General features: G+C 45.1%; 4 protein-coding genes across 12 annotated transcripts; 3 read left to right on the forward strand and 1 right to left on the reverse strand.

Moving 5' to 3' along the window:
* The first annotated feature begins 15269 nt into the window (after nucleotides 1-15269).
* Nucleotides 15270-147153, forward strand: dmxl2 (Dmx-like 2). Of its 3 annotated transcripts, XM_085968627.1 has the most exons (45): nucleotides 15270-15867; nucleotides 34796-34921; nucleotides 36788-36859; nucleotides 38812-38890; nucleotides 39715-39856; nucleotides 42076-42142; nucleotides 42701-42879; nucleotides 45214-45397; nucleotides 52566-52740; nucleotides 54372-54578; nucleotides 56537-56799; nucleotides 61507-62164; nucleotides 64958-65079; nucleotides 68466-68555; nucleotides 75396-75513; nucleotides 76120-76236; nucleotides 78050-78262; nucleotides 80569-82257; nucleotides 83935-84045; nucleotides 89093-89262; nucleotides 91729-91826; nucleotides 95904-96069; nucleotides 96496-96760; nucleotides 98243-99339; nucleotides 102090-102281; nucleotides 102847-102923; nucleotides 103228-103355; nucleotides 103529-103777; nucleotides 104556-104678; nucleotides 105819-105991; nucleotides 106428-106567; nucleotides 107378-107463; nucleotides 109703-109904; nucleotides 113216-113333; nucleotides 116386-116451; nucleotides 116830-116916; nucleotides 119055-119176; nucleotides 119308-119443; nucleotides 122486-122546; nucleotides 123729-123856; nucleotides 135527-135604; nucleotides 135943-136034; nucleotides 141321-141373; nucleotides 143817-144034; nucleotides 145579-147153. In XM_085968627.1, exons 1-45 carry the CDS (start codon nucleotides 15781-15783, stop codon nucleotides 145786-145788), a joined length of 9234 nt encoding a protein of 3077 aa, XP_085824753.1. In that variant the 5' UTR covers nucleotides 15270-15780; the 3' UTR covers nucleotides 145789-147153. The 3 variants fall into 3 exon arrangements, with proteins under 3 accessions (XP_085824753.1, XP_085824750.1, XP_085824752.1); XM_085968624.1 differs by lacking the exon at nucleotides 104556-104678 and having other exon boundaries at nucleotides 15271-15867; XM_085968626.1 differs by lacking the exons at nucleotides 104556-104678; nucleotides 116386-116451 and having other exon boundaries at nucleotides 15271-15867.
* Nucleotides 147154-147843: 690 nt separating this feature from the next.
* gldn (gliomedin) lies at nucleotides 147844-400660 on the reverse strand. Of its 4 annotated transcripts, XM_085968629.1 has the most exons (14): nucleotides 400456-400659; nucleotides 276474-276559; nucleotides 273685-273807; nucleotides 269422-269511; nucleotides 179677-179881; nucleotides 163742-163793; nucleotides 161637-161663; nucleotides 161414-161512; nucleotides 160447-160602; nucleotides 157263-157379; nucleotides 157083-157160; nucleotides 156872-156997; nucleotides 155915-156068; nucleotides 147844-149561 (listed from the first exon to the last, which is right to left on the reverse strand). In XM_085968629.1, exons 2-14 carry the CDS (start codon nucleotides 276506-276508, stop codon nucleotides 149090-149092), a joined length of 1734 nt encoding a protein of 577 aa, XP_085824755.1. In that variant the 5' UTR covers nucleotides 276509-276559; nucleotides 400456-400659; the 3' UTR covers nucleotides 147844-149089. The 4 variants fall into 4 exon arrangements, with proteins under 4 accessions (XP_085824755.1, XP_085824754.1, XP_085824756.1 ...); XM_085968628.1 differs by lacking the exon at nucleotides 276474-276559 and having other exon boundaries at nucleotides 400456-400660; XM_085968630.1 differs by lacking the exons at nucleotides 276474-276559; nucleotides 400456-400659 and having other exon boundaries at nucleotides 273685-273812.
* cyp19a1a (cytochrome P450, family 19, subfamily A, polypeptide 1a) lies at nucleotides 252643-280930 on the forward strand. Of its 4 annotated transcripts, XM_085968632.1 has the most exons (11): nucleotides 252649-252932; nucleotides 253025-253175; nucleotides 253591-253745; nucleotides 256721-256900; nucleotides 257584-257698; nucleotides 259115-259229; nucleotides 262642-262804; nucleotides 266650-266891; nucleotides 268524-268632; nucleotides 269468-269574; nucleotides 280518-280930. In XM_085968632.1, the coding sequence occupies exons 1-11, from the start codon at nucleotides 252710-252712 to the stop codon at nucleotides 280566-280568; spliced, it is 1611 nt and encodes a 536-aa protein (XP_085824758.1). In that variant the 5' UTR covers nucleotides 252649-252709; the 3' UTR covers nucleotides 280569-280930. The 4 variants fall into 4 exon arrangements, with proteins under 4 accessions (XP_085824759.1, XP_085824758.1, XP_085824760.1 ...); XM_085968634.1 differs by lacking the exon at nucleotides 268524-268632; XM_085968633.1 differs by lacking the exons at nucleotides 268524-268632; nucleotides 280518-280930 and having other exon boundaries at nucleotides 252643-252932; nucleotides 269468-270900.
* A 25029-nt stretch (nucleotides 400661-425689) lies between the features above and the next one.
* Nucleotides 425690-518976, forward strand: tnfaip8l3 (tumor necrosis factor, alpha-induced protein 8-like 3). The gene is made up of 2 exons (XM_085968637.1): nucleotides 425690-425974; nucleotides 518124-518976. The coding sequence occupies exons 1-2, from the start codon at nucleotides 425929-425931 to the stop codon at nucleotides 518687-518689; spliced, it is 612 nt and encodes a 203-aa protein (XP_085824763.1). The 5' UTR covers nucleotides 425690-425928; the 3' UTR covers nucleotides 518690-518976.
* Nucleotides 518977-526485: the final 7509 nt, after the last annotated feature.

The following is a 526485-nucleotide window of genomic DNA, read 5'->3' on the forward strand; positions in this document are numbered from 1 at the left end:
TATATAAATGATCTAGATGAGGGAACTAGATGTAATATCTCCAAGTTTGCAGATGACACAAAGCTGGGTGGGCGTGTGTGCTGTGAGGAGGATGCCGAGAAACTCCAGTTTGATTTGGACAGGTTGGGTGATTGGGCAGATGCATGGCAAATACAGTATAATGTGGATAAATGCGAGGTTCTCCACTTCGGTGGCAAAAACAGGAAGACAGATTATTATCTGAATGGCAATAGATTGGGAAAAGGGGAAGTGCAAAGAGACCTGGGTGTCCTTGTGCACCAGTCGCTGAAGGTAAGCATGCAGGTGCAGCAGGCGGTTAAGAAGGCAAATGGTATGTTGGCCTTCATAGCGAGAGGATTCGAGTACAGGAGAAAGGATGTCTTGTTGTAGTTGTACAGGGCCTTGGTGAGACCACACCTTGAGTATTGTGCGCAGTTTTGGTAGCCTTATCTGAGGAAGGATGTTCTTGCCATGGAGAGAGTGCAGCGAAGATTCACCAGACTGATACCTGGGATGGCAGGAATGACGAATGAGGAGAGATTGGGTCGATTAGGCTTATATTCGCTAGAGTTTAGAAGAATGAGAGGGGATCTCATTGAAACTTATAAAATTCTAACAGGACTAGACAGACTAGATGCAGGAAGGATGTTCCCGATGGCGAGGAAGCCCAGAACCGGGGGTCACAGTCTAAGGATAAGGGGTAAGCCATTTAGGACTGAGATGAGGAGGAATTTCTTCACCCAGAGAGTGGTGAACCTGTGGAATTCTCTACCACAGAAGGCAGTTGAGGCCAATTCATTAAATATATTCAAGAAGGAGTTAGATATATTTCTTAAGGCTAAGGGGATCAAGGGGTATGGGGAGAAAGCAGGGACAGGGTACTGAATTTGGATGATCAGCCATGATCTCATTAAATGGTGGAACAGGCTCAAGGGGCCGAATGGCCTACTCCTGCTCCTATCTTCTATTTGTATAGCACTTCACGTGTACTGAATTACTTTTTGAAATGCATATCATGAATGAATAATTAACGACAAAATATGTTCGAAAAGAAGAAAGATTTGCATTTATACAGCACCTCATCACTTCTCTCATCTGAAAACAGTTCATGTGTTATTAATTACCCTGAAATGCAGTAACTGTTAGCTAGATATTTGAGTGAGTAGGTAATTGAGAGGTATGCGTTATTGGGCTCGGCCAGTTGGGCTGGACAGTTTTTTCCAGACCTATACGTCCTTACCTTTGTATATGTTGTTATGTAAGCAAATGCAGCTGCCATTTTTGACATAGCAAGATCCCACAAACAACAAGAAGATGAATGACTAGTTAATTGTTTGTAGTGGTATTGATGAAGGGAGGAATGTCTTGCCCAATGAACTGGTATTCTTACTACAGGCAGAATCTTGTGGGTCCGTCAGGGTACACACCACTTCCGTGGTGTCATTACACACGAGTAGTGCACATTCCACAGCTGGCTGAGTAAACGGTTAGTCATTTCTATAGCTTCTAGGAATAAAATTCTCCTTGGCAGACAGATAGTACATTTTCTCCCTTTTTAACACATGATCATGTATGTACCGCTTTTCTCTTTGCAATTTTTAGAATCTCAGTGTGTTAAAAGCAACTCACAAATGAGTGGTCCATCAGAAACCACTTGCACTAATGCTGCTGGGCTGGCTAAAGAGCCACTTAAACAGCATAAATGATACACAGTGAACCAAACCAGTTATTGAGTGTGCAATTTGGGGACAAAATGGAGGGACAGCCCAGAAGACTCACAGCTCACTTTCACAAGATCACAAGATATTTCCGAATGGGGAAGGCCATTTGGTCCACTCCGAATGACCTTATACTCTCCCATTGCTGTATCTAAATGACTCCAGGGGTAAAACTTTGGCAGGGTGTAAAATGGGCAGTAGTGGATCCACCTCCTGTTTTATACTCCACCTTATTTTTCTTTTCATGAATGAAAAATCATGTGAGGTTTATAACAGGCAGCCAATTCGCTATCGCTCGTTTTGCGTCTTCTTCTTCTTCTTAGGCAGTCCCTCGGAACCGAGGATGACTTGCTTCCACATTAAAAATGAGTTCGCAGGTGACTGATGAGACTAATGCGGGACCTACAGTCTCTGTCACAGGTGGGGCAGATGGTGGTTGAAGGGGCAGGTGGGTGGGGTGCTTGGGTTGACGTGCGCTCCTTGTCCTGCCTGCGCTTGGCTTCCGCTTGCTCCCGGCGAAGAGACTCGAGGTGTTCGGCGCCTTCCTGGATGCTTCTCGGATGCGTCTATACTGAAGCTGAATTTTACCTCCTCCTAGTTTTTATCAACATAGAAACAGGAACATAAGCTAAATTCAGCCCCTCGAACCTGTTACCCCATTTAATTAGATCACGGCTGATCTGAACCTCAACTCCATTTATCCGCCTTTGATCCATCTCCCTTACCTAATAAAAATCTGTCGATCTCAGTCTTGAAATTTTCAATTGATCAACATCCGCAGCATTTTGAGGGAGAGAATTCCACATTTCCACTACCCTTTGGGTGAAAAACTGCTCCCTGATTTCACCCCTGAATGGTCTAACTCTAACTTTAAGATTGTGCTCCCTTATACTGGATTCCCCCACGAGAGAAAATAACTTCTCTGTACCTACTCTATCGAATCCTTTTATAATTTTAAATACCTCAATTATATCACCCATCAACCTTCTAAACTCAAGGGAATACAACCCAAGTCTATGCAATCTGTCCTTAGAATTTAACCCTTCTAGCCCTGGTATCATTTTGGTAAATCTGCACTGTACACCCCCTCTAGGGCCATATTAATTTATAGTGGACAGTGAAGTGCTTTAGGGGTGCCCTGAAGCAGAGGGTCTTTTGCCCTGCGTTGACCCCCTCTCCAATTGGAGGACCCGAGAGGGGCGGGCAGCAAAAATCTGTCCTGTTCTTAGTTAGAAGAACTTCTAGGTTATTTATTTTTATATAAATTTATAGCTAAGCCCAGGTGTTGTGATTTTTTTTTAATGGAAGCCATGGATGATGTTTTGCTTTTTTTTTTAAATGATGTGTGTTTGTGTGGGAATTTTCATTTCCTCAAGTCTTCCAAACTGCTTCACAACCAATTAATTAGTTTTTGAATTGTAGCTACTATTTTTTGTAGGCAAATGCAGCAGCCAGTCTGCACATAGCAAAGTCCCAGAAACAGCAACATGCTAATCCATTTTGGTGGTGCTCTTTTAGGAATGAATAGAAGCTTGGACACTGGGGAGGATTCCCTATTCTTCTAGAAAAGGTCTGATGGGATCTTTTATACCTACCTGAACAGACAGATAGGGCCTCAGTTTAACATATCATCCAAAAAATAGGGACCTCTGCCAATGCAGTGATCCCTTGGTACTGCACTGGATTGGCAGCTTAGAATTTTTGTTCAAATTCCAGAGTGGGACTTGTATCCACAACCTACTGACTCTGAGGCAAGAGTGCTATTACTGAGCCAAGTCAGCACTCCTTTGTGTTGGTCTGAGTGCCTTCATGTAATGTAATTCACACCTACCTGTCTGGAGTGGGATTTGATACTTGTAGAAATTAGGGGGGGGGTAACTGGGGTTATTGTCTCTGGCCAGTCAGAAGTATCTGAGCTGCTCCAGAGCCCCATGCAGTTTCGAATCGCTCCCCTTTTCTGGTTCTGACCGCCGGACTTATTTCAGTAGCGATGTAGACAAAACGAGACTCGTGGTTGGGTGCAAAGAAGACCAGTATTTATTGAAATAAAAAGGAAATAAATTGAAAATAATGAATACAGCACACCTATGCTTAATACAGCACACCTTTGCTTAGTACAGCACACCTTTGCTTAATACAGCACACTTTTACTCAATACAGCACTTTTACTTAATACAGCACACCTTTGCTTAATAGGGGAGGAGAAAACGAACACATCGAGGGAAAATTGACTAAAATTATAATTTAACAAAAATTCCCCTTAATTCCCACCCCTTATACCTATCTAGGTTGCCTTGTAATGGGCCAGAAAGTTTTATGCTCACCAGTGAATGCCAGCTCCGTGCCCCTGTGGTCTGTATTCTTCACCGCCCCGAAGTAGAGATACCCCAGTATTTAAAAGTAACTGCTGGTATTCCACTTCTTTGGGCGGGCTGCTGAGCTGTTCCTCTGTAGGCAGGGCACGGAGGCAAGGTGGCAGAGAGAGAGAGAGAGAGAATGGCTTCCCGAGAGGCTATCTTTATACCCCATTGGGAGCCGTTGTCTTCGCGCCCAAATCTGGATGTATCTGGGCTATACAAAAGGGATCGATCTGTCCCCATTGACTGTAATGGGTTTGAATGTATTACCCATTCATTTTAACTGGTTTGTGCTTAATATAAAATGTCTCAGGCATCCTTAAGTGTTCAGTCAACAGCACTCAAGTGGTTTGTAAACAAAGCATTGTCCTGCGGTCACCGCCCAACCGCAACTGATTGACAGCTTTAAGTACTTATGCCTTTGAGTCAACATTGTAGAGAGTTCTGTAAACAAACATCCTTTGTCCTGTGGGTGAAACTTCCTAAACTGCAGTCGATTGACAGTTTCAAGTACTTCAACATTCGCGCAGGCTGGTGTTTTCAAATCCTTTGTCAGCCCGTGATTGAAGATATACAGCCAGGCTGTCTTTTGTCTTCTGCCATGAGGTCTGACAGCCATTTTTGATGCCCTGGGTTTTTAAGGTATATTCCACCCAGGTTTTCTTTAATCAAAAAAATAATCTTCGGGGCTGTAGAAATTTCCGAAATTCTTGCGAACCTTACATACTCAAAGGGAACATCCCATAGTTATTTATGTCTTTGTCCTTCATTAGGTTTGATTAATTCTTCGGATGCATGTGGTCACTTAGGAACAAATTATAACAAGTGTTAAATGATAGAAATAATTAATATTGATTGCTCGGCAGTCAATTTTCTATACTAACAGTCTGTTGCATTTGCTATTATTCGAGGCCTCTGAAATGCTTGCAACCTTACAGTTGGTGCCCACTGTCTGTTTGGTGTTAACTTCAATGGATCGGTGCTCAGGCGCAATGAGTATCGGAAAATGGGAGGGTCGTTGCGCACACCTTAAAGGAACCAACCCAATTTTCCCTTTGATTTAAATTAATGGAGGGAAAATCTGGTGGGTTCCTTTAAGGCATGCACACTGACTCACCTGATTTTCCAATGTTCACTGCATCCAGGTGATCCAATGCACCCGGGCAGAGACCCGGGAAAATCACCCCATGCCCACCTTACACAGTGATGTCAAAGTAGCTTTGTCGCCTGCCTGATACAACAGTGAGCCCTGCTGGTCTTTCGCCAATGGTTTCTGACCTCGCTGACCCTCCACTGCTGTTCCTCTTCTTCCTCCAAAACATCCAGCAAAATAAGACTTGCTGATGAACCCACGCTATTGTGTACATGGTACGGTCACTACTTTCAACAGGCGGTACTTTCAACTTCAGTGGGAAGGTAAAATGAGCAGGAGTGGATCGGCCGCCCGTTATACACCCCCTCCAGTATTCTAGACGGGTAGGGTGTATGACTGGCAGTCGATCTAATATCGCCTGCTCTGTGCCCCCGCCGAAGTTTAATTTCACCCGCAATATCCCTTGCTCTGCTCCCTACTAAATGATGTGCACCTAAAGAGCAAGCAAGAATAAATTTGAATATTCCCTATTCAGTGCTGCAATGAACAAAACATCTTTAATGCTGGCTCTGTGCATTTACGTGTGGTAATCCGATTTACTTCTAAAAACACTTTAGGACTGTGGGCAAAAGGTTGCAATATGTCCTGTAAAAGTTATTGCACCCTAATGCATTCTTAGCACACATGCTAGCTCTAACAGACGGAGAACAGTCACCCCCTAAAAGGCGTACACTCCCAAATGAACTCTTGTTATATAAATGCAAGTCTGTCTGTCTTTCTTTCAAGTGGCAATTTAAATGCCTGAGAATTATAGAAGGAGCATTGTTACAGGGACTTTATGACTGACTGCTTTTCTGTTGTTGCCACTAATGAATCAAATCACCTTCAGGAAAGATACCATTTTTCTTGGCTGCTGTTTAAAAAGAAATTAATCAACTCTTCCTCGGGAAATGAAGACGATAAGCCCTCTGATGTATGTCAGTGCTTAATATATGTGGTGAGATGAGTTTACACATTGATCATTTAAAGAGAAGCAGACATAAACCGATAATTTTTCGGGGCCAATCTTAATTTTCATATCATCTAAGAACAATCTGGTGAACAGAACATTTAAAAAATTGATTAAAGCTGCACTTGCAATAGTTAGAAACTTACATTAGCCTGTAAAGAATTAAAAAGAACAATTAATGTTACCGAGGTCCTTGTCAAAATTGATGTTCCTGCATCATTGACGTTGACCTAAAATAATCTGTCATCTCACGCGTCTTGCTGGGCTCACTTCCCTGCTGAAGTTCAAGGTCATCCTGACTCCTGCAGTTAATGCTGAGGTACTTGATGTCTAGAAACAAGGTTAACCCGACACATTGTCAATCTCTTTATAAGTTGTAGTAACTGGTTGACAATACAATATATAACAATTTTAAAAAGTTGTGCCTTCAATTATCTCAAAAGTGGGGGGGGGGGGGTTGAAAAGGTTAACAAACTGTTTAGTTTACATTACTGGGAAAAATAAATTTCTCAACATGTTATTACTACAATATCCTGTTTCAAATTTTTGTTTTTCTTCACAATATTTGCATTTGTCAGCAACATCTCCAGGAGCCAAGAACCCTAGCCTGCCTTGGCCTGGTTTCCTGCACTGCTATCTACTTGCGCATTGAGACAGCATCTGCCTCCTCACTGGAGAATTCAACAATTCCGTGCTTAATTGAAGATGTGTAGTTACAGCTGACATTCTTCCTTGTTCAGTTCAATAGTTCAGTTAACCTATCATTCATTGTGCCTGACTCTGTTATTTTAACATGATTAAAACACTGACAAAGTAACCCGGTGCTACAGTGCGAATGTCTGCAATCAGAATAATTTATTTGTATAATGTAATCACAAGATCAGGCACTGCAGCTTGAAATAAGTGCCATGCAATCACAATTATTCATTCCATAAATGCCAAATTTTACTCTTATCTTTTAATATTAATTACTGATTTTATTGCCCAATGTAGTTCTAAGTTGCTCATTTTCAAGTCTCTTCCATCACACCAACCCCCATTCCACACCCACCCACCCCGCCCATCCTGAAGGCTGGTTATCGTTCCACAGCACTTACGGTTCAGCCAAGAAGCCATTCTTTGTACAATTCCAGACGTTGAGGGTCAGTGGCATATTTTGTTGTGGAGGGCAACACAGGTAAGTCCAGTTCCATCCTCACATGAAATCTACATGTATGCACATTTCAGGGTGGGTGTGTGGTCATGGGACAATAATCCAGAGGATGAATCCTGACTGATTTCTCCCCTTCCCCAACTTCAGGAATGCTGAAGCCAATTGTTGAACCCTATTATCAATAGGCTCAGAACAGCTAACTCTGCACAAACCTCAAATCGAACAAGGCACTACCGTGGGATTTGTGACTCAATACCACACAAGGGAGTAGACTTTCATTTTCACTGCCTGGGCGGTAATCTGGTGGAGTAGATTGTCCACCCATCATAAAACCCGCCTGGTTTTCACTCCATTGATTTCAATGGAATGATAATCGAGTGTATTCTATAAAGGGTGGGTGATTACCATCCAGGCAGTGAAGGTGATATATTTGATACATCTGATACATTTACCCACTGACCTATTGGGACAGGCCATATGCTGATAATTTTAAAAGTATGTTGTTAAAAGAAAGAAAGACTTGAATTGTTGTCGTGATTTTTATGCCCTAAGGATGTCCCAAAGTGCTTTACAACCGATGAAGTACTTTTGAAGCAAAAAGAAAATACTGCAGATGCTGGAAATCTGAAATAAAAACAGAAAATACTGGAGATACTCAGCAGGTCAGGCAGCATCTGTGAAGAGAGAAACAGAGTTAACGTTTCAGGTCGAGACCTTTCGTCAGAACTGACCTTTCGTCCATCCTTGGGACAGCATACATCTGTGATTTAAAATTATATCTAGTTTTATAATTATGTCCCTCTGTTCTACCAAATGATTTGGATGTTTCTGAACCTTTGATCTGACGAAAGGTCTGAAACATTAACTCTGTTTCTCTCTTCACAGATGCTGCCTGACTTGCTGAGTATCTCCAGCATTTTCTGTTTTTAAGTACTTTTGAAGTGTAGTCACTGTTGTAATGTGTGAGGTCCCTGTTATCCACCTTCAAGGGAACAGATAATTCTGATCAGATTTGAACCACGAAAATTATGTTGTTCAGCTTTGGTTGCCAGGAAGTAAATTAAGAAATAAAATAATGCTCACCAGCACTTAGAGTAGAACTTGACCTTGTTCTAGATCTCATTCATCCGGAACGCATTAATCAGTGTGTCAAGATTTTTCAAGAAACTGGATAATATATTCAATTGTGTGTCAGGTTATGCTGTAGAAAATTGATTGCAAACTATTTTCCTTTGGCACTTAATTTGATTATCATGGTTCATTCTAATCTGAGTCTTATTGATATTGAAAATGTAATATTTATTAATAGAGTGAAATGAAAAGATGCCATCCTTGGGACAGCATACATCTGTGATTTAAAATTATATCCAGTTTTATAATTATGTTCCTCTGTTCTACCAAATGATTTGGAAGTTTCTGAACCTGTGATCTACAATATTATTATTTAGTGCATGTAATTTGATTTATTTGAGAACATAAATTAAAACAACTAAGTCATATCACATTGGATACAATTTTCTGAATGCATTTTGAAAACTGTACACTGTGATGATCAATGATGCAAAACATGAACAACGCTAACAGGAATAGAAAGGGATACAAATTTTCACTGAACTTTTGAATGTAAAATGCAGATTTAAGACATATTGACAGCTGATGGCATTCCATGGAACATTGATTTAGACATGCAGTCAAATGATCAAAGTGTTGCAAACAGTCAGAATGATAGAGTATCTTTGAAAAGAGACAGATGGCATGATACAGCCATTGATACTAGTTGTGTTACCGACATTGGATACTTAAAAACTATAACTGCATGAACCAGCAACAATAGTGAACATACTCTGACCATCACAATTGAAGGTAAAACAAGAATGGGTCCCTTTCTAATCGTTCTCTGACTCTGCAGTGTAACTTTGTCCTCACTGGGATGAAGTAAATGCTGGCACCTCTGGGCAGGGTAACAGAAAATCTGAAGAGTCTAACCGTTACCCCGAACTGGCCAACCAGTCCTTTGTAGAGGAAAAGATTGCTAGTGTGTTTGAAACCATTGCTGCCCGTACAAACAGCTTGGCTTCAGTGTTCCTTACATGGGTACTCTGCATCCTGCATCTTTCTTATTTGGTTGGCATCTAAGTTTCATAAGTGCCGATTTTAAGTTCCAGGTAATCAAATATGGAAGTACGTGCATTAGTTCGTAGTTATCGGTAAAAGATTGTCAACTTTCACTCACTGCAGAGGCACCATTGTGAAAATACAGCGGAATCTCCATTATTTGCCCCTGGTGTTTAATGGAAATTGTTAGATAATCAAACATCCTCACTTTTGGACTTCTATATGGTACAACAATACTCTAGGCACAGGAATGAAGACAAATAACATAATTTAGTTTTATTCATCAAGAAGAGATGACATGCAACTAACAAAAGCAGCGCTACAATGAGGCAATGTCTTGCATAAAACCTTGTCTGGAGAAAATTCTGGTGTATTATCTGAATGGCTGATAAAGGAGGTTCTATTGTAAACGCTATTGTTCACACATGGCTGCTCTGGACAGGGATCACTTATTCTGCCCTTCGGTAGAGAATATTCCAAACAGTGGCTTATGTGGTGGTGCAATAATACTAGTAAGTTGGAGATGTATCTTTCTATTCACGGATTTCCTTTTGTAACAAGAAAACTATCAATATTTTAACATTATTCTGATTTAAATTTTTTCTGTCTTTGGTAAAACAGATAGTTAGTCATAACAAAATTACATAAAGTAACACCTTCTGTAGAACAGAAACACAGTCCTAAGAGAAGGCTATGCTCTCCTCACCCTCAGACAAAACCATAAGACAATCATTGGAAATAATACAATGATCCCCTCTACTCCCAAGAAACAGAAGACAGAGAAAGAAGAAAATTAAAAGAGCGGATGATGATCATTATATCAGGTGTATATTAAAGCACTGCTCTCACAAATCCTTATGTTCATAACATTCAAAAGGTGAAGCTGGAAGCAGCTTCAAATACCATTCTTCCAGGAGAAAACATCAGTACATACAATTACACTATGAAGCCACACGTACTATATGGAATTTGATAGCTTAAGATATTGCAAACGTTGTCATCAGAAGCCATTTTGTATTGATAATTGCGAAAAGATGTAGTGATGAAGGGGGTGGTTTTCCAAAAAGAGGTCTCATGATACTTGCATTTGCATATTAGAATTGTACAGGAAAGCTAATGCAGTACATGAGACTTGCTGAACAGACCTCGCCAATAATGTCTACTGATGTCACTTTCACTGAGAAATATGGTCTGCAACATAGTGGTAGATATTTCCTTAACAAAGGACTCTGACCAACATCCACATAGAACAATAGAAGGCACGCCTATTGAGGAGCTGAGAAAGAGGCCTGGATATTAACAGAGGCGGGTTACGTAGATGGCAGGGTGGTGGGTGGAGTTGCGGACAGGAAACCCGGAAGTCCATGTTTCCCCGCATGCTGTGGAGTTTTCCACAGCGTACGTCTTTTGGCCCTGACAGCTTCCCTGACACGGAAGTCAGCCTAATTGACAGGCTTGGCTTACAGTCAGGCGAGGAGGACTCTGGAGCAGGCCGCAGGACCAGATAGGTCAGATCCGTGACACTGGGGGTAGGGGTGGGGTGGGGGGGAGATCCAATCCCTGACCCTGGGGGGGAAGCACTCCTGCTCCTCCTGTCTCGCTTCAGCTGTTGGGCTTCCCAAGGCCTGGGAAACCTGGCCGCCACTGTAAAACCTGAAAAGCAGGATAAATCAAGAGGCTGCCAGCCTCATTAACATATTTAAATTGCCAACCTGCCTCCTGGGAGTGGGTTGGCTGCCCGCCCCTTGTCCTGTCTCCGTAAAACCCGAAAGTGGGCGGGTTGGGGGTGGGTTGGGGTCGGGGATCAGAAATGTAACATTTTCACAACCCCACCCACCTGTTTTTTGTGCTAAAATTCCCCCCAGAGACATTTACTAGCTAGCATGTTCCAAATTCATGTTATCTTCTGATTTGTGGAGCAGCTAGCATGAACAGCTCAATGTTGTCACCCGGATAATTAGTTTTCCACATCATTGCTTTCAAAGACAAATTGAAAGGTGAATTGGCAAAGTCTACTAACAGGCTTTAAAAGTGCCTTCCTGGTTTAAAATGAGAATGTGAGTATTGCTTTTTATGCAATGGGATTGAATACTATACTTTTAAGCTTTGGGGCCTTTGCTAAATTTCATTCAAGACGGGTGACATGAAAGTTTGATCTGCAAGAATGCAACTGTCAGCCTCTGAGTCAGAAGGCTGCAATTTTAAGCCTCACTGTGAAGACTTGCACATTTAATACAGGCTGATGCTTCAGTGCAGTGTTGCAGGAGTGGTGCACTGTTAAAGGTGCTGTCCTTAGGTTAAGGGGTTAAACTAATGCCTTATCTGCCCTCTCAGATAGATTTAAAAGATCCCATGGCAATATTCGGAGAAGAGCAGGGGAGTTCTCCTGGTGTCCTAGCTAACATTTACCCTTCAAACAACATCACTGGAAATAGCTCAACTGGTCATTATCTCATTGATGTTTGTGGGACCTTGTGAACAAACTGGTTGCTGTGTTTCTCTACATTACAACAGTGACTACTCTTCAAAAGTACTTCATTGGGTGTGAAGTGCTTTGAGGACATCACAAGATCATGAAAGACACTATATTCTTTCATCCTTTAAATGAAATTAGTTTAGCCAGTCTGACTCCAGTTCTAAGTGGGCATGCAGCCACAGGAGCACATATTTTAGTACTTCTATGGGGTAAAAATTCTACTTCTGTGATTTGGACATGTGCTGGAAGTGTATATTGCAAAAAAAGCAACAAATAGTACACTTAGTGATTAATTGTGGAGCTACGGTTAAATATTTATAATTGTGTTATGGATTGCAGCAGTTTAGAATGTTTAATATATAATTTAGAATAAAAGTAGTTCAGGACAGGTTATCGTTTATCTACTGACAAGGTTATCATTCCTGATCATTCTTCTACTGGCTGACAAATTACATTATGGAAAAAAACAAATAAGGCATTGATAATAACCAAGAGAGCCATTGTGATTAAAAACAGCCAATAAGATTAGATACATTGCAAGACTGGTGAGACATAGTTGCTATTTACCTAAAGAACTGTACGTGACTGATCTGATCTCTAAATTTACTTCAGCAAACTAAGCCAAACCTGCTACAGTAATAGGTCCAAAACATCCACCTGAATTTATCATGTCCACCTACCAGGTTTGAAATTCTGAGAAGCTATTACGTTGCGCTCAGTTGTATTTCATTTGTTGTATCTACTCATTCCTACTAAATCTAGGTTGTTTATTTTTAAATCTGGAGATAAGGATTTGCAATAATTGATTGAAGACTTTGTTTTCTTGAAATCAATGATGCGTCAGTTTAGCTAATCAAAACATGTTTGGCTCACTCTCTCTCCTTATCCTCCTGACCACTTCTATTGATATTGTTAATCACTCCATTCTCTTCAAATCCTCTTCTCTGAAGTCCATCTTCATGGTATTTACTGCCTTTTGAAGCAGGCAAAACATGGTGGGCACATTTTGATCTCCATTGTACGATCCACCATAATCAGAAGGGGGGGGGACGGGGGGGGGGTAGGATGAAATCATTCATCCTGTTGGTGCTATTCCACATATCTCATGTATAAAGATTTTGGATGACAGAAGTCTCGGGGGATGACGTCATTTGGAAAGAAAATCGGCGGGGTGCTACCGATTTGCAATCCCCTGTTTTGTGCTACCGCCCAAGACCAATACCATCCCCACAGTTTGGTAATGGAAGCCATCTTTTCACCAAGGCGGAGGTGTTGGCAGGAAACCTAAACCATACCACCACCTTCCCCACATTTGATCCATTACCATGACCACTTTCTTCCACCTCCAAAACATTTCCTGGATACAGATCTCTGTTTCTTATTTGCTTTTTCCAATAGGTAGGGGAAAGGAAGGGTTGTATGTGGGGATGAAATCAGCCAAGGTTGGAGACAAGCACAAATCCCAGTGCTGCCATACCTTCTGGAGTACTGTGTTTCGTTTTGGCCACCGAACCTCAGGATCGATATAGCGGCCTTGGAAATGCACCAGAATTATACCAGGGCTTATAAGGTTAAATTATGAGGACAGGGTGCATAAACTTGACTTCCATGCCCTTGCATTTAGAAAGTTGAGGGAATGATCAAATTGAGGTATTTAAAATGATTAAGGGATTCGATAAGGTAGATGCAGAGAAACTATTTCCTCTAGTAGGGAATCCAGAACAAGAGGGTATCATTTTAAAATTAGAGCTAGGCTGTTTTGGAGTGAAATCAGGAAGGACTTTCCCCCACAAAGGGTAGTGGAAATCTGGAACTCCCCCAAAAGCTGTGGATGCTGGATCAATTGAAATTTTCAAAACTAGATAGATAATTTTTTTTTGGTAAGGGTATCAAGGGATATAGAGCAACGGCAAAGGCTTGTGAATGGAGATGAGGTGCAGATCAGCCATGATCCAATTTAAAATGTTACTATGAGTACGAGAATATCTTTATTAATGCATTTATGCTGTTGCTACACACATTAACAAGAGGAATTCTTACCCCAATAAATACGACTAAGTCATCATGAGGCTAATAATCATAATTCGGGGACCTTGCTGCTTGTAAATAATCTAATTTGCCTCACTCATTGATCTATTTACAATATCTCATTGCTTGCCATGTCATATTATATATGGCACTAAACTGTAGTGGATACAACATACTGCTCAAGAAACCCATCCCTAATACACTCAATGAACTCATCCTCAAGGCTGCTCTGCCCAATTTGATTTGTCCAATTAATATGATAGTTGAAATCCCCCATAATCTTCTACCTCAACTCCACCTTCCCGCACTATCCCCATAACCCTTGATTCCCTTAGTATCCAAAAATCTAACAATCTCTGTTTTGAATATACTCAACGACTGAGCCTCCACAGCAGTGTTCCCTTTAAGCCTCACAGCCACGCAGCGCTTCAAGGATCCCGCCCAGCTGGTGAGCCGATTTTTAAATTGAAAAAAAAACGCGCATGCACGGACTTTTGATTGGGCCATGCAACCCGTTAATGGGGCCGCGTGGCTCCCAAAAATTATGGGGAGCATTGATCCACAGCCCTCTGGGGTAGAGAATTCCAAAAATTCACCACCCTTTGAGTGAAGAAATCTCTCCTCATCTCGGTCCTAAATGGCCGACCCCTTTTATTCTGAGACTGAGACCCCCTAAGCTCTAGACTCCCCAGCCAGAGGAAACATCTTCCAAAGTACGATGCACCAAAAAAAATGTTGTTCAGGAAATCTTACGCTTGTGGATGCTCAGTGGTCCTGCAAGAGACATTGGGGAGATGTTGCAAGGTGTGTGTCCAAAGGACTCACTACTACACTAAAGTGTCAGCTGTGGCTCAGTTGGCAGCAGCCTTGTCTCTGAGTCAGAAGGTTGTGGGTTCAAGTTCCACTCCAGAGACTTGAATGCACAAATCTAGGCTGACACTCCAGTGCAGTACTGAAGCGAGTGCTGCACTTTCGGAGATGCCGTCTTTCGGATGAGACATTAAACTGAAGCCCCTGTCTGCTCTCTCAGGTGGATGTAGAAAGATCCTATTTTCGAAGGGGGGGGGGGGGTGGTAATTATCCCTGGTGTCTTTGGCCAATATTTATCCCTCAACCACCATTAGGGCAAGCAGATGATCTGGTCATTGTCACATGGCTATTTGTGGGAGCTTGCTGCGCGCAAATTGGCTGGCCGCGTTTCCTCAGTGGCCACACTTAAAACAAAAAGTGCTTCATGGGCTATAAAGCGCTTTTGAGGAGTACCGGTGGTGGTGGTGAAAGCTGGATGCAAGTCTTTCGTTCTCTACGGCTTCAGCATAGGCGGAACGGAGAGAGAGGGGGGGGGGGCAAGCTGCCCGATGCGGCAAAGACTGCATCAGAGAGCGTGTGCGGCTGGATGACGTCACCCTCGTCCCTGCCTGCCTGTCACGTGCCTGCGCAACGTGAAGGTGAGCGCGGGCACGAGCTCGCTCGAGCGAGTGAGAGAGCGCGCGTGCGCATCACCGCCGCGGGAGCGCGCTGCAACGGCACGGAATGATCCGGGCATTTTCAAAATCAATCGAAGGATTCGAGCGGCTTTTAACTGACGGAGCCGAGTCGAGGCGGAGAATCCGAGCCAGAGAGACAGATTACACCGCTTTCGGTCATCTTCTTGAGAAGGGGGAGAGAGAGAGAGAGAGGGGGAAAAAAAAGCAAAAAAAAATTAAAATAAAAAAAAAACCACCCTTTTTTTTGATGCAGGTGTTTGTAGGTGGGTGGTGAGGAGGGGGGGGGGACTGAAGCCAAGCTCAGCCCGGGATGTGTTGACTGGGAGGCGGGTCGGGCCGAGAGGATGCATCTCCACCAGGTGCTGACCGGAGCTGTCAACCCCGGAGACAACTGCTACTCGGTCGGGGGCGTCGGTGACATCCCGTTCACGGTAAGTGGGGAGGGGGGATTTATGTTTTTAAATTATTATTTGCTCCGATTCCAGCCGGCATGAAGGCCTGACCCGGGGACTTTGAATATTGTGATCAGTGCTGATATGATGAGTGCAAAAGTGTGGCATTCCCAGTTCCATATTAAACCCGCCCGCCGCCCCTCGCCCTCTCTAATGTCAGTGCATCGTTCAATGCCAGCCTGCAATGATGCAGCAGGCCCTTTGCTGATGTGGGGATCAGTAGATGTGCACTGAAGCTTGAATTTAACTTGTATTTGAAATATTATAATTTGCATAGGGTTGGTGCATGCCTTGACTGCTGTTCATTAATTCACCCGAGGCTTCTTACCGTAAGCAGATCGAAGAAATGGAAGTGCAGTTGCTCAGCTGTTCTCTTCTACCCCTCCTCCTTACACACACTGCTCTGCAGCCCTCGCATGATTGTGGAAACAAATCATGAGCATCAGCGCAAATACACATTTCCCTGTTTTCTATTTGGATTTCGGCCTTTATTTTGTTTTTGCGAATGTGTTGCCATTAAATTATTTGCGACCGTTGAGGTTGGCTGATGTTGCACTGGCTTTTTTGCTGATTGCTGGCTTGATCGCATTAATAAATCATGGTGCTGAAACTGGTTGACGGTGACGTCCTTCAGAATTTCCAACAGGTTCCCATAAGTTGCTGGTAATGGCATTGCAACCTTGCCAAGGCACTACTGCGTGTAGAATCAAACCGCACTGGGCTGTGTTTCTGTTTCACTGGATGGGAATGATGGCGAGAACTAGATGGTACAGTGAAATCCCAAGTTCTTGACTGTTGCAATTGAGAAGTACAGAACGGAAACGAACCTTCTACACAGACTAAATAAATGCTCGTTATCACTTCGGTACCTTTTGTTCATTTACCAGGATTTTGCTGCCAAGAGTTCTACACAATTCCTTGCATACTTTAAATGCAAAGGAGTTTCTTCTCAAATTGATGCTGTTTAAATTACTGCAAATGTAACAAATTCCGAGCAAGAGTTGCAGTAGGAGATAAGTATGCCAGGATGTTGAGATAGTATGTGTGGTATATTTTTTATATTTGTTTCTGGTAGCAGATGCTACTTTTTTACTTTATAGCATATTGATGAACTAAATTTTTGTTGTGACTTTTTTTTCCTGATATAAATCATATTTTGTATATTACAAGTGTCAGCTTAACAAAGTTGGCAGCACTCTTGCCCTGAGTTCAAGGCTCAGACTTAAGTACATATCCTCGGCCAACATTTCTGTACAGTGCTGAGTGAGTGCTGCATTGGTAGAGGTGCTATCTTTTGGAAGAGCCGTTAACCCAAGGCTTTGTCTGCCAGTTCAGGTGAACTATTTGAAGAAGAGCAGGGAGTTCCCTGTATCTTCCATTCCAGTACAGCCACAACACCAGCATCTATGTCCTGTTCACAAAAAACAGAAAACAACATCCAACCCGGCCAATTACCACCCTATCCGCTTACTCTCAATCATCAGCAAAGTGGTGGACGGAGTCATCAACAGTGCTATCAAGTGGCACTTACTTACCCATAATTTGCATACCGATGCTCAGTTTGGGTTCTGCCAGGACCACTCTGCTCCAGACCTCATTACAACTTTGCTCCAAATGTAGAATTGAGCTTGTATTCCAGAGACGAGAGTCACTGCCTTTGACATCAAGACAGCATTCGACTGAGTGTGGCATCAAGGAGCCCTAGTAAAGCTGAAGTCAGGTAGAACATTCTCTAGTGGCTGGAGTCATACCTGGCACAAAGGAAGATGGTTGTGTTTTAAAAAAAAATTCATTTATGGGATCTGGCCATCGCTGGCAAGGCCAGCATTTATTGTCAGAACATCGTTGTAGACATTCATCCTGGCAGCGTCCTGGGCCCAGCTATATTCAGCTGCCTCATCAGTGAGCTTTCCTCCACCAAGTAGCCATCCGTTAAGTTGGTCTGGCGGACTGAATAGCGGAGGCACACTAGACTGGCGCAGTATGAAGGAGTCATGGCAACTGCCAGGGTACATGGCACAAACATGCAAAATGTCCTTCTTGTGGTCACACACCAGCTGAACGTTGAGTGAGTGGAAGCCCTTGCGGTTGACAAAAATACCTGGATTGCTGTTTTCTGATGATTACACCGTGTTCAGCTCCATTCGCAATTCCTCAGATAATGAGGCACTCCATGCCCATATGCTTGGATGGTAAGTGAAAAGTAATATTTGTGCCACACAAGTGCCAGGTAATGACCATCTCCAACAAGAGAGAGCCTAACCACCTTCCCATGACATTCAGTGGCATTAACATCGTAGAATCCCCCACCATCAACATCCTGCAGCCACATAAATGCCGTGGCTAGTAAAACAGATCAGAGGCTGGGTATTCTGCAGTGAGTGTCTCATCTCTTGACTCCACAAATCTTCTCCACCACCTACAAGGCACAAGTCAGGAATGTGATGGAATACTCTCCACTTGCCTGGATAGATGCATCTGCAACTCTCAAACTCAACACCATGCAGGACAAAGGAGTTCACTTGATCAGCACCCCATCCACCAGCTTAAACATCCATTCCCCCCACCATAGTGCACACTGCAGCCATGGTGCGTCGATCTACAAGATAAACTGCAGCAACTTGCCAAAGCTTTTTCAGCACCATCTCCCAAAACCACCACCACCTCCAACAACCTAGAAGGACAAGGGCAGCTGGTGCGTGGGAACATCATCACCTCCAAATTCCCGTAATAGTCACACACCATCCTGACTTGGCCATATTTCATCATTCCTTCATCATTACTGGGTCAAAATCCTGGAACCCCCCTAGCTAACAGCGTTGTTAGAGTACCTTCACCACATGGACTGCAGCGGTTCAAGAAGGCGGCCCACCGCCACCTTCTCAAGGGCAACTAGAGATGGACAACAGATGCCAGCTTTGCCAGCGAGGCCCATATCCCGAGAATGAATAATAAAAATAATCTTCTCCTGACCACATTTCCTTACTCAGCCAAATTAGCTTTCAGTATCAATTCGGTACCTGCAACAGAAGTTTTGCACAATAATCATACCCGAGTCTGGACAGACATTACCAGTACAGTCCTCACAACTTGATGTTTGCACTCAGTTTTTGTATAATTACTTTTATATGTGTTTGCTTTGCATTGTAGACACAAGAAAACATTTAAAGTGCAGATATTCACACTAGATATTCATCTTGTGAAATAATATAGAATTGAAGGGATTAGATAGATAAGTTAATAAACATGCAACAACATTGCCGGGGCTTTCCTGGCATTTCAGTTAAGTCCAGTATTGCCTACAGGGGCAAAATTGTTGAGCTAATTTAACACACAAATTTGCATCCTATCCGAACTTTCCCCCCCCCAAAGCAATAGATTCAAGTTTTACTGGGAGCACCTTTTTTATTGTGTAAATATTGGTTGCATATGCGAACAAAAGAAAGAAAGAACTTCCAGTTATAAGCGCCTTTCACGACCACCGGACGCCCCAGAGGGCTTTTCAACCAGTGAAGTACCTTTTTGAAGTGTAGTTACTGTTGTAATGTAGGAAACGTAGGAGCCAATATGTGCACAGCAAGCTCCCACAAACAGCAATGAGATACTGCAATGACAAGATAGTCTGTTTTAATGATGGGAATTGAGAGAGAAATATTGGCCAGGAGACCGGGGAGAACTCCCCTGCTGCTTTTCGAATAGAGCCATGGGATCTTCTACATCCACCTGAGAGGGCAGACGGGGCCTCGGTTTAACATCTCATCTGAAAGTTGCACTCTGCCAGTGCAGCATAATCTCAGACAGCACAATTTTTAAAGAGAGTATGGCCTTTGCTTACTTAAATTAGCCTAGGCCCATTTCCAGCCCCTAGCATGAGTAGTTGAGGATTATATCTATGGCTTGGTTTTAATTAAATTTAATATTAATCAGGATTTCTGACGAAGGGTCATCGACCTGAAACGTTAACTCTGTTTCTCTCTCCACGGATGCTGCCTGGCCTGCTGAGTTTTTCCAGCGTTTTCTGTTGTTATTTCTGTTTAACCTCCTGTATTGAAAATATTTACGATGGGATGAGTGCAATTATCGATTAACAAGTTGCCTAAAATCTAGTGTAAGGTAGAAATGCAATTGTGATCGCGTTAAGCTAGTTCATGTGAAACAGTGGAATCAACAGTTCAGTGGATAGGTCTAAACACTGGTGTTGTTTTCATTCATGTGTTTCTTTTGAGGTTGCCAAGAATGATGGCTGAGGCCAAAATACATGGGACTTATTTAAGAAACAGCTAGAGACTGTAATGAGAAAATGTTGAGGTTGGTACCTGTATTTTGTAAGGATGAAATCAAATGGGCTGAAGGGGCTTTGGTACCCAAAGCTTCTTGAGTAGTTGCAGAATGTTCATTGACTTTATTTCCCTGGTCCTACATTACAACAGTGACTACGCTCCAAAAGTACTTCATTGGCTGTAAAGTGCTTTGGGATGTCCGGTGGTTGTGAAAGGTGCTATATAAATGCAAGTACAAAAAGAAAAAGAAAATACTGCAGATGCTGGAAATCTGAAATAAAAACAGAAAATGCTGGAGATACTCAGCAGGTCAGGCAGCATCTGTGAAGAGAGAAACAGAGTTAACGTTTCAGGTCGATGACCCTTCGTCAGTTCTAACGAAAGGTCATCGACCTGAAACGTTAACTCTGTTTTTCTCTCTTCACAGATGCTGACTGACCTGCTGAGTATCTCCAGCATTTTGTGTTTTTTATTATATTATATAAATGCAAGTCTTTGATTTCTTGTAAAACAAAACTTGCTGGGGTGCAAGTTTTCCAGTTTTTTGGAAAGTAATTCGATCAGCTACAGGCAGATCACTGGTGCTCTTTCACATCGGAGTTCTAATTTCAAGCCTCAAAATCCATGTGATTATAAGATAAATTTGAGTATAACCCTTTACTTATATATATATAAACTATATAAATGAGTGTGCGCTAATTTATTTAACATCCACTACCAAAGAAAGTCAGATGAGACCAACTGAGTAAGAAAAAATTGTAAACACCAAATTCACAGACTATGAGCAACTGAAACAATTTGGGGTTTTTGGAGTAAATGCTGTACCATTGCATACAGGAGGCTGAACCAAATCTAAGTTGAGTTTAAAAAAAATAAAATAAAGAAATCCATTTATGACATTGGAGAGAAAGGCTTAAGGAAAATTGTATGGAAACTGAAATCAAGTTTCAAATCCAACACTTTCCATGTGAGAAATGGGGATCTAAAGATGCAAGAGTTGTTTGGCAGAAATGGGGGACATGCTTGGCGAATTTAAATTTGCATCAATAAACTATCTACAAAATATTTCCCAATTATCAGACTAGAACTCTTGATAATATTTCTCATTTGCAAATGACAACTGCCTGATGAATTTGCAGCTGTTCTAATGGGAGCTGGTGAAGCTGAAACTGTCTAAACTCACTCACTTTGCAGGTAGCAAAGACAAGAGACGTTCATACTTTATTCTGGGTTGGTTTCATTTTGCATCCTATGTTTTTCTTCCTTTACCAGTTGCCTTCCTTGAGATGACTTTCCAGGGTCTTGGCAGTGTTTCATGGACTCCGGGCATCTTCCAGTTGCAAGATTATAAAAAAGTAGTCCACAGTATAACACGACGGATGAATAAATTCATGTGGAACATGTCTTCTATAATTATATACTTTTTTAAAGATTTAATGCACAAACAAATTATTGAACATTTATTTGTGTGCAGGGCTGTTGATGAATAGATAATCTGAATAGGGCTGAGAGACTAGTAGACCCCGAGGAATGATGTGAAGGGAACCAAAATCCTCTCGGAGAATAGGGTGCATTATCGGCAGAGCCAATCCTTTAAAGAGTGTGGAAGAAGTGAAGAACAGGAGATCCAAAGCAAAGTTTGTTGTATTGTTCCTCATTTGGTGGGGTGGCTGACTCAGGGCATGATGTGTTGCAACAGTGGCGTTTCCCCCCCCCCCCCCCCCCCCCCCCCCAACCCATCGCTTATAACACCCACCACAAACTCTGTTCCCTAGCCATTGACTCCATCCCTCTCCCCGGCCACTGTCTGAGGCTGAACCAGACTGTTCACAGCATTGGCGTCCCATTTGACCCTGAGCTGAGCTTCCGACCCCACATCTTCTCCATCACCAAGGCTGCCTACTTCCACCTCTGTAACATTGCCTGTCTCCGCCCCTGCCTCAACCCGTCTGCTGATGAAACCCTCATCCACGCTCCTGTGAAGCGCCTTGGGACATTAACTACGTTAAAGGTGCTATATAAGTTGTTATTGAGAAATACAAAACAGGAAGCTTGCATACTTGGTCCTGGGCTGTGCGGAGGCAGCTGATTTGAGTCAGGATGGCGCACCTTTCCTGTCCTGCCTCTGCATTGAGTCCAGGACCGTGGCACCACGCTGCTGACCTCCTCAGCAACCTCCAACCATGCCTTCTTTGTCTCAGCAACAGGCTTCTTCCTCCCGTTGCTCAGGAAGAGTATCTCCCTCCAGCTCCTCACAGCCCCCAGCAGTGCATCCAGGGAGGCATCCGTGAAGCAGGGCACGCAGCCTTTGCCCGTCTCGACTCCAGTGCAACACTCCCAGTTCTCTGACAACATGTTTGGATTGTCCCTTTAAATACCGGAGTTGATAATTGCGCCCGCTGCCACTCATTGAATTGGAAACCCGAAAGGAAAATGATAATGAGGTGGCTGAGTTAAAAAGCCACTGACAAATGCAATTGACATATTTCTGGGTTTCCTACGTGCCCTTGGAACCCCAGCTCCCAGTCCAAGGTTTCCAGAGATAAAATAATCTTTCCCTCCTGGTTTTGGGGGCTAGTATAATAAAACTTGTATAAAAATCATAAACTACAACTGGAAACAGTAGGAATCTTTTAGTGTGACAAACTGTACCTGTTTGCAGGCAAAATGTTGGAGGTTGGGTCTGCCATCTGGCTTGTATAGAGTTTTTGGGGGCTGCGAAGACGTTTGAATAGAGGATACATTTTTGGATAAGTTTAAATAGAAAAGTCAGCCTTGGCTTAATGGTCGCACTCTTACCTCTGCTTCAGAAGGTTTTTGGTGTAAGCCCCACTCCAGAGGCTTGAGCACATAATCTGGGATGACACTTCAGTGCAGTACTGAGAGAGCGCGGTGCTGCCGGAGGTGTTGTCTTTCAGATGGGACATTAAGCCGAGGTCCTATCTGTCCTCTCAAGTGGATGTAAAAGATCCCAATCCAATTTGAAAAGCAGGGGAGTTCTCGTGAGTAGACTTCCAAAGTACTTCTACAAAAGCAAAATACTGCGGCTGCTGGAACACTGAAATAAAAACAGAAAATGCTGGAAATACTCAGCAGGTCAGGCAGCATCTGTGGAGAGAGAAACAGAGTTAACGTTCCAGGTCAATGACCTTTCAACAGAATTATTGGAAAGAATCCTGAAGGACAGGATAAATCTTCATTTAGAAAGACACGGATTAATCAAGGATAGTCAGCACGGATTTGTTTAGGGAAGGTCGTGTCTGACAAACTTGATTGAATTTTTTGAGGAGGTACAGGAAACTTTGGTTTATCCGGAGGTTGTATGTCCGGAAACCTCGATCTAACGGCAGAAATCAGCAGCCGTTTTGTTAGGTTTTTCTTTTTTTTTCTTCTAGCATTTTTTTAAACAGTCAGTCTCTGGAAAGCCTCTCTGAAGCTGTTGCTAAGCTACAGAGATGCTTCCAAGGTACGGGCTGACTGTTTACAAGCTGTTGCTAAGCAACAGTGTTTGTTGTCAGATACGGAGATGAAAACCTCCGTATCCTTCAACATTAGCGCTGGTCTGTCCGGAAGTTTTCATAGATCAGCATCACGCCGGTCCCGTCGGTGCCGGATATCGCGAAGTTTCCTGTAACAAGGAGGGTAGATGAGGGTAGTGCGTTTGATGTAGAGTATATGGACTTTTGCAAGGCTTTTGATAAGGTTCCACATGGCAGACTGGTCACAAAGTTAAAAGCCCATGTGATCCAGGGCAAAGTGTCAAGTTGGATTCAAAACTGGCTCGGAGACAGGAAGCAGAGGGTAATGGTTGATGGGTGTTTTTGTGACGGGAAGGCTGTTTCCAGTGGGGTTCCGCAGGGCTCAGTACTAGGTCCCTTGCTTTTTGTGGTATATATCAACAATCTTGACTTGAATATAGGGGGTATGATTAAGAAGTTTGCAGATGATACTAAAATTGGCTGTGTGGTTGATACTGAAGAAGGTAGCTGTAGACTGCAGGAAGATATCAATAAATTGGTCAGGTGGACAGAACAGTGGCAAATGGAATTCAATCCGGAGAAGTGTGAGGTAATGCATTTGGGGAGGGCTAACAAGGAAAGGGAATGCACATTAAATGGTAGGACACTGAGTAGTGTAGAGGAACAAAGGGACCTTGGAGTGCATGTCCACAGATCTCTGAAGGTAGCAGGACAGGTAGATAAGGTGGTTAAGAAGGCATACGGAATGCTTGCCTTTATTAGCCGTGGCATAGAATACAAGAGCAGTGGGGGTTATGCTTGAACTGTAGAAAACACTAGTTAGGCCTCAGCTAGAGTACTGCGTGCAGTTCTGGTCACCACATTATAGGAAAGATGTGATTGTACTAGAGAGGGTACAAAGGAGATTTACAAGGATGTTGCTGGGAGTAGAGAATCTTAGCTGTGAGGAAAGACTGGATAGGCTGGGTCTGTTTTCCTTGGAACAGTGCAGGCTGAGGGGAGACCTTATTGAGGTGTATAAAATTATGAGGGGCATAGATAAAGTGGATAGAAAGGACCTATTTCCCTTAGCAGAGGGGTCAATAAGCAAGGGGCGCAGATTTAAAGTAATTGGGGGAAGGTTTAGAGGGGATTTGAGGGGAAATTTCTTCACCCAGAGGGTTGTGGGGGTCTGGAACTCACTACCTGAAAGGGTGGTAGAGGCAGGAACCCTAACCACATTTAAAAAGTACTTGGTCCGTAGCCCTGCAGGTGCACATCCAAGAGCTGGGAAGTGGGATTAGGCTGGCTAGCTCTTTGTTGGCCGGCGCGGACACGATGGGCCAAAATGGCCTCCTTCCGTGCTGTAACTTTCTATGATTCTATGAGAACTGGAAAAAGTTTGACATCGTGGTTGGCAGAGCCCTCGACCGTGCCCGTCCCATTTGCCACACTTCTGCTCTCGCCACTTTCCCTCCCAGAATCATGATAGGGTTCCTCGTGTCCTCACCTTCTACCCCACTAGCCTCCACATTCAACGGATCATCTTCCGCCACCTACAGAGTGATGCCACCACCAAACAGATCTTCCCCTCCCCTCCCCTTTCAGCATTCCGAAGAGCCGTTCACTCCGCGACACCCTGCTCCACTCCTCAGTCATCCCCAAAACAGACAGCAGCTGTTGGTAATGATTCTGCTATTCCCATTTACACCCTCCGCTAGACCCACCTTTTTGTTTCTTTACTTGTCCCATTACCATCCCCTTTAGCCTCACACCATCTTCCCTTTTGTCATTTAATCTCTCCTGCCTTCCACCCTATCACAGACCTGCCCATTTGTTCATTCCTCCCCTTCCCACCTTTCCCTGCCCCTGTGCTGGCTTAAGATCTGTTACATAGCCAACTTTTTCCAGTTCTGATGAAAGGTCATCGACCTGAAACGTTAACTTTGTTTCTCTATCCCCAGATGCTGCCTGACCTGCTAAGTATTTCCAGCATTTTTTGTTTTTATTCCAAAGTACTTCATTGGCTGTAGACGTGAAAGGTGCCATGTAAATGCATGTTCTTTTTATTTTTTCCCCCTTTAGGGTTCTTTATATTGTGCTTTCACTCTTAACCTAATTTCTTCCCTTAGTTTCTTAGGGGTAGAATTTCTGCAGGGATTCTCCTGACAGTCCACTGTAACCATGGCGGATTGGTGGAAACGCTGGAGCAAAGACGTAAACGGGAAAACCATGAGAACCCCCGCAGAAATTCTAGGCATCAATCTTGTTTCCTCTATCATTTTACCCCAGATATACCTGTTCAATCATCTCCTTTCAGAGCCCAGAACTAACTAATACCATTTTAATAGCTGTTTTTCCTAATGTGGATTAGAAATCCATTTGAATTTTTGGCATATTATCTCTCTGTACCTGTTACTGGATCAGGATCTGAAAGTTACACTAATTAAATGTGTGACTACTGTATGTGAGAACCAATTCCCAGTCTAAATGTGGAGGTGTTTGTTGGGTAATCTAAGTACAGTAGATTGTAATGCATTGACCATGAATGTGCCAATCACAGCATTTTTGTGTAAACTCTACTGAGCTTGTAGTTATTTGGGAGGTAAAATTTAATAACACGGGTTGTAAAATCCATTTTAACCATCCAAGAGTGCTTTTAAAGGTCTGTTTGGGAGCAGCAGAAAGTTTGAGTTGTATTATGTGTTTGGACATTGAGAAATCAGAAAGGTAGCTCTGGTGACCAAGTCTACATTTGTAGTGTGTAAAAATATTTTGCATGTTTACTACAATATTTAATATTACCCATATCCCTTAAAAAATAAGGTGTTTCAGTTTTTTAGATGGGTTTCTACATTGTACATATTGCACAACAAAATTACATACATGCCCCAAATTACAGGTAACATAGGCAATTTTTTAATGAAATCTGTAGGACATATTCTTATCAAAGACCACCTATAAATGTTTTCCATGCAGTGGTAAAGTACTTATTAACAGCTAATGGGCTTTTTAAATTCTCTTTTTCACTCTTGACTTGTGATTTGGTATGTGATTACTTGACCTTTTATTGGTGTACATTGAGTTAATTGACAGATGGCTCTGAGCAGCAGGGTGGAAACAGTACTGATTAGAGTCGCAGGGTGATTTGCAGACGTATTCGAATTTTATTTTTACTCTTGTGAAGACAGGCCAATGGCTGTATTTTTCAGTTCTGTGGTACTCGTTTCATTCGTTTATCATGTTTATTGATATGGCAGGAGCTGAAGATTATTTTGAATATAGCAGTGAATATCTTAAATGTGTGGAAAGCAATTAGACATATAATTCAAATTGTAATTTGTGGGGAGAGAAAATTCTCACATTTTCCTTTTCACCTCATCAGTATCAGTTTGAGATTTACTACATTCACATTTTTTGTATTTTTGAATTCTGATATACTTGGATATTTATTTATAAAGTTCTTACAACTTTAGCCTCAACTTACCTCTGCATGCCTGCACTAGTTAAATAGAGGATTATGAATACAGCTTCGACTATTGTGATTATCTGGCCACATGGCTAATGCATACACTGTGGCTTAACCACACATTATTGCAGATTATTTGAAGATCTTTTGACTTCATTAACATTGTGGTCTTCGATGTATAATGCTGTGTGCATTCTCTATGACATTGAAACATATTGAACTTGAAATCTATTTTGGGTACAGTTATAGTCTTCAGTAGTTTGTAGCGCTACCCAACATACTATAAAATGTGTAGTGTTACGTTACATGCTATTCCAGTAATTTAGAAAGTACCAAGAGCAAATAAAATGATGAGCATTGTTTTAAATTCCCTCTTTTCAAGCTCTACCAGCCCTCATTCTCCTCTGACAAAACTGGCCACTATTCTAGGATCAACCTGAAGAGCAGAAATAACCTCAGGCTTCTTTTCTCCACTACCAACCATCTTCTTAAACCCCTCTCCCTGTCCTCTCCACTCACGCCTCTAACAACATGTGAGGAGCTCATATACAGGAAACTCTCGATTTACCGGCACCTAAATAACCGGAAATCTCGGTTAACCGGCAAAATTCAGGAGTAGGTTTAGGTAAGTTTTACTTCATATTAGTGGCCGTTCCTCGATCTGTGGCTGTGCAATCGGGGTTGCTGCACATGTTGCTAAGCAACAGGGACGCTTGGTCTGTGGCCGGGGTTCCTGCACCTGTTGCTAAGCAACAGGGAAGCCTGGATTTGTTGCTGTGTACGGAGCTCTCGTACCTTTTACTATACCTCTCTGTAATCCGGACTTTTTGATAAACCAGCACCACGCTGGTCCCGTCGGTGCCAGATAAAAGTTTTCTGTACATTTTTGTTACCAAGGTAGAGACTATTTGTTTTTACTTCCCCCTTTTGCTTGGTTCCACTCTTATCTATCCAATTGTAGCTAATGATCTCTACGCATTTCTTCTCTTCCCACCTATACATTATCACCTTGGGAGTACCCAGGGATCTATTCTTGGCCTCTCTTCGTCATCTACATGCAACCCCTCAACAACATAGTACAGACATACGGCAAGCTTTTGGGAGGGGGAAAGGAATAAAAGGATATGCTGATGGGGTTAGATGAAGAGGGTTGGGAGGAGGCTCATGTGGAGCAGAAACGCTGGCATAGTCCAGTTGGGCCGAATAGCTTGTTTCTGTGCTGTAGTCTCCATGTAACTCTCTGTCTTATTCCCTAAAGAAGGTGATAAAAATAACTTGTTCAGAAGCAGCACATCATCAATCTGCTTTCTTGACGAGCCCAGCCTGGAACACCGTTTGTATCCAGCATTCAGTTCAGGGTGGGAAACCCTGCATCTGATGGTGCTTGATAAGGAGTCTTATCCTTAATTCCTGGAAATCTAGGTGGGGTGTCTCATGAGTGTGGCTAAGTACTAGGCATTCTGTGCAAATGCTGTTACTATTATTTCTAAGAAACTGCAACATTTTGTTTTAACAAATGTATATATTAAAACAAAATGTTGCAGAGCTACTGAGAAATATGTAATTGAACTAGTAATCCAGGGGCCTGGGCTAACAATCCACAGAACATGGGTCCACATCCCATTATGATAGTTTGAAAAATTGAATTCAGGTTAAAAAAGTTTGGAAATAAAAGGCTGATATCAGTAAAAGTGACCATGAAGCTGTCGGATTGTTGTAAAACCCAACCGGTTCACTAATGTCATTTTAGGGAAGGAAACCTGCCATCCTTTTACAATCTAGCTTATACGTGACTCCAGTCCCACACCAATGTGGTTGAGTCTTAATTGCCTTCTTAAGTGGCTTAGCAAGCAACTCAGTTGTATCAGGACAACTAGGATGAATAATAAATAAGGCCATAAAGCAAATGCAAACCAAGTGCTGGGGTTCATTTCAACAACAACAACTTGTATTTATATAGCGCCTTTAATGTAGTAAAACGTCCCAAGGTGCTGCACAGGACTATTATAAGACAATAAAAATTTTGACACTGAGCCACATAAGGAGAAATTAGGGCAGGTGACCAAAAGCTTGGTCAAAGAGGTAGGTTTTAAGGAGTGTCTTAAAGGAGGAAAGAGAGGTAGCGAGGCAGAGAGGTTTAGGCAGGGAATTCCAGAGCTTAGAGCCTAGGCAAATGAAGGCACGGCCACCAATGGTTGAGCGATTATAATCAGGGATGCTCAAGGGGGCAGAATTGGAGGAACGCAGATATCTCGGGGTGGGGGGGCGGGGTGTTGTGGGGCTGAAGGAGATTAGAGATAGGGAGGGGCGAGGCCATGGAGGGATTTGAAAACAAGGATGAGAATATTGAAATTGAGGCGCTGCTTAACTGGGAGCCAATGTTGGTCAGCGAGCACAGGGGTGATGGGCGAATGGGACTTGGTGCGAGTTAGGACACGGGCAGCCAAGTTTTGGATCGTTACAAGTTTACGTAGAGTAGAATATGGGAGGCTAGCCAGGAGTACGTTGGAATAGTCAAGTCTAGAGGTAACAAAGGCATGGATGAGGGTTTCAGCAGCGGATGAGCTGAGGCAGGGGCGGAGACGCCGGATGTTACGGAGGTGGAAATAGGCGGTCTTTGTTATGCTGCGGATATGCAGTCAGAAGCTCATTTCAGGGTCAAATATGACACCAAGGTTGCGAACAGTGTGGTTCAGTCTCAGACAGTTGTTAGGGAGAGGGAACAGAGTTTGTGGTAGGGACCGAAAACCATGTCTTCGGTCTTACCAATATTTTATTGGAGAAACAGTTCTGGATGAGCAGAAATTATGTCAGACAAGCAGTCTGACAATTTAGAGACCGTGGGTGTTCGAGCAAAGAAGTAATGAGGTAGAGCTGGGTGTCATCAGCATACATGTGGAAACTGATGCTGTGTTTTTGGATGATGTCGCCAAGGGGCAACATGTAGATGAGAAATAGGAGGAGGCCAAGGATAGATTCTTGGGGGACACCAGAGGTAATGGGCTGGATTTTACCAGCCCGTTGGAGGCGGGACTGCTGGGAAAATCAAAAAGAATGGAGTGGGTCCCGAACCCGCTTCCAACCAATCTTCCCGGGTTCGGGTCCCCGATTTGCGCAGAGACCCGACTCCTAGTGGCGGGAAGAGGATTATAGCTACACAGGCAGTTAAGAGGCTTTTTCCCATTTCGCGACTTCTGCGGGCGTCTGGGTGTCGGGGAACCCCGCCAGGGTAAGTGAGGCGTGCTGTGGGTCTGTTGTAATGTTTGTGTATCGATGACAGCTGCAGGAGTGGCGTGAAGGATGCAATGGGACACTGGTGAGTATCGGAGGTAAGGAAATGTTGGGAAAGTCATTTTTAATGTGTTTAGATTTTTCTGTAGGTGACAAGCTTTGAAGTGTTTGTGTGGCCTCACCTCATTGGGAGAAGTGACAGATCGTTTCTGTACCCTCACCTGCAGCTGCCATCTGTTTTATCCCAAGGAGAGAGTCATTGGAGAGCCCGGGTGCAAGGGCTCACCTTTGTACAGTGATTGTCAGTGTTTGACAGCACCTCAATGCTGTCAAACACTGCCAAATCATTTGTCAAAAATAAATGTTTAAGGCCCCTTTAAGAAAACCGGCAGATGGAGCGTCATCAACTGACGTCAATTGACACTGGCTTTCCCTTAATTGGTCAGCAAGGCCAATCGGGAAAATAGTGTCTGTGCATCGGATGTTGCTGGGGGCGGGACTAGAACCCGGGAGGCAGCAGTCCCGCCCCCAACTCGTCTCGATAAGTAAAATCCAGCCCAATGATGCGGGAGCGGGAAGAGAAACCATTGCAAGTGATTCTCTGGCTACGATTAGATAGATCAGAATGGAGCCAGGCGAGTGCAGTTCCACCCAGCTGGATGATGGTGGAGAGGCGTTGGAGAAGGATGGAGTGGTTAACTGTGTCAAAGGCTGGAGACAAGTCAAGAAGGATGAGGAGGGATAGTTTACCTTTGTCACAGTCACAAAGGATGTCATTTGTGACTTTGAGAACCGTTTTGGTACTGTGGCAAGGGCGGAAACCTGATTGGAGGGATTCAAACATGGAATTGTGGGAAAGATGGGCATGGATTTGGGAGGTGACGACACGTTCAAGGACTTTGAAGAGGAAAGGGAGCTTGGAGATGGGTCGGTAGATTGCAAGGATGGAGGGCTTGGTTTTTAAGGAGAGGGGTGATGGCAGATTTGAGGGAGAGAGGGACAGTACCTGAGGAGAGGGAACCAAACCGTTAACAATGTCAGCTAACACGGGAGCCAGAAAAGGAAGTTGGGTGGTCAGCAGTTTGGTGGGCATAGGGTCGAGGGAGCAGGAGGTGGGTCTCGTGGACAAGATGAGCGTGGAGAGGAGAACCGAGGGAGATCGGAGAGAAACTGGAGAAAGATGTGAGTTCAGGGCTAGGGCAGATGGGAACCTTAGAGGAGGTTTGGCCCGGTGAGCTAGGGGAAGGAAGGGAAGTGACAGAGGCAGCTGAATGGATGGCTTCAGTCTTCGAGACAAAGAAGTCCATGAGCTCCTCACACTTGTTGTCGGAGGTGAGGGTGGAGGAGACTGGAGAGGGGTTTAAGAAGACGGTTAGCAGTAGAGAATAGGAGCCGGGGTTTATCTTTGCATCCCAGAATGATTCTAGAATAGTGAGCAATTTAGGCGGACGAGAGCAGGACCCGATAATGCTTTATGTGGTCCAGCCAAATCTGTATGTGAATGGCTAAACCAGTTGTCCGCCATATCCATTCAAGTCTGCGTCCCTTGGACTTGAGGGAGCGAAGATAAGGGCCGTACCAGGGGGAACGGCCAGGGTGAGAGAGGGTAATTGTTTTAGTCGGGACTAGGGCATCAAAGGTGGTGGTGAGGGTGTGGTTGAGCAGATCGGTAGCTGCGGAAATGTCATGGTGAATGGAGGGCCAAAGGCTGGACAGTTGGGATTTCATAAGTGCAGTTGTGAGAGAGTTTTTTTCCAGGGGCGGACACAGAAGGAAGTAGGGTTTGGGGGAGGTGGTGAATAGGGGATGTGGGTGGAGAGCGATACGAGGAAGTGGTCAGAGATGGCCTTCCCTGCAATTGACATGATGGGAGTAGTGAGGCCACATGAGATGGCATGGTCGAGGGGATGGCTGTGAATATGGGTTGGGGAGTTTACTTGGAGGGAGAGATTAAGGGAGGATAGGAGGCTAGTGAACTCAGAGGAGAGAGAGCATGATGAATTGAGATGGAGGTTGAAATCACTGAGGTTGAGAAGTAGTTCGGTGCAGAGGCTGAGTGACGAGAGCAGTGAAGACATTTTTATGGTACTTGGGTGGGCAATAGAGAACAAGAATTTTAAATGAGAGGTGAGGGGGTGGAATAAGGTGAGATGCTCAAAGGAGGAGAAACTGCCGGAGGAAATGGGGGACAGACCAAGGTGTGATTTGGTGATGAGAGCCACACCGCCACCACAGCGGTCTGAGCGGGGCAAGTGGTGGAAGGTATAGCAAGGTGGGGAGGCTTCATTTAAGGGGAAGGTGTCATCATCCCTCAACCAAGTTTCCGTCAGGGCCATGATGTCGACGCAATCATCAACGATAAGCTCATGGATGGCAAGGGCCTTGTTCGTAAGTGAACGGACATTTTGGAGGGAGATGCGGAGAGGGTCGGTGATGGCTGCCCCATTGCTAGTGTCCTCGGTCAGTGCTGGGGGGGGGGGAAGTTTGGATGGGGAGGAGGTTGGCAAGATTTACCCCAGTGGGCGCGCTGGGCGGGATGGTCGGCGGGAGAGTTGGATGGGACAGTTGGGGTTGCTGCTCATAAGGCGGTAGTGACGAGTGCCTCGATGGGCCCTTTGTAGGATGCCAAGAGAGGCACAGAAGGAAGCTGTAGGCTTATCTAAGAGGGAGCCAAGCCTGGGACAGTGGTAGGAAAGTCAATAGTAATGAAGGATTGGGGTCAGGAATTGGGAGGGCAGTGGATCCGGGAGAGGAGAGATGAAAGGAGGCATGACAACAGGAGAGAGTGATTGGGGAGGGATAGCGAGAAAAGGAAAATAGGGGGAATAAGTGGAATGTCTCGGGTCTGGAGCGGCAGCCAAAGTGCGCATGTGAATGGACACGGGGAAAAGCTCGGGTTACATAGGCCTGTTTAAATGTAATATTTAATGGAATACATATTTCCTGGTAGCAGGGTATAGGTTGGGGACAATAGTAGGGAGACCAGGGTCAAAGTCAGAGGTCCCAAGGAAGGACAAAGCTGACGTAAGCAGGATGGGGCCGATGCGGAGTATAGACGGACCGCTGTCCAAGCAGGCGAGTGAAGTCCAGAAGCGATTTGAAGGGTAGAGAGTTCAAGGATGGAGGTTGTTGCTGTAGGAATGGGAGTCAGTAGCAATGCAGAAAAGATGATGGCTCAATTGATGCAAGTTGTGTTGGGTTCATTTCTAGAGGGAGAGAATTGAAAAGAGGGAGAGAATTGAAAATGCTGGAAATACTCAGCAGGTGACCGGTAGAGTATTTCCAGCATTTTCTATTTTTATTTCAGATTTCCAGTATATGCAGTGTTTTGCTGAAGTTATGTCAAACTTGTATAGAACCTTGGTTAGACCACACTTGGAGTACTGTGCACAGTTCTGGTCTCCATATTATAAAAAGGATATAGAGGCATTGGTGAAGATGTGAACAAGATTCACAAAGATGATACCAGAACTGAGAGGATATACAGGGTGGGGCTTTTTTCTCTTTAAAAAAAAAGAGAATGCTGAGGGGTGACCTGATGGAGTGCTTAAGATAATGGAAGGGTTTGATAGGGTAGTCGTAGAGAAAATGTTTCCACTTGTGGGGAGTCCAGGATTAGAGGTCATAAATATAATATTTTCACTAATAAATCCAATAGGGAATTCAGAAGAAACCTTTTTACCCAAAGACTGGTACGAATGTGGAACATGCTACCACAAGGAGTACGTGAGGCAAATAACATGGATGTATTTAAGGGGAAGCTAGATAAGCACACAAGATAACTACCAAGGTGCTCCCAGTCAGCTCACTTCCAGTATTAAAGAGAATCTTTGCTGGCACTCGGTGCACTGCCAATGACACCAACCTGATTCGGAGCTGTCAATGACAGACCACAACTTCAGGGTTTCCACATGCGCCAGTTCGCCATCATCCTGACTGGAAATTCCGGGCCAATAGAGATTAGGCAGATGGAAGAGATTGAAAGAGATTGACAAAGTGTGAGTGAAATGGTTCTAACAGAGAGGTGAACAAGAGAAATTGTGTGAAAGCTAGAGAAAGGATAGAAAGAAGAAAACATGTGAGAGACAAACCGAAGGACGCAAAGAAATAGAATTAGACGAAATTGAGAGAGAAGTTGCAGGAAGAGAGAAGCTATTTATTTTTATCCGTGAGCAACATCATAATGTGTGGGTTGACTAATGTGTGTGAGTGTTGAATATACCAATAACGATGCGTTCAAAAATGTATCTAATTTTTTGAAAGTTTTGCAAATACTGTATGTGATTTGCCATTATGGAATGAAAGTTATTGTGATTAATTTCAGTTATCATTTATGGCAATCCTGTTTCCTGTTAAGTTAATTTTCTTTATTCACTTGTAGCTTCTCCCTTGATCTCATGAAGCTTTACTTTAGCTGGAAAATGTTTGTGAGGTTAGTTAATAGTTTCTTGTGATTTCTGCTTTGCTAGGCATACGCTTCAGGATGCGACCTAGTGATTCTTGGAAGTGACTTTGAATGTGTTCAGATCATCCCAGGTGCTAAACATGGAAACATCCAAGTTGGCTGTGTGGAATGCTCCCTTCAGCAAGGCAGGGTATGATATTTTTATTTGATTACTCCCAGTAATGTATTGATGGAGGCTTGTGTCATATTTTTGGGTTTTAGCACTCTGATTTACCTATTGTCAAAAACTGTTCTAGGTGTGCTAAATGTATACATTTAAACTTCTGTAGGAACTGGGGTTCCTAGCCGAAGAATTGAGATCGACTCAGAAAAATCAAAAATAATAAAATTTAATGAACAAACGAAGCTGTACAGGAAACTAGGATACAATGCAAATAGGTCTGGTCTGCTTGAAAGCCTCTCTGGAAACTGCTAGCAGGTTCCGAGCTCTGACGTCATCACGTTCTTCCCGCCGTTGAGAGATCACGTGACGGACGGCATGACGTCATCACGCGGAGTACAGGAAAGAAGCCCTAGTACAGTTAACAGATACATTAAAGGTGCAGCCCCCAGCTGTACTACATTGCTGTAAAAGGAATTATATACAATTGTCCGTAATCCTCTGGTGGTTCTGCCACACTTTGTTCATTATGGCTATTTTATGATTGTGCTTTATCCGAGAAATATTTAACACTATTCTATCTAAAGATTCCAAATGACCCTTTAGGGACACATCCTCTTGGTCCAGAGAGCTTAAATGTGGGTGTGCAGAACCAAGACTGGGGGACACCCACATATCTGCAGGGGTACTGGTGAAGTTTAACCAGATAAAACTATGCAGTTTACCTGAGCAGATAACTGGTAAGCTTTCTTCTGTTTGAACAGCTAGGACTAACCCTACCAATTAAAACTTTGGCCTGTTGGGTTATCTAGACTGAGTAAAGAATCCAAGATGGCTAGTTAATCATGAGCACTTCCCTAGAGTACAGCTCACCTGGCTGGCTCAAATATTGAATTATCAATTCTGCCCTGGTGGTTTGACTTGGGTCAGAGCTTCCATCACAAGTCCCGTCATCTTGGAGCCATCTTTACCGTAAAGAGACTTCTTCTGCTGGGGGTTACTCTCTAGTCGGGCAGTTGATGTGTGTGTTTGAGCCTTGTCTATATGGACAGCAGGTATGAGTTGCTTCTTTATAAGCAGCATGGTGAGCAGCATAATTTATCATAAAATGCTGGAGTGCATTGCTATGATCCTGCTGACCACATCATGGATACACACCATTCTGCATTGAATGGTAGTTCCGTGAATTGGAGGTGCAGAGTTTCAACAGAAGCTGCTTGCCTCATTGCAACCCAATCAAGGTAAATACAAACCCCTGGATCTACAAGCATGTGCTTTCATACTTAGCCTCCAGTTAATGCTTTCCAGCAGCTGTTGTCTGTTGTATAGCTGATCAGGAGACATCTCCCTTCAGTGTGACCGAAGAACCTACACAGAGTAGCTGGTGTTGATTTTTTTTCTCTTTTAATGAAATAGTTATTGTTCAGTACAGGAAACTCTTTTTATCTGGCACCGACGGGACCGGCGTGGTGCCGGTTTATCAAAAAGTCCGGATTACAGAGAGGTATAGTAAAAAGTACGAGAGCTCCGTACACAGCAACAGATCCAGGCGTCCCTGTTGCTTAGCAACAGGTGCAGGAACCCCGGTTCAACAGCCACAGATCCAGGAACGGCCACTAATATGAAGTAAAACTTACCTGAACCTACTCCTGAATTTTGCCGGTTAACAGATTTCCGGTTATTTAGGTGCCGGTAAATCGAGAGTTTCCTGTACAATGAATCAGATTGAAAGTAGTTTAATTTCAAACCGATACAGTATGTGTGACTATATCACAAGTTAAACCGCAGTGATATTGAATTTTATTGCAGGGGATTGGTGTGACCTCTATTATACACACATGACTATAGGACCATGTGAGGTCAGTGAATAAATAGCTTTAATTGTGTCATTTTTAGATTGCTGCTTCTTATGGAAACACCGTTTGCATTTTTGAGCCAGTACCTGTAAGCCATTACAAAAGAAAACTTGTGAGTATTCACCACTTACTCCAGTTATTCCTTTAAAAAAATTGTAATGCAATCCTTTAATTTTCATTAAGGATGATGTTATTATCAGATAACTTTATGTAAACTTAGACTAGTTGTAAATTATCTACAATATCTTAAACTATATTTTCTTCTCTTATTTATGTGGCAAGACAAGATTGGAAAATAGAGGAAATCATTTTTTTCAGCTAGAACTTTACCATACCCAACATAAGCTGTTGCACTCTTTGTTTTAAAGTTATTTTTTGATTTAGACCAGTTATGTTACTCAAAAATATTTTTTTCTAAATATTGATATCTAAATTTAAGTCACCACTGGAAGGTCTTTGCATCCTTTGAGTTCTGCTATTGTCCAAAAAAGATAGAATTCCGAGCCTTTACTGCTTAAAAAAAAGATCTGGTCTAGAATGAGGAAATCATAGTTTCATCGTGGATAACCGAGAAGCATGCCAAGACCACACAAACCTCTTCCTCAAACCAGCACCCAGAAGAGGAACCTTCCAAGAAACCTTGGAGAAAGAGACTTATTGAGTTCAGTTCAGTTCAGTTCAGACAAAATTCCCCTCTGAATCAAAATCTGCAGTTATGCAGATGTTGCTTTAGTTTTAAAGAGGGCCTGTAGTAAGCTTTAGAAAAACAATCCCACTGTGAAATATTTCACCCGTGCTCCAAATCCGGTAACTTCTACCCGACAAGCTGGTACAGTATCGGAGAAAGGAACAGCCAGCAGAGCTCCATACTTGTGCCAGTGCAACAATAATGGTCAATCCTGAATTGCTGAATTCTGGATCTTTGTTGCTTACACTTAGAAAAGCCAGGCATTCTTGCAACTCTGATGGAACCGAACGCAATAAAAAAGCATTCAGCAGCTATTTCTACATTTTAGTCTCCCTCAAGCATGGGAGTAAGATAATTGAAAGATAATCTGCTATGCCGTTGCCCCCAATTAGTAGCTGTGCCAGTTTCTTGTGCTGTGCTGCTTTTAGATGAAGTTAGTATAGGTATGTCCTCTTTTAATATGACATGGCAGTTGGCATCAGTGATATTCTGCACTCATATAATTCATGTCGTTTCCCAAGTGCCACTAGCGAAGCCAGTACGAGGATAGAATTGCAGCAGCATGCTATACTGCTGACTCATGACCGGTTACTGATCAATTTCAAATAGAAACTATTTGCCTGACTAAGCAGATGTCCTGAAATGATCTGGAAACTGCCCCAGCTAAAATGCAATCAAAGTGCAATATGAGAATTAATGTACTGAAGGGATGTGCTGAACAGAATTTCCTCATCCCTGATACTTATGTTGCAGTTTTGAAAAGCCAATTTTTAAATACCTGCCTCTAACTTTATTAAAACGGAGAACAAAGAATTTGTCAAAAAATAATTTAGCCAGTCCAAAAGTACTTCTGATCCCATCTATAAAATATATTGGTCCGGATTTTGCTGTCAGCGGTGAAGGAACGGCGTTTGCTGTTCCTTGTTGTTTAGCACGATTTACGTATTGGTTGTTGGTGAATAATGTAGTTATTACCAAATGGCAGAGCACCAGGACTATATTGGTGCTTCTGTCAAAGTTCACTTAATTTTTTTAAATAAACTGTTGTTGCTTTGTGCAACGGAATAGAGTGCATCAGAATAGATCCAACTCTCGGCTGTCGCGTTTCAATTGATATTAATTCAATTGGAATTTGTGTTTGAAGCCGATTTCTCTTTTAATGCATACAGGATTTTAGAAAGCATCATAACCTGTGAAAATCCAATTCTTATAATTTTTCAATATGTATGTGTGATAACAGTTTAATAAAAATGAAATTCAAGCCTAAATTGCTTTCTTTGATCTGTTGATTGTTTGATAGGCTTCATTTATTTCCTTGCAGAAATAAAATTGCTTTAAAATATATATATTTTTTAAAACACTATCTAAAACTACAGGTCCTAAACTATCAATGGCAAAAGACGGGGCAGTTTTTTCTTCAGTCTATGGCATACAACTTGGCTTGGGATCCGCAAGGTAACTGAATCTGTTTGGTAAAATGATGTCCCAGTAACTCTACTTACTGTATTTTTTTTGTCTTTTTTAAAGTTTAAAAATTATAGTCTTATGTAAATAGAAACTGTTGTTGAAACACTCTTCATCTGGGTTTGAGTTTGTTTTAATGATTATAAAAAATAAATTTGGATCTTAAACTACAGTGGTTTAAAAGAAAAAGTTAATTAATTTTTCTTTAGAGGTGGAAGTAGGGTGTCTTGGTGATAGTGTATATTGGGTTTGAAGCGCTGCAGTTTAACAGTCTCCAATTCAAGCTAGTTAGAATTGTATAGCTGTATAACTTTTGTTTTCCCAATACAGAGTGCACACCCCAGTTACCTAAGTCAAGAAAACTTGCGTATAGATTGGTAAAGCCAAGTCTCAGGAACCCCAACGATTGTGCAAGGGCACTGCTAGAATTTAAAAAGCTAAAACTCTACAGTTTATTAGCACAGAGCACTGTTAAGCTACCTGCTGCTTGTCAAGGTAGAGGTGTCCTACTTGTTGGGGCAGAAGCTTTCACATTCTTTGGAGCCAAGTGGGAAGAATCCCAGCCCAACGATGGGTTTACCTAGCCAGATCCCATTAGTGTCTTTGAGTATTGCATACCTGCCTGGTTCAGATTATGAGTCTGCCACAGAGTTGAGCTGAATCTGAGCTTCCATTTCCAGGTGTGTCATCTGAAGCCATCTTGACTCCAAAGAGACCCTGCTTAGCTCTACCAGGAGTACAGTCACTAATCTACAGTCATCCAGTTGTAATGCTAAATTAGGTTTGCATTTATTGTAATTTTCTTCCTTTTATAGGTAACCAGTTATTGACAGCTACAGATCACCTACAATTATGGTCACCTCCCTCTGGTGACATTCTGGAGGAAGAAAGTAGTCTTGCTGAGGAATACAAATTACAGCCAGATTTAAATGACTGGAAGTGTATCTGGCAGTGCAAGTAAGCACCCATTTTTAAACATACTAATTTTCTTAAAATGTAATTCTTCTTTTGTTGCACTCCATGCAAAGTGGGTAAGGTAAGTTTGCCAACCCAGGACAATTGGAGGGATGTCCATCATTTTAAAAGGCTTTTGTGTGAAGAGTGCCTCATCTGGCAGTTATCTTTTTTTTCTTGTACTGCTGACATTTGTTCTGTGTGTAGACCACCTTCTCTCAGTTCTACTGTGCTGTGTTTCTGAATTCTTGACTGAAGTTTTTTATTTTACAAAATTTATGAAATGCCTAAAACCTTGGGGTATGCCAGGTCAAGGTGTTTTATTAATTGCCAGAGGCACTTGTCAGTCACTGATTGTCACCCTCCAAGATCTCTGTGCTCCTCCAATTCTGGCCTCCGTATGCACTGTAACCAGGAGGGCCAAGGCCGGCCTGAAATCTGGCCTCGGGCCTCATTAACATTAACATTACTTGGGTGAGCTGCCTCCACAAGCAGCTCACCTGTTTTAAAGAGATCAATGTTGGGCTGCTTGCCTCACCGGCAGTGGCTTGAAAGTGTGTCCTGGGAGGGGAACCGATCCCGGGCCAGCAGCAGCCTTCGCGATTGCAATGGAGCGAAGTGGAGCACTCCTCCTCCTGGCTCTACATCAAACCTAAAAATAAAATTCCCCTTTTTGGTAGCGGCCATTTACTAGGCTGCATCCATGTCTAGAAAACCTATATAGCCCATGCCGAAAATCTGCTCTGCTCGGGGCAGCCCAATTTCCATGAGGGGCCCTCAAACAGTCATTAGGCCTCTCATTAGCATATGCCAGGGGCCTAACGCCTGAAAAATGGCCTGACCCAATATTGGGTCAGACATCTTTCAGGTGTCCTTGCAGCACAGGACGTTGGTCCTTGAAATTGGCCCTCACGTCCATTTTATGCCTGTAAAATGGATGCAATGAGGTCCAATTTCTACCTTTAGTCTTCCTCCAAATGAAAGTCTGATAATATCAGTATTCAGACCTATTTAACATTTACTTACCATCTCTGATTAATGTGATCAAAGAATGTATTTTGACTCTTGTGTTTGGCATTGCTAATCAAGTTTATTGGATTTTGTTGGCTTCTAAGCACATTACGCTGGCAAATGACATCATTTTGTGGTTAGTTATTTAACAATTGGTTGTTTAAAACTAGCACTGTAAATGCCACACATTTAATTTCATTTGTTTGGCTGTGTCAGCAGGTAGCCATGGCATTCCTTTCTATGAAGAGAAAAAATAAGGAAATGCTTTACTAGAGAATGTAGCCAGTGAATCTGGATTGCCAGTCTATTGTGGGAGATTGCTGAGTTCACAAACTACGCACAAATAGTGGTTTTATTTAAAGCGGATCTATGTTTTCTAGAGAAAAATAGTAGACTATACTGACTTGCCTTTTCTTAACTCAGATCAGTAGCGATTTAAGATGTTTTAAGTAAATTTCATGCAACAATTTTAATACTGAGAAGCTTTATTGCTAAAACTTGTAATCTTCACAAGATATTGGAAGAAAATTGAGAAATGTTTATCTGTATACTTAGAAAAGAAAGAATGAATTTGCATTTATATAGCACTTTTCATGACCTCATGACGTCCCAATGCACTTTACAGCCAATGAAGTACTTTTGAAGTGTAGTACCTGTTGTAATGTAGGAAATGTAGTAGCCAATTTGCGTATAGGAATGTCCCACAAACAGATATAAGATAATGACCAGATAATCTGTCTTTAGTAATGTTGGTTGAGGGATAAATATTGGCCAAGACACTGGAGAAAACTTCCCTGCTCCTCTTCGAATAGTGCCATGGGTTCTTTTACATCCACCTGAGAGGACAGACGGGGCCTCAGTTTAACATCTTATCCAAAAGGCTGCAACTCTGACAGTGCAGCACTCCCTCGGTACTGCACTGAAGTGTCAGCCTAGATTATGTGCTCAAGCCTCTAGAGTGGCACTTGAACCCACAACCTGCTGACTCAGAGCTGCGAGTGCTACCACTGAGCCAAGGCTGTCACCTTTATTACATTTTAGAATCTTTGTTTTAGTTGAATTAATAAGTTTCCAAAAAATAAAAATGTTTCCAACTCTTGATGACACACTTTTGGATAACATTACATAACCAGTAAAAAGAACATTGGAGTCAATTAAAAGCCTGATCTGATTGAACATACAACTTTAAAATATTCCATTCTGCTATTTAGGACTGCTATTCCAATATATCTCATGAAGTGGTCCCCTGATGGAGAATACTTTGCAACAGCAGGAAAGGTAAGATTTTGAAAAACACATTCTTGCCTAATTGAGCAATAGCATTTATTTTATGTTTTAGAACCAAATGCATGTTAAAAAGTTGAAGCAAAATTAATGCTTAAAAATGTAACTGCAAAAACAAGATTACTCGCTGTATCTTTGGAACTTTAACTTCAAGTTGAAAGACTTGATTTTTGTAAATGTTTACTACTTATACTTGTATCACCATATGTGGTGGCATAGTGGTTAGCACTGTTGCCTCACAGCACCAGGGACCCGGGTTCGAATCCGGCCTCGGGTGACTGTCTGTCTGTGTGGAGTTTGCACATTCTCCCCGTGTTTGCGTGGGTTTCCTCCGGGTGCTCCGGTTTCCTCCCACAGTCCAAAGATGTGCGGGTTAGGTTGATTGGCTGTGATAAATTGACCCTTAGTGTTAGGGGGATTAAATACATGGGGTTACGGGGATTGGGTGGGATATGTGTCGGTGCAGGCTCGATGGGCCGAAATGGCCTCTATCTGCACTGTGGGGTTTCTGAGATTCTGTGATAGGCAAGTAAATTTTGTTTTTCTGTGCAGGATGACTCCCTTCTGAAAGTATGGTATCTTACCACTGGCTGGAAGTCTGCAGTTGTAGGTGCAGAACTTCTTGGGGATAAAAGTGCTTCTACAGCTGTACACTTTTCCTTTGTGTACCTGGCACATCCTCGTGCAGTAACAGGATTTTCATGGCGGAAGACTAGTAAATATATGCCAAGGTTAGATGCACGTTCACTTTCATCACAGTAAATACCAGTTAGGGTTGAACATTTGGTATTTGGTTTCTGAACAAATTGAGCAGTCCAACGTGCAAATGAGCCCTTTAATGGGTCAGTTGCTATTGAGCGTTGTATTGAATTAACAGAATGCACTAAATTATCAGTCTTGCCCAGAAAGACGATAGGGCTGCAATGGAATTTGAACTGCCGTAACAATGTAAAGGGGTGTTTTTCTGAGTTTGGATTAAGACACATAGGGCTAAAAATTCAGTTGGGTGCCGTTTGGGGCGCCAAGCTCGCCTGGGCGCCGGAATTACCGCTGCGAGCGGAGCCACTTGCGCCATCCCGATATTCAGTTTCTGCGCCCCAAACGGAAGCGGGCCGCTACTCTAGGCTCCCCGCGCCCCGCTTGGGGTGCTCACCCTGAATATCGGCGCGCTAAGGGCCGCAGCGCCACACGCTGCGGCACGGCACGCTGCGGTACTGCAGGCCTTCCTCCCACTGTTAAGGGGGAGGTGCCTGCAACAGCGCGAGCCCCGCTCGTGAGTGCCGGCAAATGAGCCCAGCACCAAGGAGAAGCGCCGGGCTCTCGGGAAACAGCCGGCAATGCCGCGGGGGGGGGGGGGGGTTTAGGAGGCCGGGGACGGAGGTGCTGGCAGGCGGCTGCCCCACACCTCCACCTTAACTAGCGCCACTACCGCCACAGGTAGGCCCTGTGAACCGGTCGCGATTTGCGACCGGCGTTAAAGAGGCGGGCGCGACCAAATATGGTCATCGGAGCGGGGCGCTGCGCACACTGATGACGTCATCGGTGGCGGCGCAGCGCTACAGGCTAACGCCGCCATTAGCGCCCCGCTAAATATCGCGGGAGGTGTGGCCAGTGGCGCTAAAGCCACTGAGTGCCCTCTTTGGGCGCAAACTGGTGGCGCAGCCCACTGAATTTCTAGGCCATAGGAACCATTGCTTTGCTTCTGGTCTATTCTGTATTTGACATGGAAGTACAGGAAACTTTGTGTTATCCGGAGGTTAAATGTCCGGCAAGCTCGAGCCACCGGCAAAAATCAGGAGCCGTTTTGTTAGGTTTTTTTTCTTCTCGTGGCTTTTTTTTCAACAGTCAGGCTCTGCAAAGTCTCTGTAGCTTAGCAACAGCTTCAGAGAGACGCTTCCAAGGTATGGGCCGACTGTTTAGAAGCTGTTGCTAAGCAACAGTGTTTGTTGTCAGATACGGAGATGAAAAGCTCCGTATGCTTCAACATTAACGCTGGTGTGTCCAGCAGTTTTGAGGGAACGGCAGCAGCTCGGTCCCGTCGGTGCCGGATAGCACAAAGTTTCCTGTACTTGATACTGATAAAGGATGGAAAAACTGAAAAAAAACTTCCATTCCCCAGCACTGCTGTCCCTCACCTTGAAAATTAAGTTCAGAAGGACGTTCCAGGTTTGAAGCTCTGCCGTGCTGAGTTAGCTATCTCACCTAGTACAGTGATTAAGGACACTGCAATTGGTCTCAACTCCCTGGGTTTACTGAGGGGAAAATCAGTAACAGTTTCCATTCCTGATTGCTATACAGTGACCCTTCATAGAAATGCCTATATGTGTGGATGTTAGGTGAGGATAGGATTGTGCTTGGCCATGATGGTCCCTCTGGCTGAATAACCTACTGGCACTCACTGTGAAGACGCAAGTGAACAATAGTGATTTGGGTGAGCTATTGGAAGGTGTCTGGCAAATATGGAACTGTACCCCAAGAAGGAGTTAATTGATTTGGGAATGGGAGAAACTGAGTGGAAAGTTTGACGCACATAATTTGTGCCTCTCTTTCCTTCAATAATTAGTTAAAGGTGAAAGCACAAGTAAAAGGTACTGGAGACAAAAAAGACTATGTTCCAGTGGGAAATTGTACATCCTATCACTGGGTCTTAATTGGGAATAACACCTGCCTGCAATGTTTACATTGTCTTCCTGTATACTGTATAACTTTTTCACATTTCTGTAGACAGTTTCATGTGTTTAGAGAGGATTTAGAGAGAATACCAAAGTGCTGAAAGGTAATCTTTGAAAAAAGCATGACATTGCTTGTACACGTGAGGCCCTATGGTCCTTTTTCATTAGAAATTCAAATAATCTAAGTGCAAGATATAGCTGGTCTTCAGAGGGAGTTAAGTCAAACAATACTTACAAAATATCATTCTGCATCCACTATGATTCAGTCTTGCAAAGTCTGATTCTTGCTTTTATCTCTGTACCTGAGTATGTGTATTGCAAAATGACTGTAGTAAAGTAGAAGAGTGCCACTGAATTTGGTGTGTATGTGATTCCAATATATTCTCTCTCCAGGAGTTCTGTGTGCAATGTGCTACTGACTTCATGTCAAGATGGTGTCTGCCGGCTATGGGCTGAAACCTTATTGCCAGAAGATGGTCTTCTTGGAGGACAAATGACAGAGTCAACCTTTAGTACCTCAACCAGCAATCTTCCTCATGATGGAAGTCAGAAAGACAAAATCCAGCACGCTCTGGAGGTAATCATTTCTAAAGCCTTAAAGTAGAAAGAGAGTTTAGAATGAAACCCTAAACAATGGGTACGCTTCGTTCAATTCATATTGATTCCAATCTAGTTTGCTTGTTCCATGCTATGCCATCTTGATGTTTTGTAGTTCTGATAGTTACTACATGTGTAAAAAAAAAAGACTCTTGCATTTGAATCAATATATTATAGGAAGGAAGTATATATTTTTCCTTTGTCGATGGTAATTTTGAAATAAGTACAAGTAATTTGTAATTCCAATTTAATGTACTTTTGAAGAACTATGAGGTAAATTTTGTGAAGTCCCATGCCACCAGCGGGGCCTTGTACATGTGGCCGTGCAAAATTTACCCGTATATGCCATCTTAACAGGTGTCAGTGTTGGTTTCTACAAAATACTTATGGTTACAAATGCCATATTTGTATAGTCTGGTATGTATGTGCTACTGTTTTCTTTGTTGGTGCCAACATTGTTCAGGCTTTGAAATGTTGTATTTCAGTGTTTTCAAAAGATTACATGTCTTTTTAAAAACCGTGAGATTTAAAAAGTGGAGTTTTTTTAAGCAGCTAAAGAAATGAAATCATAGTATCTCATTTATAAATGGACATCTAACCTAAGTATTGAGCTGCAACTTGTTATCAACCTTACCTTTTCATAGTGCAACAGGCTAAATATTGTTTCTTGGAACCCCTGATTTCCCATGGCATTGCTCACAGGTAGTCTCTCACAGGTCCGGAGTGCCGTTGTGATGTTTCATGCAGCCGCGTTCTCAGTCTGTGAGCGGATCACAATGGGGATAGTGCTGGGGAGCGTGGTACAAAGTCTTCAAATTAAAAACATTGGGCTAAAAATTGAGTATTGCCCCAATTGGGGTGCTAACTTCGACGGGGCGCTACTTTTAGCGCCCCGGAACAATTAGCGTCCCCGCGCCGGAAATTGAGTGGTTGCGCCCCAAGAGGGAAGCAGGGCGCTACTGGAAGCACCCCGCATCCCTCTTGGGGCGCTGTGAGTCAATATTGTGGCATTATGTGCCGCGCTGCGGTATTGCAGGCTTTCCTCCCCTTCTTAAAGGGGAGGGGCCTTGTGCAGCGCGACCTGGGGCCCAGCTGGGCCCCCGGGGATCGGGAGTGCAGGCAAAAGAGCCCAGCACTCGAGCGAAGTGCCGGGCTCTTGGAGCGCAGCCAGCACTCCGCCGGGGGGTGTGGGGGCGTTTCAGGAGGTCTGGGACGGGAGTGCAGGCAGGTGCTGGCAGGCGGCCAGCAACAAAAATGGCCGCCCCGCACTTCGCCTTTAAATTGCGCCTCCCCGGCCGCAGGTACACCCCCCTGACCTCGTCGGACATAGCGTCCGGCGGTAAGTCAGGGGGCGCTCTCGAAGATAGTGAGCGGGGCGTTGCGCACGCCAATGACGGCATCGCCAGCGGCGCAGCACCGCAGGGCGCTACCGGTTAGCGCCACCACTAACCTCCCGCTGAATTTTGCGGGAGGCGTGGGCAGTGCCGCGCCCGGGCGCTAGTTGCGTTGCGTCCCTTTAGCGCCCTCTTGAGGCGCAAACAGCTGAATTTTTCCCCCATTGGACCTTGAGAGAACTAAGGACGTGCCTGTTTTGAAGTGCTGGGGATGTGCTGAACTGTTTTGTGAATTATTTTGTTCCTGGTTTTGATTTGCAATTTGAAGGCAGGATCCAGGAGATATTTTTCTTCAATCAGATAATAGATATGACTTCAAAGCATCAGAACTGCCCAGTCACGTAGGCTGCAGCTTCCTGTTTACCAGTCTTGCTCTTCTTGATTCTGGGAGTTGTAATCGATCGGAGTGATATGCATAGTGACACTGCTGCATTCTTGGAATTTTAATCCACCAGTATGATGTGCACAGAGTGACTCTGGTCTATTGTGGGAGTCCTTGATTGAGCCTTTTCATTAAGATAAGGCCCAAGTACACAGTGCAAACCAGGAAACTGAGGAGGTTCAGCTGTCCCAAAGAGAGGGTCAGGCCTGTGTGGGGTATTTCCTGGAGGTATTTCTGAAATAGGTTGGGCCAGTTTAGTGTATTATTCCCCTGAATTATTTAATTATTTTTATGGACTTATTTATTCCTTTTTTTTAATTCATTCATGGGATGTTGGCATCGCTGGCAAGGCCAGCATTTATTGCCCATCCCTAGTTGCCCTTGAGAAGGTGGTGGTGAGCTGCCTTCTTGAACCGCAGCAGTCCGTGTGGTGAGAGTACTCCCAGAGTGCGGTTAGGGAGGGAGTTCCAGGATTTTGACCCAGCGACGATGAGGGAACGGCGATATACTTCTAAGTCAGGATGGTGTGTGACTTGGAGTGGAACTTGGAGGTGGTGGTGTTCCCATGCGCCTGCTGCCCATGTCCTTCTAGGTGGTAGAGGTCGCGGGTTTGGAAGGTGCTGCCGAAGAAACCATGGCGAGTTTCTGCAGTGCATGTTGTAGATGGTGCACACTGCAGTCACGGTACACCGGTGGTGGAGGGAGTGAATGTTTAAGGTGGTGGATGGGGTGCCAATCAAGCGGGCTGCTTTGTCCTGGATGATGTCGATCTTCTTGAATGTTGTTGGAGCTGCACTCATCCAGGCAAGTGGAGAGTATTCTGTCACACTCCATACTTGTACCTTGTAGATGGTGGAAAGGCTTTGGGGAGTCAGGAGGTGAGAAACTCGCCACAGAATACCTAGCCTCTGACCTGTTGTTGCCACAGTATTTATGTAGCTGGTCCAGTTAAGTTCCTGGTCAATGGTGACCCCCAGGATGTGGATGGTGGTGGATTCAGCGATGGTAATGCCGTTGAATGTCATGGGGAAGTGGTTAGACTCTCGCTTGTTGGAGATAGTCATTGCCTGGCACTTGTGTGGCGCGAATGTTACCTGCCACTTATCAGCCCAAGCCTGAATGTCGTCCAGGTCTTGTTGCATGCGGGCATAGACCAATTCATTATTTAAGGAGTTGCGAATGGCACTAAACACTACGCAGTCATCAGCGAACATCCCCATTTCTGACCTTATCACAGAAGAATCACAGAATCTACAGTGCAGATAGAGGGAAGGTCATTGATGAAGCAGCTGAAGATGGTTGGGCCTAGGACACTGCCCTGAGGAACTCCTGCAGCGATGTCCTGGGGCTGAGATGATTGACCTCCAACCACCACAACCATCTTCCTTTGTGTTAGGTATGACTCCAGCCAGTGGAGAGTTCCCCCCCCGATTCCCATTGACTTCAGTTTTACTAGGGCTCCTTGATGCCACACTCGGTCAAATGCTGCCTTGATGTCAAGGGCGGTCACTCTCGCCTCACCTCTGGAATTCAGCTCCTTTGTCCATGTTACAAGGTTGTAATGTGGTCTGGAGCCAAGTGGTCCTGGCGGAACCCAAACTGGGCATCAGTGAGCAGGTTATTGGTGAGTAAGTGCCGCTTGATAGCACTGTCGACGACACCTTCCATCACTTTGCTGATGATTGAGAGTAGACTGATGGGGCGGTAACTGGCCGGATTGGATTTGTCCTGCTTTTTGTGGACAGGACATACCTGGGCAGTTTTGCACATTGTCAGATAGATGCCAGTGTTGTAGCTGTACTGGAATAGCTTGGCTAGAGGCTCGGGTAGTTCTGTAGCACAAGTCTTCAGTACAATAGCCAGGATGTTGTCGGGGCCCATGACCTTTGCTGTATCCAGTGCGCTCAGCTGTTTCTTCATATCACATGGAGTGAATCGAATTGGCTGAAGACTGGCTTCTGTGATGGTGGGGACCTCCCGAGTAGTCTGATATGGATCATCCACTCGGCACTTCTGTCTGAAGATGGTTGCAATCGCTTCAGCCTTGTCTTTTGCACTCACGCTGGGCTCCACCATCATTGAGGATGGGGATATTCATGGAGCCTCCTCCCGTTAGTTGTTTAATGGTCCACCACCATTCACGACTGGATGTGGCAGAACTACAGAGCTTTGATCTGATCCATTGATTGTGGGATCGCTTAGCCCTGTCTATAGCATGCTGCTTCTGCTTTTTAGCATGCATGTAGTCCTGTGTTGCAGCTTCCCCAGATTGGCACCTCATTTTTTGGTACGCCTGGTGCTGATCCTGGCATGCTCTTCTGCACTCCTTACTGAACCAGGGTTAGTCCCCTGGCTTGATGGTAATGATAGAGTGAGGGATATGCCGTGCACTGAGGTTACAGATTGTGGTGGAATACAATTCTGCTGCTGCTGATGGCCCACAGTGCCTCATGGATGCCCAGTTTTGAGCTGCTGGATCTGTTCTGAATCTGTCCCATTTAGCACGGTGATAGTGCCACATAACACAATGGAGGCGGGACTTCGTCTCCACAGTGTCTGTGCGGTGGTCACTGCTACCAATGCTGTCATGGACAGATGCATCTGCGACAAGTTGATTGGTGAGGACGCGGTCAGAGTTTTTTCCCTCGTGTTGGTTTTCTCACCACCTGTTGCAGTCCCAGACTGGCAGCTATGTCCTTCAGGACTCGCCAGCTCGGTCAGTAGTGGTGCTACCGAGCCACTGTTGGTGATGGACATTGAAGTCCCCCACTCAGAGTACATTCTGTGCCCTTGCTACTCTTCGTGCTTCTTCCAAGTGGTGTTCAACATGGAGGAGTATTGATTGATTCAGTAGGTGGTAATCAGCAGGAGGTTTCCTTGCCTATGCTTGACCTGAAGCCACGAGACTTCATGGGGTCCAGAGTCAATGTTGAGGACACCCAGGACCACTCCTTCCCAACTGTATACCACTGTGCCGCCTCCCCTGGTGGGTCTGTCCTGCCGGTGGGACAGGACCTACCCAGGGATGGTGATGGAGGAGTTTGGGACATTGGCTGAAAGGTATGATTCTGTGAGTATGACGATGTCAGGCTGTTGCTTGACTAGTCTGTGGGACAGCTCTCCCAATTTTGGCACAAGTCCCCAGATGTTGGTGAGGAGGACTTTGCAGGGTCGACTGGGCTGGGTGTGCCGTTGTCGTGTCCGTAGCCGGTGCCAAGGTCGCTGCCGGGTGGTCCGTCTGGTTTTATTCTTGTTTCTTGTAGCGGTTTGGTGCACCTGAGTGGCTTGCTGGGTCATTTCAGAGGGCAGCGAAGAGTCAACCACATTGCTGTGGGTCTGGAGTCACATTTAGGCCAGACCGGGTAAGGACGGCAAATTTCCTTCCCTCAAGGACGTTCATGAACCAGATGGGTTTTTACGACAATCCGATAGTTTCATGGTCACCATTACTGATACTAGCTTTTTATTCCCGATTTTATTTAATTAACTGAATTTAAGTTCCCTAGCTGCCGTGGTGGGATTTGAACTCGCGTCTCTGGATCATTAGTCCTGTTACTGGTCCAGTAACATTACCACTATGCTACCGTTCCCGAATATACCCCGATATATTCAGCTGGGTCAAATATCCAGATGACAGCTGAAACCAGTTTGTTAAAAAGAAAGCAATAGGATTGGTTTGTTGTGTGGAAAACTGCAGCTGCCAGAATGATACTTTTAAGAGAAAAAATAAGCAATTGAATGGTTTGGTTTCATAATGTTTCTTTCCTGATTGGCAGCTTTCATATATATTGGCCCAGAAATTCGGGTCCCAACGCGTGAGTGCGCACGGGGTACTCACGCGTGGACCCGATGGAAGAGCTGGTTTCTTGCATGCACTGTGCATGCGCGAGGAAACCGGCACTTCCGATCCTCTGAACGAAAAGGTTCAGAGGTCGAACGCGCGCGCAGGGGAGGCTGCGCGTGCGCTTTGAACTTAGGTTTTTTTTGCAGGTTTTCCCGGGAGGGTAAGCCTGCAGGATTTACACATTTAAAAAGCAGGCGTAAGGCCTGCTTTTTACAAGGTAAGTGGTCAATTAATGAAAATTAAAACATATTTTTTCCACAGGTTTATTATTTTTAAATACTTTAAAGCAAGGTAAGTTTATTTTTAGCCCCGTTTTTTTATAAAATTATTTTTTTCAAAAATTTAAATTATTGTTTAAAATAGTTATTTAATTGTAATTTATAGTTTATTTAAAGTGTGATTTTTAAAAAATTTATTTGAAGGTTTACTGTTATTTTGAGGCCCGTAGCATTCATAAGTTTTGACAGGTCTTCCTGTCAATCTTATGAATGGGCTTTTCCCTCCTCCAATTGGCTGCCCATGGCTCACGTGATCCCAGGGGACGCATCGCACTAACTACGCCCCTGGGACACGCAAGCACAGCGCGCCGGCAGCTGGGCCAGGCCCCGGAGCGGAATTCCACGGGGCCCTACAGCTCAACTGCCGGCGTGCAAGGTAAGTGCGGGTCGGGGGCTTGCACCCGCGGGAAGCCCCCGACCTGAATTTCTGGGCCAATATAAAATAAAAACTGAAAATGCTGGAGAAACTCAGCAGGTCAGGCAGCATCTGTGGAGAGAGAAACAGAGTTAACATTTCAGGTCGATGACCCTTCGTCAGAACAGTTCTGACGAAAGGTCATTGACCTGAAACGTTAACTCTGTTTCTCTCTCCACAGATGTTGCCTGACCTGCTGAGTTTCTCCAGCATTTTCTGTGTTTATTTCAAATTTCCAGCATCTGCAGTATTTTCTTTTTGTGTTTGTGGCAGCTTTCATAGTTGGCTATAGTTGAGTGAATCCGCATAATTCACTTAACAGCAAGATGTTATGAGTCAATCAGAAAAGTGATAGATTATATTTTGTGCTCACAAATTTAATGTCTGACACATGCTAGACACAACATTATTAATCCTGTAGATTTCTTAAGTAGTACCATGCATCAGACTAGATATCTGTAAGAGAGGCTGCTGCAATCTATAACCTAAGAAGGTTGTGTTTGTATGCATTTCCTGCCAACTTCTCCAATTATAAATTCCTTTGTGCTATAAAGACTTTCTGAAACAAAGCATTGAATAAGATTTCATGGTGAAATGGTTACATGTTGTGAGTGGCTCATTTATATTTGATGAGCAAAACCGAGTTTGCCAGCAGTTGTTAAAGAGCAAATCTGCAAAGATAAAGATTCAATCATCAGTACCTTGAGGAGGACGATGGTAATTATTTTTAAATTGCATTGGTCCCTGCTGGGAGGTTTAAAAATTATTAATACTCTTAATCTACCACAAGAATAAATATTAGTGTACTGGTTAATTGGGTTAACGTGTTTTGCAGACAATTCACCATTTGAAACATCTAAGAAATCGTCGTCGCAGATCTTCAGTTCTGGCTGCCCATATGGAAGTTTTGCCAAGCCAACTTGGATCGCATGAAGTCCACAGACAAATTTCACACTATGCTAATGCACTCTGTCACTTCCATATTGCAGCGAGCATTAATCCGAATACAGGTTGGGATTAGTAAAACTAGAACTGTAATTGCTTTTACCAAACTAAGATAATTTTTAATACAAATTAATTGACTGTTGAAAGGTGACAGTAACTTTCTTGAGGCTAGAATTTCATAGGGGCCGATTTTTAACTCCCACCTCTGCCAGGTGGGAACTGTGTGTGGAAGAATTTGAAATCATCGGAGTCAATTTTCCAGCCCAACAGTGTAAAGTTGCCACCTGGCGATATTTTATCTTCACCAACTTTGAAGTCGGCTGAGGCCTCCATTTGTAGGCAGATGGGGGCCTAATTTAAATCTAAAAGTCGCGAATGTTCCCCCTGACCCCAGAAGGAATCCTTCGCCACCCCTGCCCTGATCCTTCCTCTCCCTTCTACCATTGGCATCAGTTTGGGATATCGCCCTCCCCGGCCACCCCCCAAGAACTTACTTGTGCTGGGGATTGTTAAATTGGGTTCTTGGCGGTGGCTGGCTCTCATCTCAGTTCCCACTTCTGCCCCAATTCTTGCTCCCACCTGCCAGCCTTTGCAAGTCCCACCAGCTTTGCACAGAAGAACAATTTCAAATATTAAAATAAGGCCTGGCTGCTCAAATCGGCCAGGACTTGCTTCCTTCAGAACCTCCGGTGCGCCACCCGCTTCGGGCTTCCCACGCACCAATCCCATGCTCCCGTTAAAATCTCTCCCATATTATTTTGCCACATGCGTCCACAATAATGTGATATTCTAACAAGGCCTTATTTTGATATTTCAAGAAATAGATTAAACCTTTTGCTATTTTTGATAGTCATATTAAAGTGATAATTTAAGAAGAATTTCCACTGAATACCATTCAGCCCTAAAAACTGGTGGCTGTTTCAGTGAATTCCCTCTGTTTGATGAAAATCTGCTAGAAACTTCTGGTTTCACCAGGCATACCTGGTTGAAAGGGGTCAGAGTTGAACTCACCTAGGAGTCGAGGTTGGGGTTCAAGCCTGGGCCTGCGAAATGATGGAGCCAGAACTTTCCTGTGGCTTTGGTGAGGATGAGGTGTCACACATCTGCCACCAGACAGCCAAAGCCCTGGGTCTTGTAGGCTGCTGCCTGACCCCGCCAACTCCGATGTGGTCAGTGGAGGGCATCATCCTGATGTAGCCACTGCGGATTTTCTAGGCTCTAGTTTCTACCAGAATATTGCCAAGGGACTCGTGCAGTGTACTGTGCATACCCCACTTAGCTGTGAGAAATCAGGAAGTGTTCAAGGGCCGAGCCTTAAGGTTAATCTAGAGACACTTTATAAAGGTGCCATTTAATCAGTTCTCCTACGTTTGCTAAGCGGTTTTGGTTGGAAATGTTATGAATGCAGGTGTGTTGGACTCTAGGCATGGATGGGAGGTTTAAATAGAAAAGCTGGTTATACACCAATGAGTTTTATTAAAGTTGCCTTGAGTTTTCTGACATAGTAACTCTTTTTGAACATGATCATTGGGAAAGTCTGAAAAAGAGAACTGTGTCTTTGAACATGATCATTGGGGAAAGTCTGAAAAAGAGAACTGTGTCTTTGGTTTGATTTGATGCATAATACTGTTCCGTTGGAGATGAATATATTTCTCAGTTTAATATGTTATGAAAATTTTTCAATTGTTATGCACAGATATTCCACCAGCACTAGCTGGCACAGCTTTTAACATAGAAGAAGGAGGTGGAAATTTTGTGGTTCACTGGCTGAACAATAAAGAGCTGCATTTTACATCGTCTATGGAATTATTCATGGAGCAATTGAAAAAGCTCACAGATCAGCAGATAGAGGATGAAGTTGACAATGCCAGTCAGAATGGATTGAAAATGAAACTAGACACTGGTGAGCATGGCAAGTAAAAAGTTTGTGTTCTATGATGTAGGTGAGCACAATTTAATCTACTGCAGGATTTGATTTTTAACTACTGTAATTGATGCATTCTGTTCAGGTTATCTGCCCATCCACTTACCTAGGGGGATTAAAGAGGGAACAAACACTAGGCAGTCAGTTTTATTTAACGAGGTGAACAACTATTTCAAAGCAATTGATGCAATTTGATATTAAAAACCCAAACTATAAGTTGTTATGCTGCTTGCTTTAGAATGGTTAAAGTTATTTTTATCCGTCACAATTGTAAAAGTTGTTGTCCTAGCTTCAAATGCTGTTTAGTCAAAAATCATCTTCAGTAAAGTCCGCTCCGCTCTGCACTGCCACAGAATATGTTATTTAAATCTCAGAAGGGCATCCCCTGCTGCATCAGTGTATTCTTTCCATTTTCTGGACCACCTATTGTTAAACTCTTTGTGAGTGAGGCTAAGAGTTCTGAATAATGGGCAGTTTTATGCTTTCAGTTCATGTTTGCTTGGCAGTGGGTTGAGATTGGTCAAGCTTGTGTCATATGGGATCCCTTACAGCTATCATTAGAGTCTTTCATCATGTCAATCTCATCTGTCTCAAGCCCAAGGCCTGGAGCTGCAAGCCCAGTGTTCTTATCCTGCATTATTCAGTCCTTTGTGGTCACTGTATGAGAACCAGTCATGTGTTCATTCTCCTGGTTGGGTAATGGTATGTGGAAATGGAAGGGACAACTAAAATGTGAGTGTTGGTGGAAGAGGGAATATAATAGACGACAATGTAGGAAAACACTTTCTGAGCCTCTCACTTTAAACCTATACATAATACTGTACTGCATTTTAAATAAAATTTTTCCCCCTCCTAAACCATCACTGAAATTATTGTCTCCTTACTGAAGCACAGTTCTATAGGCACTGGTGGGACATTGGTTAAATGGCAGCCAATTATGTGTGGGCCTTGATTGTGCGTGCTGGCAAGCTACTCGACTGAGAGGGGCATTACAACCAATTCCAATCCTGTCTTCACCTAATGTCTGTACATTTGTACTAACAGCAGATGTGACTGGATAGCAATCTGGACAACAACCCTAGACATTTCACTTCCCCTGCCTTACTCTTGGCACTGAGGTTCTCTATCACTGCCTCAGTAAACTCAGTGGAGACTGGACCATCCTGCTGGATGGCATTTGTTTTTCAAAATAAAATTGCTTCATCTTAGTGATCAGAAGATTTAAAATGAGTTGAGATACTATATTGTTTTACAACATTTATAGATTGGAAAGGTAGATATGAAGTTCAAAAAACTACTGAGGCTTTGCCTTTTTTTAAAAAGACATGCAAGAAGCTTAACAATAGAATAGAGTATTATGTTCTGAAATAATGAATTTATTTCAGATTTCCTACCTCTGCAATATTTTGCTTTTGTATTGGAGTATTATGTTCAATGCCTGCGAAGAACTAGGCTTGAAATACCTATTTGAATGTAAAAATAAGAGTACCTGTTTTTTCCTGTAATTAATGACCTGCGAATGAAATTTTTGAAAAGTGCAATTTCTCTTTGTTAATGGATTGTTAGTTACAAAGAAAACCAGCTTTCTCCTATTTTAGATAAGAGGAATTTCACCCCCTGCAGTCTGTTCTCGGTGACTTGGGTGCAAGATCAAATGCTAACTGAATCATATTGGATGAGATTAAAAAGAAATGTAATGAATGAAAATATTTTTGACTGAATTGTGAGATTCTCTTGGTTAAAACAGAAAAATTCTATATTTCTATAACTTCACACTTGAGTTCCTCTGATCTGTGTTGCAGATTGTGGAATGTACTGAAGATCAAAATAACATACAAGAGATGTATGCTTATTAAAGAATGCACTGGGTACTTTTGAAGTCGCGCTAAGTTTTCTGTGTTGTATTATATGGCTGATTTATTTCAACTTTGTCACAGAACAAGATGAAACTTCAGAGAAAGGATCAGAGTATGAGAATGAAGAGGCTGAACAAGATGGGAGCACCAAAGTATCTACACCGTCTTCTGCGGGGGTGCCACTGCCCACCATGTTGTTGGATCGAAAAATTGAGACACTGCAAACTGAGTGGAACAGAAATGCCGATATGCTGTTTACAATCCATCCTGTAGATGGTTCATTTTTAGTGTGGCATGTGAAGTATTTAGATGAGTATCACCCAGGAATATTCCGACAAGTCCAGGTACAGATAAAAGACTTTTAAAATATTTGTTTTAAACTGGGAAAAAAAATCTATATTTCAAAAATCAAACTTGTTCATTTGAAATTGTAATAAAAGTTCAGTAGGGAGTTGAGCAGCTGGGTGCATTAAAACATGTATTGGGTTTATCATGATTAATCAACTACTGTGCTATTTAGCATAGTTAAAATACTCATTACTTGCTTTTGTTTTCTTTGAAACTCTTGGAATAGTTTTCACTTGAGGCTAATCAGTATCTTGCACTTAAGAAATTACAAATCAATTTGAGGTTAGATTCAAAGCAGGATTCTAATGTAATTCACAACATTACATGAAGTTTTGACTAATAACGTCTTCCTTAGGTCTGGTCTTCCATTCTTAGACACTTGAATATCACTAGATTTTTTTTTCTTTTAAATTGCCACTTCTCTTTCCAAGAGATTTTTATACAGACATTTTCGGCCTACTACAAATCCCAGGGCTAACAATAAACCAGCAGTTCCTCTTTTTGCCTTGTACTTATTAGTCATCACGTGTCTTTTTCAATTGGTTGTCAAACTGAGATTGGAAATTTTGGGTTAATGTTTACTGTAAGCTCTTTCCTTTTTCCCTGGTCTAAAATGAAGGCGAGTATTGCTTTAGCTGTCATTCTGCTCCTCGAGTTTAATTTCAGCAGTGTATGTCCTCATTGGACTGAAACATCCTCCAGCTTTTACTAGAGCCTGAAGTATAGGAACAGAGCTTTTGTCAGCTGTCTGGTATATTGAGAGCTAGATGCCAGCAAAGACTCCAATTTTGAGATCTGGAATTGCTCAGTCAGTGCTTTTGAAAAAGACAATTTCCAGATGACTTTGAAATCATGCATTGGCCCAGAATTAGTTGGGAAAGTAACGGCGAGTTTAATGTGCACATCGTTATTAGTGTGTAAATAACCCAGCAATTTGTGACGAGGAAGCGATATGTCGGGAGTTGCAAATCGCCACACGTTGCTGGATGATTTATGCTGCACTGCCGTTAGCCTCGTAAAAATGGGAGCACGCCATCAAAATCCCCATGAGTTTCAAGAAATTGCTGCATTTGCACTGTTAAAACTTAATTACTCTCTCCGCAGAAAGTTAAGGCTGGTATTTAATGACATAAGGACCCTTTTAATGACGAGGTTTATGTTTCTGCAATGCCACTTAAACTCTCTGGCCCAAAAAGGGAACAACTGAAACTGTGGAATCTCATCCCTGCAGTTAGTAAATTGTTGCTAGAGATTTTAAAAATTAAACTTTAAAAAAAAAAATTTCTTCTTACTTTTCCTTTCTGTCTCTTGTTCCTCTCTCTCAATCCAAAATGTATTTCTCTCTATTTCTTTCTGTATCTAATTTGACTGTTATTTCCTTCTCCAGCTGCTTCCTCTGCTTCTTTCTCTATCCTTAAATTTATTTGGTTAAGGAGATAGTCTGTTGGTCCCGTTGTTCACCAAGGTCCCAGTTGCCCTTGCCGCGCTATTATCAGCTCACCCTTCCAGCAATTTGCGCACACAAATTTTTTGAGCTGAGAAGTGAGGAAAAATATTAAACAAGATGTCCTGCTCCAGCAAATTCTGGACCTATAGGGCAGGATTTTCATTGGGCCGTGGAGGCGGGATTGAAGGCATGTGGGGGGGTTAAAATCCCGAAATCGGGGGGCATGAATCCATCCCGCCCCCAACCCGCCTCCATGCCAGTTTCAAAGGAGGCAGGTACCTGACCCGCCTCCCCAAGGTGGGAAGGGGATTAGTGCCAATTAACTGCCTGTTAACAGGTAGTTAACAGGCAGTTTTTAGCCTAATCCCTATTTTCATTCTTGAAGTGTGGGATTCCCGACCGCTCCAAACCACGCCAAGTTAGCGAGGTGGGCTGAAGGGCTTGGAGGGGTCGAGATGTCCGGTGTTCAGGTGAGTGATGGGTGCATGAGTGCAGAGGTAAGTGTGTTTAAAGTGTTTAATGAAGTTTTACTTACCTTTACAGCCTTCCTTCAGGTCTCGGGAGTCCCTCATCTCACCGGCACAGAAAGCAGAATGGCCGTGATCTGTCAAAAATTGTAGCTTTCTGTTCCAGAGAGATCTCTAAATCATCCTGAGAGGAAGGAATTAACCTGGAGTACAGATTGTCAGTGTTTGACAGCTTCAAACAGCTGTGAAACGCTGATATTTCATCTGTCAAAAGGTCTTGACAGATGAAATATCAATCTGTGACGTCACCTGTTGCCGGGTGGCCCTTAATTGGCCTGCTGAGCCCGCTGGGCGGGCTCAACAAGGTCAATCAAGTCAAAATCGCGTGGGTTGGCTACAACTCAATGGAGGCAGGACTACAACCACGAAAGTTGTAGTCCCGCCTCCTCAATGAAAATCCAGCCCATAATGTTGACTCTTATCACTGGCCACACTTCACTGGAGCCTTGTCACAATCACTGACCCAGTTTATTGGAGACTTGTCAGGATAGTTTTCTGACTGATCAATGTCTCTTTAACCGCCCCACCCATTCCAGCCCATCAAATCTGTTCAATTTTGCCTGCTTTCAACACTTGGATCAAAGTATAAATTTTCTCTTATAACCTAGTTACAAAAGGGTGATCATCCTTTATAGGGCCTAGCATCTTGAAATTTCTTATGCCAGACTGGCAGTGTGTTTCAGTCCTTTTTCTAAACCATACTATTCATAGCTAGCACTGCCTGCAAGAACAATATATCTTATTTCTGTCTAGAAGTTTGATCCAATACTACATACTGAGATGTTCCCAGAAATTGTAAATGTGGTATTTTGTTAGGATGCATGCTATCCCATTTGTGCAAGTTGAGGACTTCAAAAAATGTCATTGTATTAGTTTTCGGGTTATTTTTAACATGAAGTTTTGTCACGGGTGTTTTGGCAGTGGTGGAGCAAAACTTGTCAGAATCCTGTAATTGGATTTGATGCTAGCTACACTGTTTGAATATACATCTAGATTATTCCAAAAAAACTTTAAATCTATACCAGATTTGTTCAAACCTTTCAATCTTGAAAACTTTTCTTTAGAAGATAATATTTTTGGAAAAAGAGTGCATAAGGATGATCTTTTTAGCTAAAGCTAATGATAACAACTGGGAATTGGAGATTTTAAATAGCAAACGAAACAGTCAAGGTCCAATTTAAAAGACGTGTTCAAGACTTCTAAAATTTTGCCAGCAATACCCAAAAACACGAGTTTGGTGTTTAGAACAAAATAAATGTTCAAGTGAACCATTTAAGGTAAATTTCAATACCTGTAAAACTGGGTATCCAAACGTCTCTCAAATGGAGGTGTCCCACCAGGCACTTCTGGCTAATTACAGGGTTTTGACTAGAGGGCATCAAAAGCTTGTATATTATGGACCATTTATATGAAACTGGCAATGTTCTCTAATTAATTATGTGAGACCACATTGCTGTTTAATTGTGGTTTATCCATTTAATTAACTTGTTTATGTTGTCTAGTTTTCAGGCTTTTATCTCAATTCCTATCCTTAATAGAATACTTGATAGAATGCTCACAGAATTGTATCTAGAAGTTTGAACACCGTAACTAAGTAATTTATGTAAAAATATAAATTTACACTTCAATATTTGTTCCCCCCCCCCCCAAAAAAAATGACTCCTACTGTATTAGGATCTGTATTTTGTTGCTCATAATGATGCAAGATGAGATGGTAGTGCTGGATGCCAAGTCATTGTTTTCCCTACTTCATCTCGAAGGCAAGGCTTAATTATAATATTTTAATCATGCGATGTCTTCACAGTTCAGTTGCAGCTTTCGTATTATAAAAGGAAGCAGTATAAAATCTGTAATCTCCATATTGATGTAGCCTGGAAAAGTTATTCTGGCATCTGGTTCTGTTGTATAAGAAAGTGCTTAATTTTCATGTAATTGTACCATATGTACTTAATTTTAGCATTCTTGTGGCCAGTGAGCACCTACTTCTGCTTATTCCATCATAAAGAAAGATTTTGCAAACTAAGCTAGTGACTACATATAAATGTCCCCAATGTACCTCTTGCTTGGCAAAATAATCTGCTAATTCAGATCTAAAAATTTGTGGAATGAATACAGTGGCAATTAAAACTGTTTATATAAAAAAAAAAAAAAGTTGATCGAGTTATACCAGTTACAGTTAGTCACACGCTTCTGATGTTTCTTTTGTAGTGTGATCATATAGGAACTGAGAGGTTTACAAAAACTGAGCAACAATATTTTCCAGGTTACAGTGCATAATATTTTCCATAGTTTAACAATCGAAGCATTTGGCTGTTTTGTTAGTTCAGGAAACATCTGTGATTTATTTTTTTTGCTAAGTTCCATTAAGACTGATCTAATCACTAAATTACTGATTATTTTCATGTAAAGTGGCCAATATATTTTTGGCAAACTTCTGTTTTGACTCCATGCTTTAGAACTCTTTCCTGAATCCTCAACCTTGATACCTCAATTCTCTCCTTTTTTAAAAGCCTACTTCAGCCTGTCCTCTTTAACTATGCCTTTGATCACCTCCCCTAACTCTTCTGCCCCCTTTGCTTGGCACCTGTGTTCACCTCTTTGGGATACTTTACTATGTGAGAGGTTCAATACAAATGTAAGTTGTTGCTTCCTCCAGCCAGAAGATAATTTTCAAATCATGCAGAAATGTATGTTAACTAAAAATATCCAATTCTCTTTTTACATTTTAGGTAGCATTTTCATCTCGGATTCCTGTTGCTTTTCCTACTGGTGATGCTAACTCACTCAGCAAAAATATCATGATGTATGCATGTACTGTTAAAAATATTAAGCACCTTCCAGATAATAATCCAAATATCAATGGAGTGACCCATTCTGTGAGTAGCTCAAAAATAAATATCATCACTCCATCAGTTATGATGATTTCAAAACACATTGATGGGTCACTAAACCAGTGGGCAGTAACTTTTGCTGAAGAATCTGCCTTCACCACAGTTCTAATCGTGTCGCACAAGTTCAGATATTGTGGACACCGTTTTCATCTAAATGACTTGGCTTGCCATTCAGTGCTACCGTTGCTGTTGACCTCTTCACATCACAATGCGCTAATGACTCCTGAAGCTGACTTTGTTGAAAAAGAAAAGCTTATGGTAGAACCTGCAAAGTCCTTAAAAGGGCCAACTTCACAGCAGGTTAAAAATGCTGCTACACGAACGTTTCATGACCCTAATGCCATCTACAGTGAACTGATACTTTGGCGTATGGACCCAATAGGACCATTGTCATACTCTGGGGGAGTTTCAGAGCTGGCACGTATCAATTCCTTGCATACATCAGCTTTTTCGAATGTGGCCTGGCTTCCAACGTTGATCCCAAGCTATTGCCTTGGTGAGTTTGAAAATCAGTTTTGATACAGTTAAAATATTTAATCAGAAAAGTTGGTTGTAGGCATGTTAGTCAAAAATAATAGAATCTTTTATCATGTTATAATTTCAAACTGTTTTCATAGTTTTCCATCACGGAAAATTGGAGACACACTTGGCCTTTTAGGGCTGAATTTTGCCAATATTACTTCTGTCATCTCAACCTCACCTGCCATCTATTCCATCAGCATCGGTGCCCTTTAAAAATCTCACGTTGGTCTTCAGAATCCCAACACGATCAGCCCCAATACCAGCATCACCAGGCACATCAGCAACTCCAACATCCACACCAACCTTCTCCGCAATCAACTGATGCTGCACTGGATACAGGGCATCATCACCCATGCACATTGCTGCCCGGGATGTCAGCGATGGCCTGACCATGTCCAGATTTGCTTCACTTAACACTGTACATCCTGACTGCCACATAATGCGCCAGGTTGGCACCACCCCACACCAACATCATAAAGCATCCCTACGATGTCCAAGCCATTCCTTTCATACTCATCATCATTGGGGTGGGGGGGGAACGTTATGTCTCACCATTCACTGGAACTCACTAAGACACTTTCAAAGGTATACACACATCTGTCCAAGAAGGCAAAGTGGCAACAATAAAGATTTCAGTGCTTGACAGCACATTAACAGAAAGCTTATGAACATTGGCTAAAACACCCAAGTGCCTACCTTTGTGTGTTGTTAGTTGGTATGATTGGACTAGGGTGAGGGTGAGGGGTGGCTAGTGAGATGGGGATGTGATAATGTAGATAGAGAGGGATGGGTGGAGGTGCAAAGTAAGTTGGTGTGAGTAAGGATGTGCAGGAGTAGGGGAGGGAAGGCAGAGTGATGGGGATATAATGAGTGGCACAGGAGGATGAGGTTGAGTATAGTTTTGCAGTAACGTTTCGTGATCTACTGAGATCATTGAAAGGTTTGCGCCACTGCAGCCAGGTCCTCCTGACAACATCCCTGCTTATGTCCTCCTGTGCAACGTGCAACCAGGCTGCATTGGTGTCATGGGGAGGTCACTACCGGCCATAGGAAGGGAAGAGAACCTCCCTGCATGCTGTGACTCCCTCCATAAGCATATGGACGGAGTCATGGGAGAGCCTGGGTGCAGCCGTGCACCTTTGTGCAGTGTTTCAGTGTTTGCAGCACCTCAATGCTGTAGATCACTGACAGCACAACTGTCAAAATGAATGTGGACATGGTCCCTTTATGGAAACTGGCTGATGGCGCATCATCAGATGACGTCATCAGACCTTCCTTTTTAATTGGCCGGGAACCTCGCAGGGTGAACTTAACCAGCCCAATCAGGGCAAAATCACTTGGAGGAGGCGGGATGAAGACGGGTGCGGAGTTTGAGGCCACTGGCTACTTCGGCCGCACCAACTCGCCATGGCTGGCGAAATCGCGGCCTTAGAGTCTATGTTTCCTGTGAACTCCCTGATCTTCATTTTTCCTCACTGTCTGCATCCATCAGAACCACATCAGTGTGCTGCTTTACCTTTTCTTAAATAAAGGTAAGCCATATGAAAAGACTAACACAATGTTGGCTTCTAAACATTGGCTTTTATGAGAACATCTATCTTCAAGCTCCAAGGGACACATCAGGTGGCCTTTCTGGAAAGCAGTGGCAAAAGTTGCAGCCTGCAAAATTAAAGACAACGAAACAACCCAGAGACTCCTCCGCAATATATCACCTCCTTGTCCAAAAAATTACTGAATGTGAAATTTTCCAGGCAAGCCATCCTTGCAGCATTTCTGTGGCCAGTTTTGTGCTGTAGACCTATGCCGAAAGGAAACTGGGTTGAGCTATCCAAGGCTATTTTAGGTAGGACCTTTTACAATCAGTAGAGAGAAGTCCATTAGCCTGGGCTGGATTCAAATCTGGATCCTAGAGATGAAAAGACAGTGCTAACCCACTGCATCATCTGATCCCGACCTCTCTATGATATGTATATTAAAAAATTATTCAAATATATTGGTGCTAACTTATAAATTATTTTATCGTTCATTAATGTTCATTATTCAAAGCAATCTGCTCAAAACAATATATTCCTAGTATTCTATTGCTGTAAATGTTTCTTGACCATACACAGTTCTCTTATCCTGTAAATGCAATAGCTGTTATTAATAGCGTTGAATCCTGGATTTTTACCGGACTTGCTGAAGTGCTGCGCCATGACATCCATTATTTCTACAGCGACACTTCTGGTTCAAAATCATACCCCACACCCAGGGTCAGTGCTGCCTTCCAAAACATTGGAACCTCTCGAGGCTAAAGATATATATGTAACCTTTTAGTCTGATGTCTTTAACAAATTTATAGCACCAAATAAATCACCACGGTTATATCTGAGGGATTTGTTAGTATTTAGAACTGGAAATGTATTATTTGTAGCCTGAGTAGGTGTTGATTTTTTTATCTTCACTGATCTGTTGAATTTTGTATTCAAAAGAATTTGCAGTAACTTTATTGGGTTAATATTTGGCTGTGTAAAGCTTAAAAAGAATTATTTTCCTACATCTCCCTAGTTTAGTCTAAGAACTGTTATCTAAACATTATACACACAGCAAAATATACCCCATTGTTACTAACCGATGCACTGTTCATTGTTTTATTCTCTTCAAACAATTATAAACGGACACAACTATTACCAGGTTAACTATTAAATTATATTACTTTATTTACTGTGAAACCTTTAAAACATTTTTAATAGAATTATGCATAATTATATTCCACTTTGATTTTTAGGGACCTACTGCAACTCTGCTAGTGCTTGTTTTGTCGCTTCCGATGGTCAGAATCTCAGGCTTTACCAGGCTGTGGTTGATGCTAGGAAACTTCTGGATGAACTTTCTGATCCCGAAATCTCGGTAGGTTAATGGCTCCAAAAACAAAAACCTAGAACTAATATTATAACTGTCATTATAAAATGTTCTTAAATAACTTTAAGCACAATAAAAAACATAATTGATTTTCATATAGGAGGGGGTGACCAAAAGTTTGGTGAAAGAGATGGATTTTAAGGAGAGTCTTAAAGGAAGGTAGAGAGGCAGAGCGGTTTAGGGAGGGAATTTCAGAGCATGGGGCCCAAATGGCTGCCAATGGTGGGGCAAGGCATGGAGGGGAAATGTACAAGAGGTTAGAGTTGGAGGAGTGGAGAGTTTGGGGGGGTGCGGTTGTAGAGCTGGAGGAGGTTTTTAGAGATCTGGAGGGTGAAGCCATGAAGAGATTTAGGATAAAAATTTTAAATTTGAAATGTTGTTGGACTGTGTGTTAATGTAGGTCAGCAAGGACATTGGTGATGGATGAGTGGGACTTGGTGCAGAATAGAATACAGACAGTAGAGTTTTGGATGAGCTGAAGTTTATGGAGGGTAGAGGATGGGAGGCCAGAGAAGAAAGTCTTGGAATAATCAAGTATAGAGATGACCAAGGCGTGAATGAGGATTTCAGTGGCATGTGCACTGAATTAGGGGCAGAGAATAAGAATGGTTTTAATATTTTTATACCACATAATATACTTGTTGCTGAGTCATTTTAGATTGATTATGGGCTGTTATGTGTTGCTAATGGGTAAGGTTCACCACTCGCACAATATATAGTCGCTCTCTAATACGACTCATCTTCTTTAAGTATTGGTTTCCTTATTTGTATTCTTTCTGATGTATTCTTTTGTTGATCAGTCAGTTCTATTTGCTCTTGATTCTTTTTGGATCTCTTGCATCCATTTTCTCCAGGCTAGAAAGACTGCAACATTTACCTGCAGGCTGGAGCTCACTATGCTTTTAAGGAGCCATTCACAACTACGATTTTTGCAGATTCCTAATGCAGGCTGTGCCACTGTGCAACTTTGGTATATAACTGCACCCATACTGAGGTGGTCATGGAGGAGTTGATTCTCATTCCTGCAGATCATCTGATATAGCAGCACGATGAGCAATGTGCACTGTATTTCCTGTAGTAATTGTGTACAATTCTTGCGGGATTTGTGTTTGTGTCAATTTGTATATGGTGTGTGTTTTCCCTGGCCGTTCATAACTTGACCCAAATTACAACATTTTTTTTAATGGTCAAACAGAGCAAGAGAATTAGTCAAATTGCTTTTTTTTAAATATAGGGACTGAAATTCTTCGAGCCCCTTTCTACCACCAGGGAAGGGTTCAACTGACATGAAGAGTTGGGTGCCTGAACCCTTTATGGTGCTTCCTGGGTATCTGCTCCACAGAGGACCAAGAATGTTGGAGCTTCATCCTACAGCTTTATCGGGAGGGGGAGACTGCTAGTTTAGGCTGAAGAGCTAAATTGTCAAAAGATGCTGCCAATTTCTGTAGAGCCACTTTCCTAATGTTCTGTGATCGACTGCCATTGGGAAACCAGCATTAGGCCTCCACTTCCCAGTTTATGCGAATGAGGAGAGCCAATATAAATTAAAGGGTACAGTTCTAAAGAGGGGTGCTAGAACAGAGACACCTGCGGGTATATGTGCACAAATCGTTGAAGGTGGCAGGGCAGATTGAGAAAGCAGTTAAGAAAGCATACGGGATCCTGGGCTTCATAAATAGAAGCATAGAGTACAAAAGCAAGCAAATTATGATGAACCTTTTTACAAAACACTGATTCGGCCTCATATGGAGTATTGGGGGAAAAATTCGCTATCGTCCCATTTGGGGCGCCATTATCGGCCGTGCGCAATGTTTAGCACCTGGTGCTAATTATCGCCTCCGACAGCAAACTTGGCTTTTATTGCCCCTGGAGGTGATTGGAGCGCTAAATCAGGCGCTTCACACCTGTCTTAAGGCGCAAAGGCCGAGGAGCAAGGCGCTACCTCAGAGTGCTGGCGAAGCAAGGAAGGGCAAATCTAAATAAACCTGCAAAGTGCTGCTCAGTACTCAAAACTCCTTCACACAGCATTGAATCTCTCCAGAAGTCAGTCTCTCTCTCTCGCTCTCTCTCTCAGAATGCGTGGTGCAAAAATGTCACTGCCAAAAAAAGGCAGGAAGCGGTCGCCTTTAAATAGCGCTCCCCTAGTCCCTTTCTGACAGCATAACGCTCGCCTCAACCTGTCATTGCTAGCGGCAGGCAGTAAGGCAGGGGGCACCACTCAATATCCGATCCGGGGCGCTAATGGGGTGTTGCGCACTCGACTGACATCACAATCTGCCGGCGCAGGAGATCATGGCGGTTGTGCTGAGCGCCGCCGCAAAATGTCTAGTTAATTTCGCGAGTGGCACAAACATCGCCGCGCCCAGGCGCTAGTTGCTTTGCGCCCCATTAGCGCCCTCTTAAGGCGCTAACGGGAGGCGCAAACAACTGAATTTTTCCCCCACTATGTCCGATTATGGGCACCGCATTTTAGGAAGGATATGAAGGCCTTCGAGAGGGTGCAGAAAAGATTTATGAGATTGGTTCCAGGGATGAGGGACTTCAGTTACGTGGATAGACTAGAGAGGCTGGGGTTGATCTCAGAGCACATAAGGTTGAGAGAAGATTTGATAGAGGTGTTCAAAATCATGATGAGTCTAGACAGAGTAGATGGAGAGAAACTGTTCCCATTGGCGGAAGGGTCGAGAACCAGAGGACACAGATTTAAGGTGATTAGCAAAAGAACCAAAGGCGACATGAGGAAAAACTTTTTTACGCAGCAAGTGGTTAGGATCTGGAATGCACTGCATGAAAGGGTGACGGAGGCAGACTCAGTCATGGCTTTCAAAAGGGAATTGGATAAGTACCTGAAGGAAACAAATTTGCAGAGCTACGGGGAAAGGGCAGGGGAGTGGGACTAGCTGAAGTGCTCTTGCAGAGAGCCGGCACGGGGCCGAATGGCCTCCTACTGTGCTGTAACCATTCGATGATTCTATGCAGTAAGTATACTTGCATCATTCCCTTTGTGGCAATAAAGTTGAAGCCGCCAGGGTTTCTGGGGGAGGATATTGTTTCTACCTCTTTACACCTGTCCCCTCCCATCAAAATTTTTCAACATTAAAAAAAGGACAGAGATCTGATGGACTTGGGCCTTACCCAAAATTCTAGTCCCCTGCCCAGCTTGCAACTTTGTTCCACCCTCTTAAGCCCAGGAATTTCCAGGCCATATTGTTTCAAGTAGCTAAATTGATGTGAGCAATTAAGCTACTTATTTTACTAAAATTTTGAATGCTTTAAAATAAAATAAATGAGGCTGGTATGCTATAACTATTTCTGCATAGAATTTGTATTTGCAACTGTTGTATTTAATATTTTTATTATGTCTCTTTTTGTAGAAATTTGTTGGAGAGGTATTCAACATAGTAAGCCAGCAATCAACAGCTCGACCAGGTTGCATTATTGAACTGGATGTAATAACCGCTCAGGTTAGAAATTTGGACTGATGTAGAATTTTACATGAATTTTATCTTCCTTTGCCCCTACTTTAGCTTGTTCTAACTCCAGGTTTTGTTGATTTTGGAATCAACCATTGATATGTGACATCAGTATGTACAGCCTGAACCTGTAGCTAACTTTTCCGACCATTGAATATGAATAGTCATAAAATCTAGTCACTAGTTCTTAATGAACATGGGTTCACAGTACAATGACTGACATTAAGTTGGCAATCTTACTTTCAGTCCCAAGACATTGTAGGGCTTCCTCTTGGCATTGAGCATGACTAGGAGAATGAGCCGAGGCCATGCAGAGCAGGACAAGCTGCTAGAAGGGGGAGGAGGAGGAAGGGCTCTCAGCAGGAGGCCATATCCTCAGAGGGTCTTTGGGGAGTAGATATGTTAGAGAACAGATTGCTGGAGTGCTGTGATGCCCCGGAAGCCCCTTTGCACCCTGGTATCCAGAGCCATGATGGCAGCAGTCTGAGCTTCCACTCAGATGTTGGGTGGATGCTGCTTGTGCTGCAGCGGGAGCTGAGACATCGCCCATCAGACGCTACATCATGGTTGATTCCACTGGTGTGCTGTTGGAGGTAGCCACCTGTTTCATGTTAGAAAGGATGGGCTCCAAGCTCTGCGCAAAGCCCTGTGCCAAGTTGGTGCTGGACTCCTCCATGCCCCTTGACATTGAATGCAGGCTTTCTGGCAGGCTTTCCAGTGTACCAAGCATTTGTGTGTGTACACCCATCAGCCGCCTTCTGTAGCCTGGCCCATTAAAGTCATCATCTGAGTCCTCTGCAGCAGAACTTGTGTGCAATCTCGCCCTCCGGCAAGCTGTCACCTGTGCTATCCTTTCCCCCGCCCTGGCTGCAGCGCACTTGTGCCCGGTGTCTCACCACATGCACATCCCGCCTCTATCCTATCCTCTAAATTACATGCAGTGTCAGTATCTGAACTGGTAGCTGCGACTGTGATATCAAGTGACGTTGTGTCTTCATCTTCACTGTCTGCTTGCTCTTCCTCCACTGCCTGGGCAGGTTGCAGTTCTTGGGTATCTGAAAGGAGACAAGGGTAGGGTTGTGGTGAGGGGAGAGGAGAAAGTAAGAAGTGCATGCTTACACCATTAGCAGCTTCTCAGTCAGAAGCGATTTGGGATGTGGGAAGGAGGATTAGGTATGAGGATACCGTCCTCTTCAATGGCTTCAGCCCCGCCAGTGGGCACGGCCTCAGCGATGCCCCTCCCCATAGTGGCCAGTACAATCTCCACCATGGGGGTCAGAACATGCAAGCGCACCTCTCCCTCTCCGGTTGTGTGCCATCTTCTCCTGCAAGAGAGAGTGAAGTGTGTCAGTGAGTGACGTGCAATCTGTTTGGGTGCTGTGGCTATCATAGTTGAATAGCTGCCATTGTGTGCAAGCTGTGAGATGTGGGTGTGAGACTTGCAACAGTGCGCATTGTGTGAGGGTGAGGTAAAGCATATGAATGTTAGGGTTGAGTCCTAATTGAGTTATTCTTTAAAACAGAATTTAAATTTGAAGTGTAGTGGATAAAGTGTGCTATGTGCTACATTTGGAGGCTATTGAAGAAGTTATGGCAGACATCAAAAGCAAGACTGTAATTTCCACTACTTTGAGGTCCCCAAAAAATAGAGTAGCTTCTGCCTTTTCCTGGGCCTATGTGATGTACTGAACATGCTTCTCATAAGAGATGGCCAGAATGATCCCTTCACCTAAAATAATCCAAGTAGTCTGCTCAGGAGACTGGCTAGTTATAACTGACCTCCAAATTGCCTGCTTCCACTTGGTCATGCAATCAAATTCTTCAAGTTTTATCTCGTGCTAGTTGCTTCCTTGAATAGGTACTTTGATTTAGCCTTGTAGTTGCCCTCTGAGTGTTTGCAATATGCCTATCTGTTTTTCAGTTCATCCATGGCTATAGCACTTGCATGCCTGTCATTAATTAGATTGTGCTCAGGTTGCAATTCCAGCAGACCCATCTGCCTTTTGGAATGAGTTCATAAATTATTAGAAGTCTCACCTGGCCCAATGGCAGGCCTAGGTACCACTTTCAGACAGCTGGGAATTGTTTCCTCAGAGGCGAGTGTGCTGCCCACTGAGCCACAGCTGAATAGCAATGGTTCTTATTGTAAGGGGCTTTCCCTCCAATGGTGGATGTTTTGATATCTTCCAGAAACTCTCCTCGTAATAGAACATATAATACTAAATGAAGGAGGCGCAGGTTGTATTGATTTGAGTTGTTTGACAAAGGTGAAATTGTAGGACATATTAGCCTCAAACAAGAATGCCTGGAATGTCATGAGTACAATCTGCGCAAACCATATAAAAATCACTTCACTCACCAAGAGTATCTCTACTGTTACTGGAGCAACAATTCAAACAGAATTGAGAGAAATCAATGGAATGATAACAGATGAATTCCCATATTTCAGTGGATGAAGTTACATTTGCCTCAAGGCAGGTAACAGCAAAGATGCTTTTTGAGATGCTTTTAGTTTAGATCATTACTAAACCCCACCAGATGATTCTGACAGTCGAGATAAAGATGAAAGTTATGGTACTACAGTAAACCACATAAAGCAATTTAATTCACAATATATACTGTATAACGAATAATATAGAACATACTTAATTGTACTGTACTACAGTATATCTGAACAGTGTGAGCTTTTTAGTGCAAAATCTAAATTGTAATATAAAACAAAGTACTGCTCAGTAGTTATCTGCTAACATCGTCATTTTCCAGTTGTTAAATAAGTAGTTGTGCAAGTGTTAGTTAAAGCATTAAATATTTTGGTACAGGGTATGCTGAAAGTAGTTTACTTCATGGGGGTAAGTAACCAGGTATATATGTTCTGAACATTCTTTTAAAATACAGTCTCTTATTAATCTAGAAACTCTGTTTATATTCCACTTTCATGATAAGGAGATGAATGTTGATTCAGTAAGCTGATGCAAAACTAGGTAGTGATTAGTTTATTATTCATATTGATAATTGTATGATTGTTTTGATTTTTGTGGAGTGATGACACAAAAAGCCATTGGAATGCATATAATGGCCCAGAAATTCGGGTCGGGGGCTTCCCGCGGGTGCAAGCCCCCGATCTGCACTTACCTAGCACGCCGGCCGTTGAGCTGTGGGCCCCCGTGGAATTCCAATCCGGGGCCTGGTCCAGCTGCCGGCGCGCAGTGCTTGCGTATCCCAGGGGCGCAGTTAGTTCGATGCGTCCCCTGGGAGCACGTGGACCATGGGGAGCCAATCGGAGCAGGGAATGCTCCATTCATAAGTCTGACAGGAAGAGCTGTCAAGACTTATAAATACTACGGCCCTAAAACAGCACTAAATCTTCAACAAAAAAAAAAAATTTTTAAGTCACTTTTTAAATAAACTATAAATTACATGAAATAACTATTTGAAACAATAATTTAAATTTTTGGAAAAAATACTGTAATTTTATTTTCTAACGGGGCTAAAAATAAACTTACCTTGCTTTAAAGTATTTAAAAACAATAAACCTGTGGAAAAAATGTTTTAATTTTAATTAATTCACCACTTAGCTTGTAAAAAGCAGGCCTTTCGCCTGCTTTTTACATTTCTAAATTCTGGACACTTACTCTCCCGGGAAAACTTGTTAAAAAAAACGAAGTTCGATGCGCACGCGCAGCCTCTCCTGCGCACGCGTTCGATCTCTGAACCCCTTTGTTCAGAGGAACGGAAGTGCCGGTTTCCCGTGCATGCAGGAAACCGGCACTTCCATTGGGCCTACGGGTGAGTACCCCATGCGTACTCACCCGTGGAGACCCGAATTTCTGGGCCAATAGTTTTTGGAGTATCTGATCTAAATAATTCTGTATTTAAAATGGTTTCATACTTTCAATAGTTGTGTTATGAAGGACCAAAATTTTAGATAAAATGCTGGCCAGTGTTTTGATGTGGCTGTGTAACGAGATCCGTCCGATCTATAGCTTTTATATTCTACAGGAGCAATATCAAATTTGCACAATTCTTAACAGTAGGTAGCACATTTCTTGATACAACTGCTGGTTTAAAAGATAAAAGTTAGCAACCCATCAGTTTTTAAATTTTGCCTTTGAATTGAGATTTTCATCTTTATCGTCCGGGCAAAGTGATGAGTGGAAAACTCTGTGAAAAGGACTACTCACTTGTAATGGGACCTGCCTGACTTTACTGCTAACCCTCCTCTTTCCAGGTAATCATTCGTAGGAGTTTGGTGTAAAGGGAGGGTGAGGCCAAATGATGGACCCCAACAAATGATGAATTCCCATTCAATAGTGTAAAATTAAGTTTATTTTATTCATACTATAAGTGGCAGCTTTTTAGCCAGAAATGCAGATTTTAATGGATAAAATAATACTCGGCTGGATTTTACTTACCAAGTCAAATTGGGGGCAGGACTGCTGCCTTCTGGGTTCTAGTCCCGCCCCCAGCGACGTCTGATGCACAGACGCTATTTTCCCTTGATTAGCCTTGTTAAGCCCGCCCTGTGGGCTTGCCGGCCAATTAAGGAAAAGCTGGTGCCAGATGAGGTCAGTTGATCACTCTCTTCATCTACCGGTTTTCTTAAAGGGACATGAACCATCTATTTTTGACACATGATTTGACAGTGTTTATCCTTGGGATAAAACAGATGGCAGCTGCAGGTGAGGGTACAGAAACGATCTGTCACTTCTCCCAATGAGGCGAGGCCACACAAACACTTCAAAGCTTGTCACCTACAGAAAAATCTAAACACATTAAAAATGACTTTCCCAACATTTCCTTACCTCTGATACTCACCAGTGTCCCATTGGATCCTTCACACCACTTCTGCAGCTGTCATCTATACACAAACATTACAACAGACCCACAGCACACCTTACTTACCCTGGCAGGGTTCCCCGACGTTGGGAAGCCCGCAGCAGAAGTCGCAAAATGGGAAAAAGCCTCTTAACTGCCTGTTAACTACCTGTTAACAGGCAGTTAAGTGGCTATAATCCTCTTCCCGTTCCTGCGCAAATTGGGGACCCAACTCCTGGGAAGATTGATTGGAGGTGGGTTGGGAGCGGGTTCGGGACCCGTTCCCATTCTTTTTGATTTTCCCAGCAGACCCGCCTCCTCAGGGCTGGTAAAATCCAGCCCTTAATCTTTGTCATTAGGCAATTTTTAAAAATTTGCATCCATGAATTCCTTTTGTTGTAAGCAATTTTTCTACGTTGTCACAGTCGAGTATAAATTTGATCACTTGGACATTTGTAGGGTACTTTCATTCTATGAAGAATGGGCTAAACAATTCATAAATTTCAATCTGACTTGTATTTTCTATGGAACCCCAGGGGAAAGCAGTCTGGAAGCTTCTTTTTAAAGGATTGACTATTCCTTTGGCTGGTAGAATGTATTTTGCATTGTTACTCTGCCACTAATGGGGCATGGTCCCTTTTATTCATGTCATTACATTTGAAGGTGATTCTCTCCGCATGCATCTGTGCTCTGTGACTTGTAGCCCAAGTCCTAATAATGTACTTTCTTTAGGCATCATTTAACTTTTTGTGAGGACTTTTTTTAAATGAATAAAATGCTAAGGTAGCTAACTCTCAAGTATTGTTTGAATGGACAGACCTGAGGAAAAAAGTAGATTAGATTACTTAACGGGAATCATTTTCTTACCTTTCCTCAAGGGATTTTTAAAAAATCTGTCTTTTAACTCCTGGCTATGCCTATTTTAAGGGACCAGTTTGATCTTGCAGATTGGATTATTTCATTCAACGGTATATACTTGTTTAGAAAATGTATTCTGAATAGTTGGAAAACATGTCCTGCACAAATGCTGAACAGAATGGCCTACTCCTGTTCCCATGTTCCAGATTTTGTGACCTGGACTTACATGGTACAGGAAGTAGCAATTCTGGACAAAGTGCCTCCAGTGTCTAAGGAAGGCTGGTTATTCCTAAAGATTTGAACATTATTAATTAGGTACTAATTATGATGCTCCAATCTAGTTTATTTATGGTTCTCTCCTTTGTTTGTTTATACAGTATATGATGATTCAGGAATGATTTATTACAGTTGCTATACAATACCCATAAGCATATTAGAAGATGCGAGTGCCATTTTGATGGTTCGTTTGTTTTTTTTTTGACATGCTGCTTTGTGTTCTTTATTTTGTAACTTTTGTTTAATAAAAGTGCATTTTTTTACCAAAATTGCAGTTAATAGTAAATCCAAATTTAATGTGCCATTTTACATCAGTTTTGCGTTGTTACAACGTAACAGTAGTGTTCTAAATGAGTAAAGAACTTGTATTTATTTAGTGCCTTATCTTGGGACAACCCAGAGTGCTTTGTAACGAATGAATTTCTTTTGAAGTGCAGTTATTGCTATGTGGGCAAAACTCCAAAATCAGGTTGTTAATCTTGACTCTGGACCCCACTAAACGCAAGAGGTGTGAGACTTCCACCAGGCAGTAGTCTCACCATTTGGGCTTCACAATGTATGTAAAATAACTCCATCCAAATGTAAAACCAAGTTTAAAAATTGCCCAGACTTTGTGTTAGGAGAGAGCTGACTGACTAACTAGTGAGCAGGCTTCTTTATCATTGGTGGGCAAGCAATGCACAGCCGGCAGTGTAACTTGGAACAGCCCTGCATCATACTGTACAGGTACTGGCATGTGACAACTGGGACCTGCAGTATAACAGCATGCTTAATAAAGACAGATAAAATTACAAATAATCATCAGATTTTCAGTGATCATTTTATACTATTCATTATGCATGCGTGTGACTAACACCACTTCTTACTATATTCCTGTTTCAGTGTGGCTCAAACACACAGCTACTTCATGTGTTTCAAGAAGATTTTATTTTGGGATATAAACCACAGAAAGAAGAAATGAATAAGGAGCAAGAATTTCCTTTTACTCAACCTGCACAAGGTATGCAAAATCAATTATAAGGGATTTTAACATGGTGCACTTTGATTAAATCCAGATATAGATATAGATACACTCCTTATAGTTGCATGTTACTGTTAATATCAGTTTGGCTCAGTTGGTAGCACTCTTGCCTCCGAGTCCGATGGCAATGGGTTCAAGCCACATTCCAGGATTTAAGCATATAATCTAAACTGACATATCAGTGCAGTACTGAGGGAACACTGCATTGTTGAGGTGCTGATGTTTGGATGAAATGTTAAAAATGTTAAGTGGTTGTAAAAGATCCTATGACACTACTCCGAATAAGAGCAGGGAGTTTCCCAACAGTGTTCCATCAACTGGGCATTCATCTTATTTGCTGTACACAATTGGCTGCCATGTTTGCCTCTATAACAGTGACTACACTTCAAAAACACTTTGAGACACTCTGAGGACATGATATACCACTATGTAAATGAAATTTCTTTCTTTTTGTTTTCAGTCTTCTACACTTATGCTGGATTTTCATAAATGATTGCCAGGCACAGAATTTTACTGTAATACTTTCTTTGATTACAGTGGGAATTTTGGTTGCTTTTTGAGTTATTTAAACTTCTGTTATTTAAGGATATCGTGCACCGTCATTCTCTGAGAAGTTCTACCTTGTGGTGATAGAAAGAGACAAGAGGCAATCTGTTCTTCACATGTGGCATCTCCATTTGAAATCTGTGCAGCCTCGTGTGGGTAGGTATTTGCAAATACAGTACTGAAGTTAGCTTACTGAACCCTTTTATTTAAGAACAAAATATATATGAAATTTTTACTAGCAGGTTTATGCTACATAACTATATTACCAAATAGCAAGAGTTTTCATGTGATACCTAAAAAGAAAAGAGGTCATAGATTCAGAGATCAGAGTATTTCTATACACAAAAGATGATCAACAGCCAACAAGGGTGGTTGAGGCTAGGACACTTGACTCTTTAAGAAATAACTGATGTAATGGTAAGAGAGTAGGATTGGTATTCTGGATAGATGAAGTCAAATGGGCTAAGGGGCCTTTTTAATTTGAACAGATACTGTAATGTATTTTAGCTGAAACCTATTCTACCTGAATGTAATAAATTCGCTTTGACCATAGGATTATGCGATTCAAATTATAAACTACAGATTTGGAGCCCGCTGATCATCCCAGAATATTTTAATATGATACTATCTTGGTTGGAACATTGAATTATGATTCAACTTGAGAGAATATACATAAAGTTTACATCGCACTACCTGGCTTCAGTTTAATATTCAGTGCACATTTTTGTATGTTTTTAAACCTCTTCAGTAGTAGGTTGAAAAAATGGGTTTCTACACATCAAGGAATATTATATATGTATAGAATTGTAAAATAAACTTCCTTGAAGATGCTTCAAGCCAACGACACTTTCCTTTACAAGTAACTTTTTATATAAACTCTTTTTATAATTGTCTTCCAATTTGTTATTTTTTATCCCTCCCTTCTTGATGATGATGGCCTTGATTTTGCAGTCGGCGGCATAACTACGGATTACGCCACCGGCATCCAAATGTTATGCGCACTTACCTGATGGGGACCCTCCTTCGAGAACTTGCTGTTTGACGCTGTGTAGTAGAGGGTAGCGTAGTGGCCCACGGATCCCAGGGGCACACCATGTGCGGAAGTCTACCTGGGATCGCGTGAGCCGGTGTTCCAATCAGAAAACGGAATGTCTCTCATTATTTGTAACATAGATGATTATTCACATTAAATCCCGGAAGGCTCTAGTAATGAGGATTTGTCAGGAGGTCTCCCCTGTGCCTATTTCCACCAGCTGTAAAATTTTCATACGTAATTGCTGGGCAGTTGGTGGGCGGGCAATTAGTCCAACTCTGCGCCAGAAATTAGGATTTCCCCATCGGTGCGGATCATCTGTCTTGACAGATCGCAAGTTCAGGATTTAGCGCTATCACATGCGGAAATCCCGAACTTGTTGTCCATTTCAAAGGCGGTATGACGGCGTACTCTGAGAGTGCGCTGTCATACCGACCGCAAATTCTGGCCCATTGTATGGGTACAATTCCACTGGTAGCAGTTTTCAATAAATTCCTCAAGTGACTGTTCTTTCGAAACAAGCACAGATAGTAAATGTCACCAGGCTATTTTACTCTAGGTTGGATTACAGACAGCATAATCCTGTCCTCGCCTGATGTCACACAAATGTACTTTCCAGCAGGGTGATTAGATAGCAATCAGGAGTGGGATCCCTAGCTATTATTGCCCATCTCCACCCACCCCAGCAACTACAGGATGCTGAGGCCAGTTATCGTGTCCCAAGCACTGCCCTGGCTGAGATTAGATCCCTCAGCACAGACTCACAATTGAGCCTGAGACATCTTGGTCTGTGTGACTTTGTATCAGAGAGTGTGGTGCATTTACCCTCACTGATGTTGGGTTGTTGAGGGAGCATCTCTGATTGTTAGAAAAATCATTCAAAGTTGTAATTTTTAATGTTTTTTCTTTCTCCGCTCAACAAAACTAATATCACAGAAGTGAGCACATCAGATAATCAGCTATCTGTACCAGAGGAAAAGGGCTTTAGCCTATCTCCAAATACTTCTGTTTTGAGTTCTCTTCCACGCTCTGCGTCAGTTGCTAATCTTCAGACTGCTAGCAAGCTGATACTTCGCTCTGAGTTAGTCTACAGTCAGCAGTTAAACCTACCCGAGGGAGTGGAAGTAATCCGAGCAACTCCTTCTGCAGGTAACTGTTTTTTGTATTTAATGTACAGAAAGTTTCCCCCCCCCCCCCCCCAGTAATCCATAAGTCTGCACGCATGTCCAATATGACTTCAAGGCCACATCTTCCTCCCCAGTGGTGTTGTATGTCACGGTCCCAGTAATGGCCATGGACGCAGTTTTTAGCACTACAGGAGGAGGGGACTTCAAAGCTTGATGCTGGGTTGGGTGGGATTGATGCAGGTGGAGAATGGGTTGGCTATGGCAGGGGCTTGAGATTGGGTCGGGTGTTGAAAGATTCATTAAGCATGTGGGAGGTGGCAGTGAGGAGGGAGCAGACAGCAAGCCATATTGTAGTATGTCCAAGGTGGGTGGTGTGGGGAGCAGTAGCACTACCTATCTTGGAGATGCAGCTAGGAGGTCTCAGTGGGTAGGTAAGCAACAACGCCACCAACCTTGGAGACCAAGTTTGGACACTCAGTCAGGGGTGTTAAATACAATGAATAGGCAAGTTTAATTGTGACAGAAAAGCATGATGAAAATCAACATGACAGGAGGAAGTAATGGAACTGCTACTTGACAGGATGCATGTGTTGGGATAATTTCTTTACCCTTTTAATAACAGATTTAAAAAGCTAGAGACAGTAGTATGCCTGAGAATTAGCTACATTTATGATTGTTTCAAAACACTCATCTTGAAACCAGAACTCTGCACGTAGTTTTCATATTGTAAAAAGGATATAGAGGCACTGGTGAAGATGCAAAAAAGATTTACTAGAATGATACCAGAACTGAGAGGCTATACCGATCAGGAAAGATTGAGCACGCTGCGGATCTTATCTCTAGAAAAGAGAAGACTGAGGGGTGACCTGATAGAGGTCTTCAAGATTATGAAAGGGTTTGATAGGGTAGACATAGAGAAGATGTTTCCATTTGTGGTGGAGACCAGAACTAGGGGCTATAAATATAAGATTGTCACTAATAAATCCAATAGGGAATTCAGGAGAAACTTCTTTACCCAGAGAGTGGTTAGATAATAGAACTTGCTACCACAAGGAGTAGTTGAGGTGACTAGCATAAATGCATTTAAGGGGAAGCTAGATAAACATGAGAGAGAAAGGAATAGAAGGATATGTTGATGGGGTTAGATGAAGAAGGGTGGGAGGAGGCTCGTGTGGAGCATGAATACTGGCGTGGACCTGTTGGGCCGAATGGCCTGTTTGTGTTGTAAATTCTATGTAATACTATGTAGTTCACGGAGTCCTATGTCTAGAAACTTGTGTATATACTGTGTAATTCTATGTAAAGCTTTGTATCTCTTTTATACCATTTAAAAAACAAGCTTACATTGTCTAATTCTTGCTGAGGTTAACATTGTTGGGTGTTTTATTACCCTTGGGTCATTGAACATACAAAGATTGAGGCCTCATGTCCTGGTTAATAGTCTGGTCAAGATCCTGATACAGTCACCCTTGGCTTTTGTCCTGGGGTGTCATTGCAATCAAAAGGTAAGAACTGCCAGTGTACAGATCAAACCAAATCAGAAATAAAAACAGAAAATGCTGGAAATACTCAGCAGGTCAGGCAGCATCTATGGAGAGGGGAACAGAATTTGATCAGAACTGGAAAGAGTTCGAGATGTAACCGGTTTTAAGCAAGTACAGAGGCAGGGGGAGGGGAGCAAAGAACAAAAGGGAAGGTCTGATAGGGTGGGAGGCAGGAGAGATTAAATGACAAAAAGGATGATGGTGCAAGGCGAAAGAGGATGCTAATAGGACAAGTAAAGAAACAAAAGATGGGTCTAGAGGAGGAGTAAATGGCCACAGCAGAATCATTGCCAACAGCTGCTCTCGGGGGGGGGAAATGAGAGCAGTGGTTATGATCTGAAATTGTTGAACTCAATGTTGAGTCTGGACCTGCTGTGCATTTGCAGCATTTTCTGTTTATATTTTAATTTCTACATTAGCTGTTCTGTCTTTAAAAAAAATATATAAAAATGTACGTACATGTACATACACAAAACAGTTGATATATATAAAATTGTTTCATTGACATTTTGAAAACTCAACCAGTTGTTACACATAGGTAAAATTGATACATCTGAACCTTCCAGCAAGGGTTACTAGATAGTGTTCAGGAGGAGCAACTCTGGCTGTTCTCCCTCTCATGCCTCTACACCACCTTAACCAGGGGACACTGAGGCCACTAGTAACACTCCCTAACCACCCTGTCTGTGATAAATTCACTTGTCACAGAGCAGGGATAGATTTTCTTTTTACAAATTTAACCTAGAATGTCTCACTGTTATAATACAGTTTTTCTTTCTTTTAGGTCACTTGAGTTCATCTTCAATCTACCCAGTCTGCCTTGCACCTTATCTAATAGTGACCTCGTGTTCTGATGGTAAAGTGAGATTCTGGCGATGTACTGTGGATAAAAATTCAAGCTCTGAAAACTTAGAGGAAGTACGTGCTTATCAATGGGAAACCTGGCCTTTGATGAATGAGGAAGGTGACCACAGTAACAGTGCAGTGAGTGTTCCTGGACGGCCAGTGGCCGTGAGCTGTTCATACACGGGACGTTTGGCTGTAGCTTATAAAGAGCCTGTACAGCCTAATGGCATTACGTCAAAAGAGTTCTCGATGCATGTCTCCATATTTGAGTGTGAATCTACTGGAGGATCAGAGTGGGTTTTGGAGCAGACAATTCATTTAGATGATTTAGGAAAGGTTGGAGGTGTCCTGGACTCTAGGGTTAGCGTAGACAGCAATTTATTTGTATATAATAAATCAGACCTTTATCTTAAAGGCAACCACATGACGTCTAACATAAAACATTTAGTGCATTTGGACTGGGTATCAAAAGAAGATGGCTCTCATGTTCTTACAGTGGGAGTCGGTTCCAAAATTCTCATGTATGGAAGACTGTCGGGGATTGTAACTGAACAAGCAGGTACCAAAGATGGACTGGCTGTTATTACTTTGCCACTAGGGGGAAGCATTAAACAAGGAACCAAGTCAAAATGGGTATTGCTCAGATGTGTGGATTTGATGTCTTCAGTAGATGGAACACCTTCACTTCCAGTTTCTCTGTCCTGGGTGAGAGATGGCATCCTGGTAATTGGGATGGACTGTGAAATGCATGTGTATGCACAGTGGAAGCATTCTACAAAACCATTAAAAGATACTGAGAGTGGGAGCTTGTCATCTTTTGAAGATTTAGCTGATGCTTCCACATTTGAGACTAAAGTATTTTCAAAGCGGCACAGTGTTGCTGATGGAACCACTGGTGTAGATGATGTATCTGGAGTCCCAGGAATGGTGCAAGATGGTGGATTGTTCGAAGCTGCTCACATTCTTTCTCCTACACTTCCTCAATATCACCCCACTCAGCTATTGGAGCTTATGGATTTGGGCAAGGTGCGCAGAGCTAAGGCAATTCTTTCACATTTGGTTAAGTGTATTGCAGGAGAAGTTGCAGTTTTTAGGGATAGAGACCCAGGAGAGGGAGGAGGACCTAGACGTCACCTTTCTCGAACCATCAGTGTAAGTGGAAGTACAGGAAAAGATACAATTATAGCTGGAAGAGAAGGTACTCGCGATTATACTGAGATAGACTCAGTTCCACCACTGCCACTTTATGCATTGCTGTCTGCAGATCAGGATGCATCCTATAAAATTGCTGAAGAAACCGCTAAAGCAGACAAAGGTTCACGAACTCAAAGTAAAAGGAAAATGGAGGATCAGTATGCTGATTTGTTTCAGTCTCCAAGTGTAACCACAGATGACTTTGTTGGCTTTGTAATTGAAAAGAAGGAATCTAGATCTAAAGTCATAAATCTATCCCAGTATGGTCCAACATACTTTGGGCCAGAACATGCCCGTGTGCTTTCCAGTCACCTGATGCACTCAAGTTTGCCAGGACTTACACGACTAGAACAGATGTTCCTTGTAGCTTTGGCTGACACAGTGGCTACCACAAGCGCAGAAGTTAATGAAAATAGGGACAAAAACTACTCTGGTATGTATATAATAACTTTGTTAGATTATTTTCTAAATCAAGATATGCTTTTTCAATAGTGATAGCACAATCCTAAGTATTTATACAGTAGCAATGGAAGAGGGTTTTCCCAATAATTTTACTTTGTAAGCATCATATTTATTTGCTTTAAAAGAGCAACAATTAAAGATTGTAATGCATCAGATGATTGGTTCATTGTTCAGTTTCATGAATAGTTCTAGATTATTAAACTTTTTGTAATATCTGGAATGTTAAGTACATTTATAATGTAATTTTTTGATTGGGCGAGAAAAGAGAGAGAGGGAGCAATTTTTAACTAACCTGCCTAGTGGAAATCTGACTGGATCGGATCAGCAGCCCTTTTACACCCCGCCCGATTTTGCTATCTATTGAAGTCAATGGAAAGTAATATCTGCCAGAATAAATTTTTAAAGGTTCTTTGTGGGGCAGGAGGAGTAAGAGTACCTCCCCTGCTACCTGATTGTGAACTTGCCCTTCCTCCCAAATCCGTACTTACAACCCCCTTCCCTCCGAATCTGAACTTTGGTGACCTGACCCTCCCCCCCCCCCCCCCCCCCCCCAAATCACTTTTGATTTGCCACCCACTAGCAGTGACGTCATTCCTGTCAATTTCAGGCGTGTGTCAGTGTTCGGGTATGCAAATGAGGTCCAGGAATTAAAATCTCCCGGGCTTAACGATTTCAGAGGGCCGCCCAAATTCCCACCACTTGTTGAAGTTGGCTGTATACTTTCTTACACCATTTCGTGTGAATGCCTACTGGAAGTGTCTGAAATGAGATAACAAATTATCTTTTGTATCCGATCATTATGGATAACCGTTTCATTGCCTGGCTCATTAATTTCTGGATGAGCTCATTAACATATCAGTTCTCTCTGGCACCAGTCTGCCTCCCTCTGTTAAGGTGACAGAAATAATGCTGGACCTTTTTAGAATTAAGTATTAACAATTCTGAACCTGAGTTCATATCAGGAATATATTATAGCTTTAACTGAAAATCCCTGCTAGGTCAAATAGTCCATATTCCCTAATATGATTCTTCTCTTCCATCTGGGTAAAGAAATATTTGGAGTGATGCTGTACTTTTAAAATAAAACCCATCAGTATGAACCTAAGAAGTGTCTGTAAACCTTTTACATTTTTAACTTGTACTTGATGTAAATTATTTTTATGACAGCCCTCAATATCTGAATTGTTTTTCTCTCCCCATTGTGACACTTCAGTGTGATGTGTGCAATTCCTCCTTCCTCAACATTGGACATAGTCAATGTTATATACTTGTAATGTTGACTACAACATTATTTTTAACCATCTTTACCTGCATGCAAGAAATAGAATTGCCTTTAAATAGTACAAATGTTAACATGGATGAAATTGTAGTAACATTAAACACCTGTACAATCACACTTGTTTCACAAAACAAATCTATATTTGAACTTTAAAAAAGCACATTAATTGTAGGCGCCATGGCAGCAGTTTAAAACAAATAATTACTAATATTTCTGATGCAAACATAATTTGAAATGAAAGCTAATGTAATAGTAAGCAGAGTGAAACCTCAAAGTAAGCATCTCTGTTGGTTTGTCCTGTTTATTGCCAACTCAAGTAAAATCTGATTGAACGAATGTTTCTTGATTTCTTTGTCCTTCTCTTTGTAGGAGCTGAGACTTTGGATGAATGTGGTTTACGTTATTTGCTTGCCATGCGTTTGCACACATGCCTCCTGACATCTCTGCCTCTGGTCTATAGACTTCAACTCTTGCATCAAGGTACAGGAAACTTTATCCGAAGGTTGTATGTCCGGAATACTCGATCTAACGGCAAAAATCAGGAGCCGTTTTCTACAAGTTTTTTTAGATCTCGTTTTTTTTTTTCCCCAGTCAGGCACTGCAAGGCCTGTAGCTATAGCAACAGCTTCAGCTAGAGACGCTTGCAGCTGCAGCCAACTCTTTAGAAGCTCTTGCTAAGCAACAGTGTTTGTTGTCAGATACGGAGATGAAAACTTCCGTATGCTTCAACATTAACTTTGTATGTCCGGCAGCTTTGATAGATCGGCAACACGCCGATCCCGTCAGTGCCGGATATCACAAAGTTTCCTGTATGAGGTTTGGGCAAAGTATCATTGGGTCATTTAATACTGAGCTTTATTCTACTTACAGTATTTGGATAACTCCCATAATAATTATAATAAAGACTACATTCAAAGTTATTTTATTAAACTAGTAATGAGTTCTGTCATTTCTTTTTAAATTCCCTCTCAGGAAAAAAAAAGCCATTGTTTTCAACTTGAACACTGGATTCTAACCCAGAACACATGAAGTTGCAGTTCCACTGAGACTAATTCTTGTCTGCCCTAAAGCTGAAATCCCATTGCCCCTGTCCTCACCAAGCTCCACTGGCTTCCTGTGTTCCAGTGAATCAACTTTAAGATTCTCTTCATCACCAACAGTTCCCCTCTTGGTCTCCCTAACTCCATGATCTCAACCAGCCCGCCACTCCTGTGTGTACCCTCTGGTCCTCCAGCCTACTACTCCTTCAACCATCTTGCCCCTGGCCTCTAGAACTTCCTCGCCATCTCTGTCTGCATCTCCCTCCTTGCCTTCAGAAACCTCTTTAAAGACTCTTGTCTTTGTACCTTTATCCCCTCCTCACCCTCTTTTTTCCATCCTGATCAATGTCCATTCTGTATCTATTCTTTGTATGTAATTAGCATTACTGATATAAGTTGTTGTTGTCCCAACTTAGTAAGTTCTTAATCAGGCTATGTGTAGAGCACTGCACAAAGAGAAAAAACAGAGTGAACCACTTCTTTTCAGCTGGGAAGATATGGTGATAGCTACATGCCACAGATCATCCTGTTGTCCAGCGGAAGGAAGAAGCTACTGCAGTTGGGAGCTACAAAGTGAAAAATTATGAATACGGCAATTGAAAATGTTTTGTCTAAAATAAAATGCTTTAAGTTCTGGATGTTCTTTGAAACACAATTAATCTTGGAAAAACAATTGATAGCAGCAAGATTTTTTTTTAAACTATCAGAGTGCCAGGTCTATGGTAAAAATATTTTGTTAAATCCATATAGGCTGTGCTGTGCTTAACTTTAAACCATTAATTTGTTCACAAATGCGAATAATGGAGAACATCAGCAATGGTTTAATAACAAAAATGCTTCATTCTTTTTCGATACAATTTTCTCCCTTTTCTGAAGGTGCTAACTTGTGCTTAGGGCTTGCTCTGTATGGATGTAACTGGTAAAATAGATAAGGGAGAACCAGTGGATGTGCTGTATTTGGATTTTCAGAAGGCTTTTGATAAGGTCCCGCATAAGAGATTAGCGTGTAAAGTTAAAGCACATGGGATTGGGGGCAAGGTATTGACTTGGATAGAGAACTGGTTGGCAGACAGAAAGCAAATAGTTGGAATAAACGGGTCTTTTTCCGAGTGGCAGGCAGTGACTAGTGGGGTACCGCAGGGTTCGGTCCTTGGACCCCAGCTATTCACAATATATATTAATGCTCTAGACAAGGGAACTAGATGTAATATCTCCAAATTTGCAGACGACACAAAGCTGGGTGGGAGTGTGTGCTGTGAGGAGGATGCTGAGAAACTCCAGGATGATTTGGATAGGTTGGGTGATTGGGCAAAAACATGGCAGATGCAATATAATGTGGATAAATGTGAAGTTATCCACTTTGGTGGCAAAAACAGGAAGGCAGATTATTATCTGAATGGCAATAGATTGGGAGAAGGGGAAGTGCAACGAGACCTGGGTGTCCTTGTGCACCAGTCGCTGAAGGTAAGCATGCAGGTGCAGCAGGCGGTTAAGAAGGCAAATGGTATGTTGGCCTTCGTAGCGAGAGGGTTTGAGTACAGGAACAAGGATGTCTTGCTGCAGTTGTACAGGGCCTTGGTGAGACCACACCTTGAGTATTGTGTGCAGTTTTGGTCGCCTTATCTGAGGAAGGATGTTCTTGCCATGGAAGGAGTTCAGCGAAGATTCACCAGGCTGATACCTGGGATGGCAGGAATGACGTATGAGGAGAGATTGGGACAATTGGGCTTGTACTCGCTGGAGTTTAGAAGAATGAGAGGGGATCTTATTGAAACTTATAAAATTCTGACAGGACTGGACAGACTAGATGCAGGAAGGATGTTCCCGATGGTCGGGGAGTCCAGAACCAGGGGTCACAATCTAAGGATAAGGGGTAGGCCATTTAGGACAGAGATGAGGAGGAATTGAGATGAGGAATTTCTTCACCCAGAGAGTGGTGAACCTGTGGAATTCTCTACCACAGAAGGCAGTAGAGGCCAATTCATCATTAAATATATTCAAGAAGGAGTTGGATATATTTCTTAGGGCTAAAGGGATCAAGGGGTATGGGGAGAAGGCAGGGACCGGGTACTGAAATTGGATGATCAGCCATGATCGCATTGAATAACGGAGCAGGCTCAAGGGGCCGAATGGCCTACTCCTGCTCCTATCTTCTATGTTTCTATGTATGCACTAAAATCCTCCAGTATCGTACCCAACTGGCTCTTTATGTCTGTGCCTAAATAATGAGGGCATCATAGCAAAGCTTAACCATGTTCTTGTCCACTGTCAAAATGTGCACTTACAATCAGCATTGTCCCCTCTCTTAGCCCAGAGACCCATTGTAGCACCATGGTTATTCCACAGCTGAGTTCTGCTAACTCAGAATAAATAAGGATCAACCTAGGATCTTCTATTCTTGATAGCTTACCAGCATACTGAGCAGTGCATTCTTCCACTGAGCCATTTATTCCCAAATGAAACAGACTATTCTTTGTGGAACTGTTGTGACTTTATAAGATACCATTAATTATGAAAAGCTCTACAAAATAACCTGTTTTAACATAAATTGGCCAGAAGCTATTGGAACAATTAGTAAATTGTTGTCTAAATTATAGTAACTTGAATTTAAAGGGGGAGAAATTGGGTGAGTAGTGCCACCTGTTAGCGCCTAAAGAGGCAGTCAGTGGCTGTAGCGCCACTGGCTGCGCCTCCCGCGATATTCAGCAGGGGCGCTAATGGTGGCGTTAGGCATTTGCGCTGCGCCGCCACCGATGACGTCATCGGTGTGCGCAGCGCCCCGTTCGCGATATTTGGTTGTGAACGCCGCAGTTGCGCCGTTCGCTGCCCGGTTCACGGGGCCTTACTGTGCCGGCAGCGGCGCAAGTTAAGGTGGAGGTGCGGGGCGGCACCTCCGTCCCCAGCCTCCATTGCCGGCTGTTTCCCGAGAGCCCGGCACTTCTCCTTGGTGCCGGGCTCATTTGCCGGCACTCGCGATTGGGGCTCGCGCTGTTGCAGGCACCTCCCCCTTAACAGTGGGAGGAAGGCCTGCAGTACCGCAGCGTGCTGTGCCGCAGTGTGTGGCACTGCGGCACGTTGCGCTGCGATACTCAGTTTCAGCGCCCTAAGAGGGATGCAGAGCGCCTCGAGCCTCGCCCCGTGCCCCTCGAGGAGCAATGAAACTGAATATCTGACGATCGCTAAAGCCTCGAACGCTGCGCTAAGTCCTGCGCTCAGGCGACTTTTGCGCCACTTTGGCGCCCCAACCCAATTTCTAGGCCAGGAAGTGTCCCAAACTGCTTCAAAGAGGAGAAAAAAAAGTGATCAACAGCAGAAGAATTAGAGATGACCGAAAACTAGGGAGGGAAATGGAGTCCGGGTAAGAGCTGAATAAGCTGGCTTCAGTTTTCCCAGTGTGTAGTTGGAGGAGATTCTGGTTCAAGTGTGAATTGATGTTGGGTGAGCAGTGTAATGGCACAGGGGGTCATAGAGTCGAATAATGGGAGCCCTTCTAATGTATGTGGAAACCGAGCCAGTGCCTCTGGATTACATCTCTGAGGGGGCAACAGGTGAATGATAAACTGAGGGGTCAAGGCTGAAATCTTGGGGTACTCCAGTCCATGGGCCACTATGCATGCAGGGGCAGGAGGAGAAACCATTGTTGATCTGTGCTGGCTATGTCGGAACAGGTGAAAGCGGGGCCAAACAAAGACATTTATGTGGAGGAGGACCACAGAGAAAAGGTAGTAGAGAAGGATGGAGTGGTCGACTGTGTTGAACACCACAGGGAAGTTGAGGAGGACAAGGGGGGGGATCATGCACCAGGGTTGCAGTCACAGAGGATTTGGTAATCGTAATCCTATGTCTTGGTCCTATGGGCAGGATAAAAGACAGACTGATGGGTTATGAATAGGAAATTGTGCGAAAGGTGAGCACATGTTTGAGTTATAAGAAGTAATGAAGCAGGGGATTGACTTTCTTTTCTCTGTCTGAATATATATGTTAAGTAGATTTTAATTTATATCTAAATCAGAACTCTTAAATGTAATTGGGAGAAAATGTATTTAAACTTTGTTAAGATTTATCTTCCCCATCTAGATCATTGTCATATATTAGTTGTTGCTTTTAAGCTGTTCACAGTTATGCAATGATGTATCCGGTTTAGTATTTTTGCAAATTTTTAATATATGGTTATGCTTGATGTGTTAAAGTTTCTATTTGAGGCAGTACAGGTAGACTATCCTTTATCCGAAAACCTCGGGACTAGCCGTGTTTCGGTTTTCGGAAAATTTCGGATTTCAGAAGGTATTTTAAAGACTGGGAAATTTGTCGGGGGTGGGGGTCGGCGGGGGGTGGGGGTCGGCGGGGGTCAGCGTCGTGCGCACGACTTACGCTGAACGAAAAAACTTTAGGTTTTTAGAGGTTTTCGGTTTTCGGAAGTTCGGATAAAGGATAGTCTACCTGTATAACGTTTCATTTTTCACCGAAACTGTTACTGTATTTTGTAGGCTTGTCGACATGCCACTTTGCCTGGGCCTTTCATTCTGAAGCTGAGGAAGAGTTGCTCAATATGATTCCTGCCATGCAGAAAGGAGCTCCCCAGTGGTGTGAGCTGAAAGCCTTGGGAGTAGGCTGGTGGGTTCGGAACATTAATACCCTCCGCAAGAGCATTGAGAAGGTATTCGAATTATAACTTCATTTTAGCAATTCACAAACAAGAGTACATAATGCATGCGTAAATCCACCATTCTTAACATGAAATAGAACTTCCATAAATCTTGGGTGTGGGGCATGGAGGGAAACATTACAAATGTGCTCCAGTTTTCAGATGAAAGAGGATTTTGTTTTTACAATCTGTCTTAAACGTTTTACTTTATTAAGGAAGGTTTTGTGCCAGTGAAATGTAAGCTGATAAATCTCAATTCAAAATGAAAATATCACTGTATTTCATGATATTTTGTCATTACCTCTTCACACATGAACTAGTTGTGGTTATGCAGGTCCTTTCATTATTTCACTCAATTCTGGTTCTTTTGAAATTCTGCCTTGGTTTCTTAGTAAGTAGCTAATATTTTTGTTTTTGTAGCGTTCTTACTAAATTTCATTCATTTAGTTTGCAAAAGTCACGTAGCATTTGCCAGTGAAAAGGTTAACTGTCTTCATTGTTAAACTACCAACAGATTTTTTTTTTTAAGTTGCCTTGGGATGGGGGTGTATACAGCCCATAATGTGGGATAGAGCTATATAGACCAAGATGGTACCTTTTTTGATTTTAGCCTGTGTTGTCTTACCTCGTCTCAGTTAGAGCGTCAGTAGGAGCACACTAAATGGAAATTGGTTTGGGGGGGGGGTGGTGGTGGTGATGCAGCTCTTAATTACTGCAAATTACTAATGGTGAAAAGTGTGTTTGTTTCACTGTTGGGTGAACACAAGGTTGAGTTTGTCTGTGATTCCTGCTTTGATTGAATAACCTGCTGGAGCTCACTGCCTAGACTTATACATGAAAAATATCGCTTGGGCAAGGTATTGGCGGGCTGCCAGTGTCCATGGAATGATACCCCAGCATGAGTTGCTTCCTTCAGAAAAGAAAATTGAAAGAAAATCACAACTTCTGAGGGTTGTTCACACAGGAATTATATGGCATTCTTTGCTGCTCTATAGTATATCCTTTTTGTGTTTGTTAAATTATTTTTATGGAATCATCACTGGTATAATGACCAACCGTAAAGTATGACTTAAAATTACTGCAGGCATAGATGAACCAGGAACTCTTGACTTAACTCGTAAATCAGGTGGGCTCCTGGGCCGCCCAGGGGAAGGCCGCAGTAAATATGGTGGCAGAGTGGTAATGGGGCAGCAAGTGCTGTATAGTGATTTTAACTCTGTTTCCGCTGGATGGGCCGAGTTTAAAATTGGTCCTCAAGTCCCGATCACCCATCACACCCGCCCTGCATCGGCTCCCAGTCCTCCAATTTAGAATTTTCCTTGTGCTCAAATGGCCTCACCCTTCCCTGTCCATTTAACCCCCTCCAGCCTTACAACTCTGCCACCCCCCACCCCCTCCCGAACTATGTGTTCCTCTTCTCTTTGTCCTATCATTGGAAGCTGTGCTTTCAGCTGCTTAGGCCCCACTCTCTGGAACTCCCGCCCCAAATCCCTCTGTCTCTCCACCTCCCTCTCCTCTTTAAAACCCACGTCTTTGATCAAGTTTATCGGTCACCTTTATGAATTTCTCCTTTGGCTCAGGGTCTGTTTTCCTTACACCACTCTGAAGCGCCCTGCAACTTTTTTCTATGTTAAAGGCATTATATAAATGTAAGTTTTTGTTGTTTTGCTATCATTGCTGTCATTATCCATTTTTGTAGTTTTCCTGTATATTTATATTTGTCTTGGCTTTCATTTTTATTATCTGCTATAGAAGCACTAAATGCTTTTTCTAAGTTTCAAATTGATTAATTGTTCCAGTCTGCAGCACACTCATTGGCCTGTATTTTCCGATCAGAGGCTTCCTGCGTGCGGATGCTTCTGATCTGGAAAAAATCTAAGCCCTTACTTGAGGGCTCCAGAGGTCTGGACATTTCTGCTCCTGGGCCTCTGCTTTATGAAATGTGCAGGGCCCAGGTATCCCAGGGGATTCTTGACAGATTGGAAGTGCCGGTTTTCAGCGCATGCCATTATATTTTCTCCTTACTGGAACATATGTTCCCTTTCTGTCTCTTTTCTATATATTTTACATTACTAATCTATAGTTCTGTTTACCAATCTGTTTACAGATTTATCCTAAATTTCTTTTCCACTATTTGGCAGCCCATAATATGCTCCAAGTAGTGCGACTGACCCCTTGCTATTCTCAGCTCAATCCAAAGGGATTCTGTTTGGACCACTTGTCTATTTAAATCTTTATGCTTTAGTGCTATGTTATCATCTCTAATTATTACAACTACTCTTCCTCCCTTTCTTCCTTATATTTCCCATCTGAAAGTTCTATACCCAGTTATATTTCATCCTGACTCAGCTGCAATCATGTTTTAGTTGTAGCTATTATGTCACAATTTTCTATTTTAATCTAATGACTGCAGTTCCCAATTGAACAAAAATGAGAGGACAGAATTGTAAAAAATGTTCTTTTTCTCTTTTCACACAGGTTGCAAAAGCTGCTTTCCAAAGAAACAATGATGCATTGGATGCTGCGTTATTTTATCTTGCTATAAAGAAAAAGGCTGTACTCTGGGGTTTATTCAGGTAAGTCCAGTAGAAAAAATGCATACTACGGTCAGTTAGTATAAATGGAATACTGTGAAGCTTAATTCTTCTCCAAGTTGTGTTTTTCACAAATGATCAGAGCTAACCCTGAAGATTGAGAATCACATGCAAGATACCTCCTGTGCAAAAACATCTTCTGTACGTAATCCCCAATGATAAGGCTGTCTGTTTGTATTTCTTCTATAACTGATTTGACTAAGTTGGTCTGAGAATTATTTAATGTTTAACGATGTCGCGTCTTTGTTTCATCAAAGTTGTCTTCTGGTATGGAAGGGTATTTTAGTTTTTCTTATCTTCTGCTCAAACATTAGGATCTTCTCCTTGCTTTAGTTCATTTGAAAGACTGAGTGAGTCTTTGATGTTGCTTGTGCTATCCCAGGCTTCCACCGTGAGCCCATGGTGGTTGTTTGGGTCATGTGGGTGATTTTGGCACCGTTAACATTAAATCCTCAGTGATACACTTCATAGTGCTGACTGCTTTTCATGTACTCCTACCTGATAATTTTTCACAAATTTTCCAGCCTTTGCTGTCCTTCAGCTAGTTTGAATATTTATATAGGACTTGTATTCTTCCCTTTGACACCAGCTGCAATAAATTGCTTTTCAATGTAGACACTTTTCTAGTGTCCAACAGAAGTTTATTTTTATTGTTTTAGGCAAGATCCTCTGATAAGTATAAGTAAATATTGAAAAATTCATTGCTACTGTATTTTTGTCTCACGCTGTGCTCCAAGGAGAGTATTAGAAGGACACTCAAAACATTTTGCCTTGAATTAGGTGACTGTCACCTCAGACTCCTGGCTACTGGAAGCCCTGTTAAAGGAGGCTGGGCTCAATGATCTCCTATATTCACTTTACTTCTGCTCAAGGCACAAAAAGTTAGTATTATTTTAGGCTGAAGTGTTGGCATAGTTGTAGAATGGAGGAACATGCTTAGGCAATTGTAATTTTGACAAATTGGACCTTGGGTTACTGTTTTGCATATTCACCTTTTGTAAAAGGTTTGGAATTGTGCATGAAGTGCTGAGGACCAGAATGATTTATATTTGGTTACAAAATATTGGGGAATCCGGAAATGCCATATGTGTTAAATTATTTCTTTACACCAATATTCACAAATCAAGACTATCAACAAATTGAGTCAAAGTGGCATTGGGAAAATTTTTTATGAAAGCCAAGCAGGAGTTTGTTGATTGATTAGCATGTTTATCCAGTGTGCAGCTGAACCATATAGATTAGGAAGTTCCTAGGATTGAGTTTTAATACTGCAACTACTTCATAACAGCTACAAACCTTCTTCTAAGACAGTCGTGCTAAGTTAGCTGATTTTCAACCGAGACAACAGTAGGGGCGGGGGGGGGCGGTGGAGGTGGCGGGTGCACTAACTGACCTTGAGGAGGGAAACCCGGCTGGGGTCCTACCTGTTATCCAAAGGTCCTGGCTAGAAGTGTTTGCCTTTGTGGAGAGATGTCTAGTTGTGGACATACTTGGACTTAGTAGTGATGATCCCTGAAGTTCAATAGCTGGACAGAACTCGTTGTGAATGTTCACGCATAAATAAAGGACAGTTGGGCGAGGTTTTGGATAGTAACTGGCACTTTTGGAAGCGTACCCCAGCAGAGTTCAAGGAATAAACCTCATGGGACATGGTAGAGAGATGAAGAATTTTTGCTGTCAGGATGAAAGCTTTTGTCTTTCTAGAGTCTTCAGTGGTGAACCATGTTGGCTTTTGGTTGCTCTGGAAGACCCTACTAAGCACTGTACTCCAACAACATACAGCTCATCTTACTATTACTGACAGTAGCCTATATAAACATTGGCCCGGAATTTGCGGTCAGCGGCGAAGTGAAGGCATTCGCCCCTGGCCCCGAGGTGAGCTTCGCACAAAGATCTCGCGACCTCTGTGTCGAGAACTTCAGGTTTTCTGACGTTCAGTTCAAACCAGCGGAGTTTACTGGGGATCCCCTTGTGCGAACTGCTATGACGTCAGCAAGCTGTCTAAGCAGCCAATCAAAATGTAGAATTCTTAGACAGTGAACAAGGAAGTGGGTAAGCTCTTCCATTCCAACTTTGTAAAAATGTTAGAGAGAGCAAAACAAAAATTGGGGCTCTCAGATGGGGAAAAGGAAAAATTGAAATAAAGATGAACAAACTTTTTTAAATATTTTTTTTTAAGTTTCTTAAAAATGTTAATTCTTATTAAAAATGGATACATTTCACACTGCACAAAATTAAAATTAGTTTTTCAGGGCCATAACCTTTGTTTAGCAGTCCGTACGCTGTTAAAACCCGATTACACCTAATCCCTTTGGGTCTAACTTTTAGTGGGGAATTTAACAGTGTAATTACTGCGTAAGAGCCAAAGTTTTTGTCAGTTTCCCTGATTTGGGTGATTACACAGATTGCCGGCTCGGTGGGGTGGGGTGGTGATGGGGGTCACAGTGCAGCCTGTGTCGAAGCTATGAATGACAGGCCGCAACTTCAGGATTTCCACATGCGCATGCGCCAAATCCCAAAGTTGCGGTCAGTTTCAAGGGCGGAATGACAGCGAACGCTGCCAGTTTGCCGTCATCTGGACCGTAAATTCTGGGCCATTAAAATTTGGAATGTTGTATTACAAGCTCCCCAGAAACCCCTCAAAATCTGCCTCATTCAGAATGTGTAGATTTGTTCTCTTATCCCCCCTTCCCGCCCCAATTCAGAGCTGACCCTGTTTCTAAGTTAGTATGTGGTACAGTGACCGGGATGGTGGGTTCACTATAATGTTTCATTCCAGCTGACCCAGATACTGGGTGGAAGGAAATATACATAGGTGTATTAAAGGATTGATTGACTATTCATTTAATTATTTTTAAAATTCCTCATGTGGATTGCATTTTTGCAAATAAATACAACAGATACACTGACTTAGCTGATCAAGTTATACTGGAGGAGGCAGTCTGAAACCAACTACAGCCACCATCAATAATTTGTTTTGAGAGTCCATCAGTAAAGGTCTGGACCTGACCTGAACAAGAAGGTACAATTTGTCTACCTTTTTTATACCACAAAACATCTCATTATTTAGCTTGGTGTTACTGGGCAAAAAAGAACTGGCAGAATGATAGTTCGTGTTCTGTACCGCCTACCTACAACATTTGAAAAGATTTCCACGCATGTCTTAAAGGACATGGGCCTAACAATTCGGTTGCTTTGCGCCTCCCATTAGCGCCCTAAGAAGGGCGCAAAGCAACTAGCGCCAGGGCGCGGCACCACCAACGGCTCCCGCGAAATTTAGCGGCGACGGTAACTGTTAGTGCCCCGTGGTGCTGCGCCACCGGCGATGACATCATTGCCATGTGCAGTGCCCCGGCCACGATCTTCGGTCGCGCCCCCTGACTTACCGCCAGATGCTATGTCCGATGGGGTCAAGGGGGCCTACCTGCGGCCGGGGCGGCGCTAATTAAAGGCAAGGTGCCGGGCGGCCATTTTTGTTGCTGGCCGCCTGCCAGCACCTGCCCCCGTTGCCGTCCCCGGCCTCCTGACTAGCCCCCTCCCCCCCCCCCCCCCCCCTCTTGCGGAGTGCGCTTTTGCCGGCACTCCGATCCCTGGTGGCCCAGCTGGGCCCCGGGTCGCGCTGCGCAAAGCCTTTAAGAAGGGGAGGAAGGCCTGCAGTACTGCGGCGTGACATGCCGCAATATTCCCTCGCAGTGTCCCAAGAGGGAAGCGGGGCACTTCCAGTAGCGCCCTGCTTCCCCCTTGGTGTGCTACCGATGAATTTCACCCGCGGGAGCGCTAATTTTTTCGGGGTGCTAATAGTAGCGCCCTGGCGAAGTTAGTGCCCCAAAGAGGGCGCGACTCCATTTTTCCCCCATGGTTTCTGCAGAACCAATAAAACTTTTCACTTCACTCCGAAGATGTTTTGAAATGCATAACATTTGAAGAATGAAGAGGAGCATACAAAGTAGATAATCTGTCTTTTACTTATCCAATTACTGGCATTGATGCAACTGCATATTTACAAATTTAGCACCTGCAGCAGGAACACAACTCAAAGTTGTGTGTCTTTTTTCTCAGGTCTCAGCACGATAAAAAGATGACTGAGTTTTTCAAACACAATTTTAGTGAAGACAGATGGCGTAAAGCAGCTTTGAAAAATGCATTTGCTTTGCTGGGTAAACAGCGCTTTGAACAGTCTGCAGCATTTTTCCTTTTGGCTGGTTCTTTAAAGGACGCTATTGAGGTAATGTTGCTCTTCCTTGTTCAAATCATAATTGACTTTCTTCAAGGTAACATCTAGTCAAAACAGCATTTTAGCTTTTAATATTTTATCTGCTGCAACTGATACTCCTTTAGAGATAAAGTTGTGAAGTATTTTTCAATGTTGTAAGGATATGTGTTTAAAGGGCCAAGATTATTAAACTAATAGATACAGCATTTATTTTTCAACTTTCAATAACATTTAATGTTAAAATGGTTAGCTGTCATTTTTTGTTTCTGGGGTGGGGGGAATGTGGTTTTCCTTATTTTTAATATCCAGAGATTCACGTGTTGCAATACAGAGTACAATATTATTTTTCCTGTACAATAATTTACAATTGCTGGCACATGTTTTTCTGACTTTTATTGAACATACTCAAATACAGAGTTTTTGTCCATGTCCTGATAGGTATGTCTAGAAAAAATGGATGATATCCAGTTGGCCATGGTTATTGCACGTCTGTATGAATCCGACTATGAAACATCCTCTACTTGTAAATCCATCCTTTATGGCAAGGTACTTGGCTGTAAGGCAGATGGGTCTGAATTTGTACCTAGCCAACTACACCCAGATCCATTCCTGCGAAGCATTGCATATTGGACTCTGAAGGATTACTCTAAGGCATTGGATACTCTACTGGAACAACCTACAAAGGGTAGTGAAGAGCATCCAGGTATGAAGAATCAAGTGAAGAGTATTCAATATTAAGCATTTGAATGTCCAGTATTATGCTTAGTTTAAAACTATACGCTTACAGTCAAATTCATATGAATGATACCTGCATATTTTGGGTGATTTGTTTTTTGTTTCTAGGCTTTAGTCATGTAGTCCTAGAAATTGGCTCACGTTGCTCCCTTTATTCAGGCACTATGTGGCCTCCTAAGTCCCCAAAATGGCGGTCTGGAAGCACGCACATACTATCGACCGGAAGTGCACAGCCTGCCATATTTGGTGAAGACAAACAAGAGACGTCCTTTAACCATATGCAAATAAGAGGCCAAATGCCTGCTTCAGGTCCCTGCTGCAAAATTGGTTTACCCTGAGGCAGCCAGTGCCATCACGGGCTGCACTCAGGGAAACCAACCCTAAAGATCACATGCAACAAAAGAAAAAGCACCATCCCGCTCGCTGATGCGCCTGGCTCCCCCAGCCCCATGAAGCATGGCCCCCGACCTCCCTTCCCCCTCACCAATATCCCCAACCTCCAGATCCCAATCCTGTGGATCGCTGACGCTACCACCTCCTGCCACTGATTTCCCCCCCCCCCCCGCCGGCGACCCACCCACCGCACAAGACCCCGGCGACCCACCCACCGCACGAGACCTGCACTGTCCCCCGAGGCCATTACTTACCATTGCGTTGTCAGCATTCCAAACTTCCTTCACTTACCTGATTGGAGCTCCTCCTGCAGCGCAGTCTCTGTAGGAATGAAGTCCAAGCCTCAGGGCCTTGGTGAGACCACATCTTGTGTATTGTGTGCAGTTTTGGTCACCTTATCTGAGGAAGGATGTTCTTGCCATGGAGGGAGTGCAGCGAAGATTCACCAGACTGATACCTGGGATGGCAGGAATGATGTATGAGGAGAGATTGGGTCGATTAGGCTTATACTCGCTGGAGTTTAGAAGAATAAGAGGGGATCTCATTGAAACTTATAAAATTCTAACAGGACTAGACAGACTAGATACAGAAAGGCTGTTCCCGATGGTCGGGAAGTCCAGAACCAGGGGTCACAGGATAAGGGGTAAGCCATTTAGGACAGAGATGAGGAGGAATTACTTCACCCAGAGAGTGGTGAACCTGTGGAATTCTCTACCACAGAAGGCAGTGGAGGCTAATTCATTAAATATATTCAAGAAGGAGTTAAATATATTTCTTAAGGCTAAAGAGATCAAGGGATATGGGGAGAAGGCAGGGACAGGGTACTGAATTTGGATGATCAGCCATGATCTCATTGAATGGCGGAGCAGGCTCGAGGGGCCGAATGGCCTACTCCTGCTCCTATCTTCTATGTTTCAATATCTAGGGCTCCTCGGACCTCATCATTTGTGCGCAGGGTAACTGCCCTGCACGGTGGGTCGCTACTGAATTTCGAGCCGATTATGTCTAATCTTGTTAGTAGTAACCACTATAAACATGTTTTCCTATTATGTTTCAGGAGTCCTCATCAAATCTTGCAATCCAGTAGTGTTCAGTTTTTACAATTATCTCCGGGCCCACCCCTTGCTGATGCGAAGACATTTTGCTTCCCCCGAAGGCTCTTTGGCTACTTTAGGACTTACAACAGAGAAAAACAGTGAAGATGAAATCAACCTCATTGAGAGGAAATTATTTTTCACCACAGCGAATGCCCATTTTAAAGTTGGTTGCCCTGTCTTGGCCCTTGAGGTGTTGTCTAAAATCCCAAAGGTCATGAAAAAATCAAAAACATCCTTCAAAAGTGAAAACTGCAGGTTGAGTGTCAAAGGCCAAAATGGTGCTAAAACTGTACGTGCAGCAATACATGGAGGAAGCACTGAAGATGCTGACTGGTCACAGACTGTAACAGGTTCATCTGGTCTGGACTGGGAAACCAGTAATTCTGTTAGCTTTGACTGGAGTGCGCCAGTAGTGACATTTGCTGAAGAACCACTAAAACTTGAATGGGATGATAAAGAAGATGAATTTGAAGAGGAGGATGCAGGTGGGTTGACCATGAAAGTTGCAGAAATAGAGCATATAGCTAAAGATGAGACAAAAGGTGCTCCTGAAGAGTCTCAAACTCTTCCGAGACAGGATTCCACTTCTGCTGACTCTCGGGTTGATGTAATAGCGGAGCAGTTAAAATTCAGAGCGTGCTTGAAAATTCTAATGACTGAACTTAGGACATTGGCTACAGGCTATGAAGTAGATGGAGGAAAACTCCGATTTCAACTGTACAACTGGTTAGAAAAAGAGATCTATGCTATGCATCAAATCTGCAATTATAAAACTGAAGTAGACTCTGCTGTTGAAATAGATAAAAATATCAGTAGCTCATTTGACCAGGAAGAATTAACTGAGAATACAGAAGGAGCTTCATATGAGAGGCATCAGATTGATCGGCGGAGGCTGCAAGCAAAGCAAGAACATGCAGAAAGACGGAAATGGTGGCTACGGAAAAATCAAGCTCTGCTTAGAGTGTTTCTAAGCTACTGCAGCTTGCATGGAGCTCAGGGTGGTGGCTTAGCCTCAGTCAGAATGGAACTTATCTTTCTATTACAAGAATCACAGCAGGTAAAGTACTCAAGAACTGCTTAGTAAATAAAGCAGTGAAATGCAGCCATAAGGTTTTAATTGTGCGAATCTACAAGTCCTACTCACTGATGTATATGATGAAGTGACATATTATACTTCATGCCATTAGACAGTTTGTGTCTTCCTATTTTCCACTTTTTTCTCTTTGCTCTTGAATTATATTCCCCATCCCCAAAAAGAGAAAAGAACGGCGCTGCTGTTCATGGCCTCTGCCGACAGGAACAGGGCAGCAGCATAAATTGCAGTGCTGAACTTGCCCTCCTGTTCCCCCTCCTGATCTGCCTGCTGACATTTCCGAGCCATCATGAAAATGGGCGGCCAGCGCGTCTGCCTGTTTCAGGCGGGAGCCTACTTGTAATATGCAAAGTAGGATCCTACCCTTCCCCCGCCCCCACCCCAAACCCGGGCAATTACCTCCTCCTTTAAGTCTGAACTTACAATTTGGTTCTATGGAGGAACTGTTGGATTACCACCCCCCCCCCCCCCCCCCCCCCACCGGAAAGGGGGCCTGCCTGTGAGTGCTCGTTCAGCATTCGCAGCTCACCAATATTATGCAGATGAGGCCCATCCATCAAAATGCCTCGGGGGGGGGGGGGGTTCGCACACCGAAAATGAAAATCGGACCCAATACCTCTCCTGTGGTATGTGGCTATATGCTAACACTGAGAAGCCACAAAGTCTTTTCAAAGAATAAGCATCCATTGATATACTGTAGAGGGAAACACCCAGGATCACACTTGTGCGCTGGTATAATGTCAAATTGTCTTTGGGTCTGGCATTGCATCCTGCAGAGTTTTTGTGCTATTCTGCAATCTCTTGAAGGTAAATTCACCATCTTTATCCCTACATTGATCTCCCAGTAGAGCATCTTAGCACAGATAGCATTTGTTTCCCTCAACTCCAGCCAACACTCTCCCTTTCAGGTACATCTGGAGATCCTGTCCTTTAAGAATCACAAGCTGCTAAAATCAGAAATCTGTCTGGCCAATCAGCGGGAAATGTATGTGGCATTCAATTTCGATTAGAATGGCGGCGACAAATGATTTATGAATGACCTCGCTGTAAAGTTTACCAAAATTGATCAGATAGCCAGATCTTAGATGCTGCATATCGCTATTACTTCCATAAAGCAAAACTAAACCAACTTTGTCCCATGTTATAAATACATTTTTTTACATGCTATTCATTTTGTGTTGACATTTATTTCAGTTCTTAACCAGGGTTTTAAACGTCACTGCAGACAGTAAATGGGGATTTTGATATCTGGCATCTGAACAGTATGTGTTGGAGTGAGAGCACTGAGGTTTGGTCTGTATTGCTCGCTAAACTCACAAACTGAGTTTTGGAAATCGATAATCCTGTCACTGGCAAAATAGTCCTCATATTTCAAATACCCTTCCACTCATTATTCTTTGCTACCCACTCCCCTTCCCCCCACATTCTTTTGCCTCCCTTCTGTCCTGAAGGTGTTAACTCATGATGGGATACAGTCCCATGAGTGCTAGCAGTGCACTAGTGCTGCACCCAAAGTTTTCGTGTGGTTGCATCTAGGAAAGACAGTCACACGCAGTATCCCCCGATTTACAGGTAACATCCACGACTAGTGGGCATTGGACGGGTTTGGCTGCTTCCTTCTACTTGATCTAATAATAGTCATTTAAGTTACCATTAATTATTTTAGGATATTAGTTTAGACAGACCATGAAAGAAAAAAAAAAGAAAGCCGTGCATTTATATAGCTGCTTTCACGACCTCAGGACGTCCCAAAGTGCTTTACAGCCAATGAAGTACTTTTTAAAGTGTAGTCACTGTTATAATGTTGGAAACTGTTATCATGTCATTGCTTATAGATGTTCATGGTGACATTGGGCTTCCTGCATGCCATCTATCACCACTCTGTACAAAATAGAACAATCACCACCTCTGCAGCAAGTTAGTGAAGATTTTGCAGTTCATGAGGATGATGGAGCTGGGGCTATAACTTCCCCCACCCTGGACATTTCTTGGCTTTGTGTGTAATTTTTTTTTTAAAGCAAGATATTCTTCTTGAACATAACAGACATTGGAGAAAGATCCCTGTAATTACCTTAGTGTCACCTTTGTGTATCGCTCCTTTCTCACTTCACCCATCAAAAATTGTATAAATCCAACTCAGTAAAAATTACACTTATGTACTTTAAAAAAAAACTAGAATACAACTGATGAATATTGACTATAACTGCTGCTTAAGCCCTGAGAAGTTCATAGCTCACCGCACGCCCATTGTAACTACTTTTACATGCCGTATGTGAGGCCAATTGGTTTCAGTCTTCACAGAAAAAAAATTAATTTGGAATGTGATCCCAAGACACTAATAAAAATACTGAAATACAATGTAGTAAAAAGCAATCTAACTTACTGTATTCAGTTGCCTTGGAGCAGTGGCATTAGTCATAGACCTTTATCCAGGGCTGTTTTTCACTTGTACTTTTTTGGGGCTGCCACATCCAGACTTTTTTTTCCACATGCATGATATTTTATAAAAAAATTTATGTCACATTTGTACAACGTAGAATTTATTAAGCAGGTTATCAGTAAAGAATCCGTATTCCACCAACATGTTTTCTTCACCATGAACAGGTTGTCCTGTCTGTATCACTAGGAGCTTTTACAGCATTTGAGTACAGTGTTAATCCATTATACAGCTGCACATATGATTATGTCTAATATTGATTTTACTCCTCTGATAGGAAACTACTGTGAAACAGCTTCAGTCTCCTCTTCCTTTACCGACCACTTTGCCCCTCCTTTCTGCAAGCATTGCTTCAACCAAAACTGTGATAGCCAACCCTGTCATGCATTTGAGTAACCACATCCATGATGTCTTGTACACCGTGGTACAAATGAGTTTTCCACCTCTTCCAGGTCTTAAGGATGAAAAGGTAACAATTTGATTATGGCTTGCAGTCTTTGAAAACGCTAATAGTATTGGTTACAGTAGTTAGTTTACTTGTGAAGTTCATCTTTAGGAAAATAGAAACCTGCCAGTGGGGTTCATATCCTCCTTTGAGGGAAGGAGAAGATAGTTTTCTTTGGGTTGAAGATAACACATCATCTACAGTACTTCAGGGCACGGTTGATGTCTGTCAACCAGTTTGCCTCATTAGTGGGACTGAGAAAGGTAGACTTATCACTGCGGACTGGCATTCTTCCCACTTGTCTCCAGTTAGCTTTTTAAAACATACACTGCTTTAATATGTAAGTTGTTCCCGACTAAACGAGCTGCAGACTGTACGGTTTTAGCTGGTTAAATTCCAGCAGTATACTTAGGGATCATTAACCCTTGGCTTTTCCAACATGTGCCAAACATTGTTTTTAAGCATTGTATTTAGTCATTAAAGCACTATCTGCTGAAAGGATGAGGCAATACAGACCATTATTTAGATTGATGTGAGGTGTTTCCCCCAGCTATCCTTTAACTTTTGAATGTATCGCATTCTTTATTAGGTTTTCATTCTGCACACTTTGGCAGCTTCACTCTCCGCCTGCATTTACCAATCTCTATGTGACAGCCACAGCTACAGGTAAATTTATTCATTATAATGACATCCTTCAAACTGTGTAGTGGGGATAGAATGATTCTATCAGTTTTACAGTAAGACGTCTTCACAAAGAAAAATGGTGCTTGAGATCCAATTGACTGATCCAGCTATTTTATAATAAATCAAAAATGAATTTATAGCTAGACTTAAATGAATATCTCCACATTGGTTTCTATATAGTAGTGATTCTGGAGTGGTTAGTTTGTCCTTTTAATAAGAAGCAACAGAAGTTTGTGTTCAGTTTATAGAAAGGACTTTTTTTTTAATAATTTTTTTCTGTTAACAGTCAAACCGCTACAAACCTGTTTACAGGAATGGTTTATCAGGGACTTCTGTTGGGTGAAAGACGTAGACTGCGGACTGAAAGCATTGAAGAGCATGTAACTCCAAACTCTTCACCTTCACATTGGCCTGGTAAGATGGAAGAATATGTTTGTAAGATTAAAATTTAATCAAATATAAACCTTGTGTTTTTTCTTCTTGAAGACTGGTTATGTATGGACAAGATGTCAACTACTCACTTAAGCTACAAGAATGTTTTCTTCCTGCTTGACTAGTTAATAAAGTATCCCATTTGTTTCTTCCAGGTGTTTCATCACTGATTAATCTTCTTGGAACAGCTCAGGAAGATGATCAACCTAAATTGAATGTGTTGCTTTGTGAGGCAGTGATTGGTGTCTATCTAAGCCTTTTGATCCATGGTCTTGCTACTCAAGATAGTAACGAGCTCTTTCGATTAGTTGCTCATCCACTAAATAATCGAACCTGGGCTGCAGTATTTGGAGGAGGTGCAAAAACTATAATAAAACCTAAAAAACGGCCAGAACTTACACCAGGTAGGTCAATTTCCTGTAAAACAACAGCAACAACTTGCATTTATATAGCGCATTTAACATAGTACAACATCCCAAGGAGCTTCACACGAAGTTCTGTCCTGAATTGTTAGGTTTTGACTCTGGCACCACAGCCAGATATATATTGATCCTGTTCAGCCTACTTTTGTACTCCCTTCATGTGCTGTCAGTATGGAGTGATCCATGAATGTTGCTACTTTCAAAATTATTTTACGTCTTTTATTAGGTCTCATTTGTTGCATTGCTATTGACGGTGCTGGATGTTTTAAAATTGTATCTTTCATCACATTTGGGAATTATTTTTTTCCCTCTTCTGGTTTGCAAGCTCGAAACCTTATTTTGCCTGTTATGAAATTCTTTGTGAACATTTTTTAACAGCTTCCTATACCCATATGCTCTGTCTCCATCTGTGATGGTGAGCTTTTCCAACAGTAATACATCTGCATTCAAAGTAGCAATAAAATCTTGAACTCTTCCCAGTCTCCATCCCTCAATACGAGACAGTATTTATTGAGTAGATGACCATTGACAGTGTTGAGGTTCCCTTTTAAAAGAGTGCAGCGGTTTAACTTTATTCAGTGTAAAATTATTGGATAAAATTGTCATTTAAAAACAATAATCTTCATTCACCAAGTATTTGAGTTTGGTAAATATAAAGTCCATTGCAGACGTACCTTTCCAGCATCAACCATTGCAGAATTAGCTGCCATTTAAATTTGAGTAGCAGGTATTTTTAAACAAAACCTAATTTATGGTGCAGGTAAACCAAATGTTTCAACTGTACCAAATTTGGAGCAAAATGTTGCCTTGAAGACAGAACCAGTAGCTGTGTCTGTGTCTCCCAGCTGTGAGACTGGGGCACAACACACACCAGGACTGGATGGTGAGTGACAGTGTTGGCTGCTGTGGCGTTTTGTGTGCATTTCTTAGTTTTGCACTTTTCCTGCCCTGTGTGTAACTTTCTTCTTCCTTCTCCTCTTCCCAAAAATTCTGTAGATCTGTAAATAAAGCTACGTTTCAGAAAAATGCTAGCAAATTTAAACTTCCCTAAAGCTGCTGTCCAATCTCAAAGGTGCATTTTATTGTAAGAATACACTTTATTGATTAGCTTTTAATATTTCACTAAACATTTTGGAAAAGGATATCACTTTGTAACTAACATTGAGATTAAAAACAACATAATTTGGAGTGTAGTGCAAGACTGACATAATTGAGAGGTTCAGTGGTGTCTGATCATAATCGCAAAACTATAGTGAATTAACAAAATTATCTAACCCTGCTGTTTTACAAGGCATGCTATTTGGCTGTTAGCTGTAAACTAAAATTCACTGGGGGTCATTTGAACACAACTTGCCAGCGGAAAATTGACTGGATCGGGTTGACACAGATTTGACGGCCCATCCGAATTTACTCACCATTTATTTAAGGTGTAACTACTGATGTAATGCTGATTTCAACTTGGACTGTTGATCGAACTTCTGCAAAGTTTTTTTTTTAAACTGAAATAAATTTTGGGACTGCACTCCGATATCAGCTAGAAAATGAATTTCCTGTGCATTTGAATAGAATTTTGAGTTTGTACAAAATAAGGATTTTAATTGAACTTCAATTGATTATCGGCTTTCGGATCAGCTGATCAATGTATGTTCCCCTTTCTCACCTAAACAAAGATTTGTGTGGAATCGGTGCTAACTTTCTTGCTTTTCATTTGAAAGCATATTTAAAGTTTTAGATTAATTTTAAATATATTCCGTGTTTATGGTGATTGAAACAAACAGTATTAATAATTAGGACAATATAGAGCTTTTGTGCTATATTTGAGTATGATGCTGGTCAAGTTTAGATGATGACTCTTGAATGTCTGGTACAGAGCTACCAGTCTTTGTTTGGACTATCAATACTGTATAAGGATCTTGGGAGGATAATGCTAAACTGAGCTGTTTAGGTCAACCATTATTATCTATATATGCAACTACACCGCCAAAGATTCCTCGCAGCATATCTATCACATTGCTCTGAACAGTTCCTCCAGAGGACATTGACCGATATCGACGAAGGTTTAACATGAAGATGTTGGTTCCTGGTAGACCTGTAAAAGAGGCTTCAACACCCCCACCTGTGCCTGCAGAGAGACCGTCGTACAAAGAAAAATTTATTCCACCTGAGCTCAGTATGTGGGATTATTTTGTAGCCAAGGTGAGAACGGTATATTTAAAATGTAATGTAATTATTTTATTAATCCACTAATATTTTGATTAATTCAGCCATATCTTGAATGTGTTTCAATCTTCTTGTAGCATTTTGCTTGATTTAATGGATGTTGATGAATTCCAAAGTTTAGTTTTTCTTGCACCATGAATGTATTATGTACTTGTAACCATAAAGCTTATAAAATCCAGTTACTGTACAATGATCAGCTTTTATGCCCATATTTGTTAACATAGAAAATAACAAATGTCTCTGACAAATTCTGTACATAAACAGCTGCAGAATAGTGGAGCAAATTGCTCATTGAACACATTGCATCATTATTGAATTTAACCAGGAAAGCATAAATCTTGTCAACTGCCATACATTTTTGAAATTCTTCACCTGATCCCATTTTAATCTGTTGTTGTATTTGTGCTTTAAGCCGTTCCTACCGCCATCTGAGAGTGGCTTTCTGTATGATTCCGATGAAAGTATCCCTAGTGATGATGATGATGAGGACGATGATGATGCTTTTATTTCTGATACTCAGCTGCAAGAGCATTCAGATGCTAACTCTTACAGGTTAGTTACAAAGATCTTTGTTGCAATAACAATTGCGTCGTGCAATATTTAAATCTACATATAAAAAGCCAATAGACAAAAGTCATTTGCAGAATTGTTTGTTTAAACCTAGCTGTTTTAAGAGGCTTTAGTATGTATATTTTATAAGATTGGCAGTGTATAATTCAGTTTCGAGGGGGATAAAGTGTAGGGGGAGTTCTTTCTATTCCATTCTTTCTATTCAAAGTATTTCCCCCTTTTTATACAAGTAAATGATGCTCTCTCCAGATGTCAGTTTTATCACTAACCTAGTGATAGGCTCCCTATTTCCTAGGCCTCTCCACTGATCGCGATTCGGGTTTAGGCAGCGAAGGGAGAAGAATATAGGGACATGAACAGACAATGTTCTGGAGTGAAAACTATAGGCTTCATGACTGGATGTAGGGTAACGAGGTCATCCTGTTATTGAGCACAGCGGCAAGGTTATGCACCACTACTATGACTTGACCGGGCAACCAGGAAGGTTGATGGAGCTGGAGCCAGAAACTTGTAAATGCCAAAGAAGAATTTGCAAAGCTATAAAGGGGATTCCCAGGACCAGGTGGCTTCGGCTGGGCCGGCCCAGATCTCAGACGGGTCTAAAGACACACCCATGTCCTCCTGTTGTTTGCAGTGGAGCTGTAAAGAAGTTCCCCATCATTTATTTCATTGGAGTTACCTAGCAGGGAGGATGGCTCTAGTTGGGAGTCTCCAATTTAGCCCTAATGTTGATGTTTGTAAAATAAAAAAATGTTGAAGTATCTGGTAATGCCGTTTGCATTTATTTTACAGTTGGGCTCTGATCCGTTTAGGAATGGTTAAGCTGGCACTGAACAATGTGAAAAACTTCTTCCCCATTGTAGGATTGGAGTTTGCAGGTATGGTACTTTTCTATTGAAGTAGTTATTTGAATTATTGTGTGAAAATTAAAACAAATCACCCTGCATTTGAAACAAAACCATAAACTGGAATTCGAAAAGGCTTTCATAGTTTATTCTTTGTAATTACTGAATAACTAATGTTTAACTTTTTGCTCCTTTTATAAAAAGGAGCCTTTCGTGGAGGCAGTTGTTACTGAGCTGTTAGAAGGTTTAAAATACTTTGTATTTGTGGTTTTATTACATCATTATTTTCTTATACATTTAGGGATAGTTGTAAAAGTTTTAACATTTTAATACTTTTAAGTAAACTAATTTGAAGTACTAGGAACAGATTTAAAATGGTGCTTATTTCACACTGATGTAGCAAACATTTCCAATCCATAAAGCAGCTGCAAGTGTTAATCTTACAAAAATAACCTGGTGCATGATTCCTTCACAGCCTTCATTAGTTCTAAAGAATTCCAAAACTGTTGTAACTTGAAAATTTTTAATTCTGTCTAAGGAAATCCAGTAAAGTATGGTTTATATATGGCTGGGATAATAGGCTACTAACAGACTGAAGCCTGTGGTTCTGCACATCCATATCTTCCATTGACAGTGCTAAAGGGGGAAAAATATCCAATCAGGTGTGAGCAGCATCAGTTTTTCTTCAAACTTTCTTATAATGCGACCTTTGAGAAAAAAATGACCCTCTGAATTTTTTCTTCTGGGGGAAATGCAAACTTGTCCCATGGTGATGTACAATTTAGTGTTCTAAAAACCAAGTCAAATTTTAATAAAATATCTACTTCTGACAAATTTGTTCCAATTAAGATTTCATATTTGCACAGTGATCTAGTAATTGTACACATATTAAATTGACCTTTGAGCTGTTCAAAAGAATGATGGTTGATACCATACCTTATTTTGTATAGATTCATAAAATAGTACAGCAGAGAAGGAGGCCATTCGGCCCATCGAGTCTGCGCCGGCTCTTTCAAAGAACAATCCAGTTAGACCCATTCCCCTGCTCTATCCCCATATCCCTGCATTTTTTTCCTTAAGTATGTATCCAATTCCCTTTTGAAGGCTACTATTGAATCTGTATCCATCACCCGATCAGGCAGGGCATTCCAAACTCTAACCTCTCGTTGCATAAAAATGTTTTTCCTCACATCGCCTCTGGTTCTATTGCCAATCACCAATCTGTGCCCTTTCGTTATCGACCCTTCAGCCATTGGAAACAGTTTCTCTTTAAAATCATGACGGGTTTAGATAAAGTAAATAAACACCGCCATCAAATCTCCTCTTGGCCTTCTCCTCTAAACACCCAGCTTTTCCAGTCTATCCACATAACTGTAATCCCTCATCCCTGGAACCATTCTAGTAAATCTCTCCTGTACCCTCTCCAAAGCCCCCTCAAGTGTGGTATCCAGAATTGGACACAATACTCCAGTTGGGGCCGAACTAGTGTTTTATATAGGTTTAGCATAGCTTCCTGGCTTTTGTACTCTGTCTTTTATTTGTAAAGCCCAGGGTCCCATATACTTTATTAACTGCTTTGTCAACCTGTCCTGCCACCTTCAAAGATTTGTGTACAAGCACCCCCAGGTGTCTCTATTTTTTCACCCACTTTAAAATTGTTACATTTTACATGTATTGTCTCTCCTCATTCCTCCTACCAAAATGTATCAACTCTCACTTTTTTGAGTTGAATTTCATCAGCCATGTGTCCGCCCATTCCACCAGCCTGTCTACGTCCTCTTCAAGTCTATTACTATCTTCCTCACTGTTTACTACACACTGTTTGTATTTGTGTGTGTGTGTGTTTTGTTTTTGATGTAAACAACAATTGTGAATGATCTCATAGGTTGAACTGGCTGGAGAGTTTTATTTAATATAAACGAATACTATGGTGAAATTCTTCAGCATTTACTCAAGAAATTTATGAAATGTGCAAAATTAAAAAGAAAACTCAATAGTTGTTAATTGCTTTAGTAATAAAAATGTAATTTTAAAAAGTGTAAATTTCACTGCTCACCAAAAAGTCAGATCACATGCAAAAATTAGGAATAACTGGTCTTTTCACCCTAACAGTATTCACTTTGATTTTGAAAAGCAGAATATTGTTAGACTACGGTTTACATTTTGGAAGGAAGTGAAAACAGTTTTAAAAGTGGCTTTCAATTTTGCTGATTAATCCAATAATGTCATTAGTTTTGTATTCCTCAAAATAAATGTCTGTCTTTGTTCACAGATCTCCCAGTAACTTCACCATTGGGTAATGCTGTTATTAAAACCTTGGAAAACTGGCAACAATTACTTCAGGCGAAAATGGAGCAATTTGAAGGCCCACCTCCAAACTACATTAACACCTATCCTAGTGATCTCTCTGCAGCTGGTGGACCAGCCATTCTGCGACACAAAGCAATGCTTGAACCAGAAAACACACCATTCAAGTAAGGGAACAAACAGAAAAGATCATTTGAGAAGGTCAAATAAGCATTTTGGTAATTCTGTGATTACCTCTGTCTTCAGTGTGTACCCTGAAAATATCTCCATAGTATAAATGCACTAGGTATTTTCAAAACAAGCAAGCTGTTCGAGAGTCAAACTTTACTGTCCTAAATCCCTTGAAAAAGAAACAAAGGTCACAAGATACAAACTCATTGCCAAAAACTCTTTCATCATAGAAGAAAGTTACTAGAATAGCTAATGAAATATCAAAAGAGTAACCTCTCGATGACAGTTCTCGTTAAAGTCTGGGTTTAATTTGCTGGATCCAACTTCCCCATACCCATGAAAATTTTAGTCATCTATCGAGTCATTCTCCTCTTCCCCAGAGAGTCTGTCCGAGGGAAGACCATCTTTCCTCATAATTCAGTCCTCTCAGTTCAGGAATTGCCCTCATAGCCCTCCTCTAGACTTCTAATAATTCCATATCTTTCCTGAAATACAGAGGCCAAAGCTGAACACCAGTTGCAATCTTACCACGGTCAGATACAACTTCGACAGCACCTCCTTAGAATTATCAATCACACCTTTAGCTATACAACCCAACATTTTGTTTGATTTCTTCACAACCTGCTAACGGTGAACTGGCCATTTTAATGACTTATCCACCAAAAGCTCCCAGATCTCTTTCCTGATTTGTTAATTTGAGCACTGTTTAATGGCCTGGAATTTGTGGTCAGGCAGATGACGAACTGGCAGCGTTTCGCTGTTATTCCGCCTTTGAAACTGACCGCCGCCTTTGAAACTGACTGCAACTTCGGGATTTGGCGCAGGCGCGTGCGGAAATCCTGAAGTTGCGGTCTGTCAATGACCCCTCCAAAACAGGCTGTGATGTGCCACCCCCTCCCCCGCCACACAGCCGGCAATCGGCAAAATCTCGTAAATCATTGAAACTGACGAAAACTTTGGCTCTTCCGCAGTAATTACGCTGTTAAATTCCCCACTAAAAGTTAGACCCAAAGGGATTAGGTGTAACTGGGGTTTTAACAGCGTATTGGCTGCTAAACAAATGTTATGGGCCTGGAAAACTAATTTAAATTTTGTGCAGTGTGAAACTTGTCCATTTTAATAAAAATGAACATTTTGAAGAAACTTTGCAAAATAAAGTTTTTTTTTTAAAGCTTGTTCATCTTTTCAGATTCCAGATTTGCCTTTTCCCCCTGTGCATGAGCCCCAATCTTTCTTTTGCTCTCTCTAACTATTTTAAAAGTTAGACTATTAAGGGCTTACTCACTTCCTTTGTTCGCTGTCTGTGAAAATTCTGCCTTTTGATTAGCTGCGTAGACACCCTGTTGGCATCACAGTTCAAACAAGGGGATCCCCATTAAGTTCTGTTGAATTGAATTGAAGGTCGGAAAACCCGAAGTTCTCGACACAGAGATTGCGAGATCCTTGTGCGGAGCGCACTTCGGAGCCAGCAGCCTTCGCTTTGCCACTGGCTGCAAATTCCGGGCCAATATGTAATCTACATTAAGTAATGCTTCAAGAATTAAAGTAATGGTTCCCGAATGGCTCAGTGAGTTTATCCAGTGATTGTCTGAGCCATACAGGTCAGGAAGCCCCAGGTTTGATCCTGGTCTGTGCTGAGATGGTTGATCTCAGCCTGATGGTTGTAGGGGTACTACAACTGGCCTTAGGGTCCTGGGTTAGGGAAGGGAAAATAAGACCGGCTTCCTGGCCCTGACTGTTTAAAGCTTAACACAAATGATGATGTGTTAACACGAAGGCCTAGAAATTCAGTGTAGCCACGTTTGGGGCGCTACAGCCGGGCGTTCGCTAAATTTTGCGCCCGGCGCAACTTAGCGCCACCTTCGCCGATATTCAGTTGCATCGCCCCAAGAGGTTGCTGCTGCGCTAAAGCAGGCGATGCACGACTATCATTAGGCGCTAAGCCGGCGATCCGGGGCGCTAACACCGAGGGCGGGCACAGCGCAGGTGCGGTGAGTTGCTCAATGAAGGCAGACACGCTGGAGCCGGTCAGCTCTTAAAGGGGGAAGGTCGACTTGTTTGGCTGCCATGCCCTGCACACTGCAGCCCTGAAGCAAGGCCTGACCATTGCTGGTTCATCAGTTCTACGCCCTGAACCATGGGGAAGCCCGCTATTCTTCCAAATCCCATTGCACACTCTTGCTGCTTGTCATGGGGAAGGAGATGTACTGACGTCTCCTTCTGAAAAGGGCATTGTTCACCTGGCGGATGCAGCAATGTACCGCGAACTGGGAGATGTTGGCAATGTCCCCAGTAGCGGATTGGAAGGAGCCGGTGGCATAGAAATTGAGAGCCACCGTCACCTTCACTGCCACCGACAGAGATGTCCTGCTCCTCAGCTGTGGCTGCAGATCTCTGCGAAGCAGGTGGCAGATCTCAGTGACCACCTCCCTTCTGAATCGCAACCTCCGAACACACTGCTCCTCAGACATGTTCAGATATGAGAACTTCTGGCGGTATACCCTGGGTGGGTAAGGCCTCCTGTGCCGACGCCTGTTGGCCCTTCTCCATCTGGCTATGACTGGCACTCTCTCACGGCGTCTCTGAGCCCTTTGAATGCAATGCAGAAAGCCAACGTTTCCACCCATTGCAGCCCCCATTATATGTGGCGACTCAAGGCTATGGCACTGAAAGTGAAATCCAAGTGCAAAGCTCTGGCCTGAAGCCGGAAGTACCTGTGCGAGCGCTGAGTCAAAGCAGAAAGCTCTCTGCCTTTGTCTCTCTCCAAATATCTCTCTCTCACACAGAAGGATTGGCACAAAATGGCTGCCACTTATAATGCAGGAGGAGTCCCCTTTAAATAGCGCCCCGCAGCGACTGGGAACCGTTCCCCTTTACCAGTCGCTGGGGGCGCCAGGCGCACATTAGGCCGACGCCACTGAAGTTCCGGTTCGGGGCGCACAAAGGGCGTTGCACCATGCAATGACGTCAGGATCTGCGCGCGCAGCTGAGCGCACGCAGTGGTTTTGCGCCGGCACTAAATCTTAACTGAATTTCGCGAGAGGCGCAGATCGCGCTGCGCCCGGGCGCTAGCCGCTTCGCGCCCCACTTCTCGCCCTCTTAAGGCACTAGCGGCTGGCACTAACAACTGAATTTCTAGGCCGAAATGTTTAGTCAGATATCTTGCAATTCACTTCTTAATATGAACTTCCAGCTAAAATAAAATTACTGGTAGCAGGTGATAAATTATATTTACTAAAAATAGATCTTTGAATTTAATGGCTTAGTTATGATTAGTACAAAATTCACTTTGTTTATTTTACTTCAGGTCAAGACATTATTCCACTTTTCCTGTTAAAAGGCTGTGGTACTTCTTGGTCAAACAAGAAATTCTGCAAGACACATTTATAAGATTTATATTCACAAAGAAAAGAAAGCAAAGTGAGGTAAATGAGGCTAAAGACAAACATTGTTGCTATTTAAAAATTTATATCTGGAATTAGTATTTTAGGTTTAACGATCTGATACATATTTGGCATGACTGTTTAAAGCTCAACACAAATGATGCTAATGATGATGTGTCAACTTGTATTAATTCAGTTGAAGAAATCAATTTAGTATTAACTATAATATAATGGTATGTTTAGAACCGGAAGGCTTGATTTTAACCCTGTCCGTCCAGTGGAAATGGGGCGGATGGTTGGTTAAAATGATGGTTGGGTGCTTCCCGCTGCGTTTCTGATGTGCTCCCGCCCGCCACCATTGTAACTGCTGTTTTTTTGGCAGCAGCGGGGCATCCACTGCAGGCAGGCGAGGTCTCATTAACATTGAAATGTTGGGGCCCAATGAGGCGATTAGGACTCCCAATGCAGTTTTTACTCTGCATCGTGCAAATCGAGCAATCCATAAGAGGCCCAGGAATTACAGTATTTTACATTTTTTTTTTATGGTTTCCTTGTGTGCCACGAAGAGCAGGAGTGCTTCTCGAGCCTCACAAAGAAACCTTGGGCCTCCCCTACCCGCCCCCTCTTTTGACCGCGATCAACTCCAGAACCCCCCCCCGCATGTATCTGACTTCCCACATAAAAATGAGCTCCAGGAGTTAGAATTGCCCAGGCCTCATGCTGACGATGTAATCGGGGCTTCCCATGCCTGATTTACAACCCAAGCTTTGAACTTAACTAACCACGTCACACTTGAAAATCAGAAAAAATGGGCATGGAAATTACATATTATTGAATAATCTCAGTTGTTGCAGTACATACAGACTTAGTATCCCATGCCAACTACACTGGAAGGAAAACACCTTTTTAAAAATGTATCATCAAGAAACCATATCAACTTTATTACTTCTTAAATGTTAATCTTCAATTTGGTTTAATATTAGCATAAGGAAATGCACGCTGAATTGGAATGGATTTCCATACCTTGAATAAGTTAGGCACATCATCAATTTACTGCTTGCCTCCTTGTTTTATAGCTCTGGCAGTAGTGTTCATTTAGGCCTATGTCCTGTCTTTTTATTCTGAATTGTGGCTCGTTTCCTTTTTGCCTTCTCTTCACATAACACTGGGATTTCCAAATGTATCAATCAGACTGTGAGAAGTCTCTTCAGAAATCAAAAAATAAAGATCCTATTGTTCCCAAATCACATTACGATTTGAATCTTGTAACAGTAGGGCCGCAGATAATTCTCATTCTACAAAAAAAATCATCCACCTTCCAATTTCTCTGCAAACTGCAAGTTTTCCCACAAAAGTTTTACAATCCAAAATGCACTTTGGTGCTGTTTGTGACTTCACTATGACTTCGCAAGAGTTCTGGTTCTCCTGAAATTTCTTCCTCTAACTTCACAGAATGACTTTGTTTATTGCACTCTATTTACTTCAGATTTTATTTTTATGATTTTTTTTATTCCATCAGTTTTGCACATTTTTCCTGGTGGCAAGTTAGAAGGGTTGATCAGCAATGATTAGTATGAAGCAATTCAGATTTTTTTTTATGGAAGATGATCATGACCACCATAGACCGCTCTTAGCCACTTGTACCACCGCTAAAAGAAACCACTACATTCGCCACTCAGCAGGTCCAGGGGTTCCCTACTTGGAAATGAAATCAACGTCTCCATGCATATTATGAACACTTCTCTTGTACATTGGCGACTGACCACGCCTTTAACTTCTGCAAGAGGTGTGCTGACAATCTTAACTTACTAGCCACTAGTCCCAACAACTAATGATGTACTGCAACAGCGGTTGCTATGTCTCTCCCAAACCCTACCACTGCCACCAGTAGTGTGATGACACCTGGGATGGTTAAGAATCTTTGTGTTTTCTCTGTCAAGGGCCATCCTTCACTCCTAGCAATTGTATACTCTATAGTGTTTCCAATAGTGTTACCTGCTCTGCCAGATGTCCATTTTATTGAGTTCAGTGAGATTGGGAACATTTTCCCCATGTCCATTTTAATATTTGAAAGTGTCTGCGTTGCTGCAAAAGCTACTAGTGTAGTACTAACATTTATTGGGTCTTGTACATCACTTGGATGTCTTTTTGCGGCATTATATTGTTAAATGGTAGTTGACCCTTTCTCTGTCAGACAAGTGCTTTTCTTGGGAGACATTAGGATTGTTAAGCCTATTTGGGAGGGTTTTCTGTTGATTTGATCCCTTTGGGATATACTGTTGAAGGACTTGTAAGAATTTACTAATATTCTGGCTGATGAACTATATCATATATATCTACAATGGCCTTGGCTTGTTTTTTTGCTTCTCCTATAATGGGATTCCATTGATGTTTACTGGTATTAGTTTGGCCTCTGTAGTTTTACCAGATTCAGTTCTTTGAATCCTTTCTTTCCCTTATAGGGAAGCAAGTTTGATTTTGGAACTGATTTCTGCTTTATAGATGATGGTACGCTTGTCTTACTTGGTTCACCTTGCCAATTTTCACTTCCCTGTTTTGGTCTTGGATGTGGGAGTCAGATTTCTTCCCACTTCCATCCTCTCCTGCCCCCTCTTCCCCCCCCTTTTGCAAAGTCATTCTTGTGAGTGTTGCACAATAAAGTTCTTCATGTAGCGTTGGTTCCATTCCTCTTATTGAATACAACTACCACGATCTCTGCAATATGGATATTTTGAACTACCACTGCTGGTTCTAATTGGCGAGCCACAAATCTAAATGTAGAAACCTATCACCTGGATTAATGCTCCATATGTATTAAATTATTTGATGCACAACAGTTTGGTAAATGTGCCTCATTTGCATAAGAAAAAGGTTGAAACCCTATTGGTATGAAAAGAGAAGGCAGAATTCAATGAATGAAGTTTATAGGCAAGAAATCAATCAATTTTCTCAATACAATAAAGTAGCTGTTTTTGCCAATGTAATACTGCCAGGGTTTCATTTTTTTACTTCAGTAAAAACATTTTTATTCATTTTCGTTTTTTTTATTTCTGTGCATGTGTAATGTGCTGTGACTGTGTGCTGTGTTGTGTAGTCAGTAGAAGACCATGTGGACCAAGTCAAACAAAACTGCGTAGCGGAACATCGTGGAAACAACAAGGTAGTAGTATCCCTTACCCACCCCCTCATCTTTAGCAGCTGTTGTAAATGCACTAGCTTCAACATCTTGTTTAATGGCGTGTGAAAGTAAATAATTATACACGTGTAGAGGTCTATCTCATAGTTATGTCTGTGGACGATGCAATGCAAACGCAAATGTGTCATTCTGTGTGAATTCAAAAGGATTACATTGCTAATTTATATACAGCTTTTTGCTGCAGTGTTAAAACCATTAAACAAATAGTTAGGCTGGTGCTTTTTTAATTTTTTGTTGCCTATTTTATTTCCACTTTAAACATCATTGGTACAGAACTTTTAAGGTGTATAGATGTATTAATAGCCTTGATGAATACTCTAATATATGCAATACTACTTTTAGGTTGAAGCAGACATGGGCTATCCAGGTAGAAAAGCAAAGATTATTCATAAGGATTCTGATGCCATAATGGCATTTGCAATTAACAAGGTAAGAAAATTAAGTGGCTTATCAATGCTGAGCACATTTTCCCTCCGAGACCTTTTTAATCCATCAGATGAAATATTTTACAAACAAACGTTGTCATCCCCTTTGCACTTGGAATCAGTCTTGTTCTTTTTGTATGCTTTCTATTCTCTTTTTGGCATGTTGAAACACCGTGGCCGTTAAAATACAACTACCAGTAGAGACCAGTAGGTATAAGTTGCGATGTGTATCCCAAACAATTATTATACTGCAGTGCACATTTTGTTGGATCTTGCATGACCAAGAGAACCCTCCGCATTTTGCTTAGGCTTGTGCACCGAACTCGGCTCTCCCAAGTGGTAAATTTTTAACACTTGGTAATGTCCAGACTTGTATGTAACATTACAAAGACTGGTTAAGTTTCTAAAGTGTCCAGGAGAAAGATATGGTATTGTTCTTGAAGGTTGCATTGAGCATGGTTGGAACATTGTAGGAGGCATAAGATGGAGAGGTCAAAATGGGAATGTGAGTGAGAATTCACAAGTTATAAGGTCAGGCAGCGGAGGTAATCAGTAATATGCATTTGGTCTCCCCAATATAGAGGACAGCACATTGTGAGCAGCAAATACAGTATACCAGATTGGGGGTAGTAGATGTAAACTGCTTTCTCACATGGAAGGAGGATATGAGGTAACTTCAGACCTTAACATCTGTCATTTTCTTTGGAGCATAGGTTACTGTGGGTCTGTCAGGATCTGGGAGGAGAGGCAGGTTGATTTTGGATGTAGACCCTTTTTCAGAACATATTTCTGAGGGGAGGAGACATTTTGAGGCTGAGGTGTTGATCTGTTTTCTGCTTTTGGTACTGGGGGATCCTACTGTGTGTTTTCAGCACTTTCTGATTTCATTTCAGCCCTCTCCTGTATTTTTGTCTTATTTTCCCAATTTCCCCTATTTTCTTGCTTTTTTCCTTCAGTGGACCGCTCCCCTACCTTTACATGTCTTGGCTATTTGCATGTTCTTTTGTTTTAATGTTTTTCTGTTGCCTCGCTGAGATGGTCTTTTATATCATCTAACTGTGTTCTTGTAAGCAGTTTGTAGGTCATTCAATCATCAGCCTCAGTTATCTGTGATTGTATTATCTGTTCCAACTCTGCATAAAGGGCTTGCTTATCTTTCATTTTTCAATTCCGATGAAGGTTCATAAACAAAATGTTAACCTGCCACTTCACTTTACAGATGCTGACTGATCAACTCTGTGGGGCAATTTTAACCCCTAAAAATGGGTGGGTTTGGTTTGGGTGGGTTGGTTTAAAAAGCCAGAAATTTGAACCAGGAACCCAACCCGCCCACTTCTGGTTTTAACGGAGGTGGGAGGAGGGGCAGGTGACCAATCCGCTTGCAGAAGGTATGTTGGTCATTTAAATATTTTAATCGGGCTGCGTGCCTTCATTTTAAGTGATTCTATTTTTAACCACAGTCGGCTGGGTTTCCCAGGCTTTGGGAAACCCAGCAGGTGAAAGGAGGCAAGAAGGGCTGAATCCATAAGGTAAGTGCCTTTACAGCACTGCTTGTGGGCCAGGAGGAGCAGGAGTGTTTCCTCCAGGCCCAACAAACTTGCCAGTAAACCCTGCTTCCCCCCGACCGCCATCTGCTCTCTTTTCCCATCCCTCGACCGCCATCTGCTCTCCCACCCACGGACCCTCTCCCCCCGCGCAATTGCCAACCCCACCCTCAGACCAAACCCCCCATGATCTCTCTCACACTGCCCCACCCCACACCCCCACACCTACCTGCTCTGAGCCCAGCTTGGCTGCGGCCTTGTGGTGCAGGATTTTCCGTCCGAAAAGCAGACAGCTTGTCAATCAGGCTGGCTGTGGGCGAGAAACCTAGAGAGAAAAAATTAAAGACGGGGCTTCCTGAACTCAAAGGGGAACAACTCTCGCCCTCCCTCCGAGCTAATATCCAATCCTGTATTTCCAGCATTTTCTGTTTTCTTTCAGATTACTACCATTTGCAGTTTATTCTTTTTCGTATTTTGATTACTCTGCCTGTAATATTAAATATGACTGCTCACACCAGTTCATTATAGACTATTTTCTTCTGTACTTTTATTTTGGTTTCTTTTTGTTTGAATTTAGTTCTTTTTTCCCCTATAAAAGGCAAATTCCAATGAGATAGTTTTGGCTTCTACTCATGATGTGCAAGAACTTGATGTATCTGCAATTCTAGCTGCTCAGCCATATACCTGGATTGGTGAAGATTCAGACAGAGACTCTCGAAGGTACTAAACTTTATTTAATCAATTGAAATGCTTTTAAGTGTAATACGTATCCAGAAGCCTTTGCATTTAAATTTGAAACACAACTTTGGGTAATGCAAATATTGTAACACATTAGTGGTGATCTCTTATAGTTCCGACGATCTTGAGCATCGCTCAACAGTGAGCACTAGCCAAACTAGCACGACTCATTTTGCATCCAGCCAGCTTTCTACTTCTTCTTCGATGCCTTGGCTAGGAAGTGGGCAAACCAGCACAGGAGCCACTGTGGTAAGTCCAGAGTTAAACAACTAACTTCTCTAATACTCTCCTTTTATTTAATATAATATCTCTTTTTTGCTTTTAACCAATTTAGGATTTACCTTCTCCCCAATTGTTTCTAAAAGAGAAGTATATTGGGTAAATCCTGAAGTAGTTAAAAGCAAAATACAAACGGTTTACTAAATATTTTCATTTATCCCCTACTAACTCACTAGCCTCTCCTCTCAGGGGACCCACTTCACATTTAACAATGTTCTTTTTTACTGATAATTTTGAAGAATACTTTATTGTATTTAATATATTTTGAGCTTTGCTCTGCGTACCCCCTCTTTGCTCTTATCCCTCTCTTAACCTCTTTCCTGAATTTCTTGTATTCTCTCTTTTTAAAATCATTTCTTCATACATACAGGCTCCATATATTTTCCTCTCCAATTGTTTCTAATCTCTTTATTTATCCACGGTATCCTGAAAGCTGAACTGCTTATTTTAAAGAAATTCAATTCTGTGTAATAATACAACACACAGGAATGTAGAATGAGCTTATAAAGCATTCATTTGTAAACTTTACCAATCAGAAGAGCTTACTCGAAGACGGCTTTCATCTGTTTTTAATATATTAAACGCTGTTAGCTGTGCAGAATGTGGGTCTATATGGCATTTACATCTGATGTGAAATATGCACTTTTAAAGGACAAACCCAGCTCCCCCAATCCAGTGAATAGCTGAGCCTTACAGACCAGGAAGTTCTCAGGATTGAACTGGGGCCTGTGTTGAGTTAGTGTTTAATTAGCTGATTTCAGCGAGGACAACATAAAGGATGCTAGCATTGGCCTCCGAGCCAGGATACTGTAGGGCAGACTACACTTATGGACCCTTATCCCAGCAAGGGGTCAACACCTTCAGGAGAGGTGGTGAGGGAAGAAAACTAGTAGAGAAAATTGGCAACAGTTTTGTAAATAAAATACAAAGTGAATATAATTAAGTGAATATTTGCTTCTTTCAGTGTCTCAACTGCAGGTTATTTTGGTAATTGTACCTTTTTAATAATTTGTGTTTGATAATCATAGAATGGTTACAGCACGGAAGAAGGCCATTTGACCCGTCGATCCCATGCCGGCTCTCTGCAAGAACATTTCAGCTAGTCCCACTCCCCCGCCCTTTCCCCGTAGCCCTGCAAATTTCTTTCCTTCAGATATGTATCCAACTCCCTTTTGAAAGCCATGATTGAATCTGCCTTCACCACCCTTTCAGGCAGTGCATTCCAGATCTTAATCACTTGCTGCGTAAAAAAGTTTTTTCTTATGTCGCCTTTGGTTCTTTTGCCAATCACCTTAAATCTGTGTCCCCTGGTTCTCGACCCTTCTGCCAATGGGAACAGTTTCCCTCTATCTATTCTGTCCAGACCCCTCATGATTTTGAACACCTCTATCAAATCTCCTCTCAATCTTCTCTGTTCCAAGGAGAACAACCCCAGCTTCTCCAGTCTATCCACATAACTGAAGTCCCTTATTCCTGGAATCAGTCTCGTAAATCTTTTCTGCACCTTCTCTAAGGCCTGCACATCCTTCCTAAAGTGTGGTGCCCAGAATTGGACACAATACTCCAGTTGGGGCTGAACTACTGTTTTATACAGGTTCATCATAATTTCCACACTTTTGTACTCTATACCTCTATTTATGAAGCCCAGGATCCCATAAATTTTTTTAACTGCTTTCTCAACCTGCCCTGCCACCTTCAACAATTTGTGCACATATATCCCCAGGTCTCTCTGTTCGTGCACCCCCTTCTGGTTTGTACCATTTAGTTTATATCTCCTCTCCTCATTCTTCCTACCAAAATGTATCACTTCACACTAAATTTCATCTGCCATGTATCCGCCCATTTCACCAGCCTGTCTATGTCTTCCTGAAGTCCATCACTCTCTGCCTCACTGTTCACTATACTTCCAAGTTTTGTGTTATGTACTAGAACAATTTCTCCAAGTTAATAAAATTGAGTACAATAATCAATAAATATATTAATTGTCAACATGAACTTTATAATTTCCAATATAAGCTGCTTTGCTCAATAGAATGAAAAGCATATGGTATTTACCCACATAACTGGGCTGGAATTCTCCCTTAAAAAAAGCATTAGGTAAATTGGAAGAAATATTGATGCAAAGACAATGGCCCAGAAATTCGGGTTGGGGGCTTCCCGCAGGTGTAAGCCCCCGACCTGCACTTACCTTGCGCGCCAGCCGTTGAGCTGTGGGCCCGCATGGGATTCCAATCCTGGGCCTGCTCCAGCTGCCGGCGCGCAGTGCTTGCGTATCCCAGGGGCGCAGTTCGTTCGATGCGGCCCCTGGGATCACGTGGGCCATGGGCAGCCAATCGGAGCAGGGAATGCTCCATTCATAAGATTGACAGGAAGAGCTGTCAAAACTTATAAGTACTACGGCCCCAAAACATCACTAAATCTTCAAATACATTTTTTTTAAATCACATTTTTTAAATAAACTATAAATTACATGAAAAGCTATTTTAAACAATTTAAATTTTTGAAAAAAATAATTTTATTTTCTAACGGGGCTAAAAAATAAACTTACCTTGCTTTAAAGTATTTAAAAATAATAAACCTGTGGAAAAAATGTTTTAATTTTAATTAATTCAGCACTTGTAAAAAGCAGGCCTTACACCTGCTTTTTATGTGTAAATTCTGCAGACTTACCCTCCCGGGAAAACCTGTTTTTAAAAAAAAAAAAAAAAATTTAAAAACCTAAGTTCGATGCGCACACGCAGCCTCTCCCGCGCACACGTTCGAACTCTGAACCCCTTCGTTCAGGGGAACGGAAGTGCCGGTTTCCCGCGCATGCGCAGTGCATGCAGGAAACCGGCACTTCCATTGGGCCTACGAGTGAGTACCCCGTGCGTACTCACCCGTGGAGAGCCGAATTTCTGGGCCATTAAAGTGTACAATTGCAATTGTTTTCTGTATACTACATTGACATTTTAAAAATTGAATCTGTGATACTGCTTTTATAAATGGTTAATGTCTTTTTCCTCATTGTAGCTCATAAAGAGGAACTTGAACAATGTGAAAAGGATGACTTCCCATCCAGCTCACCGGTATTGTGAGTACTGAAATGAGATTAAGCTGATTCTGTTTCTCATTCTTTTTCTCTTCTGAGTTTTTAACTTATTTCTAACCTAATATCTCTGCTAAAGACTAGAGCCAACCACTGCATAAAAACAGAAAATACTGGTATTTTAATTCATGGCTAATACAAAGTTCTAGGTTTATATAATGTGTCGACACAGCTTTGATCTAACAAGAATACTCCATCCTTGGGCGAAGTATCCGAGTATTGCTAACACCAAAAGAGCCAAACTTCTACTGAGTCACTGTCTTCAAGAGAGATGGATAAAAAGAGAAAAAAAACAGTACAAACTAATTGGCAAAAACGTTTAACCAGCTGATTACAATAATTTATCTGCCATAAAAACCGATGTATATGTACCTTCATGCAGGTCTTTCTGACCTACAAACTTGGATGTATGATTTAAGCACCAGCTAGGTACTTTGCTGATTGGGTACCTGCTGTAAAAGTCAAGTGTCACCAATACACTTTTTTTTAAACAGTATCTATTAATATATTAAAAATCTTATGTCTGCAGGCACTTCTTGTCTACATAACCTTAATTCCAGTTGTCACGTTTTTGACAACTTTTTCCCATTATAAATCCCTATGCCTTCATTTATAATGGAAACTGCATATGTAAACCTGTTGCACTGTATTTGCCCCCTCCTGTCACTGTAGCACTTCAGTTTTGCACCTCCCAGTTTTCTGCCTGTTATGCAGATAAACACCAATGTGCAACCAGCTCCCCTGTGCAGTGCCATGAGAGAGGGACTATTAATTAAAAAAAATATATGTGCTATTCATTTACAAGGCCCCATTGTGTTGTTATCCAAGTAAATGTGTAGAACATGAGGCGGCTGGTTGTCATTAGAAAGAACTTGGATTTATATAGCGCCTTATCACAATTTGCCATATAATCAATTATAGAAACATAGAAGATAGGAGCAGGAGTAGGCCATTTGGCCCCTCGAGCCTGCTCCGCCATTCAATGCTATCATGGCTGATCATCCAAATTCAGTGCCCTGTCCCTGCTTTCTTCCCATATCCCTTGATCCCTTTAGCCTTAAGAAATATATCTAACTCCTTATTGAGCACCAAAGTGATTTATTTTTATATATTTGTATTGATTAGCCCGTGAACTATGATTTTACTCTTTGCAATTATGTCAATCAGATCTTACAGGTGCACAAGATGGAAGTGTCCGAATGTTTGAATGGAATCGGCCACAGCAGGTTATATGTTTCCGTCAAGCTGGAAATGCCAGGGTTACTCGACTTTATTTCAATTCCCAAGGCAATAAGGTTAGTATTTCATGCAACCTTTCTAAAATTTAATTTAACAATAATATAAAGCACGAAGGAACAAATATAGCTTTCAGCCCTTTCCCTCCACAGACCTGGTTAAATTTGCTCTACCATTCTACCCAATTTATTTAATTTTTGCAAAAGATTCTGCAAATCTTTTCCGTGGTTTCCCAAAAGTACTGAAATGAAAGTGCAGAATATTTATTTAGTTGTACACGTTATTCAACTTGGACCAGTTGCTGCGCAAAGGTGTACTTTCCACATTCCTTGCAACAGAAGAGCCAGTTGGGGGGAATTTTAACCTGATAAAAAATGGTGGGTTGTTGGCGTGAGGGAAGTTAAAATATTAAAAATCTAAATCCCGACCCCAACCCGCCCACTTATGGGTTTAACGGGGACGGGCAGCCAACCCGTTGCTGGAAGGCAGGTTGGCACTTTAAATATGATAATGAGGCCCTGAAGCCTCTGATTTAACCTGCTGTGCAGGTTTAACTGTGGCCGACTGCTGATTCCCAGGGGCTGCAGCGAGGCGAGGGCAGCCTCGGGGAGCAATCCTTGGGCCGGGAGGAGTAGGAGTGTTTACTCCTGCCCCCCCACCCCCCCCCCCCCCCCCCCCCACCATCCAATACAAAAGCAAAACACTGCAGATGCTGGAAATCTGAAATAAAAAAAGAAAATGCTGGAAATACTCAGCAGCTCAGGCAGCATCTGTGGAGAGAGAAACGGACTTAACGTTTCGGGTCGATGACCCTTCGTCAGAACTGGAAAAAGCAGGAAATGGAACAGATTTTTAAGCAAGTGCAGGGGCAGGGAAAGGGGGCGAGGGGAGGAAAGAACAGAAGGGAAGGTCTGTGATAGGATGGAAGGCAGGAATGATTGAGACATTAAGAGATGGTGCAAGGCAAAAGGAGATGGTAATGGGACAAGTTAAGGAACAAAAGATGGCTGTAGATGAAGTGTAAATGGCACTGGCAGAATGAAAGACAGCTGCCATGTGGGAGAGAGAAAATAATAAAATAAATAATAAAATAAATGGGGGAAAAAACGGATTGGGGCAGAGGTTATGCTCTGAAACTGTTGAACTTGATGTTGAGTCCAGAAGGCTGTAAAGTGCCTAATCGAAAGATGAGGTGCTGTTCCTCGAGCTTACGTTGAGCTTCATTGGAACACTAAGAGGCCGAGGACTGTAAGGTCAGAGTGGGAGTGGAGTGGAGCGGAGAATTAAAGTGACAGGCGACTGGAAGCTCGGGGTCCCCCTTACGGACTGAACGGAGGTGTTCCGCAAAGCGGTCACCCAATCTGCATTTGGTCTCCCCAATGTAGAGGAGACCACATCGTGAGCAGCGAATACAATATACTAAATTGCAAGAAGTACAAGTAAATCGCTGTTTCACTTGGAAGGAGTGTTTGGGGGCCCTGGACAGTGGGAAGGGTGGAGGTAAAAGGGCATGTGTTGCATCTCCTGCGCTTGCACGGGAAGGTGCCGGGCGAAGGGGAAGGGGTGTTGGGGGTGATAGAGGAGTGGACCAGGGTGCCGCATCTGCTCTGACGATGCCACCTTCCATACCAATGCTTCTGACATGTCTTCCTTTTTCCTCAACCGAGGATTCCCCTCTACCGTGGTTGACATGGCCCTTGACCGTGTCCGTTCTATTTCCTGCACTTCTGCTCTCACCCCTTCCCCTCCCTCCCGGAACCACCATGGGATCTTTTACGTCCATCTGAGAGAGGAAGTGTGGCCTCAGTTAAACGTCTCATCTGAAAACGGCACCGTCAACAGCGCAGCACTCCCTCAGTACTGCACTGATGTATCAGCCTGGATTATGTGTTCATATTTCTGGAATGGGACTTGAACACACAACCTTCTGACTCAGAGGCGAAAAGTGCTACCATTGAGCCATGTTTTGCTTAAAGTTTCAGTTTTTGGAAAACTTTCATATGTTAGAGAGTAGATTTTCCTGGTTGTGAACCTGGGTGCAGGAAAAATCAGGCAGGGAGGAGTGCACACCCATGTAGGCCCTGCCGATTATTCATCTATTTAAATGAATGGACAGAAAATCAGTTGGTCTCCTTTGTGCATGCATTCCAACCCAGCCAAATTTGCTGTGCCCAGGACATTCAGCTCCATGGCCGGTCGATTATTTTTAAATTGCTGCCACGGTGGTAATGATTTTCAGTGGCTGGAGGGAAAAGAATGGTTGAAAATGCTACAGCATTTTAATGTACAATCTAAAGGGCATTTGCAATTACTCGTCACCCCAAAGATATTGCCCTAGAAATTCAATTAAGCTTGAAAACGGGCGGTGCCACCACGGGCCAAGGTTAACGGCCGCCCGTAAAAAGAGCACAGGCAGCACTGTTATTTTGGTGCTGCCTGCTGATTTTAAATGAGCGCAGCGCAGAACCTCCCGTACAACGCGCTCTTTCAGGCGGTAAGATCAGCAGGAGGCCGAAGGTCGGATCTAATCTATCTGTGTGCCGTTATCAGGAAATCACGATTTATTGAAGTGAAGTACAATGTTTCTGGTTATGTTTCTCATGTTTTGTAGGTTGACAGAGAGGATGTGCAAGATAAAGCAAAGCCTAAAAATAGACTAATCTGTCAGATTTGGAAGAATACAAACAATATTTCTGATTCTACTCCCTAGAATACAAATAAAAGCAATCTATTCTTTTAATACACATACATAGTGAATAAGCTTTGTTATTACGGAGGCTTTTCACCAAGTCTTTTTAGGAGTATATCTCTAGAAAGCACCCGGATAAGCATTTTGAAAGGGCAATGGTGCACTGGAATTGGGAGATTTGTTTGCAGTACGGGATGTCAGAGCCAGCATAGGTGATTTATGATTCCTCCCTGAATAGACCAAGAGATGTGAAAAGTTTACTGGATACCCTGCACACCTGAATATCAATACGAATAAATGTAGATGTACAAATTCCTTCAGAAACAGGAAAAAGTCGATGGGTCTCCTTTAATTGTAAATGTAATAAGCACACACCTGTTACTTCAGAGGAACAGGATGCATATTCAATATGGATGTTTGAAACAATAACAGTAAACATTTACAAAGCCCAAATAATATTTCATTTATAGTTTACTGACTCACTGCAAGCGCTTATTAGTAAGATTTGAAAATCTGGTGTGCAAGTGTATGTCTTGCATTACACAACTAATTGACAGTAATGGATCAGGCCTTTAGATGCAGTACAGGTCCCCCAGACTATTTGTAACCATATGCTGTTCTGTACACATTACGTGCCAGAACTCACTGACCTGCTCCGGTTGAGTCCTGGCACGTAATGTGTATAGAACAGGCATTCAATCTGCAGCAATGACCATGAGCCATCTCACTGGACTGGACATACTCTGCATAGCTATCGAAGACTCCGCTGCTTTCTCCTAGGTCTATGCGCTGGCAACGGCTGCATGCACGGGCTGCTTTGGAGAGGACGGTAAAAGGAACGTGTTAGCTTGTAGAGATTACCAATCTCTTTCAAACGATCAGGATCGACTGCAAACCAATATGGTGGGAATATTGTGTTTAATCAGAGTTTAAGATGGAATGTAGCACATTAGTTATACAGCAAAAACATACGACTGTGACAAGCAGCTGTTACCGGTCCTAATCGGACAGACGGCTGGCGTGCGCGAAGAGTTCTCCGGCTTACAGCCTTTCTCCCTCTTGTCTAGAACCTCCAAGAATAGGTTGAGTCCGCTCCCGGAAGAGTGTTAGATCAGCCCCACTCTTATATGGCTCTCCCTTCCACCGTCTGTGCTAAGGGCTTTTCAGGTCTTTTATTCTCTTTTTAGGGGTGGGCCTGGGGCCAAATTATTGACACGACCATTTAACCTACAGAGGTTCCCCATAAAACTCAGTGCCCAACGGCACGTCGAGTTCTTTGTCTCAATTCTGAGGTGAAAGCCCTCCCTCAAAGGGGTCTCCTGGCTCTGTCAATTTATCTTTCTTGTTTTTACATTTTGAAGGTTCCTCCATTGGAATTCATTCTATTTCTCTTTGTCCCTATCCTCCCTGGCACAGCAAGTCCAAGGCCTGACCTCGTACCCTCGTCATCAAGGGGCCCACGTCAGTGTTGTCTTGCTCATCCTGCCGTTATCCAAACTATCTCCCTTTAACCTAACAGACTGTTCCATCCTGAGATGGATACCTTAACTCCCCTAAATTCCTTTTATTCTATGTCTTTTATACTAATTAACTTTTAATTATCATCGCAAGCAGTTCTATTAAGCGAACTCTGATTCCTACCTTAGCATTAAAATATGGTTATTAGTAATGATAGAAGAAACGTAGGCATTGGGCCTTAGTTTATCAAATTAGAGATACATAAACAAAGTTGAAATCCTAACTGGAGAACAGCAGATAGCTAGCTTGAAAGCAAGATTATTTATGACCGTCACAGTACAGAATGCTATAACATCCGCAGAGAACCAAAACACAAGCAGATTCTAAGGGGGTGATTTTGCCAATGGGGTAGCATTGGAGGCGGGACTGCTGCTTGTCGGGTTTTAGTCCCGCCTCCATCGACTTGTGGCCAACCCACGCTATTTTCCTTTGATTGACCTTGTTAAGCCCACCCAGCGGGCTTAGCAGGCCAATTAAGGGAAAGTTGGTGACCGAGAACATCAGCGTATGACATTTCATCTGTCAAACACTGACATTCTCTGTTGTTTGGTGAGTTCTTGTACTCAAGGCTCACCAAACCTATTTCCTGAGCAGAAAGCAGATGGCTGTTGTATCGGAGAATGCAGCAGCCATTCTGTCATCTCTGCCGTGGAGATGGGGATCCGGAGGCTCCGGCAACGATTGAAACCTGCAGGAAGAAACAAAGGTAAGGAAACTTTTTCTAAGACTTTTCACTCACCTCACATACTTACCTCTCCACACTTGCACCCATCACTCACCTCCACAGCGCACTTTTGGACCCCTCTCGCCCTCGCAGACCCACTGCTCGCCTCGCTGACCCTGGCGGGGTTTCCCAACGTTGGGAAGCCTGCACCTCTGTTGGAAAAATGGGGATAATCCTCTTAACTGCCTGTTAACTACCTGTTAACAGGCAGTTAAGTGGCTGTAATCCCCTTCCCGCCACGAGGAGACGGCACCCGGCCCAGGTCGGGGACCCACCTCCTGGGAAGATGGTACGGAGGCGGTTTGGGAGCGGGATGGGTACCCGCCCCCAGATTCTGCCATTTTCCCAGTAGTCCTGCCTCCCCAGGGCTGGCAAAATCGCCCCCTCAGCATCTATCCAGCTATTCTAATACTAGTCTGAAGAGACTTTTTTTGTCTCCAGTTCTAATACCATCATGTAAACAGTGTTATTCACATCACAATTTTATCCTCATAACCATATACATTTTGGACACCACACATTTCTAACAAACGGCAGCGTCCAAAATCGCACGCTATTTTGACGTCACGCTTTTGACCATTAAAATATTTGAGATGAGCACAGGCAGTGTCAGCGCTGCAGACCTGCCCAATATGGCGGCCGCCACGTTCTACGATGGAAGTGGGCGGAAGCGAGGTAGCTGCCATTTTTTCTTCAAAACCGGCCTTAATGGCCAACGCTAAAGGTTCTAATTTCTAGGCCAGTATCTGTTACTAAAATAAAGGAAACTTTACTTCTCTCCTCAAAAAACCCACCCTTGACCGCTCTGTCCTTGCAAACTACTGCCCCATCACCAACCTCCCTTTCCTCTCAAGTCCTCGATCTGTTGGAGCCTCCCAAATCCATTCCCATCTCTTCCACAACTCCATGTTTGAATCCCTCCAATCAGGTTTACGGCCCTTATCAAAGTCTCAAATGACATCCTATGTAACTGTGACTGTGGTAAACTATCACTCCTCATCCTTTTCGACCAGTCTGCAGCCTTTGACATGGTTGACCACACCATCCTCCTCCAACATCTTCTCCGTCATCCAGCTGGGTGGGTCTGCCCTCACCTGGGTCCATTCTTTCCAGTTGTACCAAGATAATCTGCAATGGCTTCTGTTCTCGCTCCCGCACCTTTGGAGTCCCTCAGGGATCTATTCTTGGCCCCTCCTATTTCTCATCTACATGCTGCCCCTTGGCGACATCATCCATATACGCTAACGACATTCAGCTGCACCTCACCACCACCACCTCTTCGACAACGCCACTGTCTCTGATTTGTCACACTGCTTGTCCAACATCCAGTACTGGATGAGCAGAAATGTCTTCCAACTAAATATTGGGAAGACCAAAGCCATTGTCTTCGGTCCCTGCCGCACACTCCGTTTTCTAGCCACCAACTCATCCCTCTCCCTGGCAACTGTATGAGGCTGAACAAGACCATTTGTAACCTTGGTATCATATTATTTGACACCGATATGAGCTTCCGACCACTTATCCGCACCATCACCAAGACCACCTACTTCCACCTCCATAACATCGCCCAACTCCGCCCCACCTTAGCTCATTGTCTGCTGAAACCCTCATCCATGCCGTTGTTACCTCTAGACTATTCCAACGCTCTCCTGGCCGGCCTCCCATCTTCCACCCAGCATAAACTGGAGCTCATCCAAAACTCTGCTGCCTGTGTCCTAACTCGCACCCCAAGTCCTGTTCAACCATCCTTGTTTTCAAATCCCTTCATGACCTCGCCCCTCCCTATCTTTGTAGCCTCCTCCAGCCCTGCAAGCCATCGAGACCTCTGTGCTTCTCCAATTCTGGTCTCTTGTTCATCCCCGATTTTAATCGCTCCACTATTGGCGGCCGTGCCTTCAGCTGCCTAGGCCCCAAGCTCTGGAATTCCCTCCCAAATCTCTCTGCCTCTCTAACTCTCTATCCCCCTTTAAAACCTACCTCTTTGTCCAAGCTTTTGGTCATCTGTCCTAATATCTCCTTATGTAGCTCAGTGTCAAATTTTGTTTAATAACGCTCCTATGAAGCGTTTGGGACGTTTTACTTTGTTAAAGGCACTATATAAATGCAAATTGTTGAGGATGAGGGATTACTTTGAGTGCAAAATGCTTTCCTACTGCACAGGTTCAATATAAAATTAGTTTTTCCAAGTCCAAAAGCAACCTATTTCAGATTTCATTTGCCTATTAAAGCTATTTTTTTTTCTTAAATTTTGTGCTCTCTTATCAGTTCTTTACACCAAACAAAATGCTAATTTCCAGCCTTGCCTGTTGTAATACCTTGTTCTTAACACAGTATGGCACTGTAACATACTTAAGAGAACAGGAAGTAGGTAATCCATTAGTCCTTTTTTATTATTGTTTCTCAGCATCACTATGGTTTGTTTTGGTGTGGGATGTTAGTGCTTCCATTCTGGGCACCCAGTGGCAGCATTCCCAGGGCAAGTATAATGCTCTTAGATGATGGGTAAAGTTCACTCTACTGTTCTCTAACAATGTGCCTCAACTCCAGATTCAAAAGTAACATAGTAACACTTTTAGGCAGGAGAAGACCTTTGGTCCATCTAGTCCACCTATCTACAGTATTCCCTTAGTGCATTTCCAATAATCCTGAATCCCACTTGTTGACAAGAATCTAATTCCTTCTTGAAACCCATTAATGTTTCTTGTTCCACCCACACGTGCCGCTAATCTGTTCCATGCACTGTCCACTCTTTTAGTAATAAAGTTCCTATTCCTGTTGTGATGTTTTCACATTTCTCACACCAACCATCCTTTGGCTTTTGATTGTCAATTCAGTGTCAAATTAGTCATAGTTTTGTCCTGGGCTCATGTCCACTAGAAATTGATTTGAGACCACCTAAAGTAATTTCAGTCATTCTCTTTATAGCCAGCTGGTCAAGACTTTACTTCCATTTGGACCCAAATCCCAGAGGTGAAGGACAAGTTTTAGTCCACTGGACACCTTGGGCCAGATTTTCAGTGTGCCGTGAGGCGGGTTTTCAGGCGTGCTGGGGGGCAAAAATCCCGAATTCGGGGGTTCCGACACCATCCTGCCCAAAACCCGCCTCCACGTAAGTTTCAGAGGAGGCGGGCACCCGCCCCGCACTGGGACCCGCCGACCCGAGGCGGGAAGGGATTAGTGCCAATTAACTGCCTATTAACAGGTAGTTAACGGGCAGTTTTTAGCCTAATCCCTATTTTGAGGGGTGTCGTGTGGGATTCCCGACAGCTCCAAACCACGCCAGGTTAGAGCAGGCGGGCCGTCAGGTTGGAGGGGTCGAGATGTCGGTGTACAGGTGAGTGATGGGTGCATGAGTGCAAAGGTAAGTGTGTTTGGTGTGTCTAAAGTGTGTAAAGAAGTTTAAATTACCTGTACTTACCTTTACAGCCTTTCTTCCTCTAGGCTTCGGGAGTCCATCATTCAGCCGGCACTGAAAGCTGAATGGCTGCGAACTGTCAAAAGTGACAGCCTTCAGCTTTCAGTGCTGGTGACAGTTCTAACTGAGTCTGCGTAGAAGGACTCCGGTTAGAAGTCAGACTGTCAGTGTTTGACAGCTTCAAACAGCTGTGAAACACTGATATTTCATCTGTCAAAAACAGGAGGGTATCCGCCTCCTTTGAAATTGGCATGGAGACAGGTTGGGGGCGGGATGGTGTCGGGACCCCCCGATTTCGGGAATTTAACCCCCCGCACACCTCCAATCCCGACTCCACGGCTCAATGAAAATCGAGGCCAAGGTGTCAGGTCTAGGGATTTGCAAAGTTAATTGTGGTCTTTGTGCCTTCCCGGGTTATTGCTCAGAACGGTTGGATTTTGGGCATGATTAAGTGCGTTCTAACTGCAGGTCCTCCTACATTTCTCTGAGGGAGTGGTGAAATTTGAGTTTGTGTGGGATCCTGTACATTTGAATGATTTTGCATTGACCTTCTTGGAGATTCTACTGTGAATGCAGGTTGTTAATGTGTTTCCACATCTTTCTCCATCTCTCCTCTATTGCTTGGTAGCTGCCATCTCATTCCTGGTCTCCTAGACACTTGGGGCTGGATTTTCATTCAGAAGTCGGGAAGGAGGCGGAACTACAACTTTCGGGTTGTAGTCCCGCCTCCATCGAGATGCGGCCAATCCACGCGATTTTGACTTGATTGACCTTGTTGAGCCCGCCCAGCAGGCTCAGCAGGCCAATTAAGGACCACCCGGCAACAGGTGACGTCACAGACTGAAATCGTCGACAGATGAAATATCAGTGTTTCACAGCTGTTTGAAGCTGTCAAACACTGACAGTCTTACTTCTAACCTGAGTCCTTCTACACAGACTCAGTTAGAAATCTCACCGGCAATGAAAGCTGCAGGCTGTCACTTTTGACAGCTCGCGGCCATTCTGCTTTCTGTGCCGGCTGAATGATGGACTCCCGAAGCCTAGAAGAAGAAAGGCTGTTAAGGTAAGTACAGGTAATTTAAACTTCTTTACACACTTTAGACACACCAAACACACTTACCTTTGCACTCATGCACCCATCACTCACCTGAACACCGACATCGCGACCCCTCCAAGTCCTTCAACCCGACGGCCCACCTGCTCTAACCTGGCGTGGTTTGGAGCCGTCGGGAATCCCACACGACACCCCTCAAAATAGGGATTAGGCTAAAAACTGCCTGTTAACTACCTGTTAACAGGCAGTTAATTGGCACTAATCCCTTTCCCGCCTCGGGTCGGCGGGTCCCAGTGCAGGGCGGTTACCCGCCTCCTCTGAAACTTACATGGAGGCGGGATGGTGTCGGGACCCCCGAATTCGGGATTTCAGCCCCCCGCAAGCCTAAAAGCCCGCCTCACGGCACACTGAAAATCGACCCCCTGGTATGTTGTCTGCTGCCATGGAGGTAACATGATTCTTGGATTGGAAGGTGTTGGGGGTAGGGCAGGAAGGAGGAGAATTGATTTCCAGATTGTGGAGACACGGATGTAATGGGGTTAGTTTGAAGTTTGCTTTGTCATCTTTATTAGCCACTTCAGCCAGGGTCTGTTTCTGAAGGTTGATAACCAGACTTTTTATACTACCCAGGTGGGGTATCCGTATATAGCAAGCCAGCCTATTCATGTCTTTTTTTTTTAAATAGTCAACTGTGCAGATAAACAATGGTATTGATCAATGCATTATGAAATGGAGAGCTAACTTTTTTCCTGAAACCATATAAAACGACAAAAAGGAAAACTTAAATTCCCATGGGAAGTGAAGAATGAAATGGGGGGGGAGGGGGGGAAAGTGTTTCTTACAGCCCCTATTTTTTTTTTCCAGTAGCTATTTGCAAGCAATTCTTAGGATGTACTAAATTAGTTCCTTGAACACTGTGGAGGAATGTTAAAACGAAGTAACCTGGATAAGCACAAAGCTGATTGAGCAAGTCCTTCACTGGACCTCATGCGAACACATTGAGGGCACCATTGTTTAACACAGACAGCAAATGGCACTTCAGGGCATCCATCCTGATGTATTCAAATTAATCTTCACTGATTTCTAATACGTGAATTGTTTTCACCAGAATTTTGCATTGGTTTAAATATTGGTGCAGTTGTTGCATGTTTTGCCCACACTGTAGTTAGAGACGTTTAGATTGAGACTGTGGCATACTGATATTCAGAATCAGCTCATTTTATGCTTTTTTAAATTCTCCATTCAGCCACTTTGACTTTGATATTCTTTCGTTTTTCAGCAGTATGAATTTCAACAGAACTCTTCTAACTTCTAATAAATGTTGAATGTAAATGAATACCAGCAAGTTATAAGAAATGTAAAAGATCTCTTAAAGGATATGGCATTTATTGTTAAGTTGACCAAACTATTAGATTATAGACCGGAACTTGCAGTTGTAATGACAACGAAACTGTCAGCGTTCGCCGTCATTACAACTGTGAATCTGCCAGCAACTTCTGGAGTACGCACATGCGCAGTTAAATGCAGAAATCCAGAAGTTGCTATCAGTCATTCTCTGCAGGGCGCACTGTTGAACTTGCCAGAGCCGGCAATCAATTGAAATCACTGAACCAATGAAAACTTCCTCTTTTTTACGCCGGAATATCGCTCTTTAAAAAGTTAAGCCTTGTTGAATGAGGTGTAATTGGGATTTTAATGGCGTACTGAGTCATAATACTGCTGAACAGCCGTTCTGGCCCTGAAAAACTAATTTTATATCTGTGAAATGTCAAATTTTTCCATTATGATAAAATTTCCATAGTTTTTAACTTTTTTAAGTTTGTTTGCTATTTCAGCTTATACCTTAATCCCATGTGTATGTCCCAATCTTTATTTCGCTCTCTGTAAAATGATTTAAAAAGTGAAGAATAATCTCTGCATTTTACTTCCTGGCTTGCTGTCTGTGAGCATTCTTAAATGTGATTGGCTGCTTAGCCAGATTAATGACATCACTGTTGCTGGACACTGGAAATCCCCTAGACTTGGCGTCAGATTCAAAATAACGTCGGGAGAGGTGAAATCGACGCCACAGAGATCGTTCGATCTTTGTGGGCAGCTTTCTTCGAGGCAGCGGGCGAGCACCATCACTTCGCCGCTGACTGCAAAATCAGGGCCATTGTGTTCCTGTTCTTTTCTTTGATGATTAAAACTCGCACCATTTTACTGCATTGCTGGGTACTCCATGCAATCATTTTTTTCTAAAGAAGGCTGTAGCCAGAAAAAAAAGGTTTCAATAAAATGGTTTATTTTATGATTGCCTTATTAAAGTGATATTTTCTTTTCCTAACAGTTGGGGGTGGCAGATGGAGAAGGTTTTCTGAGCCTTTGGCAAGTCAACCAAATTGGATCTAATCCCAAACCTTACCTTGTAAGTTATATAAGCGGTCTTGTAATTTGTTAAGAACATATGACTGTTCTTGCCTTTGTTGAAATAAATAATTTCTTTAAAGATATTGCAGACATGCCAAAAACATGTTCAGTATTTCCAAGTGCCTTCTATAGATGAGTTTAGTTGTCTGACTTCAGCCAAACATACTGATTAAATGTGTTAAGAGTGTAGCATTTCAGGTAGAGTTCTTATAAAATTTGTTACAATATGAACCATCACCTCAGGAAGCAAAGCAAAGAATGCTAAAGGAAATGCTGCTGTAGAATTTATTTTGGAATGCTGAATTAGTATAAGAAGTTTTTATTGTTTAATTGCAGAGCTGGCAGTGTCACAGTAAAGCTGCTGGTGACTTTGCATTCGTTACCTCCTCAAGCCTCATAACCACAGCGGGACAATCTAACGACAACAGGTACAGTGACTTGTAATAAGATATTGATGTGGTAAACCACTTTTATCGTTACACTATGTTTTCCACTGTTATATCGTTACACTATGGTTATCACTGTTACACTGTTGTATCACTACATGAGGTCGCCTCTTGTCACGCTGTTATACCTGGGCTGACCACTGCTGACTCCGCCCATGGCTCCACCTACCTGCCCAGGTATAAAGGTGGTCGACTGGCTGGTATTCCTCCTTGTTGGATCCGATCACCCACGAGGGTGGGCTCTGTTATTTAGCCAATAAAAACCTATAGTTACTTTCTTAACTCGTCGCTTTTCATTGGATGAATTGATAGGTATATCAATTTTATTGGCTAAATTTTAAAATGTCTACCGAACCGTCAGTGGTACCAGTCAGACGCCCAGCTATAACAGCCACAGCAGCCGGCCTGGCTGCGAGCCCTCCGACCGCCGTACCTGGATCTAAACCCACAGGCAGCAAACTCAGCCCTCGACTTCAAACACTGGCTGAGCTGCTTCGAATCCTACCTGGAAGAATCCGGCGTACCTCAGAGATCCAAACTAAGAGTTCTGACCGCCCAAGCGAGCACTAAAGTATTCGCACTCATCCAGTACATTACTACATACGACGCCGCCATCAACCTGCTGAAACAGCAGTACCGGAGCCCGGTAAATTCCATGTATGCCAGACATCTCCTAAGATCCCGCCAGCAACAGCCAGGAGAGTCTGTAGATGAATTTTTACGGGCGCTACAAACACTCGGCAGGGACTGTGACTTTAAAGCGGTAACGGCTGCAGAAAATACCAAAGATAATATCCGCGATTCCTTCGTGAAAGGCCTGTGGTCTGACTACTCACGGTAAAGACTGCTTGAATCTAAGGACCTCGACCTGAACACAGCTGCAGCCCTCGCTCGCTCCCTGGAAGTGGCCCATCGGGACCTCGAGGCGTATTCAAGGTACTGTACTGCGCGACCCTGGGACTCGGGCCCGACCCCGGCCGCAATACCCCTCGCAACGCCGCCCCTGGGACCTACCTCAGCGTCGGCGTCCCGGACCCGATCGGGACCGCCACCCCCGGTACCGGCCGCGACATCGGAGCCCCGCGATCGGGCCGCCGGCTGCTTCTTCTGTGGCCAGGCGAAACACCCGAGGTCGCGCTGCCCGGCAAGAAACGCGACTTGTTCCAGCTGCCAGAAGAAAGGCCACTTCGCTAAGGCCTGCAGAGGGAGAGCCACAGACCCTAGCAGTGCCTCATGCGAGTTGTGGGGGCAGCCATCTTTAATCAAGGCGGCCACAGATGCCAGCATCCCCTCGTGTGAATCGTGGGGGCGGCCATCTTTGATCAAGGCCACCGACACCAGCAGTGCCTCATGTGAGTTGTGGGGGCAGCCATCTTCTCCGCCATTTTATCCAACCTCGTGGGCGCCGCCATTTTGCCCACCACACACGACCGCCACCTCGCCTCCAGACCCGACCACCGCCTCGCCCGCAGACTACAGCAGCTCGCTCAGCCATACACTAGCCTCCGTCACACTGGACCAAGCTCGCCCGCATCACCTGTCCAAGTCCATGATGGACATCGGAGTAAACGGCCACGCCATGACCTGCCTGTTCGACAGCGGAAGCACGGAGAGTTTCATCCACCCAGACACGGTGAGCCACTACTCCCTCACTGTCCGGCCAACGCGCAACCGGATCTCGATGGCATCGAGGTCCCATTCTACAGACATCCGCGGCTACTGTGTTGTGACCCTGTCGGTTAGGGGCATGGAGTATAAAAATTTGAAACTCCTCGTCCTGCCCCAGCTCTGCGCTGCTGTCCTACTAGGGCTGGACTTCCAATCCCACCTTCAAAGTGTCACTTTGGCATACGGTGGACCCCTCCCCCCACTCACAGTCGACAACCAGCAGCTTTTAAACCGCCCACCGCGTAACACCTGCGGCCTTTCCACCCTCAAGGTCCCGCCCCCTTCCCTGTTCGCTAACCTCACCCCCGACTGTAAACCCGTCGCTACCAAGAGCAGGCGGTACAGCGCCGGGGACAGAGCTTTCATTAGCTCTGAGGTACAGCGTCTCCTGAAGGAGGGCATCATTGAGGGGAGCACCAGCCCCTGGCGTGCCCAGGTCGTAGTCGTTAAGACCGGCAATAAAAACCGCCTGGTCATCGACTACAGCCAAACCATAAACCGGTACACCCAGCTGGACGCATGCCCCCTTCCCCGCATATCTGATATGGTCAATCAGATTGCACATTACCGAGTATTCTCTACTATCGACCTTAAGTCGGCCTACCACCAACTCCCTATCCGCCCCGAGGACCGCCAGTATACCGCCTTCGAGGCGAATGGCCGCCTCTACCACTTCCTTAGGGTTCCCTTCGGCGTCACCAACGGGGTTTCGGTCTTCCAAAGGGAGATGGACCAGATGGTTGACCAGAACGGGCTGCACGCCACGTTCCCCTATCTAGATAACGTCACCATCTGCGGCCGCGACCGGCAGGACCATGATGTCAATCTGGAAAGATTCCTCCATACGGCCCAACGGCTGAACCTCACCTACAATAAGGAGAAATGCGTGTTTAACACCTCGCGCCTTGCCATCCTCGGCTGCGTAGTAGAGAACGGAGTCATCGGCCCCGACCCCGAAAGAATGCGCCCCCTCATGGAGTTACCCCTCCCCCACTGTCCAAAGGCGCTGAAGAGAACCCTGGGGCTCTTCGCCTACTATGCCCAATGGGTGCCCAATTACGCGGACAAAGCCAGACCCCTCATGAAGTCCACCTCCTTCCCCCTTACGGCGGAAGCGTGCGCAGCCTTCTCCCTCATTAAGGGAGACATTGCTAAGGCCACAATGCACGCGGTGGATGAGTCCATCCCGTTCCAAGTGGAGAGCGATGCATCCGACTTCGCCCTAGCCGCAACCCTTAACCAGGAGGGGAGACCGGTGGCCTTCTTCTCAAGGACCCTCCAGGGCCCTGAGATCCGACACTCTTCGGTCGAGAAGGAGGCCCAGGCGATTATGGAGGCTGTACGACGCTGGAGGCACTACCTGGCAGGCAAACGATTTACCCTCCTCACCGACCAGCGTTCGGTCGCTTTTATGTTTAATAACAAGCTGAGGGGCAAAATCAAGAACGACAAGATCTTGAGGTGGAGAATCGAGCTCTCCACCTATGATTATGACATCTTGTACCGGCCTGGTAAACTGAATGAACCCCCAGATGCCCTATCACGAAGTACATGCGCCAACGCGCAAATTGATAGACTGCAGACCCTCCACAACGACCTCTGCCACCCCGGGGTCACCAGACTTTACCACTTCATTAAGGCCCGCAACCTGCCATACTCCATCGAGGAGGTCAGGACCATGACCAGGAACTGCCAAACCTGTGCCGAATGCAAACCGCATTTCTTTAGGCCGGACAGAGCAAGCCTGATCAAGGCCACCCGCCCCTTCGAGCGCTTGAGCATCGATTTTAAGGGGCCCCTCCCATCCTCTGACCGTAATGTGTACTTCCTCAACATTATTGATGAGTACTCCCGTTTTCCCTTTGCCTTCCCCTGCCCAGACATGACCAGTACCACGGTCATCAAATGCCTGAACGACCTCTTCGCCTTGTTCGGGTTCCCAAACTATATGCATAGCGACCGGGGCTCCTCCTTCATGAGCGAGGAACTTCGCCAGTTCCTACTAGCGAGAGGTATTGCTGCAAGCAGGACCACCAGCTACAACCCCCGAGGGAACGGCCAGGTGGAAAGAGAGAACGCGACTGTATGGAAGGCCGTCCTCTTAGCCTTAAAGTCTAAGGGCCTCCCAACCTCTCGCTGGCAGGAAGTCCTCCCGGCAGCGCTGCACTCCATCCGGTCACTGCTTTGCACTGCCATTAACGCCACCCCCCATGAACGAATGTTTGTTTTCCCCAGGAAGTCGACTACGGGAACCACGCTACCAACCTGGCTGACCTCTCCGGGGCCCGTCTTGCTGCGAAAGCACGTGAGGGCCCATAAAACGGACCCCCTGGTCGAGAGGGTGGTCCTCCTGCACGCCAACCCCCAGTACGCCTATGTGGCGTACCCAGACGGGCGGGAGGACACAGTCTCTTTACGAGACCTCGCACCCTCTGGCATTCCTGAGACACCACCGCTACCCACCACCCCCCCCTAATCCAGCCCAGGTAGACGGCATGCCGGAACCCCACGAGCCTTTGCCGACCACGCAGACACCAGCAACAACATCGAATACTGCAACACCGCCGCCGCTGCTGCGACGATCGGAAAGGCTTACGAGGCCTCCGGACAGACTGACATACCCGAACTGGTAATACACTTCACCCCGCCGGACTCAAATCTAAACAAGGGGTGAATGTAGTAAACCACTTTTATCGTTCGCTATCGTTACACTATGTTTTCCACTGTTATATCGTTACACTATGGTTATCACTGTTACACTGTTGTATCACTACATGAGGTCGCCTCTTGTCACGCTGTTATACCTGGGCTGACCACTGCTGACTCCGCCCATGGCTCCACCTACCTGCCCAGGTATAAAGGTGGTCGACTGGCTGGTATTCCTCCTTGTTGGATCCGATCACCCACGAGGGTGGGCTCTGTTATTTAGCCAATAAAAACCTATAGTTACTTTCTTAACTCGTCGCTTTTCATTGGATGAATTGATAGGTATATCAATTGACCAGAGGAAATCTGTTGCCAGATGCAAAAGGGGGACATTTTTTCTCAGTCTATTTAAGTATTAACATATTTTGTTCATGGGTTCCAATTTATTAACTATTCCTGTATCTAATTTTTGTAGATTGTAATTTATTAACTAATCCTGTAGTACATAGCTAGGGTTGAGCTCTATCCAGATCGTTTTCCTGTTCCACTCTGTTTTGCTGAATCCTTCCTGCAGAGGAAGTTTTCATGTGAAGAAAGTTTGTTTTTTTGCACAGTGTAGGAGATACGCTTTCCCCTGCCCTCCATTATTCTCTGAAGCATGATAGAAACAACAGTGGAGTTTGTGACACAAGGAGCCTTCAGCAGCAAGAATAGAGCGGGCCTGGCATGGAGTTCACAGCCAAGGTGCTATAGGGTGGTGGGAGAGAAGAAGACTTCACTGCCCAGTGATCAATCAATGAATAATGTGCCCCTATATTGACTGGAAATCTCTGGGAAGTTGTTTACCTACATCTGTCTTCCCTGTAAGGCTGGAACTACCCTGTACTGAATTTTAGCATGATGTTGAGAATGTTGGATTGTATACTAACTGGCATTTTCTGCTTTTCTTTCCAGAAATGTTTGTCTATGGGACACACTAATTTCCCCACACAACAGTCTTGTGCATGGTAAGATCACTGTTTGTCTCTTAATAGAATTCTTGTTGGTGATAAAAATGTCTGATTATATTGCATATTTTTACATTATAGTAATAATACCCTATGAAATTAACTCTTCCTTTTTTGAGAATTAGTGCAAAGCATTTTCTTTTAAAAAGGTTACTTTATTTTGACTTCTGTCAGTAAATACAAATTTACTCTGTGTATACAAACAATACAAACATTGTCATTGAGCTACAGGCAGAAGGCATAGCTAGTCTGATATTCTTTGATCCTTTGTATTCTAATAAAAAAAACTTTTAAGGACTTAAGTGGTGCACAGGTTTAATCTTTGGCGCCTCACCTCTGGAACCAGGGTTTAGATCCCACCCAGACTGGATGCGATGAAAGTCTTCTCCATCTGCTGGTGGGAGGATCCTATATCCCTGAAGGAATTCAAGGCCTATTATCCAGAATTGCTGGGGATGGGCCTTCAGGCGAGATGCCATTTAAAGAGTACAAATTTCAAAATGTGTTTTTTGACCTTTTCTGGAACTTGTGTTTGTCTTTTCCCTTGCTGGAAATTTGGCTTTCATGACCCTTTGAGCCAGCTGTTCCTAATTATTTTTTGTCTCCAGCTCCCTTTTAATGGTGCCAAAGGATTTCCTAGTAGGAACCCTATGAGCAGAAGAGCAATGCCAGGCAGGTCAGGTTGCCAGAGAGCTGGTCCATGCTCACCAGCACCTGCCTCTGCAGATAGAGGTGAAATTACCGCACTTTGGCAGATGTCATGCTGGTGGAGGCTGCTCTAGCTTCACTAGCAGACTCCTGATGATATCACTATAATATGTGAATGCTTAACTAATCATTATGCCGGTTAGCTCTCTCTGCATTGTCACACACCTACACCCAGCCGCCTAAAGTCAAGGAAGAGCTTCATGAACAGTGTTGTTCCATTACAATCAACCTCATCTGAAGCCCGCATCGCCTTGTGGAAAGACCGGCTCGCCAGTCTTGAACAACCCCCAGCGATGGAAATTTTACCTGATGAAAGCCTTCCCCCAGGAGCTAATTGCAACTGGGCAACCTGGAAGTGCCTTAACAGACTTGGGACCGGTGAAGGTTGCTCAAAGGTGTCACTAAGCAAATGGGGATATTCAACCAGCCCGACAACTTGTGAATGTGGAACTGAGGCACAGACTATGCAACATCTCCTGCAATGCCCATCGTTCGAGGAACCCTGCACTGTTGCAGATCTTGCCGAATTCAACAACAAGGCGCAAAAATGTGTCTGGCTGGGCTATGTATAGACTGTCCGTGGACACGATAAGAAGAAGAAGCTCTTTAGAAGCAGCCCAATCAAAGCTTCATCTGGTACTGGAGGAAAGAAGGCATACCAGGGTGACCAAGAGCCACTGTTACCTGATTGGTCACACCCACCAAAATGGCACTAGCCGTTTATGGGGGCTCTGGCACACTTAACCGTTAATGTACACAGGCATGCTGTAATACTGATTTATGGGAATGGTACCTTGGAGTGGCGCAAAGGCCGCCATTTCAGAAACAACTTATGCAGCATCACCCTAGATGGGGTCTTTGCTGGACTGCTCCGTCACTTGTCTGCAGACTTATGGCTGCACCTAGGATTCGCTTTCCCTAAAACGATGAATAAAATATTTAAATAAGGGTCCTACGCTTGTTGTAGGACCATTGTGATATTGATCAGTCCCAGCGCCTGACTTGCCGCGTGACAAACTTCTTGGAGCTAACAGGGCAGGAAGGACCCTTCAATAGCGCAATTTAAAGGGCTCATTCACTACATTGAGGTTAGTTGCTGGTTTGCCCTTTTAGGCTGCTGATTAACCTCTGGACACTTTTGGCCTGTTTTCTGACATAAAACTTAATTCTGACTTCTGAGAAGGGATTTTTGCTGGCCTTCGACTGTTTTTGGCTGTTTTTCAAAACAATTTTACTGCAGTCATGGGTGGTCTGGCAGGGCTGCCTATGGAGCTGGAGGAGGAGGGGTAGCAGCAAAGAAGTCAGGGGAGTGCTGGAGAAGAGTGAGTGAGAAGCCCCATATTGTACAGACCTGGATTCGAAAAAAAATATCTTTGAATGCTGAGTGATTTGTAGAAGTAGTCCTATAAAAAGTGTTTGTCGTATTAGTTTAATTTCTGGATGCAAAGCACCATGGAATATAGGACACAGGTTTGATTTTCTCACCCCTTCCCCACTTTGCTGAATTCCTGATATCTGCCACCCTGTTTGCCTGCTGTTGTGTAATTCCTAGCAAGATGTTGAACAGAAAATTGGTAAATACCAAAGAGCAGGTCACTTATGAGTGGTATAATCTAAAATAAAACTTGCTACAGTTTTTATTTTTCACAATTATGTTTGCATGCAGGTACTTTGTTATGCTAGCCATAAATTTTGAGACTGAGGGTTTTTCTTTTTCCTCTTTTAATCTCCTTAGGTTTTGTCTGCCACGACAATGGTGCCACGGTGCTTCAGTATGCACCAAAGCAGCAACTTCTGATCTCTGGAGGCAGGAAAGGCTTTGTCTGCATTTTTGACATAAGGCAGAGGCAGTTGCTACACACATTTCAGGCACACGATTCTGCTATTAAGGCCCTTGCTTTGGACTCCACAGAAGATTATTTCATTACAGGTTCAGCAGAGGGGAATATGAAGGTAAGGCTTCAGGCAAAAAGTTCTGTTCGAGACTGCCTCAATCCTGAGCTTCTGGGCTCTACCCACTGAAATCTAACATCAACCACGTTTTTAATGTACTGATCTAGATTACTAAAATCGTTTACGTCCATTTTATTTCTAAGCTCACCCTGCAGAAAAAAATCAACTGAATAGGGGCCACTGCAGGTCAATTATACAAGTCTAGAATTTGCCTGTGCGTCTGATGAGGTCAGCACTGGAGGGCACCAGTGGGTGCGATACTAGTGTTACCACTGGGATCGCAGCTTCTAGATTTTCAGGGCCGCTGTGTTTTGTATTTGAGCTGCATACTATTTAAAAGTCATGGCTATAAAATTCCAAAAATGTAGGACTGTGCGTTAGACCCATAATGCCCACACTGTGACTTATCAATTGTCAGCGTCAGATGTTTCCTGGTCAGTTATAGTCTGTCCAGATACTTAGCGAAGCTGCTTTACTCGCCCCAGTAATGTTTCTTAAGACAAAATTGGAATCACAGCATTTTACTGCAGCGGTGTCTATTTCAGCGTCATGCACTGACCATTCTTATAGAACCATTGGATCAGATTTTTTTTTTTTTAATTCCAGGTTCGTGAGCAAATGCGAGCAGCTTGTGCTCTGGATTTGCACCTCCTAAAATTAGATTGGCTGTGATAAGAGTGGTTTATTTTTTATAAACTGCTGGTACCAGTCTTATGTAAAAAGAATAATTGACAGTTCAAAGTAGTGTATACCATCAGTGTTTTAATAGTTAGTTGTTTCTTTGCATAGTTATCATTCTAGATGCAAAGTTATAAGATTGATGTAATGTGATGCGATCTGACACTGCTTTTGTCCAAGGATTGCTTGAGATTCGAGCTTGGAGAGTGCGGTCACAGAATGATTGTGAAGGAAAATAAAATGGTGACCTCTTGTTGTCTCCCAATGATACCACCCATTTTCAGGCCCAACAATGAGCCTTGTTGCACCACTTTTTTCTCCCGTCTCATTGCCACAATACTGCCTGTTCTCCTCTCTCTATCTTGTAACCCAATTGTGAACTTGGCAATTGGCACTGTTCTCTGTTCCCTCCAATTATTACCCTGCATAGTCATCTCTCTCCTTCACTGTCCAGATCTTGAGCCATTTTCTCTCTATCTCCTCCCACCAACCCCCCCTCCCCCTGTCCCCAAAGCACTTGTGGGTACATCTGATAATGTCTCAAAACCCACTCACTGTTGGTGCATGTCATTGAGCAATTTGTGTAACATGTATTAAATGCCTGACAATTTAAAAAGGCAATCCAGTAACCTAAAATTTTAACCCTAGGTAGCAGTCTTTCCCCCCATTATGTGACATGTCCAATGTAAGAACAGTATCATAAATAACTTTTTTTGCCAACTTTTAAATAACTGGAAAACTGACATCTTGAATAAATGGACATTTTCAATGATTTCGAACTAACATTAATTGGCTTATGAACTTCGGAGTATTATTAGTGTTTTCATCAAGTCGTTTTCCTGACATTACATCTCTTTGCTTTGCAGGTGTGGAGGTTAACTGGTCATGGATTAATTCATTCATTTACAAATGAACATGCCAAACAGTCGATCTTTCGAAACATTGGTGCAGGAGTTGTGCAGCTGGAGATCCAGCCAGCCAACCGCATCTTTTCTTGTGGAGCAGATGGAACTCTGAAGACACGAGTTTTGCCAGACTATTTTAATACCTCTGCCGGAATATTCGACATCTTGTAGTTTACTGGGCTCGCTTGTTCTGGTTTCTGGTTATTCTAAAACATGGGTATCCCACATATGCTGTGGGGATACATGAGCTGCTAGAGAATGCTTTGTGTTTGAGTGAGAAGGGACCCAAGGTTCAGCTTTCTGCAGAAGTTTTCTATTAGCAGTGGATCTGGTCAGATTTGAAATATATATAAAGCATAAGAAAGTCATTTGAAGAAGTATAGTGTGGCTTTGTGGTATAAAGACTTGAAGAATTCCATATATTAACCCATAGGACAGAGATGCATGTACTGAATTATTACTTTAAAAAGCAATGCAGTTGCAGGTTGTTGGTAATGCTCTGTGAACACAATGCAGAATATTTTGGTGTACTGTAAGTGTATGGACATTAAAAATATGTGCCCATGGCTAAAATCCATCAGCACTGTAATGGGAAATCCTGTATGTAATGATGGCGTAAATTGATTTATAGAATTTGAATTCATTATTTTATTTTTTCTTCTCAGAGGAAATTTTCAGTGTTGACACTGAAGCAGGTAGATGGTCTTATCTGAAAGCTGCAATGCAAAAAAAAAGTTTGCAAAAATGGGAACCACAGTCATTAAGATGTACAGTTTAATTTATAGATATTTCTGAACTTTTAATTTGATCACTCAACAATTTAAAGCTATTGAAACATAACTGTTTTATGTCTTTTTTGCACAGTGTTCTTAAACCTTCTGAGACTGTTGTACTTCTATTATAAACGATTTGCCTTTACATTATAAAGTGTAACACAGAGTAATGATGGCATTGTATATCTCTACTTGAAAGTCAAAGGAACCAGATTTGTTTTTGTTTATGTTCATTCTGAATTAGTATTATTGTTAGTTTATCCATTGCATTCTAATTAAAAGGAAGCTATGAAAACATTGGTATTTAAAAAAAGAAGAATCCTATTGATGTGTAAAAGATTGCATTTCCTTAGATGAACATCTGGCTTAATTGGCCCAACACTTTATGTAATATTATGACCAATTAAGTTATTTTGATCTGTGAATTAACATAACTTATATTCAAGAGCTGTGTATTGTCTGCTATTTTGCCTGTAATATACGGTGTAATTTATTGTATTTTTATGTTTCCTGTATGTACATGTTGCTAACAAATATGGTAAGTAAAATCTGAGGACCTTCAGTCAGTATTTTGACATGTTGTCTGTGAAGTTGTCTTCTGTTCATATATAGTGTCTGTGATCTGTAACAAATTCATTGCATTTCTTTGTGGACTGAGCAAGATATGGACTTTACATCCTGCGCTTGAAACTGTATCTAAAAGAATAGTTGTGCATCACAATCTTACCTTTGTAAGTCGAATAAATTATTTTTAATGTGTGTAGCTTATTGTCTGCTGCATTATCTTTGTTGTATTGTTGGAAAGTAGTGTTAATCCATGAGAGTTCAAAATTGAGAGATATAGTCCCAGGAGAACGGCACTCTAGTGACAGTCTCCTCTCTCTCTGTTAGTATTGTAACTCCTGGATAAAAATCTTACCATTAAAAGATGTTAGTGAAAATCCTACTGTCGTTTGTGGGACCCACAAAAATGTAAGTCTCCAAAGCTGTGGGATCTGTGGAATAATCAGCTTTAAATCTGAATGCTGTCAAAAGGCGGGAGAACAGCATATCTGCCATTAGTGGCACTGCTTTTAAATAAAACTGCCAATAGACATTTTCGGCACTTGCCATCTGCCAGCTCAGCACGGGTTCCCTGGGCCTTTTGTGTTCTTGTCCAACACTAACAATTTCATGACTAGGCCCTGTTCTTATGACACCTGTCATTACACAACTAAAAATCCAGGCCAAAGGACCCAACTTTAATGTATGTACAAAAAAACTTTCATGGACTCCATGGGTAACTGTAAAATGAAGATGCTATTAGTCCAGATGTCCCAACTGCTCGGCACACAGCGGGATTTTTGCGTGTCCTATTGCAATCATGCACATCTACTGTGCTGTAATGCTGGCTTTGCAGTTTCCCATGTTGCGAAAAGCTAACGGTGCAGTTGTAATCTCTTATAAATAAATATTATCATCAAGATAAGTTTAAGAATGATCCAATGTTACCACGTCTACTTTACATATACCAATATATTGCCATTTCAATAACAACAAACAATTTGTATTTATATAGCGCCTTTAACGTAGTAAAACATCCCAAGGTGCTTCACAGGAGTATTAAAAGACAAACAAATTCAAAGGCAATCAAAGTTCTTATATAAGTATCGAATAACTAAAATGTATTACTCCTTACTAAATAAACCACACCATATAGCTAGAATGTTAAGCAGTTCAAAATTCAGTTAATATAACTGTTTCCATTTTATTAACCACTGATGCATTTAACAATGTCCATTATCACTGAATTCCATCTGCGATACTATCTGCTTAAATGTTCAGTATTTAAACCTGGCATGGCAATTTTTGTATAATTGTGCAATTTTGAGAAATGACTGCAATTACGTCTCATAGGAAAGATTTAAATATGCTATAAATTTGTACTGTGCATACAATTTCATTATGTTTACTATAGATGTGTGTGTATCTTTTATATATACATTTGTGTAATGTGCATGTATGATTACACAGCTACTATTTACTCCAAAGATTGTGTACACGGAGTTTCTTTAGGTGTAGGTAGAATGTTTGGTATTTATGTATGGGTTCATTTATACTGTAGCCACCAGTCTGAGTGTGGGCGAGAGTGTCCGCACTCAGGTCTAGGGAATTAAAAAAATGTGGAGGTGGTCAAAGGAGCCCCATGAGCACTTTATAAATCAGATTCAACACTGTACAGGAGTTATTCTCCATGGGATGTGAAACTGTCTTCACGGGGTGGGGTGGGGGGTGCAGAGGTCTGTCACCATTCCTCTCCAGAGTCAGACAAGACCTGAACCCAGAGTTGCTTTAGTGTCACTGCAAAGTGGCAGCTACTTCACAGCGACACTTAAACTACAGTATAAATGTAACCTATATCTATTTTGCTGTTAAAATTTACATATGAACCAGTTTGACACCAACTAGATCTCAAATCCTAAATGGAAAGGAAAACATTATACAATGAATTAAAATACAATGCAATGTATTATAGAAGGTGCATGTACTATTTAAAATGTTAGATATGTTCTGTGCAAATATAATGTCAAAAAATTAAAAAAAACATTTGGCAATATTGCATTAGAGAAAAATTCATTTTACCTTATGAACATTAAAAATTAGTAGTTGTACCAGTTACACATGCATGAATAATTGCTCTATTATAAAATCATTTGCATTTATTCAGCTGGTAAGAAATGTAGACCATATTCCTTTAAGTAGCCATTTTCCCATGTATATAATTGACAATCATGTGGATTATAGGATAGCATTGTAAGCGTATCATTTGATGATCTTAAATCAAAACTTACATCAAGTTGTTTCTCTTTCAACAAATCAAGCGCAAAAACTATTTTGGAGTCCTTAGTATCTGTGAGGTAGAGAATCCCACGTGCAATGAATGCATTGCCGGCCTTTGATTTGGGGTATGTGGTGTTAATAGTCTGAACAATCGAAAATGATTTGTCATTGATTTCAATTTGGCCAACAATGATGTTTTCATCATGACTAGAGGCATAGATTACCCAAAGTCCACTTTTGTCTGCAGTTAAATCAAAATATGTCTTTGCATTTTGGAAGAGATAATTGCGATTGTTGTGCAGAGCATTTTCCATTTTCATGCGCTGGAGCTGTTTCCCATCAAGTGGAAATCTAAAACAAATGCGACAAAAAATTAGTACATTTTTGTGCTTTGCTGTAATTTTCTAAAATCTACTTTTTTTCTGTAAATTGTTTCTTCTCCAGCCCCGCTGTTCCACGCAGCCTCCTGCTTAACAGATTAGACTGGGCATGCATTTTACAGGATCATTGTGAATGCTTCCTGTAATGTGATGGGAGGTGCGATGTGATGGGATTAATGAGCTTGCTCGGTTCTGTCTTTCTTTCCACCCTTCCATCTCCAAGTATTGAAATCTGAACAAAAAATTATGACTCCTGTAAACCTGTCATAACTGTTGCAGGTACAGTAAAATCATATAATGATAGCCTTAACCAACACTACAGAGCAAAGACCTCATCCCATTCCACCGCAGTAACTTGAACAAAATGGTTGGATTTCAGAAATAGATATGTCTCTGACTTCATGGGTAAATGTGAAACATGATGTGAAACATGATGTGGTACTGAGCCATGCAGACCTGGAAGGTGCTAGGTTAGGCTGTAATTTTCATTAACAACCCTTGGATGGGATGGGGAAAAGCAGGCCACTGATCACTGTTACTGCTCTTGGTAGTGTGTGTGTAGATGCCATGTGAAGATAGGACAAGGCTTGTGAGACCTTTTACCATGGTCCACAACATTAAAATGGACACCGAGGGCGCGATTTGCCAGCCCTGGGGAGGCGGGACTGCTGGGAAAATGGCAGAATTTGGGGGTGGGTGGCCAACCCACCTCCGTGCCATCTTGCCAGGAGGCGGGTAGCCGTTCCGCGCCGGGTCCCGTCTCCTTGGAGGCGGGATGAGATTATAGCCACTTAACTGCCAGTTAACAGGCAGAAACTAGGCTTATCACCATTTTGCCCACACAAGTGCGGGCTTCTCAAAGGCTCCAAACCCCGCCAGGGTCACTGAGGCTCGGAGGGGTGTGCTGTGAAGGTAAGTGATGGGTGCAAGTATGGAGAGGAGTATCTGAGGTAAGTGGAAAGTGTTAGAAAAAGTGTACTTACCTTTTTGTTTCTTCCTGCAGGCTTCAATCGGTGGATATGCGGAGAGCTTCGCACCTTCGCGGTAGAGATGCCAGATGGCCGTTGCATTCTCCAGTGCAACAACCATCTCATTTCTACAAAAGAAAGAGGTTTGATGAGGTCTTGAACTCAAGAACTCATCAAACTACAGAGAATGTCACTGACAGCTTTGCAGAGCTGTCAAACGATGACAATTCATCTGTCAAACAGACGTTCTCTGCAACGGCTTTCCCTTAATTGGCCTGCTAAGCCCACTGGGTGGGCTTAACGAGGTCAATCAAGGGAAAATAGCGTGGGTTGGCCAGAAGTCGATGGAGGCGGGACTGAAATCCGACAAGTGGGAGTCCCACCTCCAAAAGCTCCCTATTGGCAAAATCACCCCGAGTTTTCTCAACACTAGAAGATGGACACATTTGTAGCCTGTGAACCACTGACTACACACACAGTTAATGTGGAGCAACAGATTGGAAACTATTGGCTACATTTTTTTTTAAGTTTACAGGTAGTCATGGCTGTAGCCAAGGTTACATTCTCTAAACTACTGTCAGGTCAGATAAATATATATAGAGAACATATGTGAGGAGGATCCACATATCCACACAGGAGAAAACCAAGCCACTTTTGCTATCAACGATGCTAGGGACTACATCTCATTTAGGTAGGAAAAAGTAGATGCTATGTCGATTCTTTCCAATAATCCACCTAGAAAGTCTCTTGTCATAATGAGATGAACTACTGCTTCTTTACAGAAATGATGGCAGGGATTTTACGGGGCCTATGACTGCACAGCGTACACCATCGTAACTGGCCACAAGTTCCGGGTTTCTGCTTGACCGCACACATCTGCTGGGAATTGACTTTCGCTGGCGCAGGGTTTGGGCTATTTGCCCAACTGCCCAGCGAATACCCACCAAACCCTTATAGTAACATAGAGATAGGAACAGGAGTAGGCCATTCGGCCCTTCGAGCCTGCTCCGCCATTCAATGAGATCATGGCTGATCCTCGTCTGAGATCATAGCTGATCTTACCAGTTCAGTACCCCGTCCCCGCCTTTTCTCCGTAACCCTTAATCCCCTTAGCCTTCAGAAATATATCCAATTCTCTCTTGAAAATATTTATTGAATTAGCCTTCACAGCCCTCTGTGGCAGGGAATTCCACAGGCTCACCACTCTTTGAGTGAAGAAATTCTTCCTCATCTCTGTTTTAAATGATTTGCCCGCTATTTTTAGACTGTGGCCCCTGGTTCTGTGCTCCCTGGCCATTGGAAACATTCTCTCTGAATTCAGCCTGTCCAGGCCTGCCATAATTTTATATGTTTCGATGAGATCCCCTCTCAATCTTCTAAACTCCAGTGAGTACAAGCCCAAACTATTTAATCTCTCTTCGTAGGTCATTCCCGCCATTCCAGGTATCAGCCTGGTGAATCGCCGTTGCACTCTTTCCATGGCAAGAACATCCTTCCGCAGATGGGGCGACCAAAACTGTACACAATACTCCAGATGCGGTCTCACCAGCACCTTGTACAGCTGTAGTAAGGTATCCCTATTCCTATACTCGAACCCCCTTGATATGAAGGCCAACATACCATTTGCCTTCTTAATCGCCTGTTGCACCTGCATGCTCTCCTTCAGTGACTGGTGCACAAGAACACCCAGGTCCCTCTGCACTTCCCCATCTCCCAATCTATTGCCATTTAGATAATAATCTACCCTCCTGTTTTTACCCCCAAAGTGGATAACCTCGCATTTATCCACATTATAGTGCATCTGCCACGTATCCGCCCATTCCCCCAACCTGTCCAAATCGCACTGTAGCCTCCTGACATCCTCATCAGAGCCCACCCCTCCTCCTAGTTTAGTGTCGTCAGCGAATTTGGAAATATTGCATCCAATTCCCTGATCCAGATCATTTATATATATTGTGAACAGCTGGGGTCCCAGGACAGATCCTTGCGGCACCCCGCTGGTCACTGCCTGCCACTCTGAAAACGAGCCGTTTATTCCAACTCTCTGTTTTCTATCCGCCAGCCAGTTCTCTATCCACGTTAATACTTTGCCCCCAATCCCATGAGCCTTAATTTTGCATGATAATCTTTTGTGTGGAACCTTATCGAAGGCTTTCTGGAAGTCAAGGTACACCACATCCACTGGCTCTCCCCCATCTATTTCACCAGTTACTTCCTCAAAAAATTCCAGCAGATTAGTCAAACACGATTTACCCTTTGTAAATCCATGTTGACTCTGTCCGATCCTTTCCCCATTTGTCAAGTGCTCCGCTATTTTATCCTTAATAATGGACTCTAGCATTTTGCCCACAACCGATGTAAGGCTTACTGGTCTATAATTCCCTGCTTTCTCTCTACCCCCCTTTTTAAATATTGGGGTAACATTAGCTACCCTCCAATCCACGGGTACTGTTCCCGAGTCAATGGAGTTCCGGAAGATGATCCTTAGAGCATCTGCTATCTCCAGGGCCACCTCCTTAAGTACCCTAGGATGTAGTTTATCAGGCCCCGGGGATTTGTCGGCCTTCAGTCCCCTCAACTTACCCAACACCATATCCCTAGAGATACTAATTTCTGTCAGCTCCTCCCTCTCATTAGTCCCTATGTTTGCCGATATTCCTGGGAGGTTATTTGTGTCCTCCTTTGTGAATACAGAACCAAAGTATGAGTTTAATTGGTCTGCCATTTCCTTATTCTCCATTATATATTCTCCCGAATCGGACTGCAGGGGACCGACTTGGGATTTTACCAGTCTTTTCCTCCTGATATACCGATAAAAGCTTTTGCAGTCTGTCTTTATGTTTGCTGCAAGTTTACTTTCGTATTCTATTTTCCCCTTCCTGATTAATCCCTTTGTCCTCTTCTGCTGTATCCTGTACTGCCCCCAATCTTCCGGTCTGGTGCTTTTTTTTGCCAGTTGATATGCCCTTTTTTTTGATTTTATGCTGTCCCTAATTTCCCTCGTTATCCACGGTTGAGTCACCTTTTTAGGTTTATTTTTATGCCAAACCGGTATAAACATGTTCTGGAATTCTTCCATTCTATCTTTGAATGCTTGCCATTGTCTATCCACTGTCAATCCCCCCAGAAACACCACCCAATCAATCTTACCCAATTCCCGTCTCATACCCTCGTAATTCCCTTTATTTAAGTTCTGGACCTTAGTCTCTGATTCAGTTTCCTCACTCTCCATCTCGACTGAGAGCTCGATCATATTATGATCGCTCTGACCCAAGGGGCCTCGTACAAGAAGATTGGTGATAAGTCCCTTCTCATTGCACAATACCCAGTCTAAAATGGCCTGATCTCGAGTCGGCTCCTCGACATATTGGTCCAGATAACCGTCCCGAAAACATTCCAGGAATTCCTCCTCCTCAGAATTTTTACTAATTTGGGTAGTCCAATCAATATGTAAATTAAAGTCACCCATGATGACAGCTGTGCTCTTATCGCACGCTTCTCTAATTTCCCTTTTTATGCCTTCCCTCACCTCCATATTACTATTTGGAGGCCTATATATCACACCCACTAACGTTTTTCTCCCCTTGCTATTTCTCATTTCTACCCATACAGATTCCGTTTCATCCGAGTTAATATCCTTCCTTTCCATTGCATTAATCCCCTCCTTTACCAGCAATGCTACCCCACCTCCCCTACCTTTTTGCCGATCCTTCCTAAATATTGTATATCCCTGGATGTTAAGTTCCCAGCCTTGCCCACCCTGCAGCCACGTTTCTGTAATCCCAATCAAATCATACTTGTTTACCTCTATTTCCACAACTAATTCATCCACCTTGTTCCTAATGCTTCTAGCATTAAGATATAAAGCCTTCAGGCTTGCTTTTTTCACACTCTCATTATGAATTAGTTTGGCCCTTTGTGTTTCTCTCCTTTGCTTATTGCTTCTCACCTTTCTACCATCTATTTCTGACTTCATATGACTTCCCTCTTTTCCACTACCTAGGTTCCCATCCCCCTGCCAAATTAGTTTAAATCCTCCCGAACCGTCCTAGAAAATATTACCCCGAGGCCTTTTACCAGCGTAAGGGTTAAAATATTTTTAATGATTTAAACATTCACTTACATTTAAAATTAGTTTAGGTTATTTTTGTCCCATTTAAAAATGTTTACATTTATTTTGCAAAAAATTAAATTTTTATTTTAAATGTTTAATTAAATGATATTAATTTTGAACCAGTGATGATTTTTTGTTGTGAAATTGTACTTTTTAGGTGATTTCTATTATGCTTATGGAGATTCTGTACGTAAATGGAATCCCCATAAGTATAATAGGAATCCCCCTTTGTCACTGGTTGGCCTGGCCCACGTGATCCCAGGGACACTTGCGAACCGCGTGTGCTCCTGGGATGCGTGGACCTTTACACAGGTGTACACCTGCAGGCCCAGGACCGCAAGAGTCCGAAGCTCCAGAGGCAGCAAGTAAGGGTGGAGTTTTCTTGCGGTTCGGAGGCGTTTGCCTGTGGCAAACCTCCGACCACAATTTCCAAGCCGATAAAATCCCATTCACTTTTCTGGCTTAATACAGTTCCTATGTGAATCTAACTGCAGGAAATGTCCTGAGTTGAAGCTGTCTTATGACATTTGTGGGGTATAACTTTTACAGGTTGATTCAACAGAAGTTTGGAAGCCAGTTTTAGGGTTTTATTCGTAGTCTTTATCATGTCTCAGAACTATCCCCTATCATTTCACTTGCAATGAATTACAAATGTTATGTGGATGAATATGAGAGAAAGCAAGTCCCATCAATATATGATTTTCCGACTGGTAGTAACCAGCAACAATGCCACTTTTAGTGGTAACATGAATTTCAAACAAGCAGCAATGAAAAAAGACTTGCATTTATCTAGCGCCTTTCATAACCTCAGGACATCCTAAAGTGCTTTTACAGCTAATGAAGTACTTTTGAAGTGTAGTCACTGTTGTAATGCAGGAAAGGCGCCAGCTAATTTGCAAACAGCTATGTGATAATGATCCGATAATTTTTTTTTAGTGATGTTGATTGAGGGATAAATATTGGCCAGGACACCGGGGATAACTCCCCTGCTCCTCTTCGAAATAGTGCTATGGAATCTTTTATGTCCACCTGAGAGCAGACAGAGCCATGGTTTTGTTATCCGAGTCAGAACATAGAGGCTATGATGACAATCTGCAGATTCTCACCTTTAGAGGAATTTCACTAGCTGCAGCCAACAAAGAAGGCTTGACAACAGCATAACAGTTCTACCAATGAAGATCATTACTGATCAGCTTATACCCATTATTACTCTTCTATAAAACTACAAAATAATATACTTACTTTATAATATTATCAGACCCTCCTTTGTGATAATAAATTGAACCATTATAAACTGCATGACCACAGCCATGAAAGAAATATGCCAATGTTATAGTCTTGAAGTTGCTCCCACTCTTAAGCGCTTCTAAATTTTCATATTCTTTAACGGTCAGTCCTGTAAACAAAATTTAAGAATCGATAACAAACCTTCATAAGAATATCAGCAAGGCAGTTTGGTCACAGTAAGGCTCGGAAGTAAACTGCAGACAAAACCAAAACGCAGGTAACAAAGTCACAAGCAAGTCAAAATTGAAAGATGAGTTTTGTGTTCAGTTTTGGTTACTAAGATATAGAGACAGAACAGAGATGAGCTCCAAGATTGTAGACACAAAAATAAGATTGCTTTACTGTTTTAAAGTGGTACTACTGAACCAATACAACAGTTCATAAAGGAGCAGGACACGTTCCTTGCTGTGACTAATACTGCTGCATACAAAAGGCAGGAGGGACGTTGTGTTAGTACCTCATGGTCACTGATCTCCTGAACTTGTTTTGATCACCGTTGGGGTCAGAGAGGAATTGTCCTGGATTGGCTCAGGGGTTTTATGTAGATTTTACGAGATAACCTGATTACTGGCGTGAGGGAATACTGGAGGTAATGATGCTCGGTTGCATTTTGAAAATTTGAGACAGGCTCGATGGACCAGTTGGTCTTTTCCTGTCCTTATTTTCATATGTTCTTATTTGACAGCAATAATGGACTTTGTACAATCATTGAGAGTGGAACTTAGCCAGGGCCAATCAAGAATTTAGGTCTTATCCTAGAATTGACCTGCGTATGCTCAACTTCTCAATGAAGCACATATTTAATTCTATCAGATATTTTAGTAAGAGGGAAATGTAGAGCAGTTTGAGGTGTCTGAGTCTTATATTTTACTGAATGAAATGGAAACATATGAAAGCATATCTATAACCAACCTGAAAAGTGCTCAACAACCCAAATTTGTTCATTATTCTTCAATGCAGGGTCCTTCATCCATGCTCCAAATGTGTTTTCTATCTTTGTCACATTATAAGGGCCATCCACTGATTTTATGATGCGTCCTATTGAAGGATATTGCTTGAGTATTAATGCAATAATACCACAATTCAATACCAAAATTAAGACACAAACGGTATAAAATTGTACCAGATTTCTTCGAAAAGGAACTCAGTGTCTTTTGTGCAGATGTTCTTCCGATTAAAGTGTCGTCATTTGGAGCTTCATCTAAATTTAAACACAATAGTGAGGCTCAGTCTGAGAAAGTCTTCCTTATCAAATAGCAAGAGCTACATTTCTATAGCGGGTTTGAATTTAAAGATACATTACCGTAATTGACTGTGTTGTGTTGATTTCGGGACTTTCCTCTGGAACCCGGTGGGCCAGGGGGACCAGCTGGACCTGGAGACCCTGGTGGCCCTTGTGCACCTGGAGGACCTCTCTGACCTGAATGAAAACAAAATTGTATTTAAACATGTAAATCTGTTCAGTAACGGTTCCCTGACGATCTAGCTTAACTGAAAGAAAATAATGACTACAAAAATACAATATTAACTTAAACAAATGAAAACCACAAACCGTTTACTGGATATGTGCATTTATTTATTGGTGTTTACTGTCAGTAGAGTTTTTAATGGAACTGCACTACTGAATCTACGCAATATTTTATTTCAGCCTGAGTTGTGAGTAGGTGCACTCACACATAGGGGCAGATATTCAATAAAAGAAAAAGAAAGACTTGCATTTATACAGCGCCTTTCACAACCTCAGGACGTCCCAAAGCGATTTACAGCCAATTGAAGTGCTTTTGAAGTGTAGTCACTGTAGGAAACGCAGCAGCCAATTTGTGCACAGCAAGCTCCCACAAACAGCAATGTGATAATGACCAGATAAACTTGTTTTTTGTGGTGTTGGTTGAGGGATAAATATTGGCCAGGACACCGAGGATAGCTCCCTTGCTCTTCATTGAAATGGTGCCGAGGGATCTTTTACATCCACCTGAGAGAGCAGTTCAACGCCTCATTGGAAAGCGGCACCTCCGACAGTACAGCACTCCCTCAGCACTGGACTGGAGTGTCAGCCTAGATTTTTGTGTTCAAGTCTCTGGAGTGGGACTTGAACCCACAACTTTCTGACTCCGAGGTGAGAGTGCTACCAACTGAGCCATGGCTGACGTCTCATCTGGGTGGCCGACCAGCGGAGTGAGCCACTCACCAGCCCGAGCTGGGAGCAAAGAGGACAGAGCCATTTCGAGGCCCGAACTTCATTTAAATATAAATAGCGAGCTGCCTAACCCAAACAGGAATCCCGATGCAACTCGTCAGATTCGGCCCAGCACAATATTAGGCGATCGTTAAGTGGGGGAGTCTGGGGTGGCAACAGGCTGGCCCCGATTTTAACTCCAGGTGGATTCCGCACTCAGGCCCGAGTTAAAATTACAGTCACGTCTCGATGATGTCATTGGGTTTCAACATGCATATGTAAAGAAGGACCCTGTTGGCTCCAGCTGCGTGCCCTTTCCGCCTTTTCGGGAGAGCAGGTTAAAATTGCAAATGTTGGGATCATGGCAGCTTTCGGACAGGTAAGAGCCAGGCTGATTTTAACCACCCACCCACCAGGTTTCTGCTGAGTGAGTAGAGTTAAAATCGCCCCCAATTTGTGGAGCCCAGAGAAGCACTCCCGCAAAAATAATTTAAAACTTACCTTTCTTGGTCCTCTTTGGCTGTACCACCAGAAAACCTGGTTGGAGCGTGCACTCCACCCCACTCTGTCCTAATATGGCAATCGGGGTCCGATACATGCCATCGGACTCCGATTTGCATATTAAAAACAGCCTACTGCCTGAAACAGAAGGGCACATCTGCTGCCCAGTGACAGGCCCGTTAAAAATGCTGGTGTTGAGAGAGGCATATAAATGAGGCAGTAAGATTGCCGACCCCATTTCGGAGTAGTTACTACCTCGTTAACATCAATTTGCCCAAGTTAAAATTGGCATAGAGTAAATATCATAATAATAATTGGATGCCACAAACTAACAAGTCAGTGAGCTGAAAATATGAGACTTAAATATAAAAGGGGAGAATTACCATGGGATTCTTCCACCGCAACTTTTGACCATCAGTGGAAATCCTGGAGAAACAGGGTAAACAGCTGCTTTTTGCCATTTAGGCCTTCTCGCTGGTGGGTTCACCAATATCCCGGTGGAGAACCCCATGGAAATTCCTGGTGCACAAATTGGCTGCAGCATTTGCCTACATGGCAACAGTGACTACACTTCAGAATTAATCTGTTGGCTCTGAAACGCTTTGGGACCTGAGAATGTGAAAGGTCTGATGTAAATGCAAAGTTCTTTCTTTTACAGGGATTTAAATCACACTGTGCATTAGTAGTAACAAATATGTTAATGCATTCCTTTAAATTCCTCTGTTTTAACAAAGACACTAACTAATTTAACCTTTGTTAAAATGGCACGGACTTTCACACTAATGCTTTAACACATTTTCTACTTCTAATCAGCCCTTATAATCCAACTCCTGTTTTTGCACACTGCTGATAACATAACTTGTGGATGTGCTTCATAAGTTCTGAAAGTTTACAGATGAAAGTATACTGTTATCTTTGAAGCAGAATAATGTCTCAGAGAGGTAGATTTTACAAATTAGTGCTGCCGGAGCACAGCTTCATGCAACATTTATTGTAAATGTTGGTATAGTCAGCACCAAAGCTTCTCCGTGCCTGAATTCATAATATATATATACTCCTGTCAAATAAAGATCTGCATCAGGAGCACTAATTCATAAAATCTACCCAGTAAAGAATTCTTGAATTCTAAGCTATTACAGTAATTTTCTATGGTGTGCGGGGGACCTTTTTCAAGTAGCACCCAAAAAGAGTGCAAAGTTGGTGGAGTGGCTGCTCTGTCCACCCATTGGTGCCAGCATGAGGCCCAAGTCACTTTGAAGCCTGACATGACACTGATGAACTGTGGGCGCCAAGCAAGGGCCAGTTCTGGGTATCGACTAGCACCCACACCGAGCCGGCAATTCTGCCCACCAAAAAAACCCTTTAAAAAAAAAAAAATTTGCTGGGTCGTTTTGGTAAGCGGCCATCAGCTGTCCCTTTATGGAGCTCTGCTGAGTCTGCTCAATATCTGGTACAACTGGGGTGGAGCGGGCATCTGTCCATTTGTACCTGAAAATGACATTTATTAGGCTGGCCTCGGGTGTTATTGAAGTGGCCAAGGAGCCCCTCATGGTTTTCAATTGTTGGCCACTCGTTTTTCAGACGAGAAGGGCAGTAGTTCATAATCATGCCTGTGATATTTTACTATAATTTTTCTAAAACACCTTGACTTGGTCAGATCCAACTAGAAGTGAGTTCTGTAAATACATTCGGCATTATCATAAATATTATTACAAAATATAAGGGAATAACTCTTTAGCAGATAGATACTGGGTATCTCACATTTAGCAGTAAAGCTTTAAGCCCATATAAAAACAACTTGATAGTTTACCTTCTAAAATAATCTCGTTGTAAGGTTCACCTTTATCGCCTTTCCGTCCTGGTTCACCTTTTGGACCTGGTAACCCAACTGAACCAGGTGGACCAGTGTCTCCTTTGTCACCTTTTGGTCCCATCTCTCCAGGTTCACCTTTTGGTCCAGGGGCAGCTTTGATTTGAAGAAGAAAGTTTGTTTTAATATAAATGCTAATCAGCTGATTACTGTGTTATGAAAACACAAGCACTCGTGCATAAGTAATATAAGGTTTTATGCTTGCAAGATCCAAGAGTCTCTCAACTGATGCCTTAGTGACTAATGCTTGACTGGTTATTAAACTTAACCATCCAACTCATGATATATCTCACCTGACCAATTACACTGCTAAAACAAATAAGGTTGGCCCCGAATTTAACTCCAGGTGGATTCCCCGCTCAGACCTGAGTTAAAATCTCAGTCGGGTCTTAATGATGTAATCGAGCCGCAACATGCACGTGTAAAGAAGGACCCTGTTGGCTCTGGGCGGGTGTCCTTGCTGCCTGCTCAGGAGAGCAGGTTAAAATTGCAGATGTTGCGATCATGGCGGCTTTCGAACTGCCAAGAGCCAGGGTGATTTTAACTGCCCACCCGCCAGGTTTCTGCTGAGCGAGTAGAGTTAAAATTGCCTCCTAGCTGTCAAATATTACAATACGAGTCTGAATTTTGTTGCTGATCACGTGATTTGGCTGACATTTCCCATCAGCAACTTTCTTATTCGCATACAAGAGCAGTTAGAGAGCCCCGAATGGGCAAATAAGTCATTTAGGAGAGATGAGGCTGAAAATTACACTTTGTGATAATAGTTGGCAAATGTTTAAAACAATGTTCCCTGTTATTCCTCTGTCCACCCTTTTCTCAGCGAAGTTAATCCATTTCAAATGAACGAGAAGACTGATTCTGTAATAAACTACTGATGCTTACTGACACTTAAAAGATTCACTACCTTTTCGAGCTCGTTTGCCTTCCTTTCCAGGTGGCCCAGGAAGACCAATAAGTCCATCTGAGCCATTAAATCTAGGTGATCCATCTGAACCTGGAGGGCCTTAAGAGATATATCAATGAAAGATGTATATACTTGTCTAAACTCTAGTTAGTGAGAAAATCTAGTCAAAATTTCTTGGATGTTTTAAAGAATAATATTGCTGTAAATTATTAATAATTATTACCTGCTGGTCCAGCTGGTCCTGGTGGGCCTGTTTTGTACAATTTAGAGAAGAGGCAAATTTAGACATAGTTAATTAAAAAGTGATTAAAGTGTATATTAATTACCAGGATTTGATGTAAGCATACCATAGCATACCCTTAGTATAAGGAATAGCATCTTAGAGTAAACTAGTGGAATACTAGAGCAAACAATCAAATACAGTACAAACTGCCTCAGCTGAAGTATTCAACAGGGAACTGGATCAATTTCTGATTCAGCGAAAGAGTAGAGGGATATTGGTTATGGGGTGTGAGTGTGGGAGCATCTGTGTGTATGTGAGTGTGTGTTTGGGGGGCGTTGCCTATCACTTATTTGTAATATAAAAGTACTTACCAGTACCGACCCTTTGCAGAAAGCAGAAGCTGCTCCATTCACTGCCCTTCTTACTCTTCACCTTACTGACTAAGGTTAAGACAATGGCCAGGAAATTCCTCGGAGCTGCTCCTGCTCTGCCGGCGTTACTTCGCTGGAAGTGCGGGAGAAACCCTGTTTACACGTGTAGGTGGGGTTCCCGCCACACAGCCGGCAAAGTACCGCCAGCGGAGCGGGAGCAGCTCTGAGGAATTTCACCCCCAATAAATCAAAGATGGCAGAGTTTCAAATTCATCAAAATCTTTGTTAAAAATAAAATCCTATGTGCGACCAACCCATTAAACCACTTCCGTGAAGATCCCTTTGTAAAACTTCCCACAAAGTTTCTTATTGTAAAAGTGGAATTTCATTTCTGCCACCATTGCCTCTAACTCTGTCCATTTGCGTGGAAGCAGAAACTTCTATCTTCCAAACAAGAAATTCATGGAAGCATTAAGATTTCCAAGATCATTAATAAAATGAGTGATTTAAACAAATACTATGGGCTGGATTTTCACTGAGGAGATGGGTAGGAGGCGGGACTACAACTCTCGGGGTTGTAGTCCCGCCTCCATCGAGTTCTAGCCAACCCACGCGATTTTGACTTGATTGACCTTGTTGAGCCCGCCCAGTGGGCTCAGCAGGCCAATTAAGGGCCACCCGGCAACAGGTGACGTCACAGATTGATATTTCATCTGTCAAGACCTTTTGACAGATGAAATATCAGCGTTTCACAGCTGTTTGAAGCTGTCAAACACTGACAATCTGTACTCCAGGTTAATTCCTTCCTCTCAGGATGATTTAGAGATCTCTCTGGAACAGAAAGCTGCAATTTTTGACAGATCGCGGCCATTCTTCTTTCTCTGCCGGTGAGATGAGGGACTCCCGAGACCTGAAGGAAGGAAGCCTGTAAAGGTAAGTAAAACTTCTTTAAACACTTTACACACAGCAAACACACTTACCTCTGCACTCATGCATCCATCACTCACCTGAACACGGGACACCTCGACCCCTCCAAGCCCTTCATCCTGACGGCCCGCCTCGCTAACTTGGCGTGGTTTGGAGCCGTTGGGAATCCCACATTTCACCAATGAAAATAGGGATTAGGCTAAAAACTGCCTGTTAACTACCTGTTAACAGGCAGTTAATTGGCACTAACCCCCTTCCCGCCTCGGGGAGGCGGCTCCCAGCACAGGTCGGGTATCCGCCTCCTTTGAAACTGGCATGAAGGCGGTTTGGGGGCGGGATGGGTTCGTGCCCCCCGATTTTGGGATTTTAACCCCCCACATGCCTCCAATCCCGCCTTCACGGCCCAATGAAAATCCTGCCCTATGATGCGCTGTAGACTTTATCAGCACTTCAGTGCGTCAGTGCTCTTTAGAGTTAGCAGGCTATCAAAGTTCACATCAGCCAAATCATGATAATGTAGACATGCAATCTTGCAGGTTGCTATGACACCCCCACACAGCTGCCCCATTAAGACTTCCACAATAACACCAACCAATTTATGTCTCGTCCTATAAGAAGCCCCACAGACAACTCAGGAATCCTGATTTTACTGTCAACATATTTTCTAAAAATTTTCAAAATACAACACAATTCTTGAGAAGGGTTCATAACACTGAAGAGCAGCTCATAGATCGTAAACACATTTAATATATTTCAATTTTCTGCTCTGATATTCCATGCAAAGTAAGAATTTTTTCAGAAACATACCTGTTAAGCAGATTCCCCTAGTGCTGTTGCACAGGTCTATTAATATTCGAACCTAAAGAAACATGGAACCATGGTTATAATAAAAATGTCACAAAAATATTAATGTATTTTTGAAATTGCTTATGTTCTAACAGCTGAAATTTGTTAGAGATAGCAAAATGGCTTTGATTCAAATTGCCACCCCCACAAGTCTTCAAAACAATCTTCCCTTATTATAAAAGCTATCATTATGAGGCAGCTTGGCACAGAGGTTGGTGCGGAGCAGCTGTAATAGCAGAATGTTTCTTGAACGAGTTGGTGGCTTTAACAATATTAGCAGCTGCAGCAGTGGGCTATGGTGATTCATCACAAGGCCTACGAGAGGCATCGTTCCCTAACTAGGCAACTCATTAAGTTGCAGCCATACTGCCTAAAGGAGAAGTGGGGTGTGGGAGTGGGAGTGGGAAGGAAATTGCTGCCTTCCCATCTCAAAGCTCTTGGGAAAGCTACAAAAGTTGACAACTCCAGAAAATTAAGGGTACAACTATACAGCCACTTTCACATCAAGGTGAAGCCACTTTTGATTTGGGTGGTTTTTAAAATGCAAGGCACTATATAAATGCAAGTTGTTGCTGAAGTGTGTGGGCAACTTCCCGGAGGTTTTCTTTCTCTCGGTAACGATCTGTTCTGGATCTGCTGTTTTGACTACGCTGACAGTGAGGAAGAGGAGACTTCACGTCTTTAATATTATCAGATCTTTTAATGAGATTAAGAAGTGTGAGCCTGGGACAATAGCACTCAAATTAAGCAGAAGGGCAGACGGCTAAATGTCAAAATGATGTACAGTACAATGCACCTTATGGCTCGATCTTAACTTGACCCTACGTCCATCCCTGCCCCACGGAATTGCAGTGGAAGCTTTGTCAATATTTTACTTTCGTTTTGAAATTTGGAGGCATTCATTTACAAAAATAACCAGCAAGATGTGAGTCTTGAATTGAGATTTTAGTTTCAGAATGAGAGGAGTGCTGGTAGGCGTGGCTTCAGGCAGTTTAAGGTTATTGGTTTGTGACAGAGTCGGTCCAGTCATAGTATTATTCTACACTAATAACATCTATTGTTTAATTCTTACACATATTTCTTTGCAATTTTCACCTGTTCCCTATGATATTCATAAAACTATTTAAAGGTTATTCTTCCTGATCACACCTTAAATCTGAACTATTGGCAAATATGCACATGACAAGTAGGAACATAGGAATAGGAGTTGGCCATTCAGCCCCTCAAGCCTGTTCTAATTCAATTTGATCATGACTGATCTATATCTTAACTCCATCTACCCGTCTTGGTTCTGTAACCATTAATACTCTTTCCTAACAAAAATCTATCAATCTCAGTTTTGAAATTTTCAATTGACCTGAGCTATTTGGGGTGGGGGGGGGAGAAGGAGCGGACCTGAGCTGGAGCGGGTTGAGAGCTGAGCGGGGATAAAGAGAGCAGAGCAACTCAACACAGGCAGAATTTGAAAGAGTGACATCAGAGTAAAAAACCTAAAGTGACGTCAGCACAAGGGAAGGAGCTGATTGGGGAGTAGCTGGTGAGTGTTTTTTTTTTAAGTTTTAAGTTTATTTCTGCTAAGTTCTGCTAAAGAGCGCGGTCGGAGAGGGGCTCTTCAAGTTAGGGGCCAGGGTTAAATAGCTGGTTAGGGATAAAGCAGGAGCTTGGAGAGTAGTAACTGTTAATACTACATTAAATTAGTAACTGTTAATAATATATTATATTAATAACTTGAATTAGATACATCTTAGTTTTAAGTTTCTGTAAAGATAGTTAATAGTCGAATAAATAAAGGCATGGCAGGGCAGCTCAGTCCCGCGGAATGCACATCCTGTGCCATGTGGGAAGTCCAGGATGCTTCCTGAGTCCTGGACAACCATGTGTGCAGGAAGTGTCATCAGCTGGAGGAGCTTGAGCAGCAGCTGGCGTCACTGCGGTGCATCCGCGAGGCTGAGAGCTACGTGGATAGCATATTTCAGGAGGTGGTCACCCCGCAGCTAAGGAGTGCGCAGGCAGAGAGGGAATGGGTGACTGCCAGATGGAAGAGGAGGACCAGGCAGGTAGTGCAGGAGTTCCCCGAGTGCATCTTGCTCTCTAACTAGTATTCTGTTCTGAGTACTGGTGAGGGCGATGGTTCCTCTGGAGAGTACAGCCAGAGCCAAGTCCATGGTACCAAGGGTGGCTCAGCTGTACAGTGGGGAAGGAGGAAGATAGGGAAAGCAATAGTGGTAGGGGATTCGATAGTTAGGGGAGTAGACAGGCGTTTCTGCGGCCGCAGGCGTGACTACAAGATGGTATGCTGTCTCCCTGGTGTCAGGGTTAAGGATGTCACTGAGCGGCTGCAGAACATTCTGAGGGGGGAGGGTGAACAGCCAGAGGTCGTGGTCCATATCAGTACCTACGATATTGGTAGAAAGAGGGATGAGGTCCTGCAGGCAGATTTCACAGAGCTAGGAAAGAGATTAAAAAGGAGGACCACAAAGGTAGTAGTCTCTGGATTACTCCCGGTGCCACGCGCAAGTGAATATAGAAATAGGAGGATGGAGTAGATGAATGCGTGGCTGGAGAGATGGTGCAGGAAGCAGGGCTTCAGATTCCTGGGGCATTGGAGCCAGTTCTGGGGGAGGTGGGACCTGTACAGGCCAGACGGGTTGCACCTCAACAGAGCCGGTACCAATATTCTCAGGGGGATGTTTGCTAGTGCTGTTGGGGAGGGTTTAAACTAAGTTGGCAGGGGGATGGGCACCAGGATGTAACATTAGAAAGGAGAAACAAAGGGCACAATGGATTGGGAGAAAAGGATTGCACTAAAGCAAGAAATAGTAAGGTATGAGGTGGGGTCAGACTAAGAGAGAACACAGGATGGTCTAAGATAGGTTTACAGTGTATGTATGTGAACGCACGAAGCATAGTAAACAAGGTTGGTGAGCTGCAGGTGCAAATAGCCACATGGGAATATGATGTTGTGGCAATAACGGAGACCTGGCTCAAAAAAGGGCTGGATTGGGTATTAAATATTCCTGGATATAAGGTGTTCAGGAAATATAGGGAAGGATAGATAGGAGGTGGTGTGGCAGTATTGGTTAAGGAGAATGTTACAGTGCTGGAGAGAGAGGATGTCCTGGAGGGGTCAAGGACAGAATCTATATGGCTAGAGTTGAGAAATAATAGAGGTGCCATTACACTACTAGGTGTATTGTATAGGCCACCAACTAGTGGGAAAGATATGGAGGAGCAAATTTGCAGAGAAATTACAGAGAGATGCAAGAACGATAGAGTAGTGATAATGGGGGACTTCAGCTATCCTAATATAGACTGGGATAGTAATAGTGTAAAGGGCAGAGAGGGGGAAGAATTTCTGAAGTGTGTTCGGGGAGAACTTTCTTGGTCAGTATGTTTCCAGACCAATGAGGAAGGAGGCATTGCTGGATCTGGTTCTGGGGAATGAGGTGGGTCAAGTGGAGCAAGTGTCAGTAGGGGAACATTTAGGGAACAGTGATCAAAGTATCATAAGGTTTAGATTAGCTATGGAAAAGGACAGGGAGCAATCTAGAGTAAAAATACTTAATTGGAGGAAGGCCAATTTCAGTGGGATGAGAACAGTTTTGGCCCGGGTAAATTGGAATCAAAGATTGGCAGGCAAAACTGCAATGGAACAATGGGCGGCCTTTAAAGAGGAAATCGTTCGGGTACAGTCGAGGTACATTCCCACTAGGGGAAAAGGCAGGGCAACTAAAGTCAGAGATCCCTGGATGATGAAAGAGATAGAGAGTAAGGTGAAGCAGAAAAAGAGCGCATATGACAGATGTCAGGTCGAGAGTACATCTGAGAATCAGGCTAAATATAGAAAGCTCAGGGGGGAAGTGAAAAAGGAAATAAGAGGGGCAAAGAGAGGGTATAAGAATAGAATGGTAGCTGACATAAAAGGTAATCCAAAAGTCTTCTATAGGCATATAAATAGTAAATGGGTAGTAAGAGGAGGGGTGGGGCCGATTAGGGAACAAAAAGGAGACCTACGCATGGTGGCAGGGGGTATGGCTGAGGTACTAAATGAGTACTTTGCACCTGTCTTCACCAAAGAAGAAGATGCTGCCATAGACATAGTGAAGGAGGAGTTAGAGGAGATACTGGATCGGACAAGAATTGATAAAGTGAAGGTACTAGAAAGGCTGCCTGTACTTAGTAGATAAGTCACCAGGACCGGATGGGACACATCCTAGGATGCTGAGGGAAGTGAAGGAGGAAATCGTGGAGGTACTGGCCATAATCTTCCAATCCTCATTAGAAACGGGGGTGGTGCCAGAGGACTGGAGAATTGTAAATGTTACACCATTGTTCAAAAAAGGGTGTAAAGATAAACCTAGCAACTATAGACCAGTCAGTTTAACCCCAGTAGTGGGGAAGCTTTTAGAAACTATAATCAGGGACAAAATTAACAGTCACTTGGACAAGTGTGGATTAATTAAGGAAAGCCAGCACGGATTTGTTAAAGGCAAATCGTATTTAACCAACTTGATCGAGTTTTTTGATGAGGTACCAGAGGGGGTTGATGAGGGCAATGCGGTTGACGTGGTGTACATGGATTTCCAAAAGGCGTTTGACAAAGTGCCACATAATAGGCTTGCCAGCAAATTTGAAGCCCATGGAATAAAAGGGACAGTGGCAGCATGGATACGAATTGGCTAAGTGACAGGAAACAGAGAGTAGAACGGTTGTTTTTTGGACTGGAGGAACATATACAGTGGTGTTCCCCAGGGGTCGGTACTAGAACCATTGCTTTCCTTAATATATATTAAGACTTGGATGTGGGTGTACAGGGCACAATTTCAAAATTTGCAGATGACACAAAACTTGGAAGTATAGTGAACAGTGAGGAGGATAGTGATAGACTTCAGGAAGACATAGACAGGCTGGTGGAATGGGCGGACACATGGCAGATGAAATTTAACGCAGAAAAGTACGAAGTGATACATTTTGGTAGAAAGAATGAAGCGAGGAAATATAAACTAAAGGGTACAATCCTAAAGGGGGTGCATGAACAGAGGGACCTGGGGTATATGTGCACAAATCATTGAAGGTGGCAGGGCAGGTTGAGAAAGCGGTTAAAAAAGCTTACGGGATCCTGGGCTTCATAGATAGGGGTATAGAGTACAAAAGCGTGGAAATTATGATGAACCTGTATTTATATGAACCACTGGTTCGGCCTCAACTGGAGTACTGTGCCCAATTCTGGACACAGCACTTTAGGAAGGATGTGAAGGCCTTAGAGAGGGTGCAAAAAAGATTTACGAGAATGATTCCAGGGATGAGGGACTTCAGTTACGTGGATAGACTGGAGAAGCTGGGGTTGTTCTCCTTAGAACAGAGAAGATTGAGAGGAGATTTGATAGAGCTGTTCAAAATCATGAGGGGTCTGGACAGAGTAGATAGAGAGAAACTGTTCCCATTGGCAGAAGGGTCGAGAACCAGATGACACAGATTTAAGGTGATTGTCAGAAGGTTCAAAGGTGACATGAGGAGAAACTTTTTTACTCAGCGAGTGGTTAGGATCTGGAATGCAATGCTTAGAAGGGTGGTGGAGGCAGACTCAATCACGGCTTTCAAAAGGGAGTGGGATAAGTATCTGAAGGAGAAAACATTTTGCAGGGCTACGGGGAAAGGGCGGGGGAGTGGGACTAGCTGAAGTGCTCTTGCAATGAGCCGGCACGGGCTCGACAGGCCGAATGGCCTTCTTCCGTGCTGTAACCATTCTATGATTCTATGAGAGAGATCCAAATTTCCACTGCCCTTTGTGTGAAGAAGTGTTTCCTGACATCCCTCAAGTGAACCAGCACGCGGGCTAAATAGGTACAGTTCACATTGCCCCATAAAGCCAGAGCTGGGGGGTTGGGAGGGAGGTGACTGGGTGCAATACATTCTTCAGCCCATACTGGGAGGTACACACCAGCATACAGAATCAATTCATCATCAGAAGAATGTGGCTTACCATCATTTCAGCTGTGTGAGGAGGGGAGGGAATGGGGTTGGAGCTTGGAGGAAGAAACAATTTTGCCTCTATCAGGCAATTGCAGTGATAACACTACTCTGTTGAACAGATATTAAGGGCAAAATAACAACAGAGAATGCTGGAAAAACTCAGCAGGTCAGGCAACATCCGTGGAGAAAAATTTGAGTTGACGTTTCGGGTTGAAACCCTTCTTCAAAACTGGAAAGAAAATAAAAAGATCGAAGGCAAAGCTGCGATCGAACAAAATAAGAAAAGGAGACAATAAAAGGTATTAGAAGACAGATGAGATGGTAATGGGCCCGTGGAGACAAAAGGCAGCTGAGATTAGGTGTGAAGTGTACTGGCAGGATAAGGACAGCTGCCAGATGAGAGAGAGAAACAAAAGGAAAGGAGGGGGGTGGGGGGGAAGGAGGACCCAAAACAAAGGGGTGGAAAAAATTAAAAGGAAAAAAGTAATAGAGGCCGAGGTTATGATCTGAAATTATTGAACTCGATAGAGAGTCCGGAAGGCTGCAAAGTGCCTAATCGGAAGATGATTTGCTGTTCCTCGAGTTTACATTGAGCTTCCGTGGAACAATACAAGAGGCCAAGGACGGTGAGGTCCGAGTGGGAATGGAGCGGTGAATTAAAATGACAGGCGACCGGAAGCTCAGGGTCACCCTTACGGACTGAACGGAGGTGTTCCGCAAAGCGGAGGTTGTCTAATGACATGGAAGATCTATCGTTGCAGGATGAACTCAAATTTGGTGGCATTTCGAATCTGCTTTTCGTAATATAATAAATGTAACATGTAACCCAGTTCAAGCTAGTAAATGTAAAAATTAAGCAAAATAACACACACACACAGCCACAAATTGGTGTGTCAAGGAACTTTAGAGGAGGTTCCAGATAACAGACATTAAAGCTCACATATGTAGCAAAGCTCTGGCTCCAGAGCATTTTAATCTTAGTAAACTTTCTGGAGAAGATTACATTTACATCTTAACTCTTTGGTCGTATGTCATAAACCAACAGTCTAGTTTTGCAATAAATTAATTTCTATATCAGGTTATTTTGGACATGATGTTTTATATTATTCACCGAGCCGCAAAGATTTAAAACATCAGTTTCTTATTTACACTGTTTAGTTTTTATTAGTTCCATAATGACTGTAAGAAATGTACTTTAAATATGATAGCAAAGTTAATGCTGTAGTAACTGTACCCGTGGCTCCATCTCATGTGCCCTTAATTACCACATGTTTAAAATTGTACTTTTCAGAATTACACATCTGAATGTTTCCTTTTTCTTGGATCTTAGGTATCAATATTCAAATCAATTACAAAATACAGTGGACTATACTCTGGTTGAGTTCAGTGTTTTGATGTGATCCTCTAGTCTTTAAATACCTTCAGATTCTACAGCAGTCATTTATTAGTGGTTAATCCGGGAGAACCTGTAGAGGCAATTGACTGAACTACTATTCAAAATCAGCCAAAATGGGTCCAGTTAAGGTTTTTCTAATGCATTAATTTTATTTCTCCTTATTAACTAGTGGAAATCAAACCTTTATTGTACGAACAATTGAAACCTTAGTCACAGCATATTGGCCCCAATTTTAACTCCAGGTGGATTCCCCGCTCAGGCCTGAGTTAAAATTACAGTCTCAATGATGTCATCGGACCAGAAAATGCATATGTAAAGAAGGACCCTGCTGGCTCCGGGCAGGTGTCCTTGCTGCCTGCTCAGGAGAGCAGGTTAAAACTGCAGATCTTGCGATCATGGCAGCTTTCGGACAGGTAAGAGCCAGGGGCGATTTTAACCGCCCACCCACCTGGTTTCAGCTGAATGAGTAGGGTTAAAATCGCCCCCAATAATGTTGGCTTTTAGTGAAGTTTGATGGGGAAAAACAGAGCTGTTATTAACCTATGAGCAGCAGTGCTCATGCAGTAAAACCAACGGAGTCAAATGACAAAACCAGCAGATTAAAATATCACATTGTGATTGAAATTCCAATGTTCTTTGACAAGAGAACTTTTTACAGCTTTTTGTGGTTGCTGTTGAAAATATAATACTGGTCTGAACCATCATTATAACTGAAAACAAAAGCTGTGCTTTGAAAAGCTAAAACCCACAAATATTTCCATGTGTAAGGATTATCTTATTCCCCATCTCGCTGCTAGCAACATTTGTTTTTATCCTGAAACCACAGAAATGCATCAAGAATGACAAACTGGAGGTAAGAACTCTACTGCTGAATATATATTGCAAATTTGTAAATATGTGTATACAGAACAGCTTTCCCACTGTTTTGCAAATGCCAACATCACTGAAACAGATTAGCTGGTCATTTATCTCCTAGCTGTTTGTGGGAGCTTGCTGTGCGCAAATTGGCTGCTGCGTTTCCTACATTACAATATAGTGACGACACTTCCAAAAAAAAATTACTTCATTGGCTGTAAAGCACTTTGGCACATCCTGAGGTTAAGAAAGGTACTATATAAATACAAGTCTTTCTTTCTTTTTCCCTTTCGCTCTCCTTTCTTCCTCCCTTTCTCTCTCTCTCACTTTCTTTCTCTCTTTCTGCTGCCTCGCTGTCTCTTCCACATGAATGCGGTAGATTTTGGTTTTCACCACCTGGATGGTAATCAGGAGGAGCAGATTGCCTGCCCTTTATAGAGCCCCCCTCCCCCACCCCCACCCCCTGATTTTCATTCCATTGAAATCACTATGTGTTGTCTATATAGATAAGAGTGTGTCTACGTTTTTAACATTATGACTAATAGTGCTGAAGGAAAGTTCAGAGGTAACATTGCTTTCTTTGAGCAATTAAACGAGTGTGGCTCTAGCACAGTAAACAAATTAGGATAATTTGTCGATTTTTCTATTTTAATGGCATCCACACAGATTTCTGTTGTTAACTTTAGTCTAAACTGCTTTGTCTTTCTGGCCAACCTTAAAGAGTAGCATCATTTTCCATACATAAGTTACATTATATTCTAAGACAGTGCATTTGTCAGTTTTATTGTATTATTACTGAATAAAAACCCAGTGCCAAAATCTGAAAGTTTCCAAATTACACTTCAAAATGTGACAAATGAAAGGCAACTTATAATATACTGTCGGAACATCAGCTAATGTATCAAAGAACCCGGAGCTGGAAAAGGAAGGGCGGCACTATATCCAGGATGAATTCTTTTGTAATTATCTAGTTGTTTGGAACATCATGCCTGTGCCAGCTCTTTAAAAGAGCTATCCAATTAGTCCGGTTCCCCTGTCCTTTCCCATAGCCATGCAAATTTTTCCTTTGAAGTATTGGAATAAGAGGCTGAGTCCCATACAACCGAAGGTTTCTCACTGGCTTTCAGGCTGCAGGTGGCTTGTATTTTACCACATGCAGTGCCGGCGAAGCAGGTGAGGTTTGCGGGGGGGGGGGGGGGGTGCGCAGATAGTATCCTCAGAGCTGCCATCCATCCTTTTCTTTAACTAATTCTCAAAATATGGGTAGAACCATGTGGTTCTTATTCTTTGCCACGGTTTAGATAAAGGGCACTTAAGAGTCAACCACATTGGTGTGGGTCTGGAGTCACATATAGGCCAGACCAGGTAAGGACAGCAGACTTCCTTCCCTAAAGGACAATAGTGAATGAGTTGGGTTTAATCCGACAGTTTAATGGTTACTTTATTGACAGCAACTTTTTATTCCAAATGAATCTTTTTTAAAGTGAATTTAAATTCTCAAACTGCCATGGTGGGATTTGAACTTGGGATTATTAGTCTAGGTATCTAGAATTATCAGTAACCTAACCACTACACTACCATACCCGATTCCTACCAGTGAAACTACATGTTAACAAGGAGGAGAAGCTAATTGCATTGTTACTGTTGTTGCTGAACAAAGAGCACCTCTCCAGCACTGGGGGAACACAAATAAATACAGAATACAGTTTGATTAAAAAGACAGATTAATGTAGAGAGAAGAATTTATGAAAGGTATATAGAATACTGTGTAGATAGCTGTGCTAAAAAGCACTGTAAGAAGGAACACGAAGAGAATGAGAAAAGGTGAAAATGTGGACAGGGAAAGAAACTAGAACCAGTTGGGGTTTTAGTGCTAATGGGGCATTCTTATTTCACAATGCTCAAAGTGTATTAAAAATGTAATATAATGATAATATCAGATAGTGCTGCATTCTTTTCTTTTTCCCATTTTCGCCTCCTCTTCTGAAGGCACTGTCTCAGACTGGAATACAATTCTATGGTGTCAGTGGTCTTCTGATACATCACCTACGTGGCCATTCTACATGTTAGCAGGTTATTGTGACTCTGCATAAGGAAAGGGGTATTACAGCTAAGCCCGACTCTGCTTCAACCAATGTCCAGTAGAGATTATTGGATAGCCATCAGGAGCAAAAGTCCAAGCTTATTTTTGTTGCCTGAGCACACTGAGGTCAATTGTAACATTCTCACCACCGCTCTGGCTGAGTACAGCTAATGCAGAACAGGTCAGGGTCCGTTCTGGTGTCTATGGGTCAGTACCATAACGTGTATGTATTAAGCCACTGAAACTGTGTGAGGTCAGAATCATTCTCTTAAATGCAATCCAGATGTGGTACCCAAACATTCAATGCAAATTTCAGCAAAGTGGAATCTCTGTGTAATTGTATGAATAATGAACACGGAAACCTCATTTTGTGTAGACGCCATTCAGGAAAAATATCTAGAATGTCCAACAAACATGAATCAGGGATTAGATTGACTTAGAATCATAGAATGATACAGCACCGGAGGGGGCCATTCGGCCCATTGTGCCTGTGCCGGCTCTTTGAAAGAGCTCCCCAATTAGTCCCACTCCCTCGTCCTTTCCCCATAGCCCTGCAAATTTTCCTCTTTCAAGTATTTATTCAATTCCCTTTTGAAAGTTATTACTGAATCTGCCTCCACCCCTTCAGGCAGCACATTCCAGGTCACAACTCGCTGCTTAAAAACATTTCCCCTCATTTCCCCTCTGGCTCTTCCGCCAATTACCTCCAATCGGTGTCCTCTGGTTACCGACCCTTCTGCCACTGGAAACGGTTTCTCCTTATTGACTCTATCAAAACCCTTCATGATTTTGAACACCTCTATCAAATCTCCCCTTAACCTTCTCTGCTCTAAGGAGAACAACCCCAGCTTCTCCAGTCTCTCCACGTAACTGAAGTCCCTCATCCCTGGTACCATTCTAGTAAATTTCCTCTGCACCCTCTCTAATGCCTTGACAGCCTTCCTAAAATGTGGTGCCTTGCCTTGAACAATCGATTATAATATACACTCCTGAATAAAATACACGTAAAATCGTACATCTAGTAACTCAGAATCATCGTACATCTTATAACTTCGTAAATTACCCAGTCAATTTCATTTTCTAATTCAAGTTGTATTATTTATGTAAACTAACAGATTTGCTCTTCAATAAACTCTGTGCTTTGGTTGGGGGCAGTATTTTACAGGTTTCTTGCACAACATTTACAACGACTTGATGCATTCTTGCGATCCTATCTTTGCTTATAAATTGAACTGTTTCAAAATACAACTAGTTGCAATGTTTTGAATGGAAGTATATGTAGGACATATTCTGTATAATATATACAGGTTATTTCCTGATGATATACATTGAAATAAAGCCCAGTAAACTGTGCTTCTGTTGGGAGTAATATTTTACAGGTTCTTTTGCAGCAATCGCAACTACTTGAAGCATTCTTGTGATCCATTCATTCTTTATAAACTGTGCTGCAGTTCAAAGTATCCTCAGTTGAAATCATATGCCGTCAATCATTGTTACAAGGAAACCCATGGGGGGAGAAATTCAGTTTTGCCCCGTTTGGGGCGCAATTATCGGCCGGGTGCAAAGTTTTGCACCCCAGTGGCGCTAATTATCACCTCCGACTGCAAACTTGGCTTTTATCACCCCTGTAGGTGATTAGAGCGCTAAATCAGGCGCTACACACCACTCTTAAGGTGCTAACACCGAGGAGCGAGGCGCTACCTCAGAGCGCTGGCGAAGCTCATGTGATGTCAGTCAGCAATGGAACACAGGCACACTGGCGCCAGCCAGTTCTTAAAGGGGATGGTCGATCTTGCTCTCCATCCTCACCCTGCTCATTGCAGCCTTGAATCTCGGCCTGGAGAGACCTGCACATCAATTCTGCTGGAAAGAACAAAGGAGAGGCCCAGGGAAAGCGCTTAGAGTGCAGCTCTCATAGTCTCCTCTAAATCGATGCAAGGAAGGTCAAATCAAAATGAACCTGCAAAGTGCTGCTCAGTACCCAAAACTCCAACACAGCGTTGAATCTCTCCAGAAGTCTCTCTCTCTCTCAGAATGCGTGGTGCAAAAATGTCGCTGACAAAAAAAGGCAGGAAGCGGCTGCCTTTAAATAGCGTTCCCCCAGTCCCTTCCCGACAGCATAACGCTCCCCTCAACCTGTCGTTGCTAGCGGCAGGCGGTAAGACAGGGGGCACCACTCAATATCCGGTCCGGGGCGCTAACGGGGCGTTGCACGCTCGACTGATGTCACGATCTGCGGGCGCAGGAGATCATGGCGGTAGTGTTTAGCGCTGCCGCAAAATGTCGTCACTTTCGTGAGCGGCGCAAACATCGCCGCGCCCGGGCGTTGGTTGCTTTGCGCCCCATTAGGGCGCTAACGGGAGGCGCAAAGCAACCGAATTTTTCCCCCATAATTTATATATTATTAAAAACAGGTGAGTGAATGTCTCCTATTATCAATCTGATTGTTCTGTGGGACTGTGTGATCGTTACACCATTGTCATTATGAACAGCCTGGTTGTGGCAGTCTTTTCCAGTTGACAAACTTTTCTTGAAATTACAAATTTTACTTACTTTTCTGTTCAATTTTATTGCAATTTCCACATTTTCAATTTATTGGGTTTAGACTCTAGAAGCATTATAACGGATACCATGCAAATTATTTTTATTTTATTATTTCTAGTTGATTGGGCTGCTTCTTTAAAACTACATTCACAATTTCGCTTATGTCTTGCTCGAGAAATTAAAGAACAAATAAAGATTTTGAACCTTTAGTGGTGTGGGTAGTCAGACCGACTGGCGTAGGTTTGTAGTCACGCATTTGCTGTTAAAGTCATCACTGCTGATATTGTTAAAATACATTCAAGGTAGATTTTCATCTTCGACACCTGAGTGGTAATCCTGGGTGGATTGCCCGTCCTTTATAAAGCAGGGAACCTCACCTATGGGCAGCGCATAGTGTTAAACAGTGGGCTCGCTGCCTGCAATTCCCTGGCTAGTGCAGCCAGCAGGTGAGGTTCCTCATAACCAACATGTTTATCACAAGATATATTTAAAGAATGATCCTTTTGACATTTTAGTGCGGGTTTTCCTCTTATTGTGCTTGGTGTAAAGGGTCGTCTGGGCACAGTGCGTAGAGGATAAGCAGGCGGGGAAGATTCCACGCCCATAACAGAGCCTGTGCGAATTTCCTTCCATTCATTTAAATGGACAGAAAATCAGGCAGGCTCCAGCCTCTCTTCATAGGGACAAACTCATTTACCTAAATTCAGAAAATTTAGGTACAGGTTGATCACAGCCAAGGATTAGAGACATCTAAGTGTGCACAGGGTAGTGCTGGAATTTAACTTACTGAAACAATGTTGTTTACTAGCAAAGAGTGCGGTTAAGCTTCCCACTGCTTGTCCAGCTAGGACTACGCTACCCAAGTGGGAAGAATCCCATGTCTCAGTGACAATCTGCCTAACATGTCCTATCAATGGGGGCGATTTTGCCAGCCCTGGGGAGGCAGGTATGGAGGCGGGATTGCCGGGAAAATGGCAGAAACTGGGAGCGGGTACCGAACCCGCCCCCCAACCCGCCTCCGTGTCATCTTCCCGGGAGGCAAGTCCCCGACTCGCGCTGGGACCCGTCTCCTCAAGGCAGGAAGGGGATTACAGCCACTGAACTGCCTGTTAACAGGTAGTTAATAGGCAGGTAAGAGGTTTATCCCCATTTTTCCAACACAAGTGTGGGCTTCCTGACGTCGGGAAACCCCGCCAGGGTCAGCGAGGTGAGCAGTGGGTCTGTGGGGGTCAGAGGGTTCGAAAAGTGCGCTGTGGAGGTGAGTGATGGGTGCAAGTGTGGAGAGGTAAGTATGTGAAGTGAGTGAAAAGTCTTAGAAAAACCCGACAAGCAGCAGTCCTGCCTTCATCACGTCCCCAGTGGCAAAATCACCCCAGAGAGTCTGAAACACTACGGATCCGTTATCCAATTACCGAGTCTGCCACACTGGATCATTTTGGCTTCAATCATCAGGTGCTATCTTGGAGCTAATGCAATCCCAAAGAGACATGTACTTGGTATTATATAAAATTTGTGTCACCTTGAATCATTTGGCAAAACGTTTGGATCTGGGCCCAGATGATTGTGGGTTTGAGCTCATAAACCTAGCCCTGAAACTTCAGTGCAGTACTGAGAGAGTGCTGTATTGCCAGAGGTCCTGTCTTTTGGATGAGACTTTAAACTAAGGCGCTGGCTGCGTGCCTGAGGCTCCAGGTGGACAGTAAAGATCTGAAGGTACTATTTGAATAACTGCAGAGTTCTGGTGTCCAGGCTTAAATTTAAATCCTTCCTTAAATGATGTCAAAAACAGATAAACTGGTCATTTAAATCATTGTTGTTTATGGGAATTTGTTGGTGCAGAATGACTGACATTTATCCCTACATAATAACAGTCACTGCACTTCCAAATAATTATTTGTGCAAAGCACTTTCAGGCATTTCAATATGATAAGATGCTATATAATGTAAGTAGTATTATAAGAAATATAGACAAATGTAAAGTCGTACATTCTGGGAAAAAACAGTGAAAGGAAGTACACCCTAAAGGGACAATCTTCTGAGGCAAATCTTATTTGGACAAATGGCAATTAAATGTTAAGATTCTTAACAGAGTGGAGGAACAGTAAGATCTAAGGGTGACGTCTTTCATGCTGGAAGTACAGGTAGAAAAGTTCATAAAAAGGCAAATAGATTCTGGGTTTTGTAATTTGCAACATTGAATATGAAAGCAAGTGTTGTTGAATGTGTGCAAGAGTTTTATTGGGCCACTGACGGAGCATTGCATGCAGTTCTGGGCACCCCATTATAGGAATGATATTAAAGGCATGGAAAATGGACAATGAAAATTCACCAGAATGATACCAGGTATAAGAGGTGATAGTTATGGAGCGAATCAAAAATTAGGGGGTAGAATTTCTGAGGTGGCTCTCCGACCTTCCACCACAATTTTGGAGGAACATCAGCGAAACCTCAGGAGGAGGGCGAAAATGGCTGTTTGCGCAGTTTCTCTCGGGTTTCCACCCATATTATTATCTGCCCCAACATGTCCGGGTGGAGACAACGGCAACTGTTTCTGATACATTGGGACAGATTTTGCTGGAGCGGGACATCTAACGGCCTGTCTCCCGTTAGTTCGACTTACAATTGCACGTTTAAGCTTGAAACATTTTTTGCCCACAAACTTGCTGGAAGTGTGAGCTGATAGCGCAGTGAGGGCAATTCAATTGTTCCAATCCTGTGGCATATCCCGGAGAAGGTTCCAGATGTATCTTTTTCTAAACCATTTAACACACTTGCTAAGTCGCCTTCTTCAAGTCTAAAGACCTCAATTTTCTCCATTTCCTCCTCATACTTTAATGTTCTGACACTAGCCTTAAGTCTCATGCCTAGGAAGCAAAAGTACTCAATTTCATTCTAAATGGGAGTCAGAATTCAGTTTCCTCAAATGTACCCCATCATTTGTTTCTTTGTAAGTGTAGTTTTTTTGTCTTTAAGTTGATTCATTTGGTTAATTTTGCTTCCTACTTTTTGAGGGTTTCAATATAATTGAAATTCACTGGTACCTACCGGGATCCTGGAGTAAGTCATCATCATGATGGTATCTTCAGACTCCTCCCTGGCCCTCAGCTCCTGCTGGCTTCGCTTATTCCGATTTTTCTGCTCCGACAAGTCGGGGTCGTCCTGGGTTAGACGCGAGATGAACTCCATGGGCCATGTCCCGGTCAATTCCTCCAAGCGGCTCTCCAAAACTTCAACCTGGGACCTCAGGTTGCTGCATTGCAAGAAGAGGTAAAGCAACCCCGCGCAGTTTAACAGAGTGATCAGGAAGTGCCCGAAGAGGAACACCCTTCCCCTCACTGAGCTGGACTGTCCCGTCTGCAAAGTCATGTTTGTACCCGCTCTACGGGGAAAAGAGGGAAATCAGATTCCGAGGCTGTTCAATCCCAGGTTACCGTCAGACTGAAGAAGCCTCAGATGACGATCTCACACAATATTCAAGCCTCTGATCACAGAGTTTTTTGGCTTTGAGTGGCACCTGCTTTATATGCAGTTGCGCCCTTCTCTTGCTCTGTGTCAGTGGCTGGAGGCTGATTTTGAGATTATTCATATTCATTTCATTCATGTGGAAGAGCTACAGGCGTGGCATTCAGTGACAAGAGGCATGCTTGCATCCTCAGCCCACGGAGCAGCCTCATTCAAATTGTGCAATGTGCCCTTTAATGCCACAGTGACACACTGTAGTTCTCCAACTTCCAATCACGGGAACTAAGGATTTTTTCCCCTCAAATAAAGCAAACATGACAGACCCAAGTCCCTGATAATATTCTCCTGTATCCCTGATAATATCCCATTGTATTCCTGAGAACGTCCTGCAGTAACCCTGATAATATTCTTTTGTACCCTGATAATATCCTCTGTATTCCTGGTAATATCCTGTTGTATCCCTGATAATATCCCTGTATATTCCTATTACTATCCCACTGCACCTCTCATTATATCCTGCAGCATCCCTGAAAATGTCCTGCTATAACTCTGATAATATCCTGTTGTGATCACAACCTGCTGTAACACCCTAATAATATCCTGCTATGTCGCCTGATACTGTCCTGCTGTACCCGTGATACTGTCCTGCTGTACCCGTGATACTGTCCTGCTGTACCCGTGATACTGTTCTGCTGTAGCTCTGTTACTCAAGGGTAACCATAGAAACATAGAAGATAGGAGCAGGAGTAGGCCATTCGGCCCCTCGAGCCTGCTCCGCCATTTAATGAGATCATGGCTGATCATCCAAATTCAGTACCCTGTCCCTGCTTTCTCCCCATATCCCTTGATCCCTTTAGCCTTAAGAAATATATCTAACTCCTTCTTGAATATATTTAATGAATTGGCCTCAACTGCCTTCTGTGGTAGAGAATTCCACAGGTTCACCACTCTCTGGGTGAAGAAGTTCCTCCTCATCTCTGTCCTAAATGGCTTACCCCTTATCTTTAGACTGTGACCCCTGGTTCTGGACTCCCCCCGCCATCGGGAACATCCTTCCTGCATCTAGCCTGTCTAGCCCTGTTAGAATTTTATAAGTTTCAATGAGATCCCCTCTCATTCTTCTAAACTCCAGCGAATATAAGCCCAATCGACCCAATATCTCCTCATACGTCATTCCTGCCATCCCAGGTATCAGTCTGGTGAATCTTCGCTGCACTCCCTCCATGGCAAGAAAATCCTTCCTCAGGTAAGGCGACCAAAATTGCGCACAATACTCAAGGTGTGGTCTCACCAAGGCCCTGTACAACTGCAGCAAGACATCCTTGCTCCTGTACTCGAATCCTCTCGCTATGAAGGCCAACATACCATTTGCCTTCTTAACTGCCTGCTGCACCTGCATGCTTACCTTCAGCGACTGGTGTACACGGACACCCAGGTCTCGTTGCACTTCCCCTCCTTCCCATCTATTGCCATTCAGATAATAATCTGCCTTCCTGTTTTTGCCACCAAAGTGGATAACCTTGCATTTATCCGCATTATACTGCATCTGCCATGCATCTGCCCAATCACCCAACCTGTCCAAATCATACTGGAGTTTCTCGGCATCCTCCTCACAGCACACACGCCCACCCAGATATTACATCTAGTTCCCTCGTCTAGATCATTAATATATATTGTGAATAGCTGGGGTCCTAGCACCGATCCCTGCGGTACCCCACTAGTCACTGCCTGCCACTCGGAGAAAGACTCGTTTATTCCAACTCATTGCTTCCTGTCTGCCAACCAGTTCTCTATCCAAGACAGTACCTTACCCCCAATCCCATGTGCTTTAACTTTACACGCTAATCTCTTATGAGGGACCTTATCGAAAGCCTTCTGAAAGTCCAAATACACCACATCCACTGGTTCTCCCTTATCTATTCTACCAGTTACATCCTCAAAAAATTCCAGTAGATTAGTCAAGCACGATTTACCTTTTGTAAATCCATGTTGACTTTGTCCGATCCTGTCACTGTTTTCCAAGTGCTCTGCTATTACATCTTTTATAATGGACTCTAGCATTTTCCCCACTACCAATGTCAGGTTTACCAGTCTATAATACCCCATTTTCTCTCTACCACCTTTTTTGAATAGTGGGGTTACATTAGCTACCCTCCAATCCATGGGAACTGTTCCAGAGTCTATAGAATTTTGGAAGATGACCAGCAATGCATCTACTATTTCTAGGGCCACTTTCTTAAGTACCCTAGGATGTAGATTATCAGGCCCTGGGGATTTATCGGCCTTCAATCCCATCAATTTCCCTAACACCATTTCCCTATGGTAGCTCAAGAGGTTTGGGACCTTTGCAAAAGTTGCTCGTGGGCCTCTGGCTCGTCCCCTCCCAAGCTGAAGGAGTGGACTGTAATTCTAGGGTAGCTGGACAAAGTTAGTCACTTGTACAATCTGGCGCATTACTTGGAATTCCATTCTTTGGATTTCTCGACCCCAGAGGGCTGTGGATGCTGAATCGTTGAGTATATTCAAGCCTGAGATCGATCGATTTTTAGACCCTAGGGGAATCAAGCGATATGGGGATCGGCGGGAAAGTGGAGTTGAGGTCGAAGATCAGCCATGATCTTATTGAATGGCGGAGCAGGCTCGAGGGGCCATATGGCCGACTCCTGCTGCTATTTCTTATGTTCTCAACTATTTGTTTTTGTTCTGGTACACAAACGGCAGGGGTCCCCAGTTGTATTCGGACAAAGATAACAACTTTATTTACTGATCTTATCGAGGTCGGGGATGGAACACTACCTGAATGCTATTTTTTATGGGGGGAAATAGAAATAAATCTCTAAAATAACAGCATAGAACCTTCCGCCGAGCTGCATTGGGACGCCTGTTTGGTGCCCAACAGCTCTCTGGCCTGATGTAAATAAAGCCTGTGTCTCAAAATCGAGACCTCCTCTTAGCCGTGGGTCTGGGCAACAAGCTGGCGTGCTCTGCCAGTCGGTTGCCCAAAAGTCAAAATGGACCCCAGCATGTTTCTCCCTCTGTTACTCTCTGTCTCTGTCGGGTAGAATTTCCAACTGGCACGATCATTCCCAAGATTCAGGAGTGCAGGGACCAATCTTATCCGTTCCCTGCTGGAACACCCGCTTGCAATTTTCCATTCGGGGTTTATGCCTGTGTAAATGTTCTGTTCCCCATTCTCTGCGAGAGCTCCGTTTCACGTGCATCCTGCTTTCAAATAAAGAGCTTTTGGTGCATCAAAGTATTTCCCGACCTTCCACCCATTCACACCAGGTGTTCTAGATAAGTTGCGCACGGAAGGCAACGGGAAAGAACCACAGACTCTTTTAAAGATTTTTTTGTTGCTGAATTTTAATCTTTCCTCATAACTCAACCCTTGAAGTCCGGGTAACCCTTGAAGGGCCGAATGGCCTACTCCTGCTCCTATTTATGTTCTTATGTTTTTATGCTTGCACCCAAATGGCCATGCAGGCTTCTAGACACAGTGTAATGATGTTCATACCATTCATGAACCACATAGGTTCCCAATTCATCAATGACCAGCTGGTCAATATTCATACACTTGCATTCCTTAGTTATTATCTGTAAGTAGATCTTTAGGCCTCGATTTTAACTGACCTGTGGCGTCGGGATTGGAGGCATGCGGGGGGTTAAAGTCCCGAATTCGGGGTTCCCGACACCATCCCACACCCAACCCGCCTCCATGTAAGTTTCAAAGGAGGCGGGTACACGCCCCGCACTGGGACCCGCCTACCCGAGGCGGGAAGGAATTAGTGAAAATTAACTGCCTGTTAACAGGTAGTTAACAGGCAGTTTTTAGCCTAATCCCTATTTTAAACCTTGAAGTGTGGGATTCCCGACGGCTCCAAACCACGCCAGGTTAGAGCAGGCGGGCCGTCGGGTTGAAGGACTTGGAGGGGTCGAGATGTCGGTGTTCAGGTGAGTGATGGGTGCATAAGTGCAAAGGTAAGTGTGTTTGGTGTGTCTAAAGAAGTTTAAATTACCTGTACTTACCTTTTCAGCCTTCCTTCCTCTAGGCTTCGGGAGACCATCATCTAACCGGCACAGAGAGCAGAACGGCTGTGAACTGTCAAAAGTGACAGCCTTCAGCTTTCTGTGCCAGAGAGATTTCTAACTGAGCCTGTGTTAGAAGTAAGACTGTCAGTGTTTGACAGCTTCAAACAGCTGTGAAACACTGATATTTCGTCTGTCAAAATGTCTTGACAGATGAAATTTCAGTCTGTGATGTCACCTGTTGCCAGGTGGCCCTTAATTGGCCTGCTGAACCCACTGGGCGGGCTCAACAAGGTCAATCAAGTTAAAATCGCGTGGATTGGCCGCATCTCGATGGAGGCGGGACTACAACCCCGAAAGTTGCAGTCCCACCTCCTTCCCGACTTCTGAGTGAAAATCACCCCCTTAGCCTTTATATAAATGTGGATAATCATAGAAATACTGATAGGGTCAGCTGAAGAGGGGTGGGAGGAGGCTCATGTGGAGCATAAACACTGGCATAGACCAGTTGGGCCGAATAAGAACATAAGAAATAGGAGCAGGAATAGGCCACTTGGCCCCTCGAGCCTGCTCTGCCATTCAATAAGATCATGGCTGATCTTGGGCTCAAAGCCACTTCCCTGCCCGCTCCCCATAACCCTTCACTCCCTTATCTTGCAAAAATCTGTCTATCTCCACCTTAAATATATTTAATGACCCCGCCTCCATGGCTCTCTGGGGCAGAGAATTCCACAGATTTACGACCCTCGGAGAGAAGAAATTCCTCCTCATCTCAGTTCTAAAAGGGCCACCCTTTATTCTGAAATTATGCCCCCGAGTTCTAGATTTCCCCACGTGGGGAAACATCAAGGGGAATGGCCTGTTCCTGTGCTGTAGACTCGATATAACTCAATGTACTGCTTGCTAATCAAAGAAGCACTTCTTTGAAGCAGCCAATTTCAGTTCTTTAGTAGTAAAAGTTACTTTTAATTCAATATGAACAATGATCTTTAATAAAATTGCCCGTAATAATACATGAATGAAGTCTGCGCATTAAATTCATATCTGAGAAGTAACCTTTATAAAAGATTTATGAAAAGTGAAGGTTAGCCTTTAGCTTGCAGGAAATATGGAAACCAATTTGAGTACACAATATAAACCTATATGGAACAGGCTAAAGGTGAAGACTATATGTTGGTACTTGTTATATGTAGACACAATATTATGTACAGATAGGGATTTCTCATTGTAGAATTCAGCAGACTAAACTGTGAAAGAAACAGAAATACAAATGGATAGTGATGGGTACAGATATACGCTGAACTTTGTTCTTAAAGATAAAGGGAAGAGTTGTGTTCAACTATTTAAAAAATCAAAGAGCTTTGATGACGCATAAGGTTAGGAGTCCAAGGCAAAATAACAGCATGTTTTAAATGAATGATGAAACACTTTGTGTGTATCTGAAACTTCACTGAGGGTCATTCAGATTGCTAATGGGTATCGTTGAATGGAAGATCCAAATAGAGTGCCAAGATGAACTCATTTCTAGAGAAGAAAATAGATAAGCATCCTTGAGATGTGCAGAAGCTATTACTGCAACAATCTTCCATAGGATCAGCTGCTAAAAGAGTTTCATATCAGTTATAGTGGGATTTGAGGCTGCCCCAACGATAAAGCACGCAAAGGAGGGCTGATTGGCCACATCCATGAGCTGAGGAGAAAAGGGTGGTCGGTCCCAGGTTGATGAGAAAGACAAAGAAACAAGCTACTTGGTTAAAAGTGCTCAGCCAACTAGCATAATGTGAAATTAGAATGTAATGTCCTTATGAACCTCAATAAAATTCTTAATAGCAAAAAATATTGCTGTAGATAAAAAAAAGCATGAGGTCCTGACTGCTGTCAGACCAGGCTGCTCTGTATTCACAGCAATGACTACTGTCATTTTGCAATATATCACACCACGAATAATTTCAACACAGGTTTTCCTTGGATAGTACATTGCTGTCACTGTAATTACAATATAGGCTGTAGTTAAAATATATCTGCAAGCAGCCAGGAAGTTCTCCAGTGTTTGTCCCTCAACAGTGACTGAAGACTTGCAATTAAGACATTTCTAATGATGCTGGTGTGGCAGAACCACCAGGAGACTCAGGACAGTTATACATAATTCCTTTAACAGCAGTGTAGTGCAGCCCATGGCTGTACCTTTAATGTATCTGTTAACTGTACTATGGCTTGTTACCTTTACTTTGCGTGGTGACGTCATGCCGCCCATCACGTGATCTCCCAATGGCGGGAAGAACGTGATGATGTCATGACGTCAGCGATCGGAATATTCTAGCTGTCCTCGAGGAGCTTCCAGCAAGACCAGACCTGTTTACAGTGTATCCAGCAGTTTACTGTTCAGCTTCGTTTGTTCATTAAATTTAATTGTTTTTGATTCTCTGAGTCGATCTCAATTCTTCAGTTAGGAACCTCCGTTCCTACATTGGTGACCCCGACTTCTGCGAACGATTTTCGTGGAAGTTTCAACATGGACACAAATGCCGTCGCCCTCAAACTGCCGCAATTTTGGGAACATCAACCAGCCGCATGGTTCCTCCAGGCGGAAGCCCAATTTGCGATCCGGGGAATAGTAGCGGATCCGACCCGTTATTATTACGTGGCCTCCGCCCTCGACAGCGCCATGGCCTCGCAGGTTGTCAGCCTCCTCGGGAGTCCACCGGACGAGGGCAAGTATGAAGCTTTAAAGGCGCGGTTGCTGCAGGTCTTTGGCCTATCAAAGTCGGAGCGCGCTCGCAGGCTTATCTCCATGCCCGACCTTGGGGACTCAAAGTTGTCAGAGCTCATGAGCCAGATGCTCATGCTCTTGGGCTCGAAATTGGAATGCTTTCTGTTCCGGGAGTTGTTTCTCTGCCAGCTGCCAGAACCAGTTCAGACGGCGCTGGCCAATTCCGCGATCACGGACTGTGCTGAACTCGCTGCAGAAGCGGATAAAATTTTTCTGGTAACCCAACAGTGCTGCGCGGCCACGAGGCGCTCATCCCCCACAAGGGCGACGCCGACCCCCCCGCCAGCTGGCTGGTGCTCATACCACGCTCGTTTTGGCGCGAAAGCCAGATGCTGCTGCCCTCCCTGCAGTTTTTCGCTAAAACAAAACTCTTCATCAAACCGGCGGTTTCCGGGATGGAGGCCCGTGCCTAAGGGACACGCCGGAGTGGCGATGGCCATCGGTTCCGCTGGAAAACTCCTTTACATCACAGACTCCCTGTCAGGTCGACGTTTTCTCTGCGATACCGGCTCCCAGTGTAGTATCCTGCCTGCATTGAATCTGGATCTTCAGACTGGCGGCCACGGTCCCGCCCTCGAGGCAGCTAATGGCGCGGCCATCCGCACGTTTGGAAAGCGTAGCGTCCAGCTGTGTTTTGGCGGCCAGCGTTTCGTCTGGGAGTTCGTCACGGCCAAGGTCTCGCAGGCTATCCTTGGGGCTGATTTTCTTTGCGCCAACGGGTTTCTCGTCGACGTCCGGCACTGCCGATTGGTCAACGCGGCCACTTTTCATTCGGTACCTTGCCACCACAGCACCGCTGTGTCGTGGTCTGTTGCCTGTGCGTACCCATCTCCGGATGAGTTCTCTCATCTTCTCGGTGAGTTTCCAGAGCACACCAGACCCACTTTTTCTTCCTCAGTCACGAGGCACGGCGTGACGCACCACATTACCACAACAGGATCCCCAGTTTATGCACAAGCTCGTAGGCTGGAACCTGGCAAACTCACGGCCGTGAAGGCGGAGTTCCATACAATGGAGCGGCTGGGTATTATTCGGCGATAGAATAGTCCTTGGTCTTCGCCACTACACATCGTCCCTAAACCAGGCGGCGGATGGCGGCCATGCGGCGACTACAGACGCCTGAATGAAGCTACTACTCCAGATCGATACCCCATTCCTCACATTCAAGATTTTTCGGCCCATTTGGCAGGAAACTCCATCTTTTCCAAAGTGGACCTCGTCCGCGGGTATCATCAAGTGCCTGTTCATCCTCAGGACGTTCCCAAAACAGCTGTCATCACACCTTTCGGGCTCTTTGAGTTCCTTCGTATGCCGTTTGGGTTGAAGAACGCCGCACAAGCCTTCCAGCGTCTCATGGATTCAGTACTCCGTGATCTTCCTTTCATTTTCGTCTACCTCGACGACATCCTAATCGCCACTACCAGCAAGGGAGAGCACATTACGCATTTGCGTACCCTTTTCACACGCCTCAGCCAGCATGGCCTAATCATCAACCCGGCCAAGTGCCAGTTCGGCTTGCAGAGCATTGATTTTCTGGGACACAGAATCACCTCAGAAGGCGCCGTCCCACTGGCAACGAAGGTGGAGGCGGTTACCTCGTTCCCACGACCTCAGACCGTCTGGGCACTCCAAAAATTCCTGGGGATGGTCAATTTTTACCATCGTTTCGTCCCCAAGGCAGCCCTATTGATGCAGCCTTTGTATGAGTCCCTGAAGGGTAAGGCGGGTAAAGGCCCCATCTGCTGGACAGCCCAGATGGACCAGGCATTTGTCGACACTAAGGGCGCTTTGGCTGATGCGACCATGCTGACACATCCTCTTCTGGGTGCCACCATCGCCCTTACCACGGGCGCATCTGACTACGCCATCGGGGCAGTGCAGGAACAATGGGTCAACGGCACGTGGCAGCCGCTGGCATTCTTCAGCCGCCAACTGCGGAAAAATGACCGCAAATAAAGTACCTTTGATAGGGAATTGTTAGCTCTTTTCCTGGCTATCCGCCATTTTCGCTTCATATTGGAGGGACGCCCATTTACGGCTTTCGTGGACCACAAGCCGCTGACGTTTGCCATGGCCAAGACGGCTGAACCATGGTCAGCTCGGCAACAACGTCACCTTACGTTCATATCGGAATTTACAACAGACATACAGCATGTGTCTGGCAAGGACAACCTGGTGGCGGATTGCCTCTCCCACGCGCCGGTCCACGCAGTCCACCTGGGAATCGACTATGTTGGTTTGGCGGAAGAACAGATTGCAGACCCTGACGTGCAGTCATACCGGACCACTCCTTCCAGTTTACGAGTGGCTGACATCGGTTTCCAGACCGCTGGCACCACGCTCCTTTGCGACGTCTTGATGGAGGTTCCCCGACCGATTGTACCAGCCGCATGGCGCAGGAGAGTCTTTGATGCAATTCACGGCTTATCGCACCCTGGCATGAGGACTTCACAACGGCTCATGTCAAAGAAGTTCGTCTGGAAAGGCATGCCTCTCGACGTCCGTGACTGGACCAATACCTGCGTGAGTTGCCAGAAGTCCAAGATCCAACGCCACGTTAAAGCCCCGGTTGCCACTTTTCCGGTTCCAGAGCGGTGTTTCGACTACGTGCACGTGGACCTGGTGGGTCCTCTTCCTTCTTCTCGCGGTTTCACTCAGCTCCTCACCGTGGTAGACCGCACCACCAGGTGGCCAGAGGCAATTCCTTTGGTTGCCACCACAGCAGCGGCCGTCACCAGGGCCTTCATCTCGTCTTGGGTGGCTTGGTTCGGGGTACCGGCCGACATCTCCTCCGACCGTGGGCCACAATTTACATCGGAGCTTTGGAACGCGGTGGCTCAAGGGTTGGGTACCAAGCTTCAGCGCACCACCGCCTATCATCCACAGGCAAACGGCCTGTGTGAGAGATTTCACCGGTCCCTTAAAGCTGCATTGCGTGCTAGTCTTCGCGGTGCTGGATGGGTGGACAGGCTCCCTTGGGTGCTTTTGGGTCTGCGCACGGCGCCTAAGGACGACCTGCAATCTTCCTCAGCAGAGCTTGTTTACGGCCAACCACTCAGGGTCCCTGGGGATTTTCTTCCTCCTCACACGGAACCTTGGTCTGCAGCTCAGCAGCTCGTCAGCCACCAAGAAGTGGCTAAGAATTTCCTTCCAGTGCCTACGTCCCATCACGACCTGCAACGCTCCTATGTCCTGGCGGAGCTTAAGAGCGCTGCATACATTTTCATTCGGCAAGATGCTCACAGGGATCCGCTCAAACCGCCTTACACTGGTCCTTTCCGCGTTATATCGGCAGGAGACAAGTCTTTCACGGTCGACGTCAGAGGGAAGCCCGATCACATCTCCATAGATTGGTTGAAACCGGCTCATCTGGATCTGAGCGAGCCGGTCGTCACTGCTCAGCCACCTCGACGTGGTCGTCCACCGGCAGCCGCCAGTCCGGTGCAGCTACAGTCATCAGCTAGTTCACCTTCGCCCGCCACACCGGTTCAACACCAGCCGACCACTTTCTCACCTACGCCTGCTGCACCACCACGGCCACGGCTGATTACCAGCTCGTCCTCCGGTGCTCCATTGCAGCTGCCAGAGTATCGAAGTCGGTCAGACAGACTCGTCAGACCCCCTTCTCGTCTCACCTTTTCTGTTAAAGACAATTCTGGGGGGGCGCATGTGGCAGAACCACCAGGAGACTCAGGACAGTTATACATAATTCCTTTAACAGCAATGTAGTGCAGCCCATGGCTGTACCTTTAATGTATCTGTTAACTGTACTATGGCTTGTTACCTTTACTCTGCGTGGTGACGTCATGCCGCCCATCACGTGATCTCCCAACGGCGGGAAGAACGTGATGACGTCATGACGTCAGTGATCGGAATATTCTAGCAGTCCTCGAGGAGCTTCCAGCAAGACCAGACCTGTTTATAGTGTATCCAGCAGTTTACTGTTCAGCTTCGTTTGTTCATTAAATGTCATTGTTTTTGATTCTCTGAGTCGATCTCAATTCTTCAGTTAGGAACCTTTGTTCCTACACTGGCCTGTTAAGACCTTTGTTGACTTCCTTTATTGCAGCCCTGATTTTGGACTGCTGTGAAATATAGTACTGTATATGTGTATTCATTTTAATCAATAAGGAATTGTTGAAATTGTATCTGTTTCGTTTACTCCACTCACGTAATGAGCAATCAACATAATCTTTTATTGACACCTCAAGGATGCTAATCTGTTTTTTGCTCTAGAAATTAGTTCATCCTGGCCCTGTACTTGGATGCAATCCTGCACTGAGGCCCACGCATTAACAATCTGAATGAACCTTAGAAGAAATTCAGATATTCCCTAAATGTTTCATCATTCATTTAAAATATTGACAGTTCATGTGATGGAACATTTATAAGGGAGCTTAGCAGTTTTCTTTTTTTTTAATTCGTTTATGGGATGTGGGCATCGCTGGCAAGGCCAGCATTTATTGCCCATCCCTAATTGCCCTTGAGAAGGTGGTGGTGAGCCGCCTCCTTGAACTGCTACAGTCCGTGTGGTGAAGGTGCTCCCACAGTGCTGTTAGGGAGGGAGTTCCAGGATTTTGACCCAGCGACAATGAAGGGTCGGCGATATACTTCCAAGTCAGGATGGTGTGTGACTTGGAGGGGAACTTGGAGGTGGTGGTGCTCCCATGCGCCTGCTGCCCTTGTCCTTCTAGGTGGAAGAGGTCGCGGGTTTGGGCCAGGATGAACTAATTTCTCATGCGCAGTGTACACACCCGTAGGGACATCAGAAATGCCGGTTTCAGGCATGCACAGCGCATGCGCTGAAAACCAGTATTTCCGATCTGTCAAGAATGCTCTGGAGAAGGTTTTTCTTTCACTCATTTATCATTTTAAAATACTTTTAAAAAAGGTAAGTTTATTTTTAGCCCCGTAAAATACTTAAATTGTTTTTTCAAAAAATTAAATTAATTGTAATTTCAACTCATTTGCAATACAGTGCAAAAATATTATAACAACAGTATTATGGGATATCTACTTCGAAAAGATGTAAACCAACTAGTTTAATGGGACTGGGTGATGCGGAAATTGTTTTCATATAATCAGACTTTCCTGCAACCGCTCTCGCCTCTCCCCACCCCCCACTGTTACCCTGAGCAGCAGCTGTGTAATCAATGCAATGATGTCAAACGCTACAACAACCAAACTAACACAAGGTGACGCAAATTTAATCTTCTTCACTGAAGGGGCCATAAATGGTTGACCCAATTCTGTTTGATGTCTTCTAATTAACTAGATATGTCAGTACATGGATGACTGTATCAAGTCAAATACAAAAAAGATTATAAGAAACAAGTGGTAAGTTAATGGATGAAATAGCTATGGCAACAGTCCTTCCTTCTTCCTGCGACAAAATGTTGTGAAGTATTAACTTGGTTCAATTGTTGAAGAGCAGTTCCAGCGCTATTTGAGTCACTTGTGGTACCCTTGGAATAACTTAAATAGGTAAACACCAAGGCAGTATTTTTCAACTGCAGCTGTTTGTAACAAAATGCTCCAGCCATCAGATTCTGTTAGTGGGAGCTGTCTTTGAAGCTTTACTTTGAGCATTTGTTTGTATTCTGCATCGATGCCAAGTTAAACAAAATTTCACATTTTGCATCTTTGAAAGGCGGAATTTTTAAATGGCATGTACAAGGTTGGATGTTTGGTATTTGGGCTCACTAAAGAAGATAATGTAGATAGTAGAGTATCGTGGTCCTACATTCATTAGTGTTGCAGACATCGTAGATTTTTAGACTAATGCACATAATTTGACAGCATTTTTACAGAGATTCAGAGTTTAAAAAAAAGAATCACTAGGTTGGTTTGCAAGTTTTGGAAATGTACATTAGTTAAAATGTATGACAATACAAGGTCCTTATTCACATTCTGTACACAGCCTCTTCTCACAGGTCAAAAGGGGCATTTCCAATTTGCTAACACCCTAATATTGTATCTTACTAATAATGCACAACATTTAAATACACCAATGGATCTCCTGTGGTTTTCCTCACAGAAAATCTTGTATAGATGGCAGTGAAGAGCAATAATAGGGAAGCTATTCGTGTAATAACAATTCTCTCCTGCACAAAGGGCCGTATTTTCCGATCGGAGGCTTCCTGCGTGCGGAGGCCTCCGATCTGGAAAAAATCTATGGACTTACCTGAGGGCTCCCGAGGTCCAGACACTTTCGCTCCCGGGCCTCTCCAAACTCGAAATGTGCGGGGTCCACGTATCCCAGGGGCGCAGGCGGTTCGCAAGCATTCCTGGGATCACGTGGACCATGGGGAGCCAATCAAAGAAGGGAATCTCCCTTCATACACTTGACAGATAGACCTGTCAAATATATGAATGGAGATCACCTCAAAAACACTGTAAAACATTAAATACATTTTTTTAATCACATTTTTAAAATGAGTTGAAATTACAATTAATTAAATATTTTAAACAAAAATTTAATTTTTTGAAAAAACAATTCAAGTATTTTATGGGGCTAAAAATAAACTTACCTTTTTTTAAAGTATTTTTAAATGATAAATGAGTGAAAAAAAAACTTTTTTTACTCTTATGCTGGTAAAAGCAGGCGTAAGATTTCTAAGGGTTTTCTGCGGGCAGAGGTTCTCCAGAAAGCGGAACTCTTCCCCCGCAGAGGCCCTTCTCCAGAGCATTCTTGACAGATCGGAAATACTGGTTTTCAGCGCATGCGCTGTGGATGCCTGAAACCGGCATTTCTGATGTCCGTACGGGTATGTGACTGCGCGTACCCACCCGTAGGGATTGGAATACCTGGCCCAATATTTGTGGTTGGAATGGGAAAACGTCTTTCAATGTCTCGACAATATCTGTGATGCAACTGCTGAGTATCTGAACTCATAAAACAACTAATAATGTAAACAGCAAAGTGATTAAGCAGTGTACGGATGGCAGGCAGTTCAACAAAAGAGTTTCATTCATGACTATTGCAGGGTATTTTTTTTTAGGCAGATCACTCAATATGGCTCTGAACAAATGAAACCGATATGCTGGCTTCAAAGGTTTCTCAGTGCAAATTGAAATTAGGTAGCTTTTGGAGAAATTCTTCACTCCCCACCCCACCTTTGTCCGCTGCTTTCCTGAAGGTGCTGATTCACACGGGGGTGCACTTCCACGGAGGGTCGCCAGTTTCTAGGTTACTTTGCCATTCTTCATGTGTCAGCATCAATGGTGAGCGTAGACAGGTTATCCCTCTGTGGAGGGCATGACTGCTGAGTCCAGACCTTTTCTTAAGCGATATCCCACACCCTCGCCCCAATTTCTCCCCCTCCCCTTCTGAAGGTGCTGAATCACATTGTTAAAAACCTGGGTCATGCTATTTTATGACTAGTTATTGTGTAGTTAAGGTAAACGCCTGATCATAGAGAATGCAGGGTCCACTTATGAGAGAGGCCAGTGACACTGAAGCCCAGAGAATATCTAGTGCATATCTGGAATTTGTAACAGTAGTTAATAATAAAGAAATACACCATGGGCTGTGTCTCAAACATTGTTATTCCAGAACAAAAGTAAAGGAATCAAGGGATATGGGGATAGTGCGGGAAAGTGGAGTTGAGGTAGAAGATCAGCCATGATCTTATTGAATGGTGGAGCAGGCTCAAGGGACCTTATGGCCTACTCCTGCTCCTATTTCTTATGTTCTTTCTTATGACCTACAACAAACATCTGCACAAATGATACTCAGGGGCTGAATATACTCAGCCTTTCTGCTGGATTTCTGCCGTAATTCCAGAAGGAGTATGTAAAATGGCTGGGAGCCTCAGCCTATCAATTAGAAAGCAGTGATATTGAGAGGCTGGGGCTAGGGCGGGAACTCCATACACTGGGAGTTACTGCTTACCCAGCACATATGGGACCCAGCATATATTAGGAGGCTGGTACTACCAGTGAGGTCATACGTACAGTCCTTCAGAAGGGTATAAGTGGGTCCCACTGGGGCAGACCTCAGAAGATAAAGGTTGAAAAATAAAATTCTACTATCGGCCCCTTGGTAAGGGAGCCAGGGAGAGCTGTGAAATGTGATTCCCGGGTAGGGAGGACTGGGCTAGTCTCCCGGATAGCAGATGGGCACCGGAGTTTCCAGCAGTTTGGAGCAGGTGGGTGCCCTAGATGTGTGGATGGTGGAGTGGGAACCCACCAGTCCCATGCAAATCAGGTGCTCTTCCACTGGCCCTGCATACTACAGGGCTGGAGGTCATCAGTGAGTGCGATCCTGGCGTAACTGCCAAGATCGTGTCCTGGATACTCTCTGGCCCTCTGTACTCTCCTTTCAACAGGCTACTAAGCAGTTTAGCATGTTCATTGATGCAAAAGTGACAGTATGAGGCCAATTTTCCAAGTATGAGGAACCTTGTCCACCGTCATATACCGTAAAATTACACAGAGCGAGGTTCCCCGTCACTGGTGCACACTCGGACACTTATCCTTTGTAAGTCTGGAGTCAACTTAGTGATCTCGCTCCCAAGTGAACTGAGGGGAGAGATACAACAACAACTTACATGAGAGCATGGGGTTAATTTTCCACGCGAGTTTCCTGATATCCTGCCGTAACGTTGGCGGAAGATCGGTGTCTGCTGCAGAAAAAAACAATTGTAAATGGCCATTTAGACCATTTCTCCAAGGTATCCACTGATCGTCCGCTGAGGTTACAGTGGGAGACCCGAAGAGCCTCTGTGGAAATTCCAGACAGACGTCTTGGGCTTCTCACCGGGTGTAGCGTAACTTCAACCTGCTGCAAAGCCTCATTTTAAAAGTGTTCATATGGTTCATCAGACCACTTGGACACTTTACAAACTTACCGTTCAACATTATTATGTTATAATATTATAATATATTATATAAAACTACGAGGGGTTTTGATGGCGTAAATAAGGAGAAACCGTTTCCACTGGCGGGTGGGTTGTTAACCAGAGGACACAGGTTTAAGATAATTGGTAAGAAGAACTAAAGGGGAGATGAGGAAAAAAATGAACGCACTGGCCTATGTGGAAGTGGGAGAGTGGGGCTAATTGGATAGATCTTTCAAAGAGCCGACATAGTTACAATGGGCCTAATGGTCTCCTTCTGTGCTGTAAGATTCTATGATTCTATGATTAGATGGTTGGTATTACCACTCACGCTCTCCTAGACCAAAAATTAGCCACACAGAGAGTGGAGCTCTCTGCATGCATCCAAAGATACACGCAGAGCCCCCCTATCGCTAAACTCCACATGAGGCAGAGCTGGTGTCACGCTGATATCTACAGTATGATGCAGCCTAATAATCAGGCGGTGAGCTGTATATAGAAATCAGACAGCTCAACATTTTTACATGTTGAGTAACATTTATACAAAAAGTTTTGACTCATGTAATTCTTACAACACTCTGTTAGAAACCTTTCATTGTCAATTGTTACGTAATTTCGAATGCATATTAAACAGGCCACAGCCCACGCAGGGCAAAATCCTTTCATATGCATTGCCCTGAAGTCCAAAAGCTGCTTTGTGTTTTCTACTAAAATAAATGAAAGTGCCAGTAATTGAGAAACTCTTTAATAATCAGCTTAGAATAAACCTTTGGTTCTGTGTTTATGCAAAATGCAAGTGAAGTGGAGAAACAATGTTCCCTTTGCATTGCGGACCCTTGGCTTTCTGCGAAGCAAGACAATCAAATCATAGCAATGATGGACAGGGCTGGCAGTGCCTTACATAAAAAATATACCCAAATTAATATTCTCAATAGATATTTGGTAGAAGTATAATTTTGTAGAAACATTGAGAGCAGGTATGTCATCCTGTTAGATCGCCTGCAGATACTTGTAGAAAATGTTACCTTGTATATGACAATTATTGATTTAGGACAGTATATTGTGTATCTTAAAGAGCTGGGGAGGGGAGAGATTTCAATTGCTCACTACATTTGAACAACTTTGCAAATGTAGTGGGAACAATTTCTCTACTTACTGTTTCTAGCAACATTTTAAGTATATTTGTGATGCAGACAGAAGCTGTATCACTGTTCAGGTAACTAAAATAACACGTTTATTGTAGAGAGAGGGTGGCTATCACAAATTTAACATGCACAGCATTACTATTACGACAACAGCTTATATTTATATAGCACCTTTAACGTAATAAAATGTCCCAAGGCGTTATCAAAAAAAAAATTGACACCAAGCCATATAGGGAGAGGTTAGGGCAGGCGACCAAAAGCTTGGTCGAAGAGGTAGGTTTTCAAGAGCGTCTTAAAGGAGGAAAGAGCAGTGGAGAGGCGGAGAGATTTATGGAGGGAATTCCAGAGTTTAGGACCTAGGCAGCTGAAGGCACGACCGCCAATGGTGGACCATTTAAAATCGGTGATGTTCAAAAGTCCAGCATCATTCTGGGGTAAAGACAACGCTAAACTCCTCTTTCCCACCACAACTAGCCTCCTTTGGCCTCCTTCCTTCACCCCCTCCATTCTCATCTCTAATGCTAAATATGAGAAGTCCTCTGTAAAGTCTGTGGGTTGTGCAGTTAATAAATACACAGACTTCAGAAGTAACAAACAAACAGGTCTTTACTATTCGAAGGTCCGGGCGAATCCGCCCCAGCAATCATGCCACAACACTTATATACTGGTGTGGTCACTATCGGTATTACAGTATACAGAAGCCAAACAAATAGTGCCACACCTAAAGTAGTTCCCTTAAAGGTGAACGGTTACATTCAATAGTTCCCTTAAAGATAGACGGGTACATACACTACAATCCTCCCTTTTTAGCTTATTACTTACAGAGTCCCCGTTAAACATACATATCTTCAACTTCTTATAAAACAAATTACAGATATAATCTCGGTGGAGTCAATGTCATATAAAACAATTTACAAATATAATCTCGGTGGAAACAGTTCACAGGTTCAGTCTCTGCGGAAACAGTTCATAGATTCAGTCTCTGATCTTGACTCGTTCCGAACAACATTTCTTTGGTGTAGCCGGATTACCTGGCTAGCGTGACTCCTCCATAGCCTTTTTCTTGACGTAACAGCTTGAACCTTCGTCCTGTTGAACCAGCAGTGCGGACTTTTACAACCAACTGGCTGTCTTGACATTTTCCAGTTTTTCAACTAATTTAGCTCCTTTCGTAATGTCCCGCCTGGAATGGTAGAAGTGCTAATATTTTAGACAGTTATTATCTTCTGCTTCTTCTTTTTCTTTTCTGCCTTTTTGAAACTCTCGGAGCTCCTTTCTCGGCTGCCAGCTGTAGCGCCACCAACTCTCTATGTTCCTTAGACCTTAAGTGCTTCCTCCGGATTTCAGCACTTTGAGAGTTTTCATCACAAGCTGGGCAGACCACAGCCTCGTAATATTCAGTGTCACTCAACAGGTCATGGTAATATTCGGGTTCGTCCTGAGTTAGGCCAGCGAGAGAGACTTCTTCTTCCTCCTCACCCGTCTGGACGTTAGCTGACGGTGGTTCCTTCCCTAAACATCTTTCTTGAAAAGCCTTCTTCATGCATTCATATTCATCCCGCTCTTCCTGGGTTATCTGCCATTCCTTCACGACGGACCTCATTTGTGAGTTCAATACCTTCCTTTCCATCGATAATTGCGTTATCAGGCTATTTAACCCTTCTACTGAAGTAACGGTTTCCACATTCTTCTGTTCACCTTGACGTGATTCAACGTACTTTTGGCATCCTTGTAAAATTTGTGTTGCCACCTCAGCTATCTCCGTGACTTTTGAGAGCTCCGAACTCGTTCCCCCTGAAGATTGAAGCTCGTGTTCAGATTGTTCCCCTTGCAGAGTCTTGTCCTTCAGCATATGAAGGAGTTGGCTGACCGTTAACTCTTCCCTGGGAACACGGTGGATCAGAGTCTTCTCCATTTCCTCCACCTCTTTCTCCAATACTTCCACCTTACGTTCCTCTTGAACTTTGGCTTTCAGCGCTCGGAAAAGTTGCGCCCTGATGCTCTCTAGTTCATGTTCAGGGACCATTCTTACAGTGTCCTGTTCTTCCACTGAAAGGATTCCCAGTTGAATCTGTTCTTCAAGTTGTTGAACCTCGGTCATTTCCGCCTCATATTTGTCTTGGGTGTCCTTCAATGTTTTTATAAGTTCTTGGACATCCTGTCTTTCATGCTCTGCCATGATTTTCACCTCTAATTTCTCATCTATGGATGGAGCTCCTACCGATGAGTCTGTCTTGGCCTTGAGCTCATCAAGAATTTCCTGCAGCCTTTGGACTTCTTGCTCATGTTCAACCTTTAGTTGTTCATATGCTTCTACTGAAACTAGCTTTTCGGAGGCTGCCGAGTTAACCCCCTCCAGAATTGTAGCCTGGGCCTGTTCATACTGTTCTTTCAACTTCTCACACTCTGCTTGTAAGGAGTCGTAGAGAAGAACTGGAATAAAATCCTGGCTCCCTGAAGATTCCTCTTCCTTTGGTTCATTCTGTAAATATTCTAGTTCCTGAACAGCATCAGGGGAATGTGATTGGTATTTGACCACGATGGCTCTATGGTCGCTCTCTGCTTGAGCTAGCTGTCTCTGTAGTCTTTCCAGGTTCTCCCATTCGGTGTCCCAGAACCTTTCCATATTTTTCATCTCTTGTACGAGACGGTCACTCAACTGTTCTAATTGTTGTCGTACTTTGACATAAGTTTGCGTCCGAGCCCGGTGTTCTTCCGTCATGGATGAATCCTTTGCTTGAACAGGCTCAGAATTCTCTGTCAACCTGGAGTTCTGCTCTGCAGCTTTATTCTTCTTGGTACCATAAGTCCTTCTGCATGTCTTCGTTTTCTTTCCCATCATCGGCAAGTCCCTTTTAGCCTTGTCTTCCATATTCGACTTGGTCTTATCATCATCCATTTCAGAATCTGAGCTAATAGCTTGCACCGAGTCCTCCCTCATTATGGCTTTTAGGTAATGCCATTCCATGTCTATTTTATTAATCCACGCCCGTCCTAGAAGTGGTGGTCCTCCCTCAGGTAATACGTACAAGTTCATTCTTGGGTGTTCTTTACCCCTATCTCTCACCTTGACTCTTATTTTCCCCACGGGGTATACGTTATGCCCCGTGTATGTCTGTAATACGAACTTGGTATTTCTTCAAGGTATGTGAGAGAATAGCCGGTGGTAGTCCCTTCGGTTGATGACTGATAGAGCTGATCCAGTGTCCAGCTCCATTCTTACTTGGACTCCAGCTATTTTTAGTATGACCCAGATGGCCTGTAGATCCGTTTCTTTACCCACATTGTGGATTCTCAGCCTACCCAGCTCCTGGTTGTTTGGGTCTGAGTCTGAATTCTGTTCGTCTGAACTCTTCTCAGCCACCTTGTGTACCTTGTTGTACTTTTCTTGTGGTGGCTTCCTTTGATTATTGGTCTTTTTCCCGGACCGGCATACCTTCGCGATGTGACCCAGTTTGCCACATTTCCTACACTCTTGGTTCTTAAACCAGCATTGATTCTGGTCATGCGTTGTCTTCCCACAATGGTAGCATTTTGTTGTGCTTGAAGTAATTTGGTCCACCCCGAGTGCCGCCGCCTTTAGTTGCATTTCCGCCGTTCCTTTCGCTGCGGCTTCGTGCGATGCAGCTATAAGGACAGCCCTGTCCAGTGTGAGGTCGTTCTCTTCCAGTAGTCGCTTCTGCGTCCCTTCTTTGGACAATCCGCATACGAACTTGTCCCGCAGCGCTTCTGTCAGATTCCCTCCAAACTGGCAGTATTTTGCTAGCCTACGCAGTTCGACCAAGTATTTCGCATTGCTTTCGTCTTTCTTCTGCGTTCTTGCATAGAATTTGAATCGTTCAGCCAGCATCAGCGGTGTGGGGTTCAAGTGGTCCTTCAGCACAGCCACAATCTCTTCGAAGGTCTGATCCGCTGGTTTATTTGGTGCTATTAGATGCTTCAAGAGCCCGTATGTTTTTGCCCCCATCGAGTTTAGCAATGTTATCGCCTTGTCGTCTTCCTCTATTTTGTTGGCTTCGCAATAGATCTCTATGCGTTCCACGTACGTGGCCCAGTCTTCTATTTCAGAATTAAAGTCGTTAATATTCCCTCGCTTAGGCATTTTTCTTCCCTTGGGAGCAGCACCAGTATTTCTTTAAGTATTCTTATTTATTTGTTTGTTTCTAAGATGGCGGTTTTCCCGCGAAATCGGCGGTTTCCCGCTCTTTCCTTCTCTCCCCGCCCACTTCAATGGCGGTATGTCAATCAAGATGGCGGTTTTCCCGCTTCTGGCGTCTTCTCCGCCTAATGGCGGCTTCCCGCGTTTCTTCCCGGTGGAAGGGGTACGCTTCCCCCACAGCGGACAGGTTCAGCCGCTGGCTGGCTTCCGCACAGCTCCCCTTACTCGGCTATGTCTTTTCCTCCCGCCCGCACGGCTCTACCGGCGCTGGGTACACCCCGTTAACAGAGGACAGTTCAGCCGCTGGACTGGCTCTCGCGCAGTCTCTCTCTCCGTACCCGGCTCTGTCGCTCTCTCACCCGCACGTTCGGTGCTACCGGCCCTGGGTACCCCGTTGGTGGAGAACAGTTCAGCCGCTGGACTGGCTCTCGCGCAGTCTCTCACCCCGTTTTCGGCTGTGTCTCTCACCCACTCCCGCACGTTCGGTTTTGCCGGCTCTGAGTACCCCGTTGGTGGAGAACAGCTCAGCCGCTGGACTGGCTCCTCACAGTCTCTCTCTCCGCACCCGGCTCTCACCCGCACGGTTCTCGTTCGCCTCCCCAGCCCTCTCGCAGACCGGTGTTTCTCTCCCCGGCTGCGGCTGGGTTTCTCTTCCCGCGCCTACTCGCAGGCTCAGCGCTTCGTGGCTGCGGTCGCTGCCTGGATTTTTCCCACCGATCACGGTCCGGCTGTCACCCGACGCCGTTGGACCCGACTTTTGGCCGGCACAGCTCCCCCTCGACCGAGGTCGAGTGCTCTGCCCTTATCCTCCGGATACTTCTACACCTTCCCCTACTCACAGTCTCTTCGGCCGCCTTGTTCCCTGCTGATCGGCTCACTCCGCACCGTGGTAGAAGGGTAGTCAGTGCCTGTTGCTAATGGAAGCTTTTGTTGCTAAAGTCTTCCACCTTTCTCCTGCTGCAGCCTCGTGTTTTCTTCCAGCAGCACGACGAGGGCGGTTGCCTCTCTTCGACGCTCTTCTTGCTTTGGTAATCTTGCCGCAGGGTACGATCGGACTCGTCGCCACTGTAAAGTCTGTGGGTTGTGCAGTTAATAAATACACAGACTTCAGAAGTAACAAACAAACAGGTCTTTACTATTCGAAGGTCCGGGCGAATCTGCCCCAGCAATCATGCCACAACACTTATATACTGGTGTGGTCACTATCGGTATTACAGTATACAGAAGCCAAACAAATAGTGCCACACCTAAAGTAGTTCCCTTAAAGGTGAACGGTTACATTCAATAGTTCCCTTAAAGATAGACGGGTACATACACTACATCCTCTTTCCCCAAAACTGAGGCTATCCCTTTGACTGTCTCATCCTCATCATCCCTTCCTGATGTGCCTCAATAATTCCGAGACTCGAAGTTAGCAGAACAAAAACAAGGCTTTTATTAACTTAGAACGTAACACGTAATAGAGAGATATGATGTCTTCCTTCTGGAGACTGAGGCCAGACTGAGCCAGCCTACAAACGGGGCCAGGTATGGGCGGAGCCCTACACACAGCACATTCCAGCACATTCCAGTATACAATACAGCACATTCCAGTACACAATACAATGAGGTCTGGGGGAAGGGAAATGACACTGAAACCGATCTCAGTCACAGGCAGTAATGATGATGAATATTTCATCGCACTTCCCATCTCGGATCCTCCAGATCACCTCCTAAACCAGCCGAATCCCACAATACGCCGTAACTTCTCTACTTCTCCCATCCTGCCAATAATAGGCTTAGCTATTCGATGAGATCCACCTCCTTCTCTCTCTCTACCCCATCCTGGTCCAGCTCCTGACCACTCACCTATCTCTGCTTGACCCAGTGCCTACTGACATTGTAAATAACTCCCTTTCTACAGACTCTCATACTTCAAAACTATTGTTATCACCCTCTTCCTTACCCTATGTCCTCTTCAACTATAAGCCGAGCTTTACCTTTCTTTCCTCTCTAAGGTCCTTGGGCACATTGTCACTACCAAGTTCCATTCTAACCTTTCATACCACTCCCTGTTTGAATTTCTTCAGCCTGGTTTCTGTTTAATCTACAGCACCAAACTGCCTTTGTAAAACTCATCAGCAATGACTGAATGAAACAATGACTGAAACCACAGTGTGTTATCTATTTTTGAACACCTCAACCCCTCAGCCACTATAGCTAAGGACGGCATCACTGTGTCTACTCCATGGGCCTTGTCATGAATCTTATCATGACTCATGAAGTAACACTGGGCGGCCAGCTGGTGGCGCCGTCCAAGGAGTATAAATACTCGGGTGTGGGCCCAGCTTGCTCTGGATGTTTCTGTAACCAGGAACTAGTGATGTAACTAGAAATCTCATGGTTTTGAAACAGTTGATTAAAGACTTGTTTTATACTCAAACCAAGTGCTCAGTAGTCTTTTTACGTCAGGCCTCTCCTGGTTCCATCCTATCTGTCCAATATAGAGAGCACATTTTCTGCAATGACTTCTCTCCCATAGTAGTATGCTCATCTCCGGTGTGCAGTCCCATCCTTGGCCAACTGGAATTATTATCAAATATACCACTGGGATCTTCAAGCAGGACTTGGCATGTCTGGACTGATTTGGAGGCAGCCTTATGCTGGATCTTGGCTCACCTTCCAGGGTTTCCAGAATTAATGTGCTAGAAATTCGGGAGTGCCCATTTTTGCCTTCCTCCCCCGTGCAGGGTAATTACCCTGCAAACAAATGGTGACGGCCAAGCAGCTCCAGATATTGGGCCTCAGACTTCATTCACATATAGACAGCGCTGCGGGAGGTGGCCAGGCAGATAAATGCTGGAAATTTGGCCCACAGGTAAGTGATTGGTGGCTGGGGGAGTGATTGCGGACCTTGGAGGGGGCAATCACAGGCCCCGGAGGGGGATCGCAGGCCCGGAGGGAATTACTGGCCTCAGAGGGAGTTTTGTGAGTCTTGGGGGTGGCTGGGGAGCCGGGAGATCGGGGCGGGAGCAAGGGAGATCCGCGAGCCTGGAGGTCGGGGAGTTCAAAGGCCGGGGCCAGGGTCTGGAGGTCAAAGGTGGGGGACCTCGGGGGCTGGGAGTGGCAGCGATCGGGATGGTGCTTTACAGGTAAGTAACTTACCTTTTTCTGCAGGTGATCTTTAGGGTTGGTTCCTTGAGAGCAAACCACTTTTTGAGAAGGGACTTGAACCAGGTATTAGGTCTCTTATTTGGATATGCAAAGGGCCTAATGTCTGCTTCAGGTGTGGGTAAAGGACGCCTCTTGTTTGTCCTTACCCAATATGGCGAGCGGCGAACTTCCTGCCAACCACTTTTAGGCCTAAGGAGGCCACATAGCGCCTGAGGAAGGGTGCTACATGACCCAATTTGTAGGCCGTGGTCTTTTGCTGCATGCATCATAACTATCCTGAAAAGAGGTGTCAGAATGCAATTAAATTAACTAGTGAGAAAATACTACCAGAGAAGAAAGGGAAAGGAAGAAGCTTTGAGGTAACACGAGATTCAAAATACTGTTGTATAAGGGGCATGCAAGGGATATAAAAAGTTAAATGAGAAAACAAACTGTAAGGGTTAACGGTCCGAAAAAAGAATCTGCCTCAGATGCAATGCCTGTTTCCTCTGGGCGGTAGGAGTCTATCGTACGTGAAATGTGTGAACACAGGAATTTGGTTGGCCAGCGCCTTAAGGGTTAATCAACAAGCCTGATGCACAGGTTAGCCGCAATGGGCACGATACCCTTAACACTTGCACAAGAATTTCAGGCCAGGCAGACACCAGACAGAAATCATGTGACCTGACAGACTCTTGACATTGCTGGCCAGTATGGTTCAGTAATGCTTAATGACAAGAGCAACGGCTAGGCTGTAATGCCCAGTATTGTTGCTCAGAACATTTCAAAAATGTATTGGCCCATATTTACCGACCCCCACGGGTGCATACGAGGTGCATACACGCCCATAGGGGCCGTACAAGTTCCAGGTTTAGGCGTGCGACGGGCATGCGCTGAAACCCGGAACTTGCGATCCAGCTTGACAGATCCAACGCATGCCCAAGAAAAGGGCCTCTGCGGGTGGAGAGTTGCGCTATTTGCTCAACCTCCGCCCGCTGAAAGGCCGTAGAATTCTTACGCCTGGTAAAAGCGTAAGACCTGCTTTTACCAGCATAAGAGTTTTAAAAAATAGAAAAATAAGATTTTATTACTCACCCTAACCCTAACCCTGTCCAACAAGGTCAGTTTATATTAAGCCCCGTTAAAACATATATTAAAAAAAATTAAAATTTTTTTATTTTTGTTTAACATATTTAATTAAATGCCATTTGAATTAATTTTATATATGCAATAGTTTTTATTTATTTATTTCAGTATGTTGGTGCATTTTTTGCAGTCATCCCCATTCATACTTTTGACAGTTCCCTACATACAGACCGGTCAAAAGTATGAAGGGGGATTCCCTTCTTTCATTGGCTCGCCATGGCCCAAGTGATCCCAGGGGCGCTTGTGAACCACATGCACCCCTGGGATACGTGGGCCTCTGCACATTTCGAAGAGGAGAGGCCCAGGAGCGGAAGCCTCGGGATCTCCGGGACCAGCAGGTAGGTTCGAAGATTTATTGCTGATCGGAGGCAGCCGCCCGCAGGGAGCCTCTGATCGGAAATTCAGGGCCATTGTGGTTTTTCTGATCTAGCTTCAGGAAATTAATGTATGTTCCTGCTGTGTCAGCCTCTTCTTCATCGATATTCTGTACCCCACCCAAGTATAGGTGGAATAAAAACACATCTTGGTCTCCCATAGTAATGAAAAGCCATGGATTGTGTGACCTGCTGTGGCTTAACTGTACTGGAGAGAAGTCTTTTATTTCAAATGTTTGCTTCACAAAGCTTCAGGAGACATTTATAAATGAACAGATGGAACTTCTGTGAAGGATTACACGTACTTTTTGCAAAGCCCCAATAATCACTGAAGTATCTTCATATATCCATTAGAGAGCTGAGCAACAAAACTGAGCAAATATGAGTGACATCCAGGTGATCCTGTAAAGTGAGCAGTGAGCTGCCACTAATATCCTTTCAATACAAGAGTCTAATCTAATGTTCGAGGTCATTATCTAAAGAGAACAAAACAAACGTTTTTTGAATAATGAATTACGGTACCATATGGTGCAAATAGATTTCATTCAATTTGTGTTTGATCCTATCCGTGCAGATGTTTTTAAACTTCCTAAATGTATTTTTCTGTAGATTAATAAAACTTAAGGTTCAATTTTTCAACATAACTACATTTTTATAGGTTTTGTCTCTGGTATGTGTTTCTGATGTCAACATTGTCAGGGAGATGTGAGGCCGGCCAGTAGAGCATTGGAATAGTCAAGTCTAGAGGTAACATCTCCCCTAACATTCTTCTAGTTCCCGTTTGGAGTCCATTACCCCCGTCCCATTTTGTGAAGCCCGTTGCACTTTTCTCTACAGTATATAGGTTGATGTTACTTACATACTCTCAGCTGAAACATTAATTAATGATTTATTTTAGTACCTCATCTCTTAATATGTGAAGAGTCGAGGGGGATCTTAGCTACAAGGACAGGTTGGAGAAGCTGGATTTGTTTTCATTGGAGCAAAGGAGGTTGAGGGGTGATTTGATAGAGGTGTACAAGATTATGGCAGGTTTGGATAGGCTAGACGGGGAAAGGTTGTTCCCACTAGCTGATGGCACAAGGACTAGGGGACACAGATTTAAAGTTTTGGGCAAGAGATACAGGGGAGACGTGAGGAAAAACTTTTTTACACAGCGAGTGGTGAGGACCTGGAACTCACTGCCGACGGAAGTGGTGGAAGCGGAAACTCTCAGGGCTGGATTTTGTCAGCCCCGAGGAGGCGGGTATGGAGGCTGCCGGTAAAGTTGCAGAAAGTGGGGACGGATGGCAAACCCACCCCCATCCCGCCTCCGTGCCCTTTTGCCAGAAGGCGGGAAGCCGTCTTGCCCCGGGTCCCGTCTCCCCGAGGCGGGAAAGGGATTGAATCCTTTTAACTGCCTGTTAACAGGTAGTTAACAGGCAGAAAAAAGGATTAGTCCCATTTTACCTTTTCAAGTGCAGGCTTCCCGACCTCGAAGAACCCCGCCGGGGTGGAGGAGTCGAGTAGGAGGTCTGCGGGGGTCAGAGGGGTCTGAAAGTGCAATGTAAAGGTGAGTGGTGGATGCAAGTGTGGAGTTGTAAGTATGTGAGGTGAGTGTAAAGTGTTAGAAAATGTTTACTTACCTTTGTTTCTGCCTACTGCCTTCAGCCGCGGTGGTTCCGGAGTCCTGACACCTTCGTTGTAGATTTCACAGACTGGCTGTTGGATCCTCCGAACCAACAGTCATCTGATTTCTACAATCTAGAAAGGTTTGATGAGTCCTGAACACAAGGACTCATCAAGCTACACAGAAAGTCAGTGTTTGACAGCTTCACAGAGCTGTCAAACGCTGACATTTCTTCTTTCAAGAAATCTTGACAGATGGCACGTCAGACGCTGACGTGCTCTGTCACTGACCTCCCCCTAATTGGCCAGCTGAGCCCGCAGGGCGGGCTTAATAAGGTCAATCAGGGGAAAATCTCGCTGGTTGGCCAGAGGCTGATGGAGGCGGGACTGAGACCCGACAAGCAGCAGTCCCGCCTCCAGCACATCTCCATTCACAAAATCCAACCCTCAGTATTTTCAAGGGGAGACTGGATAGGCACTTGAGGGAAATAAACTTGCAGGGCTTTGGGGATAGAACGGGGGAATGGAATTGACTGGATTGCTCTACAGAGAGCCGGCACGGACTCGATGGGCCAAATGGCCTCCTTCTGTGCCGTTATGACTCTTAGACTCTAGGGGCTGGATTTTACCAGCCCCGAGGAGATGGATCTGGAGGCGAGACTGCTGGGAAAATCCCAAAAAATGGGAGCGGGTCCCAAACTTGCTCCCAGCCTGCCTCCAATCAATCTTCCCGGGAGTCGGGTCCCCAATTTGTGCAGGGACCCGACTCCTAGTGGGGGGAAGAGGATTATAGCCACTTAACTGCCTGTTAACAGGTAGTTAACAGGCAGTTAAGAGGCTTTTTCCAATTTTTTGACTGCTTTTGAAGGCTTCCCGATGTGGGGGAACCCCACCAGGGTAAGTGAGGCGTGCTGTGGGTCTGTTGTTATGGTGGTGTTTGGATGACAGATGCAGAATTGGTGTGAAGGATGCAATGGGTCACTGGTTAGTATCAGAGGTAAGGAAATGTTGGGAAAGTAATTTTTAATGTGGTTAGATGTTTCTGCAGGTGATCAGCTGTGAAGTGTTTGTGCAGCCTCATCTGATTGGGAGAAGTGACAGATGGCTTCTGCAATCTCAGCTGCAGCTGCCATCTGTTTTATCCTAAGGAGAGAGTAATTGGAGAGCCTGGGTGCAAGAGCTCACCTTTGGACAGTGATTATCAGTGTTTGACAGCACCTCAAAGCTGTCAAACACTGTCAAATCATCTGTCAAACAAGTGTGGTATATATGCCTTTAAGAAAACCGGCAGATGAAGCGTCATCAACTGACGTCATCTGACACCGGCTTTCCCTTAATTGGTCGGCAAGCCCGCAGGGCGGGCTTAACAAGGCCAATCAGGGCAAAATAGCGTATGTTCATCAGACATCGCTGAGGTCGGGACTAGAACCCAGAAGGCAGCAGTCCCGCCCCCAACATGTCTCGGTGAGTAAAATCCAGCCCTATGACTCCATAATGGTTTAGATTTCATGTATAGAGACAATCCAAATGTCAGATTCTTATGCAAATATACAACACTCATCGGTGTGAAAAAGTTGACCTTGAATAAAACACAGTATGAGGTGGGGTATAACATATTCATTACCTTTCATTAGAAAATTAGAAAATAGAAAAGCCTACTGCTGATAGGGTGCGATGAAGTAGGGTGGGATGAGGTGTGTGTGGAGAATAAACACCAGCATGGACCAGTTGTGCCGAATGTTTTTGTGTCTATGCTGTAATTTCAATATAATTCTATGTAAAATGATTGGCCAAGAGCCCCATACTATTTGACAGCAATAGAAATTTTCATTAACAAATAATTTTTCATTCTGAAGAGATTATAATGGAAACGAGAGCCTTTGTGGTTCCATGCACTTCCTTGCTTGAAGAACTGCATGATGGATGCATAGATCCACTGGCATAGTGAAGTATATAAGGATAAACTGATTGCTGTGCTCACACAGCCAGATGGTTCTACAGCTGTGGCATGCATTGTTGCACTAGTCAACATTAACACTTCTATACTGTGAATCCAACACACTGGAAGTAAAAAGCATAAGGCAAACTATTAGCTGGTACAGAGGCCAATATACAGGGGTGGCAAGAGTAGGAAAGTAATCTAATTAATCCACAGTGAGTCTGTTTATTTAGAAAAACATAATAGTTCCACTCATACAATCCCTAACTCTGTTCCAAATGACTTTCCTTTCATACCATTCAAATGGCTGTGTTTCATAGGAATCTGGTCAAATTCCAACCTGATTAACTCCACTTGATTTTCTATGGACATATTCAGTTCAAGTCCCTGCATGGGATAGAGGCACATAGCATTGGCAATGTACAAAGGACCTAAGGCAGGTATCAAGCCAAATGTTGTCATTCAAAGTCTCAAAGTAACCATTTAGGTTCCAATGTTATTGTGGGTTGTTTTATGTAATTCTAAGCTCAATAATTGTAAGAGGAATGATATCCAATATACTCGATATGCAGTTTTATAGTTTTGTTTGCTAATGGAAGGTTGGTGATCAGACTTAACAGCTATTTCCATTTGTGTGGTATAATATCAAACGGGTAATATAAGCTAGTTGTGGACCAGTACAATGAGATGAGAATTGATTGTCTATTAACATGAATTGATCTTTTGGGACATGATCTCAACTTCCTCTGCCCTTCCTCCTACGTCCTGATTCTGTTAATCTACTCAGTTTATGGTTCACTCAACACACTAAATGGGTGGAGAAAAAGCTATGAAAGTGTGTGGTTGTGATACTTCCTGATTTACAGAGCGCTAACTGTTAGAGATTGCATTCCACAGTGATTTCTCATTGAATTAATCAATTATACGATGTTACTGCGTTTTCCCGACAGTTGCGTTCTCTGTTTACGACCCATCTGCTGACTTCTGCTTTGAAAAGCAATTGGGCTGCTTTCCCAGTGCCTGTTCAGAGTGGCTGTACCCGGTCCACCTGCCCTGCATCCAGTAATGCAGTTGTGACTGGTGGAGTGTTGATTGGTGGAGCCCTACAGCTTTGTTAAACATCGAACCCTGTTTGAAGGAGATTCTTGTTTCTTATTCAGAGTTTGGATGTTAGATTCATTGCACGTGAGTGGAACTCTGCCCTATGGAGATCTCTAACTCAATTCATTGATACCTCTGAGTTCATACAGGGGTCTGTGGAAAAGAACTGAAAGAAAACATAGGAATGTAGAGGACCAGAAGAAACCATTGGAGTCAATGAGACCAGTCTAGGGAGAAAGAAATGCGACTGTTGTAAGTGCTGTGGGAACAGTAGTTACAGTCGAAAATCAGTTAAATGAGCAGCCCTTTTGTGGGAAATAGAGTCATAGAGTTATACAGCACAGAAAGAGGCCCTTCGGCCCATCGTGTCTGCGCCGGCCATCAAGCCCGGTCTATTCTAATCCCATTTTCCAGCACTTGGTCCGTAGCCTTGTATGCTATGGTGTTTTAAGTGCTCATCTAAATGCTTCTTGAATGTTGTGAGGGTTCCTGCCTCTACCACCCTTTCAGGCAGTGAGTTCCAGATTCCAACCACCCTCTGGGTGAAAAAGTTTTTCCTCAAATCCCCTCTAAACCTCCTGCCCCTTACCTTGAAACTATGCCCCTGGTTATTGACCCCTCTACTAAGGGGAAAAGTTCCTTTCTATCTACCCTATCTATGCCCCTTATAATTTTGTACACTTCAATCAGGACCCCCCTCAGCCTTCTCTCCTCTAAGGTAAACAACCCCAGCCTGTCCAGTCTCTCTTCATAACTGAAATGCTCCAGCCCAGGTAACATCCTGGTGAATCTCCTCTGCACCCTCTCCAATGCAATCACATCCTTCCTATAGTGTGGCGACCAGAACTGCACACAGTGTCCCAGCTGTGGCCTAACTAGCGTTTTGTACAGCTCCATCATAACCTCCCTGCTCTTATATTCTATGCCTCGGCTAATGAAGGCAAGTATCCCAACTTTATAACAATAATTCCCCAACTGCAAGTTGCGTTCCTCAGTATAGTGATTCCATACCCATATTGGTGGCAGTGCTGTAATATAAATGACACAGAGTTGGTGAGAAGCCAAGCGGACTCTAAGAGTGGTTTTCTGAGGCTCCATCAGAGGCTGGAGCAGCACCAACAGCAAGTGTAAATGGCTGCCAGTGGCAGGAAGCCCAGGACATTGCAAGGCCTCTATAGGTTAGGATTGCCAACCCTTCAGGATTGGCCTGGAGTCTCCAGGAATTAAAAGATTAATCTCCATGTCACTGCTGCCATCAACCAGGAGAAAAATCATAGAGCCATTAACAAAAATTACATGTTGTTTTTATTTTCTTTGAGCACTTTCATTCATAAGTCGTTAAAATATTGGAGAAGGGGAAATTAGCCGTTTGACTGACAGTCAGGAATCACCCAATCGAGTAACAATGGGGGGAATTTTTCGTGGGAGTCAGTGGGCGCGTTTGGTGGCGGGTCGGGTGGGAAAAAAAATTTTGACAGCGGATCGGGAACCCGCTGTCAACCCACCACCACACACCTTTCCCAGATGTCGGGTCTGTCAGCGCTGAACAGACCCGACATACAGCGGCGGGGGAGGCAATTCAGGTCATTATGACCTTGTTAACAGCCCATTAAGAAGTATATTTTACGAGGTCGCCCACTGGGTCCATGCTGCTCGGGGATCACGTCAGGTAAACAGATCAAGAGTTGTATGACCATGGAATCATCTCATTACTTGACAGCTGCAATGTGCTATAAAAGCTCCCATCTCACATCTATTCATTTTCCAAGCTCAGAAGCTGTTGCTTACTGCATTTGGAAGACAGCTTGGGCTTTATGCAGGTTGCAAGTGTTTGGCGCAAACTCTCTATCCAGTGTCACCTCATTGGAACAACCTCTCTCACCATTGACAGATTGCTCCTGTCATCTCAACTTCACCTGCCATCTATTACATCAGCATCGGTGCCCTTGAAACCATCTCACCTTGGTCCTCAGAATCCCACCACGATCAGCCCCAACACCAGCAGCACCAGGCACACCAGCAGCACCAACAGCAACACCAACCTTCTCCGAAATCACCTGATGCTGCACAGGTCAGAGGGCATTAGCACCTGACCACATTACTGCCCGGGATGCCAGGGATGGCCTCACCATAGCCAGATTTATTTCAATTGACACTGTACACCCTGGCTGCCACATGATGCGCCAGGTTGGCACCACCCCACACCAACACCATAAAGCATCCCTACAATGCCCAAGCCATTCCTTTCACACTCATGACTAGTGCAGGGGGTACCGTTATGTCTCACCGTTCACTGCAACTCACTAAGCCACTTCCAAAGGTGTACACAAATCTGTCCACGAATGCAAAGTGTTGAAAATAAAGATTTCAATGTTTGACAGCACATTAACAGAAACTTCACATGAACATTGGCTACAACACACAGGTGCTTACCCTTGTGTGTTGTCAGTTGGTATGATCGGACTAGGATGAGGGTGAGAGTGAGGGGTGGCTAGTGAGATGGGGAAGTGATAATGTAGATAGAGAGAGATGGGTGGAGGTGCAAGGTAAATTGGTGTGAGTAAGGTAGGGAAGGCAGAGTGATGGGGATGTGATGAATGGCATAGCAGGATGAGGTTGAGAGTGGCTTTGCAGTAACATTTCGTGATCTACTGAGATCATTGAAAGGTTTGCACCACTGCAGCCTGGTCCTCCTGATGACATCCCTGCTTGTGTCCTCGTGTGCAATAAGCAACCAGGCTGTATTGATCTCCTGCGGAGGTCTCTTGCGCCCATGGGAAGGGAAGAGAACTTCCCTGCGTGCCTGGGCGCAGCCGTGCACCTCTGTGCAGTGATTGTCAGTGTTTGCAGCACCTCAATACTGTAGAACACTGACAGCACAACTGTCAAAATCAATTTGCGCATGGTCCCTTTAAGGAAACCGGCTGATGACGCGTCATCAAATGACGTCATCAGACCCGCTTCCTTCAATTGGCCGGGAAACACGCTGGGTGGGCTTAACAAGCCCAATCAGGGGAAAATCATTTTGGACAGCGGACTGGAGCCAGCAGTGGGGTCGGGACCCGCCACTGACGTCGCCCACTATGGACCCGCCAAGGTTGGTAAAATCCAGCCCAAAGAGTCTGTTCACTTTACACTTGGTATGGGAAGGTGGTGGGCTGCGAGGATGGATGTGTTGGGCAACCACTGGCGGGAGTGTGGGGGTGAGGCAGTTGGAGGCGACAGATCATATGATGAAGCCTCCAGGAATACGTCCAACTGGAGCTGGAAACCCTACTATAAGTAGGAGTAGTTCTGAATCATAAATAGAATTTAACACCAACACCTTGGGGTATATTTTTGCCCCCTTCATTAATGTCAGTGTAAAAGCCAGCATGAGTATAAAGTGAATAAATTCATGCTAACCTTTTCATTAACAGTAGTGAACTGAAGAAACAGTTTTAACCAAACTTCAGTATTATTATAAGTTAATTTATTACCGAGTATAGCCGTCAACTGGTAAAGTATCAAATCGTGTTCCTTGCAAAGATTTGTGTGTTTTGCGTGTGACCGTTTACTGTGCAGATGACCACACAACGTGTAAAAGATTAAAGGCAACCAGAAAAAGTACAAAAGTATTGTTCTCGGCTATTACCCAATGCAATAAACTGGTTTCTAGAGAGTCACAAATTACTCTTTAAACACGGATCTTATTTTTTTAATGGATGTTACCATTTCAGGGAAGGAAACATCCCAGAAGACCCTGCTGCCATGTCACAAGCAACACAAAATGGTGATTTTTGGGCATGATGACCTTTTCGCATAGGATTTACACCAGAGTGAAGTGAGATTTGTCCAGTTATTGAGCAAGATAGATGTGCCGATAGATTTCACTGTTTGCCTTGTCTCTTTATAAAAATAGAAATAATTATCTTCAGGCAGAGTCCTTACTGTTGTTTTGGCCTGGTTGCCTTATATTGTGGCTATTGCTCTTGTATACAACAAGGCTTTCATTTATTTCTCTAATCTTTAGCACACATTGGCGTACTCCAGTAATAATGGTCTATGAAGTCTAATGTCACTCAGTCCCTCTTCATTCTACTGGGATAATAGTTTATTTACACCACAAGACCAGCCTATGATGGAGTAATAGGTCTTCAGCAATATCAATCCTTCAAAGTTGAATTGGAAGATGCTTTTGATTGAAAATAAATCTCCTGATATAGCTTTTATGTGGTGTTTCTTGTTCCCTGCCTAAATCAATACAGTTGGCGTGACCCATGATAAGCTGAGGACTAGATGGCAACCTTCACTTTTCCTGTATAAATCTTTGCTCTCATGTGGCAATACCATGGATTGGCCAGCGGAGATTGGATAAAAGACAAATCTTCATACCTTATGGGCTTGATTTTGTCAATGGGAAGCTTTTGGAGGCGGGACTGCTGCTTGCCGGCTTTCAATCCCACCTCCATCAGCTTCTGGCCAACCAGCGGGATTTTCCCCTGATTGACCTTGTTAAGCCCGCCCGGCAGGCTCAGCAGGCCAATTAGGGGGAACGTCTGATGTGCCATCTGTCAAGATTTCTTGAAAGAAGAAATGTCATCGTTTGACAGCTCTGTGAAGCTGTCAAACACTGACATTCTGTGTAGTTTGATGAGCCCTTGTGTTCAGGACTCATCAAACCTTTCAACTTTGCAGAAATCACCTGGCTGTTGGTTCGGAGGATCCAACAGCCAGTCTGTGAAATCTACAATGAAGATGTCAGGGACTCCGCCTCCACAGCGGCTGAAGGCTAGAGGCAAGAACAAAGGTAAGTGAATATTTTCTTACACTTTACACTCACCTTACATACTTACCACTCCACACTTGCACCCATCACTCACCTCTACATTGCACTTTCAGACCCCTCTGACCCCCGCAGACCTCCTACTCATCTCCTCCAGCCTGGCGGGGTTCCCTGAGGTCGGGAAGCCTGCACTTGGGAAGGTAAAATGGGAATAATCCTATTTTCTGCCTGGTAACTACCCGCCCCCAAATTCTGCAACTTTACCGGCAGTCCCACCTCCATACCTGCCTCCTTGGGGCTGACAAAATCCAGCCCCTTTTAAATGTACCAGAAAAAATGGGGGAAATTTTAAGCTAACCCACCTGTTGGGAAACTGACAGGATTGGGTGCAATGCTGGGCTTGCAGCCCGTGCAAAGTCAATGGAGAGTAATATTGGGTGAGGTGTAAAACCGGCGCTTCACCCTATCCTGTGGGGTCCTTTAGGGAAGAGTGACCATAACATGATAGAATTCTTCATTAAGATGGAAAGTGAAGTAGTCCAATCTGAAACTAGGGTCCTAAATGTAAACAAAGGAAACTACGAAGGTATGAGGAGTGAGTTGGCTATGATAGATTTGGGAGCTTCATTAAAAGGCATGACGGTGGATAGGCAATGGCTAACATTTAAGGAACGAATGCATGAATTGCAACAGTTATACATTCCTTTCTGGCACAAAAACACTAAAGGAAAAGCGGCCCAACCATGGCTAACAAAAGAAATTAAGGATAGTATTAGATCCAAAGAGGAGTCATATAAAGTTGCCAGAAAAAGTAGCAAGCCTGAGGATTGGGAACAGTTTAGAGTTCAGCAAAAAAGGACCAAGAGATTGATTCAGAGGGGAGTAATAGATTATGAGAGTAAACTTGCAAGGAATATAAAAGCGGACTGTAAAAGCTTCTACAAGTATGTAAAAAGAAAAAGATTAGTGAAGACAAATGTAGGTCCCATACAGTCAGAAACGGGAGAATTTATAATGGGGAACAAGGAAATGGCAGAGCAATTAAACAAATACTTTGGTTCTGTCTTCACGGAAGAGGACACAAATAACTTCCCAGAAATGCTGGAGAACCAAGGGTCTAGTGAGAAGGAGGAATTAAAGGAAATTAGTATTAGTAAAAAAAATAGTGCTGGAGAAATTAATGGGACTGAAAGCTGATAAATTCCCAGGGCCTGACAATCTGCATCCCAGAGTACTAAAAGAGGTAGCCATGGAAATAGTGGATGCATTGGTTGTCATCTTCCAAAATTCTACAGATTATGGAACAGTTCCTGCAGATTGGAGGGTGGCAAATGTAACCCCACTATTTAAAAAGGAGGGAGAGAGAAAACAGGGAACTACAGATCGGTCAGCCTAACATCAGTTGTAGGGAAAACGCTAGAGTCTATTATAAAGGATGTGATAACAGGACACTTAGAAAATATCAACGGGATTAGACAAAGCCAACATGGATTTATGAAAGGGAAATCGTGTTTGACAAACCTACTGGAGTTTTTTGAGGATGTAACTGGTAGACTATATAAGGGAGAACCAGTGGATGTGGTGTATTTGGATTTTCAGAAGGCCTTTGATAAAGTCCCACATAAGAGGTTAGTGTGCAAAATTAAAGCACATGGGATAATATACTGGCATGGATTGAAAATTGGTTAACAGACAGGAAACAGAGAATAGGAATAAATGGGTCTTTTTCAGGGTGGCAGGCGGTGACTAGTGGGGTACCGCAGGGATCAGTGCTTGGGCCCCAGCTATTCACAATATGTATCAATGATTTGGATGAGGAAACCAAATGTAAAATTTCCAAGTTTGCTGATGACACGAAACTAGGTGGGATTGTGAGTTGTGAGGAGGATGCAAAGAGGCTTCAAGGCGATTTAGACGAGTTGAGTGAGTGGGCAAATACATGGCAGATGCAGTATAACGTAGATAAATGTGAAGTTATCCACTTCGGTAGGAAAAACAGAAAGGCAGAGTATTATTTAAATGATGATAGTTTGGGAAATGTTGATGTACAAAGGGACCTGGGTGTCCTTGTACACCAGTCACTGAAAGCAAACATGCAGGTGCAGCAAGCAGTTAGGAAGGCAAATGGTATGTTGGCCTTCATTGCAAGAGAATTTGAGTACAGGAGCAAGGATTTCTTATTACAGTTATACAGGGCCTTGGTGAGACCACACCTGGAGTACTGTGTGCAGTTTTGGTCTCCTTACCTAAGAAAGGATATACTTGCCATAGAGGGAGTGCAGCAAAGGTTCACCAGACTGATTCCTGGGATGGAAGGACTGTCGAATGAGGAGAGATTGGGTCGACTAGGCCTGTATTCACTAGAGTTTAGAAGAATGAGAGGGGATCTCATTGAAACGTATAAAAGTCTGACAGGGCTACTCAGACTGGATGCAGGGAGGATGTTTCCCCTGGCTGGGGGGTCTAGAACGAGGGGTCACAGTCTCAGGATACGGGGTAGGACATTTAGGACTGAGATGAGGAGAAATTTCTTCACTCAGAGGATGATGAACCTGTGGAATTCTCTACCACAGAAGGCTGTGGAGGCCAAGTCACTGAATATATTTAAGAAGGAGATAGATAGATTTCTAGACACAAAGGCATGGGGAGAGAGTGGGAATATGGTATTGAGATAGAGGATCAGCCATGATTATATTGAATGGCGGAGCAGGCTCAAAGGGCCAAATGGCTGACTCCTGCTCCTATTTTTCTATGTTCTATGTTTCTATGTGGGGTTCACCCGATGGGTTAGGTTAAAATGACCCCCTGTTGTTGGCGACAGCTCCTAAGGCCCACTTTAAAGCCCAATCAGAAGTTTGTGAGATGCAACAAGATTGATCTCTGCTGGATTTCCTAACCAATGCCCATTCCACTCTGGCACCATCAGCAATAGTGCCAGCAAAATCTCCCCTTATGCTTACATGAGTATTAAAGTGGATTGAGAGCCTCTAGAGATTAGGAGATCCTATCCACTGCAGTAGACCCTTTTCAAGCCTTGCATTTCCAGAATGCTTTCTAATTGGGACAATGTTATAAACGGTATCAGAGATTGAAATGTACAATGGGCTAGATTTTTCTGACTATTGACTAAGAATTATTGAAAAATCTAGCCTCGCATTGTGTTGATTATTGTTTTGCCCTCCAGTACTAAACTCAAAATAGAATGTCTTTGCTTGCTTTCTCTGCACCCAGAGGAAGCACTAGTCTCAGAAAAAGAGTCTTTTTCCAGGGATATTTGGTACAAAATCTGTTTCTATGGGAGTGGTCTACCTTCTTGATCCCCGTAGGCTGTTTTACTCAGCCATAAATGCTAAATATCTGGGTTTTGGCATCTCCGTAGATGTGTATGAGACTCTGCTGGTATGTAATTAGCATCCACACTGCCAGCCAACATTATGGCTCATCCATTTTCTCAGAAATGGATAATACCACTTGTGTTCTCTATTGTGTACCCAACCCATGGTTACTTATGGAGTATCATTATAATTGCTCATTAGACGTTTGTTAATTGTGTTCACAGAATGCCATCCTTCTCTTGGTTGATGACATTACACAACCGATGAAAGTGATAATGTGCCTCTTCATCTCAGCTTTACTCACTGTCCATTCATTTTGCTTCTGCTTTTTTTCTGTTGCGAGACTAAAGTATTTTGAGCCCTTTAATCAGTGGCAGCTTGTGTGGGACATATCTTAAAATCATACATTTCAAATAAATACCAGAAAAAATAACTTAGTGCCAAAGAATTTGCAGCTTTCTATATAAAACAACTAAGTATAATCATACTTGTTGTTCATTATGAAGCTCTCTGAGTGAATACTGCAAGTTTCTGAGTCCCTGTGTAGGCGCTGAGTGAATTCACAGGCTTCTTTCATACTGATAAATAGTAGAGCAAAGAGCAACTTTGGAACACTTCACAACAGCCTTTTGTGTTTCAAAAGATATGCAAAAATTGAGACACCTCCAAATTTCTCCTATCAGTAACATCATGTTCAACTTTGAGTTTATGTCTCCCTGCATAATTGTTTTGGTCAGTTAGATCAGCAAAAACACTTTCTGAAGAATTAAAATGATTCAGACATGTTTCCGAGATGAGCAATATCCTTCAACCTAAAGTGAATCGCTCTGGTTTCATTCTTGGGTAGAATTCCACACTGCCTCCTAACTCCCAGCTTCCACGACTGCAGTTTGTTGTTCTCTCTTTTAGCTTTCCCTTTTAGCTCCATTTAACAAAAAAAAATCTTTTAAGTTTCCTTCCACCATGCGATGGTGCTGGGAAGAAGCCTGTTCCCAGGCCTCGGTCAATGTCACTAGTTGGCTAGTAGAGAAGCAGGGGTCTCTCTTTCCTTCTCTCCCTCCCCGAGTACGTCCTTTCGATGCCATGGCTAAGATTGAAAATTTGCTTACTGATGAATTATGGCTGATTCCTCTGTGCTGGATCTCCTTTGTGGAGCACATTGGAACAGTACTACACTCAGTCTTACCCAATCCCTGGACTAAGAATGGAAGAAAATCTACTTTGCTACAACCAATGTGTTGCACTTTTATTAATATGTCAATTATTTATGGACATCTCTTGTTAGGATTATAACGCACCAAAATTGTATTCACACTAAACTGAGTATAACACAACAACAAACACTTGCATTTATATAGCACCTTTAATATAGTAAAACATCCCAAGGCGCTTCACAAGGGCAAAAAAATGGCACCGAGCCAAAGAAGCAGACATTAGCACTGGTGAGCAAAAGCTTTGTCAAAAAAGTAGGTCAACACTGTAATTCAGAAGGGACAAACAGATCCTACTTCAAATACTCCAGTTTCAACCATATATTTAAATAAATGCTGTTGTACTAATTGAAATGTGAGATTTAATACCAGGGAAATAGAATATCTTCACATTTTAAGCATCCAGTATCAGCACTGAGTACCCTCTGGTCAGGTATATTGAACTAAAATACAAAGTAAAGGTTCCTCTGCTCTGTTCAGCTATGTGCCAGAACTCCTACCTCAGAAGAGTGCACCAGTAGGGTATTTTCCATTACTCAGAGAGTGAGATTGCCTATTTAATGCCAAATGAAGGATTGTTCAGTGCCACCTGATACAGGAGATTTAAACACAGTTCCCAGAGATAACAAATCATTGTCTAACTTACTGCAGCATCTGGTTCCCCCTATATGTTATTGTATTTTGCATGTTATAAGAAACTATAGAGAAGCTGCCAAAATTTACAGTGAAGCAAAATTCTAATGGCATTTGGTGTGATTAATGTGATGTGAATTTAAATGAGGTATTTTTGGTTTAGATTGTCTTCAAATTGTATGAAAACTGATGAAGTTCAAACAACCAACCTCAATGAAAACTGGTCTGGTCCCTGGCATCATTTAACAGCTGGATGCTGTGGTTTGGAGATTGGAGATTCTTCCCTAGTTGATAAACTGGGATAGGCTAGATAATTTTGTGAATGTGCACTGCCTATTCTATCTATTAGTTCGCTGCTATTAGAAATATATTATAGTTAAGCAATCTCTACAATGAGAACATTTTAAGTGGTTCCACAAATTCAACAACAACTTGCATTTTTATATTGCCTTCAACATTGATAAACGTCCCAAGGCACTTCACAGAAGCGCAATCAGACAAAAGATGGACACAGAGCCAAAGAAGGAGATATTAAGAAGTGTGACCCAAAGCTTGGTAGAAAAGGAGTGTGAAGGGGTTAAAATTAGATTAGCAGCTTAACTGACTAGTTGGCTGATGTAATAAAGGAGACGTCTGGCAGAACAAAGACAGTTGGAAAAAGTATTTTACACGATGACTGGGGGAGTGAAAGCAGGCAAGGAGGCCATACATTGAACAATGGGCTGCCAATGTGATTTGCGAAGATGTGGTTAAGTGTACGAAATTGGATGAGAGCTAAAGAGTAGAACAATGGCAGATGTGGAAACAGGGCAAATGAGATAAACAAGATGTGCTTTGTGGAGATGTGATTAAGTGTACGTGACTTGGACAACTAATTGGCCAAGTCCCGAAGATGTGAAGGAAACAAGATGTAAGGTTGTATATAAGCCAACTGCTCGAATGTAAAAATTAGATCCTGTCTCAGCTCAGACTGAGAGGGCCTCTCCCTGCGTGTGCTTGAATAAAGATCGCTTGGAACCAGTACACACTCGTCTCCGTCTGCTTTGGGGCAGAGAGAAATCCCACAACAGTGTGTTTTAAGGAGGGTCATAAAGGAGGAGAGGGAAGTAGTGAGACGGAGGGGTTCAGGGCAAGAAGGTTCTGGGGTGGTTTGTAGAGCTGGAGGAGGTTACAGAGATAGGGAGGGGCAAGGTCCTGAAGGGATTTAAATATTAGGATGAGAATTTTAAATTTGAGGCTTTGGGGGACTGGAAGCCGATTTAGGTCAGCAAGGACAAGAGTGATTGGTGAGCAGGACTTGGTGAGTGACAGGACACAGGCAGCAGAGTTTTGGATGAGTTGAAGTTTGGGTTGGAAGTCTGATTTACAATGGAGAGTAAAATCTGACCCGGTGTAAATCAGGCGACTGACCCGAACCCGCTCGATTCCCGCTGAGCGGGTTCGGTTAAAGTCGGGGCTGTCGTTATCAGGCTACTAAAAAGTGCTTTACAGCCAATTAAGTGCTACTGAAGTGTAGTCACTGTTGTAAAGTAGGAAACAAAGCAGCCAATTTGCACACAGCAAGGTCCCACAAACAGCGATGTGATAATCTGTTTTTAGTGATGTTGGTTGAGGGATAAATATTGGCCAGGACACTAGGGAGAACTCTCCTGCTCTTCTTCAAAATCATGCCATGGAATCTTTTACGTCCACCTGAGAGGGCAGACGGGGGGCCTCGGTTTAATGTCTCATCAAAAAGACGGCACCTCCGACAGTGCAGCACTCCCTCAGCACTGCACTGGAGTGTCAGCCTAGAATTTGCGTTCATGTCTCGAGAGTGGAATTTGAACCCACAACCTTCTGACTCAGAGATGAGAGTGTTACCAACTGAGCCAATGTTTTATGCTATATCAAACATGTCACAGGACAGGATCATTTTAATATTAAGGGCGGATGACCTGTGTCTGTACAGGCATAATTGAAATGCCTGCTCTGAGGATATGGTGGAAAATCTTGGTACCATGGCAGTTTGAGAAGTTGAGTTAAAAAAAAACTAAATGTGGAAATAAAAAGCTGGTATCAGTAAAAGCGATCACGAAGCTGTTGGATTGTTGTAAAAACCCAACTGGTTCACTAATGTCCTTTAGGGAAGGAAGTCTGGCATCCTTACCCGATCTGGCCTATATGTGACTCCAATCCCACACCAACATGGTTGACTCTTAAACTGCCCCCTGAAGTGGCCTAGCAAGCGATGCGGTTGTATCAAAGTGATTCAAAATGGCCGACCACCAACTTCTCAGGGCAGCTAGGGATGGGCAATAAATGGCAGCCTTGCCTGTGATGCTCACATCCTGAGAATGATTTTTTTTTTAAAATTACTGTAAGAGTGGGACTGGCTGGATTATATCACTGGCCAGAAATCTGTCCGGTTCTACCTCTTTTGCTGCCCATGGAATATATACTTGCTTGACACAGGCACACTTGTTAGATCAATGTGGAAGTTAAGGCCTCATGGCGTTTTCCTAGTGATAACAGACTGCAGAATGGCATGGTGGATTCCAAAATTCCTCAGCCCGCAAGGGTGCTCTGTAAATGGGGTGGGTGCCCACTCCCTTTATGCAAATGTCCTCATCCCCCGCGTTTGAGATGAGGCCAATGCAGGGGCAGAGTTCTGGCAAAAAGTCCCACCTTGCCGCACTTCCTGTAGCAGAGTAGGGCTCATGGAATTTCAAGCCAAGAGGAAGGAAAATGAAAACCAAGACGAAGTGCAAAAAGTGATAATCTTGTACACTGACTGGAGTGTTTGCAGCAGAAGTGGATTTTTGCTGGAATCTGAAATAAAAAATGTTGTTTATCCCTCAAACTCATTTCAACATAAGTTGGACCCTTCAGCACGTTGCCTATTCACCTCCTAGATATAACTGCAAAGGATTCCAGAAGGTTCAGTTACATGTGTCACTCTTTATTTTTTAGACATAAGTGTCCTCCTTGGTATAATATATTCACATGGAGGGTGTCTTGACTTGTGCCGATTGCAACAGGTAAATTATTTCCTCCATATTGATAATTACATCTCATCTATAGTTTCCTTTTAGAATAACAGACTTGTATAATATAATGCAAAGAGGATTTGTTAAGCATATTGCAGTATGCACCAGGTGGGTAAAACTCCAGTATTAGTGCGTGATGCTTTTGCGTACATTATAGTACGTTGATGCATTATAATAGATTAAATGACAAAATATCTCTCCTGCCTTCCACCCTATCACAGACATTCCCTTTTGTTCCCTTTTGTTCTTTCCCTCCTCTCTCCTTTCCCTGCCCCTGCACTTATTTAAAACCTGTTACATCTCTTTTTCCAGTTCTGACGAAAGCTCATCGACCTGAAACGTTGGGGGGCGATTTTGCCAGCCCTGGGGAGGCGGGTTTGGAGGCGGGACTGCCAGGAAAATGGCAGAAACTGCGGGGGGAGGAGGGGGTGCCCAAGCCGCCTTCATGTCATCTTCCCAGGAGGCGGATACCCGACCCGTGCCGGCTCCCGTCTCCTCAAGGTGGGAAGGGGATTACAGCCACTTAACTGCCGACGTCGGGAAACCCCGCCAGGGTCAGCGAGGCGAGCAGTGGGTCTGCGGGGGTCAGAGGGTTCAAAAAGTGCGCTGTGGAGGTGAGTGATGGGTGCAAGTGTGGAGAGGTAAGTATGTGAGGTGAGTGAAAAGTGTTAGAAAAAGTTTCCTTAGCTTTGTTTCTTCCTGCAGGCTTCAGTCGTTGGGGATCCGGAGGCTCTGGCATCTCCACGGCAGAGATGACAGAATGGCTGCTGCATTCTCTGATGTAACAGCCATCTGCTTTCTGCTCAGGAAAGAGGTTTGGTGAGCCTTGAGTACAAGAACTCACCAAACAACAGAGTATGTCAGTGTTTGACAGCTTCTCAAAGCTGTCAAACGATGACAATTTGATGTAAGAAAAAGGAGTCTCACTCATCAAGTAACTTTAAAGTAAGCTTTAAGCAACTTATAAACACACTATATACAAGAGAGGTCTTCACCATGCCTCTGGTAGAAGCCTCTTACAATACTGAATAGTTCAGTATTTATACCAGTCCAACAGGAAGTGACATATGACAGGAAGTGATGTATGTACCAAGTTCATAGTTCATAGTTCACAGTTCACAGTTCACAGGAAGTGATGACATAACTTCCCGGAAGTTATTATTATTATCACACAATTCATCTGTCAAAAATTTTTGACAGATGAAACGTCATACGCTGACGTTCTCTGTCACCAGCTTTCCCTTAATTGGCCTGCTAAACCCGCTGGGCGGGCTTAACAAGGTCAATCAAGGGAAAATAGCGTGGGTTGGCCAGACGTCGATGGAGGCGGGACTCAAACCCGACAAGCAGTCCCGCCTCCATCGACGTCCCCATTGGCAAAATCACCCCCTCTAACTCTGTATCTCTCTCCACAGATGCTGCCTGACCTGCTGAGTATTTCCAGCATTTTCTGTTTTTATTTCAGATTTCCAGCATCCGCAGTATTTTGCTTTTATATACCAACAATATCCAATTCTGCAGACATGCTGGCACTCAAATAAAAATCAGAAAGAACTGAACTGCAATATTCCACTGGACTGATTGATCAGCACTCTTTTACTTAAATGAAACCAGCAAATGCTGAAACTGCACAGCGGTTTCAATCAGGATCTAAAAGAGAAAAACACATTAAGTGTAACCTTTCACAACAACTGGCAAAGCCAGGTTGGAGATGTGCCTTTTCTAAGACTCATGATGGCACAGAGCATGGTGTAGCGGTACTGTTGTAATTGTATGAAGCATAGAAGATTATCTTTGTATTCTTATATACTATAGAACTTGCTGTGTGCAAGGACATCCTGAGGAAGTGAAAACATGCTATATATAAATGCAAGCCCCTTCTTTGTTCTTTCTTACTGGTTATTTGCTAAAATAGGTCATCCGCACGCATTGTAAGTACATCTAAATTGAACCAGTTTTATAATCAGTCTGGAGGCTATGTGGTTTGTTGGAAGCTTGATGCAAAAATAAAGACACCAAACAGCTTAAAAAAAAACTACTGTTGTGCATAACGGACTTCATTACATGGTGTCAGAAATGTTCAAACTACTAAGACTGGAAAGACTGTGTAAGCATCACTGCGGCCTGAAAAATAACGGGGGGAAAATTCAGTTGTTTGCACCTCCCGTTAGCACCTTAAGAGGGCGCTAATGGGGCGCAAAGCAACTAGCGCCCGGGCGCAGCGATGTTTACGCCGCTCACAAAATTAACTAGACATTTTGCGGTGGTGCTAAACACTATCGCCACGACCTCCTGCGCCGGCAGATTGTGACGTCAGTTGAGTGCGCAACGCCCCGTTAGCGCCCTGGACTGGATATTGAGTGGCGCCCCCTGCCTTACCGCCTGCCGCTAGCAACGACAGGTTGAGGGGAGCGTTATGCTGTCAGAAAGGGACTAGGGGAGCGCTATTTAAAGGCGACCACTTCCTGCCTTTTTTTGTCGGTGACATTTTTGCACCACGCATTTTGAGAGAGAGAGAGACTTCTGGAGAGATTCAACGCTGTGTGAAGGAGTTTTGAGTACTGAGCAGCACTTTGCAGGTTTATTTTGATTTGCCCTTCCTTGCTTCGCCAGCGCTCTGAGGTAGCGCCTCGCTCCTCGGCCTTTGCGCCTTAAGACAGGTGTGAAGCGCCTGATTTAGCACTCCAATCACCTCTAGGGGCGATAAAAGCCAAGTTTGCTGTCGGAGGTGCTAATTAGCGCCAGGCGCTAAACTTTGCGCACGGCCGATAATGGCGCCCCAAACGGGGCGATACCGAATTTTTCCCCCAACAGCTCCTATTTGGAAACACAGGGCAGAGCTGAAAAAACATTATAGCATAGGTGGATGAATTTTGAGCTGCCTGTAGATGTTTCAAAAAAAGGAGAACACCCAAGGATTGCAACAAGCCTGACATGATCAGTAGTGAAGCTATTGATTTCTATATTGTCTTCACATGGGATATGGCAGGTAATGAAAAGTAAAGATTGAAAGTCATGGAGAAATTTGAGATTTTCTGCCAACCAAGGAAGAATATATGACAAATCTGTTTTCAGTTCAAGAAAGCAAGAGAGCGGGGAACCAAATGACCATTATTTTAGGGTGTTGAGGAACCTTGCGGACACATAAGGGGTGATTTTGCCAGCCCTGGGGAGGTGGGTTTGGAGGCAGGACTGCCGGGAAAATGGCAGAAACTGGGAGCGGTTACCGAACCCGCCCCCAACCCGCCTCCGTTCCATCTTCCCAGGAGGCGGGTCCCCGACTCGCGCTGGGACCCATCTCCTCGAGGTGGGAAGGGGATTACAGCCACTTAACTGCCTGTTAACAGGTAGTTAACAGGCAGTTAAGAGGCTTATCCCCATTTTTCCAACACAAGTGCAGGCTTCCCGACGTCGGGAAACCCCGCCAGGGTCAGTGAGGCGAGCAGTGGGTCTGCAGGGGTCAGAGGGTTCAAAAAGTGCGCTGTGGAGGTGAGTGATGGGTGCAAGTGTGGAGAGGTAAGTATGTGAGGTGAGTGAAAAGTCTTAGAAAAAGTTTCCTTACCTTTGTTTTTTCCTGCAGGCTTCAATCATTGGGGATCCGGAGGCTCCGGCATCTCCACGGCAGAGATGACAGAATGGCTGCTGTATTCTCCGATGCAACAGCCATCTGATTTCTGCTCAGGAAAGAGGTTTGGTGAGCCTTGAGTACAAGAACTCACCAAACAACAGAGATTGCCAGTGTTTGACAGCTTCTCAAAGCTGTCAAACGATGATAATCCATCTGTCAAAAATTTTTGACAGATGAAACGTCATACGCTGACGTTCTCTGTAACCAGCTTTCCCTTAATTGGCCTGCTAAGCCCACAGGGCGGGCTTAACAAGGTCAATCAAGGGAAAATAGTGTGGGTTAGCCGGACGTCGTTGGGGGCGGGACTGAAACCCGACAAGCAGCAGTCCTGCCCCCAACACACCCCCATTGATAAAATTCCCCCCTTAGTAACTTAGTGAAGAGTCATTGATTCATAATAGAATTGTGTTTGGGTCAGAAAGATCCATATGAGAGAGAGAATGCTAAGAAGGCCTGATCTCACACTTAAGAAAGATGTACATATGGTCAGAAAAAATGACATTACATAGGCCCAGAATTTCTTTAGAACTGCTCCTGCTCCTCTGCCATAACTTACACTTGTAAAAGGAGTTTGCGGCGTAGTTACGGCAATGTTACGATGGTGGAGCAGGACCATCTCCGAGGAAATTCTGTGCCATAAAGCACCTCTGTGATGTTCTTTTCCCCCGATATTAAAAAATACTGTCAAATCTGAAATGAACTGTCTGTTCCAACTGAAATTTTATTCAAATGAAACAGCATCACTGTCCCCAGAGACATGAGGGCATCAAATCCATTCTAATGTGATGTTTGTAAAACATATCACAAATCATAGAGCAAGAAACCGCAGAGGGAACTGTGACCGACAAGGCAAGAACACTTGGGCCGCGATTTTATCAATGGAGTCGGGTTGGGTACGGGTTTGAGGTCCGGTGGGTTCCGGTCCCACCTCCGCTTTCATCTGTCCAGAAAATGCGATTTTGCCTTAAGTGGCCTCCTTAATGTGTCTGTGCGTGCTACCCGGCCCAATTAGTGGGTTCGGGTCTGTCAGCCAGCTGTATTTAAGGGGTCCATGCAGCTTTGTTTCAAATCCTTCCTTTCCTGCTGCTTCTCCTTTTGAAATTGTACCCATGACTGCTGCAAGAGCTAAGGCCTCTCCCTGCTTTGATGATGACTCTCTCCATGCTCTTGCTGAGGGAGTGAGAGGGCGCCAGGAGGTACTCTTCCCCTCATCCAGACGGAGGAAGCCTCCTCAGCAAAGCAAAGCAGCCTGGCTGCAAATTGCTGAGGAGGTGAGCTCCAGATCTGTGTGTGCTTAATGACCTTGTACATTCAGCAAAAGTGAGTATCACATCACACTTACCTTCAATCTGCTCCCCATCTCCTCTCACCACCTGCACTCTGCATTGTCAACCTACTCCTGCACATCCCACTTTACCCTGACATCCCTTGCACCCTTAACCATCCCTCTCTCTCTATGTATAGAATTACTTCACCATTCAACTATGCACCCCTCACACTCGCTATCACTGTTATGCAATGACAACAACTAACAATGCACAGGGAGAGCCCTTGGTATTGGCACCTCACCCCATCTTTGTCTCCCTCTAAGCATCTATGCTATGGATTCTCTACAGTCACTCCAACATTCTCACTCCAACTCCACTTGTGCCCCTCGTTGCAGGAAAAGAGAGCCCACAATAAGAGGGAGAGAGGGAGGACAGGAGGAGGGCCACCTTCCATTGCCCAGCTGACCACCACTGAGGAGGCTGCTCTAGAGATCATAGGAGGTGCTGAGGATCTGGGAGTGGGGGACGGTCAGACGGGTGTAGTAGAGCAAGCTGGTGACAGAATAGATTTGTAGCCCTCTCAGTTACATTGCATGAGTGATGCACATACAGATTGAGTTATGATCATCTGCACAATTCGATGTGCATGATACGTTAATATCGCATGTCTAACTCATGCCTTTACTCCCCCACAGAACCATCGAGAGCCCCCCTCCCCACTGTCCAGGAGGAAGGGCCGGAAGACTCCTCAGAGGAAGATGCAACCTCTGAGGACGCAGCGTCAGCAGAATTAAGCGCACCCAGCACCGGCGCAGATACGCACACCTCGGTGGGACCTTCGAGAGATACAGTCGTGTTGTCACAGCTCACAAGTGAGCATCAGCAGATTGTGGAGACAGGGACAGCAGTGGAGAGTCCTTGTCGGAGGCCGCAGGGTGCTCCTAGCTCTGCTCAACTGCACGTAGACCCTGTGCCTCTGGGGCCATCCAGAAAGAGAGCGGTGCTGGAACTCCAGGAGTCTCTGGCAGGTTTTGCATCCAGGGTAACTGCGAGTGTGGAGAGGATAGAGGAGTCCATCGCTAACATGAGCACTGCATTTGTGGAGGCAATGGCACATGAACGCACCACCATGGATAAGATGGCAACCTCCGTGGAAAGGATAGCTACGGTCATGGAGGAAATAAGTTGCCAGAGTCAGGAAAACGAGGTGAATGTTCAGAATAGAATGACATCTCTGGAGGAGCAATGGGCAGCTATTGAGCAGAGAAACCAAAGCTTCATGGACGACCTTTTGAGGAGGACTGCCAGTGCAGATACGGGTCCTCATGGCCCCACTGATGTGCTGCAAATGCTGTCCAGCCACTTGTTAGCACTGAAGTGCGGCTGACCCATGAGAGGGATGTTGGTGGCAGGCAACAAGGAAGTGTGGGCTCCTCTCCAAGCGCTCACACAACCATGCCACTGCGGAGCCCTCGGTCAGAGGCCCACCAGAGTCCTCACCCAACTGAGATGGCCATCTCAGCCCCTGCACAGCCGCAGGAGGAGCAGACTGTGCCAGAGGACGCCCGCCAAAGGTATCAAAGCAGGAGCAGCATGAAAGTGAGCAAGGTGGCTCCACATCTGCTGAAGCCACAGGGGAAGCACCACGTAGAAGCACGCGTAAGAGAAAGATGAAGCACCTATAGTCACAAGGGTGTTTTGGTGTAATATATCTTTAATATAATCATCGCCATTTCTGTTAGATCCATGTGTTAATGGAGACACGGAATGCAGGAGTAGATTTAACAAGTGTTTACTGAACAAAGTCTGGAGGTAAACTAACAACACAAGACGCTACACAGGCTTATATACCCGAGTGGTCACTACTGGTACTACAGTATACAGGGGCTTCAAAAACATAGTTCCTCTTAAAGGTACATACACTACAATTCCTCCCCTTTTAGATAAATAGTACATAACATTTTAAGTAATCATTAAATAACATTTTTACAAGAACAATAATATACATATTTGCTGAAGTTAATCAATTACAAATTCAGTCTCTCTGGAGACTTCCTGACTCGGTCCGGATAACGCCTCGGTGGTGTAGTAGGTTCTTTTGGCAAGGTCGATTCGGCTTCAATGCCAGTGTCGGGTTTATCTGGTTCCAGTATCACCGGATCGGAGGTAGCTACTATGGGTATCTCTGCTTTATCACTAGGCGTATAGAGTTGTGGTGTAGGTTGTCCTTTTTCGGAGGACTCTATGATCTGGTCAGCATGGCGCCTTATTATGCTTTCTCCAATGTCCACGGTATACATCAGCGGTCCTAGTCGTGTGCAAATAGTTCCAGGCTGCCATTTCTCGGTACGGTAGTCCCGGGCCAAAACTGGTTGACCTATCTGGAAGGTTCTAGTTGGCCTTTCATTCATGCTTTGAAATTGCTGGTTCTCTACGTCCCTTCTGACGATTGGCTTGACCAAATCCAGCCGGCATCTCAGTCTTCTATTGAAAAACATCATGGCGGGGGTTTGGTTTGTAACCACATGTGTTGCATTCCTGTACGCAAACAAGAAGTTATCCACCTTATGCTGAAGTTTTATGTCTTCATTACCCATGGCCTTTATGGCCTTCTTGAAGGTCTGGACAAACCTTTCAGCCAATCCATTAGTGGCAGGATGGTATGGGGCGGACGTGTAGTGCTTAACCCCATTGTTTTTTAAGAACTTCCTGAATTCTTCGGATACAAATTGCGGTCCATTATCAGAACAGATCTGTTCAGGCAGCCCATTCCTGGCGAATATGGTCCTTAATACTGTGATGGTTTTTTCCGTGGTGGTGGAGGACATCTTTATTACCGCCGGCCACTTGGAGTGTGCATCCACCGCGATTAAGAACATTGAGTCCATAAATGGACCAGCAAAGTCGATATGTACCCTTTGCCATGGAGATGAGGGCCACTCCCATGGATGTAGAGGGGCTTGTGGTGGGGCGTCTTGGACCTTCTGGCATCCTAGACAGCTCTTGGTCATTTCTTCGATGTCTCCATCGATACCTGGCCACCACACAAACGCTCTGGCTAAGTTCTTCATTTTCACTCCACCCAGATGCCCCTTGTGAAGCTCCTTTAGCACTCTATCCTTGAGTTTGGGTGGAATCACCACTCTGGATCCACACATCAAGGTTCCTCAGCACACTGACAGCTGTTCCCTTCTTTGCGAGAATGCTGGCAACAGTGGTTCGCCATGTGCTGGACATCCCTTCACCGTTAAATCGTAGACTCGTGAGAGAGTCAGGTCATTTTGCGTTTCCTTTTCAATGGTAGAATTTGTCACCGGTAGACATTCCACTATGGTTGAGTGGAATATCTCCACTGGGTCCACTGTAGGCACCTCTTCCACCATTGGCAACGGTAGTCGCGATAACCCGTCAGCATTCCCATGCTGTTTTGTTCCTTTGTACTCTATGTCATATTGGTGTGCCCCTAGGAAAAGGGACCACCTCTGTAGCCTTTGCGCTGTCATAATGGGAACGCCCTTTTTAGGGTTGAATATGGAGACGAGGGGTTGATGGTCAGTCAACAAGGTAAACTTTTGTCTGTGTAGGTAATGGTTGAATTTCTTCACCCCCCACACCAGGCTGAGTGCCTCCCTGTCGATCTGGGCATAGTTACGCTCAGCTGAGTTCAATGAGCGTGACGCAAAAGCTATCGGCCGCTCCGAGCCATCAGGGAATCTATGCGATAATACCACTCCCACGCCATAAGGGATGCATCGCACGCCAGTCTGATTGGCAGTGATGGGTTGTAATGAGCCAGCACTTCCCTGGACGTGATCAAGCCTTTGCATTTATGCAAGGCACGTTTACAGTCTTCGCTCCATTTCCAAACTACTCCCGTTTGTAGCAGTGCGTTAAGCGGGTGCAGAACCGTCGACAAGTTTGGTAAAAATTTATGATAGTAATTTACTAATCCCAGGAACGACCTTAATTGTGAGACATTTTCAGGCGCTGGGGCCTTTACGACCGCTTCAATTTTTTCAGGTGACTTATGCAACCCTTCTTCGTTAATGACATGGCCACAATATGTTATTTGTTTCTGGAAAAATTCGCATTTGGGGCGATTTGTTCGTAGGCCCTGTTCTCTCAGCCTCATGAGCACCTGCTCCAAGTTGGCAAGGTGCTCGTTGTCATTTTCTCCTGTTACAAGGATGTCGTCTAGGTAGCATTGAGTCCCCGGAATCCCTTGCAGGACTTGCTCCATAGCTCTTTGCCAGATAGCCGGAGCTGATGCCACTCCGAAAACCAGTCGATTGTACTGGTACAGGCCTTTGTGTGTCTTTATCGTGAGATACTTTTTAGAGGCCTCCTCAACCTCCATCTGTAGATATGCCTGTGCTAAGTCAATTTTGGTGAAACGTTTCCCTCCGGATAGTGAGGCGAAAATATCTTCTATCCTCGGAAGAGGATACTGTACCGTGTGAAGAACCAGGTTTACAGTCACCTTGAAGTCCCCACAGATGCGAACTTTTCTCTGTTCTTCAGATTTATCATTATTCAACATTTTCTTCATGACCGGGACGATGGGCGTTGCCCACTCGCTCCAATCTACCTTGGATAACACGCCTGCTTTTTCCAAATTCTCCAGCTCTGCCTCGACGGCTGGACGAATTGCGTATGGCACCGGCCTTGCCTTAAAAAACTTGGGAATTGCCGCATCTTCCACTTTTATTGAGGCGGTGGCGCCTTTCAGGGTTCCTAGTTCCTGTTGAAACACTTCTTTGGCGTTAGCCAAGATTTCTTTTAATCGTCCAGGTATGACGTCATCATCGTTTTTTTTCTTACTGGTCACCGTCAGTGCCTGAATAGAGTGCCAGTCTAAACGTATCTTTCTGATCCATTCACGTCCCAACAACGGTGGACCACCATCTTGCAGAACGTATAAATACAACTTCTGTATTTCCTTGCCATTGTATGCAACAGGCACCCTTATTTTCCCTCTGGGGTATACTTTCTGCCCCGTATATGTTTTCAAAATAATGGATGTGTCTTTTAAAGGTATATGCGGAAATAGCCGCTCGTAATCCCGTCGACTCATGATGGTCAGAGCTGATCCTGTATCTAGCTCCATTTTGACTGGGGACCCCGCTATCGTGAGGGTAACTCAAATGGTCTGGTAATCTTCTTTGGCAATTACATTATGTAATTTGAGACAGCTTAGTCTCTTGTTTCCGGAGTCGCTATCGCTCTTCTGGTCTTCGGAGCTACTGTCCATCATCATTTGTACCTTTCTGTACTTTTCCTTATTGACCTTTTTAGCGGATTTCTTTCCAGATCTGCATACACGTGCAATGTGTCCCATCTTTCTGCATTGCCTGCATGCTTTGTCCTTGAACCAGCAGTCCTTCTGGTCATGGGTGGATCTGCCGCAGCGATAACATCTCTCAAAACCCCGTGTCATTTCATGGGTGCCGAAGTCCTGTGGCTTTTGCTGTATCTCTGCAGCTCCTCTTGCTGCTGCTTCGTATGATACAGCCACACTGAAAGCCTTGTCCAGTGTCAAATCTTTCTCAGAAAGTAGTCTTTTCTGTGTTCCTTCGCTTAGGAGACCGCAGACGAATTTGTCTCGTAGAGAATCTGCCAGTCCTGCCCCGAATTGGCAGTGCTTTGACAGCTTTCGTAATTCGGTGAGGTAATCAGCGTTACTTTCATTCTTGTGCTGATTCCTCCTGAATAATTTGAATCGTTCCGCTATCAGCAGCGGTGTTGGGTTTAAGTGCTCCTGTAAGGTATCAACAATCTCCTTAAAATTCTTGTCCATCGGTTTGGCTGGAGTGATCAAGTTTCGTAACAGCCCGTATGTCCTTGCGCCCATCAGATTTAGAAGTACCGATGCCTTTTTATCATCCGCTACTTCATTCGCCTTGCAATATACCTCCACTCTTTCCACATATGTGGTCCAATCTTCTACATCACTATCGAAAGCAGTAATATTGCCAGTCTTCGGCATCTTGAAAATCTAAAATGGCGCTTCCCGCGCTTTTCTTTCTTCCCCCGCCGAGTTAAGATGGCACCTCCCGCGCTTTCCCGCCGCTGCCGCTGCTGCCAATGCTGTTCTCCACGGTTCCTGTTGCGACCTGCAGCTTTTCGCGGTATCTCTATTTTTTTTTATATATCGCTTCAATAGTTTCTCCGTTACTTGGAGAACCGTTCCCATCGTGGAGCGGACCCTCTGGGACTCTCCCCTCCCTCTGCTCGGTCCAAACGCCGACCTGCTTTGCAGCACCGGCCACGCCCTGAGTGCTCCACCCTCTCTCTCTCTTTGCTTCTGCTTCCCGACTCGCTGCCCGGCCCTGTTGCAGAGCCACCCGATCGAGCACTAGTCCGCTGCAGCCCAGGAAGGATCAGTGCACTACCTGCCACCAGCCCGTTTAGCTGGGGAAACCACAGACTGGAGACCAAGCCTGGCCCTCGTTTTCGAGTTTCTTTGAGTTATTTTTTTTTTCTTGCTTCTGGCTTCGACCTTCGTCTGAGGAATCGATCCCCTTGAGGTGCTGCCGAATTGCAGGTAAGTTCGTTTCTAACTCGTCGCCACTGTTAGATCCGTGTGTTAATGGAGACACGGAATGCAGGAGTTGATTTAACAAGTGTTTACTGAACAAAGTCTGGAGGTGAACTAACAACACAAGACGCTACACAGGCTTATATACCCGAGTGGTCACTACTGGTACTACAGTATACAGGGGCTTCAAAAACATAGTTCCTCTTAAAGGTACATACACTACAATTTCAATTTCAATAAAGAAATGCGATGGCAAACATTCAAAGAGTTGGCCTATGTGTGCCCAGAAATGGAAGTGTCACAGTGAGGTGCCAGGGCGCCTTTCATCTGTAATGATGGTGGTGAGAGTGATAGAAACGCACACTTTATTGTACATTGCATATGGTGTGTTAAGAAGGCGGCAGCCACATGTGTTTGGTTCGTCAGCTTAAGCGAATCTGGCATAGATTAGTGCATCCCTTGCATCATGGGCAGCAATGTGCTTGCGTGCTGGTGGAACTGGCGCATCCGCCTCCACAAGGTCTTCCTCCTCCTCATCCTCCTCCTCCCCCTCATCCTCATCCTCCTCTGAGGAGGAGGCTGTGCGCTGAGCCACTTGTTCCTTAGGCAGCGGTAAGCCACGCTGCTGTGCGATGTTGTGCAGTGCACAGCAGACCATGATGATTCTGGAGACCCTGGCTGGTGAGTACTGTAGGACTCCACCTGATCTGTTGAGGCATCTGAATCGCATTTTGAGCAAGCCAATGGTTTGCTCAATGATGGCTCTGGTGGAAACATGGCTGGCATTGTAGCGCTCCTCAGCTTCGTTTGATGGCCTCCTTACCGGCATCATTAGCCACGTCTTCAGGGGATAGCCCTTGTCTCCAAGTAGCCATCCGGAAAGTTGGGGTGGCGGATTGAAGAGCTAAGGCACAGTAGACTGCCGCAGGATGAACGAGTCATGGCCACTGCCAGGGAACGTGGCGCAAACATGCATAATGTTCTTCCTGTGGTTACACACCAGCTGGACATTAAGGGAGTGGAAGCCCTTGCGGTTGACAAATACAGCTGGGTTGTGATGGGGTGCCCCAATGGCCACATGGGTGCAGTCTATGAGGCCCTGCACCCTTGGCAAGCTTGCCATCTTTGCAAAGCCAACCGCACGCGCGGTAACACTTGCTTCATCCGTGGAGAAGTGGATGTAATTGTGCACCTTTGCAAAGAGGCCATCGGTTACCTGCCTGATGCAAGTGTGTGCGGCCGACTGGGAGATTCCGCTGATGTCTGCTGATGATCCCTGGAAAGACCCTGAAGCAAAGAAATTGAGGGCGGTGGTGACTTTGACAGCCACTGATAAGGGGTGTTCACCCGCTCCTCTGGGCTCCAGGTCTTGCTGCAGCATTGCGCAGATGTCAGCAACTACCTCTCGCGAAAACCTCAGCCTCCTTTGGCACTGCTGCTCACTCATGCTGAGGAAGCTGATCCTCTGCCTGTAAACCCTGTGTTGGGGGTATCTCCTGCGGCGAGGTGCAGCCCTGCGCCGACGCCCTCTGTCCTGTGCAGCATCAGGTGGGTGAGGAGGAGATTGGCGCTCCTGTTGTTGCTGCTGCTGTTGTGCCTGGTTCTGCTGCTGCCGTGGCTGTTCTTCCTCCGAAACTGAGGACCAGGATGACAGGGTATAAATGGTTCCCATGCTGCTGGTAGATATCTCAGTTGAGGGCTAGAAGTTATAAGTGCTCAGTCAATGTGGCCAGAGGGTTTTCCAAGGAGGCCACAGTGCATATGGATCTCAGCTTCAGCACTTACAAGCTCAGTAGACCTGTAAAAAGTGTTCCAACACCTGAAAAAACAAAGTTCTGTCATCTGTAAGTGAGCCTTGTTAGAGTTCCATTTTTATGCTGGAGCTGCAGCTGTCAAGAAGTCAGACACTTGTTGAACCCGACACAATCAGCTGGCGGAGTTTGGGTACGGCATGGAACACGCTGAAAATGTAATAAAATTGAAATACCCTGTTAAAATCGGCTTATCCAGGCAGTTAACAAGCTGTTAACTGCCATAAGTGCCTCTCCCGCCGCTTGGTGGCGGGACCAATCGGAACTCCCAGAGCCGGCACTTGGCAAAGTAGCATGAAGGCGGGTTGACGGCGGGATCGCAACCCGCTGTCAATCAAAAAGATTTTAACCTCTGACCTGCCTCCCAACCCGCCCTCTGAGCGCCGGCAAAATCGCGGCCTTGGAGTCAAAAACCCCAGCATCTCAAATAGAAGTAAAAACAGCAAGTCTAAACTTTAGATTTGGAGATTTAAATATAAAGCTGAGATTCCAGTTAGTCCAATGTGCTGAAGTCTACTGTCTTAGTTTTACATGGTGTAATTGTCGGGCAGTCGCATTTTGCACACAATCAGAGCAGTAACCATGGCAACATGTATAAACTAATTTCTTTGGGAATTGGGAGTTAAAAGTATCCAGATAAAAGTCTGTAAATAAATAGAAGCTCAAAAGGTTAAACCTCTTTTGTAATCAGGACCTTTATTACAGTTCAGCCTGAGAAACGAGCCAATAAGCTATTCTTATCAACTCATGTTGTTCTTCCATTTTATTGAAATGACTTTGGAATGATTATCTAGCACCAAAACAATGATTTCAGTTTTGTGTAATGTCTACGCACAGAACCTCGAGAAACGTTGAATGCTTTCACAGTATTTGCATTTACTTCTGGACATTAGGGAGAATAAATGTTTATAACTGGATCTTTGCGTTTAACAGTCAGTTTTGAAGCTCCTAAATCATAGATCAATATCCAGAGGTACAATTCCCCCAGTGACCAAAGAAAATTAGCACATACCTACCACTAAACCATCAATGATTGAACCCTACCCTTCTGGACTGCTGAGGAAAATCACACCACTAAAAGATGGACACCCACCTTCACACTGCTAAGCTCCTAATTTTTTTTTCAATACTAGTGGACCTGTGGTAAGTTGAATGACATACTTTTTTTATAAGGACTAGAATATTATACCTTGTAATGCACAAAGTATTTGAATCTCCAAATCTTCACATTCTCAAGTCCAAGCACCATAAACTTCAGCATATATGGACTTCGTTATTCACCTTCTGATCTGGTTTGGTATTGTTACCATATGCTTGCTTTCTGTAGCCAAAGTTTTCTGTTATACCAGGATCATCCTCGAAGTCAAGGATAACCATAAACTTCTCCACTCCATAACCGACAACATCCTCAAACTCCCGGTACCCCCTCCCTCCACTCTCATTTCCAATACCAAATGCAAAGAGGTCATGGATTTCTTTGTCTCTGAGATTGATACCTTCCATGCAGCTTCTTCCCCCTGCCACCACCTCTAGATCTTCACCCAGCCCAGCTCCCACTCCAACCCTGATCTCCTAACACTCTGCTGGTTACCTCCATCTCCCCTGTAGCCTCTCAATGCTCTGAGACCCACACCCTGCTGCCTTGACCCCACTCCCCACCCAACCCTTGGTCACTCAACTGCCCCCCCGCCCCCCCCCCGGCTCGATGAAAGCTGACACATGAATGGCTCCCTTTCCTCAGGCACCATTCCTATCACTTTCAAAACTGCTGTTGTCATCCCACTGCTCAAAAAACCCACCCTCAACTCATCTGTGTTCTCCAACTCCAACTCCATCTCTAACCTCCCTTTCCTCTAAGGTCCATCGAGCACATTGTCACACCCAGCTCCGTGCCCACCACTTTGGCAGGTCCTTCTTCAAATCCCGCCAGTCTTGCTTCTCTTCCTGTCACTGAACTGAGACAGTTCTGGCGAAAGTCAGAAAGACATTCTCTGTGGCTGCAAATGTGGTTTATTATTTCTCATTGTCCTCCTTGACTTCTCTGCAGCATTTATTACAGTTAACCACACCACCTCCTCCATTGTGTCTCTCCCATGGTCCTGTTTTGTGGGACAGTCCTTGAATAGTTTCACTCCTATCTATATAAACATTGTCAGCATATCTCCGGCAATTGTTTTTCTTCAAGCCCACGCCATCATCTCCAGAGTCCCAAATGCATTTATCCTTGACCCTCTCATTTTCCTTATCCACATGCTTCCCCTCGGTAAGATTATCCACAGCTACAGGGTCAGCTTCCATATTGTATGCTGATGAATCTACCTCTCTATTACCTCTCTTGATCCCACAGCTCCTCCATGTTATCAGACTGCCTACCTGACATCAAGTCATAGATTACTCACAACTTCCTTCAAATCAACACAAGGAAAACCAAAGCCCCCACCATGAACGGGAGGGGTCCGATCGCATGGCGGGGGGGGAGGGGGGAGGGCGGGGGTAGATTTACTGGGTAGCTTGTTGGGCCTGGATGAAGCACTCCATTGCTCCTCCTGGCCCACAAGCAGTGCAATAAAGGCACTTATCTCTTGGATTCAGCCCTTCTCCCCTCCTTTCAGCTGCCTGGATTGCCCGAGGCCGACTGTGGTTAAAAATAGAATCACTGTCAAAATGAAGGCACGCAGCCTCATTAAAATATTTAAATGACCAACCCGCCTCCTGCGAGCGGATTGGTTGCCCGCCCCTCGTCCCGCTGCCGTTAAAACCAGAAGTGGGCGGGTTCGAGACGGGTTGGGTTCCTGGTTCAGGTGTTGAGCTTTATAACCTCCCACGCAAAGTAAACCCACCTGTTCAGGGGGGTTAAAATTCCCCCCATTGTCACAGAATGACGGGATAAAGCTTGTACCTGGAAAACCCACTGACGGAAGCTGGGAAATTTTGGAAGCTGCAACGATTGGACAAGTGTGGTTGATCATTTCCCACAATTCTTCTGCAAGGAAAATATTGAGTTGAAACCCAGCATTAAAAAAATAAAAGACAATTTTATGAGTATATTTAATTATGTTATTGTGAAATTAGTATTTTTTCATTTATTTTTTTATTTCAAATATTATTTTGGATATCATAAATCTAATGACTGAGAGAAAATTAAATATGAAAATGGCTTGGAGATTTATTTGCTTTTGAGCGATTTGTCTTTCTATTATTCATGGGACCTCCTAACTGGCAATTGAGGATCGGTTATCTTTATTGGGGGGGCTGAATTTGCTCGTGGCTACTCCCACTCCATCACCGTAAGTTCGGCATGAACCCTATTTACGCGCAGTAGAGCAGGAGTAGATCCGAGGATATTCATCCCCTAGACCTTTAATAGCTTCCCCTAGGTAGCGTTCGAGCTGGTTTTCCTTGTTTGGATCCAGTTTTTTCCACGTGGCTTCAGTTCTACGAAAATGCGAACATGCATCAATGATGAACAAGAAAAGATCAGCTGGTCCTTGGCAACTGAACATCATGACCAAGGTTCCCTTTAAGCTGTGAGGTCCCCCGCAGCGGGCTCACCGGCTTTTGAATGGAAAAACCGCGCTTTGCGGAAATTTAAATGGGCCGCGCAGCCCGCTAAAGGTGCCGAGTAACCCCCAAAAAATTAAAGGGAGCATTGATCATGACCCCCAATGCTCCCACCCAGCAGCAGGCATGTATTCCCTTGGAAGAGGCAAAAAAATAGATCCCAAAAAAACCCTTGGCCAATTCAGGGAATAAAGGAATTCTGGGAAATTATTCTCTGACCCCCGAAGGTGATCAAGACAAGTTTCAGGAGATCGCAGTGACAATGAGGCACATCGGTCAACATCCCAACTATCTTTTGTATGTAGTGATATCAGCCACAGCCAGGATCTCGTTCAGCTCCCTTTTGAATGCTTGCATCAAATCTGCACTCATTACACAAGCCAGCTATTTGTGCCAAAATCGATGACCCTCTGCAAAAAGAACAACCTCCTGACATTTAACATAATTCTATGTTTACATAACTTACATGTATGTTCCCTCATTAACCCCAACCTATCTAATTCAAATAGTCTATCCACATGGAGCCGTTCGAGTCCCTTCAATAATTTAAATACCTCAATCAAATCTCCCCAAAGACTATAGTGTTCTACTACTATTACAACTTGTAATTATAAAGCGCCTTTAATGTAGTAAAACGTCCCAAGGCGCTGCACAGGAGTATTTTAAGACAAAAAAATTTGACACCGATCCACATAAGGATAAATTAGGGCAGGTGACCTACAGGTTGATCAGAGAGGTAGGTTTTAAGGAGCGTCTTAATGGAGGAGAGAGAGGTAGCAAGGTGGAGAGGTTGAGGCAGGGAATTCCAGAGCTTAGGGCCCAGGCAACAGAAGGCACGGCCACCAATGGTTGAGCGATTATACTCAGGAATGTTGAAGAGTAAAAAGATCTAGCTCTCTGACCCTATTGTGATAACTAAGGTCTTTAAAACTCAGTATCAATCTAGTGGTCCTCCTGTAAACCTTTTTCAGAGCCTTTGGCCGCGATTTCGCCTACCTCGGCGGGTCCGATGCGGCCGGGATCGGTGGCGGGGTGCGACCCCGCTGCTGGCTCCAGCCCGCTCCGTGAAAAGATTTTACATTGATTGGGCTTGTTAAGCCCGCCTAGCGTGTTTCCCAGCCAATTAAAGGAAGCGGGTCTGATGACATCACTGGATGACGTGTCATCAGCCGGTTTCCTGAAAGGGACCATGCCCAAATTGTTTTTGACAGTTGTGCTGTCGGTGTTCTACAGCATTGAGGTGCTACAAACACTGACAAGCACTGCACAGAGGTGCACAGCTGCACCCAGGCTCTCCCATGACTCCCTCCATATGCTTATGGAGGGGGTCACAGCACGCAGGGAGGTCCTCTTCTCTTCCCATGGGCGGAAGAGATCTCCCCAGGAGATCAATGCAGCCTGGTTGCTCATTGCACACAAGGACACAGGCAAGGATGTCGTTAGGAGGACCAGGCTGCAGTGGCACAAACCTTTCAATGATCTCAGCAGATCACGAAACGTTACTGCAAAGCCACACTCAACATCATCCTGCTGTGCCACTCATCACATCCCCATCACTCTGCCTTCCCTACCCTACTCCTGCACATCCTTACTCACACCAACTTACCTTGCACCTCCACCTATCCCTCTCTATCTACATTATCACTTCCCCATCTCACTAGCCACCCCTCAAACTCACCCTCATCCTAGTCCAATCATACCAACTAACAACACACAAGGATAGGCATGTGGGTGTTTTAGCCAATGTTCATGTGAAGTTTCTGTTAATGGGCTGTGAAGTTTCTGTTAATGTGCTGTCAAATATTGAAATCTTTATTTTCAACACTTTGCATTCTTGGACAGATTTGTGTGCACCTTTGGAAGTGACTTAGTGAGTTGCAGTGAATGGTGAGATATAATGGTACCCCCTGCAATGGCGATGTGTGAAAGGAATGGCTTGGGCATTGTAGGGATGCTTTATGGTGTTGGTGTGGGGTGGTGCCTACCTGACGCATCATGTGGCAGCCAGGGTGTACAGCATCAAGTGAAGTGAATCTGGGCATGGTGAGGCCATCCCTGGCATCCTGGGCAGCAATATGGTCAGGTGCTGATACCCTGTGTCCTGTACAGTATGAGTTTATTGCGGAGAAGGCTGGTGTTGTTGTTGGTGCTGGTGGTGTGCCTGGTGCTGCTGGTGTTGGGGCTGATCGTGGTGGGATTCTGAGGACCAAGGTGAGATAGTTTCAAGGGCACCGATGCTGATAGCAGGTGAAGTTGAGATGACAAAAGTGATCTGTCAATGGTGAGAGAGGTTGTTCCAATGAGGTGACACTGGATAGAGCGTTTGCTCCAAACACTTGCAAACTGCATAAAGCTCAATCTGTCTTCCAAATGCAGTAAGCAACAACTTCTAACCTTGGAAAGTGAACAGCTTTGAAATGGGAGCTTTTATAGACCATTTGCAGCTGTCAAGTTAAGAAATCATCACATGCTGACATAACTCCTGACCTCCTTACCTGACTGATTCCTGAGCAGCGGGGAAGCCGTGCGCAAACTCTTAAAATCTAAAGGCGAGCTTAAAATAGTTTTTACGTGCCTGTTAACATGCTCATAATAATCTAAATTGCCTCCCTCGCTGCTTGGTGTCGGGTCTGTTCAGCGACATCTGGGAGACTAGTGTGAAGGCAGGTTGACGACAGGTTCCCTACTGCAGGAAACCGTGAAAAAAACTGAAACAAGTAAGGTAAGGTTTTTTTTACTTACCTCGGCCACCTCATCTTTAATCATCGCCCCCGAAGCGGCCGGCCACCCGACGTGCGCCTCCTGCAGCTGTCGGTGTTTTCGACCGGCGCTGCTGCAGGGGGTGGAAGTCAATTTCGGGTTCGGGCGAAGCGCATGCCGATGACATCACGATCTCTGGGCGAAGGAGATCAGGGTGCAACGCCATAGCGCCACCGCAAAACTCCCGCCCAATATGGCGGGAGTCGATGTCAGTGTCGCGCCCGGACGCAAACCAATTGCTGCCCTGTTAGTGCCCCCCGAGGGCGCTAACAGGAGGTGCATAGGCATCCAATTTCACCCCCAGAATATTTTACAGATAGTACGCTAGGATTTATACTGGTGATTTGTGGATTGAATTCTGCAATTCTATACTTTTTTTTGAATAAAAATCATAAATAAGTAGGCCTGATTATTATTGTTACACCTATCTACTCAATTTTAATCTCTTACCTTTTTTAAAGGCTAGGATACACAGCATGGTAAAGGGAAGATGGACCAGTTAGGTACTGAGATCAGGCAGGGAGACTTTATTCTGAAGTGTTGCGTCTGTGTATAATAAGATACAGACTGCAGCAGAAACGGTACAACAGGTGTTTACTCAACGTGGCTCACAGTTGAACTGATTGCACAGATTACTACTCAGTGCTATATACAGGTTTGGTCACTGCCGGTACTACAGTATACATGAGCTGTAAAAAGTAGTTCTCCCCCTTAAAGGTATATACATTACAATTCCTCCCCTTTTAGATTAACAGTACCATAACACTCATTTAACAATTAAATATCAAACTAATTACAATGAACACTTTTAACATGCAACATTAGCTGAAAATAGTCTATTTATATATTCAGTCTTTGGGGAGGCCGCCTGATCCTTTCTGGAAAGCGCCTTTCCCGAGTGTCTTGCTCTTGGTGCGGAGGCGATTCTGGCCCCCTGTCGTCGGTTGGTTCATCAGCTTCCGATGCTACTGTTTCTGGGGTAGATGCGACCTGTACATCGGGTTCATCACCAGGTACATATGGGCAAGGCATGGGGTTGACTTGTTCCTGTGACTCTAGGATCTGGTCAGCATGGCGTCTCACGATGCTCTCCCCAACGTCCACTGTGTACATTAGTGGGCCCTGCCGTGTGCATATCGTTCCTGGCTGCCATTTTTCTGTTCGGTAGTCGCGGGCCAAGACTGGTTGCCCTACATTGAAGCTCCTTGTTGGCTTCTCATGGATGTGCTGGAATTGCTTACTCTCAACATCTCTTCGTATGTTTGGTCTGAGCAAATCCAGGCGAGATCTTAACCTTCGGTTAAAGAACATCATGGCTAGGGCCTGGTTGGTGACTGCATGTGTCGCATTCCGGTAGGCGAACAGGAAATTGTCCACCTTGTGCTGCAGCGGAATGTTGTCATTGTACATAGCCTTTATTGCCTTCTTAAAGGTTTGTACGAACCTCTCAGCCAATCCATTTGTGGCTGGATGATACGGGGCGGATGTGTAATGCCTTACCCCATTCTTTTTCAAGAACCTCCAGAACTCTTCGGACACAAACTGTGGTCCGTTGTTGGAGCAAATCTGTTCTGGCAAGCCATTCCTGGCAAAAATGGTCCGTAGGACTGCAATAGTTTTCTCCGTGGTGGTGGAGGACATTTTGATGACCTCAGGCCATTTCGAGTGCGCATCCACGGCTATTAAAAACATTGAGTCCATGAATGGACCAGCAGAATCAATATGCACCCGTTGCCATGGAGATGAGGGCCACTCCCATGGGTGTAGAGGTGCCTGTGGTGGTGCATTTTGGACTTTCTGGCATCCTGAGCAGCTCTTGGTCAGGTCCTCGATTTGTTTATCGATTCCCGGCCACCACACATAAGCCCTGGCTAGGCTTTTCATTTTTACCCCTCCCAGATGACCCTCATGAAGCTCATTGAGCACTCTATCCCTTAACTTGGGTGGAATTACCACTCGGGATCCACACATCAAGGTCCCCCGGCACACTGACAGCTGTTCTCTCCTTGTCGAGAATGCTGGCAACAGTGAGTCGCCATGTGCTGGCCATCCCTTCACCGTCAAATCATATACCCGAGACAGTGTCGGGTCATTTCGGGTTTCCTTTTCGATACAAGCGTTAGTTACCGGTAGGTATTCAACTATAGTCGAATGGAATATTTCGACAGGATCCACTGCTAGTGCTTCCTCCGCAGTAGGCAGTGGCAGGCGTGATAGCCCATCGGCATTTCCATGCTGTTTCGTGCCCTTATATTCAATCTCATAGTGGTGCGCCCCTAGAAAAAGTGACCATCTTTGTAGTCGTTGCGCAGTCATCACCGGAACGCCCTTCTTCGGACTAAAAATGGAGACAAGAGGCTGGTGATCAGTCAGCAAGGTGAATTTCTGCCCGTGCAGATAGTGATTGAACTTTTTCACTCCCCACACTAGGCTGAGGGCCTCCCTGTCAATCTGGGCATAGTTACGCTCGGCTGAGGTTAGTGATCGTGACGCAAAGGCTATTGGCCTCTCTGAGCCGTCCGAGAATTTGTGTGACAGCACCGCTCCAATGCCGTAGGGTGACACATCACATGCCAACCGAATTGGTAATGCTGGGTTGTAATGGGCCAATACCTCTTTCGATGTGATTAGTGTTTTGCTCTTCTGGAAAGCTCGTCTACATTCGTCACTCCACTTCCATGGCACCCCAGTTTGCAGTAAGGTGTTCAGTGGGTGTAGTATTGTAGACAAATTTGGCAAGAACTTATGGTAGTAGCTTACCAGCCCGAGGAACGACCTCAGTTGTGACACATTTTCCGGTGCTGGAGCCTTGACTACTGCCTCAATCTTCTCTGGGGACTTATGTAACCCCTCTTTATCGATAACGTGGCCACAATACGAGATCTGTTTTCTAAAAAACTCGCATTTGGGGCGGTTAGCTCGGAGCCCATATTCCTGCAATCTAGTGAGCACCTGCTCCAGGTTGGCAAGGTGATCACTGTCATTTTCGCCCGTGACCAGGATGTCGTCCAAATAACACTGGGTCCCTGGGATCCCTTGCAGGACTTGTTCCATAGCCCTCTGCCAAATAGCCGGAGCTGATGCTACCCCGAATACCAGCCGGTTGTATTGGTAGAGACCTTTATGGGTGTTGATTGTGAGGTATTTTTTTGATGCTTCTTCTACCTCCATTTGCAGATCCGCCTGGGCCAGATCAATCTTAGTGAAGCGTTTCCCTCCAGATAGCGAGGCAAAAATATCTTCAATCCGCGGAAGTGGATATTGTACGGTGTGAAGGACCGGGTTCACTGTTACCTTAAAGTCCCCACAGATGCAAACCTTCCTTGGTTCCCCAGGCGTGCTGCTCAACGACTTTTTCATCACAGGGACGATGGGTGTAGCCCACTCGCTCCAGTCTACCTTGGACAGTACACCTGAACGTTCCAGACTCTCCAGCTCTGCTTCGACGGCTGGGTGGATCGCATAAGGTACCGGTCTGGTCTTAAAAAATTTTGGGCTTGCGTTTTCTTCAATTTTAATCGTCGCTGTCATGCCTTTTAGTGTTCCGAGTCCTTGCTGGAACACTTTTTTTGCGTCAGTTAGGATCTTTGACAGTCACCCAGGTGTGACGTCGTCATCCTTTTTGTCAGCCACAGTCAGTGCCTGTATGGAATGCCAATCCAGTTGTATTTTCCGGATCCATTCACGTCCCAGTAATGGTGGTCCTCCATCTTGCAATACATACAGGTCTAGTTTTGGTGTTTCCTTACCGTTATATATAACGGTCACCCTTATTTTTCCTTTGGGGTAGACTTTTTGCCCCGTGTACGTCTTCAAAATAATTTTTGTGTCTCTCAAGGGTATGTGTGAGAATAGCCGCTCATAGTCCCATCGGTTTATGACTGTTGGGGCTGATCCTGTGTCCAATTCCATCTTTACCTGGACTCCTGCTATCTTGAGAGTGACCCAAATGGTTCGGTGATCTTCCATTGTGATCACATTATGTAGTTTCAGACAACTCAGTTCCCTGCTTTTGGAGTCGTTATCACTCTTTTGTTCGTCTGAACTATTCTCCGTCATCTTATGTACCTTCTTGTACTTTCCTTTGGTAGGTTTCTTATTGCTGGTTTTCTATCCCGACCTGCAGACTCGTGCTATGTGTCCTACTTTTCCACACTGTCTGCACACTTTGTCTTTGAACCAGCAATCATTCTGGTCATGTGTTGTTTTGCCGCAGTGATAGCACTTCTCTGTTCCATATGACATTTCGTTTGTGCCATATTCTTGCGGTCTCTGTTGTATCTCTGCAGCACCCCGTGCTGCTGCTTCATATGATACCGCAATGCTGAAAGCCTTTTCCAGCGTAAGGTCCTTTTCAGATAAAAGCCGTTTCTGGGTTCCTTCACTTTGAAGCCCACACACAAACTTGTCCCTTAAGGTATCTATCTGCCAGTCCCGCTCCAAACTGGCAGTGTTTTGATAGTTTGTGCAGTTCTGTTAAATAATCAGCATTGCTTTCATCCTTATGCTGGTTCCATTTGTGAAACTTGAATCTTTCTGGTATCAGCAGCGGTGTGGGGTTTAAATGTTCCTGTAGTATCGTTACTATGTCTTCAAAATTCTTTTCCATTGGTTTCGTTGGGGTTACTAGATTTCGTAATAACCCATACGTCTTTGCACCCATTAAATTTAACAATGCCGACGCTTTCTTGTCATCTGACACCTCATTTGCCTTGCAGTACACCTCTATTCGCTCGACATATGTAGTCCAATCTTCGACTTCATTGTCAAATGCGGTGATACTGCCACTCTTCGGCATTTTGGGTGCGGTTTAAAATGGTGCCTCCCAATGGCTTAAAATGGCGTCTCCCACACTTTCCTTCCTCCCCCGCTGCTGCCAACGCCGCACTCGGCGGTCCTCGTGGCAATGGCGGCGCCTCGCAGGTTTCTGCGCGTCTCTCTCTCCCTCTCTCTGACGCTGCTCGGCCCCTGAACACCAGCTGCACCCTGTGCGCTCTGCCCTCTCTCTCTCTCCCCCGTCGACGCTGCTCGGCCCTTTGCTGTGCCGCTCGGTCGGGCTCTAGCCCGCCGCTGTCTGGGAAGGGTCTGCGCACTACCTGTTGCCAGCCCATTTCGCTGGACCACCTTGACTGGAAAGTCAAGCCTGGCTCTCAACAGCCTCCCCCGTAATTCTCGAGTCTCTGCTGGATGACTGGGCGGTTGCCCGTGGTCGACGCCCGAGTCTCTGGCCTTGACCTCCAATCCACTGATCTCCAGGAATGAATCCCCGGGAGGTGATGCAGAGTTGCAGGTAGGTTCGAACTTGCCTCGTCGTCAATGTTGTGTCTGGGTATAATAAGATACAGACTGCAGCAGAAACGGTACAACAGGTGTTTACTCAACGTGGCTCACAGTTGAACAGACTGTACAGATTACTACTCAGTGCTATATACAGGTGTGGTCACTGCCGGTACTACAGTATACATGAGCTGTAAAAAGTAGTTCTCCCCCTTAAAGGTATATACATTACATGAAGGTGATGGAAGACATGAAGTGAAACAGGCTGGGGACACAAACTAGGAGGAGTGAGGAATTAGGCAACAGGAAGAAGGCAGCAGTTGTTGGGTTTTAGGTCGTGCTGCTGGGAAGCTGAAAGGCAATATTGAGTGGAAGAATTTGCAAATATATTTGGAAAAGTTCTACCCAGACACAAAGAAGCAAGTGTGTTTTGGTTGATTCCTGCAAAATAAATAATTAGTGTAGCTGGATAAATGAAATCTGTTCTATCCAGTTCTCAGTTTTAAAAAAATTGCTGTAGTTATCTCCCTCTGTCTCTCTATCTGTCTGACAACGCCTCAATTTTAAAATCCTCCTCCTAGTTTTCTAATCCCTCCATGGCCTCACCCCTCCCTATCTCTGTAGCCTCCTCCATCCCTACAAGTCTTCGAGATCTGTGCGCTCTTCCAATTGTGGCCTCTTGTGCGTCCCTGACTTTAATCGCTCCACCGTAGGCAGCTGTGCTTTCAGCTACCTTAGCCCTCAGCTCCGCAATTCCTTCCCCAAACCTCTCCGCCTCGCTACCTCTCTCTCCTCTTTGAAGATGCTCCTTAAAACCTACCTCTTTGATCAAGCTTTTGGTCAACTGTCATGATATCTCCTTCTGTGGCTTGGTGTCAAAAATGTTTTTATGGATATCACTCTTGTTAAGCACCTTGGGACATTTTACTACGTTAATGGTGCTATATAAATGTAAGTTGTTGTTGTTGATCAGCTCTCAGCTACCCTCTGCCCCTGGATTGATAAATAAGTCAAAATATACCTTAAAAATTCTAAAGTTCATGCTCCAGCTGTATTTTATGTCATTTGGAAAAATAAATACTTACTGTTTTCCTTACCCATTGAAGCTGGATAGATAGCAGAGCTTCATAAATAAGGCTTTGATTTGCCACGCCGCTTGTCCGACATCCAGTCCTGGATGAGCAGAAATTTCCTCCAACTAAATAATGGCAAGACCGAAGCCATTGTCTTCGGCCCCCACCGTAAACTTTGTTCACTAGCCACCGATTCCATCCCTCTCCCTGGTCACTGACTGAAGCTGGCATCCTATTTGACTCTGAGAAGAGCTTCTGACGACATATCTGCTCCATCACCAAAACCGCCTACTTCCACCTCCGTAACATCGCCCGTCTCCGCCCTTGCCTCAGCTCATCTGCTGCTGAAACCCTCATCCATGCTTTTGTTACCTCTAGACTTGACTATTCCAATGCTCTCCATGGCCTTACCCCATCTTATCTCTCTGACCTCCCCCCTGCCCTACAACCCTCCGAGATCTCTGTGCTCCTCCCAATACTGGCCGCTTGCACATCCCTGATTTTAATTGCTTCACCATTGGCAGTCGTGCCTGGTTCCCAGAGTCTGGAATTCCCTCCTTAAGCCTCTCTGTCTCTCGACTTCTCTCTCCTTTTTTAAGATGCTCCTTAAAATCTACCTCTTTGACCAAGACCTACCCCAATATCTCCTTATGTGGCTCAATGGCAAATTTTGTTTGATAATGCTCCTGTGTTTTACTATGTTAAAGGCGCTATATAAATGCAAGTTGATGTTGTTCCTCATGATCTGTCACTCCCAGGAGGCAAGGTCCTGCTCAGGAATGTGCATTCAGAAAATCAACCCTACATGGGAAGTGTGGTGCCACAGTGTGTTGTCTGAACTGTGACAAACAGGAAGTGTTTACACAGATGTGCCATTTCTATAGTACTTATACAGATAAAGAAGTATACTTAACAATTTTTTTCTGCACAATAGGATGCAAGTTGAGATTTTCAAAAACATTTTTGTAGGACCTCAGTTAGCAAGAGATTCTCATCCCGTAAATCTGGGATGGTTTGAAACCCAGCGGTGAGAGGAAAATGTGGTAATTCACTGGAAAATCTACTCTCCAATAATTTATTCTCCAGGTAAAATTTAAAAATGTAAAAAGCACGAGAGGCAGGAGATACTTTGAACCGAAAGTGAATGGCTGGACATGCACAATTACATTGGGCATACTGTACTACTTTATAGCAAAAGATATCCGAATTGAGTATATTTCAGGAATTGGCAAATCAGTCTGAAATGGCCCAATTCTGGTCATTTAAGACCCTTAATTTCAATCCTGTTTTCAATCCAGTGCCCTTGTTTGTCGTCTCAAATGTTAATTATTAAACTATGTTTTGCTCTTAAACTCATGGCACTGTGCAAAGCCATTTGCACTCGACAAAATTCTCTTGATGGGGGGATCTAGTACAAGACTAGTTGCTATGGGAACTCCTTTTAAACAGCTTCTGAAGCGAATCATTCAATTTAATAAGATTTTGTTTTGCATTGAAAAACTGAGGTGAAGTAAAGCTCCCAACTAACAGGAGCAATCATTAGAAAATTTACTTCAAATAGTCCGATAATGGACTGGGCGAGTGGATTCCACTTCTACCTTGTAAGATGCTTTTCGCTGATAATTTGCCCATCTAACCTTCCAACACATGTGTTTTCATTGGAAACATTAAGCACAAGGTGGAAGGGGTGAGCGACTGACGGATTTTGAGAACATGCCTCTGCTGATGACAGCAGCTGTCACTAATTTCCTAGTGCTGTCTCCTGGCAACTTTTCACTTAGCAACCAAAATTAAGCCCACTATAAAAAAGGAAACAAGACGAACACGGAGTTACAAAACAAAACATTTTCCGACCGGCTAGAGCAAGATCAAGAAAGGAATATCCCCTCAAGTCCCAGGCTATTACAGGTATCTCTGAATGAGACTCATTCCTAAATAATCGTAATATCAGTGCTGTCGGAACCAGACAGAAATTCAAAGTCAATGGACGAATGACAATTGCTGATTTTTAAAAAAATGAATGTAATGTGTACATCTGATTATATTTTGACAAACAAAAAACAATTTAATTAATAATAATCATTCATAGTGCACTAATCTTCCAGCCGCTATGAGTTAATCTATTAAAAAAAATACATAGTAGAGTTAGATCTTTTATCATTATTCAAAGCAGAAGATCTCAATCATTTTGGTTTGATGCTGGAGTTTTAAAGGAGAATATTGAGCTATTGCAGTTTTAGATAATTCTCAGACTATAAAAACAATATAATTTCACACCAAAATAGATTTGGAGTAATATTGATTGAAGTTTCAATGTGTGTTTTTTTTTACTTTGGGTAAAGTATACTGCTATTTTGGCAAATCGTTTCTACACCATTTTAAATGGACCTCCCTGAGAGCAAAAAAGTCCCAGGTAGAAAATTGTTTTCAATTCCCTTATTAAGTTACTCAAGGCAGGGGAGTGGGCATTGATTGCAAAGCCTAACTGAGCAGACCTGAGTTGGAACTGTACGGTGTGATTAGCAACCCTCTTCTGAAAGGAAGAAGCAGGGTGTTTGATTACGATAAATTTAAAATACGAGGTGAGCCCATCAGTTACCATTATAAGGGGAATTTTTATGTGGAGGTGGGAGGGGGGAGGTACTATCAAGTTGTCCTCTTTCATGTAGATGTGAAGCTGTTTTGGGTGTGAACCAACAAAACTTGGCATTGTAACTCAGTAGGCTACCAGGCTAACAGTGAGAAGTGAGAGATTCCCTCCAGGAGTCTGCCTACTACCAGTTTGAGTCCAGTGTAACTTTAGCATTCAAATCATTTCTCAGCATTTGGCCCTCGGGCAGGTTTTCAGACAAAATAATGTAAGGGGGGGCGGTGGTTGTAGGTTCTAACAGTAAATGTTATGTCCAAATAATATAAGGTCAGCCGCTGGCCTGGAATAAGGACAAGCAGTTGGTATGCAGGAAGAAGACGTGAGATTAAAAAAAGGAAACGATCAGGGACCATATTTAGCGATGGAAAGAGGTGATAGGACTGGAAGGAAAATTAACTAGATGCCGAGAATTATTTTACAAATGCAGATGAAAGAAAAATATCGGAGAGCAAAACACTTCTTAATTCACCGAACTTAGGAAAGAAACTGACACCAAAGTGCACTTAATAACATTTATAGACATGTCCGATGCATTTAATATAATTTAATTGTTATCAACCTCAATGGTTAGCCTGAGTTTATTGTCACCAATGGCTGTTCAAGGACAAGATTACAGATAAAAATTAGCACTGCAAATAGCATTTTAGTTGCTTTATACCAAGGTTAGCCAGAATTTTCTCTTTGAAAAAGTAACTTATCTCTTTATTTTGACTTCAGTTCCAGTCCCTCCTGTCTGAACCCCTCCCCTATTGCCTTATAAAAATGCATCTCATGCAAGGCTCTTTAACACTGATCGACAACCACAATACGCTCATCAACAGAATCAGCCTTAACATGCTTTGCAATCTGCTTTTCTTCTTTCAAAATCCAGCTCGTGTGGAAATGAGGCAGTTTGCCCTGGATGACACGGTGCTGCAGATGTCGAAACCGGCTCAGCAGAATCTGACAACTGGGCTGGCACCTGGAGTGGGATCGAGGGTCACAGCTCCTCTGCTGCTTTTCCTGGGACTGCTCTTCATTTTTATCAAGATCTCCCAAAAGAAAGCGACGTTGCCAGGTAACAAAAAAAAAAGGCACAAGTGTCTATTAGAGAGTTAACCAGAGGAGCGATGGTTCGAGCATTCCTAACTGTGCAATGTCTTTAAGCAGGTCCTTCCTTCTGTCTGGGCATTGGACCTCTAATCTCTTATGGTAGATTCTTGTGGATGGGAATTGGCAGTGCCAGCAATTACTACAACGAGAAATATGGCGAGATCGTGAGAGTGTGGATCCATGGTGAGGAAACACTTATTATTAGCAGGTAAATCCATTTGAAAGTTTGCAGGAAACCAATATTCCCCTGAACAATACTCTGCCGTGCATATTAACTGCACTGCCACTGAAGAACAGAAATATGTATTTCCCTTATATTAAAATTAAGCAGGCATTCTATGGCTTTGGAAGTTTTCTGTATTTCTTGCATTGTGGAAATGGCCAGGATTCTATTAAGAGATCACCCAGGCTTGTGACAAACCTTTTTCCAACTCTGATTTCTTGTCTAGATCCTCTGATGCGCTTGTCCCGTTTATAATTAAACTCAAGCAGGTATTTTACTACATTATTTTGAGTTTACGACTTTTCTACATTGACCTTATCCTGTGCAAAAGGCCAGGATTGGACGCGCTGATCACCCAGGCTAGTGACCAACCTTCTTTCAATTCTGATTTCTTGTTTAGATCCTCTGCTGTGAACCATGTGATGAAGAAGGGGCACTACATCTCCAGGTTTGGAAACAAACAGGCACTTCAGTGCATTGGCATGAATGAAAATGGCATCATTTTCAACAATAACCCTTCCATCTGGAAACAGACGCGTCCATATTTTGCGAAAGGTAAGTTTTTCCAATTTTATGGGAAAGTATTTTCTCAGTCTGTCTCAGATGACTCAACCATGCATGGGAGAGCCATCCAGAAAGGTGCATAGTATTAACTGACAGCCGTGACACTGGAAAACCTCCTTCTCAATTGAAGTGCTACCTTCATTATATTATATTCTAAAGTGTACAGTAGTGTAGTGGTTAACTGCCTACTGAAGTGGCCTTGCAAGCCACTCAGTTGTATCAAACCGCTACAAATAGCAACAAGAATACAACTACATGGTTCAAGAAGGCCCACCACCACCTTCTTGGGCAACTAGCGTTGGGCAATAAATGCTGGCCTTGCCCGACTATGAATCAAAGAAAGAATTAAATAAATATTTCACGGCACAGTGCTCCTGTTCTAATCCTTAGACTTCTGACAGCTGCATGGAATTATGTGCTCCCTGGTGCCAGCCATCGATTTAGCATTTCAGCTCACACAATGATGCTAAGCAAACCTCCAGATATGATCTTAACGATGCTGTATTCCGTATTACTAATCATTTATGTGATTTAAATATAACACGTACCACTATTGTAAATAAAAGCACCAGTGTTTTAAACTGTTAATCCATGAGGTGACAGCAATCTTAGGACCTAGGTTTTTCAGTTGCCTTTAAGGCAAATTTTGAGTCAATAAAAATCTATTGTTTGGAAATGACTCCCCTCTCCAAAATGGAGAAAGGGAGGAAGAAGAGAAGAAGCAATGAGAGGATTTAAGGTTAGTTTTAAAGTCTGATAACAGTTAGAAAATTGAAATAATTTAAATGATAGAGTGGGGACAGCGGAGAAGGAGCAAGCAGAATTAAAGTGCTTCATTATTTGATCTTCATTCAAAATAATATTTTTGTATTTTGGGGTTAATATTGCAGTAATAAACCCACTTCCGATATTTGAAATGCTTTATTATTGTAATATTACAGTTTAGTAAAACATCATAGTGTATGAGCTGTAATTTAAGAACCTGACCACCACAGGGAGATTGCTATTCCCGGAATCTGCTGGAGATCTCAGGGTTAACATCTTTACTTCTGCTCTGCCTGTCTTTTTGTATACCTCTATTCTCTCTTAGTCCGCTCCTTCTTCCACACTTATTATTTTTACCTTTGCCCTGCACTATTCTCTTTATTGCTTAATATTACATTGTACCTTTTATTTCGCCTCATTACTTATATTTCATTTAAGTTTAAATAATATTCCAATTCATTTTGCAGTGCATCCGCTGGTGTACCATTTTAGTAATGACGGAGGCCCACATAACTTTAAATCAGATCTTGACTAGCTAAGCAAGAAACCGAAGAGAGTAGCTAGATCTGGCTGTTCCACTGGAGTGAGAAGATCAAACTATGATGTGGAAGTCAGGGGCTCCCTAAGTCTCGGGTGTAAGCAGGTGGGGGTTCCTCAGCCTTGGTTCTTGCTCTATGGATGTAGGGCGTGTCCCTAAGAGGAGAGAGGGCGCACTCCATATTTGGCAAAGAGAAACTACACCAGTGTCGATTTCTCAGTAGTTTGGCTTGAAAACGCTTCAGAATAGTGATGATCATGACTGAACTGGGGGTGGAAGCAGATTCAATAGTAGCATTCAAACAGGGAAAGAAAGAAAAACTTGCATTTCTATAGCGCCTTTCACGGCCACCGGACGCCTCAAAGCGCTTTACAGTCAATGAAGTACTTTTGAAGTGGAGTCACTGTTGTAATGTGGGAAACGCGGTAGCCAATTTGCGCACAGCAAGATCCCACAAACTTCAATGTGATAATGACCAGATAATCTGTTTTTGTTATGTTGGTTGAGGGATAAATATTGGCCAGGACACCGGTGATAACTCTGATAAATACTTGAAGGGGGAAAAATGACAGGGCTATGGGGAAAGAGCACTGGCACGGTCGGCTGAATGGCCTCCTTCTGTGCTGTATCATTCTATGATCCTGTGATACCTTCCGCCCTACATTTCAGGAGCTGGCTCTACAGGAGTAGAGTGACTGCTGTATTTTGGAAGGCTGTCAGTTCTAAAAAAAAAAAAATATTAAAAGCGGGTCTGGTTAAAAATGATCCTAGGGTGGATTTGAACCGTATTTTCTAAACGGGAAAAGGTTCAGGAGTTGAACAAATACCTTTTACTAGAACAATAGCAAGATACTGCGGATGCTGGAAATCTGAAATAACAACAGAAAATGCAGGAAACACTGTTACAGATCATTGATTCATCTACTGTGCTTGCTTACTCATAGCAGAGTGTTTGGTTCCATTCAATTACAATATTATCAACTAAAGCAGAATTTTGCTGCCTATCCATACATCCTAACCCGCACCCTCTGCTCCCCAGTTGTGGTTCACTACCCATCCTTTGCTCTCTCCACTCCATTATCAGAGGCTGGGCTGTCAATCACTAAACCCTTACTCTGTGGAACTCTCTTACGAAACTACTTTGCCTTGCTACTTTCAAACGCTCTTTAAAGAACCTACCTCTGCTTGATGTCCTCATCTGCCCCTTGTAAACCACTCTCAGATGTTCTGTGCAAAGCATGCTACATAGATGTAATAAAAACAGAAAATGCTGGAGATACTCAGCAGGTCAGGCAGCATCTGTGAAGAGAGAAACAAAGTTAACGTTTCAGGTCGATGACCTTTCATCAGAACTGGTTCCCAGTTCTGACGAAAGGTCATCGACCTGAAACATTAACTCTGTTTCTCTCTTCACAGATGCTGCCTGACCTGCTGAGTATCTCCAGCATTTTCTGTTTTTATTTCAGATTTCCAGCATTTGCAGTATTTTCTTTTTGTATTTTCTTTTTCTACATAGATGTAAGTTGTTGTAAAAAAATCTTTATCGCACGCTGCATCATGGGCTGTTAATACACATTGAACTGCAATTAATTTTTTTTTTAATAGTCATTGTGTACAATGTTGGAGTTGTTGTGAGTGGTGTGTGTGTGTGTGTCCGTTTCAGCCTTGACTGGCCCTGGCCTTCAGAGGACCCTTGCTGTGAGTGTGGAGTCTACTCGTAATCACCTGGAGAAACTGTTGGGAGGGAACGACACCAGCACTGCCTGCGTGGATATACTGCTGTTCCTGAGAGCCATCACATTAGACATCTCCAACAGGCTGTTCCTCAGAGTCCCACTGCATGGTAATCCCAATTTCTACCCTGTTTAAAGCAGTCATCTGGCATATAGGTAGTTATAATAATTAATATGCTCCTTTATACAACTTGAGTGCAGTGCAATACCAACTTCTTCTATACAATGCTGTCTGAACTAACTGGCATTCACTTTGATGCACCTAATCTCAATGTGAATTCTATCCTATTAGCAGCCATTCCGACAGTGAGGATTAAAATGGTGCAAAATTAGTCACAAACACAATACCATCGTTCATGTGAAATCTCTCGGTGCCATGTTAATTCATTCATTCATTAACCCATTTGCTTTATGCATGAAATTGCACGTGAGCACAGTTCATTACAAATACCACAGGGGTAAATTACACCCCAATGGCCTTCTGACATCTTAATCAAGGATCAAAATTGAAATTCGCGGAAAACTGAAGCTGTGGATAATGTCAGTGTGCAGAATTGGATTCAAATTACGCATTTCTTTTCCCCCCCCACAGGAAATCAATTTACAACCTCCAGCCGCATCATTATTGCGATTGCACGCTTCTTGTACACTGAGGGGTGGAGGTGGGGGCCGGCTGTGGATTACTAAGCCAATCATTCATTCATTCATTCAGTCATTCAATCATTTCTACATTTAATAGTATGTTTTCGAATAAAAGAAGTATGGAGTATTTGACATTTTCTTTTTTTTGTAGAGGGAGAAATTGTGTCTAAAATTCAGAAGTATTTTGACACATGGCAGACACTCCTGCTGAAACCAGACATCTTCTTCAAATTCAAATGGATGTATAAGAAGTATGAAAAAGCTGCGTGAGTATCACTTCCTTTATCGCTGGCTATCTGGAGCTTGGACCTATTGCTTAAGGCTACTAAAGTTGGGAAGATTTCATTAGCTGTTACCTTAGATTAAACAGAAATCTCTAAAACATTGCAATCCTTCAAAATAATAGAACATGTTGCACATTTATTTTAATGATCTGTAAACTATCTAGGCCAATACATTACAACAAGGAGACACAGGCTAAAACTGGTGAAAGGACAATTTAGGACAGTTCAAGAAGGAGTGTGTGATCATCACTTGAAATGATTTTTGGTGGCAAAAACAGGAAGGCAGATTATTGTCTGAGTGGCAATAGATTGGGAGAAGGGGAAGTGCAACGAGACCTGGGTGTCCTTGTGCACCAGTCGCTGAAGGTAAGCATGCAGGTGCAGCAGGCGGTTAAGAAGGCAAATGGTATGCTGGCCTTCATAGCGAGAGGATTCGAGTACAGGAGCAAGGATGTCTTGCTGCAGTTGTACAGGGCCTTGGTGAGACCATACCTTGAGTATTGTGTGCAGTTTTGGTCGCCTTATCTGAGGAAGGATGTTCTTGCCATGGAGGGAGTGCAGCGAAGATTCACCAGACTGATACCTGGGATGGCAGGAATGACGTATGAAGAGAGATTGGGTCGATTAGGCTTATATTCGCTGGAGTTTAGAAGAATGAGAGGGGATCTCATTGAAACTTATAAAATTCTAACAGGACTAGACAGACTAGATGCAGGAAGGCTGTTCCCGATGGTGGGGGAGTCCAGAACCAGGGGTCACAGTCTAAGGTTAAGGGGTAAGCCATTTAGGACTGAGATGAGGAGGAATTTCTTCAACCAGAGAGTGGTGAACCTGTGGAATTCTCTACCACAGAAGACAGTTAAGGCCAATTCATTAAATATATTCAAGAAGGAGTTAGATAAATATGCCTCCTCCGTATGTGTGAATGGGGCATTGAGTCGTTATATGTTCCATGGTCTGTTCTGGGTGACCACAGTCGCGCAGTGGAGAGTTTTTAATGCTCCATTTGTGCATCAAGTCTCCGCATCTGCCATGGTTTGTGCAGATGGGGTTTAGGTTTGCTTCGGAGTAGAGTTGGGGAAGTGAATATCTTGGACTCATTCACGAGCCAGTTAGGTAACACGATGGGAGGAATGTTAAGTTTGGTTTTCATGGAAGTGTGATCTGAAATGAAACTAAAATGGCCTTCCTCATCTGCGATTATCTTGTGAATGTGCAAAGTTACCCTTTGAATAATCACTGCGAACGGTCACTCTTTTCCAATACTGTAGCCATCTCTTGACGGGATGGCGTTTCTTATGCAACCATACCTAATATTTACAAACCGCTGGCTAGCTCCAAGTAAATGAGAGCCTGTTGTCATGCTCACCATCATTCTAGTCTGTTCTCAAATTGCAGCCAGGATCTGCAGGATGCGGTGGAAGGGCTGCTACTGAAAAAGCAGCAAGAGCTGAGAGAGGCTGAAAAACTGCAAGACATCACCGACTTTGCAACCGACCTGATATTTGCGCAGGTAGACACTTGCCAATGAAAATCCCAATAAAAATCGAATTAGCATTGTCATTTACAAGGATATCGTCGAATGAAAAATGATGTTTGCAGACATATTGGCCGAGAAATTCACTATAGCCCCGTTTGGGGCGCCAGCCTCGCCAGGACGCTAAAAGTAGCGCCCCGGAAGCAGTCGCGGCCGCCCGCCAGAAATTCAGTTTGCGTGCCCCAGAGGGAAGCGTGGCACTACTGGAGGCGCCCTGCATCCCTCTTGGGGCGCTGCAGCTGAATATCGCTGCGCAACGTGCTGCAGCGCCACATGCTGCAGCACGGCGCGCTGCGGTACTGCAGGCCTTCCTCCCCTTCTTAAAGGGGAGGGGCCTTGTGCAGCGCGATCAAGGATCGCAAGTGCCGGCAAAAGAGCCCGGCACCGAGGAGAAGTGCCGGGCTCTTGGAACGCAGTAGGCACTCCGCCGGGGGGGGGAGGTGGGGGCTCAGGAGGCCGGGGACGGCAGCGTGGAGAGGTGCTGGCAGGTGCCCAGCAAATAAAATGTCCACCCCGCACCTCCTTTAATTGGCGCCTCTACCGTCGCAGGTAGGCCCCCCTGAACTGGTTGCAAATAGCGCCCGGCGTTCAAGCAGGGAGCGCATCTAAATATTGCGATCGGGGCGTTAGCGGGGCACTGCGCACGATTGACGTCATCGGTAGCGGCGCAGCACTAACGGCTAGCACCACCATTAACATCCCGCTGAATTTAGCGGGAGGCGTGGCCAGTGGCTTCCGACCCACTTAGCGCCCTCTTAAGGCGCTAACGGGTGGCGCAGCCCACTGAATTTCTAGGCCATTTTTTCTTGCTGTAGCCATCCAAAGTCTTGTCACCTTTAAACACCGGTGCACAATGTTGATCTCCTTACCTAAGGAAGGATATACTTGCCATAGAGGGAGTGCAACAAAGGTTCACAAGATTGATTCCTGGGATGGCGGGACTGTCGTATGAGAAGTGATTGAGTAAACTAGGCCTGTATTCTCTTGAATTCAGAAGAATGAGAGGGGATCTCATTGAAGCATACAAAATTATTACAGGGCTTGATAGGGTGGATGCAGGGAGAGTGTTTCCCTTAGCTGGGGAGTCTAGAACCAGGGGCCACAGCCTCCGGATAAAGGGTAGGCCATTCAGGACTGAGATGAGAAGAAATTTCTTCACAGAGGGTGGTGAATCTTTGGAATTCTCTACCCCAGAGGGCTGTGGAGGCTCAGTCATTGGGTATATTCAAAACAGAAGTCGATAGATTCCTGACTAGTAAGGGCATCAAGGGATATGGCGATAGGGCCGGTGAATGGAATTGAGGCAGAAGATCAACCATGATCTCATTGAATGGCGGAGCAGGCTCGAAGGGCCGAATGGCCGACTCCTGCTCCTATTTCTTATGTTCTTATGTAAACTTGGAGCAGATGTTTGCCAGCTCTTTGTTAATTCACATTATTTCTGCTTCTTTGCTTTTGTGGTTCCTATTGTCCGATATAAAGACAGCCAGTTCAGATATTACATGACACCTCATGAATATTGCCTGGAGGTCCATTCCAGAATATTTTTATTTTTAATTTAATTCATGACTTTTATTGTTGGCCCCCATGTTTGCTTTAACATTCTAATGTATTTATATTTTTATTCTTCTCTCTTATTTCCTGTTACATATTTATATCTTTTTATTTTTGTCTAGTTCATATTTTTAAGTTTTTTTTTCATTATTTTCTCTTTCTAATTTATTTTGTTAATCTTCGATCATTTCAGGCCGCTCTGTATTACTGATGCTCCTTTTCCTTAATTCAGCTTCACTTTTCTGTCTCCTTCCTTTTCACATTTGGTTCCCCTTCTTCATCCTTTTGCTTCTATTTGAATTTTTCCTTTGTTTCTTTTTTCTTTTTGTTTATGACTTTCTCTTGTCCTTTTTGTACGTTACTTCCCTATTTCCAATCCTTTCTTTCCAACAATATTACTCCTCTGTTTGTGATTTTCTTTCCTTTTATCATCACCTTTTCAATACTCTTCGCTTTTAAGATAAGTGAAACTTTCTTTTGTCGCCTGTCCGTTTTCCAATCCAATTTTCTCCCCTGCTTGCCTTACGTTGCTGACTCAGGGCAGGGTCCAATTCTTAATTAATTAAGTATAAATAACTTAAAATTTATTTTTTAAACCTACAATTTCACTTAATTTGTGCAAGAAAATCCACACAACAGATAGTCTGGATCTCACCGTACTGTAGGTCTCAGCAGCATGATTCAAACATTTGAAGAAAATGGATGAAATTATGTATAATTTAGCTAAATAAGATTAGTTGACAAGACAAAACATGTACAGTTCATGAAAGTTTACACATATCTTAGAGCAGCACTGAGCAAGGACACCTATGACAGGAAACATTTGAAAAAGAATGTCATTCAACCGTTGTCCTTGTGGCACTAACATTTACTGAAGGTTAGGGGCCAAGAGTCTGTCTCATTCCAGAAAAATTAGTGTGCTAAGCAATAAGACTGTGAGGAAATAAGGGGGAAAAAATGAATTTTTGCTTATTCCTACATTCTAGAATGATTGGGGATGAGTTTGCAGCATAATTGCTGCACGCTGAGCTTGTATTTTCAAGCCGTGCTGATTCACAGATCAGCAGACTGTGTGGAGCAAAGCTCATTTCTGGCCCCTAATGGCAGCTATAGTTTGACACTGGCGGAGGCTGGGAGTGGGTTGCCTGCCTTGATTGTGGTGCCAGGAGGAAGAGGGGGAAGGAAGCAAGCAGCACCGCATGTCCACAAAATAGTAAAAATGATCAAATTCAAATTCAAACCCAAATACAAATTACTAATTGTTGCCTTCTCCTTTGATTCAACTTGAATGAACCATTAGAGATAAACTCTCTTTCATATATTTATTTGTGAGGTAGGTGATCATTTGGAAGTAAAACCCTTTTTCAATATTTGCATTTTTGTACATCATGAAACTCTCTCACATCAGATAACAGCGCACATCTCTGTTTTTCCATCACTCACCATGTCCTGTCCTGTTTGTTAATAATTCTACCATCTATACAGGTGACATGACCTTTATCCACAGTAGCCATGTTTGTGGCTTCTGCAAGCGGTTACAGTTGAATAATGTAGATTGCAATGTAATATAGATTGATATTTTACACAACGAGTGGTTAGGATTTGGAATGCACCTGGGCGATGGATACAGATTCAATAGTAGCCTTCAAAAGGGAATTGGATAAATAATTGAAGGAGAAAAAATTGCAGGGATATAGGGAAAGAGTGGGGGGGGGGTGCAGACTCGATGGGCCGAATGGCCTCCTCCTGTGCTGTACTATTCTATGAATCTATGATAATGCTCACATCAAATCTACCAGTGTCAAAATAAGGTTGTTTTTCTGCTGCTCTGTAGACACATGGGGAGCTGACTGCGGACAACGTGAGACAGAGCATGCTGGAAATTCTGATAGCAGGACCGGACACAATGTCTGTCAGCATCTTTTTCATGCTAATGCTTATTGCGCAGCACCCTGAAGTGGAAAAGAAAATAGTCGAAGAGATTCAAGCAGTTACAGGTATGAGACACAAAGTGGGAAACAATCATTTCAATGCCCACAGTTCGACTTTCTTATGTTTGAGTCCTCATTATGTTTGAATTTTATTTTTTCCTCAATTTGGGTCGGAACAGCCAGGTGAACTCGGCTGCAAGCAAATATGCGCTGTTTGGGTCAAAAATAAAATAAAAAGAAAACTTTGGATTTAATCAATCAATCTCCATTCCCATCCTTTGGCCTGCCACCCTCAAATGACAGCAATGACTCCATCGATCTCCTGTACAACTGCCTTTCCTCCCCCACTCATTGTTCAAGGCCCTTCAATCTGGCTTCCACTCTGCCTGCAGCATCAATCAAAGTAGCAAATGGCATCCATGCACCTAGGATTGTGGGTCTGTGTGTCCCTCATCCGCATGCCCCTCAGATCCAGGACTACCTCTCCTCCCAACCGCTGTACCGGTGTAACAGTCACGTCTGCGGTCTTGAATCTGCTGACTCTAAGCTTGCATGCACTTGACGGTCAACTGGTCTGGGAGGCCACCACCATCTTTGGCTGGATTATTTCAATCTGTACTGTTGCTCAATCCCCTTGGCCAAAACTGCTTACGACTTCATGATAGTCCTACAGAGTAGAAACAACTCCAAACTCGTTTTTGGCATCACAAAACACATCCTCAGGCTTCCCTCCCCCATCCCTTACCTCAGACTCAAAATACAAGGAAGCCAAGACTTTGCCATGTCTACAATCCGCTGACTCGCCTGCCGGCAGCACATAACAGATCTTCGGGTGCACGTTGTACCTGATTTTCCAACCATTTTAGTTAAATTATGCTCAGCTTGCGCTCAGATTTCCCAAATATACTTCTGGCAGGCAAAGAGAAAGGGGATATGGCAACAGGGCGGGCACAGGAGAGTAGGACTACTGCTCGTGTGGAGGGTAAACATGAACACAGACTGGTTGGGCCGAACGGCCTCTTTCCATGTTGTAATTTCTATGTAAAATAAGTAAAGCACCTTTTACAACTTTTCACAGAATACAATGCTGATTAAAATTGCCTTTGAAAACTTGATTGTTCCAAATTGTCAAAATAATGAAATAATCTGAAAAAATGAAGTACGACCCCTTAGGTTTTATTTTTGCACTGCCATAGCAAAAGCTTGAGCTGGATCAGGCATTTGGTTAGATCTCAGGCCAATGTTGCCGTTAATTTTTTGGGGGGGTACACGGCCCCTTTAAAGGGGCTGCGCAGCCCATTCAAAATACTGTGCAAGCGCAGTTTTTTTTGCATTGAAAAGCCGGCGAGCCGACTGCGCGGGAGGTCCAGAGAGCTGCGCAGCCGCGACACCGTCCAACCTAAAGGGAACGTTGCCTCAGCCCCTTTGCCCAGCGTTGCTGGATTGGCCTTGCAAAGCACTCAAACAGCTAGATGTTGCAAATGTAACAGCTTGATTTTCCGAGCCTCTGTCAAGGTTAGCGAGTACTCAAGGGCTACATTTACAACATCGAAAATGATAAGTCAAAGCTTCTCTTTCTTCCGACCATACACATTGGGCCTGTTTCAAACCCATTAGCCAGCTTGGTGAACCAATGGTGGAGGAGCTGTCAAACAATCAGCCCGTATCATCACTGACCACAGGGCTCGAGGTCACTGCTCCAGGGGCGATGGCCAAAGAGTCTCTGTTCCACATCAGGCCGCTAAGCCCGCTCCTCGCATGACTTGCTCTATTACTATCTTGCAATGACCGCACGTGGTAGTGAGCATTGCTTTTGAGATTACTTGTCCAGTCAGAATGACCAATACAGAATCTGGCATCTTTGTTTTCTGTCACAGAACGCATGTATCTGCTGCCAGTGTGACAGGGCTTTGGTTTTCCACTGCACTGCTGGGGGGGACTGACTGAGACGGATATTTTGTTTCAATTTTCATGTGTTGAAAGCCTGCTGAGTAGACGTTTGGCGACTCAACAGGCCTTCAACGCTGCATTGTCAAAGGACTTTACCAGTGCTTTCCTAAGAACAAGGCTATAATCTGTGTGGAAAGGGGTTTCAAATTTTATGATGAGTAATGGACTAATAGATCAACATAAATGCCTGCCTGTTTATTTGAAGAAGAACAAATGCTGGGACAATAACATATTGTCTAGAATGCCAGCTCAGTGTCTTTTAGGTGGCACTGATGCTGGCTCATTTCCTGATGGCACAGTTCCTTGATTTTGTTTCAGTACATAGTGTCCTTATGTCCTTGATTTCGCCGAAGCAATTTATTGCAGACTCCTCGCTAAGAATTAAAGTGGCAGTTCCATTAACTTGCCGTTAAATTAAAATAATGCAAAGTCCAAATGTAATTGATTTTGTTTCAATTTCCCTTAATATGGCACCCATATATAGCTTTTAAGGAGGCCCTTAAATCAATGTCCCAGCTGTACTTTCAGACCTCACTGGTGTGAAGCATTGTAGGTAAATAACCACCATATATCCTTTTATCTTCTCTTTGAGAGTAAAACTCACCCTTTTTAAAAAAATTAAAAAAAAACTGTATTTTGTCCCCTTTCTTGATTACACGTGTCGGGCAGCATTTGTAGGAGAGCGGGCAAGAGACCTGCCCCTAGGTACCTGCGCTGAAACTAGCTGCTAGGATGTGCTTGAGAATGACTTGGGACAATGCCCCCTCTGACTCGCCCTTGCTCTAAGCCGAGCTTGGTCCTTAACTTGGTATCTCCCCAGTGTGATCAAGATCTTAGCAGAACCTTTTCTTCATCTGTTGGACCATCCACCCGCCCCCACTATTCCATCCACCTCCCCCCCCCCCCCCCCAAATTTGCTCAACTTCCTTTAGATCTCATGTGCTTTGTGTTTGAGGCCCTATTGACTGGGCTGCTCGCTTTAACATGGTGACATGGGGACCTATTACTCACATTCCTATTATGGACTAAGCATGGTTACAAAGTCACTTCTTCACAGTGGGAGTTCAAATTCTTTTACACTATCAACATCCTGGGGGTTACCATTGATCAGAAACTGAACTGGACCAGCCATATAAATACTGTGGCTGCAAGAGCAGGCCAGAGGCTGGGAATTTTGCGGCGAGTGTCTCCCCTCCTGACTCCCCAAAGCCTTTCCACCATCTACAAGGCACAAGTCAGGAGTGTGATGGAATACTCTCCACTTGCCTGGATGAGTGCAGCTCCAACAACACTCAAGAAGCTCGACACCATTCAGGATAAAGCAGCCCACTTGATTGGCACTCCATCCACCACCTTCAACATTCACTCCCTCCACCACCGGCGCACTGTGGCTGCAGTGTGTACCATCTACAAGATGCACTGCAGCAACTCGCCAAAGCTCCTTCAACAGCACCTTCCAAACCCGCGACCTCTACCACTTAGAAGGACAAGGGCAGCAGACGCATGGGAACATCACCACCTACAAGTTCCCCTCCAAGCCACACACCATCCTGACTTGGACCTGTATTGCCGTTCCTTCACTGTCACTGGGCCAAAATCCTGGAACTCACTTCCTAACAGCATTGTGGGTGTACCTACACCATATGGACTGCAGCGGTTCAAGAAGGCGGCTCACCACCATCTTCTCAAGGGCAATTAGGGATGGGCACTAAATGCAGGCCTAGCCAGCCAGCGACGCCCACATCCCATCAATGAATTAAAAAAAAGTCACTTCTTCACAGTGGGAGTTCAAATACTTTTACAACATATGGTTAATGAGTAGTCAGCCCCTATGGATATATCTGACCACCTTTCTAATTTCCAATAGTGTAAAATCAATGAGAGCTATAATCACTCCAATTTTCTATGAGTTATTACATACACAGCAATGCTGGATTACACTCTTCCCTCTTCATTTCTAGGTGAAAGGGATGTACAGAACAGTGACCTGCAGCAGCTGAAGACTGTGGAGAATTTTATTAATGAGAGCATGAGGTACCAGCCCGTGGTGGACTTCACCATGCGCAAGGCACTTAAAGATGACGTGATTGATGGCTACCCAGTAAAAAAGGGCACCAACATTATCCTTAACCTGGGCCGCATGCACAAAGTCGAATTCTTTCTCAAGCCAAATGAATTCAACCTGGAAAATTTTGCACAAAATGTGAGTATCCCCACTTGCTGAAAATTGAGCTCCACGTATGACAGTCCTAAACACTATTCCAGCTTCATAAAGTCAGTGTAAGGGCAATATTCAATACACATGAAATGCTATTTAGGTAGATGGTGATGTGCTGACATTTTTTGTTGCAGGGTGTGTAGTTATGCCCACTGGTTCATGTTCAGATGATGCTCTGAGTCAGAAGACCAACGTACAGACAGCTCAGGATTCTAAGTGCGCCAACTAAACACAAGTCCCAGGCGAAGAAATCAGCCAGGGTTCCCATTGCTCACTATCCAGGGAACCCCCAGCTGGAAAGTGAGCATGCCTGGATGTTGGACAAGCTCAGGGTTGGTTGTAATGCCTGCGGATGCTCCATGTCTGGCCTCCCATTTGGCCAGGTGTTAGAGAGAGTTCAGTGCCTCTCATCCCAGGAAAATTCCTCTGACCCTGCATGCAATTTTGAATTTGGATTTTTAACTCCTCGAGTTCTCCCCCCCCCTCCTTTCCTGAAAGTGCTACTCATGATAGGATACAAAACCATGGGCAAGGTCAGCTCCAGTGCCTTCAGTGATGGAGAGGAGCCCTATTAATTGCATAATGGCTTCATTGATGGTAACGGCCATAATGTTGGACGAGTTGATCCAAAGTTACCTGATCTGGTCAACACACTACAGGCTGGGCAGCTCCAAAACAAATTGTGGCCCTCAATTAACAGTCATGGCCAGCCTCGGGCCACCCTGCTTTTATACAGTCAGCCTCCAAATATATGAAACCTGCACATGTGTCAATATACTTCATCTGAACATGTGGGCACAGGCATGTTGCTGCATGTACAGCTTCATTTCAAATAAACATTTTTAAGCTCCTTTCTACACAAAAAGAAAGAGGTCAAGCCAGTCTTTTGAAAAACCACTTGGGAACTAGAACTGAAGGATCGGGTGTTGGGGGTGGAAACTGATGGACTCCCACAGAAACTCTTACAGATATAAATGAGTTATTTCACCAACAGGGAGGAGATACTATGAACCTCAGAGCCACTTCTCAGTGCAATTCTGTAGCATAAACACAGCGCTAAATGGATAGTTACAATCCAGCTGTTGGTGACCAGAGTCATAATTTGACTCCAATTGGTCCTAATATTGGCAGTCTCACCCAAGGTTGACTCGTATGGAAAACAGAGCTACCACTTTGGTACAAGTTGCTATAGCGGCCATTACAAAATACCTTTACAATTTTTGTTTCAGAAATTCTGGTTGAAAAAGCTGTTATACTAAATTCCGCTCTTGTGTTAACGAGGAAACCGTACCCAGTTTAGAACTTTTGATGAGGAGGAATTTCTTCACCCAGAGTGTGGTGAACCTGTGGAATTCTCTACCAAAGAAGGCAGTAGAGGCCAATTCATTAAATATATTCAAGAAGGAGTTGGATATATTTCTTATGGCTAAAGGGATCAAGGGATATGGGGAGAAGGCAGGAACAGGGTACTGAATTTGGATGATCAGCCATGATCTCATTGAATGGCGGAGCAGGCTCGAGGGGCCGAATGGCCTACTGCTGCTCCTATCTTCTATGTTTCTATGTTTTAACATATTATTGGAGTCATACAGTAATAATGTTACTTTCTGCACAAAGAAAACCGTAAGACTGCATTCATCAACTCCTTTACAACATTCTATCAGAGTCACAGCAAAGTCGAAGCATAGATTTCTGATTTCAACAATAACATTTTCCAAAAAAAATTGTGAGCTGTTTTTACTTTTTCCTTTTCTTAAATTTTAACTAATTTGTTTTTACATGTACTGACTTTTGTTTGTGGCCATTTTTTCCCCACTCTACCCTCTGATAGTGTTGACTTCTTGTTGAGTGAGGTATGGTTTCATGGCACTGATGACCCTGCTATGCCTCCCCCAAGTAGCCATTGTTCATATGTGAACTTGGCAGTGAGGGCCAGAAAAGTATTTGATCATGACGAGCACCACAGACAAGCCTGATCCTGTCTTCACCTGACGTCAGAACATATGACCAGGAGCAGAAAGCCCGGTCAATTTATCTCTCCCTAAACCAAGAGTGCTGAGGGCAACTGTAATGTCCCTACTGTTGTCCCAGCTAAATTCAGCAACTCAGTACAGACTGAGGATCCAACCTGAGGCCTACCTTGCCTGTTTGGCTCAGCTCCTTGCTGGTAAAGACTCACTCAACTTTTAAGCTTTAGATTGCCAACAACTCGGTGGGGGAAGGGCGGTCATCGCCTGCCATGGTCACACAATGGAAATTCAGGCATGCAGAGTGAGATAGGGTCTCAGTGGCAAAGGACGCCGAGTTATCTTGCCATTTGTTTCATCATCATCTGAAAATCAACCAGAGCCAGCCTCGAATGCCAGGAATTTCTCTGGATCTTCCCACAGTCCAAAGGTTTCATCAAACCATATGTTTTCTGTGTTCTAGATAGTGGCAAAGGTCTGGTTTAAACCTCGTGCAGACATTGTACATAGTCGCGGTTGCTTATTTTAAAAACATATGCTGCTCCTACCTATTTGTGCAAGCGTAATATAACTTTAACTCTCCGGTATTTGTAGGTTCCTCACCGCTATTTTCAGCCATTTGGTTGCGGCCCTCGATCCTGTGTGGGAAAATATATTGCCATGGTGATGATGAAAGGTATCTTGGTGACCATGCTGAAGAGGTACACAGTGCATTCACATAATGGAAGCACCCTAGAAAATGTCAAAAATAACAATGATTTGTCCTACCATCCCAATGAGTCACACTCTCTTAGAATGATCTTTACCCCAAGGAAACAAGCAGAGGCCTAAGATCCCAATCTCTATACAAATAGCATGTACAGGGTTTCATTAGCATGATGCAGAGTGACCATAATGAAACCATCCAAATAAAACACCTGCCATCTTTTTATAAAGCTGAACCAAAGTGCTGATTAAAATTAGGATCCAAATCATTTGTGGTAAAAGACCTTTATCATCTTTAGATCTACTAATATTATCGTTCTTGGGGTAGTCTTGAGATAGAGCACTCTATTCGCAACCATTGGGTTATCATTTTAATTACTGTAGTTTCTGCTGTCACCTTCAACCCTCTCCAGGACTCAGCCAGGCCACTAGGTGGAGCAACACGGCGGGGGTTGGGAGATGAGGACGGTTAACATTAGTGCATCAATGGCAGATCACAGAGCGCCATTGGCTACCTGTGTGGAGAGGTCTAGAGATGTTTTCTTTCTAAAGTTGTCTTTCCAGCAGAAGGAAGAAGCATGTTGGGTGTATTGGGGGCCTGAAGAGTTGGGGCGGAGGGAAGTGTGACGGTGGGATTTTTAAAATTATTATTTTCAAAATTCAGTTCAGTTTTGTCAGGTTGTGTTTTGAGAATCCGTTTCTTATTTAGCCTTTTCTATACTCGTGTATAATTATCTGGGTTTTTTCAGCTGTAGAAACTCATGCAAGTCCTTTTAACATGAGGGTTGGATGTTGAAAGGTTATTTATCAACATTAAATAATTGTCCTATGAATTTCTCCTTTTCCACTGCATGTTAATTAATGTGATGTAAATAAGAATGTAGCTGAATAGAAACAAAATGTTCTCAACCTTAATTAGTGCATGACCCAGGGAGATCTGAAAAAAGAGAGAAAATAATCTTTAGAAAAGAGAGAGGTAAGTAACCTCATCAAAAGAAATAAACTTAGGTGGTCTTAAACATAGAAGATAGGAGCAGGAGCAGGCCATTCGGCCCCTCGAGCCTGTTCCGCCATTTAATGAGATCATGGCTGATCATCCAAATTCAGTACCCTGAACCTGCTTTCTCCCCATATCCCTTGATCCCTTTAGCCTTAAGAAATATATCTAACTCCTTCTTGAATATATTTAATGAATAGGCCTCAACGGCCTTCTGTGGTAGAGAATTCCACAGGTTCACCATTCTCTGGGTGAAGAAATTCCTCCTCATCTCTGTCCTAAATGGCTTACCCCTTATCCTTATGTAAGAAGTCACACAACACCAGGTTATAGTCCAACAGTTTTATTTGAAATCACAAGCTTTCGGAGCGCTGCTCCTTCATCAGGTGAAGTGGAGAGATCTGGCATTATTCTCTGACTATATAATCTGTGTCTATAGGCATCTCACCACTTCACCTGACGAAGGAGCAGTGCTCCGAAAGCTTGTGATTTCAAATAAAACTGTTGGACTATAACCTGGTGTTGTGTGACTTCTTACATTTGTCCACCCCAGTCCAACACCGGCATCTCCACACCATGGCCCTTATCCTTAGACTGTGACCCCTGGTTCTGGACTCCCCCGCCATCGGGAACATCCTTCCTGCATCTAGTCTGTCTAGTCCTGTTGGAATTTTATAAGTTTCAATGAGATCCCCTCTCATTCTTCTAAACTCTAGCGAATGTAAGCCCAATCGACCCAATCTCTCTTCATATGTCATTCCTGCCATCCCAGGTATCAGTCTGGTGAATCTTCGCTGCACTCCCTCCATGGCAAGAACATCCTTCCTCATAAGGCGACCAAAACTGCACACAATACTCAAGGTGTGGTCTCACCAAGGCCCTGTACAACTGCAGCAAGACATCCTTGCTCCTGTACTCGAATCCTCTCGCTATGAAGGCCAACATATCATTTGCCTTCTTAACCGCCTGCTGCACCTGCATGCTTACCTTCAGCGACTGGTGCACAAGGACACCCAGGTCTCGTTGCACTTCCCCTTTTCCCAATCTATTGCCATTCAGATAATAATCTGCCTTCCTGTTTTTGCCACCAAAGTGGATAACCTCGCATTTATCCACATTGGGCAGATGCATCTGCCCAATCACCCAACCTGTCCAAATCATACTGGAGTTTCTCTGCATCCTCCTCACAGCACACACACACACCCAGCTTTGTGTCGTCTGCAAACTTGGGAGATATTACATCTAGTTCCCTCATCTAGATCATTAATATATATTGTGAATAACTGGGGTCCTAGGACCGATCGCTGCGTAACCCCACTAGTCACTGCCCGCCACTCGGAAAATGACCCGTTTATTCCAACTCTTTGCTTCCTGTCTGCCAACCAGTTCTCTATCCAAGTCAGTACCTTACCCCCAATCCCATGTGCTTTAACTTTGCACGCTAATCTCTTATGTGGGACCTTATCGAAAGCCTTCTGAAAGTCCAAATACACCACATCCACTGGTTCTCCCTTATCTATTCTACCAGTTACATCCTCAAAAAATTCCAGTAGATTAGTCAAGCACGATTTACCTTTTGTAAATCCATGTTGACTTTGTCCGATGCTGTCACTGTTTTCCAAGCGCTCTGCTATTAAAGCCAGGGGGATGGGGGTAAGTTCCATTCTGTGTTTCGGGGGGGGTAAGTTCCATTCTGTGTTTGGGGGGGGGGTTCCATTGTGTGTTGGGGGGGTAAGTTCCATTCTGTGTTTTGGGGGGGGGGGTTCCATTGTGTGTTGGGGGGGTAAGTTCCATTCTGTGTTTGGGGGGGGGTGTAAGTTCCATTCTGTTGTTGGGGGGAGGGGTAAGTTCCATTCCATGTTGGATTGGGGGTGTGTGGGTTAGTTCCATTCAGTGTTGGGGGGGGTAAGTTCCATTCCATGTTGGATTGCGGGGGGGGGGCAGGTTAGTTCCATTCCGTGTTGGGGGGGTAAGCTCCATTCTGTTGTTGGCGGGGGGTAAGTTCCATTCCGTGTTGGATGGGGGGGGTAAGTTCCATTCTGTGTTGGGGAGAGAGGGTAAGCTCCATTCTGTTGTTGGTAAGCTCCATTCTGTTGTTGGGGGGGTTAAGCTCCATTCTGTCGTTGGGGTAAGTTCCATTCTGTGTTGGGGGGGTAAGTTCCATTCAGTGTTGGGGGGTGGGGTAAGTTCCATTCTGTGTTGTGGGGTAAGGGGGGCATGGTGGCATAGTGGTTAGCACTGTTGCCTCACAGCGCCAGGGACCCGGGTTCAAATCTGGCCTCGGGTGACTGTCTGTGTGGAGTTTGCACATTCTCCCTGTGTCTGCGTGGGTTTCCTCCGGGTGCTCCGGTTTCCTCCCACAGTCCAAAGATGTGTGGGTTAGGTTGATTTGGCTATGATAAATTGACCCTTAGTGTTAGGGGATTAAACACGTGGGGTTACGGGGATAGGGTGGGATATGTGTCGGTGCAGGCTCGATGGGCCGAAATGGCCTCTATCTGCACTGTGGGAATTCTGTGTGTGTGTAAGTGCCATTCTGTGTTGGGGGGGTGGTTAATTCCATTCTGTGTTGGGGTGAGGTAAGTTCCATTCTGTGTTGGGGGGTGGGGTAAGTTCCATTCTGTGTTGGGGATACCAAAATCATATACCGCACACATTTACAAGTCTGCGCCACTGACAGCAGAGGGAGTCTGCCTTTGTGGTCTGGCTCCAGTGCAGCTGGAGATGGTGACAACCAGGCTTGCTGTGTAGGATAGATATGAAATGTTTATACTTCAAAAGATTGAAAAATTAAAAATAGTTCATTAATTATGAGGTGAGAAAATATTTTTCATAGTGCATGGAGCTGTTATAATCATGGATAGCATAATCTACCATTTTACAGACATTATAGTTTTGTACCTTTATTTACACTTTGGGCCAGCCAAGAATCCTTTAAAAATGTTCAGTATTCAGAGCATTGACAGCACCTGCTCCATGGGGGCAGAACGCCAGGCCTATATTTGGATGAAGCTACAAGAAAGTACATCGTTTGTGTGGCTCAGCCTGCAGTTTTTGCCCCCCTATTTTGAACAAAAGCTGTTCTGTGACAAAACAGTGCGGTACTTACAAACAATGCGGCATTTCAAACCAAGGGCTGGAGCTATTCTTTAATCCTCCCTCATAGTCAGTGGAAGGAAATCCTATTCCAAACTGCTTGACTCCCATAGGATTGAAGCAAAGTGAAACAGGCCTGGAAGAGTGGGGTGGGGAGAAGAAAGATGTACAAATAACATTGAAGATACAATTATCGACATGCTTGTAATATTTATCTGACTGAAAATGTGAGTTCTAGCCCATTACGTGTTAAGTGACATTACAATGTTTTCGTTATAAATAATGTTGAAATGAAAATTACTTCAAAACCAAAATATTGAAATGATCAGATCTTATTCAGAATTGAAATGTTTCTGTGCCCTTCAGATGAAGGCCTGCACAACAACTGCTGATGGGTTTACATCAGCCTGAGCTGCAGTGATATCTTAGCTAGTTGTATAATGATGGGTTAACATGGACAAGCCTGGATCTACAGCAGCTTGTGTTGAAAACAGACGGGTTGTTTCTCTTTACTTGAGTAGTTACAAAATGATGGACCATGACCCCACTACCAAACATCAAGCCATTGTTTCCTAGACTGTCACTGACCTCATCTCCTCTGGAGACCTTCCCTCCATGGCTGTCAACCTCATCGTCCCCCAACCCCGCACAGCCCGCTTCTACCTCCTTCCCAAGATCCACAAACAGGGCTGCCCTGGTAGACCCATCATTTCAGCCTGTTCTTGCCCCACGGAACTTCTTAACTCTACTCTATTTTTCTCCCCTTGTCCAGTCTCTTCTCACCTACATTCGGGACTCTTCCGACGCCCTCCGCCACTTTAACAGTTTCCAGTTTCCTGGCCCCAACCGTCTCCTTTTTCACTATGGATGTCCAATCCCTCTACACCTCCATCCCCCACCAAGACGGCCTGAGGGTGCTCCGCTTCTTCCTTGAACAGAGGCCCAACCAGTGCCCATCCACCACCACCCTCCTCCGCCTGGCTGAACTTGTTCTCACATTGAACAACTTCTCCTTTGACTCCACTCACTTCCTCCAAATTAAAGGTGTTGCTATGGGAACCCACATGGGCGCTAGCTATGCCTGCCTTTTCATGGGATATGTGTAACATTCTTTGTTCCAGTCCTACTCGGGTCCCCTCCCTCACCTCTTTTTCCAGTACATTGATGACTGTATTAGTGCCATTTCCTGCTCTCCCCCTGAACTATAAAATTTAATTCACTTTGCTTTCAATTTCCACCCTTCCCTCACCTTTACATGATCCATCTCCGACTCTTCCCTTCCCTTCCTCGGCTTCTCTGTCTCCATTTCTGGGGATAGGCTGTTGACAAACATTCACTATAAGCCCACAGACTCCCACAGCTACCTAGACTACACTTCCTCCCACCCCGCTTCCTGTAAGGACTCTATTCCATTCTCCCAGTTTCTCCGTCTCTGCCGCATCTTTTCTGATGATCCCACCTTCCATACTAGTGCTTCCGACATGTCTTCCTTTTTCCTCAACCGAGGATTCCCCTCTACTGTGGTTGACACGGCCCTTGACCGTGTCTGTTCTATTTCCTGCACTTCTGCTCTCACCCCTTCCCCTCCCTCCCAGAACCACGATAGGGTTCCCCTTGTCCTCACCTTTCACCCCACCAGCCTCTACATTCAATGGATCATCCTCCGCCATTTCCGCCAGCTCCAGCATGATCCCAGCACCAAACATATCTTCCCCTCCCCTCCTCTTCCAGTATTCTGAAGGGACCGCTCCCTCCGCGACACCCTGCTCCACTCCTCTGTCACCCCCAACACCCCTTCCCCTTCCCATGGCACCTTCCCGTACAAGCGCAGGAGATGCAACACCTGCCCTTTTACCTCCACCCTTCCTACTGTCCAGGGCTCCAAACACTATTTCCAGGTGAAACAGCGATTTACTTGTACTTCTTGCAATTTAGTATACTGTATTCGCTGCTCACAATGTGGTCTCCTCTACATTGGGGAGACCAAACGTAGATTGGGTGACCGCTTTGCGGAACATCTCTGTTCAGTCCGTAAGCATGACCCCGAGCTTCTGGTCGCCTGTCACTTTAATTCTCCCCTCTACTCTCACACTGATCTTTCCGTCCTCGGTCTCTTACACTGTTCCAATGAAGCTCAACATAAGCTCGAGGAACAGCACCTCCTCTTTCGATTAGGCACTTTACAGTCTTCTGGATTCAACATTGAGTTCAACAATTTCAGACTATAACCTCGGCCCCTATTTTTTTTCTCTCACATGGCTGCTGTTGATGATTCTGCCATCTAGAGTCATCTTTTGTTTCTTAACTTGTCCCATTACCATCTCCTTTTACCTTGCACCATCATCTCTTTTGTCTTTTAATCTCTCCTGCCTTCCATCCTATCACAGACCTTCCCTTTTGTTCTTTCCTCCCCTCCTCCTTTTCCCCGCCCCTGCACTTGCTTAAAAATCTGTTACATCTCTAACTTTTTCCAGCTCTGAGGAAGGGTCATCGACCTGAAACATTAGCTCTGTTTCTCTCTCCACGATGCTGCTTGACCTGCTGAGTGTTTCCAGCATTTCCTGTTGTTATTTTATTGCTAGGTACATTGTCTGATGAGGAGATGCTAATATTGGGGATTAGTCAGGACAATGGGGGAGTTGGGGAGGTGCTGCTATCAGATTGGCCAGAGCAGTGGAGGCACCGAAGTTAACACACAGCAATGTCACTTTAACTATTGTGTGGTTTAGCTGCAATAGCCTCTATTCAATCTTCCACCTGTTTTCCTGCTAAACCAGTTACTTCGTCTTATATTAGCCTTACCTTCTCATCAGCCTCTCTGTCTCTTCCCCCTTCATGTTCCAACAGCTTGAGATTGTAAAGTCCAGGTCAATTGTCTTAAATGGAACCTGGGGGGGAGCGGGGGTCACATTGTCACTGTTGGTGGGGAATCTCACAGGCTGAACCTCAGGGAATCACACGTGTCTGCTCATAATTTTCAGTCGATTCAAATGAAAAAAGAACTTGCATTTCTATAGTGCCTTTCATGACCTCGGGGCATCCCAAAGCGCTTTACAGCCAATGAAGTACTTTAGAAGTGGAGTCACTGTTGTAATGTAGGAAACGCGGCAGCCAATTTGCGCACAGCAAGCTCCCACAAATAGCAATGTGATAATGACCAGATAATCTGCTTTAGGTGTCGGTTGAGGGATAAATTTTGGTCAGGACCCCAAGGAGAACTCCCCTGCTCTTCTTCAAAATAGTGCCGTGGGATCTTTTCTGTCCGCCTGGGGCCTCGATTTAATGTTCCATCCGAAAGACGGCACCTCTGACAGTGCAGCATTCCTTCAGTACTGCACTGGAGTGTCGGCCTAGATTTTGTGTTCACATCTCAAATAAACCTCCAGATAACCTATGAGAAATGGTACAAAAATCACCAGCCCAATTGCAGTGAATAGTAATCATAACTGACATATGAGCATCCTATCTATGGTTGAATAATGGTTCCACAGGCTTTCAATGTCACAAGGCCCAGCAGAAGAGAGGGTTGTTTAGAGATTTATTTATCCATGATTAACATCACTCAGAACCAGGGGGCAACATCCCTTTACCATGTGACCCAATAGTTTCCCTTTGTAATAAAAACAGAAAATGCTGGAGATATTCAGCAGGTCAGGCAGCATCTGTGAAGAGAGAAACAGAGTTCTTTGTTTCAGGTCGAGACCTTTCTGACGAATGGTCATCGACCTGAAACGTTAACTCTGTTTCTCTCTTCACAGATGCTGCCTGACCTGCTGAGTATCTCCAGCATTTTCTGTTTTTATTTCAGATTTCCAGTATCTGCAGTATTTTCTTTGTGTTAGTTTTCCTTTGTGGATGTGGAGCTGCACCTGAAATGTCCGTTATATAAAGAGCTCAACTAGCACAGATAAGCTGGGCTGGAGCGTCCTGTTTTATGCTTTTCTTTCAGATGGACATCATTCAGTGAAAATAATTAATTAAATTATTAGTGGGTTTTTTTCCTCAAAAACAAAAGTAATTTCGGAAGACTTTCTAACACTCTGCTCGCTACTTCAATTCCCCAGTGCAACTAAACTGTTCTGATATCTTACAGTTCTAACAGGGTATCCTCACCATAGTGCTATGCAGGTGTCAAGCCATCGAACAAATGTCATATTATAGACAAAAAGCAGAAATCTGAATCTAAAACAGAAAATGTTGGAAACATTGAGCAGATCAGTCAGTACCTGTGGAAAGAGAACAGATTAGCTCATGTTTCCGGTGTAGACACTTCATTAGGTCCCAGCCTTGCGCAAAAGTCTCTCTGGGCTGGATTTTGTCAATGGGGGCGCGTTGGGGGCGGGACTGCTGGTTGTTGGGTTTCAGTCCCGCCCCCAACTATGACCAACCCACGCTATTTTCCCTTGATTGACCTTGTTACGGCCTTGTATTGGCTTACCGGCCAATTAAGGGAAAGCCGGTGACACAGGACATCAGCATATGACGTTTCATCTGTCACAAGTTTTTTGACAGCTGAATTGTCAACATTTGACAGCTTTGAGAAGCTGTCAAACACTGACAATCTCTGTTCTAAGGTGAGCCCTTGCACAGAAGGCTCACCAAAACCCCTCTCCTCAGCAGAAAGCAGAAGGCTGCTGCATCTGAGAATGCAGCAGCCATTCTGTCATCTCTGCCATTAGGATGAGGCACCTCTGGATCCTCAACGGTTGAAGCTTGCAGGAAGAAGCAAAGGTAAGGAAACTTTTTCCAACACTTTACACTCACCTCTCATACTTACCTCTCCACACTTGCACCCATCACTCACCTCCACAGTGGACTTTTCAATCCCTCTCACCCCCGCAGACCCACTGCTCGCCTCGCTGACCCTGGCGAGGTTCGCAGCTGTCGGGAATCCCGCACTTGCAGGGGTAAAATGAGGATAATCCTCAAACTGCCTGTTAAATACCTGTTAACAGGCAATTAATTGGCTCTAATCCCCTTCCCGCCTCGGAGATGGGTCCCTGCACGAGTTGGGGACCCGCCTCCTGGGAAGATGGCATGGAGACGGGTTGGGAGCGGGGTCGGTACCCGCTCCCAGTTTCTGCCATTTTCCCGGCAGTCCCACCTCCATACCCGCCTCCCCAGGGCTGGGAAAATTCCCCCCCCATGTGTTCGAGGAAGAGCCTCCCACCTGCCCCAAACACGCTCACCATTGTAAAGGGGTGCGGCCTATGTCGGGAGTGCCAACACCCTGGGCCTTCACTGGCACCCGTGTATGGTTGGCAGAGGTACCACCCCAACCACCAGCAGTTTATGACATTTCTCCGGGCTTTCTGTGGCTCTTCCACTGAAGTTATGGTGGACGAGATGGAAAACCCTTGGGGAAATTCAGTCCCAATCGCTCGGATGTGGCATGTAATGAGGGCACAGGTTTCAGATCACAGCAATCTGGAATTTGATTATAAAAACAAACTTTCTGCTATGAGCTCAAGACAGATTGTTCAGTTCAGGCTTTTTTCGAACAATCATCCGATAACCAGCCTGAAGGAGATATGTGGGGTTGGTCAGTCCTGCTTTTTTTCTCTGTCTCTCTCCCTGTAGAGGAAGTGCCTGTCCTTTACTCAGTATCTCCCCTGGATGAGTTGGCTAAGGTTGGGAATTAACCAGATGGGGAAATACAGGGACAGCTCCCAGAATTCCATTGCCAGGACTGTCCGTTCTGCATGAGCAGCCTTTGGTGCAGGCAGTCACTGAGATTCCACTAAGACTGAGGGAAAGGGCTGGGGGGACCCTGTGAAACTTGTGGATATATCCTAAAGTTTGCGTAGAGTGCTTTGGACATTCATTATGGAATGTCGCAGGAATTCAAGGACTTTGCCGGCACAGACACGGTGGGCCGAATGGCCTCTTTCTATGCCGTAAACTTCTATGAACAAATGCGGCCTGTGGAAAACTTGCATCTCTATTCATGACACAGTACACCGTGGCTCACTTTACAGTTTTGTAAATAACAGTATAATTTAATCACACGCCAGCTGTAACCTTTAAACGGGCAGATATTGAGTTCTCAAACTGTCATTTGTTTGCTCCCATAATATGTTTGTTTTATAACGTACAGGGCTATCAATTAAATATTTAGCCAATCCTATTTGCATTTTTAAGTGCAGGGTCCTGAATTTTTTTGATCCACTCTCTTTTTAAATGACTGCTCCAAAAAAACTTCAAAATATTAAAGGGATTAAGTCACCTTGGTCAATTGGTCAGTAAATCATTTTTGCAGGTTGTTTAAATAGAGATGTGCGAGGATGGGATCGATTGACCTTAAAATAAAGTTTTTTAAAACGTTTTTATTCCATGAAAGTTACACTGCATAAATTCTGCAGCCTGGTGACTCCTCAAAGTAGCAAGGGTTGGCCCCTTAACCAGCACATGGGAGTATACATGCAGATTGGAGCAAGACTGCTATTGCATGAAGTGAATCCAATTTATTTCATTTTGGAAATATATGTTTGTCGTCAAGCTTAACTCCGTGGAAGAGCAGCCTTTAGGTTGTAACTGGGAGCTTGACAGTCATGAGGTGGGATAGCTAAAGTTCACCAGCAAACTGGAACAAATCAGCGCATCATTCATTCTACAGCTGCTTTCAAATAAGCAAATCGCCAGAAGTTTAAAACTTTTCCACTGTTCCAGAAAGGGATGGCACAGTGTGGAACATTCATAACCTTACCATAAAAAGAAAGAGAAGACAACAGATGCAGACACAAGCAGTGTTCTTCATTGCAAAGGCAAATAGAGACTGCAGGCAGTGGGATTACACTGAATGTAGGAGCAGTACAATCCAACCAGATTTTCTGCTTTTTTCCACAGTCAATGGGTAGAAAATCTTGCCCTTTGCTGACTTCATCTGAAGACATTTGAACAGTTCAATAAATCGAATAATTACCAAACTGGATGATTGAGAATTGTGGCTGGTCACTCCCCTGCTCAAAAAAAAAGCCATTCTTCTAAAGAGTTTGTGTTTTAAAAATATTGTCTAATGTTATAGTTCAGTGAACGTAATATCTGTGTATTTCTGAAAGTCTCTTTGCCCCAGGAACCTGAATATCATCTTAGTTCAAGTTGGGTTTTCATAGTCAGTCTCATTTATGGTTTTTAGTAAATAGGTTTACATAAATGGCTTTTATAATTAAACTGTTCAACACAACTCTGATTTTACTGTATAAAAGTCATATTCTTATTACTCTATTTATTAGAAAATAAAAAGGCATTTAAATGAAAAAGCATACCTTTTTTGTTTCATTATTTAGAACAGAAGCAACACTGGAACATATCCCTCACCTTTATTTGCTTATCTTCATTAAAAAAAAACATTTTTTCTACCCTTGGTTCAGTCATGGAGCCCAAGCCATTTTGTACATATTATTCTGTGTATATATTACTTGCTGCTTTTACAGTTAGATGGGTTTGCTTATAAACATCCAGTCATACATGCATGTAAACTCAAAGTCACTTGCACAAACATGAATCTCATGACCGCTCCCTCCACGACACCCTGGTCCACTCCTCTATCACCCCAACACCCCTTCCCCTTCGCCCGGCACCTTCCTGTGCAAGCACAGGAGATGCAACACCTGCCCTTTTACTTCCTCCCTTCCCACTGTCCAGGGCCCCAAACACTCCTTCCAGGTAAAACAACAATTTACTTGTACTTCTTGCAATGTAGTATACTGTATTCGCTGCTCACGATGCGGTCCCCTCTACACTGGGGAGACCAAACGCAGATTGGGTGACCGCTTTGCGGAACGCCTCCATTCAGTCCGTAAGGGTGACCCCGAGCTTCCGGTCGCCTGTCACTTTAATTCTCCGCTCCACTCCCACTCTGACCTCACCATCCTCGGCTTCTTACACTGTTCCAACGAAGCTCAACATAAGCTCGAGCAACAGTACCTCATCTTTCGATTAGGCAATTTACAGCCGTCTGGACTCAACATCGAGTTCAACAATTTGAGACCATAACCTCTGCCCCTATCTTTTTTTTTCTTCTCTCTCTCACATGGCAGCTGTCTTTCATTCCGCCAGTGCCATTTACACTTCATCTAGAGCCATCTTTTTGTTTCTTAACTTGTCCCATTACCATCTCCTTTTGCCTTGCACCATCACCACTTTTGTCTTTTAATCTCTCCTGCCTTCCATCCTATCACAGACCTTCCCTTCTGTTCATTCCTCCCCTCGCCCCCTTTCCCTGCCCCTGAACTTGCTTAAAAACCTGTTCCATTTCCTGCTTTTTTTCCAGTTCTGACGAAAGGTCATCGACCTGAAACGTTAACTCGGTTTCTCTCTCCACAGATGCTGCCTGACCTGCTGAGTATTTCCAGCCTTTTCTGTTTTTATTTTATAAATCTCAAGTATCTGTACCTTGGCACCTATACACCTACTAATCACAGTGATACAAAGTTAAACATTCTTGAACATGATATATACCTTGCCCACAAACATAAGTCACAGTTGGGAGATGTACATTTGTAGAAGGTGCATGTGATGTGGTGCATGTGATGTTGAGCATGATCTCTGCTAACATTGCCACCAGTGGATGTGGAGATGATACAGAAAAACTTCCATTTACATTGCACTTCATCACATCTCAAAGCACTTCGCGCTCACAATGAATTACTTTGAGATGCAGCGAATGTTTTTTTTTATATGCAGACTCGTGTGGCAGTCATTCTTGTATTAACAGCATTCCACAAACCCAAATGGATGAATGGCCATTAACCTGTATTTGGTGCTGTTGGTCAAGGCACTAATGTTGGCCAGGACAGGATAGTTCCATGGGACTTGAGGTCCACCAGAGCAAGAAGCCACAGTCTCTGTTTAACATCTCTGAAGATGGTACTTTTTGACAATGAGGCACTCCCTCAGCACTGGATCATCAGTTTATGTTACATCGCCAAATCCTGGTGTGTGGTTTTAATGTCGAACCTTCTGACTCAGAGGTGAGAGTGCTACCAAATAAGCTAAGCTGACACGCCAGTGACCTCCTGCTTACATTGGGGTAGACCTCGACTTTGTGCGATAGCGAGTCAGCAATCCGTTTTACATCGCTCCCGATTGTTATTGCCTTTTGACTTCAACGGAATGATTTCAATGAGATGAATAACGGGATGCCGACTCGCTAGCACCCGTTTTACAATTCACAATTCAAATCGCTTTATTGGCATGATAAGGTACATCTTATGTTGCCAAAGCATCAAAATACATTTATGGTTGAACACATAAACGCGGTTCTATTCATACAGTTTATAAATATACATTCGCCTTGTTTGTATATATTCTTGCACAAAGTCAAGGTCTACCCCATGTGGCCCAGTCACACGGTTTGTACGTGTCAATGAAGAGCACATGAACATCGTCTGTTGCCACATATTGTAACATCTCATTAAAAATGGCCATTTTTTCGTGAGGGGTTGTTTTGGTTAGAGTTGGTCTCGGGTTATTTTTCACGCAATTTACGTTTCTGAATAAAAATGTGTAAAGTTGGCAGTCAGTGCAATTGGAACTGCTCGTGTGCGTGCTGCAGCATGTGGTGAACAAACAGAGGTTTGTGCCCACTGGGGCAGCCTTTTTGTGCTGCTTTGAATGACAATTTTCTGATCCCCTTTGGAGCTGTGCTGTGCTGTGAATGGGTACAGCACCTGTTAATGAAGTGAATGGAGAACAGTGGAGCACGGTCAGAACAAAGGGAGCTATGAATGTGGTCCACTAGGCACTTTCACAGCGTGTTGAATTTAACCCAGATTTCCTCGCGCACGTTGGAACCAGCAAGCTCAACGCTGCTTCATCAAGAAAACAAAAATCTGTCTTTTACCCACTGGGAACCCACAACAAAATGTCAAAAATACAGAGATTTCTCTCACTGTGCAGCACGCTGAATTTTGTGTGTATATATAGAGGGAATAAACAGCTTCAAATGGCTAAATGATTGAATCGTAAAGGCACTGACACTGGCTGGACCTGAATTGCATACACATAGATATAGAGATGGATGTGTAAGGGCAACGTCAAAAGCACAATTAAACTAAAATCAAAGGAGTTGAAAAGTAATTAAAACGGAATTGTGATAAATTGTGACATGGGGGGAATTTTAACTTAAAAAAAGGGTGGGTTTGGAGCGTGGTGGGGGAGTTGACCCCGCCTCCAAACCGCCCACTTCTGGTTTTAACAGGAGGCGGACTGTCTATATAAATATTATAATGAAGCTGGAAGCCTCTTTTTTAACCTGCAATTTGTTTTCAACTGCATGTGGATGGATTTTACACACTTTGTAAAACCCGGCAGTTACAGCAAGGCAAGGATTGCTGCATCCAGGAGGTAAGTGCCTTTACACCTGCCTCCTGTCATGGAGCAGTCCCGTGCAATGTGTTTTTAAATAGGTTCACGGACTCCCAGGCCGCCTGCATTTTCTGCGGCCTGGAGGAGTCCGTGTTTCATGTTTACACAGAGTGTGAGAGGTTGCAGCCCCTCTTTCACTACTTGAAGGGGCTGCTCCTCGATTTTTGGCTGCACTTCAGTCCCATGCTCCTGATCTTTGGTCACCTGGTGCGGAGGGGAGCGGGCAGGTCGGAGGACCTCCTCATAGGACTGCTCCTGGACCTGGCCAAAAAAGCCATCAATTGGTCCAGGCAGCGGACGGTCGAGGGGGTCGTTCGGCCCGATTGTCTGCCTCTCTTCCGCGGCCATGTTCGCGCCCGGGTGGCCCTGGAGGTGGAGCACGTGGTGTCCGCCAGCACGCTTGAGGCTTTTTGCGACCGGTGGGCACCGCGGGGACTGGAGTGCACTATCAACCCGGACAATCAAATTTTAATTTAATTTGTTAAGTTTTGTTTAAAGTTTTATTAATTTACAGACAATTTGTTTACGTACCCAATCAAAAGAGTACACCTACCTCCTGGATCCAGTGCCCCTGCCTAGCTCACTGCCCCACCGCGATCGAAGACCCCTTCACGCGGCCTCTGACCACCTTCGCAGACGCCCCCACCCTCCCCACCAATCATCCTGAGGCCGGCCACGATCCTCTGGTGGCTGACCCCGATTTGATGTTTTCTTTCAGACACCCCACACTTCCCCCCCCCCCCACACACTCACCCCCCGCCCCCCTGATGGTCCTCAGGCTGGTCAAATTCCTCTGGTGGCCGCTCCTGATGTGCCCGTCCCCCGCCTCCCCGATCGTCCTCAGGCCAGCCTCGATCTTCCTTCCCACCACAACCCCACGACACCCCCAATCTTTTCTTCTCCCCCCTCACCCCATTCCTCGATGGCCCCGATCTTCTTCCCTTCGCCTCCACCCACCCCGGTCCCACGATATCCCCGATCTTCTTCCCTCCTCCCGCCCCCATCCCCTGGTGGCTGGCACCTTCCCCAAACCCGATCCCGCCCTCCCTCCTCTGTGCGGCCTAGTGCCGCAGGCCTACCCGCCCGCAATTCGCCCGCCTCTCAATCTGGCTGGCTGCGGGCGGGAAACCGAGGTGTCACATGCAAATCAGGCCCTGCCGTTAAAGTCGGCAGAGCCTGTGGGAAACCCGTTCTCCCGGGTTTCCCGCCCACATCGGAGCCGCCCTGTCCTCCAACCCGCCTTCCCCATGAAAATCCAGTCCAGAGTTTTGCCAAGAAATGTTCTTCTTGGATGAGACTTTCTGTAAATTGCAGATAAAAATAGCCAGTTTGCACATCTTAATAAGACAGCAAGGTGTAGCCTCACACCACTTACACAGCCCTCCTAACGCAGCAATTTATCCTAAAGGATCACAACACAAAATACTGAAAGAAGAAGGACTGTCATGGGGCAGTGTGTTCAGATCAAAGCCCCTACACATATTGGGCCATAATTTGCGGGTGCGTACGAGGTGCCTATGCACCTGTGAGGGCTGCGCAGGTTCCGGGTTCAGGTATGCGAAGCACATGAGCGAAAACCCGGAACTTGCGATCTGTCAAGAATCCGCATACTCAGGAAAAAGGCATCCGCGGGCAGGGAGTTGCGCTATTTGCCCAACTTCTGCCCAGTGAATGCCCGTGAAATTCTCACGCCTGGTAAAAGCCGGTGTAAGGCCTCCTTTTACCAGCATAAGAGTTTAAGAAAATATAAAAATACCTTTTTATCAATCATTTATACATTAAAAGACCTGTACAATAAGGTAAGGTTATTTTTAGCCCCTTTAAAACATTTAAGTTTATTTTTCAAAAAAATAAATTTTTGTTTTAGATATTTAATTAAATAGCATTTTAATTAATTTTAAATATGTATTTTTTTTTATTTATTTGACACGTACGTGTATTTTTTGGGGTATTCCCATTCATGCTTATGGGGTTTCCGTACCTACGGAATCCTCATCACCATGAATGGGGATCTCCTTTAATTCATTGGGCCAACCCACGTGATCCATGGGGCGCTTACGAACCTCCTGCACCTCGGGATACATGGACATCTACCCGTGGGACCCGGAGAGGTCCAGGACCGCGAGTTCAGGGCCATTAAATGGACAAAAAAAATTGAAAAAGGTATCTCATATTTGACAATACCTGCAAATGATTGCCAGGGAGATCCACTGCTGCTGGTCTGTGCTCACACCTGGAGTTGCTCCAGATTGTACACACATGTGTGGCTCACAGGCTCTCTGAAGTAGCTCCATTCATTTCAATGGCAGTCTGTTCTCAGAAAATAGCTGCTACTAATTTTTCCAGCTTGGCTGTCTCTGGATCTATACCCAGGCCAGTGAGAAATATCGATTCATGTATAAATGTAGAAAGAGACCCTAGCATGTCCTTTCCCTTAAAAAAAAAACTGGTTTTAGACAAATGTGAGAGGTGACTGAAACATATTGCTATCTCTGGATGCGAGTGACAGGGCAATGAGTAGGTTTGGTGTGCTGAACAGGTAATAAAAAATAGTGAGTACCAGAACAGTATGTCCTAACTCTCTTCCCCCTTCTGAATCAGAAGAACCCGAAGGGGATATCTAAAGATGCACTTACACTCCAGCTACTGGTCTGATACTGCAGATCAGGTTCCAGCCAGGCAGAACACTTTCCATTGCTTGGCTCCTAACTGATGGGAATTTTAACTCCCTTGCTTGGGGAAGAGAGCTCTGTGCATTTCTAGATATATGCATGCACCGAAAATTAGACATTTAAATGTTTAGAGAGCGGGGAGGGGAGACTCTCTGCTTTCTAAACATTTAAACCAAAGTAGGTTTACAGATTGCTCAGGGGTCTACCGGACCCTTCAACAGTTTGCAATCCAGCTGCGACTCTGCATTGAATTTACACTCCATGCAGTGTCAAACTGAAGTGGTGTGAGACTACAGAAAGAAACGAAGACTTGCATTTCTATAGCGCCTTTCATGGCCTCAGGACGTCCCAAAACGCTTTACAGCCAATGAAGTACTTTTTGAAGTGTAGTCACTGTTGTAATGTAGAAAACATGGCAGCCAATTGCGCACAGCAAGCTCCCACAAACAACAATGTGATAATGACCAGATAGTCTGTTTTTTGTTATGTTGATACACTCTGCTGTCTTACTTCATTTCTCTCTAGAGTCAAATTGGCCTCTAACACTGGAATTGCATTTCCAGTTTAGCACTGGTGTGAAGTTAACACTAAACCTGTTGTATAATTACATCACCAAGATCCTTGTTACCAAAGCAGACTGAACTGGAGTGTGTGCAATAGAGAAGGGTGGCACCGATGAAATAGGCTGTTATCAGCACCCAATATAGATCAGTATTGATGCCCTTTTGAAGTCAAGGCCAAAGTTATGACTTGATGAATTGGGTCAGAAAGAGCAAGTATATGTATATAGGCAGGTAGATTTTTTAATAATTGAAGGATTTCGGGGGTGGGTGTTGTGTTAAACTAAGGAATTCCTTTGGCCAATTCTAGCTTTGTAAGATCAAGCATGTCGGTACTTCACCTGAAAAACTCTCTTTAAATAAAAGTTCCAAGGCCCCAACCAAATTGTAGCAGCCTGTGTGCATGTCCACCAGACCAGAGGTATTGATCAATAGCTCAGAAATCTTTTTAGAACCATGAGTGCTTTTTGAAACAATCCCAGCACTGGTATCAAAAGTTCCTAATAATAGACTAAAATCATGGTTTGGAGAACTTTGGATGAAGTCTAAGGAGATATCTGCACCCTTGCCTGGAAGAGTTCAAGGCAAATGGTCGTGTAGTGCTATGTAGTACCAAATCCTCTTCGGCACCTGCTGATCTCCATGTTTCAGGGCACAGGCTGGTGAAAGATATAGAAGAACGTTCACCTTAATTATATAATTTGTGAAGGATTCTGCTATAGTCAGTGCTCTTCAAAAGGATGGGTCTTGTCCAAATAAAACGTTCATCTATGGTAAACAATGTCTTTCTGGCATTAAGTGCCCATTTTTAGATTTGACCCATGGATTTGAAAATGATTCCTGCCACGTAATGTCACATGGAGTAAAGGAAGCAATGTTTTTCAAGGAAAATGTGTGAAAGGACGAGTCAAAATTGAAGTACAGTGTGAACATGTAGCAGAGCACTTTTAGTTTGATCAAATATAATAAACCACTTCAAAGAGGAAATATTTATATTGACAGCAACATTTCTTTAACGGTTACCGTCCAGGGCTCCAAACACTCCTTCCAGGTGAAACAGCGATTTACTTGTACTTCTTTCAATTTAGTATACTGTATTCACTGCTCACGATGCAGCCTCCTCTACATTGGGCAGACCAGGCGCAGATTGGGTGACCGCTTTGCGGAACACCTCCATTCAGACCGCAAGTGTGACCCCAAGCTTCTGGTCGCCTGTCATTTTAATTCTCTGGACTACTCCCACTCTGACCTCTCTGTCCTCGGCCTCCTACACTGTTCCAATGAAGCTCAATGTAAGCTCGAGGAACAGCACCTCATCTTTCTATTAGGCACTTTACAGCCTTCTGGACTCAACATTGAGTGCAACAATTTCAGACCATAACCTCTGCCCCCATTTTTCGGACGGCAGCTGTTGCTGATGATTCTGCTATTCCCATTTACACCTCCTCTAGACCCATCTTTTGTTTCTTTACTTGTCCCATTACCATCTCCTTTCGCCTTGCACCATCATCCTTTTTGTCATTTAATCTCTCCTGCCTCCCACCCTATCACAAACCTTCCCTTTTGTTCTTTCCTCCCCTCCCCCCTTTCCCTGCCTCTGTACTTGCTTAAAATCTGTTATGTAATATATGTGGGTAGAACAAATGAAGGACAGAGACACGATGAGTTGCTAGTCCATGTGCTTGCTTTACTAGGCCAGAGCGAACTGAGCATGCTCATACCAAACCATGTGACAAACCGTGTGACAAACCATTACACTGCTTTCCCCCTTTTAAAAAAGTACATATTCCCCTCTCAAATACAACAGACCTATAGTCCCACCTTTCCCAGCATTACATGCACCACATAACAAAAACTCCTGGCTATTTTCCTTTTAAATGAACTACAAATCCAGTTTAATAACAGGTTTGCAGAGCCTTCCTGATCTCCTTACAGAAGGTTTTGGTGTTGAACCAATTTTCGGGCTGATTTGTTTTATTTCTGAACTCAAAGATGATCCTGTTTCTATCTCAGACGTGTTTGAACCTGGTACTTCAGTTACTGAAGTCTGAACTGAGTCAAGCTCATGTATGAGTTCATGATCAAGTGGTTTGTGATCATGTCTTGGTTCATCTCTAGTGGAGATCATTTGATCTACATGAACACTTCAGATTTTGTTACCAATTTCAACCAAATATCTCTTGGTTCCACCAACCTCTACTATGGTTCCTACATCCCACTTGTGTGAACTCGACTTTCCAGGGGGACTGAGAACACGAACACACTCGTTTTGTTTGAAACTGCATTCTTTCTGATTGCTGTCATAATAACATTTCTGACTCAACTGTTTCTGTTCAAATCTTGAGGCCAAATTCGGTTAAACAAGAGTCAATCGTGTTCTGAATCTCCTCATCATCAAGAGTTCTGTTGGGGTATATCCAGTTGTAGTGTGCGGAGTAGTTCTGTACTTCAGCAAGAAATTTGCCAAATGTTGCTTCATGCTGAGTCCTGAACAACCTGGCAACACTTGCTTTTTGAGAGCTTCTTTCACCATTCTGACTGACCTTTTGGCTGCTCCGTTTGAAGCTGGATGATATGGTGAAACGAGAGTGTGCCTGATACTGTTCTGTTTCATGAATTCTTGGAATAGAGCAGAACAGAACTGAGGACCATTGTCAGAAACAAGCTCTTCAGGTAAGCTATGACATGCAATGATAGGTTTTTAATAGCTACAATGTACTCACTGATGGTTTCACTTTCTTTTTGGTTTCTGGTACCAAACTTCTAGCACTCTGTTACTTCTAATGGCTTTGGATCGAAATGGTCCTCAAATTTCTCGACAATGTCTTCAAACGGCGCATCCTTCGCTTTCCCTGGCGTGAGTAGGTTTGTCAACATTCCGTAGACATCTGGCCTGATCTCCGTTAGCAAAATTGTTTTTTTCCATTCACGAATGACTTTATTTTGAGCTTGAACATTCTCATCTGCATGTTCGGTCTCAATAATGTTATTGGCCTTAAAAAACACCTCCATCCGCTCAATGTAAGAACTGAATGGTTTGCGAGCTCGGTCATACATGTCGAGGCTTCCGATGAATCCCGTAGGTGCGGCCATGATTGTCCCGATCCCGTTGAACAGTGATTCAGCACGCTACCTGTGTACCTGTGAGAATCAATGCCACTGTTGCTGTGTATACATACACGTGAAGGCAAAGCACAGACAATTCTGCATCAGCATTAACAGTAAAACATTGCAAAGGTTCAGTTTAGGTGTCACAAATTCACCTTAAACTTTTCCACTCGAAGGTTGAACACTGTGTCCTTCCATGATTCCTAGAAATGGCTTTGGGATCCCATCCTCATCGAAAAAATGTAATATATGTGGGTAGAACAAAGGAAGGACAGAGACAGGATGAGTTGCTATTCTATGTGCTTGCTTTATTAGGCCAGAGTGAACTGAGTATGCTCATGCCAAACCATGTGACAAACCATGTGATACTACATTACATGTTACATCTCGAACCTTTTTCAGTTCTGACGAAGGGTCATCGACCTGAACCGTTAACTTTGTTTCTCTCTCCACAGATACTGGCTGACCTGCTGAGTATTTCCAGCATTTTCTGTTTTTTTATTTCTTTAATGGTATTGACCATAAGAATTATGGATGATGCTCAAGTTGGAATTGGCCAATTGCAGTGCTAAAAGAAATCTAGAACTTTCCTACTGGAACAGAAACCGCTATGACAACTGCTTGAAGGGTGTGAGATTGGGTAAGTGTCAGTTTTAGCTCAGTAGTAGCATTCTTATCTTTCAGTCAGAAGGTTGTCAGTCTAAGTCCCATTCCAGGGACTTGAGCACATAATCTAGGCTGACATTTTAGTGCAGTGCTGAGGGAGTGCTGCACTGTTGGAGGTGCCGTCTTTCAGATGCGCTGTTAACCCGAGGCCCTGTCTGCCCTCTCAGGTGGACGTAAACAATCCCATGGCATGATTCTGTGAAGCACCTTGGGATGCTTTTCTACTTGCAGCCTTCGCTAACCCAGGGTCACTGAGCTACTTGACAGATTAGAAGGACTGAAGACTAAGAAACGCCATAGATTGCATGGCACATATCCCAACATGCTAAAGGAGGCTAGGGAAGACATTTGTGGGTATTAGCTATCATCATGAAGGAATAATTGGGCGCTGGTGAGGTTCTGTAGGACTGGAAGCAGGCGATTGTGATACGTATATTTAAAAAGAGATAAATATTTGACTTAGGAAATTATTAATATAGCAAGTAACGTAATGGAAGCCATTCTAAGGTGCAGACTAGAGGAGTACCTGTACAGCAATAACAGTAAGAAGTGGAAGATCCTACTTGACAAACCTTCTTGATTTCTTGTCTAGAGTGAAATTTGTTCAAACCTAAATAAGGATTTGTGTCAACACAGGATGGCAACAAATAAAAACGTTTGCATGAGATGAGTGAGCCCCTCCTCACCTCCCCCCCACCCCCCATCCCGTCCCTCCATCTCCCCTAGGAAAACATGACTGAGGAGCTCAGTTTGGGGTTATTAATATTATATCAGTGTAAATTGTTAGACAAAACTGTACACAGGAGGTACCAAGAATGTTAAGAAGGAATGAGTCCTTACGAAGACCTACAGCTATATTTTTAAAAATAAGAATGAGCTTTAAAGTTATACATTCACTGCTATTATGGAGAAATTAGACCGTGCATGAATTGCCTTCCAACATTTCCCTAGTAAAGATTTGTGTTTTAAAATAAAGCACGTGATTTGGGAGATTGCATTGTTCGCCAGTAGAGGACAGTGTTTGAAAACTAAATTATAGTTACTTACGTTGTTCTTTGACATAAAACATTCTAAATCATCCAGGCCTTTGTTCATAAAGGAATTCTATCCATTTCATAGAATGGAAGTTATATATGGAAGATTTTTAAGACCTAATGTAATAACTATTGTCGATAATCTCTGTGAGGAGGTATTCTGTACTTTTCATTCTTTGCTAAGGAGGTTGGATAGAGACCTTTTATACCAGCCTCTTGATAATATTTTATGCAGCATTCATCATTAGGAACTGCCACAAATGAAGGAGAGGTAACTCATCATAGAGTATTAGAATTAATAGAACAGCTACATGCTTGACTGACACTCCTTTGTTGTACAGGTCTTGCTAAATGACAAAGACTTGCATTCACATGGCACTTTGTTACATCTTTCAGAACTATGTCAAAGCACTTCACATACAATGAATTATTTTTCAGTGCAGTGCCTGTTGCTGTGTCGGCAAATCTACTAAAGGAGGATCAGAGTAGGAGCATGAGTTGTGAGCACCCGCAGTCTCTGCTCCTAAAAATGTCAGCAGTGCAGCTCTTTCATTAACTGTACCCAAGTCTTCGGCTTAGCGCTCCTTTTAATTTCACAAATAACATGCTGCCTTTTCATAACTAGAAGACTCGCAACTTAAAAAATGCTCTCTTTTTCCTTTTCATTGCACTGACCTAGTTGATCATGTTTAAAGGCAGTGGGTGTGCAGGATTACCAGTTGCACAGTACCTTATTATTCATCTCCTCATACTTCAAACTGGCGCTTTTGCATAAATTCCCTGAAGAGAGGCAAGAAGTGTTTCTGAAAATGAATATGTGATATTGTCTACCTATTAAGTCAAATCTGCACAAAATCTTTTAATGTATGCCTGATTTCCCAAACCTTAGATGTAGGTTTCAGCCATTATTATAGATCTAACATAATGTTCGTTTTAATACGTTTAATTTCTTTTGGAAACTAGTTAATTCAAAAATAGATGTTCCCCATATAATTCAGAAATTACAGTTCTTATCTTTATTAAACTTTGAAGGGTGGTTGAGGCAGAGATCATTGCCTCTTTTAAGAAAGAAAGGTGGATTCATATCTGAAGCAGAGGAAAGTGTAGGGCTGTGTAGGATTCGCAAAATTGAACTTTATATTATAAAGGGTCGAATGGCAGAAGAGGCCATGATTTTAAAGACTGTTTTAAAAGAAGCCTAGGAAAAAGGGGCATTCAAAATGGCCGCCAGACCCCGTGACCAACTTATTGGGACACTTTAAAATGGTTCCTGCAGTCCTCAGACAGCTTTGTGGATTCAGCCCACAGTAAGTTCTGGAAGCCGTTTCTGAGAGAACGAGATCAGACACCCACATATACATATAGATTGGATGCAGATCCAGTCAAGATCGGCCTGTAGATAAAGGCCATCTAAATGTTTAACCAGACAAAAGGGAACAGTTTCATATTCGTGAGAAGAGCATCAAGGACCCATTAAGGACATCACCAGGACATTAAAAACAATGAAGGTCATTCCAGACCAGAGATGGCCCATTACTGGCCATCCAAGAACAGTTTAAAATATAATAACTACCCCGTTGTGCTCCCAGCCCGCCAAAATTAAAACAAAAGACTAACCTGATTTGGCGCGAGATAGGGGCTTCTGATGAGAAGTATATATGGGAACCCAGAGGTAGAAAGAAAAGGGGAGGAAGCCATAGACGGAGCGGCCATCATGGAAAGAAGCCATCGAGGGAAGCCATCGTGGTGCTACCATCGTATCGGTAGCATCATCACTAGAAGAAGGAGAAGAAGACGGTTCGAGCCGGCGTCCCGCCCCGGGGTAAAACATCGGGAGATCATCGACCAACCCCAGGCCGTTGACGAAACGGGAGGCCATCGCCCCACTCCGGCTCGGGAGAAGAGACAATTAAAACCAACTGAAGAAATGATGGGGGCCAGCCCGAGGCTCCTCTGACCAGGGTTGAGCAAATGATCCCCGACCCCGCCGACATCCAGACCAGCCGGTGTCCAGCCGTCCCCGACCCCCACCTCAGGAGAGAGGTGTGGCGCAGTTCGCTGGGGCTCCACCAACCACGTGGAGACGGGACGCCTGAAAGGATCAAACGCAGACCTGTTTCAAAACCTTACACTTCCTAGTTGGATTGGTGAGCATGTTTCTGGCCCTTCATAATCAGATCTAGATAGGTTTAAGGGGGTGGACATTTAAGGGTATAATTAACATGAGTTGTTGTCCCTCGATGTTCCATGTGTTTTCCCCATTTCATGATGATCTTTGTAGAGTATAATATGCCTGTATTTGCATTAGTTAGTACTGTGTCGTTATGATTTGTTTGTGTTTTCCCTCCCATGTACCCTCTTATTTGCTTGCATTTTGATTTGTTTTAAATTATGCAATAAAATTCCATTTCGTTTCATCAAACTTGGTCTATAAGAGTTTTCTCTACATTGTAGTTCCTGCCCCAAAGTCCAGAGTACAGAATCTAAGGGGCGAGTGGGTCGAACCACTCACGGTTTTACTGTGCAAGAGAGAGAGGCCTCTAGAGAGAGAAACCTCTGTGATCTAAAACCCCTTACAGCTGTAAGGAGCGAGCAGGGCAGTGGGGCTTGTTAGGGATTCCTGTAGCCAAGAGCAGAGACAGACACTATGGGGTAGATTTTCCCGAACCTGTCGGGACGAAGGCGGGACTTCCCCTTTCGGGTTTTTGACCCGCCTACTTCGACGTCCGGCCAATCCGCGCGATTTTCCCTTGATTGACCTTGTTGAGCCCGCCCAGCGGGCTCAGCAGGCCAATTAAGGGCCACCCGGCAACAGGTGACGTCACAGACTGAAATTTCATCTGTCAAGAGTCCTTGACAGATGAAATATCAGCATTTGACAGCTGTTTGAAGCTGTGAAACACTGACAGTCTGAGTTCTGACATGAGTCATTCTGCACAGACTCAGTTAGAACTCACACCGGCACTCAAAGCTGAAGGCTGTCACTTTTGACAGATCGCAGCCGTTCAGCTTTAAGTTCCGGCTGAGTGATGCACTCCCAACGGCTACAGGAAGAAAGGCTGTTAAGGCAAGTACAGGTAAGTAAAAGTTCTTTACACACTTTAGACACACCAAACACACTTACCTTTGCACTCATGCACCCATCACTCACCTGAGCGCTGACATCGCGACCCCTCCAACTCCTTTAACCCGACGGCCCGCCTGCTCTACCTGGCGTGGTTTGGAGCCGTCGGGAAACCCACACGAAACCCCTCAAAATAGGGATTCGGCTAAAAACGGCCTGTTACAGGCAGTTAATGGACCAAATGTCTCCTTCTTTGGTTCTGTGGTATATTTAATATGATGCTAGTTGCAATCTTATAGATTGTGCTACCAGTCCCTAATTTACACATGCAAATTATGGGATCAATGTCAAGATTTAGTGCAGAGTTTCACATGATAGGGGCACGTATCGGGAATTCAAGCACAGAAGTGAACTGATCGCTATTAACTTTGATGAACATAGAAACATAGATGATAGGAGCAGGAGTAGGCCATTCGGCCCCTCGAGCCTGCTGCGCCATTCAATGCGATCATGGCTGGTCATCCAAATTCAGTACCCAGTCCCTGCTTTCTCCCCATATCCCTTGATCCCCTTAGCCTTAAGAAATACATCTAACTCCGTCTTGAATATATTTAAAGAATTGGCCTCAAATGTCTTCTATGGTAAAGAATTCCACAGGTTCACCACTCTCTGGGTGAAGAAATTACTCCTCATCTCTGTCCTAAATGGCTTACCCCTTATCCTTAGACTGTGACCCCTGGTTCTGGACTCCCCTGCCATCGGGAACATCCTTCCTGCATCTAGTCTGTCTAGTCCTGTTAGAATATGAACAGGAACTGATGTGGGCTACAAACCCATACCTGACTTTCCGATATCCGGCCCTGTCTGTGCCGGGTGTGTTAAGTTGTGAAATTTCCCCTGTAAGATTAGAAAACTGATTTTTCATAATAACTGGAAAGAAAAACACAGAAAATCCTATTGTTTTGCTCTGTCTCTGTAACCGAGCAATTTATAGGGTGGGGCAATGAAATGGCATTGTAATAATTCTGCTTGGCATGGTACTGAGCCATTTGACCACAAAGTCCCATGTTCAATGCCATGCCCGTGTTACAGAGGAAATGGCATGGTAATATTACATTTAACTGTTAAGAAAAGCCCCGATTCTAACATACCCCGGCTAACGGGTATGAGGCGGGTTTGGGTCGGACGCCCGTTTTACCCGCGTTCAATTTTACTCTCCATTGAAGTCAAAGGAGCATAAATTCATAAAACCATGAGAGCATAAAATCCTAAATCATAAAATTCAGCATAAAAAGGATCGAACCTGCCCAGTTCCCGATGGGCGGGTTAGGTTAAACCCGGGACTAGAGAGTCTCATCCTTGCTTAAAACCATGGTTTATTGTAATTAGCTGTAGGATTATTTCAGGGCTTTTTCCCCCCATTCTGTTTCTGTTGATTTTGGTACAGCTGGAGGCAACTGTGACAAGAACAGATGTCTGATGTTTTGATTTCAGTGGTTGCTTGGCGCACAGCGAAATTGTACTGGGTGCCAGAGATTTCACATAACATCGTTCATGCTCCAACACAATTTGGTTTAGTAAGTAGAAATAACAGTTTAAAAAAAAAGACCGGAAGTGCTAGAAATCTGGCCCCTGTAGGTAGGTGAACCCACACCTTCCCTCTTACACTCTAATTCCAGAATCCAACCTGAACCCGTCTGGGTGGGGTAAAATGGTCAAGGCTCACAAATCAGTACAACTCAGTATTCCTTTAACTGTTTATGTAACATTTACATATTGAATTATCATTGGCCGGCAGGCATCTGTAAGGAATACCTATTATATTCACATGTGATCACATGCTGAGTTATCATTGGCCTGCAGGCATCTGTAAGGACTGCTATTGTTTGGAAGACCCAGGAGGCTAGGGGTCCTTACTCCATCTTGTCCCCACTGTGCTGTATGATTGAGTTCACAGACCTGATGCTTCATAAAAGAGTTTAAACTATAATACTCCGTTGTCCTGCAATTTATTAGTTTTATACAAAGTGTGTAAAACAAGACAGTTTATTGTACTACAGATTTTGGGGAGGAGTGACCTGTACCAAGGGGACGGTCTACACCTGAACTGTGAGGGAGCCGATGTCCTCGGGGTAATATTTTCTAGGGTGGTTCGGGAGGATTTAAACTAATTTGGCAGGGGGATGGGAACCTAGGTAGTGGAAAAGAGGGAAGTCATATGAAGTTAGAAATAGATGGTAGAAAGGTGAGAAGCAATAAGCAAAGGAGAGAAACACAAAGGGCCAAACTAATTCATAATGAGAGTGTGAAAAAAGCAAGCCTGAAGGCTTTGTATCTTAATGCTAGAAGCATTAGGAACAAGGTGGATGAATTAGTTGTGGAAATAGAGGTAAACAAGTATGATTTGATTGGGATTACAGAAACGTGGCTGCAGGGTGGGCAAGGCTGGGAACTTAACATCCAGGGATATACAATATTTAGGAAGGATCGGCAAAAAGGTAGGGGAGGTGGGGTAGCATTGCTGGTAAAGGAGGGGATTAATGCAATGGAAAGGAAGGATATTAACTCGGATGAAACGGAATCTGTATGGGTAGAAATGAGAAATAGCAAGGGGAGGAAAACGTTAGTGGGTGTGATATATAGGCCTCCAAATAGTAATATGGAGGTGAGGGAAGGCATAAAAAGGGAAATTAGAGAAGCGTGCGATAAGAGCACAGCTGTCATCATGGGTGACTTTAATTTACATATTGATTGGACTACCCAAATTAGTAAAAATTCTGAGGAGGAGGAATTCCTGGAATGTTTTCGGGACGGTTATCTGGACCAATATGTCGAGGAGCCGACTCGAGATCAGGCCATTTTAGACTGGGTATTGTGCAATGAGAAGGGACTTATCAGCAATCTTCTTGTACGAGGCCCCTTGGGTCAGAGCGATCATAATATGATCGAGCTCTCAGTCGAGATGGAGAGTGAGGAAATTGAATCAGAGACTAAGGTCCAGAACTTAAATAAAGGGAATTACGAGGGTATGAGACGGGAATTGGGTAAGATTGATTGGGTGGTGTTTCTGGGGGGATTGACAGTGGATAGACAATGGCAAGCATTCAAAGATAGAATGGAAGAATTCCAGAACATGTTTATACCGGTTTGGCATAAAAATAAACCTAAAAAGGTGACTCAACCGTGGATAACGAGGGAAATTAGGGACAGCATAAAATCAAAAAAAAGGGCATATCAACTGGCAAAAAAAAGCACCAGACCGGAAGATTGGGGGCAGTACAGGATACAGCAAAAGAGGACAAAGGGATTAATCAGGAAGGGGAAAATAGAATACGAAAGTAAACTTGCAGCAAACATAAAGACAGACTGCAAAAGCTTTTATCGGTATATCAGGAGGAAAAGACTGGTAAAATCCCAAGTCGGTCCCTTGCAGTCCGATTCGGGAGAATATATAATGGAGAATAAGGAAATGGCAGACCAATTAAACTCATACTTTGGTTCTGTATTCACAAAGGAGGACACAAATAACCTCCCAGGAATATCGGCAAACATAGGGACTAATGAGAGGGAGGAGCTGACAGAAATTAGTATCTCTAGGGATATGGTGTTGGGTAAGTTGAGGGGACTGAAGGCCGACAAATCCCCGGGGCCTGATAAACTACATCCTAGGGTACTTAAGGAGGTGGCCCTGGAGATAGCAGATGCTCTAAGGATCATCTTCCGGAACTCCATTGACTCGGGAACAGTACCCGTGGATTGGAGGGTAGCTAATGTTACCCCAATATTTAAAAAGGGGGGTAGAGAGAAAGCAGGGAATTATAGACCAGTAAGCCTTACATCGGTTGTGGGCAAAATGCTAGAGTCCATTATTAAGGATAAAATAGCGGAGCACTTGACAAATGGGGAAAGGATCGGACAGAGTCAACATGGATTTACAAAGGGTAAATCGTGTTTGACTAATCTGCTGGAATTTTTTGAGGAAGTAACTGGTAAAATAGATGGGGGAGAGCCAGTGGATGTGGTGTACCTTGACTTCCAGAAAGCCTTCGATAAGGTTCCACACAAAAGATTATCATGCAAAATTAAGGCTCATGGGATTGGGGGCAAAGTATTAACGTGGATAGAGAACTGGCTGGCGGATAGAAAACAGAGAGTTGGAATAAACGGCTCGTTTTCGGAGTGGCAGGCAGTGACCAGCGGGGTGCCGCAAGGATCTGTCCTGGGACCCCAGCTGTTCACAATATATATAAATGATCTGGATCAGGGAATTGGATGCAATATTTCCAAATTCGCTGACGACACTAAACTAGGAGGAGGGGTGGGCTCTGATGAGGATGTCAGGAGGCTACAGTGCGATTTGGACAGGTTGGGGGAATGGGCGGATACGTGGCAGATGCACTATAATGTGGATAAATGCGAGGTTATCCACTTTGGGGGTAAAAACAGGAGGGTAGATTATTATCTAAATGGCAATAGATTGGGAGATGGGGAAGTGCAGAGGGACCTGGGTGTTCTTGTGCACCAGTCACTGAAGGAGAGCATGCAGGTGCAACAGGCGATTAAGAAGGCAAATGGTATGTTGGCCTTCATATCAAGGGGGTTCGAGTATAGGAATAGGGATACCTTACTACAGCTGTACAAGGTGCTGGTGAGACCGCATCTGGAGTATTGTGTACAGTTTTGGTCGCCCCATCTGCGGAAGGATGTTCTTGCCATGGAAAGAGTGCAACGGCGATTCACCAGGCTGATACCTGGAATGGCGGGAATGACCTACGAAGAGAGATTAAATAGTTTGGGCTTGTACTCACTGGAGTTTAGAAGATTGAGAGGGGATCTCATCGAAACATATAAAATTATGGCAGGCCTGGACAGGCTGAATTCAGAGAGAATGTTTCCAATGGCCGGGGAGCACAGAACCAGGGGCCACAGTCTAAAAATAGCGGGCAAATCATTTAAAACAGAGATGAGGAAGAATTTCTTCACTCAAAGAGTGGTGAGCCTGTGGAATTCCCTGCCACAGAGGGCTGTGAAGGCTAATTCAATAAATATTTTCAAGAGAGAATTGGATATATTTCTGAAGGCTAAGGGGATTAAGGGTTACGGAGAAAAGGCGGGGACGGGGTACTGAACTGGTAAGATCAGCTATGATCTCAGACGAAGATCAGCCATGATCTCATTGAATGGTGGAGCAGGCTCGAAGGGCCGAATGGCCTACTCCTGTTCCTATCTCTATGTTTCTATGTTTCTAACATACAAACGTCAAAGCACTGTTCCCTTTAACTTCAAACAGTGCTCACATACACTGTCCCCTTTAACTCTCTTTAATTTCAAACACCACTCACCTCGGCGATCACTCGGAGGAGTGTGTTTCGATCTGTACGGGTGATCAAATCCGTCCACAGTTCCCTTGCAAGTTGCCGAAGTTTGCCCCTAAACGCACCCTTTTTATAATACAAAGATCATACCCGTGACAACTGATTGACGCAACCCTCCCTCCCTTTGATTGTACCATCTTAATCTTGTCTGTTTCTGCAAATCTATAGAGTACTTGATTTGATCACTTCTCCATCCTGGGTCAGTGAATAGTCCATTATCACACAAGGAAATGTCCTCATTCTGTTCGATGTTCAACCATTATCACATTAAGGTGTTTTGTGGGGAAAAGTTCTGGGCTTATCATCATTCTAAAAGGTTGGCGAATGGGTTTTACTCCAGCAACAATTTTGATATTAACATCTCCAAAGGATGAGGGAACCTATCCAGACTCGGTGGAACCATGGTCGTTACCTGTCATGTTGATTTGTAAGTTTTATTAACAGCCTGACCACAGGAGTTCAATGGAGAGGACAGTCAGTTAAATTTAAACAAACACATGTCATTGTGTGGCCTGATTACTCCAGCTACTTCCTTGGTTAGCATATTCATAAAGTCAATCAATCGTGTCCTGGGATGGCAGGAATGTCGTATGAGGAGAGATTGGGTCGATTGGGCTTATACTCGCTGGAGTTTAGAAGAATGAGAGGGGATCTCATTGAAACTTATAAAATTCTGACAGGACTGGATAGACTAGATGCAGGAAGGATGTTCCCGATGATCGGGGAGTCCAGAACCAGGGGTCAGTCTAAGGATAAGGGGTAAGCCATTTAGGACAGAGATGAGGAGGAATTTCTTCACCGGAGAGTGGTGAACCTGTGGAATTCTCTACCACAGAAGGCAGTAGAGGCCAATTCATTAAATATATTCAAGAAGGAGTTGGATATATTTCTTAAGGCTAAAGGGATCAAGGGATATGGAGAGAAGGCAGGGACAGGGTACTTAATTTGGATGATCAGCCATGATCGCATTGAATGGTGGAGAAGGCTCGAGGGGCCGAATGGCCTACTCCTGCTCCTATCTTCTATGTTTCTATGTGTCCATGTCTCTGTGTGAATAATTTCCTTCTGCATTTCGTTCGGCTCACAGCTTGTTTTAAAAGTTCATTTAAAAGTCCCGTTGGTTCCTCGAGGCATGCTGGGATACGAAGCTTGGTCAATTTCTTATGATTGGTCAATTTACAAAACTGCCTGTACAGCACAGCCGCTTAACCCTTTAATGTCGGTTTACTTTAAGTTAAGTGCGTTCTTGCTGCAGGACTGGTTACACTCCCAAGGGTTGAGGTCCATAAAAGAATGAAGGCTCAGGCATTGAGTGGTGTCAGGGACAGGGCACGAGGGGCAAATTAGGGCTGAGGGAGTACTGGTGAAAAAGGAGTTTGAGAACCTATCAACAGGTTATATGTTGGTAAATTATGACTTAGTGGTTTCTTTTCAGACATTTGCCAGGTTGATTGCACAGGCTGAGGTGGGGAACTCCCACAGCAGCTGCTGTCTGATTGATTCAGATTTACTGTGAAATACACAACCAATTTTAAAATTTGGACATGACCCTACATTGACCCAATCGGAAAACTCAAACATGAACCTATTGTCAAGACAGTCACTACATTTGCAAAAAATGCTCTCATAGATTTATACTGCTACAAGTTATTTTTAGGATATTTAACTAGGTCTTTAAAGCTCTGCCCTATAAATCAGGAGAAAAACATTTATAAAACCTCCCTAAAATACAGATTACATGACAACTATAATAAAATAAACTGTGTGCAGTTTTGGTCTCCTTATTTAAGGAAAGAGATACTTGCCTTAGAGGGAGAGCAACGAAGGTTCAGTGGATTGATTCCTGGGATGAGGGGGGTGTCCTATGAGGAGAATGGACCTGTATTCTCTGGAGTTTAGAAGAATGAGAGGTGACTTCATTGAAATGTATAAAATTCTTAGAAGGCTTGACAGGATAGATGCTGAGAGGCAGTTTCCCCTGGCTGGGGAGTATAGAACTAGGGGTCATAGTCTCAGGATAAGGGGTCAGCCATTTAGGACTGAGATGTAGTCCAGAGGCCTAGACTAGTGATCTGAAGACATGAGTTCAAATCCCATCATGGCAGCTGGGGAATTTAGATTCAATGAATCGAATAAATCTGGAATAAAAAGCTAGTTTCAGTAATGGTGACCATGAAACTACCAGATTTGTCCAGATTGATGTAAAAACCCATCTGGTTCACTAATGTCCTTTCGGGAAGGAAATCAGCCGCCCTTACCCGGTCTGACCTATATTCGACTCCAGACGCACAGCAATGTGATTGACTCTTAATTGTCCTCTGAAATGGCCTAGCAAGCCATTCAGTTGTAATCAAGACGGCGGCTCACCACCACCTTCTTGAGGGCAATTAGGGATGGCCAATAAATGCTGGCCTTGCTGGCAACGCCCACATCCCGTGAATGAAAAAAAACTTCTGCTGCAAATAGAGAAACGTTCCAGAGGCGTAAGGAAAATGGAGGCCGAGCCAAAGATTAGGATGGGTGACCAAAAGCTTGATCAGACTTTTTAAGGAAGGTCTTAAAGAAGGAGAGTGAGATGGAGGAGGATTAGCAGAAAATTGCAAAGAGTGGGAAGCTTGCGTCAGAGGAACCGAGAGTTCGAGCGGGCTGTCGGAAGTTAAAAAATAAATTGGTCAGTGTCTTAGGAAGAATATTTCTCACCACAACTTACACATGCCATGGAAAAATGCACAGTGGAACTGTGATTTACAGGGATGATACCAGAGCTGAGAGGCTATACCCATCAGGAATGATTGAACAGACTGGGGTTCTTTTCTCTAGAAAAGGAAAGATAACCTGATAGAGGTCTTTAAAATTATGAAAGGGTTTGATAGGATAGACATAGAGAAGATGTTTCCATTTGTAGAGGAGACCAAAACTGGGGCCCATAATTATAAGATAGTCACTATTAAATCGAATAGGGAATTCAGGAGAAACTTTTTTACCCAGAAAGTGGTTAGAATGTGGAACTCGCTACCACAAGTAGCTGAGGCCAATAGCACAGATGCATTTAAGGGGAAGCTGGATAATCATATGAGGGAGAAAGGAATAGAAGGTTATGCTGATAGTGTTTGATGAAGAGAGGTGGGAGGAAGTTCGTGTGGAGCATAAACACTGGCATGGACAGAATGGCCTGTTTCTGTGCTGTACATTCTACAGGAGACTTTGGTTTATCCGGAGGTTGTATGTCCGGAAACCTCGATCTACCGGCAGAAATCAGGAGCCGTTTTGTTAGGTTTTTTTCCTTCTCGTGGCTTTTTTTTACAACAGCCAGGCTCTGGAAAGTCTCTCTGAAGCTGTTGCTAAGCTACAGAGACGCTTCCAAGGTACGGGCCGACTGTTTGAAGCTGTTGCTAAGCAACAGTGTTTGTTGTCAGATACGGAGATGAAAACCTCCGTATGCTTCAACATTGACGCTGGTATGTCCGGCAGTTTTGATAGATCGGCAACAGCTCGGTCCCGTCGGTGCCGGATATAACAAAGTTCCCTGTATGTAATTCCATGTAATGTAATGTAACACAGAATTTGTAATGTGTATGAAACAAGTTGGAAAGTGTACTTATGAGGATTTATTTTACAAGTGAATGCTACTGGTGGGAAGACTCGCCTCCAGCTGGCCACAATTTCCTGATATGCCTGGCCAGTGGGCAAGGCTCCCTGATGGAAGCAGACATTCCAAAACTTGGCCCCACGGTATTTGTCACAACAGTCTGCCTATTCTTCATATTTGGCTGTTTACATGCTGAAACAGTACAGTGTATGCATTGATAGCATGGCCTTGTGGAAATACAATGACACACAGAAGCTATTAACTGCTATTAGTGCATATGTTATATATATTTATTAGAAGTGGGTGAGAATCCAGCAGGGCCACATTAAGCTAATTGAACCAATTCAAACATCACAGCCATCTGATGAGGCCAAACAAAATATTATGTTAGATGTACCATTCACGTCAAATGGAATTTAATAAGTGTACTCTAATATATTGAACAGAAAAAGTAGGATTTAATATCTCTGTTTTCGACGTATGCACCACACTTTGCTAAAGCTCTTCAGTTTGCTTTTGAAAGCTATTCATAAAGCATTTGAGAGGGAATTAGTCAAACAATTGAAAAGGAAAAATATTAACAGGGAAAGAGCAAGGATATGGGATTAAAGTGTTAGCTTTGATGTGCAGCTGGCTCTAGAACAAACACATTGGGCCGAACATCCTCATTCTGTGCTAAAATATCTTGATTATGTGATAGATTCAAACAGGCAAAACTGAAAACAACTTCTACATAATAATACCACTTACACTAATGAGTAGCAGATTAACAAACGTTAAAATGCTTCTGACAGGATTCCTTCATCAAACATTTTGTTATATTCACTTATTCTTTCTTCCTTTTCTAATTCTAGCTGAAAATAAGATGGATGATTTTTTTTATTCGTTCATGGGATGTGGGCGTCGCTTGCCAGGCCAGCATTTATTGCCCATCCCTAATTGCCCTTGAGAAGGTGGTGGTTGACGTAAGAAAACTACTAGGCACTTGGTCTAAGTGTTAAACAAGGCTTTATCCAACTGTTTTTCAACATGGAGATCTAGTTGTGTCCTTCACTAGTTCCTGTTAAAGAATGTCCTGAGCAAGCTGGGCCCATGCCCGAGTATTTATACACTCCCTGGACAGCGCCACCAGCAGGCCGCCCAGTATCATTTCATAAGTCACTTCCATATGAATGACAAGATTCATGTCAGTGGTGAGCCGCCTTCTTGAACCGCTGCAATCCGTGTGGTGAAGGTACTCCCTCAGTGCTGTTAGGGAGGGAGTTCCAGGATTTTGCCCTGTGTTCCTAGATTATTTTGAATAAACAGTAGCAGTGCCCTGCTTTTAGATGACAACTATTGCAGGCATCAGCACAGCAAGCCCCTTCTTTAATTAACGCCAAAGGTAACACCAGAAAGGGCTGGAAATGAAACAGACCCGTCGCCATCTTTCCGAAGATCTTTCGAAAAATATTGTTTGTGGGACTTAACCCGAAAACTAAAAGAGACGTCCCAGGGATAGGGCTATTGTGACAAGGCCAGTAATCTAAGAATTAAAAGAATCGGCGGGAATCGCGGGCTGAGCGGCTGTATAAAGGCTCCAGAGTCCCAGGTAAGGCCTCAGTGTGAGAATCGGCGGGAATCGCGGGCTGAGCGGCTGTATAAAGGCTCCAGAGACCCAGGTAAGGCCTCAGTGCGAGAATCAGCGGGAATCGCGGGCTGAGCGGCTGTATAAAGGCTCCAGAGACCCAGGTAAGGCCTCAGTGCGAGAATCAGCGGGAATCGCGGGCTGAGCGGCTGTATAAAGGCTCCAGAGACCCAGGTAAGGCGTACCAATCTCCAGTCTCGGACCTCAGAGGGAAGGAGAGAGGTAAAAAGTAATCCAAGTGTGACATCACCAGAAAGCGGGTAAGTGATTGGTTAGTGAGTAGTTTTTTAAGTTTAAACTCTGTGGTTTATAGTTTCTAAGGTGCGATATTCATCATCTAGAATTGGGGCAGAGGGTATTTAAGAATAATATTAATAAATTTAATTAATTACATAGAATGGGAGATCAGGTGATGTGTTGCTACTGCAATATGTGGGAGCTGGTAGACACCATTGATGCTCACGGTGATCACATTTGCAGTAAGTTTTGGCTGCTCGAGGAATTCCGGCTCCGTGTTGAAGAGCTGGAGTCCGAGCTTCAAACACTGAGACACATCAGGGAGGGGGAGAGTTACCTGGACTCTGTGTATCAGGAGGTAGTCACACCAATTAGGTTAATTAATTCAGATGTAGTCCGTGGCCAGGGTCAGGATGGTGTGACTAGAAGTGAGGCAGGTACGGGGATCCAGGAGGTAGTGTTGGAGGAGCCGCAGCCCTTGCTCTTGTCCAACAGGTTTGAGGCTCTTACTCCCTGTGAGGATGGGAACGGGGACTGCGGGGAGGATGAGCAACCCGGCCACAGCACCGTGGAGCGGGGGGCCATTCAAGTGGGGGGAGATAAAAGAAATGTTGTAGTGGTAGGGGATAGTATTGTTAGGGGGATAGATAGAGTTCTTTGCTGCCAAGAGCGAGAGTCCCGAAGGCTGTGTTGCCTGCCCGATGCCAGGGTTAAGGACATCTCCTTTGGGCTGGAGAGAAACTTGGAGTGGGAGGGGGAGGATCCAGTTGTCATGGTCCATGTTGGTACCAACGACATAGATAGGACAAGGAAGGAGGTTCTGCTGAGGGAGTTTGAGCAGCTAGGGGCCAAATTAAAAAGCAGAACCACAAGGGTAATAATCTCTGGATTACTACCTGAGCCACGTGCAAATTTGGCTAGGGTAAATAAAATTAGAGAGTTAAATGCGTGGCTCAAAGACTGGTGTGGGAGAAATGGGTTTTGCTTCCTGGGATACTGGCATCAGTACTGGGACAGGAGAGAGCTGTTCCGTTGGGACGGACTTCACTTGGCCAGTGCTGGGACTAGAGTCCTGGCGAATCGAATAACTAGGCTGTAGAGAGGGCTTTAAACTAATTAGTGGGGGGGAGGTTTTAAGAGAGCGAAAAATAAAAATGACAGCGGAGAAGGCAATAGAGCAAGGTAGCAGTGGGGGAATTAAAAACCAGAGCGCGTCAGGAAGGGACAGAATGTATAATGATAAAGGTAAAGTAGTAAAAGGGGTAAAAGCAGGAATAAATTGTCAGAAAACATATTTGAAAGTTCTTTATCTGAATGCACGCAGCATTCGTAACAAAATTGACGAGTTGACGGTACAAATAACTACACATGGGTATGGTCTGGTGGCCATTACGGAAACATGGCTGCAAGATAATCATGACTGGGAACTAAACATACAAGGGTATTTGACTATTAGGAAGGACAGACAGGAAGGAAAGGGAGGTGGGGTTGCTATGTTAATCAAGGATAGAATCACTGCAATAGTCAGAAATGATATTGGGTCAAAGGATCAGGATAGTGAAATAGTTTAGGTGGAGATAAGGAATAATAAGGGGAAAAAGTCACTAGTGGGCATAGTCTATAGGCCTCCTAACAGTTGCAACTCTGTTGGTCGGAGTATAAATCAGGAAATAGTTGGGGCTTGTAATAAGGGAACAGCTATAATCATGGGGGATTTTAACTTTCATATTGACTGGACTAATTAAATTGGGCATGGCAGCCTTGAGGAAGAGTTCATAGAGTGTATTAGGGATGGGTTCCTTGAGCAGTATGTAACTGAACCAACCAGGGGGCAGGCAATCTTAGATCTGGTCCTGTGTAATGAGACAGGATTAATAAAAAATGTCCTAGTAAAGGATCCCCTTGGAATGAGTGACCATAATATGGTTGAATTCCAAATTCAGTTTGAGGATGAGAGAGTTGGATCTCAAACCAGCGTACTGAGCTTAAATAAAGGAGACTATGAAGGTATGAGAGTAGAATTGACTAAAGTGGACTGGGAAAACAGATTAAAGTGTAAGACGGTACAAGAGCAGTGGTCTACATTCAAGGAGATATTTCACATCTTTCAAGATAAATATATTCTACTGAGGAAAAAGGGGATTAAAAGAAAAGACAGCCATCCGTGGCTTAGTAAAGTAATAAAGGATAGTATCCGACTGAAAACAAGGGCATATAAAGTAGCCAAATCTAGTGGGAGGATAGAAGATTGGGAAGCATTTAAAAGCCAGCAAACAATAACTAAAAGATTAATTAAGAAAGGGAAGATAGATTATGAAAGTAAACTAGCAAAAAATATAAAAACAGATAGCAAGAGTTTCTACAGCTATATAAAAAAGAAAGGGTGGCTAAAGTGAACGTTGGTCCCTTAGAGGATGGGACCGGGAAACTAGTGGTGGGGAACATGGAGATGGCAAAGACGCTGAACAAATATTTTGTATCAGTCTTTACAGTAGAGGACACTAAAAATATCCCAACACTGGACAAACAGGGGGCAATGGGGGGGAGGAGCTAAACACGATTAAAATCACTAAGGAGATGGTACTCAGTAAAATAATGGGACTTAAGGCGGATAAATCCCCCGGACCTGATGGCCTACATCCTAGGGTCTTGAGAGAAGTGGCGGTAGGAATTGTGGATGCATTGGTGATTATTTTCCAGAACTCCCTGGACTCAGGAAAGGTCCCGGCAGATTGGAAAACTGCTAATGTAACACCCTTATTTAAGAAGGGAAGTAGACAAAAAGCTGGAAACTATAGACCAGTTAGCCTAACATCTGTGATTGGCAAAATGTTGGAGTCCATTATTAAGGAAACAGTAACAGAGCATTTGGATAAACATAATTTAATAGGACAGAGTCAGCATGGTTTTATGAAGGGGAAGTCATGTTTGACAAATTTGCTCGAATTCTTTGAGGATGTAACAAAAGAGGGTGGATAAAGGGGAACCAGTGGGTGTAGTGTATTTGGACTTCCAAAAGGCATTTGACAAGGTTCCACACAAAAGATTACTGATCAAGATAAGAAATCACAGGATTGGGGGTAATATACTGGCATGGGTGGAAGATTGGCTATCTAGCAAAAAACAAAGAGTTGGGATAAATGGTTCATTCTCGGGCTGGCAATCAGTAACTAGTGGTGTTCCGCAGGGGTCAGTGCTGGGACCCCAACTCTTTACAATCTATATTAATGATTTGGAGGAAGGGACCGAGTGCAACATATCCAAGTTTGCTGACGATACAAAGATAGGAGGGAAAGCAGTGAGTGAGGAGGACATAAAAAACCTGCAAAAGGACATAGACAGGCTAAGTGAGTGGGCAGAGATTTGGCAGATGCAATATAATGTTGGAAAGTGTGAGGTTATGCACTTTGGCAGAAAAAATCAAAGAGCAAGTTATTATCTAAATGGAGAGAAACTGCAAAGTGCTACAGTACAAAGGGACCTGGGGGTCCTGGTGCATGAAACACAAAAAGTTTGTATGCAGGTGCAGCAGGTGATCAGGAAGGCCAATGGAATCTTGGCTTTTATTGCGAGGGGGATGGAGTATAAAAACAGGGAAGTCTTGCTGCAGTTATACAGGGTATTGGTGAGGCCACACCTGGAATACTGCATGCAGTTTTGGTTTCCATATTTAAGAAAATATATACTTGCTCTCGAGGCGGTTCAGAGAAGGTTCACTCAGTTGATTCCGGAGATGAGGGGGTTGACGTATGAGGAAAGGTTGAGTAGGTTGGGACTCTACTCATTGGAGTTCAGAAGAATGAGAGGCGATCTTATCGAAACATATAAGATTGTGAGGGGGCTTGATTGGGTGGATGCGGTGAGGATGTTTCCACTGATGGGTGAGACTAGAACTAGGGGGCATAATCTAAGAATAAGGGGCTGCCCTTTCAAAACTGAGATGAGGAGAAACTTCTTCACTCAGAGGGTAGTAAATCTATGGAATTTGCTACCCCAGAGAGCTGCGGAAGCTGCAACATTAAATAATTTAAAAAGGAAGATAGACAGTTTCCTAGCAGATAAGGGAATTAGGGGTTACGGGGAGAGGGCAGGGAAGTGGACGTGAGTCTAGATTCGGATCAGCCATGATCGTATTGAATGGCGGAGCAGGCCCGAGGGGCTGTATGGCCTACTCCTGCTCCTACTTCTTATGTTCTTATGTTCTTATTGGCTGATTGCACTGAAGGACTGGAGCTGCAGGAAGAAACGCACTTCAAGACCTTTAAAGAGGACTGAAGGGTCTCCAGCCAGAACGTTAAGTGCTCTCTTCTCTTTTCAGGTGCTGACAGGCCAGCTGTGATTTTTCCAGCATTGCCTGGTTTCTTTGCTGTTTTATCTCCCCTTTCAAACACCTTGCGATTACAAACTAACATTTGGAACAACAGACTAACAGTACCAGACGAATGTGTGCATGCTCAGAATGTACCTTTGCAGCCAGCTAATGATTTCTGTAAGGAAACCGGAGATAGTTTGGATGTTACTATACCTTCTAATGCCTGGTGAGGCTTGATTTGATTTGTTGTAAAATTGATAGCAGAATCAGAATTAAAATAGCGAATTACAGTATGATAGCACCAGTATCATTAGCAGTGAGAGGAAGATAAATGTTATACTTTAAATGCTAAAATAACAGTTATATATTTTCACACTTCCTTTTCAATGAAAATTAACTAATTACAGTGAACCCACAGCTGCATAAGCAGATGGATGTGATCCGTTTTCAACTGATGGGATTGCATGTTGCCCTTGGACAGATAGACAATGAGCGTTAAGTAGATTTGACAGAACTCTTTCAGCGAGCACATCTGGAATAGACTTCTAATTGAAGATTTGGAGACTGAAAAATCCTCTGACATATGAAAATCTGATTTATTTTGAATTAGAAAATATTCAATTGCTTTTAAACCATTTTAATGGAAGAAGCCATTGCAATACTTAATAGTCCACCTACTTCATATTAAATATCTAACCAGTGCACTTTCATTTAGCATGTTGCATATTTATTCATGGGCGATAAGCAGTACTTAAAGAAGAGATTTGCCCATTATGATAATTCAGGAGGATTCTTAACCTATTTTAATGTTTAAATCCATATCAATGCAGTATATTAATACAGATTTTACTTCTTAGGGAAATATAGTTGCATCAGTCGTAAGTCAGTGTTTTGTGGGACAGCCCAGACGTGAATGTTAAGGGCTGGATATTCCTCTCAGTCGCAGTAACTGGTTGCTACCTGATGGTAAATCTTCCCGTCACCTGCTTGAACTACTGCCAATAGCCAGAAGCTGAAATAGTCCAATGATTTTTCGGCCCATGTCTTTGCATTTGGAACAGCAGAAACACAGACCCGTCAGCAATGAGTAGGAAATGGTCGAGAGTCCAGCCTGGGGATAAGTAACGGGCAGGAGCAGTACCTCTGACTTCCAACTCCTAGCTGCCACCCACGCCATTCCAACTGGAGTTCTATCCATGGAGAGGACTGTTTCCTTGGTTCAATTGACAGTGCAGCATAAAGGCCATACGGGCATTAACAACAATTACAAGTTGTGACTGTGCACCCTCTCTTTTCTCTGTGGCTGCAGCAAGTTGCCGAACCAGGTATAACTCCCCCCACAAATGAAGTGATGTAGGAGGAAGGTATTCATTGGTTGCTGTGTGTTGGCAACACCACAAACATAGCAAAGGGATTTTCTCCGCTCGCTGTTTCCAGTGGAATCACAAATGCAACCTTTTTCACAAGAAACTTAGGAAATCTTCCTATTACGTTTCCAGAGTCACCAACACAAATCGATGGGTAAATTGTAATCTTGGAAATTTCCCTCATCGGCTTAAATAAATTGGGCAGAGTTCATGACCTGCTGGTTGGAACAGACTTGATGGGGCAAATGGCCATTTCTCATTGCAAACTTTCTTATGATCTGATAAGTGATTGGTAATTAGCCAATGAAGGAGAAAATCAAGCCACTTGAACTCGCAGGATTAATACATCTGTCAGTGACTTGATCTAATTAGAGCACTGTCTGAATAGCAAAGTACCAGATACAATTATTAATTACTTAGAAATGAATAATTACAATTCTCCGAGCCAGTCTAATATCAGGCAGCAGAAATGTAGGTCAGGTGGGGGAGTGTGTGCAATCGAGTGGGGGGTGGGAGCGGTGGGGAGAGCCTGGGGCAGCAATGGCCCACATTATTGTTGTGGTGCCTGGAGGACTATTCTTTCTCCTCCTGGCCCCACAAAGATAATTTTAAACATACCTTGTACGCTCTGTCCAGTTTCCAGTCAAAATTGCAATCAGAATCCTATGTACGGCGTAAGACCTCAGTTTGCATATCAAAGGGACCTACAGTCGGAAACAGATCAGCGGAAGACCCTATGAGGATAGCTGAAGCTTGATGATATTCAACGGCATTACCATCGTTGAATCCCCCACCATCAGCATCCTGGGGGTCACCATCGACCAGGAACTTAACTGGACCAGCCACATAAATACTGTGGGTACGAGAGCTGGTCAGAGGCTGAGTTTTCGGTGGCGAGTGACTCACCACCTGACTCCCCAAAGCCTTTCCACCACCAACAAGGTACAAATCAGGAATGTGATGGAATACTCTCCACTTGCCTGGATGAGGACAAGAAGCTCGATACCATCCAAGACAAAGCAGCCCGTTTGATTGGCACCTCATCCTCCACCTTAAACATTCACTCCCTCCACCACTGGAGCAAGGTGGCTGCGGTGTGTACCATCTAAAGATGCACTGCAGCAACTCACCAAGGCTTTGACAGCACCTCGCAAACCCGCGACCTCTACCACCTAGAAGGACAAGGGCAGCAGGCGCATGGGAACACCACCACCTCCAAGTCACATCCAAGTGACACACCATCCTGACTTGGAAGTATATCGCCGATCCTTCATCGTCGCTGGGTCAAAATCCTGGAACTCCCTCCCTAACAGCACTGTGGGAGAACCTTCACCACACGGACTGCAGCGGTTCAAGAAGGCAGCTCACCACCACCTTCTCAAGGGCAATTAGAAATGGGCAATAGCTGCTGGCCTTGCCAGCGACGCCCACATCTGGTGAAAGAATACATTTTAAAAAAGTGATGGAGTAATCAGGACGTTAAGCCACTTTTTAGGTCGCCATTGTCAGCTTTACGGCAAGAGGCCCAAGTTACAACAGGCCTCATTGTGTCTGCCTGCTCGTGCACTGCAGCACGGTGAGCTCACGGTCTCAGCTAACTGCGTTTGGGAGAGATGTCTCATCAGACACTTCATGAGAGACAAAGGGCTGGATTTTCATTGAGGAGTCGGGTAGGAGGCGGGACTACAACTTTCGGGGTTGTAGTCCCGCCTACATCGAGTTCTAGCCAACCCACGCGATTTAGACTTGATTGACCTTGTTGAGCCCGCCCAGCGGGCTCAGCAGGCCAATTAAGTGGCACCTGGCAAAAGGTGACGTCACAGATTGATATTTCACCTGTCAAGACCTTTTGACAGATGAAATACCAGCGTTTCACAGCTGTTTGAAGCTGTCAAACTCTGTTTCTCTCGCCACAGATGCTGACTGACCTGCTGAGTATTTCCAGCTTTTTCTGTTTGTATTTCAGATTTCCAGCACCCGCAGTATTTTGCTTTTGTTTAAATGTGAATGAGGCCCGGTCATTAAAATCACCGGGCCTCACACTAATGACGTTAGGTGGACTGCCTGAAAAGCGCTGTCAGTTAAAATTCCCCCTCCAGTCGCATCTTTAAAAAAGTCATCAACTACTTAGTGTATTTCAATGGGACAAGCACGCATTTTAGCAAATGTTTTCTCTAAAAAAATATAGGAGGAAAAATTGAGTCGCGCCCCCTTTGGGGCACTAACTTCGCCGGGGCGCTACTTCTAGCGCCCTGAAAAAATTAACACCACCGCGGCCGAAATTCATCGATAGCGCCCCAAGAGGGAAGCGGGGCGCTACTGGAAGCACCCCGCCTCCCTCTTGGGCGCTGCGAGGGAATGTTGCGCCACTACGTGCCGCGGTACTGCAGGCCTTCCTCCCCTTATTAAAGGGGAGGGGCCTTGTGCAGCGCGACCCAGAGCCCAGCTGGGCCACCAGGGACCGGAGTGCCGGCAAAAGAGCCCGGCACTCAAGAGAAGTGCCGGGCTGACGGAGCGCAGCCAGCACTGCGCAGGGGGGGCTGAAGAGGAGGCCGGGGACGGCAACGGGGACTGGTGCTGGCAGGCGGCCAGCAACAATGGCTGCCCGGCACCTCGCCTTTAATTAGCGCTGCCCCGACCGCAGGTAGGCCCCCCTGACCCTGTCGGACATAGTGTCCGGCGGCAAGTCAGGGAGCGCTGCCAAAGATCGCGGCCGGGGCGCGAGCGGGGTGCTGTGCACGGCGATGAGGTCATCACCAGCGGCCCAGCACTGCGGGGTGCTAATGCCACTAACCTCCTGCTGAATTTCGCAGGAGGCGTTGGCGGTGTTGCGCCTGGCGCTAGTTGCTTTGCACCCTCTCAGGGTGCTAACGGGAGGCGCAAAGCAACCAAATTTTCCCCCCATATTCTGCAAAAAACACTTACGATATTGCAGAAAACACTGAAGGAAAAAGTTACTTTGTGGCACATTTGAAAGTGCAGAGATTGCTCCCTGACGTGGAGCAATGTTCACTGGTTTGGAAATCACAGGCCTGATTTTCCATTCATTTAAGTGAATGGACAGGAAATAAATGGTTGTGGGCCGAAAGATTTCCTAGCCATTGCCCCAGGTGAGCAGCACTCCTCATCAGGAACGTGCAGTTGTGGAAAATGCCAATCCTGTATGACTCTGGAACAAGTGAAATGATGCCACAGAGCCCTAAAAGGGTCAACATTTGAGCAACTGAACGTGGAGAGATTCAAACTAACTTGAAACTCAGGTGCAACAAATCTCAGGATAAATCGTTTTCTGACTCAGCTGTTATGTGTCCAGATGATTCAGCCAGTTAATCACTTTAACAACTGAGAACAACATCTTAAAATCAGACAGATTGTGTAAAGATAAACCTGATAATGAGGAATTATGTCTCATAGCACATTCTCCATTTGCAACATTTTGCACAAATGCTTTTTTTAATTGGATAGTGTATGAATTCAAAAATTGTCCTGTATAAAAGGGACACTCTCATCGTGTTTCCTGAATGAATTAATTTCCTAATTATAACTCTTTTCCATCCAAATTCTGCCCATTCGCTCCGGAAACTAGTGACTAGTCTCGCAGGGCCCCAAGAGGTACCTCACCCAGATGGACGTCCTTCTTAGGTGACCCTTGACAGTGAATGCCGGCAGAATATTTGACTGTGAAGGGGATCATTGCCGAGCCCACCTCTGTCCTCACTCAATGCCCACACGTGTAGTTTTCAGTGGGGATCAGTTGATAGTGATCAGGAATGGGAACCGGAGATAATGCTGCATCACTTGGTAGATCTGCAAACACAGTAAATGAGTGGCACACACCAGTGGCATTGTAAGCAGAAGATTCAACTGTTGTGAATCCTGTTGGCACAATTTTTTATTTATGAGCAAGAAATCTGTATCGCCATCAATAGTAAGGGCACTTCCCAATATTTCTGGTGATCAGACCATTCCATCTATTACACCATTCACATTTCTCTCTGCTTACTAATGCTGAATGCTCCTGTGATCATTCATTGGAGACCACCTGAGCTGCCATGACATTTACCCTGGAAAATTTCTGGGTGATTGGTATATTGGAGGATCCACCTGCTTTGTAAACGATGGCCTCCCTTTGCTTTCCAAAAGGATGCGATGCAATATGATTTGCCCTTTTAAGTACAGATATTATTTAAAATTTTTAAAATGTGCCAACAGGATTCACAACAGTTGCATCTTCTGTTTACAGTGTCCCTGGTGAGTTCCACTCATTTAGTGTGTTTGAGGATCTACCAAGTGAAGCAGCATTATCTCTGGTGTAACTGATCAGGAATACATCAAGGGGGGAAAATTGGGTTGCTTTGTGCCTCCCTAAGAGGGCGCTAATGGGGTGCAAAGCAACTAGCGCCCAGGCGCGGCGCCGCCCACATCTCCCGCGAAATTCAGCGGGATGTTAGTGGCGGCGCTAACCGGTAGCGCCCCGCGACGCTGCACCGGCAGCGATGATGTCATTGCCGTGTGCAGCGCCCCGACCGCGATCTTCGGGAGTGCCCCCTGACTTACCGCCGGACGCTATGTCCAACGGGGTCAGGGGGGCCCACCTGCAGCCGGGGCGCCGCAATTTAAAGGCGAAGCGCGGGGCAGCCATTTTTGTTGCTGGCCACCTGCCAGCACCTGCCTGCGCTCCTGTCCCCAGCCCACTGAACAGCCTCCCCCTCTCTTGAGTGCCAGGCTCTTTTGCCGGCACTCCCGATCTCCGGGGGCCCAGCTGCGCAAGGCCGCTCCCCTTTAAGAAGGGGAGGAAGGCCTGCAATATTGACTCGCAGCGCCCCAAGAGGGATGCAGGGCACTTCCAGTAGCGCCCCGCTTCCCTCTTGGGGCGCAACCACTCAAGTTCCAGCGCGGGGGGTGCTAATTATTCTGGGGCGCTAAAAGTAGCGTCCCGGCGAAGTTAGCACCCCAAATGGAGCGCTATTCAATTTTTAGCCCCAAATGTTTTAGTGTTTAGTGTCTAAACCTACACAAAGCCATTAAAGAAGCATGTAATAAATGTATAATCACTCCATTCTTCACAATGTCATCCCTTCGTTGGTAGCATTTTATGTTGTCACCCAGTAAACCTTAAAAAGTGGCATAACAATGGGGTGCAACTAGAGGCAACAGATGACTCATAGATTTGGTCACTAGAGGCTGAAGGGAGCCAACATGGAGGGAACTGAACTGGGTGCCAAAGGTTAAGGCAAAGTATTCTCTTGTCCAGTGCCTGATCCAGCAGCACTGGTTTAGGAAGGGATTGTCAACTCCGCTTTTAACTTTCTCCATACAAGAGTTAGAGTTCCAATGGACTGTCTGGGAGAGAGTTTCCATAGGCAGGAGAAGTAAAGCTTGTGTGCCAAAAATGTTTGTATAGTTGCAGAGTTTCGAGGTGCAGCTGCCAAGAGCTCTTGAATTGCTGGAATAGGCGTGGACATTGAGATTAAGCACTAGTAATTTTATGGTGCGTCACCGGTCATGATCTTACAGAGGATTGGCAGCCTGGTCACATCTTTCCAGTGTGAACTCTGGCTTTAAGTAGGCCATTCATCATCCTGTTCGGATCAGAGTATTGGAAACTAGTGTGAGTAGAATTGTTTTATGACTTTATGCTAATATCAAAATGTCTATATACAAAGCACATTTTTGAAAGCTTCTATATTTTTCTTCCAGAACTTTTACAAAATAAATTATAGTTCTTACAGAATCTACCATTCTCAGAAGGTTGTTATTTTAGCTATGCCTCACTCTAATTCTGGTCTTCCTCAACAACTGGGTGAAACTTGTCCTCTTTTCTGATGACCACCCTGGTCTGTGTGGCTTTTTACTATACCTCATTCAGGAGCTAGAGTTGGATTATCTGCACAGCTAGACAGATAATATTTCATCAGTGGGCATTGGATTGATGGAACACTGAATCTGTCAAGTGCTACAAATTTCATGGGTCTCTCTTGGGTTCAATGCCATTGGTCAGACTTCATGTCCCCTATGATATGGAGTGTACCTTAATTTCCCAATATCTAGTTAAACTATAGTGAAAGAAAGAAGAAAAAAATAAGTTGGCCCAGAAATTCAGGTCTCCACGGGTGAGTACGCACGGGGTACTCACCCATAGGCCCGATGGAAGTGCCGGTTTCCTGCATGCACTGCGCATGCGCGGGAAACCGGCACTTCTGTTCCTCTGAACGAAGAGGTTCAGAGGTCGAACGCGTGCGCGGGAGAGGCTGCGCGTGTGCATCAAACTTACGTTTTTTTTACAGGTTTTCCCGGGATCGTAAGCCTGCAGGATTTAGAAATGTAAAAAGTAGGCGTACGGCCTGCTTTTTACAAGGTAAGTGGTGAATTAATTAAAATTAAAACATTTTTTCCACAGGTTTATTATTTTTAAATACTTTAAAGCAAGGTAAGTTTATTTTTAGCCTCGTTAGAATATAAAATTATTTTTTTCAAAAATTTAAATTATTGTTTAAAATAGTTATTTCGTGTAATTTATAGTTTATTTAAAAAATGTGATTTTGTAAAAAATTTATTTGAATGTTTATTTTGGGGCCGTAGTATTTATAAGTCTTGACAGGTCTTCCTGTCAGACTTATGAATGGAGCATTCCCTGCTCCGATTGGCTGCCCATGGCCCACGTGATCCCAAGGGACGCATCGAACTATGCGCCCCTGGGATACACAAGCACTGCGCGCCGGCTGCTGGACCAGGCCTCGGATCGGAATTCCACGGGGCCCTACAGCTCAACGGCCGGCGCGCTAGGTAAGTGCAGGTCGGGGGCTTACACCCGCGGGAAGCCCCCGACCCAAATTTCTGGGCTGTTGCATTTATATAGTGCCTTTCACAACCTCAGATCCTCCCAAGGCGCTTCACCGCCAATGAAATACTTATTAAGCGTACTCACTTCTGCAATGTAGGAAACCCGACAGCCAATTTGTGCTCAGCAAGCTCCCACAAACAACAATTTAATAAGTGACCGGATCATCTGGTTTCTTTTAAGTGTTAGTTGAGGGATAAATGTTGGCCATGATACCGGGAGAACTCCCCTGCTCTGTGCCATGGGATCTTTTACATCCACCTGAGAGGGCAAACAGGGCTTCGCTTTAATGTCACATCCAAAAGATGGCATCTCTGACAGTGCAGCACCCCCTCAGTACTGCATTGAAGTACCAGCCTAGATTATGTGCTCAAGTCTCTGACATGGGAATTGAACCTACAACCTTGCAACTCAAAGGTAAGAGTGCTACCACTGAGCCAAGGCTGACACCTATAGTTAAACTCCAGTGTAACCCGGAATTGTAACAGTAGACCACATATGGGATATTATGATCTCACGCATGTGCTATGTGGGTTTTCTTGTCTTTTCCGAAGATGGACTGAAAAAATCAAGGTCAGTTGCAAACCAATAAACTAGTTTATTTTGCATAACATATATGAGTAAACAGTTTTCCACCTAGATACATCTATTTCCTATTGGTCCTCCTATCATAAAATAACAAAATACACGACTTTGCCACTTCCTAGGCTGAACCCACTTATAAACTAGCTGGCTCCTGACTTCCTCTGTTACAGGTTATAGATGTTCATACCCAGGGCTGAAGTCTCCCAATCTCCATAACTGACTAGAGAGTGAGAGAGAGAGAGAGAGAGATCTTCCTGTCTCGCATTGCCTCAGACTGATTTCTCCAGAGAAAGAGAGCGAAAAGAGAGAGAGAGAGGAAGAGAGAGTGTGTCCTCTGATACCTCCATTATTCTGTGTGACAAGTCATGGTCTTCAACAACGTCCTATTGTATCAACACTGATGTAACATGCAAATTCAAAAAAAGTTCATTACAGTCTCATTTTACTTTGGAATAGCTCATTAACATTCTAACTGGCACGTGCAGCTCTGGAAGTTAACCCTTTGTAAGCTGAATCAGACCTTATAGCAATAACATAACATAAATTCAAATAAAATGCCTCCCAGCCCATATAGGTAAAAGTCCCAGAGTGTTACACCAAGCTTTCTTTCAGTATGTCACTAATTCTCCATCTTTTTCGGCCATCATCTCTACTAGTTTTCTCTTATATAATCTGGATGTGATTACCAAACTAAGGGAAGAATTAAAACTTTCCGCATCCTCAGGATTACACATCCAGTGACATACGTTTGAAGCACAGCCACAGTTGAACTGAAGGCAAATAAACCAGCAGTCAATTAGCATGAAGTCCCACAAACAACAAATGGCATGAATTATCAAACAATCTGCTTTACTAATGTTGGCCAGGACACCAGGAGAACGCCCTGTTCTTCTTTCAATAGGGCTATAGGGTATTTTACATCCACCTGGACAGGCAGATGGGACCTCAGTTTAACATCTCATCTGAAAGGTGGCACATCCAACTGTGCAGCATTCCCTCAGTACTGTGATAAAAGTGTCAGTCTCAATTATGTGCTCAGGTCCTGGAGTGAGCTTCAACCCGCAGCCATCTGATTCAGAGGCAACAGTGCTATCATTGAGCCAAGCTGACACAAGGGACGCAATGCTCATTGCAGAAAATAAATTAATATTCTTATAGTGTACAGATGGGTGAGCAGCATCCATCATTATCAATTGAGTTATTAACCTGGTTTTCTCAGTGTTGAAGACAATGGGCCGTATTTTCCGATCAGAGGCTTCCCACGTGCGGAGGCCTGCGATCTGGAAAAAATCTACGCACTTACCCGAGGGCTCCCGAGGTGCGTATACATCCGCTCCTGGGCCTCTCCAAACTCGAAATGCGCAGGGCCCACGTATCCCAGAGGCGCAGGCGGTTTGCAAGCGTCCCTGGAATCACGTGGGCCATGAGGAGCCAATCAAAGAAGAGAATCCCCCTTCATACACTTGACAGATAGACCTGTCAAATATATGAATGGAATTCACCCCAAAAACATAGTAAAACTTTAAATAAATTTTTAAAAACCATCACCTTTTTAAAATTAGTTGAAATTACTGTACAATAAATTAAACAATTTTTTTGAAAAAAATAATTAAAGTTTTTTACGGAGCAAAAAAATAAACTTACCTTTTTTTAAAGTATTTTTCAATGATAAATGAGTGAAAGCATTTTTTAAAACTTTTTTTCAACTCTTATCCAGGTAAAAGCAGGCCTTACACCTGCTTTTACCAGGCGTAAGATTTCTAAGGGTTTTCTGCGGGCGGAGGGTCTCCAGAAAGTGGAACTATCCCCCCGCAGAGGCCCTTCTCCAGGGCAGGCGTCCGATCTGTCAAGACCATTCTTGACAGATCAGAAATGCTGGTTTTCTGCGCATGCACTGTGCATGCCTAAAACCGCCAATTCCGATGTCCCTACGGGTGGGTACACAGCTCGTACACACCCGTAGGGATCGGAATATCCGGCCCAGTATATTTTTCTGTCTCTCCACTGTCCATTTCTGTTTATATTCGCCTGATTGTTTTAGAAGGTGCTGACATCACCAAAAACAACTTGCATTTATATAGTGCTTTTAACGTATGAAAATGTCCCAAGGCGCTTCACAAGAGTGTTATCAAATAAAATTTGACACCGAATCACATAAGGAGATATTAGGACAGGTGACCAAAAGCATAGTCAAAGAGTTAGGTTTTAAGGAGCATCTCCAAGGAGGAACGAGAGGTAGAGAGGCGGAGAGGTTTAGGGAGGGAATTCCAGAGCTTAGGGCCTAGGCAGCTGAAGGCATGGCCGCCACTGGTAGAGCGATGGCAATCAACCACTTTTGATGATGTTCAGGAGATCAGAATCGAGGGAGTTTTACTCTCTGGTTATATCTAACTAAGGAGTACTCGATGCTGCAATCATGGGGTAGATTGAGGGCAGATCTTCCTCTGTTCACCACTGTTAGCAAATAAAGTTGGGCCGTTGTATAATTTGGGTCGATGGCTGAAGTAGAAAAATGTTGCATATAGCAACTTTGATATTCCTTGGCTTGATGAACATAAAAAAAGAAACTGTTCATGAACTTGTCTGTCATGTGTTATTAAGCGGAGTCCAGTTATATTATATACCGCTGGGTCATTTATGTGTCCTTAATTTATTCTCTTCTATCCTGTTACATTTATAAAATGTCTCATTAAATACTTCCACAAACATGAAGCACATCAGGTGCTTTGAAGGTTTCACACATTTTCTCACCCTGTTGTGGACAGAAACATCAATATGCTGTGATTTTCAAAGGGCTTGCGACCTTAAAATTATAAGTCATAAGGTTAAAAAGGTTGAATTATGCTCGCAAAGCTACTAACTAGCTTTTGAATCCAGCACTAATTATAATGTTTGCTTTTGATGGTAGATCAAAGCCTAGGTTGCAGCAACCTATTTGTAATGAACACTCAAATATACTACAGTTACATAATTACCAGCCAATTTTGAGCATAAATGAACAGAAATCCATCTAAAGCAATGGTTATATTTCTGAAATTGTTTGAATTTCTTGACAGTCATCAATATAAATAAGTATATTGTGAAGTTTAAAGAACTTTACCTCATTGTAACAAAGGATAGTTTTAGATTTCTATTTTACAAACAAATAATGGCCCAGAAATTCGGGTCTCCACGGGTGAGTACGCACGGGGTACTCACCCGTAAGCCCAATGGAAGTGCCGGTTTCCTGCATGCACTGCGCATGCGCGGGAAACCGGCACTTCCGTTCCCCTGAAAGAAGGGGTTGAAAGGTCGAACGCGTGCACAGGAGAGGCTGCGCGTGCGCATCGAACTTACGTTTTTTTTGCAGGTTTTCCCGGGAGGTTAAGTCTCCAGAAGTTACACATATAAAAAGCAGTCGCAAGGCCTGCTTTTTACAAGGTAAGTGGTGAATTAATTAAAATTAAAACATTTTTTCCACAGGTTTATTATTTTTAAATACTTTAAAGAAAGGTAAATTTATTTTTAGCCCTGTTAGAAAATAAAATTATTTTTTCAAAAATTTAAATTATTGTTTAAAATAGTTATTTCATGTAATTTATAGTTTATTTAAAAAATGTGATGTTTTTAAAAAATGTATTTGAAGATTTAGTGATGTTTTGGGGCTTATAGTATTTATAAGTTTGACAGCCCTTCCTGTCAAACTTATGAATGAAGCATTCCCTGCTACCATTGGCTCTCCATGGCCCACGTGATCCCAGGGGATGCATCGAACTAACTGCGCCCCTGGGATACGCAAGCACTGCGCGCCGGCAGTTGGCGCAGGCCCCGGATCGGATTCCCACGTGGGCCCACAGCCCAACGGCCGGCGTGCAAGGTAAGTGCAGGTCGGGGGCTTGAACCCGCGGGAAGCCCCCGACCCGAATTTCTGGGCCAATAATCAAAAAAAGTTTAAGTGCTATATTTATGTCACCCTAAGTAAATTATCCTGATCTCTCCAGTATTTTGAGACATTTTCCATATACCTGCTCACCAAGTTGAAGGTTGACAATACTCAACAAGACAATTAGGCAGATGTAAGAGCTGGTTCCTGTACAATTATCTTAAACCTGCTCTTTGAAGAGTATCCATTAATGCATAACATGTCTCCATCTCCTTCTCCGTTAAGACCCTTGTCAAAACCCCTTTTTTTTAGCCAAGCTTTTGGTCACCCCGAATAATCTCTCCTTCTTTGACTCAGCATCCATTTTTCCTTACACCCTCCGACATTTTTCTATGCTAAAGCTGTTGTTATTTGTGAGAATTAAAAAAAAACTTCCTTACCGTGTTCTTACCTGTGCAACCAATTGGCAAAAGAACGAGAGAGGAAATAAGGAGAATATTTTTCACACAGAGGGTTGTTATGATCTGGAATGCACTACCTGAAAGGGTGGTGGAATCAGATTCCACAGGAACTTTCAAAAGGCCATTGGACACATACTTGAAGAGGACTAACGTGCAGGGTTGTGGGGAAAAAGCTGGGGTGTGGAACTAAATTGGACAGTACCTTCAGGCACAATGGGCCAAATGGCCTCCTTCTGTGCTGTATGATTCCATGGTGTACACTTACACCTTATTTTCAAATTAATTATGAGCTTACAGGTAAGAAGTGACGCACAAATTGTGTTCCGATCCAAAGAATTCTGGTAGTCACCTTAAGTTTTGCTTTTGCGGGAAAATATTTGTGACAACTGGTTCAACGGTGGCATTGGGACGGCCATCAGGAAATCCAAGAACCAATAACAGCTATTGTGGATTGTATCTCATCATATCCACTTTTTAAAAATGAGATTTTGATGGTAGAAAGTCTAATTTAAAATTTGGTGGCGAATGACGGAATTCCAATTCACTGCAAGAGGATGACAATAAAGGGGCCACCATTTTGATTTAATAGAATATTCCAAGAACAGACAAGATATTTATTTTTTTCTGGTAGAAAGCCATATTTAAAATGTGCTCATGACTGTGCAAGTGGATTTAAAATGCTTAAAATTAAAATTGAGCATTACAACATTGGTCAAAGCTCCATCATTCATAGTCAGACCACGCCATTAGCAGGCATTTAAAGTTTCATCTGATCACATCCAGTTTTGAATGGAAGAAAGAATAATATGGTAGGTGGAAATCATCCATAAAGTTTGGTGATTTGTTAAACAATTTCAGCGTCATCATGGGCACAAGTAAATCGGTGTCGCGTTCTGCCATCTTGAATCTTGTCTAATCATCCCCAATGTTAAGAAAGAATGATCTGCTATATAAAATTCCACAATAATCAACTGAACAGTTGCAAATTTATTGAAGCCACCAGCAAATGGCGCGTGTCAAGCCACCAGAGGATGCTTTTATCAGTTACTCTCCATCTGCATATTCTGTCAAAAGAAAAGCAAATGGTCTTAAGAGTTTTTCCAAAGTTTTTACACACTTACCTAGAATACAAACTCAAAGCAGAAGTAAGCTTTGCATTTCCCATATTATTAGAAACAAAAATTGAGTCAACCTTGTCTAAGTTCAAATGTAACAGGAATTAGGTCCAAGTCAATAATGTAATAATAGTGTCAGTTGTGACTCAGTGGGCAGCACTCTTGCCTCTGAGTCAGAAGGTTGTGGGTTCTAGGTCCCCCTCCAGGGACTTGAACACAAAAATCTAGGCTGACGCTCCAGTGGAGTGCTGCGCTGTCGGAGGTGCTGTCTTTTGGATGCGATGTTAAACCAAGGCCCCGTCTGCTCTTTCAGGTGGACTTCGAAGAAGAGCAGGGGAATTATCCCTGGTATCCTGGCCAATATTTATCCCTCAATCAACATAACAAAAAAAACATATTATCCGGTCATTATCACAGTGCTGCTTGTGGGAGCTTGCTGTGCGCAAATTGGCTGCCGCGTTTCCCACATTACAACAGTGACAGTACTTCATTGCATGTAAAGCGCTTTGAGACGTCTGATGGTCGTGAAAGGCGCTATATAAATGCAAGTCTTTCTTATGTAGTCACTGGAAAGAATACTTTAGTACACTGTTCAACAGCAACAGTATCAGCAGTGCTTTATTTGTTAAATATACCAGGCAACACTTTAACAATTCCATTTCTACTCTGCAGAGTGGGGAGTAGGCCATGTACAATATACTTATGATGCTGCTGCCGCCTACTGCACTGGCCAAACCCCATATGTTCCTCAGCTTCTCTATAAATAGCATGCAAGTTATGCTTTAAATTAAGTGTATGGCTGCATTCTAAAAGCTGATGATACAGAGCGGCAGACTTCAGAAGAGTTATTTCAGTACCAGTGTCAGTGGAGAATAGGGAGAGGCAGAGATCAGAATCAAACACAGCCAGGACTTTGAGTGAGACCTTGACAGAATCAATAATCCGAATATAAAACTACAGGATCAATCGTTACAAACTTCAGTAAGAAATTCTGAGAACACGGCAGCAAACTTCAATACAGCATTTTCAGGCTCAGTCGTGAATTTGCTTTTTTTCCCCCTCTCTTAACATGGGATTTTAATCATTTCACACTGAACAGGTCCCGAGGCGGCCGCCATTTTGGGCAGGTCGGCAGCGCTGCCGTTGCCTGCGCTTGCTGCAGATATTTAGACGAGGCAGATCGTGACATCGATGAGTGTGCAACGCTGATTTGACGCTCAGTCTGCCATTTTGGACATCCCCGCTCCATTGAACCCTCTCCTACTCATAAGCAGCTGACCATGTGTTTAGCAGCAGGAAGAATGACGGGCTAAAATCGTGGCAGTGTCCTTACCTCCGCGTTGGCACCGCTCCAACACCCACCGCCATTTTTACTCCTGGGATTCGGGAAGCATGTGCTAGTTGGAAGTCGGGACTTGATAACGTCATTCAGACTCCAACGCAAATTTAACCCCATGTAAGTCACACAGTGCCGACCGCGTCTGGGAAACCTCCCACAATTCGGACCCAGGGCCTGACGAGGCCCCACTAAGTTCTTTTTTTTAAGATTTCCTTCTGAGTAGCAGGGCTCCTTCAGGCCCCAAATGGTATCCTTGGGTTTCCCTTGCTCCAGACCTCCCTTCTATTCTGGCAACAGTGATCGCCTGGGTCCCTGCCTCCTCCCTCCCACCACTTAGCTTGCCAGGAGCTATTTCCTTGGGTCCCCAGCAGTGAGTTGCTGCAGCGCAATTTCCCGCTCCCGCCTTCCGGCCATCACATCATTCCTGCCGGGAGTCGGAGTTCAAATATGGTGATGAGGCCCGGTGGTTAAAATAGCCTGGGCCTATTTCGGTGCGGACGTTCATTCATTCGTTTCCCGCCTATAACTTTCTTGCGGTGGCCAATTTCCTACGGCCCCCGCCGCAATCGCCAATTATTGTAAGTGGTTTCACCCCACCCGTAGCGAGCACGCAAACCCCCTTACTACAAGTTCTGGACAATAGGGATTACTGAGGACAGATTTGAACACGGACAGTGTTTTCGGGCTCACCCGTACAGTGTTTATTAAGGTTAACAAAAACCACTCCACTCGCATACAGTACGAGCAGTGTGAACACAACAGTACAGTTTAAAACAATACAACCCTGACTTGTCCAACAAGCCCCTGCCGTGCTGACATACCACGGCCTAAAAACACCCTCCCGTGAACTAAACTATCACAGGACCCTTCCAACGCTAAACCCCCTCTGGTTTGGTAGGAACATACAGGCACCCCCTCACACAGCTAAGTGATCTTGTGGGTGTGCAGGCTTGGCAATGCTCACCTAGATTGCCCTTTTGATCTTGCTTGCAGCTTCCTCCCGTACGTCTTGGCTACCTGGTTCCGTACCGGCCTTGCGGCATGCGAGTCCCGGCCTCAGTCGAAGTCCGTCTCGGTTGGAAGAGCAAAGCTCTGCTCCCCTTGATGTTCCGTTGTGTGGAGGGCAGGAGAGAGAGAGCTATCCAAACTGTTCTCTTTTATACCCCTCCAATACATATACTGCAGTCTGTGGTATTAATGGACACATGGCCTGGGGGGAATGGTTTTCGATCTCTCTCCAATCTTCCTGCCGATTAACTTAACGAGTTCATCTTGACTGGAACAATGAGTCGTCAGCCTTGTTAAGCAAGACTTGGGAGTGGGCATCTCGGACCATTGTTCCCAAGGACAGTTCGTTTCCATATGAATGAGTCATCTCCAGCTTGAGTGGTTTTTCACTGCTCCGCCCCCCAAACAGCCTGTCCAGTTTTTAATAAGGGTTAAAATCTAAAAATCCATGAAGTCTGTGCCGACTGCTACAGGCCCCCACCATGCCACACATGCCCCAAGTTAATATCCGGGCACTTTTGTGACCTCTCTCAGTGAGATTGCTGATTTATGGGTAGTTTTATTCTGTGGGCTTGTACCTACTGGTAATTGGAATGACGTTGTCCAGACTCATTTTACTTGGGTCCCCTTAGAGTTGGCAAAGAAAGAAAACCTTTATCCCATCAGTTTTAACTGAACTTAAACCTCATCCGTAGTCTTCAACCCCATCCCACCACCGCCAAATAAATCTTCAAGATGAAACTATGTGTAAAACAGGCTAACCTCCAGTAGCATTTGCATATATTTACATAAAATTTACATATATGCACTACAGACAAAAATTGTGTTGATTAAGCATTGTTCAAACAGATGTTTCATTAATATACTGTATCTGAATGTGTGATCTTCCAGCTGCAGTGTAATCCCACTAAACTCAAAATGATTCCATGCCCAGTCAAATTATTTACAGAGTGCTAACCCCTTGTAATATTCATTAAAAAGAATTATAATAACAAGCATTGGCACCTTTGATGAGACGTTTTGCTTTGAGGTTTTAATCAGTTTTGTTTATTTTCAGTGACGAAGCAACTTGGGTGGTGCTATGGCACAGCTCATTGGAGCATGGCATACTACTGAGTGGGCAGAGATGTGCCACGCCCGTGGCTGCCATTTTTGCAGAGCTGTTGATTTCCACTGCGTCACTGCTGGGTGCGTGGAATCCAAGCGTTTCTGCGTAGGGGGAATAACAAGCTGGCGGGGTGAACGGTGAGTCAGCTCTGGGCTGCTGTCCCATATCGCCTTATGTTTGGCTGAAAGGTAACATTGGCGTGAACTGGCAGCAATTTTACTTTTCTACCCTCTTGGCTGAACTTGGCATATGGGCAGCGTGAACTGCAAGCGCAGGAGGGAGAAAATGCATTCGAAGGGCGCCCACGTACAGGCAGGCACGCACACAGACCTATATTCATGTGCCCATACATATGCATACAAACACACGTGCACACAGACACATAGCTGAAACCTTCTCCAATGCGTGAATTAAAGGATTATCTGCGAGTGAATGGAGTTTCTGTTGCTCAGAGTGTAACACTCTGCTTACTCAGTGTCTGCGGGCTCAGCAATGCCACTCCTGAGATTGAAAGCACCATGATCATTTATTGTTAAAAATGTACAGGACCTCAACAGTGGACCATAAGAGCCAGCAGCACTACAATATCAAATTTATTCACATGAACAAGTGATATCCTCTATAGCAAGTGCTCAGCCAGGAGAAGTAAAATGATCGTGGCATGTAGGAAAGGATACAGTTGGATATAGGTTCATTCTAAAACAGTATTTACCCTTAAATTTCTCTTTTCTTAAGCCGTGAACAAAAGCTCTCTATACTCAATTTAGGGGAAAAAGATCAGGTAACGTTATTCTGAGATTGACTAACTCAGCACAGATCAGGCATCAAACCTGTGACTTTCCCGATCTGTACGGTAACATACCCCACTGAGCCACAGCAAGAGCCCCCACAGACACCAAAAGAGCCATTTTGCCCTCACAAGAAAAGTCATCATGAATGAAATCAGCGACAAGATCAGAGCGCAAGACCCCTGTGCTGATTGACGATAATTGAACTCTGGACATGTTGTAATCAGATAGTAAGTGTTGAGTCTGTGTGTCCCAGTTATGCTTATGATCAATCACTGTACACAGACAACAAGAATAACTTTTAACAGGTCTTTACTATTCGGAGGTCAGGGCTGAACTGCCCAGCAAATCCCTACACAACACTTATATACCGGTGTGGTCACCACCGGTATTACAGTATACAGCAGCCAAGAGAAAGTAGTACATCTCTTAAGGTAGTTCTCTTAAGGTGGAACAGGTTACATACACCACAATCCTCCCTTTTTAGCTTAACAGTTATATCCCCATTTAACACAACATAATAACATATATATATATACAACTTCATGCAAAACAGTTCAAAGATTCAGTCTCTGAGGATGCCTCCTGATTCGAGTTGGATAACGCCTTTCATGGGTCTCTGATTCTCGTTGCTGGGGTGACTCATCTAGTTGGTCTCTTATGGATTGGACATCATCATCAGGTACATTCACTTCTGAGGTAGATGCTTCAGGTTCACTAACTTCTTCCACGGTTGTCTCTGCCGTAACCATGGGTTCGACCCTTGTTCTCGATTCTACCAGTTGGTCAGCATGACGCCGTATTACATTTTCACCAATATCTACCGTTAGTGCTTTTAAGGAATGCCAGTCCATATTTATTTTCCTAATCCACTCCCGTCCCAGTAGTGGTGGACCTCCCTCAGGTAGCACATATAAGTCCATTCCTCGGCTTTCTTTGCCCTTGTGGACCACCTTTACCTCTATCTTCCCGATGGGGTATACTCTTTGCCCCGTGTATGTTTTCAATACAATCTCCGTATCCCGTAGGGGAATATGTGGGAATAACCTTTTGTAATCTTGCTTATTCATGACCGTCAATGCCGATCCAGTGTCCAATTCCATCTTCACTTGGACTCCTGCTATCTGAAGTGTGACCCAAATTGTTTGGAGGTCTGCTTCCTTACCAACATTGTGTACTCTTAGACTACCCAGTTCATTACTGCTGGAGTCTGAATCTGACTTCTGTTCGTTCAAACTGTTCTCTGTCACCTTGTGTACCTTTCTGTACTTTTCCTGCGGTGACTTTTTGTTGCTGGTCTTCTTTCCTGACCGGCATACTCTAGCTATGTGACCAAGCCTGCCACATTTTCTGCATTCCTGATTTTTGAACCAGCACTGGTTCTGATCGTGCGTTGTCTTTCCACAACGATAACATTTTACTGTACCCAAGACCATTTGATTGGTGCTGAGTTCCGGTGACCGTAGCTGCATTTCCGCCGTGCCTCTCGCTGCGGCTTCTTGCGATGCTGCAATAGTGACAGCTTTATCAAGCGTAAGATCATTCTCCTCAAGCAGTCGCTTTTGTGTTCCTTCTTTTAACAATCCACACACAAATTTATCTCTCAGCGCATCTGCTAGTCCTGTTCCAAACTGACAGTACTTCGATAGCTTGCGCAGTTCAATTAAAAATTCAGCGTTGCTTTCGTCTTTCAGCTGCGTTCTTCTGTAAAATTTAAATCGTTCTGCTATCATCAGCGGTGTGGGGTTTAAATGATTTTTCAGGACAGTAACAATATTCGCGAAAGTCTGATCCGCCGGTTTATTTGGTGATAGAAGGTGCTTCAATAGCCCGTATGTCTTCGCACCCATTGAGCTTAATAAGGTTAGTGCTTTCTCATCATCTGGTACCTTATTTACTTTACAATAAACTTCCATGCGTTCTACATACGTGGTCCAATCTTCGATATCGCTATCAAAGGTATTAATGTTCCCATGTTTAGGCATCCTTGCAAGTTTTTAAATTTTTCTTTTTCTCAAAATGGCGGCTTCCCGCGCTTGTCTTCTTCCCCCGCCTACTAAAATGGCGGCTTCCCGCGCTTGGTGGTCTTTCCCACGCTCGTCTTCTTCCCCCGCCGACTACAATGGCGGATTCCCGCGTTTGCCTTCTCCCCCCGCTGGCTGCAATGGCGATTGCCGTGCTGCTGCCGTTCTCGCCTCCCCAGCGGTTCTCAATTCCCCGACGCTGCTTTGCCTCGCAGCCCCGCTTGCAGCCCGGTCCTTTACACCGGCTGCGTTTGAGTTCTCCGCGGCTCTCGTGCCTTAAGCTGCCCCAGTCGCTGCGCCTCTCGGCCTCGATTGCAGCCCGGCCCTTTTTACCGGCCGTGGTCGAGTTCTCCGCCCTTATTCCTCCGTTTTCCCTCCCCTACTCCACAGCCAACGCGGCCGACTTTCTGCTCGTGTCGCTGATCGGCTTACCCACCACCGTGGTAGAAGGGATGATCACTGCCTGTCGCTGATGGAGGGCTTCGTGGTCAGAATTTTTCTTTTTAACCCGGGTTCTCGATGCCTCCCGTGCGATGGTGCTCAGCAGGATGATGAGGGCGGATGCCTCTTCTCGACGCCCGTTCTGAGGACGAAGCTGCCTTGGATGTAAAACTGCCGCAGGGTAAGATCGGACTCGTCGCCACTGTTGAGTCTGTGTGTCCCAGTTATGCTTATGATCAATCACTGGACACAGACAACAAGAATAACTTTTAACAGGTCTTTACTATTCGGAGGTCAGGGCTGAACTGCCCAGCAAATCCCTACACAACACTTATATACCGGTGTGGTCACCACCGGTATTACAGTATACAGCAGCCAAGAGAAAGTAGTACATCTCTTAAGGTAGTTCTCTTAAGGTGGAACAGGTTACATACACCACAGTAAGGTTGGGGAAATGCAGCACACCAGGACCGAGTGACAACAGCACAAAGCCTCATCAGATCCTTAATGAGTTAGAAATACCTGGCAAGGACATAAGTTCTTCCATTCAGACACCAGCAAATGGCAAAGACACTACAATTAACACATTTCTTCAATCTGAATAATTAATTTCCGCAAAATGCTTTTCATATTTTATGGAGATGAAAACATTTTGCGTTCTTTGTTACTGGAGCTGCTTGTTCTTAAAAGATTTGAAGCCCCCTGATAGCTCAGTGGTTCAATGAACCCGCTGTTGCGGAGGCCCCAGGCTTTCACCCTGCTCTTTGCTGAGTTAGCTGACGTCAACTAGAGTAGCAGTAGGGGTACAATAATTAGCCTCAGTCCTCCCTTATCTAGGAAAGGGGAAAGAAAAGACAGGGTTACCGCTCCTGATCACTATCACTGATCAGGGACTTGAGCACATAAAGCTAGGCTGACACTCCCACTGCAGTACTGAGGGAGCGCTGCACTGTCGGAGGTGCCTTCTTTCAGATGAGACGTTAAGCCGAGGCCCCGTCTGCTCTCTCAGGTGGATGTAAAAGATCCCATGGCACTATTTTGAAGAAGAGCAGGGGAGTTATCTCCGGTGTCCTGGCCAATATTTATCCCTCAACCAACATAACAAAAACAGATTATCTGGTCAAATCACATTGCTGTTTGTGGGATTTTGCTGTGCGCAAATTGGCTGCCGCGTTTCCCACATTACAACAGTGACCCCACTTCAAAAGTACTTCATTGGCTGTAAAGCGCTTCGAGATGTCCGGTGCTCGTGAAAGGCGCTATATAAATGCAAGTCTTTCTTTTTTCTTTCTATCCAGTGATCCCTGTAGGGAAATATACATGTGCGTGTGGATGACGGGTGAGGAGAGGAGTGGGCTTGACTGATCTCCCATCTCGCCGCAGTTAGATGGTTTGCTGACTCTCACTGCCTCTGCTCACAGGTGATGAATGGTCCTTTCGGTGGGGTGCTGGAACCTCATGCAACATGACCATAGATCAGCATGAGTCAGTGGCTTCAGGAAGGGAGGGGAGTGAAGAGGATGTTCAATGCATAAAGACTCTCAACATGAGTCACACCTTGAACACTCAGACTGAAATCGAATCACAAAGCAATAAAGTGCATATTAAACCATTCTGATTTCCAGCATCTGCAGTATTTTGCTTTTTGTAAACCATTCCGATAACTGTTTGTCTAATTTAAGCGTGGTATAAACATAATGGGGGAAAAATTCAGTCGATTGCACCTCCCGTTAGCGCCTTAAGAGGACACCAATTGGGGCGCAAAGCAACTAGCGCCCGGGCGCAGCGATGTTTGTGCCGGCTCGCGAAATTAACTAGACATTTTGCGGCGGTGCTAAACACTACCACCACGATCTCCTGCGCCGGCAGATTGTGACGTCAGTCGAGTGCGCAACGCCCCGTTAGTGCCCCGGACCGGATATTGAGTGGCGCCCCCTGCCTTACCGCCTGCCGCTAGCAACGACAGGTTGAGGGGAGCGTTATGCTGTCAGAAAGGGACTAGGGGAGCACTATTTAAAGGCCACCGCTTCCTGCCTTTTTTTGTCGGTGACGTTTTTGCACCACGCATTCTGAGAGAGAGAGAGAGAGAGACTTCTGGAGAGATTCAACGCTGTGTGAAGGAGTTTTGAGTACCGAGCAGCACTTTGCAGGTTTATTTTGATTTGCCCTTCCTTGCTTCACCAGCGCTCTGAGGTAGCGCCTCGCTCCTCGGCCTTTGCGCCTTAAGACAGGTGTGAAATGCCTGATTTAGCGCTCCAATCACCTCCAGGGGCGATAAAAGCCAAGTTTGCTTTCAGAAGCGATAATTAGCGCCAGGCGCTAAACTTTGCGCATGGCCAATAATGGCGCCCCAAATGGGGCGATATCGAATTTTTCCCCCAATATATCATAAAGACACATGGATATGATTCCACTGATAGTGCTGCCTTTAACTCTGAATATATCTAGTTCCCCACTGGTTGGGCATAAATCATACCCCATAGGTCTAATGCCTCCTTTATATCTTCTCCTCCCCCATGTTAGTTATTTAGTCCTCACCCTCTTTAGGTCCCTTATGCTGTTTCCCCCATTGGGTGGAGGGAGAGGAGAAGAATGAATTGCTGTCAGTGTAATTATATTTTTCTCTTCTCACTTTTTCATCCCATTGTTCTTTGCAGGCACAAATGTGTTATATGAAATAAATCAATCTGTCAAGAAATGTACCAAAAATGTAAATTACTGGCTCTAATTAGATGATCAGTAAAACTATTTATCAAACGATTGTACAAGAACTTACACTTAGATTAGAAAGAAAGTACTGGTCAAGTTTCAGAAGCTCTCAAGGCATTGTACGTAAAGTACTGTGTAGTGCAGGTGAACACAACAGCCATTTTGCACACAGCAAGATCACGAAGAAGCAGCAATGCTTTTGGTGGCACTGGTTAGCCCAAACACGGTGGCATAGTGGTTAGCACTGTTGCCTCACAGCGCCAGGGACCCGGGTTCGAATCCGGCCTCGGGCGACTGTCTGTGTGGAGTTTGCACATTCTCCCCGTGTTTGCGTGGGTTTCCTCCGGGTGCTCCGGTTTCCTCCCACAGTCCAAAGATGTGCGGGTTAGGTTGATTGGCTATGATAAATTGACCCTTAGTGTTAGGGGGATTAAATACGTGGGGTTGCGGGGATAGGGTGGGATATGTGTTGGTGTAGGCTCGACGGGCCGAAATGGCCTCTATCTGCACTGTGGGGTTTCTGTGATTTCTGTGATCTGTGAATATCTGACTCTTCTTCAAATTGTTCCATAGGATGTATAGGGGAAGAACTTCGGCATGTTAGAGCCTTTCATTAGCTCCTGGGGGAGGAGGGGGGCACTAACGGTATGAAGGAATAAGCCCTATAACCTATTCAGAAACATGCACCATTCTATGAAAGAATTCTAGCCTTATTAAAACATGACAAACTGGGGTTGGAAATCTAGAAACCTAACAACGGAGAAGCTGTATTGTTAACAGCATTCAGGTTATTGAGATAAGATAAGTTGTTGACACTGAATCAATAACCTTATTGAAACAGAAGGTTAAAGGTTCCTGACAGTCTGAATCTTTGGAAACAAGACAATGGTTCACCCTGGTTGAGGTGTTCTAATTTACACTTTGTAAAGAGGCACAAACAGAAGGCCTTAGTAAAAATGACATCAAATAGAAACACCTGTCGTCACACCATTTTTTATGGTAAGCTTAGGACACCTAGGGTAGAGACATAATTCTGTATTGCTACCAGCTGAAGTGACTGTAAGAATTGCAGAAGTCAACAGAAAAATGACTAGAGATAATTAGATTACATCAGCAGAAAACCTTAAAGGAATACTACTGGAAAAGGGTATAAATATTGAACTCTCAAATAGGATACTAGACTCGCTGTAAAGGGGCAAAGCAATTCTCGGCTTCAGAGGCAGGCTCTGTAAGTCTACAACTCTTTGTACCTTGGGGATCAAAGGTACTGTACTGTATTTGATTTTGGTGGATATCCTGAATAAACTTTAAGAACTGTAAAACTGTAGTGAAATTAAGATTTGAGAATAAGGATCTCTGATAAGATTGTAAAGCTTTCCCTTTTTGGAACTGTTAATGTTGCGATTGACTCATCAACTGTAAAATACATGTCGGTTCTTTAATAAATCTATATATTTTTAGAATTGTCTCACATAATACTTCTGTATCAAACTCGCGAACTCAATCTCTGTACGCTCTTTGGTGAGGAGTTGCAGAATTCTGGGGGAGTTTTCCGGACCCTCGTAATATCCGGAACGTTACAGTCTAGCTAAACTTATTAAAAGTGCTATCTGGAGGACGGTAACATTTTCAGGTTGTTCCTTTCCTTTAGGGGGAGATAGTCCAAACCTTTAGACCCAATTAAGCATCTTTAGGATTCGGCTACCTCAAACTTTAGTTGAAAGTGAAAGTCTGAGGAATACGCCTGATCTGGGGTAGCCCTAAAGGGGCTAGGGCCAGTAATTATCCCTTCAATGGGGCGCTAATGGGTTTGCGGTGAGGCACAGCTTATCCAATGGCGCACGCAAAATTCACCCAGGATTTGCTAACAGTTAGCGCCTAGGCCTTCAGCGGCTCCCGGATCATGACTTCAATGAATTTGGAATGCCCCGTTAACGGCCCAGATACAAAATTGACTGTCGCCCCTGCACCCCCCACCACCTTAGCGCCTGGCCTGAACAACAGCAGGAAGAGGTGGTGTGATGCATTCGGATGGCTGCTGCAGGAGCCGTATTTAAAGGGATCAACATCTGCTTTCATTTTAGTGGCCAATCAATGCTGCCTTCTCAGTTTCACATTGCGAAAGAGCCGTTTTCAGTAAGTTAAACGTTTCTTACTTTCAGGAGTGTTCTGCCTGCTAAAAAATTGTCACTTTCATTCTGCTAAGATTTCAAAGTCCTACACCTGGTTACATTAATGGGGGGCTGTACTGGCACTCGACCTTGCCCTCGCCCTCCAGCATCAACGTTGGAGGCTGTGGAGGCAGAGACAAAGATTGGAAAATGTGGCCAGAAGGAGGAGGGCCAACAGGGTTCTCAATGGAGGCCTTACCCTCCCAGGGTATTCCGGGAGCACTTCTCCTACATAAATTTAACTGAGGAGCAGTGTCTTAGAAGGCTCCTCTTCAGTAAGGACGTGGTCACAGAGCTCTGCCACCTCCTGCAGCCAGACCATGAGCCTCAGATCAGGACCACCATGGCTCTCTCAGTGGCAGTCAAGGTCACCGTCGCCCTCAATTTCTACGCCAGCAGATCATTCCAGTCTGCAGCAGGAGACATAGCTAAAATCTCGCAGTTCGCCATCCATTGCTGCATCCAGGAGGTTACAGAGGCTCTCTACAGAAGGAGAAGGGACTACATTTCCTCCCCATCACCAGAGAGAAGCAGGGCGAGTGTGAATGTGGCTTTGCCAGGATAACGGGCTTCCCCATGGTGCAGGGCGCAATTTACTGCACCCACGTCGCTTTGCGGGCACCGCATAACAATCCTGAGATCTTCTGTAACCGCAAAGGCTACCACTCACTTAATGTCCAGTTGGTGTGTGACCACGGTGGCATAGTGGTTAGCACTGCTGCCTCACAGCGCCAGGGACCCGGGTTCAAATCCGGCCTCGGGTGACTGTCTGTGTGGAGTTTGCACATTCTCCCCGTGTTTGCGTGGGTTTCCTCCGGGTGCTCCGGTTTCCTCCCACAGTCCAAAGATGTGTGGGTTAGGTTGATTGGCCATGATAAAAATTGGCCCTTAGTGTTAGGGGGATTAAATACGTGGGGTTACGGGGATAGGGCTTGGGTGGGATGGCTGTCGGTGTAGGGACCGGGTGCTAGGGTTTGGATGATCAGCCATGATCTCGTTGAATGGCGGAGCAGGCTCGAAGGGCCGAATGGCCTACTCCTGCTCCTATCTTCTATGTTTCTATGTTTCACACACAGAGAATCCTCACTGTCAATGCCCGCTATCCTGGCAGCAGCCACGATGCCTTCATCCTGCCACCACATCAAGCTCGCGGTTGGCTGGTCGGAGACAAGGGCTATCCGATCTCCACTTGGCTCACAACCCCCCTCCGCAACCCCAACACTCCAGCTCAGCACTCCTATAATGAGAGCCATGCCGCCACCAGGAACATCACTGAGCAGACCATCGGAGTGCTCAAGCAACGGTTCTGCTACCTTTTTTTTAAATTCATTGATGGGATGTGGGCATCGCTGACTAGGTCTGCATTTAGTGCCCATCCCTAATTGCCCTTGAGAAGATGGTGGTGAGCCGCCTTCTTGAACCGCTGTAGTCCATATGGTGTAGGTACACCCACAATGCTGTTAGGAAGGGAGTTCCAGGATTTTGGCCCAGCGACAGTGAAGGAACGGCGATACAGGTCCAAGTCAGGATGGTGTGTGGCTTGGAGGGGAACTTGTAGGTGGTGATGTTCCCATGCGTCTGCTGCCCTTATCCTTCTAAGTGGTAGAGGTCGCGAGTTTGGAAGGTGCTGTTGAAGGAGCTTTAGCGAGTTGTTGCAGTGCATCTTGTAGATGGTACACACTGCAGCCACAGTGCGCCGGTGATGGAGGGAGTGAATGTTGAAGGTGGTGGATGGAGTGCCAATCAAGCGGGTTGCTTTATCCTGAATGGTGTCGAGCTTCTTGAGTGTTGTTGGAGCTGCACTCATCCAGGCAAGTGGAGAGTATTCCATCACACTCCTGACTTGTGCCTTGTGGAAAGGCTTTGGGGAGTCAGGAGGTGAGACACTCGCCGCAGGATTCCCAGCCTCTGGCCTGCTCTTGTAGCCACAGTATTTATATGGCTGGTCCAGTTCAGTTTCTGATCAATGGTAACCCCCAGGATGTTGATAGTGGGGGATTCAGTGATGGTAATGCCATTGAATGTCAAGGGGAGATGGTTAGAGTCTCGCTTGTTGGAGATGGTCATTGCCTGGCACTTGTGTGGTGCGAATGTTACTTGCCACTTGTCAGCCCAAGTCTGAATGTTGTCCAGGTCTTGCTGCATATGGACACGGACTGCGTCAGTATCTGACGAGTCTCGAATGGTGCTGAACAGTGTGCAATCATCAGCGAACATCCCCACTTCTGACCTTATGATGGAGGGAAGGTCATTGATGAAACAGCTGAAGATGGTTGGGCCTAGGACACTGCCCTGAGGAACTCCTGCAGTGATGTCATGTGATTGAGATGAATGACCTCCAACAACCACAGCCAACTTCCTTGACGGCTCAGGAGAAGTCCTCCAGTACTCGGCTGAGCGGGTGTCCCTTTTCGTGGTGGTCTGCAGCATGCTTCACAAGTTGGCCATCATGAGGGCACAGCCATTGCCACCAGGCATAGCGGAACCACCTCAGGAGGAGGAAGAAGGGGATGAGGAGGAGGAGGAGGAGGCAGAGGATCAGGAGGAGGAACAGCAGCGAGGGAGGAGGCAGCCACTCAATCAGCCTTTTGGAAGGGCGGTCCGTGACTACCTCATCAGACTGTGGTTCCAATAAATGAAACCCCAGATCCCCGTTGCTCACCACATCGCCATCATGCCATCCATTTCGTGTGCCATATCACAGCGCAAAGCTGAAATGAGAGACAGCACAAATTCTGCAAAATTCAATGAATAAATTTATCAACATTCAGTAAACACATGTATAAAACAACAATATTAACTAAAAATCACCCTTGTGCAAACCCTTACTTCCCCTCTTTGCAGTGCCTTTTCCTAATCTACTGTTCCTAAGTAGTGTCTCCCCAGTGGCTGCAGCAGGGCTGGCGGAAGGCTGCTGAGTGTCCGTGCGGGAGACTTCAGATGGCCTTGCAGGACGCCCTCGACCAGATCTGGGCCTGAAAGGCCCGGCTGTAGACTGCACCACCTCAGGCTTGGGTGGCAGCAGTCTGGCCTGGCTGGATGACAGGCAGTGACAAGGGCAATGGCGGAGTGGCAGTGGTGGGAGCAGGAATGCTGTCATCCTGAGAGAGGACAGCAGGTTCCTGCTCCACTGACCCACTGCCACTCCCCCGGGGCAGCACCTCAGGATCACTACCAATCTGCTGGAGCACAGATTGCTGGCCTGCTGCGACACCGTGAGATCCCCGATGGACTGTGGTCGACCCAGCGGCAATGGCAGCAATCAGAGCTTGCATGGCATCAAGCTGAGACTGCATGAGAGCAGTCTGAGACTCGATGGCAGCAACGGTTTACTGCATTACAGCACTAAGACGTTGCATGGCTTCCGCCTGTGCTGCAATGGATGCTGTTATATTGCCCATGACACGCAGCATGAGGTCTGGATCCCCACAGTCTCTCAGGGAGTCCACCATCCTTTGCAGGCTGCCAAGGATGGGCTCCATGGTGTGCGCAGAGCTCTGTGCAATGTTGGAGGTGGACTCCTCCATGCTCCTTACCATTGCTGACAGGCTCTCGGGCACCCTTGCCACTGTACCTATCATCTCGGTGTGCATGTCCATCACCCTTCTTGTGAACGCCTCCCTATCGAGGTCCTCATCTGAGTCCTGTGCAGCAGAACTCGTGCACAAACTTACCCTCCGGGGAGCTGGCTCCTGAGCTACCCTTTCCTTCTGGCCTTGCTGCAGCCCACTCATCCCCGATGCATCACCCAGTGCAGACCCCTCTACTAAACCTGCCTCTAAAGGTCACTTAGTCCCAGTATCTGAGGTGGTGCCTGTGGGTGAGGCATGCAGTGACGCGATGCTTTCTTCCTCCTCTTCTCCCACCTCACTCTCACTGGGAGGCTCAGGGACAGGCTGGTCAGCTGGTTGCTGATTACCTGAAAGCATAAAGGCACAAGACTCGCGTTAAGGTGAGGGCAGAAGGGCAGGAAGGGAACAAGGAATGCAGATAGTATAATGAGCTGGAAAGTGGGAAAGGCTTGTGGTGTGAGGGGGAAGTGGGTGTTATGTTCATTAATAACTAGTCGTTTGCATTATGAACAGCTAGCTTAGAGCTAGACATTTATTCATGCCATGTGGACTTGTACAGCATCCTGTAGAGGCAGCCATCTTGACTACTGCTTTCTGGGTAGCCTAGTGCCTCGTGGGTAGTGTAGTCTTAAACACATTCAACTAAACACACAGCAGTATACAGCTCTACAGCTCTATAGCTCCACCTAGTGTACTATTCTAGAATGACATGTTATTGATCATTACATCCCCCTTTCTCTGAGGTTAAACAAAATCATATCAATCAACCTCAATTAACTTTCAAGAAAAACGATAAAGATGATATCAGTAACACTTTTGCTAGTGCTCTATAAACATAAACATTTTCAAAGCTTTACTTTATACTCAAAGATTAAGTCTATCAGGCTTTTTTACTTCACGTGTGGATCTTCTTAACACAGGTAAGTCTGATGTGTTTTCATGAGATTGTTCTGGTGGTGAATGACAAGATTCAGTTGCGGCATTGTCATCAATCTGCTCTTGGATAGTTTCTTGTGTCTTCAGGAGGGAACGGCGATTCCTCCTGAGAATCTGTCCTTCCTCAGTTCCAACAGTGTATGACCTCGGTCGTACTTCCTCAAGAACTGTAGCTTTCCTGTTCCATGCATCTGGATCCTCAATCCTGACAACATCATCCCTTGTCAATGGTTTTAGAGTTTTGGATGACTTGTCATAGTATGATTTCTGTTTCAGCTTTAACAGTTGAAGTCTCTGTCTCAGTTCCTTACTTTGCTTTTCATTTGCACAGCAGGGCAGCGTGGTGCGCAACTTGCGACCCATTAGGAGTTCAGCAGGTGAAGAACCAGAGTCTAAAGGTGAGGCTCGGTAGCTCAGCAGGGCGAGATAAGGATCAGACTTGCTTTCTGTCGCTTTCTTCAGTAGCTGCTTGAGAACTTGAACACCTTTCTCTGCCTTACCATTCGACTGAGCATACAGAGGACTGGATGTGATGTGCTGAAAGTCATACTGTGCTGCAAACTGTTGCCACTCCTTACAGTTGAAGCACGGACCATTGTCGCTAATGGCAATCCTGGGAATTCCATGTCTGGCGAAGATGGATTTCACATGCATTATGACACTGCTTGCTGTGGTGCTTGAGAGCAGCGCCATCTCAGGATAGTTAGAATAGTAGTCAATCACTATTAGATATTCTTTACCATTTAAATGAAAAAGGTCCATACCAACCTTTTGCCATGGTGCTGTTGGTATGTCAGCTAATATCATTGGTTCCTTTGTTTGTTTGTTTTGGTGTTTCTGACATGTCTCACATTTGCCTATCATGTTCTCAATGTCCTTATTTTTGCCAGGCCAATAAACATTGTCTCTTGCTCTCCTTTTGCATTTTTCAATTCCGAGGTGTCCCTCATGAATCCTTTTGAGCATGTCTTGACGTAGAGCCTGTGGAATGACTATTCTGTTCTGTTTTAGTAATAGTCCACTTGCGACACTCAATTCTGACCTTATGTGAAAGTATTTTGGACAGGAACCTTTTGGCCAACCATGATGAATGTTCTCTATTACTGTTTGTAATACTGTATCTTTTACTGTTTCTTCTGCTATTTGCTTTGATTTTGTGTCTGACACGGGCAGCGCAGTAGTGACCATACTCACATGAACATCCACGTCTTCTTCAGTAGAGCTCACTTGACTCATTGTGGGTGCTCAGGATAGTGCATCTGCTAACAAATGATATTTGCCTGGTGTGTAGATCAGTTCAAAGTCATATCTTTGCAGCTTCATCATGAGTCGTTGAATCCTTGGAGACATCTCATTCAGGTTCTTTTTTATGATGGCAACCAGTGGGCTGTGGTCTGTCTCAACTGTGAAGGTGTGAAGTCCATATATGTAGCCATGAAACTTTTCTAGTCCAACTACCAAGCCTAGACATTCCTTTTCAATCTGGGCGTATCGACACTCAGTATCAGTCATAGATCTGGAGGCATGGGCAACAGGCTTCCAATCTTCACCCTCTGCTCCTTTGATGCATCCGTTGACACTTTGATTCCCTTTGTCGGGTCAAAGAAAGTGAGCACAGGTGTGGTTGTCAGCACTGTTTTGAGGTTCATCCACTCTTGTTCATGTTTTTCTGTCCATGCGAACTCATTTGTTTTATGTAGCAGGTCTCGCAGACAGGCTGTCTTGGCTGATAAGTTAGGAATGAACTTTCCAATGAAGTTTATCATCCCCATGATGCGTAGCACTCCTTTTTTGTCAGTGGGTTGGGGCATGTTGAGTATGGCATTTACTTTTTCCATATCTGGCTCTATTCCTTTACCAGATAGATTATCTCCTAGGAAAGTGACTTCCTGGACGCCAAACTGACACTTGGCTTTGTTGAGCTTCAGTCCATTCTGGCGTATGCTCTGTAGCACTTTAGTCAGTCTCTCATTGTGTTCTTTCAGTGTGGAGCCCCAGATGATGATGTCATCAACATAGAGCCGGACTCCTTCCAGACCTTCAATTATGTGTTCCATCGCTCTATGAAAGATTTCAGATGCAGATATTATCCCAAAAGGCATTCTGAGGAAACAATACATAGAAACATAGAAACATAGAAGATAGGAGCAGGAGTAGGCCATTCGGCCCTTCGAGCCTGCTCCGCCATTCAACGAGATCATGGCTGATCATCCAAACCCTAGCACCCGGTCCCTACACTGACAGCCATCCCACCCAAGCCCTATCCCCGTAACCCCACGTATTTAATCCCCCCTAACACTAAGGGTCAATTTTTTTTATCATGGCCAATCAACCTAACCTGCACATCTTTGGACTGTGGGAGGAAACCGGAGCACCCGGAGAAAACCCACGCAAACACGGGGAGAATGTGCAAACTCCACACAGACAGTCACCCGAGGCCAGATTTGAACCCGGGTCCCTGGCGCTGTGAGGCAACAGTGCTAACCACTATGCCACCGTGCTGCCAAATGGTGTGTTGAAGGTACAGTATTTGGTGCTCTCTTCATCCAGTTTTAGTTGCCAAAATCCTTGTGAGGCATCGAGCTTTGTAAAGTATCTGGCACCTGACATTTCACTGGTGATTTCTTCTCGCTTGGAAATCTGGTAGTGTTCACGTTTTATGTTTGCATTTAAGTCCTTTGGATCCATGCATATTCTTAGATCATTGTTCTTTTTCTTTACACATACCATGGAGTGAACCCAGTCTGTTGGCTCTTTGACTTTCCTGATGACTCCTAGTGTGGTCATTCTGTCCAGTTCATTCATGAGCCAGTCATGCAGGGGTGCTGGAACTCTTCGTGGAGCATGTACCACTGGCTGAGCATCCTCCTTTAGCTGGATCTTGTAAGTGAATGGTAGAACTCCAAATCCTTTGAACACATCCTGGAAATTATTTACTACAGAATCCACTGAGTCATCTGGTCTGTTTATGGCACAGTTTATACGGTATACTCTCTTGACCAGTTCTAAGTCCTCACAAGCTTTGTCACCCAGTAGTGAATCAAATCCTTCAGCCACAACAGAAAACATGAGATGATGCACTTTGTCTTTGACTGTCACTTTAAGTCTGCATACACCTAAGCTATCTATTTTCTGTCCATTATAGTCCTTCAGTAGTACTGACTTTTTCTGTATTTTGGGCTTTTCTTTCATATTGTTAATGTCACTCATACTGATTAAGTTTGCTTTTGCCCCAGTGTCCAGTTTCAATGTAACTAATGCTCCATTTATCTGCAGTGGGATCATCCATTTGTCCTCTTTTACTGCATTAACTTTATGTTCAGCATTGTCTATTTCTGAGGGCTGCACATTTTCTGTATCTTTTTTGATATCATCACATGACACCATTCGTACAAAAAATGTCTCACTTAAATCAGTGTCCTCGATCATATTGACTTGTTGCCCTTTCTTTGTTGTTACTTTTGAAAAGCATTGTTTGGCAAACTGATTCTTTCCATGACATTTTGTGCACATTTTTCCAAACGCTGGGCATTGTTTTAACTGGTGTTTGTAACCATAGCGTTTACAATTAAAAATTCCTTCCTCCGATTGCCTTTCATTTCTGTTCTGCCCACATTTCTTCCCTTTGTAGGACACAGCACCAACAGCAGCACTTACTACAATCGCATCATTATTGATTTCACTGAAAGTCTTTGCATGCTTTTGAGCTAGCTTGCTGGCTTGGCATATTTTCACAGCATTTTCCAATGTTAGTTCGGTTTCTCTCAACAGACGTTCCCTGACCTTTTTATCATGAATACCAAACACAATTTGGTCACAAATCATGGATGCTTCCAGCTCAGAGAAATTACATGTCTGTGCTTTCAGTTTCAGATCAGTCACAAAGCTATCAAAAGTCTCATTTTGCCACTGTGTCCTTGAACAGAACACATACCTCTCATAGGTTTCATTCTTTTTGGGAGAACAATGTGTATCAAATTTCTTTAGCACATTGTCTAAATTTTCCCTGTTCTCCTCTGGATTAAATACAAATGTATTAAATACCTCTATCGCCTGTGGGCCTGCAACCGTAAGCAGCAATGCTACTTTCCTTGCGTCTGGCTTCGTACCGAACCCAATGGCAGCAATGTAGAGTTCGAATTGTTGTTTGAAAGTCTGCCAATTGTAGTCGGCATTTCCCGTGAGATTCAAAAACTCCAGTGGCCTCAAATTCTCCATGTCGCTTTTCACAATTTTCAGCAGATCTTCACCAATCCTGGTACCATGTTATGTTCATTAATAACTAGTCGTTTGCATTATGAACAGCTAGCTTAGAGCTAGACATTTATTCATGCCATGTGGACTTGTACAGCATCCTGTAGAGGCAGCCATCTTGACTACTGGTTTCTGGGTAGCCTAGTGCCTCGTGGGTAGTGTAGTCTTAAACACATTCAACTAAACACACAGCAGTATACAGCTCTACAGCTCTATAGCTCCACCTAGTGTACTATTCTAGAATGACATGTTATTGATCATTACAGTGGGATGAGAGAAGGAGAAGGGATGAACACACCGTTGCGACCATGGCGCCCACCGCCTGGCATCCAATGACTCTCAGCACTCGCTCCTTCAGGTCTGTAAGCTGTTGGATGTCCACTTCACCCCTGCCTGTTCATTCCTGCTCCCTCCTATTGTGGGCCAGCTTGGCCTGCACGAGAAAGGAAAGTGTGTGAGTGAGTGTGCAGCTATGTGTTTGGTAGATGTGCCTGCCATAGTTGAATAGCTGTGATTGTAGGCAAGGTGTGAGATGTGGATGTGCGTTTGAGTAGCTGGAGATGCTTGGTGGGTGAGTGGTGGGGGTGTGGTGGTTTGTGCAGTGTGTACAGACTGAGGTTCAGATATTGGTGTGTAGGACTCGTTGAAGCATGTACTCACCCTGACCACCCGAGTGAGGTCGTTGAATTTTTTACGGCACTGTGTGAGGGTCCTGAGAACCACACTGCTGGTCGAGACGTCCTGGACCACTTCCCTCCACATTGCCCTGAAGACCTGGGGCGATGGCCTCCTGCCAGTGGCCGGGAACAGCACTGCCCTCCTTCTTTCGACTGCCGCGACCAATGCCTCCAGTGCCTTGTTGTTGAAACGGCGAGCTCTCTCCCTGGGACTGGGATCAGCCGTGAGGATAAGAGGTGTAGTTGTTGAGTTGCTTTGAGGTCGCCCTCAGAGCCAGCAATGTTGAGAATGAGGTTGTGCAGAATGATTGAAGCGCCCCTTTAAGAACTGGAAGGAGCCAATGTGAATGATAAGTCCCGACTGGACTGCACCTGAAATTGGTTATCGCTCTGCGGGTAGCACCCCGCTCTCTCTGTGTGTGTAGTGCCCTGCTTTCTGTGTGTAGCCCCCCGCTCTCCCTGTGTGTGTAGCGCCCCGCTCTCTGTGTGTAGCGCCCAACTCTGTGTGTAGCACCCCGCTCTCTCTGTGTGTAGCGCCCCGCTCTCTGTGTGTAGTGCCCCGCACTCTGTGTGTAGTGCCCCGCTCTGTATGTGGCGCCCCGCTCTCTGTGTGTAACGCCCCGCTCTCTGTGTGTAACGCCCCGCTCTCTGTGTGTAACGCCCCGCTCTCTCTGTGTGTAACGCCCCGCTCTCTCTGTGTGTAACGCCCCGCTCTCTGTGTGTAACGCCGCGCTCTCTCTGTGTGTAACGCCCCGCTCTCTCTGTGTGTAACGCCCCGCTCTCTCTGTGTGTAATGCCCCGCTCTCTCTGTGTGTAGCGCCCGCTCTCTCTGTGTGTAACGCCCCGCTCTCTCTGTGTGTAACGCCCCGCTCTCTGTGTGTAACGCCCCGCTCTCTGTGTGTAACGCCCCACTCTCTGTGGGTAACGCCCTGCTCTCTCTGTGTGTAGTGCCCCGCTCTCTCTGTGTGTAATGCCCCGCTCTCTCTGTGTGTAGCGCCCGCTCTCTCTGTGTGTAACGCCCCGCTCTCTCTGTGTGTAACGCCTCACTCTCTCTGTGTGTAGCGCCCCGCTCTCTCTGTGTGTAACGCCCCGCTCTCTCTGTGTGTAACGCCCCGCTTTCTCTGTGTGTAACGCCCCACTCTCTCTGTGTGTAGCGCCCCGCTCTCTCTGTGTGTAGCACCCCGCTCTCTGTGTGTAACTCCTGCTCTCTCTGTGTGTAGCACCCCGCTCTCTGTGTGTAACTCCCGCTCTCTCTGTGTGTAGCGTCCCGCTCTCTCTGTGTGTAACGCCCCGCTCTCTCTGTGTGTAACGCCCCGCTCTCTGTGTGTAGCGCCCCGCTCTCTCTGTGTGTAGCGCCCCGCTCTCTGTGTGTAGCGCCCTGCTCTCTCTGTGTGTAACGCCCCGCTCTCTCTGTGTGTAACGCCCCGCTCTCTGTGTGTAACGCCCCGCTCTCTCTGTGTGTAACGCCCCGCTCTCTCTGTGTGTAATGCCCTGCTCTCTCTGTGTGTAACGCCCCGCTCTCTCTGTGTGTAACACCCCACTCTCTGTGTGTAACGCCCCGCTCTCTCTGTGTGTAACGCCCTGCTCTCTCTGGGTGTAGCGCCCCGCTCTCTCTGTGTGTAGCACCCCGCTCTCTGTGTGTAGCGCCCTGCTCTCTCTGTGTGTAGCGCCCCGCTCTCTGTGTGTAACGCCCCGCTCTCTGTGTGTAGCGCCCCTCTCTCTGTGTGTAGCGCCCCGCACTCTCTGTGTGTAGCGCCCCGCTCTCTGTGTGTAGCGCCCCACTCTCTGTGTGTAGCGCCCCGCTCTCTCTGTGTGTAGCGCCCCGCTCTCTGTGTGTAGCGCCCCGCTCTCTGTGTGTAGCGCCCCGCTCTCTCTGTGTGTAGCGCCCCGCTCTGTGTGTAGCGCCCCGCTCTCTCTCTGTGTGTAGCGCCCCGCTCTCTGTGTGTAGCGCCCTGCTCTCTCTGTGTGTAGCGCCCCGCTCTCTGTGTGTAACGCCCCGCTCTCTGTGTGTGGCGCCCCGCTCTCTGTGTGTGGTGCCCCGCTCTCTGTGTGTAGCGCCCCTCTCTCTGTGTGTAGCGCCCCGCCGCTCTCTGTGTGTAGCGCCCCGCTCTCTGTGTAGCGCCCCGCTCTCTGTGTGTAGCGCCCCGCTCTCTGTGTGTAGCGCCCCGCTCTCTCTGTGTGTAATGCCCCGCTCTCTCTGTGTGTAACGCCCGCTCTCTCTGTGTGTAACGCCCCGCTCTCTCTGTGTGTAACGCCCCGCTCTCTCTGTGTGTAACGCCCCGCTCTCTGTGTAGCCCCCCGCTCTCTGTGTGTAGCGCCCTGCTCTCTGTGTGTAGCACCCCGCTCTCTCTGTGTGTAATGCCCCGCTCTCTTTGTGTAGCGCCCCACTCTCTGTGTGTGGCGCCCCGCTCTCTGTGTGTAGCGCCCCGCTCTCTGTGTGTAGTGCCCCGCTGTCTGTGTGTAGTGCCCCGCTCTCTGTGTGTAGCGCCCCGCTCTCTGTGTGTAGCGCCCCGCTCTCTGTGTGTAACGCCCCGCTCTCTTTGTGTAGCGCCCCACTCTCTGTGTGTAGCGCCCCTCTCTCTGTGTGTAGCGCCCCTCTCTCTGTGTGTAGCACCCCGCTCTCTGTGTGTAGCGCCCCGCTCTCTGTGTGTAGCGCCCAGCTCTCTGTGTGTAGCGCCCCACTCTCTGTGTGTAACGCCCCGCTCTCTTTGTGTAGCACCCCGCTCTCTGTGTGTAGCGCCCCGCTCTCTGTGTGTAGCGCCCCGCTCTCTCTGTGTGTAGCGCCCCGCTCTCTGTGTGTAGCGCCCTGCTCTCTCTGTGTGTAACGCCCCGCTCTCTCTGTGTGTAACGCCCCGCTCTCTCTGTGTGTAACGCCCCGCTCTCTCTGTGTGTAATGCCCTGCTCTCTCTGTGTGTAACGCCCCGCTCTCTCTGTGTGTAACACCCCACTCTCTGTGTGTAACGCCCCGCTCTCTCTGTGTGTAACGCCCCGCTCCCTCTGTGTGTAACGCCCTGCTCTCTCTGGGTGTAGCGCCCCGCTCTCTCTGTGTGTAGCACCCCGCTCTCTGTGTGTAGCGCCCTGCTGTCTCTGTGTGTAGCGCCCCGCTCTCTGTGTGTAACGCCCCGCTCTCTGTGTGTAGCGCCCCTCTCTCTGTGTGTAGCGCCCCGCTCTCTCTGTGTGTAGCGCCCCGCTCTCTGTGTGTAGCGCCCCGCTCTCTGTGTGTAGCGCCCCGCTCTCTCTGTGTGTAGCGCCCCGCTCTCTGTGTGTAGCGCCCCGCTCTCTGTGTGTAGCGCCCCGCTCTCTCTGTGTGTAGCGCCCCGCTCTCTGTGTGTAGCGCCCCGCTCTCTCTCTGTGTGTAGCGCCCCGCTCTCTGTGTGTAGCGCCCTGCTCTCTCTGTGTGTAGCGCCCCGCTCTCTGTGTGTGGTGCCCCGCTCTCTGTGTGTAGCGCCCCTCTCTCTGTGTGTAGCGCCCCGCTCTCTGTGTGTAGCGCCCCTCTCTCTGTGTGTAGCGCCCCGCCGCTCTCTGTGTGTAGCGCCCCGTTCTCTGTGTAGCGCCCCGCTCTCTGTGTGTAGCGCCCCGCTCTCTGTGTGTAGCGCCCCGCTCTCTCTGTGTGTAATGCCCCGCTCTCTCTGTGTGTAACGCCCGCTCTCTCTGTGTGTAACGCCCCGCTCTCTCTGTGTGTAACGCCCCGCTCTCTCTGTGTGTAACGCCCCGCTCTCTGTGTAGCCCCCCGCTCTCTGTGTGTAGCGCCCTGCTCTCTGTGTGTAGCACCCCGCTCTCTCTGTGTGTAATGCCCCGCTCTCTTTGTGTAGCGCCCCACTCTCTGTGTGTGGCGCCCCGCTCTCTGTGTGTAGCGCCCCGCTCTCTGTGTGTAGTGCCCCGCTGTCTGTGTGTAGTGCCCCGCTCTCTGTGTGTAGCGCCCCGCTCTCTGTGTGTAGTGCCCCGCTCTCTGTGTGTAACGCCCCGCTCTCTTTGTGTAGCGCCCCACTCTCTGTGTGTAGCGCCCCTCTCTCTGTGTGTAGCGCCCCTCTCTCTGTGTGTAGCACCCCGCTCTCTGTGTGTAGCGCCCCGCTCTCTGTGTGTAGCGCCCCGCTCTCTGTGTGTAACGCCCCGCTCTCTTTGTGTAGCACCCCGCTCTCTGTGTGTAGCGCCCCGCTCTCTGTGTGTAGTGCCCCGCTCTCTGTGTGTAGCGCCCCGCTCTCTGTGTGTAGCGCCCCACTCTCTGTGTAACGCCCCGCTCTCTTTGTGTAGCGCCCCACTCTCTGTGTGTAACGCCCCGCTCTCTTTGTGCAGCGCCCCACTCTCTGTGTGTGGCGCCCCGCTCTCTGTGTGTAGCGCCCCGCTCTCTGTGTGTAGCGCCCCGCTCTCTGTGTGTAGTGCCCCGCTCTCTGTGTGTAGCGTCCTGCTCTCTGTGTGTAGCGCCCCGCTCTCTGTGTGTAGCGCCCCGCTCTCTCTGTGTGTAGCGCCCTAATTTAGGTGATTAGCTCTTGATTTAGCGCTCCAGTTCTTTCTTGGAGCGCTAACAATAAATTTAGCGGGCAGTCAGAAGAATTAGCGCCTGGCGCTAATTGTCCAACTTTTTCAAATTTAGTGCCCCAACTGGGGCAATACCGAATTTCTAGCCCTATATATGTAATGTCTACCCAAAGCACTGGAGGAAGCAGACGTGGTTTAATGTCAATCTGAAAAGCACCACCTTTGACACAGTAGCACTCCCTCAGTGCTACACTGCAGTGTTAGCCTAGATCATGTGCTGAAGTCCTGGGGTACGTCTGAGAGGTGAAAGTGTTACCAACAGAGCACAGTTAATTCATTAAGAAATTCTGAAATACGTACACAAATAACACCATTTTGCAAGTTACATTGGGAAATATCTGAGAAGCAGAAAGAACTCCTGGCATCTGGTCTCCAGAATGGGCTAAATTGCTGCAGAAATACTCACATCATGAACACTGGGGAAGCACACACTTCAGTGGGAACAGACACACGCCAGTGGGAACAGACACACATTACTGTGAACACTTACATATCACTGGGAGCAACACACATATTACTGAAAACATACAATTATCACTGGAAACACATTGCTGGGAATGTACAAATATCACCGGAAATGCATGTATCTGCACACACAAAAATGTCACTATAGTTTCACAACTCTTCAGATTCCAACGGTCATTGCTAATAAGGGGTCGGCCATTTAGGACTGAGATGAGGAGAAATTTCTTCACTCAAAGGGCAGTGAATCTTTGGAATTCTCTACCCCAGAGGGCTGTGGATGCTCAGTTGTTGAGTATATTTAAGACAGAGGTCGATAGATTTTTGGATACTAAGGGAATCAAGGGATATTTGGATAGTGTAGGAAGCTGGAGTTGAGGTAGAAGATCAGCCACGATCTTATTGAATGGCCGAGGGGCTGAATGGCCTACTCCAGCTCCTATTTCTTATGTTCTTATATTCTTATGGTTACCCCCCAGTACAGGGAGGTAACATTCTTACTTTGGAAAGAGAGATGAATCAAACTATACAAAAAAATCATATTTTCTCATATTAATGATCATTTTTCATTTTATTTCTGTTTCACGCTGTGTAATATTTTGATTTTTTCTTTAAATGCAGTTAACAATAACTTCTAACTTATTGCATTGTCTGATGCAATGTTTAAGACAATTTAAAATAAACAGGTTAATCCCTCCCAGCAAAAAAAAGCCCACACTCACCATTCACTTTGATTCCTGCAGTTTTCAGACCGATTTTCTAATGGTCATGACTCATGTGAGATATTAAAAACCCATACAAATCTTGAAAACAGCAACGTTTTTAAATTTCTTGTGTGAGTTTCAAACATTAATAAATAGTCTGTGAATTACAGATATTCATATCGCTGTGTAGATGAGCTCACACATCCACCACATATCCACAGCAAACAACACACTGCCTTTTTTCTAGCAGCAAAAATACAGACTTCAATCTAAATTAACCTGCAGTGTGACTGCCCTTGACACCCAGGCAACATTTGACCGAGTGTGGACCAAGGGGCACTAGTAATACTGAAGTCAATGGGGATCAGGGGGAAAACTCTCCACTGGCTGGAGTCATCAAGACACAAAGGGATATGCCCCAGGACATCTCTGCAGGAGTTCCTCAGGGCAGTATCCTTGTCCTAACTATCTTCAGCTGCTTCATCACTGATCTTCCCTCCATCATAAGGTCAGAAGTCGGGCTGATCGCTGATGATTGCAGTTTTCAAATAATGAAGCAGTCCATGCCCGCAAGCAGCAAGTCCTGAACAACATCCAGGTTTGGGCTGAAAAGTGGCAAATAGAATTTGCACCACACAAGTGCCAGGCAATGAATATCTCCAACAAGAGAGTGCCTAACTGCCTCCCCTTGACAATCAATGGCATTACCATCACCGGGTCCCCTACCATCAACATCCTGAGGGGTCACCATTGACCAGAAACTCAAGTGGACCATCCAAAGAAATAATGTGGCTATTAGAGCAGGCTGGGTATTCTGCGGCAAGTGACTCACCTCCTGACTCCCCAAAGCCTTTCCACCACCTACAAGATGCAAGTCAGTAGTGTGATGGAATCCTCTCCACTTGCCTCATTAGCTGCAGCTGCAATAACACTCAAGAAGCTCAACACCATCCAGGACAAAGCAGTCCGCTTGATCGGCCACTAGCCTAAACATCCACCCCTTCCACCATCGGCATGCCATGGCTGCAGTTGAATAGATGTGACAGGAATAAGTGAAACCCTATTCGGTGTAGATAGGGTGGGTGCCTTGAATTAATCCTTTAGAAGGATCATTTATAATTCTGTGTTTGCACAGCAAATGGTCCATTATCAGATATTAAAATTTAACAGATATATGGGTTGAATTTTGTAATCTGCTATTACAGTATGTAGATTAGACTTCCCAAAGATTTTGGTTATATACCATAGGAACTGACTAATACCATTGAGGCCACCATAAGTGGGATTTTTTGATCAGCCAAGAATCTGACTTACACAGAAACCCATTACTATGCTTTACCGTTTCCAAACCAAACTACTGAGAAATCTGCAGTTCCTGTTGCTCGATGTACACTCTTTCCCCAGGAGACATATCTTATTTATCTGATCCCAGGGATGTCAGCAAGAGCCAAGCTTGGGGATCCCCAAGTATGCATAAGAGTACTGCTGCAGTTTAATCAGGTAAAACGCGACCATTTAACAGTACGGGATACTGATAAGCTTCTGATTGCTTGCCCAGCTACAACTGCATTGCTCGTTAATGCTTTGCTTGCAGGCTTACTGGTCCGCTCCCATCAATGGGCTAGGCTGGCTGGTCAATCAACAGAAACCTCGAGTACTACAGACCGGCCTGGCTGGGGTATCAGATTATCATGTCTGCTGTGGAGGTTCAACTCAGATCCACTCTCCAAGCATTTGATCTTGGAGCCCACCTGACTCCAAAGAGACTCCACTTACCCACTGGTCAAGGAGCATAGTCACTAGAAATAAAGAAGAAAGAACTTGCATTTATATAGCACTTTTTATGACCTCAGGACGTCCAAAAGTGCTTTACAGTCAATGAGGTACTTTTTGAAGTGTAGTCACTGTTGAAATGTTTTTTTTGTATTATTCGTTCCTGGGATGTGGGCGTCGTTGGCAAGACCAGCATTTAGTGCCGCCTTCTTGAACCGCTGCAGTCCGTGTGGTAAAGGTACTCCCACAGCGCTGTTAGGGAGGGAGTTCCAGGATTTTGACCCAGCGACGATGAAGGAACAGCGATATACTTCCAAGTCAGGATGGTGTGTGACTTGGAGGGGAACTTGGAGGTGGTGGTGTTCCCATGCGCCCGCTGCCCTTGTCCTTCTAGGCGGTAGAGGTTGCGGGTTCACATTTATGTGAAGTCCCTTTAGTCTGTTATTTTTTGAAATGTCAGAATAATTTCATATGAGCATTGTTTAGTTACAGGGTGTTGTATTTAGTTCTGGCTCTGAGTTCTGATTGTTTAGGTAAACAATTAACAGCTTTGAGTGTAACTGTCCATGTGTGATATTCATTGGCCCGATTCCAGACCAAAGGTGTTTCTGAGCAGGTCACAAAAACAGTTCGGGTCATGCAGAAATCTTAGGGTGAAATTACTCCGAATCCAAACTAACAGGCACATTATAAAGTTACACGCGGTGTGAAATTATGCTGTGTGATATCCAGGTACCAATGTATTAACACATTTACGTAAAGTCCCTAATGCATTTATTTTTTAATATCGCACAGCAAACTCACACCAACGTTCTTGTTGTTTAAACGTTTGCTTTGTTTGAGGGCTCTGCAGTGCAGGACTGGAGACTTCCTGAATTGTTTTCATTTTGCTCAGCAAGATTTGCGATAACGCGCTGAATGCAACAGAATGAGCTTACTGACCGGGGTGCTGTTGGGTTCCAGGGACAGTTGGCAGAGCTTCTTGTGGGTTTTTGACGTGTAAAATACATGAAAGATTGACCCGATAGCATCCTCCGAGTCTGGGCTTTAAATTGGCTGAAGAAGCAGCTTTTAAAGTTAGTTTTACTCGAATCATTGAGCGGTGACAGTCAAGTATTTATTCATTGACTGCAAAATTTTATCACAACAACCAGTTGCTCGCTCAATCAGATTACTGCAGCTTGCTCTGGTCGCTATCAGCTAGCTTATCTTGTTGTTTTATAGACTGCATGTTTTGTTTTGAAAAATAGCGCAATTAGATTTTACTTTATTATTTTCAATGGGATGTTACATTTATGAATAACTGTGGGATTACCTAAGAACATAAGAAATAGGAGCAGGAGTAGGCCATTCGGCCCCTCGAACCTGCTCCGCCATTCAATAAGATGGCTGATCTTCTACCTCAACTCCACCTTTCTGCACAATCACCACATCCCTTGATTCCCTTAATATCCAAAAATCTATCGATCTCTGCCTTGAATATACTCAACGACTGAGCCTCCACAGCCCTGTGGGGTAGAGAATTCCAAAGATTCACCACCCTCTGAGTGAAGTAATTTCTCCTCATCTCAATCCTAAATGGCCGACCCCTTATTCTGAGACTGTGACCGTTGTTACCAGTTACACACGCCAGCAGTCTTAACTGTGACAAAATGTGACACTAGATTACATTTTTGTCTTAAGGTCAGATATTAGCTTTAACTACGCCCTCAGGGCAACCACAAGATTATGGTTATTTGTTTCAACATTCTGTGCTCTAATTTACCAGCGATGGAGAAAATATGCACAGGAAGGAGAGCTTGCTGCTCTAAAACAGATTAATCTTGTGGAGTAACTTAGACTGTGAGGTCTTTTCTTTGCTATTTTACCTCTGCCCAATTGCTCAGCTTTTTTAAAATTTAGTCACGGGATGTGGGCATCACTGGCAAGGCCAGCATTTATTGCCCGTCCCTAATTGCCCTTGAACAACTGAGTGGCTTGCTGGGCCATTTCAGACGGGCAGTTAAGATTCAACCACATTGCTGTGGGTCTGGAGTCACATATAGGCCAGACCAGGTAAGGATAGCAGATTTCCTTCCCTGAAGGACATTAGGGAACCAGATGGGTTTTTACGACAATCCGGTAGTTTCATGGTCACCATTACTGACACTAGTGGGGGGTTTTTTAATTCCAGATTTATTTAATTACAGTAAATGAATTTAAATTGCCCAGCTGCTGTGGTGAGATTTGAACTAATGTCTATGGATAATAAGTCCAGGCCTCTGGATTAACTAGTCCGGTAACATGACCACTATGGTGCCATGCCCCTACAAGCTTGAATCATGCTCCCGTTTTCCTTCTAGTTTCCCTTCCTACAACAACAATGAGCTAAATCCAGATCAAGCAGGTCTTTCACATGTTCAAACAATACTTCAGGTGCTTGGACTCCTGCAGCAGCACCCCCTCGCGCACACCCTTACAATGGCACTGAAAAGTGGCCAAAACAGTTGCTACATAGAAACATAGAAGATAGGAGCAGGAGTAGGCCATTCGGCCCCTCGAGCCTGCTCCGCCATTCAATGAGATCATGGCTGATCATCCAAATTCAGTACCCTGTCCCTACCTTCTCCCCATATCCCTTGATCCCTTTAGCCTTAAGAAATATATCTAACTCCTTCTTGAATATATTTAATGAATTGGCCTCTACTGCCTTGTGTGGTAGAGAATTCCATAGGTTCACCACTCTCTGGGTGAAGAAATTCCTCCTCATCTCAGTCCTAAATGGCTTACCCCTTATCCTTAGACTGTGACCCCTGGTTCTGGACTCCCCCGCCATCGGGAACATCCTTCCTGCATTTAGCCTGTCTGGTCCTGTTAGAATTTTATAAGTTTCAATGAGATTCCCTTCCATTGTCTCTCAAGTCACACACCAACTGTCATGAGGGAAGGCGGGCGAGCTGCTCCCAGGGGATCACCAATGAAGAGCAGGCAGCGGGAAGACAAGAATTAGCCACACCATCTACCCCCTGAGAATGGACAACTGGCAGCACAAGAATTCTGACAGCAATTGATTAATGCCCCTTCTCCTGTGACATTTGCCATGTGCTGGCTGCAGTTTGATGTCTGTCCCATCTGCTTGGCAATTCTTGCCCTGCATCTTGCCATAACTCATTCTCAGCATGTGCTGATATCCCTCGGTGTTAACAGAACAGGTATAAGCCATTTGAAACAACAAAAAATCATTATAAATGTCATATAAACCGTCCTTATCTTCCCCTTGATGTTGTGGTCCTTGTGGGGATAATCACTATAAAATGGCTTTATATATTTCTTATTTCTTTTCCAATTTGAATTTTTGTCACATCTTTCAGAACATTCCAAATTGTTTCACTTGAATTATTTGGCGGTGCAGTCACTGTTGCCGTGTGGATGAATGTGGCAGCCATTTTGCACAACATCCCACAAACAGCAAAGAGATGAAGTACCAGTTAATCCACTTTTTTCAGTGGTGGTAATTGAGGGACGAGTGCCAGGTCCTAGCAGCTGAAACAGGTACGGTAGCCTAGTGGTTATGGTACTATTCCAATGCACTCTGGCTGGCCTCCCACGTTCTGCCCTACGTAAACTTGAGCTCATCCAAAACTCGGCTGCCCCGTGTCCTAACTCGCACCAAGCCCCGTTCGCCCATCACCTCTGTGCTCGCTGACCTACATTGGCTCCCAGTTAAGCAGCGCCTCGATTTTAAATTCTCATCCTTGTTTTCAAATCCCTCCATGGCCTCGCCCCTCCCTATCTCTGTAATCTCCTCCAGCCCCACAACCCCCCGAGATATCTGCGTTCCTCTAATTCTGCCCTCTTGAGCATCCCTGATTATAAGCGCTCAACCACAGGTGGCCATGCCTTCTGTTGCCTCAGCCCTAAGCTCTGGAATTCCCTGCCTAAACCTCTCCGCCTCTCTACCTCTCTTTCCTCCTTTAAGATGCTCCTTAAAACCTACCTCTTTGACCAAGCTTTTGGTCATCTGCCCTAAGTTCTCCTTATGTGGCTTGGTGTCAATTTTTTTGTCTTATAATACTCCTGTGAAGCGCCTTACATAACATCATAAGAACATAAGAAATAGGAGCAGGAGTAGGCCATTCGGCCCTTTGAGCCTACTCCGCCATTCAATGAGATCATGACTGATCTTTTGCCTCAACTCCATTCACCGGCCCTATCACCATATCCCTTGATGCCCTTACCAGTCAGAAATCTATCGACTTCTGTTTTGAATATACCCAATGACTGAGCCTCCACAGCCCTCTGGGGTAGAGAATTCCAAAGATTCACCACCCTCTGTATGAAGAAATTTCTTCTCATCTCTGTCCTGAATGGCCTACCCTTTATCTTGAGGCTGTGACCCCTGGTTCTAGACTCCCCAGCTAAGGGAAACATTTTCCCAGCATCCATCCTATCAAGCCCTGTAATAATTTTGTATGCTTCAATGAGATCCCCTCTCATTCTTCTGAATTCAAGAGAATACAGGCCTAGTTTACTCAATCTCTTCTCATACGACAGTTCCGCCATCCCAGGAATCAATCTCGTGAACCTTCGTTGCACTCCCTCTATGGCAAGTATATCCTTCCTTAGGTAAGGAGACCAAAATTGTACACAGTACTCCAGGTGTGGTCTCAGTCAAGACCATCTATGGCCCAAGCACCCAAGGTCCTACCCCAATGCGGGCCAAGAGCAGAGAGGTACTCATCAAAGACAGAGAGGCAGTCAGTGCCCGCTGGAAGGAGCACTTCAAAGATCTCCTTAACCGAGACTCTGTCTTTGACGCGAGTGTCCTCAACTCCATCACGCAGCGTGCTACCCGCCACCATCTCAGCACAACCCCAGCCCGGCATGAGGTTGAAAAGGCCATCTGACAACTGAAGAACAACAAGGCCTCAGGAGCAGATGGAATCCCTGCCGAGGCACTAAAGCATGGCGGAGAAGCACTACTGGTGTGAATTCATGAACTCATTTCTCTTATCTGGAAGGAGGAGAGCATGCCAGGGGATCTCAGACGCCGTAATTGTGACCATCTTCAAGAAAGGTGACAAGTCCGATTGCGGTAATTACAGAGGAGTTTCCCTGCTGTCTGCCACAGGGAAAGCCATCGCAAGAATTCTCCTCAATCGCCTTCTCCCAGTGGCCGAAGAGCTCCTCCCAGAGTCGCAATACGGATTCCACCCACTAAGGGGCACAATGGACATGATCTTCACCGCACGTCAATTACAAGAGAAATGCAGGGAACAGCACCAACCACTGTACATGGCCTTCTTTGATCTCACAAAGGCCTTCGACACTGTCAACTGTGAGGGATTATGGAGTGTCCTCCTCAAATTCGGCTGCCCTCAAAAGTTTGTCACCATCCTCTGCCTGCTTCACGACGAAATGCAAGCCGTGATCCTGACCAACGGTTCCACCACAGACCCAATTCACGTACGAACCGGGGTCAAGCAAGGCTGTGTCATCGCACCAACGCTCTTCTCGATCTTCCTTGCTGCAATGCTCCATCTCACCCTCAGTAAGCTCCCCGCTGGAGTGGAGCTAATTTACAGAACAAACGGGAAACTGTTCAACCTCCGTCGCCTCCAGTCCTGATCCAAGGTCGTCCCATCCTCTGTCGTTGAATTACAGTATGCAGACGATGCTTGCATCTGCGCTCACTCGGAGGTCGAACTCCAAACCATTGTTAACACCTTCACCGAAGCGTAAGAGAGCATGGGCCTTACACTAAACATCCGTAAGACAAAAGTCCTCTACCAACCTGCCCCCGCCACACAGTACTGCCCCCCGATTATCAAAATCCATGACAAGGCCTTGGACAACGTGGACCACTTTCCATACCTCGGGAACCTACTGTCAACAAAGGCAGACGTCAATGACGAAGTCCAACACCACCTTCAGTGTGCCAGTGCAGCCGTCGGTCGCCTGAGGAAGAGAGTGTTTGAAGACCAGGACCTCAAACCTGGCACTAAGCTCATGGTCTACAGAGCAGAAGTGATACCCGCCCTGCTGTATGCCTCGGGGACATGGACCATGTACAGCAGGCACCTCGAACCACTGGAGAGGTACCACCAATGCTGCCTCTGCAAAAACCTGCAAATTCATTGGCAGTTTAGGCGCACCAACGTTAGTGTTCTCGCTCAGGCCAACATCCCCAGCATCGAAGCTTTGACCACGCTCGATCAGCTCCGATGGATGGGTCACATCGTCCGCATGCCCGATACGAGACTCCCAAAACAAGCGCACTACTCGGAGCTCTGGCACGGCAAGAGAGCCCCAGGTGGGCAGAGGAAACGCTTCAAGGACACCCTCAAAGCCTCCTTGAAAAAGTGTAACATCCCCACTGACACCTGGGAATCCCTGACCCAAGACCGCACAAAGTGAAGGAGAAGCATCCAAGAAGGCGCCAAACACCTCGAGTCTCTTCGCCGGGAGCAAGTAGAAGCCAAGTGCAAGCAGCGCAAGGAGCGCATGTCAACCCAAGCACCCCACCCACCCGCCCCTTCAACCACCGTCTGCCCCACCTGTGACAGAGACTGTAGGTCCCGCATTGGACTCATCAGTCACCTGAGAACTAATTTTTAATGTGGAAGCAAGTCATCCTTGGTTCCGAGGGACTGCCTAAGAAGGATATAATTGGAGTAAGACTTCTTTACTCCTGTACTCAAAACCTCTTGTAATGAAGGCTGGTATACCATTTGCCTTCCTAATGGCTTGCTGCACCTGCACATTCACTTTCAGTGACTCATGTACAAGGTCACCCAGGTCTCTTTGAGCATCTGCATTCCCCAATCTTTCACCATTTAGGAAATACTCTGCCTTTCTGTTTTTTCTACCAAAGTGGATAACTTCACATTTATCCACATTATATTCCATCTGCCATGTTCTCGCCCACTCACTGAGCCTGTCGAGATCCCCTTGAAGCCTCTTCACATCCTCTTCGCAACTGACACTGCCACCTAGCTTTGTATCATCAGCAAATATGGAAATGTTACAATTAGTCCCCTCATCCAAATCATTGATATAGATTGTGAATAGCTGGGGCCCAAGCACTGATCTTTGCGGTACCCCACTAGTCACAACCTGCCATCCTGAAAAAGACCTGTTTATCCCTACTCTTTGTCTTCTGTCTGTTAACCAATTCGCAATCCATGCTAATATATTACCCCCAATTCCATGTGCCCTAATTTTGTTTACCAACCTCTTGTGTGGGACCTTATCGAAGGCCTTCTGAAAATCCAGATACACCACATCTACCGGTTCCCCTTTGTCTACTCCACTAGTTACATCCTCAAAGAACTCCAAAAGGTTTGTCAAACAGGACTTCCCTTTCATAAATCCATGTCGACTCTGCCCAATCTTACTATTCGTTTCTAAGTGCCCAGTTATTGCATCCTTTATAATAGATTCCAGCATTTTCCCAACTACTGATGTGACGCTAACAGGTCTGTAGTTCCCCGTTTTCTCTCTCCCTCCTTTCTTAAATAGCAGGGTTACATTTGCTATCCTCCAATCTGCAGGAACCGTTCCAGAATCTGTAGAATTTTGGAAGATGACAACCAATGCGTCCACTATTCCAATGGCCACTTCTTTCAAAACCCTAGGATGTAGGTCATCCGGTCCTTGGGATTTATCGACTTTTAGTCCCATTAATTTCGCTAGTACTGTTTTTTTTTACTAATAATCATTTCTTTAAGTTCCTTGGGAAGTTTAACTACATTAAAGGCGCTATATAAATACAAGTTGTTGTTGTTGTACTGGATTAGCACGAGATCCTGAGGTCAAATCCCACCATGGCAAGTTGTGAGACTGAATTCAATAAATCTGGTCATTTGTGGGCTAGTTCCAGAAAATGATTATGAAAGCTGCCAGATTGTTGTAAAAATCCAACTGGTTCATGGTCGTGATTGATGTTGAGCCACAGGCTTTTTTCCTGCTGCTACTACCCGCCCCCTCCACAGACAGCCTTTGAAAAAGCTGACAAATATTTTTAAGCTATTTTTAGGCTTTCCTAAAGGTTAGAATAATTTTTGCCTCTCCAACCAGTCTCATTCCATGCAGCATTTAAGTAGGCGCATCCCTTTAAATTTTCCCAGTAGCCATTAAGAACCGCGGAGCCACGACCCATCAGTGTGCCCCCTATGTCCAAGTCAATGTGCGCGGGGAGCATGTTCCAATAATTAAAATGACCTGAACTTGGTCGCAGTCCGGGTCAGGTCACGCCAGGTCAGTACGCTAATGGCACAAGTGTTGTACGCAAGGGGCAGCAATTCTGCTACTACTGCAATCTGCAATGAGACCACAGAATCGGCCTTTCACAAAAAACTCAGTGAGCTAATGTGCAAAAAATGCACTGTGAGAGCAAGGTTAAAAGCATTTTTGCAATTTTCATATAAACACACACCACAATTTTGCACTGCCTCCAAAACTTGTATCAGGAACAGCTTACTGCCAGCACAAAGTTAGCACACTGAGTGCACTGCATGCAATTTTCCAAAGCGCTAACAGTAATTTGATATTCTCGATTGGACCCTCTGTCAGAACGGACTACGCTATGCAGCTACTTTATCTCACACATTTGCTCATAAATCATCCCGACACGACTGACCCCATTTTCTCATCTGAGCGAGACAAAAACGTTATGATTGATAAAGGCTTTCTGCACCCTCCCTCTTCTTCTGCCTCCATTTAGCACTGCTGAACTCCCTAAGACTCCAGCAGCACAAAACATGTAAAACTGGAAAGTTAACTCTTGCATTGATCTGGTCTGGCTTTTTTAGGTTTTTTTTTTATTTTGTTGTTTCAAAACTGTTGAGTGACATTTTCATTCCTCTGAGTTTGTTTTTTGGTATGGGGGTGGGTGTTAAATATTCTCCTGCAGCTTGAGGTGGAAGTGCTGGTGACTGTCGCAAATTTGGACGCTTCCTTGCATTTATCAGCCTTTGCTTTTTCCTCTTTTCTCCACTCTCGTCCTGAAGGTGTTGACTCCTGCTGGATACAGTTCCCAGTAACTTGCCCAAGTGACAAATGGTTGTCCACAGCTATTTAACTGAGGGAGGAAGTATCACAGTTGAGCCCAGTCTTGCCCTCACCCAATGTCCACCTGCGTGTACTTTCCAGCATAAATAACTGGATAGTGATCAATCGTGGCAACCTTGGCATACTTTTTCCATTCGCTCAGCCAGAGGCATTGCGGCCAATTGAAACACCTCAACTACCGCCCGATCTGAGATCAGCGAACTCAGCACAAGTCAGAGTATGAACATAAGTACAACACCATATGGAGCATTTGCCCAGTAAACCAAAAGGGACCTCTTTACTCACGCATTGTACATTGTACAAGTTCATTTACATTTGAGTTGGCTATGGGCTTTGACGTAAGAAAACTACTAGGCACTTGGTCTAAGCGTTAAACAAAGCTTTAATCAACTGTTTTACAACATGGAGGTCTAGTTGTGTCCTTCACTAGTTCCTGTTAAGAATGTCCTGCGTAAGCTGGGCCCGTGCCCAAGTACTTATACTCTCCCTGGACAGCGCCACCCGTAGGCCGCTCAGTATTATTTCATAAATCTTTCTTTCATGAATGACTGATTCATGTCAGGCTTGCCAAACAGCTAAGTACGTCTCTTTCATCATTTAAATCTCTCTTTCCCTCAAGCACCATAATGATCTTTTTTTAATATTTTTTCATTCTCGGGAAATGGGCATTGATGGCAGGGCTGGAATTTATTGTCCATTCTTAGTTGACCTTGAGAAGGTGATGGTGGGCCTTCTTCTTGAAGCGCTGCAGTCCATGTGGTTACTCCTACAGTGCTGTTAGGTATTGAGTTCCAGGAGTTTGACCCAGTGACGATGAAGGAATGGCGATATATGTCCAAGTCGGGATGGTGTGTGACTTGGAGGGGAACTTGGAGGTGGCGGTGTTCCCATGCACCTGCTGCCCTTGTCCTTCTAGGTGGAAGAGGTCGTGGGTTTGGGAGGTGCTGTTGAAGAAGCCTTGGCAAGTTGCTGCAGTGCATCCTGTAGATGGTACACACTGCAGCCACGGTACACTGGTGGTGGAAGGAATGAATGTATAAGGTGGTGAATGGGATGCCAATCAAGCTGACAGCTTTGTCCTGGATGGTGATGAACTTCTTAAGTGTTGTTGTAGCTGCACCCACAAATTTATTCCTGATAATCATATTAGCCTGGATATTCTGATCCCTACGGGTGGGTACGCACCGTGTACCCACCCGTAGGGACATCGGAAATGGTCTTGACAGATCGGACGCTTGCCCTGGAGAAGGGCCTCTGCGGGCGGATAGTTCCGCTTTCTGGAGACCCTCCGCCTGCAGAAAACCCTTAGAAATCTTACGCCTGGTAAAAGCCTGTGTAAGGCCTGCTTTTACCAGGATAAGAGTTGAAAAAAAGTTTTAAAAAATGTTTTCACTCATTTATCATTTAAAAATACTTTAAAATATTTAATTTATTGTAATTTCAACTAATTTTAAAAAGGTGATTTATTTATTTATTTATTTAAAGTTTTACTATGTTTTTTCATTGATCTCCATTCATATATTTAACAGGTCTATCTGTCAAGTGTATGAAGGGAGATTCCCTTCTTTGATTGGCTCCCCATGGCCCACGTGATCCCAGGGACGCTTGCGAACCGCCCACGCCCCTGGGATACGTGGGCCCTGCGCACTTAAAGTTGGAGAGGCCCAGCATCGGAACTATACGCACCTCAGGAGCCCTCCGGTAAGTGCGTACATTTTTTCCAGATCGGAGGCCTCCGCATGCGGGAAGCCTCCAATCGGAAAATACGGCCCATTATTTTACCTAGTATTGATGTGAGACTAATGAACCTGTTTTCGTCTGGATCTATTTGTCATCCTTCCTTGAAAATGAGCATCACAATCCATCAACATACTTCACAAATTTCATCTATTATCTCTTGGTATCCAAGGATAACCACCATCCATCTCTCTGGATTTATTTATTTTGAGCACTTTTAGCTTCTAGGATTTCAATCTAATTTATCTGTGTATCTCAATGATTTTAATGCATAATCAGTTATTGACCTTAGTTCCACCTTACTTTCAGGAGCTTTAATAAATCACTAGGTATAATGGTCTCCTTGATATCCATTCTGTCATAGGGGTCTGAATCAAATCCCTAAAAGACAGCTTTTCTCAAATGGAAAGAACAAGGGAAACAAACAAGGCCATAGTGCAGGACAGCACCACCCTTTAAAAGAATTACATTTGAGTTGGCTGTGGGCTTGCCAAACAGCTAAGTATGTCTCTTTCATCATTTAAATCTCCTTTTTCCCTCAAGCACAATAATGATCTTTTTTATCTATTTATTAATTCTCGGGATATTGGTATCTCTGGCAAGGCCGACATTTATTGCCCATTCTTAGCTGCCCTTGAGAAGGTGATGGTGGGCCTTCTTCTTGAACTGCTGCAGTCCATGTTGTTACTCCTACAGTGCTGTTGGGGAGGGAGTTCCAGGAGTCTGACCCAGCGACAATGAAGGAAGGGCAATATATGTCCAAGTCGGGATGGTGTGTGACTTGGAGGGGAACTTGGCGGTGATAATGTTCCCATGCGCCCGCTGCCCTTGTCCTTCTAGGTGGTGGAGGGTGCAGGATACCACCACACTTTAAAAAAATTAAAAATATAGGCACCAAGAATTTCCTCGGGGATGCGTGAGATGGAGCAAACATCCCAGTCCTGGCTCCTTGAACCCTAGATATCAACGTTGATTTTATTTTCTGTGCAATCCTGTTGAACAGACTCCCAACAATAAGGTCTCGGGCAATGCGAACAACAAAAGTAAAACATGGGGCAGTGGGAATAACAATAGGAACTGGAGCAGTGGGAAAAACACAAAACAAAACACTGGGCAGCAGTAGCAATAAGAAGGCCTGAGACATTGGAAGCAGGAACAAAGGCTGGGATAATGGGAGCAGCAACAGCAAAACCAGAAGTTGTGGGAACACATCAAGGAGTCAACTGGCAATGGAGTGAGGTGGGAGCAGGGTAAGAATAAAGACTTCTAATTTGGAATTAGGTGCAGGGTGGAAGGAGGTGCTAAGTACACCAACCGATATTATATGCAAGTAATATAAGCTTTAAAGTAGAACAAATGAACTAAATGAAAAAATGGCAGTGCAGGAAGGGACAGCGCTGTGTCTTTCCTGCAAGATGTGGGAGTTTTGAGCACCCAGGTGTTGAATTCAATCCCTGCCCATTAAGAGACACAATATTAATGGATGTCACATTATATAATTTTAAGCAGTGACCAACAGATGAGAAAAAAGCCTTACCATGAGGGAAAGAGGCTAGTTAACCCTGGCTTAATGTAAAAACAGCAACATATTAGCTTAAACATATTCCGTTGACCTGGTGACCCCCTTGATCTAGACAGTGCCATAATGAACTCTACCTAAGAGTTTACCTGATAGATCCTGCTTGATATCACAACAGAACTAAAATACATAATCATAAACAGGCTCATGAACACCACTATCTCCAATCCCATCCACACCCCAAACAGTAATAGGGGCAAGGGCACACAAAGAAATATCCCCCAGTCAACTGCCCCACAATCACAACAGCCAAGTGCCCACCTCCATTGACAAAGAGAGGACAAGATTCTCCATGAACCCAACAGTAGAATGGAATGTGAAAAACATGAATATATATATAAAGAGCACATCGGCAAAAGGGTAGCAGAACCATCATCGATACTTTGGCAAAGAACTAGCACAAACTGCTGTTCATACGTCACAAAAATAAATAACAAAGGGCCAGCAGTAGCTGGCATTCAAACTCAGAAAGAGCAAATAGCAGAACTGCCCACAAACTGTCAGTCAGTCGGAGCGTAATTTAAAAAAAATTAAAGATGGGTGGGAGGAAAAGGGAAGCCAAAGAAGGAAACATAAATAAATAGCGCAGTCTGTAAAGTGTAGGAAATCAGTGTAGGCGAGGGAACTGGAAATATATCTCACCACTATTAAACGCCTAAAAAAAAAGCAAGGATCAAATCAGAGCAAAACACAAGTCCCTCACCCCTCCCCCACAAGTCACGTGATCAAAAACAAATTCTGACCTCAGATGTGATATCTATATAGCAAACATAGCGTCCCCAATCCCTTATCTTTTTGTATCGGTCCATATAGCTGACAGTTTGATCAGAACCATGTGATATGATCGGTCATGCAGTTAGTCGACACTAACAGTGATATACTTCTAAGTCAGGATGGTGTGTGACTTGGAGGGGAACTTGGAGGTGGTGGTGTTCCTATGCGCCTGCTGCCCTTGTCCTTCTAGGTGGAAGAAGTCGCGGGTTTGGGAGGTGCTGCCGAAGAAGCCTTGGCGAGTTGCTGCAGTGCATCTTGTAGATGGTACACACTGCAGCCACGGTGCACCGGTGGTGGAGGGAGAGAATGTTTAAGGTGGTAGATGGGGTGTCGATCAAGCAGGCTGCTTTGTCCTGGATGGTGTCGAGCTTCTTGAATGTTGTTGGAGCTGCACTCATCCAGGCAAGTGGCCTACTCCTGCTCCGAATTCTGATGTTCTTGCGTTTAAGAGCTCACTCCTGACACCACCAGGGCTGAAATTGCAGCTGTTCATCTCTTGACACCAACTGGTCAGATTCAGCTTCATCCAATCAATAAAACTCTGCCTGCACATCCCAACAGTGCCTTATGTTCGACCATGCTCGAGATGGCTGTACTAATCAATATTATTAAGAGCAATGGACAGGAGCTGTCCACATTCCAAGGGCCTGCACTTGCCAACTGTGCCAGTCCCCACACTGATTTGGCACTGCAAACAGTTCCTGCAAATTCTGACAGTAACACTATTTGAGATAGGCCTAGGCGTGTTCATGTCAACCCCCCACCCCACCTACCTTGCCGCTCTAGTGCCACCAGGTTGTCCCATTATAGACTGGCTTTTGCCTATGTTATGCAGCCCCAGGAATCCAATTTCATTTGTCCCTGGCTGCTAATGTGGAACGAATAGATACCACCAAGAGAGATGTAAAAATGCACTAAAAATAGTAAAGGACCAGACATTAGCAACATTCCTGGATCAATTAATAGGATGGGAATTTAATGTTCAAAACAACAACAGAAATTTGTAACGCATGCTGGAAGGAAGCGAAAAGGTGCAGTTATTTCTCATCATAGCACTAGAAACTGAGATAAGTCTCAGTGTGAAAATTGCAGAAGAATCAGTCTGATCACGCAGGCAACTGAAACTCTGCTGATTCTCAAAAGGTGTTTACACAGTGTGTGGCAGGAAGCACTTTGGATAAACCTTAAAATATTAACTCACCAGCATCCTGAAGACATTTTATCAATCGAGACTTGCATTTATATAGCACCTCATCACGTCGCTCGGAAATACATCTCAAAGCCCTTCATATACAATAAATGACTTTTGAGGTGCAGTCACTGTTGCTACGGAGGCAAATGCAACATCCATTTTACACACAAGGGCCTAGAAATTTGTCTCGTGCGGGCGGTGTTATAAATCTCATCATTCATCAAGAAACTACTTGTGAAATAACGTTGGACGGCCAGCTGGTGGCGCCGTCCAAGGAGTATAAATACTCGGCGTCGGGCCCAGCTGTCCAGGGACATTTTGTAAGACAAGGAACTAGTGAAGTACAACTAGACCTCCATGTTCTGAAACAAGTTGAATAAAGCCTTGCTTTATGCTGAAACCAAGTGTGTAGTGAGTTTTATTACGTCAGGCGGTATTGGATCGGCCGCCTGTTATACACAGCGCCTGATATTCAGTTGTATTAACTGCAGTGAGCTGAATATCCAGTGCCGTGTTTAACGGGCGGCCATTCTGCTACCACCCGCTTTGTGCCCCCGCCCGACAAATTTCTAGCCCCCACCGCCGCCCCCCCCCCCCCCAATCGCACAAACGTCAATCAGATGAATTACCCAGTGGCTCTGTATTTTCTGCTATTGGCTGAGGAAGGAATGTCACCCAGCAGACTGGGGAGAACACCTTCCTGCACGGCACCACTGGAACTTTAACATCCGCCCGAGCTAACAGAATAGGATGTGTGATCCAAAATGACAGCACCTCCGACAATGCAGTGAAGTGTCGGAGATTATGCATTCAAGTCCAGGATGGGGCTTGAGCTCGCAACTTTCTGACTCAGAAGCAAGTGCACTATCAAGCAGACACGCAATGTTTAGTGGAAGCCATCGGAGAGCTCACTAGTTGTTCAGTGGGAGCATTTAGAGATTTCGGGGTAGATTTTTCTGAAGCTGTCGGGAAGGAGGCGGGACTACAACTTTCAGGTTTTTGACCCGCCTACATCGACGTCCGGCCAATCCGCGCAATTTTCCCTTGATTGACCTTGTTGAGCCCGCCCAGCGGGCTCAGCAGGCCAATTAAGGGCCACCCGGCAACAGGTGATGTCACAGGCTGAAATTTCATCTGTCAAGAGTTCTTGACAGATGAAATATCAGTGTTTCACAGCTGTTTGAAGCTGTCAAACACTGACAGTCTGACTTCTAAACTGAGTCCTTCTACACAGACTCAGTTAGAACTGTCACCGGCACTAAAAGCTGAAGGCTGTCACTTTTGACAGATCACAGCCATTTTGCTTTCATTGCCGGCTGAGTGATGGACTCCCGAAACCTAAAGGAAGAAAGGCTATTAAGGTAAGTACAGGTAAGTAAAACTTCTTTACACACTTTAGACACACCAAACACACTTACCTTTGCACTTATGCACCCATCACTCACCTGAACACCGACATCGCGACCCCTCCAAGTCCTTCAACCCGACGGCCCAACTGCTCTAATCTGGCGTGGTTTGGAGCCATCGGGAATCCCACACGACACCCCTCAAAATAGGAATTAGGCTAAAAACTGCCTGTTAACTGCCTGTTAACAGGCAGTTAATTGGCACTAATCCCTTCCCGCCTCGGGTCGGCGGGTCCCAGTGCGGGGCGGGTACCCGCCTCCTCTGAAACTTATGTGGAGGCGGGTTTTGGGCGGGTGTGGTAAACCACTGTTATACCTGTCTGTGTCTGTATGTGTATTCCACTAGGTACAGGTCTGGACATGCCTCGGCTGACTCCTCCCACTATTCCAGGTATATAAGTGACTACCTCCCAGTCCCTTAGTATTCTGGACGGGTCGACCACTCGAGACAAGACCTTCATTCTTTAGTTAATAAAAGCCTGATTGTTACTCGCTCAACCTCAGTCTTTTGAGTAATTGATGGCGCATCAGCGGGATGGTGTCGGGACCCCCGATTTCAGGATTTCCCCCCCCCCCACACGCCTGAAACCCCGCCTGACGGCTCCAGGAAAATCTACCCCTTAGACTGTGGTTTTCTAGAAAGAAAGACTTGCATTTATATAGTGCCTTTCACGACCACCAGACGTTCCAAAGTGCTTTACAGCCAATGAAGTACATTATTTTGAAGTGTAGTCACTGTTGTAATGTAGGAAACATTATTAGGCTTTTAAAAGCAATATATGCCGCTGTAGGAATGGTCAAATTCCTATCTAGAGATTGAGTTCAACGCAGGCAATCAATCAAAAAGGTTTTTAATGTCAAACTAACGAGTTGAAACAGATTGATGCAAGAGAACTATGAATACAGGTCTTAACAGGTAGGAGGCTCCACGAGGACTGCCTGGGCGGTCCCGTGGATGGCGTCATGACGTCATCACGTTTTTCCCGCGTTTGGGTGATCACGTGATTAGCGGCATGAAGTCATCGCGTTTGCCCGCGCTCTTAAAGGGACCGCGCACTGTACATGCAAACAGTATATACAATGGTACAGATTTAGTCTGTAGCTAACACATCGTTAAAGGGAATTATGTACAGTTGGTCAGAGTCCCTCAGTGGCTCTGCCACATGCGCCCCCCCAGAATTGTCTTTAACGGAAAAAGTCAAATGGTGAGGGGGTCTGACAAGCCTGTCAGAACGACTCCTGTATTCCCGAAGCGGAAGCTGTTGGACGGCGGGCGGTCTGGCAGGTGGTTGCACTTGTTCTGGCGTGACGACGGTGGGCGGCCGACCTCGTCTCGGTGGCTATGCGGTCTCGATGGGACGGTCAAGGTCCAGGTGTGCTGGCTTCAAACGGTCGACTGAAATGTGGTCCGGTTTACCACCGACATCCACGTTGAAGGTTTTGTCTCCTGCCTCTAACACGTGGAAAGGACCAGTGTATGGGGCCTTGAGCGGATCCCGGTGAGCATCGTGGTGGATGAACACGTAGTCGGCTTGTTTCAGCTCTGCTGGAACGTGAGAGCTCTGAAACCCGTGATGCAATGTGGGAACTGGCGCAAAACATCTGGCTGCTTCCTGGTGACTGCTAAGCTGGCGTGAGGTGGACCATAGCTCCGTTGGTGTTGGCAGGAAATCCCCTGGCACTCGCAGCGGCTGACCATAAACGAGCTCTGTCGCGGAAGAGTGAAGATCTTCCTTGGGGGCCGTGCAAAGGCCCAACATGACCCACGGCAGCTTGTCTGCCCATCCAGCGTCTTGGAGGCTGGCCCTCAGTGCGGCCTTAAGCGATCGGTGAAAACGTTTGCACAGACCGTTCGCTTATAGAGTCATAGATTTATACAGCACAGAAAGAGGCCCTTCGGCCCATCGCATCTGCACCGGCCATCAAGCCCTGTCTAATCTAATCCCATTTTCCAGCATTTGGTCCGTAGCCTTGTATGCTATGGCATTTCAAGTGCTCATCCAAATGCTTCTTGAATGTTGTGAGGGTTCCTGCCTCTACCACCCTTTCAGGCAGTGAGTTCCAGATTCCAACCACCCTCTGGGTGAAAAAGTTTTTCCTCAAATCCCCTCTAAACCTCCTGCCCCTTACCTTGAATCTATGCCCCCTGGTTATTGACCCCTCTACTAAGGGGAAAAGTTCCTTTCTATCCACCCTATCTATGCCCCTCATAATTTTGTATACCTCAATCAGGTCCCCCCTCAGCCTTCTCTGCTCCAAGGAAAACAACCCCAGCCTGCCCAGTCTTTCTTCATAGCTGAAGCACTCCAGCCCAGGCAACATCCTGGTAAATCTCCTCTGCACCCTCTCCAAAGCAATCACATCCTTCCTATAGTGTGGCAACCAGAACTGCACACAGTACTCCAACTGTAGCCTTACCAGCGTTTTGTACAGCTCCATCATAACCTCCCTGCTCTTATATTCTATGCCTCGGCTAATGAAGGCAAGTATCCCATATGCCTTTTTAACCACCTTATCCACCTGTTCTGCTGCCTTCAGGGATCTATGTACATGCACACCAAGGTCCCTCTGATCCTCTGTCTTTCCTAGGGTCTTACCATTCATTGTGTATTCCCTTGCCTTGTTAGCCTGTCCAAAATGCATCACCTCACACTTTTCAGGGTTAAATTCCATTTGCCACTGTTCCGCCCATCTGACCAACCCATCTATATCGTCCTGTAGCCTGAGGCTTCCCGCCTCGCTATTTACCACCCCACCAATTTTCGTGTCATCTGCGAACTTACTGATCATACCTTTTACATTCATATCCAAATCATTAATGTAGACCACAAACAGCAAGGGACCCAGCACCGATCCCTGCGGTACCCCACTGGACAGCATGGGCAGCACGGTGGCATAGTAGTTAGCACTGTTGCCTCACAGCGCCAGAGACCCGGGTTCGAATCCGGCCTCGGGTGACTGTGTGGAGTTTGCACATTCGCCCCGTGTTTGCGTGGGTTTCCTCCAGGTGCTCCGGTTTCCTCCCACAGTCCAAAAATGTGCGGGTTAGGTTGATTGGCTATGATAAATTGACCCTTAGTGTTAGGGGGATTAAATACGTGGGGTTACGGGGATAGGGTGGGATATGTGTTGGTGTAGGGGTTACGGGGATCGGGTGGGATATGTGTCGGTGCAGGCTCGATGGGCCGAAATGGCCTCTATCTGCACTGTGGGGTTTCTGTGATTCTGTGATTCTGTGACACAGGCTTCCAGTCACAAAAACAATCTTCCACCATCACCCTCTGCCTTCTGCCACTAAGGCAGTTTTGGATCCAATGTGCCAAGGCACCCTGGATCCCATGGGCTCTTACCTTCCTGACCAGTCTCCTATGTGGGACTTTATCAAAAGCCTTACTGAAATCCATGTAAACCACATCCACTGCACTACCCTCATCCACACACCTAGTCACCCCCTCGAAAAATTCAATCAAATTGGTCAGACATGATCTTCCCTTGACAAAGCCATGCTGGCTATCCCTAATTAATCCTGCCTCTCCAAGTGGAGACCAATTCTGTCCCTCAGAATTTTTTCCAATAATTTCCCTACCACTGATGTTAGGCTCACTGGCCTGTAATTCTCTGGTTTATCCCTACTACCCTTCTTGAATAATGGTACTATGTTAGCTGTTCTCCAGTCCTCTGGCACATCCCCTGTGGCCAGAAAGGTTCTAAAAATTTGTGTCAGAGCCCCTGCAACCTCCTCCTTTGCCTCACATAGTAGCCTGGGATACATCTCGTCCGGGCCTGGGGATTTATCCACTTTTAAGCCTGCTAAAACCGCTAGCACCTCCTTCCTCTCGATGCTAATATGTTCAAGTATATCACAGTCCCCCTGCCCGATTTCTATGTCCACATCGTCCTTCTCCATAGTGAACACAGATGCAAAAAATTCATTTAAAACCCCACCTACATCCTCTGGCTCAACACACAGTTTGTCACTTTGGTCCCTAATGGGCCCTACTCTTTCCCTAGTTATCCTCTTGCCCTTAATATACTTATAAAACACCTTAGGATTTTCCTTTATTTTGCTCGCCAGTGTTATTTCATGGCCCCTCCTCGCTCTCCTAATTTCTTTTTTAAGTATCCCCCTGAACTTTTCATACTCCTCTAGGGCTTCCTCTGTCTTTAGTCCTTTGTATCTGCCAAAAGCCCCCCTTTTTGTCCTAATCCATTCTCGTATATCCCTTGACATCCAAGGTTCCCTGGGCTTGTTGGTCCCACCCTTGACCTTTGCGGGAACATGTTGCCATTGTACTCTCTCAATTTCCTTTCTGAATTCCGATGTGGATTTTCTTTAAGTAGCTGATCCCAGTCCACATTGGCCAGATCCTGCCTTATCATATTAAAATCGGCCTTCCCCCAATTTAGAACCTTTATTTCCGGTCCATCCTTGTCCTTTTGAATCTGTATGGGTAGAATTGAGAAATACTAAGGGGAAAAAAACATTAGTGGGAGTGGTTTATAGACCTCCAAACAGTAAGGCGGAGGTTGGGGATGGCATTAAAAGGGAAATTAAAGAAGCATGCAATAAGGGCACAGCAGTCACCATGGGTGACTTTAATCTATATATAGATTGGGCCAACCAAATTAGTAACAATACTGTGGAGGAGGAATTCCTGGAGTGTTTACGGGATGGTTTCCTGGACCAATATGTCGAGGAACCAACCAGAGATCAGGCCATCTTAGACTGGGTATTATGTAACGAGGAAGGATTAATTAGCAATCTTGTTGTACGAGGCCCCTTGGGTCGGAGCGATCATAATATGATCAAATTCTTCATTAAGATGGAGAATGAAGTAGTTGACTCGGAGACTAGGGTCCTCAATTTAAATAAAGGAAACTACGATGGTCTGAGGAGCGAGTTGGGTAGGATTGATTGGGGAATGGCACTCAAAGGGTTGACAGTGGATAGGCAATGGCAAACATTCAAAGACCGAATGGATGAACTACAGAATTTGTTCATCCCAGTTTGGCATAAAAATAAAACAAAAAAGGTGACCCAACCGTGGCTAACAAGGGAAATTAGGGATAGCATAAGGTCCAAGGAGAGGGCATATAAATTGGCCAGAAAAAGCAATAATCCTGAGGATTGGGAGCAGTTTAGGATTCAACAAAGGAGGACAAAGGGATTAATTAAGAAAGGGAAAATAGAATATGAGAGTAAGCTTTCAGGGAACATAAAAACTGACTGTAAAAGCTTTTATAGATATGTGAAGAGAAAAAGATTGGTGAAGTCAAGCGTAGGTCCCTTGCAGTCAGAATCGGGGGAATTTATAATGGGGAACAAAGAAATGGCAGACCAACTAAATACATATTTTGGTTCTGTCTTCACAAAGGAGGACACAAATAACCTCCCAGAGATGCCGGGGAACATAGGGTCTGATGAAAGGGTGGAACTGAAAGAAATCAGTATTTGTAGGGAAATGGTGTTAGGAAAATTGATGGGACTGAAGGCCGATAAATCCCCAGGGCCTGATAATCTACATCCCAGAGTACTTAAGGAAGTGGCCCTAGAAATAGTAGATGCATTGCTGGTCATCTTCCAGAACTCGATAGACTCTGGAACAGTACCCATGGATTGGCGGGTAGCTAATGTTACCCCACTATTCAACAAAGATGGTAGAGAAAAGGCGGGGAATTATAGACTGGTAAGCTTGACATCGGTAGTGGGGAAAATGCTAGAGTCCATTATAAAAGATGTAATAGCAGAGCACTTGGAAAGCAGTGACTGGATCGGACAAAGTCAACATGGATTTACAAAAGGTAAATCATGGTTGACTAATCTACTGGAATTTTTTGAGGATGTAACTGGTAAAATAGATAAGGAAGAACCAGTGGATGTGGTGTATTTGGACTTTCAGAAGGCTTTCGATAAGGTCCCGCATAAGAGATTAGCATGCAAAATTAAGGCACATGGGATTGGGGGCAAGGTATTGACTTGGATAGAGAACTGGTAGGCGGACAGAAAGCAAAGAGTTGGAATAAACGGGTCGTTTTCCGAGTGGCAGGCAGTGACTAGTGGGGTACCGCAAGGATCGGTCCTAGGACCCCAGCTGTTCACAATATATATTAATGATCTGGACGAGGGGATTGGATGTAATATCTCCAAATTTGCAGACGACACAAAGCTGGGTGGGAGGGTATGCTGTGAGGAGGATGTCGTGAAACTCCAGTACGATTTGGACAGTGTAGTGGCGCTTCTTAGTTTCCAAACAGGCAGGCCACTGGGCTGTGGGGCTTTTAACATCGAGTAGACGCGTGTCGAAATAAAACGTTCCCAAACGTAGCTTTGTCTTTTAAACGGTTTACTATAACACTTAACAAACAGAATTACAAAGCAAACACGTATAAACGAACACGGTCAAAAACTGTACTGCTCCAAACCTCACAGCTTCTGCCTCTTTCACCACGTGCAGTTTAAAACTGTAAGATGGCTGCACCCATGTGTGGCTTAGGGACTGTTCCATTGTGGCAAGAATGAAGGGGGTGTCGGACTATACTACTGGAGCAAGAAAATAGGGGGTTTCTTAATACAATAAGTCGTTCAGGTAAATTAACTGTATTATGCCATTTAGCCACTATTTTAAAGTATTTTCTTAAGCTTTTATGGCTCTTACATTCCGGCCCCTAATTGACTAGGCACATGAAGCATATCAATTACTCAAACATTAAGAGTCATAAACTAATGAGTTCAACATATTTACAATACAAGTGTCCACTTTTTTCTTTCATTCAGGAGCTTTTCACGCTGCTTCTTGTAGCAGGCAGAGCTTTGTGATCGGTCTCTCCAGGGTACTGGTCTTGGTTTGCAAACAGACGCGATGAACGACGCCTCTGGAGTCTGGCATGGTCTTAATTATTTTTCCCATCAACCAAGAATTTCTAGGGGCTGAATCATCCACAATTAAGACAATGTCTCCGACGATGAAGTTCCTCTTTATTTTGGACCATTTTTGACGCTCCTGTAGCAGAGGTAAGTATTCTCTTGTCCATCTGGTCCAAAAGAGGTCTGACATATACTGAACTTGCCTCCACTTCCGACGGGCATACAGATCTTCTTTTTTGAAGACTCCCGGGGGCATGGCTGGCTGTGTTTTCAACAACAACAGGTGGTTCGGAGTCAGGGCTTCGAGGTCATTGGGATCATCTGATGTCTTAGTTATCGGTCGGTCATTAATGATGGCTTCGACCTCGCACAGAACGGTTTGGAGTCCCTCGTCGTCCAGCGCTTGCTGCTTCAGTACAGAACTGAGTAGTTTTCTTACGGTGCGTATCTGTCTTTCCCAGACACCTCCGTGGTGGGATGCAGCCGGAGGATTGAAGATCCACTTAATTCCTGTTTGCATCATGGCTTCCTGTATTTTAAGCTGATTCCAACCTTCAATAGCTTCCCGTAGTTCTCTCTCCGCTCCGACGAAATTAGTGCCATTATCAGAACGCATAATGGACACCTGTCCTCTTCTACAGACAAAGCGCCGCAAGGCGTTAATACAGGAATCAGTGTCAAGCGTGTGTGCCACCTCAATATGAACTGCTCTGATGGTCAAACAAGTGAAAAGCACACCATATCTCTTGACAAGGCTCCGTCCTCGCTTTACCTCGAAAGGCCCGAAATAGTCCACCCCTACGTTTGTAAATGGGGGCTTGTCTGGTAACAAACGGTCTTCAGGCAGGTCTGCCATTTTCTGCTCCCCAGCTCTAGCGTGTAACCGTCTGCAAACAATACATTCAGAGAGTATTTTTCTTATTACGGAATTAGCTCCTGGAATCCAGTATCTTTGTCTTAGCTTCGCAAGCACGTGATTCCTCCCACTGTGTCCAATGCTCTGGTGTATATGCTGAAGAATGAGAGTAGCAACCCGGAGGTCCTTAGAAAGGATAGCAGGATGCTTGGCCTCCTCTGGCATAGCAGATTTGTTTAGTCTCCCTCCCACCCTCAGTACTCCATCTTGCAGTGTAGGGTCCAGCTTGTAGATATGACTACCTTTCTTGATTGGAGTATTTTGCTGTAGAGCTTCGGTTTCTTCTGGGTATCTTTGTCTTTGACTGAAGCAAACTATCTCCTTCTCAGCCTTGGCCAAATCCTCCACGGTCGATGAATTCTTGCTCAATGTGGTCTTGTGCTGATGCATATACTGCTGTAGAAGCATTCTCTGCTTATCAGGGTTACTTTCAGACTGACTGATAGTGGCTCGGTACTCTTTTCTCTTACCGCTCAGGTGTAGCAGCAACTCTTTCAACCTTAGAAACCATGCAACTGCTTTCCTCAACTGGTGCCATCCTGAGAAATGGTTAACAAGCTTGTTCACTGTGTCAAAGTTCTCTTTCGTAGTTATGAAATTTACTGTGACTGATCTCTTGACTTCGACGTCGTCTTCAGTAATCTGACTTGGCATATCTGGTCTTTCTGGCCATGATCTCTCTGTTTCCAGCAGATAACTTGGGCCTTGTATCCAAGTTTCACTCCTCATGAAGTTTTCAGCCTTCAATCCCCGTGAGGCTTGATCTGCTGGGTTTAATGAGGTGTTTACATACCTCCATTGAGATGGTTGTGTAGCTTCACTAATGGATGAGATTCTGTTTGCTACGAAGGTCTTGAAGCGTATCTTCTCATTCTCTATATACTTCAGCACCGTCGTGCTATCCGTCCAGAAGACAGATTCTTCTAATGGGAGCTGTAACTCTTTACGCATCACCTGGTCAACTTTAACTGCAACAACCGCTGCCGTCAATTCCAGTCTCGGGATGGTGACCTGCTTCAGCGGAGCCACCCTGGATTTTCCCATGAGGAAGGCACAATGTTTCTGGCCCTGTTGATTTGTCAGCAAGAGGTAGGTAGCCGTGCCATAGCCGTCCTCACTGGCGTCCGAGAAATGATGTAGTTGAGCCGTCTTTGTAACTCCAAAACTCGCGGGCTTGATGCATCTACTGACGTTGAAGCTAGAAAGTTGTTGCAAATCTGTCAGCCATCTGTGCCATCTCTGAGCTTGACCTTCTGGGATATCTTCATCCCATCCTCTCTTGTCTCTACACAGCTCTCGTAGCATCAGCTTCACCGGCAGAATGAGTGGTGCCAGGAATCCGAGAGGGTCGTAGATGGAACTGACCACGGAGAGAATCCCTCGTCTTGTGGATGGTCTTTCGTTCACCATTATCCTGAAGTTGAACGTGTCTGACTCGATGCACCATTGTACACCAAGAGCTCTCTCGATAGGAAGGACATCGTGGCTCAGGTCCAGATCTTTGACTTCAGCGGCTCTTTCCTTTTCTGGGATAGAAGCTAGAACTGCTCTGCTGTTGCTTATCCACTTAGTCAGATGGAATCCTCCATTCGAACACAGAGTTCTAAGGTCTCTTGACAGTGCGATGGCATCGTCTTCTGTTGACACGGACTTCAGACAGTCATCGACATAAAAGTTTCTGAAGATTGTCTCCACAGCCTCGGATGGTGCTTTGCCCTTGCCATCTTCTGCAGTTTTTCTGAGAGCGTAGCTTGCACAGCTGGGAGATGATGTGGCTCCAAACAGGTGTACGGCCATTCTACATTCCACCATCGCTTCACTAACGTCGCCATCTGGCCACCAAAGGAAACGCAGAAGATCAGCATCTTCGTCAGGGATTCTGACTTGGTAGAACATTGATTCTATGTCTGCCATCATGGCAACGAGCTCTTGTCTAAACCTAGTCAAGACGCCAATGAGGGTATTAGTAAGATCAGGACCTTGAAGCAGCTGGTCATTCAATGAAGTTCCTCTGAATGAGGCGGCGCAATCAAACACTACACGGATCTTTTTCTTCTTTGGGTGATACACCCCGTGATGAGGAATGTACCAGACCCTTCCATCGTCTCTGTTCAACTGTTCTTCGGGCACTTTTACAGCATAGCCTTTCGCTATGATGTTTCTCATGAAGTCTTTGTAGTCTTCGTGAAAGTCGGGGTTCTTGTTCAGCTTTCTCTTTAGACTGATGGCGCGTTGCTCTGCTATGCAGCGATTGTTCGGCATCTTCGCGGTCTGTCTTCTCAGTGGCAAACCAATGTGATAGTGGCCATCAATGAACTGTGTAGACCTTGTCATCAAACCCATGAACTGATGGTCTTCTTGTGACATCTCTGTCTTTTCCTCACAGCTGCGTTCTGAGAAGTCTGCGTTGAACTGCTGTATCAACAGCTCTTCAATGCTTGCGATAGAGATGCGATTAACTGTGACGTTTTGTCGTTCCTCCTTGTTCAACTTGTGGCCATCATCTCTCCTTACCGGTCCATTGATTACCCATCCAAGGGCTGTCCTGACGGCGTAGGGTCCGTCATCCTTGCTGTTTATCACCTGCCATGGCTCCATAGTTTTGTAGGCATTGGTTCCAATTAATAGGCCAATTTCTGCTTCAATGTATGGGAGACGCACCTTTTCTAGGTAGGGCCATCTATCCACATCCTTCTGCAGGGCTAGGTTCCCTATTCTAACAGGAATCTCCCTCTGTGTGAAAACATTAGGCAGGTCTATGAAGTCCTTCTCTTCAAGTCCACACACTTCTAGGTCTGACAGGATATAGCTTTGCATTGACTTCTCATGACCCATGGTGCGTAATAGGATTTCTGTTCTTCTGCCTCTAACGTTCAGCTGTCGCATGAGTGATTCTGTGCAGAACGTTGCTGAACTACCTGGATCCATGAAGGCGTAAGTCTCCACAACCTTCTCACTCCTCTTAGACTTGATCCTTACTGGTACGATGGCAAGAATACAGTCACTGTCACCGGCCCCAGTGAGTCCACAAGTCTCTGGTTCTAGCGACACCAGAGCACTTGAAACAACCTTCTCGTCGGTATTGTTTTCTTCACTCTTCTTAGAGACTTGTTCTTCTTTATGGATATGCAGCAGACTGGGATGTTTCCGAGTGCACTCTCTGCATGTTGTTCTTTGCTTACAGTTTCTACTCAGGTGCCCCTGAGAGAGACATCCAAAACATAGGCCGTTGTACTTCAGGAATTCGATTCTGTCCTTATGTGGCTGTGCTTTGATGTCGCTGCAGAAATCCAATGTATGATTCTTCTGGCAGAATAAGCATGGCTTCTGAAAGGCATTAGCAGGCGTCACTGTGCTGCTCTTTTTGGGAGATGAGTTCTGGGGCCTTTCTTCCTCGGCCTGAGTGACGATAGTTGCAAAGCTGCTTCCCCTGGAACCACCTTTCCTGAGAGTCTTTGATTCAGCAGGCTTGGCTTTCACTCTTCCATCGGTGGTCGGGCTGACATCCTGGATGTTTCCAAACAATGGGTCCCTAGCAATTTTAGCCTGTTTGTCTATGAAATTCACTAAGTCTGCAAACCTGGCTCTACTTTTCCGTCTCTCCATTATCTCAAAGGCTGTTCTTCTCCATTGTTCTCTCATCCTGTAAGGAAGCTTAGAGATGATGATTCTCATAGTCGTAGGATTGTCCATCTCTTCCATGAATTCAACATCCTCCATGGTGTTGCGACATCCTATGAGGAAGAGAACATATGCGTTCAATGCCTCTCCATCTTCCGATCTGATCTGTGGCCACTTGGTAGCCTTTTCGATATATGCAGTGGCTATCTTCAGCTCGTTACCATAGTGCTCCTGCAGCAACTTCCTGGCTTCTATGTATCCCCGGTCCGGTCTCATGTGTTCACAGCTTCTGACCAGGTCTTGTGGTTTACCACTGGTGTACTGTCCCAGGTAGTACAACTTATCACTGCTGCTCTCTGTCTTGGAGTCAATGGCTTGTTCAAAGGATCTGATGAAGGGCTTATACTTGAGTGGGTCGCCTTGGAACACTGGTATGTCTCTTTGAGGGAGTCGAAACAGATTCTGTTGTTTTACAAGCATCTCTGTAATTTCGTTCTGACGTTGCATCACTCGGTATAGGCTTCTCCCTGTGTCTTCAGGCCTCTGGTGGTCATCAGCAGGGTCTAGTCTAGACCGTCTGACGTCTGGGGTAGCATCACGTGCTCCTGTTAGTGGAGAGGCCACTCTTCCACGCTGTAATGCCGGGGAATTGCTTTCGGGCTCTGTTGTAACTCTTGAAGGTGCCCTGGATCCAACTCTATGTGGCAACGTTGACTGGCAGTGGCTCCCGCCGTCCCGTGAGCCTCCATAATCTTCGTACGCACTCAACCTGGCATCTGAGACCTCGATAGCTGTTTTCATCTCCAGCCGTTCTTTCTTTGCCTGCACCTGGGCCCGCTGGGCCTGCACTTGGGCCTGTTGGGCCTGCACTTGGGCCTGCACTTGGGCCTGCAGTTGGGCCTGTTGGGCCTGCAGTTGAGCCTGCAGTTGGGCCTGTTGGGCCTGCAGTTGGGCCTGCAGTTGGGCCTCTTGGACCTGCAGTTGGGCCTCTTCCCGTTCAAGAGCTTGCTTCTCATCTAAAGATGCTGCGCGCGCCATCAACGCCGCCCGTTCAGCCTCCGCTCTCATGCGTCGTGCCGAGCTTGTGGTAGAAGCGACTGACCTGCGTCCAGAAACAGAGCTACCTTCTTTTCGATTTTTGCTCGGTCTGGCGGAAGTCTCTGAAATGCTATCGTCTGGTCCGACTTCATCGTCAACCTTATCTTTCTCTGCTGTATCAGCATCTTGACGAATTTTTAACATCCACTGCTCCGTGGCCTTGATATAGTCCTTAATGCTGGTTGATTTAAGATCAAACCAGTCGTGCTGATCAGTGTTTCCCTCTTCTTCAGACAGAAGTGCTAATACATCTTCATTGAGTATATTAAATTCTTCATGCAGCTTGGAGAAATCGTAATACATCATGTCTTCAGCTTTCTTAATATTAGCATTATCTTCCATGAGACGATCAATTATCTTCATTTTTCCAGTTATCTGAACTAATTTAGCCTTCCTTGCACCTATGCTTCTATGTAACTTCTCTTCCCTTGCCTTTGGGGTGAGCTTTATTTCCCTCTTTTGGCCAGCAATCCTTCTGGCTGGGGGAAGCTCCTGGCTCCTTAAGGCCTCGGCCATTTTACCCGCAGCTCTTATTTAGCTTCTCAACAGAATGAACAAAGCAAGTAACAGTCACTGTACCTTCGCTTTCTTAAATTGTCGTCTGGCTCCGTGACCATTCATGTATACGTTCGCCGACGATTCCGTCCCTTCCTTCTTAGGGAGCTAGTTTTTGACTAATGTAGTGGTGCTTCTTAGTTTCCAAACAGGCAGGCCACTGGGCTGTGGGGCTTTTAACATCGAGTAGACGCGTGTCGAAATAAAATGTTCCCAAACGTAGCTTTGTCTTTTAAACGGTTTACTATAACACTTAACAAACAGAATTACAAAGCAAACACGTATAAACGAACACGGTCAAAAACTGTACTGCTCCAAACCTCACAGCTTCTGCCTCTTTCACCACGTGCAGTTTAAAACTGTAAGATGGCTGCACCCATGTGTGGCTTAGGGACTGTTCCATTGTGGCAAGAATGAAGGGGGTGTCGGACTATACTACTGGAGCAAGAAAATAGGGGGTTTCTTAATACAATAAGTCGTTCAGGTAAATTAACTGTATTATGCCATTTAGCCACTATTTTAAAGTATTTTCTTAAGCTTTTATGGCTCTTACAGACAGGTTGGGTGATTGGGCAGAAACATGGCAAATGCACTATAATGTGGATAAATGTGAGGTTATCCACTTTGGTGGCAAAAACAGGAAGGCAGATTATTATTTGAATGGCAATAGATTGGGAGAAGGGGAAGTGCAAAGAGACCTGGGTGTTCTTGTGCACCAGTCGCTGAAGGTAAGCATGCAGGTGCAGCAGGCGGTTAAGAAGGCAAATGGTATGTTGGCCTTCGTAGCAAGAGGGTTCGAGTACAAGAACAAGGATGTCTTGCTGCAGTTGTATAGGGCCTTGGTGAGACCACACCTTGAGTATTGTGTGCAGTTTTGGTCGCCTTACCTGAGGAAGGACGTTCTTGCCATGGAAGGAGGGCAGCAAAGATTCACCAGGCTGATACCTGGGATGGCAGGAATGATGTATGAGGAGAGATTGTGTCGATTGGGCTTATACTCACTGGAGTTTAGAAGATTGAGAGGGGATCTCATCGAAACCTATAAAGTTCTGTCAGGCCTGGACAGACTAGATGCAGGAAGGATGTTTCTGATGGCTGGGGAGTCCAGAACCAGGGGTCATAGTCTAAGGATAAGGGGTAAGCCATTTAGGACTGAAATGAGGAGAAATTTCTTCACCCAGAGAGTGGTGAACCTGTGGAATTCTCTGCCACAGAGGGCGGTGGAGGCCAGTTCATTAATTATATTCAAGAAAGAGTTAGATATATTTCTTAAGGCTAAAGGGATCAAGGGATATGGGGAGAAGGCAGGGACAGGGTACTGAGTTTGGATGATCAGCCATGATCTCATTGAATGGCGGAGCAGGATCGAAGGGCCGAATGGCCTACTCCTGCTCCTATCTTCTATGTTTCTATGTTTTCCATGACTACCTTAAATCTCATCGAATTATGGTCACTGTCACCAAAGTGCTCACCTACTAACACTTCTACCACTTGCCCGGCCACATTCCCTAGAATTAGGTCCAGTACCACCCCCTCTCTTGTAGGACTTTCTACATGCTGGCTCAAAAAGCTCTCCTGTGGGTGGTAGGCTGTGGTGCGGTGTAACTTGACACCGAGTCGTTGAGCCACCGCAGTCCAGAGTTCGGAGGAAAACTGCGGTCCCCGGTCCGAAGAGATGTCAGCAGGCACTCCAAAACGGGCGACCCATGAAGAGATGAACACCCTGGCCACGGCTGCCGAAGTAGTAGATGACAGGGGAACCACCTCCGGCCATCTGGTGGTGCGATCTACTATGGTCAGGATGTGCGTAAAACCATGGGAAGGTGGAAGTGGTCCTACCAGGTCCACATTAACATGGTCAAACCGTCGCTCAGGAACTGCAAAGGAGGCCAATGGAGCCTTGATGTGGTGCTGTACCTTGGCCTTTTGGCAGACCACGCAGGTGTTGGCCCATGGAACCTGATGTCGGCCAACTGGAGGCTAGTGGTGTTGGTGCGGTAAGCCTGCACTTCAGGGTCTGAGACTTGGCCTGCTGCCATGAGGACGTAGTCGATGCCCAGCTGGACTGCATGCACGGTCGCGCGGGAGAGGCAATCTGCCACCAGGTTGTCTTTACCGGCCACGTGCTGAATATCTGTGGTAAATTCGGAGATGTATGTCAGCTGATGTTGTTGTCGAGATGACCACGGTTCGGCGGTCTTGGCCATGGCAAAAGTCAGTGGCTTATGGTCGACGAAAGCGGTGAAAGGACGTCCTTCCAACAAGAACCGGAAATGGCGGATGGCCAGAAAAAGGGCTAGTAACTCCCTGTCGAAAGTACTGTACGCCCGCTCGTTACGCCGCAGTTGACGGCTGAAGAATGCCAGCGGCTGCCACGTCCCGTTCACCCACTGCTCCTGAACGGCGCCGATTGCGTAATCTGACGCGTCGGTGGTGAGGGCGATGGTGGCTCCTGGTAGCGGGTGCGCCAGCATGGTCGTGTTGGCTAAGGCGCTCTTGGTGTCGGTGAATGCCCGGTCCATGTCAACTGTCCAGCCCACCGGATCCTTGCCAGACTTGCCCTTGAGGGCCTCGTACAGGGGCTGCATGAGCAGTGCTGCCTTAGGCACGAAACGGTGGTAAAAGTTTACCATCCCGAGGAACTCCTGCAGGGCCTTTATGTTCTGCGGGCGTGGAAAGGATGTCACCGCCTCTACCTTCTCTTGCAAAGGAACCGCTCCCTCTGAGGTAATGCGATGTCCCAGGAAATCAATTTGGTGCAGACCAAACTGACACTTGACTAGGTTGATAATCAGGCCGTGTTGGCTGAGGCATCAAAAGAGGGTGCGGAGGTGAGAGATGTGTTCCTCCTTATTAGGACTGGCAATGAGGATATCGTCTAAGTAGACGAAAAGGAACTTGAGGTCCCGCAGCACGGAGTCCATGAGGTGCTGGAAAGCCTGGGCGGCGTTCTTCAACCCAAACGGCATCCTTAAAAATTCGAAGCGACCGAAAGGGGTGATGACTGCGGTGTTCTGGACGTCTTGCGGGTGCACCGGGACCTGATGGTAGCCTCGGACAAGGTCAACCTTGGAAAAAACGGTGTTTCCTTCCAAATGGGCAGAGAAATCTTGGATGTGGGGGATCGGGTATCGATCAGGAGTGGTGGCGTCGTCATCCACCGCCAGGTTTCGGTACGATGTGAAGAGGCGGAGACCAGGGACTATTCGACCTGCGAATAATCCCTAAGTGTTCCATTGTTGCGCACTCCGCCTTCGCGACCGCAAGTTTGCCAGGTTCGAGGCGCCGGGCCCGCGCATGGACCGGGGGGCCAGCGGTGGTGATGTGGTGTTCCACACCATGCTTCGTGGCTGAGGAGGAGAACGTGGGCCTGGTCAGGTCTGGAAATTCGCCTAGCAGGCGAGCGAACTCATTCGGAGTCGGGAAAGCGCAGGAGACGTTGCGCGACATGGTGTTACTACGGTGGCAAGGGATAGAGTGAAACATGGCCGCATTGATCAGCTGCCGGTTCCTTACATCGACCAGGATACCGTTGGCGCACAGGAAATCTGCACCGAGAATGGTTTGCGAAACCTTGGCCGTAACGAATTCCCAGAAAAACCGCTGGCCGTCGAAGCACACCTAGACCCGCCGTCTGCCGAAGGTCCGAATAGCTCCGCCATTAGCCGCTTCGAGGGGGAGGCCGTGCCTCCCAGCCTGTACATCAAGAGCTGACGTGGGTAGAATGCTGCACTGCGCTCCGGTGTTGCACAGGAACCGACGACCAGAGAGGGTATCTGTGATGAAGAGCAGCTTGCCTGCATTGCCGACTGCTATCGCGGCTGCGGGGCACCCGTTAGACCCGTTCTTCATTGGACGGAGTTGTTGTTTTTTATTTTTTTGAGAGAAGCTGCAGGGAGGGCAGCAACATCTCACCTTCGCGCCAATCCGCGCGTGGTAGAAGCACAGCCCCGCGGGCTGAGGAGCTGGGGCGGCGTCTGTGGGGGATGGGCGCCTCGTGGCAGCGCAGTACTGTTGCGCAACTGCTAATATTTTGTCTGCCTCGGCAGCGAGCGCTACGCAGTCTTCGACCTCGGATCTCACCAAGGCCGCTTGTACTTGCTCCGGTAATTGGCTGAGGAATAACTCTCTGAAGAGAAAGCATTCCGGTTCGGAGCCAAGGAGTGTGAGCATTTGGCTCATCAGCTCGGAAGGTTTGGAGTCCCCGATCCTGGGCATAGTGAGCAGCTGACGGGCGCGCTCTGATTTCGTGAGCCTGAAAACCTGTAGCAACCGCGCCTTGAGAGTCTCATACTTGCGGTCAGTTGGGGGGTTCTCGAGAAGACTGACGATCCGCGAGGCGGTAGAGCCGTCGAGTGCGGAGACCACTTATAAGTATTGGGTCTGATCCTCAACGATGCCTCTCAGGGCGAACTGGGCTTCAACTTGGATGAACCACGAGGTCGCTTGTTGCTCCCAGAACTGCGGCAGCTTCAACGAAACGGCATTTGCCTCCATGCTGTGTTCCTTTTGCGAAATCCGTTCACAAAAGTCGGGGTCACCAATGTAGGAATGGTCAAATTCCTATCTAGAGATTGAGTTCGACGCAGGCAATCAATCAAAAAGGTTTTTAATGTCAAACTAACGAGTTTAAACAGATTGATGCAAGAGAACTATGAATACAGGTCTTAACAGGTCGGAGGCTCCACGAGGACTGCCTGGGCGGTCCCGTGGATGGCGTCTTGACGTCATCACGTTTTTCCCGCGTTTGGGTGATCACGTGATTAGCGGATGACGTCATCGCGTTTGCCCGCGCTCTTAAAGGGACCACGCACTGTACATGCAAACAGTATATACAATGGTACAGATTTAGTCTGTAGCTAACACATCGTTAAAGGGAATTATGTACAGTTGTTCAGAGTCCCTCAGTGGCTCTGCCACACCGCACTATTTTTAATTCAATGGCTGAAAAGTCCAATTACCAAATGCAGGGCCAGGGAGATAAAAAGAAAACGTTTTATTCTAATCTACAAATAACATTTGAGCTTCAGTGTAACCTTTGAAGGTTATCACTTATATAATTTTCTTACATAATAGTGAGCCTATTGCTAATCTTTGAACATTTTCTGCTTGTCATTTTAATCCTTTCAGTTGGCTTTATGTTAGATTATATATGCTATAAGACTGATAACTATTCACCAACATTAAAGATACTTCCGATATAAATTTAAGGTGAACGGTTGCAAAAAGCTGATAGAATAGAAGCATCTCATTACCTTCAAAGAAACCATCAGCCATTGCATAAGCTCCCTGTTGACATTAAGGTATATTAATTATGAATATTGTAAATGTCAGAGGTAAAACCCCTGTTGTTTTTTTGTTACTTAATTAAGTCTATACTGTCAAAATGACTGCAACTGGAAGCATATTCTTACTTGTGCTGACTTACACCTATTCATTTCGTGCAATAGCCAAGCTACATATTTGGTTTCCTTGTCGTTATGTCCTGGATACACCCATCCGTTCTTTTTTTAAGTGAGGGATGTTCTCTTCTATTAGATAGTCCCAATAATATTAGGGCATTAATTGGTGATACTAATGTAGCCTGGCGAAATGGAGCAGCACAGGACACGAACTTTCGTTTTTGGGGTTTTTTATTCTGTATTAATAACTTGGGTCTAGGTTTAGGATGAAATTGTAAATACATAAAACACAGTCGACAAAATACGGCAGTGGCTTGCTGCAAAACAGAACATGAGGCAAACCACAGGTGAAGGCAGTTAATTAACTAACAATCATTATACAAAACAAAACATATCATACCATACATTCGTATGTCCCGTTATCACTTGTCACCTCTTACAAGCAAACAGAAAGTATTAAACTCGTTCGAAACGTAGCCCCAAGGGCTCAACAACAATTTTAACAAAGGTTAACACCAGCACATGGTGGGACAATCTACAAGCATCCCCGTGATATCGAGTGATTTGGGAAACAATATCACTTTAAAACTATGTCTGGCTGCACTAAATGCTGTTTTAGTTGTACTTTACGCAGACTGAGTTCATTTAAAAAGTCATATTCACCCCAACTCTCCTGAGCACACCCCCCACGCTGGATCTAGAAAATGGAGGCTGTGAAGAAAGGGGAGGTTCCTTTGGCATCACATGGCCTTACCCATAACCCTTTTCTCAAATTCTAAAGGGGAAAATGAACCGCGCCATCTAGTGGACTTAAATATTCACTGCATTTTCCCACTTGGCTACATTCTCCCCTGCTTTAAAGTCAACGTCCTCGGTGACTTAGCACCCGTTTTTCACTTCTTTTACAGCTTCTCGAAAAAATGCAGTACCCAGACTCGATAAAACATGAGAGAACACCTCAGGACTGAGTGAGACTGCATTACAGGCTGACTGAGGCAAATGGTATGGGTTAGGGTTTACCCCAGCATTGGCTCTTTTAGTTCTGCGAGGAGCCGGAATGGGTACCTCAACCTCAGTCCCACACTCAGAAGGGTCTGAATGCTCTGGCTCAGAAACAGCCTCTGATTCCTGTACATCTTGGGCGTTACCAACAGGATCATTGTTTACTTTTTCCTCCTGAGTTAACTCTGGATAGGTGACTTCCTCTACCACAACAAACTCAGTATCAGAGGGTTCTGGCAACGATTCTGTCAAAAGAGTGACAGGGGGTACGGTGACAGGGGACTTGGTTCTCGTCCGCCTAGGCTCAGGGACAGGGGTAACACATGGCCTAAGATTAACTCTATGGACCCTTTTTAAAGGACCGCCCTCTACAGGCTCAACTGCATGTGTAGTACCCTGTACCTCCACCACTCTGTACACAGTAGGACCCCACGCATCCTGAATTTTGTTCCTACCCAAAGGCCTGTGTCGTAAGTATACCAACTGACCCACCTCAATGGTTGGACAGTACACTTTGTCTTTGTTAAGTTCAATTCTTTGAGCTGATTTCTTTTCAGTGTACTCTCTTGCCCTTGCATGTGCCTCCTTCAAACGCTCTTGGTGGACAACCAACCACTCATGTTTCTTGTCTAACACTTGCTCCTGACCTAATAAAGCATCTACAGGAAGGTGTGGATGAACCCCGAAAAGCAGATAGTACGGTGAGTAGCCAGTCGTAGCATGGGGTGTTACATTGTAGGCATACACCAACTCAGATAAGTGCTCAGGCCAGCGGCGCTTCTTTTCTGGAGGCAGTGTACGCAAAAGATCACGTAAAGATCTGTTGAATCTCTCACATTGAGCATTTCCTTCTGGGTGGTGTGGGGTAGTGCGGGTTTTCTTTACACCATAAAGCTTACACAGCTCGGCAATGATTTCACTCTCAAAATTTCGACCTCTGTCTGAATGCAATCTTTCTGGGACCCCATACTTCATGAACCACTCTTTGAGAAGGACTTTTGCCGTGGTATCAGCCTTTTGGTCCCGAGTAGGGAAGGCTTGTGTGAATTTAGTGAAAACATCGGTCACCACTAACACATTCTCACGACCATCGGAGGCCGGTTCCAGCATGGTGAAATCTACAGCAACTACTTCAAGGGGCCGGGAGGCTAGAAATGATTTCATAGGGGCATGTATCTTGGGGTGGGGCATTTTTGTCAAAACACACCTCTCGCATTTCTTGACCCACTGTTCCACATCCCCATACATCCCAACCCAAAAACATCTCTGTCTCAAAAGGTTCTGTGTGCGCTCTATTCCCTGATGGCCCATACGATCATGCACACCTTCAAGCATGACTTCTTTCAAACAAGAGGGCAGTAGTAGCTGGTGACACTCACCAACATGGACATCCTCGATTACACGGTACAACAAACCATCTTGCTCACAAATACGGGGCCACTGCTTTAACGTGGATAATACTAGCTTGGATAACTGCGACCTCTCCTTGTAAGTTGGCCTCCGCTGCTCACCCCAAAACTTCCTAAACACGCTGAGGGTGGGGTCTGTGTCCTGAAACTTACGTAGTTCCTCTTTAGAGTAACCGGGAAGTGTTGGTGTGTTACCCTGCAACTCACTACGCTCAGTACTTTCTTCTGCGTCCGAAACACGGATCTGTCTGACTTTACAGCACTTGACTCCTGCTGTCCCTAAGTCTGGTCCTAGAGCTGTTCCCTTGTGAGTGACATTACATATGGCCACACAACCATCATAGTCCGCATCCCCACTGTCTGACTCGGGCTCCCCTGCTAACGGCTGCCTAGAGAGGGCATCTGCTGCTGCATTACAGCGGCCTGGGCGGTACTTGACGTCAAAGTCAAAAACAGCTAACTGAGCCACCCATCTTTGCTCAACAGCACCTAACTTAGCTGTAGAAAGGTGACACAGGGGGTTGTTATCTGTTATGACAGTGAACTTGGAACCTAGAAGGTAACCTCGAAATTTCTCTGAAACAGCCCATTTGAGGGCGAGGAGCTCTAGTTTCATACTGCTGTAGTTTCTGTCATTTCTTTCAGCATTACGGAGCCTCCTACTGGCATATGCTATCACTCTCTTCCTATCTCCCTGCTGCTGGTGGAGGATGGCACCTAATCCTAGGTTACTGGCATCCGTCTCTACAATAAAAGGCTGAGTGAAATCTGCGTAACCTAACACTGGAGCACTGATCAGCTTTTCTTTCAGCTGTTCGAAAGCAGCTTGGCACGCCGCTGTCCATGAACCTTCAAACAACCGTTTTGCTTTTGCTGGGCTGTCTTCCCTAAGGCATGCATTGACTACGTCATGGAGAGGGCCAGCTCGTTTAGAAAAATCCTCAATGAACCTCCTGTAATAACTACAGAAACCAAGAAATGACCTCAGATCTTTGACTGTACTGGGGACCGGCCACTTCTTTACGGCGGCAATTTTCTCTGGATCTGTCCCTATACCCTCCCCTGAAATTTGATGCCCAAGGAACCTGACTTCCTGCTGCAGGAAGTGACACTTTTCAAGCTTTACTTTCAAACCTGTCTCTTTCAGTCGTCTTAGAGCTGTCTCAAGCCTCTCTAAATGGTCCGGGAAGGTCTGAGAGAACACAAGGATGTCATCTAAATACACTAATAGGATGTGGAACACTAAGTCGCTCATAGTCGCTTGCATAAGTCGTTGAAAAGTCGCAGGTCCATTACAGACACCAAAAGGCATTCTGAGGTACTCAAAAAGGCCAAAAGGAGTTGTAAAAGCAGTCTTAGGCCTGTCACTTTCACGAACAGCAACCTGGTGGTACCCACTTGCAAGATCAATGGTCGAGAAGAACTTTGCACCATGAAGGGCATCAAAACTCTCGTCAATGCGGGGCAAAGGAAATGCGTCACGTCTGGTTTTTGAGTTTAGTTTCCTAAAGTCAACACATAGTCGTATGTCTCCATCAGTCTTACGAACTACCACTATGGGTGAAGCGTATGAACTATTGCTCTCCTGGATGACACGCTTTCTTAAAAGCTTAGTGATGTGGTCCCTCACCTCTTTGTACAGTGTAGGTGGGATACGACGGTATGGCTCTGTAACTGGTGCGTCATCTACCAAGTTAATCTCATGCTCAACTTTATCAGTGTAGCCTAGGTCCTCATCCTTAAAAGCAAATACTTCCGAATACCTGGCGAAATGGAGCAGCACAGGACACGAACTTTCGTTTTTGGGTTTTTTTATTCTGTATTAATAACTTGGGTCTAGGTTTAGGATGAAATTGTAAATACATAAAACACAGTCGACAAAATACGGCAGTGGCTTGCTGCAAAACAGAACATGAGGCAAACCACAGGTGAAGGCAGTTAATTAACTAACAATCATTATACAAAACAAAACATATCATACCATACATTCGTATGTCCCGTTATCACTTGTCACCTCTTACAAGCAAACAGAAAGTATTAAACTCGTTCGAAACGTAGCCCCAAGGGCTCAACAACAATTTTAACAAAGGTTAACACCAGCACATGGTGGGACAATCTACAAGCATCCCCGTGATATCGAGTGATTTGGGAAACAATATCACTTTAAAACTATGTCTGGCTGCACTAAATGCTGTTTTAGTTGTACTTTACGCAGACTAAGTTCATTTAAAAAGTCATATTCACCCCAACTCTCCTGAGCACACCCCCCACGCTGGATCTAGAAAATGGAGGCTGTGAAGAAAGGGGAGGTTCCTTTGGCATCACATGGCCTTACCCATAACCCTTTTCTCAAATTCTAAAGGGGAAAATGAACCGCGCCATCTAGTGGACTTAAATATTCACTGCATTTTCCCACTTGGCTACACTAATCACAAAAATTGTTACAGTTTTGGATGTTTTATAGAACTGGTTTCTCTCCACAGCCCCGCAGTGGCTCTTGTAAGTAGACTGTGCCCACTACAATCGGGAAGCTGGTTCTTTTCAGTGATCTGCCTTGAAGGAGTTATGAGAGCCATGGAATAAGTTACCCTACTCACAGCAATCTTCTTACTGGATTAAACATAGTCTCACACTGCAATCCCACTCTCAGTTCGGAATGACGGAATTTAAATTCAGATTGGTTTTACAGATTTCAACAAGTAATATTTATTTACCTATTTACTTCCGTCTTTTGGATGAGACGATAAACCGAGGCCCCGTCTGCCCGCTCAGGCGGATGTAAAAGATCCCATGGCACTACTTCAAAGAGCAGGGTTGTTATCCCTGGTGTTCTGGCTAATATTTATCCCTCAGTCAACATCACTAAAAAACAGATTATCTGGTCATTATCACATTGCTGTGTGTGGGAGCTTGCTGTGCACATATTGGCTGCCACGTTTCCTACATTACAACAGTAACTACACTTCAAAAAGTACTTCATTGGCTGTAAAGAGCTTTGGGACATCCTGAGGTCATGAAAGGAGCTATATAAATGCAAGTCTTTCTTTATAATTAAATATTGATATGAAGTACAATGGTTCGGCAAATACTAGGAGTATGATATAAAGCATAGGAGTAATGGGCAAAGTCTGTCGTGGTCAATTACTAGTCAAAAGAACTACTTTGGATATAAAAAGAATGTTTATTAAAAGCAAATTCCATCTATTTTTGTTCTCGTACCATTTTTGGTTTTAGTGTATTGATGTGTCTTGTAATGAGCCATTGGCAGCCATGCCTTCTGTTGCCTAGGCCCTAAACTCTGGAATTCCCTCCCTAAACCTCTCCGCCTCACTACCTCTCTCCTCCTTTAAGATGCTTCTTAAAACTTACCTCTTTGACTAAGCTTTTGGTCACCTTCCCTAATTTCTCCTTATGTGGCTCAGTGTCAATTTTTTTTTCTTATAATACTCCTGTGAAGCGCCTTGGGACGTTTTACTACGTTCAGGGTGCTATATAAATACAAGATGTTGTTGTTGTAATGTAACATAACTCGCAGACTTGGAACAGCATGAAGGACTTTGGTCAGATACCAGAGCTCATAAAACTGGAACAACCTCCCTCTTTTAGCCTATTCATTTTATTGAAGACAGATTTCCAACCAAACGTAATGATGTTACATTCAAATATTAAAATTGAAAAAAACCATATAGAATACGTGAATAAAACAAGTTACAACATGTGGAACTCAAAGGATTCGCATAACACAATAGGCAGGAAGCCACTTTTATGCCTAAGTTGCATCTAAATCATAATTTTCTAGACAAACGATTCTATCAGCTAAGGTGTAATAGAACGTTCACAAAGGACAATCATTTTGTTCATATTGATTACAAGAAACCTCTGCTATTTACATAGATGCATCCATCAGACATTTGAAACAACAACTTATCTGCTTCCTTGATTAGAAATGAAACAAAACAAAGTTCGAATTTTGTGACAGGTGCCAAATGTAAACGAAGAATGGAAAAACCAAATTCATTCCCTTTGCTACTTCTTGAAATCTCACAAAATGTCTAATATCGATAACAAATATTTAGGAGCTTAATAAAATTCATGACTGAGCTTCTTGCATACTTCAAAATTAATTTCTAAATGATCTAACAGGCTACATTTGCTAATGCCCAAGAATGCAAAGTGTTGAAAATAAAGGTTTCAATGTTTGACAGTATATTAACAGAAACTTTACATGAACATTGGCTAAAACACCCAAGTGTCGACCCTAATAACAACAGAAAATGCTGGAAAAACTCAGCAGGTCAGGCAACATCCATGGAGAGAAATTTGAGTTGACGTTTCGGGTTGAACCCTTCTTCAAAACTGGAAAGAAAAGAAAATAGATCGAAGGCAGGGCTGCGATCGGACAAAAGAAGTGAAAGAAACAAAAGAAGTAAAAGAGACAATGGCCTAGAAATTCGGTGGGGTTAGCGCCCAATTAGAGGCGTTAGAGGGCCTTGCGCCGGAATTATAGCCACGATCGAAATTGCGTTGGGCCCTACCATCGGCGTTAGCCGGTAGCGCTGCGCCGGCACTGATGACGTCATTGGTGTGCGCAGCGTCCCGGTTGCCGTGGTAACACGGCCGGACGCCCAAATTCAGTTGCGGCCGCCTCGCCCGTGGCAGCCGCAACCAACGATTGTTCAACGGGATGTTGCAGCACGTAGCGCCGGCGCATTAGGGTGGAGCGGCGGCCGGCCGCTTTCCCGGCGGCCGCCTGCCCGCACCTCCCTCCCCGGACTCCTCCACCACCCCCCCGCGGCACTGATGTGTGTGGCCCGCGAGCCCGGCACTTCACCGAGGTGCCGGGCTCATTTGTCGGGCGAATCGACCGGTCAGCGGTCGGCTGCAGGCAGCTCCTCCTTAACAGAAGGAGGAGGCCTGCAGTACCCCAGCCTGCCGCACCGCATCGGGTGCCGCAGCGGGGGATTAGCGCCGCAAACCTGCATTCAGCGCCCATAGCGAGGCGCTGAAACCCTCCATTAGCGCCCGCAGCCGTCTGGGCGCGAGGCAGCTGAATTTTTGGCGGGCGCAGCGGCAATTATCGCGGGCGCAAAATTTCGGGCGCAGAAGCCCTGGCGGAGGCAAACCTAATTTCTAGGCCAATGAAAGGTATTAGAAGCTAGACGAGATGGTAATAGGCTGAGATTAGGTGTAAAGTGTACTGGCAGGGCAAGAGATAGCTGCCAGGTGTGAGAGAGAAACAAAAGGAAAGGGGGGGGGAAGGAGTGGAAAAATTACAAGAAAAAATATGTAATAGGGGCCGAGGTTATGATCTGAAATTGTTGAACTCGATATTGAGTCCGGATGGCTGCAGAGTGCCTAATCGGAAGATGAGGTGCTGTTCCTCGAGTTTATGTTGAGCTTCCGTGGAACAATACAAGAGGCCAAGGACGGTGAGGTCCGAGTGGGAATGGAGTGGTGAATTAAAATGACAGGCGACCGAAAGCTCGGGGTCACCCTTACGGACTGAACGGAGGTGTTCCGCAAAGCGGTCACCCAATCTGCGTTTGGTCTCCCCAATGTAGAGGAGACCGCATCGTGAGCAGCGAATACAGTATACTAGATTGTGAGAAGTACAAGTAAATCGCTGTTTCACCTGGAAGGGGTGTTTGGGGCCCTGGACAGTGGGAAGGGGGGAGGTATAGGGGCAGGTGTTACATCTCCTCCGCTTGCACGGAAGGTGCCAGGCAAAGGGGAAGGGCTGTTTGGGGTGATAGAGGAGTGGACTAGGGTGTCTCGGAGGGAGCGGTCCCTACGGAATGCTGAAAGGGGAGGGGAAGATACGTTTGGTGGTGGGATCACTTTGGAGGTAGCGGAAATGCCCTTGTGTGTTGTTAGTTGGCATGATTGGACTAGGATGAGGGTGAGTGTGAGGGGTGGCTAGTGAGATGGAGAAGTGATAATGTAGATAGAGAGGGATGAGTGGAGGTGCAAGTTGGTGTGAGTGAGGATGTGCAGGAGTAGGGTAGGGAAGGCAGTGTGATGGGGATGTGATGAGTGGCACAGCAGGATGAGGTTGAGTGTGGCTTGGCAGAAATTTTTTGTGATCTACTGAGATCATTGAAACGTTTGCGGCACTGCACCCAGGTCCTCCTGACAACATCCCTGCTTGTGTCCTCCTGTGCATTGTGCAACCAGGCTGTGTTGGTGTCCTGGGGAGGTCTCTTCCACCCATGGGAAGGGAAGAGGACCTCCCTGCATATGGAGGGAGTCATGGGAGAGCCTGGGTGCAGCTGTGCACCTCTGTGCAGTGCTTGTTTGTGTTTGAAGTGCCTCAATGCTGTAGAACACTGACAGCACAAATGTCAAACTAAATTTGGGCATGGTCCCTTTAAGGAAACTGGCTGATGACGATGAGACCCGCTTCCTTCGATTGGCCGGGAAATGCGCTCGGCGAGCTTAATAAGCCCAATCATCGGAAAGTCATTTTGAAGGCTGGGATGGAGCCAGCAGTGGGGCCGAGACCCGCCACCGACATTGCCCACCTCGGACCCACCGAGGTAGGGTAAATCACAGCCTTAGTGTCAGTATGCGGCCTTCCTCTTCTAGGGTGTGTTTATTCTTGGTAGCCTTAGTTGTATAAATGTTCAAATCATTTACATGAGTAGACTTACTAAATTGAATCAAATCCATTTGACAACAAAAAGGAGTTTATACTTATAGAAACTTTTACTCAGTTAGCAAGTCTTTCTGCACCATTGAACTACACTGTTGGTTAAAGGGAATTGGTCAAGTGTCACATGAATGTTTCCATTAAGGTGATTTGACTGTACATCATGATTATCAGCAGAAAGTGAACAAAGACAAACCCCAATAACTGCAGACCATTGTCCCTACTTCAATATGTGCTAAAATGCACAGAATCCATGGCGAATGGTTTGAAATTAAGGAAGCCTTCAGGCTTAAAACTCCCAAAAGAATTAAGGAAAAATGAGCGCCTGACCTGCTTCCAGCTTTCTACTTCTGCAGCTAATAATCCCTTTAAGTAGTGCTGGAAATAGCCGCCTCCTGACCTGCACTGCCCCGATTGGTGGATGGGTTGAGTAAGTAGTGGTGGCAGCGCTGACTGACATGAAAATTGCATTGGGGTCTTAACTGCGTCATTATCCCCTATTTACAGATATTCATTAGACTCCCCTCCTGTTTCTGGATTAGAACGGAGGGACCTCCCACAGTCAATCAGCAGGACCCTCAACGAACATCACAAAAACAGATTATCTGGTCATTATCACATTGCTGTTTGTGGGAGCTTGCTGTGCGCAAATTGGCTGCCGCGTTTCCCACATTACAACAGTGACTCCACTCAAAGTACTTCATTGACTGTAAAGCGCTTTGAGATGTCCGGTGGTCGTGAAAGGTGCCAAATAAATGCAAGTCTTTTTACATCTTTTTTGCAATTTTCCTCCTGCTACCTCTCCATTTATATGCGGAAATGAGATGGTAGCAAGATAGGAATTGGTCTTGAAAGCTCCAGTTATCTAATTCATGCTTGCTGCCAGTGGAGCCATGCAAAATTACTCTGATTGTGTAAATTCTATTATATCAATCTCAATTATACAGAGTTTGAAAAGCCTATAAAAACTCTCAATGCATTGCGCAGAAACAACTGTATTACACACTTTTTTGTCTCAGTTTGTCTTGCACCAAATAAACATGACAATGATTAAAGATGATTAAACAGTCTGGAATTGACTCAAGCAATTTGAATTAGCCAGCCTGATCTTGGCACTTGATACTTTCCAATCTCGAGCACAATGTCTTTAATTTCAGGAACAGTGCTGTTGTGCAATGTACAGTCATCACTTATTCTGTCACAAGGACGAGTCTCCTTCACCTGAAGAGCTAAAAATAAAAGGTACAGCGATTCCCGCAGCACGCACTGAGCATGGGAAAGAAAATAGCATTTTTTTAGGAAAAAAATTGTAACCTCCAAATTTTCAGAGAGTTTAACTGAAAAAAGTACTTGTCAGCAGGAATTTCTGGCCTGCGCTGCAGAAAGTCCTGATGCTCCAGAATGTTCAAGCCGGCAAACAGGCTTTCACTTGTTCAACTCTTTTGATGGTGTGATAGCGCGCATAAGAGTTTGGTGGCTGGGCACTGATATGTGTACAGGTTAATCAGATATCTGTTTAGGTAACAATTCAACTCCAAGTATTGAACTGCACAACTGAATGAAGGGAATGTGTTAGCACTCCACTGATGGAGTCCCAGGGACAAGATTTAGAAACATAGAAAAATAGGAGCAGGAGTAGGCCATTCGGCCCTTTGAGCATGCGCTGCCATTCAACACGATCATGGCTGATCCTCTATCTCAATACAGGAAACTTTGGTTTATCCGGAGGTTGTATGTCCGGAAACCTCGATCTACTGGCAGAAATCAGGAGCCATTTTGTTAGGTTTTTTTTCTTCTCGTGGCTTTGTTTTCAACAGTCGGGCTCTGGAAAGTCTCTCTGAAGCTGTTGCTAAGCTACAGAGACGCTTCCAAGGTACGGGCCGACTGTTTACAAGCTGTTGCTAAGCAACAGTGTTTGTTGTCAGATACGGAGATGAAACCTCCGTATGTTTCAACATTAACTTTGTATGTCCGGCAGTTTTGATAGATCGGCAACAGCTCGGTCCCGTCGGTGCCGGATATAACAAAGTTTCCTGTACTGTATTCCCGCTGTCTCCCCATACCCCTTGACACCTTTTGTGTCTAGAAATCTATCTATTTCCTTCTTAAATATATTCAGTGACTTGGCCTCCACAGCCTCCTGTGGTAGAGAATTCCACAGGTTCACCACCCTCTGAGTGAAGAAATTTCTCCTCATTTCAGTCCTAAATGTCCTACCCCATATCCTGAGACTGTGACCCCTCATTCTAGACCCCCCCCAGCCAGGGGAAACATCCTCCCTGCATCCAGTCTGTCTAGCCCTGTCAGAATTTTATACGTTTCAATGAGATCCCCTCTCATTCTTCTAAACTCTAGTGAATACAGGCCTAGTCGACCCAATCTCTCCACATATGACAGTCTTGCCATCCCAGGAATCAGTCTGGTGAACCTTCGCTGCACTCCCTCTATGGCAAGTATATCTTAAGTAAGGAGACCAAAACTGCACACAGTACTCCAGGTGTGGTCTCACCAAGGCCCTGTATAACTGCTTGGTGCACCTGCATGTTTGCTTTCAGTGACTGGTGTACAAGGACACCCAGGTCCCTTTGTACATCATTTCCTGCAACCTTGGCCAACATTCCTCCCCCAAACAGCACTAAAATCAAATTATCTGATCATTCATTCGGTGTCTGGGGGGCCGTGCTGGGCATAAATTGGCTGCTCCGTTTGCCTATCAAACAACAATGGCTGTGCTTTAAAAGCAAGATTGTAAAGCACTTTAGGACATCCTGAGGATGCAATAAGATGCTATACAAACACAAGTCCTTAATTCGTACCTTCTTGGGCAGGGACTGGTGCATGATGTGCAGAGGTCTGAAGGAGAGAAGTGAAATAACATTCAAATGGGGAGAGGAAGTGCATGTGTGAGCTGATGTGATATTTTTCGTGGGTACTGCTGAAACAGGTGTTAACTGAAATTGCATAGAATTGCATGAGTTACCCGTCCTATAGAATTTCACTCTGATTAATGTAATTAAAAGTCCACTTGGAACTGCTCCGTTGAATAATTGAAAGCCTGTTAATTGACTAACTCTTTACTTGAATTGTGCTCAATTGTTGGTTATTTAAATCTGAATAAAACTTCAGCAAAGTAGTACATACTGTACAGGCTTTGGTATTCACCTCATTTTTTTAACTGCAGATTGTCCCTCTTCTTTTTCACTGATTTGTAAAGCTATGTCTGGACACAATTGGGTTTATTAGCTGGAGAATCACCCTGCTGGTGAAGTGATTCTATCAACTGCAACATCTGACTTTTCTAAATCTTTAAAAAAAATTAAAATGGCAAAGACCTTCAACTGAGCTAGTGCTGCAGCTGTGACCCTGTAATCCCAAGAGTGCTAACCAATTTCCCGCCAAGTGTGTGGTATAGCAACAGACCGCAGGAACACACTACCAGGTTTGTTATGATACTTGGCCCTAAATGACCACCCATGGCTACGGGACTGGCTATTTAAAATGGACCGAACATTGTGTTCCGCCTAGTTGCAAAAACCACTATCGACAGGGAGGAGCTGCCTGCGATCCATACTTACCCCATTTATTTAAATGGAGGTCGCAACTTTAAACTGGGAGCTGATCTGGAGCTACCTAACTCTAGAAAAAACACTGTAAGTTGGAGACTGCTGCATACTCAGTTAGGTATGCTAGTATCTTGCAGAATATTCTTTCAGGGGATTAAGTGGCTGAGGTACAGTCCACAGAAGAGTGCATTGTACAAGGCCTGTAGAAGGAATTGGATTAAGATGGAGAGTCAAGTGCCCTTTTCCTGCTCACTCTGTCTTAAGTTCTTATATCGCTATAACTTTGTTCCCGTTCCATGTTGTAATAGTTTTACTAGATCATGCTGCAGACAAGGAAGGCAACACTACTTTGAATTAGGGAGGGTTAGTTCAACCTTCACAAAATCTCCCCTCCCCACTGAGTTGATGGAACTGCTGACAATCCCACGAGAAGGCACAAGCTCACAGTCTGTTAACTCTTTGCTGCAAGGAGTAATCTCAAAGCTTCATGCCTTCAGCTGCCTAGAACCTTGGACATCTCCCCTTCCACTTCTCATGTATCCTGCACTTTAGCTAAAACTCGGTACATAGGTAAACAAGCATAATAATAATCAGGACCAGAAAAATAAGGGTATACTCACATAATTTCAATCTGAAAATACGAATGCTCCCATAATACTTTGTAATAAAACGCAAATTCACATACCATAAATCAGTTGCCATGACAATCTATTATGCATAACTTAGTATTAAACTGACACAGTGTGAGCAACACAACAGGAGATCCACTGGTGCGTATATAGATTTTGAGTCTAGCATGTGTCCAACACCCTTCAGATATCACACTTCAGGCTTCAACGTGTCAAAAGTATATAAAAAGAAACCCAGTCATTTCCTCCTGATTTTTTTTCTGACCTTGATAACCGAGCTTCTCCCCTAGGACAGGAGCCAGCGATTTACAAACAGCTGCCAATCAACAGATATTTCTCTCGAGAATTAGCCTCTAGTTAACTTCAGAACTTACTTGGACCATATCTCCACAAGGAGTACCTGAGCAACAGCTTTTAAGGGACTGGTCCAGTTAAACGCAGCTCCATCTTAACAGCTAAACCTCGCAGTGGGACTCCAGACCCTCGACTACTGTTCAGCAATGCCACAGATGATCAGTTAATACTTACATATATATACACCCACATATGATCTTAAAAGCCCAAAGTGTATCTCATGAGCGAAATGTGTAATGCACGTATTTGGTGATTCACTGCATCTGAACTTACTGTGAAGTTAACATATGTAAGAAAAAACTTCCAAGTGTTGTTGCTGTTCATTGCCAGGAATGACAGAAAGAAAGGAAAAAAACAATGAGTCTATTTAATTTCTTAAATGTACTTAAAGAAACGCAGGAAAAGATTTAACTATCATCTGAACGCACTCTTACATGAAAGAAAATGAACTGCTGCAGATGGTGTGCAGCATTGAGTAATAATGTGAAGTCATCCACCAAAGACAAGTTTACAGGAAACAAACAGCACTTGAGAATCCAGTATGCATATGACAGCACTTGGTGGGGATTTATTTATACTTTACACACTGCAATATGAAGGAACACCTAAGAGTAAACTAGTGAAAGGGAGAGGGGAAGTGACACCAGGTAACAGGTTCGTATACATGGTGCTGTCAGTGGTTTTGGCAAATAAATGAATATGAAAATAGCACATTGGTAAGCTTCAGAACAACGGAAAAAGCCCTAGGGAGACAACATTGCAGTGTAGCGGCAGCACGAGGATTATTAAGTTATTTTTAAACTTGTGCTATAAAAAAAATGATTTAAGCTGGAATGTGGGCTGCAGAACCTCCTCGTGTATGTTATTTTTTCTCCATTTCGGAGACACTTTATATTAATTGATTGCAGTTGGTAAAATCTGTATCCAGTTAAATGAGACAATAATTACAGCTTCAGTCTGCAGTTCTGTATGACCGAGGGGGTTTGGAGCTGGGTTTAATTTCACGATACGGCAGCGCAGTTGCAAAATGAAATCAGACTGCTAATGAACTTACAAGGGCTTCAAAAACAGACTTCAGTGGAAGCTGTGCCCATGGTTCCAAGCCAGAGGCCAGGGAGGGTTCTGTACCGTCACTTCTCCCACATTCTGGTTCATACTCTGCTAGAGGAGGGACAAACTTCAAGCATCTTCTAGTAGGAAAAATGCTCGAATCTATTATGAAGGACGTGGTAACAGGGCACTTAGAAAATAATAATAGGATTGGGCAGAGTCAACATGGATTTATGAAAGGGAAATCATGTCTGACAAATCTGTTGGAGTTTTTTGAGGTTGTAACTTGCAGAATAGATAAGGGGGAACCAGTGGATGTGGTGTATTTGGATTTTTAGAAGGCATTCGATTAGGTGCCACACAAGAGGTTGTTAAACAAAATTAGGGCTCATGGGATTGGGGGTAATATACTAGCATGGATTGAGGATTGGTTAACGGACAGAAAACAGAGAGTGGGAATAAACGGGTCATTTTCGGGTTCGCAGGCTGTAACTAGCGGGGTACCGCAAGGATCAGTGCTTGGGCCTCAGCTATTCATAATCTACATCAATGATTTAGATGAGGGGACCAAATGTAATATATTCAAGTTTGCTGATGATACAAAGCTAGGTGGGAATGTAAGTTATGAGGAGGATGCAAAGAGGCTTCAAGGGGATATAGACAGGTTAAGTGAATGGGCAAGAACATGGCAAATGGAATATAATGTGGAGAAATGTGAAGTTATCCACTTTGGTAGGAAAAATAGAAAAGCAGACTATTTTCTAAATGGTGAGAGATTGGGAAATGTTGGTGCTCTGAGGGACCTGGGTGTCGTTGCACACAAATCACTGAAAGTTAACATGCAAATACAGCAAGTAATTAGGAAAACAAATGGTATGATGGCCTTTATTACAAGAGGATTTGAGTTTAAGAGTAAAGACGTCTTACTGCAATTATATAGGGCCCTAATGAGACCACACCTGGAGTACTGTGTACAATTTTGGTCTCCTTACCTAAGGAAGGATATACTTGCCATAGAGGGAGTGCAGCGAAGGTTCACCAAATTGATTTCTGGGATGGGGGGATTGTCCTATGAAGAGAGATTGAGTAGACTAGGTCTATATTCTCTAGAGTTTAGAAGAATGAGAGGTAATCGCATTGAAACATACAAGATTCTTACAGGGCTTGACAGGGTAGATGCAGAGAAGATGTTTCTCCTGGCTGGGGTGTCTAGAACCAGGGCTCACAGTCTCAGAATAAGGGGCCGGCCATTTAGGACTGAGATGAGGAGAAATTTCTTCACTCAGAGGGTGCTGAATCTTTGGAATTCTCTACCCCAGAGGGATGTGGAGACTCAGTCGCTGAGTATATTTAAGACAGAGAGTGATAGATTTTTGGATATTAAGGGAATCAAGGGATATGGGGATAGTGCAGGAAAGTGAAGTTGAGGCAGAAGATCAGCCATGATCTTATTGAATGGCAGAGCAGGCTCGAGGGGCTGAATGGCCTCCTCCTGCTCCTATTTCTTATGTTCTTATGTTCTAGTTTTTGTCCTTTCATCTTGCATGTCAATTTTACAGTGCCCAGTGATCAGTAATAGTGATGATATATATTGTATGTACAAAACATTAGTTAGGTCACAGTTCGAGTACCGTGTGCAGTTTTGTGTGCCCCTTTATAGAAAGGGCATTACAGCCATTTAGAATGTCCAGCTTAGATTCACCAGGGTGATGCCAGGGATGGGATACTAGTTATGAAGAGAGACTTGGGATACTGGGACTATTGCCTCTGGAGCAGAGAAGGTTAACTGGAGATTTAATTGAATATGGTTTTTTTTACAATTCTGAAGGATTTTAATAGAGTGAATAGGGAAAGACTGTTTCCTCTGGTTGGGAAGTTAGTGATGAAGGTCATCAATTTAACCTTGTTGTTAGAGAGTAAGGAGACAGATTAGCAGAAAGTTGTTTATGCAAAGTGTTATTTTGGACCATATTTTCCACAGAGAGTTGTTGGGGGTGAGACCAGTGCATCTTTTAATATTTGAAGCCGAGAAAGATATACGGCTATGGCAAAGCAGTGGGATTACTCCAGCAAAGACCTAGCACAGATACAATGGGCTGAATGGCCTCCTTCTGCATTGTAAACTTGTATGGTACTATGTTTCCAACTTTTCGTTGAATAGTGCCATGGAATCTTAATAAGTAAACAGGGCCTTGGTTTAACGTCTCATTGGAAAGATGGTAAGCAAACTGAACAACTCCTTTGGTTCACCCTTTAAGATTGCAGAGTTGTTCCTTCACCAAAATCAAAACTGTTGGAAGATCACAATTTGTTTATTCTAATCGCATCATGAAGCAGAATACAACATTAGATATTAAGGGGGAAAAATTCGGTATCGCCCCGTTTGGGGCGCCATTATTGGCGGTGCGCAAAGTTTATCACCTGGCGCTAATTATCACCTCCGACAGCAAACTTGGCTTTTATTGCCCCTGGAGGTGATTGGAGCGCTAAATCAGGCGCTTCACACCTGTCTTAAGGCGCAAAGGCCAAGGAGCGAGGCGCTACCTCAGAGTGCTGGCGAAGCAAGGAAGGGCAAATCAAAATAAACCTGCAAAGTGCTGCTCAGTACCCAAAACTCCTTCACACAGCGTTGAATCTCTCCAGAAGTCTCTCTCTCTCAGAATGCATGGTGCAAAAATGTCACCGACAAAAAAAGGCAGGAAGCGGTTGCCTTTAAATAGCGCTCCCCTAGTCCCTTTCTGACAGCATAACGCTCCCCTCAACCTGTCGTTGCTAGCGGCAGGCGGTAAGGCAGGGGGCGCCACTCAATATCCAGTCCAGGGCGCTAACGGGGCGTTGCGCACTCGACTGACGTCACAATCTGCCGGCGCAGGAGATCGTGGCGGTAGTGTTTAGCGCTGCCGCAAAATGTCTAGTTAATTTCGCGAGCGGCGCAAACATCGCTGCGCCCGGGCGCTAGTTGCTTTGCGCCCCATTAGCGCCCTCTTAAGGCGCTAACGGGAGGCGCAAACAATTGAATTTTTCCCCATAACAGTTTTTAATGGACTATTTAATTAACAAATAGGCCAAGATTTAACATTTGCTTGATAGAGCAGCTGACTTCTGGATGCCTTATTTATAGCTCCCTAAGTATATAACTCTTTAAGAGCCGCCTTCGACTGTATGAGGTCCTACAGATGCTTTTCAGCCAATTGACTTTGTCATGCTTGGGGCTGAATGTACTATTATGCCCAAATTGTCAAAATCTCACAATTACAGATTTTACAGCCGACTAGCAATTATTCTATTTTTTATCCATATACGACCTTGAAATCAAATTGTATTACCTTCCATGTGTACCAGTTAATTTTAATGCGTGTTAATAGAAGTATAATATGGCGAGATGATGGCATGGATTCTATCAGTGCTATGATACAGCCAAATCTGATGTCACCTGGTATTCTTTCATTCTTACCTGTCCCTCACCCAGTTTATCCCACAATCAGTTTATTGTGCTCAATCCCCTTGAACTACAACAACTTGCATTTATATAGCGGCTTTAACGTAGTAAAACATCCCAAGCCGCTTCACTGGAGCGATATCAAACATAATTTGACAGAGGGGTTGAAAGAGGAAATTTGAGACTGTGGGGCCAAGGCGACTAAAGGGGCGGTGCCCACAATACAACAATGACTACACTCCTCCATACTTCACTGAAATGTCAACCTTGTAGGAGTCTACGTACTCCTAACAAAATATACTGAACTCGGAGAGGTTCAACAGAAAAGGTTTAATTGTTGAGACCACATGTTGAACACAAAAATGGCGTCAGAGACTACACCAAGTCCGACTGTCTTTCATCAGTCCACAGCTTAGACTGCCCCTCCCCCGCTCTGGGCTTAACTATGTTGCAGATCGAGTTTCTTAAAGGCGTGATCCTTCTTAAAGGCATGACGCCTGATTTATAGTCTACGGACCGAAAAGCGGATTGTGTCCTTTCTGTGATCGGTACGCCACACAGCTCCCCCCAGAATCCACTAGTAGGGAGTGTACGAACCGGCGTGGCGGCTTGATGGCACGGCCGGAACGGCTCTTGGCGGTTGGTGTCGGGAGCGGGGCGGTCGGACGCGTCGGGCTCTTAGGCGGTCTGCCCCGCGGTGGGGGTTGGCCCACTTGAACGGGTTCGTCGGGCTCTAGGTGCGCCAGCTTGAGCCGGTCGACCAACACCTTGTCAGTTCTGCCGCCCACTTGGAGGAGGAAGAACTTGTTCCCCGTCTGGAGTACCTTGTAGGGTCCATCGTATGGGGGCCATAGAGGTCCTCGGTGGGCATCATGGCGCACAAAAACAAATTTGGCCATGTGCAGGCTAGGTGGTACGCGGGTTGCTGGTTCGCCGTGCCGGCCGGTGGGTACCGAAGCGAACTGTTGTGCTCGGTTGGCGAAAGCGTGGCGTTGCTGGTCAGCCGACCAGGGGGTCGTGGCGGTGGGCAGGAACTCTCTGGGTACGCGCAGCGGCTGGCCGTACACGAGTTCCGCCGCCGAGGCTTGCAGGTCTTCCTTGACCGCGGAGCATAGGCCAAGTAGCACCCACGGGAGGCGGTCGATCCAAGCCTCGTCCTCGAGGCTGGCACGGAGGGACACCTTCATGGACCTGTGGAATCACTCGCACAGTCCGTTGGCTTGGGGGTGGTAAGCCGTGGTGCGGTGAATGGCCACCCCGAGGTTTTGGGCGATGGCGGCCCACAGATCAGAGGTGAACTGCGGGCCTCTATCCGACGTCATGTCGGAGGGGACGCCGAACCGAGCGACCCAGGTCCCGATGAACGTCCTCGCGATGTCGGTGGTGGTGGTGGACGTCAGTGGAATGGCCTCGGGCCAGCGGGTGGTACGGTCCACGATTGTCAGCAGGTGCGTGTGACCTTGTGATGGCGGCAGGGGGCCGACGAGGTCGATGTGGACGTGGTCAAACCTTCTTTCTGGCACGGTGAACTCCTCGAGTGGGGCTTTGACGTGCTGGTGGATTTTGGCATGCTGGCAAGCTATGCAGGACCTGGACCAGACGCGCACATCTTTGCGCAGGCCGCGCCAGACAAATCGGTTGGCCACCAGTCTAATGGACGCGCGGTTGCCAGGGTGTGAGAGGCCGTGGACGATGTCGAACACCCGTTTTCGCCAGGATGCCGGGACTACGGGGCGGGGTTGCGCCAAGGAGGTGTCGCATTTGACTCTGACGGCGGACGGGCCGCAGGCGACGTCGGTCAGTCGCAGCCCTGGGAGGGTTGTGGGCGCGGAGAGCAGATCGGGGTCGGTGCGTTGCTCCGCTGCCAGTTGAGCATAGTCCACTGCCAGGTGGGCGCCGTGGACGGCGGGGCGGGATAGGCAGTCGGCCACCACGTTGTCTCGACCGGAGACGTGCCGGATGTCCGTGGTGAATTCGGACACCGCGGCGAGCTGGCGTTGTTGCCTGGCTGACCACGGGTCCCCAGATTTTGCCATCGCGAATGTCAGTGGTTTGTGGTCGACAAACGCGGTGAAGGGGCGGCCCTCCAGAAGAAATCTAAAATGGCGGACTGCCAGGTACAGTGCGAGGAGCTCGCGGTCAAAGGCGCTATATTTGGCCTCCGGGGGGCGCAGTTGGCGGCTGAAAAAGGCCAGCGGTTGCCAGGCCCCATCGACCCACTGTTCGTACATGGCGCCGACCGCGTGGTCGGAGGCGTCCGTGGTGAGGGCCACGGGTGAGCGAGCATGGTGGCGTCGGCGAGCGCCTTTTTGGTCGAGTCGAAAGCGGTCAACATGTCCGCCGACCACTCGATCGCCATTCTGTCTTTCTTACACCGGAGGGCTTCGTATAGGGGCCGCATGAGGGAGGCCGCTCCGGGAATGAAGCGGTTGTAAAAGTTGATCATCCCCAATGTGATGAAATATTCCATTCATCACTGCCTGTGACTGTGGTCGGTTTCAGTGTCATTTCCCTTCCCCCAGTCCTCATTGTATTGTTTATTGGAATGTGCTGGAATGTGCTGTGTGTAGGGCTCCGCCCATACCTGGCCCCTTTTGTAAGCTAGCTCAGTCTGGCCTCAGTCTCCAGAAGGAAGATACCTCTCTCTCTTACGTGTTACTTTCTAAGTTAATAAAAGCCTTGTTTTGTTTCGCTAACATCGAGTCTTGGAATTATTGAGGCACATCAATTTTATTAACTTATTTTTCAACACTATGGATCAACTCCTGAAACCCGAACGTTTGGATTTGGATCAACATGCTCCGGACGCATCAGCACGCTTCGGACACTGGTTCGAATGTATGGAATTCTTCCTGGACAATTCCGCAGCCGTCAAAGACGCTACGGACGCTGCGAGGATGAGACTCGGAATTCTGCGGAATTGGGTAAGCCACCGGGTTTACCCCCTCATCCAAGACGCCGATACGTACCTGGCCGCATGTGACATCTTAAAGGCACATTACCAGCAGCCCACGAATGAGGTGTATGCTAGGCATCTGCTCGCTACTCGCGCACAGCGACCTGGGGAATCGGTGGAGGAGTTCCTAAGCACCCTGAAAATGCTTGGCAAAGACTGCAAGTGCCGAGATGTAAAAGCCGCAGTGTACACTGACGAGCTTGTTCGCGATGCCTTTATCACAGGCCTCAGCTCCACTTACATCCGGCAAAGACTGCTGGAAAAAACGGGGTTGGACCTGAAACAGGCTGCGGACACCGCGCGATCCCTGGATGTGGCCCAGAGAAACTCGGACACCTACTCTTCAGCCCGCGCCGTCCACGCCGCCACGTGTGCACCGAGGGCGCCGCCATCTTGGAAGGTATCTTCCCCGCCCGGCAGCCCGACACCGGCGGGGCCCCGCTCTCCCCCCAGAAGCCCTACGACAGCCGCGACGCGTCAAGGACCCAACTGCTACTTCTGCGGGCAGCCAAAACACACCAGAAACCTGTGCCCGGCGAAAGGCACCACCTGCTTTAAGTGCGGTAAGAAGGGGCACTTCGGGAAGGTGTGCAGAGGGAACCCCGCCGGAAAACCAACCGCCAGAAAACCCGCCACCGCCGCGTGTGCGCCGTGGGAGCGGCCATCTTGGACGCCATCTTGCCCGACCTCGTGGGGTCCGCCATCTTATGAGCAGACAGCGTGGACGCCATCTTGTATCGATCAGGGCCCTACAGTGGCATCGGTCACAGTGGACCAGACCAGGCCGCACCCGCTATCCAAATCAATGGTGGACATCGAGGTAAACGGGTGCCGGGTTAAATGTTTAATTGACAGTGGAAGCACGGAGAGTTTTATCCACCCTGAACTGGCACAACAACTCTCCCTAAAGGTGGTCCCTGCTCAGGGTACCATCTCTATGACTGATAAAACCCAGACATCGACCATTCTGGGTTACTGCACGGTACAATTGGGCGTTAACGGAACTGTATACGATAATTTTAAAGTATTAATCATGAAGAACCTATGTGCGAGCGTGATCTTGGGCCTGGATTTCCAGTGCAACCACCAAAGCATCATGCTCAAGTACGGTGGGTCCCAGCCGCCCCTCACAGTGTGCGGTCTGGCTACCCTGAAGGTAAAGCCGCCTTCGCTATTCGCGAACCTTACCCCTAACTGCCGGCCAATAGCGACCAAAAGCAGGAGGTACAGCTGGGAGGACAGGCGGTTTATCGCGACCGAGGTAGACAGGCTCCTGAAAGAGCGCATTATTGAATGCAGCAACAGCCCGTGGCACGCCCAAGTGGTAGTGGTAAGGGGTAGCGAGAAGAAACAGATGGTGATCGACTATAGTCAAACGATCAACAGGTACACCCAACTAGACGCCTACCCGCTACCCCGCATATCAGAAATGGTGAACCAAATCGCCCAATACCGGGTGTTCTCCACCATCGACCTCAAGTCAGCGTACCACCAGCTCCCTATCAGACCAGAGGACCGCCCATACACCGCCTTCGAGGCGAACGGACGCCTCTACCAATTCCTCAGAGTCCCCTTTGGGGTGACGAATGGGGTCTCGGTCTTTCAGAGGGAGATGGACCGCATGGTCGATGACCACCACTTGCAGGCAACCTTCCCCTACCTCGACAACGTCACCATCTGCGGCCACAATCAGCAGGATCACGACTCGAACCTCGAGAGGTTCCTGGAAACCGCACAAAAACTCAACCTCACCTACAACGAGGACAAGTGCGTTTTCAACACCACGCGCCTCTGCATACTAGGCAGCGTGGTGGAGAATGGGGAAATCGGACCAGACCCCGACCGATTGCGCCCCCTACGGGAGCTGCCCCTGCCCAACACTCCCAAAGCCCTGAAAAGGTGCCTGGGGTTATTTTCTTATTATTCCCAATGGGTCCCCAACTACTCCAACAAAGCCCGCCCCCTCTTGAAAGCATCCTCTTTTCCGCTCTCTGCTGAGGCCCACGCCGCCTTCAAAAGCATTAAGCAGGATATTGAGCGGGCCACGCTACAGGCAGTGGACGAGAACACTCCATTTCAAGTGGAAAGTGATGCGTCTGACTTCGCCTTGGCGGCCACCCTCAACCAGGCGGGGCGGCCCGTAGCTTTCTTCTCGAGGACCCTCCAAGGGCCCGAGATCAGACACTCCTCCGTGGAAAAGGAGGCCCAAGCCATCGTGGAGGCAGTGCGCCACTGGCGCCACTACCTAGCCGGCAAACGCTTCACCCTACTTACCGACCAGCGGTCGGTAGCGTTTATGTTCAATAATAAACAGAGGGGGAAGATTAAAAATGATAAGATTCTTAGGTGGCGGATCGAGCTCTCCACCTTCGAGTACGACATCATTTACAGGCCAGGGGCCCTTAACGAATCCCCTGACGCCCTCTCACGAGGGATGTGTGCCAGCGCCACCGGGGATCGGCTACAGACCCTCCACAACGACCTCTGCCACCCAGGGGTCACGAGGCTGTTCCACTTCATAAAGTCCCGTAACTTACCCTACTCGATTGAGGAAGTTCGGTCTCTGACCAGGAACTGCCGCACTTGCGCTGAGTGCAAGCCTCGGTTCTACCGCCCAGATAGAGCCCACTTAATCAAAGCTACACGGCCCTTTGAGCGGCTCAGCTTAGATTTCAAGGGCCCCCTCCCGTCCGTCGACCGCAATGTTTACTTCCTGAACATTGTGGACGAATACTCCCGGTTCCCATTCGCCTTCCCCTGCCCAGACATGACCAGCGCCACGGTCATTAAATGCCTCAACAGCCTGTTCTGCCTGTTCGGTATGCCGAGCTACATCCATACGGATAGGGGGGCGTCCTTCATGAGTGAAGAGCTACGCCAGTACATGCTGTCCAAGGGGATCGCCACGAGCCGTACCACCAGCTACAACCCCCGGGGTAACGGCCAAGTGGAGCGAGAGAACGGGACAGTATGGAAAGCAGTCACTCTAGCTCTAAGGACCAAGGGCCTCCCTATCTCCCGCTGGCAGGAAGTCCTCTCGGATGTGCTCCATTCGATACGGTCGCTATTGTGTACGGCCACTAATGCCACGCCTCATGAACGAATGTTTGTCTTTCCCCGGAAATCCACCTCAGGCGTATCCATGCCGTCATGGCTCTCCACCCCAGGTCCGGTACTCGTGCGAAGGCATGTGAGGGGCCACAAGACGGACCCTCTCGTGGAGCCAGTACACCTACTCCACGCCAACCCCCAATACGCATATGTCCGGCACGCCGACGGAAGGGAGGACACCGTGTCCATAAAAGACGTCGCCCCAGCCGGCATCGACAACAACCACGGCAATAGCAGCAACAACGATCACAGCAACTCTTACCCACCCACTACTCTTTCATCACCCCCGGAAGAACATCGACCAATGGCACCCCCACCAACTACCCCTTCAACAACCCTGGCGGCACCCCCGGCAGAGACCCAGGAGGCTACCGGGGACACCCAGCCGACACCCACGGCACCACAACAGCCACGTCGGTCGCAGAGGACTATCAAACCCCCGAACAGACTAAATCTATAGAAGGGGTGAATGTGATGAAATATTCCATTCATCACTGCCTGTGACTGTGGTCGGTTTCAGTGTCATTTCCCTTCCCCCAGTCCTCATTGTATTGTTTATTGGAATGTGCTGGAATGTGCTGTGTGTAGGGCTCCGCCCATACCTGGCCCCTTTTGTAAGCTAGCTCAGTCTGGCCTCAGTCTCCAGAAGGAAGATACCTCTCTCTCTTACGTGTTACTTTCTAAGTTAATAAAAGCCTTGTTTTGTTTCGCTAACATCGAGTCTCGGAATTATTGAGGCACATCACCCAAGAACTCCTGGAGGCCTTTGATGGTGGTAGGCCGGGGGAACTGCTGGACGGCTTGCACCTTGGCGGGCAGGGGAATGGCTCCGTCCTGCGTGATGTGGTGGCCGAGGAATTCGATCCTGCTGAGGCCGAATTGGCACTTGGCTGGGCTGATGATGAGCCTGTGCTCACTGAGCCGCTGGAACAGGGTGCGGAGGTACTCGATGTGTTCCTGCTTGGAGGAACTAGCTACCAGGATGTCATCCAGGTAGACAAAGAGGAACTTCAGGTCCCGGAGGACAGAGTCCATGAGCCGCTGGAAGGCCTGGGCCGCGTTTTTGAGGCCGAAGGGCATTCAGAGGAACTCGAATAGCACAAAAGGGGTGATTATGGCTGTCTTGGGAACGTCCGTGGGGTGGACTGGCACCTGATGGTAACCGTGCACCAGGTCGACTTTGGAGAAGACTGAGCGGCCGGCCAGTCTAGCCGAGAAGTCTTGAATGTGCGGTGTGGGGTACCGATCCGGCGTGGTGGCATTGTTTAGGCGCCGGTAGTCCCCGCAGGGGCGCCATCCCCCGTCGGGTTTGGTGACAATGTGGAGTGGGGAGGCCCAGGGGCTGTTGGAACGGCGGATGATGCCGAGCTGTTCCATTGTGGCGAACTCGGCCCGCGCGATCTCCAGCTTGGCCGGGTCCAGCCTGCGGGCGTGGGCATACACCAGTGGGCCTGTGGTGGGGGTGAAGTGTTCTACCCCGTGCTTAGCAACTTTCGCGGAGAAGGTCGGGTTGGTGAGGGCTGGGAACTCAGCCAGGAGTGCTGAGTAGTCGTCCGTTGAGCGGGCGCGGCACTGCCACGCCATTTCAGCGGGTTGGGGGGTGCCATGGCGCCCGGGATAGGTGACATGGTGATCATGTCCACGAGGCGGCGCCGAGGCATGTCGACCAACAGGCCGTGGGCGCACAGGAAATCCGCACCGAGGAGCGGGGAGAGCACCTTGGCGGTGATAAACTCCCAGTGGTAGCGGCGGCTGCGAGGTCGATGGTGACGGTGCGGGTGCCGTACGTCCGGATGTCGGTGCCGTTGGCGGCAGCCAGCGCAGGGCCGCGGCCGCCTCGCTGGATCTCGAGGGCGGATGCGGGGATGATGTTGCGCTGCGCGCCCGTGTCGCATAGGAAACGGCGTCCGGAGGCGCTGTCCGTAACGTACAGCAGCGCGCCTGCTTGCCCCACGGCCATCGTGTAGGCCGGTGCGGGGGCGGTTGGAAACGTGCAGGGATGGCTGCAGCGGCGTGCCCGTGCGCCGAACCGGGTATGGAAGTAGCAGTAGCCCTGGGTCGGAGGGCTTGGGGGACGTGGGGGCCTGGGGGGCCTCGTGGCCTAGCTGTGTGGCCGCGCGACAGAGGGTGGAGCGCGCGCCGACGCTGCGGAGGCCAGGTCGGGGGTGACGGCGTGGTTGGAGCCGGCGGACAGGAGCTTATCGGCTTCATCGGCCAGGTCCTCGAGGTCCGTGAGGCTGGAAGCCACGATCGCCGGGCGGATGCTGGGGGGTAGTTGGCGGATAAAGAGCGTGCGGAAGAGGGAGCCGGGCGGTTTCTCGTCGGTCAGAGCAAGCATGTGTCAGAGCAAGTCTGACGGCGTGGAGTCACCGAGGCCCGGGAGGTCGAGGAGGTGGCAGTTGCGCAAGAATTGGGAGGCTGTGAATTTTTTAAGGAGCGCAGCCTTGAGATGTGTGTACTTGCCTTCCTCCGAAGGGTTTTGTAGTGTTGTCCAGACTTTCGTGATTGTGGAGCTGCCCAGGGAGGCGAGGAGGTAGTCGTACATCGTTGCGTCGGCGGTGATGCCACGGAGTCGGAATTGCGATTCGGCTTGAAGGAACCAGGCGGTGGCTAGGTTCTCCCAGAACTCCGGCAGCTTCACAGAAACTGCGTTTGTGTCAGCCATGGTTACGCTTAGGAGTCGTCCTGAGCGTCGGGGTCCCCAATGTAGGAGCCTACGTACTCCTAACAAAATATACTGAACTCGGAGATGTTCAACAGAAAAGGTTTAATTGTTGAGACCACATGTTGAACACAAAAATGGCGTCAGAGACTACACCAAGTCAGACTGGCTTTCATCAGTCCACAGCTTAGACTGCCCCTCCCCCGCTCTGGGCTTAACTATGTTGCAGATCGAGTTTCTTAAAGGTGTGATCCTTCTTAAAGGCATGACGCTTGATTTATAGTCTACGGACCGAAAAGCGGATTGTGTCCTTTCTGTGATCGGTACGCCACAACCTAGAGTATATACTCAACTCATTAGATGGCGCTTGAACTCACAGTCTTCTAACTCTGATGAAATTGCTGCCAACTGAGCCAAACAACATAGAAATACAACCAGCCATGTTTGATACTTCTACAAGTTAGTAAAGCATATGGGGGGGAAAATTCAGTTGGTTTGCGCCTCCCGTTAGCGCCTTAAGAGGGCGCTAATGGGGTGCAAAGCAACTAGTGCCGAGGCGCGGCGATATTTGTGCCTCTCGCGAAATTGACCAGATATTTTGCGGTGATGCTAAGCAATACCGCCCGATCTCCTGCGCACGCAGATCCTGACATCATTCAAGCGTGCAACGCCCTTGTGGCACCCCAGAACGGAAATTGAGTGGTGTCCCCCTCCGTTCCGCCTGGCACAACCAACGACAGGTAGACTGGAATGCTTCCCAATCGCTGTGGGGCTGGAGGGGCGCTATTTAAAGGGGGCCTCTTCCTGGCTTTTTGTGTGGTAGACATTTTTGTACCACTCATTCTGAGAGAGAGAGAGAGAGATTTTGAGAGAGAGAAAGAGAAAAAGAGAGACTTCTGCATTGAGTCAACACTGTCTGAAGTAGTTTTGGCTTCTGACCATAACTTTGCAGGTACTTTGGTTTTTGACCTTCATTACTTTGATTGCCAAGATACTATGGGGGCTGCACTGATTGGGGGCGTCGTCCTGCGCCAGCAGATTCGGAGGGCACAGAGACGCAGAGAGAGAGTGGCAATCATGGCCAGATGGAGGAGGGCCAACAGGCCTCTGTACAGGAGACCTTACCCTCTCAGGGTATTTCGCCAACAATTCTCCTACATTAATATGTCTGAGGAGCAGTGTTTGCGAAGGCTGCGCTTCAGCAAGGAGGTGGTCACTGAGCTCTGCCACCTGCTGCAGCCAGATCTGCAGCCTCAACTGAGGAGCAGGACATCTCTGTCGGTGGCACTGAAGATAACAGTGGCTCTGAACTTTTATGCCACCGGCTCATTTCAATCAGCTACTGGGGACATCGCCAATATCTCCCAGTTCGCGGTGCATTGCTGCATCCGTCAGGTCACAAATGCCCTCTATAAAAGGAGACGAGAGTACATCTCTTTCCCCATGACCCAGGACAAGCAGCAAGAACGCGCAATGGACTTTGCTAGGATAGCGGGCTTCCCCATGGTGCAGGGCGCCATTGACTGCACGCATGTGGCTTTGCGTGCTCCGCATGAGAATGCCGAGGATTTCCGCAACCAAAAGGGGTTCCATTCCTTAAACGTTCAGTTGGTCTATGACCACAGACAGCTGATACTCGCTCTCAATGCCCACTATCCTGGCAGCAGCCATGATGCATTCATCCTGCGCCAGACTACTGTGGCAGAACTTTTCCAGACACTGCATCACCCTGGTGGTTGGCTTCTCGGGGACAAGGGATATCCACTGTGCACCTGGCTGATGACCCCGCTCCGTACGCCCAACGCCCCTGCTGAGCTGCGGTACAACGAGAGCCATCAAGCTACCAGGAACATCGTTGAGCACACAATCGGTGTGCTCAAGCAACGGTTCCGCTGTCTGGACCATTCTGGAGGAGCCCTGCAGTACTCGCCTGAGCGAGTCTCCCACTTCGTTGTTGTGTGCTGCATGCTGCATAACCTGGCAATCCTCAGGACCCAGCCAATGCCACCCGGCCTTGGAGCACCACCAGAGGAGGAGGAGGAAGAGGAGGAGGAAGATGAGGAGGATGATCATCAGCAGCACCAAGGTGGGAGGGAGGCACACAATGTAGAAACTGGAAGGGCCGTCCATCAACAGCTGATAGCAAGCCACTTCTAGGCCCCTGCTGAGGAAATGGCTTCTGCCATTGAGAACAACATGAATGAAACCAACCCGCAACCCCTAAGCCAGCCAAGGCAACAATGATTGCAAAGACCAAACATGTACATTTTGAATACAAAAACGTATTTATTTTACAAACTCTGTGTGTCATTTCTGCATGACAAAGTAATAGAAAGAAACACAAAAAAACAGTCATTAACACAACTGGTTCTCACAACCTGGAGATCATGTCAAAACACTAAAAAAAATTTGACCATGAACCTCGGCCTTTAATAAAAAAATGAACAACATTTTGTCACACCTCCTACTTTTTGCCCTTCGCGGATGATCTCCTTCCCTTGCGCACTTCCCCATTTCCCACCCTACTGCTCCTCCATAATGGGACCCCAATGGCTGCAGCAAGGCTGGTGGAAGGCTGCTGATTGTCACAACCTGAGACTGCAGATGCCCTTGAAGGACAGCCTCGACCAGCTCTGGGCCTGGAGGGCCCAGCTGCAGACTGCACCAACTCTGCGTGGGCGGCAGCAGTCTGTCCTACAGGCGGTGGCAAGTGCAGTGGAGAAGTGACAGTGGTGGCAGTAGGAATGCTGTCATCTTGAGGGAGGACAGCAATTCCCTGCTCGACCGACACACTGGCACTCCCACGGGGCAGCACTTCAGCATCCGGAGCAATCTGCTGGAGCACAGATTGCTCGCCTGCTGTGGCGCGGTGAGAGCCCTGGGGAAATGTGTCCGAACCAGCCAGGATGGCCGCAGTCAGTGCTCGCGTGGCCTCAATCTGAGTCTGCATGAGAACAGTCAGAGATGGGGTCATGGCAGCCAATGACTGAATTGCAGCACTAAGCATTTGCGTGGCATCCACCTGTGCTACAGTGAAGTGCTCCACACTCCTTGCCAGTGCATCAATGGATTCGGGCACCCTTCCCACTGCACCCATGAGCTTAGTGTGCATGTCCACCGCCTGGGTGTTCATTTCAGCGATGAGCCGCTCCTCCTCTGCGTCCAGTGCAGCAGGACTCGCTGGCATGCTCTCCCTCCGGGGAGAAGGCCCCCAAGCTTCCCTACCCCCATCGTGTTGCTGCAGCCCACTGGGCCCTGGAGCTTCACCCTCATCACTATGGGATGTCTGTACTATGGGATGTCTGTACCATGGGGTGTCTGTACTATGGGATGTCTGTACTATGGGATGTCTGTACTATGGGGTGTCTGTGAAGGGATAATTACAAGTCCTAGCTCTTTTGGGCTATCCCAGATCAGGCGTATTCCCCAGACGTTCACCGTCAACTTAAGTTAGAGATAGCCGAATTCCATAAGATGCTTAAATGGGTCTAAAGGTTCAGGCTATCTCTCCCTAAAGGAAAGGAACGACTGAAGATGTTACCATCCTCCAGATCGTACTTTTAATAAGTTGAACTAGACTGTAACCTTCCGGATATTATGAGGGTCCAGAATACTCCCCCAGAATTCTGCAACTCCTTACAAAAGAGTGTACAGAATTTGGGTTTGCAAGTTTACACAGAATTACTCTTTGAGACAATTCTAAAAATATATAGTTTTATTTAAGAGCCGACTTTCTGTTAACAGCTGTTGAATCAGTCGCAACATTAACAATTCAAAATACCAATAGCTTACTTTCCTTATTTCTCAGAGATCCTTATTCTCAAATCTTTACTTCGTTACATTTCTACATATCTTACTTATTTCTAAATCCAGAACATCCACCAAAATCAATTACTTTGACTTCCCAAGACTCATAGTTAAAGACTTACAGAGATGCCTCTGAAGAGTTGAGAAACGCTTTGCCCATTCATAGTGTCTGTACTATGGGGTGTCTGTACTATGGGGTGTCTGTACTATGGGGTGTCTGTACTATGGGGTGACTGTACTATGGAATGTCTGTACTATGGGATGTTTGTACTATGGGATGTCTGTACTATGGGGTGTCTGTACTATGGGGTGTTTGTACTATGGGGTGTCTGTACTATGGGATGTCTGTACTATGGGATGTCTGTACTATGGGGTGTCTGCACTATGGGGTGTCTGTACTATGGGGTGTCTGTACTATGTGGTGTCTGTACTATGGGATGTCTGTACTATGTGGTGTCTGTACTATGGGGTGTCTGTACTATGTGGTGTCTGTACTATGGGGTGTCTGTACTATGGGGTGTCTGTACTATGGGATGCCTGTACTATGGGGTGTCTACTATGTGGTGTCTGTACTATGGGATGTCTGTACTATGGGATGTCTGTACTATGGGATGTCTGTACTATGATGTGTCTGTACTATGAGATGTCTGTACTATGGGGTGTCTGTACAATGGGATGTTTGATTTCAGAACAGCTGCAGGTTCTCAATATAGCAAAATGTGCAGCCAAAGTCTGACGCCTTGTTTTTACTACGGGGTAGGCGCGGCGCTGGATCCTGTCGCCAGTGTAGAATTACTGAAGTCGGGCCAATTATACTGGCTGTGCACATCAGCACCGGCGAGTTGGTAAGACAGCACTGTAATATGCACAATAGAGACTTATACAATGTTTGAATATAAAAACATTTAGGAAACATTTAGAGCTCTTGGGCTTGTGGGACAAGGAGTGTTTTAGCTACACTCTTGGATATTCTCATTAACACCTGGCGAATGTCTGCAAAACAAATCCTTGTAGGTGGTCTCATTTGGAAGTGCTCCCATGGATGATATTAGGGCGCCTGTGCTGCATGCTAAGTAGTAGTGTAAAACAGCTCCCAAGAGTACAGTATAATAAAGGAGTATGAGTGAGGTTGCCTGCTACAGCTCTACAGAATGATAGCAAGTGAAGCTTTGTGTGCATGGGTATCATAAGTTCTCCCTTTCAACCCAGCCAAGCTCTTGAGGATTTACATTGATAACTATTAATACCTAATACTTACTCTCTAATTTAACCTATCCTGAGATGCCCGTAATGTAGTCTACATAATCATTTTCATTATTTAACAACATTTTGCTACAATTTGCTCAATGGTTTAGTTGGTTAATGTTATCACCTGGTGCTGTCCTGAGCTATACAGACCAAGGAAGTCCCAGGTTCAATCCGTGGTCTGTCCGGAGTTGGCTGATCTGAGCTGGAATGGCAGAATAGATAGATACTACAATTAGAGTCTGCACCCGCCCAGAGAAGGAGTAAAAAAATCAGCCAGGGTTCCCATTCCTAATCCCAGGAGATGCAACACCTGCCCTTATACCTCCCATCTTCCCACTGTCCAGGGCCCCAAACACCCCTTCCAGGTGAAACAGCGATTTACTTGTACTTCTTGCAATCTAGTATACTGTATTCACTGCTCACGATGTGGTCTCCTCTACATTGGGGAGACCAAACGCAGATTGGGTGACCGCTTTGCGGAACGCCTCCGTTCAGTCCATAAGGGTGACCCCGAGCTTCCGGTCTCCTGTCATTTCAATTCACCGCCCCATTCCCACTCAGACCTCACCGTCCTTGGCCTCTTGCATTGTTCCACGGAAGCTCAGCGTAAGCTCAAGGAACACCTCATCTTCCGATTAAGCACTTTACAGCCTTCCGGACGCAATATCGAATTCAACAATTTCAGATCATAACCTCGGCCCCTATCATATTTTTATATATTTTTTATCCACACTTTTGGTTTGTGCCTTTTCCTTTTTTTTTCTCTCTCCCACATGGCAGCTGTCTCTCATTCTGCCAGCGCATTTCACACTTCATCTAGAGCCATCCTTTGTCTCTTTACCTGTCCTATTACCATCTCATCTCGCCTTGAATATCTCTTAATGTCTCCTCACCCCTCCCAGGCCTTCCCTTTTGTTCTTTCATCCACTCCCTCATTTCCCAGCCCCCAAACTTGCTTCTTAATCTGTTTCATTTCCTGCTTTTTTCTCAGTCCTGACGAAGGGTCTTCGACCTGAAACGTTGACTCTGTTTCTCTCTCCGCGGATGTTGCCTGGCCTGCTGAGTTTTCCCAGCGTTTTCCGTTGTTATTTCCCATTCCTAATCCCTATCCAGTGACCTCCTTCTGGAAAAGTGCATGTTTTTTTTTATTCATTTATGGGATGGGGGTGTCGCTGGCAAGGCCAGCATTTATTGCCCATCCCTAATTGCCCTTGAGAAGGTGGTGGTGAGCTGCCTTCTTGAACCGCTGCAGTCCGTGTGGTGAAGCTACTCCCACAGTGCTGTTAGGTAGGGAGTTCCAGGATTTTGACCCAGCGATGATGCAGGATCGGCGATATACTTCTAAGTCAGGATGGTGTGTGACTTGGAGGGGAACTTGGAGGTGGTGGTGTTCCCATGCACCTGCTGCCCTTGTCCTTCTAGGTGGAAGAGATTACGGGTTTGGGAGGTGCTGCTGAAGAAGCCTTGTCGAGTTGCTGCAGTGCATCTTGTTGATGGTACACATTGCAGCCACAGTATGCCAGTGGTGGAGGGAGTGAATGTTTAAGGTGGTGAATGGGGTGCCAATCAAGCGGGCTGCTTTGTCCTGGATGGTGTTGAGCTTCTTGAGTGTTGTTGGAGCTTCTTGAGTGTTGTTGGAACTGCACTGATCCAGGCAAGTGGAGAGTATTCCATCACACTCCTTACTGGTGCCTTGTAGATGGTGAAAAGGTTTTGGGGAGTCAGGAGGTGAGACACTCGCCACAGAATACCCAGCCTCTGACCTGCTTTTGTTGTCACAGTATTTATGTGGCTGGTCCAGTTCAGTTTCTGGTCAATGGTGACCCCCAGGATGTTGATGGTGGGGGATTCAGCGATGGTAATGCTGTTGAATGTCAAGGGACGGTGGTTAGACTCTCAATAGTCATTGCCTGGCACTTGTGTGGCGCGAATGTTAACTGCCACTTATCAACACAAGCCTGAACATCGTCTAGGTCTTGTTGCATGCGGGCATGGACTGCTTCATTATCTGAGGAGTGTATGTATGTGTGGACAGGAGCGGGCTTGCTTCTGATGCCCCTCCCCCATGTTTCCCTAGCCTGTTAACACCTACTGTGTGGGCTCAAAGATTAAAAATGGCCACTTCGATAAGATCTAATATTGGCAGAAGGGTCGAGAACCAGAGGACACAGATTTAAGGTGATTGGCAAAAGAACCAAAGGCGACATAAGAAAAAAACTTTTTTACGCAGCGCGTGGTTAGGATCTGGAATGCACTGCCTGAAAGGGTGGTGGAGGCAGACTCAATCACGGCTTTCAAAAGGGAGTTGGATAAGTATCTGAAAGAAAAAAAAAAGGTAGGGCTACGGGGAGAGGGCAGGGGAGTGGGATTAGCTGAGGTGCTCTTGCAGAGAGCCGGCATGGGCTCGACGGGCCGAATGGCCTTCATCCGTGCTGTCACGATTCTATGATTCTATGATTCCAATACAAAAGCTAAACACTGCGGATGCTGGAAATCTGAAACAAAAACAGAAACTGCTGGAAATACTCAGCAGGTCAGCCAGCATCTGTGGAGAGAGAAACAGAGTTAATGTTTCAGGTCGATGACCCTTCGTCAGAACTGGAACTTGCTTAAAACCTGTTGGGGGAAAAATTCAGTTGTTTGTGCCTCCTGTTAGAGCCTTAAGAGGGCGCTAATGGGGCACAAAGCAACTAGCGCCCGGGTGCGGCGATGTTTGCGCCGCTCACGAAATTAACTAGACATTTTGCGGCGACACTAAACACTACCACCACGATCTCCTGCACCGGCAGATCGTGACGTCAGTCAAGTGTGCAACGCCCCAGTAACGCCCCGGACCGGATATTGAATGGCGCCGCCTGCCTTACCGCCTGCTGCTAGCAATGACAGGTTGAGGGGAGCATTTTGCAGTCAGGAAGGGACTGGGGGAGCGCTATTTAAAGGCGACCGCTTCCTGCCTTTTTTTGCTGGTGACATTTTTGCACCACGCATTCTGAGAGAGAGAGAGAGATTTCTGGAGAGATTCAACACTGTGTGAAGGAGTTTTGCATACTGAGCAGCACTTTGCAGGTTCATTTTGATTTGCCCTTCCTTGTATCGATTTAGAAGAGACTGTGGGGGCTGCACTCTGAGCTCTTTCCCTGGGTCTCTCCATTGTTCTTTCCAGCAGATTTTATGTACAGGTCTCTCCTGGCCGAGATTCAAGGCTGCAATGAGTAGGATGTGGATGGAGAGCAAAATCAACCCTCCCCTTTAAGATAAAAACAGAAAATGCTGGGGAAACTCAGCAGGTCAGGCAGCATCTGTGAAGAGAGAAACAGAGTTAACGTTTCAGGTCGATGACCTTTCGTCAGAACTCCCCTTTAAGAACTGGCCGGCGCCAGTGTGTCTGTGTTCCATTGCTGACTGACATCACATGAGCTTCGCCAGCGCTCTGAGGTAGCACCTCGCTCCTCGGCCTTTGCGCCTTAAGACAGGTGTGAAGCGCCTGATTTAGCGCTCCAATCACCTACAGGGGCGATAAAAGCCAAGTTTGCCGTCGGAGGCGATAGTTAGTGCCAGGCGCTAAACTTCGCGCACGGCCGATAATGGCGCCCCAAACGGGGCGATACCGAATTTTTTCCCCGTTACATTTCTAACCTTTTTCCAGTTCTGACGAAAGGTCATCGACCTGAAACGTTAACTCTGTTTCTCTCTCCACAGATGCTGGCTGACCTGCTGAGTATTTTCAGCATTTTCTGTTTTTATTTCACTTCGATAAGATGCTGGACAGTGGTTGATCCCTGTACGATTATAACCCAGCACAAGTCAGTGCTTTCAGGAGAGGAGGGACAAAAGTTGGAAGAAAAAAGCCTGTATGCTATCTGTTTTATCTTTGTCTGGATCAATTTGCCTCAATAGCATGTCAGAGACGGTCATAGTGATACCAAAATGTTTAAGATTATTAAACCTGGTGGCAAAGAGACCGAAAAATAGGATCCTCAAAGCAGCATATTAAATCCAGACCCTGTTATTGGTCTTCTGCAACTTAGATTGTATATTCACAATGGACTTGATCTGTTTGCCACCATATTGGATATCACTGAACATGAAGCTATCAAGCTCCCTCCATGGCTCAGTGCATATATGCAGCTCTTGGTGTAGCACGCAGCCAAACAGAGCAGGTGGACGCTGTTTAATTCTCCGGACCACTGCCACTCTGACTCAGCCTCCTACACGGTTCCAATGAAGCTCAATGTAAGCTCGAGGAACAGCACCTCATCTTTCGATTAGGCACTTTACGGCCTTCTGGACTCAACATAGAGTTCAACAATTTCAGATCATAACCTCAGCCCCAACTTGTTCAGACGGCAGCTGTTGCTGATGATTCTGCTATTCCCATTTACTCCTCCTCTCGACCCATCTTTTGTTTCTTTACTTGTCCCATTACCATCTCCTTTCACCTTGCACCATCTCTTAATGTTTCTTAATCTCTCCTGCCTTACATCCTATCACAGACCTTCCCTTTTGTTCACTCCTCCCCTCCCCCTTATTTCCCAGCCTCTGTACTTGTTAAAACCCGTTACAGTTTTGTCCATTTTTGATGAAAGGCCATCGACCTGAAACGTTAACTCTGTTTCTCTCTCCACAGATGCTGGCTGACCTGCTGGGTATTCCCAGCATTTTCTGTTTTTATTTTTGTTTTTATTTCAGAGCATGTGGGCCTCAGGTTCGATCCCTGATCTGTGCTCAGTTAGTTGCTCTCAACTAAGAAGATGGTGGAGCTGCTGCAATTGACTTTAGTGATTCTTAAGTTAAGGCATGGGGGGAAAATCAGGCAGGGTTCTCTCTCCAGATTAGTATCCAGTGAAAAGTATGCGTAAGCAAATGTCAGGTGTTGTGTCAGATGCAGCTCAGTGGGTAGCACTCTCGCCTCTGAGTCAGAAGGTTGTGGGTTCGAAGTCCCACTCCAGGGACTTGAGCACATAAATCTAGGCTGACACTCCAGTGCAGTACCGAGGGACAGCTGCACTGTTGGAGGCGCCGTCTTTTGGATGAGACGATAAACCGAGGCCCCATCTGCCCTCTCAGGTGGACGTAAAAGATCCCAAAGCACTATTTCGAAGACGAGCAGGGGAGTTATCCCTGGTGACTTGGCCAATATCTATCCCTTAATCAACATAACCAAAACAAATTATCTGGTCATTATTACATTGCTGTTTGTGGGAGCTTGCTCTGCGCAAATTGGCTGCCGCATTTCCCACATTACAACAGTGACTACACTCCAAAAAACCTGTTACATCTTCAACTGTTTGCAGTTCTGAAAAAGACCTGAAACGTTAACTCTGTTTCTCTCTCCACAGATGCTGCCTGACCTGCTGAGTATTTCCAGCATTTTCTGTTTTTATCTCAGATTTCCAGCATCTGCAGTATTTTGCTTTTGTGCTCCAAAAGTACTTCATTGGCTGTAAAGCGCTTTTGAGACGTCCGGTGGTCATGAAAGGCGCTATATAAATGCAAGTCTTTCTTTCTTTCTCTAGGGGAGAGTCGGGGACTGTTACGCCTCCTGCAGTCAAACAGTCTACTGATACTCGCTGCCTAGATGAATAGTCACTTGGGTGCCTGCTGGTGAAACCATAATGAATCACTGCCTTCAGGATAGGAGAGGAGAAAACTGCAGACAAAATGCAGCCATTACAGTCACCAGCATCAGAAAACTGCAAAGACTGACATCTCTCCCCCTGCTTTAAAGTAATAACAGAGACAGGGCTGCTTGTTAAATTCTGAGGGGACTGCAGGAGAGGAGCGCTTCAATCACACAGCTACTTTACAGGTTAGCAGTTAAAAACATAACTGCATCAAATCTCATGATTTTGCATCAGGAGTGTCCTGGAACCCCCCAACAGAACAAAAAAAGTACTTGGCCCAACATCAAAATAGTGTAGACTGTACCATCTTCCCTCCGAACCTACAGGAAGCCCTGTGTCGAAGTGAACAGCCTCTCTCATGAATGATGGCACAGGCAAGGGAAGTGACTCACACGTACCAGTGTTTTTTTTCTTCAGAGGAGTTCAGTGGAACAAAGCAGTGTGCCAAATTTTTTGTAGTTTAGTCGAATTGAATAGAAAAATCAGACATTAATAGGTTTATATACCGACCTGACACATGTCCTTCAATCTCAACAATGCCAGAATCTCACCTCTTCCACAGAACCTTATTTCACAGTCGCTGTACTAACGACCATGTAATAGATGTCTGCTGTTTTAAAAATGAATAGACATTTTGCAGCAAAGAAGGACAGAATCCCACTCATAATAATTCCAGTGTTATTTCAAAAGGCTTGTAACGAACTATGACTAAAGCTGTTAGCTGTTAGCAGTGAGCACTGAACTAATCCAGGGAACAGCTGGACTCCCGAGTCTATCACTTTATTAATCATTTAGTCAGCTTGAATCCTCAATGTGCTATTCCTTTGAGCAGCTCCTGCTCAATCATTAGAATACTTATGGGCTTTTTTTTTTATATAGTTCGTGTAAGAGGAACTTAGGCAGTTCTGCTCTTCAGATTAGTTTCCTCTGCACCGAGCAGTCCCTTTAGAGAATGGTCTTTAGTCGGACGTCACAGCCAATCACCCAGCAGCCCAGTCTCTGTGGTGTGTTAGAAAAAAATAGGAGAGATGATGAGGCAGGGCTGGAAGGCAGCAGAGCCCAGAGCTGACTCACTTTAGGATCAGTCTGCTTCGAACTTACAGCAGTGGTTCTGTCTGCTGTGCTGTCTGCGTGCAGCAGGCGCTGGGCTGAAGAGTTCACTTCAAGCAGTCAGCTGCCAGTCACTAAGGAGAAGGTTTAGAACCAAAAAAAAATGGATTTGGAATCTGGGGAACTGAGTGAAGGAGATCTTTCCCCAGGTAAGAAGTTTCTCTTTTCATCTTGAAAAAGGACTTTATATCATTTTCTTGAAACTATTGAAATCTTATTAGGTGTAATTGACCTTATAGTGTGCCCTGCTCAGTACCTGTTGTATGGCTGTTAATGAGATCACAACAAGGGCTCATTTAAATAGGAATTCTGTCTTATTCTGTACTTTGCTTCATTAAGTAAAATGTATATCACTGACGTTTCTAACGTAACAGGAGAATACTCAGAAAAATTCACCCAGCTCCTTCAGAGGAAGCTTTCAGCATCAAACTCCACTTCCTGCACAGTCTCTTATTTGTGCTTTTCATTTCTCAACTTGTGATTAGCATTTTACGCTGTTCTGAGTGAGCGTCTTTCAGACAAGCCAAACATAGAAATAACAACAGAAAATGCTGGAAAAACTCAGCAGGCCAGGCAACATCCGTGGAGAGAGAAACAGAGTCGACGTTTCAGGTCGAAACCCTTCTACAGAACTGAGAGAAAAAAGGCAGGAAATGAAACAAAAGGCAGTTTGGGGGCTGGAAAATGGGGGAGGGGATGAAAGAAGAGACATTAAGAGATATTCAAGGTGAGACGAGATGGTAATAGGACAGGTAAAGAAACAGACAATGGCTCGAAATGAAGTGTGAAATGCGCTGGCAGAGTGAGAGACAGCTGCCATGTGGGAGAGAGAGGAAAAAAGGAAAAGTCACAAACCAGAAGTGTGGATAAAATATATAAAATGTAATAAGGGACGAGGTTATGATCTGAAGTTGTTGAACTCGATATTGAGTCCGGAAGGCTGTAAAGTGCCTAATCATAGAGTCAAACATAAAGTCTGGACAAATTCACCGTAAGAGGGGTCAGTCGCTATGTGTTAGGGGACTATTTTTTTTTTAAAAAGGTTATATCTACTTTTCAAATTAATTTCTTAAATTGGAAAAACTCCAATTTCTCCAGGAGCTGGAAAACAAAAACGTATTTCCTTTTCACTGCTATTGAATTCTCTAAACCAAAGGATAAAAGACAAAACCTGTTTAACATCTGCATAAAACTGTTCTTGTGCCTTTATATCACAGGCCAAGTTTGGCCTAATAGTGTTTTCTAATTCTTCAAAGGGACTCTCAATTCACAACACAGCTTTAGAATAAAACATCTGTATTGTCAAGCTGGTCGAGCTGCTCATCGCTGAACAGCAATAAGGAAGTGATGGCCCTGTCCACACTTTCTGTGTGTGTGTGTGGGGGGGGAGGGAAGCAACCAGGAAACACACATGACTAATAATCAATTAATTTTTAAGAAGTAGCAAATGTCGGGATCCGTTCCACTCCGCTTTAATGCCCATCTGAAAACGTGCTGATTTCTTTTGGCAAATCTCAGGATTTCCTGCCTTTGTACTAATGAGTAGCTGTGTTCAGCATTTAACGCCTGCTGTACCAGACAGTTGTCAACCCGAGTTAACGATCTCAGTCATTTCCATTTGTTGGATTCTTCTCTCTGATTCATGGTAAAAAATTGCGATTGTAAAGTGTTGTTATTTATGCAGTCTTAGTCCACAGTTAAAAAAAAAACCTGACATTCCTAATGCCAGATTTATACCAGCTGGAAATCAGCGGCCGAGCACTAGCTGGGGTGGACAGGCTGAGGTGAGTCAATTGGCACTTTCTGCCGCACGGAAAATTGCAATGGCAGTCCGACTCAATTTTGTGATTTTACACTCCTGGCGAGGGAGAGAAACCTTGGCACACTTGCCTCCCTCTTTTACTTTCTGATTGCCTGCTGGTCGCTCTAGGCTCTTTAATATGGATTCCCATTTGGTAAATACAATGTAAATTCAGGGGGGCCAGTTCCCTTCATTTATTTTAATTAAACCAGTTCCTTTAACCTAATGTCAGGTTTGGAGGCTCACATTACCATTGATCTGCGATACTATCCGTTCCCTGAACTTTGAGGCTTTTATGCTGTGGAGTGCAGACACACATCCTGCAATATAAAGTTCCTTAAAAGTGAGCCAATATGCGGATCTGGTTATGTGGCCGTGCCTTCAGCTCCCTTGGCCCTAAGTTCTGGAATTCCCCCCCTGAACCTCTCAGCCTCTCTCTCCTCTAAGTCACTACTTAAAACCTACCTCTTTGACCAAGCTTTCTAATAGCTCCTCATTTAGCTCAGTTTCAAATTTTTGTCAGATAACGCTCCTGTGAAGCACCTAGGGACGTTTTTACTACGTTAAAGGCGTTATATAAATACAAGTTGTTGTTCACATGAGTCGGTGCAAACACTACAAGAGCAATTTCAGCTTAGGTAATTCATGTCACCCAGGTGTGAATGGGCTGCACTTTCTCCTACCCTGTTTGTATTATATTATAATATACTAGCTGGAGTGCCCAGCGGTGCCGAGGGTTTTTTGAGGGCATGTTGTTGTTGGAAGAGAGAGAGAGAGAGACTGGGGGGAGAAGAGAGAGACGGGGAATCCCTGCGAAGGAAGGAAGGAAGAAGGCGAGCTCTCCCTCCTTCTCCCACCCCCTCACTCTTTCCCTCCCTCACCCTCTCTCTCTCCCTCCCCCGTTTCTCCCTGCTTTACTCTCTCTCCCTCCCTGCCCCTCTCCTCTCCCTCCCCCCTCCTCTCCCCTCCTCCCCTTCCCCCCTCCCCCTCCTCCCTCCTCCTCTTCCCGCCTCCCCCTCCTCCCTCTTCCCGCCTCCCCCTCCTCCCTCTTCCCGCCTCCCCCTCCTCCCTCTTCCCCCTCCCCCTCCTCCCTCTTCCCCCTCCCCCTCCTCCCTCTTCCCCCTCCTCCCTCTTCCCCCTCCCCTCCTCCCTCTTCCCCCTCTCCCCCTCCTCCCTCTTCCCCCTCCCCCTCCTCCCTCTTCCCCCCTCCTCCCTCTTCCCCCTTCCCCCTCCTCCCTCTCCCCCTCCCTCTTCCCCCCTCCCCCTCCCTCTTCCCCCCTCCCTCTTCCCCCTCCCTCTTACCCTCTCCCCTCTCCTCTCCCCGAGCCCTCATCCCCGCTCCAATCCCTCTTTCCATCCCGGGGCCCGGGCCTCGGCACCTGGATGAACGCGTTCCCCTGGACGCTTTTGGCGGCCTCGGCCGTCACCCCGATGCCGTTGGCCGAGGCGAAGATGGTGATGTGGTCGCGGAAATGAACGGCCTTCAGCAGGTTCGACAGGTTCCGGGCACACCAGGGATCCGCTGAACTTGAGGCCCAGGCTTCCCGCGTGCTAGGCCGAGGCTCCGCGCATCCACTACAATAAAGAGAGATTCCTAAATATTAAAGTTCAGGTTTTTAAGTACCCCATAGCTAAGAAGACAACTGCAGAAAAGAACCTAATGGGATACACACAGAAAGTGGGAAAAATAAACACGCAGAAAGTGGGAAAAATAAATCAATAGTTAGGAATCAAGATGGCGGCCACTCACCTCAGCTCAGAAGGATTAGGCCTGCCCACACACACAAAGAAATGCCCCCCGTGATGCACCGATTGGCCAACCATCAGGTTAATCCCCTGTACGATTGGTCAACCATCACGTCACTCAACGCTAATGAGCGGAATGTTGCCGTTTTTTGAAGCTTTTTTGTATACTGTCCGAACAATTTTTGTCTGACCAAAAAGTAAATACACCTATTGGACTCCCCTAATGATAAGCTTTCTTTTGATATAACATATGTGTAGGTACGCTCTATAACTTTTGATTGTATAGCCGGACAGACAGACAGACAGGCAGACAAACAGACAAACAGACAAACTCTTTTATATATATATAGATAGATTACTAGCTGGAGTGCCCAGCGGTGCCGAGGGTTTTTTCAGGGCATGTTGTTGTTGGAAGAGAGAGAGAGAGAGACTGGGGGGAGAAGAGAGAGACTGGGGGGAGAAGAGAGAGACGGGGGGAAGAGAGAGAGAGAGACTGCTGGATTTAGTTCGGGATTGGCCTGGAGAGAGAGGGGGGGAAGGAGCGCCTCAGGCCTGACACCCGATCGACCCCTGCGAAGGAAGGAAGGAAGGAAGAAGGCGAGCTCTCACTCCCTGTCCCACCCCTTCACTCTTTCCCTCCCTCACCCTCTCTCTCTCCCTCCCCCTGTCTGTCCCTGCTATACTCTCTCTCCCTCCCTCCCTCTCCTCTCCCTCCCTGCCCCTCTCCTCACCCTCCCTCCCCCTCTCCTCACCCTCCCTCCCCCTCTCCTCTCCCTCCCTCTCCCTCCCTTCCCCTCTCCTCTCCCTCCCTCCCCCCTCTCCCCTCACCCTCCCCCCCTCCTCTCCCTCCCCCCTCCTCTCCCTCCCCCCGCTCTCCTCTCCCTCCCTCCCCCCCTCCCTCCCCCCTCCTCTCCCTCCCCCCTCTCCTCGCCCTCCCCCTCCTCTCCCTCCCCCCTCTCCTCTCCCTCCCCCCCTCCTCTCCTCTCCTCCCCCCTCCTCTCCCTCCCCCCCTCTCCTCTCCCTGCCCCCATCTCCTCTCCCTCCCCCCCTCTCTTCTCTTTCCCCCCCACTCCTGTCCCTCCCCTCTCCTCTCCCTCCCCCTCCTCTCCCCTCCCTCCCCCCCTCTCCTCTCACCTCCCTCCCCCTCCTCTCCCCTCCCTCCCCCCTCTCCTCTCCCCTCCCTCCCCCTCTCCTCTCCCTCCCCCCCTCCCCCTCCCTCCCCCTCTCCTCTCCCTCCCCCCTCTCCTCTCCCCTCTCCTCTCCCCTCCCTCCCCCCTCCTCTCCCCTCCCTCCCCCCTCCTCTCCCCTCCCTCCCTCCCCCCTCCCCCTCTCCCCTCCCTCCCTCCCCCACCTCCTCTCCCCTCCCTCCCCTCCTCTCCCTCCCCCCCTCTCCTCTCCCTCCCCTCTCCTCTCCTTCCCCCTCTCCTCTCCCTCCCCCTGTCTCTCCCTGATTTCCTCTCTGTCCCTCCCTCCCCCTCTCTCTCTGCCTTTCCTCAGAGCCCGGACGCGGTGAGCCGAAGCCTCCGTGTGCGGATCAGCGACTCAGGGCCGGCCGGTGCGTGGCCCAGCACGTGAGGCCCGGCCGGACTCACCTTAGCTCAGGTTGCGCTCCGGGCCGACGTTGACGCGCGCGCTGACTCCCGCCCCACCAGCCTTTACTAAGATGGCGGCGATGGCTACGCTCGGCTCAGTCCCGCGCCGCCAGCCTTTACCAAGAAGGCGGCAATTGCGGGGCGGGACGGGCGGTGCCTAGCTCAGGCATGGCTGGCAAGGAGAGGCCGAGGCTTCGAGGCCTGAGGCCTGCAGGCAGCTCATCCACCGCCGAGGGGTGGAAAGCCCGAGTCCCCTTTGCAAAAGGATTTTTTTTTCTTTTAAAAGCAACTTTTTTTTGCTGGAAATCTATATTTCAAAATAAACACGCAGAAAGTGGGAAAAAGAAATCAATAGTTAGGAATCAAGATGGCGGCCACTCACCTCAGCTCAGACGGATTAGGCCCACCCACACACGCAATGAAATGCCCCCCGTGACACACCGATTGGTCAACCATCAGGTTAATCCCCTGTACGATTGGTCAACCATCATGTCACTCAACGCTAATGAGCGGAATGTTGCCGTTTTTTGAATCTTTTTTGTATACTGTCTGAACAATTTTTGTCTGACCAAAAAGTAAATATGCCTATTAGACTCCCCTAATGATAAGCTTTCTTTTGATATAACATATGTGTAGGTATGCTCTATAACTTTTGATTGTATAGCCGGACAGACAGACAGACAAACAGACAGGCAGACAGACAGACAAACAGGCAGACAAACTCTTTTATATATATATAGATAGATAGCACTTGGAGGCAGCACTGTAATATAAAAGAGCTGGTGTCCGTGCCTCATGAGATGTGAAACAGCACCCTGCAAAGTGGTTTCCTTCCCTGTCTCGAGGAGTGTTGGACGCCTTGGTTTGCTGGTCCTCGTGTGGAATTATGAACCAGGGACCACGAGGCAAAATATTTTTTTTTAAATAGGAAAGGTTAAACCGCCACCGCTGGCATCACTGGATGCCACCATTTTACGCCAACTGCAGCTGCTCCTGCCCCTCCTCACTAAGAAAAATAAAAGAGAGATTTGCATTTATATACGTAATGCTTTCAGGACGTCAGGACGCCCCAATGCGCTTTACAGCCAATGAATTACTTAATAAGTTGTAATGTCGGAAGAGCAGCAGCCAATCTGTGCACAGCAAGCTCCCACAGACAGCAATGTGATAATGACCAGATAATCTGTTTTAGTGATGTTGGTTGAGGGATAAATATTGGCCAGGACACCGAGGATACCTCCCCTGCTCTTCTTCGAAATAGTGTCACGAGATCTTTTACGTCCACCTGAGAGAGCAGACTTGGCTTAACGTCCCATCTGAAAGACGGCACCTTCAACACCCTCAGTTCTGCAATGAAGTGTCAGCCTCGATTTTTTCTGCTCGAGTCTCTGGTGTGGGAGCTGAACCCACAGCCTTTTGACTCAGAGGCAAGAGTGCTGCCCACTGAACCATGGCTGATACAAGACTGCAATTTGACAGCACGACCTCCGAACAACCACACGTGCAAAATATTTGGCTTCCTTCCGATGCTGCCACTGGTGTTCCGAATCCACCCCGCGGTGTAAACGGGATGAATTCAGAAATACCGCTGGAAAGCAGTTCTACAGCATGAACAGGCAACAGGATATGTTTTTCTTCCAGTTGCTAATCTGACTGGAAAAAAAGTTGGTGCGAATATAAAACAGGAAAATGTGATGATTTGAAGATATGGAAACAGTCAGGCCACAGTACAGACCGGCTCTGCTGGCTCCAATCTGTATTTAATGCATCACATCGCAAGTAATTTATTGCTCAGACCCCCAGCTCCGTCCTGTGGTATTTTAGATTTGTGGAAATGTTAAACAAAAAATAAATCCAGCAGTGATGCATGGTGCCCATAAACCACATACTTCATCGCTTTCAGATACCTAGGGATTTAATTGTTCATTAATAAACTGCCTGTTTCAGCGGAAACATCTGAAGCCAGTGTTTGTAGCTGATTTGGGTTTAAGTAACCTTAGTGCAGTGTAAATATTTTGAGCATTATAACTCATTGTTTAAAGGGGCCCTGACTGCATGAAAAAGTGTCAGAAAACATTTTTTTGCCGGGGGGTTGGGGGGGAGATCCTTGCGTCATTTTCATTATGGCAAGAAGACAAACAAATGAAGCAGTGATCAAGATCACAAGTTAAATGCAGCTGAGGAAGCTCGTGCAGCCCCTCCATGCCGATGAACCCTGAGTGCTCCCCATTGCAGTATCGAATTTGTTCTTAAACGACTCTGAGGTTTTCGATGTGATTTATGTCATTGCAATGAGTGTGTGCCAGCCCGGCCATGTTGGCAGCATCTAGGCTATGGCGTCGAGTCCCACACCAGGACTTGAGTTCAGAATCAGGAAGTGCTACGTTGTCAGCGGTGCCATGTTTGGGTGCAGGTCGAGCCCGGATCCTGTTCAGATGGAGAATAAAAGCCGCGTTTGTATTTCACCCAAGCAACACAAGGATAAATGTACCAATGAAAATGGTCTTCCTTTCTGCAAATCTGGCAGGTTTACTTTGGATCTGGTGTCAGCTGTGTGTGACTCATTTTGCCACTGGCACTAGCCTGCCCCTAGGTGCAATGTTGAAGCAGCTAAAGATCCCAATTTGAAGAAGCCCTTTGACACGTTTCAATGTTGGTACCGAGCAGCCCACCTCATTCACTTACTGAACCGCTCTGCGTCCAGCGAGACCCACCAATGTAGGTGGCTCAGCAATGGGGGAGTGCATTATTGGCTGCAACTAAAAGCTGCGTTTTAATATAACGCCCAGAAACTAATGCATTTCACAGCATTACGATATATAGACAAATCGCCCTATCTAGCTAAAGGCATGAAATCAGGTCTACAATCGCTCTTCGGCTGGTAAATATAAGTGTATCCAAGTGAAAGCAACACACACATTGTATCACTGTTTACTTCAAACTTCAGTGGCACCATGTTTGTGCCGCGGGATTCTGAGTTTCATCATATTGGGATGTACACTATGAAGTAGGAGAATAGAATAGAAAGAATAAAACCTATGTGACAATATGCCACACAGGCTCCTATGAGATACAACAATTTTTTTTTTTATTACCTGATGAATTTTCATGTTGATCAAGGGAAGAGGCAAAATATTTTGCTTTTAAAACCCAATGTCAGGATTGTGTCAGAATCAATGCTCCCTTATCAAGTACATTATAGTTAGGAACCACATAAATCTCCTACTTTGCCACGCCAATGTGCCTTACCGTAAATCTCAGAAGAGTACTCCCCTCCCTACCGCACTAATGAGCTGCTCCATTTCCAATAATAATCATGTTCATGGTCTGTCTGAGCAAGGTCGACAATTTTTGACTGAATTATGAAGTGTTCTTGAAGTGCCTACGAGGAAATTGGTTGATATTTCCCAAGCACGTTTAATATTTCAACCTCACAGCTGTCAAAGAGAAGAGGCTTTCATCTTCTCAATTTGCTTGAATATAATATAGTAGACATGAAAGAACGGTGTGCAAGTCCACGATTACGCTGCAATGGTACAAAGCCCTGGTTAGACCACACCTGGAGTACTGTGTGCAGTTCTGGGCTCCACACCTTAGGAAGGATATATTGGTCTTAGAGGGAGTGCAGCGTAGGTTTACCAGAATGATACCCGGATTCCAAGGGTTAAATTACGAAGAGAGATTACACAAATTAGGGTTGTATTCCCTAGAAATTAGACGGTTATGGAGTGATTCGATTGAAGTTTTCAAGATATTAAGGGAAACAAATAGGGTAAATAGAGAGAAATTATTTCCACTGGTTAGGGAGTTTAGGGCTAGGGTCATAGTCTAAAAATTAGAGCCAGACCTTTCAGGAATGAAATTAGGAAACATTTCTACACACAAAGGGTGGTCGAAGTTTGGAACTCTCTTCCACAAATGGCAATTGATGCTCAATCAATTGTTAATTTTAAATCTGAGATTGATAGCTTTTTGTTAACCAAGGGTATTAAGGGATATGGGCCAAAGGCAGGTATATGGAGTTAGGCCGCAGATCAGCCATGATCTCATTGAATGGCGGAGCAGGCTCGAGGGGCTAGATGGCCTCCTCCTGTTCCTATGTTCCTATTTTCACTGTGCCACCCAGTTATCCCAGGATACATTAAGTACCACATAATAGCATAAGTATGTTCTGTCTAGACATGGTAACATAGCCACAATTTGCAGGCAGCAGTAAACCATTGGTCCACCTACCCGACCCACCCCACTTCTCACAAGATTATATTGAGAAATTTCTAAATCTAATAACTCTGAATCTTATTTGCTGACAGGAATTTGCTGATTCCTTTATCCTAGTTTCTTGTTCCAACGTCCCTTTGCTGATAGTCTGTTTCGTATGTCTATCGGCTTGTAATTGAAAAGGAATTAATGTATTTCCCATTTTCTCTTGTTGTCCTTAATTTAGAATTATGATCATTTCTTAGTGGTCCAACATCTCCCTATACACCTTGCTTGCTTCTGACATATTTGAAATTGTTGCTTGTTCTACTTTATGGTTGAAGGTATATTGTTCTTGTGTTCTTTTTTTAGTAGCTCATCAATTTGCTCACATTTCACAGTCTATCTTTATAGGTCTCCCTGTCCTGTTCCATTCCTGAGCATGTAAAAACTGCCCTACTTATCCTATTTACTGGGATAAAGGTATCACCTCAGCTTAGCTAAAGACCGTCCCAAGTCTTCCCTTGCCCCAGAAATAATCACAATGCCCCAGGAAGGTGAAACCGTTTTTCATACACCATTTCTCAAGAAACCTCTGACCTGCCTTTCTATCTCTCCCTAATATTTCAGCACTTGGCGTGGGGAGTAATGCTGAGATTTCTACCTTTCACCTGAAACTCCCCTTGAAGGACCTCCACCTTGCTCCTCCCTACATTGTTGTTTCACGCACAAACCTTGACCTCGAGCTGTTTGCCCTCCCTTTGCTGAATATTTTTCACTTGCTCATTTAAGTCCCAAACTCTGCTTTCTGGGGGGGAAAACATTTGACATTGACGATACTATCAAACAGCACTTACTTGCCTGGATGAGTGCAGCTCCAACAACACTCAAGAAGCTCGACACCATCCAGGACAAAGCAGCCCGCTTGATTGGCACCCCATCCACCACCTTAAATGTTCACTGCCTCCATCATCAGCGCACCGTGGCTGCAGTGTGTACCATCTACAAGATGCACTGCAGCAACTCGCCAAGGCTTCTTCGACAGCACCTCCCAAACCCACGACCTCTACCACCTAGAACGACAACAGCAGCAGACACATGGGAACACCACCACCTCCAAGTCACACACCATCCTGACTTGGAAATATATTGCCATTCCTTCATTGTCGCTGGGTCAGCGCACTGGACTCCCTACCTAACAGCACTGTGGGAGCACCTTTAGCACTCAGACTGCAGCGGTTCAAGTAGGTGGCTCACTACCACCTTCTGAAGGGCAATTAAGGATGCGCAATAAATGCCAGCCTTGCCAACGATGCCCACACTCGTGAATGAATAAATTTAAAAATATGTATATATATATATATGTGTGTTTTTTGATCTAAAGAAGGGGAAAAGGAAACTATGAAATACTAATTTTAAATAAGAAAAATCTATAATGCACAACTAGTTGTGGTACTGAGAAATGCACACCAAGAAGATCTCTGGTCGATGCTGATTAAGTTGATCTCAGGGTCAGAAAAGACTCTTGGTCCAGATCACTATCCAGTGACTCATGTTGGAAAATATACTTTTTTTAAATTCGTTTATGGCATCAGGGCGTCGCTGGCAATGCCAGCATTTATTGCCCATCCCTAGTTGCCCTTGAGAAGGTGGTGGTGAGCCGCCTTCTTGAACCGCTGCAGTCCGTGTGGTGAAGGTACTCCCACAGTGCTGTTAGGGACGGAGTTCCAGGATTTTGACCCAGCGACGATGAAGGATCGGCGATATACTTCTAAGTCAGGATGGTGTGTGACTTCGAGGGAACTTGGAGGTGCTGGTGTTCCCATGCGCCTGCTGTCCTTGTCCTTCTAGGTGGAAGAGGTCGCGGGTTTGGGAGGTGCTGCCGAAGAAGCCTTGGTAAGTTGCTGCAGTGCATCTTCTGGATGGTACACACTGCAGCCACGGTACGCCGGTGGTGGAGGGAGTGAATGTTTAAGGTGGTGGATGGGGTGCCAATCAAATGGGCTGCTTTGTCCTGGATGGTGTCGAGCTTCTTGAGTGTTGTTGCAGCTGCACTCATCCAGGCAAGTGGAGAGTATTCCATCACACTCCTTACTTGTGCCTTGTAGATGGTGGAAAGGCTTTGGGGAGTCAGGAGGTGAGACACTCGCCGCAGAATACCCAGCCTCTGACCTGCTCTTGTTGCCACAGTATTTATGTGGCTGGTCCAGTTAAGTTTCTGGTTAATGGTGACCCCCAGGATGTTGATAGTGGGGGATTTGGCGATGGTAATGCCATTGAATGTCAAGGGGAGGTGGTTAGACTCTCGCTTGCTGGAGATAGTCATTGCCTGGCCCTTCTGTGGCACGAATGTTACCTGCCACTTATCAGCCCAAGCCTGAACGTCGTCCAGGCCTTGTTGCATGCGGTTATGGACTGCTTCATTATCTGTGGCGTTGCGAATGGCGCTGAACACTGTGCAGTCATCAGCGAACATCCCCATTTCTGACCTTTTGTTGGAGGGAAGGTCATTGATGAAGCAGCTGAAGATGGTTGGGCCTAGGACACTGCCCTGAGGAACTCCTGCAGTGAAGTCCTGGGGTTGTGATGATTGACCTTCAACCACCACAACCATCTTCCTTTGTGCTAGGTATGACTCCAGCCAGTGGAGCGTTTTTCCCCTGATTCCCATTGACTTCAGTTTTACTAGGGCTCCTTAATGCCAGACTCGGTCAAATGCTGCCTTGATGTCAAGGGCAGTCACTTTCACCTCATTTGTGGACATTGAGTGAGGACAGTATTTGGCTGAGCTATGACATTACCCACAGCCAAATATCCTGCTGACACTTATTGAATAGGGACATTAATGAAGAATTACCATTTAGGGCAAGGTATTAAGAGTCCCATTCCACTCTCAGACCCTGAAATACATTGACATCACTCAGCTCTGTGCTCACGTCTCCTACAATGTTGGACAAATTAAATACACAATGTTGGGACATTGGTGTATCGTAAAAGTACATCAGTCATCCGCAGCCTGAGTAGTTCCCTAATTTATGTGAGTTATTGAGCTTCATTTCATCTAGGGATATACTTTTGCTGTCATCACTCAGCCCCATCCTCATTTTCTGTTTATTCACTTAAATATTTGTATCTCATATATTCACTTTTAAAGGAACTAAGCTAGACTCTTTTGGGTTCTGAATTTAGATCATTCCAAAGCTATCCAAACATTAGAAGGTTTGGTTAAAGCACAGGCTTCAGACTTCGAGCTGGGCAATAATTAATCAAAGTAATTTGGCTGAAAGACAGAAGAAAGAATTAGTCAAACCTAATTCTCTGGCCAAGTGTCACCTTCATGAACTCCTGCTGAATTGAGTTTGGTCGACTGATACAGAACTTTGACTAAAAAGGGAATGGAAAATTGTAGCCAAGAGGCAATGAAGCTGATTGTTGGATATTTCTGACTTTGTTTTATATTAAACAGTATTGTTTAAACTATGTTGACTTCAGTTTGGGGGGTTGGCTTTCAGGAATTATTGAGGCTGAGAGTGTAAAAAGACCAAATTAAGACAATTGATGATAAGGGAATGAAATTCATCTATTAAAACAAGAAAATGTCTGTTTTTCTCCACATCTACAACAAGAAGTTACATTTATATAATGCCTTTAATGTGATAAATCTTCTCAAGGCAATTCGCGATTAGGAATCAGGCCCAAGCTGTGGTAGGAGAAGTGCAAGGGTCTGTTGAAAAGGTTTATGGAGAGAGTTCTAGATTGTACATGGAAGATTGCTGAATCCTTTGCCCTCAGTGGTAAAGTGGGGCGCAGAGCTAACACTAGACCAGAGCTGAAGGAGCAGAGAGAGCGAGCAAGGATGTAAGTAGGGGGGAATGAGGTTGTGTTGGGATTTGTAGATGAGGATGAGCATTACGAAGTTGATATGCTGAGGGACAGAGAATCAATGAAGAGCAGCAGGGACATGGGTGCTAGAGGAGCAGGACTTTGTGCAGGATAGGATATTGTGGTTTATGGACAGTTAGTTTTGGAGGCTAGTTGGGAGATAATTGATTCTGGAGGTGATAAAGCATGAATATGAGTTTCAGCACCAGTGGGGGTGAGGTAGGAAGTTAGACAGGCAACATTTCAGAGGTAGAAGTAGGCAGTCTTGGTGACGGATTGGATGTGGGGCTTGAAATTCAGCTCGGAGTCGAGCAAGGCGCTTAAGAACATAAGAAATAGGAGCAGGAGTCAGCCATTCGGCCCCTCAAGCCTGCTCCGTCATTCAATAAGATGATGGCTGATCTTCTACCTCATCTCCACTTTCCTGCGCTATCCCCATATCCCTTGATTCCCTTAATATCCAAAATCTATTGATCTCTGTCTTGAATATACTCAATGACTGAGCTGCCACAGCCCTCTGGGGTAGAGAATTCCAAATATTCACCACCCTCAGTTCAGGAATTTCTCCTCATCTCAGTCCTAAATGGCCGACCCCTTATTCTGAGACTGTAACCCCTGGTTCTAGATTCCCCAGCCAGGGAAAGCATCCTCCCTGCATCTACCCTATCAAACCCTGTAAGAATTTTGTATGTTTCAATGAGATCACTTCTCATTCTTCTAAACTCTAGAGAATATAGGCCTAGTCTACTCAATCTCTCCTCATAGGACAATCCCCCCATCTCAGGAATCAGTCTGGAGAACCTTCGTTGCACTCCCTCTTTGGCAAGTATATCCTTCCTTAGGTAAGGAGACTAAAACTGTACACAATACTCCAAGTGTGGTCTCACCAGGACCCTATATAATTTCAGTAAGACGTCTTTACTCTTATACGCAAATCCCCTTGTAATAAAGGCCAACAACCATTTGCTTTCCTAATTGCTTGCTGTACTTGCATATTAACTTTCAGTGATTCGTGTACAAGGACTCCCAGGTCCCTCTGAACACCAACATTTCCCAATCTCTCACCATTTAAAAAATGGTCTGCTTTTCTATTTTTCCTACCAAAGTTGATAACTTCACATTTCTCCACATTATATTCCATTTGCCATGTTTTTGCCCATTCACTTAGCTTGTCTATATCCCCTTGAAGCCTCTTTGCATCATCCTCACAACTTACATTCCCACCCAGCTTTGTATCATCAGCAAACTTGGATATATTACATTTGGTCCCCTCATCCAAATCATTGATATAGATTGTGAATAGCTGAGGCCCAAGCACTGATCCTTGCAGTACCGCACTAGTTACAGCCTGCCAACCTGAAAATGACCTGGTTATTCCTACTCTCTGTTTTCTGTCCATTAACCAATCCTCAATCCATGCTAGTATATTACCCCAAATCCCATGAGCCTTAATTTTGTTTAATAACCTCTTGTGTGGCACTTTATTGAATGCCTTCTGAAAATCCAAATACACCACAGCTACTGGTTCCCCCTTATCTATTCTGCTAGTTACAACCTCAAAAAACTCTAACAGATTCATCATAAATCCGTGTTGACTCTGCCCAATCCTATTATTATTTTCTAAGTGCCCTGTTACCACATCCTTAATATTAGATTCGAGCATTTTCCCTAACTGGTCTGTAGTTCCCTGTTTTCCCTCTTCCTCCCTTCTTAAATAGTGGGGTTACATTTGTTACCTTCCAATCTGTGGGAACCATTCTAGAATCTATGGAATTTTGGAAGATGACAAACACCTCTTTTAAAACCCTAGGATGTAGGCCATCAGGTCCAGGGGATTTTTTGGCTTTCAGTCCCATTAATTTCTCCAGTACTATTTTTTTACTAATACTAATTTCTTTCAGTTCCACATTCTCGCTGGACCCTTGGTTCTCCACTATTTCCGGGAGGTTTTTTGTGTCTTCTTCCATAAAGACAGACACAAAGGCCTGAATTTTGCCGGCGCTCAGAGTGCGGGTTTGGAGGCGGGATCACTGTCAAAATTGCAAAGATTAACAGCGGGTAGGAAACCCGCTGTCAACTTGTCTCCAATCAATCTTCCCAAAGTCACTAAACAAGGTTATTTTAGGTTCAACTGTTCTTGTTACTTCAACCTCCAGATACAGTAAGTTCTTGAGAGCATTCGCCTCCTTGCCCCATGATGTCACTCAACACAAAAATGTATTTTTTTTAAATGACAGAAACAAACAAATTGATAAAGTTAGTGGTCATTATTTCAAGGGGTTTGATTTGGGTGCTGTTGATGATACTGATCCTTAAAAAAAAATACATTTTTAGATTCAGAGCAATGCAAGATAATCCAAACCAGTATCAGTTCAGGACTTGGCATTGGCTGGGAGACCACCATGATGAGGTAATCTCATATGAGATGACCCCAAGGAGGAAATCTCTCATCATTTGGGCTTCACATCAATTGCATTTATATTTTGATGCAAAATCAACTTTGTAAACTTTAAAATAAAAGTCACTGAAGTAACATTAAAGCTTTGAATGGGCAACCACAAACATTAAAAAACTAAAAAATATATAGTGACTTTCATCTCCGTGTTTTCTGCCTCATGAGACTGGAGAAGTTTAGGACAACTGAACAGATTCGGGATTTTCAAAAACTTTTCTTCACTAGAATGCATTTAATTTCTCAGTGGGGAGGATGTCCTCACCATAAACTATTAAATTATTAGCTTTTAGCTTAGTGCAAATCCAAAATACCTAATTAGTGTCAAAGCTTCTTTGAAATTTAAGATGAAAAGATTGTTTTAATGGTCTAACTAAGAAGAGTGAGATTGAAGATGAAAGATTTCCCAGATTTACGCCATTAGTCTGCAACAGGGCAATCATCAACTTGGCTTTACTGTCTGCTCATAGATTTGAGCAACAAGGTCCTATTATTAATAATTAATTAATGTGCCAGCTGCTCACAGTTTAGAGACAAATATATTTAATTGGTGCATGCAGTCCATTATTGAAGCATGCTGACAAAAAAATCAGCTGATGAAGTTATCTTCATTTTTTTTAATGATGTACTTCTGTGGCTAGCACCAAATCCTTGCCTAATACAACCAGAGTATCCTACAGTGCTAATGTAGTGTCTTACATTAGTGGCACCCTATTGAAGACTTGGCTAAAGTTCAAGTAGTCTTCGCCAGGCCTTGAGGACTGTTTCCAGCAGGATATGGCAAATCCATATCACCCTGGCGTCCAGAGTGGCAAGGAAATCTAGCATGGTTTGAGAGCACAGTTCATAAAGTAAATGGCATTTTTTGCTTTCTGGGATCCCAAAGATTGTCATTGGCTCTGTTTGTCAAAATTGCTTGATACTTTTCCTGTTCAGTTAGAAATTCAATGTGACTTTCCAATTCTGCACATCTGCTGTTGTGTTCGACAGTGATGTTCTCCAGAGTTGACATCTCTTCTGTCTGATTTAAGATTCTTGATATTGGAGTTCATTGAGGTTCCAACGGATGCAATGGGCACAGCCAAATTTAATTGCCACCTTTTGCTAAATATTGGCACCATTCCTGTGGCGTATGGAAATATGTGTTGCATTGCTAAATATCTATTGCATTCAGCTGGAGTGGTTGGGAACCTACTGTCTTGAGAAGTTTATAGGGGGGGGGGGGTGAGAGTTCTGTAAAAGCAGTGTTGCTACTGGTTTATTCTGTAGTTTCTCCCCCCAAAACCCACAATGTTTATTGGTTCGCATCTTAATTCAGGAAATGTTTTACTTTTTTTAAAAACTCTTGCAGATAAAGAGTGCATGGAGCTCTTGCAAGAGAGGTCCATTATCACAGCGACATCATTAGGTACGTTCCTTTAAAGGAAACATTTGCTAAGGCCGCAATTAGTTAATTCTGAAACATCTTATAATGCTGACCTAATAGGAACAATTGGGAACATTTTGCTTGCCATGGTTTTGTTCCTATTAAGAAATGTATACTATAAGCCCCTTTTTTTATACAACAAATTTTATACATGTATTACAGAAACCCGTAAAATTCATTCACACTGTAAATCTCCTGATGTTGTTGGGTATTGTACCGCCCGGGATGGTACAGAACCATGCAGATAAGGAAGGTCCCAGGCTTGATAACCAGCGTGTGTTATGCTAGCTGATCTCAGATAGGTCAGCAGTTGTGGAGATACTTCTTCTTCTTAGGCAGTCCCTCGGAACCGAGGATGACTTGCTTCCACATTAAAAATGAGTTTGCAAGTGACTGATGAGTCCAATGCGGGACCTACAGTCTCTGTCACAGGTGGGGCAGACGGTGGTTGTAGGGGCGGGTGGGTGGGGTGCTTGGGTTGACGTGCGTTACTTGTGCTTGGCTTCCGCTTGCTCCCGGCGAAGAAACTCGAGGTGTTCGGCGCCTTCCTGGATGCTTCTCCTCCATTTTGTGCGGTCTTGGATCAGGGATTCCCAGGTATCGGTGGGGATGTTACACTTTTTCAAGGAGGCTTTGAGGGTGTCCTTGAAGCATTTCCTCTGCCCACCTGGGGCTCTCTTGCCGTGCCGGAGCTCCGAGTGGAGCGCTTGTTTTGGGAGTCTCGTATCGGGCATGCGGACAATGTGACCCGTCCATCGGAGCTGATCGAGCGTGGTCAAAGCTTCGATGCTGGGGATGTTGGCCTGAGCAAGAACACTGACGTTGGTGCACCTATCCTGCCAATGGATTTGCAGGATCTTGCAGAGGCAGCGTTGGTGGTACCTCTCTAGTGCTTTGAGGTGCCTGCTGTACATGGTCCATGTCTCTGAAGCATACATGGTGTGGAGATGCCGGAGTTGAACTGGGGTGGACAAATGTAAGAAGTCACACAACACCAGGTTATAGTCCAACAGCTTTATTTGAAATCACAAGCTTTCGGAGCGCTGCTCCTTCGTCAGGTGAAGTCACCTGACGAAGGAGCAGCGCTCCGAAAGCTTGTGATTACAAATAAAGCTGTTGGACTATAACCTGGTGTTGTGTGACTTCTTACATCTGAAGCATACAGCAGGGCGGGTATCACTGCTGCTCTGTAGACCATGAGCTTAGTGCCGGGTTTGAGGTCCTGGTCTTCAAACACCCTCTTCCTCAGGCGACCGAAGGCTGCACTGGCACACTGAAGGCGGGGTTGGACTTCGTCGTCGACGCCTGCCCTTGTTGACAGTAGGCTCCTGAGGTATGGAAAGTGGTCCACGTTTTCCAAGGCCTTGTCGTGGATTTTGATAATTGGGGGGCAGTACTATGTGGCGGGGGCAGGTTGGTAGAGGTAGAGGAGATACACATGAGTCCAGCAGCCCTGGGCTAGGGAGGGATAGAAATTAGCCATGGCCATGGATCAGTGGTGATGCCTCTCAAGATCATATAATCTATCAACACTCGGGATGGAGTTTTCCACTTCTGCCCACACCAGCCTGCGATTTCCACCCATTCACCTTTAATGGGTGAACTATCACAGGCTGGTGAGTGCAGAATGAAAAATGCCAGTCTCCCTGTCTAGGCTCACACATGAAGAATGGTCACTTAGACAGTATATCAGACATTTTTTGTCACTTGTAGAATCATCCCACAGCAAGAGTTGGTGCCTTGAGGTGAATACCTTCTTTTAATCTTTAAATTTGCCAGTGCAATACTGAAAGCTGTGGGCACACAGATAAAGAAGTGGGAGGACAAATTACCAACAGCTAAACACATCTAGAGAACAACAGGAGTTTCAAGAGTGTAACCATTGGCTGTAAAAACAAATGTAATTTTTGGTAGGATTTACTGATGCTTTCAGCTTGGACCAAAGTCTTGCAATGATCCGCTGCACAGCTGGAGGCTACGTAAGTTTCCTTCTATCAAAAGTTCCATTATCAGGCTCTATTGCACACGAATTTTCGAATGTCATAAGCAATATCTTCAGACCAAAGTCCAGCCAGGACTGATTCCTTTTCAAAGCATGCAACTGAAAGACAAGTTAAAGTACCTTTTTAATCATTTCCATGTACAAGAATACTGAGCGTCATGTTCTTGGCTGATAACATCATGTTCACGAGGTTGATTCCTGAGATGAAGGCGTTGACTTATGAAGAAAGGTTGAACAGGTTGGGCCGATACTCATTGGAGTTTAGAAGAATGAGAGGTGATCTTATTGAAACATATAAGGTAATGAGGGGGCTCGACAAGGTAGATGCAGAGAAGATGTTTCCCCTCATGGGGGAATCTAGAACTAGGGGGCATAGTTTCAGAATAAGGGGTCGCCCATTTAAAACTGAGATGAGGAGGAATTTCTTCGCTCAGAGGGTGGTAAATCTGTGGGACTCTCTGCCCCAGAGAGCTGTGGAGGCTGGCTCATTGAATATATTTAAGGTGGAGGTAGACAGATTTTTGAACAATAAGGGAGTGAAGGGATATGGGGAGCGGGCAGGGAAATGGAGCTGAGCCCAAGATCAGATCAGCCATGATCTCATTAAATGGAGGAGCAGGCTCAAGGGGCCGAATGGGCGACCCCTGCTCCTGGTTCTTATGTTCTTATGCTTGTTATAATTAAAATAATTACTCATTAGCAAAGAGCTACATAAAATAGAAAATGGTAACTCCCCTTTCTTACATTCTCCCTATTACCAAGTAATACATGCACCATTCATTACACTGCTAATCCTATTAATCCCAGTTTTAGAAGTGATTCTTCTGCTTCCACCCTGCATTTACACTTCTAATTCTATGGATTCTCAAAGCTGAGATTCCAAAACATATGACATTAGTTTTTAAATTGAAGAAGGGAGGAGGGTGACGGAGGGCTTTTTGTACAGAAGTTTGCTTTTTTTCCACCTCTTCTATTTTGCAAAATCAGTTTTACACCAGTGCAGCCGTCATAAAGGTACGCCTCAATCGGATTAATTGTTCAAATCCTTGCACAGCACAGAGTCAACACGTAGCTCTTTGTTCATGTTCGAGGTGCTGCGCCTGCGGTGCTTAGTTGTAAAACTGTTAAAAGTATGAAATAACTGAGGGCGTTTCTCACATGGAAAGGAAACAGCTGCACTGTGTAATGCAAATAATTCCATTTAGTTTGCAATTGGAAGTAAGTATCCAGTTCTAACACATTGGAGAATTTAGATAAAAAATATGGAAAGATGCAAAAATCAGTGAGTCATCGGACCACACAGTTTCCTGAAACAAGGCAACAGATAGAGACTAGAAGCAAAACACAAGGAAACATCTGCCCTGAAGACAATGTTAAGGTTGACTAGGTCACTGATGAAGTTCTGGTCGACTCTCTAATAAAGTATAGGCTGACTCTTTTAAATTCAATATGACATGGTGATTTACATCATGCCAAGGAGATTTAGGAAGATTGTATCACATGCTTTTACACATCAATCGAGATTAAATTTAGCGTTCAAAAACATCCTAACCAGTGCTGAGTCTATCTATATATCCTGTCCATAATGACCAAGTTCAATTAAATCCAGCTTCATATTGTGTGTAGATTGCAGCTGATTATTTTAAACCCTTCCCTAACCTAGCCTGAAATGGTTTAACTAAAAGGTGGAATGATAGTGCAGATGCTGGGCTGAAATCTTTAATCCTTTCAGCATCCTACACAAATGCTGAAAAAAACAATCAGGAATAGATATAAACACACATTGCAGACTTCCTGTCAACAGAACCTTAATTCCTGTTGTCACATTTTTGTGTCAACCTTTTTCTATTATAAATACTTATGCCTGCATTTATAATGCAAATTGTCTATGTAAACTTGTCACGCAGTAATTGCACCCTCCCACCAGTGGCGGTGCTGTAGCACCTGTTTTGCATCTCATTCCTCCTCAGCCTGTAGTGCAGAGAAAGTCCTATCCTCCAACCAACTGTACTTCTCTGTTTCCCTGGTTACCTTCAATTTTGTAATTTAACTATAAATAATAATATAAAATTAAAGTATTATATTGTAAAAAAAATAAGAGCAGAACATATGACTTTAAAATGAGGACTGATTTACATCTGTGCTCCTTGGTCCAATTATCCCCGGCACTCTAACCTCATTTCACTTGAAGGCTACACTCCCTGTGTGTAACACCACAGGGAATCTATTAAATCTGAAATAGGGAGAATCATAGCAATCCAAATTTTCACTGTCCTTTACTTTACTGTGCTATTTGGACAGTTTGTGTGTGCAGCAAATTCCAGATTTTGTGTAGAGTCATTTTAGGTGAATTCATAAAATCCTGGATTTGGACCAAAGGTAGCTTAAGTTTCATTTGGGCAATTCCTTCAGAAAAATGGTGGGATGACAGAGCAAAAGACCATAATTTCGATTCAGCGTGGCTATGTGGACATCACAGTTTTAATTTGCTAACAATTTTGTAGGTGAGTCATGGCTGTCTGTGCTGGAGCCACAGTATTAAATAAACAAAGCAAAGTTGTCATTTTGTTAATTGTGTACATGAGTGCGTGTGGGTTAGTGAGTGTGTGTGTGGGGTGGGGGTGGGGGCGGGCAGTGGGGGGCGGTCTGATCTCTGGCCACCTAGCACCAAATCTGTTGTTTCTGAGTGACATCCATTTTCCCTAGTGGCTGAGAGGGGAGAGAGTTGATCTCCTAACACTCTAGTGGAAAGCATCTGCCAGTTTATCTAGGGATGTCTGCATTTGATCACTGACAGTGCAAAGGCAAGTATACATCTGCTTTCCACCTTGCTATGTTGGAGGGAATGCCCCAATGTTTCCTCATGCCCCAATGTTTCCTCATGCCCCAATGTTTCCTCATGCCCCAATGTTTCCTCATGCCCCAATGTTTCCTCATGCCCCAATGTTTCCTCATGCCCCAATGTTTCCTCATGCCCCAATGTTTCCTCATGCCGCGGCAAGACTTGTGTATCAACTAGCGGGAACAGATTTTTGCCTACATAATTTTCCAGATTTAAGAACCTCAAAAGACAAAGCAAATTTAAACCCTATCTAAAAAAACTCTTCTAACCTGATTTATATTATAAGTCTTTAAAGCACCAGACTCAACAAATGCCTTGCTGGCCATGAGACATTCTTGTTGCATAAAATATAAATTAAACTCCAATATAATAGCAAAATACTGCGGATGCTGGAAATCTGAAATAACAACAGAAAATGCTGGAAATACTCAGCAGGCCAGGCAGCATCCGTGGAGAGAGAAACAGAGTTAATGCTGTATTTGGTGAGAATGGTTCTCAGACACTTCCTCAATTAACTGATTGCTGAAGAATCTTCTAAAATTAGTCCAGCATGCCTCACTAAAAATTCTATTTATATAATCTCTACAGTGGAATAAACATTAAAGGCAGGATTATGCCAAATGACAGCAGATTTAACTAAAATGTCCCTTAAATCAATCACACTGCTATTATGAAGTCACTCGCTATAATTCCTATTGTGGAATGGTTTTAAGCTGGTTTCTACTTTTATGACTATAGAGAAGAAACGATAGGGTAAATTCACCAATCTCACCCTCCCAGGAGGGAGTCACACTCGAAAGGAGTGCCGGTCAGAGTTAGGCTACAGCAGTGTAGCGCCAATCCTCCAGGCCACGTTCCTTTCAAAGCTGGCTCCTCGCTGGGAGCACGGGGTCGGCGAATTAACCCTTCTAAAGATGGAGTCCCATATCATTACTGCTTTTCTGCCGCATTGATTTCCTGATGTTATCACCCGCTCAAACAGTAGTCAGGAGTATGACCTGCCCAGCAAGAGAAAACCTCAGCATTTTCAGGGCAATTGTTAAACTGCAATATACAAACAACATATATGGGGTAATACTTATAAAATTCTAACAAGACTAGACAGACTAAATGCAGGAAGGATGTTCCCGATGGCCGGGGAGTCCAGAACCAGGGATCACAGTCTAAGGATATGGGGTAAGCCATTTAGGACTGAGATGAGGAGGAATTTCTTCACCCAGAGAGTGGTGAACCTGTGGAATTCTCTACCACACAAGGCAGTTGAGGCCAATTCATTAAATATATTCAAGAAGGGGTTAGATATATTTCTTAAGGCTAAAGGGATCAAGGGACATGGGGAGAAAGCAGGGACAGGGTACTGAATTTGGATGATCAGCCATGATCTCATTGAATGGCGGAGCAGGCTCGAGGGGCCGAATGGCCTACTCCTGCTCCTAACTTCTATGTTTCTATGTTAATACGAGGTTGACAAATTGTATGGCCTATAAGTACCAGCTAACATAGAGGAGCAGCAAAATTCACCATTCATTGGCTCCACGGGTTGGTCAATTTTTGTAATGAAGTGAATACTCAAGATCTTTTTTTCCAACAGTAGTTTTATTAATTGGTCTTTCCCCTTGTGTCAGCTGTGGCTCAGTGCTAGCACTCCTTCCTCTGAATCAGATAGTTGTGTGTTTGGGCCTCACTCCAGGTCTTGAGCATATAATCTAGGCTGACACTTCAGCACCGTACTGAGGGGTGCCTCATGGTTGGAGGTAATGTCATTTTGATGAGAGGTCTGGTTGGCTGGACATAAAAGATCCTATGGCGTTGTGGTATCTATGCAATGAAAGTGAAAATCGGGAGAGATGGATAACATCCGACATTGCCCATTTTACACTCTCGCCCAAAGTCAAAAGTAGCCCCAGAGAGTTGCAGTTGCACTGTCGGTTCACATTAAAAGGGAATGGCAATATATGGAGCTCTGAATGCAATACTCAAAACACCTCTGACTCCAGTCAGTGACCGAAAAGAGCTGCTGAAAGAGTCAGTCCCCTTCGATCAATAGAAATTGTAAAGCTGCATCCTGTACCATCAGAATATTTTTAAAACATATTACTACCTGCACAAAGCAAACATGAAAACCATTTCTAGAAGATTGTCTCACTTACTCCAGTATTGTCCTGCAGTGACTGCTTTATATCGTGCTTTTAGCATCAGTACCAGAGTGATGGGGAACTAGAAAAATGGCTCCCCATCCTGATTTTCCTCCCCACCCACGGCAATTATGCCAGGAAAAATCTACCCTAACATCTTTATTTCCAGTGCATTTATCTTAAATTGTGATAAATATATATTCACTAACAAACTCTTGCAAAAGTCAGTGTACTGAGTGTTTATTATCTATAATACAACTCTTAATTGGACTGAGTAAAACCATTGCTGGACAAAGATCAACTTAAGTAAAGCATCAAAAAAGGTTTTTTAATTAAAAAGGGCATTGCCTTTATAACGATGAACACAAATTAATGGATGCCAGATTTATAAATAGCTTTAATTATGTGTAGTTGTTCTATTGATATGGAATTTCTAAAAGCAAATGTAGTAGGGATGCATAAAAATCTCAATGGATCAGCAAATTTTGGGGTTAGACACTGTTCAAAGGCTCAGTCATGATCAATACTCCATGCACTGGTTTGCACTAACTTGAATCTCTCTGTAAGGTTAAAGCTAAACGTCTTCTCTTTCTGTTGGCTGTTTATCACAGATGGGTAGTCTTCTTCCAAGGTCAACCTACACTACAATGAGCATGCACCCACCACCTAGCATAGAGATTTTTTTTATTGCCCATCCCTAATTGCCCTTGAGAAGGTGGTGGTGAGCCTCCTTCTTGAACCGCTGCAGTCCGTGTGGTGAAGGTACTCCCACAGTGCTGTTACGTAGGGAGTTCCAGGATTTTGACCCAGCGATGATGAAGGAACAGCGATATATGTCCAAGTCAGGATGGTGTGTGACTTGGAGATAAACTTGGAGGTGGCGGTGTTCCCATGCGCCTGCTGCCCTTGTCTTTCTAGATGGAAGAGGTCGCGGGTTTGGGAGGTGCTGCCGAAGATGCCTTGACAAGTTGCTGCAGTGCATCTTGTAGACGGTACACACTGCAGCCATGGTGGGCTGGTGATGAAGGGAGTGAATGTTTAGTGTGGTGGATGGGGTGCTTTTTGCCCAGAGACATCCAAAATTGATGGTCATGGGTTGATACTCTAGCACTGCCTGACACTCGAGTCTGCCTGCAACGCTTTAGATTGATTTTGTCAGTTCTTGATCTGGACAACAGATAGATGGCTCATAATAGCAGAGCAAATAATAATGACAAACTTTTTATTTTATTAATTATGAACAAAGAATTTAAAGTAGTGTGATAAATCCATGTAGTGAGACAAGGACTCGAAGAGGCGATATCGTAGAATTAGCACGAGTACTTTATTAATGTAATGTATGTACCTTTAAGGGGGGGAACTACTTTCTACAGCTCATGTATACTGTAGTACCGGCAGTGACCACACCTGTATATAATGCTGAGTAGTAATCTGTTGTTTCAGTTGCAGTTTGAACCACGTTGAGTAAACACCTGTTGTACCGTTCTCTGCAGTCCTTTTCTTATTATTACACGGATGTAACAGTGGCGACGAGCAAGTTCGAACCTACCTGCAACTCTGCATCACCTCCCAGGGATTCGCTCCTGGAGAACAGTGGAAGGAGGTCAAGTCCAGAAGCACGGGCGTCGACCACAGGCAACCGCCCAGTCATCCAGCGGAGATTTGAGCATCGCAGGGGAGGCTGTCGAGAGCCAGGCTTGGCTTTCCAGTCACAGTGGTCCGGCAAAACGGGCTGGCAACAGGTACTGCGCAGACCCTTCCCGGACAGCGGCGGGCTAGAGCCCGACCGAGCGGCACAGAAAAAGGCCGAGCAGCGTCGACGGGGGAGAGAGAGAGAGGGCAGAGCGCACAGGGCGCAGCCGGTGTTCAGGACCGAGCGGCGTCAACGGGGGAGAGAGGCGAGAGAGAGCAGAGCGCAGCCGGTGGTCAAGGGCCGAGCAGCGTCAACGGGGGAGAGAGGCGCGCAGGAAAACGCGAGGCGCTGCCATTGCCATGAGGACCGCAGAGAGCGGTGTTGGCAGCAGCGCAGGAGCAGCGCACGAAACCCACAGGGCGTCGCCATTTGCCACGAGGACCACCGAGTGCGGCGTTGGCAGCAGCGCGGGAGACGCCATTTTAAACCGCAGCGGGGAAGAAAGGAAAGCGCGGGAGACGCCATTTTAAGCCAGTCTAACCACACCCAAAAATGCCGAAGAGTGGCAGTATCACAGCGTTCGACAATGAAGTCGAAGATTGGACGACATATGTCGAACACATAGAAGTATACTGCAAGGCGAATGAAGTGCCAGATGACAAGAAAGCGCTGGTATTGTTGAATTCAATGGGTGCAAAAACGTATGGCTTACTACGAAACCTAGTAACCCCAGAGAAGCCAGTAGAAAAGGATTTTGAAAACATAGGCCCCGATTTTCGGCTTGTGTGGGGAATGGTCGGATTTCCCCGAATGTGGGGTTTCTGACACACATAAAAAAGTGTCAGCCAGCCCCACGCAATTTTCCCTCAATTGGCCAATTAATTCCCAGCATGTGGGAAGCCTTGCTAATTGTCTAAATCGAGTCAGAAATCCCCACAGCATGATGTCATCATTCGTGGTGCTTTCAAGGTCCATGGCAAGCACTGCATCCTCTGAAGGCTTCCAAATGAACCATACAGGATGGCGGAGGAGCCTGCAGCAGCTGTGGACAGTGCCAGACCCCGAGCTGCCTTCAAATTCGACGAGGCTTCACTGCAGGCATTATTGGATGGGGTTAGGGCCCACAGGGAGGTCCTCTTCCCTAGGTCAGGGAGGAAGAGGCCTCCCACTGAGACCAATGCTGCATGGATGCAGGTGTCAGCAGATGCCAACTCGCTGGGAGTCACCAGAGGAACCTTGGCATTACATCTGTAACTCCTTCCTTTACTCCCCCACAGTACCATCCAGAGCCCCCGTCCTCACTGTGGAGGAGGAAGAGGCTGTGCAGCCAGACTCCTCCGACGAAGCTCCAACCTCTGAGGGCGCAGCATCAGCAGAAGTAAGCGCACCCAGCACCAGCGCAGACACTCACACCTCGGGGGGACCTTCGGGACATAGAGTAGTGTTGTCACCTGGTGTTTCACAGCTGACAAGTGAGCCTCAGCAGATTCTGGAGACAGGGACAGCAGTGGAGAGTCCTCGTCGGAGGGCGCAGAGCTCTGCCAGCTCAGCTCAGCTGCGCTGCATCTCGACCCTCTGCCTCTGGGTCCATCCGCAAGAGAAGAGGTGATGGATCTCCATGCACAGATGCAGGAGTCTCTGGCAGGTTTTGTCTCCAGGGTCGCTGCGAGTGTGGAGCGAATGGAGGAGTCCATAGCGACCATGAGCAGAGATTTTGTGGAGTCATTGGTGCATGAACGCAGCACCATGGAAAGGTTGGCAACCTCCATGGATGAGATAACTCGCCAGCATACGGAAAACATGGTGAGTGCTCATAAGAGAATGGCATCTCTTGAGGAGCGTTGGCCATCTGTTGAACAGAGAAACCAGATCTTCATGGAAGTCCTTCTGAGTAGGACTGCCAGTGCAGAAACGGGTCCCACTGGCCCCCTAAAGCGCAGCAAGGTGCTCTCAAGCCACTTCCAAGTGCTGGCCCCTTCTGGCTTGTGCAGCTTCAGGTGAGTGAACAGCAGCCTGGTGCTCCTGGTAATCATCCTGCTGTTCCTGGTTCTGCTGCTGCCACCTCTGCTGTTGGAGATCCTCTAATGCCAGGAAGGGAAGGTGCCATAGGCCTCCCATGCTTCTAGCAGATGCCTCGGTTGAGGAGGTCCTGAGTTAGGGTGGTGAGAGGGGCTTCCCAGGAGCTCACACTGAAGAAGTGTGTGAGGCTCCAACTTTCTGCAGCTGCTCCTAAGGCTTCAAATAGTACCCCAAGCCTTGATCAACAAGGTCCTGCAGCCTGCAAATGCTGCCTCTTTAAATCTCTTCAGCCCTCAGAGACCTGCTGCTGCAAGCAAACAAGCCAGCTGTTTTCACACCAGCTCTCATCGGCGGGGTTCCCCGCAGGCGGGTTTCAGGTGGGGAAAACCCCAAAGTCGCAACGGCACGGGAAAATTGTCTTTAACAAGGTGATCATTGGTGATTAGTGCTCCGATGAGCAGTCCCGCCAGCGGCGAGCGGGCGCGTGGAAACGGCAGTCTGAAAGTCGGACGGGGCGCGGAAGCAGGCGGGGGGGGTCCCGACCCGCTTTTTCCGCGATTTTCGGACCACGGCCGCATGAAAAACCGCCCGACAGCTGCCCGAAAATCGGGGCCTATATAGTGTCAATCCTACAGGACCACTTAAACCCCACACCGCTGCTGATAGCAGAAAGATTTAAGTTTCACAAAAGGAACCAGCATAAAGATGAAAGTAATGCTGAGTTTTTAACGGAACTGCGCAAGCTATCGAAACACTGCCAGTTTGGAACGGGACTAGCAGATACTTTAAGGGACAAGTTTGTGTGTGGGCTTCAAAGTGAAGGAACCCAGAAACGGCTTCTATCAGAAAAGGATCTTACGCTGGACAAGGCTTTCAGCATTGCAGTATCACATGAAGCAGAAGCACGGGGCGCTGCAGAGATGCAACGGAGACCGCAAGAATATGGCACAAATGAAATGTCATACGGAACAGTGAAGTGCTATCGCTGCGGCAGAACAACACACGACCATAATGATTGCTGGTTCAAGGACAAAGTGTGCAGACAGTGTTGAAAAGTAGGACACATAGCAAGAGTCTGCAGGTCGGGAAAGAAAACCAGCAGCAAGAAATCTCCACTGGAGAAGTACAAGAAGGTACATAAGGTGACGGAGAGTAGTTCAGACGAACAGAAGAGTGATACAGACTCCGGAAGCAAGGAGCTGGGTTGTCTGAAACTACATATTGGGCCAGAAATTCGCGGCCAAAGGCGTGAGTGCGCTCGGGGTACTCACGCATCTGGCCGTTGGAAATGCCGGCGTTCAGCATGAACAGCGCATGCGGGGAACGCCGGCATTTCCAGACCTCGAGCGCGTGCGACTGCACAGGCAGCGCTTGCGCAGTGAACTTCGTAGATTTCATTCATGAAATCCGTGAGGGTAAGTCCTCAGAAGTTACACGTAAAAAAAGCAAGTGTAAAGTGGTTCATTGGCTGCGGAGGAAGAAACATTTTTATCGTGGAGCTTCTGAAATGCAATATTTTTGTTTGGGAAAGGGAGGGAAGTTATTTTAAGAAATTTTAAGTAAGTTTTAAAGTTAAAATTTTTTTTTTTTTAAAGGGTTTTCAGAACGGTAGGTAGAAGGAGCAATTGTGGCTGTGTGAATGGAATGTGAGAATGAGTTATGTATGTATGTCCACATATATTCCTTTACGTATATGTATGTATGTTTTATATTCCTTTACTAATGTGTATGAATGTATGTTTTTAATTATGATTTTCCAATAAGTTACTTTCTCTGAAAGTCATAATTAAATAATACATTCATACACATAAGTAAAGGAATATATACATAACACGCAAAGGAATATATACAGACATACATACTTTCAGAAGCTCCACGATAAGAAATATCTTCCTCCGCAGCCTCTGGAGCAACTGTACCCATGCTTTTTTCATGTGTAAGTTGTAATGACTTGACCTCACTGAAAGCATTAATGAAAGCGGCGAATTATACTGCGCACGCGCTGCCTGTGCAGTCGCACGCGTTCTGCCTCTGAACCCCTTCGTTCAGAGGACAGGAAATGCCGGTTTTCCCCACATGCACTGTGCATGCTGAAAACCGGCATTTCATCCAGCCAGATGCATAAGTACCCCGACCGTACTCGCGCATTTGGAAGGGAATTACTGGGCCAACATTTTACATGTCAATAAAATGAAAAATTTAACAATTGCACGACTTGCCCCCTCGCATCTGCGACTGAGGGTCCAAGGAGGTGCATTGCGCAAGAGGTCATCATCGTACGTATCCTCACATTGTTCCCTTTGGGGAACTGTATGAAGTGGTGGAAGGATTTATGGCCGTGATTAACGCTCATTCCGTGACCGTAACCATCTTTGAACCAGCCATTAGGGTGGTTAGTCCTATGGCGGGAGGGTTTTACGGGCTCCCACAACCCATCTGAGGGGGGGGGGGCCACCAACACCCACGGACGCAAGTATCCCGCTGGATGTCCACCCAGAATTTAAAGTTGGAACTCCGACTCCACTTGCCGGGACTGTCTGGAGTGGGGTTCAAAACCCTACTCCTTCTGGCCCAGCGGCGGGGATGCTTACTGCTACGCAAAAGGCCCACTCCGCACAAAAGGTGACACCCATACGTTTCCTGCGCCTTTTCCCTCCCCGTGACTGGAGCCCTATGCTGCCATTTCACGTTGCTAATCGGATTGGGCCTTTGTCATAGCGGTAGGATCCCCGCCGCTGGGCCAGATCAGGGTAGGGTTTCGAACCCCGCTCCAGACAGTCCCGGCAAGTGGAGTCGGAGCTCCGGCTCTAAATTCTGGGTTGACATCCAGTGGGATATTTGCGTCCGTGGGTGTGGGTGGCCCCCCCTCCTTGTATAGCTTGTGGGAGCCCGTAAAACCCTCCCGCCATAGGACTAACCGCCCTAATGGCTGGTTCAAAGATGGTTACGGTCACGGAATGAGCGTTAATCATGGCCATAAATCCTTCCACCACTTCATACAGTTCCCCAAAGGGAACAGTGTGAAGACACGTATGACGACGACATTGCTAAATAAATAAATGGAATTAAAAAAATTCTTTTAGGGCTTTTAAAAGTCTTTAAATTGCTTTAATTCTGTTTAAAACTACTTCAGATTACTCAAAATAATGTAAACATTTAAAAAAGTTTATAAAAGTTACCAAAATCTTCAAAAAACTTCCAAAAACCTATTTAAACTGCTGCTTTGCATGTAAAAATGGTTAGCAGCTTGACAGAAACATTGGGGGCGTGTCCAGTGAAACTGAGACCTCAAGGGGCGTCTCTCACTTGCACTGCACGCTACAGGCTTCGCGTTGGCTGCACTCCTGGGCGGCGTGACGTCATACGCTGCCCGGGATTCTTCTTCTGGAAACACCAATTCCAGGCGTCCCTGGAGCTGATCGGCAGTAACGCGGGGTAAGTGTAAATATGGGGCTTGCACGCGCTGCAAGCCCCGTTCTGGAATTTCTGGGCCAATGTGATCAAAACAGAGGATCACCAAACTATCTGGGTCACGCTCAAGATAGCAGGAGTCTAAGTGAAAATGGAATTGGACACAGGATCAGCCCTAACAGTCATAAACTGAAGGGACTACAAGCGGCTATTCTCACATATACCCTTGAGAGATACAAAGATTGTCTTGAAGACGTACACGGGGCAAAAAGTCTACCCCAAAGGAAAAATAAGGGTGAACGTTATATATAACGGCAAGGAAACACCAAAAATGGACCTATATGTATTGCCAGATGGAGGACCACCACTACTAGGACATGAATGGATCCGGAAGATACAGCTAGATTGGCATTCCATACAAGCACTGACTGTAGATGCCAAAAAGGATGATGACGTCACACCTGGACGACTGTCAAAAATGCTAACTGACGCACAAGAAGTGTTCCAGCAGGGACTCGGAACACTAAAAGGCATAACAGCGATGATCAAAATAGAGGAAAATGCAAGCCCAAAGTTTTTTAAGGCCAGACCGGTACCTTATGCGATCCGCCCAGCCGTCGAAGCAGAGCTGGAAGGTTTGGAACGTTCAGGAATACTGTCCAAAGTGGACTGGAGCGAGTGGGCTACACCCATCGTTCCTGTAATGAAGAGGTCGTTGAGTAATATGCCTGGGGAACCAAAGAAGGTTTGCATCTGTGGGGACTTTAAGGTGACAGTGAACCCAGTCCTTCACACTGTACAATATCCGCTTCCGCGGATTGAAGATATTTTCGCCTCGCTATCTGGAGGGAAACGCTTCACTAAGATTGATCTGGCCCAGGCGTACCTGCAAATGGAGGTGGAAGAAGCCTCAAAACAGTACCTCACGATCAACACTCATAAAGGTCTCTACCAATACAACCGGCTGGTGTTCGGGGTAGCATCAGCTCCAGCTATTTGGCAAAGGGCAATGGAACAAGTCCTGCAAGGGATTCCAGGGACCCAGTGTTATTTGGACGACATCCTAGTCACGGGCGAAAATGACAGTGATCACCTCGCCAACCTGGAGCAGGTACTCACTAGATTGAAGGAATATGGGCTCCGAGCTAATCGCCACAAATGCGAGTTTTTCCAGAAGCAGATCTCGTATTGTGGCCACGTTATTGATAAAGAGGGGTTACAAAAGTCCCCTGAAAAGATTGAGGCAGTAGTCAAGGCTACAGCACCGGAAAATGTGTCACAGCTGAGGTCGTTCCTCGGGCTGGTGAACTACTACCATAAGTTCTTGCCGAATTTGTCTACCGTACTACACCTACTGAACACCCTACTGCAAACGGGGGTACCATGGAAGTGGAGTGACGAATGTAAACGAGCTTTCCAGAAGAGCAAAGCATTGATCACATCAAAAGAGGTGTTGGCTCATTTCAACCCAGCACTACCAATTCGGTTGGCGTGTGATGCATCACCCTATGGCATTGCAGCGGTGCAGTCGCACAAATTTCCGGACAGCTCGGAGAGGCCAGTAGCCTTTGCGTCTCAGTCACTAACCTCAGCCGAGCGTAACTACGCCCAGATTGACAGGGAGGCCCTCAGCCTAGTGTGGGGAATGAAAAAGTTCAATCACTATCTGCACGGGCAGAAGTTCACCTTGCTGACTGACCACCAATCACTTGTCTCCATCTTTAATCCAAAGAAGGGCGTTCCAGTGATGACTGCGCAACAGCTACAAAGATGGTCCCTTTTTCTAGGGGCGCACCAATATGAAATCGAGTATAAGGGCACGAAACAGCATGGAAACGCATGGAAACGCTGATGGACTATCACGTCTGCCACTGCCTACTGCGGAGGAAGCACCAGCAGTGGATCCTGTCGAAATATTTCATTCGACTATAATTGAATGCTTGCCAGTAACTAACGCTGGTATAGAGAAGGAGACCCGAAATGACCTGACACTGTCTCGGGTATATGATTTGACGGTGAAGGGATGGCCAGCACATGGCGACTCACTGTTGCCAGCATTCTCATCCAGAAGAGAACAGCTGTCAGTATGCCAGGGGACCTTAATGTGTGGATCCCGAGTGGTAATTCCACCCAAGTTAAGGGGGAGAGTGCTCAATGAGCTTCACGAAGGTCATCTGGGAGGGGTGAAAATGAAAAGCCTTGCTAGGGCTTATGTGTGGTGGCCGGGGATCGATCAGCAAATCGAGGACCTGACAAAGAGCTGCTCAGGATGCCAGAAGGTCCAAAACGCACCACCACATGCCCCTCTACACCCATGGGAGTGGCCCTCATCTCCATGGCAACGGGTGCATATTGATTTTGCTGGTCCATTCATGGACTCAATGTTTTTAATAGCCGTGGATGCGCACTCGAAATGGCCTGAGGTCATCAAAATGTCCTCCACCACCACGGAGAAAACTATTGCAGTCCTACGGACCATTTTTGCCAGGAACGGCTTGCCAGAGCAGATTTGCTCTGATAACGGACCACAGTTTGTGTCCGAAGATTTTCGAAGATTTATGAAAAGAAATGGGGTAAGGCATTACACATCCACCCCGTATCATCCAGCCACAAATGGATTGGCTGAGAGGTTCGTACAAACCTTTAAAAAAGCAGTAAAGGCCATGTGCGATGACGACATTCCACTGCAGCATAAGGTGGACAATTTCCTGTTAGCCTATGATACGCTTATCAATTACTTCATAAAAGGTGATGAGTCGAAGAAGAGATGATGAGTCGAAAGAAGAGATGAATAAGGCTTTTATTAGCTAAGAAGAGACCATGCTTCTTCGTGAGTGACTGAACAAGTCTGAACGAAACCCACACAGTGGTGGGTGGAGTCAGCTGAGGCATGCCTCCATACACAGCGCCACCCAGAGGTGGCAATATACAATACAGTGGTTTACCACATTCACCCCTTGTTTAATGTGAAGTCCGGCGGGGTGAAGGGTACTACAAGTTAAGTCTATCAGGAGGCCTTGTCTGACGTCCTGATCGTCGTGGTGGCGGCGGTGGTGTTGCAGCATCCGACGTCGGGTCTGGTGTCTGGGTGGTTGGCGAAGATTCCTGGGGCTTTGGCATGCCGTCTGCAGGGGTTGGGTTGGGAGGGGTGGTGGGGGATAACAGTGGTAAGGGGGATAACGGTGGTAAGGGGGATAACGGTGGTAATTCAGGGGTACCCGAGGGTGCGAGATCTCGTATGGAGACCGTGTCCTCCCGCCCGTCTGGGTATGTCACCCAGGCATACTGGGGGTTGGCGTGTAGGAGGTGCACCCGCTCAACCAGGGGGTCCGTTTTATGCGTCCTCACGTGCCTCCGCAGTAGGACGGGCCCAGGAGAAGTCAACCATGCCGGTAGCGAGGTTCCCGATGTAGACTTCCGGGGGAAAACGAACATTTTCTCATGAGGGGTCGCATTAGTGGCAGTACAAAGCAGTGACCGAATGGAGTGAAGCGCTGCAGGGAGGACCTCCTGCCAGCGGGAGGTCGGAAGGCCCTTAGATTTTAGTGCTAAGAGGACTGCCTTCCAAACCGTCGCGTTCTCCCTTTCCACCTGGCCGTTCCCCCGGGGGTTGTAACTGGTGGTCCTGCTCGTGGCGATACCTCTTGTTAGCAGGTACTGCCGAAGTTCGTCGCTCATGAACGATGAGCCCCTGTCGCTATGTATATAGCTGGGGAACCCGAACAGAGCGAAGATGTCATTCAGACACTTGATGACCGTGGTACTGGTCATGTCTGGGCAAGGGATGGCAAAGGGGAAACGGGAGTACTCATCAACTATGTTGAGGAAGTACACATTGCGGTCAGCGGAGGGGAGGGGCCCTTTAAAATCGACGCTCAGGCGTTCGAAGGGGCGGGTGGCCTTGATCAGGCTTGCTCTGTCCGGCCTATAGAAGTGCGGTTTGCACTCGGCGCAGATTTGGCAGCTCTTGGTCATGGTCCTGACCTCCTCGATGGAGTAGGGCAGGTTACGGGATTTGATAAAATGGAAAAACCTGGTGACCCCCGGGTGGCAGAGGTCATTGTGGAGGGACTGCAGCCTATCACTCTGCGCGTTGGCGCATGTACCACGTGATAGGGCATCTGGGGGCTCATTGAGTTTCCCCGGCCGATACAAGATATCATAATTGTAGGTGGAGAGTTCGATTCTCCACCTCAAGATCTTGTCGTTCTTGATTTTACCCCTCTGCTTATTATTAAACATAAAAGCTATTGAACGCTGGTCAGTGAGCAGGGTAAATCGTTTCCCGGCCAGGTAATGCCTCCAGTGACGCACCGCTTCTACAATAGCCTGGGCCTCCTTTTCGACGGAGGAGTGTCTCGTCTCGGGGCCCTGGAGGGTCCTTGAGAAAAAGGCCACGGGTCTGCCCGCCTGGTTAAGGGTCGCGGCTAGGGCGAAGTCGGAGGCATCGCTCTCCACTTGGAAGGGGATGGACTCATCCACCGCGTGCATTGCGGCCTTCGCGATATCGTTCTTGATAAGAGTGAAGGCTGCACACGCCTCTGGTGTCAGGGGGAAGGAGGTGGCTTTGATGAGGGGCCTGGCTTTGTCTGCATAGAGGGGCACCCACTGGGCGTAGTAGGAGAAAAACCCCAGGCATCTCTTCAGTGCTTTTTGGCAGTGGGGAAGGGGTAGCTCCATTAGGGGGCGCATTCTGTCGGGGTCGGGCCCGATGACTCCGTTCTCCACCACGCAGCCGAGGATGGCCAGGCGCTTGGTGTGAAACATACATTTTTCCTTATTGTACGTTAGGTTCAGCCGTTGGGCCGTACGGAGGAAATTTGCTAGATTAACGTCGTGGTCCTGCTGGTCGTGGCCGCAGATGGTGACGTTATCCAAATAGGGGAAGGTTGCCCGCAGCGCGTTCTGGTCAACCATTCGGTCCATCTCCCTTTGGAAGACCGAAACCCCGTTGGTGACGCCGAAGGGGACCCTAAGGAAGTGGTAGAGGCGGCCGTTTGCCTCGAAGGCAGTATACTGGCGGTCCTCATGGCGGATGGGCAGCTGGTGGTACGCTGACTTAAGGTCGATGGTGGAGAATACTTTGTATTGCGCAATCTGATTGACCATATCAGATATGCGAGGGAGGGGGTACGCGTCCAGCTGGGTGTACCGGTTTATGGTTTGGCTTTAGTCGATTACCATGCGGCGTTTTGCAGTGGTTTTAACGACTACAACCTGGGCTCGCCAGGGGCTAGTGCTACCTTCGATAATGCCCTCCTTCAAGAGCCGCTCCACCTCAGAGCTGATAAAAGCTCTGTCCCCGGCACTGTACCGCCTGCTTTTGGTAGCGATGGGTTTACAGTCGCGGGTGAGGTTAGCGAACAGGGGAGGGGGGGGGACTTTTAATGTGGAAAGGCTGCAGGTGGTTTGCAGCGGGCGATTTAAAAGTTGTTGGTTGCAGACTGTGAGTGGGGGGAGGGGTCCACCGTATGCTAGTGTGACACTCTTAAGGTGGCACTGAAAATCCAACCCTAGCAGGACGGCAGCGCAAAGACGGGGCAGGACTAGCAGTTTAAATTTTTGATATTCAGTGCCCCCTACTGACAGGGTCACCACACAGTAGCCGCTGATGTCCATTGACTGGGACTTGGACGCCATAGAAATGCGATGGTGCGTTGGCAGAATCGTGAGGGAGTGGCTACGTACCGTGTCGGGGTGGACGAAACTCTCTGTGCTCCCGCTGTCGATCAGGCAACTGGTGGCGCGGCCGTTTACCGCGATATCCATCATGGAGCTGGATAGATGGTGAGGGTGGCCTTGATCCAGCGTCACGGAGGCCAGTATGTGGCTTAGTGAGTCACTATAGTCATCCGCCGAGACGGTGGTCGGTTCCGGTGACGAAATGGCGGTTGAGTGCGTTGGATACGATGGCGGCGGATGCCATGCGGCCGGGGGTACACAAAATGGCGGATAAGATGGCTGCTCCCACGGCCCGCACGCTGCGCTGCTGGCTGGCTTCCCCTTGCAGGCGTTAGCGTAATGGCCTTTCTTCCCGCAGCCCGAGCAGGTAGCTGTCTTAGCTGGGCAGTGCGCTCTGGGATGTTTTAACTGGCCACAGAAATAGCATTTTTGGGCCTGGTTACTGGGCATCGAAGCAGTTCTTACCGGAGGCTGCTGTCTCGGTTGGGTCGCTGCAGCGGTTGGTGCCGGGGGCGGCGGTCCCGTGTCCCACGGTTTCGATTGCCATGTCTCGGCGCCGTTACGGGGGTATGCCTCGAGGTTTCGGTGGGCCTCCTCTAACGAGAGCGCAAGGGCAATGGCCGTCTTCAGGTCGGGTTCCTTGCTTTCTAGCAGTCTCTGCCGGGTGTGGTCTGACTGGAGGCCCCTGACGAAGGCATCACAGGCGAGTCCCTGCGCGTGCTCCACAGCCGTTACCGCTTTACAATCGCAGTCTCTGCAGAGTGCCAGTAGCGCCCGTGCAAATGCCCCTACCGATTCTCCCGGTTGCTGCCTGCGGGATCCCAAGAGGTGTCGGGCGTAAATTGTGTTCACTGGGCGCGTATATTGCCCTTTTAGTAGCTCGAGGGCCGCCACGTACGTATTAGAGTCCCGGATTAGCATATATACTTGATGGCTCACCTGGGCGGTCAAAATTTTCAGTTTGTGATCCTCCTCTGTAACCTGTGAGATTGCGAGGAAGGATTCAAAGCAGCTCAGCCAGTGTTCAAACTTGGCTGATGCACCCACATCTTGAGGGTCGAGGTCCAGGCGTGGTGGTCTGAGGGCTCTCAGCAATGTCTGCTGTATCCGTTGCTGTTGTTGCTCCTCAGGTGTCGCCATTTAACTTTTAGCTAATAAAATTGATACGCTTATCAATTACTTCATAAAAGGTGATGAGTCGAAGAAGAGATGATGAGTCGAAAGAAGAGATGAATAAGGCTTTTATTAGCTAAGAAGAGACCATGCTTCTTCGTGAGTGACTGAACAAGTCTGAACGAAACCCACACAGTGGTGGGTGGAGTCAGCTGAGGCATGCCTCCATACACAGCACCACCCAGAGGTGGCAATATACAATACAGTGGTTTACCACAGCCTACAGAAATGCGACACATGCAGTCACCAACCAGGCCCCGGCCATGATGTTCTTTAACCGAAGGTTGAGATCTCGTCTGGATTTGCTCAGACCAAATGTACGAAGAGATGTTGAGAGTAAGCAATTTCAGCACATCAATGAGAAGCCGACAAGGAGCTTCAATGTAGGGCAACCAGTCTTGGCCCGCGACTACCGAACAGAGAAATGGCAACCAGGAACGATATGCACACGGCAGGGGCCACTAATGTACACAGTGGACGTTGGGGAGAGCATCGTGAGACGCCATGCTGACCAGATCCTAGAGTCACAGGGACGAGTCAACCCCATGCCTCGCCCATACGTACCTGGTGATGAACCCGACGTACAGGTAGCATCTACCCCAGAAACAGTAGCATCGGAAGCCGATGAACCAACCGACGACAGGGGGCCAGAATCGCCTCCGCACCAAGAGCAAGACACTCGGGAAAGGCGCTATCCAGAAAGGATCAGGAAGCCTCCCCAAAGACTGAATTTATAAATAGACTATTTTCAGCTAATGTTGCATGTTAAAAGTGTTAATTGTAATTAGTTTGATATTTAATTGTTAAATGAGTGTTATGGTACTGTTAATCTAAAAGGGGAGGAATTGTAATGTATGTACCTTTAAGGGGGGGAACTACTTTCTACAGCTCATGTATACTGTAGTACCGGCAGTGACCACACCTGTATATAACGCTGAGTAGTAATCTGTTGTTTCAGTTGCAGTTTGAACCACGTTGAGTAAACACCTGTTGTACCGTTCTCTGCAGTCCTTTTCTTATTATTACACGGACGTAACAATTAATAAACAGAGTAACAAACATCATGCCTGCATCCTGGCATTTCACCTTTGCTGACCTTGACAGAAAGCAAACCTCTGACCTTAACAGGAAGCAAACCTCTGACCTTAGCAGCAGCATTGGCTACAGCACCACCTGGTGGATAACCTTAATCATAACATCCCAGAAACATAGAATAATAGAAGTTCACATCACAGGATGCTCTTCAGACCATTCTACCTGTACCAGCTCTTGACAGAGCAATTCAAAATGAATCCTACAGCCCTGGTTTCTCCTCACAGCCCCTAATTTTCCTCTGCTTCAAATATTTATTCAATTTATCTTTGAAAGATTCAGTGGTGTCTGCCTCAACCGTACCCTGTGGCAAAGCACTCCATGCTCCAGCAACCCACTGTGGGAGAACATTTCTCCTAACTTCACTCTCATGGTGACAATTTTAACTTGATGATCCTTGTCACCGACTCTTCAATCAGCGGAAATAGTCTTTCCCTTCTGTGGTAAACCACTGTTTGTATTCCACTGTGTACATGCCTGGACATGCCTCGGCTGACTCCTCCCACAAGTCCTAGTATAAAGGTGACTGCTCCCCAGCCCTTTGTATTTCTGGACTGGTCGACCACTCGAGGCAGACCTTCATTCTTTTGTTAATAAAAGCCTTTAGTTACTCTCTTAACTCTCAGTCTTTTATGAGTAATTGATAGCGCATCAATTTTATTAACAAAATTTTTATAATGGAGAAGATCCTCACACCAGCATGCCTGGACTTAGATCATCGGGAGGCGGACTCATCCACCAAGTTTACTCACTGGCTTAAGTGTTTCGAAAAATTCCTGACCGCCTCCGCAGCAATCAAATCGGACGAGGACAAACTGGATGTTCTGACCTCCAAAGTGAACCACCGAGTGTACTCGGTCATCCAAGACGCGACCTCGTACGCGGACGCTATCAAGCTCCTCAAGGACCAGTACACGCGCCCAGTGAACGAAGTGTACGCCAGGCACCTTCTGGGGAGTCGTAAACAACAACCTGGGGAATCGACCGTGGAATACCTTCAGGCACTGTCTGTGCTTGGCCGGGCCTGTGGTTGTAAGGATGTAAAGGCCGCCGTGTACACAGAGGAACTTATCCGGGACGCTTTTGTAGCGGGCCACAGATCCAATTACACCCGACAGCGACTGTTGGAGCAGAGTGACCTCGACCTCAACAAGGCCTCTGAACTCGCACTATCATTGGATGCAGCCTACCGGGGCATGGATGCCTACTCCTCTGCACCGTGGACGCCGCGGGGAATGACAGCCTGGGACACAGTAGGACCGCCTCATGGCGCCGTGCCACCCCAGCCACACCCCAGCAACGGCCCAACTACCGCAGCAGTGTCCCAAGGCCAGACAGCAGTGCCCCAAGGCCAGAAATGCTACTTCTGTGGCCAGGCAAAACACCCTAGAGCGCGCTGCACGGCGAAAAACGCGATCTGCTCGGGCTGCGGGAAGAAGGGACACTATGCTAGCGTCTGCAGGGCCAAAGCCACCCCGAACCCCAGCAGCGCCGCGTGTGGGCCATGCGGGCCGCCATCTTGGGCCTCCCCGGCCATGTGCGAACCACCGGTACAGCAGCCATTTTGGACGCCTCCAGCCACATGGGGATCATGGACGCCGCCATCTTGGATGACAGCCGGAACGCAGCAGGCCCCCAACACCGCCTCATCTGATACCCGCAGCGACACACCGACCCCTACGCTTGTAAAGTCTGTGGGTTGTGCAGTTAATAAATACACAGACTTCAGAAGTAACAAACAAACAGGCCTTTACTATTCGAAGGTCCGGGCGAATTTGCCCCAGCAATCCTGCTACAACACTTATATACTGGTGTGGTCACTATCGGTATTACAGTATACAGAAGCCAAACAAATAGTGCCACACCTAAAGTAGTTCCCTTAAAGGTGAACGGTTACATTCAATAGTTCCCTTAAAGATAGACGGGTACATACACTACAATCCTCCCTTTTTAGCTTATTACTTACAGAGTCCCCGTTAAACATACATATCTTCAACTTCCTATAAAACAAATTACAGATATAATCTCGGTGGAGTCAATGTCATATAAAACAATTTACAAATATAATCTCGGTGGAAACAGTTCACAGGTTCAGTCTCTGCGGAAACAGTTCATAGATTCAGTCTCTGATCTTGACTCGTTCCGAACAACATTTCTTTGGTGTAGCCGGTTCACCTGGCTAGCATGACTCCTCCATAGCCTTTTTCTTGACGTAACAGCTTGAACTTTCGTCCTGTTGAACCAGCAGTGCGGACTTTTACAACCAACTGGCTGTCTTGACATTTTCCAGTTTTTCAACTAATTTAGCTCCTTTCGTAATGTCCCGCCTGGAATGGTAGAAATGCTAATATTTTAGACAGTTATTATCTTCTGCTTCTTCTTTTTCTTTTCTGCCTTTTTGAAACTCTCGGAGCTCCTTTCTCGGCTGCCAGCTGTAGCGCCACCAACTCTCTATGTTCCTTAGACCTTAAGTGCTTCATCCGGATTTCAGCACTTTGAGAGTTTTCATCACAAGCTGGGCAGACCACATCCTCGTAATATTCAGTGTCACTCAACAGGTCATGGTAATATTCAGGTTCGTCCTGAGTTAGGCCAGCGAGAGAGACTTCTTCTTCCTCCTCACCCGTCTGGACGTTAGCTGACGGTGGTTCCTTCCCTAAACATCTTTCTTGAAAAGCCTTCTTCATGCATTCATATTCATCCCGCTCTTCCTGGGTTATCTGCCATTCCTTCACGACGGACCTCATTTGTGAGTTCAATACCTTCCTTTCCATCGGTAATTGCGTTATCAGGCTATTTAACCCTTCTACTGAAGTAACGGTTTCCACATTCTTCTGTTCACCTTGACGTGATTCAACGTACTTTTGGCATCCTTGTAAAATTTGTGTTGCCACCTCAGCTATCTCCGTGACTTTTGAGAGCTCCGAACTCGTTCCCCCTGAAGATTGAAGCTCGTGTTCAGATTGTTCCCCTTGCAGAGTCTTGTCCTTCAGCATATGAAGGAGTTGGCCGACCGTTAACTCTTCCCTGGGAACACGGTGGATCAGAGTCTTCTCCATTTCATCCACCTCTTTCTCCAATACTTCCACCTTACGTTCCTCTTGAACTTTGGCTTTCAGCGCTCGGAAAAGTTGCGCCCTGATGCTCTCTAGTTCATGTTCAGGGACCATTCTTACAGTGTCCTGTTCTTCCACTGAAAGGATTCCCAGTTGAATCTGTTCTTCAAGTTGTTGAACCTCGGTCATTGCCGCCTCATATTTGTCTTGGGTGTCCTTCAATGTTTTTATAAGTTCTTGGACATCCTGTCTTTCATGCTCTGCCATGATTTTCACCTCTAATTGCTCATCTATGGATGGAGCTTCTATCGATGAGTCTGTCTTGGCCTTGAGCTCATCAAGAATTTCCTGCAGCCTTTGGACTTCTTGCTCATGTTCAACCTTTAGTTGTTCATATGCTTCTACTGAAACTAGCTTTTCGGAGGCTGCCGAGTTAACCCCCTCCAGAATTGTAGCCTGGGCCTGTTCATACTGTTCTTTCAACTTCTCACACTCTGCTTGTAAGGAGTCGTAGAGAAGAACTGGAATAAAATCCTGGCTCCCTGAAGATTCCTCTTCCTTTGGTTCATTCTGTAAATATTCTAGTTCCTGAACAGCATCAGGGGAATGTGATTGGTATTTGACCACGATGGCTCTATGGTCGCTCTCTGCTTGAGCTAGCTGTCTCTGTAGTCTTTCCAGGTTCCCCCATTCGGTGTCCCAGAACCTTTCCATATTTTTCATCTCCTGTACGAGACGGTCACTCAACTGTTCTAATTGTTGTCGTACTTTGACATAAGCTTGCGTCCGAGCTCGGTGTTCTTCCGTCATGGATGAATCCTTTGCTTGAACAGGCTCAGAATTCTCTGTCAACCTGGAGTTCTGCTCTGCAGCTTTATTCTTCTTGGTACCATAAGTCCTTCTGCATGTCTTTGTTTTCTTTCCCATCGTCGGCAAGTCCCTTTTAGCCTTGTCTTCCATTTTCGACTTAGTCTTATCATCATCCATTTGCTATGATTGGCTATGATAAATTGACCCTTAGTGTTAGGGGGATTAAATACATGGGGTTACGGGGATAGGGTGGGATATGTGTTGGTGTAGGGGTTACAGGGATCGGGTGGGATATGTGTCGGTGCAGGCTCGATGGGCCGAAATGGCCTCCAGTGTCCAGCTCCATTCTTACTTGGACTCCAACTATTTTTAGTATGACCCAGATGGCCTGTAGATCCGTTTCTTTACCCACATTGTGGATTCTCAGACTACCCAGCTCCTGGTTGTTTGGGTCTGAGTCTGAATTCTGTTCGTCTGAACTCTTCTCAGCCACCTTGTGTACCTTGTTGTACTTTTCTGGTGGTGGCTTCCTTTGATTATTGGTCTTTTTCCCGGACCGGCATACCTTCGCGATGTGACCCAGTTTGCCACATTTCCTACACTCTTGGTTCTTAAACCAGCATTGATTCTGGTCATGCGTTGTCTTCCCACAACGGTAGCATTTTGTTGTGCTTGAAGTAATTTGGTCCACCCCGAGTGCCGCCGCCTTTAGTTGCATTTCCGCCGTTCCTTTCGCTGCGGCTTCGTGCGATGCAGCTATAAGGACAGCCCTGTCCAGTGTGAGGTCGTTCTCTTCCAGTAGTCGCTTCTGCGTCCCTTCTTTGGACAATCCGCATACGAACTTGTCCCGCAGCGCTTCTGTCAGATTCCCTCCGAACTGGCAGTATTTCGCTAGCCTACGCAGTTCGACCAAGTATTCCGCATTGCTTTCGTCTTTCTTCTGCGTTCTTGCGTAGAATTTGAATCGTTCAGCCAGCATCAGCGGTGTGGGGTTCAAGTGGTCCTTCAGCACAGCCACAATCTCTTCGAAGGTCTGATCCGCTGGTTTATTTGGTGCTATTAGATGCTTCAAGAGCCCGTATGTTTTTGCCCCCATCGAGTTTAGCAATGTTATCGCCTTGTCGTCTTCCTCTATTTTGTTGGCTTCGCAATAGATCTCTATGCGTTCCACGTACGTGGCCCAGTCTTCTATTTCAGAATTAAAGTCGTTAATATTCCCTCGCTTAGGCATCTTTCTTCCCTTGGGAGCAGCACCAGTATTTCTTTAAGTATTCTTATTTATTTGTTTGTTTCTAAGATGGCGGTTTTCCCGCGAAATCGGCGGTTTCCCGCTCTTTCCTTCTCTCCCCGCCCACTTCAATGGCGGTATGTCAATCAAGATGGCGGTTTTCCCGTGAAAATGGCGGTTTCCCGCTCTTCCTTTCTCGCCCCGCCCACTTCAATGGCGGTTTCCCGCTTCTGGCATCTTCTCCGCCTAATGGCGGCTTCCCGCGTTTCTTCCCGGTGGAAGGGGTACGCTTCCCCCACAGCGGACAGGTTCAGCCGCTGGCTGGCTACCGCACAGCTCCCCTTACTCGGCTATGTCTTTTCCTCCCGCCCGCACGGCTCTACCGGCGCTGGGTACACCCCGTTAACGGAGGACAGTTCAGCCGCTGGACTGGCTCTCACGCAGTCTCTCTCTCCGTACCCGGCTCTGTCGCTCTCTCACCCGCACGTTCGGTGCTACCGGCCCTGGGTACCCCATTGGTGGAGAACAGCTCAGCCGCTGGACTGGCTCTCGCACAGTCTCTCACCCCGTTTTCGGCTGTGTCTCTCACCCACTCCCGCACGTTCGGTTTTGCCGGCTCTGAGTACCCCGTTGGTGGAGAACAGCTCAGCCGCTGGACTGGCTCCTCGCAGTCTCTCTCTCCGCACCCGGCTCTCACCCGCACGGTTCCCGTTCGCCTCCCCAGCCCTCTCGCAGACCGGTGTTTCCCTCCCCGGCTGCGGCTGGGTTTCTCTTCCCGCGCCTACTCGCAGGCTCAGCGCTTCGTGGCTGCGGTCGCTGTCCGGATTTTTCCCGCCGATCGCGGTCCGGCTGTCACCTGACGCCGTTGGACCCGACTTTTGGCCGGCACAGCTCCCCCTCGACCGAGGTCGAGTGCTCTGCCCTTATCCTCCGGATACTTCTACACCTTCCCCTACTCACAGTCTCTTCGGCCGCCTTGTTTCTTGCTGGTCGGCTCACTCCGCACCGTGGCAGAAGGGTAGTCAGTGCCTGTTGCTGATACAGCTTTTGTTGTTAGTCTTCCTGCTTTCTGTTGTTGCAGCCTCGTGTTTTCTTTTGGTAGCACGACGAGGGCGGTTGTCTCTCTTCGACGCTCTTCGTTGCTTTTGGTAATCTTGCCGCAGGGTACGATCGGACTCGTCGCCACTGTAAAGTCTGTGGGTTGTGCAGTTAATAAATACACAGACTTCAGAAGTAACAAACAAACAGGTCTTTACTATTCGAAGGTCCGGGCGAATCTGCCCCAGCAATCCTGCTACAACACTTATATACTGGTGTGGTCACTATCGGTATTACAGTATACAGAAGCCAAACAAATAGTGCCACACCTAAAGTAGTTCCCTTAAAGGTGAACGGTTACATTCAATAGTTCCCTTAAAGATAGACGGGTACATACACTACAACGCTGGCATCCGTTACACTGGACCAAGCGAGACCGCACCAGCTGGCCAGTTCCACAATGGACATTAAGGTAAATGGTCACGATACAATCTGCCTTTTTGACTCTGGGAGCACGGAGAGCTTCATCCACCCCGACACGGTGCGGCGTTGCTCTCTCCCAGTCCTGCCTGCGCACCAGCGGATTTCTATGGCCTCCGAGTCCCAGTCGGCGGACATCGGCGGCTACTGCGTGGTGACACTCGTAGTAGACGGGACTGTATACGATCATTTTAAACTTCTGGTCCTGCCCGACCTCTGCGCTGCCGTCCTGCTGGGGTTAGATTTTCAGTGCCACCTTAAAAGTGTTATGATGGCGTACGGTGGACCCCTACCCCCACTCACAGTCCGCAGCCAGCAGCTTCCAAATTGCCCGCCGCGCACCAGGTGCAACCTCTCCACACTCAGAGTCACCCCCCCCCCACTGTTTGCTAACCTCACCCCCGACTGTAAGCCCATCGCCACAAAGAGCAGGCGATACAGTGCCGGGGACAGGGTTTTCATTAAAACCGAAGTGGAGCGGCTCCTGAAGGAAGGGATTATTGAGGGCAGCACCAGCCCCTGGCGAGCCCCACCTTCTCCCTCCATCAAAATTCGACATCATTTAAAAAACATCTGTTAAATGAAAAAGGAAGAAGCTAAAAATACAAGCATCCAAATATTTTGTATTGAGCGCAGTGAAACGGAACAAAAGAGTCATTGTTACTCTCCCTTACAGGAAACTGTTCGAAAATGATACCATATAGGGCCTGAAGTGTACCAGCTCAGCCAATTCTCCATGTGCATGTTGTTTTTTTTTCCAATTCAAAAGACAGATTGATAGAAATGCAGTTCTGCCTGTACTGCATAACTATCTTCAATTAGTTAATATATGATCAATTTTAATACTAACATTAATGTTCCTGTATGAGATATAATCTACTGATATATTTATCCATAAGAAAGTAAAAGTCTTGTTACAGTGCACACTTCCTGTAGGTATCGCACTTGCTTCCTATTGCACATTCTCTGTCAAACATTGTTGATTGCCTTAAGGTAAAACTGGTCAACCAGAACTGAAGAGGTAGAATGTACAAATCAAAATTAAAGAAAGCTCTTTTTCTAAAATAGCATATCATCCAATTTCCCATGAGAAACCTCATAGAAAATCCACTATAATATATTAAAAGTCTTGCCTATAGTATGCACTTCCAACCAACATCGCACTTATTTCCTATCATGCTTTAACTGTCACACTTCAACTGCCACAATACTAACAGCACACTTTAGCACATCCTCCAATGCACCATGTGCAACGCCATGGAAGGTCAGCCAGTATCGTTATAAAAAGTTTGAGAATGTCACAGTTCAGATGTCACATTTCCAAGTGTCAAAAGTTAAATGACGGGAAGGAATGGCAGTCATTTCTGCTGACCTGGAGCCAGGAATTTACAAGCACTTGCCAACCTACAAACCTAACTCATCAATAATACTTAACCTCTAATTGACTTAGGATCTTGGTATTTACAGCAATTAGACCTTGTTGCCTAAAGGGACAGGTCAGTTTAAACACCATAGCAGCAGAATAATACATTGTGTATTATTGTGATGAGGTCCTAAAAGCTGAATATAGGGCGTTAGGAGGTAAATTAAAAAATAGGACCTCAAAGGTAGTAATCTCAGGATTGCTACCAGTGCCACGTGCTAGTCAGAGTAGAAATAGAAGGATACTTCAAATGAATACGTGGCTAGAGGAATGGTGCAAGGGGGAGGGATTCAAATTCCTAGGACATTGGAACCGGTTCTGGGGGAGGTGGGACAAGTACAAACTGGACAATCTGCACCTGGGCAGGACCAGGACCGATGTCCTTGGGGGAGTGTTTGCTAGTGCTGTGGGGGAGGGTTTAAACTAAAATGGCAGGGGGTTGGGAACCTGAGCAGGGAGACAAAGGAAAGGGAAACAAGGATAGAAGCAAAAGACAGGAAGGAGAAAAACAAAGGTGGCAATCAGAGAAATCAAGGGTTTAAAACAAACATGGCCACAGTAAATAATAATTCTAAAAGGTCTAAGAGCATTAAAAAAACAAGCCTGAAGGCTTTGTGTCTTAATGCAAGGAGCATTCGTAATAAGGTGGATGAATTAGCAGCGCAAATAGAGGTAAATGAATATGATATGATTGGGATTACGGAAACATGGCTCCAGGGGGACCAAGGCTGGGAACTCAACATCCAGGGGTATTCAATATTCAGGAAAGATAGGCAAAAAGGAAAAGGAGGTGGGATAGCATTGCTGGTTAAAGAGGGGATTAACACAATTGTAAGGAAAGATATTAGCTCTGATGATGTGGAATCTGTATGGGTAGAACTGAGAAATACCAAAGGGCAGAAAACGTTAGTGGGAGTGATGTATAGACACCCAAACAGTAATGCAGAGGTTGGGGATGGCATTAAAAGGGAAATTAGAGAAGCGTGCAATAAGGGCACAGCTGTCACCATGGGTGACTTTAATCTACATATAGATTGGGCTAACCAAATTAGTAACAATACTGTGGAGGAGGAATTCCTGGAGTGTATACGGGATGGTTTCCTGGACCAATATGTCGAGGAACCAACTAGGGATCAGGCCATCTTAGACTGGGTATTATGCAATGAGAAAGGATTAATTAGCAATCTTGTTGTGCGAGGCCCCTTGGGTCGGAGCGATCATAATATGATAGAATTCTTCATTAAGATGGAGAGTGAAGTAGTTGACTCAGAGACTAAGGTCCTGAATTTAAATAAAGGGAACTATGATGGTATGAGACGCGAGTTGGGTAGGATTGATTGGGTAATGTCACTCAAAGGGTTGACGGTGGATAGGCAATGGCAAACATTCAAAGATCACATGGATGAACTACAGAATTTGTTTATCCCAGTTTGGCATAAAAGTAAATCAAAAAAGGTGACTCAACCGTGGCTAACAAGGGAAATTAGGGATAACATAAGACCCAAAGAGAGGACATATAAATTGGCCAAAAAAAGCAGCAAACTTGAGGATTGGGAGCAGTTTAGGATTCAACAAAGGAGGACAAAGGGATTAATTAAGAGGGGGAAAATAGATTATGAAAGTAAGCTTGCAGGGAACATAAAAACTGACTGTAAAAGCTTTTATAGCTATGTGAAGAGAAAAAGATTGGTGAAGCCAAGCGTAGGTCCCTTACAGTCAGAATCAGGGGAATTTATAATAGGGAACAAAGAAATGGCAGACCAATTAAATACATATTTTGGTTCTGTCTTCACAAAGGAGGACACAAATAACCTCCCAGAGATGTCGGGGAACATAGGGACTAATGAGAGGGAGGAACTGAAAGAAATCAGTATTTGTAGGGAAATGGTGTTGGGGAAGTTGACGGAATTGAAGGCCGATAAATCCCCAGGGCCTGATAATCTACATCCTAGGGTACTTAAGGAAGTGGCCCTGGAGATAGTAGATGCATTGCTGGTCATCTTCCAGAACTCGATAGACTCTGGAACAGTACCCATGGATTGGAGGGTAGCTAATGTTACCCCACTATTCAAAAAAGGTGGTAGCGAAAAAGCGGGGAATTATAGACCGGTAAGCCTGACATCGGTAGTGGGGATAATGCTAGAGTCCATTATAAAAGATGTAATAGCAGAGCACTTGGAAAGCAGTGACAGGATCGGACAAAGTCAACATGGATTTACAAAAGGTAAATCGTGCTTGACTAATCTACTGGAATTTTTTGAGGATGTAACTGGTAAAATAGATAAGGGAGAACCAGTGGATGTGGTGTATTTTGACTTTCAGAAGGCTTTCGATAAGGTCCCGCATAAGAGATTAGCATGCAAAATTAAGGCACATGGGATTGGGGGCAAGGTATTGACTTGGATAGAGAACTGGTTGGCAGATAGAAAGCAAAGAGTTGGAATAAATGGGTCGTTTTCCGAGTGGCAGGCAGTGACTAGTGGGGTACCACAAGGATCGGTCCTAGGACCCCAGCTGTTCACAATATATATTAATGATCTGGACGAGGGAATTGGATGTAATATCTCCAAATTTGCAGACGACACAAAGCTGGGTGGGAGGGTATGCTGTGAGGAGGATGTCGTGAAACTCCAGTACGATTTGGACAGGTTGGATGATTGGGCAGAAACATGGCAAATGTGAGGTTATCCACTTTGGTGGCAAAAACAGGAAGGCAGATTATTATTTGAATGGCAATAGATTGAGAGAAGGGGAAGTGCAAAGAGACCTGGGTGTTCTTGTGCACCAGTCGCTGAAGGTAAGCATGCAGGTGCAGCAGGCGGTTAAGAAGGCAAATGGTATGTTGGCCTTCGTAGCAAGAGGGTTCGAGTACAGGAACAAGGATGTCTTGCTGCAGTTGTACAGGGCCTTGGTGAGACCGCACCTTGAGTATTGTGTGCAGTTTTGGTCACCTTATCTGAGGAAGGATGTTCTTGCCATGGAAGGAGTGCAGCGAAGATTCACCAGGCTGATACCTAGGATGGCAGGAATGAGGTATGAGGAGAGATTGTGTCGATTGGGCTTATACTCACTGGAGTTTAGAAGATTGAGAGGGGATCTCATCGAAACCTATAAAATTCTGTCAGGCCTGGACAGACTAGATGCAGGAAGGATGTTCCCGATGGCCGGGGAGTCCAGAACCAGGGGTCATAGTCTAAGGATAAGGGGTAAGCCATTTAGGACTGAGATGAGGAGGAATTTCTTCACCCAGAGAGTGGTGAGCCTGTGGAATTCTCTGCCACAGAGGGCGGTGGAGGCCAGTTCATTAAATATATTCAAGAAGGAGTTGGATATATTTCTTAAGGCTAAAGGGATCAAGGGATATGCGGAGACGGCAGGGACAGGGTACTGAATTTGGATGATCAGCCATGATCTCATTGGATGGCGGAGCAGGCTCGAGGGGCCGAATGGCCTACTCCTGCTCCTATCTTCTATGTTTCTATGTTTCTTCTATGTATTACTATCCCTGATGTTATCGAACAATCTATCATCCAACTTACCTTAAGCATCACCAGAGAGGATCCACTGGTCATACCTAGAATTCTTTTTTCCCAATTGTATCTGCCAGTCAGTGTCAGTAGACTATGTTACCACGGGAGGCATTCTAACATTCCGTCTCAAACAACTTCCACACAGAAGCACTTTCCTTCACAAAAAGTAATGAGGAGCTGGAACGCTGGCTAGTTCTTTTCCTTTCCTGCCTTGGCCACAACAAACTGGGGCTAATTGTGCCCCACAACTGCCCTGGTTGAAATCATCATAGCTAACTTGGAATTGTTCCTGGTCTGTATGGCAAATATATATATATATACACGTAATATTGTATGCAAAGGCTGTTGTTGTAATCTACCTCACCTTACTTTCTCTCTGCTGGTGGTAGTGCAGGCCGGGCCATGGATTTCTTTGTAGTCAACATCACTGCTAATCAATAATTAGCTGAGAGGAGCTTCTCTTAAGTTGGGTAAACTTTCCTCCTCCCCTTCCCTCCCCAGAAGAAACACTTATTTGCCAATGTAAATCATTCCATTTATTTGCTAAACAAAGATAATTTAGTGATGATTTGTTGCTGTGTGATCAATACGATATTTGAGCCAATCAGTTGCAATGCGATATATACTTTCCATGTGTGACACTTTCCATGTGTGACACTATGACAGACACAATCAACACAAGATTGTTAATATTTGAATAAATATGTGCTCCTCAATATCCATGATAACATCAAGAATTGTCAGGCATGGCATAGATCAGATTCAATGCAGCATTCTTCAGAAATCATTTCAGCAATCCATTCTTGACTGCAACATTAGTGAAACGCCCATTACACACCACTGTTTAACATTGTTCTCAGCCTCTCACCCCTCTGAGTATCTCCAAATTGTATGGCCAACTTTATTACAACATGATGCAGAGTTGGTGGGTAGTTTGTTGCTGTGGCCTCATGCCCATTGGAAACCATAACCTCACTGACTTCTTCTGTAGACAAGCCCAGAAATGACATGACAACATCAAACACATTGACCCAGAAATTCGGGTCTCCACGGGTGAGTACGCACGGGGTACTCACCCGTAAGCCCGATGGAAGTGCCGGTTTCCTGCATGCACTGCGCATGCGCGGGAATCCGGCACTTCCGTTCCTCTGAAAGCAGGGGTTCAGAGGTCAAACAAGTGTGTGGGGGAGGAAGCGTGTGCGCATCAAACGTAGTTTTTTTTTACAGGTTTTCACGCAAGGGTAAGCCTGCAGGATTTAGAAATATAAAAAGCAGGCATAAGGCCTGCTTTTTACAAGGTAAGTGGTGAATTAATTAAAATTAAAACATTTTTTCCACAGGTTTATTATTTTTAAATACTTTAAAGCAAGGTAAGTTTATTTTTAGCCCCGTTAGAATATAAAATTATTTTTTTCAAAAATTTAAATTATTGTTTAAAATAGTTATTTAATGTAATTTATAGTTTACTAGCTGGGGAGCCCCGCGTTGCGAGGGCAATTTTGGGGCGCTTGGTCTCCCTGCCCCTGTGTGTCCCCCCTCTCCCTGTCATGTCCTCTCCCTGTCCTATCCCTCCCTCCCCTCCCCCCCTCCCCTCCTCTCCCTCCCCTCCCCTCACCCCCTCCCCTCGCCCACCCCCACCCCTCCCCTCCCCTCCCCCGCTCCCCCACTCCCCTCTGTCCCTCTCTCCGGCCCCTCCCCCTGCCTAGCGCCTGAGGTCCGGTGCCGTTGCGATAGCGGCCGTGCGGTATTTAAAAAATGTGATTAAAAAAAAAAATTATTTGAAGGTTTAGTGCTATTTTGGGGCTGTAGTATTTATAAATCTTGACAGCACTTCCTGTCAAAACTTATGAATGGAGCATTTGCTGCTCCGATTGGCTGCCCATGGCCCACATGATCCCAGGGGACGCATCGAACTAACTGCACCCCTGGGATACGCAAGCACTGCGTGCCGGCAGCTGGAGCAGGCCCAGGATCGGAATTCCATGAGGGCCCTACAGCTCAACGGCCGGCGCGCAAGCTAAGTGCAGATCGGGGGCTTGCACTTGCGGGAAGCCCCTGACCCGAATTTCTGGGCCAATAGCCCCGATTTTAACTGCTCCCACCTGGCGGAAACCGGTGCATAACATCTCATCTGAAAGCTTGCACCTCCAGTAATGCAGCACTTCCTCCATACTTCACTGAAGTGTCGACCTAGAGTATATACTCAACTCCTTAGATGGAGCTTGAACTCACAGTCTTCTAACTCTGATGAAAGTGCTGCCAACTGAGCCAAACAACATAGAAATACAACCAGCCATGTTTGATACTTCTACAAGTTAATAAAGCATATGGGATCCTGAGCTTTATAAACAGAGGCCATGGGCAGGATTTTGTGAATGGAGGTGAGTTGGAGGCAGGACAGCTGCTTGTCGTGTCAATGTCCCGCCTCCATTCTTGCCTGACCAACCAGAGGGATTTTCCCCTGATTGAGCTCAGCAGGCCAATTAGGGAGGAAGTCACTGACAGATCACATCAACATCAGACGTGCCATCTGTCGAGACTTCTGTGAAGCTGTCAAACACTGACATTCTCCTTAGTTTGATGAGTTCTTGTGTTCAGGACTCATCAAACCTTTTAAATTTGTAAATTTCACATGGCTGTTGGAACGGAGGTTCCAACAGCCATTCAGTGAAATTGACAAGCAGGATGTCGGCTCTCCCAATCCACCACGGCTAAAGGCTGTAGGAAGAAAACAAGGTAAGTGAACACTTTTTTAAACTTATCACTCACCTTGCATACTTACCACTCCACACTTGCACCCATCACTCACCTCTACATCTTACTTCCAGGTGCCTCTGACCGCCGCAGACCTCCTCCACGTCTCCTCCAACCCGGCAGGGTTCTCTGAGGTCAGGAAGCCTTCACCTGTGAAGGTAAAATGGCACTAATCCTTTTTTCTGCCTGTTAACTGCCTGTTAACAGGCAGTTAAAAGGATTAAAAACAGAAAATGCTGGAGATACAGGTCATCGACCTGAAACGTTAACTCTGTTTCTCTCTTCACAGATGCTGCCTGACCTGCTGAGTATCTCCAGCATTTTCTGTTTTTATTTCAGATTTCCAGCATCTGCAGTATTTTCTTTTTGTCTTAGTTAAAAGGATTAAATGCCTTTCCCGCCTCCAGGAGACGGGACCCGAAGCTGCTCATCTTCCCGCCTCCTGGCAAAAGGGCACGGAGGCGGGATGGGGGCAGCTTTGCCATCCGCCCCCACTTTCTCCGAGTTTACCGGCTGTCCCGCTTCCATGCCCGCCTCCTCGGGGCTTGGAAAATCCAGCCCATAGAGTACGAAAGCCAGGAAGTGATGCTAAACCGATATAAAACAGTAGTTCAGCCCCAGCTGAAGTATTGTGTCCAATTCTGGGCACCACACTTTAGGAAGGACGTGAAGGCTTTGGAGAGGGTGCGGAGGAGATTTACTAGAATGGTTCCAGGGTTGAGGGATTATAGTTAGTGGAAAGCCTGGAGAAGCTGGGGTTTTTCTCCTTAGAGCAGAGAAGGCTGAGGAGATTTCATAGAGGTGTTCAAAATTTTGAACGTTTTTTATAGGGTAAATGAGGAGAAATTGTTTCCATTGGTAGAAAGATCGATAACCAGAGGACACAGATTTAAGGTGATTGACAAAAGAACCAGAGGCGACATGAGGAAAAACTTTTTTACACAATGAATGGTTAGGATTTGGAATGCACTGCCTGAGCGGGTGGTGGATACAGATTCAATAGTAGCCTTTAAAAGGGAATTTGATAAATACTTGAAGGAGAAAAAAATGGAAGGATATGGGGAAAGAGCGGGGGAGTGGGACTAACTGGATTGCTCTTCAAAAGAGCCGGCACAGACTTGATGGGCCGAATGGCCTCCTTCTGTGCTGTACTGTTCTATGATTCTAAGTTTTATATTTTCACAATTTCATCTTCAGTCTTTGTTGGGTTCTAGTAGTGACAGGAGATGCACTGCACAAAGATTGAACAATGTACAAGTACAAATTGGGTCTCGATGAATAATAACGTGGGTGATAACACCAGCTCTGCCATTTCCCCTTCAAAGTTAACATAAATAAAATGGACACGTTTAGCGTGCTGTGTTTTCAATATGTGACATGTAATTAGCATGTAACGAGTGTTTTATTTAGGTTTAGCATAACTTCCAGGCTTTTGTACTCTACACCGTTACTTATGAAGCCCAGGACCCCATATGTAAAGTCTGTGGGTTATATGGTGAATTAATACACAGACTACAAGAGTAACTTTAACAGGACTTTACTATTCGAAGGTCAGGGCGAATCTGCCCAATAAATCCTTACACAGCACTTATATACCGGTGTGGTCACTCCCGGTATTACAGCATACAGCAGCCAAGATAAAGTAGTGCAACACCTAAAATAGTTCTCTTAAAGGTGGACGGTTACATACAATAGTTCTCTTAAAGGTAGAACGGTTACATACACTACAATCCTCCCTTTTTAGCTTACAACATACTTATTCCCCATTAAACATAACATATATCCAACTTCATGTAAAAACAGTTCACAGATGTAGTTTCTGCGGAAACAGTTCACGTTGCTGGAGTGACTCATCCAATAGTCCTTCACTGGACTTAACAGCTTGAACTTCCGTCACTTCTGAACCAGCATTGTTGACTTTTAAAAGCTTGAGTACCTTGGGAAGTTTTTCTACTTCCAAACTGATTTGGCTCCGTACGGAGAGACCACGTGCATGACCTGGTAGAGGTGATAATGGTTCAGATGGTCATCATCTTCTGCTTCGTCTTTTCCTTTTCTGCTTCTTGGAGACTCTCTGGGCTCCACTGTCAGCTGCCAGCTGCATGCACCGTTCCTCCTTCTCGTCCTCCTTTTTCTGTAGTAGCGCCACCATCTCCCGATGTTCCTTAGACTTTAGGTGATTCTTCATGGTTTCTGCACTTTGGGAGTTTTCATCACAAGCTGGGCAGAGCAGGTCATCGTAATATTCGGTGTCGTCCAACAGGTCATGGTAATATTCGGTGTCGTCCTGAGCTAGGCCAGCGAGAGGGTCTTCTATTTCCTCCATACCCAGCTGGACGTTAGCCAGCTTTTGTTCCAAATCCAGACATCTTTCCTGAAGAGACTTCTTCATGCGTTCAGTTTCATCCAGCTTTTTCTGGGCTTCCTGCAAGTCTTTTACTAATGACCTCATTCGTGATTTCAATACTTCAACTTCATTGGGAGATTGATTGATTGTATTATTCAATCCCTCTACTGGAGCAGTTGTTTCAGCATTCTGTTGTTCAACATTGACGTGAATCAGCGTACTTTTGGCATCCAATGTTTGCTCTGCTGCCATCTTCTCAGTCTGTGTTGCAACCTCGGCTATTCCAATAACTTTTGGGAGCTCCAAACCCCTCTCCTTTGAAGATTTAGACTCATGTCCAAATTGTTCCCATTTCAGAGTCTTGTCCCTCAGCATATGAAGGAGTTGGCTGACCGTTGACTCTTCTGACCTCATCCGTTTCCCAGTAGCTGCAGGGCTGTTTATAACCTTGCCCTGGGGCTCCTTTGCTGTTTCTACTTCGCCATCATCCGCAGCCTCCACCATTCGAATTTCCACAAATGAATCGTCCGGTGATGCTGCACCCAACTTCAGTAGGAGCTCGGAATTCATGGCGACCAACTCAGCCTTTTCTGCCTGCAATCTGCTAACAAGCGCCTTCAGTTGCTGAACATCTTGCTCCACCAGATTAGAGCACGCACCTTCAGAAACCGAATCAGCTTTGATTCGTTTGGCCTCCTTGCGCAGACGGTTTGTGTGCTCCTGCTCCCTTTTCTCCCTCAGCTGTTTCTGTTGTCTTTCCAGATTCTCCCACTCTGTGTCAAAGAACGTTTTCATTGCTTTTATCTCTTGCTCGAGACGGCAACTCAATTGTTCTAATTGCTGTTGTAATTTGAAATGGAGTTGAGTTCGAGCCCAGTGTTCCTCAGACTTGTGCATGTCTGTAAACTGGACAGACTCAGAATTCTCTGCCAAACTATGTTGTTGTTGTTCAGTGGAATTCTGTTCTGAAACTTTGTTCTCCTTTGAAGCATCAGTATTTATGCACTCCTTCGTCAGCAAGTCCATTTTAGACTTGTCTTTCGCACCTGGGCTGGTCTTGTCGTCATCCGTTTCAGAGTCTGAGCTGATTGTCTTCACCGAGTTCTCACTCGTTATTGCTTTTAGGTAGTGCCATTCCATGTTTATTTCCCTGATCCACTCCCGTCCCAGAAGTGGTGGACCTCCCTCAGGTAGTACATATAAGTCCATTCCTTGGTGTTCTTTGCCCCTGTCTCTCACCTTGACTTGTATCTTTCCCATGGGGTATACTTTATGCCCCGTGTATGTCTGCAATACGATCTTGGTATCTCTCAAGGGTATATGTGAGAATAGCCGGTTGTAATCCCTTCGATTTATGACTGATAGGGCTGATCCTGTGTCCAATTCCATTTTCACTTGGACTCCGGCTACTTTTAGTGTGACCCAGATAGTTTGTAGGTCAGCTTCCTTACTCACATTGTGAATTCTCAGACTACCCAGTTCCTGGCCGTTCGGGTCTGAATCCGAATTCTGTTCATCTGAACTCTTCTCAGCCACCTTGTATACCTTGCTGTACTTTTCCTGCGGTGACTTTTTCCTGTTATTGGTCTTCTTTCCTGACCGGCATACTTTAGCTATGTGACCAAGCTTGCCACATTTCCTACATTCCTGGTTTTTAAACCAGCATTGGTTCTGGTCGTGTGTTGTCTTCCCACAACGATAACATTTTGTTGTACCCGAAGTCATTTGATCCACGCTGAGTACCGCTGCCTTCAGCTGCATTTCCGCAGTGCCTCTCGCGGCTGCTTCGTGTGATGCTGCAATAAGGACAGCCTTGTCAAGTGTAAGGTCGTTCTCTTCGAGCAGTCGCTTTTGTGTTCCTTCCTTCGACAACCCGCACACGAACTTGTCTCTCAATGCCTCTGTCAGATTTTCCCCAAACTGGCAGTATTTCGCTAGTCTACGCAGTTCGACCAAGTATTCCGCGTTGCTTTCCTCTTTCCGTTGCGTTCTCGCATAAAATTTGAATCGTTCCGCCAACATCAGCGGTGTGGGGTTCAAATGATCCTTCAGGACAGCAACAATATCAGCGAAAGTCTGATCCGCCGGTTTAGCTGGTGATAGAAGATGCTTCAATAGCCCGTATGTCTTCGCCCCCATTGCGTTTAATAAGGTGAGAGCTTTATCATCATCTGCTATTTTATTGGCCTCACAATATATCTCGATGCGTTCTACGTACGTGGCCCAATCTTCCACCTCGGAATCGAAGTTGTTGATGTTACCATGCTTAGGCATCTTCACTATCTTTTTGAGAAACCACAACGAATTTGTTCGTTACTTTTTTTTTCCAAAAATGGCGGTTTCCCGCGCTTGTCTTCTTCCCCGCCCACTTTCAAAATGGCGGTTTCCCGCTTCTGTCTTCTTCCCCGCCTACTGGCGGCTTCCCGCGTTTCTTCCCCTGGCGGGAGGGGTAAGCTTTCCTTCGGGCGACGACCGCTGGCTTTCGGAGTTCGCAGCCTGCGCGCCGGCTTCAGTGCGTTCCTTGTTCCCTTTTCTCGGCCGGCAACCGGCGCTGGGGACAACCCGTTGGCGGCGAACAGTTCCAGCCGCTGGGCGGAATCTCGCTCGGTCTCCCTCGCTCGATCCCGTTCCCCCTTCACTCGGGCTCTGTCTCTCCCTCAGCGGCTTCCAATCGCGCCTCCCAGCCCTCTCGCAGTCCGGTCCTTTCCTCCCCCGGCTGCGGCTGAGTTCTCCGCGGTTTTATTTATTTTTATATCTTCCCGCGCCTTACGATCCCGGTCGCAGCGCCTCGTGGCCTCGGTAGCTGCCCGGCCTTTTTCGCCGGTCGCGGTCTAGCTGTCTCACGACGCTGTTGCGTCTCCCAGCCCGCTTGTAGCCCGGTCTCTCACACCGGCTGCGTTCCCGCTTGTAGCCCGGTCTCTCACACCGGCTGCGTTCCCGCTTGTACCGCGGCTTCCGTGCCCTACGCTGCCCCAGTCTCAGCGCCTCTGGGCCCGACTTCTGTCCGGCTCCTTTCCCCCGACCGTGGTCGAGTTCACCGCCCTTATCCTCCGTTTCTTTTTATTTTCCCCCTACTCACAGTCAACGTGGCCGACTTGCTTCTCTTGGCTGATCGGCTCACTCACCGCCGTGGCAGAAGGGACAATAACAGCCTGTTGCTGATGGAAGGCTTCGTGTCTGAATCCTTCCTTCTTCCTTGCTCTGCAGACTCGAGTCTTCTCTCAGCAGAACGACGAGGGCGGGTGCCTCTTCTCGACGCTCGTTAACTGCTTCGGGTGTGTCGCTGCCGCAGGGTAAGATCGAACCCGTCGCCACTGTAAAGTCTGTGGGTTATATGGTGAATTAATACACAGACTACAAGAGTAACTTTAACAGGACTTTACTATTCGACGGTCAGGGCGAATCTGCCCAATAAATCCTTACACAGCACTTATATACCGGTGTGGTCACTCCCGGTATTACAGTATACAGCAGCCAAGATAAAGTAGTGCAACACCTAAAATAGTTCTCTTAAAGGTGGACGGTTACATACAATAGTTCTCTTAAAGGTAGAACGGTTACATACACTACACCATATGCTTTATTAAAAGATGGTAGGAAAATGTATTGTTGTTCGTACTGAAACTGCTTAATCAGAAACATCTATTGCAGTTACATAGATGCTGCTGAACACATGTGCACACTCTCACAGCCAAAAGGGCAGCATGCTTCGAGTTTATAATTAAAGCCAAGAAAATATACTTTATTAAAAACAGGTGTCTAATAACTGGTTTGAACACCATCGTTACTCTGCATAAATTGTCGCATTTAGCTAAGAAGGAAAAGAACAAGCATATTATACGTTGAACATGAAAAGATCAGTGAGCTTTTCTGAAACATTGCTTCAATTATTTTGTAATAATTGTTGACTATTTGGAAAGTCAACCATAAAATTTGAAAGTTAATGCAGTTTAGGTATGAGGAAAGGTCTTTAGCCCAGTTGGGTTGCTCTCTGATAATGTAGCTCTCTGGGTTAAATGTTGCAGCTGGTTATTTCCAGCCTAGCCTTCATGTGTGACATGAATCAGTCATTCATGAAAGAAAGACTTATGAAATAATACTGAGTGGCCTACGGGTGGCGCTGTCCAGGGAGAGTATAAATACTCGGGCACGGGCCCAGCTTGCGCCGGACATTCTTAACAGGAACTAGTGAAGGACACAACTAGACCTCCATGTTGTAAAACAGTTGATTAAAGCTTTGTTTAATGCTTAGACCAAGTGCCTAGCAGTTTTCTTACGTCAATGTGTATTGTGGATCTACTGAGACATTATGGGGGAGAAATTCGGTATTGCCCCGTTTGGGGCGCAATTATTGGCCGGGCGCAAAGTTTAGCGCCTGATGCTAATTATCGCCTCCGACTGCAAACGGCCCCTGGAGGTGATTGGAGCCATAAATCAGGCGCTACACACCTCTCTTAAGGCGCTAACACCGAGGAGCGAGGCGTTAACGCAGAGTGCTGGAGAAGCTCATGTGATGTCAGTCAGCAATGGAACACAGACACACTGGTGCCGGCCAGTTCTTAAAGGGGAGGGTCGATCTTGCTCTCCATCCACACCCTGCTCATTGCAGTCTTGAATCTCGGCCTGGAGAGACCTGTACATCAATTCTGCTGGAAAGAACAATGGAGAGGCCCAGGGAAAGAGCTCAGAGTGCAGCCCCCATAGTCTCTTCTAAATTGATGCAAGGAAGGTCAAATCAAAATGAACCTGCAAAGTGCAGCTCAGTACCCAAAACTCCTTCACACAGCGTTGAATCTCTCCAGAAGTTTCTCTCTCTCTCTCTCGGAAGGCGTGGTGCAAAAATGTCGCCGACAAAAAAAGTCAGGAAACGGTCGCCTTTAAGTAGCGCTCCCCCAGTCCCTTCCCGACTGCAAAATGCTCCCCTCAACCTGTCGTTGCTAGCGGCAGGCGGTAAGGCAGGGGGCGCCACTCAATATCCAGTCCGGGGCACTACCGGGGCGTTGCACGCTCGACTGACGTTGCGATCTACGGGCTCAGGAGATCATGGCGGTAGTGTTTAGTGCCACGGCAAAATGTCTGGTCAATTATGCGAGCGGCGCAAACACCGCCGCACCCGGGCGCTGGTTGCTTTGAGCCCTATTAGGGCGCTAATGGGAGGCACAAAGCAACTGAATTTTTCCCCCTATGGGTATGAAAAATGTTGATCAGGGCAAAGACTCACCAAATGATCAACAGAAATGCTGCTGAGAACTGTAAGTCCATGCTGCTAAAATCTAAGACTTGGCACTGTCCCCATGACAGCTAAACATTAAGCCCGTGCTGCAGACCTCACACTACCCGTTAGCAATGCCACAGGAGGTCCAATCATTTAAAAAATGACTTTCCAGCTCAGTGCGAGGGGAGGACATCTCTCAATTCACGACATTGTCAAAAGTGAACTTTAAACTGGCAGTGCAGCTTTTAGTTTTCGTCATGTTTGTGAGGAAATGCTTGTACAGATGTCAAAGGACTGACGGTTATTTGAATCGCTGGTCCAGTCACGCAGAGCAGACTCTCAAGTCACCTACGTCAAAGAAATCACTTACTGATAAAATAAAAAGTAGGTGGATTGTCTGAAAAATTTTAAGCTCGGGATGCAGCGATGAGTGTATCAAGCCTCTATTTTAGAAACAAATTACTTTCAGATCAGTGTGTTACTTATTTCTTCCGCAAGCATGTAGGCATAAGTGGAGTGAAACAAGCTACCTCTTCAGTTTGGTAAATGAATCCTCGTTCCACTAAATCACATCTGCCCGATGAAATTAATGCCTCCCTGTTTAATGCCGAAATAGAAGCGGGAGACAAAAGGAAATCGAATAATCATCTAGATGTAAGGAAATGGAAAATACGCAAAGATTGTCTTTTTTCTGAAGCTCAGCAATGGCTCGCTGGGTTTAGCCATTGTGTGAAGTGGCACTGAGCTATACACACAGGGACGTGCCCAGGTTTGACTCCCAGTCTGTGCTGATTTCAGATGAATGATATTTAGAATGGGTGCTAGAACTGGTTCCATCCAACCGTGGACGAGGGAGAGGAGGGTGTGGGGGAAAAAAAATCAATTGGGCTCAATCAAGTTCAGGGGCTCAGAATACCAGACCCACATTTGTTGAAATGTCCAGCATCAGAAATGAAATTAGACTGGCCGAATGCATTTTCAATTCTAATTGACAATAAAATTCAAAATGCGCCGTAAAATCGAGGGCAAAAAAAAAACATAGCGGGAAAACCAGAAGCTCGTATTCTCTTTGTGGAGGGAGCACATTGGGCATTTTCTTTTCTTTTCTACATTACATTCCATGGGTCTGCAAAATTGGGTCTGTAATTATATAGAGACCACCAGAAATCAACACTGGACCATCACAAGATGAAGAAGGCAATTCAGCCCATCCTAGCTCATCCATCCAGATAGAAGCTATAGTTAGATCATGGCATCCAGTGGTTTCTTAAATGATTGCAAGGATTTTCACCTCTGCTATCCTACCCAGAAATCCATTCCATGTGTTGATTATTCTTTGTGTGAAAAAGAACTTCCTGATATCATGCCCAAATTTGCCTTTCACTTTTGTTGTCTTCCTATTATATTTTAATTTGAAGCATTGTTCTAGATTTATCTTTTTAATATCAATTATTGTCATATCAATATCTATATGAAGTTCTCTTTAGTCATTTCACTTCAAGGCTAAAAATCCCACGTTTTTCCAGTCTTTCCTTATAACGTAGGACACCGATAATTTTGGACCACTTACAGGGAACAATCAATGTTTTCACATTACATTTTCAACACCCGCCAATTTCTGTTAGCCTTTGAATGAGAGCTGCTGATGTAGGCACTGTGTAGGGGGTGGGCTGTGGGGTTCAGTCAGTTATGCCTCTGACTGTTTTATGAGCGGTTCGAATCGCTCCCACGCCCCTGGGTTCTAGACACCGGACTTAGGTACAAGGCGGCGGTACAGAGAAGACTCGAGTAGACAGGTGCTTGGATGTGAACAAAAACCAAGATTTTATTGAAGAGGAAAAATTGATACAATCTTATGGAAAATGACTAGTGTACACTTCTACAGGCAAAAATACAAAAGAATAACTCTACTTATACAGGGAATGGGGAACACACGGCACATCGAGGGAAAACAACTATCTTAACAATCCCCTTATCCTTATCCCACCCCCTATACCTAACTAGGTTCAGTTATGAGGGGTCAGAACTTAATGCTCACCAATCAAAAGGGGTCTGCTGGACTCAAAACATCGGTTGGGTTCGGGGTTCGCTCTTGGTGCTCTCTGGAGCCTGCCGTCATCACGTGGTCTCCGGGCACTGCAAGGGCGTTGTCCACGTTTGAGTACCCCAAAGCTAAAGTCTCTGTTTGGGTACTTTACCTTGCAGGGATGATTCTTCGTCGCCAGCCGACAGTTTGAGTTGGTGTGCAGGTATTCGCAGGTTGGCCAAGGCTGAAGGCCCGATAATTCGAAGCCTACCCTCAGCCCGTCTCCTCAGTTCGTCTCCTCAGTTCATCTTCCTCAGGTGGTCTTCCCTCCTCCCCTCGTCGCGTCCCGCCTCGCCTGGCCTGAATTGTCCGTGTCCGCCCGATACGGCGCCGGGGCGATTCCAGATGGAGTGGGAAAAGGCACGGGCAAAGGCCAGGGGGTAAGCGCGGGATGGGGAAAGAGTGGCAGCCACGAGGGCGAGGGGCCGAAGAGCGGAGAGAGAAGAGAAGCGAAGCCCGCGATTGCTACCCGGGGGCCTTCAATTATACTCTTTTCGAAAACCCTTATCTGCACGCCAAATCAGGTTAGTTCTTTGCCTTAATCTTGGCGGGCTATTTTAAATAATGGTAGCAATCCATACTCACTGTTTTTAGATGGCCGGTAATCGCATCTACCGGCCCGATAATTGACTTGTATTGTCATGAATGTTCCTTGATAGGCCTGTCCAGCCTCGATGGTTCTCTTGATCTGTTTGTGATTATATATGTAGACTGCTTGATGGCCTTAACTATAGGCCTAAACTGAATTTAGATTTGTCTCCAATTCGGTCTAATGCATAATTCAGAGTCCTGTCTGGTTTCAAAATACAAAGTCTCTCTTCACAGAAAACTGCAGCTTGGGTTTCGATCCACAAGCTGTCTGCGTTGCAGAGTCCATTTTAAAATCTCACAGGCTTTCTGCCACGAGGCACGGACGCCATCTTGGGTGCCCTTTTTGATTTAAAATGTCCACGCAGGTTCCCATTCATTAATAACAACCTTCGGGGAAATGTAGAAATTTTGCAAATCTTACAACTGAAATATTTACAGTCTAGCCTACACCACCCTTAAAGCTGAAGGAGGCTGGACAATGACTTCAGCAGGGAAACCCAAGTTAGGAGGCAAGCGGAAAATCACAGATAAGAATAAGGTAGATAATAAAACCTAAATTTTGTGAGCAGTGACCTAGTGCAAGCTCAAACAATCCATCAAGTAACAACTGCAGCCCATGTTGTGTCATATAAAGCACTGGTTACCAACACAATTATCAGTCATTGTAAATCAATTGACTCCTTTATTCAGTGGCAATGACTTCCCAATTTTACTCTGCTGTGTATTTTTAGAGATTATTGTACAAATTGCTATCCAACAAATGAGAGGTTTAAATGTATTGATCTCTTAATAACAAATCTCTGTGTAATCCATTTTCTTACTCCGCTGAACTAGTACTGTGTAACGATGCAATAGGCTACTGGATAATGTTAAGGAGGAGTCCCAAAGTGACAAAAAAAGATCTATTTGAATACTCTTTGAATGAATTTTGCTCCCCCAACGAAAATGTACTCTCCTTTTTGTAAAGCAAATCTCACCATTAAAGATGAATGGATTGTATATTAACCACAAATTCTGAAGTGGATAGATCTTTGATTTAAATTTTTTATAGTTGAAATTGGTATTTCATTTAAATCTGAATATACTATAGATTCCAACTGATAAAACTTTTAATTAGTAGCATCTTAAAACAGTCTCATGACAATCAAATTTCTCTTTTTTTCCCTTTATCTTCTATTAAGTCAGCACAGGGATTGGGAAGACTATGGCCCATAGACTATCCAGCCAGGAGAAACAGCCTCTCAGCATCTACCCTGTCAATCCCCCTCAGAATCTTGTATGTTTCAATGAGACCACCTCTCATTCTTCTAAACTCTAGAGAATATAGGTCCATTCTACACAATCTCTCCTCATAGGACAGCCCTCTCAGTCCAGTTATCTTCCATTAAATCTTGTGTTTACACATGCACACTTGCCATCAGGGGTCAGTAGATTGGGATCAGGAAGGCAGACCTTGGCTGATGCTTTGCCTCCTAAACCCAGAGACACAACAATGTACAGGAAACTCTCATTTAAACGGCACCTAAATATCTGGAATTCTCTATTAACCAGCAAAATTCTCACTCCGAAAACAACACCTCAATAACCGGCAATGTTGCCGAGTCCGAGTCTCCCGCGGTGGCCGAGTTAGTCAGTGGGGGTAGTTCTCCAAACAGCCACTACTCGGCTTCTTGGCGATGTCGGAAGTCAGAACACCTCAATACCCCTGTAACAGGAGTTTGACTCTCCCGCGCTGCCGGTAGTCTCTTCTGATCCGCCATTTTACAGGTGTACTGTGTGTCTCCCACGCTGCTGGTAGTCATTGCATTGCATTACCCTCAACTGGCAGTACTGTACTTAATCAAGCATCTGCCACCATCCATTTAACACAACATTCTGTAGGTGAGTACCCAATTACTGTATACTGCACATTTCTAGTTTTTTTTTCTTTGTTAAAAATCGCCTCGGTAGATAACCCTCTCCGTCATCTGGAAATTTTGATAAACCGGCAACACGCCGGTCCCGTCGGTGCCTGATACCAAAGAGTTTCCTGTATAACGGGTTGGGGTGCCGGAGGTGGGTTGGTGGGTGGGAGGACGTCATAGGCAATTACAGGATTTGAAGTGAGGGAATAGAGGGACATACCCATACAAAACAATGGGGGCAGTGGGGGAAAGTCATCCTCTTCATTCTCCAATAGTTGTGCTTGTGTCCAGGGCCAAGTGCACTGAGGCTAATCACACCTTTTAGAAACATAGAAGATAGGAGCAGGAGTAGGCCATTTGGCCCCTCGAGCCTGTTCTGCCATTTAATGAGATCATGGCTGATCATCCAAATTCAGTACCCTCTCCCTGCTTTCTCCCCATATCCCTTGATCCCTTTAGCCTTAAGAAATATAACTAACTCCTTCTTGAATATATTTAATGAATTGGCCTCAACTGCCTTTTGTGGTAGAGAATTCCACAGGTTCACCACTCTCTGGGTGAAGAAATTCCTCATCTCAGTCCTAAATGGCTTACCCCTTATCCTTAGACTGTGACCCCTGGTTCTGGACTCCCCGACCATCGGGAACATCCTTCCTGCATCTAGTCTGTCTAGTCCTGTTAGAATTTTATAAGTTTCAATGAGATCCTCTCTCATTCTTCTAAACTCCAGCGAATATAAGCCCAATCGACCCAATCTCTCCTCATACGTCATTCCTGCCATCCCAGGTATCAGTCTGGTGAATCTTCGCTGCACTCCCTCCATGGCAAGAACATCCTTCCTCAGATAAGGCGACCAAAACTGCACACAATACTAAAGGTGCGGTCTCACCAAGGCCCTGTACAACTGCAGTAAGACATCCTTGCTCCTGTACTCGACTTTTATGGGATCAACTACTTAGCACGTACTGGAGATTGAACCTGAAACCGTTTGGAAGGCTCACTAACTTACATGGCGGTGCCTTTAACCACCAAGCCAGGATGAAAGCTGTGTGCCTTTCTATTTGTATGATGACTTTAAAAATGCTTTCTTAAATTTAGTTGAAAATGCTTCTGTGATAAAATCAAATTTAAAAATAGCTTTGGTGCCCACTAATTTGTTCACAGGCACCAAGGAAGAAGCTGGTCTCACTGTGTGGAGAAGCAATTGCTGTCAATTAACTCAGGGATCAAGTGAGAATGTTGGAAAATAAATGGTCATTTTCAGGGAGATGTGAAGTCCTGGGGTGCGAAATAATTTGAGGTGCGAGGTGATGTCCTGTGGGCACTGAAATGCCAGTTCATTGAGGCAGGGAGACCCTTGGAGGCAGATGAGGGGCCATGGGGGAAGAGGAGTCAGGAAGCCCTGAGGATAGGCAGCGAGCGCGGCATCATAAAAAGAGCCAGGTGTAAGCTGATAATGCTTTCTTTTGTAGTATAGGATTCAATGGAGCAAAGTGATGACCTTGAGGTGTCTCACACTTTGCCTGGCTGAATAAAGTTGTTCACACTGCTCTAGAAACCACAAACATGGTATGTCTTTCAGGTAAAGAGATAACATTTATTCAGTAGTGGATTTGTTTTATAATATATCCAGTATAGGCTGTAACTATTTGCAACTCCAGATTTCTGATTGCTCCCCTTGGAGGACAAGACCAGATTTCTGATTGGTCCCTTTGGAGGACAAGACACACCCAACAGTTTGTCTGGAATGTGTAATTAGATCCTGCCTGCCCGTGTAATCAAGATCTTTGCAATGTGTAATTTGATCCATTCTTTGTTCCCCAAAGTTACTTCCTGTTGTCCTCAGCTAGTCGTCACCAAGTTTCATAATTAAAGTAGTTCCCCTCCCCCTCCCCCTCCCCACCCCTTTTGTTCTGGCTAGTCCCATAAGCAGGCTTTACCAGCCTGACTGAGCCACTTCTGACGTCTCACCTTCAATGTTAGCCTATCTGATGCCCTCCTGTGCATTTCCAGTATTTGCTGTTTTTATCTCAGATTTTCAGCATTGTGGTTTTTCCTTCACAAATAATATATTTGCGTTTAATTTTAACCTACAGGAAAAGTCTGTTTTCTGACTAACCTAACTTGCACATTCAAAAATGGAGGGATGAGGGAGAATAATGTACCACAGAAAAGCATGGGAGGGAGATGTCCCCTGGTCACTTAAATGTCAGTGACATTCTTGTACACGCCATGAAGATTTCCTCCCATTGCTATTTCTAGCAAAATCGTAAGCCTTTGACAAGGTTTTGATGAAAACACGCAGCAACCAGAGGAAAGCTTCCTCAATTTTCACATTACTCACATTAACTACCTGCCCTAATTGTTAGTGTTTGAAAGTCATGAAATTCCATGGAGTACTGCTTGGCTTCACACCAGGCCCATAATCTTGAAGTGAGAGAGAGCTGCACATGCTTCTTCCTTAGGCAGGAGACCGTAGAGTAGGCCTTCCAATCGGTGAAGTTCACCTCTGGACACTTAACACACACGTACTACATTACTGCATGAGTTATTTTTACACAGGTGTTAATCCATTTTAAATGACCATGTTGGGCCGTATTTTCCGATGCCTACGAGTGTGTACAGGCCTTCTTCCTAGTACCACAAGATTTTAAACATCCACTAGGACCAGCAGACAGGCCTCAAATTTAACATTTCATCCAAAGAAAAACATAAAAATACAGCACTCCCCTTCAGAAGCGCACTGGAGTGTCACTTTAAATTACACGCTCAGGTCCTGGAATCCATAGCCTTTTGACCTAAGGGCACAAGATTGCAACTAACCAAGCGAAATCACATTTCCAACGACTGTAACAAAAATAGTTCTTCTGGTATTACAAAAATAAACAGAAACTGTTCTGGCATAGTTTTAGTCATGGAATTAAAGTAACCTACTTTAATAATCTTCGCTACGTGCGTAAGAAGCATAATTCTGCTTTTTATTTTAATTCTATATATTGGGCAATAAAATCACGGCCTGCTGTAGGCCATTTATAGATTAAATCATAGGCTTGCTGGCCATTGTGGCCTGAAATAATGCGGCAGCTCCCGTGGTCTGTGTACTTCGCTCCAGGAGTGCCCTGATACATTAAAAAATAAATCTGATTTCTCGGGCACTGCTTTAGCCAGAGGTAAATAGTTTCCCATCTTTGAGCAGTAACAGCTGTGGTCTTTCCGATCCAGCTGTCATGAATCCAGCTGTTAGTTTGATCCTCATCACAAGATGTAGCAGCAGGTTCCAAATATATGACTGGAACATTGCTCCTTTGCCTAGCCTCAGTATTTGCAAGTTATGATTTTATTTTTAATTCTGGAATTTCCTCACTCTGGGCCTCCCACAGAAGCTGCAGGTCCCTGTGCGACCCACCCACAGGGGGGCAGGGTAGGACATCAGACGCCACAACTGTCACCCATGCCGAGGTCAACCAACCTGCCAGTGGACCCTGAACCCTGGCAACCTGGCCTTAGAAACCCAGGCAACTCGGTTGTATTAAAAACGTAGAAACATAGAAGATAGGAGCAGGAGTAGGACATTCGGGCCCTCGAGCCTGCTCCGCCATTCAATGAGATCATGGCTGATCATCCCTTGAACCCCTTAGCCTTACGAAATATACCTAACTCCTTCTTGAATATATTTAATGAATTGGCCTCCACTGTCTTCTGTGGTAGAGAATTCCACAGGTTCACTACTCTCTGGGTGAAGAAATTCCTCTTAATTTCTGTCCTAAATGGCTTACCCCTTATCCTTAGACTGTGACCCCTGGTTCTGGACTCCCCTGCCATCGGGAACAGCCTTCCTGCATCTAGTCTGTCTAGTCCTGTTAGAATTTTATAAATTTCAATGAGATCCTCTCTCATTCTTCTAAACTCTAGCGAATATAAGCCTAATCGACCCAATCTCTCTTCATACGTCATTCCTGCCATCCCAGGTATCAGTCTGGTGAATCTTTGCTGCACTCCCTCCATGGCAAGAACATCCTTCCTCAGATAAGGTGACCAAAACTGCACACAATACTCAAGGTGTGGTCTCACCAAGGCCCTGTACAACTGCAGCAAGACATCCTTGCTCCTGTACTTGAATCCTCTCGCTATGAAGGCCAGCATACCATTTGCCTTCTTAACTGCCTGCTGCACCTGCATGCTTACCTTCAGCGACTGGTGCACAAGGACACCCAGGTCTCGTTGCACTTCCCCTTTTCCCAATCTATTGCCGTTCAGAGAATAATCTGCCTTCCTGTTTTTGCCACCAAATTTATCCACATTATACTGCATCTGCCATATCGCCCAACCTGTCCAAATCGTACTGGAGTTTCTCTGCATCCGCCTCACAGCACACACGCCCACCCAGCTTTGAGCTTATGTTTCATACTCACTGGTGGGTTCCAGACCCCCACCACCTTCTGGGTGAAAAAAAGTTCTCCTTAACTCCCCTCCAATCCTTCTACCAATTACTTTATGCCCCCTGGTTATTGCCCTCTCTGCTAAAGGAAAATAGGTCCTTCCTATCCACTCTATCTAGGCCCCTCGTAATTTTATACACCTCAATCAAAAGACCAAGGTCGGTTCGTATCAGCAGTTTGAGATACATGCAAATAAAAGGCAACATGGATTTATAATTTATATGCTTATGTAAGGAAGTTATGCAAAACCTTTATAAATCACTGGTTATCATTGTGTCCAATTCTGGGAACCACATTTTAGCAAGGATGTCAAGGCCTTGGAATAGGTGCAGAGGAGACTTACCAGAATGGTACCAGGGATGAGGGACTTCAGTTATGTAGAGAGACTAGAGAAGCTGGGATTGTTCTCCTTAGAGCAAAGAAGTTTAATCGAGGCATTCAACATCATGAGGGGTTTTGACAGAGTGAATAAGAAGGAACTGTTTCCATTGGCAGGAGTAATCGGTAACCAGGGGTAATGGATTTAAGATATTTGGCAAAAGAACCAGAGGGGAGATGAGGAGAAATTTCTTCACGCAGCGAGTTGTTATAATCTGGAATGCACTGCCTGAAAGGGCGGTGGAAGCAGTTTCAATAGTAACTTTCAAAAGGGAATTGGATAAATAATTGAAAAGGAAAACATTGCAGGGTTAGGGGAAAGAGCAGGGGAGCGGGACTAATTGGAGAGTTCTTTCAAAGAGCCGGCACAGGCACAATGGGCCGAATGGCCTCCTTCTGTGCTGTATTTTTCTATGTTGATCCCGAGGCTTCATAGACACAAAGACAAAAGCATAGACACCGCTGTCCTATAGCACTCCTCAATTATATGACAGGAAGTGTGCTTGCAACAGGGGTGAGGCATATGCATCAGCTGCCCCACCCATCTCTGCTATTGTGCAGTGCTCCATCTAGTGTTGTAACTAGTAACTCTCTGGCCCTCAAGTAAAGCTCCAATGAATAAATACTAACACTTTTCATCTGAATATGCACATTCCTGCCAGTGTGCTGTTCAGAATCTGCCTGTTTCTTCACTGTCTGGTTCAACTTTATTTACATATATAAATGCAACATTCTTCACAGGTTTAACGACTTCTGTTATTTGTCCAGTTAACTAACTCTAGAAATGCCACTCCAAGCGTTTGAGGTCCTTGTTATTTTAATCTAAACGATGCCTGTGTAAAATTGCCTGGTGTTACAAGATAGGGTCGTAGGTTTATTTAACCCCATGAGAACTATTGTACCAATCTAACACCAAAATAAAATGGCCCTGTATATGTTGCTAATTTCATCAGATTCTGCTTTAAATTTGCACAGATTAATTTTTGCAGATAATGTGACAGAACACAGAGGAATGGCCTCCATGAATTCCCTCAATGGCCGAGTGGGTAAATGCACCATTCAGTGTGCCACTAAACCATAGACAACAGGAAGGTGGCCAGTTCACTTTCCAGTTTGTACTGAGTTAGTTAAGCCAGCATGGTGTCAGTGCCCTGGGCAGAGGAGGAGAATCAGCCCGGATTCTGGCGCCTGGTCACCGCTCTATCCAAGACCGGAGCACGTGTCGATATCAGCAGAGACAAGATGGGGCTCAAGTGTGATACCATTTACAGTCAATTAGCCTGCCAACATTCACGGTCAGGACTCGCATATGAAGCTCGTCCACCTGGGTGAGGTACAAGAGGGCTGCTGATACCTCAGGATGAGTCAGGACCTTCAGGAAGGGAGAAAATGGAAGAGGAACAAAAAGGAACATGCAAATAGTTCCCAAAATGGGGGAAGCTTTTCACTATTTGCTCTTTAAAGTGAAACCATAAATGGGTTCCTTACATTTTTTTTTTAAATGATTTCACCATAGCAAATAGCAGAGATTTCCCCAAGTGTGTCAAAACTACAGGGATTGTCAAAGACATCAGGATTAATTGATGTAAGCCCCCAAAGTGCGGACCAAGTGATATACAAGGTCGACGTCACTAGCTTGTCGAAAGAAAGACAGACCACTAATTGAAGTCAAAACGGTTTACTCAGGCCTGAGGAGAGCCTCCAGATCACGTCTGAATCGAACTCTAACAAGCTTCTCAAAGTCCACACAATTATACACATTTTCCAATCCCTCCTTCTTCAGAGATCCAATCGATTTAAAAGTCTATACATTAATCATTAACTAGGTGTGTCTAACTTCTACAAGGTAGCCTATAACATAAGTTTCACTTTTCACTGTATGGGCCTGTGGACCCTCTGATTTCTTGGAAATGAGTCATCAGGTCATGTGATTTCTGAGAAACGAGTCATTCTCTCTCTTGACCACGACTAAGTTTCGTTTTTCCAGAAAAGGGTTATGTCAGTGTCTCTTTTTGTAAGTTTCATCTCTCTAAACTGGTATGGTAATTTCTGCAATTAAACATAGAATAATTAGTACACCTCATCTTTACACATTTTGCTGCCGCAATTGCGTTCTACTAAACGTGCCCTGTTATGCTCATTTTTTAATCTTACTTCATTAATTATGCTGTAACTCGACTTCAAATTGTACTAAATCTTTTTCACATGCTCTGTGATCTGGCTTTGGGTTAACCACACACTGCAAAACAAACACATACTTCTTGAAATGCTTGGCAACAACCTGGGACCTGAGTTCACAGCTGAATCATGGAGTCTGTGCACTTGTAAATACTCATCCTGGAGTGACAGCTCCGAGAAACCTAGACGGGCTTGATACATGTAGGTGTCCAGCATAAAATAGATTAAACAAACTTGACATATCTTGCAACCTGAAAAATGAATTGTTCCACTGAATGGTTAACTCCATTGTACGAATAATAGCGATAAAAGCTACAAGCCATTTCATATTACCTTTAGGTATTGTTCTCCTCCAGCGCCACGTCATTACTAGAATCTTTAAATGATGGGAAAGGGGTAGGGTGGAGGTGGCGGGGAGGCTGTGGCTGTCTTATTCCTCTCATTTGCATTTAAAGATCATGGTGCCTCTTCTATATACCCTTGACTTGCTGCCAGATCTTTCCAATAACTCAGTTCCTGTTGCCCTTATTTCTACATTTGTCCTGTGGCTTATTCATTTCTTATTTAAATCACCGCTTGATCCTCGGTCTTTCCAGTCTGACCTCTCCCTCAACTGCTCTTGCTGTCAGTATTGTACTTTATCAAATGGAATGTAGTTCATATATTCCTTAATCGAGGGCTTTCAAAGGCATTGCCAAGTGTGGGTGGAACAGCCACTATTTGTAGACCTGATGTGTGAGAGTCAATTAATTAACATTGTTAGAAGACTCGTAACAAATAAATCTGCCAGAATCACCCAACGTGACAGCGTCTAATAAAATATTATGACTAAAAATGAACAAGATGGGCACAGTGGCAAATCCCCTCTGGCCTAACAGCATCAACAGTAGAGTTGTGCGATGTTGTTCAGGCAAAATTAAGGGCTAGATTTGGGCAAGTTGTTGTTGTTGAAGAGTTGACATTTTCAGGAGCTGAACACATAATCTAAATCAGCACCAGAGTACAGTACTGGAAATTCATCTCATTGCTACATGCATGGCTCATCGCTGTGCACAACTTGCTGTGTTTTACCCACATAATAACTGTAAATGGCCGATGTAATTCATTCTACGTGAAGTGATTCGGGACTTTTCTTAGAGGTACGATAAGGCACTATAGAAATGCAAGAATTTTCGCCTCTCCCAAGGGATTACATGGGTCCGGGGGGGTGGTGGGGGTGGGCAGGAGAGGAGGGAAGTAGTGTTTACTCACGATGCTCCAGCCATCATGGTGTGAGGCAAGCTTGATGGACCAGATGGTCTTTTCCTGCCGAGCGATTTTGTATGTTCGTAAGATTCTTTCTTTCTTACATCAAGTGGATTATGGTAAATTGTACGCTGTGTTATATTTGGACTTCCAGAAAACCTTCGACAAAGTTCCTCACTAAAGATGCTGAGTAATTTCAAAGTAATGGGAATTCAAGGTAGAACCTGGAAATGGATAATAAAGTGGCAGGAAAAAAAGTGAATAGTGTTAGAGTGAAGGGTGTCCGGTGGGGGGGGGGGGGTAAGGTAGGGAGTGGCGTATCTCAGGGAATGGACTTCCAGGGAAGAGATGTGGAGGCAAAAACCTCAGTAATTCAAGATCTGGTTGGATGGCATGAGGCGAAACTAGAGGCTTTTCCTTTTTGAATGGATGACCTAAGATGGGACAAATGGCCTCCCTCAGCTGCATTCATCTTGTGATCTTGCTGTGAAAGATCTGCCGTTATTTTATCAGAATAAGTCCTACTCGTTAATAACGACCATTGCTGCTATAATCTGATTCTGGCACTTTTTATATAGATAATATTATTGATGTTACTCGATCATTGTTATTTACTATCAAAAGATATTCTTCGATGTTGAGTTCATCCCAATGAGTCCCCACAGGAAACTGAGTATGCAGAGCTGCCTGGAGCAGTGAGGTCTGCTGCTGGTGTAATGCTACAGTGCGTGTATTTACATGGGCCAGGAAAGGAGCACGAGATGCTGGCCATGTCTGCACCCAGACGAGCTGGCCTCCCACCACAATGGGAGGTCAGCTCATTTAAAGATTATTTGGCTGTTTCCAGCGTGTAGTGCATGATGTGCCAGGGGGTGTTTGAGGCCTGCTGAGTGCCTGATCATTACTGCCGGGTTTTTTTTTGCTGTTTGCAGCGGGATTTAATCAATCGGTGAAGGTCAAAAACAAAAAAGCCATAGGAGCAATAAATAAGGGTGACCCCCTATCAAGCAGAGGACCTCCTCAGATCAAACCGTATCTACTTCCCCACCAGACTCCCCTGAAGCATTCTTTCCAAGTGCCCCAGTCACATTATGGAGCAGTCCCTTAATTTAACTATTTCCTGGAGCATTAATGAGCAGTTTGTGCAGAAGCTCCCAGAAAGTTACTTACTGGCCCACCACATTTTGGGGTGCTGAGTATCTTGGGCATGTTGCAGGACTTTGGTCTCCATGTTCGATAATACAGCACACGCCCAACATCATGTTATCAGCCTTACGGAATTCCCTCACTTCAATCAATGCTATTATTTCATACACAATTTATACAAACTTCCTTAACCATCAATATCGAGCAACATATAAATTGATGTAACACATGCCCCTATACCTCCCCCCTTCCCACTGTCCAGGGCCCCAAACACCCCTTCCAGGTGAAACAGCGATTTACTTGTACTTCTCGCAATCTAGTATACTGTATTCGCTGCTCACGATGCGGTCTCCTCTACATTGGGGAGACCAAACGCAGATTGGGTGACCGCTTTGCGGAACACCTCCGTTCAGTCCGTAAGGGTGACCCCGAGCTTCCGGTCGCCTGTCATTTTAATTCACCGCTCCATTCCCACTCGGACCTCACCGTCCTTGGCCTCTTGTATTGTTCCACGGAAGCTCAACGTAAACTCGAGGAACAGCACCTCATCTTCCGATTAGGCACTTTGCAGCCTTCCGGACTCAATATCAAGTTCAACAATTTCAGATCATAACCTCGGCCCCTATTACATTTTTCCTGTAATTTTTCCACTCCTTTTCCCCCCCCCCTTTCCTTTTGTTTCTCTCTCACACCTGGCAGCTATCTCTTGCCCTGCCAGTACACTTCACACCTAATCTCAGCCTATTACCATCTCGTCTAGCTTCAAACACCTTTTATTGTCTCTTTCTCTGCTTTTGTTTCTTTTACTTCTTTTGTCAGATCGCAGATTTTCTTTCCAGTTTTGAAGAAGGGTTCAACCCGAAACGTCAACTCAAATTTCTCTCCACGGATGTTGCCTGACCTGCTGAGTTTTTCCAGCATTTTCTGTTGTTATTTCGGATTTCCAACATCTGCAGTATTTTGCTATCATATAAATTCAACAATCGGTTTAAGGCAGACTACCCAGCCAAGACTGAAGATGAAGCTTGCTAGATACTGAACTGCTACATATATTGTCGTTTTAAACCTTAATAAATATATTGCTTTTCATTCAATCTTGAATTACAAAGAAGGATGAAACAAGTTTAAAATAAGATTATTATTAGGACTCCAGATTAGTCTCTGTAGGTCCCAAGCAAATAATCGTGGGTCTATTCCCATTAAATTTATTAGCTATAAACTGCTGTTCAAAAATGAATATTGGCCTTTGTTAAGTGTACTTTAATTGGTTCCTTCATATTAGACACCAATGCTTTGCTGTCAATGGATGACAAGCTAAGAGGCCTGTAATACATAAGAGCATAAGAAATAGGAGCAGGAGTAGGCCATTCGGCCCTTCAAGCTATTCCGCCATTCAATAAGATCATGGCTGATCTTCTACCTCAACTCCACCTTCTCGTACTATCCCCATATCCCTTGATATCCTTAAAAGCCAATAATCTATCGATCTCTGTCTTGAATATACTCAATGGCAGTGCTCTCTGGGGTAGATAATCCCAAAGATTCACAAACCTCTGAGTGAAGAAATTTCTCCTCATCTCAGTCCTAAATGGTTGACCCCTTATTCTGAGACTGTGACCCCTGGTTCTAGACTCCCCAGCCAGGGGAAACATCCTCCCTGCATCTACCCTATCAATCCCTGTAAGAATTTTATATGTTTCAATGAGATCACCTCTTGTTCTTCTAAACTCTAGGGAATATAGACCTAGGGGGAGAAATTGGGTGAGTAGCGCCACTTGTTAGCGCCTAAAGAGGCAGGCAGTGGCTGTAGCACCACTGGCTGCGCCTCCCGCGATATTGAGTTGGGGCAATAATGGTGGCGTTAGCCTTTTGCGCTGCGCCGCCACCGATGACGTCATCGGTGTGCGCAGCGCCCCATTCGCGATATTTGGTAGCGAACGGCGCAGTTGCGCCATTCGCTACTCGCGCCCGGTTCACGGGGCCTTACTGTGCCGGCAGCGGCACAAGTTAAGGTGGAGGTGCGGGGCGGCCGCCTGCCAGCACCCCCCGCCCCCGCGGCATTGCTGGCTGTTTCCCGAGAGCCCGGCACTTCTCCTTGGTGCCGGGCTCGTTTGCCGGCAATCGCGAGCGGGGATCGCGCTGTTGCAGGCCCCTCCCCCTTAACAGTGGGAGGAAGGCCTGCCGTGCCGCAGCGTGTGGCACTGCGGCACGTTGCACTGCGATATTCAGTTTCAGCGCCCTCGCCCCGTGTCCCTCGAGGGGCAATGAAACTGAATATCTGACAATCGCTGAAGCCTCGAACGCTGCGCTAAATCCTGCGCTCAGGCGACTTTTGCGCCCCAACCCAATTTCTAGGCCCTAGTCTCCTAAATCTCTCCTCATAGGACAATCCCACCATCCCAGGAATCTGTCCAGTGAACCTTCGTTGCACTCCCTTTAAGGCAATTCCCAGGTCCACACTTTGGACCTTGTTAAAACAATTGCAAGACTAGCTGGTTTCCTATTTTCTGGTACTGCTCCCGTCCTCATTAAAACATGCAAAAAATTCAGTTACAGCTTCCTTTACTTCTATTCTCAGTTCCTCAAGAACTCTTGGATGCATTCCAACTGTTCCTGATGCCTTATGAATATTTAAATACTCCAGTCTTTATAACAACATGTCATTACTAATCTCCGTTTTCTCCATGAAGTCTGAGGCACTTGTTGCTCCTTCAATGACCTGAAACAGCGAACCAGCATTTTCTTTCTTTCTTCCAATTTACTCATCTCCCCAGATGGCACTGACTCTTGCCGGGGTGGGGGGTGGCTGGTAGTGCTTTGGTATCTCACCCACGTGGCCACTTTTCATGTCAGCCTGGACAGTCAAGTGGATTTTTCCCAAGGCTGGTGCTCCAGTAGCAGGAACAGTGCACAGTGGGCTATGTGTCTTGCTGTGCTACTGATGGCCAAAACTTCCTTGATTGGCATATTTAGAGATTCACTAAGAGTTCCCAGCTGAAATCCACCTACCACTGAGAACTTGCCCATTGGTTGAGGGGGGGAGGGGGGGGGGGGGGTGTGGGGGTGGGGGGGGGAGGGGCAGGAGAAATTTCTGGTACTCCTAAAGCAGTTATTTAAAAACAAAATGGCACACAAATGGTCGAATGTGGCAAACACGTCTGGATAGCAAAAAAGAGGCTGACAACAAAAAAATAGGGTATCTGGGCAAGTCGTGGAGCAGCATGGCACCTGAACCCCTCAATTGATGGATGGTGAAGTGGAGGTGCTGCTGCGGGAGGTTGGTATCTGGAGGTTTGCTCTGTTTGCCATTACAGGGCATCCTTCCCAGTGGAGAGGAATCACAGAATCACAGAAACCCCACAGTGCAGATAGAGGCCATTTCGGCCCATCGAGCCTGCACTGACACATATCCCACCCGATCCCCGTAACCCCTACACCAACACATATCCCACCCTATCCCTGTAACCCCATGTATTTAATCCCCCAAACACTAAGGGTCAATTTATCATAGCCAATCATCCTAACCCGCACATCTTTGGACTGCAGCAGTTCTGGCAGGAAGTGGCGGCCAGAGTCAAGGCTACATACAGTTCCTGCAAGACCTGGGAAATAATAGAGCCATACAGCCATAGAATGATACAGCCCAGAAGGAGGCCATTCGGCCCATTGTGCCCGTGCCGGCTCTTTGTGGAAGAAGACTGTCAGAACTTAACGATGCTTGCAAAGTGCAGCCTGTCTCTGGGCTGGGATGATTATCATTGCTCCAGGCTTCGGGCCTCTTCAGCTATGGAACTTGTCTGGTTGCCTCTGGGGCAGCTGCAACAGTGAAAGAATTTTTTTAATTAGCGCTCTAGCTGAGTCCAAATGATTATCCTTTGATCAATTGGACTTGGTTCGTGGGCCAGTTAAAATTTAACCTGCCTTTTGCCCTATAACACCGGATGCCAGGAGCACACCGAATTCCTCGCATCCAGGTTCATTACTGCATCAATGATCGGAAATTCATCTTTTGATGGCTTCCTGTCATTAATGCGTAACTTGAATATGGATGGGATGGGATAGGATGGGATGGGATAGGAAAGACACACATCATGCACTTTCATCAAGTGGAAGCTCTAGGTCAAGAATCCTTAGAGTAGCATACAACGAATAGGGGAAGTAAATTGGATGCACAACATTTCAACTTTGCCCAGATGTTCCTTTATGATGGTACAGAATAAGATAGCAGCACAGGAAAGATTGGACATCCATGGTAGCTGAAATATGTGTCATGCTGCCTTTGGTCGTCAATAGAGGGCAATGTTGGTGACAGTGACTTGGGCCACTTGATTGCTCAAATATGGACAGGATGGTTAGTTGAAGAGGTGACTTCAGCAACTAGCTGGAGGTCACTTGGATGAGCAGGTGGTATCATAGTCTTCCTGGCTGTACCCGTGTTTCTACAGCGTCATCCTCTTGATCAGCGTCTGTATCCTGCTCTCATCTTGGTTTGGGGTGTCTTCCTCCTGCGTCTCCTTGGTTAGGCCTTTTTGCAGATGAATGTTGTGCAGTGTGCAGCTGACGACTAGGAATTTGCAGACACTGTCGATACTGCACTGTAATAAACTGCTTGAAGTGTTGTTTCAGGATACTTATGGTGAGTTCTATGATGATCTTGCTGGCTAATGGAGCTTTTATCTGTGCTCTGCTTCTGTCCACAAGAGTGTCATTCAGCAGGGCTGAAGAGCGTAGCCTTGGTTTCCATGAAGCCGTCCTTCCAATCTGCCTTCACTTTCAAAGGAGTCTGGCATAGATAATTGGCACTAACTGAAAGCATTGCGACTACTATCTGAGAAGGAGCTATTACCTTGCATGCTGTAGTGTTTCTAATCACTGACCAGCTGTACATTGCTCTTATGTTTGCATGGGCCCGGCCTTGTGTCCAGTGGCCACATGGATGCCATCAATGGCTCCCTGGATTTTGGAGAATCAAACAGTTCAGTAAAATATGTACCATGCTGCCTTTGATAGTCAATAGGAAAAGAGCAATAAGAGCTGGGACTGCTGAACAATGTATCAGCCCCTCTTTTGATGCATCTGTTGGCAGCAAATTGACCTAGATTGTAAATCAACCCTATGCTAGACTGGAAGGAGGTGGAGGCAGAGCAGTTGAGGACACTTGATTGACACTGGCAGGACCAGCTGTACGTGCAGGCAGCAGACAATGAATCTGCTGCTCTTCTATTAACATAAACATTTCCTGCATCTTCTGGAAACCCTCTGCCCTTGGAGCTTATTTCTGTTTACAGCTTGTGAACGTTCAGAATTAATGATGGTCGAGACTTTTGCCAAAAGACTGGGAGATCCTATCTTTTATATTCTCAGGAAATGCTCGTTTAACCGGCACAATTCTCACTCCGAAAACTACAGTATACAGTCGTTTATAAGTTTTGTTTTACTGTTAAGTAATTAAAGAGTTATAGATTACCCTCAACTAGCAGTACTGTACTTAATCAAGCATCGTCCACCATCCATTTAACACAACATTCTGTAGGTGAGTACCCAATTATACTGCACATTTCTTGATTTTTTTATTTTTGTTTGTTAAAAATAGCCTCGGTAGATATACCTCTCCGTTATCCGGAATTTTGTATCAACCGGCAACATCCCGGTCCCGTCGGTGCCGGATACCAAAGAGTTTCCTGTACCTACAGGACATGCGAGTACAAAACGCTGGCATTACGGACAGAAATTTGCATGAAGGAAGGGTCAAGCGGAGACCAGGTGACATTGAAAAGCGCAAGTTTCCCGATTCCCCCCCCATGCCCTGGTGGAGTTGGCAGAAACATTACTTCTGGTCAGAAATTCTACCCTGTAGAGTCCGCGCCTTAATAATACACGGACTGCGGGAGAACAATAAAACAGGTATTTTACTGAACAGAGAGTAACGTCAGACTGAAGTACAGAAGCCTGCTAGGGCTTTTTATACAGGGGTGGTCACTGCCGGTACTGCTGTATAAAATCAGTTCTTCTCTTAAAAAGGTACATACACAACAATTCCTCCCCTTTTAGATAAACAGTACATAACATTCATTTAACAACTAAATAATAACTAATTACAATTACAATTTTCTCTGTACTATATACATCAACTGAAATAATCATTTATAAGTTCAGTCTTTGAGGAGGCTTCCTGATCCTGACTGGATAGCGCCTTTCTCGAGTATCCTGTTCTTGCGGTGGAGTCGATTCTGGCTCATTGTCATTGGTTGATTCGTCAGCTTCCAATACCACTGCTTCTGAGGTAGACGCAATCTGTACTTCAGGTTCATTACCAGGTGCACATGCTCGTGGTATAGGTTTGGCTTGTTCCTGTGACTCTAGAATCTGGTCAGCATGGCATCTCACGATGCTCTCTCCAACGTCCACTGTGTACATTAGTGGTCCCTGCTGTGTGCATATCGTTCCTAGCTGCCATTTTTCTGTTCGGTAGTCGCGGGCCAAGACTGGTTGCCCTATCTTGAAGCTCCTGGTTGGCTTCTCGTTGATGTGCTGGAATTGCTTATCCTCAACATCTCGTCTTATGTTTGGTTTGAGCAAATCCAGGCGACATCTTAGCCTTCAGTTGAAGAACATTATGGCTGGAGCTTGGTTGGTGACTGCATGTGTCGCATTCCGGTAAGCAAACAAGAAATTATCTACCTTGTGTTGTAGTGGTATGTCGTCGTTATACATCACATTTATTGCCTTTTTAAAGGTCTGAACAAACCTCTCAGCCAATCTATTTGTGGCTGGACGATATGGGGCAGATGTGTAATGTTTCACCCCATTATTCCTCAGAAACCTCCGGAAATCCTCGGACACAAACTGTGGCCCATTGTCGGAGCAAATCTGTTCTGGCAAGCCATTCCTGGCGAAGATGGTCCGTAGGACTGCAATAGTTTTCTCCGTGGTGGTGGAGGACATTTTGATGACCTCTGGCCATTTCGAGTGGGCATCCACGGCGATTAGAAACATTGAGTCCATAAATGGACCAGCAAAATCAATGTGTACCCGTTGCCATGGAGATGAGGGCCACTCCCATGGGTGTAGAGGGGCCTGTGGTGGTGCATTTTGGACTTTCTGGCATCCTGAGCAGCTCTTGGTCAGGTCCTCGATTTGTTTATCGATTCCTGGCCACCACACAAGCCCTGGCTAGGCTTTTCATTTTTACCTCTCCCAGATGACCCTCATGAAGCTCATTGAGCATTCTGTCTCTCAACTTGGGTGGAATTACCACTCGGGATCCACACATCAAGGTCCCCCGGCACACTGACAGCTGTTCTCTCCTTGGCGAGAATGCTGGCAACAGTGAGTCGCCATGTGCTGGCCATCCCTTCACCATCAAATCATAGACCCGAGAGTGTGTCGGGTCATTTCGTGTTTCCTTCTCTATACTTGAGTTTGTAACAGGCAGACATTCGACTATGGTCGCATGGAATATCTCAACAGGGTCCACTGCAGGTGCTTCCTCTACCGTAGGCAACGGTAGGCGCGACAGCCCATCAGCGTTTCCATGCTGCTTCGTACCCTTGTACTCTATGTCGTACTGATGTGCCCCTAGAAAAAGTGACCATCTTTGCAGCCGTTGCGCCGTCATCACTGGAACGTCCTTCTTTGGGTTAAAAATGGAGACCAGGGGCTGATGATCAGTCAGTAGGGTGAATTTCTGCCCGTGCAGATAGTGATTGAACTTCTTCACCCCCCCCCCCCCCACACCAGGCTGAGGGCCTCCCTGTCAATCTGGGCGTAGTTACGCTCGGCTGAAGTTAACGAGCGCGACGCAAAGGCTATTGGCCTCTCTGAACCGTCAAGGAATTTGTGTGACAGCACCGCTCCAATGCCGTAGGGAGACGCATCACATGCCAACCGAATCGGTAGTGTTGGGTTGGAGTGGGCCAATACTTCTTTTGAAGTGATTAGGCATTTACATTTCTGAAAGGCACGCTTACGCTCATCACTCCATTTCCATGTTACTCCAGTTTGCAGCAGGGCGTTCAGTGGGTGCAGAATTGTAGATAAATTTGGCAAGAACTTATGGTAGTAGTTCACCAACCCGCGAAACGACCTCAGTTGCGACACATTTTCCGGTGCTGGGGCCTTGACTACAGCCTCAATCTTGTCTGGCGACTTATGCAACCCTTCCTCATCAATCATGTGGCCACAATACGAGATTTGTCTCCTGAAGAACTTGCATTTGGGGCGGTTGGCTCGTAGCCCATATTCCTGCAATCTAGTGAGCACCTGCTCCAGGTTGGCAAGGTGTTCACTGTCATTTTCGCCCGTAACCAGGATGTCGTCCAAATAACACTGGGCCCCTGGGATCCCTTGCAGGACTTGTTCCATCGCCCTCTGCCAAATAGCCGGGGCTGATGCTACCCCAAATACCAGTCGATTGTACTGGTAAAGGCCTTTGTGAGTGTTTATCGTGAGGTATTTCCTAGATGCTTCTTCCACCTCCATTTGTAGATACGCTTGGGCCAGATCAATCTTCGTAAAGCGTTTCCCTCCAGATAGTGAGGCGAAAATATCTTCTATCCGTGGAAGTGGATATTGTACTGTGTGCAGGACTGGGTTCACAGTTACCTTGAAGTCCCCACGGATGCGAACCTTCTTCGGCTCCCCAGGCGTGCTGCTCAATGATTTCTTCATTACAGGAATGATGGGTGTGGCCCACTCGCTCCAGTCCACCTTGGACAGCACACCCGAATGCTCCAGACTCTCCAGTTCTGCTTCAACGGCTGGGCGGATCGCGTACGGCACCGGTCTGGCCTTAAAAAATTTTGGGTTTGCGTTATCTTCGATTTTTATCGTTGCCTTTACTCCTTTTAGAGTCCCAAGTCCTTGTTGGAACACCTCTTTTGCATCAGTTAGAATTTGTGACAGTCGTCCAGGTGTGACGTCATCATCCTTTTTGTCAGTCACAGTTAGCGCCTGAATGGAATGCCAATCCAATTGTATTTTTCGGATCCATTCACGTCCCAATAATGGTGGTCCTCCATCTTGTAGTATATATAGATACAGTTTCTGTGTTTCCTTGCCATTGTATTTAACTGGCACCCTTATTTTTCCTCTGGGGTAGACTTTTTGCCCCGTGCATGTCTTCAATACAATGGACGTGTCCTTTAAGGGTATGTGTGAGAATAGCCGCTCATAGTCTCGTCGATTCATGACAGTTAGGGCTGATCCTGTATCCAATTCCATCTTTACTTGGGACCCTGCTATCATGAGGGTGACCCAAATGGTTCGGTGATCCTCCTTTGCGATCACGTTGTGTAACTTTAGACAACTTAGTCTCCTGCTCCCGGAGTAGTTATCACTCTCCTGATCTTCCGAACTACTGTCTGTCATTTTTTTTACTTTCTTGTACTTTTCCTTAGTAGTTCTTGTAGTGTTGGTTTTCTTTCCCGACCTGCAGACTCTTGCTATATGTCCCATTTTCCCGCATTGCCTGCATACTTTGTCCTTAAACCAGCAGTCCTTCTGATCATGGGTTGTTTTGCCGCAGCGATAGCACTTTTCTGCTCCATACGCCATTTCGTTAGCATTGTATTCTTGTGGTTTCTGTTGTATTTCCGCAGCTCCCCGTGCTGCTGCTTCGTAGGATACTGCCACGCTGAAAGCCTGTTCTAGAGTCAGGTCCTTTTCCGAAAAGTGTCATTTCTGGGTTCCTTCACTCTGGAGCCCGCAGACAAACTTATCCCGTAAGGTGTCTGCCAGTCCTGCTCCGAACTGGCAGTGCTTCGATAACTTGCGTAGTTCCGTAAGATAGTCAGCATTGTTCTCATCTTTGTGCTGGTTTATTTTATGGAACTTGAATCTTTCTGCTATCAGCAGCGGTGTGGGGTTTAGGTGTTCCTGTAAGATATTAACAATCTCTTCAAAACTTTTCTCCATTGGTTTAGCTGGGGTAATTAAATTCCGCAATAGGCCGTACGTTCTCGCGCCCATTAAATTTAATAATACCGACGCCTTCTTTCCATTGGCCACCTCATTGGCATTGCAGTACACTTCAATTCTTTCCACATACGTGGTCCAGTCTTCTACCTCGTTGTCGAAAGCAGTGATACTGCCACTCTTCGGCATCTTGGGTGATTTAAAATGGCACCTCCCGCGCTTTTCCTTCTTCCCCTTGCTGCCACGCTGCTCCTAGCGTTCTACAGGGTAATGGCGGCGACCCGGCGTGTCTCACTTTTCCTTCCCCTCGTTTTATTTCCTCTACGCTGCCCGGTTCTTGAGCACCGACCGCGCCCTGTGCGCTGCACCCTCTCTCTCTTTCCTCCCGGCGACGCTGCGCGGCCCTTTTTGTAGAGCCGCTCGATCGAGCTCGAGCCCGCCGCAGTCCGGAAGGGTCAGCGCACTACCTGCTACCAGCACGATTTGCTGGAACACCTTGACTGGGGAGCCAAGCCCAGCTCTCCACAGCCTCTCCCGCAATTCTCCGAACACCGATGGATCCTTGGGCGGTTGCCCGCGGTCGACGCCCGTTGCTCAGACTTCAACCTCCAAGAAACTTCTTCTCAGGGAAAGATCCCCGTGAGGTGATGCAGTACCGCAGGTGAGTTCGAACCTGCTCGTCGCCACTGTAGAGTCCGCACCTTAATAATACACGGACTGCGGGAGAACAATAAAACAGGTATTTACTGAACAGAGGGTAACGGCAGACTGAAGTACAGAAGCCTGCTAGGGCTTTTTATACAGGGGTGGTCACTGCCGGTACTGCAGTATAAAATCAGCTCTTCTCTTAAAGGTACATACACAACATACCCCGTTAAGTATTTGCAGCCTACTGACAACAACTGTGCTCAGTTCTGCTCTCCATATTAAAAAAAGGATATAGAGGCACTGGAGAGGCTGCAAAAAAGATTTACAAAGATGACACCAGAACTGAGAGGTTATAACTATCAGAAAAGATTGAACAGACTGAGAGGTGACCTGATAAAGGTCTTTAAAATTATGAAGGGTTTCGATAGGGTAGATGTAGAGAAGATGTTTCCACATGTGGGGTTGTCCAAAACTAAGGGCCATAAATGTAAGATAGCCATTAATAAACCCAATAAGGAATTCAGGAGTAACTTCTTTACTCAGAGAGTGGCAAGAATGTGGAACTTGCTGCCACAGGGAGCGGTTGAAGCGAATAGTATAGATACATTTAAGGGGAAGCTAGATAAGTACATGAGGGAGAAAGGAATAGAAGGTTATGTTGATAAGATGAGATGATAAAGGGTGGGAGGGGGCTCGTGTGGAGCATAAACACTGGCATTGGGCCGAATGGCCTATTTCTGTGCTGTAAATGCTATGTAAAGTGCATCATAGGCAAATCCATTTTGAAAATACTGACAGCCTCAGCCAACTGTGCATGTACAATTGTTTGAAAAACACAACTTTGTTTTCTGGCTGCTGGATCCTTCCCTGCTGGCTGGGAATGTTCCCTACAGATATTGAGCAGAAAATATTGTCCCAGGTCCATATACGTAAGCTGACCACTTAGTACATCACTGGCCAGAAACCATGGCCTCTGACCAGAGGTGACCTGGAATAATGACCTTTGGATGAGTTTTAGGGCAATTTTGCTCTGTTTTTTGTGTTCATATGAAGATTAAATGGTTGCCCCATTCTTAGAACATAAGAAGTAGGAGCAGGAGTAGGCCATACGGCCCCTCGGGCCTGCTCCGCCATTCAATAGGATCATGGCTGATCCAAATCTAGACTCACGTCCGCTTCCCTGCCCTCTCCCCGTAACCCCTAATTCCCTTATCTGCTAGGAAACTGTCTATCTCCTTTTAAATTTATTTAATGTTGCAGCTTCCACAGCTCTCTGGGGTAGCAAATTCCATAGATTTACTACCCTCTGAGTGAAGAAGTTTCTCCTCATCTCAGTTTTGAAAGGGCAGCCCCTTATTCTAAGATTATGCCCCCTAGTTCTAGTCTCACCCATCAGTGGAAACATCTTCACCGCATCCACCCGATCAAGCCCCCTCACAATCTTATATGTTTCGATAAGATCGCCTCTCATTCTTCTGAACTCCAATGAGTAGAGGCCCAACCTACTCAACCTTTCCTCATACGTCAACCCCCTCATCTCCGGAATCAATCGAGTGAACCTTCTCTGAACCGCCTCGAGAGCAAGTATATCTTTTCTTAAATATGGAAACCAAAACTGCACACAGTATTCCAGGTGTGGCCTTACCAATACCCTGTATAACTGCAGCAAGACTTCCCTGTTTTAATACTCCATCCCCCTTGCAATAAAAGCCAAGATTCCATTGGCCTTCCTGATCACCTGCATACTAACTTTTTGTGTTTCATGCACCAGGACCCCCAGATCCCTTTGTACTGTAGCACTTTGCAGTTTCTCTCCATTTAGATAATAACTTGCTCTTTGATTTTTTCTGCCAAAGCGCATAACCTCACACTTTCCAATATTATATTCCATCTGCCAAATCTCTGCCCACTCACTTAGCCTGTCTATGTCCTTTTGCAGGTTTATGTCCTCATCACTCACTGCTTTCCCTCCCATCTTTGTATCGTCGGCAAACTTGGATATGTTGCACTCGGTCCCTTCCTCCAAATCGTTAATATAGATTGTAAAGAGTTGGGGTCCCAGCACTGACCCCTGCGGAACACCACTAGTTACTGATTGCCAGCCCAAGAACGAACCATTTATCCCAACTCTTTGTTTTCTGTTAGATAGCCAATCTTCCACCCATGCCAGTATATTACCCCCAATCCCGTGATTTCTTATCTTGATCAGTAATCTTTTGTGTGGAACCTTGTCAAATGCCTTTTGGAAGTCCAAATACACTACATCCACTGGTTCCCCTTTATCCACCCTGTATGTTACGTCCTCAAAGAATTCGAGCAAATTTGTCAAACATGACTTCCCCTTCATAAAACCATGCTGCCTCTGTCCTATTAAATAATGTTTATCCAAATTCTTGCCGTGGTAAATGCAATGGGTGACAGTTTCAAACAGCCTGTTGTGATCTAGTATGAAATATGGAGAGACGATTGTTAGCGGTGTTTCAAATGTGCAAAGGCAGCTCTGCATGTTTAGCTTTCTGAAGAAAGGAGGCCTTAATCCAATAGCAGATTTGGAGATCCACATTTTCGAGGGTTACAATGCCGATCACATTGTTAAAGTTAGAAGTGAAGCTGATGGCTGGATAATCAGGTGTCTGCTGTCAGCTGCACTCCTTTAATGTAAGAGTGTCTTCAGTGGTTCTGGAGTAAGTGGCACGACTTCCTTTACCTTTTGGCACAGCCATCATTATCAGAGCTGATGTAACACAGAACCTTACGGTAAATACAACATCAGCTACTCCGCTTTCTGTCTCCTCTCTAATATTTGATTGGTTCTTCCCCCCCCCCATATCCTTTATTTTTTATATTATATTCTGCTTTTCTAAATATCAGTCTCATTTTTAGTTTATCTATTAGGAAGCCACAATATGATACAGGTTCTGGAAAAGCGGAAAGCCCCAAATATTAAGGGAGAAAAATTCAGTTGCTTTGCGCCTCCCGTTAGCACCCTAAGAGGGCGCTAATGGGGCACAAAGCAACTAGCGGCCGGGCGCGGCGATGTTTGCGCCGCTGGCAAAATTGACCAGACTTTTTGCGGCGGCGTTAAACACTACCGCCACGATCTCCTGAGCCCACAGATTGTGACATCAGTCGAGCGTGCAACGCCCCGGACCGGATACTGAGTGGCGCCCCCTGCTTTTCTGCCTGCCGCTAGCAACGACAGGTTGAGGGGAGCGTTTTGCAGTCGGGAAGGGACTGGGGGAGCACTACCTAAAGGCGACCGCTTCCTGCCTTTTTTTGTCAGCGACATTTTTGCACCACACATTCGGAGAGAGTGAGAGAGAGAGAGAAGGAGAGAGAGAGAGAGAGAGAGACAGACTTCTGGAGAGATTCAACACTGTACGAAGGAGTTTTGTGTACTGAGCAGCAATTTGCAGGTTCATTTTGATTTAGAGGAGACTTGGGGGCTGCACTCTGAGCTCTTTCCCTGGGTCTCTCCATTGTTCTTTCCAACAGATTTGATGTACAGGTCTCTCCAGGCCGAGATTCAAGGCTGCAATGAGCAGGGTGTGGCTGGAGAGCAAGATCGACCCTCCCCTTTAAGAACTGGCCGGCGCCAGTGTGTCTGTGTTCCATTGCTGACTGACATCACATGAGCTTCGCCAGCGCTCTGAGGTAGCGCCTCGCTCCTCGGTGTTAGCACCTTAAGAGAGGTATGTAGCGCCTGATTTAGCGCTCCAATCACCTCCAGGGGTGATAGAAGTCAAGTTTGTAGTCGGAGGTGATAATTAGCGGCAGGCGCTAAACTTTGGGCCCGGCCGATAATTGCGCCCCAAACGGGGCGACACCGAATTTCTCCCCTTAAGTGTCTTTCTCTTACAGATGTTGATTAACCGGTTGTGCACTTGCAGCAAGTCTTTGTTTTTATTTCAGGTTGCCATCATTCCTGATTTTTCCTTTCCATTCACTTCAATTCAATTTTATTTGTCATATATGCAGCAAATGTGTGTACTGCACAATGAAATGTTGATTTTTACGAGTCCTCCCAACATTGGAATAAATATGGCATAGCTATGATAAAAATACTAATAGAAATACAGTAATAAATAAAACAGTAATAAATAATCATAAATTATTCGTTCATGAGTCTTATGGCCTGGGGGTAGAAGCCGTTTAGAAACCTGCTGGTACGAGACCGTATGCTTCGATATCTCTTACCGGATGGGAGCAGGGCGAAGAGGTTGTGGCTGGGGTGGCTCGCGTCTTTGATGATTCTCAGGGCCTTCCCCCGGCACCTCTCCGGGTAGATATCCTGTACAGCAGGTAGTTTAATTCCTATAGTATGTTGTGCAGCTTTCACCACCATCTGTAGAGCCTTGCGGTCTGTGGCAGTGCAGTTGCCATACCAGGTAGTGATGCAGCCGGACAGGATACTCTCGATGGTGCACCGGTAGGAGTTGGTGAGAATCTGGGGAGCCATTCCAAATTTCTTCAGTCTCCTGAGGAAGAACAGGCGTTGGCATGCCTTCTTGGTTACGACGTCGATGTGATGGGACCACGTTAAGTCCTTCGTAATGAATACACCCAGGCATTTGAAACTGCTAACCCTCTCCACCTCAGCCCCTTCGATGTAGATTGGGGTGTGTCCCTCTCCCTGCCGCTTCCTGTAGTCCACGATCATCTCCTTTGTTTTGCTGATGTTGAGGGAGAGGTTGTTGTACTTGCACCATTCTGCTAGGGCTCTTACCTCCTCCCTGTAACCTGTCTCGTCGCCATCTGTGATCAGGCCTACAACGGTAGTGTCATCAGCAAACTTGATGATGGAGTTGGAGTTGTGCGTGGCCACGCAATCGTGAGTAAACAGGGAGTACAGAAGGGGGCTGAGCACATAACCCTGGGGAGCTCCCATGTTCAGGATCAGTGTGGAGGAGGTATTACTGCCTATTTTCACCACCTGGGGTCTGCCCGTCAGGAAGTCCAGGATCCAGTTGCATAGGGAGGTGTTAAGTCCTAGCTCCCTGAGCTTGTTGACAAGCTTAGAGGGGATAATGGTATTGAATGCTGAACTATAATCAATGAACAACATTCTCACATAGGTGTTCCTCTTATCCAGGTGTGATAAGGCAGTGTGCAGTACAGTGGCGATGGCATCATCCCTAGATCTGTTTGGGCGGTAGGCAAATTGGAGTGGGTCCAGTGTGGCCAGTAGTAAGGAATTGATGTAGGTTTTGAACAGCCACTCAAAGCACTTCATGATGACAGAAGTGAGTGCTATGAGGCGGTAGTCGTTTAAACAGGTTACTTTAGTTTTTTGGGGGACTGGAATAACCGACGTCATCTTGAAGCGGGTGGGGACTACAGACTGGTACAGTGAACGGTTGAATATATCCGTAAACACGGCTGCCAGCTGGTCAGCGCATGCTCTAAGGACACGCCCAGGGATTCCATCTGGACTGGGTGCTTTGTGGGTGTTCACTCTCTTAAAAGTCTTACTCACGTCAACCACGGAGATTGAGAAGACCCAGTCGTCCTGAGCCGCGGGCGCCCTTGTAACAGGCCAGTTGTTGTTGGCCTCAAACCAGGCGTAAAAAGTGTTGAGCTCGTCCGGGAGAGGGGCATTGCTGGGCATGACACAGCTGGGTTTCCCTTTGTAGTCCGTAATAGATTGTAATCCACTCCACATCCTTCGCAAATCTGAGCTATGATAGTGTGACTCCACTTTGTCCATGTATTGTCTTTTTGCATTTTTGATGGTTTTTCTTAGCTCATACTTTGATTTCTTGCACTCATCCATGTCCCCAGAATTGAATGCGATGGACCGTGCTTTTAACATAGCACGGATATCGCCATTTGCCCATGGTTTCTGGTTGGGAAATGTTCATACAACAATCCTCAGAACAACGCCGTCTATGCACTTGTTTATGAAACTAATGACTGAATCTGTATATGTGTTGATGTCATTGTCCGAGGCATTCCGGAACATATCCCAGTCAGTGGAATCAAAACAGTCTGGTAACATAGCGTCTGATTGATCCGATCAGCGTTGTAGAGATCTCATCACAGGCTTTTCCTGGTTCAGTTTTTGCCTATAGGTGGGTAGCAGCAGGATGGAGTCGTGATCTGATTTGCCAATATGGTTATACATCACATCATTAGCATCACGAGATTCCTTCCAGTAATTCAACAATAATGTATTGTGTCAAGTTAAACCCAGAATATTACTTCAAGCTCAACCATAACGGTAGTACAAGGAGGGTCACAGGTTCAAATTGGCCAATTTAGGACTGACATCAGGGAAGAGTGATCAACACATGGAATGGGCTTCCGAGTAGGATAGTCAAGTGGTACAAGTGTGGGCCCACTCAAGAAACAGTTGGAAGCTGTGAGAAGTTTGAGGAACAATAGTTTTTATTTCAGTTGAATGAGCAAAGTTGAGCTAAACATAGCCTTCCTTGTCTACATCTATCATACAGAGGTCATAAGTATAAGATAGTAATAAATCCAATAGGGAATTCAAGAGCAACCTCTTCACCCAAAGAGTGGTAAGAATGTGGAATGTGCTACCACAAGGAGTAGTTGAGGCAAATAGCATAGATGGATTTAAGGGGAAGCTAGATAAGCACATGAGGGAGAAAGGGATAGAAGGATAGGCTGATAGGGTTAGATGAAGAGGGGTGGGAGGAGGCTCGTGTGAAGCATAAACGCCAGTATAGACCAGTGGGGCAGAACGCCCTGCTTCTGTGCTTAAGACTTCATGTAACTATGTAACTGTATCTCATGAAAATCCTTTGTGATCATTGGTTTTATTCCTTTATTTTCACAGTGGGAACTGAAACCTTTAACTCCAAAAGCTTGGCCCTGCAAGCTCAGAAAAAGATTCTCAGCAAAATGGCCACCAAAGCAGTGGCCAATATGCTCATTGACGACACCAGTAGCGACATCCTAGACGAGCTGTACAAAGTGATCAGAGAGTACACAAACGACAAGAAAGAAGCCCACAAAGTCTTGAAGGATTTGATCAAGATCGCTTTAAAAATTGGGATTCTCTACAGAAATAACCAGTTTAACCAGGACGAAGTGGAGATTGTAGATAAATTCAAGAAGAAATTAAATCAGGCCGCCATGACAGCAGTCAGTTTCTACGAGGTTGAGTTTACGTTCGACAGAAACGTTTTGGCGGAACTGCTGAACGAATGCAAGGGCTTGCTGCACGAACTGATTGAGCGTCACCTCACCCCCAAATCTCACGGACGCATCGACCACGTTTTCAGACTCTTTGCAGATGTGGAGTTTCTGTCTGATTTGTACAATCCCGATGGAGTTTACAAAGAGTATCTGCAGAAAATCTGCAATGGTGTCAACAAACTGCTGGATGAAGGAATCATCTGAACTTTATGGCCCCCCCCAAAAAAAACCAGGAAAACATTTGACTTCCTGCTGGTCCGCACAGAACATCCTTACCATCATTGAAGGGTTTGATGGTCTATTTTCATTGTCTCTGGGTGGCGAGAAAATCCTTTTGTCTGAATGTTATACTGTAAAGTGTATGCATTTAAAAACAAACAAGTTTGTGAATCCATTTTGTTGCTTTGGAGGAGGAGTAAATTATCTGCTGTGACAATGTATGTTGAAGAGCTTTCTGTAAAAACTTAAATTACATTTTCACTTGCACATGATGGGATGTTTTAAATACTGCTGTTTTCAGACCCTACCGTCCATTCCAGCACCTTAATCCAAGTAATGTGCTATTAAATTACAGTTGGAAAATGTATTATTGAAATTCAGAAGATTAAGCTAAACAACCCACAAAATATTGCTCCAACAATTCTGAAAATGTAAGAACAATTTAGGTCAAAAGATGTCATGAGTTGGTTTAACAGAGTATCTTACAGCACAGAAGGACATTCCGCCCATTGTGCCAGTTCTCCACTTAGTCCCATTTCCCCTGTCCATTCCCTAAACTCTTAAATTTTTCCTTTTCAAATATTTATCCAGTTGCCTTTTAAAAGCCATTATAGATTGTGCTTCCACCACTTTCTGCTAGCACATTAACACCCTTCTGTTTAAAAAAGGAATCTCCTAATCTCGCCGGTCAATGAACTAGTTGAGAGGGAAATACACACACTATTTTCTAATATACAGGCAGATGGCGCATGGCTTAAAGCCAAGAATAACAGTATTACTGCCATTCAGCACAAATGTGAAGTAGGAATTTCATCGGAATTGTCGTTCTGTCAAGTAACCAGGAGCAACACCATTTCCTGTTTCAACTACTTTATCATTTGAGAAACACAAAAATAATCTCCAGACCCAGTGAAGTAAAGCCGCTTTTCACACAAAGAGTGCAGCTGGCAAAGGGAGCCCTGGTCTGTCTGTCGGGTACAGCTGGCAGAGGGAGCCCTGGTCTTTCTCAGTTGGGTACAGCTAACTGGCAGAGGGAGCCGTGGTCTTTCTCAGTTGGGTACAGCTAACTGGCAGAGGGAGCCCTGGTCTTTCTCAGTTGGGTACAGCTAACTGGCAGAGGGAGCCGTGGTCTTTCTCAGTTGGGTACAGCTAACTGGCAGAGGGAGCCGTGGTCTTTCTCAGTTGGGTACAGCTAACTGGGAGAGGGAGCCGTGGTCTTTTTCAGTTGGGTACAGCTAACTGGCAGAGGGAGCCCTGGTCTTTTTCAGTTGGGTACAGCTAACTGACAGAGGGAGCCCTGGTCTTTTTCAGTTGGGTACAGCTAACTGGCAGAGGGAGCCCTGGTCTTTTTCAGTTGGGTACAGCTAACTGGCAGAGGGAGCCCTGGTCTTTTTCAGTTGGGTACAGCTAACTGGGAGAGGGAGCCGTGGTCTTTCTCAGTTGGGTACAGCTAACTGGGAGAGGGAGCCGTGGTCTTTCTCAGTTGGGTACAGCTAACTGGGAGAGGGAGCCCTGGTCTTTTTCAGTTGGGTACAGCTAACTGGCAGAGGGAGCCCTGGTCTTTTTCAGTTGGGTACAGCTAACTGGGAGAGGGAGCCGTGGTCTTTCTCAGTCAGTACATCTGGCAGAGGGAGCCCTGGTCTTTCTCAGTTGGGTACAGCTAACTGGCAGAGGGAGCCCTGGTCTTTCTCAGTTGGGTACAGCTAACTGGCAGAGGGAGCCCTGGTCTTTCTCAGTCGATTTCACTCCATAGTGGAAACAAGCCTGGCTTCCTTTTTTCCCCCTCAGCAATTTATACGCACCCAAAATGTAGGTCCAGGATTCTGCTATCAGAATAATGAGCCAGGTTTAGTAATTCAAAGAACACAGGCAGCTGGTCTTGTGTGTTTGCTTTCTGTTGGGGCTCCGTGGAAAAGCAAAGGCCAGCAAATCCAAGGAGACCAGCTCCTCAGTCCAAGGGTAAAAGTCGAAGAGACATGTACAGATATCACTCTCCTGAAACTGGATAAAGTTTTGCATAGAATACAAAAGCACCTTAAAATAACACAGTGTGACGGCAGGCAAGAAATAAACAACAGGCTTACTCACCTAAAATGACCAATTGTAATGCTGTCATCGGAATGTGAAGTAGTAGTTTCAAAAGGGGGGTTATTTTATCAAGTAAAGAAGAGCAGGCCCGTTTTCCTGCTTTAAGTATTCAAGGTTTCTCTTTGATAGAAGCCTTTAAAGATTCCGCTGAAATGCCAGCAAGTTTCTGAATAGTTTAAAGATAAAACCAGTGTTAAGAAGCTGGGATACTGTCTCTTTAAATGAGGACCTTTAATCCTGTAAAGTAATATGAGCAGCAACTTCATCATAGTTTTCAAGCAGTGAAAATGTAAACCCAATTTTAAAGACTATCATGCTTCACATGTTTAGTCCTTTGTTCTCTACCCTGTGTTTGGATTATTCTTAACCGCTTTTGCACATACCCAATGAGACCGTTTCCTAGGTTACTGAAATCTCTGCTGAAACAAGTACAGCAAAGGACAACACGGCGCAGTGAGTCTGTAGATTTAGTTACTGGGTTATTACATAGGTTTCCTCATGCTAGTCTGCTCCAACCACATTTATGAGGAAGTATTGATTCTATATAATCATTATATATTTTTTGAAGTCTTGCTTTACAACTAACAATTAATAATCCATTGAAACACCGAAGCCAATGATACTTCATAAACAGACTGGGGACTACTAACAGCTCACCTTCCCTCAATCCGCGACCTTCACCAAATGTGCTGCTCCACGTGCCTCTCTGTGCCACACGTTCTGGGACATTGCTGGAGTCAGGATTTAAGGCAAGAAAGGGGGAAAGCTTGGGATGGTGATCATCGGCAAATGTTTTGTGAGTAGGCCTCAGTGAAGCACAGCGATCAAAGTTCAGAGAAAAAAAAATGGATCCCAAACCCGATCAGAGGTGGGCATGCCAGTTACATCCATAACACAGAGCTGGCAACATTGGCCAAATGCTGGTGTGAGATTTTCAGTCACAAGATGCATACGTTAAGCATCCACTCACACCATAAACGCAACCATGGCTGTAAGTGGAAAGCTGCATCTGTCATAGGGCCCACCAAGTGATTCTTCTTTAATGAACCAAGTGAATGGTAAATAACAACAGAAAATGCTGGAAAAACTTAGCAGGCCAGGGCAGCATCCGTGGAGAGAGAAACAGAGTTAACGTTTCAGGTCGATGACCCTTCGTCAGAATGGTAAACCCCAGTTAAAGTACAGGAAACTCTTTTTTTATCCGGCACCGACGTGGTGCCGGTTTATCAAAACGTCCGGATTACAGAGGTATAGTTAAAAGGTACGAGAGCTCCATACACAGCAACAAATCCAGGCTTCCCTGTTGCTTAGCAACAGGTGCAAGAAGCCCGGCCACAGACCAAGCGTCCCTGTTGCTTAGCAAAAGTGCAAGAACCCCGATTACACAGCCACTGATCCAGGAACAGCCACTAATATGAAGTAAAACTTACCTGAACCTACTCCTGAATTTTGCCGGTTAACAGAGATTTCCGGTTATTTCAGGTGCTGGTAAATCAAGAGTTTCCTGTACAATTGATATCAGCATCAACCCTTATTACTTTAACAAATGAAACAATCTTATTCTATTATATGAAACATTTTCATAGATTGATTTACCACTGACCTCACACAGAATTTTGTTCATTGGCATTCTAATATAAACTTGAAATAGACGAGCAAAAAAAATAATTGCACACAGGGAACAAGGTGCTGCAGTGTGTTTGGCACTGGCTTTTTGCCTTTAGGTTCCCAGTTCAAATCCACTGCAAGCTGACGCAATGAAAGTCTCCTTTGTCTGTTAACTGTGAGGGTCCAATGTGAAATGAATATGAGCATTCTCAATCCAGCTCCCAGTGGGTACAGACCCACAGCACAGAATAGCACTGATTGACAATCAGCACTCGGAGACCACAGGAAGGCTGGGCTGCAAAATGGGAAAAATGTCATATTAATGTAGGAGGGAGTACTGCTACATGGCCTGGCAGAGGAAGCTCAGCTCTGCATTTGCGTGTGCTATACTTCACCCAGGAATGCTTGATGCTAATACTCGATGACTGAAATAGCAAAGCACATTTCCCAGCGCTAACATCCCTCAACTTGCTATTTGCTAATAATCTGTGATAAAAGAATCACACAACTGCAATATATTTAATCAGTTAGCTAATAAACTTCAAATTTCATGACTGGTGTGTCTCATTAACAAGAGGCAATCCAGCTCTTTCCAAAATGAAATCAAAAGTTACATTTTTATAGAGCAAGCCATTTTTTTGTTACTTTGTTAGTAAAATACATCCTTCACTCTGAAGCCCAGAATTAACCCAGCAGTAAATTGACCAATGTATTATGCTGTAAGAATTCTTATTACATCCAATTGTACCAGCCCACTGAAAGCTGGCCTCACGATTTAGCAGTAATTCAATTATTAATTTCAACAACTTTTTAAAAACACGAGACTCATCACTTCTGAACTGAAAGGACCAGTCCTTTTTTCATGTGAGGCAAATGGATTGGATTCTTTTAGATTATTTTGCTATTGATGTTTTAGATTTGTTCTGGTCGAGATGAGGTATGACAGCGTTGGGTGAAGCAACATTCTTCTCCTGCAGACCCAGTGACAGAAGCTGCCATTCACAAGTCAGGTAAAAGATACAAACCCAACCTCAAAGATCTTGTGCAGTATCAATGTGCCTTTTACACCTCTTAAATTGCCTTTTTATATTAGCTGCCACATTAGTGTCCTCTATGCTAACTTCAAGGGTGTGTGCATGCTCTCAGATTCATGCACTAGGAATTGGATTGGGATTCACGAAACTGATTGTAAACTATTACAAAAGACTTCGATCCTGCCTGCACCCTGTCCAAACCCAGGTTCCAGAGGTGAAGGGTTACAATCTTTCACACTTAATTTATTTATCCCAGTAATCAGAAGTGGATTATCATTTGATAAATTTGTAATGATTGACATCGCGGCCTTTAATCTATCCGTCTGCACAATGTCACACACTAGCCCCATTGAGTGTGATACCTGCTGCTGGCAAAAATAAAGTGAAAGCATTAGCCATAAATTTGATAGTGACTGTTCTTTATCAAAAAGCTTTTTTTGAGCAACCTAGGTGAAGGGTCAAGGCTCATAGTGCAGGACACCACCACAGTTATAAAGTGCAGGAGAGATGATGGGGTCGATCAAGAATTAATGGTTAGGTGATGTCAAGCTTGGATTTTCAAAATCTGTAGCGTGTAGGTGGAAGACTGAAGGGAAAAGATGGCAACATAGGAATAATTACAAGGCAGCAAACTAACACAGGATTCAGGTAATGGTCATAATAATAAACTCTTCATGGGTTTACTGACATTTGAAGCTCCTGGCAAGACTAGTGCCTTGTAATCAGTCTCTGGTATCCATTATTCCCTGTATGCGGATTACATTGGGCCGTATTTTCCGATCGGAGACCTCCTGCGTGCGGAGGCCTCCGATCTGGAAAAATCTACGAACTTACCCGAGGGCTCCCGAGGTGCGTATACTTCCACTCCCGGGCCCCTCCAAACTCCGAGTGCGCAGGGCCCAGGTATCCCAGAGGCACGGGCAATTCACAAGCATCCCTGGGATCACGTGGGCCATGGGAAGCCAATCACATAAGGGAATCTCCCTTCATACACTTGACAGATAGACCTGTCAAATATATGAATGGAGATCACCCCAAAAACATACTAAAACTTTAAATACATTTTTAAAAAACCATCACCTTTTTAAAATAGTTGAAATTACAATAAATTAAATATTTTAAACAAAATTTAAATTTTTTGGAAAAAAATTTAAGTTTTTTTTACGGGGCTAAAAATAAACTTACCTTTTTTGAAGTATTTTTAAATGATAAATGAGTGAATTTTTTTTTTTCTTAACATTTTTTCAACTCTTATCCTGGTAAAAGCAGGCCTTATGTCGAAGGGTTTTCTGCGGGCGGAGGGTCTCCAGAAAGCGAAACAATCCGCCCGCAGAGGCCCTTCTCCAGGGCAGGTGGAGTATCTGTCAAAACCATTCTTGACAGATCGGAAATGCCAGTTTTCAGCGCATGCGCTGTGCATGCCTGGAACCAGCATTTCCGATGTCCCTACAGATGGGTGCACAGCTCGTACACACCCATAGGGATCGGAATATACGGCCCATTATTTCCTAGTCATCAACTGCAAATCATTTCTGCGGAACTGGGAGTGACGACACCACAGTCATCAATCCTTCCACCGCCACACAGCAGTGACATGGAGGACACTGGACATCAATGTTCACATTGACACTGTTTGCAAAAACGGACCTAGAATTTAAACAAAAACAAGAGGTAACTAGGAGTGATTTAAAAGCTGTAATCTTAATTTGGGATTCATACGATAGTTTGGTTTATAGTTTATAACTAAGACAAACATCTACAAACACTCACTATTATCTGTATAAAAGTGCTCTCTTTAGTCATACGTAACTGTATAAAAATTGCTTATGGAATTTAATATTAACAAAAAATTCAATAAGAAAAGCATTCCCTCCTCTCCCGAAGCCAGGAGCTCATGGTGGGTTATAGTTTAACAAATTTTGGCAGCTCTCCAATACCTCTCCCAAGTGGTAATTCTTCATGTCAGCCTGAACATTGAATGCCAATGGGCTATTTGATCGTGTCTTCATCCAGCATCCATTCATATGCACTCTGCTTCAGCAGTCACTGGATAATGATCAGAAGCAGCAACTCTAGGTTGGTTTCCCCTCCATAATCCAGGTAAACTGTAGCGTCCCCAACCCACCATGCCGAGAGCAGCTAATTTAGTGCAGATCAAGGATCAAGCAGTGGAACACCATCACCTCCAAGTCACACACCATCCTGATGTGGAAATATATCGCCGTTCCTTCATCGTCGCTGGGTCAAAATCCTGGAACTTCCTCCCTAACAGCACTGTGGGAGTACCTTTACCACACGGACTGCAGCGGTTCAAGAAGGAGGCTCACCACCACCTTCTCAAGGGCAATTAGGGATGGGCAATAAATGCTGGCCTTGCCAGCGACACCAACATCCCATGAACGAATAAAAGAAAGCCTGGGAACCCCCAGTTTTGTGTGCCTTAGTGGCACAATACACAGTAGAGCCTTTGGGAGGTCTGAAGTCTCAGTTATTGAACTATTTCAACACTTTCCTTTTCCATTCGGATGCCTAGATTAGATAGTATGCCAAATACTGAAAACATGAAGGTTGCATTAACTTGAATTTTTTATGAAGCAGCCATCCTTCCGATACTATATGCTTTATATATTTCAGTCATTTTAAAGACAGTGCTGCACCATTTAAACTTTTAAAATTACAATGCAGATGTTAATTCCCAGCAAGCTGAAAATGGAATGTTTTGAAAAAGGTTTGATCCAAGATAGGAGGTTGTAGAACTATAACAAATAATCTAGGCTGCCATTTCAGTGCAGTATTAAGGATACCAGGGCAATAAAAGGTTCAATTAGGAGGTTACATTAATTTGTCTTGTACCCCCTCGGGTTTAGAAGGTTGGGGTGAGCTGATGGAGGTGTTTAAAATGATAAAGGGATTAGATAGTGCAGCTACAGGGAAGCTATTTCCTATGACAGGGGAATCCAGAACAAGGGGACACAATCTTACAATTAGAGATAGGTCATTTAGGAGTGAAATCAAGAAGCACTTTTTCACACAAATGGTTGTGAAAATTTG

This window comes from Somniosus microcephalus, chromosome 27, assembly GCF_052327205.1.
Source record: "Somniosus microcephalus isolate GS21.2 chromosome 27, FLI_Smic_1.0, whole genome shotgun sequence".
Taxonomy (NCBI): Eukaryota; Metazoa; Chordata; class Chondrichthyes; order Squaliformes; family Somniosidae; genus Somniosus; species Somniosus microcephalus.

What these genes read in the sequence shown, in the direction of transcription:
- dmxl2 (XM_085968627.1), top strand. Translation starts at nt 15,781, where the DNA reads ATGCATCTCCACCAGGTGCTGACCGGAGCTGTCAACCCCGGAGACAAC. An exon ending in CTTGGCTTGGGATCCGCAAG is followed by an intron (nt 38,891 to 39,714) that starts GTAACTGAATCT and finishes TTCCTTTTATAG; the next exon opens with GTAACCAGTTATTGACAGCT. An exon ending in AAGTGTATCTGGCAGTGCAA is followed by an intron (nt 39,857 to 42,075) that starts GTAAGCACCCAT and finishes TCTGCTATTTAG; the next exon opens with GACTGCTATTCCAATATATC.
- cyp19a1a (XM_085968633.1), top strand. Translation starts at nt 252,647, where the DNA reads ATGCAAGGCTCTTTAACACTGATCGACAACCACAATACGCTCATCAAC. An exon ending in CCTCAGAGTCCCACTGCATG is followed by an intron (nt 256,901 to 257,583) that starts GTAATCCCAATT and finishes TTTTTTTTGTAG; the next exon opens with AGGGAGAAATTGTGTCTAAA. An exon ending in CCGACCTGATATTTGCGCAG is followed by an intron (nt 259,230 to 262,641) that starts GTAGACACTTGC and finishes GCTGCTCTGTAG; the next exon opens with ACACATGGGGAGCTGACTGC.
- gldn (XM_085968628.1), bottom strand. Translation starts at nt 400,523, where the DNA reads ATGGTATGTGAATTTGCGTTTTATTACAAAGTATTATGGGAGCATTCG. An exon ending in TATTTTCAGATTGAAATTAT is followed by an intron (nt 273,808 to 400,455) that starts GTGAGTATACCC and finishes CCACTCTTCCAG; the next exon opens with GCCTGTTTCACTTTGCTTCA. An exon ending in ACACAACACAGTCAATTACG is followed by an intron (nt 157,161 to 157,262) that starts GTAATGTATCTT and finishes GTTTAAATTTAG; the next exon opens with ATGAAGCTCCAAATGACGAC.
- tnfaip8l3 (XM_085968637.1), top strand. Translation starts at nt 425,929, where the DNA reads ATGGATTTGGAATCTGGGGAACTGAGTGAAGGAGATCTTTCCCCAG. An exon ending in TGAAGGAGATCTTTCCCCAG is followed by an intron (nt 425,975 to 518,123) that starts GTAAGAAGTTTC and finishes TTATTTTCACAG; the next exon opens with TGGGAACTGAAACCTTTAAC.